Source organism: Geotrypetes seraphini, chromosome 10 (assembly GCF_902459505.1).
Source record: "Geotrypetes seraphini chromosome 10, aGeoSer1.1, whole genome shotgun sequence".
NCBI lineage: Eukaryota > Metazoa > Chordata > Amphibia > Gymnophiona > Dermophiidae > Geotrypetes > Geotrypetes seraphini.
In genome coordinates this window covers 32,000,275-32,515,384 of record NC_047093.1, presented here as the reverse complement: position 1 = coordinate 32,515,384, position 515,110 = coordinate 32,000,275, and the positions used below count along the sequence as shown (strand labels likewise).

Genomic DNA, 515,110 nt, shown 5'->3' with positions numbered 1-515,110 from the left:
TGGAGTCAGGAATTCTCAATTTACCCTCTTTCTGGTTGCCTGCCACGTGCCAGGGAGAAAAGTGCTAATTGAATAAATGTTTGTATCTCCAGCAGAACTGAAAGGTGACCTGCTTTTCTGACCTCTGGAGAACAGAATGAAGACTGTGGTCTTTTCTCCTGGGACTGGAAAATATAGTAAGGTTCTGATTCAGAAAAGACTCTTGCCTGCCTATGGAAAAATCATTACTGAAAAATGCCCTTGGAGTCAAATCTGCTTCAAGATTTAAAAAAAAAAAAAAAAAAAAATTACCCTCTCGCTGCCCAACATTTTGATGAAAATGATTTTGTATGTGAATATAAATATAGAAAAGATATCAAATGCAAACACACATATACTGTAGTAAGCAGAGAATGACAAAGGAGCAAAGTTTGTTCTGCTCTCCGCGGACTCTGTTCCCAACTCCACCCTGTTCCCATCCCCACGAGCTCTGTCCCCGCAGACTCTGTCTTCATTTGCGCAAACCTTGAACACTTATGATTTTATATTTAAATATTTTTATTAAAATATAAAAGGGGGCAATATTCTGTACAACTGTTTATAATCACAAATAGAGCCTTCCATTTTGATCTGGCTTTGGAACAACCTTTCCAAAGATTTGTTTATCTGTGTTTCTAAATCATCTAGGAAGATACTTGAATTGTTTTTCAGACATGGGTGAAGAAGAGAACGTACATTGTATAATGGATGAACAGGAAAGTAAGTACAGTATCTGTTAAATGTTGGAAATGTTCCTTGATGCCCCAGCAACGATGGATGAATGTTGCAGTAACAGTAAGATGCTTGAACAGCTGGGTACATAATGAAAGGATGTTGCAGATGGTAGGAGTCTGATCAGCAGACAAAACTCTTGTTGCCACATCAAAGGCAGACAAGACATAAATGATATGATATAACAGTAATTCATTTAAATGCAAAAGCAGGTTCTGCAGGTTTTTTAAATCATTGGATTCAGTTTATTCTCTCAGGGTTTCCGCAGCTGGCATTGTGAGGCCTCGCTGCTTCTTGCTATCTTGCTGTGGCTTTGTTCGGGGTATGATGTAAAGTACCTATCCCGGAGTTTCTCGTATAGAGGCAAAAGCTTTTATGCGGTTTTATCTGATTCTTTCTTCATTTGGGACCCCCGATGAAGGTGTGTTTTCCGAAACACGGACCGTGTCGGGTCCATGGGCTTGTTTGCCCTTAGGTGACGTTTTTAACCGCATTTTATCCAATAAACTTTGCCTGCATCATTGTACGCCTGTCTGCAGTTTTCCTTGTCTTGGTTTGCCGTTGTATTCCTGTCTGCAGACTTTGTTGGTTCCCTCCTTTGTTGTTTGTTCTGCAAAGATATATGTAACTTACAGTAAGTGGCAGCACTGCCCATGCTCCACCTATGTGACTGCCCCGCTTGCCCTTAGGGGAGCGTGTGGTGCAGTGGTAAGAGCTACAACCTCAGCACCCTGAGAATGTGGGTTGAAATCAAGGTTTCAAGGTTTAAGGTTTTTTAAAATTTCTTATACCGCTTAGTCCAAAATTCAAAGGGGTGTACAATAATACAAAACAAAAGATTAAAATCAAAATACATATCGTTACTGGGGCTTGATTAGTAAAAACTAAAAGAACATGTATATCTGACATACAAAAGTAAAACAAGAGGGAAAAAAGGGAAGAACTATAATATGTAAAGGAAAGAACAAATAAGGAAGGAACAATGGGGAAAAGGGGAACTGATGGGAAACTGAAACCATGAAGGATTCATTTCCGGAAATTAATCTTGCATGGTTTCATGGAAAGCCTGGTGATAAGTTGGTATAATGAATATACAGGAGTGGAGCTGCTACCAGAGAAGCTCCTGAAGACGCTTTTATGGCGAAATACGGACTAAGGTGTCCACGGACTAAAGTGTCGAGCGTGATTATTGCTTATGGCTAAAGGAGTTATAAAATCATGGAATGAAAAGAGAAATGCTACAAAACCAAGAAGATTAATAAAGAAAACATTAAGTAGACCTATAATTGCTGCTAAGTTTTGGACATTTGTTATGCACTTTAATAAGAGATTTTAATCGGGTTGGATGAACTGGTAGGCTCCGTTATGGATATTGTATGTATGATGGGATATGATGTAATTGATAAGTTATGAAATTAGGTTGTATTGTGTAATACTAAATGGATAAAGTCATTTAGAATTAGCTTATTGCATATTTAATATTTATATATTTATTGAAGCTAGAGAGTTATTGAAAAGTCCCAATAGGTTAATAATTATAGGTACAATAGATAGAGTTTGAGCCCACCGGGACAGATAGGGAAATATGATAAAGTATCTGAATGTAAACCACTTAGAATATAAGTGGCATATAAATAATAAAAAAAATAAATCAATAAAATAGAATAAATGTGTCATGCCGCTCATGTGTACTCTTATAGAACAGTGTTTACCCCCAAGAGGACAAGAGGACATAGACTGAAGCTGAGGGGGGGGGCAGGTCCAGGATGAATATCGGGAAGTTCTGTTTCACGCAGCGAGTGGTGGACACCTGGAATGCTCTCCCAGAGGAAGTAATTGCAGAATCCACCGTTCTAGGATTTAAGGGTAAACTAGATGCACATCTCCTTAAGAGTGGCATAGAGTGATATGGGTAAGGGTGAATTAGATGCACATCTCCTTAAGAGTGGCATAGAGTGATACGGGTAAGGGTAAACTAGATGCATATCTCCTTAAGAGTGGCATAGAGTGATACGGGTAAGGGTGAACTAGGTGCACATCTCCTTAAGAGTGGCATAGAATGATACGGGTAAGGGTGAAATAGGTGCACATCTCCTTAAGAGTGGCATAGAGTGATATGGGTAAGGGTAAACTAGATGCACATCTCCTTAAGAGTGGCATAGAGTGATACCGTTAAGGGTAAACTAGATGCACATCTCCTTAAGAGTGGCATAGAGTGATACGGGTAAGGGTGAATTAGGTGCACATCTCCTTAAGAGTGGCATAGAGTGAAACGGGTAAGGGTAAACTACATGCACATCTCCTTAAGAGTGGCATAGAGTGATACGGGTAAGGGTAAACTAGATGCACATCTCCTTAAGAGTGGCTTAGAGTGAAACGGGTAAGGGTGAATTAGGTGCACATCTCCTTAAGAGTGGCATAGAGTGAAACGGGTAAGGGTAAACTACATGCACATCTCCTTAAGAGTGGCATAGAGTGATACGGGTAAGGGTAAACTAGATGCACATCTCCTTAAGAGTGGCTTAGAGTGAAACGGGTAAGGGTAAACTAGATGCACATCTCCTTAAGAGTGGCATAGAGTGATATGGGTAAGGGTGAATTAGATGCACATCTCCTTAAGAGTGGCATAGAGTGATACGGGTAAGGGTAAACTAGATGCACATCTCCTTAAGAGTGGCATAGAGTGATATGGGTAAGGGTAAACTAGATGCACATCTCCTTAAGAGTGGCATAGAGTGATACGGGTAAGGGTGAATTAGATGCACATCTCCTTAAGAGTGGCATAGAGTGATACGGGTAAGGGTAAACTAGATGCACATCTCCTTAAGAGTGGCATAGAGTGATACGGGTAAGGGTAAACTAGATGCACATCTCCTTAAGAGTGGCATAGAGTGATACGGGTAAGGGTGAATTAGGTGCACATCTCCTTAAGAGTGGCATAGAGTGAAACGGGTAAGGGTAAACTACATGCACATCTCCTTAAGAGTGGCATAGAGTGATACGGGTAAGGGTGAACTAGATGCACATCTCCTTAAGAGTGGCATAGAGTGATACGGGTAAGGGTGAATTAGGTGCACATCTCCTTAAGAGTGGCATAGAGTGATACGGGTAAGGGTGAATTAGATGCACATCTCCTTAAGAGTGGCATAGAGTGATACGGGTAAGGGTGAACTAGATTCACATCTCCTTAAGAGTGGCATAGAGTGATACGGGTAATGGTGAATTAGGTGCACATCTCCTTAAGAGTGGCATAGAGTGATACGGGTAAGGGTGAATTAGATGCACATCTCCTTAAGAGTGGCATAGAGTGATACGGGTAAGGGTAAACTAGATGCACATCTCCTTAAGAGTGGCATAGAGTGATACGGGTAAGGGTGAATTAGGTGCACATCTCCTTAAGAGTGGCATAGAGTGAAACGGGTAAGGGTAAACTACATGCACATCTCCTTAAGAGTGGCATAGAGTGATACGGGTAAGGGTAAACTAGATGCACATCTCCTTAAGAGTGGCATAGAGTGATACGGGTAAGGGTGAATTAGGTGCACATCTCCTTAAGAGTGGCATAGAGTGAAACGGGTAAGGGTAAACTACATGCACATCTCCTTAAGAGTGGCATAGAGTGAAACGGGTAAGGGTAAACTAGATGCACATCTCCTTAAGAGTGGCATAGAATGATACGGGTAGGGGTGAATTGGATGCATATCTCACTTGAGAAGCATACGGTGATATGGGGACTAAAACTAGGTCAGGGTACACCTGATGGGGCTTCCACGTGTGCGGATCACCGGACTTGATGGACCCAGAGTCTGATCTGGAGACGGCAATTCTTATGTTCTTATGTTCTGTAAAGGCTGCTCAAATTTACACACCAAAATTTGACCATAATCCTGTGAGGTGCAGGCAACTTAATTGGTTAACGAGCCATTTAGCGGCAATAGTTGCGTGCTAACAGTCAATTCTAAATTTCAATTGGCACCAATTTAGGATGTGCCTGTACAATTGCCTAGGTGTGATTCTATAAAACTCTCACGTGCAACCCAGAAGGAGGCATGGCTAAGGGAGGGACATGAGCAGGTCATGGGCGTTCTCAAAAGTTACGTGCAGTGTTACAGAATTGGGAGGGGGGGCTGAGCACCCAACTTGTGTGCCTGGATTTACACCTGGCTGCGTATGCCTTTTAGTGCTATAGAAATCATAAATAGTAGGAGTAGGAGTTTCAGCAGGCATAAGTCCAGGCGCCAGATTTTAGCTGCAGGAATTGGCGTTATGTGTTTTTCTATAAAGCACACTCTTCCCAGAATTATAGAACAACACTGAGCGCTGATTTTTCCTGGTATCCAAACGTGGGTGCCCTTAGGTTTTCCAAATAATCAACTTAATCCCTATTATCTTCCACTATAACCTTCTACTTAACATTTTATGAAAATCAAATAAGCTTTATGCAATGTAACCAGAATTAATTTTCCCATGAAATGTAATTTATTATGTTATGTAATTCCTATGTAACGTTATTTCGGTTCATAGACATAATCGTGGAAGACAAAGGCGCGCGCAGACAACTGAGTGCAAGATGGAGGTGCGTGCCGAAGAAAATTACTGTTTTTAGGGGCTCCAACGGGGGTTTTTGTTGGGGAGCCCCCCCCCCCACTTTACTTAATACAGATCGCGGCGGTGTTGTGGGGGTTTGGGGGGTTGTAACCTCCCACATTTTACTGGAAACTTAACTTTTTCCCTAAAAACAGGGAAAAAGTGAAGTTTTCAGTAAAATGTGGGGTGTTACAACCCCCCAAACCCCCCACAACGCCCCCACAACGCGGCGCAATCTGTATTAAGTAAAGTGTGTGGGGGGTTCCCTCCCACGCCCCCCTGTCGTAGCCCCTAAAAACAGTAATTTTCTTTGGTGCGCGCCTCCATGCTGCGCTCAATTGTCTGCGCGCGCCTTTGTCCTGGCGCACTTTTGACCTGACACCATTATTTCTTATGAAATGTAATCAGAAATAATTTCCTATGTAACATATCCAGAAATAATCTCTGATATATTGTATCTATGTCTGTATCTATTCTATCTGCTTTATCTAATAATTATTTTTCTCGGGTACTTTAGCTAGATTGTGAGCCTTCGGGACAGTCAGGGAACTTCTAAGTACCTTTTTTTCATTTATTTCAATTTTTATTGCATATTTATGGTATCTATACTGTAAACTGCTTTGAACCTCACGGTATAGCGGTATACAAGAAATAAAATTATTATTATTATTATTATTTACTGAATCTAGCCATTAGTTGCTTACCTGTGGAAGTGCTGGTATTCTATGCAACCCCTTGTGGACATGGTATGTAAATGCATGCGCCCAGTTCTAGAACTGTGTTTTAAGGACTCTGAGTCTTTATCACCAGAGACACACTATGCAACTTTTTGACACCATAGTCCAAATAGTTTTACTCTATTTACAGAACAATTAAATTTAAATAGATATATTAGAAAGTCACTCTGGTTTAGTACAAGAACAACTTGGATAGTTTGTGAAATGAAAAATTAGATCCCAGAGGCAAGCTTTTACTATGTCCCTGCCAGCTGTAGCTTCACAGGAGAAAAAAGGTCATAGCAGATCCATAGATATGATTTAGGACCCTGTTGCTAGGCTGCCACCTGACCTGGGTTAACCCTGAAAGTCTGATCCAGTTCTGATTTTGCCCCTATCCCTATGGCCTCATAGTCCCTGTCATTGGAGCTATTTATTTATTTTATTTTAAAAATTTGTATTCCGCTTATTACCTAAGTGGATTACAGCATTTACATACATAAATGCAATTTTTACTACATCATTGCATCACAGACATACAGTACTTTTCCTGGAATACTACGTCCAACACTGGTCACTGTACATGAAAAAGGACATAGTACTACTCAAAAGGGTCCAGAGAAGAGTGACTAAAATGGTTAAAGGACTGAAGGAGTTGCCATACAATGAGAGGCTAGAGAAACTGGGCCTCTTCTCCTTTGAAAAGAAGAGACTGAGAGGGGACATGATCGAAACATTCAAGATATTGAAGGGAGTAGACTTAGTAGATAAAGACAGGATGTTCACCATCTCCAAGGTAGAAAGAATGAGAGGGCACTCTCTAAAGTTAAAAGGGGATAGATTGGCTGGCCCAGACCTTCTCTCCGATGTCAGAATTGATGGTGGGGGAGGCTTGTGAACCAGCGGTGTACATTCACTGTATGTGCCTGACCTTTCCCTTCCTGAAGTAATGTGGCAAGCAGCGACGGCGGGCGGCAGTCAGCCTGCATACCCTCTGACCTACAGGATAGGCAATTTTTGGGGAGGCCATGGCCCCTGTGGCCTCCCTCATTCCTACGCCTGTGAGTGGAAGCAAGTGCAACATCTGACAGACATTTTCTGGAAGTGTTGGAAGAGAGAATACCTTCCTACTCTTCAGAATCGAAATAAGTGGCAAGACAACCAACCAAACCTACAAGAAGGAGATCTTGTATTGCTGAAGGACAGCCAAGCTCAACATAATATAACAGTTGGCCTTTGAGAATCATCAGTAAAACCTTCTCAAGTGAGGATGGGAAAGTTTGTAAGCTGGAAATTAAGATAAATCAAGGAACAGAGAAGACTTTCATCTGACCAGTCACCGAAGTGATCTTTCTACATCATGAGGAAACATGATGACAAGGACATCATAGACCATTATTCACTCCAGAGACTCTCTCTCTTTTACGTTTCAGCTCTTGTAAAATTGCAAGAGAGAATTCATTTGTATGTCAGAGACATCAAAATAAGCTGGAAGTCATCAAATCTTCAAACTCTAGTTACTGATGGACTTTGAATGAACTATGTGGTATTATTAAGTATGAGTAGTAATAGTGGTATCTACAGATACCAGGTGGGGAGTGTTATGCCCCCACTTTCATGTGAGCAGATTTCCTGTATGGAGAAAAATGTAAGCAGAGTGTATTTCTTTAAGATAAGCTCCCAGAGTGAACTGCTGTACACCCTGTGGGCTGAGCCTCCTTTCTCCTGGCCACTTCTCTTGTGTGTGTAGATAGATGACTCCATTTTAGAGCTGCACATGGCTATAGGCAAACATTGTTCCCCATTTAGTTTACACCTTTAAATCTGCTAGCCTCAAATTAAGTAACTTTGAATTCTTGGCTCTAAGTAACTCAGTGTTGCTAAGCTTTAAAAAACAATATTATTCCTCACAGAGTATGTAAGATACACTCCTGGCTATTTCTACTTCTGGAAAGGGCTGATAGAGTGTAGATTTTGTAGGAGAAGAAATTCCTTGCTTTCAACTGAAATGTAAGTGTATTTATTTATTTGTTTTATGTTTGCATTAAAGAAGTTACTTAAGGAATACAGAATTCAGTCTGATAATATTACAAGACTACTGGTCCAATGAGCTTATGCTCTGGGATCCTACGGGAGAGAGCCAGTTACACTGCTGGACATGCTAAGGCATTCCATGGTAAGATTCAAATATGTACCCCTACCCATATCCTAAAACATATTTAAAATTTTTTCACTGACAGTGGGTGCCTCTATGCTAATCAGCACATCAGTATTACTGCATGTTCACGAATTCATGTGGGATTAGCTCATGAGCACTTACTGCCTACAAAATAGGTAGCATTAAGGACCTACGTGCTAATGGCCATATGCTAATCGCAACATTGGCATGTGGCCATTAATGCCAAAGACAGAAAATTGGCCATTTTACCGCAGTGCTAAAAATGGCCTTAGCATGTGAGAAAGGCCCACGTCAGGGCGCACTAAGGCCACATTTTAGCTCTGCTTTATAAAAAGGCCCCATAATTTTGAAAAATAGCTTATCTACTTGGTGTATATCAGGGGTGTCCAATGTCAGTCCTCGAGGGCCGCAGTCCAGTCGGATTTTCAGGATTTCCCCAATGAATATAAATGAGGTCTATTTGCATGCACTGCTTTCATTGTATGCTAATAGATCTCATGCATATTCATTGGGGAAATCCTGAAAACCCGACTGGATTGCGGCCCTCGAGGACCAACATTGGACACCCCTGGTGTATATGAAGTCACAATTTCAGAAAAGATTCACAGATTTTGATGACTATTTATGATGCTATAACAGCCACTCATAAAGTAATTCATGCAGTCCACACACATGCGGGTTTCTAATCATGCAGAAAAACTTGGATGCCTGTATTGTAAGGAAATCAAAAGTTGGCAATACGAGCCCCTTCTATGTACTTCACCTGCCAATTATCCCCTCCCCTACACACACACAATGAAACAGAAAAAATACCTAACATAAAAGCAGAACATTTTAACTTTTGTTAAACAGCTGGCTCTCAAAATTTCAGAGGGATAAATTAAAACTAGTTCCAAACACCCATGGTAAGCTATGAAGCCCCTGCCCACTCCAGGCAACACATTGAAATCTAACAACCATACGATTGACTTCACTTGCCTTGCAATTTGTCTTCTGCTAACTGCATGTTTACACAGGTGCACGTAGAGGCCTTCACCTCTTCTCCCTAATCCATCCAGAAATAGCAACCAGGCAGTCTGAGAATCCTCAACAGGGTTGTGCACTGCCATACAGCTAGACCTAGGTTTGATTCCTGGATGAGATCAGCTTCCCATGCCAGCCAAAGATAAAGGGATGCTATGGAGACTATACTAACAGCCTCTAGGTGGAGATGTCTCAGTCATTGTGCAACACTGACACCTAGGGGACAGACTTAGGTCCACAATCCACATTAGTCAAGTTTCAGAAGGTGCTACAGTTTGTGAGCCTTGTCCAAGCTGAATTAGAGGAAATATAAAAACAGGCAAAAAATGCCATGTATCAGTGAAAGAAGGTTCATGGTGCCCTAACCCAGTGGAGGCTGGTTTTGACTGAAATAAAATCTTAAAGGAGCAGGTGGAAACTATCAGAATCCAAAATATATATATATGGTGAGCAAAACAGATAGTAAAAAAAAATCCAAAAGAGATGGGACTTGATATACTGCTTTTCTGTGTTTACAATCAAAGTGGTTTACATGTTATATACAGGTTTTTATTTTGTATTTGGGGCAATGGAGGGTTAGTTGACTCAGCCAGAGTCACAAAGAGTTGATTTGCATATCAAGCCCAGTTCCACAAATGGTTAGGCCATTGCACTAACCATTAGTCTACTCCTCCACTCCAAATAAATAACATAGCTCAAAATGTCACACTTCAAACCATTGCAAAACCCCCAAGACAAAATATCCTTAAAAGACACCAAAATATAAGTTGGGCGTGCCCTAGGGCATTGCAGGAAAGTTAACTCCTTAGACTCCACCAAAAATATATAAACCTCAAATCTAAATTTTTAAGATAAGGAGCACCCTCAGCGTGAGTTTGAAAGCTTTAAAGAGCAACTCAAAGAGCAGCTCTAGTGCTTAGAATAGCAAAGCCAGCAAACACTTCATACCATTGACAAAGAAAGGTGCTGCAGACAAATGTACAGGATACAGGCAAAGTTTATTTGGAATTAACAACCCCATGCAACAAAAACGGGTGACACCCAGAAGTGACATCAGCAGGAGAGCTCACACGGTCACGAGGAACACGTTGAAGTTGTTTTTGCAGCAGCGAACTACCAGAGGTACAGGGGAAGGGAAGGGGGCGTGCGCCTGGCGAGGGGAGGAGTGGGAAGAGGCAGAGGGGTGGAGAGGAGGAAGGGTGCTGGAACCCCACCAACATGGCGCCAGATCTGGGCAGGTCTGATGAATTCTCGAAACCCCAATATGCAGATGGGGGCGATTGGACGAACACCCCCATCTGTCTACCAGGATTGCTCAATAGCGATCCCAATGCATGCATATGCGCATGTGCTTGATTTCCGGGCCCAACATAGATTTTTTTTCCAGGATCTAGGAACTTTTCTTCACGTGCGCCGACTCTCCTGCTCTCCCCAAGCCCTGCTCTTGCCGCCCAGACTCTCCTGCTCTCTGCCACCTTCCCTGCAGTGCGCTGGACCAGTGAGAGTCCCGACAGAGATTTTTTTTTTCTTTTTTTAACTTTGAAGCCTGTGGTTTTAACCTGCTTAAGCCCGCGGGTTAAAACCATGGGCTTACACTGCGGGGAAGGGTTGGAGAGTCGGGGCCAGCAGGCATTCAGGGCAGGCAGGCAGCTTACAGCTATGAGTTTCATTTCCACCGAATAGGGAGAAAGAAGCTGAATTTTTAAGTACACTTTAATGTAGCTGGATATTTGAGCTGCACAAATGCTGTTGAAAATAAAGAGCATTTCATCCCTCTACTCTAATGGGAAAAATTGCCCAGTAACTGAACGAATCAATGGCACTGAACTGACATAAAATATTTGTTATAGCTTCATTGTGAAATAGGACTTCTCTGCTTTCAAAACAGGCGATCCAAGGCAGCGGGAGAGTCGGGGCTGCAGGAGGAGTTCGGGGCATCAGGAGATTGGGGCTGACAGGGCAGAGAGCAGAGCATCAGAAGACAGGGCAGATGGAAAGGGCTTGAGCGTTTGATCCTCAGCAGTCGCTTGTTTGTGATCGGCCAGCCCAGTCGGTGTTGCAGGGTTTTGGTTTGTGAATCGGGTCCCTGCCTACTTTGCATGCCGTTGTCCTCATTTGCATGCGCAGATCGGAGGATGGTCGGTAGAGGGATAAGTGAATCGGGCCGGAGGGAAATCAGGGTTGCAAACTGATCGGTACACGATTGGTTTGCTTTGTGAATCTAACCCTATTTTTGCTAAGTACAGCGGTGAACCCCAGACTCAATAAACTAGACTTTAATGCCTAGGACTCTCACCGACTCCGCTTGCAAAAACCATTTCAAAAGCTTTTATTTTCCACGCACTACCCCAACGACCAATATCACAAACCAATGTCAGTAATTTTGACTGTAACCATGATTTCTGCTCCAAAGAAATACAGTAATATCACTTGTCTTGACACCTCTCCATGTGTTGCCTCCCGATTGTACTCAACTACGATTGAAACATCATTTGCAACTGCTACATGCAGTGGCATCGTGAGGGTGAGGGGCACCCTGGACATTAGCACCCCTAACCAGCCCTCTTCTACACCGCTCACTCCTTCCCGCCCCTCCCTGCTGCGTGAGCCCCCCCCCCCATCCCTTCCCCGTACCTCTTTAATTTTCCCAGCTTGAGGATCATCACGAACTTGCTGCCCGCATTGTAAGACCATTAGAACATAAGAATTGCCGCTGCTGGGTCAGACCAGTGGTCCATCCACTCACGCGACGGCCCATAGGTCAAAGACCAGAGCTCTAACTGAGACTAGCCTTACCTATGTATGTTCTGATTCAGCAGGAACTCATCTAACTTTGTCTTGAGGGTGTTTTCCCCTATAATAGCCTCCGGAAGAGCGTTCCAGTTTTCTATCACTCTCTGGGTGAAGAACTTCCTTACGTTGTATGGAATCTATCCCCTTTCAACTTTAGAGAGTGCCCCCTCGTTCTCCCTACCTTGGAGAGGGTGAACAACCTGTCTTTATCTGCTAAGTCTATTTCCTTCATTATGTTTCGATTGTGTCCCCTCTCAGTCTCCTCTTTTCAAGGGAGAAGAGGCCCAGTTTCTCTAATCTCTCACTGTACGGCAACTCCTTCAGCCCCTTAACCATTTTAGTCACTCTTCTCTGGACTCTTTCGACTAGTACCGTGTCCTTCTTCATGTACGGCGACCAGTTCTGGATGCAGTATTCCAGGTGAGGGCGTACCGTGGCCTGGTACAGCAGCATGATAACCTTCTCCAATCTGTTCGTGATCCCCTTCTTAATCTCTCTGATGTCACTTCCTAGGTGTGAGACCTGGAAGTGACGTCAGAGAGAGTCAACACCGATGCGGGCAGCAAGTTTGTGATGCTGCTTGCACTGGGAAAATAAAAGAGGTACGAGGGAAGGGGTGCATGCATGTGGCAGGGGGCTCAGAAAGGAGCAGGGCCATGTAGTCTTACTATGCCACTGGCTACATGTGTTTCCTTGGTTGCTTACATTGTCTCATGATTGTGCTTAATAACCAACTGAAATGTATATCCTACTAGGTGGTCTGCGCATGCCCGTCTGAGACGCGACCTATATTTTTTTTAACTTGAAAAGTTTTTTTTGTTAGTTTTTAGCCCTGCGAGCCCGTGATTTTAACCCGCTTTAAACCCGCGGGTTAAAACCAGGGGCTCGCTGGGCAGGGAAGGGCAGGAGAGCTTCGGGGAAGGGCAGGAGAGCGGTGATGTGGCAGGAGAGATTCGGGGGAGATCAAGACAGAGCAGGGCAGCATTCGAGGAGAGCAGGCAGGAGAGATTGCAGGGCAGAGAGCAGGGCTTCCAGTTGGAAAGACGTTTTCGACTGTTCCCCAGCAGTCGCTTCTTCAGGTGATCGGCCAGCCCAGTAGGATCGGAAATTTGGTGTTGTGAATTGCGTCCCAGCCTACTTTGCATGCGTTTCACCTCATTTGCATGCACGGATTCGAAGCGGATCACATGAGAGGTAAGTGAATCAGGCCAGATGGAAATTTGATAGTAAAGGGGTCGCAAACCGATCGGTACACAATCAGTTTGCTTTGCGAATCTAGCCCTATATCCAGTCAGCTCTATGGATAGCAGGCTCAGTATCACCATTATCCAAATTGCACCAGCACCGACCAACCTATCGACATATTCAGTACTGACTATTTTCTAGATCCTGATGCCGAATATCTGAAATGTTTTAACTAAAAGCTTTAAAAGCTCTGTATCGGCCCAAAGGGTTTTGGAAAGTCAAAAAAGATTTTTTCCCCGTTTCGTCTGCAAGGAGATGCAGTTCTAGAAAGAGGGGATGGGGAAACCGAAAGCAGACCACTGAGTATCCTCCAAGTAGACACTAGCCCCTCTGTAGTTGTACCCCCAATCCACTTTCCGTACAAAGCACCCTCAGGGGGATTGTGTGCTTGCTCTAGTTTTTTGGGCACTTGTCTATTCTGCGTTACTGTTTTCAGGATTGCTTCAGATTCCTCAAGATACAAAGAGTTAAAAGCAGAAAGGATGCAGGAGGAAAACATTTTTTTTGCACAAGACTGTCAATTTTCTTATTTTTCACATTCTGAAGAGGAGTAAAAAGGCTATCAGCAACAGCTGTCATTCTTTGGGTCTTGCTAACCATTTACACTCTTCTTCGAATGAAATCTGAGCTGATTGTTCCTCTAATTGCTGAAAAAAAATCATGTGATCTGTGTCTGTCTAATTTATTAGACCAGATGTCTACTCTACTCATGTATAGTTTTGCCTAGTATTGAGTTGTGTGTAGAATCCATAGTGTCTACTTTTTTCTTCTATAGGATCCTAATTCTAAAATTCAGTCCACAAATAATGTCTTTAGAGCAACTGAAAAACATCTAAACTACTTATTTTGAAAAAGAATCAACCTGGTGGCTCAGGTTGCAAAGCTGTGAGGGATGGCTTGGAGACATGAGGGTAGCCATGAGTGGACCTGACCCATCCAGTTTGGTTTCAGTACCAGCCACCCAGTAGCTACAGGCCACCAGGCCCTCTGATGTATTTGCGTTTTGCGTTAGAGGGAATGCTTATGGGTCAGCCATCGGAAGCATATAGGAATCACTGCCAGCACCCTAAAATGGTACCGGGTTTTGGGGAGGAAGGGAAGGAGAGAGAGAATCTGCTGCATGGGCTGGGGTGGTGGGAAGGGAGAGAGAAGGATAATCTGCTGCATAGGCTGGTGGGAAGGGAGAAAGAGAGAGAATCAGTTGCATGGGCTGAGGGATGGGAAGGGAGGGAGAGAAGGTCTGCTGCACAAGCTGGTGGGGTGGGAAGGGAAATAGAGATGTCCGCCCACTTTGGGCTCAGGGCATGCCCAAAATTGGCTGTCTGGCTAGGCCACTGCTTGGAGAATTGGGTTTTAATCCACTGCCCCTCGGAGCTGCTCTGTCTGCATAGGCAACAAAAATCGTAAGCTCAAGCCCTGTGGAGTAGATGGTTGATGCAGCTGTTGTGACCCCTAGTGGCCAAAGAGAAAGCTTCCCCACAGTCCTTGAACCAAAAAGGGCCCCCATAAAGGAAAAAAATGGGACAGATTTTTAAAAATTTACAAGGCTGGAGCAAAGTAGAGCAAATTAATTTGTTATTTCTTGTCTCAGTTGTAACACAATCTAATTTTGATCAGTTTGGGAACAAAATTTTGAAAACTACCCACATAGATGCAGACTTTACACCAAATTTTAAAGAACAGTGGCTGCAAAATGTTCCTTCAGAAGTTGCCCTTGTAGGTAGTGCCCAGAGAGATTTCCATCTGGATTTCTTTTTCTCCTTTTGGGCACTTTAATTTTTGAAAGTAACCCATTTAAATGTGAAAATGCCTTGTATGCAAGCTGTTTCCCTTCCCAGAACTAAACACGCCTCTGGGATCACCTACTGAGAATGTAGATAATAGGCCACACTTTAATCGGAATAAGGAATGAACAATTGTACCCAGTTAAATGGCTTTTGAAAATTGCCTTTCTCCCATAACAAAACACATTTTTGTGAAAAGAGTACATAGATTTCAGATAAGACATTTTAACAGAGCTAACTTCATGCATTTGTGAGAAGCTTTTAAGAGTTATTATATCCCTTATCAGGTCAAGGAAAACAAATTCATTTTCTGTAAGTTTATTTCACCCTGACCTGATGAAAGGAAGTATATTTCTCAAAAACTAGTCACATATGGATTAAGTTACTCCAGAGAAATGACATTATCTGAAACTTAATCGCCAACTTTTCGTTCTCTGTTTTTAAGCAAACTAAAATGGAAAGTTCATTTCTTCAGTTAAAGCAAGGACATTCCAGAATATATTCTGGCTTGCTTACATGCACATAGGAGTAGCTGACTTGAATGGAGATGTTTAAGTGGGAAAAGATGGAGAGGGCTGAGCATTATCACACACAGGGGCCCTTTTACTGAGCTGCAATAAGAGCTACCACACACTTAAGAACATAAGAAGTTGCCTCCGCTGAGGCAGACCAGAGGTCCATCTCGCTCAGCGGTCCGCTCGCGCGGCGGCCCATCAGGCCCATTGCCTGAGCAGTGGTCCCTGACTAGCTCTATAGCCTATCTCTACTCCTATTCCTGTAACTTATCTCTACTCCTATCCCTACAACCCATATCTATACCTATCTATACCCCTCAATCCCTTTATCCAAACCTTCTTTGAAGCCCTGTACAGTGCTCCTGTCTACCACAGCCTCTGGAAGCACATTCCATGTATCCACCACCCTCTGGGTGAAAAAGAACTTCCTAGCTTTGTTCTAAACCTGTCCCCTTTCAATTTCTCCGAGTGCCCCCTTGTACTTGTGGTTCCCCTTAGTTTGAAAAATCTGTCCCTGTCTACTTTCTCTATGCCTTTCAGGATCTTGAAGGTTTCTATCATGTCTCCCCTAAGTCTCCGCTTCTCCAGGGAGAAAAGTCCTAACTGTTTCAATCTGTCAGTATATGAGAGATTTTCCATACTCTTTATCAGCTTTGTTGCTCTTCTCTGGACTCCCTCAAGTACTGCCATGTCCTTCTTGAGGTACGGCGACCAGTACTGGACACAGTAGTCCAGATGCGGCCGCACCATTGCACGATACAGTGGCAGGATGACTTCCTTCGACCTGGTCGTGATACCCTTCTTAATGATACCCAACATTTTTTTTGCTTTCCTTGAGGCTGTGGCACACTGCGCCGACGCCTTCAGTGTTGTGTCTACCATCACTCCCAGGCCTCTTTCCAGGTTACTTACCCCTAGTAATGATCCCCCCGTTTTGTAGCTGAACATCGGGTTCTTTTTCCCCACATGCATGACCTTGCATTTCCCTATGTTGAAGCTCATTTGCCACTTTTTGGCCCACTCTTCCAGTGTCGTTAGATCCTTTTGGAGATCTTCGCAGTCTTCCATGGTTTTAACCCTGCTGTATAGTTTGGTGTCATCCGCAAATTTAATGACCTCATATTTTGTTCCCACTTACCACAGCTTAAAACGATGTACCGTGGGATGCGCTCAGACAGCCTTTGGTAACTACTAAATTAGTGTACGCTGACCATGCAATAAAGACTTTTTACTTTTTCTTGGAGGGGGCATGTCAGAAGGGCAGTGAGTGGGCGTTCATGCGCTAATTAGTTAATGTGGCTTCATACCATGAGCTAACTAGTTAGTGCAGGCTTACTGCGTAAGCCCTTACCACCTACAAAATAGGTGTCGGTAAGTGCTCACGCAGTAATTAGTTTAAATGGTGGGGCGCTAATGGTAATATTAGTGCATGTCCCTTAATACAAAAATTGGAAAAATTGTCCATGGTACTGCAGCAGAAAAAATGAACTTAGGGCACGCTCAGACCACATTTTACCAGAGCTTACTAAAAGGACCCCTAAATTTGTAAAATCCAGTATGCACATCGAATAAGCTGGGAATCTCTATTTATTAAATAGCAAGTTTCCATGAGGTAAAGTTCAAATGAAAAGTAAGTAATATTTTCTCTTACCTGCCACACAAGTTAGATGGTTTGTATGAAAATAACGTCAGTTGTGTGTGTAAATGAACAGAATCTCAGCTCTTTTGCGGATAAATGTACACTTACTAGTACTAAATAGTAGTAGTAGTAGTAGTACATGTCAGTTGTGTGTGTAAATGTACAGAATCCCAGCTCTTTGCCGATAAATATACACTTACTAGTACTAAATAGTTGTAGTAGTAGTACATGTCAGTAGTGTGTGTAAATGTACAGAATCCCAGCTCTTTTGTGGATAACTATACACTTACTAGTACTAAATAGTTGTAGTAGTACATGTCAATTGTGTGTGTAAATGTACAGAATCCCAGCTCTTTTGTGGATAAATGTACACTTACTAGTACTAAATAGTAGTAGTACATGTCAGTTGTGTGTGTAAATGTAAAGAATCCCAGCTCTTTGCCGATAAATATACACTTACTAGTACTAAATAGTTGTAGTAGTAGTATATGTCAGTTGTGTGTGTAAATGTACAGAATCCCAGCTCTTTTGCGGATAAATATACACTTACTAGTACTAAATAGTAGTAGTACATGTCAGTTGTGTGTGTAAATGTAAAGAATCCCAGCTCTTTGCCGATAAATATACACTTACTAGTACTAAATAGTTGTAGTAGTAGTACATGTCAGTTGTGTGTGTAAATGTACAGAATCCCAGCTCTTTTGCGGATAAATATACACTTACTAGTACTAAATAGTTGTAGTAGTACATGTCAATTGTGTGTGTAAATGTACAGAATCCCAGCTCTTTTGTGGATAAATGTACACTTACTAGTACTAAATAGTAGTAGTAGTAGTACATGTCAGTTGTGTGTGTAAATGTACAGAATCCCAGCTCTTTGCCGATAAATATACACTTACTAGTACTAAATAGTTGTAGTAGTAGTACATATCAGTTGTGTGTGTAAATGTACAGAATCCCAGCTCTTTTGCGGATAAATATACACTTACTAGTACTAAATAGTAGTAGAAGTAGTACATGTCAGTTGTGTGTGTAAATGTACAGAATCCCAGCTCTTTTGTGGATAAATATACAATTAATAGTAGTAGTAGTAATACAAGTCACTTGTGTGTGTAAATGTACAGAATCTCAGCTCTTTCGTGGATAAATGTACACTTATGTATATAAGTGGAAGCAAAGTGACTAAATGTTATTTTGTAAGGATGTGTGTAAGTAGGATAGCACATACATGCAAAGAGGTAGAGCATGGAGGAACTTGGATGTGGCATGAGCAGAGCTACCACCTACATACACAACTTAGACTACTGCAAGTTATGTGTCCATGATAATTGTGTAACAGCAATTACTTCAGGTCTATGACTGGTGTAAATGTGTCTACAACATAATGAAAATAAATATCTCCCACTGCTGTAAATGTGGACACAAATATTAGGTGTACCAATATGGGCTTGTGCTAGTATTCTATAATGGAAACTGTGTGCTCAGATAGTATTTTAAAATAGATTCTCACTGGGGCATTGGGGCACTCAAAAAGCAGTGCCCAGTTATAGAATTGCTTCCTTAAATTGGGTGAGAAGAAGGCTCATATGGTTGAATGCACAGCTTCTAATGAGGACACAATGCAAAAGCTTTGCTATCAGATGCACTAAGTTAATCACAGGTGAGTAGAAGCCCTCCCAGTTTTGCTTCAGACCCACCCAGTGGCAATGCACATCATTAAAGTAGCTGATGGGAATCCCTGGGCCTGAAGAGTCCTTTCTGGAGTTCCCATAGCAGAATCATCCTCATGCAGTCAGTAGCACATTTCCAGCTGCAGACAGCACCAGTTCCACTCTTTTCTGTGCATGCTCAGTTCAGTTGGGACCCCCATGCATGCACAGGGGATGCCAGTTGAACTGAGTATGTGTTGGGTGGGGGGATTGCTAGTGTTGACACCTGAAAATGTGCTGTTGACGGTCACAAGATTGAGTCTGCTCAGGGGATACCAGCTTCAGTTGACGGAGTCTAGGGATTTCTGCCAGCCAAGGTATTCATTTCCAGTGGGTCAGGTCAGGTGTGGTGGGGAGCAGAGCAGAAATAAAAACATAAGAATAGCCTTACTAGACCAGGTCCATCTAGCCCAGTATCCTGTATTCACGGAGGCTAATCCAAGTCACAAGTACCTGGCCAAATAGTAACCGCATTCTATGCCACCAATCCAGGGCAAGCAGTGGCTTCTCCCATGTCTGTCTCAACAGCAGTTTATGGACTTTTCCTCCAGGAACTTGTTCGAACCATTTTTTTTCAAACCAGCTACAGTAACTGCTCTTACCACATCCTCTGGCAACATGTTCCAGAGCTTAACTATTCTCCGAGTGAAAAAATATTTCCTCCTATTTGTTTTAAAAGTATTACTCTGTAACTTCGAGTGTCCCCTAATCTTAGTAAATCTTGAGGCAGTAAAAAAAAAAATCGATCTACTTGTACCCGTTCTACTCCACTCAGGATTTTGTACGCTTCAATCATATCTCCCTTCAGCCATCTCTTTTCCAAGCTGAAGAGCCCTAACCTTTCTAGTCTTTCCTCATACGAGAGGAGTTCCATCTCCTTTATCATCTTGGTCACTCTTAACTTTTTCTAGTGCCACTATATCTTTTTTTGAGATAAGGAGACCAGAACTGAACGCAATACTCAAGGTGAGGTCGCACCATTGAGCAATTCAGAGGCATTATAACATTCTTAGTCTTGTTTACCATCCCTTTTCTAATAATTCCTAGCATCTTGTTTGTTTTCTTGGCTGCTGCTGCTCATCCATGCCCTAGGCCCACTCCAAAATTGAGGTCTGGCATCTGGCTACACTTCTGATACAAATTTTAAGTGTACAGAACTTGTGACGTAATCTGGGTGAGCATATCAGACCCACATGCACAAGGTTCTGCACCAATGGCTAGTATCAAGCACATGGCTAAGAGAAATGAAAATGCCAGCACATGTGTGCATACTCTAGAACAGGGGTGCTCAAAAGGTCGATTGCGATTGACCAGTAGATCACAAAGGCAACGTGAGTCGATCGCGGAACCCATCCCGGGCTCCGTGGTAGACTCGCGTTGCCTTTGCATTCCACCTGCATCCCGTCGCCATAAACAGGACACAGAAGCTCCGAGCCAACCAGCCTTCCTCTCCCCGATGTCAATTCTGATGTCGAAGAGGAAGTTCCGGGCCAACCAATTGCTGCCTGGCTGGCCTGGAACTTTCTCTCCAACGTCAAAATTGACGTCGGGGAGAGGAAGGCTGGTTGGCCCGACGCTTCTGTGTTGGGAATCAGGGAGAGCTTGGGGCAGTGGTGGCTTGGAGACCTATTCCCCGATGGTGGTGGCAGTGGCTTGGGGGAGGGCAGAGAGAGAGAGAAAGAAAGAAAGAAAGGAGGCAGGATAGGAGACAGAAAGGAGGGGGGGCAGGGAGAAAGAAAAAAAGAAGGGAAACAGAAATAAAGAAGAAAGGGGGGACAGGGAAACAGAAAGAAAGAAAGAAAGGGGCAGGCAGGGAGACAGAAAGAAAGGGGGCAGGGAGACAGAAAGAAAGAAGGGGGCAGGGAGAAAGAAAGAAAGGGGAGGGGGCAGGGAGAGAGGAAGAAAAGGTTGAGGGAGGGAATGAGGTCTGGAGGAGAGGAAACATACAGTAGGCTGAAAGAAGGAAAGAAAGATTGGATGCACAGTCAGAAAAAAGTGCAACCAGAGACTCATGAAATCACCAGACAACAAAGGTAGGAAAAATGATTTCATTTTCAATTTAGTGATCAAAATGTGTCCGTTTTGAGAATTTATATCTGCTGTCTATATTTTGCACTATGGCCCCCTTTTACTAAACCACAATAGCGGTTTTTAGCACAGGGAGCCTATAAGCGTCAAGAGCAGCATGGGGCATTCAGCGCAGCTCCCTGTGCAAAAAATTGCTATCGCGGTTTATAAAAAAGGGAGGGGATATATTTGTCTATTTTTGTATAGTTGTTACTGAGGTGACATTGCAGAGTCATCTGCCTAGTCCTCTTTGAAAAATCCCCAGAATATGAATGATAATTAATATTTTCTCTGCATACAGTGTGCTTTGTGTTCTTTAAAAATTTTATTGTTGCTAGATCATGTTGACTTGGTCATTTTAAAAAGTAGCTTGCAAGCCCAAAAAATGTGAGCACCCCTGCGCTAGAATGTCATTGTATGGGTAAATCTGCCAATATTTATACAAAAAGCAACATTCCTAAATCTTGTCATTTCTTCAGCCCTCCCACTTCGCATGATTTATTTGGTCTGTCTGACTCCAGGCCCTCCTGCTCTGCCTTATTTCATATTTCATCTGTAAAACAGCAAAATAGCCCTTCAGGAACTCTTTGAACCCAAGAGATATGCAATGTAATGAGGCATCATTTCTTTACCAGGAGACGACAGGTCTAAGAGGCTCTGAGAAATGCAATCACCCAGGTACTTCTTCTGTTCAGCACACTCAGAATGTCCCATTACCAATGACTGCATTTAGTAAACAGCATCTGTATTCCATCATTGCTCCCTGCTTATCTCGTAAAACACAGGATCCAACTGCCAATATTTAGCTGTTTTTATGATATCTAACAACTGTGCAATTAGTGAAAAAGTCTTGCAACCAAAACATTATTATTCAAAAGAGGAATGTAAAAGAAAACACGTCAAAAGTGCATAGAAACATATGTTTCTATGTACTTTTTGACATATTTTATTTAGCATTCCTTTTTTTTTTTTTTTTAAGAAAAAATGTTGATTATGTCAAAAGTACATTTGGGCATATTTTTTTTCTTTTCTTTCACAGAAGCACAATCTATAGTTTAGCCTGAGCATTCCTTGGCTTGCGAGTTGCCTTGCCTCAGTCTAGAGAATGACACGGTGGCGGTTTACCCGCGATCACCGCGTTTAGCTGCGGATAACCCGCCGAAACGGGGAACGAAAACTAGCAGTCGCTGCGGGGACGGGGAGAAGGCCATTCACCGCCCCGTGGAGTGGTGAATGGTCTTGTCACCGCAGTGAGGCATGAAGGATCGTGCGGTCCCCGCAGCCCACACCCGCCTGCCCAATCGATCCTAGTGTTTAGCCAGCTCTCTCCCTTCTCCTCACCTTAGTTTGTAGGTTTTCTTTTTCGGCGACCCGCACGCTATCAAAGAGCCGCGCACCCGCTGCTGCTCAGTTTCGATCTTCTGCTCTGACGCAACTGGAAACAGGAAGTTGCAGCAGAGCAGAAGATTGAACACTGAGCAGCAGTGGGAAGAAGACAGATGCCAGACTATGGGGGAGTGGAGGGAAGAAGATGGGTGCTAGACCAATTGGGGGGGGGGGTGAAGGGAGAGGCACAGTAACAGCAAATGGGAGGCGCAGAGAGAAGACACACAGTGGATGGAAGGAATTGAATGAGAAGATGTGGAAAGCAGAAACCAGACAACAAAGGTAGAAAAAAAAAAATTCTATTTATTTATTTATTTTTTGTTTTAGGATAAAGTAGTATATTAGTTGTGTTGATAAAAATGTATAAACAAAGCCCTGCCAGCTGAACATCTCTTTCTCTAGTTCAGCAGCCAGAACTTTGATTTATAAGAAAGGAATAAGCTAAATATTGCAGTACTAAGGCTTAAATGGATGCTGCGGGGACGGTGACGGAGCGGTGAATGGGATGGCAGTGGCGGTAACGGGGCGGTGAAAGGGATGGCGGTGACGGTGACGGGGCGGTGAAGGGAACGGCGGTGACAGGGCGGTGCAGAGGATGGTGGGCCGGGGACGGTGCAGTGACGGGGACAGATTTTTTCCCCGTGTCATTCTCTATCTCAATCACAGAAAACAATTCCCCCCCCCAAAAAAAACACAGCCTAATTTCCAATTTCCCTCTTACGATATCTTCATTGAATTCTTTCCACGTAATTCTTTTATAATATTCGTCTTTCCAGATTATTTCAGTTTTGCATAATTGGGTTAAAACAGCAATGCCTTTTTCTAATCATTTGTCTACAGTTAAATCATTAACCCCTTCCTTTACTAATGCTTAGCGTGGGTCGTAGCGCCGGCAGTTACTGTCGCTGCCAGCGCTAAAAGCCACACGACCTGTTAGTGCAGGAAGGGGGTGAAAGCTGAATAGATATTTCTTTTGGTCCTGAACAAGTTCAGAATTTAAAGCACCTCAAAGTTTCTCTGCTATCACCATTTCACAGAATTGATGCAACCTGAAGTATAAATAAATAATTGCTCCCTCCCTCATAACGAGAAGACATAACCCAGAGGAGTGTTGTTTTTTCAAAGAGAGGATGTGTATGAAGCTATATTAAAGGGTGCCTATTTTATAGAGGAGCCCCAGAGCTTGTCTCGATGGGCGAAGGATAACACGGGGCTGGGAGGCTCACGTGTTGCCCATCGAACCAGCAGTTAGGTGGGGAAGGGGAATTGTTAAGGGATTTGGGGGGGATTCCCACTGTAGGGGTTAATCCTATTGGTGGCGGGGAAAACGGACACAGGGGCGAGGCTTTAAAGCCGGGACATTGGAGGACCCGGCTCCTTCCGTGGTCCTCCAGTGGCTTTTTTCCATCCGCCCCGGTGGTTGGTTTTGGCTGGTGATGGTAGCTCGGGAGGGCGGTTCTCCCGAGCTACTGGGTCCTGGGGCTCATCCGGCAATGAGTATTGTGCCATCTGGGGTCAGGTGACCCGGGTAAAGGGGCATGTGGGACATGCCACCCCTCGGACTCTTGCAGACGTGGCGGGGTCGGGGGCCACAAAATACTACGTATACCTGGTGTCAGGTCAAAAGCGCGCCGGGACAAAGGCGCGCGCAGACAACTGAGCGCAACGTGGAGGCGTGCGCCGAAGAAAATGACTGTTTTAAAGGGCTCCGACGGGGGTGTGTGGGGGGAACCCCCCACTTTACTTTATACAGATCGCGCCGCGTTGTGGGGGCATTGTGGGGGGTTTGGGGGGTTGTAACCCCCCACATTTTACTGAAAACTTCACTTTTCCCCTAAAAAACAGGGAAACAGTTAAGTTTCCAATATAATGAGGGCGGTTATAACCCCCCAAATCCCCCACAATGCTGCCGCGATCTGTATTAAGTAAAGTGGGGGGGTTCCCCAACAAAAACCCCCGACAGAGCCCCTATAAACACTCTTTTTCTTCGGCGCGCGCTTCCGTCTTGCGCTCAGTTGTCGGCGCGCGCCTTTGTCTTCGGCGGTTTTGTCTATGAACCCGTATACCTGGTAGCTCAGAGGGAGCTCTTTTAGTTATGTTATCTTAATTTATGCTTTGACCTGTTAAGCTGTTATTGTTGATCAATAAACAGAGTTGCGGCTGGTTTCACCATCATAGAGACTGTGTAGTGATTTGAATAGTAGTGGGGGTATGATGGTATGTAGGGTGGAGTGAGGGGTAAGGATGGGGACAGCCGGGTCTATCCAGATCCCGCTGTTAACTTGCAAAAAAGGTTTATAAACATATGGAACAGCAGCAACAAAAAATGAAACAAAACAAAACGAGAAAGAACGGGAATCCTTAGTTCAAAATCCCACTTGTGGCCTTGAGCAACTCACTTTAAATCTCAATTGCCTCAGGTATCTGAAAGGTCATTCTATGACTGAGCACATGCAGTTATACATATCTGGCACATTCATTCATTCATTCAGAACGGGTTACACGTTAACATTCACAGTGTTACAGCATTACTAGCTGGAGAAGCTTCTTCTGCAAGTTCTGGTGATGTCACCCATATACTACAAGGAGTGGCTATCATGCTTGCCCTCGATTAAAAAAAAAAATTTCACCAGAGTCATTAAGAGAGTTGGGGAGTCAAAATACAGTACTCACTGCCCGCATCGGCTTTGGCGCTTTCTCTGGCGTCACTTCTGGGACCCGCGCCTAGGAAATGACATCAGAGAGAGCGCCAAAGCCGACACGGGCAGTAAGCTGGTGGCTGCTGGCGCCAAAGTTAAAAAGTTACGGGGAAGAGGCGCGCGCACGGTAGGGGGAGCGGGAAAGAGGGCGGGGGAGGGACGCCACTCACCCTCCCTATGCCACTGCTTTCTCTACACAGGTTTCAATAGTCTCCTGCCGTGCGTTGACCCCGCTGGAGCAACATGAACTCAAGGACAAAATTGCAGTTTTCCTGAAACAAAATGTAACGAGGACTTTTTTTTTTTTTTTTTAGCAGCAGTCATCAGAAGTCATCACTGCCTTGGAAATTCATCCAGCCTCTTCTGCTCCATCCTTCCCAAAGGCCTGATGAAAATGCACAACGTATTATTCTACAAGGATACTTGAAAGTGTTATAGTGCAAAACTTCAAGGCAGTTTATGTGTGGGTGGAGCATGGGCAGGGCTGCAATTTATGTGCACAGTTTACGGAATATTATAAGCTATGCTGCACCTAGCCACGCCCATTTGCACCTGCCATTAGAAACATAGAAACATAGAAATAGACGGCAGATAAGGGCCACGGCCCATCCAGTCTGCCCACCCTAATGACCCTCCCCTACCTTTACCTTGTGAATAGATCCCACGTGTCAATCCCATTTGGCCTTAAAATCAGGCACGCAGCTGACCTCAATCACCTGAAGTGGAAGACTATTCCAGCGATCAACTACCCTTTCAGTAAAAAAGAACTTCTTGGTGTCACCTCGCAGTTTCCCGCCCCTGATTTTCCACGGATGCCCTCTTGTTGCCGTGGGACCCTTGAAAAAGAAGACATCTTCCTTTACCTCGATGCGGCCCATGAGATATTTGAACATCTCGATCATGTCTCCCCCCCTCTCTGCGCTCCTCGAGCGAGTATAGCTGTAATATTTCTAACCGTTCCTCGTACGGGAGATCCTTGAGTCCCGAGACCATCCGGGTGGCCATTCTCTGGACCGACTCCATCCTCAGCACATCCTTGCGATAATGCGGCCTCCAGAATTGCACACAGTATTCCAGGTGGGGCCTCACATGGATCTATACAATGGCATAATGAGCTCTGGCTTACGGCTGACGAAACCCCTGCGTATGCAACCCATGATTTGTCTTGCCTTGGATGAAGCTTTCTCCACTTGATTGGCAGCCTTCATGTCCTCACTGACGATCACCCCTAAGTCTCGCTCTGCTACCGTTCTTGTTAGGATCTCACCATTAAGGGTATAAGTCCTGCATGGATTTTGGCTACCCAGGTGCATAACTTTGCATTTTTTGGCATTGATCTGACATAAATGGATGCGCCTAAGGGCAGCTTGCAATGAGCGTAACTAAGAGTATTCTGTAAGTTTAAAAGCTACTTTGTCACCATGGGCTGACTATTACCCCCAGAAAGGGCAATTCTATAATGGGGCAGCTCTAGACTACTAGTACTTGTGCACTGAAGCATACGCTTACCTGTAAAATTGCCAACAGAGTATCTAAGTGTTATTCTGAAAGGCAGGGGCATAGCCAGAAGGCCCTGGTTTCTTTGCAGAAATCTGGGAATTGTGGTACAGGAAGTTCTGACGAAAACAGCAGCACAATTTAGACTAGTAAATCTAATCCATAATGTATTTATTATTATTAATAATAATAATAATAATAATAGCTTTATTTTTCTACTAGTTGTTTAGCCCGTTACATTAACGGGTGCTAGCAGCCCTTCTCCCTTACTTTTACCTCCTTCCTGTCCAGCAGCACCCCTACCCATTCCCTGCTCCCCCTATATAGCAGTAGCCCTTCTCCTTTTATCTCCCCCTGTTCAGCATCACCCCATTTCCAGCTCCCCATATCCAGCAGGAGCCCTTCTCCCTTCCTTTTACCTCCCCCCCCTGTCTAGCAGCACCTCTTCCCTGCTTCCCCTATCCAGCAGTAGGCCTCCCTTCCTGTTACCTCCCCCCTGTCCAGAATCACCTCTTCCCTGCTCCTCCTGTACTGCAGCACCCCCTTACCTGCTCCCCCTGTCCAGTCCGGTGATCTCCAGCCATCAGGCTGGCTCCTGCAGGGAGTCTAGTTCCTGTCCAGTCCCTGCCAGGTGTGCGAGCCTGCTCCGCCCCCTCCCGACCTGCCGGGAGTATTTAAATTAGACCCGACGGTTCCTGATGAGGGAAGCACTCCTCACCGGACTCAGCGGTGAATTCCAGCCATCGGGCCGACATCCACCTTGTTTTTGGTTTTTTTTTAGTTGAAAGACGCGGTGGTGGCTCCTCTCATGATCCCCGCCTGCGTCGGAAGTCCGACGCAGGCGGGAATCGTGAGAGTAGCCACCGCCGCGTCTTTCAAAGAATCGTAAGCTGCACATGCACACTTCCTATGTGTCGCTACAGCTCACGGAAAACCGGCACACACTTAGGAAGTGCGCATGCACGGCTTACCATTTTATTATATTAGATACCGCCATAGTCAAACTGACTTCTAGGTGGTTCACATAGAAAGAAGGCTGGACAATCAGCGAATTACAAAATGCAAGAAGAATGAAGTTACATCATGAATTGGAGAAGCATGGGGAAAGAATACATGAGAGAAGAAAGATGTTACATAATACAATGGGGTTATAAGGGGGAGGAAAAAAATACCTGAGAGAGGTGATCTGATTAATAAAAAGTCCAATAAAAAGATATATAAAAAGTCCAGTAAAAAGATATCCCCTATATATTTTTTTATTAATCCATACAAAACATACATAGAAAGGATTGTTCCAGGGGATTATGCTAATGAGCTTTCTAGAGTTTAGGAATCTTAAAGAGTGTAGAAGCTACCCGAAAAGAGCTGAATTTATAGACTGTCCTCCGTCTGAAGGATAAAACGTCCTCATATAACAAGAGATCACCGAAGGAAAGAGGCTTCATAGTCAATTCAGACATGTGTGATCCCTCTTTCCTCCTTTCCTTCTGTTGTCACATAACATTTTTAATCCTCGGTAAATCGTTTCTTTAGAGCTTACAAGTGAGTGACAGAAACTGCAGCGTCAAGCCTGCCCAGTGCCAAAGCGCCTGATGATAACGCTGGGATGAGGGGCAGTGCTTGTTCTCTCAATCTCTCTTTGTCTCGGTTACTGTTCCATCCTGAGCCCTGCTCACTTCTCTGCCCCTTTCATGCAGCTGATGTGGACTTCACCATGTGCACCACCGTCATGCTCCTCAGCGCTTTGGCCTTCATGTTCCGACGAAGGTTTTTCAACAAAGTCCAACCGTATGTACTTCTTTCGTTATTCTTTCTATTCACTAACCTCCTTTCCGTGGCCGATACGTGCAGGCCCAACCAATTCACAAACCAAAAAAAATTAAAATGAGGGCGATTGGAGGAACGCCTCCCCACGGACCGCAAGGATCGCTAGTGTGCGATCCTGATGCATGCGCAGACCATCTGTAGATGGTCTGCGCATGCGTCTAAGAGTCACGACTTTTTTTTAAAAAAAACTTTTACTAGCCCAGCGAGCCCGTGGTTTTAACCCGCTTTAAACTCGGGCTCGCAGTGCAGGGAAGGGCAGGAAAGTTGGGGTGGCAGGAGAGATTCAGGGCGAGAGCAGGGCAACCAGAGCAGCAGATTGGGACAGACAGGAGCCGGAGATAGAGGCTAACAATGAGCAGGACATCGGGGCAGAGAGCAGACCGGGGCAGAGAAGCAGGGCGGCAGAAGGCAGGGCAGACGGAAAGGACCTCAGCGACTGGTCCTCAGAAGTCGCTTATTTTGGATCAGCCAGCCCAGTCGGTGTTTCTTTTTTATTTTAATGAATCGCTTCCTGTCTGCATTTGAATGCCGTTCCTCCTCATTTGCATGCGTGGATTGGAGGATGATCGGGACAGAGATTAGTGAATCGGGGGGGGGGGGGAAAATCGGATCACAAAGGGCTCGCAAACCGATCGGTACACGATCAGTTTGCATAGTGAATCTAGCCCTATGACAGGATTCTATCCCCAATGAACCTAGCATAGATATTTGGCAGCAGTGTGCATTAATATAAATCACCAAAAAGTCCAAGTGTTAAGTAAATACATTATTCAAAAGTACAATCCATCATATCAAAAAAGTGCTCAAACTATCTTGAAACTGGGCTGAGTTGAGCCATCATCCAGCCTGCGTGAATACATGTCAGGAATATCCACAGAAGACACTTTACTATCCAGAAAAATCAATAACGGAGGAGCCCCTGAGATAAGTTCTTAGAAATCGCTAGTTTGAGCACTTTTTTGATATGATGGATTGTACTTTCGAATAATGTATTTACTTAACACTTGGACTTTTTGGTGATTTATATTAATGCACATGATGTATACCATGGATCTCGGTCCCTCCTTGAGGGCCGCAATCCAGTCTGGTTTTCAGGATTTCCCCAATGAATATGCATTGAAAGCAGTGCATGCACATAGAGCTCATGCATATTCATTGGGGAAATCCTGAAAACCCGACTGGATTGAGGCCGTCAAGGAGGGACTTTGACACCCCTGGCGTATACCTATGACGGTGCTAAGGAGGCGTGAGAAGTAGCCCCTTTATACATTGTTTAAGCCTGAGCACTCGGGTTTCCGAGGTCTATAGTTTTCACCATTGCACTGAGGTTACATCAATAATATTTAATCATTTAACATTTAATACTTATATGAGCACTTGCTCATTTTATTAATCATTCTTACAACCCACCATTTCAGAAAAGGAAGAGAGGGAGCATTATTGGTATTATATATTAACCCTCCGGAACATTTAATATTCATAGGATTCTATGAGCATCGGAACTGTTACTGCTACGGCCATGGCACTTGCGTGGTCTTGTAAAAGGGGGGGGGGGGGGGGGCTTAGGTGTGGATCAGGCGTATTCTGTAACATTTTGTGTAAATCATATGAACACCCATGACCCCTTCAATAGCCACGCCCCCTTTTAAACACACCTCTTTCTAGAATATGCCTTACAAGATGCACGTGTAAATTCTGTTTATTGCCAATTGGTTCCCACAGAGAATTTCTATGAGCGTCGGAGCACCGTCGGAGCATTTAGCGCCTCAGGCCACGGTAGAAACCTCTACTGCGGCTTAGTCAAAGAGGGTCTTAAGTTGCACTTGCTAACTGGGCTCATGCCCAAAGTTGTACGTGCAACTCAAAGCGCCACATATAGAATCCAAGGGAATGTGTCTTATAGGCAGGGTGAGGGGGCAGTCCACCCTGGGCGCCATTTTGGTGGGGGTGCCGGCACCCCTCCTCCTCTCCGTCCCCATCTCTTCCCCCGTGTCTCTAATTGACATTGTTTGGTCACGGCGGTCAACAACGTGCCCTTTGCGACCCTCATCAGCTCTCCCACTGATGTCACGTCCGGGTGCCGCGCATAAGAATAATAATTATTATTATTTTATTTTTATATACCGCCAAAGCCATGAAAAGTTCGAGGCGGCTTACAACAAGAAGCGCTGGACAATCAGCGAAGAGGTCAACAATTCAAAGACATCTATACAATCTTATATAAAGGAAGAAGTAGAAAGCTGTATAGTTCTTAAGGTTAATGGTTGAATTTGCAGTGCTATAAAATTCTTAGTTTACAAGAAGTGACATCAGAGGGAGGCCCAATGGTGTTGCAAGGAGCACGCTGTTGACCGCCCTGAGCAACAACTTCAACTACAGGTACAAGGGAAGGGGACACACGTGTCAGGCAGGAGGGGGGGGGGGTTGGAGACGAGGGCAGGGGAAGGCCGCCACCTCCCTGGGCACCTCTCATCCTTACTACACCACTGTTTATAGGGCTTTTGTGCTCTGTGCTATCTGCACCACTGTTTCAGGGCACAGAAGGTTGGTTCTCGTCATTTCTCTGCCCTGATGAGATTGGAAGGGTCAGAAAATCAATTCATACTTTTTGACATCCACCTTTCTGAAACAACTCAAAGCGACGTACAACAGAAGAATTTTCAAATCCAATACAAAAAAAATAAAAAAAAATATATATATATTCCAGCACATAATCAATATGCAGAATACAAATTGAGATTAAATAAATACAGTAACAAGGGATGAATAAGATCAGATCTGAGCTAGCATTTCAGGCTGCTTTCTATGACAGGGAATTTAGGCCACTGTTGCGTAGTGCTTGCTCTTACAAGCACTTTAGAACTCAATTGAAAACTCATCTTTTTTCAAAATATTTAGTGAACTAATGTAAACCATCCTTTTTAAATCTTTTGTTCACCGCATTGAACTTACGGTTATACGGTATATAAGTACGATGTTATGTTATGCTTAAAAGTGCCAGAGGATTGATTTGCTGTCTTATTTGCACTTGCTGAAAATAAAGCAAAATAAAACCAAATTATGTTGGATTTTTTTTTGTTGTGGTTGCAAACCGGTTTCATTGTATTTCACTGTTCAAAATGGATGCCCTTGCCTGGTGAATATTGTGTTTGCTCTGAGGGATGCAGTTGATTTGGTAGAAGCAGTAATTTAACTCAGTTGGACTCTGTATTAGCCCTATTGAGTATAGAAAGCTGAATGTGCAAGCACAAACTCAGCTCAGGCACACACCTTGGTACAATTCCTTTCATTTTTAGGACTGACGCACCCGCAGCTTCACCTAAATCAATTCATGTTTAAATACCAACATATTTGTTTTTTCTCTTCTTAGTTCCTGAACATTCCGCGTTTAATGCATTTGAAATCTATCAACATGTGTGTCTGTGTCGGTATGATTTATTTTCCTTCTTATTTCTCTCATTACTGAAGGGCAGCAATATTTTGCACTATGGACTGAATTTAGTAAATGGCGCCAAATTTCGACACCAGAAAAATTTCACACTGAGCACTATTCAATAAACGGATCCGTGCCCAATTTTTAGACACGAGGATTGACACCAGCTGAAACCTGGTGTAAATCTAGGGTATGCCAGATTTTACGATCGTAAAATCCGGACACCTTAGACCCGCCCCCCAGGCCTGCCCATCTCTGCCCTAGCTCCTCCCTCCACTGCCTGCTTTGGTCGGGCAGGAGGCAAGTTGCGCATGCGCAGATAACGCATGATGACGCCATGCACAGACACGCATGCGTGTGACATCATCCCGTGGCATCCGTGCACGCACGGATTGCCTCCTGCCCGATGTGATTGAGAGGAGGCTTTTCACAACTCGGACAAAGGCGTTGGGGGGGGGTGCATGGCGGGATCGGGGAAGGAGCGGGTGAGAGGAAGGGGGCGCCACCACCCCGAGTGCGTCTCACCCTCGCTATGCCAATGCTTCTGCTCCCTTGGTTGGATGAGAATGCTGTAAAGGAGAGGATGTTGTGGGTGTTGTTTATTTATTTATTTATTTATTTATTCATTCATTCGATTTTTTAGCCTGTCCTCCCAAAAGAGTCCAGAATGGGTTACAATGAATATATTGGTGCATTAAAATTATAAGTAAGATAGGTACTTAGAAATTCCCTTACTATCCCGAAGGCTCACAATCTAACTAAAGTACCAGGAAAAATGACAATTAGAAGAGTAATAAAGAAAGAAAATAGAGATAGAGGAGAAAAATAAGAAAATAAACATACTAAAAAGATTACAATGATCTGAAGGAATTTGAAAGGTTAAAAAGAGGGGAGATAAGAATAGATGCAGAGGGAGAACCGTAGAAGCAATAGAATTCTGGGGAAATTTAAATGAAATTTGAATGATAAAATAAAACAAAATAAGTGGTTTAATGGTGACACCAGATTCAGAGCCTGCAGTAGTAGGTTCCAGGAAGATTCCTAGTGCTTTACTTCTGGCCCCAGACTATATGGTGGATGGGGAATATAAATTAAGGGGGAAATGCCCTGGCTAGTTATGAATGACGACTCATGATGTCAGATTCCAGCCCTGATTCTGACTGGGCAGCAAGTACAAGAGAGCAACAGCAAACTGCAGGATCACACAAGGGGGTTCGTAATCAAACAACAAAAATGTCCAAAAGCTATCATAAGTCGGCACTTGCATGTCTTAATCGCTGGGACACCCAAGTGCTGATTTTCAAAACCGTTTTTCCGGATGTCCAGTGAGATGTTTTGCCTGTTGTGCTTCCAAAAAGCTCCAGGGGGGGGGGTGTTTAGAGGTGGGTTTTGGTGTGGGTTTTGGGCATGCTTAACTAGGGCATCCTGCAGCAATAATTGAACCTTTCCCAAGATGTCCTGGATGGAACTTAGATGTTCGGGGCTAGACATAGAAACATAGAAAGTGACGGCAGAAAAAGGCCAAGGCCCATCAAGTCTGCCCACTCCATTGCCCCACCCCCCTAGTTAATCGCTCTCTGATGACCTTTTCCCTCGTAGAGATCCAACATGAGCATCCCATCTGTTCTTAAAATCTGGCACGCTGCTGGCCTCGACCACCTGTACTGGGAGCTTATTCCAGCTGTCCATCACTCTTTCAGTGAAGAAGTACTTCCTTGTATCGCCATGAAACTTCCCGCCCTTTATTTTCAGCGGGTGTCCTCTTGTGGCCGAGGGTCCTCTAAGAAGGAAAATATCATCTTCTATCTTGATGCGACCAGTGACATACTTAAACGTCTCAATCATGTCTCCTCTCTCCCAACGTTCTTCGAGAGAGTATAGCCGCAATTCGTTCAGCCTTTCTTCGTATGATAGATCTTTGAGCCCCGAGACCATCCTGGTGGCCATTCGCTGTACCGACTCAATTCTCAGCACATCTTTGCGGTAATGTGGCCTCCAGAATTGTACGCAGTACTCCAGATGAGGCCTCACCATGGTTCTGTACAAAGGCATGGTTCTGTACAAAGTGTCACAACGGTACACAAACTGACCAGATGACCACTGGATACATTAAAGTATGAGCCCCCACACTTCCCCACTACTCACTGACCCCCTTCCCACCCCCCAAATATCTGAATGAAAGAGTATATACCTAGCTCTAGAACAGTAGCACTTGGTATAGGAAAGCCTAGTAGAGCAAAACACAGGTGACTTAAGTAACCTGGTGAATGGGCTAGTGAAACATAAAGAGGAGAACCCAGGCCCATAAGCCACTCTAACCACTACATTTATGGTGGAAAGTGTGAGCTCACCAAAACAATACTATACTGCTATATACTAAAGGCGCCTGCTGCAGCTATGAGGGCTATTGGGGTGATAGACAGGTGGGTATAGTAGGTTTGGGGGGGAATTTTGGAGGGCTCACCATAAATTAGAAGGGGGCTCTAGTGAGGTGTACTTCTGGCACCCTTTATGTGAAGTTCACAGCAATGCCCTCTAAGGTGTCCCACTCTCTGATCACATCTGTGTGGCCAGTTTATCACAATGGATTTGGATGTTTTCAACTTGGACATTTATTTGGTTAAAAATGGGTTGGAAGTCCTAAGGGTTGGAAGTCCTGTCAGACTAGATGTCCAAGCATGCAAATTTTAAAATTTATTTTTGAACATTTAGCGGTTCTGCTTTTGAAAATGGATATTTCTGTACTTCTGACTTTGGACATTTAGCAGGAGATGTTCCTTTCTAATATGGCCCTCCATGTGTATCTGCCCCACCCCCTCTTTATTATGTCTTCCCGCTCTCCTCCCTCCCCTCCCCCTCTTCAAAAACCAAAAAACAATAAATCCCCAGGACCGGACGGCATCCATCCAAGGATAATCAAGGAACTGAAAGGGGTTATAGCTAAACTGCTCCAACTAATAGCCAATCTGTCAATTAAATCAGGAAGGATTCCGGAAGAGTGGAAAGTGGCAAATGTTACACTAATCTTCAAGAAAGGCTCAAGGTGAGATCCGGGAAACTACAGACCGGAGAGTCTGACCTCGGTACCGGGAAAAATGGTAGAGACGCTGATAAAGGAACGCATCATTGATCACCTTGACAGACACAATCTAATGAGGACCAACCAAAAAAAAAATTTAAATTGAATCAGGTTGGACAGATTGGATGGTCCATTCGGGTCTTTATCTGCCGTCATCTACTATGTTACTATGTTACTATGTAGCCAGCACGGCTTCAGCAAAGGAAGATCTTGCTTAATGAACTTACTGCACTTCTTCGAGGGAGTAAACAGGCAGATAGACAAGGGTGACCTGGTCAACATTGTATAACTGGATTTTCAGAAGGCGTTTGACATGGTCCTGCATGAACGACTATTTTGAAAAATTGCAAGCCATAGAATCAAGGGTGAAATATTCACCTGGATTAAAAACTGGTTGGCGGATAGGAAACAGAAAGTGGGGGTAAATGGACAATACTCGGACTGCAAAAGCGTCACGAGTAGAGTGCCACAGGGTTCGGTGCTTGAGCCTGTGCTCTTCAACATATTTATAAACAACCTGGAAATTGGTACTACGAGCGAGGTGATTAAATGTGCAGACGATAAAATGTTATTTAAAGTAGTGAAGACACAGAAGGATTGTGAAGACCTGCAATGTGACAAACATGCTCGAGAAATGGGCTGCGACATGGCATATGAGGTTTAATGTGGATAAGTGTAAGGTAATGTAGGTCAGTAACAAAAATCTTATACAGGATGTCCGGTGCAGTACTCAGAGAGACCCACCAGGAAAGGGACTTGGGAGTACTGGTAGACAATTCGATGAAGCTGTCCGCGCAATGTGCGGCAGCGGCAAAAAGGGCAAACAGAATGCTAGGAATGATGAAGAAGGGGATCACAAACAGATCGGAGAAGGTTATCATGCCACTGTACCTGGCCATGGTACACCCCCACCTGGAATACTGCATCCAGCACTGGTCACCATACATGAAGGGCACGGTGCTGCTCGAAAGGGTCCAGAGAAGAGTGACTAAAATGGTTAATGGGCTGCAGGAGTTGCCATACAGTGAGAGATTAGAGAAACTGAGCCTCTTCTCCCTTGAAAAGAGCAGACTGAGAGGGGACATGATCGAAACATTCAAGATAATGAAAGAAATAGACTTAGTAGAGAAAGAGAGATTGTTCACCCTCTCCAAGGTAGAGAGAACGAGAGGGCACTCTCTGAAGTTAAAAAGGGGACAGATTCCGTACAAACGTACGGAAGTTCATCTTCACCCAGAGAGTGGTAGAATTCTGGAACGCTCTTCCGGAGGTTGTTATAAGGGAAAATACCCTCCAGGGATTCAAAACAAAGTTAGACAAGTTCTGCTGAACCAGCACACAGGTAAGGCTAGACTCAATTAGGGCACTGGTCTTTGACCTAAGGGCCGCCGTGGGAGTGGACTGCAGGGCACGATGGACCACTGTTCTGACCCAGCAGCAGCAATTCTTATGTTCTTAATCTATCCATCCTTCAAACTCCGCCAAACCATCTGTATATTCTTCACCCATGCTCACTCAGTCTCCATGGATTTTATTTTGCATTTTTCCCTATACTGTTTGTCTTGCATTTATTACCCGGAGTCTTTCTCTGTTTGTCTTTTTCTTGCTCAAACCATAAATCTACAGTATGTTATTTTTCTTTGGCGACTGAGATTAGATAAAGAAGGATTTAGATGATTGATTTAGATGTGCCTCTGGAGCATAGTTAATTGTCTTCCTGTTGACAGACCTGGAAAATAAAACCCTTCCAGAGCCTCCTGAAATCCTGGAAGCCTCAATTGCAGTTCTTAGAATGTTCTCAAAACAGTCATTTGGACTAGAATTGTACCACAGTTCATAAACAACCTATTTGGAAGTCTCTCGGAATCCTCTGACTCTCTCCTGACCGGGGTATACACCTAATGGAACTTCATGATTAACAGAGGAGCATGTGGCGCAGTGGTTGGAGCTACAGCCTCAGCACCCTGGGGTTGTGGGTTCAAACCCCGTGCTGCTCCTTGTGACCCTGGGCAAGTCACTCAGTCCTCCATAGCCCCAGGTACGTTAGCTAGATTGTGAGCCCACCAGGACAGATAGGGAAAATGCTTGAGTACCTGATTGTAAAACCGCTTAGATAGGCGGTATATAAAATCCTAATAAAACTTGAAACTTAAACTGCACATAATTCACAGTAATCCTTTTAAATTACATTCTGTTCACAAGAATTATCCTAAATGCTAACCTACAGGCAGACACCAACAAGAATGAATTTATATAGATATAAGAACAGCCCCACTGGGTCAGACCAATAGTTCATCAAGTTCAGCTCTCACGGTGACCAGTCCAGGTCCCCAGTACCTGGCCAAAACCCAAGGAGTAGCAACATTCCATTCAGAATCCTAAAGAATAGCAAGATTCCGGAACCCCAAAGAGTAACAACATTCCATGCTACTGATCCAGGGCAAGCAGTGGCTTCCCCCCATATCTTTCTCAATAACAGACTATGGACTTTTTCCTCCATAGTCTGTTATTGAGAGGAAAATCCATCCAAAACTTTACATGCTATGAAGAAATCCTGTACAAAGTCTTATCCAAGGGAATATCTTATCTCTTCTTATCGTCAAAAAAAAAAAAAGAACTTGTTACTAGAAGAAGTTCCCCCAAATTCAGCCAGGTTGAAGGAATTCTACCAAAATGTTTGTTTAATGATATTAGTCTGAGTAACCCCCTTTCTACTGAAGAGCAAGGTGGCATGCAGAGCAAGATAATGTAGCAGATACAGCAAAGATGAGTGAACATTGGTCCAGGAAAACAATTACACAGGGAAATATTATATGCATGGAGAGGTAGGGGCAAAAATAAAGAATGTCACTAGCCACCAGAACAAAGGATACCTGACTGAGCAAGACAGACAAAGACATCCCCCATGCAAAGAAGCTCAGGTGCATAGCTGAAACACTAAAGTCAGGGAATGTTTGAGAAAAAGGTCAAATTTTTAATCCAGTCTTAAAACTTCAAAGCATGGAAATTTGAGATCATTATGAAGACTATCCCAAAGCAGTGGAGTCAAACAAGTTACAAAAAAAAACCATGCCAGGTGTGGGTGGAAGAGTCTATCTACATTGAGGGACTGTGGGGAGGCATATGGCATAAACAGCTTTGATGAGAATTGAAATCCTGAAAGTCTCAATAACATTTCTTAAAATGTACTCAGAAAAAATGTCATCTGGACAAGAATTATACCATGATTCACAAGCTCGATCCATTTGGATACCTTGTATCCCCTGACTTGTAATGGAGTACACATGTTGACAAGATATTGCATATTTTGTCATAGGCATGCACAAGGTGGAGACTGACGAGCACAGGAAGAGTCCACAAGTATGTATGGAGATGATAAAATATGCTAATTTATGCATGCACTTCACCAGTGTCATAAATTCTGTGGCTTGGTAATATAAACAAACTGAAGACTATCTAAGATTGAAAGCCAATGTCAAACAGGAGTAGAGTAACATGATCATAACTGAAGGTTGCATAAATCATTTTCACGGCAGTATTTTGGATTAGTTCTAACTTTTTTTAGGAAGCATTCTTAGTTTAGACTATACTGTATTGTAAAACTCTTGGTTCAGCTTGTAACCTGTCATAGAATCATAGGACCCATCAGTGTGCATTCATGGAAAGGCTTTGCAGACCCATGATTTCAGGCGTCCATGTTCCTTGTTTTCTCTCATTCAAAATTTTGACACTTCATTTACAGTGAATGGTGGACATCCATCTCGCATTTTCAAACAGGCTGTATCCTGTCGAAAATAAATAAGAGATGGACGTCCTTTCAAAAATGCCCCTTCACGTTAATTCCATCCTAAACCTTGTTCCTGTGAGTCAAGAAATTACAGTAGTCTGGCTGCACTCAAAGTTTATGATGCATGTGAGAATCTCCTCCAAATTGCATCAGTGTCTGCCGCTATGGCTGGAAGAGGTCCTCAGCTGGCAGCCTGGCAGTCAATGGCACTCTCCATGAATCACCGCCGCATCAACACCCCCCTCCCCTCACCACATGCTTGGTGGATCTTGAAGGTCTGGACAGGTACCTGGAGGACAAAGGGATTGAGGGGTAAAGATAGGAGTAGAGGTAGGTATTAGGGATAGGATTAGAGGCAGGGACACTGTTCAGGCAATTAGGCCTGATGGGCTTCCGCGAGAGCGGACCGCTGGGCAGGATGGACCTCTGGTCTGCCCCAGCGGAGGCAACTTCTTATGTTCTTATGTTCTGCCAGCTCAGGTATTTGGGGGACATGGAGAGCAGAGCAAGGGTGGGGCAGAAAGTTAGTAGGACAAAATGTTGTGCCCCCAACCACTTTTGGCTCAAGACTCCTAAAATTTAAGATCTGGATACAATCCAGGGGGGGGGAATATACTGATTCTATCCTGGTTTTACACCATTGCATGAAGGGAAATGTAGTTCTGGTTTTCTTAGGATCCTCACCACAGAATTCAGAACTACAACTTTGTGTATGCTGTGAGGTAAAGCATGAAATGGCCCATCTTGTTCCCCTGCACATACAGTAGACCAGGGGTAGAGAACTCCGGTCCTCAAGAGCCATATTCCAGTGGGGTTTTCAGGATTTCCCCAATGAATATGCATGAGATCTATTTGCTTGCACTGCTTTCAATGCATATTCATTGGGGAAATCCTGAAAACCCCACTGGAATATGGCTCTTGAGGACCGGAGTTCCCTACCCCTGCAGTAGACAGTAAAACACTGTCATCCTGTTCAGACAGTGCACAAATGAAGAAAAGACAAAACAGGTGGTATCATATGCTGGTGTCCCTGACAGGTGTTGTTCTTCTGCCCCTTGGCCTTACTGTGAGCCCGACTCCTCCGTTAGAAAATTGTGTGGTTAACATAGTACATGGTTTGTTGTGCCACCGGTGCTTGCGTGCCTCCGTGAAAGCTATGCCGTCGGTAGTTTCACTACCAGCAGGGCCTCCCAAGGCGGACAGGTTTCAGCGGAGATGTCCAATATGGGTCGCCGTACCTTAAGAAGGATATGGCGATACTTGAGAGGGTCCAGAGGAGAGCGACACGAACGATTAAGGGTATGGAGAACCTTTCATACGCTGATAGGTTGGAGAAGCTGGGGCTTTTCACCCTGGAAAAGCGGAGGCTCAGAGGTGACATGATAGCGACTTACAAGATTATGAAAGGTATAGAGAAGGTGGAGAGGGACAGGTTCTTCGGCATACTAGGGTCTACAAAAACAAGAGGGCACTCGGAGAAATTAAAAGGGGACAGATTTAGAACCAATGCTAGAAAATTCTTCTTCACTCAGAGGGTGGTGGATACCTGGAATGCGCTTCCGGAAGATGTAATAGGACAGACTACATTAAGAGGTTTCAAAGAGGGACTAGATAAATTCCTGAGAGGGCTACAGATAAAGGAGGACACAAGAGCAAAAAGGGCACAGATAAGGGGGAAGAAGGGGGTAGGAACCGAAGGGTTAGACAAAAGATCACTTACAGGTCATAGACTAGAAGAAAAAGGTTTAAGCGGCACAGTTCTAGACTGGTTTAAGTCTTATTTTAACAATCGTACTTCATCCGTGAAATTTAATAACGAAGACTCTACTATTTTTACCTCAACATTTGGAATCCCACAAGGATCCATTTTATCTCCCCTTTTATTTAACATCTTTTTATCGCCATTATTAGAAACTTGTCAGTCCATAGGTTTTATTCCATACGCATATGCTGACGATATTCAACTAATCCATCCTTTAGATCCCGAAAATATCATAGACATTGCTTCCATAAACCATAAATTAGAACAAATACATAACTGGTTGAATTCAAACAAATTATCATTAAATATTAATAAAACCAAATCCATTTTATTCAACTGGAAAAAAGATATATGTCTTGCAAAACCATTTCTTCTTAATAATTTCCCTATCAGTTCTGAAACATCAATTAAAATTCTCGGGGTTATACTTGATGACAGTTTATCTTACCACGATCACATTTCCTCTGTCGTCAAAAACTGTTTCTTCAAATTACGTCAGATAAGAGCCATTTCCAAATTTCTAAATCCTTCCTCTATAAATATCTTAATACATTCATTTATCATTGCAAAAATCGACTATTGCAACGCACTATTCTTAAATATCACTCAGAAGGAACGAAGGCGACTCCAAATAATTCAGAACACGGCTATTAAACTTATCTACAACGCAAAAAAATTTGATCATGTATCCCCACTGATGATTGACGCACATTGGTTACCAATTAACCACAGGATATTGTACAAAATTATATTTCTAATCTTTAAGACTCTATCATCTAGCGAGCCACAATTCATTTCAAAATCTCTAATCCCCTACAAACCACAACGCTCTTTACGCTCATCAGAATTAAATTTACTAACTATCCCCTCTTTAAAAATCATCGGCACGAGAAGAGCAGACATCTTTACTGTAGCAGGCCCACAATCATGGAACTCCCTTCCTCAGCATATTAGAATGGAACATGATACCTCAGTTTTTAAAAAACTTTTAAAATCTTATTTGTTTAGGGACGCCTATGATCTCTAATATTTTTTTTTTACGTATCTACTTGATCTAAATTAATATTCATAAAGAGTGCCTTGTAACAATTTACCCAACCTTTTGTTTTTTCCCTTTTTTCCTATGCCCTTATTGTAACTTTGTCCCCTTTTTCCCCGCTTTCTTGTTAGTCATTATTGAAATTTGTTGTTTTTAAAGTATATTAATGTTTCTATGTTTTATTATATTATGTACATCGCTTAGAATGTTTATATAGGCGATATATTAAGAATTAAATAAACTTGAAACTTGAAACTTGAAAACTTGAAACTCGATGGACCCTTGGTCTGACCCAGCGGAGGCAAATTCTTATGTTCTTATGTCAGACTAACAATGTACCACCCAACTGGGCAGCAGCAGATGAGCAGTGTTGGAGGCGAAGGATCGCATTTGATGCGACAACCGTCGACGGCATCAAATTTATACTGTGCATAAGAAAAGCCCGGCAATCTACTTCTGTATTCTGCCACGAAAACTTGATGCTTGTCATCAAGTCGATAGGACTCGAACATGAGTCGATAGCATCTAACATAACAGCTACAGTGATACTAAAGTGGCCTGAGAAGCAGAAAGGATTTGGTGCTCTTCCATACCCCACTGATAATGTCTGTGTAATGCTACATTTAGGCTGTTGCCTTAGGGCGCTGCTATAAAAAAAAAATGCAAATATAAGATTATTAACACATTGTTCCTTGGCATGTTTCAGACTCCCAGATGGGGCAGAAGAACAGTCGGTGTGCTCCATATCAGACACAAGCTCCACGTAACCCAGCAGGTAGCATCTTTTTAAAATAAACTGGAAGGATGGTAGAGGCCATAGGGTTACCATATGGCTCCAGAAAAAGAAGGATGGATTGAGACATCCAGGTTTTATTTCCATTGCTTTCAATAGAAGTAAAGCCCAGGCGTCTCTATTAGAGAATGACAGGAGCTCAATTTTACCGTCCCTGTAGTTTTGTCACTGTACCTGTCCCTATTCCATTCCTGTAAGCTCTGCCTTAAACACATGATTTTAAAGTGTTTGAGGCTTGTGCAGATGAGGACAGAGCTTAGGCATTGGTGGATGAGGCATTATGACATCACAATCTGAGCTCTAGAATGTTGCTACTTATGATTTTAAAGTGTTTCAGGCTTGTGCAGATGAGGACAGAGCTTAGGCATTGGTGGATGAGGCATTATGACATCACAATCTGAGCTCTAGAATGTTGCTACTTATGATTTTAAAGTGTTTCAGGCTTGTGCAGGTGAGGACAGAGCTTGCAGGAACGGGACAGGGACAGGAAAAGAACTTTGTCATTCTCTGTCTACCTCACTTCCATTGCTTTCACTAGAAGCAATGGTCTCTCAATCAGACCTCCTTTTTCTGGAGCCATATGGCAACCATAGAGAGAAGGCAGGGTGAGAGTTAGGATTAGGTTTGCCATATGGCTTCAGAAAAAAAGGAGGATGGATTGAGACATCCGGGTTTTACTTCCATTGAAAGTAAAACCCAGATGTTTCAATCCATCCTCCTTTTTCTGGAGCCATATGGTAATCCTAGTGAGGATGAGACAGAAAGAGAAAGTCTCAATACTGAGGTAACCTAATGGGCTTCTTTTTTTAAAAAAAATTATTGTGTTCATCTCACCCTTTGGCTAGTTCTCTCTTTGTCTTTTTCCAGCATCTCCATCTCTCTGTTTTCACTGTCTTCTGTTTCTGAGTGTTTAATGGTTTGTTGAACATGCACATCTCCCAGAGTCACATGGATGGGTCACGTGACCCAACTTCTACCACCCTAAGGCATTTCCCAGCCTTCCCTAATATACTGTATTGTAAAACTCTTGGTTCGGCTTGTAACCTGTCATAGAATCATAGGACCCATCAGTGTGCATTCATGGAAAGGCTTTGCAGACCCATTATTTCAGGCGTCCATGTCCCTTGTTTTCTCTCATTCAAAATTTTGACACTTCATTTACAGTGAATGGTGGACATCCATCTCGCATTTTCAAACAGGCTGTATCCTGTCGAAAATACATAAGAGATGGACGTCCTTTCAAAAATGCCCCTTCACGTTAATTCCATCCAAAACCTTGTTTCTGTGGAATGTGTCCACTGATTTTACTACAATATGAACGACTGGGATAAATTCAAAAGAAAAAAGTTCCTAAAGATTAATAATGCACTGATTTTACTAAACACAGTTCATCTGGCATACCCCAACCGGGGCAGATTTGAGAATCAGTGGTCTAAATGCCAGCTACGGCTTATTAGAACTAGGAAGCCCGTGTTGCCACATCACAGAAGGAAACTCCTTTACCGTTGAATATCTTCTACCTTCTGAAGGGTTCACAATTGATTTGGGGTTTTGCACATTTGGAATACTACTTTGATTCTGTTTCCTAAATGAAATGGTCTCCTCAGTAACAGATTTTTCTGCCAGAATGTGAACCATTAAAATATCTTTTGACTCAAGATATCTGGGAAAAGATCGCTCAAGGTTGTCCGTGTGCAAAGAATAAGTCAAACAACACCAAAATAGTATCAGTAAATGTTAGAAATTTCATTTCCAGGCTGGCATATCGTTTCATCTGTTCTCCTCAGCCTACCTATGTCTAAGCTTCCGCATCCCACCTGCCTGGAGCTTGGATACCACCAGCTAAGTTGCAACTTGTGATGTGAGAGGCAGGATAAACGATTCTGATCTGTCATAACAAATGGCTAAAGCTGCAGCTCCGAGATAAAGATGAATGAAAAATAATATTTTTTAAAGCCAGCAGTATTATGCCTGCTGAAGGAGAAATGGCTTATCTTTGCCTCTCTGCCACTTTAGGGTCTTGTCATTCAGAATAATGACAGAGCTCGCTACCCACGCATATGACATCTGGTGAGGTTTAAAGATATTATTGATGATTTTTAATGCTGCGAGGCTGGATGCTCCATATTATTTGCCACCTGTTCTGCACTTCTATCAACCATCCAAATCATCATGGTCTGGTGGGGTGAGATTATTGACGCTTGCCTGCCTTAACTAAAATTCAGTATGAAGTTACAGGGAAGTATTCTTTCTCAGTAGCAGGCCCGAAGAATGAAATGCTCTTCATTTCAAGAGGGTGGGGTGAATTAATTTAAGAAATTATTGAACGGGCATTATTTTTGTGATGGCATTTGGTACATTATGGCAGTGGTTCCCAACCCTGTCCTGGGGGACCACCAGCCAGTCGGGTGTTTGGGATATCCCTAATAAATATGCATAACCTAAAGCCTAAGCTTGGGGGTTTTAGATAACTCAAATTCTTAAAACCAGAAGTACAGCTATACGATGGGAGGGCTGGTAATGGGTGAAAGTACCCTAGAAAAGGACTTGGGGGTAATAGTGGACAAGACAATGAAGCTGTCGGCACAGTGCGCAGCGGTCTCTAAGAAGGCGAATAGAATGCTAGGTATTATCAAGAAAGGTATTACAACCAGAACGAAAGAAGTTATCCTGCCGTTGTATCGGGCGATGGTGCGCCCGAATCTGGAGTACTGCGTCCAGTATTGGTCGCCGTACCTTAAGAAGGATATGCGATACTCGAGAGGGTTCAGAAAAGAGCAACGCAATTGATAAAAGTTATGGAAATCCTTTCATACGCTGAAAGATTAGAGAAACTGGGGCTCTTTTCCCTAGAAAAGCGGAGGCTTAGAGGGGACATGATAGAGACTTACAAGATCATGAAGGGTATAGAGAAAGTGGAGAGGGACAGATTCTTCAAACTTTCGAAAACTACAAGAACAAGAGGGCATTTGGAAAAATTGAGAGGGGACAGATTCAGAACCAATGCTAGGAAGTTCTTCTTCACCCAAAGGGTGGTGGACACCTGGAATGCGCTTCCAGAAGGTGTGATAGGACAGAGTACGATATTGGAGTTCAAGAGGGGATTAGATGATTTCCTGAAGGAAAAGGGGATAGAAGGGTATAGACAGAGGATTACTATAGAGGTCCATCATGCCCAGCAGTCCACTCACGCGGCAGCCCATCAGGTCCAGGACCTCTATAGTAATCCTCTGTCTATACCCTTCTATCCCCTTTTCCTTCAGGAAATCATCTAATCTCCTCTTGAACCCCAATACCGTACTCTGTCCTATCACACCCAGCAGAGGCACTGCTTATGTTCTTATGTTAATACAAACAAATATTATCTGAATCAATTCAATTTTAATCTTATCTTCCACAGTTCATTTCATTACAGTACTTTTACAACTTACCAATGCTTAGTTTATTAATAAATATCAGAATAATTTAGTCAGTGAACCCAATGCCCATCACTCACACTCACTTCCCAACTGGATCTTGGTTAGTTAATTAGTCCATGATCATCTAGTCATAGAGCAGGGGTGTCCAATGTCGGTCCTCGAGGGCCGCAGTCCAGTCGGATTTTCAGGATTTCCCCAATGAATATACATGAGGTCTATTTGCATGCAATGCTTTCATTGTATGCTAATAGATCTCATGCATATTCATTGGGGAAATCCTGAAAACCCGACTGGATTGCGGCCCTCGAGGACTGACATTGGACACCCGTGTCATAGAGGCTTCAAACTGAGTTGCACAACAATCTAGTACAGTGGTTCCCTACCCTGTCCTGGAGGACCACCAGGCCAATTGGGTTTTCAGGCTAGCCCTAATGAATATGCATGAGAGAGATTTGCATATAATGGAAGTGATAGGAATGCAAATCTGCTCCATGCATATTCATTAGGGCTATCCCAAAAACCCGATTGGCCTTATGGTCCTCCAGGACAGGGTTGGGAACCACTGGTCTAGCACATGGAAATCACAGTTTCTTAAACACAATCGGCAGGCCTCTCTGTCCTCATGATGGTCCTGTTCTTCAATTCATAAAACATTCAGCTCAACACAAGACTGTGTTTTGCCACCTGGCGTCTTCAGGAGCTGTGTTTGCAAGGCTCAACATCACAACTTCACCTACAATACAAAATAATTCAAATGCATTCCCTTTCATTCATACGAGCAGGGACCCAGGGTGGGGCACAAGCCGAGATCAGCTGACAAGCAGGAAACACCGTCTACCAGGAAATCAAACTGCATGACCTCACTTCCTCTCCATGAACCTTATATCCCTGTTCAAATAACTCCCGTTCCAGTTATAACAACTTCCAGTCCACTTCTTTGTTGAATGCAACCATATTCAGCCCCTATTCTTGTTACAACAGATTCCATTCCACTTCTTTGTTGAGTCCATAAGGCTCAACCGTATTCCACTTATGAATTAATCTCTGTTCCCTTCTAAGCAGTACCTCAGAAACATTACCGCCACTTAGTAAAGACACTTGAATCAAAACCGCATATCCTCTACCTTATGAGCATTTGTTTGCCAATGCGGAACAAGCGAGATTTCCTTCTTACCCAATCTGAGCTTACTAAGATGTTGAGCCACCCTGAATTTGATCTTACGTCACGTTTGCCCCAGATACCATTTAGCACACGGGCAAACTATACCGTACACAACCTGCTTAGTGGGGAAGGGGTAAAACGCAGACCTCACGGACCTGATGGACCTCGCGGATCTAAACCCGTACGGCCTTAAAAATCTGAGGTCTGTGTCGGTCCGTGTTGGGCAGTTTTTGCAATTAAAAAGGCTTTGTACTGAAAGGACAGAGTTCTGTAGATGGGCGGATGAAATAAGTGTAAGATTTGCTCAGCGGGGATACCCCTATAGAGTGATTCAGAGAGCTCGTAAGTGAGCTATGTATGTTGATAGGAGATTATTGACGCGAAAGGATCAGACACGATGTGCGCAGCCGGTCACATGTGTGCTACCACACTGTTATCAGGCACAGGAGCTAAGGAAAAGTATACGGAAATTATGGCTGCTTCTTCACTTTTCATCCCCAACTAGTGGAAATGCCCAGGTTTGCCTACACTAGGGGTAGGAATTTGAAGGAATTGTTTTCTGGTCCTGCAGTGACAGCGGGTAAGGCTGCAATACGAGCTCTCTGAATCACTCTTTAGGGGTATCCCCGCTGAGCAAATCTTACACTTATTTCATCCGCCCATCTACAGAACTCTGTCCTTTCAGTACAAAGCCTTTTTAATTACAAAAACTGCCCAACCGGAACACTCTCTCTCAACCTCTGAGGGTGATAGCTGTTATAATGAAGGACAGTGTTCCGGTCTGTCTCTTTACGATAAATTGAAGTGATAACTGCCCTGCCCTTAATGTCAATTCTAAATCCAAAAAATGGATTGTTGTTTGGGAAATAGTGGACTGAAATGATATATTGGGGTCACATGTTTTCAAATATTCAAGAAATTGCTGCAACCTAGCCATGGACCTGGTCCAGAAAAGCAGTATGTCATCTATAAATCATTTCCATGTACCTATGCACCCAGCTTAGGGGCTGACCTACACAAACTGCCTTTCAAATCTGTCCATGTACAAGCATGCAATGGACGGCGCTACAATGGCCTCCATTGCGACGCCTTTGGTTTGTAGGAAAAATTGACACCCCCCCCCAAACAAAAAATAATTGTTAGTAATAACCAATTCACCACAATTTCCCAAGAACTCCTCTAAGGAGTTAGAAAGAACATAAGAACATAAGAATTGTCGCTGCTGGGTCAGACCAGTGGTCCATCATGCCCAGCAGTCCGCTCACGCGGACCAGTGCCCTAATTGAGACTAGCCTTACCTGCATACGTTCTGGTTCAGCAGGAACTTGTCTAACTTTGTCTTGAGTCCCTGGAGGGTGTTTTCCCCTATAACAGCCTCCAGAAGAGCGTTCCAGTTTTCTACCACTCTCTGGGTGAAGAAGAACTTCTTTACGTTTGTACGGAATCTATCCTCTTTTAATTTTAGAGAGTGCCCTCTTGTTCTCTCTACCTTGGAGAGGGTGAACAACCTGTCTTTATCTACTAAGTCTATTCCCTTCATTATCTTGAATGTTTCGATCATGTCCCCTCTCAGTTTCCTCTTTTCAAGGGAGAAGAGGCCCAGTTTCTCTAATCTCCCACTGTACGGCAACTCCTCCAGCCCCTTAACCATTTTAGTCGCTCTTCTCTGGACCCTTTCAAGTAGTACTGTGTCCTTCTTCATATACAGCGACCAGTGCTGGATACGGTGAGGGCGTACCATGGCCTGGTACAACGGCATGATAACCTTCTCTGATCTGTTCGTGATCCCCTTCTTAATCATTCCTAGCATTCTGTTTGTCCTTTTCACCACTACCAAACATTGCACGGACGGCTTCATGGAGTTGTCTACCAGTACTCCCAAGTCTCTTTCCTGGGGGGTTCTCTCCAAGTACTGCACCGGACATCTTGTATTCGTGTGTAAGATTTTTGTTACCGACATGCATCACCTTACACTTATTCATGTTAAATCTCATTTGCCATGTCACGGCCCATTTCTCGAGCGTATTTATGTCACGTTGCAGATCATCGTAATCCTTCTGGGTCTTCACTACTCTGAATAACTTTGTATCGAGTTCTTTTCCTGTCCCTGCCTCATTCCTGCTAGCTCTGTCCGCATCTGCACAAGCCTCAAACACTTTAAAATCATAAGAAGCAACATTCTAGAGCTCAGATTGTGATGTCATAATGCCTCATTCCGCCTATACCTAAACTCTGTCCTCATCTGCACAAGCCTCAAACCCTTTAAAATCATGAGTAGCAACATTCTAGAGCTCAGATTGTGATATCATAATGCCTCATTCCGCCAATGCTTAAGCTCCGTCCTCACCTGCACAAGCCTCAAACACTAAAATCATAAGTGTTTGAGGCTTGTGCGGTTAAGGCTGAGTTTACAGAAATGGGACAAGGACAAAATTTGCGGGGTCGAGGAAATTGAGTTCCTGCGGGGATGGGGAAAAATTTGTCCCCATATCATTCTCTAAGGGAGGGGAGCAGGAATGGAAAGGAGAGAGAGTGCATGTTGTGACTGCTGCAAGCTTGTCATAGGTTTATTAAAGTCCAGATTATACCCACACTCCACAGTGTCTCTGAATCAATAGCCGACTGGGAAATTCTGGCTTCTTATCTGCTATGGAGCAGCAGGGTGTTTTGTGGCAGCTGCCTAGGGAAAAAGATTAGAATTATAGAAGCAGAAAACATATGATTCCATTCTCTCCCCCCTCCCTGCCCCAGCAGCTTGGATGAGAGAGATTGCAATGCTTGACATGAGTAGTGTTTGTGTACAGAAGCGAAAGGCCATATCCACAGTTGCAAATAAAACACAGATGTAAAAAGTGTCCATGCACACACATACACCTGCATACCGCTCATAAGTCTGCTGCAGACACATCCACAGAAATAAGTTCAGTTTTACAGGGAAAAAAAATACTTTTCGATCGGTGATGGTGATAGAGAAATGCTTCCTTCCTTTCTTAGGGAAAGGAAATGTGATTTGGCTGGTGGGTAACTGGGGTCGAGAATAGGAGCAGCATCCTGAACTATAATTGTGCCCTGTTTGACGAACACTCTAGTACCCCCCCACCTCACCCACTGTGCTGCAGCTTCCACAGGGAAGACAATGGACAGGGGGCAATCTTTGTGTTTCCACCTCCCTGCATCACTCACACAGCCCTTGGGATGGCCCTGTTAGAGAATGATAGGAGAGAGATGCAAATGGGATGAGCGGGTTTGAGATGAGATCATGACGAGGGCCAGGATTGGGCATATGTCTGGAAAAAATTCAATGACTGCACCGCTCTCAGGAAAAACATGGGTGAGATTTGGGTGTGAATGGCTGAAATAAAGCAGTTAGGATAATGGCCTAACCGTAAAGTGGTTTATCAAATCCAGGGCTTAGAACGCAAGCTCAAATTATTGCACCCGAGCACTTTATAAACTCTCATACGCTTATTTTATAGTGAGCCAAATTATTGATTTTACAGAGCTCATCGGTGTTTCTGCTAAGTATAAGACTCCTGATGCAGACCGGTTGGGCCGAAACATGTACATGTCGAGTCACTGAGTGAATAAAGCAGAATTATGAAACATATCAGCTCACCTGTTTTCTTTGGACATCTCCGCTGTTTGTTTACCTTCAAGTTAGGCACCATTTATAGACTCAGGGCCCTGATGACTCTTATGTAAGCTCTGTCTGCTAGGGAGCACTTCTGGTTTTCTAGAAGCAGAAAATGTGACATAGATACATTGTTACAGTGGCATAGTAAGGGGGAGGCGAGGGGGAGCAGCACCCCTCCTCCTCTCCAGACCCCTCTTCTCACTCCTCCCCCTGCCGTGCAAGCACCCCTTCCCCCGTACCTTTTTAAACTTTAGTGCGAGCAGCCACCAACTTGCTGCCCGCGTCGGCTTTGGCGCTCTCTCTGACGTCACTTCCGGGACCCACGCCTAGGAAATGACATCACAGAGAGTGCCGAAGCCGACACGGGCAGTGAGTTGGTGGCTGATCGCGCTGAAGTTAAAAAGGTACGAGGAAGGGGTGCACATGTGGCGGGGGAGGGGCACCGCCACCATGGCCACCGCTCACCCTTGCTATGCCATTGCATTGTTAGTCAATTATCACGAAGAGTTATACTTTATACTTCTGCATTTTTTCTTTTCTTTTCTAGACTGAGTCTCTAGCGAATTGTCACCCTAATCCAGCCACTGGTACTGGCCATCACAGCTTTTCCACTCAGTCCAAAGCAGTCCTTGCAATCCAGCAGCAAGTAAGCACATAGCAGGCACCAGCACTCCAAGGGCATGGCAATCTGGCAGCCATGGAGGTCAGCAGACACCAGGAGCTCCTGCCCCCTACCTGTAGTGAGAGGAATGTGCCATGCCATTATATCAAGGGAATGAGCCAAAAGACCCCATTGTCACTTGTGTAATATTAATAAATGTAGAAGGCATGGAAAAACCATTTCACTGCTCACTTCAGTCTTTGTGCAAGGATTTTTTTTTTTTTGGTAATAAATGCTTTGGCTTCCATTCCACACACCTGGCATAAACTCGCTTTTGTAGAATATAAAGTGAAATTAGCATGGTAGAAAGTGGCTACATTATTAGAATTGAAATCTAAGGTCTACAGTAATTTCCAATGGGCCACGCTCTCCTGCCGTGGCAATACCACCTGTACTGGAAGCACAGTAGCCCATTCTTTATAACCACTTGGTCCACAATTTCTACATCGAGACCACTGAGCTATTACCAATTGCAATGATGGCTTTTAGTCATATTGACACCTGTCCATAGATGCCAGCTCTGAGCGCCCCAAATATAGGTTTACCATATTTTACTATGGAGAAACCCAGACGCATGGCCCCGCCCTGTTCTGTTCCCAGTCCCGCCTTGTTCTGCCTCCAGCCCCGCCTCCAACCCTTCCTCCAAAAGGCCTTGTCTGGAGGTCCTCCAGCATGCGTGCGGCGTCATCTGCATTTGCTTGTTGAAGGCCCTCCAGATACGGTTGGAGCTCGGGGCTTTCCAAAACCCACACAAACTGCCGGGGTTTGGAAAGTCCATCCAGGAACCCAGCCTTCCTTTAAAAAGAGGACATGTCTGGGGTTTTTTCGGACGTCTGGTAACCCTACCCAAATATTAGTCTCCTTCACTGTGCTCAGGGACGGGTAATTTATATTGTTTGGCACCCCCGATCATTTTGAAATGTTAGCACCCATGCACATGCTTACTGGAACTTAATTGATGAAATGGGCAACCTACTCCACTTTGAGCACCAAGCAGAATGGTCAAGGTCATGACTTTTAGTAAACCCTACTGGATTTTAACTGGTGACTATTCTGAATTCTTACATCTGGTCCCTAGAGCAATTATGTCTGAAGCATCAATGACAGACTGGCAAGACGTAGCTGGGAAAGGCAGGCGAGCCATCTGAAAGTTATTTGGGGGAGGGGGCATAACGCTCAAGGTTCACCCAGAGTGCCCGACTCTTGCACTGACCCTGGTGATATTTTAGACAGGCAAGTGTGTGGTGCGGTGGTTAGAGCTACAGCTTTGGCCCCCCCAAAGGTTGTGGGTTCAAATCCCACACTGCTCCTTGTGACCATGGGCAAATCACTTAATCCCCATTGCCCCAGGTACATTAGACAGAGTAGGAGCCCACCAGGACTGTTAGGGAAAAAAAAATGCTTAGGTACCTGAATAATTTATAATCCACATAGAATTGTATGATATGTGGAATATAAATTATTTTAATAAATAAATATTATGTTTCCTACCATGTGGTTCTCAACTTTTCTTCTCTTGTGACACTCCTGACAATGTTCGTGTCTGTGACATACTGAATACTAAAACTCACAGTTGAACAATGCATGCTTCATTATTTCATTGTTGAATTCTTGTTATTAAGACATGGAGGAAGCCTCTGCTTGGGTTCATAGACAACCCCGCGAAAGACAAAGGCGCGCGCAGACAACAGCGCGCGCCGAAGAAAATTACTGTTTTTAGGGGCTCCGACGGGGGTTTTTGTTGGGGAGCCCCCCCAGTTTACTTAATAGAGATCGTGCCGCGTTGTGGGGGGTTTGGGGGGTTGTAACCCCCCACATTTTACTGTAAACTTAACTTTTTCCCTAAAAACAGTATTGTAGGAGTGTCAAGGAGATTCTTTTGCCAGAGAATTGCTGATGGCATAAGTGTGGAAAGTGGAGCCAAGGGCCAGATCAGAATTAGCTGTCAAACCACGCTAATTAGTAAAAGGTGCCCTCAGAGACCATTTCACTAAAATGCATTAAGCAGTTAACACAGAAATTAGCGCATGCTGTTTGCACATAATTGTATCATGACAGCTTGATACATAGCACCTGCTAATTCCTGTGCTAACTGCATAGCAACTGTACCTTGAAGTTAGCACATGGTAACTTATTGTATGTTAACTCCTTAAAGCAGATAACACAAAACAGTTAATACCACCACAATAAGTGACATTAAGTGCATCCATATTATCCCTTTCAACTACCTAAAGTGGAGTGGTCTGATGCAAAAGTGGAGGGATCCGGGCCCGAGGTGTAGCCACAGTTGGGCCCAGGTGGGGTCAGGTTCATGGTCCTTCTGACACACACTGCCTCTGTGGAAACAGGAAGTTGCATCAGAAGGAAGGCTGTGAGGTTGACACTAGGAGCCATGTATCTATCACGCTGCTTGCTACAGGCAAAGATCAGCTCCTTGAAAGGTAGGCAGCAACAGCTGTGGGGGAGGGCGAGATGGGATCTTCTGCCCACCCCACTGAGGTCCAGGCCTGCCCAAAATTGGGTGTCTGGCTGTGCCCCTGGTCCAGCTCTATCTGTGGCCACACCCCTGGGCTATAAATTCAAAAGGACAAGTTCAGGAAACAGCCTAGGAAAACTACAACTAGAGCAAAATCAAGACTTAGGGTCACCATATGTCTCCAGAAAAAGGAGACATCCATTTGGACGTAAAACCCAGACGTCTCAATCCATCCTCCTTTTTCTGAAGCCATATGGTAACCCTATCAAGACTGGATAGAAAGAGGTAGCAAACCCCAGAGCTACCAAGTTACCCAGTTCCAGGCTGGAGATTTGGGGATAGTTCTGGGTTTCTGAAAAGCCAATTCTGGTGCATTATGGGACTTGTAACACTGAGTTCAAAGGACAGGATCAGGCACTACAAATCCCATACTGCTTTGGGATGTAACTTCAAAACCAGGACTGGCCCAACATCTCTAGCCTGGAACTAGGTAGCTTGACATCTCTGCAAGCCTCCCTTCCCATGAATCACCCCCCAATGATTTGCTCTCACCTTAGTCTTTGAAATGCCCTGGGATCCAGTGCATCATTAGAAGCGGTGATCAGTCCGGTACCCAAAACAGAGCTGCCAAGTTATCCATTCCAGGAAGGAGACTTTTTTTTTTGGCCAATCCTAGTTTTAAACATACATCCCAAAGCAGTGTAGTATTTGTACTCCATATTCTACTCATTGAAATCAGTGCCACAGCCCCATAATGCACCAGGATAAGGTTGGCAGAAATCCAGGGACAACCAACAAGTCTCTCTCTCTCTCTCCCGGAATGGGTAACTTGGCAGTAGAGAATGACACGGTGACAAAATTCATCACCGTTCCCGTCCCCGCGGATAACCGCGGGAAACCATCTTCATGTCATTCTTTAAGGAGAAAGGGAAGAATCAGAGTATGAATGGCCACAACCACTGACCCGCAAGCTTTGCTTTGAAGAATGCTGGTGTAGAAGGACTGAGGTTGAAACAGACATTACAGAATGACAGTCTCTGGTATCCAGAGCAGATATTGTGATGTCATAATGCCTCATTCCACCAGTGCCTAAGAGCCAATCACATCAGTGATGTCACAATGGCTTCATTATCCTTGGCTCACATAAGAATCAGAGTATGAATGGCCACAACCACTGACCCAAAAGCTTTGCTTTGAAGAATGCTGGTGTAGAAGGACTGAGGTTGAAACAGACACTATAGAATGACAGTCTCTGGTATCCAGAGCAGATATTGTGATGTCATAATGCCTCATTCCACCAGTGCCTAAGAGCCAATCACATCAGTGATGTCACAATGGCTTCATTATCCTTAGCTCACATAAGAATCAGAGTATGAATGGCCACAACCACTGACCCGCAAGCTTTGCTTTGAAGAATGCTGGTATAGAAGGACTGAGGTTGAAATAGACACTAGAAAGTGACATGGAATTATTTCCCGCGGTTATCCGCGGGGACGGGAACGGTGACAAATTTTGTCACCATGTCATTCTCTACTTGGCAGCTCTGCCAAAATAAACTGTTAGGGCAGGAGAGTAAAGAGCGGCAAGCAAACTCATTTTCAGCAAAGCAGAGTGTTGGCGTTGACCTGCAATCCAAAGGAATAGACAGCCAGCAGCTCCCCAGCAGGATGTCCTTGAATTCCTTGTCAAATCCAGCTCAGCTGAGTTTTGCTGATGTGGTGATAGTTCCTTATTATCTTTCCACTCTGTTAGGAAGATAAAGGGACCCAGGAGGTGCAAAAGCCTCTCAGCTCTGGGAAATCAATCACAACCTCTCTGGCAAATTCCTTCCCCACCTCCCCTTCAGTCTTTCCAACACCCCCCCCCCCCTTAGCAGTTTGTTGTTTCCTTCCCATTGCTTTAATTTCCCATGCTTTTATTCTTGGACAAGCAACAACGTTCGTTTCATGAAATGTTGCTGTTTATTTTTTCTTTTCGGCTGTTATTATATCTGTCACGTTATCGTACATGAATCTAACAGAAAACGGAGATTCCAAACCCGCTGAGCCTTAAGTAAGGCAGAAGGGATGTACCCAAGGGCTTTCAAGATAAATGTTCTGCCCATCCCACCCTTCCCCCACCAGCAACGCCGATTGTCTGCTGGTGCGATGATCTGTTGACCCTCCTCGCAGATCTGTAAGGGCTTTTTTACCGGGGATTTGAGCAGCTCAGATACATTCCATGACTTCTTTAAAAAGGCTTGAAACCTCATTAAAATTCAAAACGTAAAGATGGAAAAATGCCAGCCATGTGGAATTTGGTAAGAGAGCATCAGTATGTATTGCTTGACTATTATTCTCCTTTTCTTCACTCACCTATATTACAAAAACAGAGACTATGAGGGCAGATAAAGGCCACATGGCCCACATCCAGTCTGCCCATCCATATCATCTGCCATCTATAGCACAGTTAGCTCTAAGGAGAGGGGGGAGGGGTCTTTGCTTACCTGTATCCATTTGGTTTATGACCAGTGGCGCCCCAGGGGGGGCGCCGAAACCCCTCCTCCTCTCCATCCCCCCCCCCCCCTTTTCCCATTCCTCCCCTCCACACGTGCACCCCCTGCCCTTCCCCCCATACCTCTAGTGGAAGTTGTTGTTCGAGGCAGTCAACAATATGCTTTTCGCAATCCTGTCGACTCTCCCGCTGACATCACTTCCGGGTGCCGTGCATAGGAAGTCACGTCAGCAGGAGAGCTGACGGGGTCCCTAGAGCAGTGTTTTTCAACCTTTCTACACCTATGGACCGGCAGAAATAAAAGAATTATTCTGTGGACCGGCATCGGTCTGTGGACCGGCAGTTGAAGAACACTGGGCTAAGTCGTGGGCCAGACCCCGCCCATCTCTACCCCAGGCCCCACCCCCATAATAGTATTAATTGCACCTTGCACGTGCCGTGCCTCATCTGGAAGCTTTCCCTCTGATGTTGCAACGTCAGAGCGAAGGCTTCCGGTTCAGGCGCAGGATGCCCGTGGCTTTGTGCACTGAATCAGTTAGGAATAGGGAGCTGGCTCGAAGATAACGCCGCATCGATCGCACCGTGAACTGGCAGTTGAAGAACACTGTTTTGGTCCTGATGCACGTGCTGGCCCTGTGGACCAGCAGGAAATTTCTGTGGACCGGCACTGGTCCATGGACCGGTGGTTGAAGAACACTGACCTAGAGCACATTGTTGACTTCTGCGAACAACTTCCACTAGAGGTATGGGGGAAGAGGAACGCATGTGTGGTGGGGAGAAATCGGAAGAAGCAGGGGGGTGGAAAGCAGGAGGGGTGCCGGCGCCCAAACCAACACGGCGCCCGGGGCAGACCGCCCCCCCTTTATTACATCACTGCACAGCATTCAATTATTACGGAATGGCCTCCCAGTGGAGGTGGTTGAGACGGAAAGTGTATCTGAGTTCAGGAAAGCTTGGGGCAAGAACATTGGATCTCTAAGAGAGAAGGAGAAGGGATAGTTGATGGCGTGGACAGGCAGACTAGACAGGCCTTCATGTTTCTGTGCTTGAAGCTGAGTCATGGAATCTGGTGCAGTCAAGAAACATAGAAACATAGAAAGTGACGGCAGATAAGGGTAAAGGCCCATCAAGTCTGCCCACAACAATGACCCTCCCCTACCTCCCTTTCCAAATCATTGGAACGAGAAGAGCGGATATGTTTACTGTTGCAGGTCCACAATGGTGGAATTCCCTTCCCCATTATATTAGAATAGAAAATGATATCCTAATATTCAAAAAGCTTTTAAAATCTCATTTATTTAAGGACGCCTTCGATCTATAACTTAACTTATGGACGTCTTTAACTAATTTTTATTCCTCTAAATTGTTGATTTGGCTCAAACAAATATGCAAGAAATGCTTTGAATAAATTTTTACCCTACCTTTCGTTCTTCCCTGGTTTTTTTGTTTTTTTTTCCTCTTCCCCATTGTAACTTTACCCTCCTTCCCTATCTCTCATGTGAGTCACAATTGATTTTATTGTAATTAGGTTAAAGTTTCTTTATTATATTATGTACATCGCCTAGAATTTTGAAATAGGCGATTCATCAAATGTGAAATAAAACTTGAAAAACTTGAAAAAAACTTTGTGAAGAGATCCCACCTTTCGATCCCATTTAGCTTTCGATCCCACCTTTCGATCCCATTTAGCTTTAAAATCAGGCACACTGCTGGCCTCAATTACCTGTATCGGAAGACCATTCCATTGATCCACCACCCTTTCGGTGAAGAAGTATTTCCTGGTGTCGCCATGCAATGTCCCTCCCCTGATTTTCCACGGATGCCCTCGTGTTGACGTGGGTTCCCCAACTGGCAGAATCAGGAAGTGACCTCAAGAGTTTCTCTGCTGCCCAAGGGTGTGTCTTCTTCCTTACCCCCACTATTTAAGCAATTTTCATATTGTGTTTTTGCTCTGTCCCCATCATATGTGTCTCCCTTGATACACCAGTGGGATTGTTCGTTTCTTTTTCTGTCAATGCTAAGTCATTGAAAGTTCCTGGAGCTCATTAATAATGCCCTGTTGACTCAGCTCTAAATTTTCTGGCCATCCCCTCCACCTCACCTTCCTGCAGACCAGAGGGAATCGGAGGGGGGATGATTGGTTGTCAGAAAGGTAGAAACATAGAAACATAGAAACATAGAAACATAGAAATTGACGGCAGAAAAGGGCCATAGCCCATCGAGTCTGCCCATACCAATGACCCGCTCCTTGATTCTTACTCTCCTAGAGATCCCACATGAATATCCCATTTTCTCTTGAAATCTAACACGCTGCTGGCCTCAATCACCCGCTGAGGCAGCTCGTTCCAATGATCGACCACCCTTTCGGTGAAGAAGTACTTCCTAGCATCACCCCGAAATTTCCCTCCCCTGATTTTCAGCGAGTGTCCTCTGGTTACCGAGGGTCCTGTAAGACTGAAGATATCATCTTTCACCTCTATACGCCCAGTAATATACTTAAAGGTCTCAATCATGTCCCCTCTGTCTCTTCGCTCCTCCAGCGAGTACATCCGCAGTTTCTTTAACCTTTCTTCATACGTGAGATCCCTGAGCCCCAAGACCATTCTGGTAGCCATTCGCTGAACCGACTCAATTCTCAACACATCTTTTCGGTAGTGTGGTCTCCAGAATTGAACACAATACTCGAGATGAGGTCTCACCATGGATCTGTACAGTGGCATTATGACCTCAGGTTTTCTGCTGACAAAACCCCTACGGATACAGCCCATCATTTGTCTTGCCTTAGACGAAGCCTTCTCTACTTGATTGGCAGCCTTCATATCATCGCTAATGATCACTCCTAAATCACGTTCCACCGTGGTCCTGGACAAGGTTTCACCATTTAGTGTGTAAGTTCTGTGTGGATTTTTTTTCCCTAGGTGCATTACTTTACATTTTTTAGCATTGAAGCCTAGCTGCCAAGTGGATGACCACTGTTCAAGCTGTCTTAGGTCCTGCGTCATAAAGTCAGGCACACTGCTTTTGCCAACTATGTTGCATAGTTTGGCATCGTCGGCAAACAGTGATACTTTTCCTCTAAGTCCTTGGGTCAAGTCTCCTATGAATAAATTGAATAGAATCGGCCCCAAGACGGAGCCTTGAGGTACTCCACTCATCACTGCTGACGTTTTCGAGGGGGTACCGTTTACCATCACCCTTTGAAGCCTACCATCTAGCCAATCCCTTACCCATGTAGTGAATGTATCCCCCAATCCCATCGATTTTAGTTTGTTCAACAGTCTGCGGTGTGGAACGCTATCAAAAGCTTTGCTGAAGTCCAAATATATCACGTCTTCAGCAAAGAAAGATGAAAGCAAACAGAAAGCAGAGGGATTTGTCTGAGTGAAAGAACGCCTGGGGACCTGCCTGACTTTTCAGTCAGGAGAATCAGTTCAAGGGCATTTGCTTCAGACCATAAGGAAAAGGAACGATTTAAGAAAAAAAAAAAAAAAGGTACGACATTAAAGAAACATGGAACAGTTTTTAGGTCAGTGACTGGTTCACCGGAGAACTGCTATGAATTCCCAACCAGCTGCAGATGCAGCCCGTGACATGCCATTAGGAAGACAAATATGGGGAACTAACCGTTCATTACTTTCAGATTTATGGGAAATTGAATCCTCCATTTCTTGTGCGAAGTGGGCTTCAGTAGCAGGGCGTTAAACCCTTATTTTGTACAGGCCAAAAAAACCTCAGTTTATGATTCATACCTTGGAGTTGGATTTTAGACAAAACGAATGTGAGAAGGATAAGAGAAGTAAGGGCAACATGGCCTCCAATATCTTCAATTCTACAGTATAATAACAGAGCAAATCTTGCACTGGTTTTCAGAGATACATTCAGAGATTTTCTCCTACTTTTTCGAGGAGTAATTTTTTTTTTCAAGTAAAAGAACACATGTCCCTTTGGAAATATGAAAGTGTTTGCGTACTTTGTTTCAATCCCTGCCCTTGGAAACACCTCTGCCACATGTAGATAAAACAATACCTGTTGTGGGACTGCACTATTTTTATCCGTGTAGAAAGTAAGCAGTTTTCAAACAGCTCATGTCCACAGGCAATAGGGGGAAATATCTTTGCAAAATTGTTTCTCCCCCTCTGGGTAATTTTCTTCTAGTTTCTACAAGCTTAATGGGAAAGGGAACAGCGTCGGGGACTTGTAGGCTTTGGCTTTGGCATTTCAATGCTGACATTCAAAGCAGCGGTTGCTGGAGGATTATGGCCAATGGCACCCTCTCTGAGACATCGGAAGTGACTAGCGGAGTGCCGCAGGGCTCAGTCCTGGGACCATCCCTTTTCAACATATTCATAAGGGACTTGACCCGAGGACTACAGGGTAAAGTAGCACTGTTTGCCGACGACGCCAAACTGTGTAATATAGTAGGTGAAAGCAATCTCAAAGATAGTATGATGCAGGATCTGATCACATTGGAAAACTGGTCCTCAACATGGCAGCTGGGCTTCAACGCTAAGAAGTGTAAGGTCATGCATCTCGGTAGCAGAAATCCATGCAGAACATACACCTTGAATGGAGAAATACTAGCTAAGACTTCAGAAGAACGGGACTTGGGAGTGATCATCAGCGCAGACATGAAGGCTGCCAAACAAGTAGAGAAGGCCTCATCCAAGGCAAGACAAATGATGGGATGTATCAATAGAAGCTTCGTCAGCCGCAAACCTGAAGTCATAATGCCACTCTACAGAACCATGGTGAGACCTCATCTGGAATACTGTGTGCAATTCTGGAGGCCACATTACCGGAAAGATGTGCTTCGAGCTGAGTCGGTCCAACGGATGGCCACTAGGAAGGTCGCTGGACTCAAGGGTCTCTCATACGAAGAAAGACTGGGCAAGCTGCAACTCTATACCCTAGAAGAGCGCAGGGAAAGGGGTGACATGATCGAGACATTCAAGTACGTCACAGGTCGTGTAGAGGTAGAAAACGATATACAGTGGTGCCTCGCACAGCGAACGCCTCGCACAGCGAACGCTGCGCACAACGAACTTTATGTCGTGATCCGTATAACGTACTTCGTTTCACACAACGAAGTCGCCCGAGCTGCATACTTCCGGGGTTCCTGCGGGGTTGGATCGCAGCGGGGTTGGTCGAGCCGCGAGGGTAGTCTCCTTCTCCTTACCTGCCCTGTCGCAGCCGCACACAGCCGAACGGAAATCTTCCCGATGTCAGCGCTGACGTCGGAGGGAGGGCTTAAGCAAAGCCCTCCCTTCCTCCGACGTCAGCGCTGACATCAGGAAGACTTCCGGTCGGCTGTGTGCGGCTGCGGCAGGGCAGGTAGGAAGAAGGCAATGGCGAACGAAAGAGGGGGGAGGGGGTGGTCCGCCCCGAAGAATGTGCACAGATGGTCAGGTCCCCCGATCGACCGACAACAGGCCCGGCCGACAAACCTCCCTGCCCTGTAGCCGCGAATCTAAATTACCTCTTACAGCAGCTTCAATAATCCAGCTGCTGTAAGAAGGTAATTTAGATTCGCGGCTACAGGACAGGGAGATTTGTCCGACCGGGCCTGTTCTGTTGTCGGTCGGGTGCAAAAGCGCCACAAAGGTGGAGGCAGGGAGGGAGGAAAGGTGGAGTGGAGAAAGCACATGTTGGAGCAGGGGATGAGAGGGAGGGAGAGAAGGGGAAATATTGGACAAGGGCAGAAGGGATGCTAAATCATAGGGTGACAGGCAGAGAGAACAACAGGAAAAAGAGTGGAAGCAATCTTGAACCCTGAGGGTGAGGGCAGAGAGAGGTGGTGAGATGATTGATCATGGGGAGAGGGACAAAAGGGAATAGAGATGGGATAGGAAGATAGTGGAAGTAAAAGGACAGGGAGATGTATGTTTTTAGATGTATCTAAATAAAAATAATAACAAAAAATTTATCTTTTTTATGTCATCTTAGCATATTTTATGCTGCAGAACGAATTATTTTTTTTTACATGTATTCCTATGGGAAAACGCGTTTCACATAACGAACGTTTCACATAACAAACTTGCTCCTGGAACCAATTAAGTTCGTTGTGTGAGGCACCACTGTATTCTTTCCCAAGGGACCCTCGGTCACAAGGGGGCACCCGCTCAAACTCAGAGGAGGGAAATTTAGTGGTGACATCAGGAAGTATTTCTTCACAGAAAGGGTGATAGATCACTGGAACAAACTTCCGGTGCAGGTGATCAAGGCCACCAGTGTGCTCGACTTTAAGAATAAATGGGACATCCACGTGGGATCCCTGCGACGGTCGAGTTAAGGAACTAAGTCATTAGCACTCAGACTTAATAGGGTGGGTAAATGGAGTGGGCAGACTTGATGGGCAGTGGCCCTTTTCTGCCGTCATCTTTCTATGTTTCTATGTTTCTATGATTAAGGCCTAGATTCGCTAAGCTTACTGATCATGTCCCGACCACTTCGCGACCCCCGACCCGATTCCCTAACCTTCCTCCCGATCCAATCCGTGTATGCAAATGAGGGAAAATGGCATGCAAAGTAGGAAGGCAGCGATTCACTTAACTGAATAGGGAACACCGATTGGGCTGGCCGATCCCAAAAAGAAGTGACTGCTGAGGACCAGTCGCTCACGTCCTTGCCGACCGTCCTGCTTTCTGCCGCCCTGAAAACCCAGCATCAAGAAAACATAAAACCGACAAAATAATCTGGGCCAAAACATTTTAAACACAGCTCCTGCCCTTCCCTGCAGTGCGAGCCCATGGTTTTAACCCGACGGATTAAAAGCGGGGATGCACTTCAGCATGTTCTGAGCACACTGTATTGCAGCTCTGCATTAAACCCGCGGGTTAAAACCACGGGCATGCAAGTATAAGCAACAGTCCAGGAAGAGCAGCTTATTTACTTGGAAGGGTAAAACGTAACCTCTACCTATCAAGTTTCAAGTTTCAAGTTTTATTGATTTTGATATACCAACCATCAAATTAATATCTGGCCGGTTAACAATCGAATTAAAAAGATAGGGAAAACTAAGAAAAATAAAAATTGGTAGATTAATAATAATGTGTGAACATAAAAAAAAACATTTACCAGACGTACTGGAAAGTGAGGGTGGAATAAAGGGATGGGTAAAGTTACATATTTGAGAAGAAAAAAGGAGATAGTAGGGTTTGGGTAATACATAAAGGGAGGGGTTGCTTTGTCAAAGAGATTGTTGTGAATAGGAAGAAGAAGAATAATGGTTCTAAAGATTATTAAATGCATCACAGAATAGGAAAATTTTTAGACCAGTCTTAAATTTGTCAAGTCGTAGTTCATCACGGAGATGCTGTGGTAGGGAGTTCCCGAATGTAAGAGAGAAGCACTGTCCTAGATGTATTGTCCTAGACATATTGAGGTGGAAGAGGATATCTTCTTTTTCAAGGGCCCCACGGCAACAAGAAGGCATCCGTGGAAAATCAGGGGCGGGGAACTACACGGTGACACCAGGAAATACTTCTTCACCGAAAGGGTGGTTGATCGCTGGAATAATCTACCGCTACAGGTAATTGAGGCCAGCAGCGTGCCTAATTTTAAGACAAAATGGGATCGTCACGTGGGATCTCTTCACAGGGAAAGGTAGGGGAGGGTTATTGCGGTGGGCAGACTTGATGGGCCGTGGCCCTTATCTGCCATCTGTTTCTATGTTTCTATGATGGAGAGCAAGCGCGTGCGCAGATCATCTACAGGCAAAGGAGATGACCTGCGCACGCGTCAGGATTGCTCTGGGGTCGCTGTGGGGCGTGCCTCCGATCACTGCAATTTGCATGGAGACGCGTTGTGAATCGGTCGCCCGGGAAGACTCGGCCACAGATCGGCCACCGATCGGATCGCTTAGGTGAGTTTATGAATCTAGGCCAGGATCACAAGGAGCAGCACTGGGATTTAATTGTCCAACCTCCGAGTGGGTTTTGGTGGGCTCCCATTTTCTAACATAAATGTAGTGGTTAGAGTGCCTTATGTGCCTGGGTCCACCTCTATGTAGCTACTAGGCTTTCCCATGCTAGATGCTGCAGTTTAGAGAATGACACGGTGACAAAATTCATCACTGTTCCCGTCCCCGCGGATAACCGCGGGAAATAATCCCTTGTCATTTTCTAGTGTCTATTTCAACCTCAGTCCTTCTACACTAGCATTCTTCAGAGCAAAGCTTGCGGGTCAGTGGTTGTGGCCATTCATACTCTGATTCTTATGTGAGCCAAGGATAATGAAGCCATTGTGATATCACTGATGTGATTGGTTCTTAGGCACTGGTGGAATGAGGCATTATGACATCACAATATCTGCTCTGGATACCAGAGACTGTCATTCTGTAGTGTCTGTTTCAACCTCAGTCCTTCTACACCAGCATTCTTCAAAGCAAAGCTTGCGGGTCAGTGGTTGTGCCCAATTATACTCTGATTCTTCCCTCTCTCCTTAAAGAATGACATGAAGATGGTTTCCCGCGGCTATCTGCGGGGAAGGGAACGGTGATAAATTTTGTCACCGTGTCATTCTCTACTGCAGTTCTACAGACAAGTATGTACAATTTCATTCATTTTTTGGGGGGGGGAGGTTGGGAGGTAGGATGGGGTTAGTGACCACTGGGAAAGTGGGGGGAGGGGTATAACTTAATCCATCCAGTGGTCATCTGGTCAGTTTGGGTACCTTTGAAACTTAGGGCTCTTTTTACTAAGCTGTGCTAGCGGTTTTGCTAGACGCTAACGCCTCCGTTGAGCTGGCGTTAGTTTTTCCGCAGAGTGCAGGGGGCAGTGCGCGCTAATCTGCAGCGCGCACTAAAAACGCTACCGCAGCTTAGTAAAAGGAGCCCTTAGACTCAAGGACCAAGACTTTCTTATCATTTAAATTTTCATTTAACGTGTATACTCTCAGATTTCCTGTCTATGCATTTCTATTGTTACCTTTTTCCCCCCCTGGTTGTGTTAAGTTTCAAGTTTATTTATGGCTTGATATACCGACCATCACATGTATCTGGATTGTTTACAATATTAATAATTAGAAAAATCGAAAAAAATTTAAGATTTAGTTAAAATAAAAGGGGGGTAAAACTAGGGGGCCCTTTTACAAAGCCGCGCTACCGGTTTTATCGCACGCACTGGATTAGCGTGCACAAGCTGGAAATCTACCACCTCCTCAAAAGGAGGTGGTAGCGGCTAGCGCGTGCAGCAATTTAGCGCGTGCCATTCCGCGCACTAAGACCCCAGCGCAGCTTTGTAAAAGGAGCCCTAGGATTAAGACAGATTGAGACTTGTTAGAGACGAAAGGTGCAAGGGGAAGGGGAAGTTTTAATTGCAATATGTAAATAAAAAATAAAAAGGGGGGTAGAGGGATAGGAACTAACACAGGGGTCTCAAAGTCCCTCCTTGAGGGCCGCAATCCAGTCGGGTTTTCAGGATTTCCCCAATGAATATGCATGAGATCTATGTGCATGCACTGCTTTCAATGCATATTCATTGGGGAAATCCTGAAAACCCAACTGGATTGCGGCCCTCAAGGAGGGACTTTCAGATCCCTGCAAGAGGAAGACGAGGATGTTCTCTCTGTGCTATAATTTTTTGTAGTTCCTCCCCTCTTCCATCCTGTACCAGTACGTTTTTTTGTACGTCTGTCTGAAATTTGTCTATGTCTATTACTGTCCCCCATTTTAGAATCGTAATCGTTTTGAAATATTTGACAATGCGAGTATATCAAATTAAAACAGGTCTAGTTCAGAACGTCCAAGTTCAGTCCAAGACTTCTTAGGAAAGGTTTGATTATTACCGCAGGACGTCCAAGTCTAAACCCGCCCAAAGCCCACCCCCTTTAGTTTTGAATGCATAGCAGCTAGGATGCCTCGCAAGACATTCAGAAAACGGTTTCAAAAATCGGCATCTGGCTGTTTGGGTGAGAAAAATGTCCAAGTGCCAATTTATGCCATTTTTTGTACGCTTCGAGTTTTGAAAATGCCCCTGTAAATCAATGCCAGGCTTTCATGGCTTTCAAAGACTGGATGACAGTGTTTTTGAGAGGAAATGTTGCTGGATACGAGTTGAAACCTTTTGTCATCTGGCACAGTGAAAACCACAGGGTTTTAAAGAAAATTACAGGTTCAATAAGAAAGCCTGGATGACTCAAATCTTGTTCCAGGATGCCCTCCTCAACTGTTATGCTGTTGAGATGGAGAAGTACTGCTTCGAAGAAGGTATTTCTTTCAAGATCTTGCTAATTGTGGCTAATGCTCCAGGACATCCCCCTTTCATTGGTGACCTCCATCCCAACATCAAAGTGGTGTTCTCCCTCCAAACATCATCTCTTTGATGCAGCCAATGGATATTACCTTAGAAGGACATTTTCCAGGGCTATTGCTGCAACTGACAACACTGGTAAGACACTGATTCTGGAAGGAGTACAAAATTTACCATTTACTCTGGAAGGTATCCAACAAGAACTTTGCTTAGATCTGGGATGAAGTCTCCAAAGAGTGTGTGAATGGCATATGGAAGAAGGTATTGAAGAGGTCTGTGCATGACTTCAAGGGATTTGAAAGGGATGAAGACATTTCCAGAATTAATAGAGCTATTGTTGACATAGCAAACGGTAACTTGAACCTTGGCATTGATGATGATGACATAGAAGAACTCATGGAGGTGGTTCCTGAGGAGCTTACAAATGAAGCGTTACTGCAGCTGGAGAAACAAAGAATAGCTGAGGAAGAGGCAAGGAAGCTGCACGAGAAGTTCATAAGAAGTTCAGTGTGAAGGGGCTAGCCAAATTCTTTGTAGACTTAAATCAGTTGTTAAAGGATGCTGAAGAGATGGGCCCAAACACTGAACGGATTTCACTGATTGATTGGAATGTTCATGCAGTGTTTACTGCTTACGAGATTTATGAAGAAAAGAAAAGACATACCAAGCAGATAACACTGGACATTTTCCCCGAAGAAGACCCACAAACAGGTTCTTCAGGCATTACAGGAGATGGCATTCTCATTGCTGGGGACAGCTCCTCTATGCAGGTTATTCCAGTGCAACACCATGAGAAGCCTATCTCCCCTTCCACTCCTCGACTGGAATCCCAGGAAGAAACTGAGAACAATGTTGTTGATGATCCTCCCCCAGAGCAATCTCAGGGGAAAATGGAAGACAGTGATATGGTAGTAGTGTATCTAGATTTCCAGAAAGCTATTGATAAAGTTCCTCATGAGAGGCTCCGGAGAAAATTAAAGAGTCATTGGATAGGAGACAATGTTCAGTTGTGGATTATTACCAGACAGAAAACAAAGGGTAGGATTAAATGGCTATTTTTCTCGGTGAAGGAGGGTAAATAGTGATGCACCACAGGGATCTGTACTGGGACCAGTGCTATTTAACTTATTTATAAATTATCTAGAAATTGGAACTATGGGTTAGGTGATTAAATTTGCAGATGACTGTTCAAAGTTGTTAAAACACATATGGACTGTGAAAAATTGCAGGAAGACCTTAGGAAATTGGAAGACTGGGCGTCCAAATGGCAGATGAAATTTAATGTGAACAAATGCAAAGTGATGCACATTGGGAAGAAGAATCCAAATCATAGTTACCGGATACTAGGTCAGCACTCATGAAAAAGATCTGGGTGTCATTGTGGACAGTACGCTGAAACCTTCCATGCAATGTGCAGCGACATTATGCTAGGAATTATTAGACAGGGATGTTAAACAGGACTAAGAATGTTATAATGCCTCTTTATCGCTCAATGGTACAACCTCACCTTGATTATTTCGTTCAGTTTTGCTCTCCTTATCTCAAAAAACATATAGTGACACTAGAAAAGGTTCAAAGAAGAGCGACCAAGATGATAAAGGGGAAGGAACTCCTCTCATATGAGGAAAGTCTAAAGAGATTAGGGCTCTTCAGCTGGGAAAAGAAATGACCAAGAGGAGATATGATTGAAAACTACAAAATCCTGCATGGTATGGAATGGGTACAAGTGGACTGATTTTTTTACTGCATCAAGATTTACAAAGACTAGGGGGACGCTCAATGAAGTTACAGAGTAGTACTTTTAAAACCAATAGGAGGAAATATTTTTTTCACTCAGCGAATAGTTAAGCTCCGGAATGCGTTGCCAGAGGATGTGGTGAGAGCAGTTAATGTAGCTGGTTTTAAAAAAGGTTTGGACAAGTTCCTGGAGGAAAGGTCCTGCCACTGCTGTTGAGACAGAAGCCACTACTTGCTCTGGATCGGTGGCATGGGATGCTGTTACTTTTTGGGGTTTTGCCAGGTACTTGTGACTTGGATTGGCCTCCGTGAAGATGGGATACTGGGCTAGATGGACCATTGGTCTGATCCAGTAAGGCTATTCGTATGATATTCCTCCTCCTCTTGATTAACGTGTTTAAAGTGTGTAGGCCAGGGGTAGGGAACACCGGTCCTCGAGAGCCGTATTCCAGTCGGGTGTTCAGGATTTCCCCAATGAATAGGCATGAGATCTATTTGCATGCACTGCTTTCAATGCATATTCATTGGGGAAATCCTGAAAACCCGACTGGAATACGGCTCTTGAGGACCGGAGTTCCCTACCCCTGGTGTAGGCTAAAAGGCTCATTTTCAAAAAAGATAGACTTCCAAAAGACGGCATAAACTGGCACTTGGACGTCTTACTAGTCAAAAAGTCCAAATTTGTATTTCCAGAACTGACTTTCTAGACCCCTTTCTGGTTGTTTTGCCTCCAGTTTATCTAAATCAGTGATTCCCAACCCTGTCCTGGAGGAACACCAGGCCAATCGGGTTTTCAGGCTAGCCCTAATGAATATGCATGAGAGAGATTTGCATATGATGGAAGTGATAGGCATGCAAATTTGCTTCATGCATATTCATTAGGGCTAGCCTGAAAACCCAATTGGCCTGGTGTTCCTCCAGGACAGGGTTGGGAATCACTGATCTAAATCTTAAGGGGGGGGGGTGTTAGAGGCATGTTTTGGGCGCGGTTAGGACAGGCTTAGCACTTGGATGTTTTACAGTGATAATCGCAACGTTTTACCAATCGTCCAGAGCACAGTTTGGTCTTTTGAGCCAGACCCATTTTTAAAACAAATAAGGGCCAGAAAGGTACCCAAACTGACCATATGGCCACTGGAGGGGTGACAATATGGCTCACACACACTTCCTCAGTGGTCACAGACTCCTTCCCACTCCCCCAAATATCTGCATGTAACAGTACATATCTGCCTCTATGACCAGCTGCAGATACCGTGGCCACTCATAGTAGAGCTCCAAGCAGGTCGCTGGAGTAGCCTGGTGGGCAGAGAAGGGGACCCAGGCCTACATGCCACCCTAACTAGTACACTTGTGGAAAGTGTGAACCCACCAAAAACCTACTGTACTGCCATATAAGTGACACCTGCAGGCATAAGGGCTATTGGGGTGGTGGGCAGGTGGGTGCAGTAGGTTTGGGGGGAGTTTTGGAGGGCTCACCATATAATGTACAGGGGTTATGGGGAGTGTGTGGCGCGGTGGTTAAAGCTACAGCCTCAGCACCCTGAGGTTGTGGAATCAAACCCAAGCTGCTCCTTGTGAGCCTGGGCAAGTCACGTAAGGGCAAATTCTTTAAGAAGCGCCCAAAAGTTAGTTAAATATTGAACTAGGCCAGTACTGGGCAGACTTGCACGGTCTGTGTCTGTGTATGGCCGTTTGGTGGAGGATGGGCTGGGGAGGGCTTCAATGGCTGGGAGGGTGTAGATGGGCTGGAGTAAGTCTTAACAGAGATTTCGGCAGTTGGAACCCAAGCACAGTACAGGGTAAAGCTTTGGATTCTTGCCCAGAAATAGCTAAGAAGAAAAAAAAAAAAAAATTTAAATTGAATCAGGTTGGGCAGACTGGATGGATCATTCGGGTCTTTATCTGCCGTCATCTACTATGTTACTATGTTACTATGTTACTATGTAATTAGACACTGTTCAGTGTGATTCAAGTAAAATTGGGTGCTGTCTGATGAATCACACTGAGCGGACCTATTTAATTTAGATAAACGCCTATCTAGTTGGGCGCCTCCGAAATAGGTGCCCGACTTTAGGCGCTGGTTATGGAATTTGGGCCTTAATCTCCCCATTGCCCCAGGCACATTAGATAGATTGTGAGCCCACCAGGACAGATAGGGAAAACTGCTTGAGTACCTGAATAAATTCATGTAAACCATTCTGAGCTTCCCTGGGAGAACGGTATAGAAAATTTAATAAATAAATAAATTAGGGTGAGATATGTACCTGACACCCTTCATGGGAAGTTCACAGCAGTGCCTCCTAGGGTATCCCATTGCTCTCCTGGCATGTCTGTGTGGACAGTTCATTAAAAAGGTATCAGGTCAAAAGCACGCCGGGACAAAGGCGCGCACAGACAACTGAGCGCAACGCGGAGGCGCGCGCCAAAGAAAATGACTGTTTTAAAGGGCTCAGACGGGGGTGGGTGGGAGGGAACCCCCCCACACTTTATTTTATACAGATCGCGCCACGTTATGGGGGGTTTGGGGGGTTGTAAACCCCACATTTTACTGAAAACTTCACTTTTTCCCTAAAAAACAGGGAAACTGTTAAGTTTCCAGTATAATGAGGGCGGTTACAACCCCCCAACCCCCTCACAACGCCGCCGCGATCTGTATTAAGTAAAGTGGGGGGGGGGTTCCCCAATAAAAAACCCCCGTCGGAGCTCCTAAAAACACTCTTTTTCTTCAGCGCACGCTTCCATCTTGCGCTCAGTTGTCGGCGCGCGCCTTTGTCTTCGGCAGTTTTGTCTGTGAACCCATTAAAAATGCTGACCCCCTCCTACATGGAAATGGCTTATTTTGGACATTTTTAATTTGGACTTTTTCAATAATGGCAAACAAAGTTAGACATCTGGATGGACAAAATGTCCAGCTGGGCCATTTTCAGAAAAAAAGACAGACATCTTGCGGGTTCAAAAATGGACATTTTTTTCCACCTGATTTATAGACATTTTTCTCAAAGCATCCAAAGTCGGACTTAGACGCCCTATCGAAAATGCTCCTCCCCCCCTCAAATGTGTTTTCACAACAGTTTAAAGAGTGAAAGAACTGAAAGGAACTTTCTCTAAGCAATTAGGAATTCTGATGGGGGGATGGTATTAAGATTGCAACAAATGTTTTGGATGTTTTTTCGTTATTATGGATATGTATCCTCTTTTATTGTATGCCAAGGTTGAAATCAATGAAGATGTTTTCAAATAAATAAAAGATTGTGAAAGAAATGTCCAAATCACACAATGTCCAAATCGCATAATGTCCACTTTCACAGAACGTAACGTGGAAGTTACGCGGTGCGGTGTAAAATGTTCAGTTGTTTTATGTAACAAGTGATTAAAATGAAACAAATCAAGTTTAATAAAAATTTGTATACCTCCTATCAGTCTTCTAAGCAGTTTGTACATAATAAAATAGGATAACATGCATTAAAACATTCAGGACCTACTGGAGTGATAGTTAAGGTAAAGAATTACATTATAAAATAGGAAAGAGAGCCATATAGGGGAAATACAAAAGGAAGGGAGATCCCATCTGATAAAGCAGAAATGAAGATAATGTTTCGTAAGGTAAGTGCATTAGAGGTTGAATGCATCTATAAAAAGAAACGTTTTTAGTTTTCCTTTGAAACGATCTCGCATGGGTTCATCCCGTAGTTCCGGGGGTAATGAGTTCCAAAGAGATGGGGCAGTGATGGAGAAGTTAGCTGTTCATGAAGTGCTAATAATATGGAGAGATGGAACCGTTAAAAGATTTTGTGATTGTGTTCTAGCTGGGGTGTAGGGAATTAGAAAATTGTTTAAGAATTCTGGCTGTTGGTACTGAGTGTTTTGAATGTTAAAATATGATTTTATAGGTTATTCTGTGTGGAACAGGGAGCCAGTGAGCTTTTATCAGAAAAGGCGTGACATGATCACATTTTTTCACATTTCCAATAAGTTTTATTGCAGTGTTTTGTATAACTTGCAAGCGTCTGATTTCTTTCAAATCACGAATCTCAGGCGTACTTAAATGTGCTAAGTGGAGCACAGGTGCAACCTAGTGGTCAGAGCTTGCTTCTGCCACTGCCACTCCTTGTAATGGGCAAAAGTCACTTTGTATTGTATTGTCGTGCGTTTATTGTATTTGATAAGCCGATTGTACATGAGTATTAAGCAGTTTACAAAACAAATTCATTAGGCACATAGAACTACCCTCACTGTCCTGAATGGGCTCACAATCTAAGCTAAAGTGCCTAAGAAAATATAGTGGAACCTTGGTTTACGAGCATAATTCGCTCCAGAAGCATGCTCGTAAACCAAATTGCTCGTATATCAAAGCGAGTTTCCCTGAGGCCACCAGTGCTGCTTCACCTTACTCCCTACTCTTGGGGCCACTGGCGTTGCTCCACACCCCCTAGAGAACCGGCATCGCCCCCTCCCCCCCCGCCAGCGAATGCCCCCCCCCCCCGAGAACTGGCATCGCCCCCCTGAACTGGCATTGCCCCCCCCCCCGCTCGCATCATGAGAAACCCTCCCCCCCCCTACGATCCGGCATCCCACACCCACCCAAATGCCATCCCTTACCCCGATTTGGCACCGGCACCAGCACCAACGCACAGGACATGCCGGTGCCGGTGCCTGAAGGTCCTCCCTCTTGGCTGGGCCTTGAGCATCTGCCCATGCTCAAGGCCTTCTGGTTCTCGCTCTCTCCAAGATTATCGTGCATGGCATTGTAGCATGTGCTATTCCATGCGTTAATGCCCTAACGCAGCTTAGTAAAAGGAGCCCCGTGTTTTTTTATATTGAAGGTCTCATTTTAAGCAAAAAAAAGTCTTTCCTTTTTTTTTTTTTATAAATTCTTTATTCATTTTCAAAATTACATTAAGTGTTAAATATATTCATTCACATTAATAATAAATACATCACTTACAAACAATCCTTGATACATTTCATAAAATCTTATCCCTTTCCCTTTCCCATCCCCCCCACCCTACACCTTAAGTTAATAAATATAAGGGAAACAATTTCAAATTAATCTTTACAATATTTTGTTAATGGTTTCCACACATCCTGAAACTTCTTGAAATATCCCCTTTGTAATGCAATATATCTTTCCATTTTATAGATATGGCATAAAGAATTCCACCAGAAGTTGTAATTTAATCTCCTCCAATCCTTCCAATTATAAGTAATTTGCTGAATGGCAACACCAGTTATTATAAGTAGTAATTTATTGTTATTCACAGAAATCTGACTTTTAGCTCTCATTTCCATTCCAAATATCACAGTATCATAAGATAATGCCACTGGGTTATCTAATAAATTATTAATTTGGTCCCAAATTGATTTCCAGAAATTCATAATACATGGGCAATGAAACAATAAATGATCTAAAGTTCCTGCTTCCAGATGACAATGACAAAGAACTATCTAATTTTTGTAACCTAACAGGGGTCCACGGTGTCAGGTCAAAAGCGCGCGGGACAAAAGCGCGCCCAGACAATTGAGCGCAGCGCACGCCGCCGCTCCGCTCTAAATTACTGTTTTTAGTGCTCCGACGGGGAGGCGTGGGGGGGAAACCCCCCCACTTTACTTAATAGACATCGCGCCGCGTTGTGGGGGCGTTGTGGGGGGTGTGGGGGGTTGTAACCCCCCCACATTTTACTGAAAACTTCACTTTTTCCCTGTTTTAGGGAAAAAGTTCAGTTTACAATAAAATGTGGAGGGTTACAACCCCCCACACCCCCCACAACGCCGGCACGATGTCTAATAAGTAAACTGGGGGGGTTCCCCAACAAAACCCCCCGTCAGAGCCCCTAAAAACTGTAATTTAGAGCGGTGCGGCAGCGCGCGCTGTGCTCAATTGTCGGCGCGCGCTTTTGTCTTTTGCGCCGTTGTCTATGAACCGGGGTCCACAACGCTCTATGCAACAAAAAAAAACAAGTCTTTCCTAATAACAACTGCCAACACAGTAGCACATAGTAAATCCAGCTCTTAAAATGTATTTATTTAGGGCTCCTTTTATTAAGGTACGCTAACCAATTTAGCGCGCGTAAAAGATAGTGCACGCAAAATGCTAAGGCATCCATCATATTCCTATGGGCATCTTAGCATTTAACGTACACTAATTTTCAGCGTGTGCTAAATCGGTTATCACAGCTTAATAAAAAGACCCCTTAGTTAGTTACCCCCTCCTTTACAAAGCCGCTTTTAATTGATACATTTTACTGTAAACCGCTTTGAATTGTGCTGCAACTAAGGCGATATATCAAGTTTAATAAATGGTAAACGATCAATAACATACAAGCTAGAGTATCAATAACGGACTACAGAAAATTGAGATGGTTTTCTTTTTTTTAAACTAATAGGGAGATAACTCCTAATATCCTGTGATGAATATCTATTATTTCAATAATCACAGCTCTGGGTTGATTTTAAACCTTTTTTTGTATAAAATTTATAACTAATAGTAAAGTGCTCAGACCTTATAACCAATGATTCGGTGATGACACCAATCTGAGGTTAACAAGGGGACCGTCACTGCCTTCACTGCCCCCTGTCCATCCATATGATTATATAAACCATCTACTCCAATACGGATGATAAGAAACTTGACTTATCTGAAATGGATGATGATGAATATTGTTAATCCTCAGTGGTGTTCAAGCGCCATGTAACAGTGCTGGTGAGTTAAAATATTGTTTTCTCGTCAAATCATCCTATAATCCCTGTCCCCCCCCGACTCGAGTTTCGGCTCTTCATCAGGGAGGGACGCTATTATTGGCTCAATGGGTCAGGACAAAACCGAAGCCTAGGCTGACATTTGTTTAAACATATGAAAGTATTGTAAAGATTAATTTGAAATTGTTTCCCTTATACTTATCGATTTAAGGGGTAGGGAGGGGGGAATTTTATTATTACATGTTTTATATGATAATGGAATATAAGGGTGGGTGGGGTGGGAAAAGGGAAGGGATATGTTTTTATGTAATATATCAATGATTGTTTGTAAGTGATGTAGTTAATGTTAATCTGAATGAATATATTTAACACTTAATGTAATTTTGAAAATGAATAAAGAATATTAAAAAAAAAAAAATGTTTATTGAAAGCGGAAAGGGCCCAAAGGGCACAATAAAAGGCAAGCATGAAAACCCAGAAACGAATGGGTTTGTTTTTTGCCTTTGCTGTACATGACTGTTTCTGGGTTTCCATGCTTGCCTTGAGATGGTCTTCGATAACATACATGCTATGGGGTAACTAGGAACACACACATGCTATAGTGAGTCTACATGACACAGGATCAGTAACGAGCTACAGAAACAGCACACGTGTTATAAAAAAATTGAGACAATTTGTTTTAATATGACACACATGCAATGGGAGGGGGGAGGGGGTTTGAGAACACAATGCTTTAGTTAAACTAAAAGACTACAAACTAAGGGCTCCTTTTACAAAGGTGCGCTAGCGGTTTTAGCGCGCGCTAGCCGCTACCGCCTCCTTTTAATCGGGCGGTAATTTTTCGGCGAGCGCGCACTAATCCAGTGCGTGCGCTAAAAACGCTGGCGCAGCTTTGTAAAAGGAGCCCTATATAGAGTCTCAGAATGGTACCTGCATGACCGTAATAGATAAGAGAACAGGATTGGCTGACAAATTCGGGTGCCTGGAGTTACGGTGTAAGCCCTCTGAGGACGGGGAAATACTGTGCCTCAGTATAAAGGGGATCACTGATGCCAATTCTATAATATCATCCGCCTCCATTCAGGGCAGGATTAATTCGTCGAGGGCTCCTAGGCACCCAAGTACACTGGGCCCCCTGCCCCGCCCCACCATGCGCCCAGGCGGAAACAGGAAGCTGCGTCAGAGGGAAGCTTCGGGCAAGCAGCACCGCTTCCAAAATTACAGTTCCCATTGCCTTTCTTACCCGCGTTGCTTGCTTGTTTTACTTTCCTTCGATTGGGGGGGGGCGCGTTGCCGATTGATGCTGGAGAGGCCCATGAAAAAACAATGTTGATGCTTTCCTTCATCGGGCCCCCCCCTGACCATTTCGGTGGTTAATCCTGCCCTGCCTCCATTGCTGATACAGAAATCAAAGTCCATCAAGTCTTTTACCCTTTTGTGTCTATTATCAGGATTTTAGGGGTGAATTTTGATATGGGTCTTACAATGCAATCTCAGGTGGATACGGTAACGAGGAATGCTTTTTTTTTTTTTTTTAACAATGACAAAGCTTCATGCTATTTGAGGTTATTTCGCATTGTTTCATTTTAGATTACGGGTGCAAGCATTAGTTTCAAGCGGCCTCGATGATTGTAATCTAGTATAGTTTGGCTATTCGCGGCAATTGATAATTCGACTGCAAACAGTGCAAAATGCTGCCTTGTGTTTGACTTTTTCATTGACGTATCATTACACTGGACAACGTTTGTGCTTCTTCAACACTTTTGGGTGTCGAGATTTTTATTTATTCAGGGAGGCCCGAACAGGTTACGTGGTAACATACATACTAGCAAATAAGACATATAACAATTAACAGCAGGGAACAGAAGACTAAGGTCGACACTATGAAACAGGACCTGCTTTTACTGGAACAAGGGTCCAGAACTTGGCAACCGAATTTTAATGCCAAAAAATGTAAGGTGATGCATCTTGGTAGCGGAAATCAATGCAGAACATACACCCTAAATGGTGAAAACTTAACAAGAACTGTAGCAGAACTGGACTTGGGAGTAATCATCCGGGAAGACATGAAAGCTGCCAATCGGGTGGAGAAAGCTTCAGCAAAGGCCAGACAAATGCTGGGTTGCATCAGAAGGAGTTTTATCAGCCGAAAGCCTGAAGTCATGCTACCGTTATACAGATTCACGGTGAGACCTCACCTGGAGGACTGTGTTCAGTTTTGGAGGCCGCATTATCTAAAGCAGTGATTCCCAACCCTGTCCTGGAGGAACACCAGGCCAATCGGGTTTTCAGGGTAGCCCTAATGAATATGCATGAGAGAGATTTGCATATGATGGAAGTGATAGGCATGCAAATTTGCTTCATGCATATTCATTAGGGCTAGCCTGAAAACCCGATTGGCCTGGTGTTCCTCCAGGACAGGGTTGGGAATCACTGATCTAAAGGACGTGAAGAGAATGGAGTCGATTCAGCGAATGGCCACTAGGATGGTCTCAGGACTTAAAGATCTCCCATATGAAGAACGTCTGAGCAGGCTGCGCTTATATTCTCTCGAAGAGCGCAGAGAAAGGGGGGACATGATAGAAACATTCAAATACATCACGGGCCGCATTGAGGTGGAGGAAGAAATCTTTTTTCTTACCGGTCCCACGGCAACTAGAAGACATCCGCTAAAGCTCAGAGGGGGAAGATTTCATGGGGACACCAGGAAATACTTCTTCACCGAAAGGGTAATTGATCTTTGGAATGGTCTTCCAAGTCAGGTAGTCGAGGCCAGTAACATGCTCGACTTCAAGGGACGATGGGACAGACAGGTGGGAATGCTCCAGAGGAATGCTTAACAGATGAGAGGGAGGGAGGGTTCTTGGGTGGGCAGACTTGTTGGGCCGTCGGCCCTTTTCTGCCGTCATACTCTATGTTTCTATGTTCAGAGCACTGTGAGGTGTGTATAGGTGAATTGTTCTGGATTAGCAGACACTTGGAGCTGCATGAAGTCAGAAGCATGCACAGGGAGTGTGTGCATTGGGAGAGAGTTGGTTGAATATCTATTAAGAATACAGTGGTTTTGGAGTAACAGTCTGAATGCTCGCTTGTCCTGAGGAGTCAGGTAAAGAGGTGGGTTTTTATTGCTTTTCTAAAGCTCAAAAGTCCTTTAAGGGATTTGACGTTAGGAGGTAGTTGATTTCAGTACTTTGGTAGGAAGTGAGAGTATGACCTTTCTAGTTTGAGGCTCCAACCAAGGGATATTTGAAGATGTGTTTCCTCCTGGGAGCGGAGGGGTCTGTTTGGGACATAAGGCGGGAGTTTGGCTGATACATAGCCAAGCGTCATGTTGTATACGGACTTGAATGCAAGTACTAAGCCTTTGAAGATGCAGCATTTGGCTATGGGTAGCTAGTGGACTGCCGCTAGCGCTTGGGATACCGTATTGTGGATGCAAAGGTTCTTCAGTAGTCTGCTGCTGATCACAAAAATCACATTTAAAATTAAGGATCACATGTCATTTTACCAAAAAAAGTTCATTTTTACAATTTCTTATTATACTTTCAGGCTAATGCAATTAATAATTAATTACTGATGCCAAGATTAAGGACGGCATTTTTGTCAGTCCACAGATCAGACACGTCATCAACGATGAGAGATTTTAAGATCTGTTAAGTCGGGCCAGAGAAAATCGCCTGGAAAGCATTCAAGGATTTTGTTGAGAATTTTCTTGGCAGTTACAGAGCACCAAACCATATTCAACTGGTTGACAAACTTCTTAGAGGATACAAACCCATGAAGTCCAACATGTCCCTGAAGATGCACTTTCTACATTCACACTTGGGACGTCTTCCCCGCAAATCTTGGTGTGGTCAGCCACGAACATGGTGAAAGGTTTCACCAGGACATTGCCACTATGGCAAAAAGATATCAGAGCAACTGGAATCCATCAATACCGGCCGACTGTTGTTGGGGACACTGCAATGAGATGCATCGGACAGAGTACAAATGGAAACCAGCAGGAAAACACTTTTAGCCACGGCGAACTATCACAGCGTATCAGAAACTTTGTGCATTAAAACATGTTATAGTCAATTAAAGATACCATTGTGTTCCTCAAAATTCCTACGTGATACAGTCGGTGGGAAATAATATTTGTGTTTATTTTGAAGGGGTCTATCATAAACACTCGTTCGTTATAAGGAAGCAAGACGTTTTGAAAAAAATTGTCATCCAGTATTATCTGAAGTTGCATTGGTTGCCAGTAAGGGCGAGGGATGCTATTTAAGTTTGCTTGCAAACTGTGGGGTCCTTTTATTAAGGCGCACTAACTGATTTAGTGCACGCTAATGATCAGTGCGCACTAAATGCTAAGAGAGGCATTATATTCCTATGGGCATCAGTTAACATGCCTTAATAAAGGGGCCCCTGTATGAGGTATTGAATGCTTTGGCTCCTTCCTATCTTGTGGAGTAGTTTGAGTTCACTGCCCATTCTCGAACAACCTGAGTTATTTGCTTTTCCTACGGTTCGGGTCAATCAAGGTATAGTTATGTAGCTAAGCTGCTCACCTTTCAGGCGTTTCAGACTTGAGATGAATTAACGTGTTATTTTATATCTTCTAATTCTTACACTTCTTCCTTCCGTATTCGCTGTGATAGGGGATTAACAGACCCGCAAATAACTTTTTCGTATGTTATTCGCTGTTTTCTATTAAAAAAAAACCATCGTGAATATGATGAAACTGTGAATAACACAGTGGGAGACCTGGCCCATTCTGGAAGGAGAGGCAAAACACGGCGACGAAAGTGCTGGGAATCGGCGATTTTCTCTGTAAACGCTTGGAATCGGCGATTTCTCTATGCAAGCTGATGTAATTTGGGAGGGAGGAGCCAGCAAGCTAAAAACCGCAAATAATCTAAACCACAATTGCTGAAACTGCGAATACGGTGGGAAAAGTGCATTGTAGTGTTTAAGTGACAGATAAGTGCGTACAAAGTCATGAATATTAGATGGTTTCTTATCTGAAAACCGCTCTGAACTTTAAGCATATAAATACATGAAATATTAACGGAAACCCAAACTGGTGCGTCTAAATTTAGGTGTAACCCTTTATGACTGGTGAATGACCGACTTAAATGGTCTCGCCTAAGCGTGCCATGCAATGCACAAAATTTATAGTATTCTATAAGTGACACAGGTTAGTTAGAAGACACCTCTCCCATGCTCTGCCCGTGTGTTGGCACCCTTACAGATATGCACTAAGGCAGTTTTGCAACTCAGTCCTGGAGTCTCCTTTGCCAGTCAGGTTTTCAGAATATCCGCAATGAACCTGCATGAAAGAAATGTATATATAATGGAGGCAGTGTCATTATCAGAGTCACTGAAATCGCCAGTTATCAGACATGCATAGAAGAAGGGGTGGGGGGAGCACAGCCAAAATTTCCTATAGAGCCTGTTTTGTACATATCCATACATCATAGAATTGAGACCCCCTCCCCCAACACTATAAACCGGTGGTCTCAAACTTGCGGCCCGCTAGGTACTATTTTGAGACCCTCGGTATGTTACCATTGTTCTGGAACGTTGCCCGCCTCACTGCTGTAACCTCACCCAAGCACTTTCCTGCGTCTGTACGCAATTGTGAGGTGGAGTGGAGAGGACAATCGCGTACTGGTAACTTTGATATCAAAATTATCTTCTTCTCATCCACTTCCCTCTTTCTATCATGAACTTGGTTAGAGAGGCGTTACGCCCCAGTCCTGCCCTAGCCCTGCCCCCGCTACCTGCTCGTGTCGGACAGGAGGAAATCTGCGCATGGTATGGAGCGCCCTTTTTAGAATTCAAGTTTAGCATGGATCTTGTGCCTAATTTTGGATGCCATGTGCTAAATCCAGTCCTGGGCTACTCCTCCACTCTTAAGAATCCTATGGTAGAGTGAAAATCTTGTCTAGATTCCAGGTTAGCCACAAACAGGGGATGTTGCCATGAGCTGAAGCCATGCTGGCCAGCAGCGGTAATGTGGTAGATCCCTTCTGCTGCTGAAATCAAGTGCAGCCTCTGAAGCAACGTGAGCTCACAGTGCCCTCTGCTGTGCAAGACAGGACTTTCCCAACATGGAGAAATTCTGCAATAGAGAATGACACAGGGAGAAATTTTTCTCCATCCCTGCAGAAACTCAATTTCCCTGTCCTGTCCCCATGAGTTTTGTCACTGTCGCAGCCCCTGCAAGCTCTGCCTTAACTGCACAAGCCTCAAACACTTATGATTTTAAAGTGTTTGAGGCTTGTGCAGATGAGGACAGAGTTTAGGCATTGGTGGAATGAGGCATTATGACATCACAATCTGAGCTCTAGAATGTTGCTACTTATGATTTTAAAGTGTCTGAGGCTTGTACAGATGAGGATGGAGCTTAGGCATTGGTTGAATGAGGCATTATGACATCACAATCTGAGCTCTAAAATGTTGCTACTTATGATTCTAAAGTGTTTGAGGCTTGTGCAGATGAGGACAGAGCTTGCAGGAATGGGGCAGGGACAGGAAAAGAACTCGCTGGGACGGAAAAATGAGTTCCCGCAGGGAACAGGGAAAAATTTGTCCCTGTGTCCTTCTCTATTCTGTAACTCAGACAGAGAGGTATCTAGCCTCTAGGCCTCTGGCTGCTTCTGATGCTCTGCCAGTTAATGTTTTCGGGTAAGAGAGATCACTCCTTACTTTTCCTATGGATCATGAAGGATGGGCAAGAAGGGGAGAAACTAGGAAGCAAAGGTACTGGTGGTTGGTGACTCTCTCCTGAAGGATACACAAACATCCATCTGCTAACCAAATATGATACCCAAGAGGTGTGCTCTCTGCAGATGCCAAGATCTGAGATGTTGCAAAGAGTTTGTTGAGACTCATCTATCCTACTGATTATACGAGGAGGTGCTGAAAAGGTCTCAGCCCAACCAAGAAGGGAATAATGTGGAGCCATGAAACGTATAAGCTATTCCACACTTTTCTTGACACTTTTTGCTTCACAGAGGCAAATGCATCCAGAAAATGGACACAAGTATAAGGAAACAAAGCCATTATGACACCACCGATAAGGTTGGCTCTTAGGCATTGGTGGAATGAGGCATTATGATATCACAGTATGAGGTGCTGCTGAAATGTTCTCAGCCCAACCAAGAAGAGAATGATGTAGAGCCATGAAACTTACAAGTTATTCCACATATTCTCCCCTAAGTTCAATACACCTGGCACATCATGTCTGAAGTTTCTGTAACCCTTCTGAAAAAATACTCTGATGTCTGGTCACTGAAATATTGCTCCGTCTCTGCAATCACCTCTGAATCACTCAAAACTTGTTGCCCTTTCAAACTCTGTTTAAGGTCTGGAAACAGAAAATAGCCCGATGGAGCAAGATCTGGCGAGTAGGGTGAATGGTCTAGGCCAAGGGTGCCCAATAGGTCGATCATGATCGACCGGTAGATTGCAAAGGCAAAGTGAGTCGATTGCGGAGCCCATCCCGGGCAATCTACCGGGCCGATCAGCCTTCCTCTCCCTGAAGTCAATTCTGCCGTCGGAGAGGAAGTTCAGGCCAGCAAATCGCTGCCTGGCTGGGCCAGAACTTCCTCTCCAATGGCAGAATTGACGTCGGGGAGAGGAATGCTGGTCAGCCCGATGCAGGGAAGCAGGGAGAGCTTGGGGCGGAGGCGGCTTTGGGGCCTGTTCCCCGATGGCGACAGCAGTGGCTTGGGGGAGGGCAGGGAGAAAGAAAGAAAGGGGGCAGGCAGGGAAACAGAAAGAAAGAAAGAGGGCATGAAGAGAGAAAAAAGGAAAGGGAGGCAGGGAAAAAGAAAGGGCAGGGAAAGAGGAAGAAAAAGTTGAGGGAAGGGAATGAGGTCTGGAGGAGGCTGAAAGAAGGGAAGAAAGATTGGATGCACAGTCAGAAGAAGAAAGTGCAACCAGACTCATGAAATCACCAGACAACAAAGATAGGAAAAATGATTTTATTTTAAATTTAGTGATCAAAATATGTCTGAATTTATATCTGCTGTCTATATTTTGCACTATGGCCCCCTTTTACTAAACCGCAATAGCGGTTTTTAGCGCAGGGAGCCTATGAGCATTGAGAGCAGCGTTGGGCATTCAGCGTAGCTCCCTGCACTAAAAACTGCTATTGTGGTTTAGTAAAAAGGGAGGGGGTATTTGTCTATTTTTGTATGGTTGTTACTGAGGTGACAGTGCATAGAGTCATCTGCCTTGACCTCTTTGAAAAACTCCCGGAATAGGAATGATAATTACCATTTTCTCTGTGTACAGTGTGCTCTGTGTTTTTAAAAAATTTTATTGTTGGTAGATCATTTTGACTTGGTCATTTTAAAAGTAGCTCGCGAGTCAAAAAAGTGTGGGCACCCCTGGTCTAGGTACTGAAACCCCAGCTTGCAAACAGAGAACTCCTTCCCGCAGCTTCCCTCTCCTTTTTTCTTTCAATGCCTCCTTTAATCAGCACAGCAAGGCAACAAACTATCCAAGGTGGAAACAGCCGTATAAAAAAACAAAAAATGGCTTCACAAGTGAAAACGCACTGTTAGTAAGTATTGGGGGGGAACCACAGTCATTCAGATTTGACTTCCAACACTGAAATCATAAATACATAAACAGTGGAGAAAAACAGACTCCAATACAGTGACTGCTGGGTCACAAGGTACCCAAAGTAATCTGTATCATCACTGGTCTGTAAAAAAAACTCCACACATGAAAATATGCATTGTAATCATGCACTCTCATAGTCCTTTAAATTTATTTGTGCCTCAAATCTCTAATAAATATGATTGATGAATTCTATCCCCCTCTTCTATGAAACCGCACTAGTGGTTTTTAGCGCGGAGAGCTGTGCTGAATGGCCCGCGCTGCTCCTGACGTTCATTGAGTTCCTAAGAGTGTCAGGAGCAGCACGAGCCATTCAGCGCAGCTCCCCACACTATAAACCACTAGCGCGGTTTCGTAAAAGACGGGGTATGGCTCCACGCCAATACAATTATATAAGAGTGGCTTCAACTGGGTAAGTTATCATTAAGTCAAGTCCCATAAAGGAAAAGACTGGCGTGAAAAAAACAATTACTTATCTTGTATGTCCATAGCATATGTTCTATATGGACATATCTCAGGAATGTAGTCCTTCTATTGTCACTGTAGTTCAGTGGTCTCAAACTCAAACCCTTTGCAGGGCCACATTTTGGATTTGTAGGTACTTGGAGGTTGCACAAAAAATAGTTAGTCTTATTAAAGAAATGGCAATTTTACATAAGGTAAAACTCTTTATAGTATATAAATCTTTCCTTTCAGCTAAATCTTAATAATAATATTGAAATTTATAGCTAAAGAGACATATGATCAAAAAACTGTTTTATTTTACTTTTGTGATTATGATAAACATACCAAGTGCCTCAAAATAGTACCTGGTGGGCCGCCAGTTTGAGACCACTGCTGTAGATGAATCCTGACAAAGGGTAAGCCTGTTTCACAGCTCAGGGGAAACTGAAAAAAATCAAACAAAATTTTCACACACCAAAAAACTGTGGCTCGATTAACAAGCATGGCTGCGGTGTCGAGAGGCACGCCAGGGCTATTCAAGGCCGGGCGCGATGACATCATCCTCAACATGATTCGCTAGACTCCCTCATGTTGTAATTGTTTACTGGAGCTTTAAAAACGTGCATCCCTTAAATATTTATATTGAAGGCAAAACATTAAGGGGCTCATAATCAAAACGGAAATACGTCTAAAAACCAGCCTAAATCGGCACTTGGACGATCTGTAAGACAAGTCATCCAAGTGCCGATAACCGAACCGGGTTTTAGGCGTATCTCAAAATGACTTAGGCCTTTTCAGTGCTGGTAAGCTTCCATTTAGACTGGGGGTAGTTCACACTGTTGCTTAGTTGATTGTGGTCTGAGAAGATACTGGGCTACTGGTATCCACTGTTATCCATTGAATAAAGGCACTTAACACCTTCTAAAGGCAGATGACCAGAACTTCTCAGAGTTTCAAGCCACATTTTAGAATTATAAGATTTAGTCCAGCAAAAATCAATCATGTCTTGATTCAGGCAACAATTTTATATTTTATAATTGTTAAATCCAGCAAAAATTAATTATTTCATGCTACAGTAATAATACTATATCACAAATCCAGGGCTATCAATAAAAAAGCTCAGTTGTAAGTACAGGTTTTAGTATTAAATTCACCCAACAGTTCAAAAACTCCTGCCTCATTGAGGATAACAATAAGACAACAGTTGTGAAAAATATAAAGGGACTACAGAATGCATGACTTATTGTCATTGTCAATAATTTGAATTTTATCCAAATGGCAAATAGAAACTAGTGCAATGACCTCGTAATTGGGGAGATGGGATTGGGAAGGAATCATGTACTGAAGCCTTTTTGAAAGACAATGCTAAATTAACTAGTTCAAGGCTAGAGATCTTGGGTCCTTCCAGGACTCTCGCTATCTTCTCCTGGTACATTCTGGTTCCTGCAGCAGTTCAATAGGCAGTTATTAGGCACCAAATCCCACACTGCTTTGGGATGCAAGTTCAGAACCAAGCCTGAGCACAGTCTCCAGCCTGGAACTGGGTAATTTGGCATCTCTGGTTTTCTTACATAGTAACATAGTAGATGACGGCAGATAAAGACCCAAATGGTCCATCCAGTCTGCCCAACCTGATTCAATTTAAATTTTTAAATTTTTTCTTCTTAGCTATTTCTGGGCAAGAATCCAAAGCTTTACCCTGTACTGTGCTTGGGTTCCAACTGCCGAAATCTCTGTTAAGACTTACTCCAGCCCATCTACACCCTCCCAGCCATTGAAGCCCTCCCCAGCCCATCCTCCATCAAATGGCCATATACAGATTTTTTTTTTCTTTAAATTATTCAGTTTCTGATTTATAATGACCTGAAGGATCAATAAAAAAACATAAAGTTGAAAACCCAATTGTACTGTATCAATTCATTGCTAGGTACTACTTTGCTCATGTGCTGGGCACAAATTCTTGCATTTCCTGTCTTCCCCAGGTGATGGCGCCTGCACTCAATTCTTATCAGTTTCATCTCACAAGGAGGAAAATCTTTTTTTTTTTTTAACATATGGCCCTCTGCAGGTGTGCGTTGTTTGCTATATGAATCTAATCTATACATATAAATATATGAGAAAGTGGAGGTTCAGGAGCAGAATCCTCTTAATTTATGATAATCTCCAGAGCAGCTCAGTGATTAATACAGAGACCCAAAAACTAGGAGAGCTGGGTTGAATTCCCACTGTAGGTCCTTGTGACTCTGAACAAGTCACTTAACCATCTATTACTCCAGATAAAAAATAAACATCCTTTATATAATATGTAAACCATTTTGAGTTGATTGTTATGTGCTGCTCTTAACTCCTGTTCAGTACCTGTGTCTGTTTTAAGTAATTCATTAATCCTGGACCATTTCGAGCAAGAAGCATGCTCCATGCAACATGTCCCCTAGAGCTCCTATCCCACCCACTGTATTGCAGCCAAACAGGGAAGGCAATGGATAAGACACATTTCTTGCATCCTGTGCGGCTGCATTGCCTGCACATAGCTGCTACAGCTCTACCTAATATTTTGTTTGTCTATCTTAAATACATTGTCAGTTCTGTCAGAGGGAAGGCTTCCGCTGCCCACAGCCTTTTGGGCAAAGGGCAACAGTTGTGCTAAATTATTGAAGGTAGGGGCAGGCGATACTTGGAAGTCTTAGAAGATCCTGGAGGTGAGGGGGGGGAGGGGGGAGTCCACAGGAATTACTTCTATTCCTAAGGGATCTCCGTGACCCTGGAGGCGATCCCTGTGGATTCCATGGGATTTCCGCCAACCTCATTCCCATGTAGCTCTCTAACTGGTAAACGTGCAGTAGTGGGAATTTTAGAACAAAAAGAAGGGGCTTAGGGCTTAGGTCCCCCCTCTTCCCCAGGCTCAGGAGCCTGTGGGATTTCTCGCCCGCTCTGTGTAGTTGCTAAAAAGCCCAGCAACATTAGACCTGTCTCCAACCTATCCTTCATCTCCAAGATCCCGGAAAAACAGTGTTAAACCAATTACACTCTTTTATTGACACACAAGGAGCTCTATCCACCTTCCAATCGGGATTCAGGAAATTCCACAGTACTGAAACCGTCCTTTTCGACATTACTGATGACTGCTGGAAACTCATGGATAAGGGTAATTATATCCTTCTGGTGTTGCTGGATCTCAGCATAGTGTTCAACACTATTGACTGTCCTTTCCTCATTGCACGGCTCTCTGAAATTGGAATCCATGACACTGCATTACGATGGGTCACCTCCTTCCTGAATAAAAGATCCCAAAGTGTACTGCTCAACAATGCACTACTGAAACTAACACCGATCAAATATGGTGTTCCACAGGGGGCTCTACTAACCTCTATTATTCAATCTCTACATTAGATCTGTCCTAGACCATAGCTCACAAATTCCAAACACAGATTCGCTCCCTCACGGATGACATAAGAATAGCCTTACTGGGTCAGACCAAAGGTCCATCTAGCCCAGTATCTCGTCTTCGTGGAGGTCAATCCAAGTCACAAGTACCTGGTAAAAACCCAAATAGTAGCAGTATTCCATGCTACCGTCCCATGTCTGTCTCAACAGCAGACTATGAACTTTTCCTCCAGGAATTTATCCAAACAGTTTTTAAAACCAGATACATTAACTGCTTTTACCACATCCTCGGGCAATGCGTTCCACAGCTTAACTATTCTCTGAGTGAAAAATACTTCCTCCTATTGGTTTTAAAAGTATTACTCTGTAACTTCATCGAGTGTCCCCCTAGTCTTTGTAAATCTTGATAAAGTAAAAAATTGATCCACTTGTACCCATTCTATACCACTAACCTTTCTAGTCTTTCTTCATGCAAGAGGAGTTCCATCCCCTTTATCATCTTGGTCGCTCTTCTTTGAACTTTCTCTAGTGCTGCTATATCTTTTTTTGAGATAAGGAGACCAGAACTGAACGCAATACTCAAGGTGAGGTTGCACCATTGAACGATACAGAGGCATTATAACATTTTTAGTCTTGTTAACCATCCCTTTTCTAATAATTCCTAGCATCCTGTCTGCCTTCTTGGCCGCCACCGCACATTGGGTGGAAGGCTTCAGCATATTGTTTACGATGACATCCAGATCCTTTTCTTGAGCACTGACCAAGGTGGTCCCTAGCATCCAATAACTATGATTTGTATCATTCTTCCCAATGTGCATCACTTTGCATTTGTCCACACTGAATTTCATCTGCCATTTGGACGTCCAGTCTTCCAATTTCCCCAAGGTCTTCCTGCAGTTTTTCCACAGGCCACACATGCGTTTTAACAACTTTGAACAGTTTAATGTCATCTGCAAATTGAATCACCCCGCTCATAGCTCCAATTTCTAGATCATTTATAAATAAGTTAAACAGCACCAGTCCCAGCACAGATCCCTGCAACACACCACTATTTACCCTCCTCCATTGAGAAAAATGGCCATTCAACCCTACCCTGTTTTCTAATCTAATCTTTAGGTTTGTATACTGCATCTTCTCCACGTTTGTAGAGCTCGGCGCGGTTTACAGTGGAAGAAATAGGAAGGAACTACAACAGAGGGTTAGAGGTAGCAGTGTGAAGAAAATTTAGAGGACTTGGGATGCCAAGATATAAGAGTTTCCTAGAATTCCTAAGTTGGAGGGAGACTTACATTTTTGTGAAAAGCCAGGTTTTCAGATGTTTGCGGAAAACTTGGAGGGAGCTCAAGTTCCGAAGAGGGGAGGTAAAGTTGTTCCAGAGCTCAGTGATTTTGAAGTGGAGGGAGGTCCCTAGCTTTCCTGTCTGATAACCACTTCTTAATCCACAATTGAACATTGACTCCTATCCCATTGCTCTTTAATTTTCTCAGGAGCTTCTCATGAGGAACTCTGTCAGAAGCCTTCTGGAAATCTAGATACACTGTGTTTCTCAACTCGATCCTGGAATACCCCCTTGCCAGTCAGGTTTTCAGGATATCCCCAATGCATATGCATAAACTTGATTTGCATACACTGCCTCCATTATATGCAAATTTCTTTCATGCATATTCATTGTGGATATCCTGAAAACCTGACTGGCAAGGGGGTACTTCAGGATTGAGTTGAGAAACACTGCACTACATCAACCAGCTCGCCTTTATCCAAATGTTTATTCACACCTTCACAGGAGTCAACATTCAACTACACCTACCGCTAGGAGAAAACCATGATGTTCAGGTCACAAAACTCCCAAACTGCCTCTCTGAAATCAAAAAGTGGATGTCCGTCAACAGATTACAACTAAGCCTCCAAAACAGAGCTCCTTTGGATCCGCAAAGAACACTGCAACCACACCCGTCCCTCACTACACATGGAACTCAAACCTGCAAAAGACCAAGCGCGCAGCCTAGGAATACTCCTTGACTCCAACCTATCGCTTTCCAACCATCTCTCTCAGGTGGTAACTTCCTCATTTTACCACCTGTGACAACTCCAAAAAATAAGAAACTGCTTTTCTGAGTCTGACTTCACCCAGCTACTCAATGCCTTAGTCCTCTCCCGCATGGACTACTGCAATGCGCTATTCAATGGTCTCACAGCAAAGAACATATATCTCCAGCATGTACCAAACATGGCAATCAGACTTCTAAAAAACCTCCATGCCCACGACTCTGACTCCCAGGCTCTATCGTTGGCTCACTGGCTGACCGTAGCCAAATGTTGTGTCTTCAAGGGCCTGATGCTAAGCGTTCAAATCCTTGCTCGACTTGGCACCAGGCTACATGACAACCAAGCTTCCTCCGTATGTGCCAAACAGGTCTCTTTGCTCCCAGGATGAAATAATACACTTCAAAACGCCCCCTGGTCATGCTCTTCAACTAAAAAACGCCCAACGATGGACGTTCCTACACCCACTTCATACCGAGCCACTAGAATTAACTGCCCCCCACAGATCAGATCTCTTCAAGGACTCCTCAACTTTAGGAAAGCAATAAAAACATACCTTTTCACCTAAATCAAAACATTTCTATTCAAAAAACACTTCCCTACATACTAACCTCCACGCTAGTCGCACATGCATACTCCCTCGTGAATACCACATTAGTCAACTCCTCAAACCATACCTCCAATATATACCTAAATAAGCAACCACCATCTGTATCCAGTAAACTTCTTCCTTCAATGTTATGTAATTATCTTCTGTTACCCGAATGTATTGTTATTCTCCACTGTATTCTGTGATTACTTGAATCTTTGTTATGTAATTCTCTCGGAAAAGTCCAGATATCTTCTAATTTGTAATCTGCTTAGAACCGCAAGGCACAGGCGGAATAGAAATCACTAATGTAATGTAATGTAATTCCCCTGCCCACAACTGATGGATTACAAAGAAAGGTATATTGGTCACATTAGGATAAAAACTTGTATTGAAAAATCTTGCACTGTAACTGGCACATTTAACCTGTAAACTGTATATTATGTATATCGGTACCGTATTAAATCTCTAGTATGTGTCGAGCTAGGATAAAACTTGTCCTGTTAATTATTACATATTACATATGTTACACCTGTAACCCGTTCTGAGCTCGTTGGGGGAGAACGGAATAGAAAACGAAATAAATGAATAGACATCACACTCCAACAGGGCTTGAGGGCTACTCCCATATTTGCAGCGAGAAAATACTTTTTCATCAGTGATATCCTGGAATAAGGGTCCCTTCAGCCAGGAGCGTCAAGGATTGGGATAAGTCAAAGCAGCCCTTCCAGTTCCAGCAGTCAAGTTTTGGGGAGGCATCGCCGATCGTGCGGCAGGCCGCATGTCAGAATAAAAGTATTCAAGCGCACAAAACTGCAATTTTCAACCCTCCACAGCACTTGGCAGTCAGAAAGACAGTAACTCAAGCACGCTGGCCTCCTACGCTCAGCGCCCACACGTGCGCCTAAGCCCAGCCTCTCGGACGATACCACGCCCACCGCCCGCCCCCCGACCTGTTAGCCACGCCCACAACGAGCTTTCATTCTATTCCACTGCAGCGGTGCTCCGCCCTGGCCGCGCCCATTACCGACAGAGGACCGCCCTTTAACTAGCCCCGCCCCTCGGCCGCACCCCTTCAGGTGAGCGGAGACTCGGCAGACGGGCGCGGCGAGCGCTCTCGGTCCCGCCTCCTTTCTTCTCCGACAGAGACGACCGCGTGTGACCGACGGAGCGGGCGAAAGAGCCTTCTCCGGTCCCCGAGCGCGCCTGCGAGACTTCCGCGGCGAGATCGCTCGACTCGGCCGCTGTGTTCGTGCCCGGAGGGGTCGGCTTCCCGCCGAGGTCCCCCCCGCCCCCCCCCCCGGGAGGCAGGGAGAAGCGTTTGCTTGATTCAGCCGGGGAGTTAACAGCGTGGAAAGCCTTCTGCATCGGCTGGGCGCTTTCTCTAGGCGATCCGTCCCCGTTGCCTGGGCGTCCTGGCATCTGAAGAGGAGGTGAGTGGGGGCAGCAAGAGGACAACCCTTGGTTCGGGGGGGGGGGGGGGGGAGTCGCTGCTTGTTGGTTGTGATTCATCTCTCGTGTGATGGGGAGGCTGCGAGCTTTTCCTGTTCGCCCTTTTCCTGTTTTTACAGTTCCGTTGGAGGGCTGGGTGGGAGGTTTTTGTTTTAGGGCCGGGGGAGGGAGAGGCTAGATGGATACTTTTTTCAGAACCGAGGAGTTAACCTTCCTGAAGTCTCCCTTCTGTGCTGGAGGGGCTACGGACGCTTTATGGTGCTCGCTTTGCCTTTCCTGCTTATTGTTGGTTTGGGGAGAGGAGGAACTTGATTTTTGCATTAGGAGAGTTTTAGTTTTCGGTGTAGATCCCGTGTGGGGGTAGGAGAGGGAAGGGTTGTTCTGGGTTGTTTTTTTTCCTGGGTAGTGATTGCCCCTTGGAAGGTTGGGGGCATCTAGTGACACTGCTGTCCTGCCCATTTTCTTGGTTAAATATTGCAAGACCCATTTGTAGTTGACTTTTTGCAATTCAAGTGACGCAACTCGGGATAGTGTTTTGAAAAAAAAAAAAAAAAGAAGAATTTCCGCTTTTGGTCAAGAATAATCTTAGTAAGCAGAGGGACACTTATGATCAAAGCTGCTGGAAATGGAACTTCTTTTTTTTTTTTTAATCAGATTTCCAGCAAGCTCCCCACAAGGAGTGTGTGGCGTAGTGGTTAAAGCTACAGCCTCAGCACCCCTGGGGTTGTGGGTTCAAACCCACGCTGCTCCTTGTGATCCTGGGCAAGTCACTTAATCCCCCCCCCCCCATTGCCCCAAGTACATTAGATAGATTGTGAGCCCGCCGGGACAGACAGGGAAAAATGCTTGAGTACCTGACGTTCTGAGCTCCCCTGGGAGAACGGTATAGAAAAATTGAATAAATAAAACAAAAAATAAAAAATTATCTTGTTTTCATGCTACTTCAAATTGGTGTTATTTTAGCTACATATGGCACAGAGGTGCTTAGTGTTTTGCACTGTGCCGTGGTAAACACACAATTATGTCAACACAGCACAGTGACAGATATGAGAAAAGGAAAGTAAGGGGACATGGAAGCAAACGGGCCTTTTTCATGAGGGGTCGTAATATTCCTATGATGCTAAGTGCCAAAGGAGGACGGTCCATGGTGGGGTTTGATGGCGGTCATAGAGCTGACGGCCATCGCTTTGTCTTAGTACTTGGCTGAGCACATGGCTGTGGATGGTGGTTTTTCAGGGCAGGGTGGAGGGTCCAGTTTTCATCTGTCAAAATGTGAGTAAATGTGTAGTGGCTGTTTTAGTTTTCCTTCAGTTGCTTGAAATCTATTTATTTTATCCTAAGTGGTTTACATTCTCGTGTATCTGGGGCAATGAGGGGATTCAGTGACTTGCCCAGGGTCACGAGGAGCAGCGAGGGATTTGAACCCACCGCCTCAGGGGTGTTGAGGCTGTATCTCTAACCCCTGCATTGTCTTATCCCTTTTCCCCAAAGAGCTCGGAACAGATTACAGGTTAAACATACATAATATACAGTTTACAGGTTACAATTTGCCCTAGCTATCCTTACAGTGCAAGTTTTATCCTAATTTCAAACATTTAGACCAGGGGTGCCCACACTTTTTTGACTCGAAAAGCTACTTTTAAAATGACCAAGTCAAAATGATCTACCAACAATAAAATTAAAAAAAAACACAATGCACACTGTACGCATAGAATTGTTAATTATCATTCCTATTCCAGGGTTTTTTCAAAGAGGTCAAAGCAGATGACTCTATTCACTGTTACCTCAGTAACAACCATACAAAAACAGACAAATACCCCCCTCCCTTTTTACTAAACCACAATAGTAGTTTTTAGCGCAGGGAGCTGCACTAAATGCCCAGCGCTGCTCTTGACGCTCATAGGCTCCCTGCGCTAAAAACCACTATTGCGGTTTAGTGAAAGGGGACCATATTGTAAAATATAGACAACAGATATAAATTCAAACACATTTTGATCACTAAATTTAAAATAAAATCATTTTTCCTACCTTGTCTGGTGATTTCATGAATCTCTGGTTGCACTTTCTTCTTCTGACTGTGCATCCAATCTTTCTTTCAGCCTGTATGCTTCCTCTCCTCCACACCTCATTCCCTCCCCCAACTTTTTCTTCCTCTCTCCCTGACCTTTCTTTCTTTCTCTCTTCATGCCCCCTTTCTTTTTTTCTGTTTCTCTTCTTTCCTTCTGTCTCCCTGCCTGCCCCCTGTCTTTCTTTCTCCCTGCCCAAGCCACTGCCATTGGGGAACAGGACCCAAACCGCCACCAATGGATAACAGGCCCCAAAGCCGACGCCAAGCCACCCCATGCTCTCCCTGCTTCGGCCGACCAGCATTCCTCTCCCCGACGTCAATTCTGCCGTCGGAGAGGAAGTTCCGCCCAGCCAGGCAGCGATTGGCTGGCCCGAACTTCCTCTCCGGCGGCAGAATTGACGTCGGGGAGAGGAAGACTGATCGGCCCGATAGATCGCCAAGGCAAAGTGAGTCCTGGATGATACATTTACATAAAATATTAACATTACAGCACAATAAACTTAATAGAATGAAGACAAGACTTATTTCCCCCACCCATTTTTCAATTAACCAACACCTCATAAAAATACCTGTAAATAACCTATCTATACCTCTGAACCAGTGTCAAAACATACCCCCCTCCCCGAATGTGTATGTTTTCCTCATTTATATAAATAAATCAATCCTTTTAAATACTATAAAATACAAGTTTTCCTAATGTGACACATACTGAGATCCAGTACCAATACATATTTCTTTGTAATCCATTTTCTACAGTTTTGGGTTTCTTTTTTTGTAATCCTTCGGTCATGGGCAGATAGGTGAAGAAGTATGGTTTTTTGTTTTGTTTTGATTTTTTTTTTTTTTATTGCTTTCCTAAAGTTGAGGAGTCCTTCAAGGGATTGATATGCAGGGACACTCGATTCCAGTGGCTCGGTATGAAGTGGGAGTATGAATGTCATTGCAGTTGTATTTCTTCCCAGGAGCAAAGAGACCTGTTTGGCACTTATGGAGGAAGCTTGATTGTCATGTAGCCTGGTGCCAAGTCGTGCAAGGATTTGACCGCTAATGTGGGTAGTTCCAACTAGTAAACTAATGTCCATACTTAATTTGGGGAGAAACTCTTATGTATGATGTTTTGCTACAAGAGTTGGAATAAAGTACAGTATCCCCCGGTCATTCACAGTCGGTGGTTTGTGGTTCCGGTCATTTGCGGTATTTTCCGACCGCCGACCAGGAGGGGACAGCTGGAGAGGCTTCTGCGTGTGTATGGTTTCTCTTGAGTGGACACTTGAAATGTGAGAATGTCATTAGGTTGCAATGCAAACCAAGGCTTCTCTGAAGCGGTGGGGCATCTACTCCAAGATGTAGATCTTTTAAATTATTGGCATGATCCTCTGCAGGAAATGCTGCCATTACTTCTGGAGCAATTTTGTGAAGCCTGAGATTGGCCTCTGCCAACATTGTTTGCTCATTTTAGCAGATCAATTGCCTCTCCAGCTGTATGTAAGGACTTCAAGCCATCTACATAAAAGCCTTTTTCAATGAAGTAACTGGCATCTGTGCCATACTCTTTCTCCTTCTTTGGGTCATCGTCCTAAGCCCATAGGTTGTCACTGCAGGTGATAGACTATTGCCAAAGACATGAACTTTAATTCCATATTCCACAATCTCCTGATTGAAGTCATGGTAATGATACCACAGGAATCTCAAGCAGTTTCTTTAGTTTGGATGCAGTAGAACTTTTGCTGAATGTCTGCTGTTATGACAATATGTTCTTTCCTGAAGCAAATCAAGACTCCTAGTAAGCTGTTGAGCAAGATTACTTGGAATTGAACATGAGTGAAACATGATCCTGATCTGTCCTGGCTTCTATGGATGATACACGCCAAAGATAGGTAAGTACCAGTAGTCTTCATGATTTTTCAGCAGAGGAGCCGGTTCGCATTGTCATTAGCCAGCATGTGCTGGTTTGTCTCTGGTTTCTTTCACGGGTTCTACCGCAATGAAGCGAGTCAAGAGAAGGCTTGCTCATTGTTGGAAATCATGTTCTAACTACCATCCCATAGCAAACATCCCTCTCCTGACTAAAATGCTAGAGGCCATCATTTCCACCCAGCTCTCTTCCTACCTAGAGAGATTCTCCATTCTCTTACCTTACCAATATGGCTTCAGACCCAATTTCAGCACCGAATCCCTCCTGGTCTCACTAATTTCAAAGGTGCAACAATTACACTCTCGCAATAAGTTTGCAGTCCTATTACAATTTGATCTCTCTGCAGCTTTCGATGTTGTCCACCACGATATTCTAATTTATCAACTTTCTAAGATAGGCATCGACTCCACAGTCTTAGAATGGTTCTCTAACTTCTTACGTTCCCGTTCCTACACTGTCAACTCAAATGGCATCATGTCCGCTCCATGGAAACTGACCTGTGGAGTCCCGCAGGGATCACCCCTATCCCCTATTCTCTTCAACATCTACTTGTCTTCCCTGAAAATCTTCCATCAATCTTCCCTTGAAACAATCTACACTTATGCTGATGACATCCTTGTCCTTCTCGAGACAGACTTGAACCTTACCAACCTCTCTGAGAACATAACAGCCTGTATAACTAAACTCCAATCCTGGTCCCTCTCTGTTCAAATGAAACTGAACGAGTCCAAAATGAAACTTCTCTGGCTCGGACCAAAATTAGAACAGTTGCCCACCATCTTCGCACTGCCCTCTGGAGCCACGCTGCAGCTTGAGTTCTCAAGCAAAGTTCTAGGCATCATCATCGACTCTTCTCTTTCCTTCAATGTCCACCTCAACTCCCTGGTAAAATCATGCTTCTTCAGCCTCCGCATGCTGAGGAAAGTGAGATCCTGCTTCCGCCAACAACACTTTGCCGTCCTTGTTCAATCCATCATCCTTTCCAAACTAGATTACTGCAATTCCATCTACCTTAGTCTAATAAAAAAGAGTCTTCATAGACTTCAACTAATTCAGAACACCGCGGCCAAGCTGATCTTCGCAAAACGTAAATTTGACCATGTCTCTCCACTTTTGTCCAAACTCCACTGTCTCCCAATAATCGCCAGGGTTCATTTTAAATGCTCCTGCCTAGCTTTTAAAATCCTTCACGGCATCCTCCCTCCTCTAATCCCTCTATCTTGGAACTCCCCGAGTCCCGACAATACCAGGCCCACCCAAAAACTTAAACTTTCCTTCCCCTCACTAAAAGGTATCCTCTATGCGGGAAAATTGGGAAAATCTCTCTTTTTCAGAATTGCAGGGCTTTGGAATAACCTTACTACCCCACTGTGGACTCGGGACTCCTTCCAACTATTCCGTAAGCATCTGAAAACCAGTCTTTTCACAAAAACGTAACGCTCTCCTCCCCCCCTATTTTCAATCCACCAAACTCAATGTGCTATTCTCTTCCTTTATTAAACTTTTGTAAACCGTGCCGAGCTCTATATTCATGGAGAGGATGCGGTATATAAACTTAAGGTTTAGTTTAGTTTAGTCCAAAAGGGTAGAGGAGCCATCCAACTGTTGGACTCGTCTCTGGATAATTCCCTGTCCATGATTTTCAGTCATACTCTTTCCTCAACTGAAAGAGTTGGTTTGTCATCATCCTTCAAAAACGCTCTGCCATCGGCGGTATTTCCAGGAGATAAGGCAAGCAATAAAAACAATGGAACCCCCAGCACACTAACAAGAAAAATACCTTTAATTCACACATATTGATATTGATTGCAGTGTTTTAGTGTGACAGATAATGGGGTGGTTGGGGACTCGGATGTGACAGCGAAGGTTCCGTGGTAACCTTTGCCTAAACTGGTGGCATTGTGGTTATGGGCCTGAGCACATCATATCAAAAAAAAAATTTTATATAAAGAAAAGGATTTTGAGCACTTTGGAGTTACATTTGTGTCTTGTGGATAACAATATGAATGAATACAATGAAGGTAGTATCCATGCAGATCTGTCTCGTGTATATTCACTAAGGATATCCTGAAAACTTGTCCTATTTGTAGCACTCAAGGTCTGAACTCCTGCATCTGTAGGTCTTATGTTTGAAAGGGAAAGATGGTTATGAAGAGCTGGTCATCCTACTGCATCAGGAACCTCAGCTAAATCAAACAAGGTCCCATGGCCTTTTTAAGGGCAAAGAGTTCCATCCAGAACTAATGGAACCCACTGCTCATAATCGTGGATCTCCCTAGATCAAGTGTTCTCAACTGAGTCCTTGAGACATATCCAGCCTGTCAGGTTTTCAGGATATCCACAATGCTTGAGACAAATTTGCATACACCACCTCCATTGTGTGCAAATTTTATCTCATGCATATTCATTTTGGGGATCCTGAAAACCAATATGATAAGATGTGTCCTAAGAACATAAGAATTGCTGTAGTGGGACAGACCGAAGGTCCATCAAGCCCAGTATCCTGTTTCCAACAGTGGTCAACCCAGGTAACAAGTACCTGGCAGAAACCCAAATAATAGCAACATTCCAGGGCTGAGATTGTGATGTCATAAAGCTTCATTCCACCAATGCCTAAGAGCCAAACTCATCAGTGATGTCACAATGGCTTGACTGTACTATGCTTGACTCACATAACATAAGAATCGCCGTACAGTGTTCTCCCGTGAATTCGTGAATCGCAGACTTACTAATTCGCTGTATTTTCTGACCGCCTCTTCCTGTACTAAATTCAGGCTACACTAATCAGGAGCTTCATGTCAAAGAAGCTCCTGATCGGTGTAGCCTGACTTTAGTAACAGGAAGAGGCGGTCGGAGAATACCGTGAGTGATTTTGCACCCGCCGGCGCCCCAGCTGCCCTCTCTTGCCTCGAGCGATTTTGCACCTGCCGGTGCCTCAGCAGCCCTCCTGCCTATTAATCGTATTTGTGGTTTTTCAAAATTTGCGGGGGTTCTTAGAAAGGAACCCCCATGAATTTCAGGAGAGTACTGTACTGGGACAGACCAGTATCCTGTTTCCAGCGATGGCTGATCCAGGTCCCAAGTTCTTAGCTAGATCCCAAGTAGTAAAACAGATTCTAAGCTGCTTATCCTAATAAGCAGTGGATTTCCCCAAGCGTGTTGGACCGCCTTACCATTGGAATTAAGACAGGTTTCTACATTTCAAGAGAGAACCAAAAAATGTTCCTAAATGGACTTTATTTGGAAGTGTCAAAGTTCCAAAGGTACACTGAAATCATCCACATAAAAATTCATTATCCACATAAAAGCCTTAAAGGACCTAGTCCGCTAGGGATACAGGACCCAACACTGTCCGCGTTTCGACAAAAAGTCGTCTTCAGGGGTCCCTGGGGGTCCTATAAAGGTGAATACATGGGAAACAATTGTGTGGTGACCCCTGAAGAAGACTTTCTGTCGAAACGCGAACAGTGTTGGGTCCTGTATCCCTAGCAGACTAGGTCCTTTAAGGCTTTTATGTGGATAACCTATTTTTATGTGGATGAATTTATTTTATGTGGATGATTTCAGTGTACATTTGGAACTTTGACACTTTCAAATAAAGTCCATTTCGGAACATCGTCACTCCACAAAGTTTTTTTGGGTTTCTCTGGATTTTCTTCTCTGTGGATATTTTGGGGTCAATTCCTTTTGTATTTTGTAGGTTTCTGCAGTTTAGAAAAGGTCTGAAAATGACTGTTTGAGCATTGTTTTGTCAAGTGACAAGCGGGGGGCATGGGAGAGATGTTTGATTCTTTCTTTATTCTTAGTCAACAGGGTTGGTGGGCATGATTTTAAAATATTTTATTTTGATGATTTTATTAAATTTGTCTTTTTTTTTTTTTTTTCTTATTTCTGTGTATGTTTTATTTATTATTATGCATGTCATGTTGTTACCTGCCTAGCATTGTTGGATAAGCAGTCTATAAATATTTTAAATAAATAAATAATAGCCTATGGACTTCTCTTTTAGGACATTATCCAAACTATTTTAAACCCAGCTAAGCTAACCGATTTCTCACCACATTCTCTAGCAACGAATTCCAGAGTTTAATTACACGTTATGTGGAGAAATATTTTCTCTGGTTTGTTTTAAATCTACTACTTAATAACTTCATCGCATGCCCCCTAGTCCTAGTATTTTTGGAAAAAGTGAACAAGCAATTCATATCGACCCTTTCCTGTCCACTCATTATTTTAAAGACCTCTATCGTATCCCCTCCCCCCCCCCCCGAGATCCCCTGCTCCAGATAGAATACGTCCGGGGTTCAAGAAGTTTCTGCAAGTTCAGTATATACAAGATATAAGCTATTTTCATATTGTGAGGGTGGTGGCATTTCATACATATAAGCTACCTTCTTCTATACTCTAGAACAGTGGTTCCCAACCCTGTCCTGGAGGAACACCAGGCCAATTGGGTTTTCAGGCTAGCTCTAATGAATATGCATGAAGCAAATTTGCATGCCTATCACTTCCATCATATGCAAATCTCTCTCATGCATATTCATTAGGGCTAGCCTGAAAACCCGATTGGCCTGGTGTTCCTCCAGGACAGGGTTGGGAATCACTGCTCTAGAAGTTAAAAATAAAAGAGAGAGACATTCCCTAGCTTTGTCCAGACGTGTCTATTTCTTCCTAAATCTAAACCTGTTTGCAAGTTACAACATTGCCCTGGGCCTGTATCTTGTGCCTCGCTAAAGGCTGGTTTAGAATTAAAATTGGAAAGCTGATAACACAGGGATGAGGTGGAGAAAGCCATTGGTCTTTCTGCTGTTTTCATGGGTGAAATGTGAGATATGGGAACACCAACTGCCTTGTAAAGAGAATCGAGTGACGAATTCCTGTGAAAATGAAACTGTTTAAGTTGTCCTTTTGAAGACTATTTTTCTATATCACTTGACACCAAATTGCTCTGCCTTTGTTTATATCCCATTATTTGGTTCTATTTGACTGGGGTTTAGGTGTGGCATTGGCTGGTAGAATTAGAATTAACACGTCATGGGTAATGCATTTGATATATTGCCCTTCTGTGATATGTATTATATACAGGTGCGTTCTCTATCCTTAGTAGGCTCACAATCTGTTTTATATATCTGTCCATTTTCTAGAATAAGGGGATGGGACGTGATTCTACCACCTTTCTGTGGTTAAAGTGAAACCGATTTACATATTAATATACAGGAACTTTATTTTGTACCTGGTCAATGGAGAGTTAAGTGACTTGCCCCGAGTCATAGGAAGCTGCAATGGGAATTGAACCCATTTCTCCAGGTTCTTGGGCTGCTGCACGAACCACTCAGCTACTCTTCCACTCCTAAGTTTCAAGGGTTGCTTCAACTGTGCAGCAGTGGCTTTGGGTTTTATATTGCATAGTAAATGACAGCAGATAAAGACCTGAAAGGTCCATCCAGTCTGCCCATAAGTTATACTCATAAAAAAAATACTTGATCAGATTAACTTGTCTCTTCTTTGATATTTATGGCCAATAGATTGTAAAGTCTGGTATTGGCCTAGGTTCCAAATGCTGAAGTTGCCATCCAAGCTCACTCCAGCCTATCCAACCATCCCATTGTTTGCAGGACATCTACCGTAAAGTCTGGCCAGTAACATCCTCCTGCTCCATATTAGTGGAGTTCCCACTGATGCCCACCCCAGCCCATCCTACACCGAGTCACCATATATGGGACATAGACTGTGCAGGTCTGTCCAATACCAGCCTTGGCTCTTTAATTTACATTCTTCGTTTACTAATTAGAGATCCTCTATTTTTATCCCATGCTGTTTTGAATCCATCACCGTTTTCCTCTCCACCACTTCCCTCAGGAGGGCATTCCAGGCATCTACCACTCTCTCCATTAGGAAGAATTTCCTAACGTTGTTCCTAAGTCTTTCTCCTTGTAACCTCAAATTATGCCCTCTAGTTTTACCATTTTTTTCTTCTCTGGAAAAGATTTGGTTCCATGTTAATGCCTTTCAAGTATTTAAACGTCTGTATCATATCTCCCCTGTCCCTCCTCTCCTCCAGAGTATACATATAGGTCTTCCAGTCTCTTCTCATACTTCTTTTGGTTTAAACCTCTTACCATTTGCGTCGCCTTCCAAATCCAAGGTGAGTTTGTTTTTGTTTTTTTAATATGTTCAGGTACTGTGTGTAGATCCCTGCTCAAAACAGTTGCTTGTACTTGTGGCAAAGGAGGGATGATAGAAGGAGCAGCAGTGGGATTTTGAACTCTGGCTTCCTCCTTCATTGGTTTGCTGTTCTTACCGCTAGGCTACCACTTCATTCTTCAAGCTTCTTATCTCACTAGCTTGGACTGCCAAATAGCTTGCTTCTGTGTAGGAAGATTTGGATGATATATTAAGTTTAATCGCTTTTCTTTTCTAGTTCCGAGTTAAAAGCAAGTACAAGTTTGGTAAGATTTTTGCTCTGAAGCATAGAGATAGAGCCATGAGGATAGCTATTGGAAGAAGAAGAGCACGGAACATTTTTAACAAATTTTATTTTTATTAAAACATTTATATTCTGCAAATCACAAGGATCTATGCGGATTACAAAGCACATAAAAATTAAAATAAAGCAAACAAACGCACATTAAAATTACCATTAAAATTGCCAGAAACACCAAAAGTATGTTTCTGCTATGCACTTTTCCCTTTCAAAGGTTAGTAAAAGCTTCCTGGAAAGAAAACAAGCCTTCGAGGCTTTTAGAAAGGAGAGAAACAGTGAGATCTGACAGATTGCGTCAGGAAAGGCTTTCCACAACCCTGGGCCCATAATGCTAAATACCCTGGATCGGATTGTAGTTTTTGTGATAATCCACAAAGATGGAACTTCCAGAAGATGCCGAGACATGGATCGCAGAGAGCGAGATGGAACATACAGTCTAATCAAAGAACTCGGGGCCTTCAACATATTACATTACATTACATTAGGGATTTCTATTCCGCCTGTGCCTTGCGGTTCTAGGCGGATTACAATATAGAAAATATCTGGGATATTCCAGTAGAGTTACATTTCAGGATAAAAGTAAGTTACAGGAACAGTAATGAGTTATGATACTACAATTTCACAGAAGATAATACTTATTACAGAAGATAATACATATAACAGAAGATAATGCATTTTACAGAGGTAATACATGTCAACTCGATCGGTTAAATCGGGTGTAGTGTAGAAGAATTACAGTACATTCTAGATCATAGATAAAGAGATAATATAGGGTATTTCTGATGTCGTTGATTGGGAGCTCATTGGGTGGTGGTTAGAGTGATGGGAGATATTTTTTGAACAGTAATGTTTTTATTTCTTTGCGGAACTCTTTTATGTCTGTTGTTTTGGTCAGTAATTTTGAGATGTCAGAGTCTATTTTAGCTGCCTGTGTCCCCAGGAGGTTGTCGTAAAGTTTCTTACGACGAGTACCGTTGAGTGGTGGGTAGGTGAAAAGGTTCTGTGTTCTCCTTCTTCTTGGTGGGAGGTAGTGGTGAAAACGGTTATTTAGGTAACTGGGTGCCGTGCCGTGGGTTACTTTGAAAATGAGACAGTAGAGTTTGAATTGTGTTCTTGCTTTTATTGGTAGCCAGTGAGATTCAAGGTATGCATTGGTAATGTGGTCGTGTTTGCTGAGTGAGTATATGAGTCTGAGGGCTGTGTTCTGGATGGTCTGTAGTTTTTTTATTGTGTTGGTCGGGCAAGGTAAGTAGAGGCTGTTGCAATAGTCTACAATACTTAGCACAAGGGATTGGACAATGATCCTGAATTGCTCTTTGTTAAAGTATTTTCTGATTTTTCTTAGATTTCGCATTGTGAAGAATGCTTTTTGGGTGATTTTTTGGATTTGTGTTTGCATTGTGCAGCGTCTGTCTAAATGTATACCTAGGATTTTGAGGGTGCTCTGTATAGGGTACTTGATTGAGTTTACTTCCAGTTCTGTTAGGGATGGTTTTTTGTCCTTCTCTAGTAGTAAGAATTTAGTTTTGTCAGAGTTCAGCTTCAACTTGTGATCTGTCATCCATTTTTCCACTGTTTCCAATGTAGTTTTCAGGCGTCCTGAGGAGATTGGGTTGTTTATGTCGAATGGGAGGAGGATGGTTATGTCGTCCGCATAGCTGAAAGAAGTAATATTTAGGGCATCCAGGGTGGTGCCTAGGGAAGCTATGAATAGGTTGAAAAGTGTGGGAGAGAGGGGAGAACCTTGTGGTACTCCGCATGGATTGGACCATGGTTCAGATAGAATGTCTCTTGATTTGACTCTGTATGTTCTAGTTTTAAGGAAGCCTTGGAACCAGTTATGAACTTTACCTGAGATTCCTATTGCGTCTAGTATTTGGAGAAGTATGGAGTGGTCCACCAGATCGAATGCAGCTGAGAGATCAAATTGGATGATTAGCAGTCTGTTTCCTTGGCTGAGGTGACTTCGAGCTATGTCTAGTAGAGATACCAGAAGGGTTTCTGTACTGTGGTTGGTTCTGAATCCGGATTGGGATGGATGTAGGATGTTGTGGGCTTCTAGGTACATGGACAGTTGTTGTGCGACTAGTCCTTCTATTATTTTGATGTATGTTGGGATAGAAGCGATTGGTCTGTAATTTGATGGGTTATTTGTTGGACCTTTGGGGTCCTTCAGTATAGGCGTAATTATAATTTCTCCGAGGTCTGGTGGGAACTGGCCTTCCCTGAGTGTGGTTTGCAGCCATAATGTGTAGCTGGCTTTGAAGTTGGTGGAAGCAGTTGCTAGTAGGTATGGTGGGCAGTTATTCAGATCACATGATGATTTGCAATATTTTTTGTATAACCTGTCCAGTTCAGTCCACTGGATTGTAGGGAAGTCGGTCCAGATCCTGTCTGCTGGTATTGCTTCATCTGTTGTGGGTTTTATTAGAATCTTGTCTTGAAGAGCTTTAAATATCAACACTAAGATTTTAAACTTAAACTCTCTAGGAGATCTTTCTTTCGCTTAATTGGAAACAGTAATAGGATCTGGCACCATTTTTCCCTAAGACTGTCCCTCCCTCTGTTCTTCTTCTGATCTTTGCAATAGAATTCCAGAAGCCGGGTACCATCAACCATATGGACAACGGAATAATTTGGATTAGAGAAAGACACGGGGACAGATTTTTCCCCATCCCTGTGGGAACTCATTTCCCATCCCGTCCCGGCGAGTTCTTTTCCTATTCCTGCCCCATCCCTGCAAGCTCTGTCCTCATCTGCACAAGCCTCAAACACTTTAAAATTCTAAGTGTTAGAGGCTTGTGCAGTTAAGCAGAGCTTACAGAAATGGGACAGCGACAGCAACAAAACTCGCGAGGACAGTATGGGGAAATTGAGTTCCTGCGGGGAGTTGCCCCATGTCAGGGAGGGCAGAATGGGAGGAGGTGTAGCAATATACACTAAGGATGATATTAAAGTCACCAGAATCACAGATATCAGGTACACAGGGGAATCCCTTTGGGTAAATTTGGCCAGGGGGAATGACAAATGCCTGTATCTTGGCATAGTATACATACCCCCAAGGCAACAGGATGACATAGATATAGAATTAATCGGTGACAGAGAATATCACCTTACGTGGGGATACAGTGTTATTAGGAGACTTCAATATGCCTGATGTGGATTGGAACACACTCCTCTGCATCAAGCAGCAGCAGGAGACTATTGAACTCTATGAAGGGAGCTAAACTGAGGCAACTGGTATTGGAACCAACAAGGGAACAGGCAATACTGGACCTATTGCTTACCAATGGCGAAAGTGTCACTGAGGTCTCAGTGGGAGATAAGTTGGCCTCCAGCGACCACAACATGATATGGTTCAAACTCAGGAAGGGTTTCGCCAAAACTAACACATCGACCAGGGTCCTTAGCTTCAAGAACGCCAACTTTGAGGGTATGGGGGATTTCATCCATCAAGCACTACAAAACCGAGCAGGAACAGATAACGTAGAGGAATTGTGGTCGACTCTGAAAACTACCATTCAGGAGGCGACCAATCGCTATATAAAATCAGTGAGTAAACGGCGCAGGAACAATAAGCCACAATGGTTCTCAGCGGAGATCTCAGACCTCATAAAAGAGAAGAAAAAAGCGTTCATCTCCTACAAACATACAGGATCTCAGGACTCTAGAGAAGTCTATTTGACTAGGGCAAGAGCTGTCAAAACAGCAGTTAGAGAGGCCAAATTCCGAATGGAGGAAACTTTAGTAAAGAACATCAAGAAGGGCGATAAATCCTTCTTCAGGTATATTAGCGACAGAAACCGCAGCACAAGCGGGATAGTACGCCTTAGGAAACCAGATGGGAACTTTGTAGAAGCAGACTCGGAAAAAGCTGAATTGTTAAACGAATACTTCTGTTCGGTCTTCACCCGCGAGGCGCCGGGTTCCGGCCCTCAGCTACAGAAAAAGGATGGCTCAGTGGACCCGTTTAGTAATTTCAAGTTTACAACAAGCAGTGTCTACTGTGAGCTGACTAAACTCAAGGTTAACAAAGCAATGGGGCCAGACAACCTACACCCCAGGGTGCTCAGGGAGTTAGGGGACGTCGTGGCGGAACCACTATCCGCTCTCTTCAATCTCTCCCTTAGTACAGGTAGAGTCCCGTTGGACTGGAAAACGGCTAACGTCATTCCACTCCACAAAAAAGGTTGCAGAACAGAGGCTGAGAACTACAGACCAGTGAGTCTCACATCTATAGTGAGCAAACTAATGGAAACCCTAATCAAACACCAATTAGATAAGATCCTGGATGAGGAGAATCTACGGGATCCCCGTCAACATGGATTTACCCAGGGGAAATCCTGCCAATCCAACTTGATCAGCTTCTTTGACTGGGTGACGGGGAAGCTTGATATTGGAGAGTCCTTGGACATTGTATACTTGGATTTCAGCAAAGCATTTGATAGTGTCCCACACCGCAGGTTGTTGTGCAGAATGAGTTCTATAGGATTAGGTGACCCTTTGACAAAATGGGTTGGGGACTGGCTTGGTGGTAGGCTTCAGAGGGTGGTGGTGAACGGCACCCCCTCCGTAATGACGGCAGTGATCAGCGGGGTGCCACAGGGCTCAGTCTTAGGCCCGATCCTTTTCAATATCTTTATAAGGGACCTGGCTGAGGGGCTTCGCGGTAAAATAACGTTATTCGCCGATGACGCCAAACTGTGTAATATAACAAGCAAGAGCACAATGGACAATATGAAACACGACCTACTCCTATTGGAGCAATGGTCAAAGACCTGGCAACTGAGTTTCAATGCCAAGAAATGCAAAGTCATGCACCTTGGCAGTCAAAATCCATGCGAGACTTACACCCTAAATGGCGAGATCCTAGCAAGGACGGTTGCAGAACGGGACTTAGGGGTGATCATCAGTGAAGACATGAAGACTGCCAATCAAGTGGAGCGGGCTTCATCTAAGGCTAGGCAGATCATAGGATGTATACGTAGGAGTTTCGTCAGCTGTAAGCCTGAAGTCATTATGCCGTTGTATAGATCTATGGTGAGGCCCCATCTGGAATATTGCGTGCAATTCTGGAGGCCTCATTATCGCAAGGATGTACTGAGGCTTGAGTCAGTCCCGCGAATGGCCACCCGGATGGTCTCGGGACTCAAGGATCTCCCGTACGAGGAACGGCTGGACAAATTATGGCTATACTCACTCAAGGAACGCAGAGAGAGGGGAGACATGATCGAGACGTTCAAATACCTCACGGGCCGTATCGAGGTAGAAGAAGATATCTTCTTCTTCAAAGGTCCGACGGCGACAAGAGGACATCCATGGAAAATCAGGGGGGGGAAATTGCACGGCGACACCAGGAAATACTTTTTCACCGAAAGAGTGGTTGATCGCTGGAATAGACTTCCACTTCAGGTGATCGAGGCAAGCAGCGTGCCTGATTTTAAGAAGAAATGGGATCGTCACGTGGGATCTCTGCACAGAGTTAAATAGGGGAGGGTTATTAGGGTGGGCAGACTAGATGGGCCGCGGCCCTTATCTGCCGTCTTTTTCTATGTTTCTATGTTTCATGTCATTCTCTACACTGTCGAGAAGTCGACATGGATCCCACTAAGGATATCAAGAATGCAATTGATATCATATTAAATACAGCAAGTCAAGCTGAGGTTATCACAGCTAAAGAGTTTAAATGTTTGAATGTGGAATTTCCGGAAATCCCATACATATACTTCATCCCCAAAATCCATAAGTCTCTCACGTGCCCCCCGGGCCGTCCGATTGTGGCTGGGATTGGTTCAGTGCTGGAACCTTTGTCAAGGTTTATAGATAGTTTTATCTATAAACACGTTGGTACTGTTCAGTCCTACGTACGGGACTCGTCTCACTTCCTGCAATGTTTGCAGAGATGTGAGGGTCAAGATTGTAAACTGTTAGTAACTGCAGACGTTTCCGCCCTGTATACCAACGTGCCACAATCGGCGGCCCTGGCAATTATCAAGCAGGTAGTCAGTAAATCCAATATTTCAATTCAAAAGAAGGAGCTAGTAGGAACTTTAGCTGAATTTGTGGTATGTCAAAATTATTTTCAATTTACAAATAGGTTCTTCTTTCAGACTAAGGAGGTGGCTATGGGGGCCACGGTGGCCCCGTCCGTCGCCTGCCTCTACATGTCTGAATATGAAGACAAACATGTCTATACTTCTAGATGGTTTAGTAAAGTTGGTCTATGGAGAAGGTATATAGACGATATCTTCTTTTTGTGGAATGGGGAGTGTGACGAATTGGAGGAATTCCTAAATGAGTTGAATCAGGCAGATCCCAACATAACTCTTACCCATGAAGTAAGTAGTGATAGAGTATCCTTTTTGGATATCCAAGTAGTAAAATCTCAGATCAACTCTCAAGAGTGTTATGATACTACTCTTTATAGGAAACCGTCCGATCGGAACACTCTCCTACACTATCATAGTCATCATCCAAAACCCCTCAGGGATAGTATCCCGGTGGGACAATTTTTAAGGTTGCGGAGGATCTGTTCTGACGAGTGGGACTTCCAGCAGCAGGCCACGCTTTTATACACAAAGTTTATGGAGAGAGGTTACCCTATTCCAGTTGCTCCCATAGGATTTCCAGCTCAATTGTATCTAGTCTCTTCCAGAATTGTCTCCGACTCTTTATTCACAACTACGTATGGGGGATGGGGATCTCCATTGTTAGCTGCCGTATGCTCTCCCAACCATGATAGTGAGAGTCTTTGACCAGGGGCCACAGACAGCCAACTCCCTTTGGAGTGTGCAGAGTCTAGCAGAAACTCATTTTAGGAACTGTTCTACTATACCAGGGGTGGGCAACTCCGGTCCTCGAGGGCTGGAATCCAGTCTGGTTTTCAGGATTTTCCCCAATGCATATGCATGCACTGCTGTCAATGCATATGCATTGGGGAAATCCGGAAAACCCGACTGGATTCCGGCCCTCGAGGACCGGAGTTGCCCACCCCTGTACTATACAGTGGGTTCACAGCTGTGTTACGTTTTAGAAGTAATTGATTTGGGAGCATCTTTTGCCACAGAGGGTGCATTCCCAGCTGTCTTCCACTCCCTTGCTGGCTTTCTCGAGAAGGGCAACTGAGAATGTGGGTGAGGGTGCTCTTATAGCAGCTAGTTGTCCCCAGCATGTTCGAACACTGCATGTCCAGAGAAAGCGTCAGCTAGTGTGAGTGTACTAAAGCTTTTTTTTCCACCTCTAGACGATCTGGAGCAAATTTGGACAGTTACGAGTCTCTTGTCCGAAATAGTTTAGCTGTTGACTTAGGCTTAAGGCAGGGATCTCAAAGCCCTTCCTTGAGGGCCGCAATGCAGTCGGGTTTTCAGGATTTCCCCAATGAATATGCACTGAAAGCAGTGCATGCACATAGTTCTCATGCATATTCATTGGGGAAATCCTGAAAACTCGACTGGATTGCGGCCCTCAAGGAGGGACTTTGAGACCCCAGGCTTAAGGGCTCTGGCTGAGACTGAGCTACGACCTCTGGTCTCTGCACATAAGGTCATTGCTGGGCGCAGGGATCTTTTATCTTCTTATTGGTGTATTGAGTCAAGACCAGCTGAAGAGGAACTGCAGATGCATTTTGCTCCGACAGCAACTGTCCTAGCTGGAAAAAGAACTCAGCATTTTTTTTTTTAATTTCCTTTTATTGAGATTTTAAAATAACACTTAACCAACCTGAGAAGAAAAATGGATGAGGTATGCAAAATGTGAACTGCTAGATCAAAAGCCAGGAAGGGCAGGAAAGTAAATCGTGGGCTCTAAAAGTTGTTTTTTTCTTTTCTTGGGGCCAAGCAACGGTTTTCCTCAGAGTGGAAGTTACTCTTTTTTGACTTTGGCCTATTTGCAGACAGAGCTGAGACTTAGAGGAAAATTAACCCCCCTCTCCTTTACAAAACCGCGCCAATGTTTTTTTGTGCAAGCCAGCACGCAGAATGCTCTGCGCTGCTCCCGACGCTCATAGGAGCAGCGCAGAGCATTCAGGATGCCGGCCTGCACTAAAAACCGCTATCGCGGTTTTGTAAAAGGGGGGAAGGGTTAACCCTTTCAGGACCATAAGGATCGTAGGCCAATTTTTGTGGTTTTGACGACATTTTTATGGTAAAAAGGGCTTGCAGATGCCAAAAAATTGATTTTTTTTGTGAAATATCATTATTTTTATTTAAAAAAATCACACTTCTGGCTTATGGACAGTGTGGCAAGTGAATCTTCTCGTCAATCTAGCAACGACGCTAATGAATGAATGTCGGAACCAGTTTGTTTACATAAAGGCAGTATCATATGGAATCCGTACATATCAAATTTAGAACTGTAGACTATCCCAATCAAAATTTATAGGATTTTAAAGTTATGGGACAAATATGTCCCTTGGTCCTGAAAGGGTTAATGCGGTGGTCCAGCATCTTCTATGAAAGGAACTCTTTTTGATATTACACGGCCTCAGGTCTGTGCTTGCAAATGCTACCCAAAAGACCAAGGTGTGTGTATGTGAAGCCCAAGGCGAAGCTTAATCCTCTTTCTTTTGGGCCTTTCACTTACTGTCTTCGTATATAATACTAGTCTTTAAGCCCGTTACATTAATGGGTGCTGGAATAGATGTGTGTCTTTGTCTTTCTTTCTTTTTTTCTCTCCTTGGCTGCTTTCTTTCTGTCTCTCTTTCCTCCCCCTGTCCCATTAGTAGCCCTTCTCCCTTCCTTTTATCTCCCCTGTGTGCACCACTACCCCTTCACTGCTCCCCCTGTCCAGCAGCAGCCCTTCTCCCTTCCTTTTACATACCCCCTGTCCAGCAGCAGCCCTTCTCCCTTCGTTTTACCTTCCCCCTGCCCAGCAGCACCTGTTCCCTGTTCCCCCTGTCCAGCAGTAGACCTCCCTTCCTGTTACATCCCCCCTGCCCAGCAGCACCTCTTCCCTGCTCCCCCTGTCCAGCAGCACCTCTTCCCTGCTCCTCCTGTACTGCATCACCCCTTACCTGATTCCCCTGTTCAGCATCTGGCTGTTTAGAAGAGGAGGGCAGACAGAAGAGCAGCAGAGGGCCTTACAGTACTTCCTGGCTGTTGATAGGTCTGCCGCTGCCTGGAGGAGCTGAAGAGCAGGGTGGCATGCGCTTAGAGGTTGCTCGGGTGCGTGGGAAGCTGTTTTGCCCGCTAGTGTGTGTGAGGAGCGGCAGGGATCGCATGCAATGTCCGTTCTTTCGCCGACCGTTTAGTTCTGTGCCGGAGGTATTTTTAAGTTATTAAAGCTGCCACGGTGGCTCGTTTCACGAACCTGCCTGCGTCGGAAGACTTCTCTGACTCAGGTGGGGCTCATGAGAGGAGCCGCCACCGCGGCTTAGAATTTAAAAATAACTTTGCTCAGAACATCCTTGGGGCTCCGCGAGTGTGGTGCCATTTTTTCTCCCAAGGTAATAGAACCCTAAGCGCACATGCACACTCCTGCCGCCACGGACATACGGATCACGGAACACGCAGGTAGGAGTGCGTATGCGCGCTTAGGGTTTTATTATAGTAGATACTTTCTGTTGATCATAACTTGTAAAAATGTTGTTTGACACAGCTAGTTCTTCTTTCTGCTGTTAAGCCTACAACCCAGTCAGAAATCAGATCTGGTGTTTTTGGCAGTACGCCGACAAATCCGCAGAGGGCAATTCCATTCTGACAAATGCGCCCTGACAATTGCGCACAGGACAATTAGCCCGTGAAGGATATCTGGAAGGCCCTGATTTGCTGAGACTCCTCAAGCCCTGTCCCTTGGGAGGGGCTTGAGGCATCTCAAGCCCCTCCCAAGGGATGGGGCCTGAGGAGTCTCAGCAAATCAGGGCCTTCCAGATATCCAGTAAAATAGTTTCCATAATCGTGCTGTAAACCTAACCCTAACACTAGCTAAGAAGTGACTCTTAAGTGTAGTGGGGGGGTTACGCAAAAAGACAAAATAGTATCCTGTCGGGATGGACCTCCTATTCAGTGTGCCTTTTGTCGTGCGAGCAAATGTCGGGGCACAATTGTCGGCACGTGTTTGCCTGTGGCTCTTGAGGACTGGAATTGCCTACCCCTGCTCTAGAGGAAAGTAGGTGGCTACTTTTCTTTGTAGAGTAGTATGCTAGGTGAATACATTCAGGTGTGAACCTAGACAGCAACCGTAGAGCTAGTGTAAGTGGGGGCACATGTCCTGGATATGCATGTGTAATTCTGCCTAGATTCCACCCATGTACATGCCTCCTGCAGACCAGACTGCTGGACATCTGTGAGTTGTTGGAGAATAGCCCATAAGCATATATATGGCATGGATGTGCATATATTTACACTTACCTGGGTATATGCTAGTATTCTAAATGTTTATGCATGTAAGTGATACGTATAAGTTAGCACTTACTTTAAAGGATGATCCCCTTAACATGTTAAGTGCCTAAAAGCCACTACTGCCCTTATAAATCAAATGTCTTTTCAAGGACAAGCCAAAAACACAAAAAAAAGGTGTGGATGCAAATGCTTATTAAGCACTTGTAGAGTACAAATTCATCCACAATCCAAATGATGCGGACCCAACACGGTCCGTGTTTCGGGCTAGAGACGCCTTCCTCGGGGGTCCTAAAAAATGTAAGATAGTTTATGTCTTATTGTGGGAGTGTGTGACACAGTGGTTAGAGCTACAGCCTCAGCACCCTGAGGTTTTGGGTTCAAATCCCACGCTGCTCTTTGTGACCCTGGGCAAGGCACTTAATCCTCCCATTGTGAGCCCACCGGGACAAATGCTTGAGTACCTGAATGTAAATCACTTAGGCTATAAATGGTATAGAAATACTAAAATAAATGATATCTGAAATCTGTATTGGGAAATGCTGAGATGTGAATGTGTGTACAAGGGGTCACTCAGAGAAATTGAGAGGGGACAGGTTTAGAACAAATGCGAGGAAGTTCTTTTTTACCCAGAGGGTGGTGGACACATGGAACGCGCTTCCGGAGGTTGTGATAGGCCAGAGCACACTACAGGGTTTCAAGGAAGGTTTAGATAGGTTCCTAAAGGATGAGGGGATTGAGGGTTACAGATAGATGTAGAGGTAGGTTCCAGAAATGGTCAGGAACCACTTCACAGGTCACAGACCTGATGGGCCGCCGCAGGAGCGGTCGGTGAGCGCGATGGACCTCTGGTCTGACCCAGTGGTGGCAACTTCTTATGTTCTTATTGCCAGTATCGGATAACTTTCATTCGTCTTTTCACATTGGCACCACCATCACCATCGTTCATCACTATTTGTTTTACTCACGTTTATTCACCACACCTGCATTCACATTTCTGTCACAATAAGATAATTATTTACTTTTCTTGGGATATTTGTTTTGGGATTTTCCTCCTTATTGTGGAATAGCTGGGTTTTCGTCATTTGCTACTTTTCCAGGGACAAAATCAGACTAAATTTGTGGGTATTAACCGTATGAAAACCAATTCTAATATTTGCTTCTGAAAAGTCTGTATCTATGGTAAATATCGGAGTGTGATGATTTATAAAGAGATTCTACAGCCCTCCCCCCCCCCCCCTCTTTCTTCACAGACTATTTCAAGACAGCAGAATCCAAGAGCCTCCTGCATTTTAAATTTCTCCCTCAAATTTCCACAGGCTGGGCAGACTTCCTCACACGCAGCCAACTTTCACTCTGACATGTGGCCGGCAGTGAGGCGCTGAATTCCCCTTTCTCAGCGAATTCCAGCAGCAACAGTCTTTGGGGTGGACAGAAGAAGGGAAGGTTTGCTTCTCGGAGCAAGGGCAGGAGAGGGTGTGATTAGAGGTAGGTGCCTAGGGTAAATGAGTGGTAGCCATCAGGAGCAGGGTGCAAGTCCACAGCCTGCTATAGAATGGATGGCAGTGTTTTATTGAGAATGTCGCTCTTGTCTGCCCCCTTGGACTCTAGCAAATGTCGACCTTTCACATTCCTAGATGGTTCTGCATTTTCTAGAATGTTTTTCTGGTTGAATTGTGAATGAGGCTTCATAAGCAGACAAAGATCCCTTAGAACCTTTTTATTCTAATAGGAATTTCACAGCACGAGAAATGGGAAGGACTGGCAGAGTGGAGTGGTATTTTCCGAGGCTTTTGGGGGTGGGGAGTGGTCACAAACTGCAGACTTCAAGCACAGTCTCATTTTAGGTTTCTTAAATTTTGTCTCTTTTTTTAATCTTTTTTTAGATTCTTTAATCTTTCCTCTTAACAGTGAGCTGAGGTTGGCCAGTTTTGGGGGCACAGAATCTGCTGTGTCCTGGTGATGTGATCCCTCTGGGCAGCCATCCACTGAACTGGTAAGAGCAGATTGTTTGCGGTGGAGGATGGGTAGCAGCTCTGAAGTCCCTAATTCTCTGCCGTAGCCATCTTTCTAGATGTGGGAGGCTTTCGAGGCTAAATCGAGAGTGTTGCCAGTGTTCTTACAGTACACCAGCATATATGCATATCGCATGTTATACAAAAAAAAAAAAAGCAACTTAAATCCTTATTTTCTTAGCAGCAGTTTGTTTTGGCTGGACCAGGACTGTTTCTTCCTGCTCTTTTTTGGGGGGTTCCAGCTCAGGCAGAACTGTGCTAGTACCTCGTCGTTTCTCGGTGCTCCTTATCCCTCTCTGGTTCATTATTTGCACAGACCGCAGCTTCTTTTGGCTTGGAAAATTTTTTTTTTTTTTTAATAGATTGTAGAAGCTTACTCAACCCAAATTACTATTCCCTGCACCCAGTGAAGGAGTTTTACGTAGTGTTGTGGGTGCCCGAGCATCCCCTGTACCCACAATGCTGGCACCTGAGACTTTTTGAAGAGCGCATAAATTATTTTTTATTTGGATTTATTAACCGCCTTTTACGTGAAGATATTCACCCGCAGTGGCATAGCTAGGGTGAGCGGCCCCCCGGGGTATTGGCAGCCACACGCCCCCTTCCCTGTATCTTTAAAAAAAATATATATTATTTTTTTTAGCTTTGGCGCACTCCGATGTCACTTCCTAGGAGATTGACTTTTTTTTTTTTTTTTGCCAGTTGTATGAGAGTCCCGGTTAACCGAGACTCTACTATATGTTGAATATAGGGCTTTTTTGTATTGGGGGGAGGGGTGTTAGTGTCTGTTTACCTGCTTTTAACAGAGATGATGTCATATTGGCCTAATCTTCATGAGCTGCTTCAACCAATTTTTTTTTTAAATAAATAGAAAGATCTGTTGGAAATGCTGAGGTATTAACTATTTTGTTAAAATAGATTTCATTGGCTCTCCATTTGTAGGGTGGGAGTGGAGGTTTTTATGGGGTGATAATGTCGTGTGAATTCATATAGTGGCACCGATTGTCTTGCCCTTTTTTTGGCATGTGCCAGTCAGCACAGGGTTCTGAATGAGTTGGTCCAAAAGTTGAGCATCCTATCTCAGGAGGAAGGGCATGGCCTGATAGCTGGCAGCCGGTATCTTTTATCCTGACAAACCTTGCTGACAGGTATCTAGAGACCTGTGTCGGAAGGAAGCTACATGGCAGGAAAACAGATGGAGGGAATTCAGATTGGCCAATTGTAGATTGTCAGATCGCTGAGAAAAGCCAGCATTTCAAGTGCTGGATCCAGTACAAAGAGCAGCCTCCTTCCCTCCCGGCATCTCCATCTGCTGGATTGCTAGGAAGAAGAACTCGGGGTGCAGTTTGCTGCTGACAGGATTCAGCCATCTGCCAATCTGAAGAATGTTTGCTGGCTTCAGCCTGCCAGCTTAAAGGTACAGAGCCCTAATTCATGCCTAAGATGGGTGGTCTTTTTTTTTTTTAATAAGGAAGACATTGCCTGAAAGTCAATGACTTGATCGTATGCTGGTCCTAGTAACGGGTGCACACTTATATTATTACTACTACTGCTACTATTAATTATTTCTATAGCGCTGCATAGAGTCACAAAGAAGAAGAAACAGTCCCTGCTCGAAAGAGCTTACAATCTAAACAGCCAAGACAGACAAACAGGATGTCATGGATACAGTTAAGTGGAACAGTTAATCAACTGGCTGGGTTGGAGGGCAGAGGGGAGGGCAGGACAATCAAGCCATTGTGACATCACTGTTGAGGTTGGCTCTTATTGGTGGAATGAGGCATTATGTCATCACAATCTTAGCTCTGCTTCCCAAAGACTGAAACTCTTCACACTACTACTACTACTACTACTATGAATTATTTATATAGTGCAACCAGATGCATGTAGCGCATGAAGAGTAAGAAAATAGTCCTTGCTTGAAAGAGCTTACGATCTAAACAGACAAGACAGACAAACAGGATGGCATGGATACAGTTAAGGTGAATGGTTAATGGTTGGAGGGCAGAGGAGTAGGTTTAAGGACTGAAGGCTATATCAAAAAGGTGGGTTTTCAGTCTGCTTTTAAACAAGGGAAGGGACTTGATGGACAAACTTGGGTAATTTATTCCACGCAAAGAGGGCAGCTAGATGAAAGGAACAAAGTCTGGAATTGGCAGTGGAGGAGAAGGGTAAAGCTTAAGAGCAGCTCATCTGAGGAACAGAGTTCTCTGGGAGGTGTATGAGGAGAGAGGAAAGATATATTGAGGTGCAGCAGAATGAACACACTTGTAGGTCAGCAATAAGATCTTGAACTGTATTCGATAGTAGATGGGGAGCCAGTGAAGTGACTTAAGGAGAGGGGCGACATGTTTTAAGAAAGTTTTTAGGGCTTGATTTTGTAACGGGGAAACTCATGTGAGAAATCAAAAGGATGCATTTTATAAAGGCAACACGGGTAACATAAGCTCTCGGAACCAGCTCCAGTGGTTCCAAATGTTGATACTTCCGTTTTCCGTTTCACGGTGTTCAAAATCTGCATGTACTCTACACATGTTCCCCTGTAGTTTAAAAACTATGCTTTTACATCACCACTCTGCCCCTTAGGAATATCTGCGTGCAGTATGTATGTAAGTGCACCCCATCTCATCTGTGCGTGTTTACATTTAGGTGTAAATGCTGTTTTGCAGACACAACCAGCATTATGTACAAGAAAGCTTTATACAGCTATTTCCCACAGATCTAACTGGGCTGGAGACAGAGAACTAGAAATGCGTTGGGTTTTTTTTTATTCCCCCCCTATAGAAACATGTGTTTATTAAGATTGTCTGATAGTAAATGAACCGATGAAGTGATGAAGTTTGCAAATTGCTTTATGTTGCCATCTTTAGCTGATTTCCCTAATGTGTTTATAAGAGATGGAGAACCTGAACTTCCCCAGCTAATTGGATTGTAATTCAGATGACAATGTTAAAGCTTTATTAGGGCTTCAGCTGTAAAAGAAAATATAAAGTTGTAACTTCTGGTTTATAAAGAAAATAAAATGTCTTGACTGCAGAAATGAACATCTCAGACTTTGGATACGCATTCAGAGGCTTTTTTAGGCTATTATGAAAGCGAGATTCTCGCCCCCCCCCCCCTCCCCATTCTCTTACAAACAAACTCTGTCTGCATGTCTCATTGTAGACGGCACCGTGATTTTAATTTGAGGTAGTGAGACTAAGACCTGTTTCAAGTTGAGATGCAGAAAACTAGCACAAGACGGAAGGTTGGTAGTACACAGTTCTCTGGGTACAAGATGCATAAAAGGTTTTGCTTAGAGCGAAACCTGCACAAACTCTTGCATTAGATCGGTGTACTCAAATCGGTGTTTAATGAAGTATTTATCTGTAAGCGTCTGGCTTTGAATGGCATGTAGTAGGTGCTGCTTCTTTAGGCACCTAACTATATAGGTGCCTTTTACCGAATCGAGCCCTTTATGCACAGAAATATTTGTAATACCAATATTTAGAATATGCATAGAATTAGCTTTCCAGCCCCTGCACAGATGTGTGCCAACTTTCTTTGCTGGGACATGTGCAGAGCCTCATCGTAGAGAATGACATGGTGATGGAATTCATCATTGTCCCCTTCCCGGCAGATAACCATCCAGTATTATTCTTTACTGTCTTAGCTCGACCTCAGTCCTTCTACATCAGCATTCTTCAATACAAGGCTTGAGGGTCAGTGGCTGGGCCCATTCATACTCTGATTGTTATGTGAGCCAAGTATAGGATAATGAAGCCATTGTGGCATCACTGATGAGGTTGGCTCTGAGGCATTGGTGGAATGAGGCATTATGACATCACAATCTCAGCTCTGGAATGTTGCTACTCTTTGGGTTCCTGCCAGGTACTTGCGACCTGGGTTGGCCACTGCTGGAAACAGGATACTGGACTTGATGGACCTTCAGTCTGTCCCAGTATGACAATGCTTATGGTCCTATGTTCTAACCACCCGGTGTCATTCTTTAGTGTCTATCTCGACCTCAGTCCTTCTACACAAGCATTCTTCAATGCAAGGCTTGAGGGTCAGTGGTTGTTCCCATTTATACTCTGATTCTTCCCTCTCTCCTTAAAGAATGACACGGGGACAAATTCTGTCACTGTCATTCTCTAGCCAGTGTAATGACCCTAATTAATGCCCAAGAACTGCTTTCATCAAATTTGGATGCGATTAACTTACTACATCGGTAAGTAAAACTTTGGTATTTTGCTGATGTTCGAATCCATGTGCTCAGCCATCAGCACATTTCTGCTTCTGTCACAGATGTATTGCGCCCTACAGAAATGAAAAGCACAAGCAGGATAACTAAATGAAAATTGCTTATACAGTATTTATTTAAATAAAAAACAACAACTTTGAGCAGACCTTTTATTTGAATCTAGCTTATGGTTTTTCATTTGTAGGTTCAAGACGAGATATATTCAGGAACAGAAGGTATTTTCCTGTCCTCAAAGATCTTACGCTCTGCTCTTGTACCTAAGGCAAGGAAGGGTTAAGTGACTTGCCCAAAGTGCGGAGGACAACGGCATGTTGACATTTGAGCGCAGGAGAAAAGTGCACTGCTGCTTTGAGGCGTTCTGTGTAACGCTCTGAGGGTGTGTGTGTGGGGGGGGGACTTAGAAGTCCTTGTGCTCCCATTGAGGGGGTTTAGGTGCACTGAAACTCATGTTCTCCTTCCCATTTTCACTCTTTGGGAGTTTTCAATGTAGTGGAAGTCCCCCCCCCCCCCAATGGGAGCACAAGGAGTTATAAGTGTAGTGGGGGGAGTTTCCCCCAACCCTTCCCTTAGATTGCAAAAGGGAAGGCATCAAAGCGGCGGCATGCTTTTCTCCTGCCCTTAAATGTCGGCACACCATTATCCTCCGTGGTTTTGACGCGTCAGCATCTGAAATCATATGGAACGTCTGGGAATTTGAACCCTGGCTTCCCTGCTTCTCAGCCTGCTTTCTTGTTCTGTATGGTGGAGACTTGCACTGCCTCCCAAGTTCTGGCCCGCTGGTTCTCTCGCACTCTCTTACTGCTGGAGCACTCTTGGGCATTAGCCATGAGATCTTTGATCTCAAAATTGAGATCTACTCTGAAAGGAAGTGAGAAATGCCCTGTTAATATAATCTTGAGACTTTTTCCCCGTAACTTACTGCACCAGTGTTTTGTTAGCTTCAAAGAATAGCTTGGATCCAGTAGCTGTAACTCTATCCCGGTCTTGCTTTAGAGTCTAAGGAGAGTAGCTCCAGTAATTAATTTCCTGGCCGTATCGGATGTCTCCACTTGATGATGTGAAATGAGTAACTATGGGAGAGAGGTAACCAGGCTTGGCAATGCTTTATGTGGGTGTTCACATACAAGTACTTGTAAGAATGTACTTTTTTGTGTAGAGTAAGGGTCCAATTCTGTAAATGGCACTTGACTTGCCCGTTCTTTAATTCTATCTAGGCGCCATGTTGGCTTTGACCTGGTGCTTAATCTAACTATATCTTTCCTTGCTGCTTATATACTTGAGAATAACAAAAAAGGCAAGGGGAGGAGTCCTTTCGGCCAAAGCAATCTTTATTCAAGAACGTCCCAACAAGGATCCTGGTTTCGGCTTGTAAAACGCCAGCGTTTGTCAGATTCAAACACCGCAAGAGTTCTCTTTGTAGTGCTTATGCCAATGTCCCCTAAGGAAGGTGTTGTTTTACATACCGAAACCAGGATCCTTTTTGGGACGTCCTTGAATAAAGATTGCTTTGGCTGAAAGGACTCCTCCCCTTGCCTTTTTTGTTGCTCTGCTGTTTCCCCAAGGCGAGGTGGTGGTCTTTCTCCTGCTTATATACTTGACCAATGAGCAACTCCCAGTGACAGTCATTCATAAGGAGAGAAAACCGAGCATACACCAACCCTTTCATAGGATTTTAGACTTTTTAAACTAAATGTAGCAAAAATAATTGATTTTACGAAGGGGTGTTGAAAAGATCTAAACCCAACCAACTTCTAAATTCTGAGCGTTATTTTGCCACTGTAGCTGAAGAGTGTTATTTTATTTTACAAAGTGCCAATTTGCAAAATCGTAATGCTATATTTTGACATTGTTTGAACCATATCAACAAAAAGTGTGGAATTTTCAAGTATGGAACACCAAGCCATCATGAAGTTCCTATTCTGCAGAAGAAAACTCCAAAGGAAATCCATGAATGCATGATGGAAACATTGAATGACAATGCCCATTAAACTCCACAGTGAAGAAGTGGTATACAAACTTTCAGCGTGGAGATTTCGAGACCAAAGATGCAGCAAGATCTGGGAGGCCTGAAATTGTTGACCGTGTCCATGACCTGATTTGGGCAGATGGTGAATATCAGCTGAAACAATTGCTGAGACACTTCAGATATCCAGGGAATGTTTTGGCTGTATAATCCATGGAGCAGCTGGGTATGCAGAAGCTGTCGGCCAAGCGGGTGCCCAAATGTTTGAATGCTCACAAGAAATGGATGTTGAGTGGACATAAAATCAACTTGGATGTTGAGTGGACACAAAATCAACTTGGATGTTGAGTGGACACATCCAAGTTAATTTTGCAGCATTTTTAGCGAGCTGGTGCCAACGTTTTGGAACTAGTTACTGTTGGTGAAACATGGTTATACCACTATGTTCCTGAAACAAAACAGTGCATGCAATGGCAGCACTCGGGTTGTCTTGTAAGTTTCATGGCTCCTCGTCATTCCTTTCTCGATTGGGCTGAGAACTTTTCAGTACCCCCTTGCAGGCCGGCACTTCCAGCCTTATTGGAGGGGGCTGTTCTGTACAATAGGATGAGGAGTAACAATGGGCCATAGAAAGATGGGACTTCTCTTAAACCTTGTGTGGCTTGATGGAAGCTACCCTGTTTTGAAACTCATTCTTTTACCCACTTGAGTCTAATTCTGACCCTTGTGAGGTTCTTAAGCTTCCAAAATTGCTGAAGACCCTCAACTTGTCTGTTTAATCCCTTCCTTTGAGCCCTCCACACTTTTCTCCAGGCTGTTCTGAAACAGGTTTTATTTCCTGTAAGAGAGATGGTCCACATTTCTTAAATGCTGAGAACTGTGAACCCAGTCAGGACCACTCTTAACAATTACTTTTGGAAGACTATTATAGCATCTTGAGGATGTCTGGGAGTGCCAGAAGTGGGCCAAAAGTGTGTTGTGGGCCAGTACTCTGTAATTGTTCAGGCAAATGGTTTCCTCCCCCATCCACCAGATGTGCATGCACTAGCATCATCCTTGCTACCTAAACACAGTTGAACTCTACATGTCCTGTTTTGTTAACACTGATAAGTTTGTAGTTTGCGAGATATTTTGATATGCTCCTGTTTTCCAGTAGACTGCTTACCCCTCGGCATGTTTCCAACTTGGCCTTTGTTTTTTCAGCTGTTTTATAGAGACATGATGGCAGATAAAGGCCAAATGGCCCATCCAGTCAGCCTATCTGCAGCATCCACCATCTCTTCCTCTCTGTATTGGCTAAGGCTCTTTATACCTAAATTGTGAGGCCATAGAGCATTATTGTTATAGGCTAAGGCTCTTAACACTTGCATTGTGAGGTCATAGAGCTTTATGGTTACAGAGACATAGAAACATGATGGCAGATAAAGGCCAAATGGCCCATCCAGGCCCATCCACAGCATCCGATATCTCCATCTCTTCCTAAGAGATCCCATATGCACTTCCAAATCTCCAAGTGAAGAGCAGCAGTACTGTGGAGCATATATTGTCACGTGGGCTACTCTGGCCAGACTGTGGTAGGCTGAGAATGTGTTGTGCATGTGTAGGCAGCCTTGCCATATGTCCGAGTCCTTTCTTTCAGTTTGAAGAGTGCCTTACATACTCGCCACTCCCATCCTACGCGATTTTGTCCCCCCCTATCTGTTCTTATGTTTGCCATGAATTCTTGTCTGCCAAGTCTGTCTCCCCTCCCCCCATTCTGTGCTGAAAAACTCTATGTGGAATTTCAAGAATCATGGACTGAGTAGAGACATAGTGGATGTGCATTTTGCAGAATTAAAAAATGGAATTCTTTTTATTGAGATCAAATCAGGCTCATGATTCGCCTCTGTAGGATGAATATTTTTGTAAATAAGGTGCTTTCTGAGGGACAAACTGTCTTAAGAGTAAGTCAAAAAAATGAGAGCGAGTTCATATGCTATTTGTGTTTTACATTTACCAAAAAACACAAGGAAAAGGACCTCAACCTTTTATGCTATGTACCTCAAATTGCTATGTAGCAGACTCCTAAAGGATCTCTTTGGGCCTTTTTGGATTTCCATGAATATGTGGATATGGTTTTTAATCCTGGTAAAAAAAATTCACTTGATTTTTGCAATTAATAAATTAAATGAATAAAATAATTAAAAAGAAAAAATTAACAAGATTTTTTTGGACCGATGATAAAAATTATACTCCAGTAAGACTCTCATTGAAGGGTGAGGGTTGGGAGTTGTGAGGTCCTTTTCCTTGTTTTTTTGATAATTGTAAAACACCAATAGCATATGAACTTTCTCTCATTTTTTGGGGTGACATTTTTGTTCAATTGAGTAAGTTATTTTCTCTCTCCTCTGTGTTGTCCTTGTGATAATAGTAAGTGAAAAATCTGGAAGACAGTTTTTGTATCGAACCATTAGCAGCAACAAATATTCAGCCTCCTTTGCCCCCTGCAGCTCTCCACACCAGGAGTTCTTAACCCGGTCCTCAGGACATATCCAGCCAGTTAAATTTTCAGGATATTCACAATGAATATGCAGGAGACAAATTTGCATGTGCTGCCTCCACGGTATGCAAATCTCTCTCATGCATATTCATTGTGAATGTCATAGAATGTCCTGGAAATCTGACTGGCTGGCTGAGCGTGTGCCAAGGACTGGGTTGAGAAACCGCCCCACCCCCCCCCATTTCATCCTCCAATACCAAATCCCTAGGGTTTTTTTTTTTTTGTTCCGAGTTAGCTGCCATTGTAATGCTGCCTGATACGAACAAAGATGTTGATGATATTTTTTTAAGTTTACATTAGAGAATGACACGGGGAGCGATCCCCGCAGGGAGCTGCGGTTTGGCTGCGGGTTATGGAGACTCCAAAGCCAAATCGCCGCAGACACGGGGACAAAAGTTTTCACCGCCCGCAAAAACGGTGAAAAGATTTGTCCCCGCAGGCCAGTGTACCCCCTTCTAGGAACCGCTATTTACCTGTGTTTCACCGTGTTCGTGACCGGGTGTTTGATGTCTCCGCCATGTTGTCTGTCTCCTCCAACTCTCGATCCAACTTGCACGTTGCCGCATTGACTCCGCCCCCCAATATACTGGCTCCTCATTTGTCAGATCAACCCTTCCTGCCAATAGAACCCCCCCCCCCCCCCCCCCCCCCCGACGATCGCCGGCAGGAAGGTGCTCAGCCCTTCATGCCGACAGAACCAGCCCTCCAACGATCGCGGCAGGAGGGTACCCATCCCCTCCTGCCTACCCCAACAGCCCCCCCGACGATCGCAGCAGGAGGATATCCAACCCCTCCTGCCAGCTCCCCAACAGCCCCCCTATGATCACTGGTAGGAGGGTGCCCAACCCCTCCTGCCGGCCCCCCCAACGGCCCCCTATATCGCCAATAGGAGGGTGCCCAACCCCTCCTGCCGGACCCTCCCCCAACAAACCCCGCCATCCCGAAACACCACCCTTAGTCTTACTTTCCAAGTTGGACCGGACAGCTCCTCGCTCGTCTGGCCAGCAGGCCTGCCTCCGTCCAAATGAGGCGGGCCCGCCCCTCCCCTCCCCTGCCTAACCCACAGGATCCTAGGGCCTGATTGGCCCAAGCACCTAAGGCCCCTCCTATAGCGGGAGTGGCTTTAGGTGCCTAGACCAATCAGGCCCTAGGATCCTGTGGGTTGGGCAGGGTAGGGGCGGGCCCGCCTCATTTGGACGGAGGCAAGCCTGCTGGCCATACGTGTGAGGAGCCGTCCGGTCCAACTTGGAAAGTAAGACTAAGGGGGTTCCGGGGTGGGAGGGTTCGTTGGGGGGGGGGTCCAGCAGGAGGGGTTGGGTACCCTCCTGCCGGCGATCTTAGGGGAGGCCATTGGGAGGACCGGCAGGAGGGGTTGGGTACCCTTCTGCTGCGATTGTCGGGAGGGCCGTTGGGGTGGGTCTACAGGAGGGGTTGGGTGCCCTCCTGCCGTGATCGCTGGGGGGAGGGGAGACTTGCAGCCGTAGCCGCGGTCACTATGCTAATCACGGCAGGGAGATCTTTGCCGCGATTAGGTACAGCGGCCGCGTCTACTTACCATGTAGGCTAACATTGTAAGCATTAAAAGTACATGTCGTGTTTGTTTTTGTATAGTTATTAACTAATATTTAACTAAGTTTTAAAGTTTTAAAGAATGTTTCCTTTATACGTAAATAAAGAAAAGTATTTAAAATCGTACCCGTTTGAGGCTTTTATGTATGCAGCGGTGACGGTGACGGGGCGGTGAATGGGGTGGCAGTGGCGGTGACGAGGCGGTGAATGGGGTGGCAGTGGCGGTGACGGGGCGGTGAATGGGGTGGCAGTGGCGGTGAAGGGAATGGCGGTGACGGGGCGGTGCAGAGGATGGTGAGACGGGGCGGTGACGGGGACCAATTTTTTCACCGTGTCATTCTCTAGTTTACATCCTCTCACCGGTGGGGAAACAAAAATTCAAGTGTGAGCTTCTCTTGTGTCTATTGGTTGAAAGAGAAAAAGGTCAGTTATAGAGAATGACACGGTGGATGTTACCCGCAGCTAGCCACAAGTAGCCGCGGGTAACCCACCAAAACGTTGGAGGGTGGAAAGGTGCTCGCCGCAGGTACGGGGACAAGGCTATCCACCGCCCCTTGGAGCGATGAATGGCCTTGTCCCCGCAATTAAGTGAGGGAACGCGAGCAGCCCCTTCCCTACTTCCTACCGACCTGAATCTATCTCCCTCCCTTCCCCTTACCTTCGTGGCAAGTTTTAAAGATTGAGACTTGTTGAAAGCTGCCGGAGCGTACGTGCAGGCGCGTGCATGTGTGGGCAGAAGCTTCTCCTCTGATGCAACTTCCGGTTGCGTCAAGAGGAGAAGCTTCCGCTCACACACGCGCGCAAGTGCACGAACACTCCGGTGGCTTTCAACAAGCTACTCATACCTTAAAATGTGCCGCGAAGGTAAGGGGGAGGGAGGGAGATGCATGGACCGTGCGAGGGGTGCCAAAGGGCAGTGAGGTAGCGAAAGGGAAGGGTGGATGCTATGAGGCGGTGAAGGGGACGACAGGGATGTGGAGGGGACGGTGGTCCAATGACGGGGGCAGACTTTTTGTTTTGTATTTTTTCCCCCCGTGTCATTCTCGTCAGTTATATTTAGGAGCTAACCCAAATAAAACCTTAAAACAAAAACAGCCAAACTTAAATTTCACACGCGCCTCCATTGGCAGCCAATGCAGAAGTCGTTAAGGTGTGACATGATCAAATTTCTTCAGCCCCAAAATCAACATGACTGCTGCGTTTTGACCAATCGTAATCGCTGCATATTCTTCTGAGAAATTGCTAAAGAGGCGATATTACAGTAATCTAGCTCAGTGTTCTTCAACCACCGGTCCATGGACCAGTGCCGGTCAACAGAAATTTCCTGCCGGTCCACAGGGCCAGCGCGTGCATAAGGCCCAAAACAGTGTTCTTCAACCACCGGTCCACGGGGCGATCGATAAGACATTATCTTCGAGCCAGCTCCCTCTTCCTAACTGATTCAGTGCACAAAGCCACGGGCATCCTGCGCCTGAACCGGAAGCCTTCTCTCTGACGTTGCAACGTCAGAGGGAAGGCTTCCAGATGAGGCAAGGGACGTGCAAAGTGCAATTAGTACTATTATGGGGCGGGGTCTGGGGTGGACATTAGGTAGAGATGGGCGGGGTCTGGGCCACGACTTAGCCCAGTGTTCTTCAACCACCAGTCCATGGACCGATGCCGGTCCACAGAATAATTTTTTTATTTCTGCCGGTCCATAAGTGTAAAAAGTTTGAAAAACACTGATCTAGCTGACTTAATGTAAGGGATTGTACCAAAATTCTAAATGATGAAACGTCAAAATATGCTCTAATGGCCCGAAGTTTCCAAAGCTACTTTTCCCATTCTTTGCCTGGAAGCTCCTTTCCTTGCCGCATGTGGGCGAGACCCTTGCCTTCCCCTGTACCTTTTTTTTTTTTTTTTACGTCCCTGGTGCGAGGTTGCTGCCTATGTCTGCATCTGTGCTCTCTCCGATGTCTCACTTCCAAGACTGGCGGCTAGGAAGTTTATGTCGGAGCGAGCCAACACCGATGTGGGCATCCTGCTCGCGCCGGAGAAGTTAAAAATGTATGAGGGAAGGGGGGGGCGTGCATAGTGGAGAGGGGGCGGGGAATAGGGCAGGGGAGGGATGCCAATGCTCCTATCTCATGACTTCTTAATTTTCTCAGAAGTCTTTCATGAGGTAGTTTGTCAAATGCACAATATCAACCAGGTCACCTTTATTTCAAGTGTGGTGAGTGCATCAATAAACTATGCAATCTGTTGGGGTTGTGTTTTTTTTTTTTAATTTAATGGTACTGAGCCTTTAAGGGACACAAATTTGCTGCTACTTACGATTGCATCAAAATGGGGATTGCGGTGAAGCAAAGTTTGGGGAACACTCTTTGAAAGGGACTGCCGTGGGTGGATAACCATCCTCTTGCAGGGGACGGCTCCTTCTTTGGAGTAGAGGCACGGCATTTTTATTTCTGGGTCTCTATCCTAGATACTTGGTGGCCGATGTTGTTATTCTCATGGAAATACTTATCGCCTGCCAGATGCAACGACCAGAGAGATTTCAGTCTTTAGAAATAACCGAAAGGATTTCTTCCCCTCTTCCCCCCCCCTCTTCCTCCCCCCCCCTTCCTCCCCCCCCCTTCCACTGAGGTGGTTGGAAAGTCGGCTTCTCTGTCATGTCAAACTAGTAGTGATGTTTGTTTCGGGTTTTTTTGTTTTTCATTACATAGGTAGGGGAAGTGGGGATGTGGTTGATTTTCCTGGGTTGGGAAATGCTTATTTTCCTTGACCAAACTGTGTGTCCACTATCTCTTTTTCTCTGTTATTTTTTTTTTTTTCTCTTTTTTTTTTCCTTCTCTCTCTTCCCCACTCCCTTCTCTTCCCCCCCCTCCCTTCTCTTTCCCCTCTATCTCTTATCTATTTTGGTGTGTTTGTGGCTCCTGTGTTAAGGTGTCGCAGGCAACTGCAGAGCTAAAATACCAACACAAGCCCTTTCATAAAACAAGTGGGCAGATTTGGTGCATCAACATACAGCATCAAAAACTTTTACCTTTCATGAAATGAAAAAGGGGGGGGGGGGCGTGGAGAAGTCCTTCTATTACTAATTGGTAGGGTGAAGTGTGTCATCTTTTTGTCTGGGTTTTTGTTTGTACTTGATTCACTACTGCCATTTCTTCTGAGGACAAGAGTTTCTGCTGTCGATGATAAACTTTTACCTCCATGGTTGCTGTTTCACTCTTCTTCTTTTTTTTTTTCTATCGCGGTGATCAGCAAAGTATCCTGGGCCCAGTTAGTGTCAAGACTTGCCCCACGGGGATGGGAGTAGACTGCGGTGAGTCTTGGTCTTTTCTGGTGTTCTGGAACAGATATTACCTGGATCCTATAGGACTGCTGGGGAGGGGAGGAGGTTAAGGATAATCAAAGCGGTTTACATATTTTAGACATGTACTGAATTTTGTACCTGGGGCAATGAAGTGTTAAGTGACTTGCCCAGAGTCACAAAGAGTTACAATGGGAATTGAACTTGCAACCTCAAGGTGCTGAGGCAGCTGCTCTTTACAACTAGGTCCCTCCTCCACAATGGTAAGCAAGATTCCATTTGTAAAGTCGTTAAAAAAAAAAACTAGACAGATTTTACATTGTGGTTGATATTCAAAGCGATTTAACTGGCTAGAAACAGCTGCTGACTGGTTAAATCGGTTCATAGACAACACCGCGAAAGACAAAGGCGCGCGCCGACAACTGAGCGCAAGACGGAGGCGCACGCCGAAGAAAATTACTGTTTTTAGGGGCTCCGACAGGGGGTTTGTTGGGGAGCCCCCCAGTTTACTTAATAGAGATCGCGCCGGCGTTGTGGGGAGTTTGGGGGGTTGTAACCCCCCCACATTTTACTGTAAACTTAACTTTTCCCCTAAAAACAGGGAAAAAGTGAAGTTTTCAGTAAAATGTGGGGGGTTACAACCCCCCACAACGCGGCGTGATCTCTATTAAGTAAAGTGGGGGGGTTCCCCCCACGCCCCCCCGTCGGAGCCCTAAAAACAGTAATTTTCTGCGGCATGCACCTCCGCGCTGCGCTCAGTTGTCTGGGCGCGCCTTTGTCCCGGCGCGCTTTTCACCCGACACCGGTTAAATCACCTGTTCGGAGCTACAGTAGCTGGTCATTTTCAATGACACTTAACTGGTTAATGCTACTGAAAATGACTGTTTAGTACTTTAAAGCAAAATGGGTTATTTTGGTGGGGCATTCCGGGGGCGGGATCAGCACTCGGGCTGGTTAAGTGCTGATATTCAGCACTTACTTAACCGGCCAAGGTCACTGCATAAACAGGACCACATAAAGTCAGTCCTGTCTTTGTGGTGTCCCGTAGCCAGTTAAATGTAATAATATTCAACAATTCACCGGCTATGGTGTAGCCAGCTCCAGAAACCCTCAAGTTCCGTGACAAAGCCCAGACATGCCCCAGCATCAAACTTCCGGATATAACACCAGCTGAAAATTTCAGCCCCATTGGTTTTATCCTCTGGGTCGCACATGTGTGCTCTGTTTTCAGTTTTTAACGTTGGCGTCGCCTGCTTTTGTCTTCTTGTGGTGGGGGGGGGGGAGGAGGAGGGGGTTTCAAGCTCCCTGAACCACTTGGGATTTCTAGTTTCTCTTTGCTGCTGCAGCTGTGGCTTCCGCGATGAGTGTTAACAGAACAGCTGGGGCTGTTTCACGTAGCATATTAAAAAAACAGGAGAAGCAAGCAGCAGCAGCTGCTGGGGAGAGATAACTATGAGAAGAACAGGACAGGCTTGTTGGGGTTCATTTTGTGTCTTATCCTTTTATATTTGGTTTCTACCTACTTCTGCCTGTGAAGAGTGTCTGATGCAGGCACTCGTGTCCACTGGCTTTCCCCACATTTCTAATCCGTCCTGTCAAAATTTTCCGTAAGTTCAAAGAGATTGATTTATTTTCTTTCCAAAAAAGGGCCTATTCAGATGGATCCGTGAAGGGCAGGACTTGTGGAAATGTGGTTTTTTAATTGTTTGTTCGGAGGGCCGTGGAGCTTTGCTGTGGATGGGGTTGCCACATTCTTGGCTCTGGTGCTTGCGCGTTTCACTGCTCTTGACGACAGGGCTGTGGAGTTGGTACACCAAACCTTCAACTCCCAAATCCTTTTTCTAATGCCTGACCCTGACTCTTGACTTCTAAGATAGGAGTCCTTTTACCAAGGCGTGCTAAATGCTAAGGCGTCCATAGAATATCATGGGTGCCTTAGTAAAAGGACCTCATATTGCTTTTTATGTACAAAATTAGGACCAATAGACCACAAAATATAGTTATTTGAAGCTTGAACAAAGAACCTGACCAAAAAAAATTATATTTTAAGGGGTTTTTTTTGTTTGGGTTGTGGGTTTTTTTGTGTTGTTGTGTTTGGTTTTTTGGGGGGAGGGGCTTGCATCTGTGGTCTGAGTTGGTACTTTTATTTTTAACTGACTCCAACTATGTTCAAAATTGCTTGGTTAGTGTTGTGAAACCAGAGCTGCTCTACTAGCAATGACTAGGACCCACCTTAAGGTTTCTGTTTGTGTGTACTGATGGCATCTCCCTTCAGCTGTAAAATAAATGCCTCTGTACCAACATCAAAATCAGAGTGCTTCTGTTAACGTAACCTTCTGAACTGTGTCGCAGACAGGCACCCACCTCTCATTTCTGTCTGTTTCCATTCTGTGTCCCTCCATCTTTTCTCTTCCTTTGTATTCCAGGTGTATAATTATTATTTCATGCTTATATACTGCCCTTTCCCCCAAGAGGGTAACTAAATTGGTTTTATATCCATGCATGTTTTGATGTTGTCTGCACGGTCCTTTATTGCTGTGCCAGGAATTCAAGTCCTGGAGAGGCAGATCTTTAAGTCAGTCCAATGTCCACAACCCAGCCTGGTTTTCAGGATGTCCACGATGAACATGTATGAGATTTATTTCCATAATGAGATCTATTTCCATACGATGGAAGTTGTGAATGCAAGTAGATTGCATACATATTCATCGTGGAAATCCTGAAAACCAGTCTGGGTTGTGGACTTCAGACTGGGAGCATGCTGAACTACCCCTTTTTAAGCTCCCTATTAAAATGATGGAGATTTAAAATGTTAATGGGTGTGCCTTGCCTTGATCCCTTCTCTTTTTGACTCGGTCTTACTTGCAGACCAGGTGCTTCGTCATGGAGATTCAACATCACTAGCCTTGAACTTTTACAGCTAAAATGATCTGAGCATCCCAAGGCCTTGGGTAGTCTATTTCAAATCATCACGAACAGTTCTCTACTCGGGTTTTCCAAATCAACGTTCATGCGATTTGCATACAGTTGATCATTTTATATTCAGTACCAAGGTCTGAAAACCTAAGTGGATTGAACTCCTGGAGGATATCCTGTTCTCTCCATGACCATCATGAGGACGTCCTCAGAGTTGTTTTCTGCATGGTGAAACTCTTGAATAACGGTTCAGCTAGTCCCCATTTTTATGTCCGTGTTAGGTATATTACTTCCAAAGTGCTCCGCAAGCCTGGTCTGAGCCTGAGGATGCCAATGCGTGACTTTTTCTCAGGGCCTGTGTTACACATGTTGGAACCCAGGTTAGAAATTTGGGAGGGAGCTGTAATGCCCAACATTACATTACATCAAAATACATTTCTAGACCGCAATACCTTCCAGATCGATGCGGTTTGCATCACCAAGAGACTGTACATCACGGTGAAAAACAAGAGAAATATCAACTTCCTTACTTTTTCCTAAGAATTTTACAAAAGGGATGGTCTTTAATAGTTTTTGGACATGCATAATCGAAGAAGCAAAGATCCACTGTATCTCCAAACAATAACCCTGATTTCACAAACGCACCTTCCCTTCGTCTCTGATTGCTGCTGTTCCCCCTCACCCCCCTGTTTAAACCTCATCCACCATATCTCTGATCATATCTCCCATGTGTAGGAAAAGTAAGGCAGAATGCTTGCATATATATGGACCAGTGAGAAAATTGTCCTTTTCAATCACTTAAGTGGTATCAAGGAACCTTATTCTACGATAGTTTCCTCAGGTTTTAGTATATGGGCCTGGCAAGGCACCTGGTAGCAGGGGTGCTGATCCCTTAGCTCCGAGAGGAGACGGTCGTCCCTCGGTGCTTCTGGTTATTCTGCAAGCTTGTCGTAAAGCCGGGTCCACAGCGTTCAGACTATTCTCACCCCGATTCACCTCTGCTGGAGCTCACGCCAAGAGTAGAGCCCAGGTCTCCTGCGTTGGCAGCAGTAACATTTTCTACTGGGTCTCCTGGACCGCCTTGTTTTTCCCCTTCACTTGAAACATGCTGGCTGGCATCTCAGCAGTTGGGAACAAAAAGTTGGCAAGAACAAAGCACCAGCAGGGACTTAAAATTCCTGTCAGCAGAATGGATTTCACATAAAGGAAAAAATATAGAAATAGAGACAGATAAGTGCTGCTAAATTATGTAGCCTCCAATAAGTCTTCCAGTAGATTATGGAAGAGGTAAAATCCATACTGAAGGGGTAAAAATGAGACGGTCCACATGGCTGTACAGTCTGGGGATACTTTTACTCATGAACTTTGTTCTGATTTTCAGAGTGAAAGGTTGGGACATACATTCGCTTGGCTTTGAAATTTGGTGCAAATATTTTGCATCTACTACGGCAGTAGTTTTAGGCAGCAAAAAGAGCACCAAGGGCCACCCAGTGTAAGGGTAATTGGAACAGCTTTATTACTGCTAATTGTTTCTACAGCGCTACCAGACATATGCAATGCTGTCTGTCCAAGTTAGATTGTAAGCTCTTCAGAGCAGGGACTATCTATAAATGTCAAAATGTACAGCGCTGCTTACACCTTTCAGTGCTATCTAAGTGATTAGTAGTAAGAGACAGTCTCAGCTCAAAAGAGCTTATAAGACAGATAAACTGGACAAGGAGGTGCATCAATACACAGTGTTTAGGTGGGGGAATTACATAGGGAATAAGTCCGATATTGGTGCTTAGAAGGTGGGTTGGCGTTTGGAACGGAGAGCAGCATCAAAGAAGGGGGCTTTGAGTCTGGATTTGAATATTGCCAGAGAATGGAGCCTGGGGTATCGAGTCAGGATTCCGGAACGTTATTGTTCTTTGAGATTCTGGAATGTTGCTATTGTTTGGAATCTCCAAAGAATAGTAAGATTCCATAATCTCAGAGTAGCAGCATCCCATTACTACTGCTATTACTAATAACTTCTGTAACGCTACTAGACATACGCAGCACTGTATATCAGAACACAGAAGACGGTCCCTGCTCAAAAGAGCTTAGAATCTAGTCCAGATAGACCAGGGATCTCAAAGTCCCTCCTTGAGGGCCGCAATCCAGTCGGGTTTTCAGGAGTTCCCTAATGAATATGCATTGAAAGCAGTGCATGCACATAGATGTCATGCATATTCATTGGGGAAATCATAAAAACTCGACTGGATTGCGGCCCTCAAGGAGGGACTTTGAGACCCCTGAGATAGACAAACTGGACACAAAGGTGTATTAATACCCAGTGCTCAGGTGGGGGAATTACAGAGGGAATGATAAGACCGATATTGGTGCTTAGAAGGTGGATTGGAGTTTGGAATTGAAAGCAGCTTCAAAGAAGTGGGCTTCGAGTCTGGATTTCAATTGGCGCCATTTTTGCTGTGGAAACGCTAACGGCTTTGTCCGTTTCTTGTACTCTATTTTTGGGACAACTTTTCATCATCTCTTCTAACCCCTAAAGCAGGGGTATCAGAGTCCCTCCTCGAGGGCCGCACTCCAGTCGGGTTTTCAGGATTTCCCCAGTGACTATGCATGAGATCTATTAGCATACAATGAAAGCAGTGCATGCAAATAGATCTCATGCATAGTCATTGGGAGAATCCTGAAAACCCGACAGGATTGTGGCCCTCGAGGAGGTACTTTGACACCCCTGCCCTAAAGCAAGCATGGATTCGCTGAAACAGGTACCGCGTTGGGTCCAGCAATAATGCTGTTCTGATTGTGCCTACACTGGGTGGCCTTTTGGCTCCCTATGATTTGTGATGTACTTTGACCCTCTTCTTCAGGTTGTTGTCGGCGATAGTTTTGAAAGTACCATTTATGCATGCAGTTTTTCTCTACCCCCCTCCCCCCTTACTAATCCCATTTCCATAGCACTCCAAACTGGACAAAATCAGTACTTGGTTGAACCTCAACAAACCTTCACTGTGAAATCAAAAGGTATTCTTTTTCCGGCTTCTGATAAAAGATAACCTAAACTGAACATAAATTCCTGCCCCATACTGATCGAAACCAAGATCAAACTCTTGGTTATCCCAGGACAAGCAGGCAGCATATTCTTAACGTATGGGTGACGTCACCGACGGAGCCCCGGTACGGACCTTTTTAACTAGAAAGTTCTAGTTGGCCGCACCGCGCATGCGCGAGTGCCTTCCCGCCCGACGGAGGAGTGCGTGGTCTCCAGTTTCTTCGTTTCCGCGGAGCGAAGAAGACGCATGTGGTATTCAACGGCTGTTGAACACTCCTTTTTTTGCCTTCCCGCTCGCGTTATTTTGATTTTTTCTGCTTTTTTCCTTCGGGTGCCCCCTCAGCCGGGTTTTAAGAAGTGCCAGCGGTGTGCACGCCCGATTTCCCTTTCGGACCCACACAACTGGTGCCTACAGTGCTTGGGTCCGGAACATCGGGCTGACACCTGCACCCGCTGCGCGACTCTTCAAAAACGCACACTTAAAAATAGACAAATTCAGCAGAATCTCCTCTTCGGCACCGGTTCTGCTATGGATCCGACCCCGACGTCGACGGCACCGCCGAAATCGGCACCGTCAACATCGACACCACCTGATCCTTCTGCGGGGTCGATGGCGCCAGGTAAGCCAGCTAAGAAGCCTTCCACTTCCCTTGAGCGCCCTCCAGCCACGGCGGTGACACCGGTCCTTCCGACGTCCCGCAAGTCCCGTAAGCGCTCCGCTCCGATAACGGTGAGTGCCTCTTCATCGGCCTCCTCATCACCGGAGCGTAGAGCGGCACCTATGGTACCGAAGAAAAGTAAAACGGTACCGGTGCCCCCATTGGAGGACCGTATCTCGGCCATCCTCCAAACTAAATTACAGGAGCAACTCGAGCACCAGCTTCAGGAACTGCTCCCAACCCTGCTGGCACCGCTCCTTCCGGTACCGGTCCGGCCCGAGCCTCGCACCACTACGCCAGTGGCCACCCCCTCGGTACCGATGAATACTTCGATGCCGGTCTTATCGGCACAGCCTACATTACAGACCTGCACGGCGGAGGACCCATCCCGAACCCAAGATCGACATCGATCGTCTCGGGACCGGGATCGACACCACTCCTCCCGGGACAGAGATCGGCACCGGTCTTCATCCCCCGGCACCGTATCCATGAGATCTGGCAAGTCCCTTTCTAAAACCCGCCATGCTGAGCCGGCCATCAGGGACCCTGACTTATGGGAGCAATCCCCCCTCGGTACCGAGGAGGATGCCTCTTCCACTGATGAGGAACCCTCCATGGCTGAATCCACCTCCAAGCCCGAGCAGTCCTCATTTACAAAATTCCTTCGGGAGATGTCTGGGGCTCTTTCCATCCCACTCGAGTCCGACTCTAAGAAGTCCCAGGCCTTTTTAGAAGCCTTGGACTTCGACCAACCTCCCAAGGAATTTCTCAAACTCCCCGTCCATGATATTCTGCGGGAGACGTTTTATAAAAACTTGGAGAACCCCCTTACTGTTCCAGGTGCCCCTAAGAAACTGGACAGTTTATACAGGGTCATCCCTATCCCGGGATTTGATAAACCCCAGTTGCCACATGAGAGCCTCCTAGTAGAATCCACTCTCAAGAAATCTCATGGTTCCAGTGTCTATGCCTCCACCCCTCCTGGCAGAGAGGGTAAAACAATGGATAAATTTGGAAAGCGCCTATACCAGAATGCCATGCTGGCTAGCAGAGCCAACAATTATTCATTTCATTTTTCTTTTTATATGAAATATCTGGTACAACAACTTTCTGCTCTGCAAAAGTACATCCCTGAACGCAAGGTCCCTTTGTTTCAACAACAAATTTCCACCCTCCTTCAGCTCAGGAAGTTCATGGTACGCTCAATCTATGACTCCTTCGAGCTCTCCTCCCGTGCCTCTGCTCTGGCAATTGCTATGCGACGCCTTGCCTGGCTGAGAGTATCTGACCTGGATGTCAACCACCAAGACCGCCTTGCCAACGCGCCCTGTCTTGGTGATGAGCTTTTTGGGGAGTCCCTAGATACCACCACACAAAAACTTTCGGCTCACGAGACCAGATGGGACACCCTCATTAAGCCTAAAAAGAAGACTCCGCCGACACGACCATACAGACCTCAGTCTTCTTACCAACGTCGCTTTTCTGCTAGGCCGCTGAATCCTCCTCAACAGCAATCTCGTCGGCCTCGCCAACAACAGCAACAACACTCTCAGGCTCGCTCGCAATCTCACCAGACAGCTAAGCCTCTCCCTCAAACTAAGCCTCCTCAGCCCTTTTGACTCTTTTCTCCAGGGCATAGCCAGTCTCCAACCCTCGCTGCCTCTGCCTCAACCTATCGGGGGCCGCCTCACCATCTTTCTACGACGCTGGGAGGCCATCACATCAGACCTGTGGGTTCTAAACATCATCCGTCACGGATACTCACTAAGATTTCAGACTCTTCCTCCAGACCATCCTCCCGTAGAGTCTGCTTCTCACTCCTCCCAAACTCCTCTCCTCCTCAGGGAGGTCCAATCCCTCCTCCTTCTCAATGCCATCGAAGAAGTTCCACCAGACCAAAGAGGTCAGGGATTTTACTCCCGCTACTTCTTGGTACCCAAGAAAACAGGAGATCTTCGTCCTATCCTCGACCTCAGGAACCTCAACAAGTGTTTGGTCAAGGAAAAGTTCAGAATGCTCTCACTTGCCACACTTTATCCTCTTCTGTCTCAACACGACTGGCTATGTTCCCTGGACCTCAAGGAGGCCTACACTCACATCCCAATCCATCAGGCTTCACGTCGCTACCTCCGATTCCAGATACTCAATCACCACTATCAGTACAAGGTGCTTCCCTTTGGTCTCGCATCTTCGCCCAGGGTGTTCACCAAGTGCCTGATTGTGGTAGCGGCCTGTCTCAGGTCCCACAACCTTCAAGTGTTCCCCTACTTGGACGATTGGTTGGTGAAAGCAACGACCGCTCCACTTGTGCTGCAATCCACTCACCACACCATCTCTTTCCTCCATCTCTTGGGGTTCGAGATCAATTATCCCAAGTCGCATCTGCTTCCCACGCAGCGCCTTCAGTTCATCGGAGCACTTCTCGATACCAACTCCATGAGAGCGTTCCTTCCTGCCGACCGGCACCGGACACTGCTTCACCTCTGTCGACAGGTGCTCATCCAACCATCCATCCCTGCTCGCCAAATGATGATTCTTCTGGGTCACATGGCCTCGACAGTCCATGTGGTTCCTCTGGCGCGACTCCATTTGAGGATACCGCAATGGACCCTCGCCAACCAATGGTCGCAGACCAGGGATCCTCTTTCTCATCCCATCTCTGTGACATCATCTCTTCAGCACTCTCTTCAATGGTGGTTGAACTCCTCAAATCTTTCCAGGGGCCTCCTTCTTCATCCGCCCCCTCATTCCATGATCATCACCACAGATGCCTCCCCCTATGCATGGGGAGCTCACATAGGGGATCTACGCACCCAGGGACTCTGGACCCCTCAGGAGCGTCAATATCACATCAATTTCCTGGAACTCAGAGCCATGTTTTATGCTCTCAAGGCCTTCCAGCACCTTCTCTATCCTCAGGTTCTTCTCCTGTGCACGGACAACCAAGTCGCCATGTACTACATCAACAAGCAAGGCGGCACCGGATCTCGTCTCCTTTGTCAGGAGGCCCTCCGAATTTGGACCTGGGCCACAGCCCACAATCTTTTTCTCAAAGCAGTCTATATCCAGGGCGAACAGAACTCCCTGGCCGACCAGCTCAGCCGCATCCTTCAACCTCACGAGTGGACCCTGGATCCTCCCACTCTCCACTCCATCTTTGCTCGATGGGGCACTCCACAGGTGGACCTCTTTGCAGCTCCTCACAACCATCAGCTGCCCCAGTTCTGCTCCAGACTCTACTCTCCTCATCGTCTGGCACCGGATGCATTCCTACTCGACTGGACGGATCGGTTCCTCTATGCCTTCCCTCCACTTCCTCTGATGTTGCGGACCCTGTTCAAGCTCCGCAAGGACAGGGCCACCATGATTCTCATCGCCCCTCGGTGGCCCAGACAACATTGGTTCTCCCTCCTGCTTCAGCTCAGTTCCAGGGATCCCATTCCTCTACCTGTGTTTCCTACTCTTCTTACACAGCAACATCAGTCTCTACTACATCCCAATCTGTCTTCGCTCCACCTGACAGCTTGGTTTCTCTCGGGCTGACCTCTCCAGAAAACCTGTCTCAGCCAGTCCGTCGCATTTTGGATGCCTCCAGGAAACCCTCCACACTCCAATGTTACCATCAGAAGTGGACCCGGTTCTCCGCTTGGTGTCTTCTTCATCATCACAATCCCACCTCTCTGGCGGTGGAAACTGTACTGGACTATTTGCTCTCTCTCTCCGACGCTGGCCTCAAGTCGACCTCAATCAGAGTCCACCTCAGTGCCATCACTGCGTTTCATGAGCCTATCCTTGGAAAACCCCTCACGGCTCATCCTCTGGTTTCCCGGTTCATGAGAGGCCTCTTCAATATCAAACCACCTCTTCAGCCTCCCCCAGTCGTCTGGGACCTCAATGTGGTTTTGTCAGCCCTCATGAAACCTCCTTTTGAGCCTCTGGCTACTACCTCGCTCAAACTTCTCACATGGAAGGTGCTTTTCCTCATTGCCATCACCTCTGCCAGGAGGGTTAGTGAGCTACACGCACTGGTCGCCGATCCACCGTTCACTGTTTTTCACCATGACAAGGTGGTTCTGCGTACCCATCCTAAATTCCTTCCTAAGGTGGTTTCAGCCTTTCACCTCAACCAGTCCATCGTGCTGCCTGTTTTCTTCCCTAAACCCCATTCTCATCCTGGGGAACAGGCTCTTCACACGCTGGATTGTAAGCGTGCCCTGGCGTACTACCTTGACCGTACCAGGGCTCACCGCTCCTCTCCTCAACTTTTTCTGACCTTCGATCCTAATCGTCTGGGTCACCCTGTATCTAAACGAACGCTGTCCAATTGGCTTGCTGCCTGTATTACGTTCTGTTATGCTCGGGCCGGCCTGTCACTGGAAGGACCTGTCACGGCCCACAGGGTCAGAGCTATGGCTGCTTCTGTGGCTTTCCTCCGTTCCACTCCTATTGAGGAAATCTGCAAGGCGGCCACTTGGTCTTCAGTTCACACATTCACTACTCACTACTGTCTGGATGCCTTCTCCAGACGGGATGGACACTTTGGTCAATCTGTGTTACAAAATTTATTTTCCTAATGGCCAACCATCCCTCCTCCCTCTCTGTTAGCTTAGAGGTCACCCATACGTTAAGAATATGCTGCCTGCTTGTCCTGGGATAAAGCACAGTTACTTACCGTAACAGGTGTTATCCAGGGACAGCAGGCAGATATTCTTACGACCCACCCACCTCCCCGGGTTGGCTTCTTAGCTGGCTTATCCTAACTGGAGACCACGCACTCCTCCGTCGGGCGGGAAGGCACTCGCGCATGCGCGGTGCGGCCAACTAGAACTTTCTAGTTAAAAAGGTCCGTACCGGGGCTCCGTCGGTGACGTCACCCATACGTTAAGAATATCTGCCTGCTGTCCCTGGATAACACCTGTTACGGTAAGTAACTGTGCTGAAGGGGGGTGGGGGGGTCATCCTTGACAAAGACCTCAACTACCACGACCAAATAAGTGCAGTAACCCGACATTGTATCTACAAACTGAGATGAATACGTTCTATAGTATCTCTTCTTAACCCTTCCTCGGTTCGGATTTCAATTCACTCACTCGTCATTTCTCGCATGTCACTGCAATGCTTTATCATGACATAACACAAAAAGGAACTCGCAGACTACAATTTATCCAAAACACAGCTATTAAACTCGTACATAAGGCAAGGAAATACGATCACGTCACCCCTTTACTCCGCGAAGCACATTGGTTCCCCATATCACACCGGACAACATATAAAATTACTCGCCCTTAAGATCAAACTTATCCACTCACCAGCATTTCTAGACAAATATTTTGTCCCTTACATCTCACCTTGAGAACTACGATCTAACAGTCAGAATTTATTAACTATTCCATCCATAAGAGTTATTTTACGATACTACACACAATACTATAGTCTCTGTCAGAGCCCCGACCCTATGAAATGCTCTCCCATTGGATATCGGACTGGAAGAATCATTGGACAAATTTAAGACCAAACTAAAAACTTTCTTATTTAGGGACGCATTTCTAACATGAGAACGGGCGATTTATCTAACCTACACTCTCCGCTTTTAAGAAGTGTCATCCCCCCCTCCATTTGATTTCTCCTTCCCCCCCTCTTGATGTATTTTACTCTCACCTAACCCTTGATCCTCCTTACGTTTATGTCTTATCTATCTATCTATCTTTTTTAAAATTCTCTTTTAAATTCTTTAGTATTGTAAACCATATAGGTACAAGATGATAGATCAAGTTCAGAATAAACTTGGAAACTGTACAAATACATATGATGCAATCCCTTCTCCTTAGAGCTTACAGTCTAGTCAAGATTATCCTACTCCTGGAAACATCACTGGGCTGTGCAAATATATTTATTCAATTTTCTAGGGGAGCTGAGAATGGTTTACATGGATTTATTCAGGCATTTTTCCCTGTCTGTCCTGGTGGGGCTCACAATCTATCTAATGCAGCTGGGACAATCGGGGGGTGGGGGGGGGATTAAGTGACTTGCCCAAATAAAAGTACTTGGACTCTAGAACACTTACATTCATAATTCAGTGTTCTACTGTGTTGCAATTTTATGCAAAACAGTTTGAGATTCTCTTTAAAAATGTGAGCAAAAATAAGGGTGGGCAATTTTCAGACTGCCCTTTACCCTGGGTTAATACCAATTTACTAAGGTCGATGGCTCTAAAACTTGTCCTCCACATCTCATTTTCCTACGTAGTACCTTGAGAAAAACAAAACCCCTCTTCTTTAAATCGGACAGAGCGCCTGAAACAAAATAATCTGAGCAATATTCTCTTCTTAAAATAGGCTACAGATTAGTTAGACTTTAATTGAAGGGGATATTCAATAGATTAGGCCAGTGTTTTTCAACCTTTTTACACCTATGGACCGGCAGAAATAAAAGAATTATTCAGTGGACTGGCGGTTGAAGAACACTGGGCTAAGTCGTGGGCCAGACCCCGCCCATCTTTACCCAATCTCCACCCCAGACCTCACCCCCATAATAGTACTAATTGCACCTTGCGCGTCCCGTGCCTCATCTGGAAGCCTTCCCTCTGACGTTGCAACGTCAGAGAGAAGGCTTCCGGTTCAGGCGCAGGATGCCCGTGGCTTTGTGCACTGAATCAGTGAGGAAGAGGTAGCTGGCTCGAAGATAACGCCGCATCGATCGCACTGTGGACCGGCGGTTGAAGAACACCGTTTTGGGCCTGATGCACGTGCTGGCCCTGTGGACCGGCAGGAAATTTCTGTGGACCGGCACTGGTCCGTGGACCGGTGGTTGAAGAACACTGGATTAGGCAGACGATGTAGAAGTACCAGATCTCGCAAAGTAAAAACCTGGATATGTGTCCCCACCCCCACACAAACCTCTTAAGCTCGCGGATTTGTCTGGGAGGGCCTCTGAGCATGCACGGATGTGACTATGATGTTGCAAGCTGCATGTGTGTGACATCATCGCGTCACATCAGCGCATGCTCTTAAGGCCCTCCTAGGCACAGCTCCGAGCTCCCAGACAAACTGCTTACAGGTTAGAAAGATGTCCGAACAGTCCTCTTAAAAAGGACAAGTCCGGGTAAATCTTGATGTCTGGTAACCCTAGCCTGATGGTCAGCCAGGGGTGACGAGTGTTTTGCTCCACTGCTGATGGAGTTATTCCCAGATATTCAAAGCTGGGCTTAGGCTTTGAATAGCCTGATTATTTTTCAGCCGGCCCACACAGCCACTTAAGTTGATATTCACCACTTAAGCAGCCATGGGGTGTTTGCAAAAAATAGGATATTTTTAATGGCGATTTCATTTATGCACTAAATCTGGACACTTACGAGCTGACTCCTCCTCCTGTTTATTATTTTAAAAACGCTGAAAGGCATACGCAGCGTTATACATTTAACATGTAATAGATGGTCCCTGCTCAGAAGAATTTACAGTCTAATTAGGACAGACGAAACAAATGGGACAGATAGGGATTGGAGTGTCTTGCAGAGAGGTATCTTTCAATGAATAGGAGGTAGAATTTGAAAGCATAGCTTGCTTTGAGTTAGGTGCTAACTGAATTTCAACGGCTCTTAGCTGGTTAAGTGATGCTAAAAATTAGCAGCTAGCCCCAACCAAGTGATTTTAATCAGTCAGCGGCCAACTAAATCGCTTTGATTGGCCGGAATACAAATCAATTGATTTGCATCAATTAGTACACAAGCCTTAAGCTCCAATCCTGTATTATTGTTGAAAATGCCTTACCACCTCGGTGATGAGCAAGATTTGCTGCCTAAAAGACCAGTGACCCCTGCAGATATGGATATATGGAAGGGGGAGGGGCTTGCACCATTGAGCCTAAGACGATTCAGCACGGCCGTTTCATTGCCGAATCGGCCACGATGAATCATCCACGGCAGCACCTGACCTTTTGTGGGAGGCTATGACCCCCTCTCCAAATAAGTGCTCCCCGCATCCCCTCCTCAAAGGTAGGAGCACTCCACCCCCCCACATGCCTCTTGAAAAGTTCACCAGCTTTTGCAGCATCTTCCACCACCTGCTCATGCCAGCCTTGGCTCCCCTCTGACATCACGTCCTGGTCCTGCAACTAGAAGTGACATCAGAAGGGAGCCGGAGCTAGCTGAGCAGGGGGTGCAAGATGCTACTTGCGCTGGTGAACTTTTCAAGAGGTATGCAAGGGGGGGGACAGAGCGATGGAGAGGCAGCGGTGGGAGGGGGAGGCAGAGGAGAGGCATTTGCCGGGGGGTGGCGAGGATGATTCATCGCTGCCATTTCATCACGGCCATGATGAAACGGCTGCAATAAATCTTCCTATTCCATTAGGATAAGTTAATTGATAGAAGGAAAAATTAACAGTCCTGAGTTGTTTTGAACTGGTTCTGCCATATGTATTCTAGCTGTCTGGGCAGCTTGTAGATCCAGGGGTGCTATTGTACTATATAGGTTGAGTCCACTTGGTTGGGGGAGGGATTCAAAATGACATTCTCCTCCTACCTGCACTTTTTCCCTGCCCTTCTAGGCCCAGTTAAATGAGTTTGCATTCTGAAAATGTCTGCTTAGTTTTTATCAGCTGAGGGGAAAGGAAGTTTCTCCACCTATGGTGATCTTGAGCAGTTCTAATTGAAAAATTGCTGCCTTAGTGGCATTGTGTCTTTGGACCGAGTGTTTGAATGAAACAAAAAAAGCCACCAAAGGAGAAAAGAGTGCGCAAACGAAAACTGTGGAAACGATCTTGATGCCAAGTTTCATTCAAAGTTCTTCATAAAATACTGCATCACTCGCGCATGCACAGGAATCATATTTTTGAGGTTCTCATAACTTTGGTATGTCATGGATAATATGAGGGCTGTTCAAAAAGTATCGGACCTTTATTCATTAACAAAAACTCTTATTCAGATTCAACAATCTTATACTAATCTTCTTCAAAGTAGTCCCCTTGGGCTGCCACACACTTCTTCCAACGGCCCTGCCACTGTCAGAAGCAACACTGGAATGCCTCTTTTGAGATTGCTCGCTTCTGGTCCATCACATTCTGCATGATGTCTTCTCATGACTGAAATCTGGCCCTTTCAGGGCGGTACCCATAAACCCAGGACTCATCGCCAGTGCTGAGGAAGTTGGGATCACTGTTCACAGTCTCCAGCATGTCCTGTGCGATCTCCAAGCAGAGTTGCTTCTTCTCGATTGTTAGCAGCTTTGGCACAAACTTTGCTGAAATTCTCCTGAAGCTCAAATCCTCGGTCAAAATGGAATGAATGGATCCAACGCTGATGCGCGCCTCATCTGCAAATTCTCTTATCGTGATTGGACGATCCTGCATCACCAGGGTCCTCACTTGGGTCAATGACAATCTCATTTCTAGATGTTGAGGGCCTACCAGAACGTGCTTCACTCTCCACTGATGTGCGGCCATCTCTGAAGCGGTTGTACCACTCCTTTATCTGTGTGGTGCCCATTGCTTTGTCCCCGAAGGCCTGTTGAATCTTGCAGATTGTTTCCACTTGGGAATCGCCAAAACTTTACACAAAATTTAATGCAGTAGCGTTCAACTTTTTCTGTCATTTTTGTCAAAAATGAAAATCGGACAGTGCTCACTTACACTTCCTCACTCATCAGTGGTCTGCCGGCGACTGTCAGCTTCTGTAGATGGGAAAAAGTTCAAACATGCGCATTAGGGCTGCCTACACACATTAGGGCACCAAACCACACCTCCCTAGCTATATTTGTTTATGCAAGAAAAATTAAGTTCTGGTAGTTTTTGAACAGTCCTTGTATTTCATTCTATATCGCAGCTTCTCACTATCCCCTTCCACCAGTGAACCCCACAGGAAGGTCTTTTTGACCAAAACATGGACCGTGTCGGGTCCCCACCACTACAATCAAACCTCGGTTTACGAGTGCCGCGGTTTGCGAGTGTTTTGAAGACGAGCAAAACATTCGCAAAATCTGCGCCTTGGAAACCGAGCTTGACTCGATTTACGAGCCCCCCCCCCCCCCCCGCGATCCGGCATCTCCCCGCCACGATCTGGCATCCCCTACTCACCTACCCACCCACCCAAACATATTCTCTTACCCCAACCGATCTGGCACCAGCACCAATGCACAGGACATCTAGAAGGCATTGAGCATGCACAGATGCTCATGGCCCAGCACAAGGAAGAGGGAAGATCTTCGGGCACTGGCATGTCCTGTGCGTTGGTGCTGGTGCCAGATAGAGGTAAGAGAATGTGTTTGGGTGGGTGGGTGGGGGATGCCAGATCGGCGGAGGGGGGGATGCCGGATTGTGGGGGTGGGGTGTGTGAAGCAGCACCAGTGGCCTTGGGGGGGGGGGAGTAAGAGCGTGTTTTCCTTACATCCTATGGGGAAACTCGTTTTGATAAATGTGTAAATTGGTTTACGAGCATGCTTCTGGAATGAATTATGCTCGTAAACCAAAGTTCCACTGTATTTCTTTGTGTATTGCTTGAGACATACTACTGTACCTAATGTATACAGTCATGAAGAAATTGAGGAAAATTTTTGTTGTTTACCTGCAATTACATCACTTTTCTAGAGATTAAAAAAAAAAAATTTGACATTGATATGTGAACATTTCTTAAGAAAGCTGAATATTTCATGGGGTGTCCTAATTTTTTCACATGACTAAGTATTTTATGAAGAACTTTGAATAAAACTTGGCATCAAGATTATAGTTTCCACCGTTTTTGTTTTTGTGTTTGCATACTTGTTTGAACTGCACAGCCAAAATACACTGATAATGGTGTCTCTAACTTGTACATTTTTGTGTAACAGGGGGGGGGGGTGTGCGGGGAAGGTTTATAATAACATAGGGCAGGGGTGCCCAAAAGGTCGATCACTATCGACCAGTAGATCGCGAAGGCAAGCGAGTTGATCGCGGAGCCCATCCCAGGCCCAGTGATAAACTCACGTTGCCTTCGTTCTCCCTGCTTTCCGATGCTGAAAAGAGGACGCAGAAGCACCGGGCTGACCAGCCTTCCCCACCCAACGTCAATTCTGACATCAGAGAGGAAGTTCCGGGCCAGCCAATCGCTGCCTGGCTGGCCCAGAACTTCCTTTCTGGCGTTAGAATTGACGTCGGATGGGGAAAGCTGGTTGGCCTGGCACTTCTGCATCCTCTTTACGGCGTCGGAAAACAGGGAGAGCTCAGAACTCGTTGGTGGAGGCTTGGGGGCCTGTTCCCCGATGGCAGTGGCTTGGGGGGAGGGCAGGGAGACAGAAAGAAAGATGGGGTAGGGAGAAAGAAAGAAAGGAGAGGGGCAGGGAGAGAGGAAGAAAAAGTTTGGGGAGAGAATGAGGTCTGGAGGAGAGGAAGCATACAGGAGGCTGAAAGAAGGGAAAAAATATTGAATGCACAGTCAGAAGAAAGTGCAACCAGAGACTCATGAAATCACCAAACAAAGGTAGGAAAATTGATTTTATTTTCAATTTAGTGATCAAAATGTGTCCGTTTTGAGAATTTATATCTGCTGTCTATATTTTGCACTATGGCCCCCTTTTACTAAACTGCAATAGCGGTTTTTAGCACAGGGAGCCTATTCAGCGAAGCTCCCTGTGCTAAAATCCACTATCGCAGTTTAGTAAAGTTGTTACTGAGGTGACATTGCATAAGAACATAAGAAGTTGCCTCCACTGGGTCAGACCAGAGGTCCATCGCGCCCAGCAGTCCTCACCCACGGCAGCCCATCAGGTCCATGACCTGTCAAGTGGTCCCTGACTCTTCCTATAACCTATCTACTTCTATCCGTACCCCTCAATCCCCTTATCCTTCAGGAATTTATCCAAACCTTCTTTGAATCCCTGTAGCGTGTTCACAACTTCCGGGAGTGCGTTCCATGTGTCCACCACTCTCTGGGTGAAGAAGAACTTCCTGGCATTGATTCTAAACCTGTCCCCTTTCAGTTTCTCAGAGTGCCCCCTTGTATTTGTGGTTCCCCATAGTCTGAAGAATCTGTCCCTGTCTACCTTATCTATGCCTTTCAGAATTTTGAAGGTTTCTATCATGTCTCCTCTAAGTCTCCGCTTTTCCAGGGAGAACAGCCCCATCTGCCTTGACCTCTTTGAAAAAACCCTGGAATATAAATGAGAATTACTATTTTCTCTGCTGTACAGTGTGCTTTGTGTTTTTTGACTTGTCATTTTAAAAGTAGCTCGCAAACCCAAAAAGTTTGGGCACCCCTGACCTAGGGATTTGCAGTTGTTACTGTTTTTTTTTTGGTTGTTTTTTTTGAAGCTGTGTCATATGTCATGCCATTTTGATCAAAACTGATCTCTCTCCCCCTTCCCCCCCCTCAGGGCTGAATCACACAGCTTAACACCGATGAGAGAGCTCTGCGGGGCAGAAGTCACAACATGTTTTTGAAAACAGTACAGACCAGGTTTTAGGAGAAGAGGAGGCTACCACAGAAGCTCCCTAGCCGAAGGCACGTCCAAGGGAAACTCCTGGCTGCCAAGTGAGGTAAGAATCCACAAGCTCTTTCCTGGACAGGAGGCTTTTGAAAGTCTGAATGAATGCGGGTGCATTGACTGAAGGCTAAACGGAGTTTTTTTAATTCCCCCTTGCCTGAAGTTGCATCATGGAGAGGTTCGCACTGGTGACATCAGACCTTAGTGTGGAGGCTAATTTTCTCTCTCTGGGTTTCTGTCTCAACAGAGTCTTTCGTAATTCTGCAGCAACAGAAAAGGGAAATTAAACGATCATTACCTCATCCTTTTGGGGGGAGGCAGTAGAAATGGGGCCAAAGGATCCTCTATTTTTTTTTTCAGTAACGGCTCCCTCACTCTGGAATTCTATTCCAACTTATATAAGAGAGGAAAACCAATTAAACCATTTCAAATCAAAAATTAAAAAACCTTCCTATTCACTGATGCTTTTGAAATCTGAAACCTTATCTGCTGGGCTAGCTCAGATAAAACTAAAAAAAATCTTTCGAGCACTGCTCAGACAAGATCTCCCCTCCCTTATGTACTTTCCTTAAATGTTCTACTATCCTATTTATTTTATGGATTTCCCCCCTTATCCTTCTGTCTCTCATATGTTTGTAATGTCTTGTTCGCATAGATTTGTATTATCAGTTTGTTTATCCTCTTTTTACTTTTTTATATTCTGTACACCACTTAGAACAGACATGTCAAAATCTGGCCCGCCAGCAGCCAGGTACAAGCGCCGGGTGGCGGAACTATAGTTCACTGTCCTGACGTTGCTAGTGGGGATAGGGTGAGCAACGGACCGTGACTTCCGCTTCCTAATGCAGAAGAAGTGCCAGTGTGCTTGGCTGGAATTGCCGCCTTCCAAAGTTTCGGCCGCTTCAGGAGACGAGCTAAGAAGCGTGGGAACGTGCGCGTCACAGTGGTGGGTGTAAGCATGGCGCTCATTGGTTTCTGGGTGGGGGTGTTATTGGGGCTTATGTTTTGAGGCAGGGTCCACACTATCACTGCTTTCTTGACTTCTCTGGTAATTTTTTATTTATTTTTTTTTTTTATCGGTCAGACCTTTCAATTCAAATACGTATAACTAACTGTTCAAGTAATTTTTTAAAATATTTGTATGAGTAATTGATGTGCTACGAGTTTGAAATTTGAGTATTGGCTTTGTATGCATACGCAGGGTCCTCATTCTTAAAAGTAGGGCTTTATTGTTTTCCCCAAATAAAAGATCAGTTTCACGGGTTTGGGGGTCGGGGGGGGGGGGATTTCCAGAGATACAAACTTCTTATAAATTGTGTTAGTCATGTACATTGGTTCATCCTAGTCCAGACATGTCTCTTTTTTTTTTTTTTTTTAATTTATTTTGTTTACATCACAGAGCCGGCATGGGGTTGGAAAGGTTGTAACCCTATACTTCTACTAAGACTAAGGCATCCTTTTTATTAAGATGCGCATTTAGCACGCGCTAAATCGGTTAGCGTACCTTAATAAAAAGACCCCTAAGTATCTTAATAAAAAATTTGGCCCGCGATTTAGCCTATGTTTTAGATTTCGGCCCCTTATGTGATTGAGTTTGACACCCCTGGCATAGAAGTATGATAAGCTTAAATAAACTATAAGGAGGGTAGAGAGAGTTCAGATCTCTCCTTCCCAGCCCTCAAACCTCTGCTCCTTCTTTTTCCTCTCAAAACACCCATATCTGACTACTACTTACCAATTTCTAGAATGCTACTAGAAGCACACAATGCTGTATATTAAACTAGTGTTCTTCAACCTTTTGACAATTATGGACAAGCAGAAATAAAAAAAAATATTTTGTGGACCAGTACCAGTCCACGGACAAACGGTTGAAGAACACTGGGCTAAGTCATGGGCCAGACCCCGCCCATCTCTGTAGAAATCTGTGCCCCAGACCCCGCCCCCATAATAGTATTAATTGTAACACCATTTTTTCCATTCATTTTTCATATATACACACACAATATAATCTTATTAACAGCACATTATGGTTAACCACAAAATTAAACTACACAAAGCACACTATGCTTCTCAACATTCATTCCTACCAGAACACAGATAACCTCTATGCAAATACGGGACCAAAAACTAAAAGCACTAATATATACAAACAAAACCCTAAGATTCAAGACTCTGCATGCAGTACAACCCCAGAGAAAAAAAAAAACAAATGCATTTCTTCCTGAACAGTGCAAAATACAGACAACAGATGTAAATTCTCAAAATTGACGCAATTCAATCACTAAATTTAAAAGTAAAATCATTTCTCCTACCTTTGTTGCCCATTTTCCCTCCATGCTGTGCCTTACCTTCTGGCCTGCTCCCACCTGGCCGTTTGCTGCCCCAGTGTTATCTTCAGGTCGGCTCCCTCTTCCTGATTACCTGATTGTAAAACAGCTTAGATAACCTTGATAGGCGGTATATAAAATCCTAATAAAACTTTAAACTTCCTCAGTGCTGCACTACACAAAGCCTTGGGCAGCGGTTCCTCGCGCATGTCCTGCACCTCATCCTGAAGCCTTCCCTCTGACGTTGCAACATCAGAGAGAAGGCTTCCGGTTCAGGTGCAGTACGCGTGTAGAGGAGCCTCTGCCCACGGCTTTGTGCATGGCAGCACTGAAAGGGAGCCGGCCCGAAGATTATGCCGCATTGATCGCACCGCGGGCCGGCGATTGAAGAACACTGTCTCGGGCCCAATGCACGTGCCAGCCCTGTGGACCAGCACCAGTCCACAGACTGGCGGTTGAAGAACACTGTATTAAACACACAAGAGCCAGCCCCTGCTTGAAAGAGCTTGCAATTTACCATATATACTTGAATATAAGATGAGATTTTGGGGCCCAAAGATGGGGTCTTGTCTTATATTCAGGTCAGCGCCCACCTCCTGGATTTGTGACAAGCCTTTAAGTTGGATCTCAGATTCCCCCCCCCCCCCCCCCATCTTTAAACCTTTCTGGTGTGGGGAAGCTTAGCTTGGAAAACAAAGGACACAGTGAAACTTAGCATGGAAAGCAAACAAAGGACTTAGTTCGTAACTTAAGGACTTCTAATGCAAGCAGAAAGGAAATGACAATATCGAAGCACAGGAAGAGCTGTGTGGCGCTTTTTTTTTTTTTCCAGTGACTTCTGCAATATCTGATTGCAGTGCTGGTGTCGGGGGAGGGCAGATTCTGGTATCTGTTTTGCTGGACAGAGGAAGCAAAAGGAGGGTATGTTAGGCATGACTCAGGGCCAAATGACTGAACCGAATCTGATCCCTTACCCACTCAGACAGGTCACGGAGCACTTCTCTCCCACTCGCTATCAAAAATAAATGTACGCGTTTCAGATGCGACGGCTGTCTTTAAGGTGTCCCTGAATGCTAACAGGACTAAAGCCATCTTCTTTAGGCCCCATCCTCTCCACAGCTTTCAAAGAGAACCCTTTTGTAAGATTTAAGACCTAAACCTGCAGCGATAGTAGAAAGTTAGTGTGGAAGTGTGTGGCGCACTGGTTAAAGCTACAGCCTCTGCACCTACACTGCTCCATGTGACCCTGGGCAAGTCACTTAATCCCACCATTGCCCCAGATACATTAAATAGATTGTGAACCCACCGGGACAGACATGGAAAAATGCTTGAGTAGCTGAACACATTCGTGTAAATCATTCTAAGCTCCCCTGGGAGAACAGTATAGAAAATTGAATAAATAAAATAAAAAAAATATTTGTGTTCTGAGCTTGGATAAGGTGCGGCTGATTTGTAAGTATTCTAATGCCACCTGCTGGTAAGCAAGAGAGATCGCAGCGCCAAAGCAAGTTCCACGCAAACGTTGTTTTTTTTGTTTGTTTGTTTGCTTAAGCTCCGGCACACCAAACGGAGCAAATGTTCGAGCAGCATCTTCCACCTGCTGCTCGCACTGCCCTCGGCTTCCTTCTGATGTCACATCCTGGTCCCATGACAGGAAGTGATATCAGAAGGGAGCCGAGGCTGCGCAAGCAGCAGGTGGCACATGCTGCTCGCGCTGGCGAACATTTAAAAAGGAACGCCGGGAGAAGAGGTGCCAGCAATGACAGACTCTTGCATGCACGACATACACATCATCTATTCTAGTGTATATTTTATTTTATGAATTATATTTCTTATGAAGGGGAATTTTAAAAATACATTCTGGAATTTTAACGGCACGCCCGAAAGGTTTGCGAGACACTGACCTAAGCTGTCGATGGCTTAATGTAATTCAAATCATTGCACATGCAGAACTAAAATGGGGAATAATGCCGTTAAAATTGGGACTAATGAAGTGTTTTATTTCTTTGCTCAGGGGATGTTTTTTTTTTTTCTTTTTTTTTACTGACTGTACCCAGCAGGAAATGAGCATGGACAGGGGGAGGGGTGTGTGGCAAATACACAAACCTGTTTAGGCAGTAATACCTTTATTCTACACCCTCTCCTCCCCCTTACCTGCAGTTGATTTACTAGAGCAGGAATTTGCTTTTTGAGGCCCATTTAGGGCTAGATTCACTAAACCCACTGATTGTGTCCTGAACAGTTTGTGACCCCGACCCGATTCACCAACCTTCCTACTGATCCGATCTGCGCACGCAAATGAAGAGAAATGACATGCAAAGTAGGAAGGCAGCAATTCACTAAACTCAAGAAGGAACACTGACTGGGCTGGCCGATCCAAAAAGAAGTGACTGCTGAGGACCAGTCGCTCACGTCCTTTGCCGATTGTCCTGCTCGTTGCCGCCCTGAAATCCACTAGTATCAAAAGTAAAAACAACAAAATAAAACATCTCCCTTATGCTGCCCTGCAGTGCGAGCCCCTGGTTTTAACCCGTGGGTTAAAAGCGCTGGCTTGCACTTGGATCTCTGCTCGCCTGTGAGAAAACTTCAGAGAGAAGTGCAGCCCGATAGTCCGCGTCGGTGCACAGCCATAGAGAGCAGGACGGAAGGGCCGGTTGTCTCGCTGGGAGTGGCCGGGCGGCTTCAACTCGTCACCGTGTGCGGAGCCGTCGGGCTGAGGGACGGGGCAGAGTTGGTCAAAATGGCTGGTTTCTGGGCTGGGAGAGCCAACACGGCCGCTGACGTAAGGACACGTTGTGAATCGGTCACCCAGCCTTGGATCGCCTACGGATTGGATCCGTGAGGTTAGTGAATCTATTCTAGGATTAGTTTTAGATCAGTGAATGCTTCTGAGCTCTAGGCCCGTGCTTAAGTTTGCCTATCAATCCATCCTGCCCTGATGCTCAGGGTTTAGAATTGCTTGCCACAGATTTCTCTTCCTTCCATCAATAACTGCCCTTTCTTTATAGTTACCACTCCTATTGTTCTTCCTTCTGCTTGTTCTCTTTCTCAAAATATTGTAGTTCTTACCTTTTTGTTTCTGTTTATCCATGGTTTGAATGTCTTGGATGTATTTAACTATCCCTAAAGATGTATTATAGTCAAACCTCGGTTTGCAAGTAACCCAGTTTGCGAGTGTTTTGCAAGTCGAGCAAATACTCAGCAAACTTTTGACTCGCAAACCGAGTGTTGTGAGCACCCCCCCCCCCCTCCATAACCGGCATCACTCTCCCCCGCTCGCAAAGGCCCCCTCGCTCCAACTGGCACCCCCCCCCTGCATAACTTAAACTTACACCCCCCCCCCTCCCGGTCTGGCACTGGCACGCAGGCACAGATCGTGCCGGTGCCTAGAAGATCTTCCGGCTTCTGCCTGTCTTGAGCATGCATCTGCGCATGCTCAAGGACTTCTAATTCTCCCTCTCGCCGAGAGCATGCGCAGATGCATGCTCAAGGCAGGCAGAAGCTGGAAGATCTTCTAGGCACCGGCACGATCTGTGCCTGCGTGCTGGTACCGGGGGTGTGTGGTTAAGTTTAAGTTGTTCGGGCGGGGGGGCCGGTTCGCGCGGAGGGGGACTTTGCGAGCGGGGGGGGGGGAGGGAGCAGCGCTGCTGGCCTTGGGAGGGGGTGGGTGGGAACGTATCAAAGCGAGTTTCCATTATTTCCTATGGGGAAACTCACTTTGATAAACGAGCATTTTAGATTACGAGCATGCTCCTGGAACGGATTATGCTCGTAATCCAAGGTACCACTGTATTAAGTTATTACATCTGATGTATGTTTTTATTATATTGTACACTACTTAGAAGTTTGATTAAGCGGTATAAGAAATTTTAAATAAACTTGAAACTTGTTTAAGTTGGGCAGAATTGCCTTAATTTGGATATGAAGAATTTGGATTTTATTCAAGGCATAGCTGCTGATCATGCCACAGAATTTGTGACGGTGACAGTATGAGTTAGAATGGTTTTTTGCTGTTTTATCTTGTTTAGTAACTGTTTGTTGTATTTTTTTATTATGACTTTGTATGTGATTTTGTTCCCCGCTTAGATTTGTGGCAGGTCATAAATAATTTTAAATAAATAAATACGAGGAGGGGCAAAGAGGAGGAGAGGTGCCGGCGCCCCCACCAAGGTGTTGCCTGGAGTGGTCTGCCCCCCCTTACTCCACCACTGCATGTGACGTAGAGGAAAGCCTGCAGCCAGCCACCTCCCCCCCCACACACACATGAAAACAATTAAATTTTCCACCGCAGATTTAAATATGGGCGTTTTAACATTGACACCCAAGCAGTTCGTCACAACCAGTCCCTCAGACAGTGCCATGTTGCCTGTAACTGGAGGAAAGAGGAAACGTACCCTTGTGTTGCACGATAAGTTTGCACGTGTTCCGAACTCTCTTTTCAGGCTTTGGCGAGCCGGAGGCAAAGCCCCCTCTGTTTGACTCTGCTCAAGACCAGGTCCTTCCTACAGAAGATAACGTGGACCCTTGATGCAGGCAAAACAAAAGAAAAGATCCAACAGGTCTGTAGTAAACAAATCAACTAAGGAAAAACAAAAACTTCAGAGACGATGTACAAAGCGTCGAGCAACTTTATTAAAATGAATGAAGTGTGGTGATTTTGATAGTGGTTCTCATTTGTGAAAATGTGAAACCCGACACTGGCCGTGTTTCGGAGAAACAACCCTTCAGGGGTCCAGTTGCGATAAAGTCACAATTGTGAGAACCGTGGGCATCAAGGAGAAAGTCCAACAAATCAACGGGTGGAAAACACGGCCGGATTGTGTCCTGCTGCTGCTACATGGTATGAAACGGGTAGCGGGGACACGGGACAAAACGTGGGTTGGGTCCTTTCTTTCTGAATCTTATGTATGTGCTTTCTTCCGATACACATTGAACCCCCTTCTTTGAGGGGTGTTAAGTTTGGTCATTTCTTCTCCTTTTTACTGTTTTTGTGTGGAGTTTGGTTTTTTTATTCCCCCCTCCCCCTCCCTCTCCATAAACCTTTAAACATAATTTCTAGCTGTGTGCACCAGATGGCAGCACAATAAAGGAAAAAAAAAGCATTCAATCTAGATCACTGACACTGTTTCTCAACTTCAAGTCAGGTAACCCCCTAAGTAGGACATATTTCAACCAAATACTCCTGAGCTTCGATTGACAAAGATTTTGACACATTCTAATGATGAAATAGAAAATAACATTTTTGTTTTGATGATTTTTATTTTCCTAATTGTCGCTCTGAATCTGCTTTCTTCCATTTTCTCTTAACTTTTGTCGTTTTTCGCTCTCCTCGTTTTGGCTTTCTTCATTTTACTCTTCTGTCTCTTTCAAGATTTAATTAATTCTTTCCATCTGGTCTTCCAATTTCCCTCTTTTTACTGCATCTACCTGAAGCATTCCATCTTTTTAGCTCTCCTATTCTTCTTCCTCCCCAGTCGTTCGCAATCCTCTTTCTCACTTCATCCTTCCGTCCAGTGTCTCTCTTCTCCCCTTGCAACTTACTACTACTTATCATTTCTATAGTGCTACTAGACAAACGCAGTGCTGTATATCAAAACACAGAAGAGACGGTCCCTGCTCAGAAGAGCTTACATTCTAGTCAAGACAAACTGGACGAAAAGGTGCATCAATGCACTGTGCTCAGGTGGGGAAATTACAAGACAAGTGATTGGTGCTTAGCAGGTGAGTTGGAGGTTGGAATTGAAATCATCTTCAAAGAAGTGGACTTTGAGCTGTAATGATCATTTAAATGATCATTTTGAATACTGCCGGAGACGGAGCTTGACGTACAGTCAGGCAGTTTGTTCTAGGCATTTGCTACAGCAAAGAATGAGAAGGGATGGCCGTCTGGAGTTGGCCATAGAGGAGAAGAGTACAGATAAGAGAGACTTGATGAGCAGAGTGCCTTGGGGGGGGGGGGTGGCAGGAGGAGTGTGGGGAGAGATGAGAGGAGATTTACTGAGTGATTATACTTGTAGGTCAGTAAGAGGAATTTGAATTGTAGGCAGAAACAAGTAGGGAGTCAATGAAGTGAGGAGGGGGTTAATGAGGGCATAGCGACATTGGTGGAATATGAGGCATGCAGCAGAGTTCTAGATTGAAGAAAAGTGAGATGGTTTAGTGGAAGGCCAGTGAGAAGCAGGTTGCAGTAGTCTTGGCAAGAGGTGTTGAGGGTCATGATAGAGCGCTCAGAAAGGAAGGGTCTGATTTTAGCAATATTGTAGAGAAAGAAACGACAGGTTTTGGCAGTCAGTTGGATATCTGAAGAGATGGAGAGAGTTGAATCAAAGATTACCCCGAGGTTGTGAGCCGATGAGACAGGTAGGATGAGGGTGCTGGGGGGGGGGGGGAAGAGAAGGAGCTCATTCTTGGCCATGTTTAATTTTAGATGGTGATGAGACATCCAGGTAGCAGTGTCAGGCAAGCAGGTTGAAATCCTGGATAGAATGTGTCAGATTTCAAGTAGAGAATGACACGGTGACAAAATTCATCACCGTTCCCGTCCCCGCGGGAAATAATCCCATGTCATTTTCTAGAGTCTATTTCAACCTCAGTCCTTCTACACCAGCATTCTTCAAAGCAAAGCTTGCGGGTCAGTGGTTGTGGCCATTCATAGCCTGATTCTTCCCTCTCTCTTTAAAGAATTCATAGCTCTGATTCTTATGTGAGCCAAGGACAATGAAGCCATTGTGACATCACTGATGTGATTGGCACTTAGGCACTGGTGGTATGAGGCATTATGACATCACAATATCTGCTCTGGATACCAGAGACTGTCATTCTGTAGTGCTATCTCAACTTCAATCCTTCTACACCAGAATTCTTCAAAGCAAAGATTGCGGGTCAGTGGTTGTGGCCATTCATACTCTGATTCTTCCCTCTCTCTTTAAAGAATGACATGAAGATGGTTTCCCGCAGTTATCCGCGGGGACAGGAACGGTGATGAATTTTGTCACCGTGTCATTCTCTAATTTCAAGTGCAGAGAGAATAGATCTGAGAGTCATTAGCATAGAGGTGATACTGAAAGCCATTGGAGAAGATTAGAGCACCAAGAGAAGTGTAGATGGAAAAAAAGAAGTGGTCCCAGGACAAAGCCCTGAGGTGCACCAATCGACAGTGGAACGGTGGTGGAGGAGCATACGCTAAAGGTACAATGGATAGGAAGAAAATCATGAAATAACAGAGCCCTGAAATCCAAATGAGGACAGCATAACAATTAATAGGTTGTGGTTTTCTGTATAAAAAGCTTGAGATAGATCGAGAAGGAAAAAGACGGAGTAGAGGCCTTTGGATTTGGCCAGAAGCAGGTCATTGGGGACTCTAGCAAGGCTAGTTTCTGTAGAATGAAGAGGGCGAGAGCTCAATTGAAGCAGGTCCAGGTTAGCTTGAGATGAAAAAGTCAGGACAATGGTGATGAATAGTGCATTCAAGTAGTTTGAATAAGAAGGGGAAGAGGGAAATAGGATGATAGTTGGAAGGGCAGGTAGGGTCCAGTGAGGGGTTTTTGCGGAGTTGTATAGAACTTAACGGTATTGCGGTATATAAACTGTTATTAATATTATTATTATAACAACGTCATGTTTGAAGACGTTGGGCACAGTTGGGGTATAGTGTGATGGTTGAGGATCTGACAGATACAGAGGATGACAATAGAAGATAGTAAGTAGATGGGTGGGGATGGGAATAGAGGAAAAGGTGGTGAGTTTGGAGGAGGAAGGAAAATGTGCCATTTCCTCCTCAGTAATTTCAGGAAAGGAAGATAAGGTGGCAAGGGCCAAAGTGGGGTTGGTAGAGCAGGCTGGGTGAGGTGACTTGGTTAAATTTTTGAACCTTATACTGGAAACCATAGTCTTGGGAGAGAGTGATAGAGGGGTTGGAGGTGGGGGGACTTAAGTAAGGCATTCAGTGTGGCAAAGAGGCTGCGAGTGTTGGGGCCAAGAGAGTCAAGTGGCTATGGTAATCTTGTTTGGCAAGTGAGAGAGCAGATTGGAAGGAGATTGGGAGTCATTTGAAATGAATGAGGTCAGCATGAGTATAGGATCTGGGTCAGAGCTGTTCAGCTGAACTGGCACAGGAGTGTCAGTAGTGGATTATAGAGTTTAGCCAGGGCTGGGGTGTTTTACAGAGCGTGGGGGGAGCGAAGGTATTTAGAACAGAGGAGAGAGTGGTGGTATAGGAGGGAGTGGTGTTAAAGGAGGGGACAGCCTCATTTATAGACTTGTGTAGCATAGTGGTAGAGAGCAGAAGTGAAACAGTGGTGGAGTGTGTGCCAGAGTCAGTGATCTGAAGATTCCTAAATATACAGGTGGAAATTGGCCAGGGCTGGTGGGAGGATGGTGATGAATTCTGGTACAATTCCTCGTACTGAGTCAACTCGACTACTGTAGCATCGCCTATTTAGCAATCCCCCAAAAGAATATGCGACGCTTACAATTAATGCAAAACACTGCGGTCAGACTAATCTTTGGTCTAATGAAGTTCGATCACGTGACGCCATACTTCAAACAGCTACACTGGCTGCCGATGGAAGCTCGTGTAAAGTTTAAGTTCGCCTGCTTTTGCTTTAAAGTTCTCTACGGTCTTACCCCTAAATACATCACTGACCTCTTCTCCTCCTCAGCCAACAGACACAAGAGAAGCTCCCACTCGCACTTCGTTTCTCCCCCGGTTAGAGGTTGCAAACTAAAAAAACACCATGAGCATCTTCTCTCACATCAAGCAGCTCTATGGGGCAAAGACCTAGAACAACTCCTGTTGCCCACCACTTACGAGGAATTCAGGAAACGCCTCAAAACTCACCTATTCCTGAAATACCTAGACAGCTGACCCACTCCTCTCTTTCCCCTCTCTAACGGTGCTCCTACCCTTTCTCCCTATTGTTCCCACATCCCTTAAATTATCTCAACTTGTACTTCACTAATTTTTTGTAAACCGCATAGAACTTAACGGTACTGCGGTATATAAACTGTTATTTATTTATTTATTATTTATTTATTTATTTATTTAAAGTTATCAGATGATGGTCAGCGAGGGGAAGGATTGCTGTGGAGGAATGTGGTGGGTGTTTTTTTAAATTTGATTTTCCATTGTATACCATAAGAAAATGAATATCTCCATAAATTTAACAGGATATTTTCCCAAGAAATTAATTAAGTCCATATCAAGAGAGCTGTTGCATCGTCGTAAAAGGCAAAAGCCTACAAGGAAACCTCGAGGATAATTATCCTTTTTATATAAAGGTGCAGTACAATTACTGATTATTCCTAAACCTGTTTATCTTCATTACCTTTTAGAAATTGTTCTAATCCTAAAATGCATAAACTTTATTCTGAAAATTAAGCAAACATTTACGCAGAAATTGTAGGGAAAAAATAGCATTCAGGGCTAAAACTCTAGACTTAAACAGTGCTAAAACAAAAAAGCCTTCTATCTCAATTGAATTTATTTTATTCCATTTGTGTGTCGCACAAGCTCTAAGTGACATTACAGAGAAAGGCGTTAGAAGAGGGTAAGGAGGACTATGGAGGGCAGGAAGGAGTGGAGAGGAGAGAAGCATGCAGAATATTTCATAGAAATTCCTAACTTTACAGATAGGAGCATCTAAATGAATTAAAGTAATATGTGAAAAGGAATAGAAGAGAGGAACCGTTAAACAGCAAGAACATAAGTATTGCCACTGCAGGGTCAGACCAGTGGTCCATCGTGCCCAGCAGTCCACTCAAAGACCAGCGCCCTAACTGAGACTGGCCCTACCTGCATACATTCCGGTTCAGCAGGAACTTGTCTAACTTCGTCTTGAATCCCTGGAGGGTGTTTTCCCCTATAACAGTTTCCGGAATAGTGTTCCAGCTTTCTACCACTCTCTGGGTGAAGAAGAACTTTCTTACGTTTGTACGGAATCTAACCCCTTTCAATTTTAGAGAGTGCCCTCTCATTCTCCCTACCTTGGAGAGGGTGAACAACCTGTCCTTATCTACTAAGTCTATTCCCTTCAGTATCTTGAATGTTTCGATCATGTCCCCTCTCAATCTCCTCTGTTCGAGGGAGAAAAGGCCCAGTTTCTCTCCAGTCTCTCACTGTACAGCAATTCCTCCAGCCCTTTAACCATTTTGGTCGCTCAATTAATAAAATAAAACAATAGGGGTAAAAACAATGTGATAAAATTTAAAATAATTCATAAACTGGAAGAAAAATTGAAAACCAAAATCAAATAAGTCTGGCAGAAGTCCAATTTCCTAAAGTTGCCCTTGCTATGTCAGGAAAAATCATTGTTTTAGCCCCACAGAAAATGAAAGGCAATTGTTAAGTTATGCAATAACTGGAAGAGAGCTAGCGAAATGCAACATATTTACTCATACATTGCCTGTTGGATAGTTCGTTCACGCACAGTGCAACGCTTGGCCTTTAGTTGTGTGGCAGCCACGAAGTCAGAAACATGGACACTCCATTGCAAGATTTCACCGTCGAAGAGCAACGTGGTGTAGTATGCTTTTGTTGGGCAGGAGTGTAACCTGTGAAAATTCACTGTCGGATATTGATTTAGTAAGGACATGGCACCATGAATCAGCGAAAGGTATACGAGTGGGTTAAAAGGTTTAAAGTGGGAGGAACAGGTGTAACCGACGGAGATCGTTCTGGTCGCCCATCAACATTGTGCACACATGAGCACATTGATGGGGGCGGATGCCTTGATTAGAGAAGACTGACTGATAACGGTGTCTCAGTTGGTTGCAATGTGTTTCCAAACAGCTTACTGATCTACACAAGCAGCAGCGTGTGGAGGTTGCAACCCAGGTCCTGAGGCGGTATGAGGAAGATCTGAGTATTTCTGGAGAGAATTGTCATTGGTGACGAGACATCACTGCGACCTGGAGAGCAAAAGACAAATCGTGATGAAATAAAGGAAGAGGTGCTCACCTGGCTTTGGAAACGGCCGAAAAAACTTTTCTCTGCAGGAATGCAGAAGCTAATTGAACGATGCAACCAATGGAAAAGTGATATGTTCAATTGCTCTCAGTTTCTCCTATTAAAGCAGTGCATTTACTTTTAGATTTACCCTCCTTTACAATATCCTGGGGAGGGGGGGGTATGTTTTGGTACTGTTTAAGAGGTATGGATAGGTTGTTTACAGGTAATTTTATGAGTTGTTGGTCAATTGAAAAATGGGTGGGGGAAATTGTCATTATTTCTATTAAGTTTATTGTGCTATAATGTTTATTTTATGTAAATGTATCATCTCTTGTGCACAATTGTAGTTTTAAAAATGAATAAAGAATTTAAAAAAAAATATTTACCCTCATAATTTCATGATCTTGTCTGAGACATATCTTGAGTATCTTCCAAAAAAGCAGTTAAATCTATTTCTTATAATACCGACGATTAACACCTTGATCATCTGGGAACAGTTTTTTAGAAGGCACATAATAGACGACGTGGCAGTAATCTCAATGCCTAGAATTTCTTTGAGGTATTTCCTCAAAAGATCTTGCGAAAGTAAATGTATAATTGGAAAATTCACAAAATGTAGATTTTTGTAGCTCTCTGCATTTCAAGCTTTTCCATTTTAAAATGAATATTATAAGAAACCTTAATCGCTGTTGTTGAGACAGCTTGAAGAGCTGAAACATGTGATTCTACCCCTTTAAAACACTTATCCAATTAAACACTTATCCAATAAGGAAATATTAGCGTATACTGTACATTTATTAAATGTATGCGCCACTATCTGTGAAAATTTCTGCTTTTGAGAGACAACAGTTCTTAACATCTTCCCCATTCTTTGACTTATGACTCATAAATCTTTCAAAGTTACATATTGCTCGTTTTCGGTTTCAGACTTCACCAGTTGGGATTCTAACAAAGAAGCAACTTGTAGCATTTTAGTAAATGTTAACTTTTATTCATTTTGTATTTGCCTCTGGGTGACTTTGTCTGACCAGAGGACCTACCATTAAGATCTCTGATTCGCAGAGTCTGGGAAGAGGAGGTGAAATGTTCTGGGAGGTTAAAGAAACCTCCAAAGATGGGGAGACTTGAGAGGCTGAGGATTCAGAAATTGTTACATGTTGATCCATAGAACCAGAAATAACTGGAGTAGAAGCTTTAAATTTAGCTTTGTGTTATCCCATTTTAAAAGTTAAAATTGGAACAATACCTTGAATCTTCCCTCCTCAGTTCAAGGAGCTCCCAAGGGGCAGGGTGTGCCCCTCTGGCCACACTCTTTGACCACATGCCTATGACCACTTACCACAGAAGCGCAGGCCTCTTAAGGTGAGTCTGAAGTTGAAAATGACACGGGGACAGAATCTATCCCCATCCCTGCGGATAACCATGAGAAACCATCCCATATCATTCTTCAATGCAAACACAATACTCCAAGTGGGGCCTCACCATCGACCTGTACTGGGGCATCAACACCTTTATATTAGGTCACTTGAGGGCACCTGCTTCCTGCTCAGCTGACCACCTTGTGCTGCACCTGCGCTGGAAGATCTGATTTTTGCCCAGATACTACAATATATGGTGACTTTCATGTACCGTGGAGTATATTTTAACATAAGCTCTTCCCACAGTTCCTTCTCCCTTTGCCAGTTTCCAGGAAATCATTCCATCTCCCTTACATAAACTGTTCCCAGAGGCCCGTTTGCCAGCTGGTCCTGGCAAGCCCTTCAGTTCTGTTTCTGCCTTTACACAGAGGAATGGAACCCATTACTAATTCAGCAGTGAGAGAAGTAAAACTGGAGGGGGGGAGGAAGATAGGAGTGGAAAAATTTTGCCCTCCATAATTTTTTTTTCAAGCAAGAGAAAATAATTTACAGCTGACTTAAGTTTCCAAGCAAATGCTGTTTCTAATGTGATGTATCGGCAGTGTCATGTGGGATCGGAATAGAAATCCAGTTACCCTTCCCCCGACTGCTCCTATATAAAGCTGCTTTTTCTCGCTAGTTGTATGGAATATTTTGTTTGATTTATTGCTTATTTTTAACTGTAAAGAATCGGAAACCATCTTCTCTTTTATCCAAAGAGCACCTGCATCACTTTTTCCCCTGGGGTAATTTATAAACACCTAGACCCACTGTTGCTTTTACAGAATAAGTGTAGCATATGTTCCCGAGAGTCTTTTCTGCCCAGGCACCCTGTCTGAGTCATTAAGCTGACTCCAGAGCCACATAGAAGGCGGATTCAGAGAACCTTCTGGAATTCTTTCTTGACCTCCAGGTGTCTTAAGGGTACAGGTTAAAGTAGGGGTTGTCAAAACCTCAGGACACACCCGGCCAATCGAGTTTTCAGGTTATCCATAATGAATATACTTGAGACAGATTTGCCTGCATTGTCTCTACTGTATGCAAATCTATCTCGTGCATATTCATTTTGGGTATCCTGAAAACCTGACTGGTTGGGTGTGTCCCAAGGACTGGGTTAACAACCCCTGGATTAGAGGGCAGAAAGTGCTATAGCTGTGTTTTCTGCAGTTAAAATGCTCTATTTTATCCAAACTCCTTGATTTAAGGGCCAACTGGATTCAGAGTCACAAGACAGGGTTTATTCATTCCTGGGTTTCCAACAGTGCATGCTGGGGCTTATAGTCTTGAATTTCTAGGGGAAGTCAGAACTACAAGACCGTGCATGCAATGGGTTAAGCCGAGGACTGGATCAACCTGTCCTGTGAATCTGGATCCAGTTGGCAAGCTTACCCTTGATCTAAGCTTCCTCTAACATCAGGAGAAATCCTGGCCATAAACATACATATACAGTGGCGTAGTAAGGGGGGGTGCGAGGGGGGTAGTCCTCCTCGGGACATCGGCACCCTTCTCGGCCCCCCTTCCCACTCCTCCCCCTGCCGCGTGTGCACACCCACATTCCTTCCCCATACCTTTTTAACTTTTAGTGTGAGGAACGACAAACTTGCTGCTCATGCTGGCTTCGGAGCTCTCTCTCTTGACGTCACTTCCTGGAGGAAGTGATGTCGGAGAAAGCTCTGAAGCTGATGCAGGCAGCAAGTTCTTTGCTGCTCACACCAAAGTTAAAAAGGTATGGGAAAGGGGTGCAGGCAGGGTAGAGGGTGGGAGAGAGGCACCACAGCCCCGAGCACCGGTTACTCTCGCCATGCCGCTGCATACACACCTTGTAATGTTTTGGTACTGGTGCAGTTAGAGAAGATCCAGACAGCTAGAGCTTCTCTTGGAAAAAATATGATTATATTAGTAAATGCCATGGTCGTCACGTTTCCTTTACTGTAGGGGGTGAGTCTGTTATAGCTATGAACGCTGATGGAAAGGCAGGCAGGGGATATCAGATAATCAAGGGAATAGAATTGTGTAAACAAAAATATTCACATGTGATTAGGTTGAAAGATTCATATAGCAGAGAGCTGCAGAAATACTTCCACTTTTCAATAGACCCCCAAATGGTCTGTGCTGAATAAATTACCTGAAATTTATTTATTTTAAAAAATTATTTTCCGTCTACAACCTAGGTGGATTACAATACAACAGAATATTTCACATAATCCTCACAAAACAAACTGCAACAAGTAAACCCTCTTCTAAAATTTCAAATATAAAATCTCACAAAGACACTTCAATCGAAAAGGAATATTTCTCAACATTTCGCTTTAGAAAAAAGCTCGTACAAATAAGTAAGTTTTTTTTTAAATTCCTTTTTAAAAGATTTTACTACATAATCTCAAATGACCGCCACTTGTTTTGGTCCTGCAAATTGTTTCCACCAAGTCCATTCTATACAAAGGGCAAGACATGCTGTCTTTGTCTCCCTGTACTAGGCATGATCACATAACCATCTGGTCCTGGGGTGCCACCTGATTGAGCTTAGACTGGGTAACCTAGATAGCTCTTAGAGGAGGCTGAAAGCACTGATGTAAATTGCACTGGCTGAATCCAGACAGTGATTTCATTTAGAAACTGTGGCTTATTGCTAATCTCACAGCTTGTGTTATGAGAGCATCCAGCACTGATTGACTGGGAGAGCAAGATTTCCCCTGTTATCCCACTCTCCTATATAACTGCTGTGAGAAGTGTGTCAATTTGTGACCTTGATGCTATGAAGAAAATTATCCCCTAAGGTATTTGTAGGACTGGGATCAGGATCAGATGTTCACCCATTCAGCCTGAGTGTCTGCACTGGGTGCTTGGTCTGAGGAGGCCTCTCCTCCTTCCTTCCATGTCAATGTCAATTTTTCTTTCTAGTATATACCAGACTCTTGGAGAATCAAATGTTCTAAAGTTGACACACATGCAAGAAGAGGGGGAAGAGACCAGACAAATGTGCCCTTCAACTAAAAGGAGGCCACAGATATGATAGAAAAAGCTCATTCCCATAAGAGTGGGTGCAGTGACTTAATCCCACTCACAGCCTTACCAAAGAACCCAAAATGAGTACAGTAATGGAATAAGGACTAGGATGTGCCCAATGAAGCTACAGAGTAGTACACTTAAAATAAATTGAAGAAAATATTTCTTTACTCAATGTGCAATTAGATTCTAGAATGCATTGAGAGAACATAGTAAAATCAGTTAGCTTAGCAGGGGACAGGACTGGGAAATTGAGTCCCTGTGTCATTCTCTATTATTTAGGTGGTTGAGTCGATCTATTGGCACTTCATTTTTGGGGCTGATTCATTCTGTGAGTTTCTAGCCAGGGTGTGAGCAGCTACTAGACAGGGACTCCCAAAGCTTGTATACTAGACTAGAAAAGGACCATAGCTAGGCTTGCTCAAATTAAGGTATAATATCTCTGTATCTTCAAGAAATACATCCATGGCAAAAGGAAAAATAAGGATTACTGGGAACAAAGAGCTTGACAAGAACCTTGAATCCTGAGGCATCAGAAAACAACTAAAAAATATCTAGACAGGAACAATAAGCCAGCAGGGAGCAAGCCCAGAGGTGGGATAGAAATACCGAAGCCTGTCCTGGGCTCATCCTTGCTAGATCAAGCCATAAAACAGGAACTAAGACTAATGATAAAATATTTTGACACCCACCTTACAGGATTTAACAAGGATTTGGCTTTCCTATCACAATATAAAACCATACAATTATCTTCTGATTTACCCATTGACCTCTCCCCCCCACCTCCACCCCTACCATTCCCTATGTAAATGTCAATGAAATGCTTTTATGTTTCACTATGTTTTGATGATGTCATCTTTTGCTCATCCCTGACCTGAGGCCTTTTTACCTTCCCTTTTTGTTTTATTTCTCTTTCTTGAACATAAGAAGGTGCCTCCGCTGGGACAGAACAGAGGTCCATCTTGACCAGCGGTCCGCTCACGCGGCGGCCCATCAGGCCTATCGCCTGAACAGTAGTCCCAGACTAATTTTGTAACTTACCTCTAGTCCTCTAATCCTATCCTTATAACCTACCTCTACTCCTATCTGTACCCCTCAATCCCTTTGTCCTCTAGGTACCTATCCAAACCTTCTTTGAAGCCCTGTAGCATGCTCCTGCTTATCACTTCTTCTGATAGTGCGTTCCATGTATCCACCACCCTCTGTGTGAAAAAGAACTTCCTGGCGTTTGTTCTAAACCTATCCCCTTTCAATTTCTCTGAGTGCCCCCTTGTACTTGTAGTTCCGCATAATTTGAAAAATCTGTCCCTATCTACTTTTTCTACACCCTTCATGATTTTGAAGGTTTCTATCATGTCCCCTCTAAGTCTCCGCTTTTCCAGGGAGAAAAGCCCCAGCCTTTTCAGTCTGTCAGTATATGAGAGGTCCTCCATACCCTTTATTAGCTTAGTTGCTCTTCTCTGGACTCTCTCAAGTACCGCCTTTAAGACAGACTAACACTGCTTTTATCCAAGACACAACTAGGAATGGACTGGCTAGTCAGAATCTCAAGAAGCAAAATAGCTCCTCCTGGAATGCAGGTGCCCTCCAATCCAAAAGGCACCAATTCAAGGCTGGCCTGTGTGCCTGATGACTTACATTTAGAAAAAAACCTGAAATTTTTGGGTGTCAAACCAGTGCACTTTCCTAAAAATTGCAGCTCCGACATTTTATCTTATAGGTCAGACTCGTTGCTACTCCCTGCATGTTAAATAATCTGAATGCTAGAAATGTGCATGTTTTGAAGCGTCTCGAGGCTGGGAGAACCATTTTTTGAAAAAAAGGGCAGGGTTGTCACCAACTCATGCATACTAGCTGTAATAGTTGAAGACGGAATGTAAAACTAAAAATTGTGCATTGTGTTGACGTTTCCAAGCCCTGGTCTTGGCAAACTTTGAGCTCAGTCGATCACAGTCTTCTCATTCTCTCCCTTAGCTTGTGTGAAGACCTCTTTGCAAGATGTCATCTGAAGAGAAGAATGGGACAAACCAGCCCAGTAGTCGCCTGCAGAGCAGGAAGCCCCCAAACCTTTCTATCACCATCCCGATGACAGAGAGCAGGAAGGACAGCAAGTTGAAAGAGGTGGCGTGTTGTATCTGTTTCTATCGTAATTATGCTGTTATGATATATAACATCCATGCACTCGTATGACTAGCTTATTTCAGGGGTACATAATATCCTATATAATAAAAAGCTAGCCGCACATGCGCACTCATACTGCGTGCTTCCAGGATCTCTGATCTGTGAGATGTAGTTCCGTGGCCGCAGGAGTGCGCATGCGCGGGTCCCCAGCACTTACCTAGAAAGGAATGGCTGCCAGCGTTGGACTCCCTCATGAGCCGCACCAGTAGTGTCGGCTCCTCTCATGAGCCGCACCAGCGTCGGAGAAGGCTTCTGACGCTGGTGGGGATCGTGAGGCGATACTTGCCCGGATTAGGCCAGACTGCGGGCTGGGCAGGGACGAGCCAAAGAGACTCCAGCCGCGAGCCATGCGAGGGAGGGAAACAGACTGAAAAAAAAAAAAAAAGTAAGAAGCTTGGCTTGCCTGCGGGAAACTCGATAAGGGAAGGGGGGGCCCTTTGAGCAGGAAGGGGGGTGGGTGAAAATGCTGCTACTGCTGCACAGGGACCTGGAGGGGAAGGGAGAGGGTCAGAAAGACAGAGAAAGGGGGCCAGAGAGAGAGAGAGAGAGACAGTGGGAGGGAGAGAGACACAAAGACAGACAGACATATTTTCTAGCACCCGTTAATGTAACGGGCTTAATGACTAGTGGTATATAAAATCTATGCATGTATGACTTGCATGGATATTATATTTCCGACTACTCAAGCCAGTGATAGTATAACCATGTACTCAAAATAGTTTCTCTTCCATAGTTTACAATACATTGCCAAAATACTTAGAAACTTAGTGATGTGCTGCTGAAAGAGATGGGTTTTTAGTAATTTGGGATGTATGGGGGGAGGGGCAGGGAATTGATTTGCCTTTTATTGTTTTGACGCAGGTTTTTGACCCGGAAGGTTTTTCCTTGAGCTTAGTTCTCACACTCAAGATTGCAGGTTAGCCTGATCCTGCATTAAAGCACCTCTTGGCATTTTGCTAATGTAAATAAATATGTTTTGTCTTATTATGTAGGTTGGTTTGTTCTATATTGATCAGATGTGGTGGTCTCTTAATTTGTATGTTTCGGGACCCCTTAGTGTGTGCCATCTTCTGCCACAGCTCATTTAGTCCCACAGTTGTGGCAGCACATGGATGCCTGTTAGCATGGGCCAAGCATTGGTAAAAGGGATCCATATAGATACTTTTCCTCCTATATGTAAGAATTATTTTTGCCTTTCTGGATTTCTCTGAAACTTGTAAAAGAGAAGGAAACCAAACTTGCATCATGTTTGTCTTGGGTGGGACAAGCAGTGTTTCTCAACTCGGTCCTGGAGTACTCCCTTGCCAGTCAGGTTTTTAGGATATCTGTGCTGAATATGCATGAAAGAAATTTGAACATAAGAATTGCCGCTGCTAGGTCAGACCAGCGGTCCATCGTGCCCAGCAGTCCGCTCACGCGGCGGCCCTCTGGTCAAAGATCAGCGCCCTGAGACTAACCCTACCTGCATACGTTCCGGTTCAGCAGGAACTTGTCTAACTTTGTCTTGAATCCCTGGAGGGTGTTTTTCCCCTATGACTGTCTCCGGAAGAGTGTTCCAGTTTTCTACCACTCTCTGGGTGAAGAAGAACTTCCTTAATTTCGTACGGAATCTATCCTCTTTCAATTTTAGAGAATGCCCTCTCGTTCTCTCTACTTTGCATATAATGAAGGCAGTTTATGCGTATTCATTGTGGATATCCTGAAAACCTGACTGGCAAGAGGGTACTCCAGGACTGAGTTGAGAAACACTGGGATAGAGAGCTATGGAGCAGGCTTAATTCTGGCAGTGTGGAGCCGTGCTTGGCCAGTCACGATGTTACTAATCGGGTTCTCCACTGGTTTCTTTTTTTTTTTTTTTTTCTGTTTCAGCCTTTGACTAAACCAGCATATCATAAGAGTGTAAGTCTCCAGGAGCCGCAGGGGAGGAGGGGCAATGAAAGTGCCTCGTATGAGAAGCGCCCGGGCTTCCGTCGACAGGCATCCCTGTCTCAGAGCATTCGCAGGTAGGCTCTGCAGCCACTCAGAGCAAACTAGATGGCAGTTAGCTGCAAGAGGCATCTGTTAGCAAATTTTGGGAGGGGATAAACATTTGAATTCAAGGTAATGCTGACTGGTCTAAATGATAAAGATATTTAGCGGCCTCTGCTAGGAGAGTTACTCATGGAAGGCTTCGGGTGTTCTTTGCTTTTGGGCAGAACATAAGGAATCAGTGGGGGATGAGGGACCATGAGATTGAGAGCCTTATTTTTCTTGGCACATGTTGAAATTTGAAATGTAATATATTCATTCTCCACTAGGCCTCCCAAACACGTTTGTCCTCAAAATATCTAGTCATAGGACTTCCCACATCTCTAATATAACCACGCTCTGTAATGTTGTATTCTTGCTGTCCATCTTGGGTGCTTCTAATCGCATGTACAGCAGACCAGTACCTCAAGACAAGTCATCACTACAAACATTTAATTAAAAGTAGAGCAGATCAAATTGGAGGTAGGAGTATCCCTCTTCTATGACGGAATGAAAAAATGAGATGTACACTTTACTGCATGTGGAGAGGTTCGATGTGAAACGGGCTTCCCTCAGAGCTTAGAGGCAATTCCAACAGATTTGGATGCCTATTTGGGACACAGTTCCTCATAGAGCCCGTAGTTATTTGTTGAATATGTAGTTTGGGGTGGCTGGGGAAGGGGACGGGAGTTGGGTGGAAGGGGAATGGGTGCAGCGTGTTGTTTTTGGGGACCACCGTGAAGAATACACGTGTGGTCCCTATTCTGCTAGTTGTCTTGTTGCCTGTGTGCAGTCTGTATTTGTTTGAAATAATAAAGATAGATTGAAGAAAAAAAAAAAAAAGTGTTTCTGCTAGAAGATGGGGCATGTACAGTTGATTGGAAAGAATTGATCATTTCCCAAGGGCAAATGCTTGAGTACCTGATTGTAAAAACCACTTAGATAACCTTGATAGGCGGTATATAAAATCCTAATAAAATTTGAAACTTCAATGATCTAGGAAAGAAATGGCAGGCCAGTTTCTTTTTTTTTTTAATTAATTCTTTATTGAATTTCATATTTTTTATGATAACAGTAATCATATCAAAATCAACAATATCCATAGAAATCCAAATAATTAAGAAATATTGGTTGGACCATGGCCCAGCCCTTATGCATACAAAATGCTAATGTATAAGCTGTACTGTTTATGGAGTTCTGTTATCAATCAGCTGATTTCACTCGCCACCATCTTCCCCTCCCTCCTTCCCTCCCCAGGGAAACCGAGAAGTGGTTTGGTGTCAGCAATGACTGGGAGGAAAAACGGCAGCTCTGGCAACGCAAGAGCCTGCAGCATTGCAGCCAGAGGTATGGAAAACTCAAGGCCCAGTACCAGCGGGATGCAGAACTGGCCGTTCAAGAGACCCCGTCCTTCCAAACTACAGAGTCTCCTGCCACAGGCAAGCTGCGCAAGGTAGGATGTCTATCGGTTTGCTAACTTTGGTTAAAGTTTTTAAGGGGGGGGGGAAAGGAAGGGAGTCAAAACAAGGTGTAAACCCTTTGGTTTTTATACTACTCAACTTCAGATTAAAATTCAGTGGGACTAGTCCAGCATTTGATTAGCGCAGGGTCAATTCTGTGGGCGCAGCCAGAGCAGACTAGCAGTTTCTGGATAACTTGCCGATGATCAGTTGCGGCACCTGGGTAATTCACCGGGTGAGTGGGATGGCATGCAGTCCTGTGGGATTTCTTAGAGTCCTGTAGCTATCTATACCCAGTCATTTCTGGGCACTGCTGCTCATCCAGATATTCAGTGCTAGCACAGATGATCCGGGACTAACTCAGCCAGCAGTAGCTAACATAAAAAAAACAACCCAAAACTCGCTGACCTGTTTACTTTTCTGTCAATACAGGGCTGTAAAAGCAAGAAATTTCTTGACCATACTTTAGCATTCCAAGCGGCTTCCCATGCTAGAGAATTTCGATTGTTATTGCTTGGAGCTTGTTCTTATAAACATTTCAGAACCCAATTGAAAACTCATCTTTTCTCAAAATACTTGGTCAAATAATTTTTCTGTCATTATCAAATTGCCTTTAGTTTATAATCTTTTGTAAACCACGTGGAACTTACGGTTACGCGGTCAAGAAGTACGCTGTTATGTGATTAATGTGAAGAGCGGTGCTAGAATCTGCGCACCCACGCTACCTGTGCATTTTGTATGTAAATGTCCAGAACAGCTATCCATGCACATAAATGCAAACTTTTTTTTTTTTCCTAAGCTCTATTCTGCAAATAGTGAGTATTTACAAGGGGGTGGGACATAGGCAGGGCTTCAACTTATGTGCATAACTTAACAGCAGAGCTTCCCAAACTATGGGTCAGGACCCTAACGGGAGTCCCTAAACCCAATTTTGGAGTCGCAGCCTGGGTGTGCTATCCATAAGTGCAACATTATTCTACAGTTCTGGAGTATGTCACAGTTGCATTTAGCTACAATCATGAAGTCACAACCACAAAAAGATTGGGTGCCTGTAGTGGCGTAATGAAGGAGTTTTTGGCGCCAGGGGGTGGGATGAAGCCCTCCGCTGCACTTTTCCCTGCTGACCTGACATTACTGTACCCTGCCCCCATGCTCTTCCCTTCACACACACACCCCCCACCCCCAATACCTCATCATATCTTTGCTGGTAGTGAGTAGGCGGTCATCCCCGCTGCTTGCATCGGCTGCACCTTCTTTCTAACGTCACTTCCTGGTCTCGCGAATAGGAAGTGATCTTTGGATCGCTATAAAAGCTGGTTTTTCTTAATAATGACGGGAATAGCCATCCAGATGATAGCACGCAACTGGAAGCGTTATGATAGACTTAATTATACTTTCTGGTGGGCAAACTTATGTTCTAGCTACAAATATGAAAGAATGAATGCTGAAATTTTAGGGTATAGTAGTGCATTTGAAAGGGTGTGGAGCCCATTGACATCATTTATTGAGTCACAATAGTTGTCACTTACCTTTTCTTTTTATCTGTCCTTACACATCCAGGGTGGGAGGGAGATGGGAAAACATTATAATAATTATTCATTATATCTATTTGATTGAAATTATACATGTGATTTTATTTTCATTAGTTAAGGGAAGGAGTGGGGGTGAAAATGTTTGTTGTTGAAATATATGTATATTTAAAGTGCTTTTGTTTGATTTGTTTATATTTAAATTCACTGTATTGCACTGTTAATAATTGAAAACTAATAAAGATTTACAAAAAAAAAAAAAAAGAATAGGAAGTGATATTTGAAGATGTAGGGGAGGGAGGGACCTTTCAAAGACCCATCCCATCGCTGGGGGAGGAACAGGAGAGGTGCTGGCACCCCCACTAAGTCGGCATCCGGGGCGGTCTATGGCCCCCTCCCCTCCCTAGCTACACCACTGGGTACCTGGCACATTTAGACACTGACATTTTGGTTTCTGTGCCTGGCATAAGTGCGGGTACTAAACTAAAACTTAGTTTTATAGACCAAGTCATCAACCAAGAGGAGCTCGACTCGGTTAACAATAATGTAATACATAATACATAAACTTGACAAGGAAAAGTGGACTGAAATAGTTAATTTCCAAAAGTTTTCAGAACTTTCCGGAATAAAGCAAAAGAACCTAAACTTCTGAATGTAAGCGGTAAAGCATTCCAGAATTAGGTTAAGTTAAAAGCAAAAGAATGACTAAATCTCTTAAAGGTTCTGTTGTAAATTAAGTTTTGAGAACTTCTGGCAAGGTGAAATCTATGAACATTCCAGTCTAAAGGAATCAAAATAGCGAAAATGCCAAATAGGATCTTAAATGCAATGCAAATGCACTTAAATTGAATTCTGAGATAGTATTAGGCATGCTGATCCAAGGTTATGCTAATGTTCTTTAATGGAACCTAGGCAGCTTGGGTCTGTTAGAACAGACTCCTACAGCATGATCTCAGTGCACCTAAATGGAAGAACCTGCTTCTAGAATTACCCTCCAAGGGCCCTTTTGTAAAAGGCCTTGAACTTTGTAGAATCATGCAGTTGTGTTTATCTACATTTTGCTTGACAGTTTTCTCCCCATCGCCATGTCCTTTCTGTCATATTTTTGTTCTGCCTTTGTTGTATGTTGGTCCTCTTTCTTCTCAAAATCAATTAAGATTTTATTTCTCTTCTCTGCTTTGAAAGATTGTGGACCCTTTGGCCAGAGGTCGGGCATTCCGGCACCCAGATGACGTTGACAGGCCTCGGACGCCTCATCCTGCTCTACCGCCTGTGACTCCTGGGGTCATCTCTCTGGCTTCACTCCACAGCGTCCGGTCTGGGTATAGCCGTTTTCCCCGTCGCAAGAGGGAGTCTGTGGCACACATGAGCTTCAGGGCTGCTGCCTCCATTATTAAAGTTAGTTTGAATTGTATAATAGAAAGTTTTAGCCAAATGAACTATGAAAAATGTTCTGTAAATATGCTGTCTCACCCCCCACCCCCTCTCCTCTCACAAGTGCCAAGTGAATCTCTGAATGAGGCTGTCTTTAGATTTGGTTTTGTTGAAGGAACGCTCTCTCTTGTTGCTTTTGAAGGGTCACCCCGTTCTAACACCACACCCAAAAGGGAGGACGCAGAAGAGAAGCTTTGTGTATCCCAGCTTCATGGACGAAGAAACGGATGCTGCCGACACATTTGACTCCTCGTTCTTTAGTAAGGCAAGCATGGTTCCATGGCTTTTCCTCTTTTCTGTACGATATAATGCATTTCGCAGAAGGGGTTGATTATAGATCAGGGCACTGTTCTTGTTCGTTGTTCTCTTTCTTGGAACATGATTTTAATAAAAGATATTGCTACTTTGTCTTCAACATCTTTGAAAGCGTTTTCGAAGGGGAAGACTTAACGCCGTAGTCTTCACTCCTAGTTCTTGAGGGCTACCAACATGTCAAATTTTCAGTCATATTCCTAATGAATGTGCTTAAAAGAGATTGCATGCCTCCACATCGTGCAAATATCTTTCTTTCATGCATTTTCATTAAGAATATCCTGGAAACCTTTTGAAGGCTCTCGGTGACTGCGTGAAGACCAAGGACCTAGCAGTTAACGAAACGAAAAGAGAACAGGGAATCTTTGTCCTTGTTGACATTAAATAAGTAAATTAAATAATTAGGGTGGCTAGTTTTATGTGACAAAGCTGATGTGAAACTTAATACTGTCTTGGCTTGATTTGCAAAGTGAAGATTTTGGTTTTGGTGGTGATGGTGTTGACGTTGCACATCCAAGTCTACCCTTTGTTATAATCTTGACCCCATTCATCTTTGTGTCATGCTTTCCACTGATCCTGGGCTCATCACTTTCATAACTACTGATTGGAGCATACTGCCGGGCCTGATGGCTTGGAGGGGAGGGGAGGAAGGAAAGTGGCAGAGATGTACCTTGGACTTGGCAGAGAAAGGAGGCAGAGACAACAGAATAGCTGCTATAAAATTAAATTTTCCATATTGGCCTTATAAGTGGATCATTCTGTAATAGGCCCAATATTGCAGTGAACTTGGCTCCATAATTAAAAGGATGGGAAACTGAAGAGGGTCAAATGATGCATAGAGTTTGAAGTATTCGAAAGTGCCCACTTTTAGAAACAGAGAAATATGACAGCAGATGAAGGCCATATGGCCCATCTAGTCTGCCAATCCACAGCATCCACTATCTCTTCCTCTCCCTAAGAGATCCCACGCTTTGAATTCAGACAGTCTTTGTCTCCAGCACCTCTACTGGGGGACTATTTCTTGCATCTATCACCCTTTCTGTAAAAAGTATTTCCTTAGATTACTCCTGAGCCTGTCACCTCTTAACCTCATTCTATGTCCTCACTCTGGAGTTTCCTTTCAATTGAAAGAGTCTCGCCTCGTGTATTTATCCCACATAGGTATTTAAATGTCTGTATCTCGTCTCCCCTCTCTCACCTTTCCTCCAAAGTATACATATTGAGATCTTTTAAGTCTGTCCCCGTGCACCTTATGACGTAGACCATCAACCAATTTGGTTGCCTTTCTCTGGACCGACTCCATCCTGTTTATATCTTTTTGAAAGTGCGGTCTCCAGAATTGTACACACTGTTCTAAATGAGGTTTCACCAGTCTTATATAGGGGCATCAATACCTCCTTTTTCCTTTTGGACATTCCTTTCTCTATTTACCTAAGCAACCTTCTAGCTTTTGCCATCACCTTTTCAATTTGTTTGGCCACTTTAAGATCATCACATATTATCACATCCAAGCCCCACTCCTCTTTCATGCACAAAAGTTCTTCCCCCCCCCCCCCTAAACTGTACCATTCTCTCGGATTTCTGCAGCCCAAATGCATGACCTTGCATTTCTTAGCATTAAATCTTAGCTGCCAAATTTCAGACTAGAGAATGACATGGGGGGGCAAATTTTTTCCCAGTCCCCACAGGGACTCATTTTCCCATCCTGTCTCCAGAAGTTCTTTTCCTGTGCCTACCCCATTCCTGCAAGCTCCATCCTCATCCGCACAAGCCTTAAACACTTTAATATCGAATGTGTTTGAGGCATGTGCGGTTAAGGCAGAGCTTACAGGAATGGGACAGCGAGAAAACTCATGGAGATGGGGAAATTGAGTTCCTGCAGGAATGGGGAAAATTTGTCACTAGTCCAAGCAAAATGATGCCATTATTTCAGCTTCACTGGCCCAACAAGTTATCTACAACCATTTACACCTGTTAAATATTCAACTGCTCCTTGTCCTGAAGAGGTGCTGAGTGAGAATCTGCTAAGGGGAAGAAAAACTCAGTTGGAATATCCTGTCTGCTGACATTCAGACTTGGGAAAAGGTAAACCTGGGTTATCCCAGGACAAGCAGGCAGGTATTCTCACTAGTGGGTGATGTCATCAGACAGAGCCCCGGTACGGACGTCTCACAAGCACGTGTTGCTTGTAGAAACTTAAAGTTTCTAGATGCCCGCACCGCGCATGCGCCGGTGCCTTCCTACCCGGAGATCCGGGCGTGTCTCCTCAGTTCTTTCTTTTCCGCGGAGCTGAGAAGTTCAACTTCTTCATGCGCTAGCTGAATTCAGTTAAATTTGCCTTCCTTGTCCGCGTTTTCGTTTTCTTTTAATTACAGTTAACAGTTCTTTTCTTTTTCAGTAAAAAAAAAAAAAAAAAAGAAGATTATTTCCTCCGGCAGGTCGAACGGGCCGGCCACGTGGCTCAGGCCCACTGGCTTCGACCTAGCGGCGGAGATTTTCCGGCCTATGTCCCGGCCAATCACCGGGTTTAAAAAGTGCAGCAAGTGCCAACGCGCGATTTCACTCACGGACCCTCACCGGCGCTGTTTGCAGTGTTTGGGCCCTGACCACATCCCGAAATCGTGCGGGCCTTGCTCTACCCTTACGGCACGCTCTTTCAAGCGGCGTTGCCTATTGTGGGAATCGATGTTCAAGATGGACGCAGCTAAGGATCCCTCAGCCTCCACTTCATCTGATACCTCCCCGGTTCGGGCGAAACCGGCATCGACCACTCCTGCATCGAGTGTGGTGAAACCGGCATCGCTCACCCCGACACCATCCACGAGCTCGACGTCGGTGCCTGCCCCGGTCTCCTCTGTTCAGGTACCTCTTCCTTCCACAGTGCCACCAATGGTCATCAAAGTGCCGAAAGCTACTAAGCAGAAGCACTCGGCCTCGAAGGAGCGCGATGTCCGTGCAGGAGGACCCCCTTTCGGTGCGGATCCCTCCTTATCGGCTTCGCTACGGTCCGTGCTGGAAGCTCAATTCGTTGAGCTCATGCAGACCATCGGACCCGGGCTCATCGCTGCCATACAGGGTGACCTCCCGGTACCGGTCCAAAGGGGCGGCCCGCCCCCTCCCCCTCCCCCATACCGTTCGACCTCGACAACCGACGAGGACGAACGGGGGAGGGCGGCGATGCCCACGCGGCAAGCCTCGATTACCGATATGCCGCCATTAGAACCCATTACGCCTCCGCGCCAACATGGGACCAGACCTCCGATCGATACTCGAAGCCCTGGGCATAGTCAGGAAGAGTTCTTCCGTACTCCTTACCAGACTTGGGTAGCATCGCAAGAACCCGCATCGCAAACCCAGTTGCGATCCACTGCTTCCAGCCCTATCCACTTGGGGGCCTCGGGAGACCATGCGATGCACAGACGATCCCGAACCCCGTCCCGCCACCGAGACGGGCACCGATCGAGACACTCATCCTGGCACTCCTCACGCCATTCGGAGGTGTCACCGCAGAAAAAACTGCAACGTAGGGGATACTCCTCATCAGAGGTGTCCCCCCCGAGGGGCCCGGAGTACGAGGAGACACTGGTGCCCGATTCTCCTTGTCACTCCCCGATGTCCACGGACCTGGAGGCCTCCTCCTCCTCCAGCCCGTCCCACAGACCGACGCTGGCGGAACAATTGTCCTTCTCATCATTCCTCCGACAAATGGCGGAGGATCTGGATGTGACCCTTGACACGGGCTCCCGATACTCCAAAGAGTATCTGGACACCATGCATTTACCTAACCCTCCAACGGAGTCGCTTCGGCTCCCCTTGCATAAATTACTGGACCAGACCTTCATGCAGTGCTTCGAAACGCCGTATTCCATACCGGCGATCCCCAGCAAACTCGATGCTCGATACCGCATCGTGCACCATAAAGGGTTCGAGGGCCCTCAACTCTCCCACCAATCCCTACTGGTCGAGTCCTCCCTTAAACGCTCTCATCCCTCCCAGGTCTACGCCTCTGTACCGCCGGGCCGAGAGGGGAGAACGATGGACAAATTTGGTAGAAAATTCTACCAAAACTCCATGATGGCGTCACGGGTGCTAAACTACAACTTCTTTTTCTCTTCCTATCTGGAGTTCTTCTTGCCGGTGCTCCGCAAGTTCACTCCGTTCATAGACAACCAAGCTCGATTCGAGTTCGAGGAAGTGGTAGCCTCCCTCTCCCAATTACGCCTCCAGCTGATGCAATCCTCCTTCGATGCATTCGAACTCTCGGCACGCGCCGCCGCAAGCGCGGTAGCTATGCGTCGCCTGGCATGGCTCCGTACTATCGATATGGATCCCAACCTACAGGACAGACTCGCCAACGTACCATGTGCTGGAGCTGACCTGTTCGATGAGTCTATCGAAACTGTTACCAAGAAGCTGTCGGATCATGAAAAATCCTTTCAATCCATCCTGCGGCCCAAACCCAAACCTCAACAGTCTCGACCTTCCAGGCCACCCCTGATTTACCAGCGGCGTTACATGCCCAGACAAACGCCTGCTGCGAGACAGCCTGCGAAGAGACAACCTCCCCAGAAGTCTCAGCAAAAACCTCAGCCACCGGCGGTACCTAAGGCTCCCCAGCCCTTTTGACGCCCCCCCCCGGGAGCATAACCTCGGCCTCTCCCATAGGGGGCCGCCTCCATCTTTTTTACCATCGATGGGAGGCCATAACCACGGACCTATGGGTCCTCACCATCATAAGAGAAGGATACTCTCTTCAATTCCACCGGGTCCCCCCGGACCACCCTCCAAGAGAGTATCCTTCAAGCTCGACGCAGACCGCCCTGCTTCTTCAGGAAGTCCAAACCTTACTTCAGCTTCGGGCTGTCGAGCCGGTCCCGTCAGACCAATTGAACCGAGGGTTTTACTCCCGGTACTTCCTCGTCCCGAAGAAAACGGGCGACCTGCGACCCATTTTAGACCTTCGAGCCCTCAACAAGTTCCTGGTCAAAGAGAAGTTTCGCATGTTGACTTTGGCTTCTCTATACCCCCTCCTCGAGCAGAACGACTGGTTATGCTCCCTGGATCTCAAGGAGGCCTACACTCACATCCCCATTCACCCGGCCTCCCGAAAGTTCCTCAGATTTCGGGTGGGAAATCTGCACCTACAGTATCGAGTGCTACCATTCGGCCTATCTTCGTCCCCCAGAGTCTTCACAAAGTGCCTGGTGGTAGTGGCCGCGGCACTCCGGGACAGGGGTCTACAGGTATTCCCATACCTCGACGACTGGCTCATCAAGGCCCCGTCAGCCCCAGAGGTCACTTCGGCGGCCTTGGCTACAACCTACTTCCTCCAGAATTTGGGCTTCGAGATCAACTTCTCCAAGTCTCATCTACAACCCACCCAGTCCCTCCCCTTCATCGGAGCGGTCCTGGACACCACCCGACTCCGAGCATTCCTGCCTCGGCAACGCATGGAGTCTCTTCTTCATCTCAGCCAATCGGTGTCTACTCGCCAAACCCTACCGGCGAGACAACTGATGGTGCTCCTGGGCCATATGGCCTCCACAGTACATGTGACACCCTTTGCCAGACTCCACCTCAGGATCCCCCAGTGGACCCTGGCATCACAGTGGAATCAAACGTCCGATCCACTATCCAAACGCATCTTAGTCACACCTGCTCTTCGGCAGTCTCTACTTTGGTGGATGACCTCTTCGAATCTATCCAGAGGTTTGCTGATGCACTCTCCCCCCCATCAGAAAGTTCTCACAACCGATTCGTCGAACTACGCATGGGGGGCCCACCTGGAGGGTCTCCGCACCCAAGGATTCTGGACCAGTGCGGAAAGACTACACCAAATCAATCTACTGGAACTCAGAGCCATCTTCAATGCGCTCCAAGCTTTCCAACACCTACTCCACGACATGGTAATCCTCATTCGCACAGACAATCAGGCCGCCATGTATTATATCAACAAGCAAGGAGGCACGGGCTCGGCCCTCCTTTGCCAGGAAGCTCTACGAGTCTGGGACTGGGCGGTGCGCCACAACACCCTACTCAGAGCAGTATACATCCAGGGGGAGAACAACGTCTTAGCAGACAAACTAAGCCGTCTGCTACAACCGCACGAATGGACTCTCCATTCCAGCCCCCTTCACCAAATTTTCACGCAATGGGGGACGCCCCAGATAGACCTCTTTGCGGCTCCCCACAACGCCAAACTGCCTCAGTTTTGCTCCAGGATCTACACTCCTCATCGCCTCGAGGCAGATGCTTTTCTACTGAACTGGGGGAAACTATTTCTATATGCGTTCCCACCATTCCCGCTGATCCAGAAGACTCTGGTCAAGCTGAAGCTCGAACGGGCCACCATGATTCTAATAGCTCCTCGGTGGCCCAGACAACCTTGGTTCTCCCTCCTACTTCAACTCAGCAGCAGGGAACCAGTACCACTTCCAGTGTTTCCTTCACTGCTTACTCAACATCAAGGATCACTACTTCATCCCAACCTGCAGGCTCTCCACCTGACAGCTTGGTTCCTCTCAACGTAACCCCTCACCAATTCTCACAAGAAGTGAGGGAGGTCTTGGAAGCTTCCAGGAAGCCCGCCACTCGACAATGCTACTCCCAAAAATGGACCAGATTCTCCTCATGGTGTGTTTCTAAGTCAACGGAACCTCAGCGAGCTTCCTTATCCTCCGTGCTGGACTATCTCCTACACCTATCTCAATCTGGGCTCAAGTCCACATCCATACGAGTCCACCTGAGCGCTATTGCGGCGTTCCACCAGCCCCTACAAGGGAAACCCCTCTCGGCCCATCCGGTGGTCGCCAGATTTATGAAAGGACTCTTCCATGTTAACCCTCCTCTCAAACCACCCCCAGTAGTTTGGGACCTCAATGTAGTCCTTTCCCACCTCATGAAGCCCCCGTTTGTACCACTCAACAGGGCCCCTCTGAAGTATCTCACCTGGAAAGTGCTTTTCCTTGTAGCCCTTACGTCCGCTCGCAGAGTCAGCGAACTCCAGGCATTGATGGCGGACCCACCATTCACAGTATTCCACCATGACAAGGTGGTCCTCCGCACTCACCCGAAATTCCTGCCTAAGGTGGTCTCCGAATTTCATCTCAACCAATCCATTGTACTTCCAGTATTCTTCCCTAAGCCTCATTCTCACCACGGAGAATCGGCCCTTCACACTCTAGACTGCAAACGTGCCTTGGCTTTCTACCTGGATCGCACCAAGCCACACAGAACCACTCCTCAACTTTTTGTCTCCTTCGACCCTAACAAGTTGGGAAGACCCGTATCAAAGCGCACCATCTCTAATTGGATGGCGGCTTGTATCTCTTCCTGCTATGCCCAGGCTGGATTATCACTTCCTTGTAAGGTCACAGCCCATAAGGTCAGAGCAATGGCAGCCTCAGTAGCATTCCTCAGATCAACACCAATCGAGGAAATTTGCAAGGCTGCCACCTGGTCCTCGGTTCACACATTCACCTCACATTATTGTCTGGATACCCTCTCCAGACGGGATGGACAGTTTGGCCAAACAGTATTGAAAAATTTATACTCTTAAGTCGCCAACTCCCCCTCCATCCCACTGAGGTTAGCTTGGAGGTCACCCACTAGTGAGAATACCTGCCTGCTTGTCCTGGGATAAAGCAATGTTACTTACCGTAACAGTTGTTATCCAGGGACAGCAGGCAGCTATTCTCACGTCCCACCCACCTCCCCTGGGTTGGCTTCTCAGGCTAGCTACCTGAACTGAGGAGACACGCCCGGATCTCCGGGTAGGAAGGCACCGGCGCATGCGCGGTGCGGGCATCTAGAAACTTTAAGTTTCTACAAGCAACACGTGCTTGTGAGACGTCCGTACCGGGGCTCTGTCTGATGACATCACCCACTAGTGGATAACAACTGTTACGGTAAGTAACATTGCTTTTTAGTAGGTTATATCATTTGTCTTTTTAACTTTTTTTAGTTCAGTACTCTGCTTTTTCAGTTAAGTCAGTTTAGACAATAGTGTAGCCTATAGAGGCTCTGTTAGGGCTTTATTTAAGAAGTGTTTTAGTCTAGGTTAGTATTTTTGGTTGCAGTTGAGGAAAGTCTCTGTTTAGTGTTCGACACAGAAAGTTACATCAGAAGGACTCTGGCAGCGAGAAAGGCCAAGAGCAGGTCCCTGTGTCATTCTCTGCTCAGTGTTGCTGGCTTTGCTATTCTAAGCACTAGAGCTGCTCTTTGAATCGCTCTTTAAAGCTTTCAAACTCACGCTGAGAGTGCTCCTTGTCTTAAAAATTTAGATTTGAGGTTTATATATTTTTGGTGGAGTCTAGGGAGTTAGCTTTCCTGCAATGTCCTAGGGCAAGCCCAACTTATATTTTGGTGTTTTTTTCTATAGATTCTCTATTTCAGACCATTCCTCAAGCTTCACTGGGTCGTCCAAGTTTTCCACTAGCGGTGCCTGATTCACAATTCAAATCGATTCAGCCAAACTGAATTGGCGAATCAATTTGTTTGAAAAAAAAAAAAAAAAAATCGCCGATTCAGACCTGCTCTTGACCAAGTAGTAAAACAGATTTTATGCTGCTTATCCTAGGAATAAGCAGTGGATTTCCCCAAGCCATCATAATAATAGCCTATGGACCACTTTTTTAGGAAATTATGCAAGCCTTATTTAAACCCCGCTAAGCTAACTGAATGTTGTTGTGCTCTGCCACCCCTCTGCAGTGTTTCATGGTGCTATCCTAGTTAAGGTTTGTTGGTCTGCATCACAGCTGGTTTCTGTTATAGTGTTTTGAATTATTCTAAGTGTCTGGTGTTAACCAATGAATCCTCTCTGATCACATTGCATGTTCCTTCCTGACAGATAGTATGATACAGCCCCTGCTTTCTCTCTAACAGGTGGATATGCAAGATGAGATGTTCTCCATGACAGATGATGTGTTTGAGTCTCCGCCCCTCTCGGCCACATATTTCCGACACCTTCCTCATCCTGAAGATGCCCAGGCCCGGGATATGCCCCCACCTTTGCTGTGAGCTAGGATTTCATTTCTGTTCTGGAGACCTCAATAGAGGGGCATTGTGAGATGATTTATCTGAGATTTGATTGTTGAGGAGGTGGGAATGGGGAAGAAACTCCCACATATCACTAATGTAATGTAATGTAATATGTAGCTGGATTGAGAACAGACCAACAGTAAAAAAGCTACATTGATTTTATTCTATTAAATTGTCTCTCTGAGAGTTCAGAAGTGTCTCTCTAAGGGCTCAGAAGTGTTTGATCTCTGGCTTTATAGATTTTCCCCTTCTGAGACTCTATATAGTTTGTATTCAAATTTCAAGTTTATTTCAAGGTGGTTATACATTTTAAAATAGGGTAAAAACATAATACAATTTAACATAACTAACAAAATTAACATACACGATCAGACAAAAAAATAACATACACGACTGGACAAACGGGTACGAATGAAAAAAAGGGGAGAACTACAATGGTTAAAGAAAGATAAGATATAAAGGTATAAACAAAAGGGCGGGGATTAAAAACAAGTAAGTCCATTACAAGCGGACTCATAAAAGATTTTAATCCTAAAAGGGACACTTATACTTGAAAGGCATCTTTGAAAAGGAATGTCTTATGAAAAGATTTAAAGTTCTCAAGATTAGTTATCTCTCTTAGTTTAACTAAAGCATAGGGGTTCTCACCCCCCTCCCCCCCAAAAAAAAAATAGCATGTGTGTCATATTTTTAAAAATTGCCTCAATTTTCTGTACACGTATGTACTGTTCTGTAGCATGTAGATTTCACTATAGCATGTATGTTATTGAAAACTATCTCAATTTTCTGTAGCTCATTATTGATCCTGAAAACTACTGTGTACATATCCTTGTAACTCGTTTTGGGTTCCTGGGGAGGATGGGCTAGAAAACTTAAATAAATACATAAAAAGTGGCATCTAGAGGTAGGTACCGCTTATACGCATCAAAGGCACCATAAAAGTACATTAGACACTATCCTATCTCTATAGCACTACCAGATATACGCAGCGCTGTACAGAGCACAAAGAAGAAGCCAGTCCCTTCACTTGAGAGCTTACAATCTAAACAGCCAAGACAGACAGACAGGATGTCATGGATACAGTTAAGGGTAACAGTTAATCTGCTGGCTGGGTTGGTGGGCAGAGGGGAGTTCAGGACAATCAAGCCATTGTGATATCACTGAGGAGGTTGGCTCTTATTGGTGGAATGAGGCATTATGACATCACAATCTCAGCTCTGCTTCCCAAAGACTGAAACTCTTCACACTACTACTATGAATTATTTCTATAGCACTACCGGACACACACAGCGCTGTACAGAGTCACAAAGAAGACAGTCCCTGCTTAAAGAGCTTACAACCTAAACAGACAAACAAGATGTCATGGATACAGTTAAGGGAACGGTTAATCTGCTGGCTAGGTTGGAGGGCAGTGGGGGGAGTAGGGTTATGGATTGAAGGCTGTATCAAAAAGTGGGTTCTCAGTCTGCTTTTAAACAAGGGAAGGGGCTTGGCGGACAAACTCGGGTAATTTATTCCAGGCATAGGGGAAAGCTAGATGAAAGGAATGAAGTCTAGAATTGGCAGTGAAGTAGAAGGGTAAAGCTAAGAGTGGCTTATCTGAGGAATGGAGTTCTCTGGGAGATATATAAGGAGAGAAAAGAAGTATTGAGGGCCTAACTGCAAGGGAGCATATACGTGGGTCGGCCATGAGCATGTCTCCCAGTTAAATGTGTATTTTATAGAATACTTTTGGCATACGAACGTACACCTGCCATTGACATGGCGTAAGATAGATTGGCACTGGTGCACCCATGTGTAGGTCCACTAACAGTAGTATTCTGTAATTAAATCTTGGCACCAAGATGCCATTATGGAGCTAGCGCTATGCGTATAGCATTGGGGCACCTAAACAGTCCCTTCCCTCCCCTCCAGTGTTTGTCTAGCTTACTGGTGAAACCAAAATGTAATTTAACTGGCCACCATGATGTACCATGGCCCATCCTGAGCTTTGTCCTAGCAGTTTATTATCACTGAAGTATCTTTTTGATCAAAGCTGGGCCCTGGATCTGTGTACTGAGCAGGGTCTATGTTCTTTTGCACTCACTCAACAACAATCGTACTGAATCCAGCAAAGAACCGGAACAAATTTAATGTTAAGTTATTTTTCAAGGGGAGATCTCCTGCATCGGAGGAATTCATCAGAGGGGATTGTGCCTCTCTCCCTGGCTTCCTGCAGCAGCGGTTCTGCTTCTTATTATTTGTTCATCGCAGGCATCTTCAGAGACGGACCCCTGACGTCATCGGGTCCGTCTCCAACAATTTAAAAACAGAACGCCGCCGCGGGAGACTCGGGAGATCTCCTGCATCGGAGGAATTCATCAGAGGGGATTGTGCCTCTCTCCCTGGCTTCCTGCAGCAGCGGTTCTGCTTCTTATTATTTGTTCATCGCAGGCATCTTCAGAGACGGACCCCTGACGTCACCGGGTCCGTCTCCAACAATTCAAAAACAGAACGCTGCCGCGGTTGCGGCCGCAGGGCGTGGCCGAAGGGGCGTGCCCTAAGGGGCTCGCCAGGCCCCTTGGGAGCCCCTTGGAGCCACGGGGAGCCAGGGAGTTGGAGATTATTGATTTACCTATTGGAATAAGGAACGAATACAGGAGATCTCCAGATCCAGGATATATGATTTGATTTGTACCAGTGCCTGGTGAGACACTGAGGGTACGATTGTTATATTACAACAGCGATTAGACTATCTGTCAGTCGCGATGCCGAAGAGACGGGGTAAGAGCGCCGCTGCAGCCTCGCGACGTCTTGAACACCCCCCTCTCGCTTCAATTGAACATTTTCTTCAGCGTCTTCAGAGGGAGTCAGTAGGTTTGGGGAATCGCCCGCTGGACTCTGCGACGTGGAGTGACGCCGGATCGGAAGTTCTTGGGCTGGATACCACGCTGAGCCCCGACCAGAGGAGTCCACCTCCCCCACCGCTGAGTGCGAGTTCCCCATGTGAAAGGAGTGGGCCAGAAGTAGCAGCACTCTCTGATCATGAGGCTGTAACATCAGGGAGCCAGCAAGGTGAAGTCTCTATGGCTTTGTTAAGCCCAGAGATGGTTCCAGCGGATAGAGCAGAAGGAGGAGAAAAACCAGACCAACAGACAGAAGGCAGTCAAGGTGAGTCTTCCCCAACTTTACATGAGACTTTCTTTAAATATGAAAAACCAGCTGAAGTGACTCTTGATTCAATTTGGGACTTAGTTTCCAAACTGGGAGACTCACTAACTAAACAAATTAAAGAAGGTGAAAAGAATATAAAAATTCAAAAACAGACAATAGAGGAAAATAAACAGGAAATTTCCAATGTCAAAGAAAAATTGGGAGGTATCGAAAATGAAGTGAAAATGATTAAACAAGTTCAATCTACAATAATAAATGATAATCAAAGTATTAGAAAAAAATTGGAAATTATGGAAAATAACTATCGGACTAATAACCTACGACTGTTGAATTTTCCTAAAATACTATCTGTAAACCCGAGAGAGATGATAAAAAGGTACTTCATGGAGATATTTAATATTCCTGAGGAATCATTGCCTCCTCTCACTCGAGTATATTATTTGCCTATGAACGTAAGGGGTCAGCATTCGGAGAATAAGAGACAGGAAATACAAGACCTTCAACAAAATTTGACAGCAATTTTGGAAACATTAGATAAAGATTTGGTTAAACCAGCAACTCTTGTACTATCTGTGGCTTTGTTGCCGGATAAAGATTGGATTTTGAAAATGTTTTTTAGGAACAAGAGTAAGGAGTTCCTGGGTTTGAAAATTCAAATGTTTCCAGATGTTAGTAGAGAAACTCAGAATCGTAGACGTCAGTTTCTTTTGTTGAAAGCAGGAGTTACACAACTGGGTGGTATTTTCTTTTTACGTTTCCCATGTAAATGTATAGTAAGATATCGAGATAATAAGTATGTGTTTTTCGAGCCATCTCAACTTACAGCTTTTCTGACATTGAAACGTCTGGAAAAAGAGGGTATAACAACAACTACCACAATAACAACTATGTAACTGTAATAACAACTAATTGGACTTGGTATTAGAATAATTCCTCAAGTCAGACACATGATACTATTCTTTATTATATAGAATTTAAAATTGATTTCCTTAAAAGTTCACTCATATATATCTTGGATCATATAATTATTGAGGACTTGAGATTGTCCGATTAGAATTTTGTCCATATTATGTAAATGATTTACTTATTATTTTGTGTTCGATCTGACAATCTTTCTGTACAAAATGTTTTGATTTTGTTAAAATTTTTAAAATGATAAATAAAGAATAAAAAAAAAAAAAGTTATTTTTCATATATGAAAACATGACTCTAATCACTCGGTGAGATTTCTGAGCGTCATGACACATAGAATGAGTGAATCATGGTATATGCCCATCTGAATGCCCGCTATTGCCTATATGGATCTCCTCATCTTCTAACCCTGCCGAGGGTTTCTCCACATGAGTCCCCTGGCTTTAGACTTCAAAGTTAGTGGAATTTATAGATTAGATTATCCTGGCTGATTTCTATACCGCATTTAACTGTGTGGAACAAAGCAAAGCAGTGTACAATCTAAAAATGAAAAAAGAAGAAGAAACTACAGTTTATTAGGACAGAATCAATCATTCTAAAATACTCGTAGGTCAAAAACAAATCCAGAGGGAGGAGGAGACGTGAGAGGGTGGGAATGATATGGCTAGCCAAAGACTGAGGTACCGTCTCGCCATTCTGGAAATGCCAGGTTTTGATAGTTTCTCTTTTGAAGGATGACTGTTCTGTCCCTACCTTTGCTCCCTATAGGAGAGAAACTGTAAGGACCCCAATGTCAGCCGTGACAACCCACCGAAGGGGAAAGCGCATCGCCTCCCAAGTGAGACATTTTGCCTTTGATCGGAAGAAGCGCTACTACGGGCTGGGAATGGTGGGAAACTGGCTGAACCGGACGTACCGGCGGAGCATCAGTAGCGTGGTGCAAACAAAGCTGGAACGCGTCGACAGTCACAGGTGATGCCAAGCCCCCCGGTTTGCACATCTCAAACGAAGGGAACAGGAAACCCTGAATGGGGAAAAACTCCAATTCCCTTGCTGTAAAAGTATTTGCTGAATCTTAACAGTTAGATTTTCATTTTGATAGCATCCCCCCCACCCACCCCCGTTTCATTTCTGAAACTGACAAGATCCAAGGGCAGTACAGACGTTTCTAATCGTCGGTAGTGTAGTAAAGGGGGGAGGGGCGCAGACCACCCCGGCCGCCATCTTGGTGGGGCGCCAGCACCTCTCTTCCCCCCCACACACACACAGTTAAGTTATCCAGCATATTTTTTCATCAAAACTGATTACCGTATCTATTCGAATATAAACTGAGATTTTTGGGCCCAAAAATGGGAGTCTCAGTTTATATTCATGTTGATGCCCACCCTTCCTGTGCTGGACCACCAGGTCTTATGGCAGGCCTGGTAAAGGACTGCAAGGCATCGGGAGGGAGGGACAGGGTACCGAGCTGGGAAAGGGGAAGGGGGGTTCTGGGTGCAGAGCTCGGCAGGGCACCTGAATATTAAGCCATTGGTTTATATTCAAGTTTATTTCCCTTCCTTTTTTTTTGGTGGGGGGGGGGGAACGGTTACCTCCGGTTTATTTGGGTCAGTTTATATTAGAGTATATATGGTATGTAGAAATAGAGCAGTAAATATCCATAAAATATAAACTATCCATTCACTATACCAGTGTTGATTTTGAGGTCACTTACTACATGTTTTTTCTCGGAATTCTCTGCTTCCGAAACTTGACCACAGAAATTCTGGCCTCAGGCCTCTTTTGGGTCTGTTAATGTAGCGATATCGATGGGGTGTTGGGTCATACATGTAGAAATGATTGGGGAGACATCAGAAACGGCCATTTTAGTTAATTTTGACTACAGCCTCCCAGTGCTTAGTGTCTTTGTTAAGCTGATATCTGTTCGTCTCTACCCTCTTAGCTCATAGCCTGTGTGTCTAACCCTTTCTCTCTCCTCAGGCCTTATTTCACATACTGGATCACTTTTGTGCACTTACTGATCACGCTGCTTGCAATTGGCACGTATGGCTTTGCACCGATAGGATTCACGCAGCATGTGACATCCGAGCTGGTGAGTGTGACCGGGAGTTGCAGCTTTCAGTTAACATTGACCACCCTTGCTTTCGCTTCCCTGCCCCTGAAGCTCTCCTCTTAAGAAAACCTGGCTTTCTTTGCGACATGTGGATGTCTGGAGCATTAAAATATGATGGGGGTCATTTTTATAAAGCGGTCAATATTCAGCATCATTTAAGGTGGCAAGAGAGACTCCTGTCCACTTAGACCACACTGAATGGGCATAAGCATAGTCAACCCTACAATTTTAGGGAGGGGAGCAAAGGTTTCTGAGAAGGTAATACATTCCCTCCCTCCCCCTTAAAACCCCCCCCCCAAAAAACCTTTGCTGGCAGGGAATAGAGAACGACACAGGAACAAATTTTTCCCCGTCCCTGCAGAAACTCATTTTCACATCCCGTCCCAGTGAGTTCTTTTCCTGTCCCTGCCCCATTCCTGCAAGCTCTGTCCTCATCTGCACAAGCTTCAAACACTTTAAAATCATAAGTGTTCAAGGCTTGTGTGGTTAAGGCAGGGCTTACAGGAATGGGGCGGGGGACAGGAACAGTGACAAAGCTCATGGGGACAGGATGGGGAAATTGATTTCCTCCAGGGACAAATTTGTTCCCGTGTCATTTTCTAGCAGGGATACTGGCCAAAAGATTTGCTGCCTAACCTCTCGCTTCCTTCTCCTACCGCTGCACTAACCTGGAAGTCAGCGGGGTCCCTCCAGCCACTGACTCTGGGACTCCCAAGTATGCTCGGTTCTTGCACAAACTGAGCATATGCAAGGAGTCCCCGGCAGCTGGAGGCAGACTGCTGACTTCTGGGTTAATGCAGCAGCACAAGGAGGAGGAGAGCAATTGGGCAGGAAATCTTTTTACCTGGTGGGATTTGTCATCCCTGCCAGCCATTTAATGAGTGCAGTGGAACTGGAAGGGGCTTGAGCACAAAGTAGGGGGCCTGGCTACAGCACTGCTCAGTGGTACTTAATTGGGCAGTGCCATTGAATATCAGCTCTGACCAATCCAGCGTAATCTAGGCACTGCGGGGGCGGAGTCAGACATCTATGTAGACACCAGAAGCATTCAGCACCTAACTGAGCAGATAAAAGGCAACACATCGCAAACTGTGTGTCGCGGCAAAGTAGTGTGCCATAGTGAGATTCCGGGTGTGCGGTAAGAGGCACGTCTTGTAGGTGAGTCAGCCGGTACCTCTCTTCCTTGCAGGCGCCCCTCTGCACCTCCCCACCGGTGTAATTGTTTTAGGGTTAACAAGCTCAGGGGCCCCATCCGGAGGGCCTCCGCGCATGCGCAGGCTTTGACATGATGTCGCACACGCACGTGACGTCATCGCACGTGCGTGGACCCTCCAGCCGCGGCCCCAAAAAGTGTTTGCGAGACACTGAGATAAGGCCACATAAAACGCAGTTCTGTCTTCGGTTAGGCACAGAATGTTGGCAGACATCTGTATTAACTTCCGTTTCCTCCAAAGACCCAGGTATTCAATGCTGGTGCCCAGTCGTGGTCTGCCATTGACTATCCAGGTCTAATTCAGAAATGCGATGGTCGGCAGCTTTTTAAAATAGCTCACCACTGTGGGCAGACTATTTCTAGGCCCGCACTACGTGTAAAAGTATGTGCAATGACAAAGAGTTGTGGGGCGTGAATGGGATGGCTGTTTACTTCATAGAATATTACATGCATTGGTGCTTGATTTTGAGCTGGTCCAAAGGTACATGGGTTCTGCAGCTTTTATTTAATAGACTGGTTGCTGTGAGTTAGTCGGCTTGCAAGTGCCCATTTACTTCCACAAGCCAGGTGACTAGTTCTAAAATTACCCTCGGAATGTCTGAATAGGGGAGCTTGCTGCAGCCAAAGAAAAATGGTTTTTGGGAACTTTGGAAAGTTTCAAAACCTGTAGGTCATTGTGTGTTCCAGGTACTCTAAATTGCAATGTTGTATGTTCCATACAATGGTAGATGTATCATCCCAGATGTGTTAGGTACATCTGTATTGGAAAGGATTTTGTAAATTCAATAGAACAACACGAACACCCAAATTGGCTGTACAGCTCTCCCGATTCGCGGTTTCCCCAATCGCGAATTCAGTTATTCATGATTTTTTTTTTTTTTTGCCCCTTGAATTTTTAATTCAGAAACGCTGCCCCCGATATCCCCCAGACCTTACCCTGGTGGTCTAGCGGCGACACGGGGCAGAAGCGATCTTCCTACGCTCCTGCCCCAAGCAGAGCCGTCATCAAAATGGCTGCCATGAGTTCCCATTGTCATCTCGAGACTATAACAGGAACTCACGGCAGCCATTTTGATGGTGGCTCTGCACAGGGCAGGAGCGTAGGAAGATCGCTCCTGCCCCTCGTCGCCGCTAGACCACCAGGCAAGGTTGGGGTCGCAGGAGGGAGGTGGGCGGGGGTGGGTCAGAACCGGCCCAAAAAATTATTCGCGATTTTCCCTATTTGTGGGCCGGCTCTGCCCCCTAACCCTCGCGAATATTGAGGGTCTGCTGTACTCTGAACGAGGATGGACAAGGCCTTTGATTTCCCTGAGGAATAATTGTGAAGCAGAGCCCAAGTTTCACCCTGTGATCTACACTATCTTAGTCCATGTCTGCTGACGTCGTCCTCTTATTCTAAGAGAAAATCACTTCAGCTACAGTATTACCAGTTTATCCCTCCCCCGATTGTATAAATTGTTTATAGTGTTCTCTTAGGCTTCTGCAGCTGGCATCATGATTGTTGCCGTTTTCTGGGTCTCCCTGCATCTGGATAGATAGAACTGGTTTCAGCCATCATGCTATGGCTTCTTTAGGGTGTGTTGGGAGATCTGAAGTTTTCTCCTTATGTAGTTTAGGTCCTCAGACCTGATTGGCTAGGGCTTGAGGTGATTGAGACAGGAAAGTCTATTGGTCACTACCAAAATGTCAGTTCTACCTACCTAGATGCAGCGAGACCTGAAAAACTGCAACAATCAAATTGCTTACAGGTCTGGCCTACACGTGTAAAGTTGTGCGCTGCATGGATTTTGTATTTTGTCTCCTCAGGTGCTCAGAAATAAAGGCGTTTATGAAAGTGTTAAATACATTCAGCAAGAGAATTTCTGGATGGGCCCAAGTTCAGTAAGAAGCATTCATTTATCTGGACTGTGAAATTTTATGTTACATACGGTTTTTGCACAAGAGTCCTTAGGAAGGAATTACAGTGGAACCTTGGTTTACGAGCATAATTTGTTCCAGAAGCATGCTCGTAAACCAAATTGCTCGTATATCAAAGCGAGTTTCCCCATAGGAAGTTAAGTAAACTTGCTTGATTCATTCCTCCCCGTCCCCTGAGGCCACCGGTGCTGCTTCACCTTACCCCCCCACCCCCAAGGCCACTGATGCTGCTCCACACCCCACCAAGAACCGGCATGCCCCCCCCCCCACGAGAGCCGGCATGCCCCCCACCCCACGAGAACCAGCATGGCCCCACCAAGAACTGCAATCTCCCCCACCCCCGAACCAGCATTGCCCCCCCGCTCGCATTGTGCAGAGAGAGAGAGAGAGAACCAGAAGGCCTTGAGCACGCGCAGATGCTCAAGGCCCAGGCAAGAGGAAGGATCTTCAGGCACCAGCACATCCTGTGCGTTGGTGCTGGTGCCAGATCGGGGTAAGCGATTGTGTTTGGGTGGGGGATAGTCGGATTGCGAGGGGGGGGGATGCGAGCAGGGGGGATGCCGGATCGCTGGGGGGGGGGGCTCACAAATCGAGTCAACGCTCGGTTTGCGAGGCACGATTTGTGGGAATGTTTTGCCCCTCTTGCAAAACACTCGCAAACCGCATTACTCGCAAACCGAGGTTTGACTGTATAAGAGAGAGTATTTTGTGAGAGGTTGGTAAGATGCTTTTAATTTGGGACGTATAGTAGGATGTAAATAGATGGGAATATTCCATAATTTTGTTTTGCGATGCTTGTGTTATGTTTCTCTCTAAACGCTTTACTGGGCAGGCTGAGTGGGCCATGCTGGTCTTTATTTGCCGTCGTTTACTGCATGGCTTAGTGTTGTAAACAGAGGTGATTAAGGAAGTTCCAGTCCTGAGACGTCCCAAGCTCCTTTTTAATATGCCAAGCAGAGACCCCCTTCCTCGAGATTCATGGTAAACCGCCCCAGATGTTAATTGGTTTATGCAGTGGTGCAGTAAGGGTGAGCGACACCCAGAGCAGTGGCATCCCTTCCTCACCCACCCCACCCGCACACACACACACACCCCTCCCCCTTCCCTTGTACCTTTTTAATTTCTCCAGCGTGAGCAGTATGCCCACTCCGGTGTTTGCTCACTCTTTGATGTCACTTCCTAGGCGCAGGTCCCGGAAGTGACGTCGGAGAGAGAGTGCCAGGGAATTAAAAGGTACGGGGGGGGGAAGGAGAGGAAGTGGGGAAGATCGCACCCCCCCCTTACTATGCCACTGGGTATGTGAGACGGAAGATGTTCTGACCAGTGGATGTGCATGAGGGGGTGTAAAAGTTGCTACTCTGCTTTCAGATTGCCTTAATTCATCTGGGAGCAAAGTTCTCTCCTTGCATTCGGAGGGATGAGCAAATCGAGAAGTTAATCCAGAGAGAGCGGGACCGGGAGCGGGAATCTGGCTGCTGCGTTCAAAATGACAACTCTGGCTGCGTCCAGACATTAAGGCGGGACTGCTCGGTGAGTTTCCCCTCATGCAGGCAGCTGCCTTGCTTTCGGGCCAGGGTTGGTCTTGGAGGCTTAAATAATTTTTTTGCTAAGTCAGCAATTCTGCCCTCGGTGTTGAAAATTCTGCAAAACGTTTTCAAACATGACAATGCAATAATAATCATTGTCCTTGAGTCAAAATGAATTAAACGGCATGAAAGAAAAGTGTTTCTCTAAGCAGGATTTTTTTTTTAGGATTTAAGGCACAGTTCGCCCCCCAGTAGTGTATTGCAAAGTGCACCATAGCTAGAGGTTTTCAGGGACTTTTGCTTTATCAGTTGGAGTCCAGTGAAAACTTCTGGCTGCAGCCAGTGGCGAATTCTTGCAGCCGCTAATATTGAAAAGTTACCCGGAGGTTTCCATTGCTTCCCAAAATGACAGGCAGCTTCAGCAAGTCAGTGCTGGTGGCAGCTTGCAACTCCTCATAGACTCCACGAATTTCTGAATTAAAACTCCATGAAAACCAGAAGACCCATCATATGGCAACGGCCCTCTTGCCCCCCCCTTCTCCCCCCCCCACCAAAGAGCACATGGTCTTCATGATCAGATAGTCTTCTCTAATGTCTTCCCAGTCACCCCATCAGTCCAGCCTGTTCTTCTTACCACCAGCACCAGTCAAACATGCAGCCAATCGAGTATCCTCAAGCCGATCGGCCGGTGTCAGGTCAAAAGCGCGCCGGGACAAAGGCGCACGCAGACAATTGAGCGCAGCGCGGAGGTGCGCGCCGCAGAAAATTACTGTTTTTAGTGCTCCGACGGGGGGGACCCCCCCCACACTTTACTTAATAGAGATTGCGCCGCGTTGTGGGGGGTTTGGGGGGTTGTAACCCCCCACATTTTACTGAAAACTTAACTTTTTCCCTGTTTTTAGGGAAAAAGTTAAGTTTACAGTAAAATGTGGAGGGTTACAACCCCCCAACGCCGGCGCGATCTCTATTAAGTAAACTGGGGGGGGGGCTCCCCAACAAAAACCCCCGTCGGAGCCCCTAAAAACTGTAATTTTCTTTGGCGCGCGCCTCCGTCTTGCGCTCAGTTGTCGGCGCGCGCCTTTGTCTTTCGCGGGGTTGTCTATGAACCCGATCGACTAGCCTAGCTTTTATTTCCCCTCCACAACAAACAGCCAGAGCGACAGCAGACGCAAAATTTCATACAATAACAGCAGCCAAAACAGCAGAGCTCGTGAAAGGACCACTCCATTCGAATGATCTGCAAACGCATTTAGGCCCTGAAGGCACTGTTGATTCCCTCACTGGTAAACAGTTATCATTTATATCAGGGGTGCCCACACTTTATGGGCTTGCGAGCTACTTTTATAATGACTAAGTCAAAATGATCTACCAACAATAAAATTTAAAAAAACACAAAGCACACTGAAAGGCAGAGAAAATGTTAATTATTCATATTCCGGGTTTTTTCAAAGAGGTCACGGCAGATGACTCTATGCAATGTCACCTCAGTAACAAAATACAAAAATAGACAAATACACCCCCTCCCTTTTTACTAAACCACAATAGTAGGTTTTAGCACAGGGAGTTACGCTGAATGCCTCGTGCTGCTCTCAATGCTCATAGGCTCCCTGCGCTAAAAAACGCTATTACGGTTTAGTAAAAGGGAGCCATAGTGCAAAATATAGACAGCAGATATAAATTCTCAAAACCGACACATTTTGATCACTAAATTGAAAATAAAATCATTTTTCCTACCTTTGCTGTTTGGTGATTTCATGAGTCTCTGGTTGCACTTTCTTCTTCTGACTGTGCATCCAATCTTTCTTCCTTTCTTTCAGCCTCCTGTATGTTTCCTCTCCTCCAGACCTCATTCTCTCCCCCAACTTTTTCTTTCTGTCTCCCTGTTCCCCCTTCTTTCTATCTCTGTCTGCCCCCTTTCTTTCTTTCTCCGTGCCCTCCCCCAAGCCACTCGGTTTGCTGCCACCGCCATCGGGGAACAGCCCCCAAGCCACTGCCGTCCCAAGCTTTCCCTGCAGAAGCGTCGCGCTGATCAGCATTCCGCTCACTGACGTAGGAGAGGAAGTTCCGGGCCAACAAGGCATTTCTCCTCATTCCATCCAGCCTGAGCCCCATCTCTCCTTGATCCAGCATTTCCCTTCTGTGTCTGTCAGAATTACCATTCCACCTATTTTCCAGCATCACCCTTCTTTGTGTCCATCTCACCTATATCCCTATCTCACCACTTTTTCAGAATCTTCATTTGTCTCTGTTCTTGTCTTTACCCCATGTTCACCATTTGCCCTTTCAATGTCTTTATCTCCCCCCCACACACTTTTTCAGCATTACTTCTATGTCTCTATTTCACCTCCTCTTCATGTCCCCTCTGTATCTCTATCCTTATTCAGTAGGTCCTGCTTACTCTTTCTCTTCTTTGTGTCACTATCTCCATTTTCAGCTTTCCTCCCTTTTCCTTTGTTAATGCACCCTCCCTCCACTCCGGCCCAGCCCAGTATGAAATATTTCCTTTTGTTTCCCTCCCCTCTCTCTTTCTCTCTCTCTTCTGCTCCCTAACCCACGAGTCCTGCATCTGGCCCTCTCCCTTCTACCTGCACCTGGCAAAACCCCCCTGCTCCGCGGCTCTCTTAAGCAACTCGTCAGCAGCGGTGATCAAGACAAGCTGCCGACATCGAGGCCTTCTCTCTACGAGTCCCGCCTTTGTGGAAAAAGGAAGTTGAAACAAGCGGGATTCGCAGAGGGTAGGCCCCAACGTCAGAAGCTTGTGTCGATCGCTGCTGCTGAGTTGCCGAAGAGAGCCGCGGAGCAGGGGGTGTGGCCGGAAGAAGGTAGAAGGGAGAGGGCTGCTGGAAGAGGTAGAAGTTCCGGAGCATGACACCGACCCGGGCCAGGATGATTTATTTTTCAGGCTGCCGCCGCCACGCCACCACGCCATGCCCCCAAATGACAAAAAACAGCCTAATGCCCAGCGTCGGCGTCTTTGACGTCGGGGAGAGGAAGGCTGATAGGCCCGGTAGATCGGGACGGCAACACGAGTCTATCACAGAGCCTGGGATGGGCTCTGTGATCGACTCACGTTGCCTTCCTGAGCTACCGGTCGATCGCGATCGACGCGTTGGGCACCCCTGATTTATATAATGCTATGTGAAAATAACCTGGCATTTTGGGAGGCTGGAGGATTTTGAACACTTAATTCTGATCTTGGTGTACACATCTATACCAGTGGGATGGGGGTTGGGAATGGGGGGTTCAGATTATTGGGTTGCAAAATTGGTGAGCCTGTAGCCACCATTGGATATATTGTTAATATCCCATGTTTTGTTCATTTGTCTTTGGCATTTTAATGCTGTATGATAGATTGCTTTATTTCACCAATAAAAAAAAATTTTCAGTGAAATTACAACCTGGGCTGAAAGATTGTCAGAGCCCTGTTCTAACATAAGTCCTGGGTATATTTGCCTAAGCGGTAAAGTAACAGCTTGAGGGAGCTGAGTAGAGCTTTGGCCTGCTTCCCTCACCAGTCCCTGTGAAGGAGGAAATCTGATCATATTTCCTCTCTTTTTTTTTATTTTTTTTTAAATTTACAGGAGACATTGGCTACTTTTGTAAAGTGGCCAGAACATAACGCTCCCCTGAAGGAATCCACTGACCAGAAACGGACGTCAGGGGCTGTGTGCAGTCAGGATCCCAGGTTAGACAGTCCCAAGAGCACAATTGTGAAGTGCAGTTATAGCTTTCTCCTGCTGGATGTCATTCTGACCTTGTAGTAGCAAAATCTCAGGTTTAGCACTTCTAAAGCACTGCCAGACATACACAGTACTATCCAGATACATATAAGAGATGGTTCCTGCTTCAGGGAGCTGATGATCAATTTAGTTTAATTTTTTGTTTCTTGGTGGTTGTTTTTTTTTTTAGTTTAAGCAGGTCGCAATAAGATACAAACATAATCAAAATCACATACATTTTAACAATAATATAAAACCCCATGAAAATCAGAGGCTACCAGCGCCTCCCCTAGACAAATACCATGAGATCCCTCTGTTCATCCGGGAGCAGGGAAATTTATGCAACTTTATGGAATTACTGATAAAGTATTTGTTTTGTAAGATGAAATATGGGAATTGAAGCATTAATATATTTGTAGGTGCTGGTCACTGAAATGTTTTTGTTTCTTTGGATTCCTTAATTGCATGTGATGTGATATATATGTATGTACGTTTTGGAACCCGCTTTGTATAAAGCAGGATGTAAATCAATAAACTATTACCAGTTTAGATCCCATATTTCATCCTACAGAAAAGATGTTTTTTCAGCATTTTCTAAAATTGCTCAAATTTGTTTGCTGTCGTATGTACTCTGGGAGCTTATTCCACTCCTGAGGGCCCACACATGAAAACATACGAACTCTGGGCACAGCCAATCGCAATTGTTTCACTGTTGGAATAACTAGATCAGCGTGAGTAGCTGAACGCAACTCACACTGCGGTTCATATGGCAGAATGCTATCCTACAAACGCCTCGGCATCTGATTGTGAATACAAAGATACACCAATAATTTATAAAGCATCCGGTATTCAAATTTCAACCAATATGACGACACGTAGCGTTCTGTCACATGACAACACTTAGGGCTTCTTTTACTAAGGTACGCTAGCGTCATCGCGTGTAAACCACGCGCTAAAGAAAAATGCTAATGCAAGCTCAATGGAGGTGTTAGCGTTTAGCACGCACGCTAAAAACGCTAGCGCACCTTAGTAAAAGGAGCCCTTAGTCGTAAAAGTTCGACAAAACCAGTCTAGATTATAGAGAAGCAGTTAAGATGTATATAAGCTTGTTGTGCCTTTGTAATTTAGGAAATGTGTGAACAAAATCTAAATGCACTGAAAGCAGGCTCCAGAAAGATGTTCTGGGTTTGCACAGATATTGCATAGCTCTCAATGATCACTTTTGAGATCCGCGTGCTGAGAGGTGGCCTTTGTTATGAGCTGTTGGAATTGATGCTGGGAGGGATTGGAAATGGTAGCCTAGTAGTTGTCGGAAAAAGACCATCCAGTCCACGTTGCTAAAAAAAAAAAAAATCCTGAAAACCACAGTGTTGAGGTGTTTCTCCTTATCCAAGAGAGTCGAGGGGGGGGGTTGGGTTTGTTGTGGGGTGTTTTTTTTAAAAAAATTTTGTGGTTTTTGTTTTTATCTGAGTATGTGTCTGTATTTCTCCTTTTGTACTCTGCTTCCTTGGGTCAAACAACATACAAGATCCAAACTTGGCTCCCTCCATCCCGAAGTCTCTGTAATCTAAAGCAGTGGTTGCCAACCCTGTCCTGGAGGACCACCAGGTCAGTCGGGTTTTCAGGATAACCCTAATGAATATGCATGAGAGAGATCTGCATATAATGGAGGTGCCAGGCATGCAAATCTGCTCCATGCATATTCATTAGGACTGTCCTGAAAACCGGACTGGCCTGAGGGTCCTCCAGGACAGGGTTGGGAACCACTGATCTAAAGCAATACTTGTATGGCAGCTGCCCAGCAATTCAGCCTCCTGTGTCCCCTGTGTAGCCTAATGAATGGATCCAGCTACTTGATCACCTGCATTTCACATTATTACTGAACGTGTAGCTTGCTTAGTTGCTATTTGATTGTAGTACATCGATGCTTATTACACAGCCCAGCTGTTTAGATGTTTGTGTTGCCACTGGGACTTCTAACAGTTCATCTTATATTGCATATTTTCTGACATTCAAGTACCGTGCTGCAATTACTTAAACGCACATCACAAGGTCGTGTCTTCTCCTCTTCTAGTGACAAAAGATCCACTGTACTTATCCCCTACCTTCTTAAACCCAGTTACTCGTTTAGCTGCAGCCATCCACTCTAAGAAAGATCTGCCAATTTCCATCTTACCGTTTTCCTTGAAAATAATTTTCTGGCACTGCTCTTTATTGTAGCCCAGCTTCAATCCCCCCCACTCCCCCCGGCCTTATTCTATTTATGCAACTACAATTATAGAATAAGTAAGCGTCCACTTAACATGTGTAATATAATACAGACACGTAACTTGCTTATCATATAAATGTGTGTGGGGTATTCACAGAGGAGCCGCATGGGTGGGCCATGGTTATGTCTAATAGTTGCATGAGCAACTCATGCATGTAACTTATAGTATTCTGTAACTGTTGGATTTAGGGACACCTGTTTACACCTGGCGTAAGTGGGCACGCCAAATTTAGGCTTACTGCGCAGTATCGGCGCACCTAAATTGTAGCACCCAGTTACTAAGCTATAACCCCCTCCCCCCTTAGTGTGCACTATTATTTTTTTCTACTTAACTACGTACCGATTCCACTCTCCACAGGACATGCGAGGAGCCAGCTTCCATCACGCCACATGTCTGGGAAGATGACATCACCAAGTGGCCGGTGAGTGACCTTTATACAGCAGGTGTTGGCAACCTATGGTGTGCAAAGGTAGCCCAGCTGGTATGCACCACCATGCAAAGGACTTGATAGAACACACTTGATCCATGCACATACTAAGCCTGCACTGATGAACTTAGGTAGGTCTAAAGTGAGTACTTGTGATGGAGTGTATTGTGGCCTAGTGGTTACAGCTGCTGCCTCAGCACCCTGAGGTTGTGGGTTTGATCCAAGTGCCGCTCCTTTTGACCCTAAGCAAGTCAGCTAACCTTCCATTACCTAAGGTATCATAATTAGATTGTGAGCCCACTGGGGACAAATAGGGGAAATAACTTAAGAGTAGTCATCCTGCCACTGTATCGTGCTATGGTGCGCCCGCACCTGGAGTACTGTGTTCATTTCTGGTCGCCGTACCTCAAGAAGGACATGGAAGTACTTGAGAGAGTTCAAAGAAGAGTAACTAAGCTAATAAAGGGTATGGAGGACCTCTCATATACTGACAGACTGAAAAGGCTAGGGCTTTTCTCCCTGGAAAAGCGGAGACTTAGAGGAGACATGATAGAAACCTTCAAGATCATGAAGGGCATAGAAAAAATAGACAGGGACAGATTTTTCATATTAAGGGGATCAACAAGTACAAGGGGGCACTCAGAGAAATTGAAAGGGGAGAAGTTTAGAACAAACGCTAGGAAGTTCTTTTTCACACAGAGGGTGGTGGATACATGGAACGCGCTACCGGAGGATGTGATAAACAGGAGCACGCTACAGGGGTTCAAAAAAACTTTGGATAGGTACTTGGAAGACAAAGGGATTGAGGGGTACAGATAAGAGTAGAGGTAGATTATAGGGATGGGATTAGAGGTAAGTTATAAAATTAATCAGGGATCACTGTTCAGGCACTAGGCCTGATGGGCCATCGCGGGAGCAGACTGCTGAGCAAAATGGACCTCTGGTCTGACTCAGTGGGGCAACTTCTTATGTTCTTATGTATCCGATTCTAAAAAAACAAAACAAAAACAACTTGCCTTGGGTGAATCTCTTCATAAAATCAATTAATGCATCTCAGTAAGTAAACACTCCCTCACAGAGTCACCTTAAGGAAGCTAGGCTGTTAAGTACAGAGCAGTGAGAGCAGAAAGGGTTCATGCAGCCAGATATAACTTCTTTATTTGCACCAAGTCAAGGCTCAGAAGAAAAGAAACCCTCCAGAAAAAAGAGGATAGATTGAGACATCTGAGTTACACTTCCATCAGTCCTCCTTACTTCCATGTGACTTTCTCCCCCTGTGACATGTAAGCTGTAGCCAATGCTGATTTAGCCCTGGAAGGATGGAGGGTCAAGCAGGCCAAAGGACTGGACCATTGTTAAGATGCAGAAATTGAAAAGAGGATAATTCTCAATAGGGATGATCTGATAAAATATACGATGAGGTTTTTCTTTGTTTCCTGTATGTCTTTAACTGCATTGATTATTTTTGTTATAAGTATGATCATATTATTGGGTTTTGCATCACTTCAGGTTCACAGAGCAAAGCTTCCTATAAATGTGTAAATTTAAAGATGGCTGCTTTTTAATGAAACTCAGGCAAAACCTCACACGCCACTCACTACACGCCACACACACTGATGTTACAGTTGCACAGTGGCTGATTACCCCTGCCCTTTTCTCCCTGGAAGTGACTTCCACCTGCACAGCATTCTCAGCTTCTCCTAGAAGCAGAAGCAAGACTTGGGAACAGGATTATAGCGAGTTGAAACTGTGCCCTGTGTGATTCACGTATTTTGCCACTAGGAGCAGTGTTTGTGCCCTGGGCAGCCATGCTGCTTGGAAATCAGACCATCAGTTTTCTGTGTGGTAACGTGGAGTGCTACTAAAGACTTGGAATTTTTGTATTGCTTGCCTCTGAACTTTGTTCTGTTTTGGTTTGCACTTCCCCCTCCGTATTCGCGGTTTTGGTTATTCGTGGTTTTTCGTTTGCAGACTCCTCCCCCAAAATTATGTCATAGAAAATCGCTGGGAGCAGGGCGTTGCACAGAGAAAATCGCTGCACTTTCTTTACAGGTTATTTGCGGTTTTAGCATTTTTTTCTAGGGTTTGTCGCAGAAAACCGCAAATAACATGTGAAAAGTTATTTGCGGTTTTTCGGTATTCGCTGAGTTGTTTTTCTCCTATCACCGTGAATACGGAGGGGGAAGTATAGTTTACTGTAGCATTGAGGCGTATGTTTATAAATAATATTTGTTATTATGAGATTACGTACATTTAAATTGTAACCTGCCTAAAATGGTCAGATAGTGCAGGATACCACAACTATACTAAAAGGTGGAAAGAGTAGCATATAAGAACATAAGAATTGCTGTACTGGGACAGACCGAAGGTCCATCAAGCCCAGTATCCTGTTTCCACCAGTGGCCAACCACCTAGCTAGATCCCAAGTAGTAAAGCGGATTTTATGCTGCGTAGCCTAGGAATAAGCAGTGGATTTCTCCAAGCCATCTTAATAGTGGTCTATGGACTTCTCCTTTTAGGAAATTATCCAAACCTTTTTTTTAAACCCTGCTAAGCTAACTAATTTCACCACATTTTCCAGCAACGAATTCCAGAGTTTAATTACACAGTGTGTGAAGAAATATTTCCTCCGGATTGTTTTAAATCTACAACTTAGTAGCTTCATTGCATGCCTAGTCCTAGTATGTTTGGAAAGAGTAATATACTATATATAGATAGAAAGAGAGAGAATAGATTATCTGTGTCTGTATATTTATCTATATATATATTTTTTTCCCTTTTACAGATTTGTACCTCTCAGACAACAACAAATCACACAGGTTTCAAACACATGGACTGTGAAATCAAAGGAAGACCTTGCTGTATTGGGACTAAAGGCAGGTAAGGATTGCACTGACTTTGGCCTTGATTTGTGGTGGGTCATAGGACCATATTGAAGGGAAGACAGTACAAGAAGTTACAAGAGCAGGAACAGGACAAATAACCCTGGGTTTCCTAGGCCAGGAAGGCATCAACAAGTTTTGAATTAGGAACTTTATTGATTTGATTCTAATATTGTTGGCACTGCCAATATAGCACATTGATATTAAGGGCATTGCCAAGTAGGCGGGGTTACTTCTCAGACTTTGAAACTCTATTGTTAGGGTTAACCAGGGTTGGAAAAATGTTTAGGAAACTTAAGTGCCTGCCAAAATAATGTTAAGAGCTGGAGAGAGGTAGTTGGTTTTTTTGTTTGTTTGTTTTTTTCTTTTTTTTCACATGTTTGATTGCGGTTTTGCTGCTTGTTGCTATTTTGCTTTTTTTCCTCTCTACATACATGTGTGCAAAACCTTAGACAGCCCTTATCAAATCGTATGTTTCAGTGAATCCCCACATGAGCAGAAGTTGATGCAACTTTTGCATAGTAAAAAGTTAAATAGGGCATCTTTATAAAAAGTTATATACCCTCTCCTTGGTACTAAGAATGTCGGTCAAGATGGTGTACAATCTAGCAAATACAAGTTAAAACCTTATAAACAAAAAGCCTTCAGGGAAATAGGAAAGCTTTGAAATCCTCGAGAAAGCCAAAGCATGATGGCTGAAGTGTCGGTTTTAGCTACCCAGATGCAACAAGGCCTGGAATACTGCAATAATTTTGAAATCTTAAATTATAATAAGGACTATTCCCTTTTCATTATGTCGAGCAAACCAAATCATTCCATTCCAAAGGTGCTCTAACCCTAAAGTCCTTTCTCCATATTTCCTTCCACATGCTTTACACCCAAGGCAATGTTAGCAGGGTCTTTGCACAAAAGCAAAGAAAATGCCTTAATACGGTGGTGTCGAATGTCGGTTCTTGAGAGCCGCAATCCAGTTGGGTTTTCAGGATTTCCCCAATGAATATGCATGAGATCTATTAGCATACAATGTATTCTTTAAACTGCTTGGACCAGTGAAATGAACGAGCGGTATAACAAGATTAATAAACCATAGAAAGGAACTTAGGGCCTGATTCTCGAAAACGCATGTCCCACCATTGGGCAGCCAATCGAGACACTTGTTTGTTTGTTATTTTAAACTCCACAAGACAGGACGCCCGCATTGTAGGTCTCTGGAGTATATCTGCGGAGACACACAGTGACTCTTAAGCACGCCAAAGGCAGGGCATGGGTGTGGCTTTGCCTGGGAGTGGCCTTGGGTGGGCTTACACATCGGTATATGTCTCCATAGATGGGAGACAGACACCTGAAATGTAGGCCTGCAAATTGCTGGCCTATATTTCAGGTGCCTGTCTGGAAGTGTAGGCACAATTCTGCTTGGGATGCCGGTGCATGATTGACACACAATCGGCGGCCACAGATGCCAGCATCCTATACAAAATTAGGCCTTTAGCCAACAAGTTGTTAGCAACCTGCTATCTCTTTAAGAATCAACCTGACAAGTCCACATAAACATAAGAAGTTGCCTCCGCTGAGGCAGACCAGAGGTCCATCTCGCCCAGCGGTCCACTCCCGCGGCGGCCCGTCAGGCCTATTGCCTGAGCAGTGGTCCCTGCCTATTTCTATAACTTACCTCTTACTCCTATCCCTATAACCTACCTCTGCTCCTATCTGTACCCCTCAATCCCTTTGTCCTCTAGGAACCTATCCAATCCTTCTTTGAAGCTCTGTAACGTGCTCCTGTCACCTGTTATCCCACTGAGTAAAATGCCTCTTCCTGAAAATATGACCTCAACTTAGAGTGGATACTGGCATTTCTGTGTTTAAGCGGTCCTGTTATATCCCTCCTGAGAAAGCGTCTTTTTTTTTTTTTTTTTTTTTTTTGCAAAACTCGAGTGGAGGGAATGCACTGGTTATAGAGATGCACAAGTGGTTACACAATTTTTGGTGGAACTGGTGAAACAGAGAGTTGCACGTGAAGGAACACCCATTCCAATGTACAGCTAAGTGAAACTGCTTTTAACTTTATTGTCATTATTAAGAAAAGTAGGAGCAATCAGGGACTGATACGCAGCTATGGTGGTCTCTTGTACTACCTCTGCTTTATTGAATAAGTGTATTTTGTGTTGGATAGAAACATAGAAAAAAGCAGCAGAAAAGGGCTATAGCCCACCAAGTCTGCCCATTCCAAGTATCCCCTCCCCTGAATTTACTCCCTTAAAGATCCCATGTGAGTATCCCATTTTATCCCAGGACAAGCAGGCAGCATATTCTTTACACATGGGTGACGTCACCGATGGAGCCCCGGTACGGACTTTTTTAACTAGAAAGTTCTAGTTGGCCGCACCGCGCGTGCGCCTTCCCGCCCGACGGAGGAGTGTGTGGTCCCCAGTTTCTTCGTTTCCGCGGAGCGAAGAAGACGCATGTTTTTTCAACCGTCGTTGAAATCTTCCCTTTTGCCTTCCCGCTCGCGAATTTTTCCTGTTATTTTACTTTCTTACCTTCGGGTTCCTTTTTTCTTTTCATTTGCAAAAAAAAAAAAATTACTTTCTTTTTCTTCTTTTTCGAACCAGCCCCGGCGGGGCCTATTGCCACTATACAGGCCTCCGGGTTTGATTTTGCGGAGGCCGTATTCCCATTCATGCCCCCGCAGCCAGGTTTTAAGAAGTGCCAGCGGTGTGCACGCCCGATCTCCCTCACTGACCCACACAATTGGTGCTTGCAGTGTTTGGGTCCTGAGCATCGGGCGGACTCCTGCACCCGCTGTGCCACTCTTAAAAAACGAACACTTAAAAATCGCCAGATCCAGCAGAACATCCTATTCGGCACCGGGTCTGCGATGGAATCCACGGCGTCGGCGGCGGTACCACCAAAATCGACTCCCACCACTTCGACGACGCCCGATCCGACATCGGCGCCGCTGGCGCCAGATAAGCCGGCTAAGAAGCCTTCCTCTTCCCTCGAGCGCCCCCCAGCCACAGTGGCGGCACCGACCTTACCGGCTTCACGCCGACCCCGGAAATGCTCCGCCCCGATCTCGGTGAGTGCCTTGTCATCGGCCTCCTCATCGCCGGGGCGTGGAGCGGCACCTATGGAACCGAAACAAAAGAAAGCGGTTCCGGTGCCACCCCTGGATGACCGCATCGCGGCCATCCTCCAGAAGCAATTACAGGAACAGCTGCAGCATCAACTCCAGCACCTGTTACCCACTATCCTGGCACCGCTCCTTTCGGTACCAGACTGGCCTGAGCCCCGCACCGAACAACCGGTATCCACCCCATCGGTGCCACTTAATACATCCATGCCGATTCTCTCGGCTGAACAGCTCCGTGCCCATCCTGTAGTTCCCTCACATACCACTACAGATCCACCTTGGGACCGGGCAGGGCACCGTTCTTCCCGAGACCGGGACCAACACCGATCTTCATCTCCCGGTACCGTTTCGGTGCGCTCGGGCAAGTCTCTATCTAAGACCCACCATACCGAGCCTTCCACCCCGGTTTCTCGACATGTGCAACCGGAGGTCCGGGACCCGGACTTATGGGAAGAATCCCCTCCCGGTACCGAGGAGGATGTCTCCTCATCGGACGAGGAACCCTCAGCGCCCGATACCACTTCCAAACTTGAGCAATCCTCATTCTCCAAGTTCCTCAGGGAGATGTCAGCGGCTTTGTCGCTCCCTCTAGAATCAGACTCCAAAAAATCCCAAGCCTTTCTGGAGGCCCTGGATTTTGAACAACCGCCTAAGGAGTTCCTCAAGTTACCCGTGCATGACATACTACGGGAAACCTTTTATAAAAACTGGGAGAATCCCCTCACAGTCCCCGGGGCCCCCCGTAAGTTAGATAGCCTTTACCGGGTTATCCCTATCCCGGGGTTTGACAAACCTCAATTGCCCCATGAGTCTCTCCTTGTTGAGTCCACCTTGAAGAAGACTCAGGGCGCCATTGTTTATGCCTCCACCCCTCCTGGCAGAGAGGGCAAAACTATGGACAAGTTTGGCAAAAGGCTCTACCAGAATGCCATGCTGGCCAACAGGGCGAACAATTACACCTTCCACTTTTCATTTTACATGAAACACCTGGTCCAACAGCTGTCCGCCCTTCAAAAATATATTCCAGAGAGAAAGATTCCACATTTCCAGCAACAAATTTCCAGTCTCCTTCAACTGAGGAAATTTATGGTACGCTCTATCTACGATTCTTTTGAGCTGACCTCTCGTGCCTCTGCCATTGCTGTTGCCATGCGCCGCCTGGCTTGGCTAAGAGTATCTGATTTGGACATCAACTACCAAGACCGTCTAGCCAACGCTCCCTGTCTTGGGGATGAACTTTTTGGGGAGTCCCTGGATTCAACCACCCAGAAACTCTCGGCCCATGAGACCAGATGGGACACCCTGGTTAAACCCAAGAAAAAGGCTCCACCTGCTCAACCTTACAGGCCACAGTCCTCATATCAACGCAGGTTCTCAGCCAGGCCGCTCAATCCGCCTTCACAACAACCTAGGCGGCCCCGTCATCAACAACACCACACCCAGGCTCGGTCTCAGTCCAACCAACCTGCCAAGCCTCTTCCACCTTCCAAGCCCTCTCAGCCCTTTTGACTCTTCTCTCCAGGGCATAGCCAGTCTCCCGCCTTCATTGCCTTTTCCTCAACCAATCGGAGGCCGTCTCCACATCTTTCTCAGCCGTTGGGAGGTCATCACATTGGACCAGTGGGTCCTCAACATCATTCGCCACGGCTACTCTCTCAACTTCCAGACTCTTCCACCGAACAATCCTCCCGTAGAGTCTGCTTCTCACTCCTCCCAAACCCCCCTCCTCCTGAGGGAGGTCCAATCAATGACATCGAAGAAGTGCCTCCGGCCCAAAGGGGTCAGGGTTTCTACTCCCGCTACTTCCTGGTTCCCAAGAAGACAGGAGACCTTCGTCCCATCCTCTATCTCAGGGACCTCAACAAGTGTCTGGTCAAGGAGAAGTTCAGAATGCTCTCCCTTGCCACGCTGTACCCTCTTCTCTCTCAACACGACTGGCTATGTTCCCTGGACCTCAAAGAGGCCTACACTCACATCCCAATCAATCCAACTTCACGTCGCTACCTCCGTTTTCAGATACAGCACCGTCACTATCAGTACAAAGTGCTACCTTTTGGCCTCGCTTCATCGCCCAGGGTGTTCACCAAGTGCATTATTGTGGTGGCGGCCTTCCTCAGGTCTCACAAACTCCAGGTGTTCCCCCTACTTGGACGATTGGTTGGTGAAAGCACCTACATCACCACTTGTGCTTCAAGCCACTCATCACACCATCTCTCTCCTCCATCTCCTGGGGTTTGAGATCAACTACCCCAAGTCGCATCTACTTCCTACGCAGCGACTTCAGTTCATTGGAGCAGTTCTCGACACCACACTAATGAGGGTGTTTCTCCCCTCCGATCGTCAACGGAACCTGCTCCACCTCTGTCGTCAGGTGCTCCTTCATCACTCCATTCCTGCCCGACAGATGATGGTCCTCCTGGGCCACATGGCCTCGACGGTACATGTGCTTCCCCTGGCACGACTCCACCTCAGGACACCCCAATGGACTCTTGCTAACCAATGGTCACAGACCACGGATCTTCTTTCTCATCCCATATCTGTGACATCGTCTCTTCAGCGATCTCTTCAATGGTGGTTGAACTCCTCAAATCTTTCCAGGGGTCTACTCTTTCATCTGCCCCCTCACTCCATGATCATCACCACGGATGCCTCCCCCTATGCGTGGGGAGCTCACCTCGGAGATCTACGCACCCAGGGACTCTGGACCCCTCAGGAGCGTCAACATCACATCAATTTCCTGGAACTCAGAGCCATGTTCTATGCTCTCAAGGCCTTCCAGCACCTTCTCTGCCCTCAGGTTCTTCTCCTGTGCACAGACAATCAAGTCGCCATGTACTACATAAACAAGCAAGGCGTCACCGGATCTCGCCTCCTTTGTCAGGAGGCTCTCCGCATCTGGACCTGGGCCACGGCCCGCAATCTCTTCCTCAAGGCTGTCTATATCCAGGGCGAACAGAACTCCCTGGCCGACAATCTCAGCCGCATCCTTCAACCTCACGAGTGGACTCGACCCTTCAACACTCCACTCCATCTTTGCTCGCTGGGGCACTCCGCAGGTGGACCTCTTTGCAGCCCCTCACAACCATCAGCTGCCCCAGTTCTGTTCCAGATTCTTCTCTCCTCATCGTCTGACCCCAGACGCGTTCCTGCTCGACTGGACGGATCGGTTCCTCTATGCCTTTCCTCCACTACCTCTGATGTTGCGCACGTTGTCCAAACTCCGCAGGGACAGGGCCACCATGATTCTCATCGCTCCTCGGTGGCCTCGCCAACACTGGTTCTCCCTCCTTCTTCAGCTCAGCTCCAGGGAGCCCATTCCTCTTCTTGTGTTTCCTACTCTACTTACGCAGCAACGTCAGTCTCTACTGCATCCCAATCTGTCTTCGCTCCACCTGACAGCTTGGTTTCTCTCGGGCTGACCTCTCCAGAAAATCTATCTCAGCCTGTCCGTCGCATTTTGGACGCCTCCAGGAAACCGACCACCCTCCAATGTTACCATCAGAAGTGGACCCGGTTCTCCTCTTGGTGTCGACGGCATCATCACGATCCCACCTCATTGGCGGTGGAAACTGTACTGGACTATTTGCTCTCGCTATCCGACGCTGGCCTCAAGTCTACCTCAATCAGAGTCCACCTCAGTGCCATCACTGCGTTTCATCTGCCTATCCTCGGAAAACCTCTGACGACTCATCCACTGGTTTCCCGGTTCATGAGAGGCCTCTTCAATGTCAAACCACCTCTGAAGCCTCCTCCTGTCGTCTGGGACCTGAATGTGGTTTTATCAGCCCTCATGAAACCTCCTTTTGAGCCTCTTGCCACAACTTCGCTCAAACTTCTAACATGGAAGGTGCTTTTCCTCATTGCCATCACCTCTGCCAGGAGGGTTAGTGAGCTGCATGCACTGGTCGCCGATCCACCGTTCACTGTTTTTCACCATGACAAGGTGGTTCTGCGTACCCATCCTAAATTCCTTCCCAAGGTGGTCTCGGCTTTTCACCTCAACCAGTCCATTGTGTTGCCTGTCTTTTTCCCTAAGCCCCATTCTCATCCTGGGGAACAGGCGTTGCACACCCTGGACTGTAAGCGTGCCCTTGCATACTACCTTGACCGTACCAGGGCTCACCGCTCGTCCCCTCAGCTCTTTCTGACCTTCGATCCTAACCGTCTGGGTCGTCCTGTCTCTAAACGGACGCTCTCCAACTGGCTGGCTGCCTGTATTGCGTTCTGTTATGCTCGGGCCGGTCTATCACTGGAAGGTGCTGTCACGGCCCACAGGGTTAGAGCTATGGCTGCTTCTGTGGCTTTCCTCCGTTCCACGCCCATCAAGGAAATCTGCAAGGCTGCCACTTGGTCCTCAGTTCACACGTTCACTACTCACTACTGTCTGGATGCCTTCTCCAGACGGGATGGGCACTTCGGCCAATCTGTGTTACAAAATTTATTTTCCTAATGGCCAACCATCCCTCCTCCCTCTCTGTTAGCTTGGAGGTCACCCATGCGTAAAGAATATGCTGCCTGCTTGTCCTGGGATAAAGCACAGTTACTTACCGTAACAGGTGTTATCCAGGGACAGCAGGCAGATATTCTTACGTCCCACCCTCCTCCCCAGGTTGGCTTCTTAGCTGGCTTATCCTAACTGGGGACCACGCACTCCTCCGTCGGGCGGGAAGGCACTCGCGCACGCGCGGTGCGACCAACTAGAACTTTCTAGTTAAAAAGGTCCGTACCGGGGCTCCGTCGGTGACGTCACCCATGCGTAAAGAATATCTGCCTGCTGTCCCTGGATAACACCTGTTACGGTAAGTAACTGTGCTTTCTCTTAAAATCCGTCACGCTGCTGGCCTTTATCACCTGGAGTGGGAGTCTGTTCCAGTGATCCACCACTCTTTCGGTGAAGAAGTACTTCCTGGAGTCGCCATGAAACTTCCCTCCCCTGATTTTCAGCGGATGCCTTCTGGTGGTCGAGGGTCCCATGAGCCAGAAGATATCATTTTCTGACTCGATGCGTCCCGTGATGTACTTATATGTTTCAATCATATCTTCCCGTTCTCTTCTTTCCTCAAGTGAGTACAGCCGCAATTTTTTTAATCTTTCTTCATACGTGAGATCCTTGAGCCCCAAGACCATCCTGGTGGCCGTTCGCTGAACCGACTCGATCCTCAGCACGTCCTTTCGGTAGTGTGGTCTCCAAAACTGAACACAGTACTCCATGTGAGGCCTCACCATGGCTCTGTACAACGGCATCATAACTTCAGGTCTCCTGCTGACGAAACCTCTGCGGATACACCCCATCATTTGTCTTGCCCTGGAGGAAGCCTTCTCCACTTGACTGCACTTTCATATTTTCACACTCAACCAAAAATATTATTTTCTGATGGCATTAAGAAATTAGTAAGACACTGGGAAAAATGTATCACAAAACAGGGTGATTGTGTGGAAAAGTGATGTAATTTGCTTGAGATATTAAATAAATAGTGTTTAAAAGTACGGAAACTTTTTGAAGATCCCTCGTATAAATGGCGCCTGGATTGGCAAAGCCTAGCTGAGTTCTGCACGGAGCTCAAAATTGTTTAATTAGCTTAATGGGTGTGGTAATTGGCTACGCCATTGAAAGCTAATTTTTTTAAAAAAATGAAATGCATTAATTATGAGTTCCACATGGAACTCGGCACGGTGCCTACTAACGCCTAAACTGAAGCACCTACCCGCAAAGTAGACGTGGTGTGTCTTATGCATTGGTAGGCGTCTGTTAATACGCTGGGAAATTAGGACAGGAAAACCCTGGCCTAATGTTTCAGTTAGGCATATAGTAAGAGCGGATAGCATAGCTGGTTTTAAGAAAGGTTTGGACAAGTTCCTGGAGGAAAAGTCCATAGTCTGTTATTGAGAAAGACAAGGGGGAAGCCACTGCTTGCCCTGTATTGGTAGCATGGAATATTGCTACACCTTGGGTTTTGGCCAGGTACTAGTGACCTGGATTGGTCACTCTGAGAACGGGTTACTGGGCTTGATGGACCATTGGTCTGAACAAGTAAGGCCATTCTTATGTTCTTAGCTGGTTTATGTAATGAACCTAAGTAATGGTGACTAACACACAAACTCATGCACTTACACTCACTTACACTCACACACTTAACGCCTGTTTTTTCCTTTTCTGTGTCCTCCCCCTTCCCCATGTAGCTGTGAGATTACAACAAGGGAGTATTGTGACTTCATGCACGGCTACTTTCATGAGGAGGCAACTTTGTGCTCACAGGTGAGGGAAACCGACATGGCTTTGTGACCCTGGACCATTTTTAGAGTGCGGCTGCGGGGAACAAGTTGAGCAGTGTCATTGGCTTCAACAAACGTCAATAGAGCAGGGCTTGATTTTGACTTGCTAACCAACAGTAAGCTGATGTTCAAGGCATCGCTTCACAGCCCAGACCCCTGTGTGCACCCAGCCAATCAGATTTTCAGCATATACACAATGTATATGCATGAAACAGATGCGCATATACCAGGGGTCTCAAAGTCCCTCCTTGAGGGCCGCAATCCAGTCGGGTTTTCAGGATTTCCCTAATGAATATGCATGAGATCTATGTGCATGCACTGCTTTCAGTGCATATTCATTGGGGAAATCCTGAAAACCCGACTGGATTGCGGCCCTCAAGGAGGGACTTTGAGATCCCTAGCATATACCATCTCCTTGGTATTCAAATCTCTCGTGCATATTCATTGTGGATGTCCTGAAACCCAACTAGTTGGGTGTGCCAGGAGGGACTGGGTTGAAAACTAATGGTTTTAAAGGATGAATGAATCAAAAGGGGTCTGCAGGTGATCAAATGTCTCACTAGATTCTCAAAACTTACCATGCCCTTAACGATGGACGTTAAACTGGTTCCAGCCAGTTTAACATGTTGGTATTTTAGCAGCCGATTATCAGAACAGCCTTTTCTGAGTTTCCTAGCAGTCTCCGACCTTGTCATGCAAATTTAGTACAATGAGGTCATTAATATTAAAATGGTAGTAAAATAGGCTCATTAATGTTTACATGAGCACTCTGGGCGATTCTCTATCATCGCTGGGTAATACCCTAACCTTATGCCACATTTGCAGGCAGAATTTTCCGTCAGGGTCTGAGCTGTTGTAGCCTTACTTTCTGGTCAGTGCCTGAGCATTGATTGGTTCAGGCACTGACAGAATGTAAGGCTTGACAGCTCAGACCCCTCCCCCCCCATTACAAATGATAAAAAAGACTCTGAATTCTAAGGACAGCAGGAGGGATGCACACTCCTTCCTGCTGTCAGGGTCTCTGTCCCCCTGACACCTCCGGCAGGTCCCACTCCTTCCCACCGCCAGGGGCCCTCCCATGGGAGAGAAGACTTGGGTACCTGGACCAATAAGAGTCTTAGGCCCCTTCCCAGTGTATCTTGGGATGCACCGAGAAGGCCCACCATTTTGAAGAGACAAGCCTGCCGGCCTGAGAAATTAATCTACAATATCAGGCTCGAGTGTTTCAGACCTCCTTAAATATCAAGCACTAGAAGACTATCTAGAAGGCGTCTTTAAACTTTAAAGCATTTAATACTTGTTCCGGCTAACAGACCTCAGAAGTACCATACTGTATGTCTATAAGCTTTAAAGATCATACAGATTCAATTGGCACCCATGGTCGTCATAGGCCTCTATAATACTTTTTATCAGTTTTCATATATATAAATATAGATATTTTAGATATCAAAATGTACTCATCTTTCATCTACGCGGGTGGGGGTAGGCACTCCTCTTAGACTATGTTTCGCCCCGAATGGGCTTTTTCAAGGAAAATCCCCCTGCAATAGTGAAATAATATTATATTTTATCACCCTTAGAACAGTTATATTCAATATAGACAAATAAATAGAAGAAACTTTCAGCAGTACCTTACATCCCTACCCTACAGCCTACCCCCACCCGCGTAGATGAAAGATGAGTACATTTTGATATCTAAAATATCTATATTTATATATATATATATATATATGAAAACTGATAAAAAGTATTATAGAGGCCTATGACGACCATGGGTGCCAATTGAATCTGTATGATCTTTAAAGCTTATAGACATACAGTATGGTACTTCTGAGGTCTGTTAGCCGGAACAAGTATTAAATGCTTTAAAGTTTAAAGACTCCTTCTAGCTAATCTTCTATGGCCTGAGAAATTAGGCATGCCTCAAGCCAGCTTTTGTCAGAAAGGTACAGTGGGGGGCGGGGGACCCCAGCAGCAGGAGGGAGTGGGCATCCCTCCTTTTGGGAGTGCCGGGGGGAAGCTGGCGGGGCAGGGTGGCGGGGGACCCTGGTGGTGGTAGGAGGGAGTCGACATCCCTTCTGCCAATCTTGTGCAAGGTGTTGTTGGGGGGGGGGGTCCGGGCAATGGGGAGTGAGGGGAGTGTCAGCGGGAAGGGGGCTCTTCTTTCTGCTGCTCTGCCAGTTAATCAGCTAAGCCGGCAGGACTTGGGGAGACCTGCGGCTCAGTTGATCGGGACAGGGAGAGCAGCTTTAACAGAAGGGAGGAGCTGTGCTTTGCAATCGCCCTTCTGAGCAAGCACCAGGCACAGTTCCTCCCGTTCTTTACCGGTGATTCTCCACACAAATAGCATACATATCATTTTCATGCAATTATGTTGAGAATCACTTGTAAAATAAAAGTTGCTCCCATTACAGGAACTACATCGACTTGCCAGATTTTACCAACGAGTTTTGAGAATCTGGCTCCAAGTAGATTTCCTCTGCTCTTGCAATTAATATTGAGAGGGGGGGGTGAGAGGGTTCAGAAACATTATAATAATGGTCCAATTTAGTATTTTTCCATATATGCAATAAAGGAGGGTATGTCAGTCATACTTCTGCTGAATTTGAGCAATGCACAATATTTCTGATGTGCATAAGCATGATTGTTACTGAAAGAGCTCTTAAAACAAAGCTAAGCCCTTCCATAGACTGGTATTTGTTTTCTGTTTGCTCAGGTTCACTGTCTGGATGAAGTGTGTGGCCTGTTACCATTCCTGAACCCGGAAATCCCTGACCAGTTCTATCGGCTTTGGCTCTCTCTCTTCCTTCATGCTGGGTAAATGCAGAGGCAGCATAACTTGGGTGAATGCAAGGCAGCATTTTAGTTTGGAGGACTGTTGGAGGTCCCATACTTGGTTGTGTAAGGCAAGTTGGTATCTTCCGATAACCCTGTTCTGAAGCCCAGCCATACCATTAGCAGTTTCTTGAGAGGTGAGAACTTGGGTCAAAACCAACTGCAGATCCTTTGTGACTTGTCCAAGAAAACTTAATCCTCCTTTGCCTCAGAAGTAAACTTTGTAAGATCTCCAGGGACAGGGAAATACTGTTATCTTACATAATTTGCCTCCCCCCACCCTTTTGCCCTAAATTATTCTGCAGCCAGTGGAAGTGAACATGCAGTACATAGGAAGTACTAATTCATCGCATCTTTAAGTTACTGTGCTCGAAAGGTGACACACTCAGGGCTGGCCTTAACCATTTTGCAAGAGAGGCCGTCTAGGACAGCAGCTTCTTAGGGGCAGCAAAAAGTAGATGCAGATAACTTCTTTCGTTCTGGTAGTAATACCCTTCTTGATTATACCTAGCATTCTATTCGCTCTCTTAGCGGCCGCTGCGCACTGTGCCGTCGGCTTCATTGTCATGTCCACCATTACCCCCAAGTCCCTTTCTTGGGTACTCTCATTCAATAACATCCCTCCCATCGTATAGTTGTACCTCAGGTTTCTGCTTCCCAAATGTAAATTTCTCAATGTTGAACTTCATCTGCTATCTTGTCGCCCATTCCCCTAGTTTGTTCAAGTCCCTTTGCAATTCTTCGCAGTCCTTCTTAGTCCGAGCTCCACTAAATAGTTTGGTGTCATCCTCAAATTTTATTATTTCGCACTTCGTCCCTGTTTCTAGATCATTTCTAAATATATTAAATAGCAGCATTAAAACAGGTACTAGGGAAGGGGCGCAGAGGCATGGCAGGGGGTTCGGGAAGGGGCAGGGGTGGAGAGGAGGAGGGTGACGGTGCCACTACAAAGACCGCGCCCAGGGCAGACCGTCCCCACCCCCCCTTACTATGCCGCTGGTCACACAGACTCAAAGAACATCAGCATATTTCAACCTGCATTGTATAGGATTTTTGTTTGGCGATCATGATCATCGAGTTTAATTATCAAAATCTTGAGGGTAAGCTGCAGGCTAAGAACCTGAAAGTTAATTGGGAGGGGGTGAAAGACTGAAGATTAATTTCAGGCAGCCCCCCTGCCATTGCACCCTCTGTATACGGTGAGAGATAGCGGTGAAATGACCTCTCTCTTTCTCTCTCTCCAGGATTATCCACTGTTTGGTGTCGGTGACCTTTCAGATGACTGTACTAAGGGATTTAGAGAAGTTAGCAGGCTGGCTCAGAATAGCCATCATATACATCCTCAGTGGCATTTCGGGCAACCTGGCAAGTGCCCTTTTCTTGCCATATAGAGCGGAGGTAAGCCACAAACGTATGTGAACTGGGCTTGAAGCCACTGGGAAACCACGGCCCCGATTCTGTAAACGGTGCCTAAAATGTAGGCGCAGAGGAACCGTAGCACATAGCGGTCTTGAGTTAGGCGCCATTTACAGAATTGTACCTAACGGCGCCTAAATTTTGACTCGGCTGCCTGTAAGTGTCCTAATCTTAGGCGCACCCTAATTATGACCAGGTTTTCGTGGCCTAAGAGAGTGTGGCGCAGCGGTTAAAGCTACAGCCTCGGCATCCTGGGGTTGTGGGTTCAGACCCATGCTGCTCCTTGTGACCCTGGGCAAGTCACTTAATTTTCCCGTTGCCCCAGGTGCATTAGATAGATTGTGAACCCATTGGGCCAGACAAGGGAAAATGCCTGAGTACCTGAATAAATCCACGTAAGCAGTTTTGAGCTCCCCTGGGAGAACGGTGTAGAAAAATGAATGAATAAATACATCCGAAACGGGCGCCTACGTGCCAAAGATGCCTACTTTCTCGTAAGCACTTTGGACTAGGCGCCTACCACCCAATTAATTTTGATTTAAGCTAATTATGAGGTGTTAATTGCTTATTATTGGCACCTGTTAAGCTTTTTAAATAAGTTAGCACACCTATCTTTAGGTATCGTTTATAGAATCTGGGTCCAAACGCCTATAGAGAGCCTTCTGACTGACCTGGTGCATGGGGTGTAATGCAGGTAAACCCAAAACAAAACAGAATGAAACCAAAAGTCTCTGGATGTAACAAGAGCTGTAAAAAAAAAAAAAAAAAAAAGAGTTTTATTCAAATGAGAAATCCAAATGTAAAATCCATCTATAATCATCCAAAGTCCATCTATCAGAAGTTACACAAACTGCTAAATGCTTATATGGATGAAAAGTTATAACATAAATCTTTAATTATATACCACGAAAGCCTTTTGGGGCTATATGCTGATCTCATTGGAAAGCTGTTGGGTACCGTCTTATTTTTTTATTTTTTTTTTTCCTGGTGTTGACGGCTCAAGAATTGTAATCCACACACCTAGTTTCGGTGACGGGTCAAAAGCGCACGAGGACAAAGGCGCGCCGACAACCGAGCGCAGGGCTTAATCGCGCCGAAGAAGAACCGTATTTTAAAGGGCTCTGACGGGGGGCGTGTGGGGGGAACCCCCCCACTCTACTTAATAGGGATCACGTTGCCTCACACTGCCATGTTGGGGGGATGTGACCTCCCCACATTATACTGAAAACTTAACTTTTTCTCTAAAAAACAGGGAAAAAGTTAAGTTTCCAGTATAATGAGGGGGGTTACAACCCCCCACAACGCCAGTGCGATCTCTATTAAGTAAAGTGGGGGGGGGGTTCCTCACCAGCAAACCCCCCCGTCGGAGCCCCTTAAAATACGGTTTTTCTTCGGCGCGATTAAGTCCTGCGCCCAGTTGTCTGTGCGCCTTTGTCCTCGCGCGCTTTAGACTATGAACCCCTGGTTTCACGGTAGTTATAGAATGTTTAAAGACTTCGGCAGTATTTGAATGGCTTGAATATTTATTGTTTCCAAAGCCCACAGCACTGGTCACTGTTTTAAAAGCAGCAGGGCTGTAGCTGGCTGTGTGTGGCCAGTGTGGGCACAAAGGAAGCCGGCCAAATGAGCGAAATCCTCTCTTAAGGCACCCTTTCCACTCTTGAAGCACCAAAAGAACATAGAAACCATGTGAACACTGGAGATGTTAAAACCTGAAGAGGGTTAACGTTTCTCTGTATTTATGTTCTGTTGACCGAGATAGAAGGGAGATTAGCAGCCCCAGCTGGTAGTGGACATCCGTGCATGTATCCTTGTTGACCTGAAATAGTTCTTAGACCAAGCACGGGATGCCGAAGTGACATTTACAGACCTCCTTATAAGCCGCCCCAGCCTCTGCACAGACTCTTCCCCCAGTGCACACTACACTTGCCATATGCCCCTGGAGTTAGGAGGTTGGTGTGGGGGTGTTGACACGATCAGATATGGGGCCTGAATCTTTGAGTCCTCGTTCTACTTACCCTTTTGGTTTCAGTAAGGGGTTAGGTAATTTTTTTGAGCACCCCTTACAAACTCCCTTCCCCACAAGGAAAAAAAATTTTCAGATTGATCAGGGAACTCATTATATCCAAGGTCACCGGACCATGGATAGTATGTTAAATTGTATGGTATTTTTATTCTGACTTGAATACTAATGCTGAACAATATAATATCTAAGAAGCATATGTGCAGTCACCTCTGATGTGGATCATTTGGAAGCTTTCATGTTTTAAGTAGGAAAAACATAATAAATAGACATTTAACTTGCTATTTTAACTTATTTATAAATGATCTGGAAATTGGGACGATGAGTGAAGTGATTGTTTGCAGATGACGCTAAACTGTTCAAAGTTGTTAAAAACGAATTTAGACTGTGAAAAATTGCAGGCAGACCTTAGGAAACTGGAAGACTGTCCAAATTTAACGTGGACAAATGCAAAGTGATGCACATTGGGAAGAATAATCCAAATCATAGTTACCAGATGCTAGGGTCCACCTTGGGGTTAGCGCCAAAGAAAAGTATCTGGGTGTCATGGTAGACAATACGATGAAACCTTCCGCCCAATGTGCGATGGTGGCCAAAAAAGCAAACAAGATGCTAGGAGTTATTAGAAAAGACATGGTAAACAAGACTAAGAATATTATAATACCTCTGTATCGCTTAAATGGTGCAATCTCACCTTGAGTATTGCATTCAATTATCCCAGGACAAGCAGGCATGATATTCTCACATGTGGGTGACGTCATCTACGGAGCCCCGGCGCGGACAGCTTTTCAAGCAAACTTGATAGAAGTTTCAAGTTTGCACACTGCACCACGCATGTGCGTGCCTTCTCGCCCACTAGAGGGCGCATCCCACCTCGTGGTCCTCAGTTCAAATTTTTCCGCGGAGCAAGAAAGCCCTGTGGATCTGAGCTCCAGTGTTTTTGCCTTCTAGCTGCCGCGTTTAGTTTGTTTTTCCATCGAATTAGTTCGCGGTGCTGCCTTTTTTCTTTTCGGTTCTTTTCAAAAAAAAAAAAAAAAAAAAAGTATTTCGTTTTCGTCTGGCTCCGGGGGCTCCCGGAAGCCGCGGCCGGGGACGTCGGTACGTTCCCGGCCTTCTTCTTTTTCTTCGTGGATGTCCCGTCCTGTTACGGGATTCAAAAAGTGCAGCCGGTGCGAGAGGTTGCTTTCCATCACTGACCCTCACCGGTGGTGCATTGTCTGTCTGGGGCCCGAACATCCGACAGAGTCGTGTGATCGCTGCTCTACCTTCCAAAACAGGGCCCTACGTCGCCGCAAGGCCAGAATGGCGGATTTGTTCGCCGTCGACGCGCCGCCTAAGGCCTCGACGTCGGCCCCGGCTTCGGCCCCGGCCTTGACCTCGGCCTCGGCGTCCTCAGGGGCCTCGGCCTCGCCCCGACCCTCATCCTCGAAGGCGTCGTCAGTGAAGCAAGCTTCGGGTAAGTCCTCTGTTCCATCCCCTTCAGCAAAGAAGCCATCCTCGAGTCAGGCCAAAGCGGGTGGGTCGACCCCGGCCCCGCATCGGACCTCGACTCCGCACACCCCGAGGGAATACTCGAGACCGAGGTCGCCCTCCAGGGAGTGTGCCCCGGACTCGGAACTCCCCACCTTCGTGGGGATTCCGGCCTTCCAGGATCTCCTCCGAGCTCTGATCTCATCGGAGCTATCGGGAGCCCTGGAAGTGTTACAGCGTGCTGCGGTCCCGGCGGCCTCGACCTCGGCCGGAGCGCCTTCGGTCTCGGAGGCCCCGGCCTCGGCCCCCTCGACCGCGGGAGCCCCGGCCTCGGCGACCTCGGTCTCGGGTACAGTGACCCCGTTCACCTCGGTCTCGGCCCCGCCCCGGACCTCGACCTCGGGGGAACCCCCTGAGCGGAGTGTAAGGCCCAAAGAAAAGTTGCGCAGAGTGCGCCGTCTTTCCTCCTCTTCCTCCGGGTCTTCCAGACACGCCTCGCCCTCGACGCGACCTCGGACGGGGCGTCGATCGAGGAAGTCTAAGCGACCTCGAGGCTCGCCTCGGCGCGACCGTTCCTCGTCGTTCGGGGGCGAGGCGCTGCAGGTGTCGGAGTTGCGCCTCGACAATCCGAGGCTCCTCCGCTCACCTCGTGGGAAGTTTTCCCGGGCCGCCTCGCCGAGGAAACGGGAGAGTGTCCCACGAACCCCGGGGTCCTCACCCAAGGGTTCTGCGAGGAGGACAACTTCCCCTTCCCCCTCGAGGGCCCTCGAGAGGGGATCCTGGGATTCGGGATCGGTTAGGGATCCTCATTATTCCCATGAGGCCTCCCCCCTCTCCTCGGTGGGGCGGTCGAGAACCCCGTCTCCCCAGGCTAGGCCGTCCTCATTTTCATCCTTCGTTCAGGACATGGCCCAAGCCCTGGGGATTGACCAGATGGTATGTTCTCGGTATTCCAAAGAATTTTTGGAGGAACAGGACCTCCCCACTCCTCCTAGAGAGGTGCCTAGACTCCCTCTCAACAGCGTCCTTCTGCAGACCTGGCTGAAGAACTTGTCAAACCCTCTCACAGTCACGTCTGTACCTTCAAAAATGGAATCGAAATATAGAACGATTCCCCCTAAAGGGTTCGATAAGGCGCAGCTCTCACACCAGTCCCTTCTGGTGGAGTCAGCTCTTAAAAAATCACAGCCCTCACGGGTTTCTGCGACGGTTCCACCAGGCAGGGAAGGGCGGACCCTGGACAAGTTTGGCCGTCGCCTCTATTCAAATTCCCTGATGGCCACCAGGGTTCTAAATTACGCCTTCACCTTTTCCTCCTATTTGCGGGGTATGGTGAAGGATCTTCCTCAATATCGAAACTCGTTACCGGACTCCCAAAGAGCAGGATTCGACAAGTTTATGTCCAACCTGTCTCAATTGCGATTGTACCTATTCCATGCAGTGTACGACGCCTTTGAGCTGGTTTCGAGGGTGTCGGCCCTCGCGGTGGCCATGCGCCGCTTGGCCTGGCTTCGCACCCTCGACATGGACCCAAACCTGCAGGAACGCCTGGCAGACTTGCCTTGTGTGGGGTCCGAGTTATTCGACGAGTCATTGGATGCGGCGACCAAACGCTTGTCGGAACAGGAGCGCTCTCTAGCATCCCTGGTCCGCCCCAAACCTAGGCCCCCGCCTCAGAAACCCTTTCGACCTCCGCCGCGCCAATACCCTCAGAAGTCGACCCCGGCTTTCTCGAGACCGCCTCCGAGACGTCCGTCTCAGCGAGGCAGAGGGGGACAAACCCAAGCCCCGGCGCAGGGCCCTTCTAAGCCAGCGCCTTCCTTTTGACGGGCTGAGCGGACGGGGCGGGTTCCCCTCCGCACTTTCACAGGAATCCCTTCCTATCGGGGGCCGTCTCCGGTCCTTCCGGGAGGCATGGACCGGGATTACCTCAGACGCTTGGGTGCTCCGGATCGTCTCCGAGGGCTACTCGCTCAACTTTGTGTCCTCGCCGCCGGACAGTCCCCCGAGTTTAGTCCCCTGCAACCGTTCGCAGCTACCGACCCTTATAACCGAAGCCAAAGCCCTCTTGAAGCTTCGGGCGGTCGAGCCGGTCCCCAAGGACCAGTGGGGTACGGGGTTTTACTCCCGCTACTTTTTGGTCCCAAAAAAGACCGGGGACCTGCGCCCCATATTGGACCTCAGGAAGCTCAACAAATTCCTGGCCCGGGAGAAGTTTCGAATGCTATCTCTCCCGGTTCTGTATCCCCTCTTGGAGGAAGGGGACTGGATGTGCTCCCTCGACCTGAAGGAAGCATACACCCATGTTCCGGTGCACCCCGCCTGTCGAAGATTCTTACGATTCCAGGTGGGGGACCTCCACCTCCAGTACAGGGTACTGCCCTTCGGCCTGGCCGCGTCCCCACGAGTATTCACGAAGTGCATGGTCGTGGTTGCAGCAGCCCTCAGGTCACGGGGACTCCACGTGTTCCCTTACCTGGACGATTGGCTCATCAAAGCCCCGACCAGGGAGGGGGTTATCTCAGCGACCCGACAGTCTATTACCTTCCTGCAAACTCTCGGGTTCGAGATAAACTTCCCAAAGTCTCAGTTGAGGCCGTCGCAGTCTCTTCAATTCATAGGTGCGGTGCTGGACACGGTGCGCCTACGCTCCTACCTGCCGACCCAGCGGTTGGAAGCCTTGGTACGGATGAGTCGCCAGTTCTCTCAACTGTCGAAGGTGTCGGCCAAGCACATGATGATGCTGCTGGGCCATATGGCCTCGACGGTACATGTCACGCCGTTTGCGAGGCTACACCTGAGGATCCCCCAGTGGACCCTCGCATCCCAGTGGCGTCAGGAGTGCGACCCGGTGTCTCGCCTCATTTCGGTGACTCCGCTTTTGCGGAAATCGCTACGCTGGTGGACAGACTCTTCAAATCTGTCCAGGGGGCTATTGTTCCGCACTCCGCCTTTTCACAAGGTCCTGACCACGGACTCCTCGGAGTACGCGTGGGGAGCCCATCTCGACGGTCTTCGCACGCAGGGCCTGTGGTCGGCAGAAGACCGTCGGTGTCATATCAACGTGCTAGAGCTGCGGGCCATCTTCCTAGCACTTCGAGCCTTCGTTCACATGTTGCAGGACCAGGTGGTCCTCGTCCGCACGGACAATCAGGTGGCAATGTATTATGTGAACAAGCAGGGAGGAACGGGGTCATGGCCCCTCTGCTCCGAGGCTCTTCGCCTCTGGGAGTGGGCGGCCTCCCGGAACATCTTCCTCCGGGCGGTCTACATCCAAGGAGAACGGAATTGCCTGGCGGACAAACTGAGTCGACTTCTGCAACCGCACGAGTGGACTCTACACTCAGCAGTTCTACGCGAGGTTTTCGCTCGCTGGGGAACGCCACAGGTGGATCTGTTTGCCTCTCCGGAGACACACAAACTACCACTATATTGTTCTCGGATGTACTCGCAGGACCGTCTGGAAGCGGATGCCTTCCTACTCGACTGGGAAGGGAGGTTCCTGTATGCATTCCCTCCGTTCCCTCTGATCATGCGAACGTTGGTACACCTAAAATCGTCCACGGCCACGATGATTCTCATAGCACCTCGGTGGCCGCGTCAGCACTGGTTCTCCCTGCTGCTCCAACTCAGTGCCAGGGAGCCTCTTCCCCTGCCTGTCTCTCCTTCTCTGCTGTCTCAGAGTCAAGGATCCATGTTACATCCCAATCTGCAGTCATTGCACCTGACAGCCTGGTTTCTTGTTCCCTGACTCCTCCGGACCTGTCTCAATCGGTGAAGGAGGTGTTGGAAGCCTCCCGCAAGATCTCGACGAGGCTGTGCTATGCGCAGAAATGGACCAGGTTTTCCACCTGGTGCTCGTCTTTTCACCTGGATCCGGTATCTGTTCCGGTATCCTCGGTTTTAGAATATTTGTTTCATTTGTCGCGCTCCGGCTTGAAAACCACTTCGGTGCGAGTTCATCTCAGTGCGATTTCTGCTTTCCACCAACCTCTGGAGGGACGCCCTCTGTCACTCCATCCCTTGGTGACACGCTTCATGAAAGGGTTACTCAGGGTTTGCCCCCCTCTTAAGCCTCCGCCCGTCGTGTGGAATTTGAATGTGGTTCTGGCTCAACTGATGAAACCCCCGTTTGAGCCACTCAACAAGTCCCTCTTGAAATTTCTGACTTGGAAGGCGGTGTTTCTAATTGCCCTCACCTCCGCCAGGCGGATTGGGGAGTTGCAAGCCTTGGTTGCGGACCCTCCTTTCACTGTCTTTCATCACGACAAGGTGGTCCTCCGCACCCATCCTAAGTTTCTACCTAAAGTTGTTTCTGACTTCCACCTCAATCAGTCCATTGTCCTTCCTGTGTTCTTCCCGAAGCCCCACTCCCATCCAGGCGAGACGGCGCTTCACACGCTTGACTGTAAGAGGGCGTTGGCATTTTATCTTCAACGCACCAGGCCTCATCGAAAGGTTCCTCAATTGTTTTTGTCCTTCGATCCCAATCGATTAGGGCACCCAGTTTCCAAGCGCACTCTGTCTAACTGGTTGGCCGCTTGCATTTCCTTTTGCTACGCTCAGGCTGGCCTTCCTCCCCCGGGTCGAGTCACGGGGCACAAGGTCCGAGCGATGGCAGCTTCAATAGCTTTCCTCCGATCCACCCCGATGGAGGACATATGCAAGGCTGCCACTTGGTCTTCGGTTCATACATTCACCTCTCATTACTGTCTGGACACCTTGTCCAGAAACGATGGCCGGTTTGGCCAGTCGGTGTTACGTAACCTGTTTTCATAAATTGCCATCCTCCCACCTACCCTTTTTTGGTTGGCTTGGAGGTCACCCACATGTGAGAATATCATGCCTGCTTGTCCTGGGATAAAGCACAGTTACTTACCGTAACAGGTGTTATCCAGGGACAGCAGGCATATATTCTCACAACCCGCCCACCTCCCCGGGGATGGCTTCCTTGCTAGTTATGGAACTGAGGACCACGAGGTGGGATGCGCCCTCTAGTGGGCGAGAAGGCACGCACATGCGTGGTGCAGTGTGCAAACTTGAAACTTCTATCAAGTTTGCTTGAAAAGCTGTCCGCGCCGGGGCTCCGTAGATGACGTCACCCACATGTGAGAATATATGCCTGCTGTCCCTGGATAACACCTGTTACGGTAAGTAACTGTGCTTTCTGGTCACTTTATCGGAAAAAAAAAAAATGAGGGGAACTAGAAAAGGTTCAAAGTAAAGCAATAAAGGGGTTGGAACTCCTTTCATATGAGAAAAAACTAAAGAGGTTAAGAGCTCTTCAGCTTGGAAAAGAGATGATTGAGGGGAGATATGTTTGAAGTCTACAAAATCCTGAGTAATTAAAACAGGTACAAGTGGATTGATTTTTGATGGAGTTAAAAAAAGAAAATTACAAGACAAGGGGACACTCAAAGTTAAAGGGAGATGCTTTTAAAACCAATAGAAGGAAATATTTTTTCGCTCGGAGAATAGTTAAGCTCTGGAACACAGTGCCAGAGGATGTGGTAAGAGCAGTTAACTTGGCTGGTTTTTTTAATTGTTTGGGCAAGTTTCTGGAGGAAAAGTCCATAGACTGCTATTGAGAGCCATAGGGGAAGCCACTGCTTGCCCTGGACCAGTAGCAAGGAAAGACGCTTTTTGGGGGGGTTGTTGACAGGTACGTGGACCTAGATTAGCCACTGTAAAGATGGGCTGCTAGGCTAGATGGACCAATGGTCTGACCCAGTAAGGCAATTCTTATGTTTTTATTTTAAACCCAATTAGTTAATAAACTAAGACCCATATTTAGAAGGATCACACTTGTATTTGAGTGTGAAAACAGGGACTGTTGTGCTCCAGCACCTCTAACATCGGTTGTGTAATTTACCCTCCCACACCTTGGGCAAGATATCTCTACTTCCTCTCCCAACACTGCCTCCCTCCCCCTCCCCTCCCTTCCCTTTCCCGTCCTGACAAGTTCTTTTATCCCAGGACAAGCAGGCAGCATATTCTTAACGTATGGGTGACGTCACCGACGGAGCCCCGGTACGGACCTTTTTAACTAGAAAGTTCTAGTTGGCCGCACCGCGCATGCGCGAGTGCCTTCCCGCCCGACGGAGGAGTGCGTGGTCTCCAGTTTCTTCGTTTCCGCGGAGCGAAGAAGACGCATGTGGTATTCAACGGCTGTTGAACACTCCTTTTTTGCCTTCCCGCTCGCGTTATTCTGATTTTTTCTGCTTTTTTTCCTTCGGGTTTTTCTGTTTTCTGTCTAATCTAAAAAAAAAAAACAACTTTATTTTTTCCTTTATTTTTCAACAGGCCCCAGCGGGGCCTGTTGCCATCATACAAGCCTCCGGCTTTGATTTCGCTGAGGCCGTATTCCCCTTCATGCCCCCTCAGCCGGGTTTTAAGAAGTGCCAGCGGTGTGCACGCCCGATTTCCCTTTCGGACCCACACAACTGGTGCCTACAGTGCTTGGGTCCGGAACATCGGGCTGACACCTGCACCCGCTGCGCGACTCTTCAAAAACGCACACTTAAAAATAGACAAATTCAGCAGAATCTCCTCTTCGGCACCGGTTCTGCTATGGATCCGACCCCGACGTCGACGGCACCGCCGAAATCGGCACCGTCAACATCGACACCACCTGATCCTTCTGCGGGGTCGATGGCGCCAGGTAAGCCGGCTAAGAAGCCTTCCACTTCCCTCGAGCGCCCTCCAGCCACGGCGGTGACACCGGTCCTTCCGACGTCCCGCAAGTCCCGTAAGCGCTCCGCTCCGATAACGGTGAGTGCCTCTTCATCGGCCTCCTCATCACCGGAGCGTAGAGCGGCACCTATGGTACCGAAGAAAAGTAAAACGGTACCGGTGCCCCCATTGGAGGACCGTATCTCGGCCATCCTCCAAACTAAATTACAGGAGCAACTCGAGCACCAGCTTCAGGAACTGCTTCCAACCCTGCTGGCACCACTCCTTCCGGTACCGGTCCGGCCCGAGCCTCGCACCACTACGCCAGTGGCCACCCCCTCGGTACCGATGAACACTTCGATGCCGGTCTTATCGGCACAGCCTACACTACAGACCTGCACGTCGGAGGACCCATCCCGAACCCAAGATCGACATCGATCGTCTCGGGACCGGGATCGACACCACTCCTCCCGGGACAGAGATCGGCACCGGTCTTCATCCCCCGGCACCGTATCCATGAGATCTGGCAAGTCCCTTTCTAAAACCCGCCATGCTGAGCCGGCCATCAGGGACCCTGACTTATGGGAGCAATCCCCACTCGGTACCGAGGAGGATGCCTCTTCCACTGATGAGGAACCCTCCATGGCTGAATCCACCTCCAAACCCGAGCAGTCCTCATTTACAAAATTCCTTCGGGAGATGTCTGGGGCTCTTTCCATCCCACTTGAGTCCGACTCCAAGAAGTCCCAGGCCTTTCTAGAAGCCTTGGATTTCGACCAACCCCCCAAGGAATTTCTCAAACTCCCCGTCCATGATATTCTGCGGGAGACGTTTTATAAAAACTTGGAGAACCCCCTTACTGTTCCAGGTGCCCCTAAGAAACTGGACAGTTTATACCGGGTCATCCCTATTCCGGGATTTGATAAACCCCAGTTGCCACATGAGAGCCTCCTGGTAGAATCCACTCTCAAGAAATCTCATGGTTCCAGTGTCTATGCCTCCACCCCTCCTGGCAGAGAGGGTAAAACAATGGATAAATTTGGAAAGCGCCTATACCAGAATGCCATGCTGGCTAGCAGAGCCAACAATTACTCATTTCATTTTTCTTTTTATATGAAATATCTGGTACAACAACTTTCTGCTCTGCAAAAGTACATCCCTGAACGCAAGGTCCCATTGTTTCAGCAACAAATTTCTACCCTCCTTCAGCTCAGGAAGTTCATGGTACGCTCAATCTATGACTCCTTCGAGCTCTCCTCCCGTGCCTCTGCTCTGGCAATTGCCATGCGACGCCTTGCCTGGCTGAGAGTATCTGACCTGGATGTGAACCACCAAGACCGCCTTGCCAACGCGCCCTGTCTTGGTGATGAACTTTTTGGGGAGTCTCTAGATACCACCACACAAAAACTTTCGGCTCATGAGACGAGATGGGACACCCTCATTAAGCCTAAAAAGAAGACTCCGCCGACACGACCATACAGACCTCAGTCTTCTTACCAACGTCGCTTTTCTGCTAGGCCGCTGAACCCTCCTCAACAGCAATCTCGTCGGCCTCGCCAACAACAACAACAACACTCTCAGGCTCGCTCGCAATCTCACCAGACAGCTAAGCCTCTCCCTCAAACTAAGCCTCCTCAGCCCTTTTGACTCCTTTCTCCAGGGCATAGCCAGTCTTCAACCCTCGCTGCCTCTGCCTCAACCTATCGGGGGCCGCCTCACCATCTTTCTACGGCGCTGGGAGGCCATCACATCAGACCTGTGGGTTCTAAACATCATCCGTCACGGATACTCGCTAAGGTTTCAGACTCTTCCTCCAGACCATCCTCCCGTAGAGTCTGCTTCTCACTCCTCCCAGACTCCTCTCCTCCTCAGGGAGGTCCAATCCCTCCTCCTTCTCAATGCCATCGAAGAAGTTCCACCAGACCAAAGAGGTCAGGGATTTTACTCCCGCTACTTCTTGGTACCCAAGAAAACAGGGGATCTTCGTCCTATCCTCGATCTCAGGAACCTCAACAAGTGTTTGGTCAAGGAAAAATTCAGGATGCTCTCCCTTGCCACACTTTATCCTCTTCTGTCTCAACACGACTGGCTATGTTCCCTGGACCTCAAGGAGGCCTACACTCACATCCCAATCCATCAGGCTTCACGTCGCTACCTCCGATTCCAGATACTGAATCACCACTATCAGTACAAAGTGCTACCCTTTGGTCTCGCATCTTCACCCAGGGTGTTCACCAAGTGCCTGATTGTGGTAGCGGCCTGTCTCAGGTCCCACAACCTTCAAGTGTTCCCCTACTTGGACGATTGGTTGGTGAAAGCAACAACCTCACCACTTGTGCTGCAATCAACTCACCACACCATCTCTTTCCTCCATCTCTTGGGGTTCGAGATCAATTATCCCAAGTCGCATCTGCTTCCCACGCAGCGCCTTCAGTTCATCGGAGCACTTCTCGATACCAACCTCATGAGAGCGTTCCTCCCTGCCGACCGGCACCGGACACTACTTCACCTCTGTCGACAGGTGCTCCTACAACCATCCATCCCTGCTCACCAGATGATGATTCTTCTGGGTCACATGGCCTCGACAGTCCATGTAGTTCCTCTGGCGCGACTCCATCTGAGGATACCGCAATGGACCCTCGCCAACCAATGGTCACAGACCAGGGATCCTCTTTCTCATCCCATCTCTGTGACATCGTCTCTTCAGCGATCTCTTCAATGGTGGTTGAACTCCTCAAATCTTTCCAGGGGCCTCCTTTTGCATCCACCCCCTCATTCCATGATCATCACCACAGATGCCTCCCCCTATGCATGGGGAGCTCACATAGGGGATTTACGCACCCAGGGACTCTGGACCCCTCAGGAGCGCCAACATCACATCAATTTCCTGGAGCTCAGAGCCATGTTTTATGCTCTCAAAGCCTTCCAGCACCTTCTCTATCCTCAGGTTCTTCTCCTGTGCACGGACAACCAAGTCGCCATGTACTACATCAACAAGCAAGGCGGCACCGGATCTCGTCTCCTTTGTCAGGAGGCCCTCTGAATTTGGACCTGGGCCACAGCCCACAATCTTTACCTCAAAGCGGTCTATATCCAGGGCGAACAGAACTCCCTGGCCGACCAGCTCAGCCGCATCCTTCAACCTCACGAGTGGACCCTGGATCCTCCCACTCTCCACTCCATCTTTGCTCGCTGGGGCACTCCGCAGGTGGACCTCTTTGCAGCTCCTCACAACCATCAGCTGCCCCAGTTCTGCTCCAGACTCTTCTCTCCACATCGTCTGGCCCCGGATGCATTCCTGCTCGACTGGACGGATCGGTTCCTCTATGCCTTCCCTCCACTTCCTCTGATGTTGCGGACTCTGTTCAAACTCCGCAAGGACAGAGCCACCATGATTCTCATCGCCCCTCGGTGGCCCAGGCAACACTGGTTCTCCCTTCTACTTCAACTCAGCTCCAGGGAGCCCATTCCTCTTCCTGTATTTCCATCTCTGCTTACACAGCAACGTCAGTCTCTGCTACATCCCAATCTGTCTTCCCTCCACCTGACAGCTTGGTTTCTCTCGGGCTGACCTCTCCAGGAAACCTGTCTCAGCCTGTCCGTCGCATTTTGGAGGCCTCCAGGAAACCCTCCACACTCCAATGTTACCATCAGAAATGGACCCGGTTCTCCTCTTGGTGCCTCCTACATCATCACAATCCCACCTCATTGGCCGTGGAGACTGTACTGGACTATTTGCTCTCTCTGTCTAACGCTGGTCTCAAGTCTACCTCAATCAGAGTCCACCTCAGCGCTATCACTGCCTTTCACGAGCCTATCCTTGGAAAACCCCTCACGGCTCATCCTCTGGTTTCCCGGTTCATGAGAGGCCTCTTCAATATCAAACCACCTCTTCAGCCTCCCCCGGTTGTCTGGGACCTCAATGTGGTTTTGTCAGCCCTCATGAAACCCCCCTTTGAGCCGCTTGCTACTACCTCGCTCAAGCTTCTCACATGGAAGGTGCTTTTCCTCATTGCCATCACCTCTGCCAGGAGGGTTAGTGAGCTACATGCACTGGTCGCCGATCCACCGTTCACTGTCTTTCACCACGACAAGGTGGTTCTGCGTACCCATCCAAAATTCCTTCCTAAAGTGGTTTCAGCCTTTCACCTCAACCAGTCCATCGTGTTACCTGTCTTCTTCCCTAAACCACATTCTCATCCTGGGGAACAGGCTCTGCACACGCTGGATTGTAAGCGTGCCCTGGCGTACTACCTTGACCGTACCAGGGCGCACCGCACCTCTCCTCAACTCTTTCTGACCTTCGATCCTAACCGTCGGGGTCACCCTGTATCTAAACGAACGCTGTCCAATTGGCTTGCTGCCTGTATTGCGTTCTGTTATGCTCGGGCCGGCCTGTCACTGGAAGGAGCTGTCACAGCCCATAAAGTCAGGGCTATGGCTGCCTCTGTGGCTTTCCTCCGTTCCACGCCCATTGAGGAAATCTGCAGGGCGGCCACTTGGTCTTCAGTTCACACATTCACTACTCACTACTGTCTGGATGCCTTCTCCAGACGGGATGGGCACTTCGGCCAATCTGTACTTCAGAATTTATTTTCCTAATGGCCAACCATCCCTCCTCCCTCTCTGTTAGCTTAGAGGTCACCCATACATTAAGAATATGCTGCCTGCTTGTCCTGGGATAAAGCACAGTTACTTACCGTAACAGGTGTTATCCAGGGACAGCAGGCAGATATTCTTACGACCCACCCACCTCCCCGGGTTGGCTTCTTAGCTGGCTTATCCTAACTGGAGACCACGCACTCCTCCGTCGGGCGGGAAGGCACTCGCGCATGCGCGGTGCGGCCAACTAGAACTTTCTAGTTAAAAAGGTCCGTACCGGGGCTCCGTCGGTGACGTCACCCATACGTTAAGAATATCTGCCTGCTGTCCCTGGATAACACCTGTTACGGTAAGTAACTGTGCTTTCCTGTCCCTGCCCCATCCCTGCAAGTTCCATCCTCATCTGCACAAGCTTCAAATACTTTAAAATCATAAGTGTTTGAGGCTTGTGCGGTTAAGGCAGAGCTTGCAGAAATGAGATGGCGACAAAACTCGCGGTGACGGGGAAATTGAGTTTCTGCGGGAACGGGGAAAAAATTGTCCCCATGTCATTCTCTACTATAGGTGTTTAACATGGGAACAATGCAACCCCTGAATTTTAATTTTGAAGGAAGAAAGCAGAAGCTTGAGCTAGAGAGAGAGCTCCAGTCTCCAGCTGGTAACGTTTTCTTCAGGGCCATATTTGTGCTGTTTTTTTTAAATAAAATGTTTTGCTCAAGAGTTAAACTTATGTAAAATAAAAAAAAAACTAGCGGGCTGATGCCACTTTCAAGTGCTCCATCTTGGGTAGTGAGAGAATGCACACACCAACTTCCCAGAGAAGAAACATGGGCATTATAGAAAATGATAAATTAGCTAGTCCATCCAATCTCCCCAGTGTAATTTACCAGTGTAGTTTACCAATTTGGGATAGATAAGCAAGAGAATTAAACGAGGAATATGTGACATGGGCTAATGCCCTAAAAAATAGTTCTCTGTGCTTGGTGAAGATGTGCATGGAGGACCAAGTGGCTGCATCGCAGATGTCCCCTATTGGTGTGTGGTGCAGATGTGCCGTTGTGTTGGCTATGGTTCTGCGCTGGTGGGCGTTGGCTCCCACCTGCGGATGATGCTGCGCTTTTCTATAGGTGAAGGGGATGCACTCTTATATCCAGCGCGCGCGCGCCTGCGTTTGGTGGCCGGAAGTCCTGGTCTGTTTTGGTCGTAGGAGACGAACAATTGAGGCTTGTCTAATCTGCTGCATAGTCAGGGCCCGCACACAGTCCAGGAGGTGTTGCTGAGGTGGCAGTGTGCCTCCCTGTGGGGAGATGTAGAGTGCCGGGAGGCACGCTGAAGCCGCCTTCGGCAAGAATCGGGGGTGGGTTCTGGGTACCACCCTGTTCTCATGAGGGAGTGTGTCGGTAGACACAATGGTCAGGGTTTTCCCAGCCAGGAATACGGGATCTGCATCCCCCAAAGGTTTGAAGGCCATATGTGGCTGACTATCCTGCTGTCCTAGGAGAACCTACGTTACAGGTAAGTAACTACACTTTCTCTTTCTCTCTTCGTGCTCTTTCCTCGCTGCCTGCAAAGCTCTGTCCACGTGCAGTGCTTGCATGTGCCATCCCGTGACCCTCATCTGCCTTGCTGCACGCACACCTTAGAGGATTTACCGATTTAGAAGATTGGCCATCTGCCTGCTGCAAAGCCCTATCTCAGGTTAAGGCAGCTCACGCCTTCCCTTTAAGCCTTTCCTCCTCAGCCATTGATTGGGTGGGGGGGGGGGGGAGAAGTTTAGAATTTGATCACTCATCCCAGACACTCTCCTCATGAATAAGGTTCTGTGGGATCCAAAACTCTTACATATGGTGTCGCTGGAAAATATTTGTTGCCCCTTTGAAAATGATCCAATGTTTTTTGGGGTTTTTTCTCCCTCAGAGTCTTCTTCAGATGGAAAGGAAGGGGGAGGGGATAGTGAGGATACCCAAAGCCTGAGGGAAATTGCCTTGCCATTCTGGAGCTTGGCTGTGATTGGATTTCGTTTTGTTGAATTCTGGGGAGCTGTAATTCAAGGGGATAGGAGCCATGCTTTGCTTCCCCTCCCCCATTCGGTCCTTCTCATGTTTTCATTTAAATGAGGTTATTCATTTGCTATGTATTAACAACTCTGAAACAAAATCTTTCTGGTGGTGGGTATCGTAGTTATGAATAAACGTTTCCTGTCGGGGCAGGTTGGAGCTGGACAGTGACTAGTGGGCTGTCATTACTAGTATTTTGAGCCCACAGGTATCTGCCTTTATGAGGAAGGGGCTAGTTCCAAGGTCTGGGGACTCGATCACTTGTTAACTCTGTTTACTGTGACACAGAGTTGACCTAGGAGGCGTTTCAAGGACCCTTTCTTTGTGTAGCAGTGATGACTAACAAAAAGCCAGGGAATATGAAGCTTATAATTATCTGAACCGGGCTCGTGTATGAAAACAGAGCAGGGAGAGAGACTGTTCAATCTGGTGTTAGCTGCCTGTGGTACCCAATTGCATACATGCCAATCATTTCCTAACAGGTTAAGAGATGCACTTCTAGTACTAAAGGAAACATGCATGGGAGTGGGAAGTATAGAAAGGGAGAACTCATTTCTATGAATTAACACTAGGGGCAGGATGCACAAAGCTCTGACACCACGGTTTAAAAAAAATTGTTGTGGTGGGAGTGTTTTTTTGGGTGTTTGAGGTTTTTTTTACTGGCAATGCTCAGCATAGTGGCATGCTAATTACAGTATATGCATGCTATTCCTGCAGAGCGTCATCGGTAAAGGGGGGGGGGATTGTGCCTGGCGCTTGCTCAGAAGAGCAATCGCTAGACATAGCTCCTCCCCATGCTTCCTGTCAAATATTTTGCTGCTCTTCCTACCCAGCCGATCAGCTGAGCCGGCAAGGCTCCCCAGAGCTGACGATCAGCAGCTTTGGGGCTTCCCTTGCTGATGACTTTGGGGAGTACTGTTGGTTCAGCTGATCGGCCGGCATGGAGGGCAGGGAAAAAAAGAGTGCCCCTCCACCACCACACACACATACCTGACGAGCTCCCCCCCCAGCAAAACTCCCTGGTAGTCTAGTGGGCAGGCCCCAAGACCCTGCCTTCTCTCCCTAGTTCATCTAAGCCCCTCCCAGCACTGGTTCTGGCAGGGGAAGCCCCGTCAGCTGATCACAGCTTTGCTGACAGGGAAAGCCCCTATCAGCTGGGGCTCCAGAGCTGGCAGAGGAAAAGTGCCCCTCCCCCCCCCAAGAAATCCTTGGTAGTCTAGTGCACTGTTCTTCAACTGCCAGTCCGCAAAAAAATCTTGCCGGTCTGCGAAGGATTCGAGTCCGCGCCGCAATGAAAGGTACCAGCGTCAGCTGACTTGCAACTTCCTGTTGCCGTCGCTGTGCCGGGATTCCTGCCGCGTATGCTTCCTGCCTTTGTCTCCGCACCTCTAGACCAGCAGCGGCAGCTCTGTGTGCTTTTAACTTCAGCACAGAGCTGCCCCTAAGCAGTAGTTTAGCCGCGGTTTCATGAGGCAGCCTTGGAGCCTTTGCTAGGCCGGCCCACATCGCATCATCAAAGTGGGCCGGCCTAGCAAAGGCCCCGAGGCTGCCTCATGAAACCGTGGCTAAATTACTGCTTAGGGGCAGCTCTGTGCTGAAGTTAAAAGCACACAGTTGCCGCTAGCCTAAAGACTCTTGGGCAGCTGAAGGAGGGCAAAGAGCAGCTGTCCTGGAGGTCTCCCTTCCTCTCACCTTTGCAGGTCCTTTTTTTCCACTTTTTTTTTTCTTCAAACGGCAACGGGCCCCGGCATCGACGTCAAGTAAGTTCCACTGTTCCTTGCAAGCGGTACTGTTCGGCCAAAGCTTCCCCTCTGACATGAGCCACCCTCGGGAAAGAAAGTGGCCCGCAAAGGTGAGGGGAAGGGGGGCAGATGATGGAAGTGTGGGGGGGGAGAGAGAGAAGGGTGCAGATGATGGAAGTGAGAAGAAGGGAGAGAAAGCAGAAGGCAGATGGATGTCAGTTGAGAGGGGAAAGCAGATGCAGAATGGAAGTGGGGAAAGAACACATACTGGATGGAAGGAGGAGATAAATAAAGGGGGAAGAAAACAGAGTTAGTAAGATAATGGAAGGGTGAGGGAAAGGGGTGACAAGCTGTGGGTAGACACAGTGAAAAGAAGGAAACAGGACTAAATAGTAAGAAAGAATTTAATTTAGATGGAGGCAGAAAATAGAGAAGGAAGACCAGAGAAGAAAAGGAAAGGGAAGAGAGAGGAGAGAACGATATCAGATCTGAGTGGAGGAAATGAGAAGAGAGAGATGCTAAAAACCACAGGGGGGAGGGAAGGAGAGAGATGCCAGACCATGAGGGGAACAGAAAGAAGATGACGGATGCCAGACCAAATGTGTGTGGGGGGGGGCAGGAGGAGAGATGGCAGGGAAAGACAAACAGTGAATGGAAGGGGCAGATGCTGGAGTGAAAAGGCAATGAAAGCAGAAACCAGAGACGACAAAAGGTAGAGAAAAAAAATTTTTTATTTCTATCTTGTGATTAGAATATATCAGATTTGAAATATGTATCTTGCTAGAGCTGATGCTAGACATAACTGGGTAGTGCAAAGCCTAGGCAGTGCTTCTTTAGCTTCCAACTGGCTTAGGGCTCTCTCTGACCAGGTGGCAGTTGCCCTAGTTCCACTCCCCTAACACCATTCCTGCCATGTGCGACTGTGATATTCTGTTACATGATATTTGTGTAGCATTCTGTAATAATTTGGCTTATTCGGTTTTCTTGTTAGTAGAGGAGATATATGTGAAAGGGAGGAGAGACAGAGGTTTTGTTGATCTTTGCCCTGTATTTGTATTTATAAAATGACAATTGTATAGAATATTTCTTTTTATACTTTAATAAAATAAAATCATAACTATTTGAGGCTTGTGCGGATGGGGTGAGATGGTTTGTGGGACCGAGCACGCGGGGACGGGGCGGCGATGGTTTTTGTTTTTTTTTTAAATTTCAGTCTTAGTAGTTTGCCGGTCCACAAAATAATTATTTTATTTCCGCCGGTCCATAGGTGTAAAAAGGTTGAAGAACACTGGTCTAGTGGATTGGGACAGGCTAGTCTGGCCCCAACATGAGGGCCCGACTGACCCCCAACCAGCTGTACAGTACTCCCCTCCCGACACCCACAACCCTCCTCCACCCCCCACCCCCAGTGCCTTATATAGAAAAATGGCAGGAGGGATGCCCTCTCCCTCCTGTTGGCAGGGCTGTCTTTTGAAAATGATGGGCCTTCCCCTTCCCGGTGCATCCTGAGATGCACTGGGAGGGGCTTAAGGTCCTGATTGGCTCAGGCACCTAAGGTCCTTAGGCCCCTCCCAATGTATCCCAGGATGCATTGGGAAGGCGAAGATCCACCATTTAGAAGAGGGGCCTGTTGGAAGGAGGGAGTGGAAGTTGACAAAAAGCATAATCTAAGACTAAAAATTAGAGCATTTAAAATAAAAATATAAAGCAAATAAGAGATGAAAAAACTCTAAAATCAGAATAACTTTGCCTGATTGTGACTGGACAGATTTGGATGGGCTAAAGTAGGGATTGATGACAGCTTCAATAGTTTGTGCCCTGAAAATGACGAGGATAAATCAAGATTGAATATTCATATGTAGTATCACATCTTCAGTAGATGGAACCTAAGCACAGTACCGGGCAGAGTTTTGGTTTCTGGCCCAGAAATAGCTAAGAAGAAAAATTTAAATTGAATCGGTAATTTAAAAAGTGGGTAAGGTTGGGCAGACTAGATTGGCCATTCGGGTCTTTATCTATGTTACTATCTGCCAGCAATCAGAACAGGCAGGACAAATGAGAGGTTGGGGAATTTCTTACAAAGGAAATGATAGACTGACCATGTATACAGCCATGTGGAGAGTGGACCGTGTTCAGCTAGTCTGTTTACCTGGGTAAAGTGATTCAAAATATGGCGGTACTGCTCTTTCTGCTGCTCCCTCTAAGGATTTAGGTTTGTGGCAGCCCTAGGCTATAATTAGCTCACACCATGGGGAAATGACAAGACATCCAGAATTGTGCTCAGTTTCAATCATGCTCCCTGAATTTGCTCAGATATAACTATAATCTAAAATGGATTAGAATGTGTAAATTTCTGAAGCCTGATCTTTTGTTGAAGATAATGCAGACTTTGATATTATCCTATTTGGATTGTGTACACAGTATGCTTTTGGGTTTGCCGGATGAGCAGCTCCATAAATTACAGGTTCTGCAGAATGTAACTGTGGAAATCATATGAAGGGGAAATGGTGGAACATGTTACTGCTATATTTAAATAGAGCTCACCGGTTGCCTTTAAGGGCACAAATAGAGCTTAAAGTTTAAATTTTGTTTTTTTAAAATTTTATATGCAATGGCACCAAATTATATATAAAACAAGCTTGCACCGAGTAATAAGTTTGTTAATAATGAATTGCAGTCTGGGGGGAAAAAATCTTTAAGAAATAGCAAGCCTCAAAATCATTATTAGACTCGGAAGCCCCATAAGAACATAGTAAATGACGACAGATAACGACCCGGATGGTCCATCTAGTCTTCCCAACTTTACCCTCTCTTTAAATTACTGATTTAATTTAAATTGTCCTTTTTCCTAGCTATTTCTGGGCCAGAAGCCCAAAGCTCTGCCCGGTACTGTACTTAGGTTCCATCTGCTGAAGTTTCTATCAAAGCTCACTTCAGCCCAGCCGTTGAAGCCCTCCCCAGCCCTTCCTCAACCAAATGGCCATATATGGACATAGACCTTGCAAATCTGCCCAATACTGACCTTAGTTCTTCAATATATACCATTATTTTCTGATTAGAGATCCTCTGTGTTCGTCTCATGCTTACTTGAGCTCTGCCACCGTTTTCCTCTCCACCACTCATATCGCCGACTTACTTTTAATTATCGGGAAAAACAGAACGGTGAAAAAACACCACAGTATTGTGAGCGAAAAAAAGACCATTCTACAAAAGCCTGACATCCTGATTCCAACTCGGAACCCCCTTATGCAAAACATTAGCAGTTCAATGGAATATCGTTGTAATCCTCTCAGGCACTTATCTTGAATGTCTGTGGAGTTCAAAATATTTCACATCAGATCCAGATAACTTCGTTCGAACAGTCTTGTAAATCCCAATCCAGCCAGAGAGGATAAACGGTCCCAACAGTCCCGTCAAGGGTCCCTTGTTTTGCGGCTTCCCACTGCTTCAGGAGAAATAAATTTACCTTGACTGCTAGAAGGCTTCAAGATGGCAAATGGCTTTAAATCAGTGGTCTCAAACTCAAACCCTTTGCAGGGCCACACTTTTGGATTTGTAGATACTTGGAAGGCCTCAGAAAAAATAGTTAATGTCTTATTAAAGAAATGACAATTTTGCATGAGATACAACTCTTTTTTTTTTTTTTTGTCAAGGTATTTTTATTGGAAAATTTTTGAAAAGAAATACAAGTGTAAACCAGTGGAATATGCTATTACAGTCTCTGATAGATATGAGATGAATACAGCAGTAATACAGAGAGTCATAATGATATAACAACAATACAAGAATGATATCATAGAAAACATCTCAGTAGACAATGGCAACAATCCACTAACTGGTAGAATGAATCATCCTGGGAATAAGGAAATGAATGGGTTAATAAAAGAAAATAAGGGGTATACTGTGATCATGGAAATCATTTGTTATTGGAAGAAAGGTAAAGTTTTAGCAGATTCCATCTGGAATGAAAGCGATGCATCCTGTTATATGATTTGGCTAGAGTCTTAGAACATAAGAAATGCCTGCACCGGATCAGACCTGAGGTCCATCCAGTCCGGTGATCCGCACACGCGGAGGCTCAGCCAGGCGTACCCTGACGCATACATTAGTCACTCGTATCCCTCAATGTGTCCTGCAAGAAGATGTGCGTCCAATTTTCCCTTAAATCCTAGAATGGTAGTTTCTTCCACCATCTCTTTTGGGAGAGAGTTCCAGGCGTTCACCACTCGCTGTGTGAAACAGAACTTTCTGACATTTGTCCTGGCCGTGTCCCCTCTCAGCTTCAGGCCATGACCTCTGGTTTGAGTCTGGATCACATTCTTAATAACAATATTGTAATTTATAGCTAAAGAGACATATGATCAAGAAACTGTTATATTTTATTTCTGTGATTATGATAAACATATCAAGGGCCTCAAAATAGTACCTGGTGGGCTGTGAGTTTGAGACCACTGCTTTAAATATACACCAATCATATTGATCCAATCAGCAGGCTCTCGCACAATGCTACTTAAAAAAAACATTATACCAAATTATGTATCACATTTTTGTGTAAAATGTACTTCAAGGTGAGGCTTACCTATGGGGTCTGAAACCCGACTGAATGTTCCACATATATCTGAGATACATTTACAATCTACAAGGCATAAATGGGTCAGGGTCCTGTTTTGTGGAATGTGCTGCCTAATGATTTCATCCTATAGATTTAGACAACAATTGAAAACGTGGCTTTTTCAAAAATATCTAAGGTTAGACTGAATAAATGTGGATCTTATCATTCATGAACATCCCCTTTTACAAAACCGCACTAGCGGTTTTTTTTATCGCTGGTCACAGCAGTAACAGCTCCCATGCTCATAGAATTCCTATGAGCGTCAGAACTGTTACTGCCGTGGCTGGCGCTAAAAAATGCTAGCATAGTTTTGTAAACGGAGGGTGGGGGGGTAAGTTTTTAGAGGAAATATAGTGAAATGTATAGAATAATTTGACTCTTTCTATGATTTGATTTGATTTTCATTATATGATCTGCTTTTTACCCTTTCAGTTCAAGGCATAATAAAAATGCATATGTTAATGTTAATTCTCTGGTTATCCTATACCAGGTTTTGTTTTGGAGAGTTTTTTGTTATGGATCAGATCAGAAGATCCAGAACTTCCAGAAAAAAATCTTTCTGAATACTGGAAAACCATTGTTTATTGAAAAATTTACTAGAGTGTTAGGCATATTTCTGAATTCAAATCTTACTTTTCAACAACAGATAAATAATTTACTTAGAAAATGGTTGTTTTTTTTTTTAGTTTAGGTTAGTTTATTGAAACTACTAATGACTTGGGGAGTCAATTCAGAGTGGTTTACATGAGCTTCTGTTAAGGTGATACAATGCATAGTTAGCATTGCCTTAAATCAGTTAGATCACTTTTCCATCATCAACATTTCACAGTTCTTGTTCAGTCAGTTGTATTATCACAACTGGACTACTGCAATTCAGTTTACTGTAGTATTGTGCTGGTAATTTGAAGAGGCTACAATTGATTCTGAATATCACAGCTCATCCGATTTATGGCAAATCAAAATTTGAGCATGTAACGCCCCTTTTGAGAAGTCTTCATTGGCTGCCTCTTAAGTCCAAAATTAAGTTTGAGTGCCCTTATAACTTTTAAAATTGATTATGGTCAATCAGCAGAACTTTTAACATCTCTTAATTTCTAAAGCTTGTTAGACAAACTAATCGTACATCTATTCATGCCTATTCATGCACATTATTTGATGTATTTGTCTATTAAGGGTATTTAATCTAAGACTTTACTCAGTGGCAAAGTAAAGAGGGGATGGGGTGGGCCATTCTGGGCGCCGACTTGGTGGAGGCGCTGGCACCCCTCTTCCTCTCCACCCCCTAGCTCCTTCTGACTCCTCCCCCACCATACAAGCACCTTCACTCCCCCCCCCCCCACCCCACCGTACTTTTAGTGCTCGTGCTAGCATCTAGGAAGTGACATCAGAGGGAAAGTAACACCAATGCGGGCAGGGGTACCACTGCCCCGGGCACTTCTCACTCTTGCTATGCCACTGAATTTATTCTCTTGTTCTTTGTCATTTATTTTTTACCTCCTATTTGGAATGAATTACCAATCAATCTAAGATCATGTAAATTTTATCAAATCTTTTCTAAATACCTGAAAGCTTCCCCTCTCCCCCACCCAAAACACTTTTAGAGTGATCATCTTAATTAATGTATTATTGTTTTGTTTTTAATCATTCTTATCATGAACCACTCCGAGCCCTTTGGTCAGGGATGATGCGGTATAACAAAGATGAAAGATTAATTTATTGAGATTTTATTAACCGCTTTTATGAAGAGATTCACCCAAGGTGGTGTACAGATATAATTCAACATAAAACTTACAATTTTGCTCTCAACTCGGTACACACACCAAGCCAGTCTTACTTTCAGGATATCCTCGATGAATATGCATGAGAGAGATTTGCATGCACTACCTCCATTGTATAAATCAAGCCTCTTCATTGGTCAAAGTTCATTCTTATATCCGATGAGGAGGCTTGCTACAAAATACTTGAATTATACATGAAATAGGTAATTCAGGTGTAGCCCTGAGGTCATAAGAAGAAATGAAAGAATTTATAAATTTATAAATGAACTAAGTTATATCTATTGAAGCAATTTTATATGATGAAGAATGAACTGAGCAATAAGAGTCTTTATTCTGAGTGTTGCATGGATTGAAGAATTAAGTTATTAGCTTCACTCTAAGTTATTTCTAAATAAATAGGCTTTATATTTGGTGACTACCTCCATTATATGGACATCTGTCATGCATACTCATCGTGGATGTCCTAAAAACCTGACTTGGTTGGGTGTTTCCCAACAATTGGGTTGAGAACCCCTGTCCTAGACTGATGCAAACCTAAGGTCTAAGAGTGACGTGCATAGCCTGACTTGTTTCTTGTTCCTGGCAGGTGGGACCAGCAGGCTCTCAATTTGGTTTGCTGGCTTGTCTCTTCGTCGAGCTGTTCCAGAGCTGGCAGATCCTGGCCAAACCTTGGCGAGCATTTCTGAAACTTTCGGGCATCGTCCTCTTCCTCTTCCTCTTCGGCCTCCTGCCCTGGATTGACAACATCGCTCACCTCTTTGGTTTTGTGAGTGGCCTCCTGCTGTCTTTTGCCTTTCTCCCTTACATTACGTTTGGCACTGTGGACAAGTACCGCAAACGGGTGATGATCATAGTTTCGTTGCTCATATTTGTGGGACTATTTGTAATGCTGGTGGTTTGGCTGTACGTCTACCCCATTAACTGGCCCTGGATTGAGTACATCACCTGTCTGCCTTTTACCAACAAGTTCTGTGAGAAGTACGATTTGGATCAAGTTTTACATTAACCCTCCCTCGAGGACGTAAATGACATGAGGGTTGGAAGGGAGAAGCTCCATTTGAATGTTTTGCACCGGTTTGATTCTCTAATCAGCAGAGAAGTAACATGGCGATGATCAAGGCGATCGCGTTGGAATACAAATTTTTGTCTATGGGAACAGCAAAAATCAGTATTGCATACTGGATCGGTGTCCTTATACTCTTGAAGTGAGAGGTGAGGCGATGTAAGTTGTTTTGTTTTGTTTTGTTTTTTTGGGGGGGGGGTTTATAAAGTGTGTATGTTTCACCTCTCCATACAGGGGCAGTGGACTCTGCTGAAATGGTTAGAAGTTATCACATTGGGTGCTCGTTATGGAGAGACAGAAGGCAAAGTGATGAGGACAGCGACAAAGCCGAAATGCATTTGGGCGGCCAGAGGAAAAGCCCTGTGTGGAGCTTATTGTATTTGTAGCAAGAGCTGCTGCAGGCAGCAGGAGCAGATTTTAACAAAGGAAAGCAAGTTTTTGGATCACCTTCTCAGGAAATGCTCCGCTCTCCTTAGCAAGGAAACTTTATTTGCTCACTCCTGAGGGCTTTTGTTCTCTGCGCTACGATAGGCAGGGCCATTTGTATCTGGAGCTGGAACAGTGAAAGAAATCCTTATGAGCTAATAATGTGTGTAAAATGAATGAGCCTGTTCTGTTTTTCTTTCTTTTGGGCCTGGAGTATGTGCTGCAGCTATTTGGTGCTGCCCAGAGCTATCATAACAGTGCGGTTCGAGGACTCTTTGCTGTGTGCCTGCAGACCCCCTACCCTGCACATGGAGTCTTCGGCTGGCCCTGCCTAATCTCTTACAGCCTGCTGTGTGCCGGAAACACCCTGTTTTCTAAATTTAATTGTATATTGCCTTCTCCCAGCATGGATCTTTTATTTATTTATTTTTTTTTAACTTAACTTTCAAAGGTCAATATTATCCCTCAAAAAGAGGAGAAATCTAGAGAGCTTAAATGCAAGGGCTTGTTTTAGCTTCATAGCCCCATCAAATGTCGTTTTTGATTTTAGAGTGCTTTTCACATTTGCCAGAAATGAGGGCAAGCCGGTCATGGATTCTGGATTACATTTCAACAGATGGACAAACTCTTAGACTGGAGCAGACTTGATGACGCGCTTTGATTTCTCCTGTGAAGTGCACTTGTGAACACACCCACATCCCCTTTACAAGCACATTTTATGCAAAAAAATACACTATAAAAAAGCTGCCATTTTAGGAACCTTGATAGTATATTAAGTCTGATTTCTACTGCTCAGCTTTTGGGTCCCAAGAAACAAGCTACTGTAACATTTTGTGATTTGGTGGGTGTCTTAAATATTTTTCAGTTGAGTATGTCTGGAAACTAGAAAGCTGGCATCAAACCCATCCTGTGCCCATTGGCAGGCAATGACAGAAGTTCAGCTCAGTGACCAGATGAGTATCTGTGCTCCTGTAGTATCCAGGGTTTATGGAGCTTAGTATTTTGGGTAGCTGCCAAAAAACATAAAAGAAGAAGCCTATTGGGAAAGGTTTTATGCGGGTAATCACGTTTATCTTGTACAAAATGGACTTTCTGAAAACATTCACCCTCTCTGCAGAGATTTTTGCAGTGTCTGTCCACGTGGAAAAGGGATGTTTTCAGGGGCAGAAGGTTGACTGACTCCATGGGAAAGTCCACACACAGCCAATGGTAAAAACTACCTATGAACATTATGGGTCTTATTTTCAAAGGGAAACTTTGCAGGGATTGTGAAAACTGGGAAGCAGTTTTCAAGCACTCCTCCCCCCCACCCCCACCCCCCATGGATATTCAGACTGTGGGAGTTCACCGGCGATCTCTCACAATCCGTGGCGATACCAGAAATTCAATGCCCGGGCCGTAACTGGCGACTGTCATTGAGTTTATTTTCTTTGAATGGTTGAGACGTAGCCAGCAAGGCCAATGTTTAATTTGCATATTGCCTTCTCCCAGCATTAGATGTTTTTACTTAACTTTCAAAGGCCAACATTATCCCTCAAAAAGTGGCAAACTCTAGAGAGCTTAAATGCAAGGGCATGTTTTAGCTTCACAGCCCCATCAATTGTCATTTTTTTTTTATTTTAAGAGTCCTTTTCAGAGATGAGGGCAAGCCTGTTAGTTGATTCTGGATTACATTTCAGCAGATGGGCAAACTCCTAAACTGGAACAGACTTGATGACACACTTTGATTCTCCTGTGACATGGACAAGTGTGCACTCCCTGTGAACACACCCACATCCCCTTCAAAAGCACATTTTATGCAAAAACTTCACTTTTTAAAAAACTGCCATTTTAGGAGCCTTGATAGTATATTAAGTCTGATTTCTACTGTTCAGCTTTTGGGTCCCCCCAGAAAACAAGCTGCTGTAACATTTTGTGATTTGGTGGATTACTTTTTAAAAATTTTCAGATTGAACAGTGACAGCTATGCCGTGGAAAAATAGCCAGTCACTGCCAATATTTAACGGCTGGCCAACTAACTTTGATGGCCAGATATTCGCCTAAAAGTGTGATCTAGCCTTGGCAGTTAAAAACTTAGCCGGTCAGCCGCTAAACATTCACCTAGCTGGCTATATCTTGGCTGGTCAAAGACATGGCATAGCTGTCACTGGCCAATCTGATGAGGCAGCTTTCTCCTGCTGAATATTCAGCTCATCAGATAGGCCAGTAACGGGTTATCTCCTATTGAATATTGCTGGATAGCCAGATATATGCTATTTAGCCAGCTGGGAGCTGTTCTTGGCTGGCTAAAAAACCCTGAATGTCTGCCTCAAGTTGTCTGCATTGACCTGACTTTGCACCAATTTCCAAAGGAAACGTTTATTTTCCTTTGAAAATTGTCCCAGGGCAAAAGCATGCGCTGGGGTGTAGCCGCTTTCTACACAGATATTTTTTCTACAAAAAATAATGGGCATCAATATGAAAGTATACTGTGTTTCTCTTGTCACCTAAAGACAGTCTTGGGACAGCTACCTAGTACATGTGGGTAGGAAAAAGGAATGTGAAGATGGCCAGTTTGCAACGATAAATAGGTTTTAACAAGGTTCTTCCTTTATTGAAAAAGGTGCTGTCAGGGTCTTGGTGAAAAATGCTAACCTTTGTGCCTTGTGAACAACATGCACACTTTTTAAGTTCTCAAACTGTGATCCTGAGGCTCTGTGAGCTTCTCTTCGATTCAGGTTTCCAAAGTCTGGTTTTCTGTGTAATCAAAATATGCAAATTCGGTAGTTCTGCTACCAGAAGTGTGTGTAGGATTATATGCATATAAAAATGAATTCATTATGGCTGAAGGTTTATGAACTGGTGGGTGGGAAAGAGAGACATTACAGTGGTTCATACTCCTTTGCTCCATCCAGGAATATTTTGAGTTAGTCCTGGGTTCTGCCTTCCCCCCTCTCACAATTCTGAGATTTATTGTAGCAGAAATCGACACTTAAACCCTAGATGGCTTGGCACTCAAAACTGGTAAACTAAATAAATTAAGATGGGCTTGGTTCACCTGATGGTCTATTGAAGTGCATTCTGGTTATGCAGATGTGCTTGGCACCTTAAAAGGCTTATACACTTCTTCCTCCATATTTGCTGTGATAGGGGATTTACAGACCCGCAAATACAGAAAAACCATGAATAACTTTTTCATATGTTGTTTTCTATTAAAAACCATTGTGAATATGGTGAAACCACGAATAACATGGTGAGAGACCTGGCCTGTTCTTGAAGGAGAGGCAAAACACAGTGAAGAAAGTGCTGGGAATCAGCGATTTTCTCTGTAAATGCTTGGAATCGGCGATTTCTCTATGCAAGCTGATGTAATGGGGGGGGGGGGAAAGAGGAAGCCATCAAGCAAGCTAAAAACCGCAAATAATCGAAACTGCACCTACAGAGGGAGAAGTGTAGTGTGTTTCCAGCCTAGCAAAGGACTGCAAGCTCATTTTTAAAAGGACGCTCTTTGGCGTTTCCCTGTGTGCCTGCATTCCAGCCACATTCCTAAAGTATGCACCAGAAATTCTGCATGGAAAGTTTGCAGTCTGTATGTAATTCCTCCCATTGTCTTGGCCAAGTAAAAGTGCATGCACTAGACATGCTGTTTACCTGAGGGCAGTGGGATAGTAAAGAGGGGGTCGACTGCCTCAGGTGCCATCTTGGTGGGGGGGGGGCACCAGCACCTCTTCCCCCCCCTCCTTCCCATTCTTCCCCTACTGCGTGCGTGCCTTCAATTCCTCACCACCATACCTCTAGCTGTTCGCCGGCGAATAGCAGCTCCAACCTGCTGCTCGTGCTGGCCTCGACGCTCCTCTCTGACGTTACTTCCGGGTCTCATGACTAGGAAGTGATGTCGGGGAGAACCAGCGCTGAGGGTGCAGAGAAGAGGCTGAGGAGGAGAGCCACCACCCCGGGCACCTCCCACCCTTGCTACACCACTGATTAAGGGTGGGGCCAGTAAGGCTTATCTATTAAGAAGAAAAATCTGATTCCACCCACAGAAGCCTCGCCCCAATTTTTTGTGTTCTTTTCGTTCTGGGTTTTGTTGCAGTCTGATTTTTGACATGCCTACAAGTGCATGTTTATCATTTTGGCCGACAAACTGAATGCGCAGTGTCTATTGCGACATTTACGATAGTCTTTACTACTGCCACTGTGCGCTCTCAAGTGGAATATGTATGCGTGAGGTTGCAAATGGATCCGGTTGAGTCGCTGGTAAGTCTGATGAAAGGGGTACAGTCGACCAGGAAAGTTCTATAGCAGGGGTTCTCCACCCAGTCCTCAGGCCACACTGACCTAGACAGGTTTTCAGGATATCCACAATGGGTATACATACGAGAGATTTGCATACTGTAGAGCAGAGGTGTCCAACCATTTGGCTTCCCTGGGCCACATTGGCTGGAAAAAAAGTTTCTGGGGCTGCACAAATGCTGCAGCAAGACAGAGGAGGGAACCTGCAAGATGGTAAACACCTGGGGGCAGCAGAGGAAAACACTGCATCGCCCTCAACCGGGGCTGCACAAAATATTTCACGGAGCCGCATGCGGCCCTCAGGCCGCAGGTTGGACACCCCTGCTGTAGAGGCAATTCATGCAAATTTTATCTTCTTCATTTTTATGGTAGGTATCCTGAAAATTAAGTAGGTGTGTCTGAGAACTGAATTTAAACCCCCTGTACCAATGTGGCAGACTTCCAGCATACCTGACACGAGAAGGATTGCAATCTAGTTTAGTCATACCTCCGTAGTCTGAGTTCTCTACTTCCCAAAAGCCTCCATTCTGTCCTTCCTCACTCCCACTCTGTGAGCCCTTTTTGTTGTGCCATAGCAAGTCCCAGAAACCCCCTGCTGGTGATGGCGTGCTACTGTACAAGGTTTGGCTAATTCTGTACTCGTGATACCCAAGTACGCTCAGCTGTTGCAGCTTCTATATGGTAGGGCTGGGTTTATCTTGTGCTTAGATGGGGAAATTGAAGGGCACAGGTTTTTGGCAGTGCGTGGCAGTCTTGATTGGCTGTCATTTGGTATATGTAACAAGTACCCTTTTCTTGCACCATGGTGCTGATCTCCAACTTGGTTTCAGTTCTGTAATAGCAAGACTGTTGTGCCATTATGAACACTATCCCACAATACCACACAGCTGCCAGTGTGCCCTATTCCTGACTTCAGTACTACCTGAACTGGTAGTTCCTGAGCCTTTTACCAACAACGGTGCCAAAAAGAGTGGTGGTTCTAGAGCAGGAGTGTGGGAACATGGGCTGCAGTCAGTCGGGTTTTCAGGATTTCCCCAATGCATAAGCGTGAGATCTATTTGCATGCACTGCCTCCGTTGTATGCAAATTGGTCTCGTGCATATTAATTGGGGGAAATCCTGAAAGCTGACTGGATTGCGGCCCTCGTTCCCCCGGCCCTGTTCAAGAATGTTGAACATCCTGAATAGTGCAAAGCCACCCAAACAACTTCCTTCTGCAGCCAGGATCACTTCAAACCTAGATCTGGGTATGATGGCCCAGGATATCGCCTGCTGCTTTTGTAACACACAACCACCATTATCATTCCACACATATTTATTTTGGTTATTAGAGTATGCACTAAATCAGATATTTTGCCTTTGTTAGCCTCCATGGTTGAAATGCTCCTCTTGATGCCCTGTTGATTGGATGAAGTGTTTTTGGTTTTGTCCTGTAATTTGAGTTGGTTTCTATGAAGTATAACTACACGCGACGTGCCAGCCACTTGCACAAGCCTCTCTGTAACTTAGGCACTAAGGTGGTTTTTAGTCCAACACTGGTTTTAAGAGCCTTCGAGGAAGATATGTCCTCTCACCTTATCCTGTGGGACTTGCCAGCAACATTTCTTACTATTCCTTTGCCATTACGTTGAGAAACTTTATGAAAATATTTGTATTTAATTTATTTAATGCGAGACAAATATTGTACATAGATTATACATCTAGGGAACCTTTATATGCATTAAAAGATTTTTCAGTCTTTCAGCTTTGTATTGATGACACTGAGCTGGTGGTTTGCACCTGTTTTCTTAAACCTGTCCTGCCCGTTTTTAAGGAGGGGCATGAATGCTTCATTGAATAAAGAGAAAAAACCTGAAATGGCAAGACTTGATTTTGAAGTGCTTTAAAATTTCTTTACAGCCTGTGTCACTTAAGACCCTTTTTAAGTGTGGCTTACCAGAGGGCAAGTAGTGTTGGATTAAATGTTTGGATGATTGTACATGTAAAGGAGTGGCATGATTGAGGCAAGGTGTTGCTTTCACTTAGCATTACAAAAGGAGTGGAGGGAGTAGCACAGCCTTAGATTGTAAGACCTCCACTGACTGTACCTCAATGTAACTCACCTTGAACTGATATGAAAGGTAGGGGCTAAGTCCAGAATCCAGAAGTGGAGCTTTCTATGTCTGTCATGAAAGGATAAGTGAGATCCTGGGGGTGTATAGGACAGTATTTCCCAAGTCGGTCCTGGACCATGCCCTTGCAAGTCATGTTTTCAGGATATTCACAATGACTATGCATGAGACTATCCTGAAAATCTGTCTGGCAAGGGGGTACTCCAGCGTCAATAACATAACAAAATGTCCTATATACCGCAGCAACCTTGTGGTTAACAAAAGTTAAAATACAAATATACATGTATAAACACAATTAAAATATTTGCCAAATAGATCAGTCTTCATTAATTTTCTAAATGCCAAATAAGAAGTAGAGATAGAAAGATAAATACTAATTTGTTTATCCCATAATGCTGCCTGATATGCTAAGATCTTACTAAGGAAGCATTTATACACACACTAGTGTTTACGCCCATTACATTAACGGGTGCTAGTAAAGCCTCCTTCCCTCACATGTCCCCTATTTTCAGCTCCAAACCCATTTTTATCCCCCCTTCTCCTATATTTTCCTTCAGCCCCAGCCCCTTTTTCTCACCAGCAGCATTTCCCTCCCCACCCCACTTCCCTGTGCAGTAGCAACAGCAGCATATCCTCCCCCTCCATTTCCCTGTGCAGCAGCAGCATTTCCCTCCCCCACCCCACTTCCCTGTGCAGCAGCACCTCTTCCCTGCTCCCACTGTCCCTCTTCCCTTCTCCCCTGGTCCAGCAGCACCTCTTCCCTGCTGCCCCTGTCCCTCTTCCTTGCTCCCCTGGTCCAGCAGCACCTCTTCCCTGCTCCCCTTGTCCCTCTTCCCTGCTCCCCCCAGTCCAGCAGCACTCCTTACCTGCTCCTCCTGTCCAGCATGGTCATTTGCAGCCTGGTGAGGTTCGTGGCCGGCTTTTGTGAACCTCGCAGGCCACTCTGCATCTCGATAGCACATTCCCTCTGACGCGATCGTGTACGTCAGAGAAAACATGCTACTGAGGTGCTGTGCGGCCTGTGAGGTTTGCTACAGCCAGCCGTGATCCTCACCAGGCTCCTTTGAAGGTGTCAGCAGCAGTTGGTGAGTGAGGACAGGAGGGAGGAAAGCTCGGGAGTGTTCCCTGCCGCCGTGTTCTATAATAGAATTCGGCCAGGGAACAGAAAACACAGCGGCAGGGATCACAAAACCCTAAGTGCGCATGCGCACTTAGGGTTTTATTATTATTGATCCTTTTACAGAAAGAAAATCAAAGAGCCAAAGATCACTTAGATGTTTTCTATTGGCAAATTTAAAATGATCCATGAGATAACTGGGTAATAACCTACTGAGATACAGATACAGCCAAACTTAAAAATCACTCTTGGTAACCTATGCAGTTTATGGTAATACTATGTCACATGATCGGATCTTTTTAGCCCAAAAATCAAATGCAGAGTAGTATTTGAATAATCTGCAACATTTTTAGATTTTTCTTGGATATAGAAAGATAGAGCACATTACAATAATTCAATGTACTGAGAACAAGAGAATGAACCAGCAATCTAAATGAGAAAAAGTCAAAATACGACTTAATTGTTCTTAATTTCCAGAGTAAGAAATAAGTTTTCCTAACTAGAGAATTAATGTGGAAATCAAAATAGATTCCCAGGATTTTTACAATTGACGGGATAGACTAAGTTGTGCCATTCAGTCTTATTGGGTCGTATTTGATCATATCAGATGGAGAAGCCAAGAAAAATTTTGTTTTATCTGGATTAAGCTTTAACCTGAAATCCTTCATCCATATTTCAACAACCTCAAAGATCGATTGAATAAATGATAGTGTCCTTTTGTAAGAGCTGTTATAGGTGTAGGATGTGTATGAAGTCCTTCGGTGCAACAGTTCTTAGATCAGATCGTGAATACACTCCTTGCCACAAAAAGGGTCTGGATACGACATCCATCAGGGATATTTACAAGAACAGTTTGCATACATTTGGGATCTAGTTAGGAGTTCTGGAGGACAGTAATTGTAGGTTGGTCTGAGTATATTTCATAGCTGAACTAGGAATATAATTTCTGTAATGCACCAAATCAAAACTGTGCCTAGCGAATGAATATAATTTGCCTGGTCATTTTGATGGAATAGTTGGACATTGTATGGTGGCCTATAGCGGAAGAACTTTTAGAAGTGGTCAGGTAATATAGCTTGAAGGATGAACAGAGTTCTCTGCTAAGTCTGGATATACTGTATCAGTCAGACTTTTCTTACCATCATCCATGGTATTACTATTAAGTACATTTGTTATTTTAGGGACAAGTTTGACTATCATCCACAGAAATGTTTGGACTTGATTTCTTCATAGGGGCGGTGATGTTTTGTCTGTGCAGGTTCATTATATTTGCATACATTTACATTTTTTTAAATGTATTTATTACTTTTGAAAATGTTCATGATAGAAACATGGCTAAAAATGATTAAAATCATTTAAGTATTGGTGTTTTTGAAAGAGGTGGGCAACTCTTTCCATTTTTCCATTTCAATTTAAACCTGCCAGTAGTGCTGTCAAAGGTCCTGTTTGATCTATAGCCTTTTTTTTCCTGCCCTCTGTCCATTCATTTTTATTCATTTGGATAATCTTGGGTTCCCAAAGAGCTCGTAACTGACAAATTTTTTTCCTGGATTTTTTTATTAACTATGACACATCAAACTGTCCAATCTCACAAGCAGTGGACCAGTCTTGATTTTAAATTTTGGATTGGGAATAGTGTTATTCCAAGTTGCCTTTTTGCAGCTGGTTGATGCCTGATTGACTTCTTTGTTTTGGCTTTTATAACCTGTTTTTTTTTTGGGGGGGGGAGGGGGGGTTAAAGTTTCTAAATTTTATTGAACCATATAAAACAAAATACAAAAAAAAGATGATGTTGCACCTTAAAAAGCATAAAAATCATAAATGTACAACCAACATAATACTATGGATTCCACTTACAATATACTCACTCTTCAGAGCATAGCTAAACAATGCTTCCTGTACTTTAAGACACTGAATTATAGTTCTGATCCCTCTTACCTCGTGTTTTAGTTGGTCTGTAAGTCTATTTGTCTAACCCATTATTTTAGCTTTTAAATTGTATGCTTAAATATATGTTTATACTTTTACCAATTTTGTACTTTGTTTAGTAAAACTAAATAAGTGATTCACCAAATTAAAATAAAACTCAAAACCTAACAAAATACTTCCTAAAGCATTCCCCTTCCACTACCCAACCCTCCTCCCCAATAAGGTATAACTGTCAAAATAGCAGTGTGGGTAGTGAAAGCGCCAGTGATGGATGAAAATCCTAAAGTACCACAGCTTGAAATTTCTCACTCCAAGCAAGAAAGGGAGCCCAAATTTTCCGGAAAAGAGGGAGCCTATTTCTACGAAGAGCAGTTAATTTAGACATCGTTTTATAACCTGTTTCTGTTTTGAGGAGTTTACTGACAGTGTAATAGAAAAGTAATAAAGTGGAAGATAGGCCCTCATATGTTGTGCGGCCGTAGAGGTTTTCTACTATGGCCCGGGGTGCTTAATGCACCGATGCTGATAGTAATTTAAAAACCTAACACAATCATATGACACTTTTTCTTTGTTTCACACACACCCAGTTGACTTATCACTTCCCCCATCACACACTTAAAGTACAATTTTAAGATTATTTCACACAGGGCTTACTTACCCTCCGATTCCGTGTCCGATCCGTGCCCAATTGCATGCAGGCCGACGAATTCATAAAAGGCCTGCATGCAAATGAGGATGATTGTTGACACGCCTCCCACCCACCGTATGGATCACTAGAGCGATCCTGACGCATACAGACATCATCTGTAGATGGTCTGTGCAAGCGTCTAAGAGCCATCAAAGCTGCGATTTTTTTTTTTAAGTTTTACTAACCCAGCAAGCCTATGGTTTAAACCCGTGGGTTAAAACCGCAGACTCAGTGCGGGGAAGGGCAGAAGAGTCGGTATAGGAAAATGAATAAATAAATAGTATGAAAAGTTTTAGCCTCTAATAACCACAAATGATATTGTGATGTCATAATGCCTCATTCCACCAATGCCTAAGAGCCAACCTAATCAGTGATGTCACAACAGCTTGATTATCCTTTACTTGGCTCACTTTTACTACATTTTGATTTCTAGAGCTACAGCCTCAGCAGCCTGAGGTTGTGGGTTCAAACCCACACTGCTCCTTGTGACTGTGGGCAAGTCACATTAGCCCCCCCATTGCTCCAGGTACAGTAGATAGATTATGAGCTCACTGGGACAGACAGGGAAAAATGCTTGAGTACCTGAATAAATTCATGTAAACCAGGCTGAGCTCCCTTGAAAATTGAATAAATACATGTTTTTTCATACACTGTACAACTAAGTTCTCTAGTCTGTTGCTGAGGCAAGATGAGGTTAAAGTAATTAACAAAATGAGGTTCCTGAGGCACATCCTGTAGACCAGTGTCCTGCAAACTTTTTGGCAGGCCAGCACACTCAATCTGATGCCCTAGCCGGAAGGCAGCTGGAAGTCCATGGATGTTGACGCAATGATGTGTGATGTCATTATGTTGATGTCCTTGTATGTGCAGAGGCCCTCCAGCCATGACTTTGAACCTGTCACTGCCAGTGGAGGATGCTAGAGGAGGGGAGGTGTGAGGAGAAGAGAGATGATGGCGCCGATTGTCTGCCTACAGGATCTTGCTCTCGCCATGAGAGGTACATCCTGTCAGCCCACACTGGCGTCTCGTTGGGGCAGACCTGGAATCTGCTGCATTACACAATTTGCAATAGACAGCTGTAGCCAATCAGCTGCCACCAGCGCCTCTCCTCCGCCCTGGCATCTCTCCTCTCTGCGCCTCTTCTTTTTCTGCACCCCCCACTGGTGGTTCTGGTCCTCGTCTGGAGGGCTTCTACACAGGTGCAGATGTCGATGGAATGATGTCATGCATATATGTGACATTGCGTCGACACCTGTGCACTTCTGGGTGCCCTCAAACTGTGATGCCACTTGTGTGCCGCAGCTCGCAAAGTTTGAGAGATACTGCACTCTTCTATGCATAGTGAGAGTGGGGGGGGGGGGACACCCGGGGCAGTGATGCCCCTCCCGCCACACCACTCCCCCCAGCCCACTGTATCTCTTTAAATCTTTGCCAGCGTGAGCAGCTTCTCCAGCCTGCTGCTTGCGCTGGCATTAGTGTTACCTCTGACATCACTTCCTGGCCCCGTGACCCAGAAATGATTTCAGAGGGAGCCAGGCCAGCACAAGCACCCCTATTGTACACCATCCTTCTATATTTACTATATTATAAAGCCCAGAAGCAAGGAGGACAAGCCAAACCCAAAATGTGATACTGATTCTGAAACAGTACGATATCAGGCAGCCTATAGAATTAAACCCACTTTATTAAGACAGGGAATGTAAAACCAAAATTCTTACAGAGACAGATATATCTCCAATGAAGGACTCAAACTTTATGAAAGCAATAAAAATATACCTGTTCACCTAACTCCCTCGCCCATGAGTCATAGATTGCAAAGAAATGTATATTGATACAAGATTCTCGATATGTGTCGCATTAGGATGAAAACTTGTCTTGTGAAAAATCTTGCCCTGTAGGGCTGCTAGTGGACAACTAAGGCTTGCTTTATAGGCCCTAACCACAGGTGCTAATTGTTTTCAAAGTAGGAGAGGAACAAGTTGGTGAAAAAGACATTTTATTTGCCAACAAATAAATAAAGTACAGGAACTGGGTAAAGCTTACAGAAGGATTCTTCGCTAAAATTGCTCTTAGCAAAGCTGAGGGAGATGTTAGACTTAAAAAAAAAAACAGCACAATGTACAGTATATGATGTATATCTCACATATATACAGATTGCATTTCAGCAAATCATGGCAACAACAGATAGGCAGCTCTTCCATGAAACAAAATGCATTTTGGCTAGAGCATAACACATTTCTGCATTACGGTAAATGTGTCTAAGGCCGGTATGTAATAGTTTCTCAGGCGGCCAGGTTCTCAGAGTTCATGGCTTTAAGCTGCATCGCTCCTAACTCTAGAGCAGGGGTTCTCAACCCAGATCTCAGTTTTTAGGCTATCCCCAATGCACTTGCATTCGATGGAGGTAGTGCATGCAAATTTATCTCTTGCAGATGCATTGTGGGTATCCTGATAACCTGGCTCGGTGTGTCCTAAGGACAAGGTTAAGAATCCCTGCTCTAGAATTTTGCTACAATGCCTCAACAGTGAAGGAGGGGGAAAAGTGGAGACAGTGGTGTGGTGTGTCCGGGGGGGGGGGGGGGCAGACTGCCCCAGGTGCCATCTTGGTGGAGGTGCCGCCAATCCCCACTCCACGCTCGTGCCCTCCCTTCCTCGCCCACCATACCTCTTTAAAATATTCGCCAACACAGCAACTCTTCTAGCCTGCTGCTTAGGCTGGCCTGGCTCCCTCTGAAATCACTCCTGGGGTCGTTTGGCCAGGAAGTGATGCCAGAGGGAAAGCCAATGCCAGCATGTGCAGCAGACTGGAGAAGCTGCTTGCGATGGTGAAGATTTAAAGAGGTACAATGGGTGAGGAGGGAAGGGGGGTTTGGTGTGGAAGGAGCAGGGGAGTGGCACCACTGCCCCAGGTGACCCCCCCCCCCCCCACTACACTACTGTGTGGAGAGCAGCAATTTTTAAAATAAAATGAAGGCTCATGGTGCCAGAGCCTGTGCCTATGCTAGTTCTGACTGAGCTGGAGAGAAGAAAAGGGGGGTGGGAGGGGCAGGAATGTTCAGTGAAACCAAAAATTAAAAGCAGCCTTATTCCTTAAAGGCAATTTTAAAAGTTCCCCAAACCTACAATAATGCAGTAGTTTCTGCTAAAGGGTTAATTGGCACGGTTCCCTCCAATTACATGAAGCTCAGATTAATATTACACTTCTCCCTCTGTATTTGCGGGGGATGCAGGCAGAACATAGCTGTAAATACAAAAAAAAAATGCAAATAACTTTTTGCATGTTATTTGCATTTTTTCGGTAAAATAGACCTGCGATTTGCTCCGTACAATGCCGGGAGCAGCAATTTCCTTCAGGAATCACCGGGAGCAGTGATTTCCAATGTGAAACGCTGAGTGCAGTGATGAAAATTAGGGGACAGAGTCAGCAGCCGTAAAATCGCGAATAAGCTAATCCGCAGATACGGAAACTGCAGATACGGAGAGAGAAGTGTAGTTATTATATTCTGTTTTGCACTGGGAGGAAAGAAAAGATGTGTGCCTTTTCTTTTAACCGTGTTCCTCCTTTAGTTTCTTCTTCAGTTCGTGCTGTGTGTCTTAATGAGAAGAGTTTTCAGAAACCTTTAAACTTTAAGCTCCATCTTTCTTCTAGTACAGTTGCATTTAAACTGGGCTTCAGGATTTTTAAACTTATCCTGCTCTACAACCAAGTGGGTTTTCACAGTATCATTGAATATACTCGGGCTACCTTGCCAATCGGAGTTCATACATTTTCAATGTGGTTATCCTGCAAGCCTGACTGGCTGTGGGATTATCTAGATAGAGCGGGGAAGTTCTTCCCTAATTATGTTGAGTGCCTATAGCAATGGTTCTCAAATCTATCATGCTGTGAAAGATTTGTATACATTGAGAACCATTGACCTTGAACAGTGGCATAGCGAGGGATGTTGGTGCCAGGGGTGGTGGTTTCCCCCGCCCCCACTCTTCCCTACCTTTTGAGCACCCTCCACCCCTGTACCTCTTGAAATGTTCACCAGTGTGAGCAGCATCTTACCTGTTGCGGCAGCCACAGCTCCTTTCTGATGTCACTTCCTGGTCCTGTGACCAGGAAGTAACAGTAGAATGGGGCTGAGGTTGGCGTGAGCAGAACTTGGAAGATGCTCACACCGGCGAACATTTTCAGCGGTACATGGGGGATAGAGAGGAGAAGAGGTGCTGGTGCCCCTCCCCCATGAGGTAGTCCCCCCCCACCCACCCTACTACGCCACTGTCCTTGAATAGCATTTAACTAGTAGTTTGTTCCTAAATGTCCTTCATTAGCCAATCAAAACCTGATCTTGGCAGATTGCATGGCCTCATCCGTTCTCTGCGGTGTTGGTTTGTATTTATCTCTGGGTAAGAGGAAGATCCCGAAAGCCATCTGAGAAACGCGAAAGTTGATTGGGGAGAAAGGGAGAACTAGTCTACCATCCACTGTTTCTGCGCATTAAGGCATGACCTTGCACTGCATAATACATCTCGGTGAAAGTCAGTGTTCCCACGGTGACCTCGGAAGGCCCCAGCACCTTGAAACCGCAGTTGGAGTAAAATGGAATCAAGAAGTCTTCACACATCAGCATAGCCCGCCGGATGTAAGGGAGGCAACGGAGGTACTGGAGATAGCGCCACATCAGGATGGAGCCTTTGCCCTGCTGGCGGAAGGTGTGATGTACTGCCAGCACATGGATGTGAACAGTAGTTCCATGGGCTTTATGCAAAGTTAAGGCATCCTGTAGAGAGACGGCAAAAGCAGTGTTTAGTCCTTTCCTCTTAGTGTGATGCTATCCACTTTCCTCCTTAAGCTTTGACTGTGTTATGGCAAAGTTGGCCTTACCTAGTGCTTAACCAGTGCTACAGATGCAGAAGATAGCAGCATTTATTTTTGGTATTTCTGACTCCTATTTTTCATTTCCTCTGTTTCTCTCAATCGTTATTGTGCTAATTAATTTAAGAATCTTAATTAATTCCTCCCCATGTAGAGGGGGTCAGATTCTATAAATGATGCTGTAAGTTCAATGGTGGTAGGTACTGTACCGCCGCTGGTTTTAATTGGCAGGGTAATTGACCGTGCTGTTAAATTACGATTTAAAAACTCATTTTAAAAAAAGTAGGCGCCAGTACAGGGGTGGGCAACTCCGGTCCTCGAGGGCCGGAATCCAGTCAGATCACTAGGTGGACTCTGGAACTTCAGGAAGGCCATGAAAACCTTCCTCTTTACTAACCCAGCGCCTTAAAGTCATTCACTCTGAAATGCCACCCAGTCAACACACCTACGCCACCTAATCTCACCAGATGCTACTTAGTACATATGTTTTATTGTCATGTCTATATTGTAAATCATTGTCATGTCTATATTGTAATTTATGTAAACTATGTCATCTCTGCTCTGTCTGGATTATTATGGATGTACTTTGTAACCCGTTCTGGGCTCCTTTGGGAGGACGGGCTAAAAAATTGAATGAATAAATAAATAAATAAATAAGGTTTTCAGGATTTCCCCAATGAATATGCATTGAAAGCAGTGCATGCAAATAGATATCATGCATATTCATTGTGGATATCCAGAAAACCTGGCCTGCCAATAGATCTCGAGGACCGGATTTGGGCAGCCCTGGTCTAGATCAATGGTTCCCAAACCTGTCCTGGGGGACCCCCAGCCAGTCAGGTTTTCAAGATATCCCTAATGAATATGCATGAGAGAGATTTGCATATAATGGAAGTGACAGGTATGCAAATCTCTCTCATGCATATTCATTAGGGATATCTTGAAAAGCTGACTGGCTGGGGGTCCCCCAGGACAGGTTTGGGAACCACTGGTCTAGATGGTGCCTAAGGTCAAAGTAGGTGTGGTTAGTGGTGGAGATGACCTTAGGTGCCCCATCAGATGCAATTCTCAAAAGAACTTAGGCATCTGCAATGTAGGCCCAGTTAAACCCTGGCAAACATCAACATTTTCTGGTAGGCACCATTGGCCATGATTCTTTAAACCAGTGGTTCCCAACCCTGTCCTGGAGGTCCACCAGGCCAATCGGGTTTTCAGGCTAGTCCTAATGAATATGCATGGAGCAGATCTCTGTCTCCCAGTGCTGACAAAATAAAACACTTTCACTTATTGCTGTGATGACTGGTTATATGGATGGGATCTAGAGACCTTGAACCGGACTGTTTTGGGTTGCCCAGAGATACTGGTTACTGCTCCAGAGTGGCTGGGTCTTTCAGTCTACTCTAGTCCCATTAATGTCTCTGAAAATCTCATTTTATTTCCATCCCTCCACCCCCCTAGTGCATAGGCAATCTGCCATTTATGGAAACTTTCAAAGTGGTTTATTTGAATAATTTGGGAAGGGAGAGCGAATGGGGATTTGTATATTGCCTTTTTGTGGCTTTGGCATTTCAAAGTGGTGGGCACAGGAGGATTAAGTGACTAGCCCAGCACTGGGATTTGATCTTACAACCTCTGGGTGTAGAGACAGCAGCTCTACCAATGAACCACACCTTCCAACCTTGGCCAAAACCTTCTGCTTGAACGTTTGATATTTCTGTTTCACAGCTGTGAATATTTCTGTTTTAATTTCAGTGTTTCACTGTGTGGTTTTTGGGGGGATAGTCTTCTTTCCTGTTTGAAGGATTGTCAAACCCCTCTGGGTGTCGCCCCTCTTTCCTGACTGAGGGGCTTCCAGGTCTGTCCTTTCAATGGCCCAAGTTTGCAGAATCTAAAAGTTTCAGTAATTGTCATCTCCTTAATCATTCACCTTTCCTTCAGCTGGAGTTCAATGTTGGCAAGATAATGGCTGTTACAATGGGGCGGCACTGCTACCCTTCCCTCCCTTATTTTTACAGACAGTTCCTATTTTAGAATTCTATGTAACATAGAAACATAGAACATAGAAGATGACGGCAGAAAAGGGCTACAGCCCATCAAGTCTGCCCATTCTGCTTACCCACCCCCTGTCTATGCCCTAATGATCCCACATGGATATCCCATTTATTCTTAAAGTCTGGCACGCTGTCTGCCTCGATCACCTGCACTGGAAGCTTGTTCCAATGATCAACCACTCTCTCTGTGAAGAAATACTTTCTGGTGTCGCCATGAAATTTTCCGCCCCTGAGTTTGAGCGGGTGTCCTCTTGTGGCCGAGGGTCCCTTGAGAAAGAAAATATCATCTTCCACTTCGACACGTCCCGTGAGGTACTTAAATGTTTCGATCATGTCTCCCCTCTCCCTACGTTCTTCGAGAGTAATTCCTCTCTTTATCTCATCCTCCCCTCCCTTTACATTCTGGTTTACATAACATATCTTCAGAAAATGATGGGATTACCTGGTTGAGTTTTTCTTGGTCCCAGAGCGATCCAATGACAAAAGCCACCAGTTGACCTTCTTCAAACCAGCCCAAGGAGAGCTCTGGGCATAGATTCAAAAAGTGGCGGACTTCATCCAGGTAGAGAGGACAGTTGCCCGAAACAGAAATAAAAGCTGGAGAGAGAGAGAGAAACATTTAGTTACCCCATATAGAACTATTTCTAATTAATTACATGTCCAAAGCACATTAGAAACAAGTTGATGGAGCCCATAATATTTGACTGCAGAAACAAGGAAAATAACTCTGATCATCTTCATATTATTACGAGTTAGTGCCAATGTGTATGAAACTGTATGACTGTTCAGATCAGAATCTTAGAAAGAGTGCTTTGAAGACAAAATTCAATAATAGGCCGTTCTCGTTACATGATTTGTCTTCTACTATCTCAAGCTCAGTCCAGTTATTTCTGGTGATGTTAGATTGGTATTAGAGAATGACATGGGGGCAAATTTGTCCCCGTGGGACCTCAATTTCCCCACAAGTTTTGTCCCTGCCCCTGTCTCTGCCCCATTCTTGTAAGCTCAGCCTTAACCGCACAAGCCTTATGATTTTAAAGTGTTTGAGGCTTGTGCAGATGAGGACAGAGTTTAGGCATTGGTGGAATGAGGCATTATGACATCACAATCTGAGCTCTAGAATGTTGCTACTTATGATTCTAAAGTGTCTGAGGCATGTGCAGATGAGGACAGAGTTTAGGCATTGGTGGAATGAATTTAAAGTGTTTGAGGCTTGTGCAGATGAGGACAGAGCTTGTAGGAATGGGGCAGGAACAGTAAAATAATTTGCGGGGACGGGGAAAAATTGTTCCCGTGTCATTCTCTCGTTGGTTGTTCCCGTGTCATTCTCTAGTTGGTGTGCAAATGAAAATGGGGAAAATGTTGAAAATTTCTCATGATGACACCCTGCTGGATGAAGAATGTCAGTAAATCATTTCAGGGTGTGATTATAGATAAAATGATAACCTCAATCATCCATAGAAAGCAATAAAATACTAGTAAATATAGCTACTGGTTCTCTATGGTTAGAAGTTGTTGCATCCTCCACCATGACTCAGCATCTCTCTTCACCTTGCCTGCAGGAAGTTTCCAAGGCATGAGCCTATCTCAAGCCCCCTACCTTAACTAATGGAATGTTTCCCAAACCAGCTCTGTAACGATGCCGGATAGTGGGTGGAGGAAGGGACCAGCATCTGAGCCACCCCAAGGGAACATCTTATTTCCGATTGGTGCAGAATCCTCGAGTCACTAGTGGCTGGCTTACTAGCAGGGGAGGAATACAGCCCAGCTATTTTAACCACACCCCAGGACTCAGGTCAGTTCCCTTGTTCCTCAGAGGTGGCATTTTCACCCTCCTTTGTTTAATTATGGGCATGTTGTGACATCCAGTCCTGAATTTGTTCTTTAACATTGTAAGCAGTTGTTATATGGGTAGTGTTTGTCGCAGCTAGCAGGAACCTAAGCTAATTTTCTATATGTGAGGTAGCAATTGGCCCTCAATTTCACATAGCGTTGAAATTAAGATTTTATGGGTCATATGACACAGCATAGTAACAAGGAGGTCCCAGCTGGTTTTCTGAAACCTTAGCTGCTTTTGTGAGGCTGAAAACAATGGTAATTTGGCGAAGGCTCACGCTACTTAGCTGTCATGGTGGGTAGCAATGTTTGATTTATTCATGTTTTTTGTGTTCACACTGTTATTTGTATCACAGCTCAAGTAATGGTAAATTAAGTTTTTAATCTAATTTTTGAACAGTAAATGAAGCTGCGGCCTGTTTTTTTGTCCACACTGTAGTCTTTGTTCATTATTTGCTGGTTAATGTTGTTTACTTGCTAATAGGTACATTTTTGGGACAACTAGAAGCAGGAAGTAGAAATTATAAAGGTGGTAATAGGCTTGTCAAAAAGGGGGCCAGTACAGATGTCAGCACATAGATTAAAGGCATTCACTGCTCCACATGATAGGCAGATGTACTTTCAACCCTGAATTCCAGAGAACCAAGTCCAAAGGGTTATAACCAGAAGTGGGAAAGGATTCCATGGAACCTGCAAGTTCTAAGGAGATGACTGAAAGGAAACACGTACATAAGAATTGGCCTACTGGGAGAGATCAAAGGTCCATCAAACCCAGTATCCTGTTTCCAACAGTGGCCAACCCAGATCCCAAGTACCTGGCAGAAACCCAAAGAGTAGCAACATTCCAGAGCTCAGATTGTGATGTCATAAAGCCTCATTCCACCAATGCCTAAGAGCCAAACTCATCCGTGATGTCACAATGGCTTGATTGTCCTATACTTGGCTCACATAAGAATGTAAGAACTGCCATACCAGGACAGACTGAAGGTCCATCAAGCCCAGTATCCTGAGGCAGATTTGCATGTCTGTCACCTCTTATGTTCTTATATGCCTCAGGCATATTCATTAGGGATATCTTGAAAAACGGACAGGCTGGGATTCCCCCAGGACAGGTTAGCATCTGGATGCCCTAATTCCATTATACTGTAGAATACCAACATAAACTTGCATTGGTGTAACTAAATTTAAGCATGACCATTTTTGCCAGGTCTTTGGCTGAAATACACGAGCGGGCTTACGAGTCATCCCCGGTGAACATGCATGAGGCAGATCTGCCTGCCACCTCTATTATTCGCAAATCTGCCTTTTGCACACTCACCAGGGACAACCCGAACACCCAGCACTGACCAAGCAGCAAGTTAGCAGAAAGCAGAAGAGCAAAGCCAGCAGCACAAAGCATGCAGCTGAAATTAAGTGAGACAGCGTAGGCTCACTAATGAGACAGCCTGACAAACTAATTTGCACAGGCCGACGAGGTAAATGCTCCGATGCTCACAGAATTCCTAGGAGTGTCAGAGCATTTACCTCGCCGGCTCACGGTAGAAAACTCTACCGCGGCTTTGCAAAAGGAGCCCACTGTGAATAAAATATGCCCAACTAATAGCCCCCTCTATAACCTCTTTCAGAACATATAAGAAAAAAGTGTAGTGAGTTTCATTCCGTGTATATGTCATGTCTGTCTGTCCAAGTTAGATTGTAAGCTCTTCTGAACAGGGACTGCCTATAAATGTCAAATTGTACAGCATTGTATACGCCTTTCAGCGCTATAAAAGTGATTACTAATAGTAGTGTACAACCCATGTGTATTGCTAGAGTTAAGGGAAGATTAAGGCAGAGAATGTTCTGCTACTCATCTCTAGAAGAATAAATTATTTTCACTAAGATCACATTTGTTTAGATGGAAAATTCTATCCCCCCCTTTCACAAAGCCATGCTAGCGGCTGCCATTGTGGTAACTATCCCGAAGCCCAGAGGGATTTAAAGGGCTTTGGGGGCTTTTGCAGCACGGCTTTGTCAACGAGGGGGGTATATGTTGCTAAATTAAAGTTTCATAAAATTGGACGGAATTAATAGGTGAATTCTCTTATTGAGCAGGGCTTATGTAAGACCATTGTCCAATATTTTCTTTGGATTATTCTCATCTTTTTAGATACTGTAATGTTTGATTCTGTTCTCCCCTTCCATGTTCCTCTTTATTACTAAGATTAGGCTGAAATGATTATGCCTGGATTGTGAAACATTTCTGTTTCAGGAGTTGATATACCTTGTATGGTATAATAAAATTATCAATAAAAAAGAAAAAGAACTGCATTGCTTACCCATTTACTGATGAATTAGATTTAAAGTAGCTATGAGTTACTTTGAATTTCAAGACATTAACCCCCCCCCATCCCCTTTTTATGAAGCCGCGTTAGGATTTGGTTGTTGTTTTTTTTAAATCACAGGCCGCAGTAATAAAAGCTCTGATGCTCATAGGAATTCTGAGGATGGAGCAGGCTATAAATATTTTAAATAAATATGAATACGAGGGTGGTTTGAAAAGTTTGGTAAAAAAGCAAGTTAAACAATGTAGTCTCCAGCGAGGGCTATACACTTACGGTCTCTTTTACAAAGCCACGCGGCAACAGCCCCGAAGCCCTTTAAATCTCTATGGGCTTCGGGGCCATTAGCGCAATGCAGCCGCTAGCGTGGCTTTGTAAAAGAGGTCGTTAGTCCGGCGAGTTTCCAGTTTTTCATATCGTAGGAAAAATAGCTGATGAAAAAAACTGGAAACTCGCTGGACTAAGTGTATAGCCCTCGATGGAGACTACATTGTTTAACTTGCTTTTTTACCAAGCTTTCCAAACTACCCTCATATATGTCTAAAAGATACCGATGTATCTGTATAATTGTCAAACAGATGTACTCAGGAGCCACAAATGGTTAACATAATTGAAAGATATATTCTTTAAAAAGAAAGGCATGTCTAAGAGTCAGCTGTGTTCCTGAAAAAGGCTGAAGGATTTTCCATTAGCAAGTACAGAAGCAGAAATGAGAGAAAGAGAGACAGAGAAGAGAGCTCTCACCTTCTCGTTCAATCTCAAAAACACTGATGGCATCTTCTGGTGTAAGGCATCGGAACTCGCTGGCGGGGAGTGTATGCCGCCTCTGGCGGACAGGTGAGCGTCCAGAGGACCTCAGATGAGTAAGTTTCAAGAAGGGAAGAGCACTGAGAACAGACATTCTGGAGAAATGTCTGCTATTTATAAGGAAATCGTCTCTTTTTTTTTTTTTCTTCTTCTTTTTTTAAATTGCACTTATTTCCATATTTTAGATTTGTTCTTGTGCGGTTCGTTGACAACCGGAGAGACCTGTAAACAGACATATAGAGTCAACTGTTTATATACACAATACAAACACACATTCGCCATACTTTAAAAGCCAGCAGGGTACAATTATAACAGAGATGGGAGGTAACCGCAACAGTTCATCATGGAAATGACGCATTAGGCAAACATGAAATTTAAAAACAGACAAGCAGAAAATCAGGAACCGTAGAGCTGGTGGGCACTTAGGGGCACTGTGATGGATCAGGAAAACAAAAGGAGCATTTTTCACAAAAGCAGCCAGGCCATTAGGATTAAGAGGCGAGCTGAGATTCACTGGAAAAGGGTTTGAAGGTCACCAGGAAACATTTCCTGATGGATTGGCCTGGTGGCTCAAATTGTACATAATTCTGATTAACACTGCATATGATTTCTCTGGTTTGATGCCAAGGTCAGAACCTCCACTTCCCGGACTGCTGAAAAGGCATCCGTAACAACCCCCAGGGGGAAGGAGATGCAGTTATGGCATGGGTGGGACAGAGAGATGATAAGAGACCAAGATGTGAGCCACTGGAATCAACTGCCCCCATAGATCAGATCCCTTGAAGGACTCTTCAACTTTGCGACAGCAATAAAAACATAACTTCCATGACCGATGGATTACAAAGAAATGTATATTGGTACTAGACCGTCGGTATGTAAACTGTTAGGATAAAAATGTGTATTGAAAAACCTTGCACTGTAACTATGGCAAATTGTCTCAAAGTCCCTCCTTGAAGGCCGCAATCCAGTCGGGTTTTCAGGATTTCCTCAATGAATATGCATGAGATCTATGTGCATGCACTGCTTTCAGTGTATATTCATTGGGGAAATCCTGAAAACCCGACTGGATTGCGGCCTTCAAGGAGGGACTTTCAGATCCCGGCAAGTGTAAACTGTGTGTTATGTATGTTTAACCTGTAACTCGCTCTGTACACCGCTCTGAAGTCTGAATAGGCGGTATAACAAATAATAAACTTGAAACTTATTCAGTGCTTTATATAAGCCTTTCAAAAATTGTCAGTACTTTAAATTTTGAAAAGCTCACATTTAAGCACAGATAAACAGGTGCAGACGTGTGCCTTCACTTCGGGTTTTGCTTGGACTTGCGCATATGTTAGTTTCTCACTTAGCACTTAAAACTCGCATGGATTTCCCTTGGTTTGTAAAAAAAGACAAAACTGACAGTTCAATCTGATGAGACATCCTCTCCTCAAAACCCTCAATGCTGCCCCTTACCTAGGGTTCCCAGACGTCTGGATTTCCCTGGACATTTCCTCCTTTACAGGGGCAGGGTGGCATTAGGGGTAGGACTTGGGGCATAATGGGGCGGGGATGGGTGGAACTTGGTGGGCGGGCCTAGGGGGGGTCCGGATTTTACTATAGTAAAATCTGGCATTAATTTTTCAGCATTAAGAGGCCATCATATCTTTCTGTGCAATGCAGAGCTACCGCCTGTGCATTAAGAAAGAATGCTTACCTTATTTGCATCCATTTCAATGTATTTCAATACAATATGCACTCAAGTGCGGGTGTTAACATCTGTGCTAAATTTAACTACATATTGTATTGAAATGGATGTAAATAAGGTAAGCATTCTTTCTTAATGCCCAGATTCTGTAAAAGATGTCTACAGTTAGGTGCCTGAGGAAACTATGTGAAACGCGAGTCTAGGGGTTGTTTGGAAGGGATTTGAAGTTGGGATTCCATTTTAAATAGCAAAGGATGTCAGTTATTTGATCAGCCAACATCATATAAGGATAAGTGAATATGCTGATGAAGCGTTTTATGTTACTTTTGTGTCTATAAGGGCATGTGAGCGATTCCTGACCGGGTTTTCCAGGAACCCTGCACATTCACCCAATCTGCACACATAAACCACTTTAGAAGGTGCAACAAAAGATTTTATTTTGAGACATCTACCTGAGCCCATTCCCTCATAGGCCCAAGAAAGGCAAAGATATACTTTTAACTTTTATATCCCATGGCTAGTGCAGCAGCCTGTGCACTTTAGGCAGTTAGCCATATCACATTCAGTCTAGCAACCTCAGCTTTTGGTCAATTTCCCCAGTTTTCACAGGTTTAAAGCACCATAAGTCTGGTTCCTACTTCACTTGTTAAATAATCCAAACAGAAGAATATTTAGAAGAAAGAAATCCCTTTTCTCCAAAAGTCTCAACTGGCTTCAGCTCAGCTGCCACACCCCAAACACAGGACAGCCACATTTAAACATGCAGGTTCAGTTTACAGAGGTCTTGGATTAGCTCACCTCGCTAGTATTTTCCTGGATGGGTTCTCAGCTAGCTTTCTCACTCCAGTCCTCCCCAGGGCTTGAATGCAGCTACGGCTAAGGAAGGTCTCTCTCCTTCAGTATCCTCTCTCTCTCAGGGGACCTGTCTGAAGGACTCTCCTTTGTGAATCCTGCCCCCTATCCCAGGGAACCTCCCTAAAGGACTCTCATTTGTGAATCCCTCCCGAGTCCAGCCCCCTGACCCAGCAAGGATGCATTGTTAAATTGTCTTAGCACTGAGCTGTAGAGCCCAGTGCATTCTGGGACATATAGTCCACTCAAGTCTTGGGCTAGCAGCCCCTGCTATATAGAGGTGGAATGGTAGCATTAGTGGAAGATAACCCCTTACTCTTCTACAGGGCGGCATGGGACTGTGAGGATGTTCTGATGGTCCTGAGGACAACCTTTGCTTATATTCGTTTGAATTAAGCATATTGGTTGTGGGCCTGAGCATGTCATATTTATACATATATAAAATTGTTAGTGATTAACTATTGAAATTTGTGAATGGAGTGGATGGAATAAAACACAAGTGAATGAATGAGTTAAGGTCCATGAGTTTTAAGCTTCAAATATTCATCCTATTGGTACTTTTCCCCTTGAACTGTGACCAATGCATAACAGATGTGTAACAAATGGAATACGGAACAGACGGTACACAACCATTTCCTAGGCTGCAATTAGATATTGGAATGTTCTTTTTTGCATTTATTATCAGGCTGAAACAGACGGCAAAGCTCTGGTTTTAAAGTGTTGGGTTGGATTGTTCAATATACCAGAGTGAGTGTAATAACAGACTGTGTAATAACAGGGTTGCTATTTCTTTTTTTTTTTTAATTACCAGGAAAAACACTAACCTGCAGTGATCACTGGAAGGTTAAGAGCAAAGACTCATGGTGCGAAGAAGGGGCCCATGGATTAGTATGTATCAGCGGGGAGGGGGGTAGCAGGGGGGAGCAGACTGCCCTGGATGCTGCCTTGATGGGGACATTAGCACCTCTCCTCCTCTCTGCCCCCCCACTCCTTCTCACTCCTCCACCACGTGCGTGGAAGGTTTAGCGGAGATGATTTCTCATAATTCTTTCACATTTAAGCAGTTGCATAATAAGGGGAAGGCGGGGGGTGGGGGGAGTTCACCCTGGGCACCTTCTTGGTGGGGGTGCCAGTATCTGTCCTCTCTGCCCCCCCTTCCCCCTCCTTACCTGCCCCTTCCCTTCTCCCATACCTCTTTAATGTTCTGGGTGCGAGCAGCAACCCCAACCTGCTGCTCACGCCAGCACTGGCTCTTCCTCTGATGTCATTTCCTGGACTCGCACCTAGGAAGTGATGTCAGAGGAAGAGCCAATGCTGGTACGAGCAGAAGGTTGGGGTTGCTGCTCACACTAGGAATATTAAAGAGGGCATGCACACATGCAGCAGGAGGGAGCGGGGAAGGAGCGGATGGGGGTGGGGCAGAGAAAAGGGCGGGAGAGAAGCACCATCGCCCTGAGCGCCTCTCATCTTCACTATGCCACTGCATTTAAGTGCTGGTTTTGCAAGAGAAAGAAAGTGGGTGCAAGTTATAAACACAGGTGGTAAGCAACAGATGTGCACATGTCCAAACAAAACTGAAAGTGTCAGCACACATCAGCACCTGTTCTGCGCCTCTCAAAAAATTCCAAGTGCAAACTGTGCTTGTGACATAGATGAAGGCTCAAATAATGTGTGGTTATTAATTTAATGTATTTTGTTTTCGTGACAGCTTCATATTTTTTTATTTTTTTTTTGGGACATGTGCACAACAAGCTGCGCTTATCATGGAACCTTTTGCACACGCATCCAGCAAACTCTCCCCACATTCGCTGTAGGCAAATTTTATGCACAGAAGTCATATAATTAACTTATTGCATCCTGCAGTATTAGGCTCATGGTAGAAGCCACATGCCCAGACATCCATGCCTGGCACTACCACATATGAGGGGCCGCTGAAATATTCTCAGCCCAACCAAAAAAGAGAATTTTGTGGAGCCATGAAACTTAACAAGTTATTCCACACTTTCCTTAACACTTTTCTTTTCAATGATATGAAATTAAATGAAAAGTGTGGAATAACTTGTTAAATTTCATGGCTCCACATCATTTTCTTCTTGGATCGGCTGAGAACTTTTCAGCAGCCCCCTGGTATTGTGATGTCATAATGCCTCATTCCACCAGTGCCTAAGAGCCAACCTCATTGGTGATGTCACAGTGGCTTGGTTTTCCTATGCTTGTGCCAATTTACTAGATGCATTTGCCTCATTGAAATGTAAAGTGTGAAATAAATTGTGAGTTTCATGGCTCCACGTCATTCTCTTCTTGGTTGGGCTGAGAACTTTTCAGTGGCCCCTCGAACTCTGTCGGCCCCTTACTAGGCACCTGAGACAAAGGGAGATGAAATGACTCGCTCAAAGACTCAAAGGGAATAATTCTCTACAGGTCACATAAAGAGGTGCTGGGGTGCACTAAGTGTGAATGCTAGACAGCAATTACATGTGTAATTGAAGTTATAGAATACTAGTGCATGCCAACATTAGGTGTGTGAGCATCTTTGGCAGCTCAATGGTCAGTGTAAATACTCAAGTCAAACTGTAAGCAGTTAGGTACATAACCAGGGTTACCAGATTTTTTAACGCTAAAATCCGGACACCTGACCTCGCCACCAAGCCTGCCCAATCCTGCCCAGTTCTCCCCAGCTCCGCCCACAAACCTCTTCTCAGCTCGGAGCCGCATCTGGAGGGCCTCCGAGCATGCGCAGATCTGTTGCAATGATGTTGCGTGCATACGTGTGATGTTATCACGTCACACCCGCGCATGCTCGGAGGCCCTTCAGATGCGGCCCCAAACTTGAAAACCCAGATAAACTGCTGAATTGTTAAAAATCCATCTGGATACTCAGACAGTCTCTAAAAAGAGGACATGTCAGGGTCAGTCCAGATGTCTAGTAACCCTATGCGAACTGATAACATTCTAGAAAATGTATGCAAAAGTGCTAGACATGCCTCTGACATGCTCATGCCCCTCCCAAGTTCACACAACCCTTGCAGTTGCATGCTATGGATTTTACAGTGCATCATATGGAATATTGATTTTAGGGCTAGATTCACAAAGCAAACCGATCGTGTATCGATCAGTTTGTGACCCCTTTGCACCCTGATTTCTCTCCGGCCCGATTCACTTACCTCTCTGTTGACCATCCTCCGATCCTCGCATGCAAATGAGGGTAATGGCATGCAAAGTAGGCAGGGACACGATTCACTAACCAAAACCCTGCAACACCGACTGGGCTGGCTGATCACAAACAAGCGACTACTGAGGACCAGTCGCTCATGCCCTTTCCGACTGCCCTGCCAATCTGCCGCCCTGCTCTCTGCCCTGTCAGTCCTGATCTCCTGCAGCCCCGACTCTCCCACCCTTCCCCGCAGTGCAAGCCCGTGGTTTTAACCCGTGGGCTTAAGCGGGTTAGAACCACGTACTCCAAAAAAGTGAAAAAAAAGAAAAAAAAAATCTCTGCCGGGCTCGGAGGTCCAGCACATGCACAGATCATCTACAGATGGTCTGCGAATGCGCTGGGATCACTATAGAGAGATCCGGGCAGGCAGATGGGGGCGTTCCTCTGATTGCCCCATCTGCATATTGTAGTTTGGGGAATCCATCGGACCTGCCCAGATCGGGCCCAGATCGGTCCCAATTGGGCAGGTTCATGAATCTAGCCCTAAGGGCAGTTACATGTTTAGCCACTAATCTCGCAATTAGCCCCAATTATGAGTTTCTAACACCAATTAACAGCAATTACGTTACATGCATAACTGCCCTTATTCTATAATTTGTGCACACAACTTTGCACACCAAGAATAAAATTGGGCATGAATGTTTCTACAATTAGGGTGATGGTGGGACAAGTGGGATTTGAACCCTAACCTTCCTGAGCCCATTGATACTGTAGATGGAGGATAGATCAGACAGAGAACATTTGATTACAATAATTATCTGTTCTAAGCTTTCAGTTTATTTCTTTGCCAAATGGGGCAGCGGCAGCTCAACAGATCTATAATGCTAGCTCAAACAACTGAATCTTGAGTGTAGTGTCTCCAAATGAGTTAGTTTTGCACATACCATATCAGTAAGCCGGGCAATGTTGGCCACATCTCAGCCCCCTCAAGTTTACTATTCCTGCTCACTTTAATACTAGCAGTTTGCCAATGAAAGTTTCATTTTTGGAGTTTAGGGAATGCAATAGTGACTCTGAAAACAACGGTGAGCCTTTCGGGATCCAACTACCACATTTTCTCAGACTGATTGCATTCATAAGAACATAAGCAATGCCTCTGCTGGGTCAGACCTGAGGTCCATTGTGCCCAGCAGCCGCTCACGCGGCGGCCCAACAGGTCCAGGACCTGTGCATCCTCTATCTATACCCCTCTATCCCCTTTTCCAGCAGGAAATTGTCCAATCCTTTCTTGAACCCCAGTACCGTACTCTGCCCTATTACGCTCTCTTGATACTTAAGGATCTTCTGTCGGGGGGGAGGGGGGGGAGGAAAGCAATTTATCAGGGAGTACCTGTTGGCTGAGCATTTAGAACTGATTATTTATATAGGAATGAATGTTTTAAGAACATAAGAAGTTGCCTCCGCTGAGGCAGACCAGAGGTCCATCTCACCCAGCGGTCCGCTCTCGTGGCGGCCCATCAGGCCCACTGTCTGAACAGTAGTCTCTGACTAATTTTACAAATTACCTCTAATCCTATCCCTCTAACCTTACCTCTACTCTTATCTGTACCCCTCAATCCCTTTGTCCTCCAGGTACCTGTCCAGACCCTCCTTGAAGCCCTGTAGCGTGCTTCTGCCTATCACATCCTCCGGTAGCGCGTTCCATGTATCCACCACCCTCTGGGTGAAAAAGAACTTCCTGGCATTTGTTCTAAACTTTTCCCCTCTCAATTTCTCTGAGTGCCCCCTTGTACTTGTGGTTCCCCATAATTTGAAAAATCTGTCCCTGTCCACTTTTTCTATGACAGAGTTTTTATCAAATTTATCTATGGCCTTTTGGGATATACTGTACCTGTGGACCAAGTAATTGTCATAACTATATGTCTTGCTCAGGCTCCTATTCAAACAACTGTGCTTTCCAAAGATATAAATTCTGTTTGAAGATTTTTACAAAAAGATTCTATGGTACTTTTTCATATTATAGAAGCATTCTATTTAAAGCAACAGGAATGCAAATATAATTTCTGTGAGTCTGCATAGAAATGTATGAAGGAGAGCAGAGAAAGTTACTGCGCAAGTGATATAGTATACAAATGAGATTTCTACTCCGCACATCAGTTTTATTCTGGTACAAATTGTTATATTTTTTTACTTTGCTGGACTTCTGCCGCCAAAGTCTTCCTCTTTTCAAGAAAAAAAGACCAATCATGCATGCCATGAAACAGTCTTTTTTATCTTTTCGCTGGGCACCTCACATGTGGCAGAGGACTTTATGTATTTATTATTTTTGAATTTCAAAAATTCCTCGAGATGTAGTTGTGTGGACCTAGCCACATCTGGAAAAATCCGGATGGGCTGACCACAAAACTGAGAATATTTATTCCGGAAATATATATTTTTTTAAACATATATTTTCTCCTGTTCTATTGAAAACTTTACAAGGAGGGTTGCTCTAGTACAGTGGTCTCAAACCCATGGCCCGTGGCCCACTTGCGGCCCGCCAGGCACTATTTTGAGGCCCTCGGTATGTTTATCATAATCACAAAAGTAAAATGAAACAATTTCTTGATCATATGTCTCTTTAGCTATAAATGACAATATTATTATTAAAACTTAGCCAAAAGGAAAGATTTATAAACTATAAAGAGTTTTACCTCATACAAAATTGTCATTCCTTTAATAAGACATTAACTATTTTCTTCTGAGGCCCTCCAAGTACCTACAAATCTAAAATGTGGCCTTGCAAAGGGTTTGAGTTTCAGACCACTGCTCTAGTAGAAATCTCCTCTTGTGAGGCTTCAAGAAAATCTGTTAAGTTCAAAGATTCTTTGGGACCCTCCTTTGCATTTCCATCAACAGTCTCAGCTTTTGGTACTGACACATATCTACAATCAGAAATAATTAATTCTTCAACTTTATCCCAAAGCAATATCTCCTTCAATATCTGCGTAATAATATCTCAGAAGACAGTAGATAACAAATAGGAAAATTCAATAAATGTAATGTCTTAGCTCTCATTCAATTTTCAAGAAATTCTATGTATAATCAGACTGACTTTATCAATCGGCTTCCTCAGCTTTTATTAATTAGGTAAATTAGAAGAAATCTGAGACAGTCTGGCATCCAACTTGTCAATTTTTGTATCAACCTCTTGAAATTTTTCCACTGTCTGTTGAGAAAAACTGCTTAGCTGTGGTATGGTAGTCTTTATACAGGCAACTACATTGCAAGGAATTTTTGAAATTAAAAGATTATTGCATCTTTGGAAGGTAATTTGTTTCCTTCATTTTCCTAGAAGGCTCGAGTGGGCGGTATAATAAATTTTAAATAAACTTGAAACTTGATAACTTTACAATCCAATAGATAGATATATTGATTTTGTTCCTTCTCAGCCTGAGAGATTGCTGATTGAAAAAGAAGTTTCTGTTGTGGGGCAGGAGATCTAAAGAACAAATTAGATCTAGAATGAAGAATTGGTTAGAAAGAAGGATGGGGTCTATATTTTCTTTTTATAGTAGTAATTGCTAAAATAATTTCTTGTTGCCTTTTCTCGTTGATGCGAACTATGTATTTCACTTATTTTATTTCAATTGAAATATGTAATTAAATAACGATCAATAAAAAAGATGTATTTATTAAAAAACATTCACTTACTAGGCAGGTAACAAATCACATACACAATGTTCAGAACACAAAACCATAAGTCCTCTAGAACAGACAAAACACGTTTCTAAGCTTGTCATATAATTTGCTCTACATTTTAATCCTGTTTTTCGATTACATAATTACCTGCATCCGCTGCAATGAACTTGCCTGTTTAAATAGCCATTCTTTAATTTTTATGAAACCTAATTCCAGTAAAAACTCCTGATTAAAAAGCCATGCTTGTAGCTTTTTCCTGAAACCAGTGAGAGATACTTTGGATCTTCCAAAGAGAATCCAGCAATAAAAATCCTGACAGAGGTGCAGGCACTTACCTGAAGGTAATATGTAATTTCTCTGAGATCTTGAAAAGTGATGATTTTCTTTTATATTATAAAAGAAGGAATTTCAGAAAAGACAGTCATGAATTTTGACTTCCCTCCTGTCGATACTCCTCTTTGTGCTATGCGGGCACCCGAGTTATTTATAGATCACGTGGCAAAGCTATTAAGACGTTTATAAAACCTCAAGAGAGCAACAGCGTGCCGGATTTAGGATAAGGAGCTGTTAGCCGATTGCCTAGTGTTCTGATTATTGACTCAATGTTTGACCCCCCCACACACACACATTCCCCGAAAATGGTTTCAGAAGTGAAAGGAGAATGTTTCTCTCCCTATGATCCCGCCCCTCCCCCCTTGAGCAACGCGCATCTGGTAAGTCTTTCCTATCTGTGCCCTTCTCTTCAACTGCCTAAACTAAACTAAACCTTAAGTTTATATACCGCATCATCTCCACGGAAGTAGAGCTCAGCACGGTTTACAAGAACTTAAAAATGAGAAAAGGTAGGAAAAGGTTTACATATGTTTATAAGTTGAGTGGAAAAGTAAGGGAAAAAAGAAATTACATGTTAGAGAAGAGCCGGGTTTTTAGTTGCTTGCGGAACTGCCAACTCCAGACTCCGTCCCTTGCTGCACCAAATGCTTGGAACAAGCTGCCTGAATCCCTACGGCGGGCTCCGTCTCTGGCAGTGTTCAAGGCCCATTTAAAAGCCCACCTCTTAGGAGAGTGCTTTTGACATCTAACCTCTCACCTTGGGTTCTACATCCCCTACCCTCTATGACAGTGGTCTCAAACTCGAACCCTTTGCAGGGCCACATTTTGGATTTGTTGGTACTTGGAGGGCCTCAGAAGAAAATAGTTAATGCCTAAGTCTTAATAATAATAATATTGTAATTTATAGTTAAAGAGACTTATGATCAAGAAACTGTTTTATTTTACTTTTGTGATTATGATAAACATACCGAGGGCCTCAAAATAGTACCTGGCGGGCTGCTAGTTTTAGACCACTGCTATAGGCTAAGGCCCTTTACACCTGTATTGTGATGTCATAGAACTTTATGGTTATGGAAACATAGTTGGATGATTGTGGAAGTGTTGCATTGGACACGCTTTAATTAGCCTTCAGCTGACTTCCCATGGAGCATTTTTTGTTCCTGCTTTCTAACCCCAGGACTACGTCCAAACAGCTATCTATTCAGATAAGTGACTTTTATGACACTACTTATGAAAAATTATTTAAAAAATTTAAACAAAATTTATAAAACGAGATGTGTGACTCTGAATACTAATGGAGTTTGAAGGAGTTTTTTGACCAAGGATGTGTCTGCCAGTTTCAAACTCTGTCTGAGATTGGCTTGTCTATTTGGGAAGCTTTTTTAGAGCCCCTGTTAGACACTGAGGTCTTTTCTCCTTTTTTAATGGATTCTGAGATGTAGCCCTGGTCTTTGAGGGGTGTTTTTGTGAATTTGCGATTTTATGGAAACATAGTAACATGATGGCAGATAAAGGCCAAATGGACCATCCACAGCATCCACTCTCTCCTCCTCTCCCTATTGGCTAAGGCTCTTAACATTTGCATCTCCTCTTCCTAAAGGCCAGTGGTCTCAAACTCGAACCCTTTGCAGGGCCACATTTTGGATTTGTAGGTACTTGGAGGGTCTCAGAAGAAAATAGTTAATGCCTTATTAAAGAAATGAGAATTTTGCATGAGTTAAAACTCTTTATAGCTTATAACTCTTTCCTTTTGGCTAAGTCTTAATAATAATAATATTGTAATTTATAGCTAAAGAGACATATAATCAAGAAACTGTTTTATTTTACTTTTGTGATTATGATAAACATACCGAGGGCCTCAAAATAGTACCTGGCGGGCCGCATGTGGCCCCTGGGCCATGAGTTTGAGACCACTGCTCTATGTCACGTCTGTCTGTCCAAGTTAGATTGTAAGCTCTTCTGAGCAGGGACCGTCTATAAATGCCAAAATGTACAGTGCTGAGTACGCCTTTCAGCACTATATAAGTGATAAGTAGCGGTAGTAGTAGTAGAACATGAAAGAATCAAGCACATATTAGGGTAAATCAATGTAAGAAACTCAGAAAATCAAGAAAATCTCAGTGTTACATTATTTACTCCCCCCCACACACACTTTTACAAAAACGTAGCATGGATTTTAGCGCCGGCCTCAGAGGTAACAGCTCTGATGCTCATAGACCACCCTCCTTTACAAAGCCACACTAGCGTTTTAAGCGCTGGCCATAGCTCGGACATGTCTAGGAATTCTATGAACGTCAAAGCTGTTACTGATGCTAAAAACGCTAGTGTGGCTTTGTAACGGAGGGGGAGAATTCCTATGAGTGTAGGAGTTGTTACCACCGCAGCCAGCGCTAATAACTGTGCTACACTTTTGTAAAGGCAGGGGGGGGGGGTTAATGTATCTGCGTCTCATTTAAATTCTTTAATTTTTTTCTTTAGGAAAAGGAACACTGATTCTTTAGAACCCTGTCAGGGATCTTTGGATATTCTGCAGTTCCTGCCCTAAACTAGCTGGCTACTCACCAATTCAGTGCTAAATGCGAATGATTTGGAAAATGTGGAATATCTTTATTTATTATTATCATGGTGTCTAATACCCAAACCATGCCTCTTTGCAACACAGTAAGTCCTATCCCCTGAGAGCTTATTTTCTAAGTGGGTACTCAAGGCAGGGCCAGCACAAGGTTATTAGGATGGTGCCCTGAACAAATATTCGTCTATGCTCATCTTCCTTCTCCACCCCAATCAATAGCACTCCTGTCCCAAAATAATCTGGGTAAATAGGCTACTTGAAAACTGCCCACTCTCCCTGCTGTTGTTTCTTTGAGTCAGTGGGGTTGTCGGCAGGATTGTAATGAACCTTATATGACATGCCCTCTGGCTCCCCCACCTACCTTTCATCCTGTACAGCTGCGTCCCTCACACAGACCTTCAAATGGCTCTGGCTGTCAGGATCTATTGCTTTGCTTTGAATGCAGCTGCTCTTTGGCACATACATACGCCCAGAAACTGCTGCCCTAGGCAACTGCCTAATGGTTGGGACAGCCCTGACCTAAGGCGAATTTTGAAACTGTATTACTAGAAATAGACTTAGTAGATAAGGACAGGTTGTTCAGCCTCTCCAAGGTAGAAAGAACGAGAGAGCACTCTCTAAAGTTAAAAGGGGATAGATTCCGTACAAACGTAAGGAAGTTCTTCTTCACCCAGAGTGGTAGAAAACTCTTCCGGAGTCTGTCGTAGGGGAAAACACCCTCTAGGGATTCAAGACAAAGTTAGACAAGTTCCTGCTAAACCAGAATGTACTCAGGTAGGGCCAGTCTCAGTTAGGGTGCTGGTCTTTGACCTAAGGGCCATCGCATGAGTGGACTGCTGGGCATGATGGACCACTGGTCTGACCCAGCAGTGGCAATTCTTATATTCTTATGAAATACACTTTCATTAGACATGAAACAGGAACTTTTCTGTGGAGTTGCAACATCAGCTGTCCTCAGAGTGAGGCACAGAGTCAGCCACTGTAAAAGCTCCATGTTTGTTTCAGCTTTCATTAGCTATGGTCCCTGTCAGTGGCGTAGCGAGGGTGCGAGGCGCCAAGAGCAGTGGCACCCCTCCCACCCCTCATCTGCTCCTTCCCCACCCCCTCCTTGCGTGCACATGTGCCCCTTCCCTTCCTCCATATCTCTTTAACGTTCCCGGCACGAGTAGCAACCCTGACCTGCTGCTCACACCAGCATTGGCTCTTCCTCTGATGTCACTTTCTAGGCACGGGGTCCAGGAAGTAATGTCAGAGGAAGAGCCGACGCTGGCGTGAGCAGCAGGTTGGGGTTGCTGCTCGTGCAGGGAACATATAATAATAATAATAACAGTTTATATACCGCAGGACCGTGAAGTTCCATGCGGTTTACAATGATTAAAAGATGTTACAGATTGAGTAGACCCCCTCTGATATCACATCCTTGTTCCAAAGCAGAGCCAGCAGCCATGGGGAGGTGCAGGAAGGTCCTGCAATGGCTGCATTTAAGTTTACAGCCACTGCTGCTAATTCAAGAAGCATACAGCAACGGTGGGGAGGTGAGCGGGCAGGATACTGGATGGCATTGGGATAGAGGGAGAGAGAAGGGAGCAAGATACTGGTAAGGGTGGTGAAGGGAGAAGGAAGTGGGTTGGAGGGAGAGAGAGATGGGGCAGATGCTGATGGAATTGGGGTGCAGGGAGAGGGAGAGAGAGACAAAGACAGAAGGGGAAGGATATCGGATGGAATTGGGTTGGAGGGAAAGAGGGGGGAGATGCTGATGCAAGTGAAGTGATGAGAGAGAGAAGGGGCAGATACTGATGGAAGTGGGGTGGATGGAGAGAGAGACACTGGAGGTGACAGATATTGGATATTAGTGGGGAGTGGAGAGGAAGAAGCAGATGCTGGATGGAAGTGGGGATGGGAGTAAGAGAGGGGATCAGATGCTGGTTATCATATTTTTTATATAGAGGATGGGGTGTTAAAAAAATGATGGACCTTGGGTGTAAACATATGCTAGATATGCCACTGTTCAGACAGCCTCTACTTTATGCCTTTTGGACCCTCCAACAGTCATGTTCATCCCGACTACCCTTCCACAATAATCTATGTTTAAACTGCCCATCCATTCTGCTGATAAAAGTACTTCTTGTTTCTTTGCGTTTTTGTGGTTCTCAGGACTTGTTTTGCTTTGATTGCAGGAGCTCTCTGGTGACACCCCAAGAAGTTGCTGCCATAGGCATTTGCCTAGTTCTGTATAATGGTTGGACTATTATTCAAAATGGTGCTGGCTAACCTGCCATTTTTTTTTTCTATAGATCATACATCAACCTTTGCTACCCTTCCAAGTATTTATTCATTCATTTCATTAGCCCATCCTCCAAAAAGAGCCCAGAATGGATTACATGAGTACATACACAGTATGGGTCAAAAACAAGACAGTCATGGTGTATTTAGATAGCAGGTAATACAATAACCAAGTTACAGTTGGTACAAACATCTGAGATACACTAGTTAACAATACATGCTTTGATATGAAAATTAGACACATGGCCTAGCTGGTGAGACTATTAAAGTTCTTTAAGGCTTGGTCATTTCAAGGAGCTGGATTCATGAAGAGGAAGGTTTTCACAGCCTTCCTAAAGTTCCATAGGTCATCCAGTTCTCTATGTGGTGATGAGGTTCCATAGTTTGAGCATGAACTGAGAGTAGGCATGCCTGCAGGCTGATTCTGTTTTGAGGGTGCGTCCTGGGGTAAGGACAGTCATCTTATTTTGGGATCTTAACAGCCAGGTAGGGCTGTAGATTGTTAGCTTGGGAATCATATAGCCTAGTATCAATTTATGGAAGGTTTTGAAGGCCAGGACTAGGGCTTTGAAGACACAGCATTTCTTGAACCAATGCTAGCACTGGGGTGACTTGGTCACAGATGCTCAAGTTTTTTAATAGACGGGCTGCAGCAATCTGCACACATTGGAGGTGGGATAAGTTTTTGGCAGATTGTCCTACTAATAATGCATTACAGTAGTCCATGCGTAACAACACAAAAGTGTACAGTAACTGGGCAAATTCTGATTCTGAGAAGTATGCATAGATGTTAGAGTGGTGAGTATCCCAAGCATGGTATGGATTTCCTTCTGGAGAATCATTCTTTGTGTGAGCAAAGACTGTCCTAGCACAAGAGCACCATCTTGTGGAATTTGTTTTTAATTGCATTTCTCTATGTAGTGCTTAGATGTTTAGGCATCATTAATTTAAACATCTTTGAATGATTTATGGATCAGTTAGAGGGGTTGTAATATGGGAGTGGGAACTGGGTATGATGCAGACAGCGAGGGAGGTGACTCAATAAAACTATCATAACCAAGGGTGATAAAGGTGCCAGGTTAATAATGCTGGTTATCACTTAGAGCAGTATCTCTCAAACATTTTGAGCTCCAGCACATAGAGAATGACACGGTGACAGAATTTGTCACTGTTACTGTCCTCGTCCCAACGAATAACCGCAGGAAACCATTCCAAGTCATTACTTAATGTCTATCTCAACCTCAGTCCTTCTAAACCAGCTTTCTTCAATGCAAGGCTTGAAGGTCGGTGGCTGTGCCCATTCATATTCTGATTCTTATGTGGGGGTAAATTTGAGAGTTATTTATTTAAAGTTCATCAAGCTATATATGGGTAATTGTAGCAATAGTGAAACTGAAGTAGTTAGAATAGAATTGCTAATCGATGTGATCAATGTGCTTTTTTTAGTGCAAATTAACTCATAATGTGGCTCAATAGTCGAAAGTTGAGAGAGTACCCTGATGAGATCACGCCAAGGACCCATGCGTCCGACGTGATTTGTTCCCAGCGAGGGTAAAAGGCTTTGAGTTGACCCCCGATGGGAAGGAGGCCTGGGACTATGGCGGAGGGGGCCCGCCCCCTTCCGCGTGTCCCGTCAAAAGGACGGGGATGGTTTGGTGTTCGCAGGCGGTTGAGACTTGGGCATGGCCCTGTGGTGGGCTTGCGGACGTCTGGGTGGGGGCCGCGAGAAAGCAGGGGTGGACTTTTGTGGGTAGCGGCGCGGAGGGGCCCTGTATGGCCTGGGCGCTGGCGGTTTGGGTTTTTGCCGGACAAGGGAGGCAAACGAGCGTTCATGTTCGGAGAGGCGTTTTGTCGCCGCCTCGATAGTGTCATCGAACAATTCTTTTCCCACGCAAGGGAGGTTAGCCAACCGGTCCTGTAGGTTGGGGTCCATGTCGACCAGGCGCAGCCAAGCTAGTCGGCGTATGGCGATAGCGAAGGCTGCTTCTCTGGAGGAGAGTTCGAAGCCATCGTAGGCCGCGTGGAATAGATGAAGGCGCAGGTTGGAGAGGGACTCTAAGAGCAGGCCGAACGTTCCCTGCCGGGAGGCCGGTAGGTCAATCTCAAAGTCTCTCAATAGTCCAATGAGGTGTTTGAGGTATGATGTGAAGGTGAAAGTGTAGCTTTGCACCCTAGAAGCCATCATTGCGTTTTGGTATAGCCTCCTGCCGAACTTGTCCAGGGTTCGGCCTTCTCGGCCTGGGGGGACCGCTGCTGAGACCCGGGACGGGTGAGCCTTTTTCAAGGAGGATTCTACTAGCAGCGATTGGTGGGAGAGCTGTGGTTGCTCGAATCCCGGGTAAGGTACTGTGCGGTACTTGGCCTCCATTTTGGAGGGTACGGCCGTGACCATGTAGGGGGTCTCCAGGTTCCTGAAGAAGGCCTGTTGGAGTACCGGGTTAGGTGGTAAGCGAAGGGACTCTCTGGGCAGTGATGGCATATCCAGCTCCGCCAGGTATTCCTTAGAGTATCTGGAGTCGGACTGGAGGTCTAAGTCCAATGCGTGGCCCATGTCTTGGACAAAGCGAGTGAAGGATGGGCGAGATGTCCCCGGGCCCCGTGCGGGGTCGGGGAACGAGACCTCCGTCGGTTGGAGAAGGATAAGGAAGCTTCCCTCGAGTATCGAGGTTCATGCTCTGATCCATGCTCCGAGACTGGGGAAGCACTGTGAGAGTGTTCCGGGGTTGTCGATCTTCGGCGTCTCGAGGAGCCCCTCGGAGACGATGCCGGGGTTAGGGGTATCGATCGATGTCGGATTGGTGACCTTGATCCGGACTCCCTTGGAGAATGCGTCCGAGGGGGAGTTCGGAGGATGCGCGGGTTGGAGAGTGATAACTCAGCCACCCTTAGTGGTCCCGTACGAGGTGTGGGAGAACGGCCTCGTAGAGTTGGTGAACCTCGTGCCCTCTTGGAGGTACGGCGGTTCGAGGTTTCTGTAGTTCTGACCCGACGTTTTGCCCCTCTGCGGTCTGCGGAGGGGGAACGTCTCGGGCGTCTCGGCGAGGAGTCCGAGGAGGATGGGATGCGGCGAGGGTTGCGCACCTTTCCTCGAGGTTGTTCGGTGTGAGGCTCAGGCTGGTCTGGCACATTCGAGGTCGAGGCCGATTGAAACTGGGCCATGGCAGCGGACAGCTCCGATGTGATCATCGCTCGGAGTAGGTCCTGGAAGACGGGCACGGACAGCATCGAAGGCATGTCCACTGCCTCGGTGCGCTCCACCGGGGGCGACCTCGTATTAGAGTATTCCCGTGTGGTGGAGGCACGGCCCGGAGGCTTGGAGGGCTTAGACGGGGCTGTAAGCATGGGGCTTCCGCCATGCGTCGCCGTTGTCCCCGAGGTTGGCTTCTTCGCTGTTACAGAACCTGAAGAGGGAAGAGGGGACTTACCCGGAGCCGAGGCTTTTTGTTGTCCCGAGGACTTCGGGGTCGAGTCTCGAGGCGATGCTGAGGTTTCCGGGGCCGAGGTCAAGGCCGGGGCCGAGGCCGGGGCCGACCTCGAGGCCGAGGTGGAGGGTTGGTCCGGGGTGAAGAGATCCGCCATGCGGGCTTTTCTTCGGCGGAGGGCCCGGTTTTGGAAAATAGCGCACTGGGGGCAGGAGTCGGTTGGATGAGCCGCCCCCAGACAGAGGATGCACCGGCGATGCGGATCTGTGAGAGAAAGAAGCCGCTCGCACCGGGTGCACTTTTTAAATCCGGTCAGAGGCCGGGACATTAAATCGAAAGTAGCCGCGGCTCGATTAGCCACGCGGCCACGGGGACCCGGAAGCCTCCGGGTCGTCGAAAACGAAGCAGGAATCAAGTAAAGGAGTAAAGAATTTGCGCACAGCGACTTAATCGTGAAAAAACAAGAAAAAATCGCGGTGCTAGAAGGCAGTTGGGGCAGAGCCTGAAAAACACGTCTTCTAGGCTCGCGGAAAATTTTGAACTGGAGACCACGAGGGGATGCACCCCCTAGTGGAGCAGGAAGGCACGCATGCGTGGAGCAGCAGAGCAAACTTAAATCTTCAATCAAGTTTGCTTGAAAATGCTTCCGCATCGGGGCTCCGTAGATGACGTCACCCACATGTGAGAATATCATGCCTGCTTGTCCTGGGATAATATTTGCTCTGACGCTCATAGAAATTCTATTAACACCAGAGCTTTTACTGCCAAGGCCAATGATAAAAAAGGCTAACGTGGCTTCATAAAAGGGAGGGGATATGAAGCCAAGTTAGGGTTTTTATCACGGATCGTGGTGTGAGAACTGACAGCAGCCAATCAGGAAAGGTGCGGGGTGAGGCTTGAGATCGCAAACATCACTCCTGCTTTGCACAGCGTGTTTGGAGGAGGCAGCCAGCATGTTTGGAGGAGGCAGGCGTGGCCATCCAGGAGGATTACCGGCGAGGGAGGTATTTAAAGGGGGGGAATGATGTATTGCTCCATGTATAGGCCGCCCCATTTAAGCAAGCCGCACCCACTAGGCCGGTTTGCAAAATCTATGTATAGGCTGCGGCCTATATATGGGGAAATATGGTAATATGTATGAGAGAGAAATGAATACCAAGTAGGTAATGCATGCAGATCTCTCTCATACATATTCATTGTGGATATCCTGAATGCCTAACTGACAGGGTGAGCTCCAAGGACTGGGTTGAAAAGCATTCCTATGGCTTCTTCCCATGATGCTGCTTCTATTGTTTGGTACTGATCATAAAATTCATGCAATCTTACCACATTCATTATAGATGTTTTAAGGATCTTCTTTTTTCTATTGTTTGGCAGCATCCCTTTGGAAACAGCTTCATCTGTATCTTCATGCTGAGATGTCGCTTAAGAAATTCAAGATAGCCCTTAAAACTTTACTTTTTAATAGGGCATTTTTAGATAGGATCTGATCCCTTAGAGAGAGTACTCTCTCCTGAATCTACTTTAGTCCTTAGAAATAACCCATTACACTTTATTATTTCTCTTCCTTGTGTATCCCATTATTGCAGTCTGTGGTAAATATTGTTGTTCTACATCAATTACTTGTTCTCTGTTGGGACTGACTATGTTCTCCATTACAGAGATCCCTTGTTTGTGACTGCAGGTCCTAAATTCTGGAATACACTGCCTCTAGATTTGTGTCAGTTACACATCACTTCTCACTTTCCATAAACAGTTGAAAGCATTTTTTTTTTTTTAAAGAGATATTTGCAAGTATTTGAACATCAGCTTTAAATTTTAAGTGTTCTACGCTGGAGTCATATGTTGTATACTTTAATTATGCATGCTTTTTGTAAACTACCTAGACTTGCAAATAACATGGTCTAGAACAGTGGTTCCCAAATCTGTCCGGGGGGACCCCCAGCCAGTCAGGTTTTCAAGATATCCCTAATGAATATGCATGAGAGAGATTTTCATACCTGACACTTCCATTATATGCAAATCTCTCTCATGCATATTCATTAGGGATATCTTGAAAACCTGACTGGCTGGGGGTCCCCCAGGACAGGTTTGGGAACCACAGGTCTAGAAGATTTGTGAAATAAATGAAAATGTCTCTGTGCTGTAACTGTGTGTATCCATATAATCTAATTCATTCTGCACACGTCCATGGTGGTTGCTGAATGTGCAGTATATCAATCAATTGATTAACATAAATAAATAAATAAATATATGCAGATAAAGCATTGGCAGTGGGCATGCGGCTCAGTACATATACACTATACAGTATATAATAAAAAGAAAGGAGGAGCCTTAAAGGTATAGGGCAGGGGAGAAAAGAGTTAGAAAGACAACATGCAATAAAATGGTCTTGAATGCATGCAGGGCCAGTGAAGGCACTAAGAAAACTAGTGAATTGACTAGAGTGCCACTATTTGGGGGTGTAGCAGCAGCAGTCCTGCCTCAACTTGTGCTGCAAGGCAAAACAAAAGTCATGGAAACCAGCCACTGAGCATTGCAGCTAACTCCTCCCCCCCAACACACACACACACACACACACACAATGAATGAATGCATTTCTAAGATGACAATGGGAGTAACCTGCAAAGAATGGCTGTTACAACCCTAACTACTTTACTGGCCTTTGTCTGCCATCATCTCCTAAGTTACTAGGAAGGATGCTAGTGAACCAGCAAGGCATCCATTGCCTGCTCATGTCATTGCTGCTTCTCTATACAAGTCAGAAAATAGGTTCCAGACCAGAGTAGGTGGTATTTGAGTGTGCATAAGCACAGGTGGCATGCAGTATGAACTGCACCTGACCATATTTCATCTGCAGTTTATTTACTATGCTATTTAATTACATTATTTAATAAGTGAAATGTTTACTTCGTACTGTCTGTAGTTTGGAAGTATTACACAGGACAGTTAGGGAACAATTTTATGTTAATTTTACAAACGAACTGTATAGTCTTTAAATTAAAATTTATAGACACTGGTGGAGTTTTGGAAATCCCATCATCCCATCTACTAAAACACAACATGAATTGCATGTTGATGACATCATTATTGGAGTGCAATCATCATCAGTGAGACGGTTCGATCCCTGACCACATTTGACGGTGCACTTTTACCTATTAGAGGAGAATTTGTATCGTGATCTGCAGTGACTAGCTAACCACTCCACCCGCCTCTTATTCTGCGTGCGCCTCACGCTGTGCGGACCGAGCCCGACCACCTCTCGCCACAGAGAGCAACCAACCTGCTTCCTAGCTCTCCTTGGAGACGTCGGAACGGCTCCCTTAGCAACAGCATCCTGTTCCCTGACAACGGGGCTCCGTTTTGTGACGTCAGCGCGCTGTGCGTGGCGTCCTCTCGCCCCCAGCGCCAGATAACCGCCCCTCTGCGCCGGTTCCATTCTCCTGTCCATCCCGCGCGCTCGGACCTGACGCCACCAGCAATGGCGGATCTCGCAGAGTCACCGGCGCCCGCAGCCGCCGCCGCCGCAGCCTGGTCGTCGTCGCCTTCGCCGGTGTCCCAGCAGCAGGCCGGTCTTTCGCACCTTCTGGGCTCGGCAGGGCCGGAGGCGGGTGGCGGCGCCGGCGCCCAGCACCTCTTCTTCTCCCAGGACCTGGTCTCTGGCCGCTACCGGGGTTCGGTGCGCTTCGGCCTGGTGCGGCAGATCCACGGCGAGGACGACTCGGACTCGGACTTGGAAGAAGGTGGCAGAGGCAGCTCGGCGTCAGAGTCCGGGCACGAGGAGAGCCGAGCCAGGCCGCTGCGGAGGGGCTACGTGCGGGTGAAGTGGTACCCGGAGGGCATCAAGCAGGACGTAAAAGAAACCAAGGTAGAAAGAAAGCCGGCTGGCGCGCGCAGCCATTGCAGTGCCACCTGTGGTAGTGGGGGTGGGGAGGGGAGGGGGACGGACTGTCATCTGGCAGCAAATATCCTCCAGTAATTTCCTAGGCTCTTAACTTGTCTGAAGGAAAGGGAAAAAGTGCTTGCGATAACTCCCTCCCCGAGGGGACAGCGAATGGGAAACGCTGAATGAGGCGTTTTGACCACAAAGAGCTCAGGGTTGAAAGCAAATGGCTGCATCTCGGAACCTGTTTTCATTTCCCTGTATTTGAGGCAGCAAGGCTTAGGAGAAGGACGAGCTTTTGGGCTTGTGGGGGAGAGCAGGTGGCTTGAGGCTGCCGAATTTAGTTTTTTTTTTTTAAATTGGTGGTGTGATGTGACCTACCACCACCACTCCCCACCAGAAAGTTGATTGGTCATGGGACCTTAGTACACTTGTGTTCAAGAAAGTGGTCTTATTGTTCTCTACAGGGTGTTAAATTTCTCCTTAATAACGCTGCAAATCGTAATTGGTTGTAGAGGCTAGAATTAGAATGTTAACTGTATTTGTGGAGATTTTAAAGTTTTTATGGTATTTAGAAGGATGAGGATACAGTGTGCTTATCTGCTTAGAACCCACTAAAGAGTTAATCCCACAGCTGCCTAGTTTCCCAGTAGAGAGTTGCGCGGGGACAGAAATCCCCTCCGTCCCCGCCCGTCCCTATAAACTTCAGAAATAGTTATTTCATTTAATTATGCTACTGAATTAAAGGCTCTGGTAGAAACCCATTTACAAATAAGCAAAAAGACTTTATTAATTGGGAAGAATACATACTGTGTAAACGGGTTTCTACCATAACCTCTAATGTTTATAAATTTTTATCAACACAACTAATATACTACTTTATCCTGAAGAAAAAAAGAAATAGAATTTTTTTCCTACCTTTGTTGCCTGGTTTCTGCTTTCCTCATGTTCTCATTCAATTCCTTCCATCCACTGTCTCTCTTCGTCTTCCATTTGCTCTGTTACTGTGCCTCTCCCTTTTTCCCCCCTTCCAAATTGGTCTGGCACCCATCTTCTTCCCACCGCTCCCCCCATTTTCTGGCATCTCTGTCTTCTTCCCTGCCAGCATCTTCTCCCCCCTCTGTCTTCCCCACTTCCTTTCAGCGTCCTTCTCCCCTCCCCCCCGTCTTCCCCATGTCCTTTCAGCGTCCTTCTCCATCCCTTTGTCTTCCCCAGTGCTTTCAGCGTCCTTCTCCCCCCCCTCAGTTTTACCCATTTCCCTTAAGCGTCTTTTCCTCTCCACTCCACCTTTCCTCCCTTTCTCCCTCCTTACATTCGTGGCGCTTCCCCACCCACCCAACAACAGAACAGGCCCGGTCCGACAAACCTCCCTGCCCTGTAGCCGCGAATCTAAATTACCTTCTTACAGCAGCTGGAGTATTGAAGCTGCTGTAAGAAGGTAATTTAGATTCGCGGCTACAGGGCAGGGAGGTTTGTCGGACCGGGCCTGTTGTCGGTTGGTTGGGGGAAGCACTACAAAGGTAAGGGGACATGGCCGGCTGTGCAACTCCCCCCAAGGCTGCACCTGGGGCGGACCGCCCTCCCCCCCTTGATACACCACTGCCTTTTCCCTACCTGCCCTGCCACAGCACACAGCCGACTGGAAGTAACATAGTAACAAAGTAGATGACGGCAGATAAAGACCTAAATGGTCCATCCAGTCTGCCCAACCTGATTCAATTTAAATTTTTTCTTCTTAGCTATTTCTGGGCAGGAATCCAAAGCTCTACCCGGTACTGTGCTTGGGTTCCAACTGCCGAAATCTCCGTTAAAACCTATTCCAGCCCATCTAAACCCTCTCAGCCATTGAAGCCCTCCGCAGCCCATCCTCCACCAAACGGCCATATACAGGCACAGACCATGCAAATCTGCCCAGAACTGGCCTTAGTTCAGTTTTTAATATTATTTTCTGATTCTAGATCCTCTGTGTTCATCCCATGCTTCTTTGAACCAGTCACAGTTTTACTCTCCACCACCTCTCTCGGGAGCGCATCAAACCTTTTGTGTCCCATCCGTGTGGCAGAAACCAGGTCTCTTGCATCTTTCAAGCCTTCATAAGAAACCCCACGTGCTGTTGGAATGAAACGAGGAGATAGGCACAAGGGGGTTGGGGGGGTCAGAGAACCCTAAAAGAAGAGTCGAGAAAGGAGACAGCGAGAAGGAGAAGACCAGATTTCACTGGGACAGACCCAGCACCAACCAAGAGCGGGACAAAATTCAAAACCAAGAAAAGCAACATTAGCTCCCTTCCAAGATGCCTCACAGGTCGCCATGACATGATACAAAGCTGAGCCCTTTTCAGAAGGGACTCTGAGCCGTGCCTGCAAAAATCCTTTCGCGACTCACAATAAAAGTAAACCAAAAAAAAAAATTTTTTAAAAACAGATTAAAGGATCTGCCAATAACAATCCCTCACTAGTACAATTTTGTGGCTGAAAAGAACAAAACCTGCTTACTCTCTGTTCTTATGTCTGTCCCAAGGCACGGACAAATAATTGCAGTAGGTTTTCAGCCTGTGTCCCGTCCCCCACTGCTGCCAAGATACTCTGAGCTACTGTTTCTGCCAGGATGAGGCCTTCAACCCGTTGATCCACTCAGGTAGCAATTCCTCTTCCCTCACCCCCCCTTCAACGAGTGCAAATCCTACCGTGAAACAGAATGCCAACGCAGGGGAATGAGAGAAAAGGGAACAAAAAGCACGCACTCAAGCCAAGCAAGCCTCCAGCGGCGTGAGAAACTTTAAACAAACAACTCCTTGAGACGGCAGGAAGAGAGACAAACAGCCTGGCCGGATGAGAATCCAGAGCTGCCAGGGCCCAGTGAGTGACTGTGAAATGGGGAGGGAGGGAGGGGGGGACCAAAGGAGACACCATATCACTCAGCCAACACTCAGCTAAACACTACAATTCATTGCTTTAATTTAGTTAGAAAGGGAACGAGGCATGAAAGTGTTCTAAAATCATCCAAAATACCATCACACAGGTTATTCAAATTCTAGCTGCCTTAGGAGTCTTGGAGAAAACCCAAAAGAAGGGGAGGGCAGATGCAAGGCACGGAGGAGGTGGCAGAGATGGAAAACAGCAACAGAATTCGAAGACCAGGACAGCTAATAGGACCCTTCGGCCCGTCGCTTCTCTGCAGTCTTTCCAATTTCAGCGCTGACGTCGGAGGGAGGGAGGGCTTTGCTTAAGCCCTCCTTCCGTCGTCAGCGCTGACATCGTGGAAGACTTTCGTTCCGATCGGCTGTGTGCTGCGCTGCGGCAGGGCAGGTAGGGACTCGGGAGAAGAGCCTCGCGGCTCGAGTAAATCCAACCCCGCAGGAATCCCGCGACCCTAGGGGGCGTTCCCACGGAATCCCTGTGACCCTAGGGGGCGTTCCCATGGGATCCCCGCGACCCGAAGGGGGAACCCGCGGGTCCTGCGGGATTCCCGTCGTCCCCGTTCCTGTGCAGCTCTCTATTTCTCAGTTCCAGGAGGGAGACTGAGGGCCGCTCTGATTTCTAACAACCTCCTCCTAATGCATTGTGGGACCAGGGTCCTGAAATCCTAATGAAGCCTTGTTTTGATTTCAGTTGAAAATGCCAGTGCTTTGAGCTGTGTCCTTCCCACTCTCTCTACCTGGTAGAGCTGTCTGCCCCTCCATTTTTCCTGCCAGGAGATCACAACTTTCTGTATCCACCTGTGAGACACCCTGGTAGTCAAGTGGCTTAACTGGGGTAGGAATGAACCCCAGTTGCTTCCACCCTTGCTGTTTCTCAGCTTCAAAATAGTTGTTGGGGCAGGACCAGGCTCACCCTAATTTCAGCCACAAATTTGGTTTTGGCTGAAATTGAAAAACCTGGTTTTGGCTGTTTTCTGTTTTGGACATACAGCACTGATTTCATTTGAATGCTAAATGATTTCAGGTCTGCCCTAGCTGATAACCAAATGATTCCTTTTTTTTTTTTTTTTATAAACATGATCTTCTACACCTCCCCTCTGTCTTTTTTACCTTATTTGTTCTCTTTTCTATTAAATTGTATTTCCCTCACTTTCCTCTTGTTTCATGTATGTCATGTTTACAGTACCCCCATTTTTAATGTAAAATACTTAGAATTTATGATTAGCATTTCATGACATTTTTAAGGAACTTGAAACTTGGAAGAATCATAAATCCCATACTACTCTTGGGGTGTAAGTTTAAATCCAGGACTGACCAAAAATCATCTTCCTGGAATTGGGTCACTTGGCATCTCTGTAATCTTACGTTGCACCTAACCAATGAAATAGTTCCCTTTACTCCTTCCCCCAACCCACTTTGTATTTATGGGGTAAAGAAATATAGAAATAGTCAACCAATTAAGCTGTAAGTAAAACACTTATCTACAGCTAGTCTTTAAACCTGTTATATTAATAGGTGCTAGAACAGATGTGTCTGTCTGTCTCTTTTTTTCTTTCTCTCTCTCTCGGCCGCTTTCTGTCCTTTTTTCTTTTTCTTTTTTGTCTCTCTCTCATTGGTTGCTGTCTGTCTGTATGTCACCCTGGCCCCCTGTCTGTCTTTCTTTCTCTCTCATTGGCCGCTGTCTGTCTGGTTTTTTTTTGGGTTTTTTTTCCCTTCTTATTCTTTCTCTCCTTGGCCGCTGTCTGTCTGTCTCTCTCCCTGGCCCCCTGCCTGCTTGTATTTCTCTGTTGCACCCTGCCTGCCTGTCTCTCCGTGGCCCCCTTCTGTCTCCCCCCCAGAACAAAGCATGTTTGCTGTCTGCCCCCCAGCACCACCCCTCTCCCCAAAGCAGCCCCCCAGAACAAAGTATGATTGCCGTCTGCCCCAAAGTAGTCCCCTTTCCCTTCACTTCCCTGTGCAGCAGTAGTAGAATTTTTACCAGCATGGGACACCTCGCAGCACCCGCACGACACCCTCCTGTCATTGCTGAGACAAACTGCCACTCAATCCACTGCACGTGCCGCAAGCCGCCCCATGTGCCGCAAATGGAATGTGGCCACAGCGGCAGGAATCACGGCCTCGTAAATGCGCATGTGCGCTTAGGGTTTTATTATAGAGGATTGTGTGGGGTTTTTTAAACAGTTTATATTTTTTAATGAATTAGCATGGCTATCGCAGTACTTGTGAGCAAAATATGTTTGCTTCATGTGATTATTAATACATTGTAAATGATACAAAGACAGTGTCTGAAAATGGCATGGATTTGCCCAGTAACAATGATTTGAGGTATAAAAGCTAAAATTATAGACAGTGCAAGTTTAAAATTTTGAATAAAATAGTGTATTTCACATGTGTGTGTCCCCTCCTAATTTATGCTTTTGTAACGTATTACAGAGGAGTTTGTTTTCTGTGAAACCCCTGTTTCCTTTTGTTTTTTTATAAAGGAACCTAATGCTCCCTAATTTTTTTTTTTAGTGGTAATGGAAAAATAGCTTGGTGAGTTGACTCATTTCTGAAGAGAAAAAAAAAATCATATGCCATCTTGGTTTAAAAATAGCAATTTCTTGTACAGTACACTTGAAACCACTGTAGAGTACTACTAAAGAACTTGTGTCACTAGGATTATACTTCAATATGGAGTTTGTTGCATAGTGGTTAATATTTTTGTAATCCATAAACATTTTGATACCCAGAAAATTCTACATAGTTTTGGAATAGAGTTCAAAACAAATTGTATAGCACTAGAATAGTGTGTACAGAGCTGTGATTTAAAATAAACTTTTATGTAGCATTATTGGAGTATTAAGAGATGAGTTAAATTAAAAAATAAAAAAAAGTTGTTGGGATTCAAATGAGACTTTTTTTTTTTTTTTTCTTTACGGATTCCAACTCAACTCTATTTTGCTTCTACTCAGTTCTTGAGAAGAGTCACTGGCTACACAGAAGTAGAGAATGGGAGGGGGGACAAAGGAAAAAAGCAGAGTAAAACATACAGCAACACAAACCCAACAGTGTTAAAGAAATTTTTTTTTAGTTCTGGTCTTAATACCATAGATAAGGGGTGTCCAACCTTTTGGCTTCCCTGGGCCGCATTGGCCGAAAAAAGTTTCTGGGACCATGCAAACGCTGCAGCAAGACCCCAGTCAACATGGATTCACCAAGGGTAGGTCCTGCCAGTCCAATCTTATCAGCTTCTTTGACTGGGTAACAAGAAGGCAGACTGCTGAACAAGATGGAATCAATGGGGTTAGGAGTAACACTAACTGCATGGGTTAAAGATTGGTTAAGTGGCAGACTTCAGAGGGTGATGGTTAACGGCACCCTCTCCAAAACGTCGGAAGTGACCAGCGGAGTGCCGCAGGGCTCAGTCCTGGGTCCACTCCTCTTCAACATATTCATTAGGGATTTGACTCAAGGGCTTCAAGGTAAGGTAACCTTATTCGCTGATGATGCCAAACTATGCAATATCATAAACGGCTACAATCTGCAGAATACTATGGAACAGGACCTCCGTACTTTAGAAAGCTGGTCCTCTGTCTGGCAGCTGGGCTTCAATGCCAAGAAATGTAAGGTCATGCATCTAGGAAATGGAAATCCATGCAGAACTTACACCTTGAATGGAGAAACTTTGACCAAGACTACAGCAGAACGAGACCTGGGAGTGATCATCAGTGCAGACATGAAGACTGCTACTCAAGTGGAGAAGGCTTCATCTAAGGCACGGCAGATGATGGGTTGTATCAAGAGAAGTTTCGTCAACAGGAAGCCTGAGGTCATGATGCCATTGTACAGAGCCATGGTGAGACCTCATCTGGAATACTGTGTGCAATTTTGGAGGCCACATTACCGTAAAGATGTGCTCAGAATTGAGTCGGTTCAGCGGATGGCCACCAGGATGGTCTCGGGGCTAAAAGGTCTCTCGTACGAAGAGAGACTGAACAAATTGCAGCTCTATACTCTTGAGGAGCGTAGGGAGAGGGGAGACATGATTGAGACATTTAAGTACATCACGGGACGGGTCGAGGTGGAAGATGATATCTTTCTTCTCAAAGGACCCTCGAACACAAGAGGACATCCGCTCAAACTCAGGGGAGGGAAGTTTCATGGAGACGTCAGGAAGTACTTCTTCACGGAACGAGTGATAGAGCATTGGAACAAGCTTCCAGTACAGGTGATCGAGGCCTGCAGTATCCCAGACTTCAAGAATAAATGGGATACCTATGTGGGATCACTGCGAGAGTCATGCCAATGAATAGGGTCGCTAGGATATAGACTTAATAGAGCAGGTCAGTAGAGTTAAGGAGGCCAGTAGACTTAAAAGGGGGTCAATGGTATGGGCAGACTTGATGGGCTGTAGCCCTTATCTGCCGTCATCTTTCTATGTTTCTATGACAGAGGAGGGAGCCGGCAAGACGGTAAACACCCGGGGGCATCAGAGGAAAACACTGTATCGCCCTCGACCGGGGCCGCACAAAATGATTCACGAGGCCGCATGCGGCCCTCAGGCCACAGGTTGGACACCTCTGCCATAGATTATCTTCAGACAAGCAGGCAGCATATTCTCGCATGTGACGTCATCCACGGAGTCCATGGCATGGAATAGTAAATAGTGCAATGGCATTTTAAAAAATCCAAAGCTTTTAAACTGCCCACTACCCTTTTAAACTACGTTCCCTCCTGATGTGAGCTCGCAGTAACCCAGTTCTTCTTTTTCTGCAGAGCGAAGAAACTGTATTTTTCGTTGCTGCGCTGCCTTCCCTTTGTCACAAATCATTTTTTACTTATTTTCTTTATTTCATTTAGCTTCTAGTTAGTTCATATTTTAATTAAAAAAAAAAAAAAAAAAAGGAGGGAAAGAAGATTTTACTACTTTTCTCCCCTCTCCCTTTGGAAAGTGTATATCAGCTGTTGCTTAGGCAGTTAATGGTTTTTCTTTAAAAAATAGAGTTCGATCTAGCACAAGTGTTCCCATCTATGTTGAAGCCATCAACGGGTTATAAAAAGTGTTGCTGGTGTCAGATATATTTCCTTTACTGACCCGCATAACTAGTGCATCCAGTGTTTGGGTCCTGAGCATCAAGTGGATTCCTGTATTTGTTGCCTTACCCTTCCGAAGCGCTTCCTGAAAGCACAGAAGATCCAACAAGAAAAATTGTTTGGTTCAGCTATGCCCATAAAATCTTTGACATTGGCACTGCCCACTGCTGCATTGGCATTGACTTATGACCTTGCATCCACAAAACCTGCTAAGAAGCCCTTCATCTCCAAACCAGCATCGCAGGCCTCTTCAGCATTGAGTCCCTTGATGCAGGCCAAGCTCCAACATTGATGCTTACCATCGGTGCGGAATTGTCTCCTATGGGGCATGGATCATCTTCAAAGGTTAAAGCTTTGGATTTTTTTAAGTGCCATTGTACTATTTATTGTTCCATGCCACAGGCTCTGTGGATGATGTCATCCACATGTGAGACTATCTGCCTTCTGTCTCTGTATAACACCTGTTAACAGTAAGTAACTGCTTTATGCGCTTGGGCCATGCTGTAATATTTTATGCTAAGTCTATTTAATGGAACTACCTGCATTTATCCCTCCTTTTTTACTAAGCTGCGATAGAGATTTGTACCAGGGCCCTGAGTGCTAAATGCTCAAGACATTTGTAGAATTCCTATGAGCATCAGAGTAGTGTCGGAGCATTTAGCCTGCGGTAAAAACCTTTATCGTGTCTTAGTAAAAGAGGTCTTATATGACTTAAGTAAAGCATTTAACCCCCCCCTCTTCCCTTATCAAGCCGCACTAGAGGTTTTTAGTGCCTGCCAGCGAGGTAGGTGTTTCGACACTCATAGGAATTCTATGTGAGTCGGAGCATTTACTGTGCTGACCCATACTAACAGCCTCTAGCACTGCTTCATAAAAGGGGCTGTTAGCGTGTAGTAATTAAGTATACTGGGTGTCAAAATTTTTGCCTGAATGGTGTAAAAAAAATAGCCTATTGGCCATATGTATGATGCCTGGATGACTTTATTTTACACGGATCATCTCATTTCCCAGATATCCACTGAGTGAAATCATGGTTTGCCTTTAACATCTTGCTTTGTTAAACAACTTATTTGTACTAGCTCAGATTTTTTTTTTTTTTTTTAAACCCTTCATATTTTCCCAGTGTACGAGGGGTGTTCAACAATTTATCTGCCTCGGTAGGAAAGAAAAGTTTTTTTTTTTTAAAAAATTTGTTTTATTTTTCAATATAGTCTCCTGATAACTCCATATACTTCATCCACTTTTACTGTAATAACTTTAAACCATTTGTAAAGAATTCTTCTGTTTGACCTTCAAACCAAGACGTCGCAGTTTCCTTGACGTCTTCACAGGGAGATTTCTGTTCAAGGAGAGATTTCTTCAAAACTCGGAACTGGAAATAATAGGAGGGAGCCAGGTCAGGACTGTAGGGTGGATGGTTCAGCTGCTGAAACCCACATTCTCGGATGGCAGCTTGTACTTTGTCATGATGTGCACCGGTGCATTGCTGTGAAGAAGCAGCATGCCTGCTGTGAGTTTTCCTTGTCTTTTCTCCTTGATTGACTCCCACAAAGTGTTGCTGTTAACGCCCCGGTTATGGTTGTCTTGTGTGTGGCATGAACTCCAGAAGCAAACAGTCCATCATCACAGAAGACAGTTACCATGAATTTACCTGCATAATTTTCTGTTTTGAACTTTTTTGTGGTGAGGTTGTGCTTCCACTGCATTGACTCCATTTTGGACTCAGAATCTCTGTGATAGACTCAAGTCTCATCTCCAGTCACCAAATGATTAAAAAAAAAAAATTCACTTGGTCTTCATGGAGCACCTCCAAGTTCTCCTGACAGCACTTGTGACCTTCTGACATGACGTTGGCATTCTTGGAACCCATCTTGCACTAACCTTGGACATTCTCAGCTTTTCATGAATTATTTTCCAAACTGTACTTGCCAAGATGCCCATTTCTTCAGCTATTTGGGAAACCTTAATTCATCTGCTTGACAAAATTAAATTCTTGACTTTCTTGCACATTTTGGTGGAAGCTGCTTCCACAGGCCATCCAATGTGAGGGTCAACTTCAGTGGACTCTAGTCTCTATCCCACTTAAACTGCTTGTTCCTAAATTTTACTTTGTAGGATGATGGGGCAGTTGCACATTCATGGATCTTGTTTGGCTTGTTCCCTTTTGTAAGAAATTTAATCGCTGAACAGTGCTCCAAATCTAGCAGTTCCTTACTTGATTTGCACGAGGGCTCCTGCCATACTGTCTCCTGGAATGTTAGACTTTGCACTGTGCTGCAACTGTGCCTGAGTAACCTTGAGACATGCTGCAACATGCACAGACTTATTTCAACACACTTGCTACTTTCTTTCATACTCAGGTAGATAAATATCATCGAATGCCCTTTGAATATGCAATATTGGGTACTTGCTCAGATTTTTTTTCTTTATCTTTAATTTCTGAACATTTACATCACACAAATGCAAAAGTACAAGCAAAACCATAGTCCACATCAATGGAGAAGCGGTAGCAAATTTTAATAAGTATGCCCATCCATATCTTTTTGTTTTATTCTGTGACTTGTGACTATTTGTAGACAATGGGATAGCTAGCCATTATTTGATAACTATCTCATGCAAGAGTAGAGCTGTCTAAATTCTTCTACTCGAATAATTCAGCTTCTGCTTGTCTCACTTGCTAGTTAAGGATTTGGTCTTCAGTGATCTTTCATTGGAAGAATGCATCTCGGCATGCATTTAACAGTAATGCAACGATATAAAGATTTTATCTAGCAGATCTAATTATAAAAACATCAATGTTTAATAGTTTTGGAAAGAGGAATGCACAAACCTGAAGGTGGCTTCCCCCCCCCCCCTTATGGCAGTGCATTTTGTAGTTCTCTGTTACAACTTTTAAGCAACTGGAGTCGTATCCCATTAGAGGTTGATAGAGGGAAGATCCTTGCAGGTTGAAGATGTAAGTTTTGAACCTTGGCCTGACTTGAGTTTCTCATAAACTAGTTTGATAAGTCTGGTGATCCATGTTTGTAACTCAATGACTTTTGGATAAAATGTAGTTGTATTAATTTTTATTTGCAATAGAATTGGAACCTAATGGTTAGAGGAGCCCAATTTAAATTCCACTGCAGCTCCTTGTTGTTTTAACCTTCCATTACCTCAGGTACAAACCTAGATACTTCCAGGGACAGAAATAGCTACTGTAGCTAAATGTACTAAGCTTAAATAGCTTTTGGGCAGGCAGCATGTAGGAAACTAAAATAAAAATAAGTAAAAGGGTTATTGATCAATATTATACACATCGTGGGTATTCAGATTCCATTGGGCAGATAGCATATTAAGTATGTAATAAATCAATTCTGAGGTAAAGATGACATGGCTATAACAAAGTTTATCTATTAGCTTTGCTGCAGAAGTCACTGTGTTGCTCTTCAAAATTTCATTTTTTACTAGTGGGAAGTAAGAGTTCAGTTGTCTAGGTGGCATTGGGTATTTTGTACCATTCAAATTTTGCTAATATTCTAATGCTCGGATTTTTGTACCACATACTAACTACTACTAATGCAGTATTTATCATTTCTATAGCACTGTGTGGTTTTCGGTTGTGATTGCAGCTAGCAAAGTATACACAGCTCAAGAACTTAAAAAAAAAAAGTTAAAAATCCTATGAAACCTCTTGTCCCGAGTTGGATGTCCACCTTTATTTATGGGGAAAAGAAAAGCAATCGGAAATCTAGTAGGAGGTTATGTGTAGGCCCTGTTCATGAAAGATTGTTCCCATAGGCGTGGCACAATAGTATCTCCCTATTGAATGTTGGCTTTTGTGACTTTAGCAGTTGTGGAAGGTTTAAGTCCATCTGGCAAGATTTGGGGTCTAGGATGATTCAGCACAGCCAGTTCATTGCGGCTGTTTCAGTGCTGAATCGGTGGTGGTGATCATGCTACCCCCATCCCCTAGTGGGTCCATGGCTACCATGAAGCAGGTAAAGGCTGGTGGCTTGGGGCATCATAGGTATAGGGCAGCACCTAACCTCATTTGGGGGAGAGGAAGATGTCTGATGGCACTCTGTGGCGGAGGAGGGCTGACCGTGTTTGGGGGGATGATGCCCCCACAACACCCCTCCCAAAACAGTTTCTTAGCGAGGAAGGCTGATAGAGAACAGATCTTATTTGGGGGCAATGCCCACACACCAGTTTCTTGAGCCAGCGAGCAGAGTGGAGTTATGCATCCTTGGCTGTGCCACTCTCGGGAGGAGGGGGGTCCATTGGCCCTCTGCAGTGACATGGAAAGGATGATTCAGCAAAGCTGCAATGAAATATCCCACGATGAACTCGCCATGATGAATTGTCCCATTCCGCAAGATTTGTTGTAGAGATTTCTGATTAAAAGCTCTAGAGGTAGGTCTTGTCAGACAAATCTGATCAATTTCTTTGACTGAGTGACCAGAGAATTGGGATAGAGGGAGTTCGCTAGATGTGGTATATTTAGATTTTAGCAAAGCCTTTGACAGTGTACCACACAGATATCTAATAAATAAATTGAATGCCCTCGGGATGGGCCCAAGTGATGGGCTGGTCGGAACTGATTGAGTGGAAGGTGACAGAGGGTAGTGGTCAATGGAGATCGCTCTGGGGAAAGGGATGCTACCAATGATGTTCTTCAAAGTTTTGTTCTTGGACCTGTTTTTTTTAACATTTTTGTGAACGATATTGCTGAAGAGTTGTCAGGTAAGATTTGCCTCTTTGCGGATGATACAAATATCTGCAATAGAATGGGCACCCCAGGTGGTGTGAACAACATGAATAAGAAAAAACGACCTGATGAAGCTTGAAGAATGGTCTGAAATTTGACAGCTGATATTTAATGCTATGAAACGCAAGGCTGCAAAAACCCAAGGGAATGGTACAGTTTAGAGCAGTGGTCCCCAGCCCTGTCCTTGAGGACCACCAGGCCAGTCGGGTTTTGGGGATAGCCCTAATGAATATGCATGGAACAGATTTGCATGCCTGGCACCTCCATTATATGGTGATTTCTCTCTTGCATATTCATTAGGGCTATCCTGAAAACTCGATTGGCTTGGTGGTCCTCCAGGACAAGGTTGGGACCACTGGTTTAGAGGGTGAAGAACTTATGTGCACAACAGAAGATCAGGACTTGAATGTGATTGCATGTGATGATCTTAAAGTATTCAAACAGGTTGAAAAGGTGATGGCAAAAACTAGAAGGATGCTAGGGTGCATAGGGAGAGGTATGGCCATAGGAAAAAGGGGCATCAATACCTCCTGTATAAGAATCTGTCGAGACCTCATTTATAATATTGTGTACAATTCTGAAGACTGCACGTCAAAAAGATATGAAAAGGCTGGAATCGGTCCGAAGGCTACTAAAATGGTGCGTAGTCTTCGTCATAAGACATATGGGGACAGACTTAAAGATCTCAATATATATATTTTGGAGGAACGGTGGGAAAGGGGAGATATGATAGAGAGGTTTAAATACCTACATGGCGTCAATGCGCATGAGTTGTGTCTTTCATTTGAAAGGAAGCTCTGGAATGAAGAGGGCATTGGATGAAGTTAAGAGGTGATAGGCTCAGGAATAATCTAAATAAATACTTTTTTACAGAAAGGGTGGTGGATGCGTTGAACAGTTTTCTGGAAGAGATGGTGGAGACAAAGACTGTGTCAATTCGAGAAAGCATGGAATAGGTATGTGGGACATCTTAGAAAGAGGAAGATATAATGGTTACTGTGGATGGGCAGACTGGATGGGCCATTTGGCCTTTATCTGCCCTCATGTTTCTATGTTTCTAAATCGGTACAGTTTTTTTTAAAGTAAATTCATGAAACAAAGGCCCACAAAAACACCTTCAATCTTATTCTGCACATTTAAACAGAATTTATATATGATTAAAACATTGCATAACCTATACTTTAAAACGGGTAATGTTTATGAATACTCATATTTATTTGCACCCTTATGCCAATTCTTGTTCAGTGTGTCACATTAAACAGGATTTAACATTCATGCACTATTATAGGTGCTTCGATTTGTCTTAAGGCATGTTTGCCAGCCACTTGCATAACACTGACAGAAAATTACTAATGCTCCAAACAGGTCATGCTTAATTTTCTGTTTATAACTGTTCACCTATATTGCTTAAGTAACAAAGCCTAGTACATCTTGCTATTTGTCAGTGCCGAGGGGAGAAATGGGAGAGCAGGTGGACCCCAGGAGAACAGCCTTTAATGTCAGGTATGAGTTGCAGGAGAAGAAAACAAGATGTTTTCTTGGCTTGTAGTGGTCTGCAACATTTTTGTATGGTGCCCTTCCTTTCTTTGCATGTACGCTCCAGATTTGTCAGTAACAGCAAGTACATGTTTTGATTTCCTCCCCCCCCCAGCTAGAAATGAGAGGTAGTGGTCAGTAAAAGAATGGCGCATTGGTGGTGATATCCATGAGCACACAGCTGTTTTGCAAGAGTGATAAATACACAAATACATTTTTATTCCACTTTATGTACAAGGCAGGTATACAAAGTAATACAGAAATATGGCCACATAGTCAAATTTTATCATACGAGGGTCATTTCATAAATAATGCGCCCTGTTTTTTAAATTTACATGTTTGTTTGTTTTTTCCCCCAAGTATTTCTTTACAGTACTTCAATATAGTCTACCTGCTTTGCAATGACCGAGTCCCAACGTCTGGGAAGCTTCATTATTCCATCCAAGACACCATTTTTGTTCAGTTGCCGAATGGCTCGGGTACCAGTGGAAAAAAGCTCTTCCAGAGATGCAAAATGATGTCCACATCAATAGTGAGCAAACTAATGGAAACTCTAATCAAACGCCAATTGGATACGATCCTGAATGAGGAGAATCTACGGGATCCCCGTCAACATGGATTTACTAAGGGGAGATCCTGCCAATCCAACCTGATCAGCTTCTTTGACTGGATGATGGGAAGCTGGATGTTGGGGAGTCCCTGGACATCGTATACCTGGACTTTAGCAAAGCATTCGATAGCGTACTACACAGCAGGTTGCTGAGCAAGATGAGTTCTATAGGATTGGGCGACACATTGACTAAATGGGTTGCAAACTGGCTTGGAGGTAGGCTTGAAAGGGTGGTGGTGAACGGCACCCCCTCCGAAATGACAGAGGTGATCAGTGGAATGCCCCAGGGCTCGGTCTTGGGCCCGATCCTATTCAAGATCTTTATAAGAGACTTGGCAGAAGGGCTCCGAGGTAAAATAACATTATTTGCCGATGACGCCAAACTAAGCAATGTAGTGGGCAAAAGCACAACGGACAAAAACTCAATGCCCGACAACGTGATGCACGATCTACTCTTACTGGAGCGCTGGTCTAGGACCTGGCAACTCAGCTTCAATGCCAAAAAATGCAAAGTTATGCACCTGGGCAGCCAAAATCCATGCAAGACTTATACCCTTAATGGCGAGATCCTAACAAGAACGGTAGCAGAACGAGACTTAGGGGTGATCGTCAGTGAGGACATGAAGGCTGCCAAGCAAGTGGAGCATGCTTCATCCAAGGCAAGACAAATTATGGGTTGCATACGCAGGGGTTTCGTCAGCCGTAAGCCTGAAGTCATTATGCCATTGTATAGATCCATGGTGAGGCCCCACCTGGAATACTGTGTGCAATTCTGGAGGCCGCATTATCGCAAGGATGTGCTGAGACTGGAGTCGGTCCAGAGAATGGCCACCCGGATGGTCTCGGGACTCAAGGATCTCCCGTACGAAGAACGGCTAGATAAAGTACAGCTATACTCGCTTGAGGAGCGCAGAGAGAGGGGAGACATGATCGAGACGTTAAAGTATCTCACGGGCTGTATCGAGGCGGAGGAAGATATCTTCTTTTTCAAGGGTCCCACGGCAACAAGAGGGCATCCATGGAAAATCAGGGGCGGGAAACTGCGCGGTGACACCAGGAAATTATTTTTCACTGAGAGGGTGGTTGATCACTAGAATAATCTTCCACTTCAGGTGATTGAGGCCAGCAATGTGCCTGATTTTAAGGCCAAATGGGATCAACATGTGGGATCTATTCACAGAGGAAAGATAGGGGAGGGTCATTAGGGTGGGCAGACTGGATGGGCCGTGGCCCTTATCTGCCGTCTATTTCTATATTTCTATATGCATAAGTTGTTTCAACTTTGGAAAAAGGTTGAAGTCTGGTGGACTCATGTCTGGACTGTAGGGAGCATGTATTTGCGTAGTTTTTCAATGACGACATTCCCTATGTGCAGGCGAGTGATTTCGTGAAGATTGAGTGGCCCAGCCAAGAGCAACTGAGGTCAGGTTTTATGCATTTTTCTGCGCATTTTTTGCAAAAAATCATGATAATATGATAATATGCTGCTGTGACACTTCTTCCACATGGAACTTTGTCTGTAATAATGATACCTTCATGATCATAAGCAAAAATCATCATTTATTTGAATTTTGATTGAGCTTATCAAAAAATTTTTTTTTGGGTTGTGTGGAAGATGGAGCTCTCCACTCATCACTGAAGTCTCTCCCTTGTTCATCAACATTAAGTGAAACAGAATTGTAATAAACTCATCTCCGTTTTTTTCCTTTCTCCTTTATTTCCTCTCGAGCTTATGGTGAGAGGTGTCCTCCTCTCTCCATATTACTAGCTGAACCTGTTTGTTGTCAAATATAAACAGCTCCCCCCCCCATTTTATTGTCCCAAAAATCTCAGTTTATATTCAATATATGCTAATTACTTCTGAGGAAAGCTTATGTTGGAGAATGGAGATGTAATTTATTACTGTTAAATCTCCATTCTCCAGCACTTTAAATAATTTTCAGTTTTTTCTTAAGTGTAGCGTCGAACCTTAGTGCAGTAGGTGGCCTATTCCATTCCTCAGGACCAGCTATTGAAAAAGCGCAGTCCCGAGTTTTGGCAAAATGGATTTTATGGAGTATTGGCATTAACAATAATGAAATGCCTTCAGAACCTATGCCTATAAGTCTTAAAAACTGAAGATAAATAGAATATAGCATTATTGTATGAAGCTTTATGGATCAGCATAACTTCTTTGAATTTGATCCTACATAATAGCCAACTGTGAATTCTATAATATTACAGTAGCTTAGGCATGACAAGCCATCCCAGTTAAAGCATGAACTGCATTTTGAATCACCTGTGATAGTGGTCGCAGGCTCTATGGCAGTCTCAAATATAGCAAATTGCAACGGTCAAGGGAAATTATAGATCAGTGAGTCTGACGTTGGAGCCAGGCAAAATGGTAGAGACTATTATAAAGAACAAAATGACAGAACATGTACTCAAGTATGGATTAATGAGAGAAAACCAACATGGATTTGGTCAAGGGGAATCTTGCCTCACTAATCTGCTTTTCTTTGAAGGGATGAATGAACATATGGTGAGCTTGTTGATATTGTGTGTTTGGATTTTCAAAAGGCATTTGACAAAGTACCTCATGAAAACTGAGAAAATCAGAAAGTCATGGGATAGGAGGTAATGTCCTATTATGGATTAAGAATTGCTTAAAGACAGAAAACAAGAGTAGGTTTAAATAGTCAATATTCTCGGTGGAGAAAGGTAAATATTGGGGTTAAACCCCCCCCCCAAAAAAAAAACCCCCAAGCAAAGGGTAAAGAATAAATCACCACCCACTTCAAACCCTCAAATATTCATAAATGTCCATGATAAAAAAAAAAAAAAAACGCTATCAGTTTTGATGTACAATGTTGATGATATTTTCTAGGAAGAGGAGGAAAAGCCGATTGGGTTTAAAAAAAAGTCTTGTATAATTTCCTAAAAGAGAAATTCAAAGGCCATTATTGATAATGGCTTGGGGAAATCCACTGCTTATTCCTAGGATAAGCAGCATAAAATCTGTTTTACTACTTGTGATCTAGCTAGGTACTTGGGACCTGGGTTGGCCTCTATTGGAAGCAGGATACTAGGCTTGATGGATCTTCAGTCTATTCCAATATGGCAATTCTTATGTTCTAAAATTGTTTTGGAGATGAGCTTTTATTAAGGAGCTAAATCTTGAAAAGGTTTCATGATTATGTTCAACAAAACAGCATCTAAAGTTATATCCAATTATATACATTTAATAAAGAATGGAGCCCACTGACTGCATTTGTTAACATACAATAATAGAGAGAAATCTTTTATTTCTTAGATTTCTTTACACATCCAGGGTGGGGGGAGGGGAAAGTATTTGAGTTTAAAAATATTTAAATATAATATTGAATAAATAATATGATTTAATATATTAATAATTGGGAGGAGGGGGGAAAATGGATGTTGGGCAGCCTTGCCTTAGAGCCTAAGCCAGACAGAACAGGTTCGGGGAGATAACTTCATACTTTATCTTGCCCATTAAAAAATCGGACGACTGGGGACCAACCCTGGATCAGACGTCTGTCAATGCAGGTGCCCAGGTTCTGGATGGAGACCATATGTTGGTCATTGCCTTGGTGGTGCTATGGAAATTCCTAGTTGTGCTGGACTTGACAGAGGCTTACTTGCATATTCCTGGAACACAAAGTCTCTCCGGTTCCATGTGCTGGAAAAGTATTTTTATTCTCAGCACTTACGTGCACCTCACACCTTTACCAAGGTGATGGTGATGGCAGCAGTGCACCTGTGCAAGGCAAGGATTTATGTACATCCATACTTGGACGATGGGTAAATCAGGGCTCTGTCCAAGACTGACAGACAAGACAGTGAGACAGGTCCATCTCTTGCAAGCCCTGGGATAGATTATAAATTCCTGAAAGTCACCTGGCGCTGACTCAATCCCTGGAGTGTTTGGGGTCTGCTTTAGATTTGAGAGTTCCTGGCAAATACCAACTTCTATGACTTGGCACTACCTGCAGGTACTAGGATCAATGATTGTGACAAAGAAATGGTACCTTGGGTAAAAGCTCATTTACACTCTTTTTCAGAATATGCTGTTATCTCGCTGGTCTCTGCAGATGTATTATCTCCGGATGCTGTTGACCTGGATAACCAAAGCGTGTCAAAGGTTGCAGTTGTGACTTCGGGCGGAGACTCTGTCCAAGGGCTTGCTTCTCTGCATTTCCTCTTGGTTGATACTGATGCCAGCTGCCTATAGCTGGAGAAGTCATTGCGGGACTGATGGTTGTTTTTCAGAGAAAATTATCCATCACCAGATTGGACCTGAGAGCCATTTGCATAGCACTGCAGTCATTCAAAACGATTCTGGAAGGCAAAGCGATCAGAGTCTTTGCGGACAATGCCACAGCAGTGATATGTTAACAAGGAGACACCAAGAGTTCTCCATTGTAGCAAGAGGCTCAGTTGTTATTTTGCTAGGCAGAATCCCACCTAAAAGCCATTTTGGATGGTGGTGTTATAGAAACAAGATGGCAGTGGCATTGTAGCAGCCAGAGGGAGCACTCCACCATTTCTTGCAAGGTTCCTTACAGAACTTTCATTCTTACCGGCAGTTTACTGTTTTTCATCTTGCCTAAGAATCTATTATGCCGCATACCAAACGTAAGGGCTTCATCCAGGAGGACCCCTCCATGCTCTGACAAGCCACGATGGAACGCTTCTTGGCCAGCTCTCCGTCAGTTACAGAAGCAGTGACTCCAGCATTTGCACCGGAGGAAGGAGCCTCCGGAGCTTCGGGATTTTAAATATATCTTTCCCTTCCAGCTGTCAGATCGCCACCTTGCCCAGTGGAGGGAGATGCAGAGAACGTGCACGCCGACGACCAGAAGTGCCAGATGTGCTCACGTAGTGGGGGGGTTTCTCGAGGACCAAGACGTCGAGATATCGAGTAAGCAAGGAACCGAGGTTACCGGTTCCTCGAAAGTGACCCTAGACAACATTTGGCTGATATTCCAAAAATTGGATGTTGCCATTACCAATTCAGCAACAGAAGTCTCAACTATTGTGAGTAAATTGTCCAATCTGTCAGCATCAGTACAAAATATAAAGGTGGAAACAAATGCGAAGTTTGTACAGATTTGATAAAGAAATTGCCTCTTTGCAGAGTATTTCTGGTAATTTTGCCAAGGAAAAAATATTAATTCTGAGAAAAATGTAACAAATTGAGAACTTCGATGGAAGACTCAATTTAAGAATATTAAATTTTCCTAAAGTAGTTGCAATGACACCTTTAGATATGTTTAAAAAGTACTTAATAGATGATCTCAAATTTGCCCCGGACACAATTCCTTTAATCAACTGAATATATTATCTTCCAAGAAAAGGGATTCTACCTCTGAACTTAATCAAGCTGATAGATCACAACCACTTGATTTGAACAATTTAACACAATTTTTGGAGAGCTCTCAAGAAGCAACTGAATATCTGAGCACATTGCTCGTATCTTTTGTCTTAGAGCAAGACCTCAATGCAATAATGAAATTATTTTTTCGTTCTTCCCAAAATCTTTTCTTTGGTCAAAAAATATGGATTTTTCCCAGATGTGGTTAAGATAATGCAAGAGCGTAGAAAACTATATCTGAGCATGAGGCATGAAGTTAGAAGCTTAGGAGCTACTTTCTTCTAAGTTACCTGGATGTAAATTTTGATTAGATATGCTGGGACTAAATACCGGTATGTTTTTGTTTGTTTTTTTTGTTTGTTTTTTATTCCTGAGCAACTTCGTACCTTTTTAGGATGCTAAGAACTTTACTCAAAGTTGAGGACAGCATTGAATACATAAAAGTACAGATTATAGACACACGTTAGTCTTTTCATTGATAAATCTAATTTTCCTTATAAGTAGAGATCTCCTCTTACCTTTTTGTTTCTCTCAAAATGTTCTTTTGAGGTCTAAGAGGTAAAATGTTACTACTTAAAGCAGTGTATATGGTAATTGATTTAATTGGATTTTGTGGATTTGAGAATTCATCATTTTACATGTTTTCTTTTTCTTCATATGTTATAATTCACTCTGGGTTACTGTAATGAGTGGAATGCTTGTGAAATTTAAATTTGAAACGTATAAATAAATAAAAGCCATTTTGGCAGTACATGTTGCAGGAGTGCACGATGTACTAACTAGATTATCTCGGTCACCAGGCTCTGGTTTCAGGGGAGTGGTCTTTGCCCCAGAGTGCTTTCAACAAAATTGTAAAGCACTGGGGGAGGCTGACATTAGATCTAATAGCATCAATGGTCAATAAGAAAGCTGCTTGTTACTTCAGCTGCAAAGTAGAGCCAGGAAGTGCCGTGCACAGGCGCCGTGGTATAACTGTGGCCAACAAAGGACCTGTTTGTTGTATGTACTCCCCCATGACCAATGATCAGATTATTCAAAGAATAGTGACCTACAAAGATGTGGGGATTCTCATGCACCAAATTGGCCACATCGCACATAGTATGCGGATCTGGTTCAACGACAGCAGGACAGTGCTGTTTTCGCAGAGTCCAGTTGCCCTGGAGAGTCTGGAACGCTTTGGGCTTATGGCATGGCTCTTGAGCACACAGCCCTAAAGAAGAAAGTATATTCAGTGGTGGTATAGCTATCCTCATACGATCTAAAAAACTGGCTACAGTTGCAACCTATGCTAAGGCTTGGAAGACTTTTTCAGCACTGGAATGCAGAACAGAAGGTGGAGCCTTTTAGGCACTTGGTTTCTGAAATCCTTTCATTTCTTCAGGATGATCTCAAAAAGAACTTGGCAGTTGGCCCCTTCAAGGTACAGGTAGCCTGCCTTATGGTTCGAGTGTAGAAAGGGTCTTTAGCTTCCCATCTGGATGTGTCTAGGTTTCTGAAGGGAGTGTTGCATTAGAATCTTTCCGTGCGACACCCATTTCCAACATGAAAACGTCGTACAGTGGACCCTCAGAGCCCTTGCAAGAAGTGTCACTGATAGATCTGACCATCAAGATGGTTTTCCTGGTAGCTATCGCCTCGACAAGCAGGATTTCAGAACTTCAGGCTCTGTCATGTAGAGAGACATTCCTCAGATTTACAGAGGTGAGTGTCAAAGGCAGTATCATAATTCCATGTCAGTCAGGAAGTTCGATTGCCTTCGTTCATGTGTAAAGGAGTACGCTTTGGAGTTACTGGACGTAAGGCACGTTCTTCTCCGTTATCTCAGTGACAAATGATTTTTGTCTTTCAGATAATTCTGGGATCACCAGTCCTGGCATATCAGGGAAGCCAGCATCTAAGATTTCAATTTCCAGATGTATCTGCATAGCTATTTCGTTTGACTACAATGGCTGTAGTAAACAAATGCCAGTCTCCTTGAAGAGACATTCCACAGGACTGGTAGCCTTGACCAACAGGTAAAACCCTCATTAACTGTGAGGGTTGTAGAGAGCCTACTGTTTAGTTTTCATGCTCCACCCCCCTCAAATCTTACTCTCTATAAGCAAGGAGTAGAGCCTGTCTATTCTGCTTGAGTTTAATTTTAATTTTTAGGTTTTTTAATTATCTGGTTGTAGACTTTTGGTTCTTCAGGCAATTCATCCTTCTTTTTGATAGCCTCTCTATATAAGTTCCACTTAATAGTGCCTTGTTTGTAAGTATTGATGATTAAAATTCTGATGTGTTTAAGCTATATTATGTTCTTAAATCTTCAAAGTATTTTAAATGCTTATCATTGAACAGCTGAGAGATGGACCAGCGTAGGCTTACTCACCATTTAGCTAATCTAGGATTACTTTTATGAGTTCCTTCTGATGGTCAAATCAATAGGTGTTAAGACCATTGTTGCTAACCACCTGCTTCCATATATGGGCCACATTTTATGAAAAAGGGTTGATTATATGTGCTGAAAGTCATTACTACCCATGGAATACATATAAGGGAATATGCTTAATGTTGTTCAGTTAGTGTACATGGTTTTAATGCTACTCTCCATTTCCACAGGTACTGAATTTGAGCCACTTCATAAATATAATTTTAGATCTGGTACCCCAACACTCCTCTTTCTATTTCTTCATGATAGATTTTGATATCCTGGGATGATGCGCATTGCCTCCTTCCCCCCCCCCCGCCCCCATATAAATAGAAAACGCATTCTTGGTCCATTTTATTTTTATAGATAATGTTTTTGAAATGATCATCAAAATGAACACCCCTCCCCTTAGATTTTTATTCTTACTAACCTACCTAGCTCAGAAACTCCCTTTTATTCCAATCTCTTATGTCCTTTTCATGGCCTTTCTAATTAACATTATTTATCTGAAAATGATGTAATATTAGTGGTCACTTAATTGGCTAGATACCCATTTAAAGGAAAAGTTGTTCTCTGCTCTAACCCATTTTTCTATATCCATATTGATAGTGAGGGCTTCTGTTTTATGAATGTTAACTTTAAAGAAGTGATTCCAGTTTTTAACAGGACTGGGGTAGAGGTAAGTGGTCACCTCCAGGAGAGAGAATGACATCTTCCATAAATAGTGAGATTTTCTGTTTGGTCGATTTCAAACTAAAACTCAATCCAGGAAAAACCAAATTCTTCCTGGCAAGTCTGAACGACAAAATCAAAGATTCAACAATCTCCTTGAATGGTCAAGTCTTTCCTATCACAGATGCCATAAAAATTCTAGGAGTGACACTAGACCGCAACCTTACCCTCGAAGCACACACCAACCTACTGGTCAGAAAAGGCTTCTCCGCCTTATGGAAGCTAAGAACCATCAGAAAGTACTTCGATGCACCCTCATTCCGCTTACTTGTGCAATCCTCCATCCAAAGCTTACTCGATTACTGTAACATTATCTACCTGGGATCTTTCAAAAAAATCATTCATAGACTACGAACCATCCAAAACTCAGCTATCCATCTGATCTTTGGACTAAAAAAAAAATGGGAACACTTGACTCCCTACTACCAAAAACTCCACTGGCTACCCTTGGAAGCAAGAGTGCAATTCAAGTTTGCCTGTTTTCTGTTTCAAATCCATCCTTGGTTCGGCCCATCTATACTTGGTACCCCATTTTATCTTAGATCGCCCATCCAGACCCACACGCAGAACCCAACTGTTTAGCCATCCAACTCTAAAGGCCTGCCGTTACAAAAGATACCTGAATAGAACTCTCGCCTTCCAAGCAGGTCAGCTTAATAATTGGCTGGCCAATATTATCTCGCGCTCCTCATCCTACCTAAACTTCAGGAAACTACTAAAAGCTAACCTATTTAACCGATTTATAACCTAGACCTCTATGCCCGACCTATGCCCCCTTTTATTGCTTCTCTATCCAGCTTACCCATTCAAACTGTATCTTCATTTGCTGATCGTACTTATATTCTTTATTTTTCCTATTTTCACTGACTGTCTAACCTTTTCGCTGACTGTCTTTATTTTTCCTATTTTCTCTGACTGCACCTATATTCGCTGATTGCCCAGTCCTTCTTTGTTGTAAACCGCCTCGAACTAATACGGCTTTGGCGGTATATAAGAAATAAATTATTATTATTATCTAACTTTACACCTCTAGTATTGGTCCTTTTTTCTTTGTGTAAAAGGCTCCATAACTAATTAGTACATAAGCATTGCCATACTGGGACAGACTGAAGGTCCATCGAGCCCTGTATCCTGTTTCCAACAGTGGTGAACTCTTGTCCCAAGTACCTAGCTAGATTCCAAGTAATAAAACAGATTTTATGCTGTGTATCCTAAGAATAAGCAGTGGATTTCTCCAAGCCATCTCAATAATGGCCTATGGACTTCCTTTTTAGGAATTTATCCCACTGGAAAGAGGAACCAGATAGGGATGTCATTTCTTCTCTTGCATTAGGAAAGATTAAATGAATTATTTGCCTTGGTCTTCACCAAGGAAGATCTGGGGGAGTTACTGGTGCAAGAAATGGTAGTCAACTCTGATGAATTGGAGAAACCCAAACAAATCTGTAACAATGGATGATGTAATGGTTCAGTTTGACAAACTGAACAGTAGCAAATCACCTGTGCCGGACGTTATACATTCCAGAGTGCTGATAGAATTGACAAATGAACTTGCAGAGCTATTGTTAGTAATTTTGTAATTTTCCTCTAAAATCCAGCTTAGTTCCAGAAGACTGGAGGGTAGGCAACATGATGCAGATTTTTTATTTATTTATTTTTTTTTTAAAGGGTTCCAGAGGTGATCCTAGAAATTATAGAGTAGTGAGGCAGACGTTGGTGCTGGGCAAAATGGTAGTCTGTCTATTTAGGTTATAAGTGGTATATAAATACTAAGTGGTTTATATTCAGGTACTCAAGCATTTTTCCCTATCTGTCCTGGTGGGCTCTTATCTAATGTACCTGGGGCAATGGGCGTTTGTGACTTGCCCAGTATCACAAGGAGCAGCATGGATTTGAACCCACAACCTTAGGGTGCTGAGGCTGTAGCTCTAACCACAGCGCCACACATATAAATAAGCATGTATTAATGAGAGAAAGCCAACATGAATTTAGTCAAGGGAAATCTTGCCTTGCCAATCTACTGCATTTCTTTGTTGGGGTGAATGAACATGTGGATAAAAGGTAAGCCGGTTGATATTGTGTATTTGGATTTTCAAAAGGCATTTGACAAAGTACCTCATGAAAGACTTCTGAGGAAATTAGAAAGTCATGGGATAGGAGGTAATGTCCTTTTTTGGATTGAGAACTGGTTAAAAGACATAATGGGTTTAAATGGTCAATATTCTCAGTGGAAAAGGGTAAATAGTGGGGTTCCCCAGGGGTCTGTGCTGGGACCGCTGCTTTTGAACATATTTGTCAATGATCGAGAGATGGGATTAACTAGTGAGATAATTTAACTTCTTTGTGTGATTAGCAAATTTTAAAGTTGTTAAATTGCAAGAGGATTGTGAAAAATTGCAAGAGGACCTTGTGAGACTGGGAGACTGGACGTAAAAATGGTAGATGAGCAAGTGCAAAGTGATGGCATGTGGGAAAGAGGAACCCGAACTATAGCTATGCTGGGTTCGATGTTAGGAGTCACTGCTCAGAAAAAAGATTTAGGTGTTCTTGTTGAGGATACATTGAAACACTTGGCCCAATGTGCGGTGGTAATGTCAGCTAAGAAATCAAATAGAATGTTAGGAATTATCAGGAATGGAATGGAAAACAAAGATGAAAATGTTTTAATGCCATTGTATTGCTCTATGTACAGCTGCACCTCTAATACTGTGTGCAGTTCGTGCCACTGTATCTCAAAAAAGATATAGCAGAATTAGGAAAGGTACAGAGAAGGGCAATGAAAATGATAAAAGGGATAGGACAACTTCCCTATGAGGAAATGCTAAAGCGGCTAGGTCTCTTTAGCTTGGAGAAGAGATGACTCAGGGGTGATATGATAGAGGTCTATAAAATACTGAGTGATGTGAAAAGGGTAGATGTGAATCACTTGTTAACTCTTTCCAAAATTACTAGGACTAGGGGGCATGCATTAAAGCTAAGTAGTAGATCTAAAACTAGAGAAAATATTTACTTACACAACGTGTAATTAAACTCCTGGGATTCGTTGCCAGAGAATGTAATGAAATCAGTTAGCTTAGCAGGGTTTAAAAAAGGTTTGGCTAATTTCCTGAGAGAGGACATTATTGATATGGCTTGGAGAAATCCACTGCTTATTGCTAGGATAAGCAGCATAGTTTTACTACTTGGGATCTAGCTACGTACTTGGGACCTGGATTGGCCACTGTTGAAAACAGGATACTGGGCTAGATGGGCCTTCGGTCTGGCCCAGTATGGCAGTTCTTATGTTCTTAACAGTAGTGCCTTTTAAATCCAAAAGCAGCTTCTGCAGTTTATTTTTAATCATTGAATTTAGTTACCGGTTGTCTAAGATGTGTTAAGTTTTTACATATTGATACAGGTACTAGCATTTTATAGATGCTGCTATATCTAGTTGGAACAGCCTGTTCAAGGCTAGTATCAAGCTAAGATTTTGTGACACAGTTTGTCCCCATCCCGTAGGCTCTGTCCCTGTTCCCACCCCATAGTTATCTATGGATACCTGTCCCCATGTCATTCTCTAGTTGTACAACAATGTTCTAAAACAGCCCCTCAAAATAATTTACCTAATAGTTTTCAAAACATCTTATATTTCTAGAGCAGATTTGTCAGTATGCCACCAGCCATATGATAATTCTGTCGGCTGCATGTGTCACTTGCGGTATAAATTCATCATCCAATCTGCTTTGCTGTATATTTTATTCATTTCTTTTTATAATTTTTGTTTTGTTTTTGTTTTAATACTTTAATTCATTAATTCATTTAAAATGCTACCTGTTCGGTTAGCTATAATTCATGTAAGAAAACACCAACTACTTAGCTTGAAGCTGTTTATTCTGCCCGACACAAGACTAACTGATAAGATTGACAGCAGGAGCCTTTTCAGCATTGACTGCTAGTAGCACAGTTGCCACATTTTTTTCATGTTTAGCTACTGAAACTAAATTCAATATAGTCTGACAGCCAGGAACAAATCATACTTTCTCCGGATGGATTAACTTTGGCAGCATGGGAGCCAAACTGTTAGCTAAAGTTTCACTAAATTTTTAAATTACCAGTTACCAGGAAGAAATGGGGCTGACATAAAACTGGGCCTGTACTACCGCCCACCAGGACAACCGGAAGCCGAAGACCAGGACCTGGAGGCTGAATTGAGGCAGCAATGCAAAAGCGGAAGTGTGGTGGTGATGGGGGATTTCAACTACCCTGGGATAGACTGGAGCATTGGACACTCCAACTGCGCAAGGGAAATAAAATTCCTGGAAGCTGTGAGGGACTGTTTCATGGAACAGATGGTCACGGAACCGACACAAGGAGATGCCACTTTCGACCTAATCTTCAACGGACTAGGGGGACCCGCAAAGGAGGTGGTGGTAATAGCACCGCTGGGAAATAGTGATCACAACATGATCCAGTGCAAATTAGAAGTAGGAACATCAAAGGTAAAGAGAACCACGACGACAGCTCTCAATTTCAGAAAAGGGAACTATGATGCTATGAGGAAAATGGTGGGAAAGAAACTCAGAAGTGGCTCAGGGAAGCTGGAGACCGTTGAGAAGGCCTGGACCATACTCAAGGACACGGTGCACAAGGCATAAAACCTGTACGTCCCCAGGTTTAGGAAAGGGTGCAAAAAGAATCAAGCAAAAAAACCGGTGTGGATAAAAGATGCAGTGAAAAAGGCGATAGGGGGACAAGAAAATATCATTCAGAAAATGGAAGAAGGACCAGACGGAACACAAAAAACACCAAAGGGAATGTCACTGAGTGGTTAGGGAAGCAAAAAGAGAATATGAAGAGAGGCTGGCGAGAGAAGCGAGAAACTTCAAACCGTTCTTCAGGTACGTAAAGGGGAAGCAACCGGCAAGGGAAGAAGTGGGACTACTGGATGATGGAGACAGAAAGGGAATGGTAAAGGAGGAAAAAGATGTAGCCGACAGGTTAAACAAGTTCTTCTCGTCGGTTTTCACGAGCGAGGACACATCCAATGTTCCAGAGCCCGAGGAGATCATAAGTGGGGATCAAGATGAAAAACTGGAGCAAATAGAGATAAGCCAAGAGGATGTCCTCCGACAGATAGACAGACTGAAGAGCGACAAATCACCAGGCCCGGATGGAATCCACCCAAGGGTACTAAAAGAACTGAGAAACGAAATAGTGGAAACACTCAAGCAAATATATAACCTATCCTTAAAAACTGGTGAGATCCCGGAGGACTGGAAAATAGCAAATATCACGCCTATCTTCAAGAAGGGATCGAAGGGTGACCCAGGAAACTACAGGCCGGTGAGCTTGACCTCGGTTCTGGGAAAGATGATGGAAGCACTGATAAAGGACAGCATCTGCGAGCACATAGAAAACAATGGACAGCTGAGGGCGAACTAGCACAGCTTCTGCAAGGGAAGGTCATGCCTCACGAACTTACTGCACTTCTTTGAAGGGATAAACAGCCAGATAGACAAAGGGGAATCCATTGACATCATTTACCTTGACTTCCAAAAGGCCTTCGACAAGGTACCCCATGAACGGCTGCTCAAGAAACTGGGGAACCATAGGGTGAAAGGGAATGTCTACCAATGGATTAAACACTGGTTGGAGGGCAGAAAACAGAGGGTTGGAGTGAAGGGCCAATACTCAGACTGGCGATGGGTCACGAGCGGAGTTCCGGTACTGGGACCGCTCCTGTTCAATATCTTCATAAACGACCTGGAGACCGGGACAAAATGTGAGGTTATTAAATTTGCAGACGACACCAAACTCTGCAGTAGGGTTAGAACATCGGAAGACTGTGAAGACCTGCAAAGGGACCTTGCGAGACTGGAAGAATGGGCAAAAAAGTGGCAAATGAGCTTCAATGTAGAGAAATGCAAAGTCATGCATGTAGGGAAAAAGAACCCGATGTTCAGCTACAAAATGGGGGGATCACTGCTAGGGATAAGTAACCTTGAAAGAGACCTAGGTGTGTTGGTGGATACAACAATGAAAGCATCGGCACAATGTGCGGCAGCCTCCAAGAAAGCAAACAGAATGCTGGGTATCATCGAAAAGGGTATCACGACCAGGACAAAGGAAGTCATCATGCCGCTGTATCAGGCAATGGTGCGCCCGCATCTGGAGTACTGTGTCCAGTACTGGTCGCCGTACCTCAGGAAGGACATGGCAGTACTTGAAGGAGTCCAGAGAAGGGCAACTAAATTGATAAAAGGTATGGAAACCTTTCATATGCTGACAGGTTGGAAAAGCTGGGGCTCTTCTCCCTGGAGAAGCGGAGACTTAGAGGAGATATGATAGAAACCCTCAAAATCCTGAAAGGCATAGAGAAGGTAGACAGGGACAGATTCTTCAGACTGTGGGGAACCACAAGTACAAGGGGGCACTCAGAGAAATTGAAAGGGGACAGGTTTAGAATGAATGCTAAGAAGTTCTTCTTTACCCAGAGGGTGGTGGACACATGGAATGCGCTCCCGGAGATTGTGATAGGGCAGGGCACGCTACGGGGGTTCAAGGAAGGTTTAGATAAATTCCTGAAGGATAAGGGGATTGAGGGGTACAGATAGAATTAGAGGGTACAGATAGATTTAGAGATAGGTTATAGGAAAAGGCAGGGACCATCTAACAGGTCGTGGACCTGATGGGCCGCCGCGTGTGCGGACTGCTGGGCGCGATGGACCTCTGGTCTGACTCAGCGGAGGCAACTCTTATGTTCTTATGTAAATCTACGTCTAAGAAATATGAGGCTGTATTAATCGCAACAACTATACCATGCTGGTGTACATAATATTATCCCTACTATGTTTATAGTTTCTGATATTTCTACAAACATGCACAACCCCCCCCCCCAAACAAAACTAAGAACTCTAAAACTGCATGAGGCAAATCTTTCATTTGAAAGGAAGCTCTGGAATAAGAGGGCATAGGATGAAGTTAAGAGGTAACAAGCTCAAGAGTAATCTAAGGAAATATGTTTTTACAGAAAAGGTGGTAGATGGTGTGGAAGTCTCCTGGTAGAGGTGGTGGAGACAAAAGACTGTGTCTGAGTTCAAGAAAGCATGGGACAGGCATGTAGGATCTCTTAGGGAGAAGAGAGGGTGGGTGCTGTGGATGGTCAGACTGGATGGGCCATTTGACCTTTATCTGCCTTCCTTTTTCTCTGTTTCTATCAAATGAAAGCAAAACATACCCAAACCAACTCTTCTGTTTTAATAATTAGAAGTTCCATCAGTGCGTTAATAGTGTTGTCTGATTTCATGTCACTCCTGCAAGCCTACCTAGCCAGTCAATGGATTGTTATAATTTGCAAAATTTAAACTGGCTGTGGGCCTCCAGTAGAGTCAAGAGCAGCATATGCTTAAGGACTTGTTCTAAGGATCATCAATATTTTACTTGACATTTTCATATACCGTGTTTCCCCAAAAATAAGACCTAGCATGATTTTCGGGTAGGTCTTAAGAAAAGCGCTAACCCTGAAAATAAGCCCTAGTTGCTGGTGGCAGCAGCGCTCCACCCACGACTCTTCCATCAGCAACGTGGCAGAGAAATGCCCGGGCGTGAAAAAGCCGCGATGGGACCTGTGCTGCCGACGATGCAGTTTGTTATAAGGTACTCGATTTCGGTGTCTCGGTCGGGGTTCGGATGGGTGGGAGAGATAAAAGGGTAAGTAGGGAGAGGGGTGTGCATGGCGGTGGGTGGATTAAAAAATGCTTCACGGGGGGATGGGAGGGATGTAAGCTACAAGAGTTCTGCTGCACAAGGGATCGGAAGAAGGGAGGGATAGAAGCTGCAAGGGTTCTGCTGCACAAAGTGAGGGAGGGATATGGGCTGCAAAGGTTCTACTGCACAGGAGGATGGGAGGGGGGAGGGATAGAAAGATACTGCACAAGGGGGTGGGTGAGAGGGGAGGAAAGATGCTGCACATGTGGGGAATAGAAAGGAAATAGGAAGAATTGGGATGAGGGAGAGAGAATTATTGTACATGAAAAAAATAAGACCTCCCTGAAAATAAGACCCTAGTGCCTTTTTTGGGCCCAAAATTAATATGACAGTGTGTTATTTTCGGGAAAACATAAGCATACCTTTTCACTATTTATGCACTAAACTCCTGGCAGATGCTAAGGATCTCTTCATTAAAGTTAGCAATTATTCACCTAAAGTGCTTCAGTAATATTTTTTAAAAACCAACTGTTTAATGAGTTTAGCTAGAAATGGTGTCAATCAGCAAGCAGTTCTACCACAATGTGTCCTGCTGACCTTGCAGCACTAGGATCACGAGACTTGTAGACTCTGCAAAAGTGAGATGGCCTCTAAATCCCACCCTTTCCCACTTGTCTGCACCACTGTCATCTGCATCCATTAGCCCATGCAAGCTGGGGGAAGAAGTGATAGGATGGCAGCAGCAGTGCTACAGAGTAGGGTGAATGCTGGAGCCCCCATGCATTTAGCAGGTGTCTGCAGCTAAACACACTTTCTGTATCTTTGCTGGAAATGCTTGCTGAAAGCAAAAGCAGAGTATGCTGAATACATCATCTCTATTGTCCTGCTCTTTCTAGCTAATTACTTGAGGGAGTTCAGGTACCCAGAAGGCTGACAGCATCCTCATAACTACTCTTTAGAAAGCACATACATCATTGTTTCCACATCTCTCCTTCCCCCCACCTTGCATGTGCCTAAGTGATACCCACATACACAGTCTGCAGTCTTCTGTGGGTTGCCGCAGTACCCTCTTATTTTATTGTAATTGTCATTATTTTGCAAGCGGTTGAAGTTATTACTGGAATTATTAGTAAATAGTCTAAGAATTATGTTAAAAGAAAAATTGAAGGAGTGAGTGGATGGATGGTTTGGGGTTTGTTTTTGTTTTTTCCAGAAATTTTACTATTGATTTGGGCTGAGATAATCGGTCTAATTAAATTCTAGATAACCAGTTTATTGGTGATCTAGGTTCAGAAGAACATTTAGTAGTGTTCATTCAGACTATAGCAACCTGAAAAGCCACCTTTTTAGTGGTGATAATTTTCAGGATTCAGTAAAAAACTGAATTTTTTGGGAAGGGTGGCGGAAGGCTGGCAGTTTCCATCTGCCTCTCTTTATACTGCCATCTCAACTGGAACTAGACCCGGGATCTGACCAGCAGCTGACCAGATTTTTTTGCTATGTGTTTTTGTTTTCATCATACCTGTTCCCAACCCCCTCCCCCCCCAAAAAAAAAGAGAGAAAAAAAAGCTTACTCTAACCATCACAGTAATGGTCATAAGCTGAGAATCGGGATTCTTTCTGGAATCCTTAAATTTAGCTATCAAATGTCATCTTAAGCAGGGACCACAGCTCAAAACTCCATGCTTCTGTCCATTTTGATAAGACTAAGGGCTCCTTTTATCAAGCCGCACTAGCGGTTTAACGCGCGTAATAGCGCATGCTAAACTGCGGGACGCACTAGCCGCTACCACCTCCTCGAGCAAGCAGTAGTTTTTAGCCAGCGCGGGGGTTTACACGTGATGAAAAGTCGCACGCGTTAACCCTGCTAGCACGGCTTGATAAAAGGAGCCCTAAGTATATGGGCTGTCTGTTATGTCTGTACATATATCTGATATGTACTATACTCCATTCCCCCCTCCCCCCCAAAAAAGTGAGAAGACAACCTAAAGTGGATTATTGAGCAAAGGACAAGTCTTTTTACACCCACTGAGCCTTCAGATTGGCCAAGAATAGGCGAATTTTAGAAGACTAGATATTGATTGATTATAAGTGCTGATTGTGATTATTTATATATGTATGTATATTGTTTGCACTTGTGTTAGTTATCAAAACTTAATAAAGATTTTTAAAAAAGACTAGAACAGCGGTTTAAAACTTTTTTTAAAAATTATTTTTATTTTTTTATAGTAGGGATGGCAATGGCAGGAGTGGCTGGGGCTAGCTCCTGCTTTGATTAGCCACTAGACTACCAGAGGTTGTGCAATAGGCCTCAGGGAAGAGGAGGAGGCACCTACTGTTGGAATGGGTAGTGTTCCCTATCAGGTGCCAGGCCTTCAGCTGAAACAGAGCAGCAAATTTCAGCCACTGAAAAGTTTCAGACAAATTGGCTCCTGCTTGAAAAGTAGTGAAAGTCTCCGCTGTAAAGTCACAGGGAAAGGTGTGGGATGCTCTTAACTATTTTGTGGTGTTCTTTCAGTTCCATCTTTCTGGCATCCTAAGGTTATGGGCTCCTTTTACGAAGGTGCGCTAGCGGTTTTAGCGCGCGCTACACGGTTATGCATCCATAGAGCTTGCGTTAGTATTGCGTTAGTATTGCACAGGGGTTAGCGCGTGCTAAAAACGCTAGCACACCTTCATAAAAGGAGCCCTATATTTCCTAAACATGCCTTTATTTTGCTAATGCTAATAACTTTTAAGGCGGAGAAACCTGTGTTTCACACGGGGAGTATAGTGCCGCAACCCACTGTAACAGAATATTTTTGTAGTCTGATCCTTCTGCTAGGTTTAGTGTGATCGTACATCAAAGGTGAGATGGATCTTCTTTCAAGATCACAAGTTCCCTCTTCAGAGGTGAACTATATGGAGAATTCAAAAAATAAATAAATAAAAATGAAGCTAAAGCTATTTTCAAACATCAGAAATTATCCACTGCCTAGAATGAATGAGAAAAACAAAACTGAGGGAGATATTTTAATCCTTTTTCAGTCACCTCTTGCTATGAGACACATCTCTAGAATATAAAATACTGCAGCAATGCAGTATGTACCCTTGGTGATAAATGCATTCAGTTACCTCTTCTTTGACTTGAAAAATGCAATTTTTTTGTAAAGTAGTGGTCCCCAAAACTCTCTTGTCTGAGCCCAACCACACAAGCCTCAAATAGTTATGATTTTATATTGAAATAATTTTATTAAAGTATACAAAGAAATAATATTCTGTATTGTGATTTATAAAATAACAGATGTACAGAACAAGGATCAACCACTCTTGTCTCCCAACCTCTTCCCCCTCACAAATATCCCCTCTATTATTGAAAAAACTGAACAAGCCAAATTACTACAGAATGTTACGTAGAAAAATCATGCTAACAGAATACCTCAGTCACATATGGCAGGAATAGTGTTAGGGGAGTGCAACTAGAACAACTGCCCTCTGGCCAGAGAGAGCCCTAAGCCTGCTGGAAGCTAAAGAAGCACAGTCTGATAGTGTGCTTAGTGGTCCCCAGTTATGTTTAACACCAGCTCTGGCAGGATATACTTTTCAAATCTAATATATTCTAATCACAAAATAGAGAATAAAATTATTTTTTCTACCTTTTTTATTTGTTCATTTTTATTTTTCAAATCACTTCTCTTAGCTCACTTTCTAATGTCTCCTAACCATTTGAAATTTCTTCTTTCCCTATGCTCACCATCCATCTTCCATCTCTGTATGTATGGGTTTTTTCCCCATGTTGAGCATCACCCTTCTGTCTCCTATAATTCCCTTTCTAGTATTTCCCCTGTGCCGATTCTGGAACTTGACTGCAAGACAGTATGGCTGGGTGACTTTACTGCTCCTCCCTCATCAGCACAATTCGGCTAATTTGACAGCTCAAATGATCAAGTTCACACTCCAAAAGGGAAAAAATCTGATTTGTGAAATCTTCAGCTGATATGGCATCAGGAAGACAGTCTAAATTGGAAACAGCATTTTCTGCAGGAGCCTCGGCTAAAAGGGCTAAACAAGAACCACCCACCCACCATTACCTAAGGCAGTGGTGTCAAAGTCCTTCCTCGAGGGCAGCAATCCAGTCGGGTTTTCAGGATTTCCCCAATAAATATGCATGAGATCTATTAGCATACATTGAAAGCAGTGCATGCAAATAAATCATGCATATTCATTGGGAAAATCCTGAAAACCCGACTGGATTGCGGCCCTCGAGGAGGGACTTTAACACCCCTGACCTAAGAACACATCAGAATTGTTGGAACAAGTTATATCTGAGCTGAAAGCTATAAGGGAGACAATGCAGGTTAATACTACTGAACTAAAGATATTAAAAGAAGTTCGAAATCTTAGTCAGAAGTTACAGATAAGTGATGATAAAACTGTACAGTTAGAAGACCGGGTGTCAGTTATGGAAGGCAGTTTGAATAAGTTACAAACTGAACATAAAGCAGTGGATCGCCTGACTAAAGAATTGGAGGAGGTTAATAACAGAAGTCGGAGGAAAAATATTAGATTACTAGGGCTCCCAGAAGGGGTAGAGAGATCAGATGTTGCATCTTTTCTTGAGGATTTATTGCCTAAGATGCTCTCCCTCAACCTGAAGTATCCTCTGGAAATGGAAAGAACACATCGAATTCCATCCAGAGCCTCCAACAGTCAAAATGGTCCCAGGCCCATGATATTCAGGGTACTGCGTTTTAAACAAGCTTTGGATATTTTGTCTACCGCTAAGCAAATGAGGTTGGTAAAATGGCAGGAAACAAAAATCCATCTCCTGCCTGATTTTGCTAAAGTTACGGCTGGCTTAAGAAAAAAGTTCCTGCTTCTCAGACCTCAGCTGAGACAAATGGGAGCAAGATATGGGCTCCTATATCCAGCAGTAATGAAAATCACCTTTAATAATAAAAGCAGTCATTATGAAGACCCGACTAAACTACAGGACTTTATTAATCAGCATTTAGACCCGATGACAGAGGGTGATATGAAAGGCAGATTCAGCTATTTTTATTTCAACTTTGAATTTTATTTTAATTTAATTTTAATTTATTTTATTTTTTGCTGTTGTGCGGTCTGGACATGAAGGGGTTCCTTTTTAGTTGTACATAAATTATACTTGAGTATGGTTTCCTATTTGGATTTGCAGCGAAACTGGTATGGTGTGTACAGATTGCAAGACTTGAGCAGACTTGGACAACTTTGTGCCAGCATCACACAGCGAGCGCCATTACATTTCAGAAGCAGCTATTTAATTTATTATCACAATTGGATATTATATTGATCCCTAGATTTATTTATTTATTGAATTTATAATTAACTGACAATATAATTTACTATTATGTTTTTAAAATAGTCTTATTAATCCATTGGGGGATTCTTGTTCTCTATGAATTTGTTTACATTTTGGGTATTTATAGTGATATGCATATAGTGGGATTTGGGTTTAATTTATTATAAGGAACTATATGAATTAACTTCAACTCTAGAATCTTTATTTTATTTGTTCTATGGGTTCTGAATTTTCATTTTATTAAATTTGGTGTGTACTTATGAGTTTAACTATGTTTAAGGTGAAGTGAGCCTTTATAATGGTGTCATTTATTCCTTATAGTTTCCATTTGATGGTGTCTAACAGCAGATTCTTTATGGGTGTTTATTATTATGATTTATGACTACACTTCTCCCTCGGTATTTGCGGGGGATAGGGGCAGAGCCGGACCGTGAATAGGGAAAAATCGCAAATATCTTCTCGTCTGGCTCTGACCCGCCCCTGCCTCTCTCCCGCCTTCCCCCCGGCATCCTGGCCTTACCTGGTGGTCTAGCAGGCTTTCGGGGCAGGAGCGATCTTGTACACTCCTGCCCCGTGCAGATCGCCAATAGGAAATGACTGCCTTGAATTCCCGTAGTCTCTCAAGAGTATGACGGGAGCTCATGGCAGCCATTTCCTATTGACGATCTACACGGGGCAGGAATGTAGGAAGATCGCACCTGCCCCGAAAGCCCGCTAGACCACCAGGTAAGGCCAGGATGCCGGCGGGAAGGCTGGAGAGAGGCGGGAATGTGCTAAACTATGGGGGGGGAGGGTTTCCCCCTCCCCCCCAAATAATTACAAATATGTGAAATCGCGAGTGTCGAAACCGCAAATGGGGAGGGGGAAGTATATTCATTTTGTTGTTGGATAATTTCTGGGAACATGGCTGATATTAATAGAATCTCATGAATTTTGATATTCTTAGTAAAGTTCATAATTAATTATTTTTATTTATTTATTTTTTATCTTCTTGAAGGTATGATTTGACTTGTTCTTTAAAAGAAACTATTTAATGATAAATGGTAATGTATTTTGTTTATTAATTACTTAAAATTAATTAACATGGTATTTATAATAATAATTTATTTCTTATATACCGCCAAAGCCATGGTAGTTCGAGGCAGTTTACAATAAGAAGAGCTGGACAGTCAGCATCATAGTTACAATATAGAATCAATGAATACAAGTACAATGAATGCAAGTACAATAAGAAGAGCTGGACAGTCAGCGACATAGTTACATTGAAGAAGCAATAAATTCAGTATACAGAATAGGAGAGATAATGAACAACAAAATCTTAGGTGTGTTTTTTTTTAACTTGATCTCATTAATATTTAGCAGAACATGGAGGGTTAATATGGGATAAATTAAGGTGCTTGGGAGGGGGGATGGTGATCTTCTAGTCTAAATGTTTGCATACAGGTTTTCGTGTGATTTACAGAGTTCGGCTGGGGGTGGGAAGGGGGGATTTATTGTTTAGGGTCCTGGATGTGTGAAAATTTTTATTTTTAAATTTGGTCAATAGGAAATTATTGGTTTATTCTTTAAGATTTTGTAATCAAATAAAATGGCTTTAGTTATATTCCTTAAATGTCAATGGACTTAGTCATCCCATAAAAAGGAAAAAGATTCTTAATTTTTTTTGAAGAAACAACAAGCTGACATTTATTTCATACAAGAGACTCATCTGTCAGATGCTGAGGTAGCTAAATTGGAAGGGGGGAGGGGGTGGATAAAACAACGTTTTTATGCACCAGCAACAGGAAAGAAGGCAGGTGTGGCAGTCCTAGTTAATCGGAAGATTTCTGTTACATTTGATATATTTCAGGCTGATCCCATGGATAGATGGCTCTATGTTTATATGACTTCAGGAAAAGATACCCTGAAGCTTCTTAATATTTATGCACCTCATTCTAATCACGCAAATTTCTTTAAATAAACTCCAAACAATTTTGTCACTGGCTATGACTAGTCATAGCTGGAGACTTCAATGCTGTCATGGATCCATTAATGAATAAACAACTGAGTAGGCAATTAAAATCATTAGGTCTGGATAATCTTGCACTTATATGTGGATTTTACATTTTAATGCTCAGGAATTTTTCGTTTTGCTCCCAAGTTCACAAATCATTTTCAAGAATTGATTATTTTTTTGTTTCAAATCATTTAATTCAACAGGTCACAAAAGCTAGCATAGATCCGATCATTCTGGCGGATCATGCTGCTATTTGGATAGAATATCAATTTGTTGAAGAAGATTCTATTAGACCTGTTTGGAGATTCAATAATACACTGCTTGCAGATTCAAACTTTCTTGAGGAAATTCAGATAAAAATGAATTGAGTATTTTCAACTCAACACCTCGGAGGAAATCTCTTTGGAAGCTCTATGGGATGCATTTAAGGAAACTATGCGAGGGCAGATCATTTCATATTCAGTGCATCAAGTTTCAAGTTTATTAGTTTTTAATATACCGACCATCAACAAATATCTGGCCGGTTAACAATAAAATTTAAAAGGTAAGAAGGATAAAAAAAAAAATAGTTGGCATTTTAAAATAAATGGTGCGAACATAAATAATATCAACTAGACAAACTTGAAAGTGAGGGTAAAAGGGAAGGGAGGGGAAAAGTTACATATTTGAGAAGAAAAGGAGAAAGTGGGAATGGGATAAAACGTATAGGATAGGGTCGCTTTGTTAAAGCGGTTGGTTGCTTGAAAAAGAAAAGGTAGTAAAAAAAACCAAAAAAAAAAACCAGAAGGTAAGTCTAAGCACAGCCGAATGCGTCACGAAATAAAAAAGTCTTTAGGCTTGTCTTAAATTTGTCTAGATGTTGTTCATCGCGGAGTTGCTGTGGCAGAGAATTCCATAAAGTTGGGGCAGCTACTGCGAAATTTATTTTCCATGTGTAATAAAAGTCTTTTATGGAGGGAATAACGAGAAGCTTTTGATCAGTTGACCTTAAGAGTGCGTGGGGAACATTGGGGGATGAGAAGTTTATCAAGAAATGAGGGCTGGTGAGAGAGTTTTATTTTGAAGGAGAGTAAGATGATTTTATAAGTGATACGGTGAGTGATGGGGAGCCAATGTGCCTCTTTTAGAAGAGGAGTGACATGGTTAAATTTGCCTATTTTGTAAATGAGTTTTATTGCTGTGTTTTGTATTAATTGTAGGCGTCGGATTTTTTTGGGGGGGAGACCGTTGAGAAGCGAGTTGCAATAATCTAAATGGGAGATGACTAAGGAATGAATCAGGATATTGATTGAATCGGTCTCTAGAATTGGAATTAGCAACCGAATGATGCGAAGTTTGAAGAAACAGATTTTTGCGACCGAACTAATATGGTTGTGGAAAGTAAGATCCCTATCAATGATGACGCCTAATAGTTTTATTTTTGTTTCCATTTGTATTGGAGTGGATTTGATAGAAATTTTTTCCAGTAAGGATTCGCAGGTTTTGATTGGAAGTAATTCACAGGTTTTGATTGCATGTTAGGAAATTACTGAGATTAGAATTTTCCAAATTATTACTGCCTTAGAATCACAATTGGTTTTAAAATGGGATCATAATACCTTGAATGCCCTGATGAAGGCTAAATATAAATATAATGAGACTAGTTTTTTAGCCCGTTACATTAACGGGTGCTAGAATAGATGTGTAGACTTAGGCATTTCTTTCTTTATGTATGTCTGTCTTTCTTTCCCTCTCCCTGCCCCCTTTCTTATTTCGTTATGTCTGTCTTTCTTTGTCTCTCTCCCTGGTCCCCCTGTCTCTGTCTCTTTCTTTCTGTCTCTGTCCCTGTCCCTTGCCTGTCTTTCTTTCTTTCTTTCTGTCTGTCTCTCTTCCCCTGTCCAGCAGCACCCCTTCCCTGCTCCCCCAGCAGTAGCCCTTTTCCCTTACTTTTAGTTACCCCCCTGTCCAGCATCCGCTAGGCCGGGCAGCCTTGGGGCTTTTGCTAGGCTGGCCTGCCTCGCATTATCGAAGTGGGCCGGCCTAGTAAATGCCCTACAGCTGTTATCTTTGCTAGTCTGGGGGAGAGAAGAGTCATCCCAGCAGCACAGGAAGTCTGCCAGCGTCTGAGATCAGGGCAGAAGGCAGGCACGGATCACGGGCACAGGGATCATGAAGTTTGAAGTGCGCAAGCGTGCTAAGGGTTTTATTATGGTAGATTTGCTCACAATTGGCTAGGAAAGATTTGTTTTGTCAGTGGGCAGTCTATTATGGAAACTCAAATAAAGCGGGAAGAATATTGGCTAATTATCTTAAAGCTAAGAAAAAAAGAGTAAAGATTGTGGCTATTACTGATGGAAAAGGAAAAAAAAAATTTACCCACATTTCAGATGTTTCAAAGCAATTTCTGGATTATTATGAAGCTTTATATTCTTCTGAGCTATATTCAAATAAAGAAAATGAAGGAAGAAAATTTTTAAATTCAATTAATGAGCCAAAAACTCCAGAGCATATAAAGGAAAAACTTGAGGCGCCTATATCATTTACAGAACTCCAGTCAGCATTGAAGTCTCTCAGAGCTGGATCCGTTCCAGGTAGCGATGGATTCACAGTGGAGTTTTCAAATCTTTTCAAACCATACTGTAACCTCATCTTTTTAAATTATATCAATCACAACTGACGAAAGGTCAGATATCGGGAACTATGGCAGAAGCTTTAACAATAGTTTTGCCGAAGCCAAACAAAGATCCTATGTTGGTGTCAAACTACAGGCCTATTTCTTTAATCAATGTTGATGGAAAGATTCTAGCTAAACTATTGGCTCTAAGGTTAGCTAAGGCTCTCCCTTATATGATTGAAATGCACCAAACGGGTTTCGTTGCTCAAAGACATTCTTAATACCAGATTGGCATTTCATATGCTAAATTTAGCAAAAACAATGGATGATCTGGCCTTCTCTGTCTCTAGAATGAGAGAGATTTGCCTGCACTGCCTTCTTGGTATGCAAATCTCTCACATGCATGTTCATTGTGGATATCCAGAAAACCTGGCCTGCCAGTAGATCTCGAGGACCGGACTTGGGCAACCCTACACTAGAAAGTTTCTCAAAACTGGAGGTATATTGTGGAAACCCTTTCCTTAATTCTCAGCCCCTATATATAATGTCACATTATATTTTACTCCAATTAAATTAATAGTAGCTCTGGTAGATAAATGGTCAAAAGCCATTTCTCCCACCAGAGGGAGTCACTGGGTCATACCTCCTGTGTTGAGACTGTTGGATGTGGAACAGCGTCACATATCCTAGTAGGAAAAGGCAACATCTTTGTAAAATTTGACAAATGCACAAATGGTCCCCCCTCTCGCAAAATAGGCCTTTTCCTACTCATGAATCCAGGAACCACCTGTGAGAGATCTATTTAATGTCTCTTTGGAGCAGGAAGGTTCCTTGGTTCTGTTTTAAGTTAGGGACTCTAGTGACTGATAAAAATCTGGAGTTTACAATCAGATGTCTCCTAAAGCGTATAGGAAAATTAGGGCTAGTATTTGTTAGCAATGTAACATGAATGTCTATCGGATGTTCATTTTTTGCTTGGTGTTTTTACAGCAGCAGTCTCCATTAACCTTTTGTTTAGAGCAGGTGTGTCAGTCCCTCCTCAAGGGCCACAATCCAGTCTGGTTTTCAGGATTTCCCCAATGAATATGCATGAGATTTATTAGCATACAATGAAAGCACTGCATGCAAATAGATGCATATTCATTGGGGGAAATCCTGAAAACTTGACTGGATTGCGGCCCTCGAGGAGGGACTTTGACACCCCTGGTTTAGAGGGAGGAGATATTGGATAAATATTTTTTAGATTTTTACCACACCTATCTGCTCTCCCCTCCCCAAAAAAGACCAGAAGAACTAAAATCAAAACTCGGTTAATTGGTATTTAAGGAAATACCGATAGCAAGCCAAGGTGTCTTACTGTCTGTCAGATTGTCTTGCTTGAGGCTACATTACTAATAACTAGCATTATCCTAGTACAAGCAGGCAGCATATTCTCACATGTGGGTGATGTCATCCATGGAGTCGGACAGTGAAAAATGCACCGGCACTTTAAGAATTCATAAATTTTTAGACTGCCTGCCCCATGCATGCGCAAGTTGTCTTCCCGCCCAACGAGGACTTGCGGTACTTCAGTTCTTCATTTTACACGGAGCGAACAAGTTGTATTTTCTAGTGTTGCGTTGTCTTCCCACAGCTCGTTTGGTGTGAAATTTAATTTCACAGTTTTTTTTCATTTGGATTTTTAATTACTTTGTTGTGTTTTCTTTAATTTTTTTTTTTTTAAGACTTTTTGTTTAATGGCCTTAGTCTTCTTTTGAGACCTGGGGTTTCAATTTTGTGTGCAGTGGTTTTTTACGCATAAAAATTTGAGTCTAATTTAAAGAGCTGAACGGGGATGACGGGAATCCTGCGGGACCCGTGGGGACACCCCCTAGGGTCGCAGGGATCCCGTGGGGACGCCCCTCGTGCTCTCGGGGATCCCGCGGGTTCAATGCGAGGCTCATCTGATTTTCCTACCTGCCCTGCTGCAAGGCTCCTCTTCCATTTCCTGCCTGCCCTGCTGCAGCACACATAGCCAATCGGAAGTCTTCCCCGATGTCAGCGCTGATGTCAGAGGGAGGGCTTAAGCATAGCCCTCCCTTCCTCCGATGGGGGAGGGGAGAAGGACGCTCCCAAGAATAATCTATTCTTCAATACTTCAACCACTTTCAGGAAGCGATCCCATTCCTTATGTTTCATCCTTCCCTTTCCCATTTCCTTTTTTTTTTTTAATTCATTTTGAACAATGTAATTTTTCTCCTTTCCATTTCTTTATTCCCTACCACCACTTTCCAGTATGTCTAGTTAAAGTCTAAATGTTCACAATCCCCTTCTTTTTGTATTAGTTTTATCTTTTATCTTATTTTAACTTGTAAACCGGCTAGATACTTGCTGATAGTCGGTATAGTAGAATTTAATAAACTTGAAACTTGACGCTGAAAGGAAATGGGGAAGAGAGAGTTGGGAGAAGACTCTGGCAGGGAAGAAGACAGAGATGCCAGACTATGGGGGGAGCGGAGGGAAGAAGATGGGTGCCAGACCAATTTGGAAGGGGGAGAAAGGGAGAGGCACAGTAACAGAGCAAAGGGAAGACGCAGAGAGAAGAGAGACAGTGGATGGAAGGAATTGAATGAGAACATGAGGAAAGCAGAAACCAGGCAACAAAGGTAGGAAAAAAATTCTTTTTTTTTTTTTTTGGCTTCAGGATAAAGTAGTATATTAGTTGTGTTGATAAAAATTTATAAACATTAGAGGCTCTGGTAGAAACCCGTTTACAAAGTATGTATTCTTCCCAATTAATATTTCCAAATTAATAAAGTCTTTTTGCTTATTTTTAAATGGGTTTCTACCAGAGCCTTTAATTCAGTAGCATAATTAACTGAAATAACTATTTCTGAAGTTTATAGGGATGGGCGGGGACGTAGGGAATTCCTCGGGAGGACGGAGGGATTCCTCGCGAGGACGGGTGGGAGTCCTCACGGGGATGGGTGGGACTTTGGCGGGGACGGGTGGGATTTCTGTCCCCACGCAACTCTCTAGTCTAATTTAGCCACTCAAATTTTCCCATCCATGTCTTCAAAACATTGGCTAGATCATCATGGTTACAGACGATCCTCATCTTCAGTTTCATCATGTCAGTACAGTAATCACAGACCCTACAAACCCTCAACTCCAGAGTACTCCATAACATTTTAGAGTTATGGGGAACTCCTCCGATAGACCTGTTTGCATCTCCGCTCAATCAGAAGCTGCCTCAATTTTGCTCCAGACAATACTCTCTGCAGCATCTCAAGGTGGATGCATTTCTCCTGGATTGGTTGAAAAAATTATTTTATGCATTTCCACCATCCCTCTCATTCTGAAGACCTTAGTCAAACTCAAGAGAGAATCGGCCACCATGATCCTGATAGATTGAGGCTATTATATCCTGAATGCTTGAGGCTATTATATCCACTCAGCTCTCATATTACTTAGAGAGATTCTCCAATCTATCACCTTGCCAATATGGCTTCAGACCCAATTTCAGCACCAAATCCCTACTGGCCTCATTAATCTCAAAGGTTCAACAACTTCAATCTTGTAATAAGTTTGCTATCCTACTACAATTTGATCTATCTGCGGCCTTTGATGTTGTCCACCACGATATCCTAATTTACCAACTTTCTGAGAGATGCATTGATTCCACAGTCTTAGACTGGCTCTTAAAATTTTTACGATCCCGCTCTTACACTGTTAACATGAATGGCATCATGTCTTCTCCTTGGAGACCATTATGTGGTGTCCCGCAGGGATCACCTCTCTCTCCTATTCTTTTCAACATCTGTATGTCTTCTTTGAAACTCTTCCATCAATTTCCCTTTGAAACACTATATACATATGCAGATGACATCCTTGTCCTTCTTGAGATAGATTCAAACCTCACTAACTGCTCCGAGAAAATAGCTTGCATAACGAAACTCCAATCCTGGGTCCTCACTGTACAAATGAAGCTGAATGAGTCCAAAACAAAACTACTTTGGTTTGGCCCAAAACTAGATCAGCTACCCACACTCATTTCACTACCTTATGGTCCCACACTACAGATTGAATTCTCAAGTTTTGGGCATCATTAATGACTTTACGTTTTCCTTTAATGACCATCTCAATTCTGGTAAAAAAAATGTTTTTTTTTAGTTTTCACATGTTGAGAAAAATGAGATCCTGCTTCCGCCAACAACATTTTGCTGTCCTTGTACAATCAATCATTCTTTCCAGACTAGATTATTGTAACTCCATCTATCTAAGTCTAACCAAGAAAAGTCTTCAAAGACTTCAGTGGCTAGGTTGACCTTCACAAAAAGTAAATTCGATCATGTTTCCTCGCTTCTGTCAAAACTTCACTGGCTTCCAGTGATTTCTAGGGTTCACTTTAACTGTACCTGCCTAACATTCAAGATCCTACATGGCATTCTTCCTTCCTTAATTCCACTATCTTGGAATTCTTCGAGACCTGACATTACCAGATCCACCCAAAAACTTAAACTATCTTTCCCCTTGTTAAAAGGTGTCATCTATGTAGGAAATTTAGGGAAATCTCTTTTCTTCAAAATCACTGAGCTTTGGAATAACCTTCCTGTCCTGCTGCGGAATCTGGACTCCTTCCAATTATTCGGAAAGCATCTGAAAACCTGGCTTTTCTCAAAAATGTAAAGCTCACTACCCTCTTTATAACCACTAATTCTTATTATGTTTTTCCCTCATTTATTAAAGTACCTGTAAACCGTGCCAAGCTCTATCTTTATGGAGAGGATGTGGTGTATATAAACTTAAGGTTTAGTTTAGTTTAGCTTCTCAGTGGCTCTGCCTTCTACTTCGGCTGATGGTCAGAGATCCAATTCTGCTGCAGATCTTTTCTTCTCTACTCACGCAGAGTCACAGATCCATGTTACATCCCAATCTGCAGTCTCTACACTTGACAGTTTGGTACCTTTTGGTATAACTTCAACATATTTTCATCTCTCTGATCCTGTTCAAACTGTTATTGCTACATCCAGAAAACCATCTACCCAGCAATGCTAGCAACAAAAATGACACGTTTTACATCCCGGTGCTCTCCATCACCAAGAACTTTCCTCCTCTTCACTTCTGGATTATCTTCTCCATCTTTCTACTTCTGGTCTCAAAACTACTTCGGTCAGAGTCCACCTTAGTGCTGTTGGTGCTTTCCATACTCTTGTCAACAATAAACCTCTGGCGACTCCCTCTGGCAACTCATCCTCTGATTTCTGGTTTTATGAAAGGACTTTTAAACTCCAAACCTCCGCTGAAACCATCTCCAGTTGTCTGGGATCTTAATGTAGTCCTTGCCAAGTTGATGAAACCACCCTTTGAGCCACTAGCATCTACTCATTTCAAATTCCTCACTTGGAAATTAGTTTTCTTGATCGCAGTCACTTCTGCTCGTCGAGTTAGCGAACTCCAAGCATTGGTTTCTGACCCACCATATACAGTATTTCATCATGACAGTCATTCTACACACTCATCCTAAATTCATTCCAAATGTTAGCACAGAATTTCATCTGAATCAATCCATTGTGCTTCCAGTCATCTTTCCAAAGCCTCATTCTCATCCTGGAGAAGCAGCTCTTCATACATTGGACTCTAAGCGGACTTTGCATACTATTTGCAAAGGACTAAATCACACAGGACTTCACCTCAACTGTTGATCTCCTTTGATCCCAATAGACTAGGCCGACCTGTCACCAAGAGAACTATTTCCTCATGGCTAGTGGCCTGCATTTCCTTCTGCTATGCTCGGGCTGGGTTGTACCTCAAGGGACGTGTTACAGCACACAAAGTTTGAGCGATGGCATCCTCAGTGGCTTTCTTGCAATCCACTCTCATTGATGAAACTTGCAAAGCAGCCACTTGGTCCTCAATCCACAGTTTCACATCTCACTACTGTCTAGAATCCTATTCCGGATGAGATGGTCATTTCGGCCAAGCAAAATTATAGAATCTATTTTCTTCATGATGGCCAACTCTCCCTTCATCCCATTGCAGTAAGCTAGGGTGTCCCACATGTGAGAATATGCTGCCTGCTTGACCTAAGATAAAGCATAGTTACTTACTGTAACAGGTGTTATTCGGACACAGCAGGCAGATATTCTCGCATTCCTTTCACCTCCCCTGGTTGGCTTCTTAGCTTGCTTACAGAGATGAGGTACCATGAGCCCTCATCTGGCAGGAAGACACTCGCGCATGCACAGTATGGGCAGGCTAAAAGCTTATGAATTCTTAAAGTGCTGGGCTCCTTGGATGACATTGCCCACAGGTGAAAATATCTGCCTGCTGTCTCCAGACCTATTTCAGTAAGTAACTGTGCTTTTTCTGAAAACATTTTACTGACACTAGCTCTAATTTTAGTATTACTTGCCCATATTTTTAAATTGGGCAGTGAGATTAAATATTTTGTCATTGCCTATTTGCTGCAAAGGATGAGAAGATACTGCTTTTAAAATATACACACATTTTGCTTAAGTGTTGGTTACCCAGTAAAGTATTTTGTTCTGAAGCATGTGCCATGGCGGTTGGCTTCTGAAAGTAGTCTGAAATTTCTCTGTTTTAAAATGATTTTCCTCCTTTTTTAGCTAAAACTTGAAGATCGTTCTCTTGTGCCCCGTGATGTAGTCAGACGCCTGGGTTCAAACGTAAGTGCTATTTTACTTCTTGCCTGCTTTTTACTCGATCTGTTCTGACCAGTGAAAACAGTATATTGAAATTCTAGTGACTTAAATTCTCTTCTAGGTGATGTGTGTGTAAGTGTACTGTACTGAATGTGAATTTAAAAAATGTTAACACTGGCAAACTTTTTTTTTTTTTTTGTAAGAACACCATTGCTGATTGTACCATATAGTGAGATCCCCACTTTCTTTAGCAGTAAATGGAAGTAGTGTGGTGTTCTTATACAGTGAATCTGACAAGACAAAAAATAAACAATAGAAATTACAGGAGAGGATTAGCTAATCACAGTAGAATACCTGTTCAAAGTAAGATTCAGGCCCCAGGACAGCTAGACAGAAGGAAAAATGGGAGTTTTCCTTTGGACCTGAGCTCTGTTTGTACCAGTTCTGCATTGCTATAACAAACTGAAAGGCAGATTGGAGTTTTCACATGAATAGGGCATAAAGATCACCCTTGTTAAAGTCTTAAAAGTATATTTTCCAGAATGTCAAAAGATGCTTTGTCATCCCTATATAACCTGTGCTTAATGAGTCTTTCCTCCATTGCTGCAGGCATATAAGGCAGATAGCCATGGCTCACTATTCTGTCAAGGAATCCTATAAGCATGCTTAAGTCATATTATTTTAGAGACAGTAGGGAAAGGAAGCAACAGTATGGAAGGAAGAGAGTATTTAGAGTATGTATTGCAGTATATCGCAAACTGTGTGCATACTAGTGTGCCGCAGCAGATTCCAGGTGTGCCCTGAAACGCCAGCAAGGAGGAGAGGCGCTGGTGCTCGCTGACTGCTTACAGGATGTGTCTCTTTACGGCGAGAAGCACGTCCTGTAGGCAGGCAGCCAGCACCGACGATTCTCCTCTCCCCGCACCTCCCCTCCTCTAGGATCCCCCACCAGCCAAGTGACAGGTTCAGGATCGCGGTCGGAGGGCCTCCATGCATGAGTGGAGATTGACATGATGACATCATGCATGCTTGTGACTTCTTTGTGTAAATGTTCGCACACTTCAGATGCCTTTCAGCTGGGGCACTAGGTTTAGAGTGCCTTGGTACCAAAAAGTTTGTGGGACATTGATGTATTGAGTACTGTCCAGGGAGAGAGAAAGGGGCTGTTAAAGTACAGTATATGAGGTAAAACTAGAGACTGATGGGTGCCAATCCCCAAAATAATTTTTCTCCTTTATCTCAGTTCTTTGGCAGTCTATACCCCAGGATAGCAAGCTGGCTCAAAGGAGGGGGGTGGGAGTGGAGAGGTTTTACTCTGAAAATTCTCTTTCCTTAGCATCAGCAGCAGATAAATCCAGAGACTAGTGGGTCATGCCCATCATCTACCTGCAGGTGGAGATAGAGAGCACTGAGTTGACTGTCTTATTGGATGGAAAGCCTCCTGGCTATTAGCATCCATTAGCATGCTCTTTATCTCCAGCAGGCAGATGGATGGTAGTTTGCTTAGCTCCTGATTTTCTGCTTCTAATTTAGCTCTGAGTTGCTGTTGCTTGCTTCAGATGAGCTAAGGGATATCTGGCTGAGCAGTGCCAACTTTGGGGGCCACACTTTGACCCCCCCCCCCAGAGGTCCATACCCCACCCTACCTCCTACTTTGAAGGGGGTTTGGTGCCTTAGCTAGAGGGTCTGCCTTTTTGAGTTATTTGCATGTGGAATTACAAAAAAATCCAAGTTTAAACACATTTTGGAAAAACGTTTTGACATGGTTGTCTAAAATTAGAACTTTATTTTGGTCTTTGTAGGATATATTTTGAAGATTAATTTGTGCTATAAATCTTGCTGTCGATCATTTTGGTTAACTTGTGAAACCTGCATTTGTACGGTTTTGTTTTTAAATTATTTTTGTCTGTTGAACTTCTTGTTAAGAGAAATAGCGGAGGGAACCCACAGGAAGACGAGTCCAGTGCAAGCCAACGCCGGGATGAGGAAAGATGGAAGTGCACCGAGGACACTGGCTTGCGGCTAGAGAGATGGAAGTGCATTGAGGACACGGGCCTGCGCCTAGAGAGATGGAAGTGCACTGAGGACACAGAGCTGCGGCTAGAGAGACATGAGAAGATAAAGATGATAGCAATCGTCATGGGGGACTCCATCATCCAACAAGTCGACATCCACATACGGGAGGAAGAAAGGATTGGTTGGTGACCTGCCTACCAGGAGCCAAGGTAGAGGATATAGTGAGCCGCATCGACAGGATCATCAACAGTGAGGAAGGGGGAGATACGGTGGTGGTGATCCACATTGGAACAAACAACGTAAGCAACAGGAACTACAGGGAAACACTGAAAGACCAGTTCCAGATGCTAGGAAGGAAGCTGAAGATTAGAATGCCGAGGGTAGCGTTCTCGGAGATCTTGCTGGTACCCAGGGCTGACGGGAAGAGGCAGACGGAACTGCAAGCAGTCAATGCATGGATGAGGCGCTGGATGATGTGCTAGGAGAAGAGCAAGCTATACAGGAAGGATGGACTCCACCTCAGCGGAGACGGAACGAGGCTACTTGCAAGCAACATCGCGCAAGAAATTAAGAAGTTTTTAAACTAAGAAGAAGGGGAAAGCCAACAGTCGAACAAGAGTTGATGGTTCGGGAAACGGTATACCCAGAGGATATCGTGCAAGAAGATTGCAGGGAAGACTCACCAGATCATAGGCAAGATAGAAATCCCGATGGATCAAAAGGGACGGAAGCGAGGGAGACAGAAAGGGGAAGGAAATGCAAGAAAGTAACAGGCCGCAAACTTAAGTGTATGTACACAAACACAAGGAGCCTAAGGAATAAAATGGGGGAATTGGAAGTTATGGGACACTGTGCTACTGAGATACAAGCTATACTGCAGAGACAGAGTAGGACAAAAAGGTGGGTATGTTGCCCTATACATAAAAGAAGGAATAGAGTCTACCAGAGAGAACATGCCAGAAATGAACAATAAAGTAGAGTCTCTATGGGCCAAAATACCGGGAACAAATGGAACGGATACGAATATCGGCATCTACTACCGGCCACCAGGGCAGTCCGAAGAGACTGATGGAAAAATGACGGACGAGATTAAACACAAAAGCAAGGGAGGCAGCACAGTTATCATGGGTGACTTCAATTATCCGGGGATAGATTGGAACCTAGGCAACTCCAGCTGCAGTAGAGAGACCAAGTTCCTGGCTGCTGTAGGCGATTGCTTCCTGGAACAACTTATCAAGGAAAATACGAGAGGAAATGCAATTCTGGACTTAATTCTAAATGGACTACAAGGTCCAGCACAAAGTATAGAAGTAGAAGGGACAATGGGAAACGGTGATCACAATATAATCCACTTCAACCGGGATATAGGAACAAAAAATCGATCCAGAATGACTGCCACTTTACTGAATTTCCAAAAAGGGAACTAGGAAGGGATGAGAGTCATGGTGAGGAAGAGGATAAGCACTGTAAATATGCTAGAGCAAGCATGGTCCCTTTTTAAGGACACAGTCACCGAGGTGCAAAATATATATATATATATACCGTGTATCAACAAGAGTTCCACAAGGAAGAAGAACAAGGAACTGGCATGGCTCACTTTAGCAGTGAAGGAAGCGATCAGAGACAAGAAGACTTTGTTTAAGAAATGGAAAAGGACAAAAATGGACGAAAACTGGAAAAAGCACAAATATAAAAGCAAGTGCCATAAGGCGGTAAGAGGGGCCAAAAAAGACAGGAGAAAATAGCCAAGAAGGCAAAAAATTTTAAGCTGTTCTTTCAATATATTAAGGGGAAATGACCCGCAAAGGAAGCGGTGGGGCCATTAGATGACCATGGAATAAAGGGAGTACTAAAGGAGGACAAAGCCGTCACCGACAAACTTAACACATTTTTTGTGTCTGTATTTACCGAAGAGGATATATCCAATATACCAGAAGCAGGCAGGCTATACACAAGAAATGAAGATGGGAAACTGACAGGGTTGATGGTCAATCTAGAAGAGGTATGCAGGCAGATTGATAGGCTTAAAAACGATAAATCCCTGGGACCGGATGGCATCCACCTGAGGGCAATCAAGGAACTGAAAAGGGTTATAGCTGAACTGCTTCAACTAATAGCCAATCTGTCGATCAAATCAGGAAGTGGCGAATGTTACGCCGATCTTCAAGAAAGGTTCGAGGGGAGATCCGGGAAACTACAGACCAGTGAGTCTGACTTCGGTACCGGGAAAGATGGTAGAGGTGCTGATAAAGGACCACATCATTGATCACCTTGACAGACACAATCTGATGAGGACCAGCCAGCACGGCTTCTGCAAAGGAAGATCTTGCTTGACAAACTTATTGCACTTCTTTGAGGGAGTAAACAGGCAGATAGACAATCTAGATATAGACGGTCGACATCGTATATCTAGATTTTCAGAAGGCGTTAGACAAGGTCCCGCATGAACGTCTACTTCAAAAAATTGTGAGCCATGGAATTGAGGGTGATAATACTCACGTGGATTAAAAATTGATTGACTGATAGGAAACAGAGAGTGGGAGTAAATGGACAATACTCGGACTGGAAAAGTGTCACGAGTGGAGTGCCACAGGGTTCGGTGCTCGGACCCATGCTCTTCAACATATTTATAAACTACCTGGAAATTGGTACGACGAGTGAGGTGATTAAATTTGCGGACGATACAAAGTTATTCAGAGTAGTGAGGACACAGAAGGACTGTGAAGACCTACAACGAGACATAAACGCACTCGAAGAATGGGCCGTGAATTGGCAAATGAGGTTCAACGTGGATAAGTGCAAGGTGATGCATGTTGGTAACAAAAGTTTTATATGCACGAATACAGGATGTCTGGTGCTGTACTCGGAGAGAGCCCCCAGGAGAGAGACTTGAGAGTGCTTGTAGACAAGTCAATGAAGCCATCGAAGCAATGTGCAGCAGCGGTGAAAAGGGCAAACAGAATACTAGGGATTTAAGAAGGGGTCACAAACAGATCAGCCGCTGTATCGGGCCATGGTGTGCCCTCACCTGGAATACTGTGTCTAGCACTGGTCGTACATGAAAAAGGACATAGTGCTGCTCGAAAGAGTCCAGAGAAGAGCAACAGAAATGGTTAAGGGACTGGAGGAGTTGCCGTACAATGAGAGGCTAGAGAAACTGGGCCTCTTTTCCCTTGTAAAGAGGGGACATGATCGAAACATTCAAGATATTGAAGGGAATAGATTTAGTAGAGAAAGAGATTGTTCACCCTCTCCAAGGTAGAGAGAGTGAGAGGGCACTCTCTAAAGTTAAAAGGGGATAGACTCCGTACAAACATAAGGAAGTTCTTCTTCACCCAGAGTGTGGTAGAAATCTGGAACGATCTTCCAGAGGCTGTTATAGGGGAGAGCACCCTCTAGGGATTCAAGAAAAGGTTAGATAAGTTCCTGTTGAACCAAAATGTACGCAGGTAAGGCTAGACTCAAATAGGGCACTGGTCTTTGACCTAAGGGCTGCCGTGTGAGCGGACTACTGGGCACGATGGACCACTGGTCTGACCCAGCAGCAGCAATTGTTATGTTCTTAAATTCCAAATGCAATGAGGGGGAGGGGAGTCTTTGGGCTTGTAGTCTAACAGCACATGCCTACATTTCTCACCTTTACCTGACTAAGGAAGATCTCAGGAAGCAACCCTGCAGTGCATTATGGAGGCAGTAATCATCAGAAAATGTTGGTAAATTATGCATATGTAATTTTCCTAGCAGAGGGTAGGCAGTTCTCAAACTGCCTAATTTCATGGGTACAGTTTTACCTATTAAAGGATGTATTGTGAGAGAACAGAGCACATTTTAAATTTTATCTAATTTTATATATATTTTAGATAAAGATGCTAAAATATTGGGGAAATCCACTGCTTATTCCTAGAATGATAAGCAACATAAAATTTGTTTTACTACTTGGGATCTAGCTAGGTACTTGGGACCTGGGTTGGCCACTTTTGGAAATAGGATGCTGGGCTTGAGGGACCTTTGGTCTGTCCAAGTAGGGCAATCCTTATGTTCTAATTATGAATCTGTGTACCTGTATAGCCTCTTCTAGCCTAATTTTCATAAGCTCTTACATATGCAGAGTCAAGCCAGAAATACTGTAGAACACAAGAATCCATATGCCACTCTCCAAGCTTTGCTTGCTAGTCTATTAAGCATACAAAGTTTTTAACTGCATAGAAGATGCCATATCAGGCTGTTTCTTCATCATGCACTCTCGAGTCAGAAGAGAAGATACAGTAGAATGCTAATAGAATTTATCTTTACATACTAGTAATAAACATCTCTAATGGGCCATTATCATTTGAGGATTTTAAGCAAGCAAAATGGAATAAGCCATGCTTATCAAGGCAGTCTGCAATATGCTTTTATAGGCAAAGGTAGGGATGGCGGGGACAGATCAACCAAATATTCCAAGACTCGTAGATTAAAACATGCATGACAACACAGCACAATGGATGAGGACAGTTCAGCCTATAGTGGCTTTTAATGTTGTTAGGAATGTAATTTGTGGGACTAGAAAGAGGATAGTATGTGAATAAATAGAACAGAACCCAGTCTTACATAATACAGGTATCTTATCACCAGTCTGCTTGAATTTGGCAGCCTGTCTGATCATTCTTATTAAATGCAATCTGAAGCTCAGTGTTTAACTTGGTTGTTTCAATTTTTACCCTCCTACAGGATGGTCAGTGTGGGACAGTGATTGATGTCAATATCGACTGTGCGGTGAAGCTGGTTGGAACAAATTGTGTTCTGTATCCCGTCAACAGCAGAGACTTATTGCATATCTGGGTGAGGCCATTTGGGGAGCTATTTGAATCTCAGATTAGGGATTTGAGGAGACACAGGCAAACTTTACCCTGGTTGCAGTGTCTAGTGACATGGAGCTGCCAACCAAAGTACTACATGTAGTGGCAATAGGGGTGATATTAAAAGCATTTTTTGTGGACAAAACAGCAATTTTGTGTATTTGTTACTCCCCCCATACCCCTTTACTATGGGGGGGGAATTACCTGCATTAGGATCACAAGTAAAAGGCAAAAAAGTATGCATAGTACTGATATTTTCAAAACCAGCACACATTTCCTGCACTCATCTGCATCTATTTCAAAGTGAGGATAAATGCATGTGCTTAGCTTTAAACCTTTTTCCCTGTCTGCATTTGTTTTCAAAAAGGAAAAACATATGTGATTCTTTTTTTTTGTTGTTTTTTTTTAACTTATTTTTATTGACAGTGAACAGTATACCACCCAACAGGGTACAATCTCAAACATCAATGATATAAAAGTGGTCCAATAAGGTTCTACCAATTGTGATGTTTCTTTTTGAAAACAAGTTTGCTGTTTCATGGATACTAGTGCTGCCCGATACAGGAAAAAAAAATTTCGATTTGATTCAGCCTATTGAATCGATTTTTTTCGATTCGATTTTCCTGCCCAATTGGGTGGTGGTGTGTTGTTTTTTTTGTTTTGGAGTTTTGTTGTTTTTTGTTTTGTTGGGTTTTTTTTTGTTTTTTTTTCCAAACATCCTAGTAGGTTTATTTTATAGCCTTTTCACCCAGTCCACCCCCTTTGCCCTCTCCCACCCACACTGGCGCTGTGTTGTAAACAAAATAAACAAAAAAGACTTTTCCTCTCTTTGTTAAATCCTAGCTCACGTTGTGGTCTAATACCAGCTTTGGCAGGATACACATATCAAATCTGACACACTGTAATCGCAAAATGAAAAATAATATTTATTTTTTCTACCTTTTGTTGTTTGGTTGTTATTCAAATCATTTTGGTCCCAGGCTCTGCAACAAATGTCTTCTGATAACTCGCTTGACAGGGTCTCATGCCCATTTGTTGCTTTCTTCTTTCGCCGTGCTAACTATCCATCTCTGTCCTCCCCTTCCGTTTCCCTCCCCTCCCCTGGAGGTCTGGCATCTTTCTTTTTTTTGTCTCTAATCCCGTAGCTGCAGCAATGAACCTTACCATCCCCAGATCCACTATCTCTCCTTTTCTCAACTACCCTTTCATCCAGCATCTCTTTCTCCTTCCCCACCAGCTCTCCCTTTCCCTTTCTAACTATCCTCCTATCCAGTATCTCTATCCCCCCTCTACACCATCCCTCATATCCAACTTCTCTCCCTTTCTGTTCCTTCCCTCCCTAAATCTCATTATCCACCATCTCTCTCCCTCTCCTGTTTTTAGATCCATTATTTCTCTCCCCCATCTCCCCTATCCTTGATCTCCCCAAGTCCCTCTCCCCTCTCCTTGATATCCCCCAAGTCCATCTCCCCCCTCCCCCCGCCCACCAAGTTCATCTCTCCCATCCATCTTTTCCCCATATCTCCCTCTCCAGTCCACCAACTCCCTCAAGTCCATCTCCCCTCTCCCCCTTCTACCTTTATTCTGATGTTACAACATGTTGCCGGTGGCAGTAGTGATTTAGCGATCCACTCCTGCTACTGCTCCTTGCGTTGTCTTTCCACTGCGGCCCACCTCAGTGAAAACTTCCTATTTCTGTTTGGGCGGCCGAATGGAGAGAAGACGCCCGGAGTTGCGGCAGGGTAGTAAATCACATTTGCTACCGCCGCATTTGCCTGGCTGGGGAGGAGAGAGCCTTGCTGCCGCCGATCTGCACGCAGAGGTCTGTTCGGCTTTCCCTCTACCACCAGAGTCCTTGCTTCTGATGTAACTTCCAGTTTTGCGAAACCGGAAGTTATATTAGATGGAAGGACTCCGGTGGCAGAGGGAAAGCCCAAACGGGTCTCTAGCAAGGGGGCCGACAAATTGGTAAGTTCGATTTTTTGTTGTTTTTTTTTTGCCAAAACAAATCAATTCTAATCGATTCACCCGAAGTGAATCGATTAGAATCGCGAATCGGGCAGCACTAATGGATACAACATGCCTGCAACATTGCAGACTAGATTTAATCCACACCATGTGATCATGCAGAAATTCAGAATTTTATATCCATTGTTTGTGATTTAGTATCATGAAGGCAGTGCTCAACGTGGCAAGAGGGATGTAGGTATGCAGCCATAAAGGGTTTTGCCTTTGAGTCAGGAAGCACAATATAAATTTGTGGTGGTGTTAGGATAATTCCAACCAGCACTTTTATAGGACCCATTTCATAAAGAATTTTTTGCCAACTCTGACATCACCCTCCCCCCTTAGAAAAAAAACTCATTAACACATCCTGTTAAGTTCAAGAATGGATAATGTTGCTGGGCCATGCTTCAGATTAGTGCATTCAAATAAACGATCAAGATCTGAAATACAGAAAATTTAAAATATCAGATCTTGGAGAAGCAGATTTTAGGTGGGTTTGAAAACCGATCAGAAATTAAGATGTGCACTCTTCCCCCCCCCCTTGTATAAATTGTAAACTGTGTTTAAATTCATGTAATAACATGTTTATTAAGAGATGGTCTGTTGTATTAGTATGCTGCTTTTCTTGTAACTCAAAACACATTGGTGTAGTTTGGGATGAGCATCTGATATGCAGCATTGCCTCCTCTCCTTCTCACACCCTCCCAAATCTCATGTAAACAGGTAATATATTAGTTCATTCTCTTATAATTTCTAAATTGGATTACTGCAATTCTCTTCTAATTAACATAACACAAAAAGAAAATAGACGTCTCCAAATCATCCAAAACACATCAATCAAGTTAATTCATAACGCAAAAAAATTCGACCATGTCACTCCTTTGCTTATTAAATCACACTGGCTTCCCATAACTCATAGAATAACCTTTAAAATTCTGTTTTTGGTGTACAAAACATTATGCTTCAATGAACCCCAATTTATAGCAAAAATGATCATCCCTCACAGACCTTCTCGATCCTTAAGATCCTCTTCTTCACAACTGCTTTCAATCCCTTCGCTTAGAATAATAGGCACACGACGCAATGATATGTTCTCTGTTAAAGCCCCTGCATTGTGGAACTCTCTTCCAAATTTTATTAAAAATGAAAAAGACCTTGCCTCTTTTAAGAAAATTTTAAAGACTTATTTATTTCAAGATGCTTTCGATGCATAAAAATTAATACTTCAGGTTTCCATATTCTTCTTCTTTTTAAAACCCGTTACTACCCAATGTTTTTTCCCATTGATGTTAAATTCTTAACTTAAAATTGTAACTTTCCACCTTCTATCCCACCTCTCATGTTTGTCCAATGTTATGTATAATTTGTTGAAAATTTTTTGTTACTTTAATTGTATAACCACACTCTGATGGTTTTTATATTGTTAATCGCTTAGATATTGTTATAAGCGATCCATCAAATGAATATTAAACTTGAAACTTAAACTAAAAGGAGGTAAACTTTAAGCATGACATAATACTTTTCATTGAAAGGGTTGCAGATAACTGAAATGTCCTCCTGGTCAAGGTCCTAGACACAAAAACCAGTCATGGAATTAAAAAAAAGCATGGGATGAATTCAGAGGGTCCACTTGTATGTGGTGGTTTAAAACCCCCCCAGAACATCTGGATAAAAACCTTTACACAAGCATTTCAAAGATTGCAGTGAGATACATAGAGGTGATGGGCAAGCACTCATGCAAGCAGAAAACACAGAGCAGACCAGTAGTACCAGGAAAGTTACACTTTTTATTAAACAATCAAAACCTGATGTGGCAGTGTTTTGCCTTTCAGGCTACATCAGGGGTAGATGCTAGTAGGAGATAAATACTAGAGAATGACATGGAGACAATTTTTTTCCCTGTCCTCACGGGAACTCATTTTCCGGTCCCCATGAGTTCTTTGTACCTGCCCCATTCCTGCATGCTCTGTCCTCATCTGCATGAGCCTCAAACACTTCAAAATCATAACTTGTGCGGTTAAGGCTAAGCTTACAGGAATGGGGCAAGGACAGGGACAGCGACATAACTTGTGGGGACAGGATGGAGAAATTGAGTTCTTGCAGGGATGGGAACAAATTTGTCCCCATGTCATTCTCAAATAAATACAAACTCCCCCTTTTTACAAGCAAAGTTTTTCATACGCACATTTCAGTCAGCATTCAGATACTGAGAGGCAGCACCTGTCCTCCCCTCTCAGGGTAAAAAATGGTTTTGTATTTAGTAATTGTAAAAAAAAAAAAACCAACAACAAACAGCTGATGGAATATGCATAGCTCAAAAGTCCTGCTGTGGGAATGTCTTTGCCTTCGTTCATCCACTATGAAATTACTTCTAACATATTTATTTGCTTTTTAATAGCCCTTCATGTATGGAGACTACATAGCCTATGAAAGCTGGCTAGGCAAGGTTTACGATTTGAAGGACCAGATTATTCTGATGCTGTCCAATGGTGCAAGGTAGTGAACCAGTCCTGCTGCTTTTGCTAAATCTGCTTCTGTCTAAGAATTGGTACCTGATGTTTGATACTCAGATTTAATGTTAAGGCTGCTGGCTACAGCCCAGGGCTATGAGATAGAAGATGTTGGTTTTCATTTAAATTCTACCAGTGCTGTGATGTTTCTCTCACCTTGCTTTCCTTAAGATAGTGAAATAATGTGCCAGTGTTCCTTCAAGAAAGTCATTCACACTGTCTTTGTGAATGTGGTGTTGTGCCTAATTTGATTATTAGGCACCATACCACATGCATAAAGGCAATGTAAATGACTTTTCATGAAGGAACACTGGCATGTATCGTCTCGTGTGTTTTAATGTACAGCGTTGTGCGCTTCTGGTAGCGCTATAGAAATGAATAGTAGTAGTATTTTTTTGAGTCTTTATGCCTTGTATTGGATGAATAGAGCATTATCCCAGGACAAGCAGGCAGCATATTCTTAACACATGGGTGACGTCACCGACGGAGCCCTCGGTACGGACCTTTTTAACTAGAAGTTTCTAGTTGGCCGCACCGCGCGAGTGCCTTCCCGCCCGACGGAGGAGTGCGTGGTCCCCAGTTTCTTCGTTTCCGCGGAGCGAAGAAGACGCGTGTATTTTTTCAACGGCCGTTGAAATCACTTTTTGCCTTCCCGCTCGCGCTTTTTTTCTAAATTTTTCTCCTCTACCTTCGGGTTTCCTTTTTTCTTTGAATTGCAAAAAAAAAAAAAAAAAAAACTTTGATTTTTTCCTTTTTCTTTCGTTTTTGCCCCGGCGGGGCCTGTTGCCATTATACAGGCCTCGGACTTCGATTTTGCGGAGGCTGTCTTCCCCTTCATGCCCCCGCAGGTCGGTTTTAAGAAGTGCCAGCGGTGTGCACGCCCGATCTCCGTATCTGACCCACACAATTGGTGTTTGCAGTGCCTGGGTCCGGAGCATCGGGCGGACTCCTGCACCCGCTGTGCCACTTTGCAAAAACGAACTCTTAAAAACCGAAGAATCCAGCAAACCCTTCTCTTCGGCACCGAGTCGGCGATGGATTCCTCACCTTCAACGGCGGTACCGCAAAAATCGGCACCGTCAAGCTCGACACCGACCGACCCCGCATCGGCGCCACTGGCGCCAGGTAAGCCGGCTAAGAAGCCTTCCTCTTCCCTCGAGCGCCCTCCTGCTACGGTGGCGACACCGTCCCTACCGGCATCGCACCGGTCCCGTAAACGCTCCGCCCCGATATCGGTGAGTGCCTCGTCATCGGCCTCCTCATCGCCGGGGCGTGGAGCGGCATCCAAGGAACCGAAGAAAAAGAAAGCGGTTCCGATGCCACCCCTAGATGACCGTATCTCGGCCATTCTACAAACTCAGCTTCAGGAGCAGTTGAAGAAACAACTTGAACAACTGCTACCCTCTATCCTGGCACCGCTCCTTCCGGTACCAGACCGGCCCGAGCCCCGCACCGAGCCCCCGGTGTCCACTCCTTCGGTACCGGTAAACACCTCGATGCCGATCCTTTCGGCCCAACAACTTCATGATGATCCAGTGGTTCATTCTCAACCCACAGTGGATCCTCCTCGGCACCAGGCGGTACGGCACTCTTCTCGGGACCGAGAACGACGCCGATCGTCCTCCCCTGGGACCGTTTCGGTACGCTCTGGTAAATCTTTGTCCAAGACTCGCCACACCGCACCCTCCACCCCGGTGTCCCGACATGCACCAGAGGTCAGGGATCCTGATTTATGGGAGGAGACTCCTCTCGGTACCGAGGAGGATCCCTCCTCATCTGATGAGGAACCATCGGCACCTGATGCCACCTCTAAACCTGAACAGTCCTCTTTTTCTAAATTTCTGAGGGAAATGTCTGCTGCTCTGTCCCTTCCCCTGGAATCTGACTCCAAAAAGTCCCAAGCCTTTTTGGAAGCCTTAGACTTTGAGCAACCTCCTAAGGAGTTCCTCAAGCTTCCGGTGCATGACATCCTACGGGAGACATTCTACAAAAACTTGGAAAATCCCCTCACGGTACCGGGAGCTCCCCGTAAACTGGACAACCTTTACCGTGTCATCCCTATTCCTGGATTCGACAAATCTCAATTGCCCCATGAGTCCCTTCTGGTGGAATCCACCTTAAAAAAGACTCAGGGCTCCAGTGTCTATGCCTCTACCCCTCCTGGCAGAGAAGGTAAGACCATGGACAAGTTTGGCAAGAGGCTTTACCAGAATGCCATGCTTGCCAACAGGGCAAACAACTATTCCTTCCATTTTTCCTTCTATCTCAAACACTTGGTCCAACAGCTGTCTGCCCTCCAGAAGTACCTACCTGAGCGCAAGGTCCCGCTATTCCAACAGCACATCTCTGGCCTTCTCCAAATGCGCAAGTATATGGTCCGCTCGATATACGACTCCTTCGAGCTCACCTCTCGGGCCTCTGCCATGGCTGTAGCCATGCGTCGCTTGGCCTGGCTCAGAGTCTCCGACCTGGACATCAACCACCAGGACCGTCTGGCCAATGCCCCCTGTCTCGGGGATGAGCTTTTTGGAGAGTCACTGGATTCCACCACCCAGAAACTCTCTGCCCATGAGACCAGGTGGGACACCCTGATCAAGCCGAAAAAGAAGGCACCGCCTACCCGACCTTATCGGCCACAAACATCTTATCAACGGAGGTTCTCAGCCAGGCCACTCAATCCGCCTCCCCAGCAATCTAGGCGGCCCCGTCAACAGCAACATCACGCTCAGGCTCGATCTCAGGCCTCTCAACCCTCTAAGCCTCCTCAGCCTACTAAACAAACTCAGCCCTTTTGACTCTTCTCTCCAGGGCATAGCCAGTCATCCACCCTTGCTACCTCTTCCACAACCCATCGGAGGTCGTCTCACCATTTTCTCCAGCCGTTGGGAAATCATTACATCGGACCAGTGGGTCCTCAACATCATCCGCCACGGCTACTCTCTCAACTTCCAGACTCTACCTCCGGACAACCTTCCCGTAGAGTCTGCTTCAAACTCATCTCAAACCCCCCTCCTCCTGAGGGAGGTTCAATCCCTCCTCCTTCTCAATGCCATCGAAGAAGTACCTCCAGATCAAAGGGGGCAGGGATTCTACTCCCGCTACTTCCTGGTACCCAAAAAGACGGGAGACCTCCGTCCCATTCTCGATCTCAGGGACCTCAACAAGTGTCTGGTCAAGGAGAAGTTCAGAATGCTCTCCCTTGCCACGCTCTACCCTCTTCTTTCTCAACACGACTGGCTATGTTCCCTGGACCTCAAAGAGGCCTACACTCACATCTCCATCAATCAAAATTCTCGCCGCTACCTGCGGTTCCAGGTACTGCACCATCACTATCAGTACAAGGTGCTGCCGTTCGGCCTCGCTTCCTCACCCAGGGTCTTCACCAAGTGCCTTATAGTGGTAGCGGCCTTCCTCAGGTCCCACAACCTCCAGGTGTTCCCCTATTTGGACGATTGGTTGGTGAAAGCACCTACGTCTCAACTTGTGCTACAGGCTACTCATCACACCATCTCTCTCCTCCACCTCCTGGGGTTCGAGATCAACTACCCCAAGTCGCATCTGCTTCCCACCCAGCGACTTCAATTCATTGGAGCAGTTCTGGACACCACACTAATGAGGGCTTTTCTCCCCTCCGATCGTCAGCGGACCTTGCTCCACCTCTGTCGTCAGGTGCTCATGCATCCCTCCATTCCTGCCCGACAGATGATGGTCCTCCTGGGTCACATGGCCTCGACGGTGCATGTCCTTCCTCTGGCACGTCTCCACCTTCGCACGCCTCAGTGGACTCTCGCCAACCAATGGTCACAGACTACGGATCTTCTTTCTCATCCCATCTCTGTGACATCATCTCTTCAGCAATCTCTCCAATGGTGGTTGAACTCCTCAAATCTTTCCAGGGGTCTACTTTTTCATCTACCCCCTCACTCTATGATCATCACCACGGATGCGTCCCCCTATGCGTGGGGAGCTCACCTAGGAGATCTACGCACCCAGGGACTTTGGACCCCACAGGAGCGTCGTCATCACATCAATTTCCTGGAACTCAGAGCCATGTTCTACGCCCTCAAGGCGTTCCAACATCTCCTCTGCCCTCAAGTCCTCCTCCTCTGCACGGACAATCAAGTCGCCATGTACTACATAAACAAGCAAGGCGGCACCGGATCTCGCCCCCTCTGTTTGGAGGCTCTGCGCATCTGGACCTGGGCCACGGACCGCAATCTCTTTCTCAGGGCGGTCTATATCCAGGGCGAACAGAACTCTCTGGCCGACAATCTCAGTCGCATCCTTCAACCCCACGAGTGGACGTTGGACCCCCCGATTCTGCTCTCCGTCTTTGCTCGATGGGGCACTCCGCAGGTGGACCTCTTTGCAGCTCCTCACAATCATCAGCTGCCCCTATTCTGCTCCAGACTCTTCTCTCCTCACCGTCTGGCCCCGGATGCATTCCTGCTCGATTGGAGGGATCGGTTCCTGTATGCCTTCCCTCCACTTCCTCTGATGTTGCGGACCTTGTCCAAACTCCGCAAGGACAACGCCACCATGATTCTCATCGCACCTCGGTGGCCTCGCCAACACTGGTTCTCCCTCCTGCTCCAACTCAGCTCCAGGGAGCCCATTCCTCTTCCTGTGTTTCCTACTCTACTTACGCAACAGCATCAGTCTCTGCTACATCCCAATCTGTCTTCGCTCCACCTGACAGCTTGGTTTCTCTCGGGCTGACCTCTCCGGAGAACCTATCTCATCCGGTCCGCCGCATTTTGGACGCGTCCAGGAAACCGGCCACTCTCCAATGTTACCATCAGAAGTGGACCAGATTTTCCTCCTGGTGTCTCCGGCATCATCAGGAACCCACCTCCTTAGCGGTGGAAACTGTCTTGGAATATTTGCTCTCTCTGTCCAACGCTGGCCTCAAAACTACCTCCATCAGAGTCCACCTCAGTGCCATCACTGCGTTTCATGAGCCTATTTTCGGAAAACCTCTCGCGGCTCATCCTCTGGTTTCCAGATTCATGAGAGGCCTCTTCAACATCAAACCGCCTCTCAAGCCTCCTCCTGTCGTCTGGGACCTGAATGTGGTTCTCTCAGCTCTTATGAAACCTCCGTTTGAGCCTCTTGCCACAACTTCTCTCAGGCTTCTAACCTGGAAGGTGCTTTTCCTAATTGCCATCACCTCTGCCAGGAGGGTTAGCGAACTACATGCACTGGTTGCCGACCCACCTTTCACTGTTTTTCACCATGACAAGGTTGTTTTGCGTACCCACCCTAAATTCCTTCCCAAGGTGGTCTCAGCTTTTCACCTCAACCAGTCCATTGTGCTGCCCGTCTTCTTCCCTAAGCCTCACTCGCATCCTGGGGAACAGGCGTTGCACACGCTGGATTGTAAGCGTGCCCTTGCTTACTACCTTGATCGTACCAGAGCTCACCGAACAGCCCCTCAGCTCTTTTTGTCTTTCGACCCCAACCGTTTGGGTCGTCCTGTCTCCAAACGGACACTTTCAAATTGGCTTGCTGCCTGTATTGCTTTCTGCTACGCTCGGGCCGGTCTCTCACTGGAAGGAACTGTCACGGCCCACAGAGTCCGAGCTATGGCTGCTTCCGTGGCTTTCCTCCGCTCCACGCCCATCGAGGAAATCTGCAAGGCGGCCACTTGGTCCTCAGTTCACACGTTCACTACTCACTACTGTCTGGATGCATTCTCCAGACGGGATGGACACTTCGGCCAATCTGTGTTACAAAATTTGTTTTCCTAATGGCCAACCATCCCACCTCCCTCTTTGTTAGCTTGGAGGTCACCCATGTGTTAAGAATATGCTGCCTGCTTGTCCTGGGATAAAGCACAGTTACTTACCGTAACAGGTGTTATCCAGGGACAGCAGGCAGATATTCTTAAGTCCCACCCACCTCCCCGGGTTGGCTTCTTAGCTGGCTTATCCTAACTGGGGACCACGCACTCCTCCGTCGGGCGGGAAGGCACTCGCGCACGCGCGGTGCGGCCAACTAGAAACTTCTAGTTAAAAAGGTCCGTACCGAGGGCTCCGTCGGTGACGTCACCCATGTGTTAAGAATATCTGCCTGCTGTCCCTGGATAACACCTGTTACGGTAAGTAACTGTGCTGTCCAGCAAGGTTTATTAATTATGTCTACAGTTGTGCCAGTGCTATATGGTTAGTTAAAAGTATCAATTTGCTGGCTTTTTACTTATGAGAATTTTATCTTGTATCTTCTATATTTCTGCTGAACTACTTTTAGGTTTGTATTTTTATCTATAAGGGTATTTCTGGTGCAAAAGGTACACCAGTCTTGACCAGTGGGTTTTTTTCTACTCTTAACAGTGAGTTGTGTAGAAGACATCCATCTTTTTCAGCTTCGCCGCCTCCTTCATTGAGCTGTCCTGTAGTTCCTCGGGGGGGGGGGGGGGGGGGGGGGGGTTCTACATGTGAGTTGGAAGATGCCTTTCTGATCTGCTCTGAGTGAACTGTATTATTTTCTGGTTTTTATCCTGATTTGGAGGCCTTTCGGTGCTCAAGAGGTTCCCAGCCTGGGAGAAGATGGACTTTCTGAGCAGAAGTCTGTAGCTAACAGGGCAACCCTTTTACAGGGAACCTGTTTAGCCAGCCTGCATTAACAACCATGGAGCTAGGGGTATATTCTCCTAGTAGTGTGACATGCTTTTAGTTGTTCCAGAGCTTGAGCATATGCTGTTTTGGCCCCATTTTAGTCTGGTAGGCTTTAGTGGGTGCTGGCTGCATTTCCCTCCCCCTAACAATGCATGTGGAACTGTGGGGGGTCTGAGATCTTAGTACGACTTGAGTCCATCTGGCAACCCAAAGATTTCTGCAGGCTTGTCTGCAGGCTTGTCTGAGTCTCCTCCATAATCTAGCTGCACTGTGAGCTGAAGCTGGGGATAGGAGGGGAGTGATTAAAGAGGATAAAGAGGTAGCTGAGAGGCTGAACACGTTCTTCTCGTCGGTTTTCACGAGAGAAGACACATCTAATATACCGGACTCAGAGGAGCTCATGAGTGGGGAACAGGCTGAGAAATTGGAGCATATAGAGGTAAGTAAGGAGGATGTCCTCAAACAGATAGACAGGTTAAAATGCGGCAAATCACCGGGTCCGGACGGGATCCACCCGAGGGTTCTGAAGGAGCTAAGACAAGAAATAGCGGGCACAATCCAGCATGTTTGTAACCTATCCTTGAAAACTGGAGAGGTACCGGAGGACTGGAAATTGGCGAATGTCACACCTATCTTCAAAAAGGGATCGAGGGGTGACCCCGGGAACTACAGGCCGGTGAGCCTGACTTCAATTATAGGGAAGATGGTGGAAGCTATGATAAAGGACGGCATTTGCGAGCACATTGAGAGAAATGGCCTACTGAGAACAAGCCAGCACGGATTCTGTAAGGGAAGGTCATGCTTAACGAACCTTCTGTACTTCTTTGAGGGAATAAGCAGTCGGGTGGACAATGGGGAACCCATCGACATCATTTACCTCGATTTTCAAAAGGCTTTCGACAAGGTGCCACATGAAAGGCTGCTTAGGAAGCTGTGGAACCACGGGGTGGGAGGGGATGTGCACCGATGGATAGAGCACTGGTTGTCGGGTAGACTGCAGAGGGTCGGAGTGAAGGGCCAATATTCTGACTGGCGGGGAGTCACGAGCGGTGTGCCGCAGGGATCGGTGCTGGGGCCGTTACTCTTCAACATATTTATCAATGATCTGGAAAAGGAGGCAAAGTGCGAGGTCATAAAATTTGCAGACGATACCAAACTGCGGCAGGGTTAGCTCCAGGGAGGAGTGTGAGGACCTGCAAAGGGACCTAAACAAGCTGGAAGACTGGGCGAACAAATGGCAAATGCGCTTTAACGTGGAAAAATGCAAGGTCATGAATATAGGGAAAAAAAACCCGTTGTTCAACTACAAATTGGGGGGGGCATTGTTGGGAGAAAGCAGTCTTGAGAGAGACTTGGGAGTGCTGGTGGATGCATCACTGAAGCCATCTGCACAGTGCGCAGCGGCCTCAAAAAAAGCCAACAGGATGCTGGGCATCATAAAAAGGGGCATAACAACCAGGACGAGGGAAGTCATCTTGCCACTGTATCGAGCGATGGTGCGTCCGCATCTGGAATATTGCGTTCAATATTGGTCGCCGTACCTCAAGAAGGACATGGCGGTACTCGAGAGAGTCCAAAGGAGAGCAACGAAACTGGTAAGAGGGCTGGAACACTGCCCATATGCTGAGAGGTTGGATAGGCTGGGGCTCTTCTCTCTGGAAAAAAGGAGGCTCAGGGGTGATATGATAGAGACCTTCAAGATCATGAGGGGCATAGAGAGGGTGGATAGGGACAGATTCTTCAGGCTGAAGGGGACAACAGGTACGAGGGGGCATTCGGAGAATCTGAAGGGAGATAGGTTCAAAACGAATGCAAGGAAGTTTTTTTTCACCCAAAGGGTCGTGGACACTTGGAATGCGCTACCGGAGGACGTGATTGGGCAGAGTACGGTACAAGGATTCAAACAGAGACTGGACGGATTCCTGAGGGATAAAGGGATCGTGGGATACTGAGAAAGCTAACCAGAAAATAAGTATAGAAACCCGACCAGGTCGTGCATGTGCAAGACCGGAGGGCTAGGACTTTGATGGGAAGATAGGACGCAATAGGAAACCAAGGTGGCATGGGGGCCCCTTCTGGTGATTTGGACAGGTCGTGACCTGTTTGGGCCGCCGCAGGAGCGGACTGCTGGGCAGGATGGACCTATGGTCTGACCCGGCGGAGGCACTGCTTATGTTCTTATGTTCTTAGAATAGCGAGTACAAGTATTATACCCTATGGGAGATTTGGAGGGAGGGATAGTTCTGAAAATTGTTGTTTTGGGAGTTGCTGGGGCTTGGTTTAGGTCCCCCCCCCCCCTCCAACACACACACCTAAAAAAAAATCCCTTCCCTGAGGTTTTTTTCGTGTCTATTGCTCTTCCGAGCTGTTTTTTGGCACCACCAAGGTGCTGCAGCAGCCAGTTTAGATTAAAAAGCCTCTATCTGCCTCAAAACACCTTGATTTAGCTTAAAATCGATAGAAATAAGATTTCTCAGGCTCTTTTACCACAATTTATTATGCCTGCTTTGTGCTGGATGGTTGGCTGAGGAGTGTCCGTGTTCCACGTGCTGTGGGGGATATTGGGGGTAGGAGAGAGAGACTTGGCCCCATCTAGGGCTGGGAAGTCGCAGATGGCTTCCTTTCTTCCTCCCCTATCCAGTGGTTTGACATCTCTCTCCTTCCCTTCCCCCCTTTCCATGGTTTGGTATCTCTGTCCTTCCCCTGAAGTCCGGCATCTTTCTTTCCCCTTCCCCGCAGGTCAGAATCTCTTTATTACCCTCTCCATATTTCTCTCCCCTCCTTCCATTTCATCCCCTTCTTTGGCATCTTATTTCCCTCTATCTATCTATCTTCCCCTTTCCTTTCTACCCCTGGAGGTTTGACATCTTTTTCCTTTCCCTGTAGTTCAGTTTCTCTCTATTACCCTCCTCTAGATCTCACTGGGGAGAGGAGGGGGACTCCAGATAAGTGTGCGGGCCACCCAGAAGGTCTCCACAGGCCTTGCATTGAAGATTACTGCCCTAGGGAGTCTGGTCATGGTACTTTTTGGAGGCTCTTGAGCGATTTCATCTGTAATCCGGAGGGTCCTCTGCCCAGAGATCGTATCAAGGTTCTCAACAGAAGTTTGGCAGCAACAGTCGCATCTGGTTCTCACACCACAGTAGCCTCCAAGAAAGCTCAATGATGCCAAATCAGTAGCCGTCACTCTGCAGATAGAAGGACTGTTGTTGGCTTATTGGGAGACTTGGTTGCAGATTTGCTCAGATATCAGATATCATTTGAGAGGGTTACAAGCTTGAATTTTTTCATCCTCTGGTAGACTTGTCTGTGGATTCTCCATCTAGACGACCAGTCAAGGTCCAAGCAATGGTGAAGCAGCTCCTTAGATATACAAGCTGGTGCTGTAGAGCTGGTGCCACCCAAAGAATTGGGCTTGGGCAGATATTTCATAGTGCCTAAGATAGACTCGGAGACCAATCCTGGATCTGAAGTCAGTCAACACAGCACTGAAAGTGCCCCAATTTTCCGCATGGATATGTTCGGTCATTGTGGCAGTGGTGCTGGGGGAATTTCTAGCCTCCTTAGATTTGACGAAGGCCTAATTACATGTTCCCATATTTCCGGGGAGATTCCATGTGCTGGGGAGACATTTCCAGTTCTCGGCACTGCCCTTTGGTCTGGCGGCAGCACCTCGCACCTTCACCAAGGTGATGGTAATGGTAGTGGTAGCAGCGCATCTCCGCAAGGCAGGAAGGAGTCCAGTGCATCCATACCTGGACAATTGGCTGATCATAGCTCCATCCAAGTCCAATGAAAAGAAAGCAATTGCATAAGTTGTTGAGCTGTTGCAGGACTTTAGTTGGATTATTAATTTCTGGAAAAGCTACCTGGAGCCATCCCAGTCCCTGGATTACTTGGGGATCCATTTCAACATGGCGGAGGGTCATGTCTTTCTAACAGCAGTAGTCTGTCAACAGGCAGGGAGGCACCTAGAGAGCCAGTTGTTGTTTCATTGGGCGGGGTCCACTTTCAAAGCTTTTGGCAGCTCATATTGCAGGAGTGGACAGTGTGAAGGCTGACTATCTCAGCTGGCAGATACTGGACCCGGGGGGGGGGGGAATGATCGTTTTCTTAGAGGGTCTTCAACATCATTATGGATCGATGGGGATGACTAACATTTGATTTACTGGCATCAACAGCCAACAAGAAAGATTTGAGCCCAGAAGTGCCAGGTTGGATACTCTAGTCCAGCTGTGACCAGAAAGAGAGCTATTGTATATGTTTCCCCTGTGGCCCATGATAGGCCAAGTCATTCGCAGAATAGGGAACCACCCAGGGCTGATAATCCTGATTGGCCACGTCGGCTGTGGTACGTGGATTTGGTGAGCCTGAAGAGGGACAAAGGTCTCAGTCTTCCAATTCATCCTTCTCTTCTGTCACAGGGCCCAGTTCCCATGGAGGAGCCGAAATGCTATGGGCTTATGGCATGACTGTTGAGTGTGTTGTGTTAGTGCAGAAGGACTATTTGAATATGATCATAGCTACCCTCCTCAGATCTTAAGAAACCAGCAAACGTTATGGTCTATGCTAAGGCTTGGACAATGTTTCAGCACTGGTGTGCTAATGAGAATGTGGATCCTCTAATTGTGGAGTTGTTGGTTCTAGCATTTCTCTAAGCTGGACTTGAAAGGTCTGGTGGTGGGCTCCCTTTAAAGTGCAGGTGGCAGCCCTCTCGTGCTTCAGGGTTCAAATAGAGAAACTTTCATTAGCTTCTCATCCAGACGTAGCTAAATTTTTGAAAGGTATGCTTAGACTCCATCATCCTGTTCAGCAGCCCCCTCATGGAACCTTAACACTGTTTTGCAGAGCCTCAGTAAGACTCTGTACGAGCCTTTGATGGAGGTGGCCCTAATGGATCTTAATGTTATGACTGTTTCTGGTAACTATTGCCTTGGCAAAAAGAGTGAGTTGCAGGCGCTCAGAGTTGCAGAGAGCCGTTTCTCAGATTTACAGAAGCTGGGTCTTTCTAAACTCTACCTTCTTTTTTGCCAAAAGTGGTTTTTTGACTTTTCATGTAAATCGGGAAGTCAGCTACCCGTGTTCCAACCCACAGGTTTGAAGAAGAGAGACAGTGTTGAAGTTGCTGGATGTTAGAATTCTGCTCTGTTACCGCTAAGGACAAATTATTTTCTCTCGGATCATCTTTTTGTGCTCACCAATAGAAAATAACACTGGGACAAATTTTTTCCCTGTCCCCGCAAGAACTCAATTTTCCTGTCCCATCACCCATGAGTTTTGTCACTGTCCCTGTCCTTTCCCTGTTCCTGTAAGCTCTTCCTTAACTGCACAAGTCTCGAACCCTTATGAATTTGAAGTGTTTGAGGCTTGTGCAGATGAGGACGTTGCTTTCAGGAATGGGACAGGAAAATAACTCACCAGGATGAGAAAATGACTACCTCCGAAAAATTTGTCCCCATATCATTCTAGTCAACTGTGAAGGCCAGCTTCAAAGGCTTCTATTTCCAGATGGATTCGCATGGCAATTTTTGTTTGCATACATTGACTGTAGTAAACAGGCTTTGATTTCTTTGAGGGTAGCGCATTCCACTAGAAGTGTGGCTTCTTCACGGACAGAGTTCCAGACAGTGTCGCCCGAGAACACATGCTCCACCTTCCCTATTTTACAAAGTTTTATAGAGAAAATGTGGCAGCACACAGGGATGCCGCATTTGGCTCCTTGGTGCTCATAGCAGGCTCATCTGCTCTGCCCTAGTCTCAGGGGACCGCTTTGGTACATCCTACTGGTCAAGACTGATGTACCTTTTGCAGCAGAAGGAATGATTAGGTCCTTATCTTGATCTTCTTTGGTAGAAAGGTTACATCAGTCTTGATGGCCTTCGCTGTCAGATATTGATTTCACCTGATTACTGTCTTGGACAGATATGGATTTTCAAAGATTGGGATCTTCACCTGTCAGACATCTGAAGAACAGAAACCTCTCTAGTTTGGAGATAAGTGAGTGTATGACATTTCCACAGGTGTCGGTGCTGGTTGCACTCAAAGTAGGTGGCTTGTTCGTTCCACCTTGTCAAAAAAAAAAAATCCCAGTACGGAAAACATTTTGTTTAACAGTCACTGTTGCAGAGCAGAACAAAAGTGGTTTGTCAGAGAAGTTCCCTGTACCCCATCTCCTTTTTTTTTTCTCCTCTTAATAATTTACAACTGTTTTGAAACAAATTTGAGGAGCTACAGCACAGCCCAGTGAAGGAGGTGGAGCTAAAAAAATATGGCTTCTACACAACTCATAGTTGGAGGAAAATAACCCACTGATCAAGATTGATATATCTTTCTACCAGAAATAAGATTGAGGTAAGAACCTAATCTTTCCTAACCCTTTGCGACATGGCACTGCTCCCTTTTTAAAGAGCAGGAAATTGGGAAGGGGGAAGAATGGAGATGGATTTCTCCAACTTCTTTTCAAAATGTGAAGGCCTGACAATACCCTGACCAGGTCCTGATTTGTCTTCTGCAGCATGAAAAATAATGCTCATGGCTGAGTACCTGCAAAAATTTGACTAGAAAATAAGTGTTTGAAACTTGTGTAGATGAGGATGGAGCTTGCAGGAATGGGGCAGGGAAAGGAAAAGAACTTGCGGGGATGGGAAAATGAATTCCTGTGGGGACAGGGAAAAAATTTGTCCCCATGTCATTCTCTAGATTTGACCATTTACATCAGGGGTAGGGAATTCTGGTCCTTGAGAGCCGGAGCCAAGTCAGGTTTTCAGAATATCCACAATAAATATGGATGAGATAGATTTGCATCTCAAGGAGGCAGTGCATGCAAATCCATCTCATGCATATTCATTGTGGAGATCCTGAAAACCTGACCTGGCTCCTGCTCTCGAGGACCGGAATTGCCTACCCCTGATTTACAGAGTCCAGGAGGTTGTGGAATAGAAGCCATTGTAGGATTTGTGTAACATTTTGCTACATATGCAGCTTTTTCTGTTGTAGATGTTCCATGAGCACAGAGGATGGTTCCAAGCTTTATGATGTCTGCCCTCACATCAGTGACTCGGTAACATGTTCTCATTCATTTAATATAATTCATTTTCCATAATACTTGCTTGATTTTGGTTTGGTTTAGTTTAACTCAAGTCCATTGCTGCCAAAATTACTAGTTGGAAGCACTGGAAAACCTGTTCTTCCACTTATCACAGAGCTGATGAAGCTTGTGCTCTGACAGTACAACATGCAGCTTTCCCTTCTCCCAACTCCCAGTCATCATTTCTCTCTTTAAAGTTACCTGATGAAGGGATGAATGTGTGCTTTTGAATGTACAAAGCAAGTCCAGCTGTAGTTACTTTAATACTCATCTTGCATGCCTCTTCTGAAATATTATTGGTAACTTTTGCTTTGTTGATATCTGATGTCTAGGAACTGGCTTGACACTGCTATTTATTTGACATTGAGTTTTCCCTTTAGGCACAACTGGATTGTCCATTCTGTTGCAAAGGCATAGGATTCTGTACTGAAGCTGTTGTCCTCCTTTAGTTACAAACTTTGCAGAAGAGTGTCGTACATATCTTTCAACTCCTCCCCTTCACCAGTGGAGAATAACTTCCTCTTCAGTTTTTCATTATGCAACTGAACTAAGAAGGTGTGTTCTGATCTGCTCTGCTTCATTTCTCCTATTCTGCATGGCTTTGATGCCCAGAGATCCCCTTCTTGAGGCTACTCTGCTGGGGAAAGACTGCGGATATCACAAGGGCAGGCTGCTGCTCACAGGCCAATCTCTTGGAGTACCTGTGGAGTCAGCGTGCTTTGTGATTCATCAAAAGCTTGAGGTCCATTCCCCTAGGAGCTTGCTTACCTGCTGACTTATCAGAGGCTTGAGTACAGGGTGTGGTGCCCTTGTGTAACAACCCTTTGGGTTTCAGGGAGACGGCTGCGTTTAATCTCCCCCCGATGCACCACATGAATTTCCAGGAGTTGGATTCTCAGTCCAGCAGCCAGAAGATTTCCAGTGGTGGATTTGTTTTCCAGCAGTTTTCTGAGGTAGAAATCCTTTCCCTGCAGGCAGGCTGCTGCAAGCTGACAAGGCACCAGAGAAAGCTACAGGGAGTACTCCCATTATTCCCTATGGGGAAAAAACAGGATTATTAGAAAAAGGTAGAATTAAGGGTTTCTGGGGTTAGGTTCCCCTACCTCTAAAATCACTTTTTCTGAGCTTAAGTTTCAGGGAAGCTTTTTTTTTTTTTTTCCAAAAGCTTCCATCTGCCTCAAAACCCCTTGTTTTGACCAGAGATCACCTGTAATGGATTCCTCACACCAATCTATATCATGCCCTTTTTGTGCAGTTTTATGAGCAGAAGAGCGGCCATGTTCCTTCCACGTGCTGTGGGGCACAATAGGAAAGGGCGGGAGCTTCCGGCTCAGTCTCCTTAGAATCCTCCAGGTCGAGAGAACCCCCAAAAGCCCAGTGAACAGGGAAGAGATCCCACTCAGAAGTCACATATAAAGGTGCAAAACGCAAGCCTCCTTTGAGGCACGGGCCTTTCACACCAGACTGAGGCACAGTCTGACGGAGCTGGAGGACACCTGTCCTCAGTTGATAACGAAAGGAATAGATTATGTGGCAGATGCTCTTTATGGCATCTGAGTCATGAGCAAGGTATGCCATTTCTGCCAGATGGATGCTCTGGATTAGGCAGTAGGTGGGCAATTCAGCTTCCAATGCTGCTCTAAGTAGATTACCCTTTAAGGCTCGGATGCTTTTTGTCAAAGGTTTGGGCGACCTCGTGGCCAGCGTGGCAGATCACCGTCCCAAATCTCTACCAGACAGCAGAATTTGACGTTCCACCAGGGTTGGCAGTTTCAATTTTCGTTCCTCTTGGAGATCCCACCAGTTCTCCGATTCCTCTTCCCGGAGACCTTTCCAAGAGTCCAGGCAGAGATATGGCAATTACAGATGCCAACAAACTTTGAGGTCTTGCGCTAGCACAGCCACCAAAAAACCACAATGATGCCAATTCAACAGCTGTTCCTCCTCGCATTGGCGGGAGACTGTCTGCTTTCTGGAGAGAATGGGAAGAGATCTCCTCAGACAGAGGGTCACAAGATTGAGTTTTCTCACCCTCCTTCAGATGTGTTTTGCGACTCCTCCACCGGATGGCCCGAAAATGGGACTAGGGTCCAAGTGACAGTACAGCGACTCTTGGACATTCATGCCAACCAGTTCTTGAAGAAGAATTTGGCTCTGGCAGATACTCCATATATTTCATAGTGCCCAAGAAAGGCACAGAAGACTGGAGACCTATCCTGGATCTGAAATCATAAATGCAGCACTGAGTGCCATGTTTCTACATGGAGACGGTTTGGTCAGTCATTGTGGCAGTGGCTCTGGGGAATTCCTAGCTTCAATGAATTTAACAGAGATGTATCTTCTCATTTCCATTTCATATCTGAGATTCCATGTTCTCCATAGACGCTTTGTTTGTGGCACTGCCTTTTGGATTGTCCACGCCCTGCACACCCTCACCAAGGTGATGGTGGTGGTGGCGGCAGCTCACCTTCACAGGATGGGCATAAAGGTTCACCCATACCTGGGCAATTGGCTAATCAGATCCTCTTCAAGACAGGAAGGTGAGTATGCAATGAAGCAAGTGGTGTCTCTTCTCTAGGGACTCGGTCGGATAGTCAACTTCAGGAAGAGTCATTAAAGCTGACTCAGTGCTTGGAGTATCTGGCAGTCTGCTTTGACAGAGAGGCCATGTCTTCCTTCCCAAGCCACACAAACAGAAGCTCAGGAAGCAGATCACAGATATCTTAGTGATGCCGAAGCCCACAGCCTGGCACTACCTTCAGATGCTGAACTTGATAGCAGCCACCTTAGAAGTTGTCCCCTGGGCAAGAGTACATATGCATCCATTCCAGGATTCCATCCTGTCCAGGTGGTTCCCGCAACAGCATTCTCTTTAGATGCATCTCTCCTGGTCATGAGAGGCAAAGAGCAGCTTACATTGGTGGCTCCAGGGGGGACTCATGCCCTTCAGACTTGCCTCATGGGTGACGCTCATAACTGGCAACATGACCCATTGCTGTGGTCACCCGCTCCAGGGCAAGTGGACGCTATCGGAGAACAGGTGACTCTTAAATCGTCTGGAACTGAGAGCCATTTGTTTTGCATTGAAAATATTGGATATTTCCCTGGTAGGAAAGGTGGTCAGAGTGTTCTCCGACAATGCCACCACAGTAGCTTATGTGAACAGAGAGAGAGGCACCAGAAATGCCCCATTGTGCCTGGAGGCACAGATGATAATCAAGTGAGCAGAAGCTCTCTTACAGAAGCTCCCAGCAGCTCACATGGCTGCCTTTTTGATACCTGAACTCCACATGAAACTAAGTCCATCAACCACGCCAACTAATAAAGATCTACAATATACCTCCAATAAGTATATTGTACAGTGCTTCCATTTCCGCTCGGACCAAAGATCTTTAACTTAAATAATACTCCCCTACATAGAAATGTCCTCCTACTAAGCAAAAACTTCATACTATAATGTGTAAAGTTGTCTCCTATCGCAATATCCTGCTAAATTCCTCCACTTTGCATTTTTTTGGCATTGAAGCTGAGCTGCCATGTCTTAGACCAGTTCTCTTACTAGAGAACTGGTCTAAGACATGGCAGCTCAGCTTCAATGCCAAAAAATGCAAAGTTATGCACCTGGGTACCCAAAATCCATGCAGGACTTATACCCTTAATGGCGAGATCCTAACAAGAACGGTAGCAGAACGGGACTTAGGGGTGATCGTCAGTGAGGACATGAAGGCTGCAAATCAAGTGGAGCAAGCTTCTTCCAAGGCAAGACAAATCATAGGTTGCATACGCAGGGGTTTCGTCAGCCGTAAGCCTGAAGTCATTATGCCTCTGTATAGATCCATGGTGAGACCCCACCTGGAATACTGTGTGCAATTCTGGAGGTCGCATTACCGTAAGGATGTGCTGAGGCTGGAGTCTGTCCAGAGAATGGCCACCCGGATGGTATCGGGACTGAAGGATCTCCCGTATGAAGAACGGTTAGATAAATTACAGCTATACTCGCTCGAGGAGCGCAGAGAGAGGGGAGACATGATTGAGACGTTCAAGTATCTCACGGGCCGCATCGATGCAGAGGAGGATATCTTCTTTTTCAAGGGTCCCACGGCAACAAGAGGACATCCGTGGAAAATCAGAGGCGGGAAACTCCGTGGTGACACCAGGAAATTCTTTTTCACCGAAAGGGTGGTTGATCGCTGGAATGGTCTTCCACTTCAGGTGATTGAGGCCAGCAGCGTGCCTGATTTTAAGGCCAAATGGGATCGACACATGGGATCTATTCGCAAAGTAAAGGCAGGGGAGGGTCATTAGGGTGGGCAGACTGGATGGGCCGTGGCCCTTATCTGCCATCAATTTCTATGTTTCTACCCACCTTGATCCTTTTGTGTTGTAATGTATTTTTTCTCGCTGTAAGTCGCCTTGAGCCTATATAGGTATTGCACGCCACACAAATAACAGATTAGATTAGAATAGACTTTCTAAGCTGACAGACTCAATGTATCCAGAGGAATGGTCCCTGTCTCAAAGAGCGTTCAACCTCATCGTGTAGTGCTAAGGAAGACTGGAGATGGCTCCTATGGCTTCAGCTAAGAATGAGAAGGTGAATCGCTTTTGCAGTCTGAGCCGAACCAGGAAATGCAGGGCTGGATGCCCTGGTTTAGCCCTGGCCCACAGAGTCTCCTATGTGTTCCAACATGGTGACTGGATGATGCTCAGGGTCTGGTAATACTGGTAACTCCAGACTGGCCTTGTCAGCCTTGGTATGCGGATCTGGTGTGACTACAAAGAGGCAGGTGTCTCAAGTTGCCAGTTCATATGGGGCTCCTCGGTCAGAGCCCAGTCCACATGGAGAATCCAGAGTGCTTTGGTCTTAATGGCATGACTTTCAAGTACACGTCCCTACACGTAAGGGTTATTCGGAGGTAGTCATTGCGACACTACTTAAACCCTTACACTAAGACCTTGGAAGGCTTTCCAACTATAGTGCAGAAAGGAACAGGTAGAACCTGGTCAGGCACCAATTCCTGTGATCCTGGCATTTCTGCAAGCCAGACTAGAAAAAGGCCTAGCGGTGGCATCTCTCAAAGTACAGGAGGCAGGCCTCTTGTGCTTTTGGGCTCGAGGAGATAAGCGGCCATTGGCGTCTCATCCAGACGTCACTTGATTCTTGAACAGGGGCTCTCGGGTTATGTCCTCCATTGTGTTGGCCTTTCCTGTTTTGGGACACTTAATATAATTTTGAAGAGCCTCTGTCCCCGTATGAGCCTCTGCAAAATTTCTCTTTTGGTCAAGACGGTTTTTCTGGTGACCATAGTCCCTATGAGGCGAATCTAGGAATTACAGGCTCTCTTCTGCAGAAAGCCTTTCCTCAGGTTTACAGAGGCTGGCATTTACTGTGGACAGTATCTTCCTTCCTACCGAAGTTGATGTCAGCCTTTAACATCAACCAAGAGATTTGTTTGCCTTCTTTTCACCTTATGGATTCGGCTAAAAAGTTCAGGATTTTGTAGAGGCTGGATGTGCAAAGTTTTTTTCATTACCTGGAAAGAACTAATGGTTCATGTCTCTCCAACCATCTTTTTATGCTGACCAGTCAATCAAGACGAAGCAGATCAGCTTCCAAGGTTTTGATTACTAGATGGATTCGCATGGCAATTTCTTCTTCCTATATTGCCTGTGGCAAACAGTCGCCTATCTCTCTCACAGCAGATCGACTAGAAGTGTTACTGCCTCCTGGGCAGAGTCCAGGCTGTTCCACCCAATGAAATCTGTAGAGCAGCTGCTTGGTCTACTTTCCATACATAGCATAGCAAATGACGGCAGATAAAGACCTGAATGGTCCATTCAGTCTGCCCAACAATTAGACTCATTATAAAAATGTATGCTTAAATTGAATCATCTTTTTTTTTTTTCTTTGATATTACTGGATGCTAGACTGTAAAAAAAAAAAAGTCTGTCTGGAACTACTTGAGATCTGTCAAAGCTTGATACTTTGGGTTTCAACTACTGGAGCTGCTATCGAAGCTCACTCCAGCCTATCCAAACCATGACAACATTTACATTACATTACATTACATTACATTACATTGGTGTCTTCTATCCCACCAATACCTTTCAGTTCTAGGCGGTTTACAACAAGAGTTGTCCTGGGCATTTCCAGGGAGAATACATGGTTAATAGATGTAGTATGCTTCGGGATCTCTGGAGGGTCGATCAGGTTTAGTTAGATCATTTGACAAATTTCTTGAATAGAAAGGTTTTAAGTTCTTTCCTGAATGTTTTGTAGTTGGGCGTCTTAGTCAGCAGATTGGAGAGGTGGCGGTCTAGTTTCGCTGCTCTGGTGGTCCTTCGTATTGGGGGGTGGGTAAAGTGTGCATGAGTTCTCCTTGGTCTGGATGTGTTTTTCCTGTTTAGGCGGTTGCTCAGATAGCTTGGTCCGTTTCCATTTAGGGCTTTGAATAGGGTGCAGTGGAATTTGTATTGTATGCGTGCTTGTACTGGGAGACAGTGTGAATCTCGGAAGGTGGTGGTAATGTGGTCATATTTTTTTTTCTACGAGTAAATCAGTATAAGAGCTGTATTTGGACTGTTTGTAATTGTTTTAGCATGTTGGTTGGGCATGATAAGTATAGGATGTTACAGTAGTCCAGGAGTCCTAAGATTAGTGCTTGTACCAAGAGTTTGAATTGTTTGTCATTGAAGTATTTTCAGATTTCCCTTAGGTTGCGCATGGTTGCGAATGTCTGCCAGCACCTTCCTCATGTTCTAAATTACTGGAGTTTTCATCGAAGCCCTCTCCAGCCCATCATAAATTGAATTGCCATATACACAGACCGACTGCTGGTTCAATCTTTGATCTTAAGTACTCTAGACTATTGCAATATCATATACCTGGGATCTTTTAAGAAAACCATCAAACGACTGAGAATCGTCCAGAAAACTGCAGTCCATCTCATCTTTGGCCTCAAGAAATCGGATCATGTAAGCTCATTTTACAAAAAACTACACTGGCTGCCTGTGGAAGCAAGGATCATCTTTAAGTTTGCTTGCCTTTGCTTCAAAACCATAACAGATTCATCCCAAATCTGTCTGTCTCACCACTTCGAATTTCCAGGCACAACCTACTTACTTGTTCGCCTTCCCATCCTTGAAGGGCTGCATCTACAAGAGATTCCTTGATCAAACACTATCATTCCAAGCAGGCAAATGGAACAAACGTTTAACCAACTTTATTTCAAACTAGTGTTTAAGCCCGTTAGATTAACGGGTGCTAGATGACCGCCTCTCCTACTTTTGAACCTGGGCAGAGGCAGAGCCAAGGCGGGAGGGAGTGACGGTGGGAGAGCAATTTCAAAGCCTCGGCAGCGGTGGCTCCTTGACCAATCCGCGCTTACAACGTCCCCACACTCGCGGTCTGGCTGGCTCCCCCACTAAAGCCCTTCACAGCGGCAGCCCCTCCAGCATCTGTCCCCGCGTCCCAAGCCTCTCCGAAGGCCAGCTCCCACGAAAATGGTACCCCTCTGTCCAAAGCCGCGGCTGCAGCCTCCCTCAAGACACATTTCAAATCTGACATATTGTAATTACAAAACAGAAAATAAAATTATTTTTCTTACCTTTTGTTGTCTGGTCATTATTCATATCATGTAGGGGTACCAGGCTATGGTTGGCTTTTGATAACTGGCTTGCCAGGGCCCCTTCTTTCTTCTTCCCTCCCTCCATCCCGGCAGCTGAAGACAGGCACCTCCCCCCCAGTGGTCTAAGACAGGAGGGAGCAGTTAGGAGAGGATCTGAGGGCAAAGAGAGGCTCAACAGCGCACAACCACCTTTCCTTCCCTCCTCCATCAGGTACAGTTCAGCTCCGCCTATGTTAAAAGGAGCCACGTTGAAATCGGAGGCCTGCCACTGCCGTAGCACGTTCCCCTCTGCCTTGGTCCCGCCCCTTCTCTGACATATGGGACCGCTGCAGAGGGAACGTGTTAAGGTGGCGGCAGGGCTCCAATTTCAAAGCAGCTCCTTTTAACATAGGCGGAGCTGAACTGTACCTGATGGAGGAAGGGAAGGAACGGTGGGGCAAATTTCGGCAATGGCAGGAATTGTTTGGCGGGCCAAACCATGAAAGTTTGTTTCTTTAGGCAGCCCCGGTTGTTTACTTGGATTCAATGTGAGCCGGGTGAGGAAGGCCGCCGCAGCCTTGCGGCTAGGTAGGGGGACAACAATGGCGCTTATGCTCAAGCCCCCACTGCAGCTCCTCTCTCGATCCTGGTGCGGTTCGAGAGAGGAGTCATGGCGGCGGTTTGAGCATAAGCGCGATTGTTGTCCCCCTACCTAGCCGCGAGGCTGCGGCGGCCTTCCTCACCTGGCTCTCACGGCTGGCAGCCGGCGAACCCTAATGCTGACATTGAATCCAAGTAAACAACCGGGGCTGCCTAAAGAAACATGGTAATCATATTCTGTCCTGAAAGCCCCCGCCGCAGCTCCTCTCTCGATCCTGCTGCAGTTCGAGAGAGGAGCCATGGCGGCAGCTTGAGCATAGTGCACAGTAAGAGCCAGGGGCGTGCATGCGCACTCATTTTTCCGCGACAGATCAGGGAACACATTTTTTTAGTGTGCATGCGCGGCCTATCATTTTATTATATTAGATGCACTTTCTTGTCAAACTTTCAGGAAGTCAATCAAAACTTATCTCTTTGATTCCACTTCTGCCTTGATGCATTCCTAAAACACTCCCAGACAAACTCAATTTCTTAACATGTTAATGTAATTTTGAAGTTTTTTTTTAATATTATCACTGTCTATATACAGTTTCTTCCTCTGTAAACCACTCTGAACTATTTGTGGTATTGCGGTATATAAAATAAAGTTATTATTATGATTATTATTATTATTACCAGTCCTTGTTCTTCAATTAATGCCATTCATTTTCTAATTAGAGATCCACTGTGTTCATCCCAGGCTTTTTTTTTTTTTTTAATTCTGTCACCATTTTCCTCTCTATCACCTCCCTCTGGAGGGCATTTCTAGCATCGACCACCCTCTCCATGAAAAATAATTTCCTAATATTACTCCTAAGTCTACTACTTCACAACATCACCTTTACAAAGATCTACAGAGGGATATGGAAGCTTGAGAGGATGCCGCATTTGGTTCCTCAATGCTAAAGGCAAGCTCATCTGTCCTTCCCTAGATGTCTGGCACTGCTTTGGTACGTCAGCTTCAGTACAGAATCCTATGTCTTTGCAACAGAATGGAAGACTAGGTTCTTACCTCAGTAATCTTCTTTCTGTTATAAGACATAGGATTCTGTACAGCCCACCCTGTGCAGATTTACAGCTTGCCTGTTTGCTGCCTTGGACATTGCTGGGGTCCTTCATGGGACTACTATTCCTGTCATTTGAATGAGCATGTTAAACTCTCTACGTCCCCTTTTTTTAAAAAGAGCAACACTATTTGAACCTTGGGGTTTCTTATTCAATAGTTGCACACAGCAGTTTGGTTTCTGGATACTCCTAAGTTTCGAGTTCATGCTGATTATTGTTCTTTTTTCATGAGTTACAGAGCAAAACGGAAATGTATGTTGCCTCGGAGGGGCAGTTCCCGATGCCCTTCTTTTCTTCTGTTTCAGTGAAGTTTGATTTCCTTTGGCACTAACTGGAGAGGAAGATGTTCTCCTCTGGTGAAGGGAAGGAGTTGAAAGATATGAGTGACACCCTTCTTCAAAGTTTGTGACTAAAGAATGACAACAGCTTCAGTACAGAATCCTTTGCCTTGCCTGTGCAGGAGTTTTTGCATAGGCCGCTCTTTGGTGATTGTTTGCTGCACAGGCTAATGTTTTTTGTTTGTGGTTCTGACTGATACCTTATCAAATTGGGACCCCTGATGAAGGCGTGTTAACCAAAACATGGAACGTGTCAGGTTCCTTGGTTTGTTCTAAGGTGGTAATGTTAACCACACTCATTGATTTGATACAATAAATTTAGCCTACAACATTGTACGTCTGTCTGCAGTTTCTTCTTGTTTTGCTTTCGTATTTCTTACTGCAGTCCCTGTTTTTTTTTTTCTTTTGTTGAGTGTCCATATATGCACTTTTTTTTTTTTTTTTTTTGTCCTTTTATAATGAATTACAATTTACTTTGTACATGTTTAAAATATTAAATTATATCCACCTTTTGGTATGAACATTCAGACTAAGTGAAGGCTTTTAAAAGGAAAAATGAGTTGCCTAAATATGGCAGAGGCACAGAACATTTTTCCAAATACAGTACTTATAATATGCCCAAGCAGTCCTATATATTAGACCTCAAATCCCCACCAACAGCAGAATCTCATTTCCTACGGCTTTATATTTTAGGTAATGTGCATCTGAAGGAAGTGCTGTATTATGTGATTACATTAGATTGGTTCATAATTAGCACTTAATTGAAATAAGGGTGCTGGAATTTTTCCTGTTGCTGTGAATAAGTTTCAGAATCTTAATGAAAACATATTAGCAAAATAAACAATTCAGATATCTTTATCTGGCAATCTCGACAAGATTATTTTGGAAACAGCTGTTCAAAAGTATTTATAGTATTTATTATCCATTATATTATCCAAATGTTAGAGAAGAAATGATCAGTGAAGGGAATTTGGATGTCTTAAATGGCCATAAAATCAGCTCCAAATACCAATTTATAGCCCTCATGGAGTATATTCTTATCTGTATTCTGGTAATGGCTGAAGAAGACACGGGAGACTAGCTTTTTCTCAGCTACGGGCATTTTGTTTTAGAGCAGTGGTTCTCAGACTGTTCCTGCCAGGCCTATCCAACAGGCCGGGTTTATACGATGTCTACTGTAACACGATATCGGATACGCCCATCAGACTCGGCATATGTAAATGTGAATCAGTACACAGCAAGCCTTAAACTATATCCATACTGCAGGAATAGACTTGTTAGTATGAAGAAAATTCCCACCCCTCAGCTCCTTTGAAGGCTGAACTTAAGCATATCAGCTTACCAGGGACATCATATTTGAACACGTCACCTTATGACTTCTTAGAACTGCTGTTGTTTATGTAGATGTCAGGCACTTAAAATGCAAAAATCCTTTTTGATTCTTGACACACACCTGCCTCAAAAGGAGCCTAACCGTTGCACCCAGAATCAGTCCTGCCAAGTCTTAATGCAAGTCATAATCTTGACATTAATTTGTTGTTCTTGGAACTTTGCCAGGGCTCAAATTAACTATGTTAAATTTATGAGGGTGTGAGATTCATTTGAAATATTATTATTTTAACCTGTGCAGTAATTAAGTGGAAGAGTATTAATGGTTAGTAGGGCAGAGAACCTAGGAAACTAGGTTTAGTTCCCACTGCAGCTCCTTGTGACCCTGGGCAAATCACTTAACCCTCCATTGCCCCAGGTATTAAGCAAATTGAGCCCAGCAGGGCTAGTGAAAGTGCCTGCATAGAAAGATAGTATATAAAATCCATGATGGGCTAAAAGAATCCAAGTTTAAAATTATATTCACTAGAACTATCGTTGAATCTTTTCACCTGTAAAGCCACCAGTCTTCATCTATGAACATGCAAAAGAAAAAAAACCAACAAATTTGAGTGATTAGTGGTATGCTTTTGCTATAGAAGCCTGAATGAAAATTTTCAATTCCTTAACAGGTCTCCATTGAAAATCAAGTAAGCTGCTGACTGTATTTCTCTTGTGTTCATAACTTCACTGCTGTTTTCCTCATGAGGAATTTTTATTTTTTTGTTTTCAGGGACTCTTCTTTGATGATGCCTATGGCTTTTATCCAGGGCAAGTGCTTATTGGACCCTCCAAAGTGTTCTCCAGTGTGCAGTGGTTATCAGGAGTGAAACCGGTCCTTAGTACAAAAAGCAAATTCCGAGTGGTTGTAGAAGAGGTAAGAAATAAACAGAAACCTCCTATATGCAGGTTATCTTCATTATTGCTCAATTACTCTTTTATAAAACATGCCGTTTTCAAGGCTTTCGAGGAATGGTGGAATCTGATGGCAGGGAGGGGGTGGAAGAGTCCTCACTTAGCTGCAATGCTGCCTGTGCATACAGAGATCACGAATGGAAAAGTGAGGCAGCATGCATTTTAGTCCTTTAATTTAGTTCATAAATTGCTCTTTTCAGCTTAAGTGGAGAAATAAGCTGAAAGATTGATGTTTTTTATGTTTTGAGAGGTCAAGCTCCAGTTATACTGGAAAACTGTTCACGTGAAAGTATATGAAAATCTGTTTGCCAAATATGCAGCTTTATTCTAGATTCCTGCTGTAATCAGCTGAGTGCTTACTTTTTCTTTTCTTTTTTTATGCCTGTTTTTATGCTTAATCTAGAAGTGACAAGTTATTTTGAAATTTCTTCCATAGCATTTCCAGCCCTATATAACCTGTTTATATATAAATGATATAAAGTTTTCTTTCATATTGTCTGCTTTTTTAAAATATACCAGGCATGGACAAGCCTGGTATATAATTTTGTGTTGCTACTCTGTGGGCATACTGTGAAATTCTAGATAATAAATGTTTTTATGGTATCCAATTCTAGGTACAGGTGACAGAACTGAAGATAACTTGGATCACTAAAAGCTTTTGTCTGGGGGGCACAGAGTGTGTGAGCCCTCCACCCACTGTTATAACACAGGAAAACTTGCCCAGGTTAGATCTTATGTATATCCATCCATCTGTTGTGGAACCAAATTCCTAGTACTGTCATGCTGATGATGGAATACAAATGTACTTGAATGTGTCTCAAAGGCAACTAATCTCAAGATGAGCAGACGCCAATCTTATGATATATAGGGTCCACAGTGTCCTTGCTCCTAACAATATTTGTGCACTTTATACCACAGACCAGTGGTCTACATTAATTTTTAAGATGGGGCCACTTTGGATTCTAATGAACTAGAGGAGAGCTGCTAAATATTTTCCCATTAGGGACCATCTTTACATCCCACCTTCAGATTTCATTGGGGAGTATTCTCAAAGTTGTGACCATTTCCAAATGTATTCTTTTGTCTACTGAGAAATGTCTTATCCTTCAAGCATCTGCTCTTGCCCCTTTCACTTTCCCCTTTCTGAGCCTGGGTAGAGTGGCAGGAAAATAAAACAACCAGAAAGGCAATGAGGGCTGCCAAAGAGGTCTCTGGGAGCCACCATTGGTCCCCCAGGCCTTGGCATTGAAGAACACTGCCATAGACAGAGGTTAGTTTATGTACAAGAAATAGTAGTTTAAAGGGGAATTGTATTATATAATCTTCTATCATTTAGAAAGGAGAGAGATGTAAGCTTTTAGACAGCTTCTCAAATCTAAGTTTTAATCCTGTATTTTAGAGGGGTTATGATGCTTTTTAGTTAGTATGATTTAGAAATGGGAGGGGTAAATTGGATGGGAGAGGCTTTTGTAATTGTGTCCTGTGTTTTAATCTTTGTAAATCCTTAATGTCTTGATAGAAGCAATATATCAAGTCAATAAGTCAAATGCTTGAGTACCTGAAAAAATTAATGTAAACTGTTCTGAGCTCCCTTGGGAGAACGGAATGGAAAATGAAATAAATAAATAAATCAGATATCCAGACACCTAGTGTGTTGTGAATTGTACTCTGTCCTATTGGTTGGGATGTCTTCTAGTAATCCAGTAAGTGCTATCTCAAGCAGGCAGATTGACATGTCAGGCGGTGCCTGCTTTGGGGGTTACACTTGGTCACCCCTGGTCTTTTTACCACACAAAAGTTTCTGTCTCTCTGTCCCTCCTTTCCCACACAGTTAAAAAAAAACTCCAAACAAGAACCTAAAACTGGACTGGCTGTTGGGTTTCTTAAAGAAAGGAATGTTCTGTAAATTTTCATTGTGCTGGCATTTGGTGAGTAGCCCTTTAAAATTTTTAATTGATTTGGGCCTCCTCTGGCTTTCTGATCTCCTGGCACAAATAACAGTAGAAACAGTTAAGCACTGCTCACTGTATGGAAAGCATTGAGCAGTTGACTAAGGACGCTGTCGTGTTGGCCTATCTTCTTGATAGTAGGCAGCCTTCAATTCCTCTGAAGGGTCACTCTACTTATACAGTTGCAACTTCGTGGGCAGTGTCTCAGTATGCCTCCCTTGAGGAAATTTGTAGGGCAGCCACTTGGTCATCGCTTCATACGTTTTCAAAATATTGCCTTCTTGATGTGGCAGTGCAGTTGGATGTGATATTCGGAGCTTCTGTGCTCTCTGGTGTACTTTAGGTTTCCAACCCTGTTTCGGACTGCTTTGCTCTCTGGATTCATCTGCTGCTGGCATTAAGGAAGGAAAAATTATATCTTACCCAATAATTTTCTTTCCTTTAGATTTAGCAGATGAATCTGGAGTTTTAGAGGGTTTCTCAGTCCGTGCCAGTTTCAGGTTGTTCTACTAGTCGATAATTTAACTTACACAGCCATTAAATTTCGATGTGGGAAGGAGGGTATAGGATTCCATTTTTCGTATGCTTTGATAAGAGACACATTGGATTACCAGGAGACATCTCATCCAATAGGACAAAGTGCAATTCCCCAAGCTCGGGGCCCACATCTGGAGGGCCTTCGTGCATACACAAATATTGATGTTGTGATATCGCGTGAGCCCGAATTTAGTGTGCCAGGGCATAAAAAAGTTTGTGAGACACTGCACTAGTCTCTCTGGATTCATCTGCTGTATCTAATGGAAAAAAATCTATCTAGCAAGATGACTTTTCCATATATTAATTACACTGTTCCTCTAAGCCCTAGAAATGATGATAGAATATCCTAAAGAAATCTTAAGTGAGAGGCAGTAGGCAATAAAGGGTCAGATGTACTAAGCATTTTTCTGCTAAATACAAAATGGGAGAATACTCTAGTCCATCTTGCTCAGTAACTTTCCCAAGCATGATGTATCAGCAACAGAAGGCTTTTATTTTGATCTTTGGGTCCCCAGTCAGAAACCTCCATGATGGATTTGAGTACTATGGCAATATGAGGAAGAAATTTAGTGGTAGCCATAAAGAGTTGGGTCTGGTTTTCTTTTCATTGTATATGAGGAAATGAGTGCTAGCCTCCCAACGGATTTCACCTTCTCAGATTATAGTTCTAGGCAAAAATATTAAGATCACCATAAGACGTAGCCCATAGAACTTTCAGTCAGTGACTCTTAATGTCCAAAAATAAGAAAACAAACACTGGCTCAACAAATTGCTCAATTTCTTCAGAACTTTTACTAATGTGTTGTTGTCTTCATCAGATTGTCAGTTTGCTTCTCTTGTCACAAGTACACACAGTAAAAAAAGATTAATGTTATCTGCACTTGATTCCTTTCCATTTTTTTCACTCCGACAGGGTGAAGCGTCTGGGCTGCTTTGACCATGCAGAAAGACAGCTTGGGGAGCGATGTCTTTACGTTTTTCCTGCCAAAATTGAACCTGCAAAGATTACATGCGAGTGCCCAGAAAGAAATTGTGTTCTAGGTGATGGTGTTGTTGCTAAAAAGGTACATTGCAGATCTTAAGACCATAAATTATAGTAACTCACTTGCTGCTTTACTTAGTATTAGACAACCAGATAAGAAAACTGGGCAAACTGGATTGTATCATCTGCCTTGTATCTGCCATCAATTACTATGTTATGGGACTCCTTTAAAAAATAAAAAAGCGTCCTGTTTTAAAGAGTGCTACAATGTTTAAAAAGTACTGAATCCTTACTGCTGGATTATATAAATTAGAAATGGAATTATTTACTTGGGGCAGCAAATTTTAAGTTGGGCCAATCTTCACGTTTGCTTCAGTTTTTAGAGACTGGGACGTTTTTGTCAGGGGTTTTTGGGGTTTTTTTTCAAATTCTTTATTCGTTTTCAATCTTACATCAAGTGCACAAATAATAAAACAATACAATTAAACACATCACTTGACAATCTTTCTGATTTATCTTACAACACATAAAATTACCACCCTCCCCTCCCATCATTCCTCTATTATTTCTCCAATAAGAAAAATGTAAAATATACCTCCCCCTCCCCCCAATCATTAGACGGTGTATATTACAACAGAAAATGGTGTTTACTCATTACAATAAGAAGTTAATGGCTCCCAAATTTTATTAAATTTCTTATAGCTTCCTTGTTGTATAGCTCTATTGCTCTTTCCATTTTATATATGTGACATAATGAGTTCCACCAGAAATTGTAATTGAGTCTACTGTAATTTTTCCAATTACTTGTGATATGCTGAATGGCGACTCCTGTCATTATCAATAAAAGTTTATTGTTATGTGATAATATTTGGTTCATTTTCCTCATAGACATACCAAATAGTACTGTAGCATAAGATAATGCCATATGCTTTTCCAATAAACAATTTACTTGATCCCAAATTGAGTTCCAAAAGGCTAAGATAAAGGGACAATAAAACAAAAGATGATCTAAAGTCCCTACTTCAAGATTACAGTGCCAACATCTACTAGACTTTGAACTATTTAACTTTTGTAGTCTAACTGGGGTTCAAAACGCTCTATGCAGAAGAAAAAAACAAGTTTGTCTCATAGAGGCAGACACTGTACATCTCATCCTTCAAGACCAAATTTGTGGCCATTGAGATGCTGAAATTTGATGCTTAATCTCAATGCTCCAAATATCTCTAAGACCATTTTTGGGTTTCTTTTTAACAGATTCACTTATAGTTTTATACCACTGGTGTCCCAGAAAGTCCGCCTGAAAGCATAAAAATTCCAGACTATATTGCGTATTAAGATTTTTCCATTCAGGGAACCCTACCTGAATGGCCTGCTTCAGTTGCAGCCACCTAAAACTTTGTGATTTATTAAGACTATATTTATGCTGCAACTGTGAAAAATCAAGCAGTTTACCATTTAAAATAATATCATTTAAAGTCCTTATACCTGGAATCATCCAATGCTTCCAGATGATCTTAAATCTGCCAATTTGAATCTTGAGGTTTAGCCATATGGTTTGATTTGTTGATTTACTAATAGGAATATTTGTTAGGTTGCTGACAAATCGTAATGTTTTCCATGTGTCTATTAAAATTCTGTTATCTTTATACAGTCTAGGCATCTTGATACTAAGGACATGACAAAGATGTACATGAGTCGCCATTCCAGATACAACCAATCCGGGGTGTAATCAATGAGCTCAGGGAGGATCCAATACATACCTTGGTGTAAAATATAGGCTTGATGGTACCTATAAAAGTTTGGAAAATTTACCCCGCCCTCCTTAATTTTGTCAGGGTTTTAATCCAAAACTGGTTTTGCACTAGAACAATCAATCACATTCCCATTACCTTCCTTAAGGCAAAGGGGAGCACTGAGGCAAAACTGGATCATAGCCGTAGAGCAGGTCCTTGTAGCTATTTGGTTTGTTTTCCACCAAACATTTAGTGGAATTTTTCACTAGAATAGGCAGTGGCGTACCTAGGGGGGGGGCGGGGGGGGCGGGGCCGCCCCGGGTACCAGCCCTAAGGGGGTGTTCCCGGCCTTGCCGTTCAGTCCCCCGCCACCCCCGAAGGACCGCTCGCCCCACTGACCTTCCTGCACCACCTGTGAAGCAGCCCGCAGCAGGATCGCGAAGTCAGCGTCAGCATCCCTGCGCTGCTTCCTGCGCCGCGATCTCGCCCCTCCTCTGACGTCAGAGGAGGGGCGGGACCGTGGCGCAGGAAGCAGCGCAGGGATCGCTGACGCTGACTTCGCGATCCTGCTGCGGCTGTTCATAGGTGGTGCGGGGAGGCCAGGGGGCGAGCGGTCCTTCGGGGTGGGTCGGGGCATCAGGCCTTCAGGGTGGGGCGGGCGGGCAGGCAAGCAGGCTTTCAAGGGGGAGGGGGTGACAGGCAGGCAGGCAGGCCTTCAAGGGGGGACAGGCCTTCGGGGGGGGGTGCAGACCTTCAAGGGGTGCAGGCCTTCAAGGGGGGCAGGCAGGCCTTCAGGGGGGTGCAGGCCTTCGGGGGGGGTGTAGGCCTTTGGGGGGGTGCAGACCTTCAAGGGGGTGCAGGCCTTCAAGGGGGGACAGGCCTACAAGGGGGGGGGGACAGGCCTACAAGGGGGGGGGACAGGCCTACAAGGGGGGGGGACAGGCCTTCAAGGGGGGTGCAGGCCTTCAAGGGGGAGACAGGCCTTCAAGGGGGGGAAAGGCAGGCAGGCAGGCCTTAAAGGGGGGACAGGCCTACAAGGGGGTGGGACAGGCCTACAAGGGGGTGGGACAGGCCTTCAAGGGGGGGACAGGCCTTCGGGGGAGTGCAGGCCTTCGGGGGGGGGGGGGTGCAGTCCTTCAAGGGGGTGCAGGCCTTCAAGGGGGGGGAAAGGCAGGCAGGCAGGCCTTCAAGGGGGGGACAGGCCTACAAGGGGGGGAGAAGCTACAAGGGGGTGGTACAAGCCTTCAAGTGGGGGACAGGCCTTCGGGGGGGGGGTGCAGACCTTCAAGGGAGTGCAGGCCTTCGAGGGGGGTGGTGCAGGCCTTCAAGGGGGTGCAGGCCTTCAAGGGGGGACAGGCCTTCAAGGGGGGGACAGGCCTTCAAGGGGGGGAAAGGCAGGCAGGCAGGCCTTAAAGGGGGGACAGGCCTACAAGGGGGTGGGACAGGCCTTCAAGTGGGGGACAGGCCTTCGGGGGGGGGGGGCAGACCTTCAAGGGAGGGCAGGCCTTCGAGGGGGGGGTGCAGGCCTTCAGGGGGGTGCAGGCCTTCAGGAGGTACAGACCTTCGGGGGGGTGCAGGCCTTTGGGGTGGGTGCAGGCCTTTGGGGTGGGTGCAGGCATTCGGGGTGGGTGCAGGCCTTCGGGATGGGTGCAGGCCTTCAGGGGGGGAAAGACCTTCGGGTGGGGGGTACAATCCTTCGGGGAGGGTGCAAGCCTTCAGGTGTGGGGTTTAGGCCTTCAGAGGGGGACAGACCTTTGGGTGGGAGGTAAAGTCCTTCGGGGGGGTGCAGGCCTTCAGGGGTGGGGTGTAGCCCTTCGGAGGGGGGACAGACCTTCGGGGGAGGGGGGTCCTGGTGTAAAAGTACACAGAGGGAGAGAGGGAAGGGGGGTTCAAAGATACGTGCATATGCCAGACTTTGGGGGTTAGAAATAATGGGTCTAAAAACAGAGGAGTGGGAGAGAGATGGTGCATAATGGGATTTAGGGAGGGAAGGAACAGAAAGGGAGAGAACTTGGAAACAGGGGATGGTGTGGAGGGGGGATAGAGATACTGGATAGGAGGATAGTTGGGAACAGAAAGGGAGAGATGGTGGATCCTGGGGTGGTGGGGAGTTGAGAAAAGGTGAATCTGTGGATCGAGACAAAAAAAGGAAAGATGCCAGATCTCCGGGAGAGGGAAGGGAAACGGAAGGGGAGGACAGAGATGGCAGACGGATGGTTAGCACGGAGAAAGGAGACCCTGGCAAGCAAGACAACAAGAGCCTGGGACCAACAAGATTTGAATATTGACCAGAGAACAAAAGGTAGAAAAAATAATTTTATTTTCTGTTTTGTGATTACAATATGTTAGATTTGAAAAGTGTACATGAGACAGCTTGAAATGGGAACTTTTCTATTTTTGTGAATGGCAAGGCTGAGTTCAGTTAAAATATATGCTTTATAAGAAAATATAATAATGTGTTTTATAAAGTTTATAAGCATTGCTGGCATACTCGGTGAGGTGTTCCTAGTGTTGGTGGTGGTGGTAGCATGTCAGTGTGTTGAGAGGAAGAGGTAGTCTGGGAAATTCTGCTGAGCAAACTCTGGGCCCATTTCCACCCCCAGTTAGTCCACTCCACTCAACTGGTTCACACACTGAGTGGGTCTTTGGGTGTTATTTCTGGGTAGTTGTTTTAGAATCTCTTCCAGTGGTTTGTCAGTATCTCCTTCTGGTCCAAGGAAGGAAACTTTGTCAACCTTAGCATTGACCTTCAGAATATGTTTCTAACAGCGCTGCTTGTGTGGCATTAGGCTATGTAGTGATCGAAAGAAAAAAACAGACCTTTGCACATTTTTGCACTATATGGTGGGTGTATGAGGAGATTCATTTCCTGCACAGTTAAGTCCATGTGAAGTTACCTTGTGCTGTATTTGACATCTAGCAAGGTCTCTGTTTGGAAGGAAAGATCTAAGCTTAAAAATGAAGTGGCCAGAAGTTATGTTAAAAGTAGATAGCGTAGCTGGTTTTAAGAAAGGTTTGGACAAATTCCTGGAGGAAAAGTCCATTGTCTGTTATTAAGACATGGGGGAAGCGTCTGCTTGCCCTGGATTGGTGCACTCAGCAGCAACAAATACTAGTTTTGGCTGGCTCTTTCCCCGCATTTCTCCTCTCTTCCCCACGATTTAATATCCAGTTCAGGCAGTAAGTAAATACATCGGCAGGGGGGGGGGTCTGGTAAGTCTTGGGGGCTGGGGATGGAAGGTGAGAATCAGTTCTGTAGGCTATCAGAAATTTGCTTAATTATCTACTCACATAGAAAAGCAGTAAAGTCAATAGGTTCTCTGAGTGGGAACAACCTGTTTGATCTTGCACTCTTGTGATTGACCAATTGTTTATTACTGTTTAATTTATCACATTGATTAATTTGAGCACACCTGAGGTGTCCTATGATGGTGTGCACTGCAGGCAGAGGGTGATTAACCTGTGCCTTATTGTGTAAAGCGCTGGAGAATTCTCTCCTCTCGCTTACCTCTCACGCTGAGGACACCCTGCTTCAGTATAATCATTTATATGATTTATCTTATAAACATTATTACGTGGTCTTTTCCTCAAGTGCTGAGACATCAGGTTGTTCCCACTTGGAGAACCTATTGACTTTTACTGCTTTTCTGTGTGGCTTTAACATTTTTGCTATTCAGTATACCTAAACTATTATTCAGTAGAAAAAATTTGGTTTGTTCAATCAAATCCTGTGTGGACATTGGACTTCTATGAGTGAATGTTCTGCTTGATTGAACAAACTAAATTTTTTCTACTGAATAATAGTCTAGGTACAATGAAAGTAAATAGCAAAAATGTTTGAGTAGATAATTAAGGAAATCTTTTTCATATTGCTTGCTTATGGACTGGGAAAAAAGACTGTTCAAGCAAATGTCTCCAGAACTGCTTTAATGGAAAAATGTGATTTTTTTTTTTTAAGTACTTTGTGAAATTTATTGTTGTTGTGAAATTTATTGTTGTACTTTGTTTAAACTTAAAAAGCGGTGTCATTAACAGTGAATCGAATCGAAAAATCGATTCAACAGGGTGAATCGAATCGAATGAAATATTTTTCTCTGAATCGGACAGCACTATTGGCTACCATGAGAATGGGCTACTGGGCATGATGGACCATTGGTGTGACCCAGTTAGGCTATTCTTATGTTATGTTCTCATCTGTAGGGGCCTTTGTTTTCACTTCTTATTTTAATGTATTTTTTTCCTGGGAACTTATCAGTGTTTTTTTATAATGGAAACAAAAATGGAAGAGAATTAATGTGTGTGGAATGGGGGGGTAACTAATTTCTTCAGCTAAATAATTCAATCCACTTCAAACAGACATAGGAGAACTTGTGCACCATTCACACACCCTCCAACCAAAAACGTCAAAAGAAAAAAACTGTTCGACAACCTCCTAGCCATTCGAGCTGCAACACTCGACCCCCAACTCTACAACCAATTGATATCAACCACAGACTGCAAAACCTTCAAAAAGAAATAAAAACCCTTCTATTCAAAAAACACATAAAACCGAACTAACACAATCAGAACTGTCCCAAGCATCACCTGCAACTACTCCATATGTACTTCTAATGTCATGACAATTTAGACATAATTTATGTTATGTTATGTTTGGAATAATGGTTACATATATGAGGTTCAATAAAAGAAAATTTTCACTGCCTGTTTCTATTCTGACCATTTATTCCATTTCATGGTTATTGCAAAAAAAAAAAAAAAAATTTTTACATGGGGGGGGGGGGGGGTGTCAAAAAATGATGGGCCCCGGGTGCCACATACCCTAGGTACGCCACTGAGAATAGGTATGGGATCTGGAAAGTAGCACCTTCTATAGCAGCAAATCAAAATCTGTACTGACCAGTGTAATTGCTTTTGTACCTGATTTATATATATATATATATATATATATTTTTTTTTTTTTTTTTTCCCTTCTGCAGGTAAAACGATTATTGAAGAAACAGGCAGTAAAGATAGCTCCATGTCCTCAGGAGATCACCATGGGAGGTGAGCAAGATGATGGAGGTACCACTGCCATTTCTAATGATGATAAACCTCCAGCCGATAACGGTACAGAAGGATTGAAGATTCCCAGAAAATTAATACTAGAACCAGGCATTCTGGATAATCCACATGAGGCTACTAATGGCACCGTGAACACTGGAGAAATTATAGTCCCTGCCGAGAGCGGGGAGCCAAAAAGCTGCCTCGCTAAAGCTCAGCCCCAACTATCCATTACAGTCAGTGATATTTCCTTGAACACGCAAGAGTACAACATCCACTCCATGGAACAAGATGCTGATGATGAGGCAGCTGATGACACAGATGAAACCAGTTCAGTGACATCTTCAGCCAGCTCTACTGCCTCCTCCCAAAGTGGATATTATGGACGCAAAAAAAGTGTTCCCTTATCTATAAAAAACTTGAAGAGGAAACACAAGAAGAAGAAAAGCAAAATCTGCAGAGAGTTCATACCTGGTGACAGGTACTTATGTTTTTTTATTGGGTACTATATAAGATGCCCTTACATAAAGTTAGAAGAGGAAACCAGGGTTCAAATCCCACTGCAGCTCTTTAAGTCACTTAATCCTCTATTGCCTCAAGTACATACTGTATATACTCTAATATAGGCCGAGATTTTTGGGCCCAAAAATGGGGTCTTGTCCTATATTCGGGTCATCACCCGACACACTCCCGGACTTGCTGCAGGCCTGCCGTTAGACTGGGACAGGATGGATCACTCTCATCTAGCCAATACAATTTTTTACCCCTCCCCTGCGTACCTTTTCCCTGTGGTCCAGCGGTGTATGGGTAGGAGGAACGAGCTTTCTGTTCTCAAGCCCCTCCTTCCGATCTCACATCCAGCGGTGCACCTGGGACAACAGGCAGGAGCAAGCTTTTCGAGCTTCCGCCCGGCCCTATGCCGCTACCTGAATGACTGCCGCCAGTTCTCATGGGACTCGCGAGAACTGGCTGCTGCCATTCAGGGAGCGGCGTAGGGCTGGGCGGGAGCTTGAAAAGCTCGCTCCTGTCTGCTGGCCCGAGTGCACTGCTGGCCGCAAGATTGGAAAGAGGGGCTCGAGCGCCGAAAGCTCACTCCTTCTGCCCATACACTGCTGGACCACCAGGGAAATGGTACGTGGGGGAGGCGTAAAAAATTGTTTGTATTGGCCGGGATATGAGACAGGAGGGATCCTTCATGTCCCGGCCTACCACTACACAACTAGAAGGGGAAGCGGGTGCAGGGAAGGAAGGTGGGACAGGGTGCAGAGCCTGGTAAGGAGTGAAGGGGGTTGGGTGCAGAGGCTGGGAGGGAGGGGGGCTGGGTGCAGAACCTTGGAGGCAGGATGGGGGTCTGGGTGCAGAGCCTGGCAGGTGTGAGGGAGGGGACACTGGGTGCAGATCCTGGCAGGGCATGGCACTTGAATATTAAGCTCCCATATTATATTCAAGTCAACCATTTTCCTTTTTGGGGGGAAAAGGGGGGGTCTCGACTTATTTTCAGATCGACTTATATTCGATTATATACAGTACTTGGGATTATAAGCCTTCTAGAAATACGAGAAGAACTGTTGTACTTGAATGTACAGCAATTCACCTTGAACTATATTTTGAAAAAGCCATGAGCTAAATCCAAAATCTTATCACTGTACCTATGCAAACACTACCTCTACAATATCTGAAATATCTTGCCATTTTTAAGTGGCTGTTTAGTAATGGACTATAACTTATAGGTTTAGTACATCCACATGTCAGTTTCAGACTTGTTTACTTATGTCCTTTTTCAGGGTTGCTGTAGAGGTGGTCACCACCATGACTTCTGCTGATGTGATGTGGCAGGATGGCACCATTGAAAACAACATTCGTTCCAATGAGCTATTGCCAGTCCGTCACTTGGACAGTAACGAATTCTGTCCAGGAGATTTTGTTGTGGATAAGAGAGGTATGATGAAATTTGACAGGGTAAATGGCAGCTATGGACCTGAGACCATATTTGGGATTGGCATTGCAGGAAAAATGGAGGGGTGTAGTGGTTATTGTACTAGGCTTTGGCATGTCTATGGTCGGTTATAACTGTAGCACTGCTGTTGGATAGTATTTCAGCATTCTTTGCTACAGTGTATCCATCCGTAGTTTAGTATGAATCTGCTTGCATATTAGATGACATCTCTAGTTGTAGTGGTGTGTAACTTAAAAATATTGATGGATGGAAGGCTAAAATTACAGTGCAGTATAACATGCTTTTTTAATTTCTTTATTGAATTATATAGAAGAATACAGATCCAACAGTTTAAATGACACAAACCAACATACAGAAAAGAAAAATCAAGATATGATGTATTGTTGCTCTTCAGTACATGGCAAGTGTAAACACTAAAAATATTACAAACCATAAGTCTCCATATACCCAAGCACTGCTCTCCCTTGCCCTCCCCTTCCCAATAAATCTTCCCCCTCCCTCCAACAACTGAAAAATAACATTAGGATGGATGGATGTTTGAAAAACAAAATTAGCTCCTGGTAATTCTACCAGATAACATAAATGAATATTTGTTTGGGAAGTCTTCTTCCAAGCGATATAGTATTCCCGAATATTTGCAAATGGGGGAGTCAATTCTTTTTCATGGCAGTCACTTTAAACATCAATTGAATGTAATTCTTTGCTGACACAACTGGCAGTCCAGGCAGGTTCGTTTTCTTCCAAGCAGATGCTAATAGAATGCAACCTTGCTGTGACAACCAGATACACCCACTTCCTCTTATGGGTCACTAAAGAGAATGGGCCCTTGTTTAGACAGCAGCATTCGATAGACTTGGGGACTGATACTCCCAAGATATCTGACACAAAGTTCATAACTTGGCCCCAAAACAATTGGGCTTTGGAGCAGAGAAACCAAACCCGTATAAAAGTATCTTGAGCTCTGCAAGTTCTCCAACAAAGGTCCAAGCCAGTGCCAAATATAACCTTAATTCATACAGGTGTATAATACCAATGATATAACATCTTGCATCTGTTTTCCACCATATTACTTGGAATCAAAACCTTTAAAAGAGACTGGAGAGCTTTCTCCCACTCTTTAAATGTGTAGTATTACCTAAGGTAGTCTCCCATGCCAACCTTATATTTCGTAAGTGAAGGAGTATGGGTCAATTGGGCTTTATAAAGCCTTGTTATGCTTCCCTGCCCACTTCCTCCCAACATCGCCTTCTCAATAAGTTTCCTGTGATTTAGATTTTTTTAAAAAGAGCCTTTTCTTAATGAAATCCATCACCTGTCTTTGTGGGAAGAGATCCTGGGGACCCAACCAATATTCCTCTTTGAGTTCCTCAAATGGGAATATTTCCCCTTCTGCAAAATACTGTCCTAGAATTCTCAGACCCTTCACAACTCAGCATCTAAATACTGCATAATAACATGCTTGATTTAAATTTTGTTTTTGTTTATTTACCTCAAAGCCCAGGCGTCCCAGGACAGTGTGGTATATGGCGTTGTACAGTCAGGTGATCATGTTGCCCGTACCTGCGTGATTAAGTGGTTTATGCTGAAGCACAGTGGGGATGATGTAGAGGTGAGAGGCTGCATGAATATAAGCAGCTTACTTTTTTTATATATATCTTTATTCATTTTTAATCATTCAACAAGTGTACAATTTAATATCATACATAATCTTGAAAACATCACTTGTAAGTCTATCAAGAAAAACAATTGTATATATATAAACCCATAACCCACCCCCCCTTCCCATTATTATTAACCTAACCTGTGTATTAAGTGTTCAGAAATGGGTACTCTTATGCTAATGAACTGTTTTTATATGCATCCTTCTATTAAAAGGGTATGACTAATATCATGCCTCTCCTCCTTCTTCTGTGAGAGGGGGAGGTGTTCTGGTCTCTCTTCTAAAACTCTTTCTAATTGTTAGTTGGTTGGAGAAGAGGAGGATGTTAGCGTGTATGACATTGCTGACCACCCAGATTTCCACTTCCGAACTACAGACATCGTCATCCGTATTGGGGACACAGAAGAGGAAGCCACAACTGAGGTGATTTTTACTCTAGCTGCTTTTTGATAACCTAAAGTGGCGATTTGGGTCAGTCTGGGGGTTTGCTCTTTGCTTTCTTTGTAATAGAATAGTGACCACAACCCTATATTCACAGGGAAAGGACTGTGATAATTTAAAACAGGGGAAGGGATGTTGCTGTTCCTGTAAATCGTCGTTCAAATGTGCCATGTCAGCTTTCAGACTCTTTTAGAAGTAGGCCTTGATTAAAAAATAAAAAAGTAATTGTAGCAGCATGCAAAAGGGGGGAGGCATGTTTTATCGATGATTTCTGTCTTACACTGGGAGGTTCTTCTCTTGCCAGTACCAAATGTATTTTTATGGAGGTGATGGAGATTTATAATGTTAATCACGAGAACAAACAAGAAAATGCCCAAATATTCCACAGTCAAAAATGAAAGTCCAAAACAAAAGAGGCAGAAGATTGTGGAATCCAATGATCTTGACAAAATGTTTATTAAGATATAATAAAATCAGTGAAATCAAAACTGTCTCCACGTCACTGAGTGACTGACTTATGATGGAATACAGACCCAACATGGTCTGTGTTTCAGCTAATTAAAGCCTTCCTCAGGGGTCCAGGTCAGTGTTCACTCGATGGTATGAAAGGGTGGTGGCAAAGATGGGTAAAATCCTACAAACAGTAAAACCTTGTGCTAACAATTCCTCTCTGAGCTGTATCTCTTCAAGGAAAAACTTCTGAACAACCTCAGCATCCTTGAGGTCAGGTAACTTCTCTTTCTTTGGCAAACTTTTGTTTTTGCCTTTCTAACCATCCTACAGGAGAGTGGCCCACTCCTCTCTGACATCATCAAGCACAACCAACTTCCTGCGCAGGTGTCTGACGCGTCAACTGTAACAGAAGTTGGCTGTGCTTGATGATGTCAGAGAGGAGCGGGCCGCTCTCCTATAGGACGGTTAGAAATGTCTAAGTTACCTGACCTCAAGAATGCTGAGGCTGTTCAGAAGTTTTTTCTTAAAGAGATACAGCTTGGAGAGGAATTGTTAGCACAAGGTTTTATTGTTTGTAGGATTGTTTTGATTTCACTGATTTTATTATATCTTAATAAACATTTTGTCAAGATCATTGGATTCCACAATCTTCTGCCTCTTTTATAATGTTAATCACAGCATTGCTTGTTGGCTGACTAGGGGCTGGATGTAAAACATGCACAATATCTGTCATCAAAAAAAAAGAAAAAAACCAGCAGACCTCTTGGTAACAGTTACCAACAGGCCTGTCAGTGATTGCTCCTACCAACCCGAAAAAACTATTTTTTTATGCCAGGTTAGAGCATCAATCGGTCAGCTAGTTTGCATGGCATTTCAATATTAATTACCTTATTTCCATGGCCAGATCGAAGAATGAGCAATTGCAGGGAAAAACATGTGGTAAGCCATTTTGTGCATCTGGTCGGCAAATACGATCGGTTGCTAAACCAGTCAAACCAGTTTAGTGAAGATCATTGGATGATTGGAGACTTTAGTGCATCTAGCCCTAGGACTTAGTAAAAGCAGTGTTCTCAAAATCTGAAGTGTTAGGTCACAGGCAAAATAGAATTGGGTCTGAGTAGTACAGCTGGTTAAAGGATGATATGAAAGGACAGTAGATGGAGGAAACTCATTTCTTAGCTTCCTAAACCTCAAATGTTGAAATCCCTATAACAGCCACTAGATGCCTCCCTTAAATCTGCAGTTCAAGTACATTTTTTTCCCCATTTACAATCCATTGAGTTACTAAAACACTCCGAGTATGAACAACTAGGTTTTGCACATTTCTCAAAACAAACATTTCATATCAGTAAGCTTTTGTAATTCCCCAGGCAAGTTCTATTCTGTGGGTATTCTTCTGACAAAAAAGGCTTTCTTTCGTGTGGACCCAGCATTAATCTCCCAGTAGGCTATAAGTGTTGGAACAGGAGGTATCATGGTACCCCCCCCCCCCAAATCTGCAGGATCTTCCCACAGACACTATCATTGCAATGCTGCTGCTGCTGCTGAACAAAGGAAAAGAAAATGCGGGACTGTACTCTTCCTCTTCATAGTTGCCGCTCCAATCAACCTCATATCATTTGTTCTGGGGCAGAGCTGGCAGCTACAGGAGGAACAGTTAAGTCTTACACTTTTTTCTTTGTTTTACCTCAACTGCTAGTCTGGAAAACAGCAGCAGTGGTGGGAGGGGGCAGACACTGGATTAAGGGGAGAGAGGGACTGGTGGCTCCGCCCACAGGCATTATCAAGGGGCATGTCTGTCAATATCTTTGTGAATAATTTTGGCAATGGATGCCAGCCTGTTTGGCTGGGGGGGCTTACTACAAAGGATGCCCGCTCCAGGGGCATTGGTCAGCCTCCCAAAGGAAGTGGTTAATCAACAGATTGGAGCTTTGAACCATTCATTTGGCATTGTAGAAGCTGGAGAAATCTGGAGGAACAAGTGGTCCAAGTCTTCTCAGACAATGCTATTGCAGTGGCATATGTCAATCGCAAGGGAGGCACTAAAAGTGCTCAGCTGAGTCTGGAGGCGTTCTATTTGTTCCAGTGGACAGTGTGTCGTCTTCAGACTTTCAGTGGCGTATGTAGCAAGAATGGACAATGTCCAGGCTGATTTTCTCTGCCGACACACTAGATCCGTGAGAATGGATGCTGTCTGTTGCAGACTTCCAAGCTATTGTTCATTGTTGGGTCACCCAGTGTTTGATAGCAACAGCAAATAAACCAAGAAGGCGGACCTCTCCTTAAGTGGAAGATCTGAGCCTGGAAGCGCAGGTCTGGATGCTTTGATCCAGCTGTGGCCAAAGAACAAGCTCTTGTACGTCTTTCCTCCATGGTCTATGATAGGGTAGATACTCCACAGGACTGTAAGCAAGCTGGGAAAAGTCATGGCACTATGGTATGCAGATCTAGTGTGTCTTCAGAGGAGCACATGTCTCGGACTGCGAGTGCAGCCAGACCTTCTTTCTCAGGGACCAGTGGTCATAGAAGATCCGTATTGCTTTGCTCATATTGCATGGCTCTTGAGCATGCAGAGGTAGCATGCAAAGAATACTCAGAGGTAGTGATTGCTACTCTGCTCAGACCCAAAAAGCCTACAATGGGGTCTGCTTATTCTAAAGCATGGAGAACATTCATCACTGGTACATTAAGGAGAAGGCAGAGCTGTTCCCTACTTCAATCTTGGTAGTGGTAGCTTTCCTCCAAGCTGGCCTTGATAAGGGTCTTACAGTGGCATCCCTCAGAGTCCAAGAGGTGGGACTCTCTAGTTTCAGGGTTCAAGAGCATAAAGCTTCCTTGGCATCTCATCCAGATTCCTAAAGGGATTGCTACTGCTCAGGCCACCAGTAAAACACCTATTTCCATCATGGAATTTTAACGTAGTTTTGCAAGGCCTCAGGCTCCATATGAGCCACTTAAGGAAGCATCCTTGATGGATCTTATGATCAAGATGGTTTTTCTTATGGCCATTACCTCAGCAAAAAGAATCTTGGAACTACAGGCACTTTTGTTCAGAGAGTCTTTCCTCAACTGAAGCCGGAGTTTCTATGCACAGGGTTTTGTCCTTTTTGCCGAAGGTTGTCTCAGCTTTCCATGTCAAATCAAGAAATAAGATTGCTGGTGTTTCAGTCCACATGATCCAAGAAGGACCGTATTCTGAAGAAGTTGGATGCGAGAAGAATCCTCTTACAATATCTTGAGGTTACTAATTAGTTATGACTGTCTGACCATCTTTTTGTGCTCATTAGTCAGGCTCGACATAGCACATTAGTGTCTAAGGCCATGATTTCCAGATGGATCTGCAGGGCCATTTCATCTACATATATTGCCTGTGGAAAACAACCCCAGTCTCCGTGAAGGTTTATTTGACTAGAAATGTGACTTTGTCATGGGCAGAAGCTCTGGCGATTTCCGCTGAGGAGATTTGTAGGGCAGGGATCTGGTCCTCTCAAGTGCATGTTTCCAAGTTTTACAGAGTGGATCTCGTGGCAAGAGAGGACTCTGCCTTTGAGTCCTTAATGTCACAAACCAGTACAAAAGTCCTGTCCTAGATTTCTGGGACTGCTTTTGTACATCCCGTATGTCCAGAATGACACCCCTATTGTACTAGAAAAAGAAATTAGGTTCTCACCTTGCTAATCTTTTCTAGTAGCTAGGTGTATCATTCTGGAATCCCACTTTGTCAGTTCCTGCACCTGCATACTGTCTCGATCAGGAAAGTTTGAGTCCAAACTGAAATTTTAAATGTTAGTCAGACTAAGGGTATGAAGAATATTGTATTGCTATAACACATTGGGGGAATGTTTGAGCTCCATAAATTGTTTGATATGATTATTTCAGTGTTTCAATTGGAATGTTTAATGCAGTGTCTCTCAAACACAGTGGTATGCCCTGAAGAGATTCCGGGTGTACCATGAGAGATTCTAGAATTTTACTTTATTTTATTTATTTATTTATTTTTAATTCTTTATTCCTTTTTAATCATTCAACAAGTGTACAATAAAAAGTAATACATAGGCTCAAAAACAACACTTGATAAATCCATCAAGATAATAACAATTGTGTATGTGTATGTATATATATGTATGTGTATATATATATATATATATATATATATATATATATATATATATATATATATATATATATATATATATATATATATATATATATATATATATAAACAAACCCCTCACCCACCCTCCCTTTCAACACTATTCTTCTTTACTTTATTTTTTTTTTTTAATTCCCTTCATAAATATACACTAGACTAGATGGCATGTACGTTGCATACGCAAAAGTCTGTCAATGATATGAGCATCTATGTGCGTAAGATACAACCACCCAGACAAGCATTCTTTGACATGGTTGGTTCTTGAAAACTAATGGTAAATACTTTTAGTTTTGTTTTTATTTTTTATGCAGAAGTTATCCTAACTTGAGCAACAAAGCAATCAAGGCTTTGTTACTGTTTGGATCTTCTAATCTTTATGAACTTGGATTTTAAGCTCTGACAGAAATTAATTCAAAAAAAAGAGAACGACTGCAGATGGTGGATGATGAAATGCATGTTTGCTTGTTGATGATTGAGCTACATTTTGATTGAGTTAATTTGCACTCAAATGCAAGCACATCCATCACAATGATTAGCAATTCTATCTTCTTTTAGTTTCACCATTGTTACAGTTATCCACATATAGTTTAAAGAACTTTTAATAAATAACTCTCAAATTTAATTTTTTGTTTTGCAATTTTATAATTTCAATTGTAATGTGCTGTGAAAAACATTTGCTCTGTTTAGTGTGCCAGAGCTAAAAAAAAGTTTGAGATACTTGTTTAACATGTTTGTTACATTTTCAGAGCAGAACAGAGCTATAGTTCGGGGAGTATCCCCGTACCCCTCCTTCACATCTGTTTCTATATAGGGCTATTGTCTGCTTTGGTACAAACTGAAGGGGGCAGCAGAACTCTCTAGTGAAGGAGAAGGTATTAAAAAGCTGGAGTAGATTCCTTCTGCATGGCTCACAAGCATGGAGAGAATACCAGTCTGTCCAGAATGACACTTTACTAGAAAAGATATTAGCAAGATAAGCACCTTGTAGTGTTTATGGTACTGTGTTTTTCTAAGTAGGTGTTTGTTATGTAACTCATAGAAGTTATTGCTATTTTGGTATGGTAGAATTGCTCTATAAGCCCTGAATGACACTTATGTTTCGTATTACTTCATAGTATGTCTAGTACTGGATTTTGGGTTTAACGCGATAAATACCAAGATGCCCATTATATTCCTAAATCGGTTGGTGCCCACTAAACCTTTTAGTGCCCTTTGTATTCTCCTCCCCCTAAACGTTGCAGGAAGTAGAGAAGTGGAAAGAAATGCTGGAGAGTATGAGGGGGCGAGAAATGACAGGCACTATGGTGGAGGGATTAGTTTCAGAGATGGGGAAGGAGGAAGGCAACTATGGAATAGTAGGGAAGGTAAGATGTTGGGGGTGGAGCATGGGTAGGGTTAAGATGGAGCTTGTCCCCCCCCCCAAACAAAAAGGTGTTCTGCTGCCCCTGCAGTAGGCTTCTCAAATATAATATACACTCTGATCTATATAAATTAACATAGCTCACAAGATCTCTGTGAACAGACTGGTTCCAAATCTTTAAAAGTCAAAGTTAAAATCATAACACATGGTAAGCTGTTAATACATGAAGAAATGTAAGGTAGATGAATTTACTAGTGTTACAGGTTGCAATGTTACCCTCTCAATCCTTAGCAGAGCATGAACCCTCAGCGACTGAACATCCTACTACTGGCTGCTTTTCTTCCTTTTTACAGCCACTGGTTGGACAGGTGGCACGTGTGGATGTCAACAGTAAGGTGGAAGTAGTTTGGGCTGATAATTCCAGGACTATCGTATTACCTCAGGTAAGATTCTGTGGTCACTGGAACAACCAGGCAGAGTAGATGGAACCCATTTAGTTTTGATCTGTCATCTACTTTGTTAACAATGTGAACATCTCTGAGAACTTCTGAATGCTATAAAATTTTGTTCTGCTGAAACATCAGATAACAGCATTATCCCAGGACAAGCAGGCAGCATATTCACATGTGGGTGACGTCATCCATGGAGCCCCGGTACAGAAAACTGCCATAGTGCCCTTGCACTTTAAGAACTTAAGAAAGTTCACGACTGACAGCACATGTGCAAGTGCCTTCCCGCCCGATGTAGGCGCGCGCTCCTCAGTTCTCAGATTTCTGCAGAACTACGAAGTCGTGTGTGAAACAGTCTCTGTTTTATTTTGCCTTCCCGCTTGCGTGTTTTACTATTTATTTTTTTCCTTTATTTCTCTTTCTTATTCTTTTCTTTCCGTTAGTAAACCATAAAATTAAAAAAAAATTTTGTACTATTTTCTTTATTTTTTTGCCAGTCAGTCATTTTTGACGGCGGGGCCTTTGTCTTCACCTCAGCCTTCGGCTTTCGATTTGGCTGAGGCGGTTTTCCCTCCCATGTCCCACCCGTTAACTGGCTTTAAAAAGTGCGGCAGGTGCCAGCATACTTTCCTTAACTGATCCACATAAGTGGTGTAGCCAGACCACTGCATGGAATCTTGTACACGTTGTTCGTTTCAGAAGTGTTCTATAAAAAGCCGCCTTTTACAGCAAAAACTTCTTTTCGGTACCATGGATGCATCACAAGTACCTTCGATATTGTTCAAACCAACGATGTCGAAAGCATCACCATCGTCTGAGGTACTCTCTTCATGTCGGTGTTGCAGGCCACTAAGGATCGAGTCTAGTCATACTGGCCAAACAGAGACCTTTGATGCGGCTCACTTCAACTTCGAGGGGTGCATCTTCATCTCTCCTGAGTGAGCCGCAGCACCTTTGATACCGGCGTCCAAGCCACAGGTGTTGGTGCAGGCCTTTAAAGAGAAGCTCGATGCTGTCTTTCAGTTAAAGTTTGAGGATATGTTTCAACTTATTACTCCCATGTCGGCTCCTCTGGTACCAGCCCAGCCTGAAGGTCGCCCCATGCGAGATGCTGGTACCACCACTGCTTCATAGGTACTGCGTCACTCTTGGTACCGATCATCTTCATCGAGCCATGCTTCCAGGCATCGCTCCTCAAGTCACCAATCTCCTCCAAGGTGTCAACACAGGAAGCGTCATTCTTCTGTACATCATTCCAGACATTCTTCTCCACGTCTCCATTCCACTGAATCTGGCAAGCATTCTTCCAAGTTCAGGCACATTTCTTCTAAGCAATCAGACAAGTGTAAGAAGTCTGTCTTGCCTACTCCATCGGGCCAGTAATGTTCTCTTTCAATTCCAGTGGATTCAGACCTTTGTCTTGATTCTACTCATGAGGCATCTCCATCTTCTACAGAAGCTTATGATTCTCAGGTAGAACACTCTCCTTGCACCGCTTCTCACAGAGAGCCTTCTCCTTGTGAGCCGGTCTCATTTACTCGCTTTATCAGGCAAATGAGTAAAGACATGGCTGTAAAATTGGAAGCAGACTCCAAGTACTCTGAGGAATTTATAGAAACTATGGACTACAAACAATCCTCCTAAGGAATTTCTCAAGCTTCCATTACATGGCATTTTAAAGGACATCTCCTTTCTCAGTCCCAGCTGCTCCTCTAAAGCTGGATTCTCAAAACAAAATCATTCCCATTCCTGGTTTTGATAAACCTCAACTCTCACATCAATCTCTTGTAGTGAAATCTGCTTCTTCTAAAGTCTACACCACTCTTCCTCCAGGGCGAGAAGGTCGCACAATGGACAGATTTGGTAGACATCTCTACCAGAATTCCATGCTAGCCAATAGTCATCTACTACAATTTTTATTTTACCTGTTATCTCAAGTATTGGGTAAAACAAATGCCAAATTATAAGTATCTTCCATCACATCAGAAGTTGGAGTTCCAGTACATGTTTAATATTCACACAACTCAGGCAGCATATGGTACAATCCTCATACGATGCCTTTGAGCTCTCTTCTCTAGTTTCTGCAATGTTTGTAGCCATGAGAAGGCTCAGGATCAGTTAGCTAACATTCCCTGCTTAGGAGATGAGCTTTTTGGAGATGCTATTGAGAATGTGACTCAAAAAAACTTTCAGCTCATGAAAAAATTTTTTCAATTCGTTACTCAAGACTTAAGCCTAAATCCTCTACCTCTAAATCTTTCAAGCCCTCTTCTTCCTATCAAAGGCACTATACACCAAAGTCTACTCCTCTTTCCAGGCCACAGCAGAAAAAGCAGTGTCAGCAGCGTCCTCAAAAGTCTCAGACCGCTGCTACTCCCAAGTCAAATCTGCCTTTTTGACCATTTAATAGAGAGCATATCTTCAATCACTGTAACTCTGCCTCTTCGTCTCCCCATTGGAGGTTGTCTTCAACATTACCATCATCATTGGCAGCTGATCACCTCTGATTTCTGGGTTCTCAATATCATTCGAGAAGGCTATTCTCTTCATTTCCTTGACATTCCTCCAGATCATCCTCCTCCAAGAGAATTTCCTTCCAACCTTCTACAGTCCTCTCTTCTTCTCCAGGAAGTCGAATCTGTGCTCATTCTCAGTGCCATCAAGAAGGTTCCTTTGGACCATCAGAACATGGGGTTTTATTCCCAATATTTCCTCGTCACAAAGAAGACAGATCTTTGCCCGATATTGGACCCGAGAGCTGTCAACAAATTTCTTGTCAAGGAAAAGTTTTGGATGCTCTCTCTGACGTTGCTGTACCCCCTACTGGATCAAAACAATTGGTTATGCTCTCTGGACCTCAAGGAGGCTTACACTCACATTCCCATTCACCCAGCCTCTCACAAGTTTCAGGTGGGAAATCATCATTACCAATACAAGGTTCTGCCCTTCGGTCTCACATCATCTCCCAGAGTTTTCATCAAGTGCCTGGTAGTGGTGGCAGCAGCAGCCTTGCAAACTCACAGTTTACAAGTCTTTTCCTATTTAGATGATTGGCTCATCCAAAGATCCTTCATCTCAAGGTGTTACTATAGCGACACAACAGACTATATTGTTCCTGCAAAATTTGGGATTCGAAATCAATTTCCCCAAATCTCAGCTGCAGCGTTCTCATACTCTTCAGTTCATCGGAGCCCTCTTAGATACTGTTCAACTCAGGACGTTCCTTCCTCAACAATTTCAAGATGCTTTGATACAACTTTACAATCAAGTGTCCCTCCTTCCTTCAATCTCAGCGAGACACATGATGGTTTTCCTAGGTCACATGGCCTCTACAGTTCTCCTCTACATGACTCCTTTTGCAAGACTTCACCTATGGATCCCTCAGTGGTTGCTGGCTTCTCAGTGGTCGTAGGCTCTCGATCCACTTTCCCAGCACATTACAGTAACATCCTCTCTACGGCAATCTCTTCAGTGGTGGATGCTCTCTTCAATCTTTCCAGAGGTTTGCTTTTTCAAACGGGGCTCACCAGAAGATACTCATGATAGATTAGTCAACCTACGCTTGGGGAGCTCACCTGGATGGTCTCCATACTCAAAGTCATTAATCCGCCACAGATTGTCGCCATCACATAAATGTGTTGGAACTCAGAGCGATTTTCAATGCTCTCAAGGCTTTTCAGAATCTTCTTCAAGATCAGTTCATTCTCATTCGTACAGACAATCAAGTAGCTATGTACTAAATGAACAAGCTTGAGAAATGGGCCGCGACATGGCAAATGAGGTTTAATGTGGATAAGTGTAAGGTGATGCATGTCAGTAACAAAAATCTTATACACGAATACAGGTTGTCTGATGCGGTATTCGGAGAGACCCCCCAGGAAAGAAACCTGGGAGTACTGGTCGATGAAGCCGTCCGCGCAATGCGCGGCAGCTGCGAAAAGGGCGATCAGAATGTTAGGAATGATTTAAGAAGGGGATCACGAGCAGATCGGAGAAGGTTATGCCGCTGTACTGGGCCATGGTACGCCCCCACCTGGAATACTGCATCCAGTACTGGTTGCCGTACATGAAGGAGGATACGGTACTACTTGAAAGGGTCCAGAGAAGAGCGACTAAAATGGTTAAGGGGCTGGAGGAGTTGCTGTACAGTGAGAGATTAGAGAAACTGGGCCTCTTCTCCGTTGAAAAAAGGAGGCTGAGAGGGGACATGTTCGAAACATTCAAGATAATGAAGGGAATAGACTTAGTAGATAGAAATAGGTTGTTCACCCTCTCTAAGTTTCAAGTTTCAAGTTTGACTTTATTTGATAAATCGCTTATAACAATATCTAAGCGATGTACAGTATTAAAAACCATCAGAATGTGGCGATACATTTAATTTACAAAAGTCACTCAAAAGACAAACAGAATTGAACGAACAAGAGGGGGTGGGAAGGAGGGGGAAAAGTTACAGCGTTATTCTTTGTTAGAAATTAACATCGAGGGGAAAGCACATTGGGTAATAATGGGTTAAGATACGATAGGAAGAGTATGAGAACCTAAAAAATGATAATTCATATGTCAAACGCATCTTGGAAAAGGTATGTTTTTAGAATTTTCTTAAACACAACGAGGTCTGTTTCATTTTTAATGAAATTTGGAAGGGAGTTCCACATTGTAGGGGCTTTTACGGAAAATATGTCGTTTCGTCTTGTGCCTATGACTCTTAGCGAAGGGACTGAAAGCAATTGTGAAGAAGAGGATCTTAAAGAGCGAGAAGCTTTGTGTGGGACAATCATTTTTGTAATATATTGAGGTTCATTGAAGATCAATGTTTTGTAAACCAGGAATAAAATTTTAAAGGTGATTCGATGGGTTATAGGAAGCCAGTGTGATTTGATTAATAAGGGGGTAACATGGTCAAATTTCTTTGCATTATGAATTAATTTGACTGCTGTGTTTTGGATGATTTGGAGACGTCTATTTTCTTTTTGGGTTATGTTGATAAGGAGAGAATTACAGTAGTCTAGCTTGGAAATAATAAGAGAGTGAACTAAAATATTGAGTGATTTAGAATCCAAAAAAGTGGAGATTGAACGTAAGAGCCGTAGTCTGTAAAAGCATGATTTGACTATTTCACTGATATGGTCATGAGAAGATAGATCTACGTCGATTATTACACCTAGGATTTTTAGCTTAGATACCGATTCTAAAGGAGTGTTATCAAGTGTGAATGGTATTTTTTGGGATATGTCGCCTTTCCAAGTGAAGAGCATAGTTTTTGTTTTTTGAGTGTTTAGAGCCAATTTGTTATTTTTTAGCCAGTCTTTAATTTTTTCCAATTTATCATTGATTATCTTTATTTCTACTATGTTTTCTGGGTTGAAAGGATGCATTAGCTGAATGTCATCAGCGTAAGAAAAGGTTGTAAATCCTAGTGATTGTGACATGGTGATAAGTGGGGATAAGAAAATATTGAATAGAAGAGGAGATAGTATTGATCCTTGTGGAACTCCAAAAGATGAAGAGAAGATTTCAGAATGAGAGGGCACTCTCTAAAGTTAAAGGGGGATAGATTCCGTACAAACGTAAGGAAGTTCTTCTTCACCCAGAGAGTGGTGGAAACTGGAACTCTCTTCTGGAGGCTGTTATAGGGGAAAACAACCTCCAGGGATTCAAGATAAAGTTAGACAAGTTCCTGCTGAACCAGAACGTATGCAGGTAAAGCTAGTTTCAGTTAGGGCACTGGTCTTTGACCTAAGCGCCGCATGTGTGGACTGCTGGGCACGATGGACCACTGGTCTGACCTAGCAGTGGCAATTTCTATGTTCTTAACAGGGTCTCTTCTCCTCTGCCAAGAAGCTCAAAATAATTGGAATTGGGCAGTTCTTCACAACATTTTTCTGAAGGCTATTTACATTCAAGGAGAGAAAAATTCACTTGCAGACAAACTAAGCCGCATCCTGCAACCTCACGAATAGATGCTAAACTCAGCAGCTCTCCGTCCCAATTTTTTCTCAATGGGGAACCCCTCAAGTAGACCTTTTTGCGTCTTCCCCACAACAACAAACTGCCCCAGTTCTGTTCCAGACTCTACTCTCCTTATTGCCTGGAGGCAGATGCTTTTCTCCTGGACTAGACAAACAAGTTCCTCTATGTGTTCCCTCCATTTCCACTTATTCTCAGGACACTTGTCAAACTCAAGCAGAAGTCTGCCACCATGATTCTGATATCTCCTTGGTGGCCTATACAACCATGGTTCTCCCTTCTACTTCAACTCAGCATCAGGGAGCCAATTCTTCTGCCAATTTTTCCATCTCTTCTTATACAGAGTCAAGGTTCTCTTTTTTATCCCAATCTACAGTCTTTACATTTGACAGCTTTGTATCTCTCGGGCTGACTTCACCTGATTTTCACTTTTCTCAACCTGTCGGAGACATTTTGAATGCTTCCAGAAAACCAGCCATAAGACAATGTTAAACTCAAAAATGGACTCTGTTGAAAACAATCTTCATCATCAGGAGCCACAATCTATTCCCTTTTCTTCGATTCTGGATTATCTTTTCCATTTATCCCAATCTGGCCTCAAATCCACCTTCATTAGTGTCCATCTCAGTGCAATTACTGCTTTCATCAACCTTTAGATAGAAAACCTCTCTCTGCTCATCCTGTGGCTTCCAAATTTATGAAGGAACTATACAATGTCAAACCACCTCCAGTAGTTTGGGATCTCAGTGTTGTTCTTGCTAAACTGATGAAGCCTCCATTTGATTCAATGTCTAAGGCTTATCTCAAATATCTTACTTGGAAAGCAGTCTTTCTCATCTCTCTCACGTCTGCTCGCAGAGTCAGTGAACTAAGTTTCCAAGTTTATTAAAAATTTGTTATACCGCCTTATCAAAAATTTCAAGGTGGTTATTCAATAAAATCAAGGAGGGGACAAATTATAACAAAGAAACAACATCAGTTAAAATAACAGACAAATAAGACCAAAGGACATACTGAAATGAGTGGAAAAGTGAGAACTGCAATATAAATAAAGGAAAGAGAGAAACACAGGAAAATACAAAAGGGTAGGGTAACACCTTGTAGTCTAACTTAAGTGGGCTGAAATTAAGTTTATTTTTCAAGTTTCAAGTTTATTAGGATTTTATATACCGCCTATCAAGGTTATCTAAGCGGTTTTACAATCAGGTACTCAAGCATTTTCCCTCTCTGTCCCGGTGGGCTCACAATCTAGCTAATGTACTTTATAAAATCCTTAGAAAGACAGTCAAGCTTGGAATGCATCCTTAAAAAGGAATGTTTTACAAAAGGATTTGAATTTCTCCGTAGAGATTGTCTCTACAAGCTTTGGTAGCGGATCCACTATTTACAGTATTCCATCATGATAAGTAGTACTCTGCACTCATCCAAAATTCTTACCCAAAGTTGTTACAGAATTTCATCTCAATCAATCCAGTGTTTTTTCCTAAGCCTCATTCTCATTCTGGAGAAACTGCTTTTCATACTCTGGACTGCAAGCGTGCTTTGGCCTACTATTTGCAAAGGACTAAATCACATAAATCTTCTCCACCACTTTTTGTTTCCTTTGATCCAAACAAGTTGGGACACCCTGTTTCCAAAAGAACAATCTCCAACTTGATTGGCTGCTTGCAACTGGAAGGTCGAGTCACAACCCACAAGGTCCGAGCTAAGGCAACTTTTGTAGCTTTCCTTAGATCAACCCTTATTGAGGAAATCTGTAAAGCTGCCACTTGGTCCTCAGTTCATACATTCACTTCACATTACTGCCTGGAGTCTTTCTCCAGATGGGATGGACATTTCAGCTAGTCTGTATTACAAAATTTATTTTCCTAAAAGGCCAACCCTCCCACCATCCCATTCTGGTTAGCTTGGAGGTCACCCATACATAGTAACATAATAACATAGTAGATGACGGCAGATAAATAATAATAATAATAACTTTATTTTGTATACCGCCATACCCAGAGAGTTCTAGGCGGTTCACAGCAGTTAATAAGATTACACAAGAAATAGCCTTGGAATTTACAATTTTTTGGAGTGTACAAGTCATTGAAGTTAAACAGGAGTTTAAATTGCCATCAGTAGGAATATACAGTGAGTATACAAGAAGTATGATATAAGGAATATACGAGGAATATATAGGGAATATAGTACATGGAATATACAAGAGTGTAAAAAAATTTTTTTTTTTGTTTATTTATTTTTTGTATTTATTTATTTATTTATTTTATATATATATATATATATTTTTTGTTTATTTTTTTTTAATATATTTAGTTATTTTAATTTTTTTTTTTTTTTTTTCTCTAGGGAAAAAACATACTGGTCTGGGAGGTTAGTTGGTTTGGAGGGAACCTTGGGGGGAAGGAGGAGGTTTAAGTGTATTGAAGGGAGTAGAAGTCGCGAGTGGGAGTGTTAGAGATTCTGTCTGTGGATTCAGTCTGCCCAACCTGATTCAATTTAAATTTTTTTAATTTCTTAGCTATTTCTGGGCAAGAATACAAAGCCCTACCCGGTACGGTTCCAACTGCCGAAATCTCCGTCAAAACCTACTCCAGCCCATCTACACCCTCCCAGCCATTGAAGCCCTCTCCAGCCCATCCTCCCCCCAATGGCCATATACAGACCGTGCAAGTCTGCCAAGTACTGGCTTTAGTTCAGTATTTAATGTTATTTTCTGATTGTAGATCCTCTGTGTTCATCCCACGCTTCTTTGAACTCGGACACTGTTTTCCTCTCCACCACCTCTCTCGGGAGTGCATTCCAGGCATCCACCACCCTTTCCGTAAAATAGAATTTCCATACGTGAGAATATGCTGCCTGCTTGTCCTGGGATAAAGCACAGTTACTTACCGTAACAGGTGTTATCCAGGGACAGCAAGCAGATATTCTCATCCACCTCCCCTGGTTGGCTTCTAGCTGGCTATCTGAACTGAGGAGATGCATGCCCTACTTTGGGCAGGAAGGCATTCGCACATACGTGGTGCGGTCAGTCGCAAACTTTCTACAGTTCTTCAAGCAAAAATGCTTTTGCAGCTGTCCGCATCGGGGCTCCATAGATGATGTCACCCATACGTGAGAATATCTGCCTGCTGTCCCTGGATAACACCTGTTACGGTAAGTAACTCTGCTTTCTCTCCTTGAAGGAAAAACCCTATAATGGCAGTAGGTTATAAGAGACCCAGCTTTGGAATATTTTCATGAAGTTACTCTACCTATGGGTAAATCACGATTTAAATAGAGTCTTTCTGATTCAAACCCACCCTGACTCTAGTTGAAAATGCAGACAACCCCTGTGGATTGGTCTACAGTAGCAGAATGAGCAGTACAGTAATACTGTAGAATTCCTAGCAGAAATTCACACAGCCATACCATTAGGTCAGTCTGGAAGACTGCAAACTCAGTAAGCAGAAATTCTAGTGATAATGCAGGCACTCATATAACCAAGATCAGTGTGGTAGGATCTGCTTATCAAGCAAAATATTAACTGTAGGATACCATTTGGAAAGGCCACAGAGTTCTAGAAGTTCAGATGATGTAGCATCGGTCTCACAAATATTGGTAACTACCGTATTTTCACTCATATACCGTGCACCCGTGTAAAACGCGCATACGGGTATAGCTCGCGGGAAACTAATTTATGTAAAGAAATTTTTATATAGCGCGCACACCCGTATACTGCGCATGCCGCCCCGACTCTCCTCTGGCCGCCCAACTCTTCTTTCGCCTGCCCCGACTCTCCTTTCGCCCGCCCCGACTCTCCTCTCCCCCTTGAAGTCCTGTCCCCACCCTGAAAGCCTGATGCCCCCCCGACGTCCGATTCACCCCCCCCCGCCGGACCGCTCGCACCCCCCCCCCCCCCCCGAAGGACCGCCCGCACCCCTACCCCGTAGGACCGCTCGCACCCCCACAGCCTCCCACCCTCCCCATCATGGAGAAGCTGCCTACCGTTGTCCTGCTGCTTCCTCTGCCGGCGGTCCCACCCATTCTCTGAGCCCTGCGTCTGCGCTGCTTCCTCTTCTGGCAGTCCCGCCCTTTCTCTGACGTCAGAGAAAGGGCAGGACCGCCAGAAGAGGAAGCAGCAGGACAACGGTAGGCAGCTTCTCCATGATGGGGGGGAAGGCTGTGGGGGTGCGAGCAGTCCTTCGGGGTGGGGGTGCGAGTGCGAGCGGTCCTTCGGGGTGGGGGTGCGAGCGGTCCTGCGGGTGAATCGGACGTCGGGGGGGGGGGGGAACTATGTAAAAAAAAATTTGTACAACGCGCTCACGAATATAACGCGCATGGTTATACTCAGTTTGTAAAATCGTGTATAACGCGCGCGTTATATGCATGAAAATACGGTACTTAGGTTTAATAGCTTTTGTAGTTAGACATATGAAGTGAACTAACTAAACCTTAAGTTTATATACCGCATCATCTCCACGGAAGTAGAGCTCGGCACGGTTTACAAGAACTTAAAAATGAGAAAGAGTAGGAAAAGTTTTACATAAGTTTATAAGTTGAGTGGAAAAGTAAGGGAAAAAATAAATTACATGTTAGAGAAGGGTGCTGGAACCCCATGCTCTTCTATCCAAGAGGGTAGAGTGCAGAGGATGAAGACTACAGAAATTCTTGTACGAGGCACAGCTTGGTTTATGCTCTGTGGCTGGCAGCTTCGATTTTGATGATTACATTTTGTATTTCATCTTTTCATAGCAATAGCCATACTAAAATGGATACCCTTCTCATTATGCACAAAAATAATAGAGAATCTAGACGAGTCTTTCTGCCATCCATCTACTGTGTTACTGGGCCAGTATTAAACATACTAGGGCCCTGAAGTCGGCCAGCTGGTGCTGCTTCCTGGCCATTTTTATGTAGTATGTGTTTAACAAATGCCAGCATTCATATGATAAAGCAGTTCAATCCACTTATTGAATTAAAGATCACACAGAGAAACAAACTTCAAATGGTTTATGAAATTAATATTATTTTGTAAAATTGGATCCAAGAACATGTACAAAAATAACTATTCTGTACATAATGACCATTTTATCTCTTGGTTCAGTTTTCATGATTGACTAATACAACTGTCCAATATTCTTGGTAGTAGCTAAGATCTTAGACAACTATGGATTGTACTATTTAAACCCTACACTTGGCCTACTGTAACTGCCTTGCTCTGATTTTTGAATTTTTTTTTTTTTTAGTACTTGTACAATGTGGAATCTGAAATTGAAATATCTGACTACGATTCTGTGGATGGCAGCTCCAGTGATGCTTCATCTGAGTGGGAAGACGAAAGTGAGAGTTGGGAAACGGACAATGGATTGCCCGAGGATGACATTCCAAAAACTGATCCTTTACTTGATGAGGCTTTTATTGAAGAAGCAAAAAAGGTAGATGAAGATCAGCTTCAGGGTGCTGCAGCAATGGCCAATGTTCCTGGCCTGACAGTGGATAAAGCTGTGAAGGGTGTTTCAAAGAGTGTTAGAGACCTAAAGGAAGCCATTAAGATCCTTGAAAGCCTGAAAAACATGACAGTGGAACAGTTATTGACAGGATCCCCTACCTCCCCAACTGTTGAGCCTGAGAAGCCCACAAAGGAAAAGAGGTTTCTGGATGACATTAAGAAGCTGCAGGAGAACCTGAAAAAGACATTGGACAATGTGGCCATTGTAGAAGAGGAGAAGATGGAATCTGTGCCAGATATGGATAAGAAGGAAGAAAAAGCTGAAGTGCAGACACCAGTGAGATCTGAGTGGCCTAGTGATACACCAGTGCTTTGTCAGCCAAGTGGTGGGAAACCAGGCGTTACCTTCACCAGTGCCAAGGGTGAAGTTTTCTCTGTGCTTGAATCATCCCCAGGTAAACGTCAACTTCAGAAAGTAATAGATTGCGAGAGAAAGTTGCCTGGGGTTTTTCCCCCCCAGTTTTATTGTCTTGACATGAGATATGTTGTCTGTGTGAGAAGCAAGCTTTCTATTCTAAATAACTTTCAGCGGGAAAGTATCCTGTATGCAATGAAGGTGACCTGGGCTGGGACAATCCAGTGTAATCTTAAATGACTGTGACTGAGAGGTTTATATGATAGAATCTAGGTGTGAACTCCAAAATGCAAAGCATTTGTATGTTAGCAGGAATGTGTTCTGCAGATAAAATCAGATTTTTGTGCTGGTATCATATCTCCAAATTGAAAATGAGTCAGCAAAGCACATAGTGAAATTTAAAGTTGCTGCATTATTACATTTTTAGAACTTGGTTGGGTCTGAGAGGAATCCCACAAACTTGCCCCTTTAGGAAATGGTTGGGGGGGAATCCAATTATGGGGCTCCGCTGTTGTCCTTCCTGTCTTTAAAATAACAAGTGAGGAAACCTTGTGGAGCATAGCTCATGGAATTTCAACCCTTCTGCATTTAAATGCTTGTATGTAAGGAAGAGAGGTTGGAGGATGTATGTTTGTGTTCATGAGGATGTAGGGAGCTTGTATGTATTGTGTGTGTGATTTTCTATGTGCCTATTTGAAAGGTGCAATTCTTTAATCTGTGTATGTATGCTGCTGCTCCCACAGGAGTGTACTGTGGTATTTTTGGAGAGGGTCCTTTATCTTTCACATCCCTTATTGTGCCTAGAGCTGCCTTCCAGTGCTCCACCCCCACTGCCTTCCCACAGCCTGTTACTAGTTATAAAGGAAGCAGGCGAGGCAGGTTTAACTACAGTATCAACAAAATGATAACAGCTTTTACTTCTCTCATGTACTCTAGTCTTAATTACATGTGAACCGAGTCGAGCTCCGCTGGGAGATGACCCGATATATAAACTGAAGACTAGATTAGGTTCACTTAAAAGGGGAGAGGGAGAAATGGAAAGCAGCAGATAGGTAATACTTGTGGACATTTTTTAGGAATTTAAAAACTATCATTCTATATTCTGGACATAAATGTAACATGGTTGCCAACTATCCAGCTTTTTTTTTTTTTCCCAGGAGTCCTGAGCACACCTGGCAGGATTCTCCTAAGTAAGCTGGACACATATGTATAAAGTTTGTGGATGGCTTAATCTGGCCCTGCCTAAGACATCAGATGTTATTTAGCAATTAACATAGCAGCCAATAAGAAAACTCTTGATTCTTTTCACAACTGAATGAATAACAAAGAAAATGAAGGGATGGAAAAATTATTAAATTTCCCTGCAAATGTGTCTGTGGAGTGTGTGTATCTGTCTTGTGTCTGCACAGGGGTGTCAGTGGCGTTTGTGTTATGTAAAGTTTCTGGAGAAGAGGGTGGTTTAGGTATGTGGTTTAGTTTTGGGGTTGGGGAAGTTTGTGATTGTTGCAAGTAGAGTTGGGTATGAAGGTGATATTTTTAAGTAGGTCAGTTTGCAGGAGGTAGTTTTAGGAGTTGTGTCCTCTGCAGCTGTTAAAATTCTGAGAGCTAGGGAAGTTGCAGGGGTATATATATAGAGAGAGATGTGTCGAATGTGGAGAGGTAGTTTTTGGGCTGGGACAATTAACAGTTTAGCTTGGTTCTTTTTAAGAAGGATTGCATATGCTCAAGTGGAAAACCGTAATTCTAGATTATCCCAGGACAAGCAGGCAGCATATTCTCACTCATGGGTGACGTCACCGAAGGAGCCCCGCAGCGGACAGCCTCGAAAGCAAACTTGCTTGAAGATCTTTGAGCTTTTGAGTGCTGCACCGCGCATTCGCGCGTGCCTTCCCACCCGAACTAGGGGGCGTGTCTCCTGTGAGGATCCTCAGTTTGTTATTTTCCGCAGAGCCAAGAAGTCATTTTTTCTTCAGCTTTGCAGCACTTGCCTTCTAGTCATTGCGGCTGTTTCTTTTCTTTTAAAGTTTGGTCGCTGTGTGTGTTCTTTTATTTCTTTCTTTAAAAAAAAAAAAAATTAGTTTATTTTCCTTTCCGTCTCCTTTCGTCCGGTCGGTGAGCCTTGGGCCTAGGCCCAACCGCTCACATCGTTCGACATGGATTTTATTTTTTCTATGTCCCGGCCTCTTACCGGGTTCAAACGCTGTCGTCAGTGTAATCGGGTGATTTCTGTCACCGATCATCACTGTCATTGTTTGAAGTGTTTGGGTTCGGTTCATTCACCAGAAAATTGTCACCGTTGTTTCACCTTTACACCTAGAGTTTTCCGTCGTAGGTGTGCCCAATTTCAACAACTTTTTGATGATATGGAGCAACCTTCGGACAAGGCCTCGACCTCGGCCTCGAAGGCCTCGACTCCGTCGACGATGGGAGTTCCGGTCTCGAAGGCCTCGACCTTGGCTTCGGCTGGAGCTTCGGCCTCGACCTCGACTTCCACTCCTGCACCGGCTTCGACGCCCTTGAAGTTCTCGACGGTGCCCACTGTGAAGACGTCCTTGATGGGTAAGTCTCCTGTGTCTCTTTCAGGTGCCATACCTAAGAAGCCACCGGAGTCCTCCTTGCGCCCTCCTTCTAAACGTGCCTCCAAGATAAGGGAATACTCAGCTTCGAGGTCACCCTCTTTAGAGCGCACTGCTGCACCTATGAGATCAGATCCTTCTGTCTCGGTGCCGATGCTCGAGGACATGCTCAAGTCCATTTTGACCACTCAAGATATCCTCCATCGTGGCTCAACTGGTCCCGTCCTCGACTCTGCCTCGGATAGACCAGCCTGTGACCCAACCAGATCCTCCAGTCCTCGTGTCTCATGGCAGGTCTCGTGCATCGAAGCGGTTGTCCTCCAGTGATTCTTCACCTGAGTTGCCTCGTTCAAAGCATCGCTCTAAGCATTCGAGGCATCTTGCTTCCAAGCTTCGTCGTGAGTCCTCTGCAGTGCACTCTTCTCTGCTTCGCTCTTCCACCTCGAAGCACAGGTCTCGACAGCACTCGGCCTCGACCCGAAGTCCATCCAGGTCAAGGACTCCTCCTTCGAAGCCATCTCGCCGAGACTCTTCTCCTCCTGCTTCGACTCATTCTGTGCCTTGCACTCCGGGTGCATCTCCATTGCGGAGTCAGAAGCGTAGATATTCTATGACTCCACCTCACAGTGCAGATTCTTCTGTTACCATGCATCTTGAGTCTGAACCAGTCTCTCAATACTCTAAGGAGGCTTCCCCTTCCTACTCGGTGGCTCCAAAATCTCGTAGTCCTTCCCCAGATGAAGCCTCTGATTCCAAGTCCACTTCCTTTGCCAAGTTTGTGTTTAACATGGGACAAGCTCTCAAACTTGACCTCCAAATATACTCCTGAATATTTGGCAGATATGGAACTTTCTCATCCACCTAAAGAGTCTTTGAGATTGCCTATGACTCCAGTACTTAAACAGACTTTTATTCGTAATATGGAAACTCCTTATTCCAACACTGCTTTTCCATCTAAGCTGGAATCCCGGTATTGTATTATTCCCTGTAAGGGGTTTGAGAAATCCCAACTCTCTCATCAATCCTTGGTGGTGGAATCATCTTTGAAGAAAGCCCATTCTTCCAAGATCTATGCTGCAGTCCCTCCAGACAGGGAGGCTCGTACTATGGACAAGTTTGGTCGCCGTTTATACCAGAACTCTATGATGGCAAATCAAATTCTTAACTATAATTACATTTTCACCAATTATTTCAACCATTTCCTCAAATTGTTGCCTTCTTTTTATCCTGATGTTTCCAAGACACGTCTTTCTGAGTTCAAGCAAATCCTCAAGACTCTCTCAGTTGAGACTTTTCATGCTGCAAGCCTCATATGATGCTTTCAAATTGTCTTCCCGAGTCTCTGCTTTTGCTGTAGCCATGCGTAGGCTAGCATGGCTACGTATTGTTGACATGGATCCCAATCTCCAGGATCGTTTGGCAAACCTACCTTGTCAGGGGAATGAGTTATTTGATGACTATTGAAGCGGCCACTAAGCGTCTCTCAGACCATGAACGCTCTTTTGCTTCTCTCATTCGCCCTAAACTTAAGACTACACCAGCTAGGGCGTATAAACAGACTCCACGTCGTTACCCTCAGAAAACGACTCCTGCTTTTTCCAGACCTCCACCTCGCCATCCTCAGCAGCAGCAACATCAACAGAAGTCACAAACTCCTGCTGCTACCAAACCAGCTCAGTCTTTTTGACGTTCTCAGCTTGAGCATTCCAATCTCCCTATTTCAGAATTCTCCTCTTCCCATAAGGGGTCGCCTGTCCACTTTTTATCACCAGTGGGAGCTCATCATCTCAGATCTCTGGGTTCTCACCATCCTGCGAGAGGGATACTCTCTTCGCTTGCTTCAGGTACCTCCAGATCACCCTCCAAGAGAGTGTCCTTCCAATCTGTTGCAACTTCCCCTTCTTCTTCACGAAGCCCAGGCTCTTCTTCGCCTTCAAGCTGTCGAGGAGATTCCTCTGTCCCAACGGAACTTGGGGTTCTATTCCCGCTACTTTCTGGTTCCAAAGAAGATGGGGGATTTGCGACCTATTCTGGATGTCAGAGCTCTCACCAAATTCCTAGTCAAAGAGAAGTTCCGGATGCTCTCTTTGCCGACCTTGTATTCCCTGATGGATCAGGGAGATTGGATGTGCTCGCTGGATCTCAAGGAGGCTTATACTCATATCCCCATTCATCCAGCCTTTCGCAAGTACCTCAGATTCAAAGTGGGGGATCTTCATCTGCAGTACAGAGTTCTTCCTTTCGGCTTGGCCTCATCCCCCAGAGTGTTCACGAAATGTCTGGTGGTAGTAGCTGCTTCTCTTCGTACCCAGGGTCTTCAAGTTTTTCCATACCTGGATGACTGGCTAATCAAAGCCCCCTCTCTTTCAGGGGTTATTTCAGCAACCCAACAGACTATTATATTCCTACAAAGTCTGGGGTTCCAAATCAACTTTCCCAAGTCTCAGTTAACTCTATCTCAATCTCTCCAGTTCATCAGGGCAACTTTGAATACTGTGCACCTGAGAGCATATCTTCCACAACCATGTCAAGATATCCTCATTCGACTTTGTCATCAGGTCTCTTGTCTTTCATCCATTTCTGCACGACAAATGATGGTTCTACTCGGTCACATGGCTTCTACAGTTCATGTGACTCCTTTTGCCAGACTTCACCTTCGCATTCCTCAGTGGACCCTGGCATCTTAATGGCAACAAGCCACAGACCTGTCATCTCAACAAATTATAATAACTCCTTTGTTGCAGAAGTCTCTCCATTGGTGGATGCTCTCTTCCAATCTTTCCAGAGGTTTGCTGTTCCACAATCTCCCTCATCAGAAAGTTCTCACAACCGATTTGTCCGCCTATACATGGGGAGCCCATGTCGACGGTCTCCGTACTCAAGGACTATGGACTTTAACAGACCGTCAGTGTCACATCAATCTGTTGGAACTCAGAGTGATTTTCAATGCTCTCAAAGCTTTTCAGCATCTCCTTCACGACATGGTGGTTCTTGTTCGGACAGACAACCAAGTGGCCATGTATTATGTCAACAAACAGGGATGTACGGGATCTCACTCCCTCTGTCAGGAAGCTCTGAAGCTGTGGCATTGGGCAAATCATCACAACATCTTCCTCAGAGCTGTCTACATTCAGGGCCAACACAACTGTTTGGCGGACTTCTACAGCCTCACGAATGGACACTCAATTCTCCTACATTTCATCAAGTATTTGCCCGCTGGGGGACCCCCCAGATAGATCTTTTTGCGTCCCCCCCTCAACTTCAAATTGCCTCAGTTTTGTTCCCGCATTTACACCTCAACGTCTCAAAGCGGATGCGTTTCTCCTGGACTGAAGGGCTCAGTTCCTTTATGCCTTTCCTCCATTTCCTCTGATTCTCAGGACGCTAGTCAAACTAAAGTCAGAACACGCCACCATGATTCTGATAGCTCCTTGGTGGCCCAGACAACCGTGGTACTCCTTCTACTTCAACTCAGCACCAGGGAGCCTCTGCTTCTTCCAATTTTTCCTTCTCTGCTCACTCAGAGTCAAGGTTCCTTATTTCATCTCAATCTGCAGTCTCTACGCTTAACAGCTTGGTACCTTTCTACCTGACAGACTCTTCTCCTTTTTCTCAGTCTGTTCAAGATATTTTACTTGCTTCCAGGAAACCGTCCACTCGTCAGTGTTACAATCAAAAATGGACTAGATTTTCTGCTTGGTGTTCCACTCATCAACTGCAGCCACTGTCTTCCTCTTTGGCTTCTGTTTTGGAATATTTGCTTCATTTGTCACACTCTGGACTTCAATCTACATCTGTTCGAGTCCATCTCAGTGCTACTGCTGCCTTTCATCAACCTCTTGATGGGGAACCTCTCTCTGCACATCCTATGGTCTCCCACTTTATGAAAGGACTTTTTAATGTTCATCTTAAACTGCCTCCAGTGGTCTGGGATCTCAATGTTGTTTTGGCTCAACTGATGAAACCTCCATTTGAACCAATTGATCAAGCTCATTTCAAGTATCTCACTTGGAAAACAGTGCCTGATTGCTCTCACATCTGCTCATAAGGTCAGTGAGTTACAGGCTTTGGTTGCGGACTCGCCTTTCACAGTTTTTCATCATGGCAAAGTGGTTCTCCGTACTCACCCTAAATTCTTACCTAAAGTGGTTTCAGAATTTCACATCAATCAATCTATTTTTCTGCCAGTGTTTTTTCCAAAACCTCATTCTCATCCTGGAGAAGTGGCACTTCATACTTTGGACTGCAAACGTGCCTTGGCTTTCTACCTTCAGTGCACGCAACCGCACAGGACATCTCCTCAACTTTTCATCTCCTTTGATCCAAATAGATTGGGACGTCCTGTCTCAAAGCGAACCATCTCCAACTGGATGGCTGCTTGCATCTCTTTTTGCTATACTCAGGCTAGTCTTCCTCTGCAGAGTCGGGTCACGGGCCACAAAGTTCGAGCCATGGCGGCGTCTGTAGCTTTCCTCAGATCAACTCCTATTGAGGAAATCTGTAAGGCTGCCACTTGGTCCTCAGTTCATACATTCACCTCTCATTACTGTTTGGATACTTTATCCAGGAGGGATGGCCATTTTGGCCAATCTGTTTTGCAAAATCTTTTTTCTTAATCTGCCAACTCTCCCTTCATCCCTTTTTACTCAGCTTGGAGGTCACTCATGTGTGAGAATATGCTGCCTGCTTGTCCTGGGATAAAGCACAGTTACTTACCGTAACAGCTGTTATCCAGGGACATCAGGCAGATATTCTCACAACCCTCCCACCTCCCCTGGTTGGCTTCTTAGCTAGGTATCTGAACTGAGGATCCTCACAGGAGACGCGCCCCCTAGTTCGGGTGGGAAGGCACGCGCACATGAGCGGTGCAGCACTCGAAAGCTCAAAGATCTTCAAGCAAGTTTGCTTTCGAGGCTGTCTGCTGCGGGGCTCCGTCGGTGACGTCACCCATGTGTGAGAATATCTGCCTGCTGTCCCTGGATAACAACTGTTACGGTAAGTAATTGTGCTTTCTCTAGCAACTATATCATAAGATGACTTTCCTTTATCAGGAATGGGAGGAATTTGCTATTGGTTCGCATAGTCTTTCATATGCTTGTCCTATTTAGTTCTGAACCTCTCTTCTTGTGACTTTCTAGAGAACCATGCCTTTAAGAAGATGGAATTTCAGCCTCCAGAGGCCAAGAAGTTCTTCAGCACTGTCCGGAAAGAAATGGCATTGCTGGCCACTTCTCTACCTGATGGCATCATGGTCAAAACATTTGAAGACAGAATGGTAACCTCCCTTGGCATAGCAGGCTGCATTGTATAGCATGAAGTACTCCAATAGATTGTGTTTTCAGGGTAGAGCAAAATACACAGAGAACCCTGGTTTAGAACTCTAGATATTCTGAGAACTTTCCTGGTTTGGGAGTTCTTGAGGTCTGATCCAGAATATCCTGTGCTAACTCTTACATATCTTAGATATCTTGAGCACATTTCTCCCCCCCCCCCAATTTAGTTTGTAACATTGTTTATTGCTACTTAACCACAATTCCCTGGCAGTAGAATACATATAAAATGGTAGATTTCAAATCTTCAGAACACATTTCTTAGAGAAAATGGGGTTATTCTCTGTTTAGTTTTCTATATAAAGTTCAGAGTGATCAGCTTGCAACAGTTAGCACTTAATTTAGTAAATATTTCAGGAAAGCATAAAACAAAGCACAATACCAAGTGAAGTCTTTTTATATATGAACAAGTTTTTCCTTTTAGCACTTCTAGAAGTGGTCCCCACAGTGGAACTGGAGGGAGGGAAGGAATAAATAAAGATAGATAGATAGATATATATCTTTATTTATTCCTTCCCTCCCTCCAGTTCCACTGTGCGGACCACTTCTAGAAGTGCTAAAAGGAAAAACTTGTTTTCATCAGCTGTATAGTTCAAGCGATCAGTTTGGCCAAAAAAAAAGCCTGAAAGCGCTCATGTGTGAAATATAATGCATTTTATTATAAATATATATATATATATATATTTTTTTTTTTTTATAGCTTGGGTGTTTGGCCACAAATTGATCACAATAATACTGTATATTTCATTTCTATATATCCTGTTTTGTTTTCATTATAATGTGTTTGGAAAGCTACCTATGATTTTAGAGATATAACTGGGTCACTCCACTCTTAATGCTCACAGTGGTTTCATGTTATACATAGAATTCAATTCAAGATATTAATCTTTACCCATAAGTCTCTTGCTGCTGCATCTTAACATCTCCTGGTTGATTACACCATACATTCTGACAGGAGCCCTGTTCTTAGCCTATAAATCTCGCTTTTCAATTTCCAACTTGACTCTGCTTGCCAAGCAGCTTTTTTTTTTTTTTTTTTTTTTGCAGAGCCCCAGCACTATGGAATGCTTTCCTTATTCCTCTCCATTCAGAACCTTCATACCTGACATTGAAAAAGTGCTCATTGCGTTCCAGACGCGAGGCACTCGTGGCCAGCCTGTGCAAGCGGTGTTTTTCAGTGATCCGAGTGTGTTTTAGATTGTGAGTCTGATGACTGGTCCTTGGTGGATAAGGAGGTGACAAAGATTGAGATGGCTGTCTCGTTCCTCTCGGTTGCTCTTTATGACTTGGTGCGGACGTCTGCCAAGTCTATGGCTTTTGGAGTAGCCATGCGTCGAACCTTGTGGCTTCGCACTTGGTCGGCGGATGCAGCATCCAAAACTAAACTCACTAAATTTACCTTTTGGGGGTCTTTTTTTATTTGGAGAGGATTTGGATAAGTTGGTTCAGACTCTGACAGACTCTAAAATGCCCTGCCTGCCTGAGGACTATGCCCGCCTGGCTGTTCAGGGTGGCACTGCCCGGGAGCATCTGTGGGAGTTCTGCAGATGCCGCACTTGACGTGGAGCTGCTCTTCCAGGCTTCAGGGTTTCCCCGGGGTCGTTTTTATTAGCACATGCAGTTCTTTTGGGGGACCTGTTGGGGGCTGAGAATCCCTCCGCTGGTTCACCCGCTGCCCATCCTGCCCAATGACTCCTTGCCGGCGCCCCCTCTGGTTCCGGTGGGTGCCCGGCTGCACAAGTTTTTTTCCAAAATGGGCCAAGATCACGTCCAATCAGTGAGTCCTGGAGGTGGTGCAGGACGAATATGCTCTGGAGTTTGCCTGCTCCGTGCCAGATCATTTTCTAGCTTCTCCGTGTCAGGTGGCATGGAATACGCAGGCCTTTTGCCAGATCCTTCAACGCTTGCTAGATCTCAAAAGCGGTTGTTCCAGTACCCCCTCAGGAGTGTGGCACCGGCAGGTACTCAATTTACTTTGTTGTGCCCAAGAAGGTGGGGACCTTTCAGTCCATCTTAGATTTAAAAGGTGTCAACAGAGCTCTCAAAATTCCATTTTTTCACATGGAGACACTGCAGTCTGTCATTCTGGTGGTTCAGCCGGGGGAGTATCTGACTTCTCGCATTCTGACAGAGGCCTACTTGCATGTTCCAATTTGGGCCTCCCATCAGCACTTCCTTCACTTTGCGATCTTAGGTCAGCACTATCAGTTCTGTGTGCTTCTTTTTGGTCTGGCCACGGCTCCACAGATGTTCACCAAGGTTATGGTGGTCGTCACGGCGGCCTTGCATACAGGGATTCTGGTGCATCCCTACCTGGACGACTGGTTGATTTGGACGAAGTTGTCTCGGGAGAGCACCTGGGTCACGGCTCAGATGGTGGAGCTTCTGCAGTTGTTGGAATGGGTGGTCAACCTTTCTAAGAGTCGGTTGGCTCCATCTCAGCGCCTGGAGTACCTTGGGGAAGGTCTTCCTCACCGAGGCCCGGGTAAGCAAATTGCAATCTCAGATTCACCTGGTTATAGTGTCCCGGTGTCCTTGGGCGCAGGATTTCCTCCAAGACTTGGGGTCGATAGCAGCTTCCCTTAACAAGGTGAGATGGGCTCGGGCCCAAATGTGTCCTCTCCAGTATACTCTGCTTTGAAGGTGGTTGCCCCAGAGGCACAGTCTGGATCTCCCTGTTCCTCTGAGGGGCTTGGCACACAGCAGTCTTTGTTGGTGGCTCCAGACCTCCCTTCTTGTTCAAGGGACGAGTCTGGATCAGCCACAGTGGACGGTGCTTCTCACGGATGCCAGTCGCCTCAGTTGGGGAGCTCAGTGTCTCGATCACTCATCTCAGGACATCTGATCCACGGAGGAGGCCTCCTAGTCAATCAATGTTCTGGAGACCAGAGCTGTCCATTTGGCGCTGTTAGCCTTCCGCTCCTTCTTGACGGACAAGTCAGTCTGGGTTCTGTTGGACATTGCCATGGCGGTGGCCTATGTCAATCGTCGGGGGGGGGGGCACCAAGAGCACTCAAGTGGCACAGGAGGCAGCTCTTCTCATGGTATGGGCAGTCTCTCATCTTCAGGACATCTCGGCCTCCCACATAGCCGGAGTGGAGAATGTTCAAGCAGACTTCCTCAGTCCACATGCTAGATCCCGGAGAGTGATGTCTAAGCCATGTGGCCTTTCAGTTGATAGTGCAGTCTTTGGGGTCAACTCCTCATGAATGTGAGGGCTATGAGTGTCAACGCCAAAACACCCCACTTCTTCAGTCGTCGCAGAGACGGTCAAGCTGAGGGCCTGGATGCTCTGATTCAATGGCCAACGGAGGGGCTGTTGTATGTGTTCCCTCCTTGGCCATTAGTGGGCATAGTTCTACTCTGCATTGTTCGTCATCCGGGCCTGGTGGTTCTTGTGGCTCTGGATTGGCCCAGACAGCCGTGGTATGTGGATCTGGTGCGGCATCTGGTGTCGGATCCTCTGCCTCTTTCACCCGATCTTCTAACTCAGGGCCCCATTCCCATTTTCGATCCGGATCCCTTTTGTCTTACAGCTTGACTCTTGAAAGGGAACACCTAGGTAAGAAGGGGTATCCAGATAAAGTCATCTCCACTCTCTTGGGATCCTAGAGACTTTACACATCTCAGGCTTATGTGCGGGTTTGGTGTATCTTTGAGGACTGATGTGGGGCGCGTGGTGTGGTCTCTTTTTGCGCTTCCCTACCTCACATCTTGGAGTTTTTGCAGGATGGCCTGGACAGGGGCCTGACTTGGTCTTCTCTCCGGGTTCAGCTGGCGGCCTTGTCAGCCTTTCGTAGTTTGTTATGGGGTCAGCATCTGATTGCCATACCTGATGTCGTTCGCTTCTTGCGGGCGGCCAAATTGCTCGTCTCCCATGCAACCATCTGTTTCCTCTTGGGATTTGAATCTGGTCCTGTCCAGGCTGGCGCCCTCCCCCCCCCCCTTTGAGCCTTTGGGTGCCTGCTCATTGAAGGATCTTATTCTTAAGGCGGTCTTCTTGGTGGCTATTACTTCTGCTAGACGTTTTTCGAAGCTGCAGGCTCTTTCTTGTAGGTCTCCCTTCCTGGAGTTTTCTAGGGAGAGGGTCGTTTTTGCGGCCTGTTCTTCCTTTCTGCCAAAGGTGGTTTCTCATTTTCGTGTCAATCAGGCAGTGGTCCTCCTGGTGTTGGGTAGTCGAGAGGGATCTTCAAAGCAGAAACAATTGCGCAAGCTAGATGTTTGTCAGGTTCTTCGCTCTTATGTGCAGAGGACCCAGGAGTTCAGGAAATCTCTTCGTCCTTCTTGCAGGTTCTCGTAAGGGGGATGGCACTTCCAAGGCTACCATTGCACGTTGGATCTATTGCTTCCGCATACCTTCTTCAGAAGAAGCCTGTTCTGGTATTTCTCAAGGCTCATTCCACTTGGGGTCAGGCGGCTTCTTGGGCTGAGTCTTCACTAGTGCCTCCAGTGGATATTTGTAAGGCTACTGTTTTGGTTTTCCTTGCATTCCTTTGTCAGACACTACTGTGTGGATGTTCAAGCGGGAAGCGGTGTTTGGTGAGCATGTGACCACCACCACAACAAAGCTAGAAACAACCTTAGACACAGTAGAAAAATGGATGATGGATCACAAACTAAAACTAAATTCTGAAAAAACAAAATTCCTTTTGCTCGAAAAAGCCCAAACTCCTACCATCACTGAACTGAAAATCAAAAATACCAAATACCCAATACAACCCGAACTAAAACTCCTAGGAGTTACGATAGACAGATGTTGCACAATGCAGCCCCAGATCAACAAAACAACCCAGAAAGCTTTTCTAACCATGAGAAATCTCCGTAAAATCAGAAAATTCTTTGACCAAGCACAATTTAGACTAATCGTCCAATCCCTAGTCTTAGGTCTTCTGGATTATTGCAACTCCCTATATCTTCCTTGTCCAGCCACTATGATAAAACAACTCCAGACCATACAAAACACCGCCCTCAGATTGATCTACTCACTCAAAAAATATGATCACATAACAACTGCCTTCTTAGACTCTCACTGGCTACCCATACAAGCACGAATCCAATTCAAATTCTACTGCCTGATATTCAAAGCATTACACGGCTCTTCCCCCTCCTATCTAAATAACCGCTTAAACCAAATCTCCACCTCAAGACACAGAAGAACCTCGAACCCTTTCGCCTTCCCCCCACTCAAAGGCACACAACGCAAGAAAATGTTTGACAACCTTCTAGCAGCACAAGCAGCAAAAATCAACCATTCCATCTCCAATCTTATGACAATATCAGACAACTTCAAAACATTCAGAAAAGAAATCAAAACCCTGCTTTTCAAAAAATTCATCCAAATATCTTAACCCCTCCTCTTTTACCTCCAGAAGATTCACCTACCTTCAGATAACCTTCCCCCAAATTACCCACCTTAACACCTTCCAATTAAACAAATACCATAAATAGATTGTAACCTACCCTCTCTAACTGCATTCCATATGTATTTTTCATACAGTTCTTTACTGTCAGTTTAATTTCCATCCTATAAATTCACATAGAATTTTTCTTTTTTAAACCATCTTTATTTTCTCTTCTTTATTAATTTCCAGGTACTTTAGTTAGATTGTGAGCCTTCGGGACAGTAAGGGAATTTTTTAAGTACCTTCTTACTTCTCATTTATAATCTTAATGTATATTTTCTTCAAACCGCTTAGAACCTAACGGATGTAGCGGTATATAAGAAATAAATTACATTACATGTTCTGGTGTAAGCCCTTCAGGGGTCCCACCCATGATGGGGACTGCTTTGATATGTCCTGCTTGTAAGATTAACCTATGCCAGTCTGGAGAGTTGCTAAAGAAGGAGAAATTAGGTTCTTACCTGCTAATTTACTTTCTTTTAGCCTCTCCAGACCAACATAGGACCCCACCCTATCTATTGTCATGTTGTTCTTGTGGGTGTTGCGCGTGAAGATTTTGGATTTTTTTTCTGCGGTTCTAGTATTTTTCTAGGGCCAGAGAGAATTGAAGAACAGCAGCTGTGGCTCAGCTGGCGAGCTGTTGGGACATTTTCTTGCCAGGATCTCTCCTTTGCATTTTCCAACAGCATTCAGGTATATTAGTGTTGTTCCTGTTCGGCGTCTTGCTTATTTCTGTTTCAAGTTCTTTGTTCTGCTTGGCTATTTGGCAGACTGATAGGAATAGGGAAAGGTACCTATTATGTACTATTCCAGAGTTTTGTTTGTCTCCACCTGCTGTACATGATGAGATACAACCCACTTGTAAGATTAACCTATGCTGGTCTGGAGAGGCTAAAAGAAAGTAAATTAGCAGATAAGAACCTAATTTCTCCTTTTCTAGCACTGGTGATTTTACTTCACTTAATTGTAGGTTAAAAAATGGCCAATCTCTGTGTTCTCAGAGGTAAAAAGCTCATTAAGGGAAAGGTGCAGGGGTAAGTGAGCGGGATTATGAGAAGAAGCAGTCTGTTCTAATGCTCTGGTGTGATTGTGATAACTTTAATTCAGATTAAAGCCTAATGCAGATGCTTATAGTACCTCTGTGTTGTATTTTTGTCTGTTTTTCCAGGATCTCTTCTCTGCACTCATTAAAGGATCTGCTCGCACCCCTTATGAGGATGGACTCTTTTTGTTTGATATCCAGCTCCCCAACATTTACCCGTCCGTTCCCCCTCTCTTCCGCTACCTCTCCCAATGCAGTGGGAGGCTCAATCCCAATCTGTATGAGAACGGAAAAGTGTGCGTCAGTCTGCTGGGAACTTGGATAGGAAAGGTATGTATGCTGATTGCAGTTCCTGTAATACATACTGTTCATAATGTCCTGGTCCTTTCACTCCTGCATCTTGCTGTGCTGATTTGGTACATGGCCTCTGATTTCATAAGTCAGTATTTTTATTTTGTAAATGTATTGTTGCATCCTTACATGCAGGTGAGTCATGTTTTATAAAAGGGAATGGTACACTGAAGTGGGGGTTCAAAGCAACATAAGAATTGGTGCTGCATTAATGATCAACTCCTTCTCTGCGTTAATTTCTCACTTTGGATCAGAGTATGGGGTAGGATATAGTGGTACTGGCCATTGGAGCCAGCTCTGTGAGTAGTAGTGGATGCTGAGCACCCACCTTATTCTTAGCTTCTACATATTATTCCCCTCATGTCTCACAATGCCACTTTTGCACATCTTCCTATCACTAGCATATCTAGAAAAAAATGTTCTCCCCTCCACCTTTTTTTCCCCAATTCTTTATTCTTTTTTAAAACTTACAATAAGTGTAACAGTAAATACATCATTTTATACTCAAATAGCACACTTAATATTTAATTAATGTCCATTACAGAATTAATCCCCCCTTCCCCCTAATCAATCACAATTTTCAATTTTTTTCTTCTATTTGCAACTTTGCTTTTCTAACTATTTTATCCACTTAACCTTTTCCAGATATTGTTGCCGGTCTTTGATCTCTTGTTTTATGAAGGCTAACATCTTTCCTTACCTTTTCAGCCACTACTTTTGAGAACCAAAATGGCTGCATTTTTCGCTTAATTTTTATGTACTTTCCTTACAAAAATGTTTGCCCTTTAAATTGCAAATGAGAAAAAAAAGATAGGCTATCTGTAAAATTAAGATAACTAAACAATGGCATACCTGGATATAGCGCAGAATGAACTCTCTCACCAGTGCAATACTTACTTAAAACAGATTGTTGTCGATATTAGCTGTAAAATCTAGAGAATGACACGGTGACTGTTAGCCACGGCTTACCGCAGGTAACCTACTGAAACACAGAGGGAAAAAAACTGGTCGCCGCAGGTATAGGGACAAGGCCATTCACTGCCCCATGGAACAGTGAATGGCCTTGTCCCCCCACTAATATATCTGCCACGTTGCTTTCCTTCCCAGCCCTCCTTGCGATTGCGCACTCACTCCCATCAGCGGCAAAAAAAAAACACCTATGCAGGCATCTCTTCCCTTCGTCTAGCCACCTCCCTCCCTTCCCCTCACCTTCGCAGGCTCTCTTCAGAATTTTTTCTTCTTTCTGAGGTGTCTGAACGTGGAAAATCTTTCTTGCAAGTCCTGCGCTTGACTGCCCCAAAGCTTCTCTGATGTACTTCCTGTTTGCGTCAGAGGAGACACTTTGGGGCAGTCGTGCGGGACTTTTGAGAATGTTGCCGTGTCCAGACACTCTGAAAGAAAAAAGTTTGAAGAGTGCCTGCGAAGGTGAGGGGAAGGGAGGAAGGTGGCCGAACGAAGCGAAGAGGTTGATTGGCGCTGAAGGGAAGTAAGAGAGAGAGGGGGGGAGCAGATGTTGGTTGGAAGGGGAGAGTAAGAGAGAGGGGAACAGATGCTGAAAGTGGAGAGAGGGAACAGATGCTAGAAGGAAGTGGGGAGATAAAGGGGCGCAGATGCTGGATGGGAGGGGGGAGAGAGAGGGGAACAGAATCTGGAAGGAAGTGGAGAGGAAAGAGCGAGGTGATAAGGAGCACATGCTGGATTGGGGTAAGAGAATAGATTTACTGAGATACTGGAAGGGGTGAGGGAAAGTGGTGGCAAGCTGTAGGTAGACACAATGAAAGGGAAATTGAGACCTTTAAAGTAAGTAGACAAGAGGTAGAAACAAATTGAGAAGGAAGAGCAGAAAAGGAAGGGAGAGGAGAGAGAGATACCAGAGCATTGGGGGAGGGGGAGGAGACAGATACCGGATCTGAAGGGAGGAGAGGAGGAGAGAGATGCTAAAAACCACCTGAAGGAGGGAGTGAGATGGACAGGAAGAAGACAGATGCCAGACCATGGGAGTGGAGGGAAGAAGATGGAGGGAAATTGAAGGGAGAGACAGACAGTTTCTGGTAGAGGCATAGAAATAGAGCAGATGCCTAAGGAAGAGGCAGAGAGAAGACAGACAGTGGATGGAAGGAAGAGAATGACGAGAAAATGAGGCAAGCAGAAACCAGACAAAGGTAGAAACAAAATTTCTATTTCTTTTTTTTGCTTTAGGATAAAGTAGTTTTGCTTTAGGATAAAATAGCATTGTAGCTGTGTTCAGTATAAAACTATTCAAGGCTTGTGTGGATGGGATCAGATGGTTTGCAGGGACAGGGACTGAGTTCGTGGGGACGGGGCGGAGACAGGGACAAATTTTGCCCTGTGTCATTCTCAAATACCAACCAGAATAGAGCAAAACTAAGTGTAAAACATACTCTAATTTAATTTAATAAAATAAAATAAATAGACCCAAGGTGATGTGTGTGTGGAACTCAAAAATTGTGCCGTAAAGATAAACAGCTTAGTTTGAAAATATATAAAAAACAAAAAATAAACAAGATGGCCAGTAGCGTGATTGTCTCAACTAATTGATGCTGTTCTGGAATAAAGGAAAAATATGATCCAAAGAGCCTTTAATTGCCGGTGTGTGCAAGCAGATGGTGAGCTATACACCATTAGAGACACATAGCAAAGCTATACATCATTGAAGACACATATGGAAAACTTACCTAAATGTAATCTAACAAACAGGAGCAGTTTGGTCCAATGCAGACAATCTAGACACAAATAAAATAAATATTACAATTGCAAGTAGAAGAATGAAGAGCCGGACTGAAATAAGTGAAACTAAAGCCTGATAAAATAAGTTAACAAGTGTTTGTATATTACCGCTGGAGTGACTTACAAGCCAGAATTCTTCTAGAAAAAACACATGCTGAGAAGTACTTAACTTCGGAAATCTAACATGCTCTTACCAAAAAATAATTCTTAAGTAAACCACACCATCTGATGGTCATCCACTATCAGAAACACTCTCCCATTCATAAACACTAAGTCCAGTATGTCCATATCCTGCATGGGTTCCATTGCCACTGATGGACTAGTTTTCTCTTTACAGAATCCAAGATCTACCTACTTCTAGAAGACCCCACAATAAAAATTCCCCAATCAACATCCTAGAATATTTAAGTCACCTATTAGTAGTACTTTCCAGACATGCTAACTTCTTTTACCGCATCCTCTGTCAATGAATTCCAGAACTTAACTATTCAGTGAGTGAAAAGTATTTCCATGTTATTTCATTGAATGTCCCCTGGTCTTTGTACTTTTTGAAAGTATGAAAAATAGGTTCATTTTTACCTGTTCTACACCACTCAGAATTTTGTAGACCTCAATCATATCTCCCCTCAGCCAGGACTCTTCCAAAAGGAGTTCCATCCCCTTTATTGTTTTGATTGCTCTTTAAACAATTTCTAATTCTGCTATATCATTTAACATACGGCAACCAGAACTGAAGGCACTATGGAGCAATAGAGGTGTTATAATATTCTTGGTAAATTCCTAGTATCCTGTTTGCTGTTTTGGGTGCTGTCACTGCCACACGCTGAGCAGAAGATTTCAGCGTAGTGTCTACAATGACACCAATTATTATTTTTTCCCTGGTGCCAACTCCTAAGGTGGACATTAGCATTAGGTAACTGATTTGGATTATTCTTCCTGATGTGCATCATTTTGCATTTGTCCACATTAAATTTGCAGATGTTGCACAACTATTCAAAGTTGTCAACACACATGCAGACTATAAAAAAAAAATCACAGGAAGACCTTAGGAAATTGGAAGACTGGACATCCAAATGGCAGATGAAATTAATTACCTCGCTTGTTCCAATTTCCAGATCATTTATAGACACTGTATGTTAAATAGCACCAATCCCAGTACAAAATCCTGCGGCACTCCACTATTTACCATCCATGGTGAAAAATGATTATTTAACCCTACCCTCTGTTTTCTGTCCTATAACCAATTTCTAATCCATTACAAAACATTGCCTCCTTTCCCATGACTTAAAAAAAAAATTCTGGAGTCAGAATAATCAGAAATAAAGATTTTCCCCCAAATACAAAACCAGACTGTACCTAGGCAGTTGCCTAAAAAGGTTATAAGGTTGCACATGTAGGAGTATCACGTCACTAATGTAAAATAGTTAAAACAATAGGGATTTACAAAGCCAGAAATGAGTAATTGAAGGAACTATCTAGTTCAGATTTCATGTAAAAATCATGCAGACGCACATGCAGACGTGCAAACAAAGCCATTATCCAGTGTCACAAAGGAAAAAGAGTTAAATAAGTCAATTTAAAAAAATTACTCTTAAATAATGATAGAAAGCTCAAATAAAAATTAGTGGAGAAAGCTTTGGTCAATTATTTTTCACATTCAACAAGAGGTTTAGTTTTATTTTTTGTAGAGTTTTTTGACTAGTAATTCAGAATCAAAAATCCCAAAAACAATCTTAAAAAAGTTTTATTAGAGGCTTCCCATGTGCTAAACCACAAATGCAGCCCAACCTTCCTTCATATAAATGAATAACAAACTAGAGCTCAAAAGTGCACTTATCTTAATCTTTATATATTGTCAGCAGAAGGTTTGAGACTCCTTTATTTCTTCTTAATTGCCTGACAGGGATTCCCCGTTTCATTTTCTATCTCGGGGGATTTTAAAGCATGTTGTTCCTATTTGTTTTGGTTTTCTCTTGGTTTGTTTGGGTTTTTTTTGCCTGTCCTCCCAAAAGAGCTCCAAACATGTTGTTACAAATTAAACATACATGTACATAGTATAATTAGGCAGCTAGGTATTACAAACTGATGCTCTTACATAGGATGGCATTCATAGTTACAGAGTTGTAGACATCGTTGGTTATCTGACAGTCAAAGTTCCCATTTGCAGTCAAGTTCATGTAGAGAGGTAGGTTTTTACTGCTTTCTTGAAATTCAATAAGCCTTCCGAAGATCTGATGCATGTTGGCATTTGCAGAGACCAGAGTCTCGGCAGGAAATGGGAGTAGATTCACCTATGGGCACTCTCCAAATGGAGGGACCGTCCTGGAGGTATATACAGCTGTCTCTCTTCCTGTGATTGTAATGGTCGACTAGGAACATAGAGTGATAGTTTACTTGATATATAGCTACGAACCATATTGTGGAAGATTTTTGAAAGGCAGCACCAATCCCTTAAAGATACAACATTTGGCGATAGGCAACCAGTGTGTGGAGATTAGTGCTGGGGAGACAGGGTCTTGGATATGAAGATTCTTCAAAAGACTAATTGTTATGATTTTGTAAATTCTTTGCAGACAAACTAACACATTACATTAGTCCATATGTGATAGGATGAAAGCATAGAGTAGTTGAGTAATGTCAGATTCTGGAAATAACATCCAAATTTTCTGTAGTTGGCATACAGTACATTTCTCCTTTCATATTTGCATGGGGTAGGGGCACAGCTCCCTTGCAAATATTAAAAAAATCACGAATAACTGTAAGCCTACCACTCTGACTCCCTCCCGGACCCTTCCACGGCTTACCTATTCTCCTGCCCCATGCAGATCCCCTATTAAAAATGGCTGCCTCAAGTTTTCGCAGCAGTCGCAAGGGAACTTGTGGCAGCCATTTTTGATAGGGGCTCTGTTCAGGGCAGAAGTATAGGAAGATCATTTCTGCCTCACTACACCACTAGGGTTTCAGAGGTAAGCTGTGGAGGTGGGAGGGAGGCTGCTTGTTTGGAAATTTGTGAATAACCAAATTTGCAAATCACAAAACCACGAATATAGAGGGAGACCTATAGAAGGAAGTAGATGCAACCTGGGAAACATGAGCTGTTAGTGATAGACCAAAGTCAAGTATTATTCCCAGACTGCATACCTGGTCTTTGGCTATCGGGATGGTGGATCCCCAGTAAAGCGAAGGGCAAGTGTAGGTGCAGTTCCTATGTATCCAGGGGAGTTCAGTTGTAGTTTGTTTGAGGTCATTCAGTTTTTGATTTCTGATACAGTTTTGCAGTTTGGGAATTTGAGTATTATGGTTTAAACCTTCTCGCAGCTTTTCCAGTTCAATATAGGGCTGCTATTGTAAGGATCGTCTAGTACAGACCTTTGCAGTAGAGCAGTCATAAACATATTACTGATGTGTGCATTAAGAAAAAAATTGGTTTAAAGCAGGCTAGATTAATATTGTTTCCAAATTGACAGAACCTAATAGTACAGATTTAAGAGGGAAAAAAAGCATATTTAATAGAACTGTTAAATCTGCTATACATGATCCTTTCAATTGCATATGTCCATACTAGGGCAGCTTAATTCATACAAAAAAAATCTTTAAATTACATTGAGTAATAGTAACAGTAGGAAACACTCTTGTCACTTGCACCAAAAATGTACATAAAGAAAACAAAAGGAAAGTAAAAATTAATCATATCAAATTGGAAAAACAGATTAAAAACTGAAACAAGGAAAGGTATAGTCCAAAACGGTGCTCAGATGTGTCTACAGACCTCCATATATCTAAACACTGTAGAAAAGCTGTAAAAATGATCCAATTAAATGCTAAAATTTAAAGGCATCTGAACATTAAAGGTAAAAAATGTGATTTTTAAACAGGTACCCAGGGGTTAAATAAACTATAAATATAAAAATAATCTAAACTTTGTGTGCCTCAATTTTAACATATTTAAAATTCAATTTTGGTGCCAAAAATCATGATGACCACTGGAGGTATATAATAAAAATAAAAAAAAGTGTGAAAATATTTTTAGCATTTCCTTTTTTAATAAAGAGGGTTTGTGATGTCAAAGTCCCTCCTCGAGGGCTGCAATCCAGTCAGGTTTTCAGGATTTCCCCAATAAATATGCATGAGAGCATGAGATCTATTAGCATACAATGAAAGCAGTGCATGCAAATAGATCTCATGCATATTCATTGGGGAAATCCTGAAAATCTGACTGGATTGCGGCCCTCGAGGAGGGACTTTGACAACCCTGCTATAGAGGCATTTAATGTTTCTCTTACTTGAGAGCTTTGATCGCCTAACCTCCAAAGATTCTAGTTTAACCTCTTCCATAGGTTAGCTAGTCTCCTGCTGAAGATACTTCCTTCAGCAGGAAAAGCTGACTTTCAACCCTGAAAATAGTTTCTCAAGTCGCCTTTTTCCTACTTGAACTTCATGGAAGTTTTTAAATGAATGAGGATAGAAAGGCCAGAGGTGGTGCAGATATATTCATGCGGTTAATATTAGGTGTATTGAAGTGCAGGGAAACTAAATATTCCTAAGAGGGACGATGGTGAATATGATTGAAGGAAAGCAACCTCCACATCAGGACTGCCCATCTAATCATAACTGCTTAGAATTTGGTTGGACAACATCTCTAAAGGAGGCACTAGGTTTTTTACTTCCTTTTACTAGTGCATGTTTGTTTACTCATATAGTTAAGTCACTTAAGTTAAATCTTTTTCTTATGTTTTCCAGGGCACTGAGAGGTGGACTAGCAAATCCAGTCTTCTTCAAGTACTAATCTCTATCCAAGGTGAGGGTATGGGGAGGGGAATCATCCCTTGCTGACTAAAGATTAAGGCCAACTAGATAAATATTAGTCTTTAAAGGGACAGAAGATCAGGTTCAATCCATTGTGTTTCAGAGTAGGGAATGCCACAGGGATAAATTTGTCCCCACAGGAACTCAGTTTCTCTGTCCCATCCCTGTGAGCTTTGTTGCTGTCCCTGTCTCTGCCCCATTCCTGTAAGATCTGCCTTAACCGCACAAGCCTCAAACACATGATTTTAAAGCATTTGATGCTTGTGCAGATGAGGACAGAGCTTGCAGGAATGGCACAGGGGCAGGAAAAGAATTTGTGGGGACGGGACAGGAAATAATTTGTCCCTATATCATTCTCTAATTCAGAGATCTATGTATTAGGTACTTTAACATCAAGTAGAGCAACATTTTGATTAGGTCTGGCTTTTTTCAGTGTAGTGTAGCTTGCAGTGCAAAAACCTATCTAAATCAGTGTTCTCCAACCTTTTTACACCTATGGACCGGTGGAAATAAAAAAATTATTTTGTGGACCAGCAAACTCGTACTAAAACTGAAATAAAAACCATTACCCTCTGTGTCTTTGTCCCTTTGTAGCCCTGTGAATCAGTATTGCCCTTGTGTGTCCCCATCCCTTCTCAATCCAGCATTCCCCCTCTGTGTTTGTCCCTGTTCTCCATGCACAACATCTCTTCTCTGGGCATCATCTCTCTATTCTTTTCTGCTCGGAGCCCAGGACCCCCACCCTATGGCTTATATGCCTTCCTTGCTCTTCCCCTGTTAGCATCTCTCCCTCCCTGAGTCCACTTTCCCCCGTTCACCCAAGTCACTCTCTCTGCCCCCTTCTCCACTACTCTCCCCACAGTCCAGCAGCATCTTTCCTGCTCCCTCCCTCCAGGTCCAGTAGCAGCTCTCCCTTTCTTTTCCTCTGTCCAGCAGCAGCTCCCCCTTCACTATCCTCCATTTCCAGTCCAGTGTGGCAACTCCCCTGACCAGTAGAAGCAATGCCCCCTTCCCCCCAACCAGCTCTAGCTGTCTTTCCCCTTTCACCCTACCAGCAACAGCTCCCCTTTCCACCTCCAACCAGTGGCAACAGCACCTTCCCTTACCAGGACTAGCAGTAGCTCAGTATTTTAACTTGCCTGCAGCAGTGTCAGTAGGGTCAGCACAATGGTTCACTTAGGCAGCCTTAGGTCCTTTGATGGGTCGCGCCTGCCTCTAAGGAAAGAGGAAGTTGCATTATCAGAGGCGGGCCGCGACTTGGCAAAAGCCCCAAGGATGCCTAAGTGAATCACTGTTCTGACATTACTGGTACTGCTGCAGGCAAGTTTAGTATACTGAGAGCTGCTGAGAGGGGAGGAAACCACTTTTAGTCTGGTGGTTGGAAAGAGAGCCACTGCTATTTGAGAGTGGGGGGGGGAGGAAGGGGAGAGGAAAGCAAAACGTCAGCTGCTGCACAGGAGGGAGGGAGACACGTGGGTACCCAGCTCATCAGGCCCCCCTGATCTCCTCGGGCCCGAGGGATATGCCGACCCTGCACGGACTGGCAGGAAATTTTTGCGGACCTACACCAGTCTGCAGACCGGCGGTTGAAGAACACTGATCTAAATGATCAATCAACATAGAATATAGAAGTTCGGTTTGTGCTAAACTGTTCATAAACCTTGACCTGTAACACCCTGTGCTGCACCAAATATGTCCTCTTAGCTGCTCCATGCATCTTTCTGATCTTGTATGTTCTCCCTCCACTGGCAGTGTACAGCCCACTTCTCTTTCTAATAGGTATCCTCCTTCCTTTACACGTCTTGTTCATATATGTAAAATAATTTGACCCTCACTTTCCCCCCTCCCCTCATGCAGGACTTATCCTCGTCAATGAGCCTTATTATAATGAAGCAGGCTTCGACAGTGACCGGGGTCTACAGGAAGGGTATGAGAACAGCCGCTGCTACAACGAGATGGCGTTGATCCGTGTAGTGCAATCCATGACGCAGCTTCTGCTTCGACCAGTAGAGGTCTTTCAAGAGGAGATCCAAGAACATTTTCATGGCTGTGGCTGGCGGCTCATCAACCGGATAAATTATTGGCTAGAAACCAGTGAGCTAATAGAGAGGAACCATGAGCACACAAAAAGCAGAACAGACTCTGTTTCCAGCCTGTTTGCTTGCTGTATTCAGAGTGACAACGCGACAAATGTCTTAGTCCCAGAAGAATACAGTAATGCTTTGAAGAAGGATGCAGAGAGAGGGAAAATTGAATGTTTGGACTCAGCATTGGACAGGAAGGAGTTAGATGATTCTGGGTGTGGCGTTTCAATCCAAGCTGTCGGCGACACCCATCAGTATTCAGACTCTGAGAGCACAGGGCAGGGCAAGACAGTAACTCTGGCAATAGATGAGTCTAGAGCAACCCAAGAATCGACATTGCAACCTAGTGTCAAGCCAAAGAAAAGGAGAAAGAGCTACCGCAGCTTCCTACCTGAGAAGAGCGGTTACCCCGATATTGGCTTCCCTCTCTTCCCACTATCCAAGGGGTTCATTAAGAGCATCCAGGGGGTCCTTCAGCAGTATAAGGCTGCCTTGATCAAGGCCAACATCCCAGAGCGCAGAGAGGACAAATAAAGAGAGAAATGTTGGAGCATTGACTTTAGAGCAGCAAATAGCTGGAAAAGGAAGCTGCACCTTCGCTCTTCCATTTCTCCTTCTCCTTGATGTTGTATGCCTTGATTTCTTGGTTATCCAGGCTCAAATAATCACATCATTGCCTCACTCTTCATCATCAGGTCAGGAAGTTGTTTACAGAAATTGGGGGGTGGGGAAACTTTTCATTTCTGCTGCTTAAGTGTGAGAATGAAATGAAATATTAAATCAACAGGTTTTGCACTTGGAGGGCAGGGATGAAGGGGAAGGTAGTCTGTAAACTGATTTCTTGTATGCAGAAAGGACTGTGAAGGGTTAATGGAAGCTTGAAGCCTCTCCACTGACTCTCCCCGGCTTGTGTCATCCAGGATATATGCTTTGATAATTAGACCCAACAGTGTGGTCATGAAGAGTCTTCCATTCCCTTATTTAGTGGGAAGAGGGGCTTGGATTCAGCTGCATTGTCTCTCTTGGGAAGTCTGGCGCTCTGATTCTCTTAAGGAAGAGGATTTGGTACGTTTACCTAAGAGTAAGAATACCAGTCCTGTGCCTGAAAACTTACATAAATAAAACCACTCATGTCCCTAGTGTTTTGTTTCCTGGTAGATTGGGGTTGATTTTGATGCACACAAAAATCAAGATTTCTAAGTTGGTGGTGGAATTTGTTGGGGGGGGTCTGAACCATAAACACTTGATACTGAATATTTGTGTACTGTGAGTCACATCGGCTGCTTTCCTGATTTGGTTTCCCTGATCATGCATCTAACCACAAACAAAACATATTGGAGTACTGTGTTGTTGTTTTTGCATGATTTTGTGGCCCATAGAAAAAATGGGTGATAGAGAAAAACCTGGAGAAGAGTTTCTGATCAGTAGCCTGAATACATTATGCTGATGAATTTAACTTTAGTACTTCATTCACATCATGAATTTTTTAAACTCCTTGCTGGCATAGACTCCTGTTTAGAAATGGAACAATATTTTTTAAGCAATTTCTTGTCTATTTATCTGTTTTATGTTGGCATAATCACTCTGTTGCTTTCATTGCTCTGGATGTGTTGTTACCAGTGATCTATTGCAGATAGGGGAGCTCTGCACTTAGGATGCATTTGATATCTTTTAAAGGATTAAAAAAACCTTTGCTTTGTGTAGTTGGGGTAGGATTGATCTTGCACTCACCATGTTCATTTGTTAAACAATTCTTTAAGAGGCAATAAATGGTGTGTTGAGTTCCTTCCAACAACTACCTACTGTCTTTGAGCACCCTGTGTAGTAAAATGAACAGATTTCAGGCTAAGATGTTGCCATGTTATCTTAGTCTGACACATGATCATACCCATGCCTACAGGCTAACTGGTATCAGTTTAAACATTTTGCCAGTTGTGACTTATGTCTCTATCAGTTGTTAGTGGTAAGGGGAACCAATGACCTTTCCTTGGAATATCCCTGCTTCTCCCTCCTTCAGCAGCAGTGATTTGCAGTATAAAACAGGCTTTCCCATCTTAACAATTTTCAGAGCTGCCTTTTCTACATGCCAGATCTCTCTAAGATGTATTACAGGTTTTGGTTTGTTCTATTGTTGTGGCAGGAATGTGTTTGTTTAGAGGTAGCGTTTTCCTACCTTATTGCTTACTGCGATGACAAAGCTTACCTGCAGGGAGGTTAAGATTTTTAAGATTAAGTAAGATTATAAAATGTAATGTTTTCACCATGTCTGCTAACTCAAAGCAAGTAAATAGCAAATCATGGATTTAACTAAGTTCTGGTCAAAATAGCTAAGCACACAGTCTTCTACTTTGGAGGACTCCAGGTTGAGATGACATACTAAGTGGTTTACATCATTCCATTGTTTTTGATGTCTGAGCACTGTATCTGGAAGACTTGGAGCTTCTAATGTTTTAGAGCTTTAAAAAGGAACGAGCATCTGCTGTAGCTTGACAGGTGATAATGCTGTGCTGGTCACAGTAAGAATTAGAGCTAATAGTAGGAATTTAATATGGAAAGAGCATGGTGGTGTCCAGGGCCAGTGATGGTGGGGGGAGGGGAGAGACTGCAATAAGGTCAATCAAGATTGGTAATAGGACATCGACTTTTAGCCTTACTAGGTCACCAATAACTTGATATCGAGAGCACTGCATTCTTTTTCTAACTCCTGACGTGGAGAAAGTGCGGATTCAAGAAACTTCTTAAACACCAAAATATGCAGAGCTGAACATTATAATTCCAGATTAACCTTACCATGGTTAAATACAGAAAGGAAACATTTTAACACAGAGGATCAGTTGAACTCCAAAAATTGTGGGTTCTGCAAGAGTCAGACCTGTTCTTGTAGGTTTGAGATTCATCATTCTATACCTGGTTTTAGGTTGCTTATTACAGAATTGATTATATGGCATCAGGCTCTTCTAGGCTGCTATATAACAAAATGTGGTAAGACCGTGAACTCAAGTCAATATTGTGTGTTAAGAACTAGCTTCTATTTACTGAATTCACACTAAAATGTCAGATGGAAGTCTTCATATGGTCTGAAATGCCTATATGACACCAGTGGTATAGACAGTTTCCAGTCTGCTGCCTCTTTATCTCTTTTTTTGGGATCCTGTCAGACTTTGCATGTTGTGTATTTAAGTCTCTAAAGTAGTCACTTTACCAAACCCTTTCACAGATCATCTCCTGTTTAATAAATCACTTTGGGATTGTAATTCCTTGAAGACTATACAATGGTAGCATCTGTCTCCTGGTGAGAATGCACCAATCTGTACTCCATCCAGTGCATGATTTTCTGTACCCCACATCTCATTCCCCCTGCCCTTCTCTACCATCCCTGCTCTCCAATGAGCACAGAAGTTTACACATTTTTTTCTAAGATTTTTTTTTTTTTTTAATGTGAAACAAAGTGGTGTCAGGGCTGTTGAGCACAGTACGCAGCTTTGTTATGTGTGTGTACTATGTAATAATTTAAGGGTTATAATGTTAGTAACAGGCAAAAAAATCAAAATGGCCAAAGCATGATCTACATTAGCCTTAAAATTGGCTAAATGACTGTATGGTGTAAATTAAAGTGAGAACTAGCCTGCAACTGTTTTTAAGTAACTATTTAAAGAATTCTACAGTCTGTAGTCTAAATTACTGTACAGTATTTAATTCTGGGGACTGGAGTTAATTGAATCTTGCTTAGCTATGTACTGTAACATGCTGAATGCTTGGTTCTTTACAACATATGTATAAATTGCTTTTGTTTTTACAAGCGTGTTTTGTTTGGCTGATGTGAAAGAGTGAGGAGATGTTATCATTAAAGTTACCTCTGTATACGGCATGGATAGTGTGAAATCTGTGTGTACACCAAAGAACTTGCTGAGCTAGGCTTTCATTCTTTTCCAGGACAGGGGACCTGCCATCAAGTATTTGTTGCATGACAAATTTTGCAGTTTATGAAAAGCAATGGGATGAAATCAAGCTGCTGTTTCAACAGTCTTAAAATGAGGGGACATAAATGTCATTGGTGACATTACTAGCCATTTTGATGATAAAATATAAAATAGTGAGGTGGTTTTGTTATGACAGCTGTTGCATTACACTTTTGGTATGTTTTTACACTTCTCCCTCGGTATTCGCAGGGGATAGGGGCAGAGCTGGACCGCGAAGTGTGAAAAACTGCAAATAACTTCTTGTCCGGTTCTGACCCACCCCTGCCTCCATCCCGCTTTCCCGCTTTCCCCCCTTCCCCCCCCCCGGCATCCCAACCTTACCTGGTGGTCTAGTGGGCTTTCAGGGCAGGAGCGAACTTCCTACACTCCTGCCCTGTGCAGATCGCCAATAGGCAATGACTGCCGTGAGTTCCCGTGTGTCTCGAGACTACAACGGGAGCTCATGGCAGCCATTTCCTACTGGCGATCTACATGGGGCAGGAGAGTAGGACGATTGCTCCTTCCCCGAAAGCCTGTTAGACCACCAGGTAAGGAGTAATCTATAGCGCTACTGGACATTTTAAGTCCTGTAGGGAGGCGGGAAGGCCCTAAATTATGCTTTTTTTCCCTACCCCCCCCCCCCCCCAAAAAAAAAAAAAAAAAAATCACAGATAATCGAAACCGCGAAATAGGGAGGGGGAAGTGTACTTCCTGAAGAAACAAGTTTCTATTTCTAGTGAAACACATTCAGTACTAAGGCCGGTCTGATTTATTCATTCACAACCTGTTTGTCTTTTTTACAAGAGTGAGTAAGAGAATGATAGGAGACTGTGTGATCAAGAAGTAAAAAGGTGAGTAGAAGTATTGGGCCTGGAGCAGAGGCAAATAAAACGTTAAGCATCTTGAAGGGTTTTTGTCCTTCAATCTGTTTGGAGGTCTCTTTTTGTTCTACCTAGATCATGTCTCAGGTAATCCAACGCTTTCCAGCATACATTTTACAGAAGACTACCTTTTCTTGTGCCCAAGCTTCAAACTCCAAAACTTAGAACAGTCTGGTCTCCATGAGCCAGTGCTTACGTTTTACCACTTTCCAGTTGGCAGACCTTTCACTCCAGCCCTTCTGTTACCCACCTACCTCCTTCCCCCAAATTCAAGGTTCATTTACTTTTTGTCTATAAAATCTTGAACGATTTTCTCTGCACCTGTAACATTCAGATATAGTAGTTGTGTGCTCTATTAGAGTAAAGGGCCTCTGAGCACAGTAATCTATCCTCACAGGGTCAAAAATGAAAGAAACCTGTAAGAATGGGGGGGAAGGGTGGGATGCAGCAGACCTCTCATTTCTATAGTGTATATAGCACTGTACAGTCGACTCCGCTTAAGTGCACGCCCCTTGGACCGGGTCGCCACGTGCACTTAATAGGAATGGGGGGAGGGGGAGGCTGTAGCTAAGCCGGCTCAGTTTAAATGTGGCACGTGGGCTACTGGAGCCTAAAGTACAGGAAAGCTATGCCCTACAGCTTGAGTGTCGCAGTGCTTAAGCTGCTGTGTGAAGCCTAGCCATTCCCAGTCAGAATATGATTGCATTTAACCAGAGTGAACGTAACGTGAAAGAATAGAGGTTGGACCTCTGACATCAGTACGCATAAGCTGATTGTGTGCTTATCCAAATTGCAAATATCTGGAGTTTACGTCCATTGACTTTAATGTAAAAAAAAAAAAAAAAACGGGACCATGGTTGGAGGGTGCGGATAACCGAAGCGTCGCTTAATCGACGTGCACTTAAGTGGAGTCAACTGTACAGTTTTCTACAGATAGGGGATGGATAGCACCTGCGTTTTGGCTCTAACATTCTAGTCAAGATATGTAACATCAAAGAGCTTGTGACCGAGACACTGATAGATATAATAAATCAAAGACCATTTTTTTTTGCCTGGAAATTTTCAGGGAGAACTCTTCTATAGGTTGAGGGTCATTTTCTAAAGTCGTCTCTATCTGCGTGGACTCATAAAATTTTGACCCAGTATAAAGTACATGCAGTGGATGTGATGGTGCCTACTTTTGGTAGTGGGCATGGACAAGGATGGAGTTTGGGCAGAGCCAGAGTTGAGTTTGCAAGTTAGCACGTAGATGAAAATACATTAGTTATCTATGTGCCTACTAGGTTCAGATTGTTACATCCCCGTTGTTTCCCTTTCGTATCATGTACGTCAATGCGTAAGTGCTTCCCTCCTTTTAGTTTAGCCTTTTTTTTTTAAATTTTAATTTTTATATTCTATTTTATTGTTAACCGTTTAGATACTTGTATGATAAACAGTATATAAAAAATAAAGAAACTTGAGTACAAATGTATGTTCCTGCAATGTAGGTGAAAATTCTGCCACATAGACTAATATGTACCAGTTTGTCTTTTATAAAATTCTTTATAAATTTGACTTAAAACAGATGCCTGAAAACAGGCTTGCACTTGGTATTTCCTTGTACAATTGTCCTCTGTATATCAAAACATGACTGCCATCTGAGAAGGTAGCAGTAATAGCATTTTACTTTAGCCAACTGACCTACAACTAAGTATCAAAAAATGAAGTTTCCTTCTCACCTTTAAAACAGAATGATGAATCCAGTTTACTACAGGCCTGGACCATGTGCATATTTTGTAAATCAAGTGATAGGTAGCAGTTTCTGGAAGGCTTTTGTGCTTCCCATTCATTGTAATTACTCCATATTGGGAGCATGATGATGTGCAAGTACCCTGTTTAAAATGGTACTAGTGTGCTTTTTTGGTATACTGATGGTGTGGGTCCCTGAAAAAGAGATACTGAAACAGGGTACTCAGTTGGACTTTACACATTGGCTTTTCCAGATAAGTGACAGTGTGTTTGATTTATTACACCTAGAAAACATTGTGTATTCTTGCATTGTATTTGAACACTCGGTTTTCTTCAGAGACCTCAGCAATACCATTCTTATCAGCTCCAAATTTCATTGCCGGTAGAGATTGAAACATCAGATTATCCAGATTATCACTGATCTCACAGTTTCTTCAATTCATACAGTAGAAAACGTCAATACAGGGATTCAGCAACTGACATGACTCAGATTTTGCGTAAAACACTATTTCAAGGTTTAGCTCCTAAAATAACAAACAAAAGTGTTCTAGTTTCCTTAAGAAAATCTCTCTTCATATAACATTCTAAAGAGAAGTTTCCACCCAAAATAATTCTTTAAATACTTCTTCATAGTGCCGTTTTCCATCTTCAAAAAAAAAAAAAGGTTCCAGAAGAGATCCAGGAAATTACAGATGGTTAGGCAAAATAGTGGAAACAATTATAAAAAAATAAAATTGTGTTACACATGATTTAATGGGACAGAGTCAACATGGGTTCAGCTGAGTGAGATCTTGCTTCACCAATTTAATGGATTTCGTTTGAAGGTGTGAATAAACTTGTGGATAAAGGTGAGCTGTATCTAGTGTATCTAGATGTTGATAGTGTATCTAGATGTTCAGAAAGCTTTTGACAAAGTTCCTCATGAGAGGCTCCTGAGAAAATTAGAGTCATGGAATAGGAGGCAAAGTTCAGTTGTGGATTAGGAATTGGTTATCGGATAGAAAACGAAGGGTAGGGTTAAATGACCATTTTTCTCAATAGAGGAGGGTAAATAGTGGAGTGCCACAGGGATCTGTACTGGGACTGGTGCCATTTAACTTATTTATAAATGATCTTGAAATTGGAACAATGAGTGAGATGATTAAATTTGCAGTTGACAGTTATTTTTTAAAAATGCATGCAGATGTGAAAAATTGCAGGCAGATCTGAGGAAATTGGAAGACTGGGCGTCTAAATGGCAGGCAAAGTTTAGTGTGGACAAATGTAAAGTGATGTACATTGGGAAGAATAACCCAAATTATAGTTACCAGATGCTAGGATCCACCTTGGTGATTTCTGCCCAAGATGACTAGGAATTATGTTTTTAAAAAAGGGATGGTTAACAAGACTAAGAATGTTATATAATACCTCTGTATCCACTCCATGGTGTGACCTCACCTGAAATATTGTGTTCAATTTTGGTCGCCTTATCTCAAGAAAGATATATATATATAAAAGGTTCAAAGAAGAGTGACCAAGGCAATAAAAGGGATGTAACTCCTCTTGTATAATGAAAGACTAACAAGGTTAGGGCTCTTCAGCTTGGAAAAGAGATGGTTGAGGAGAGAGATGATGTGAGGTCTACAAAATCCTGAGTATAGGACGGGTACAAATGGATCAATTTTTTTTACTCCGTCAAAAATTACAAAGACTAGGGGGACACTCGAAGTTGGGAAATACTTTTAAAACCTAATAGGAGGAAATTTTTTCACTCTGAGAATAGTTAAGCTCTGGAACGCATTGCTTGAGGTTGTGGTAAAACGATTAACGTAGTTGGTTTTAAGAAAGGTTTGGACAATTTCCTGGAGGAGAAGTCCATAGTCTGTTATTGAGCATGGAATGTTGCTACTATTTGGGTTTTTGCCAGGTACTAGTGACCTGGATAGGCTACTGGGTAATCTGACCCATTAAGGCTATTCTTATGTTCTTTTGACTGACTTTAAATATTATTTTTAAAATCGGCTGATTATCTTAACAACCTATCACAGAGAATCCGTCTTAAACCAATGACCATTCAGTTTCAGTGTTCAGCCCATGTGGACTAACTGTGTTTAATAATCTTTTGTAATTTTAATAAATTTTCATAATTGCCACCTTCCCTGCTAAAACCTGGTTAATAATTCTTCACTGGATATCGGATATTAAGGCCTTTCTCCATCCAGTTTTGAACTAATGGTGCCTGTGTGTTTGTTGTAACAATTCTTAATTTATGTTCATTTAAACGCAAGCGGATGGGGCAACTACTACTTCCTACATACACCAGCTTGTACAGGCAATTAACATTCTTGCTAATGCAAGATGTGATAGTCTTTGCTCACACTTGGATCTTTGTCCTATAATCAACCTATACTGGCCCCTCCAAAGTCAGTGGCAATTTCCATAAGCTTTGTGTCGCATCTCAATCAACATGTTTTACCTGATCATGTCTTTTGATATAAAATATTTATTCCCCAATAGTTTTACCTCTTCTATAGGCTATCAGTGGACAATCACTAAAGCAGGATTTAACTGCGAGACCGGTGACAATCTGATGTTTAAATCGCTACCAGCAATGAAATTTGGAGCCAATAAGGGTAGCATAGCTGAGGTCTCAGAAGAAAACTGAGATATTTAAGAATATATCTAGAGAAGTTAAATGAATGAAGTAGTATTAATAAGTGTTTGTTTGATTGGTGAAACTACTTAAAGGGTTTTTTTTATTTATTAACCTGTTCAAGTGTATTTGAACTATGTGGCTGTAACATTTGAGGACACTGGTACATGTAAATATTTTATGGACACGCTGACTTGCATATTTACAGGCTGGTATCTCTGGGCTTGGTAGTATCTATGGAGGCATCTATATGTTAGATTTCTTGCTCTTTCATAATCACTCCATATATTGGTGGTACTATTTGTTCTGAAAAACCACTTTATATCACATATATATTTTTAAAAAGCAAGTGAGTACCATAGAGGTTTTTTCTAAGGCAGGTTCTTTCAATCATCCCAGTCATTAGAGAATTCCAAATCCAAATCCCTTCAATCAAGATGTATCAGCTACAGAAAGTACAAGACATAGCTATATAAAACAAAGCAAAACTCTGGCTGCCTTATTGGGAAGACTAGGTTGACCATATAGGTCTTAAGTTCCAGGTACAGAAAATTAAGTGTCTTTGAGTCTCTACAGATACATTGTAAAGCTTATTCAAGACCAAGATGTTTAAACTATGTAATGTTAATCTGGTGTGGCAAAAAAGACAGGCTAGTGGCACCTCAAGTCTAAGATTTTAATGTGTATTGTGTTGACGTAAGTAGCATGTTATGCCATAATGTGCATGGTTTGAATTTTTCCTGCTGTAACTATCTTCCTCAGTGTCGCCAACAGATCAGTTCAAAACTTGCAGGTTATACTCAACTACTAACAGGTGGAGGTCAAGTACTATTTGAGCTCTGGCATAAAGGATACAGTAGAGCTGCTCAATATTCATCTCTAAAAACAAGGGAAAGAACTACAGATGCGTTGTACAAGGTACAAAATCTTTATTGGAGAGAATGCAATATAGCAATCCAAAAAAAGGTTCTCATATATGAAGACATAGGACCCGACACAGTCCATGTTTCGGAAAACACTTCTTCCTCAGGGGTCCAGGATGTTATGGTACATAAAAGTAAAAAAACCTTATTGAAAAACATAATGGGTAATCCGTGAATGACAGACAACATAGTGCTCCTGTCCAGCTGCAACTCTGTGGACTTACAGATAGTTGACACTGTTCAGGCAGACTTCCTCAATTGTTAAGTCTTGGACCCAGGAGAATGGTCTCTCTCGCATAGAGCATTCCGTCTGATCGTGCAATCCTGGGGTCAACCCCATATGGACTTGATGGCTTCGCAGAGAACTCGGTCTGGTGCTTCTTCAGTTGAAAAACAGAGCTTGGAAACTTAGGGCTGGATGCCCTGGTTCAGCCCTGGCCAGCTCACGAACTCCTTTGTGTTCTCTCCATGGGCTCTAGTTGGTCGGGTCATCCGCTAGATAGCGACACATCCTGGCCTCGTGATCCTAGTTGCTCCAGACTTGCCTCATCATCTGTAGCCTTATCTGTGGTGTGTGGATCTCTTTCGTCTTCAGCAGGACAAGCAGCTCCATCTTCATTGTGACCTCAGTCAGCTTTGAGGCGCAGTTATTCTGATGTCATCTTGATGCTGTTGAAGTCCAAGAAACCCTCTACTATGACTGCTTATATCAAAGCCTGGAAGGCTTTCCAACAGTGGTGTACTAAGGACCAGGTGGAGCCTGAGCGGGCTCCCATTTTGGTGGTCTTTGCCTTTCTTCAGGCAGGTTTAGGCAAAAGTTTAGTGGTGGCCTCTTAAAGTTCAGGTAGCAGGCCTTTCATGTTTCAGGGCCCGCAGGGGTTCTAGTTCACTTACTTCTCATCCAGATATGACCAGGTTTCTGAGAGGAGCACTTCATTTGAGGAATCCCTTGCCTCATCCTTTCCCTTTATGGAATCTTAACATAGTTCTAAAGGGCCTTGTGGAAGCCCCATTTGAGCCATTAAAGAATGTTACTCTTCTGGATCTGACACTCAAAACTGTCTTTCTGGTCACTATGGCCTCAGCCCAGTGTATTTCAGAGCTTCAACCTTTTTCTTGCAGGGAACCCTTTCTCCATATTGAGAATGCTGGAGTTTTGACCAAATGTAGTTTCTGCTTTCCATGTCGACCAGGATGTTCATTTACCTGCTTTTCATTCCACAGGCTCGTAACAAAAGGATCAGATCTTATGCAAGTTGGATGTCAAGAGAGTCTTGCTCTACTAATTGGAGAGGGCTAATGATTTTCACACCATTCAATCCTTTGATTCAATCCTTTAGGCCAGATAGTGTCCAAAAAGAAAATGAACCGTTGCTCACTGTGGTAGAGTTTAATTTTCTCATCACCTCTCTGTTGCATCACGAATGTGTGATCCAACACAAAACCCCGGAACTCTTCCAGCACATGACACTGCTCCACACAGTGCCACGTCAGCACATCCACCTGTCTTTTGTGGGCAATATTCAAATGATGTTCACTATCTGGCCTAAAGGATTGAATGGTGTGCATTTTATTAGAGTTTTTTTCCTGTTTGGGGTTTTTTTCTTTGAGTGGAAATGGATCTAACCGGAAGTGATGTCAGGAGGACCATGGCTATAGATCTAGGCGTCTGTGGAGCCTTCAGTGCACGGAGCTGGAGGGAGTGAGAACATTGGATATTTCCCTGATGCAGCCACCAGGTGGCAAAACAAGAGCCTTGTTGGAATAACTGCTTTTCTTCACTACAGCGTTGTGGATTAACTGAGACACGATTTCAACATGAACAGCTGTGGGCCCAATTGCAAAGGTCTGAACCAAGGATGCCAGCTAGTGAAGATAAGTGAAACATTTTTTCCTTTTCCTTTTGCTATTCTTCTTTTATTTCCTGTGCACAGTTGTGTTGGTTAATCCATTTTGAAAATAGCATTTTGTACTTTGTGGAGTTTTTTGCCTATGAGACAGGAGCTGACTGGCTTATAACCCGCTGGGTTGCTATCTGATATTAAAAGCTTTTTTTTTTTTTTTTTTTTAATGCAATTGAGGCTTTATCCCAGGACAAGCAGGCAGCTATTCTTGACTGATGGGTGACGGCACCGACGGAGCCCCGGTACGGACAATTTTAGAGTGATTGCACTCTAAGAACTTTTTAGAAAGTTCTAGCTCGGCCGCACCGCGCACGCGCGAGTGCCTTCCCGCCCGACAGAGGCGCGCGGTCCCTCAGTTTCTTAGTTTCCGCGGAGCTAAGAAGACGCGTTTTCAACGGCTGTTGAAAATTTTTTCCTACTTGCCTTCCCGCTCGCGTAAACGTTTGGCTAATTTGCCTTTTTTCTTTCTTTTATTTTGTTTAAAAAAAAAAAAAAAAAAAAAATTTCTTTCAATTTTTTCTTCAATTTCGGTTTTCCCCGGCGGGGCCTTCTGCCACCATCGAAGCCTCGGCCTTCGATTTGGCGGAAGCCGTTTTTCCTTTCATGCCCCCTCAACCGGGTTTTAAAAAGTGCCAGCGGTGTGCTAGGCCTATATCTCTCACGGACCCACACAACTGGTGTTTACAGTGTTTGGGTCCTGAGCATCAGGCCTCCTCTTGCACCCGCTGTGCTACTTTGAAAAAACGAACTTTAAAAAATCGCTTAATTCAACAGCGATTGTTGTTCGGTGCCGAGATGTCCGACCCCGTTCCTTCGACTCCGGCTTCGGCACCGATTCAGTCGGCACCCTCGTCTTCGACGCCGCGTGATTCCACACCGGCATCCCAACAGTCAGGTAAGCCGGCTAAGAAGCCTTCCCCGCTGGAACGTCTTCCGGCCTCGAGTGCAGTGAGCCCAATCCTGCCGCCGGTTCGACGCCAGCGGAAGCGCTCCGCCCCTATAGAGGTGAGTCCCTCGACATCGGGCTCCTCATCTCCGGGGCGTCGAGCGGCACCGCAGGTACCGCAGAAGAAAAAAGCGGTACCGGTGCCATCCCTCGATGACCGCATTACGGCCATCCTTCAGGTGCAGCTGAAGGAACAATTAGAACGACTCCTTCCTGCTATCATGACACCGAACCTTCCGGTGCCAGTTCGCACCGAGCCATCGGTACCGGTTGTTGAACAACCTGTATCGGTACCGATTGTGGAACCCGTTTTAACCGCTTCCACTGTTTCGGTACCGCTTCACCTAACCTCATCGGTATCGATGCCAGTCCTTGCACCGGAGCCGAGAGCTCACCATCAATCGGTGCAGACTTCGGCACCGGTGCGTCCGATAACTTCTCCGGACACGGTATCGATGAGGTCGGGTAAGTCGATGCGCAAAACCCGACACATGCAAACGTCGACACCTGAGTCTCGGGACCATTCTTCCCATGTAAGGGACCCTGATCTGTGGGGAGACTCAGAGGAACCCTTTCTTTCTGAAGGAGAATGTTCCTCAGAGGAGGAGGATTCGGCTGTCCCTGACCCATCCTCCAAACAGGCCACTTCCTCTTTCTCTAGTTTTTTGAAAGAGATGTGTGAGTCCTTGTCCATTCCTTTGGAGGCTGAATCCAAAAAGTCTAAAGCTTTTTTGGATGCCCTTGATTTTGATCAGCCTCCAAAGGAATTTTTGAAACTTCCCCTTCATGACATCCTAAGGGAAACTTTCTATAAGAATTTAGAGACTCCTTTAACTGTCCCAGGGGCCCCACGTAAACTGGATTCTCTATATAAGGTAATTCCCATTCCTGGGTTCGACAAACCTCAACTACCACATGAATCTTTATTTGTCGAATCCACCCTTAAAAAGACTTCAGGAGCCAGTGTATATGCATCTGTCCCTCCTGGCAGAGAAGGAAGGGCCATGGATAAATTTGGTAAGAGGCTCTACCAAAATGCTATGTTAGCTAATAGGGCTAGTAATTATGCTTTTCATTTTTCTTTTTATTTAAAGCATCTCCTTACCACCATGGCTTCTTTCGAGAAATATCTTCCTTCACGAAAGCATTCTGCTTTTCACACATGCTTGTCGTCTCTTCTCCAATTGCGTAAGTTTATGGTGAGATCCATATATGACACTTTTGAACTTACATCCAGAGCGACAGCAATGTCAGTAGCTATGCGTCGTTTGGCCTGGCTTCGGGTATCCGAGCTTGATGTTAACCATCAAGATCGGTTAGCCAATGCCCCATGTCTAGGGGATGAGCTCTTTGGGGATTCCATGGACTCAACCACACAAAAGCTCTCTGCTCATGAGACGCGCTGGGATACCCTGCTCAAAAATAAAAAGAAGCCTCCTCCGCCAAGACCATACAGGCAGCAATCGGCCTATCAACGCCGTTTCACAGCCCGTCCATTGCCTACCACTGCTCAACAACCTAGGCGTCAGAGACAACAGCAACGTCAGCCTCCCAGACAACAGCAACAGCAACAAGCTGTAAAACAACCTCCTCAGCAAAAGTCACAGCCCTTTTGACTTCATTCTCCGCAGTATAGCCAGTATCCCTATTCCTGCTCTCCTGCCTCAACCAATTGGAGGTCGACTTTCTCTGTTCCTCAGCCGGTGGGAAGTAATCACTTCGGACCAATGGGTCCTCAACATCATCCGCCACGGCTACTCTCTCAACTTTCAGACTCTTCCACCTCAAAGCCTGCCAAAAGAGTCTGCTTTGAACAGTCCTCAATCAGCCCTCCTTATTCAGGAGGTCCAATCCCTCCTCCTTCTGAACGCTATAGAGGAAGTTCCTCTAGATCAAAAGGGGCAGGGATTCTACTCCCGCTACTTTCTAGTTCCCAAAAAGACAGGAGATCTCAGACCCATCCTGGATCTTCGCGATCTCAACATTCATCTGGTAAAAGAAAAATTCAAGATGCTTTCTTTAGCCATCCTTTATCCCCTTCTAAATCAAAACGACTGGCTATGCTCCCTCGATCTCAAAGAGGCTTACACTCACATACCGATCAATGTAACCTCAAGACCATATCTCCGATTCATGATCAATCATTGTCATTACCAGTACAAGGTGCTGCCCTTCGGTCTTGCCTCATCTCCAAGGGTATTCACCAAATGTCTCATTGTGGTGGCGGCTTTTCTACGCTCTCACCACCTGCATGTATTTCCTTACCTGGACGATTGGTTGATCAAAGACACTTCTGCCCAAGCGGTCCTTCTGGCCACCAACCAAACCATCCAGTTTCTACAACTTCTGGGATTCGAGATCAATCTACCCAAATCCCATATCATTCCCACTCAGAGACTTCAATTCATTGGAGCGATCCTGGATACACTCCTCATGAGAGCTTTCCTACCATCCAATCGTCTTCAGACCCTTCAATCTCTATGTCACCAGGTACTTCCTCTGCCGTCCATCTCAGCAAGGCAAATGATGGTGCTCTTGGGACACATGGCATCCACAGTTCATGTCACACCTCATGCCCGTCTTCACCTGCGCACTCCTCAATGGACCCTTGCGACCCAGTGGTCCCAAGCGTCGGACCCTTGCTCACGACACATATCTGTGACATCATCTCTTCGTCAGTCTCTGCAATGGTGGTTGGTATCCTCAAATCTATCCAGAGGTCTTCTGTTCCATCAGCCTCCTCATCAACTAGTCATCACCACCGACGCCTCCCTGTATGCATGGGGAGCTCACTTGAACGAGTTCCAGACTCAAGGTCTTTGGTCAGCCCAGGAGAGGAAACATCAAATCAATTTCCTGGAACTCAGAGCGATGTTTTACGCCCTCAAGGCCTTCCAACACCTTCTCTTTCCTCAGGTCCTTCTGTTGTGCACAGACAATCAGGTTGCGATGTACTACATCAACAAACAGGGTGGGACAGGCTCTCGCCTTTTATGCCAGGAAGCCCAGAAGATCTGGACTTGGGCCATAGATCATCATCTCTTCCTGAAAGCTATATACATTCAAGGGAAACAGAATTCCTTAGCAGACAAACTCAGCAGAATTCTCCAACCTCACGAGTGGACACTCGATCCCGTAACTCTGCACTCTATCTTCAATCAATGGGGCACTCCTCAGATAGACCTCTTTGCAGCTCCTCACAATCATCAGCTGCCCCTATTCTGCTCCAGACTTTACTCTCCACACCGTCTAACAGCAGATGCTTTTCTCCTCGACTGGTCGAATCTGTTCCTGTACGCCTTCCCTCCTCTGCCTCTCATGTTGAGAACCTTGTTCAAGCTCAAGAGGGAACGAGCCACCATGATTCTGATTGCTCCGAGGTGGCCCAGGCAACATTGGTTCTCCCTTCTACTTCAACTCAGTTCCAGGGAACCTTTTCTTCTTCCTCTGTTTCCTTCGCTGCTTACGCAACAGCAGGGAACCCTTCTGCATCCCAACCTCCAGTCTCTACACCTGATGGCTTGGTATCTCTCGGGCTGAACTCGACTGATACTCTTTTATCTCAGCCCGTTCGTTCCATTCTGGATGCCTCCAGGAAACCAGCCACTCTACAATGTTACCATCAAAAGTGGACGAGGTTTTCTTCCTGGTGTCTTCTTCATCATCTTGATCCCACTTCCCTAGCGGTGGAGACGTTGTTGGATTATCTTCTTTCTTTGTCTGATTCTGGCCTGAAGTCCTCTTCCATCAGGGTCCACCTCAGTGCCATTGCAGCTTTTCATGAGCCAGTCCATGGAAAACTTCTTTCAGCTCATCCCCTGGTATCCAGGTTCATGCGTGGGCTTTTCAATGTGAAACCACCTCTTAAAGCCCCTCCGGTTATCTGGGATCTCAATGTGGTTCTTTCAGCTTTAATGAAGCCTCCATTTGAACCTTTAGCTACTTCTCCTTTCAAATTTCTCACTTGGAAGGTACTTTTCCTTATTGCTCTTACCTCTGCCAGGAGAGTCAGTGAGCTTTATGCACTGGTTGCAGATCCACCTTTTACGGTCTTTCATCATGACAAGGTGGTTCTGCGTACACATCCAAAGTTTCTCCCCAAGGTTGTCTCGGAATTTCATCTCAACCAATCCATTGTCCTACCGGTTTTTTTTCCAAAACCTCATTCTCATTCTGGGGAACAAGCTCTGCATACTTTGGATTGTAAAAGGGCTCTTGCTTACTATCTGCAGCGTACGAAACCCCACAGATCAGTTCCCCAACTTTTTCTGTCCTTTGATCCGAACAAATTGGGACGTCCTGTTTCTAAACGCACGTTGTCTAATTGGCTAGCAGCGTGCATTTCTTTCTGTTATGCTCAGACCGGACTGACACTGGAAGGTTCTGTCACGGCCCATCGAGTCAGAGCAATGGCAGCATCTGTAGCTTTCCTCCGTTCCACTCCTATTGAGGAAATCTGCAAAGCTGCTACTTGGTCCTCAGTTCACACTTTTACATCTCATTATTGTCTGGATGCATTCTCCAGAAGGGATGGTCACTTCGGCCAATCTGTATTACAAAATTTGTTTTCTTAATGGCCAACCTTCCCTCCATCCCTCTTTTTGTTAGCTTAGAGGTCACCCATCAGTCAAGAATAGCTGCCTGCTTGTCCTGGGATAAAGCACAGTTACTTACCGTAACAGGTGTTATCCAGGGACAGCAGGCAGATATTCTTGCGTCCCACCCACCTCCCCGGGTTGGCTTCTTAGCTGGCTTATACTAACTGAGGGACCGCGCGCCTCTGTCGGGCGGGAAGGCACTCGCGCGTGCGCGGTGCGGCCGAGCTAGAACTTTCTAAAAAGTTCTTAGAGTGCAATCACTCTAAAATTGTCCGTACCGGGGCTCCGTCGGTGCCGTCACCCATCAGTCAAGAATATCTGCCTGCTGTCCCTGGATAACACCTGTTACGGTAAGTAACTGTGCTTTTTCTCCACTATTAGTAAATATGCTTTAGTGGGTAGCTTCATCACTAGGCTAATAACATTGAGTATATTTTTGAGATTTAAACATCTCTATCATATCTCCCCTCTCCCACTTTTCCTCCAAAGTATACAAATTGAGATCTTTAAGCCTGTCCCCATATGCTTTATGATGAAGACCACATACCATTTTAGTAGCCTTCCTCTGGACTGACTCCATCCTTTTTATATCTTTTTGAAGGTGTGGCCTCCAGAATTGTATACAATATTTTAAATGAGATCTCGCCAAAGTCTTATACAGGGGCATCAATACCTCCTTTTTCCTACTAGCCATACCCTAGGCAACCTAGTATCCTAGCTTTCGCTGTCACCTTTTTCAACCTGTTTGGCCACTTAAGATCATCACACCCAAGTCCCGCTCTTCTGTCGTGCACATAAGCTCTTCACTCCCTAATCTGTACCATTACCTCGGGTTTTTGCAACCCAAATGCATGACCTTGCATTTCTTAGCATTAAATTTTATCTGCTGAATTTCAGATCGTTCTTCAAGCTTTGCAAGGTCTTTCTTCATGTTATTCATACCATCCGGCGTGTCTACTCTATAGCAGATTTTCGTATAATCCACAAAGAGGCAAATCTTACCCGACAACCCTTCAGCAATATCATTTATAAAAATGTTAAAAAGAACAGAACCTTGAGGCACACCACTGGTAACATCCCTTTCCTTAGAGCGATCTCCATTGATCACTACCCTCTGTCGCCTTCCACTCAACCAGTTCTTGACCCAGCCCGTCACTTTGGGACCCATCCCGAGGGCACTCTGTTTATTTATTAGATGTCTGTGTGGAACACTGTCAGAGCTGTAATTTTGCCTATCATTCCTGCTGTTGGTACTCTTTAGCATCCAGTACATGTTCTTACGTTCTAAACCACTCTTTAGTTCCAGCTGTTGGCTCTTCACAGTTTCTTGTTGAACCTTGGTTGTTCACGATCCGTTTTTAATTGGAAAGTTTATATTTGCATAGCATAGTTTTAATTTTAAGATTTACCCCCTCTTCTATTAAACTGCATTAGCAGTTTTTAGCGCAGAGAGCAGCGCTGAATGGCCTATGCTGCTCCCGACGCTCATAGGAACTCTATGAGCATCGGGAGCAGCGCAGCTCCCTGCACTAGAAAACTGCTAGTGCAGTTTAATAGAAGAGGCTTTTAAAGTTCTGGCTTGGGAGCTGTTTTTCCCTCTTGTCTTTGAGTTCCTTGAAGTTTAACAAAACATTCCCCCAAATTCTTATGTTGGATTTACTTCTATGTGGAGAAACATAATTGTCACTACACTACTATTGAAGGTATGGTCTTAGCTCCTCCTTTGTTTTTTCTTTTTAAGTCAATTTTGGTTTTTTTATTACTCATTTTTAACTTATGTATTGGTTCATGTATAGTGTTTAAGTTGATGTAATTTTTGATTAAATATCCATGTACTAGTATTTTAGCCCGTTACATTAACGGGTGCTAGAGTAGGTGTCTATTTTGGGTTTTTTTTTCTTTGTCTTTTTCTCCTTGGATGCTGTCTGTCTTTCATTCTTTCTGTCTGTGTCTCTTCCTGGCACCCTGTCTATCTTTCTTTCTGTCTCCGTTTCCCTGGCCCCCTGTATTTCTTTGTTGTGCCATGCCTGCCTGTGGCCCCTTTCCTATGTCCATACTGTCCCATCCTATGTCCTTAGTGCCCCAGTTCTTCCTTCCCATGTCCTTAGTACCCCTTCCCATGTCCTAAGTGCCCCCAGTATCTCCGTTCTGTGGCCATAGTACCCCCAGTGCCCCTTCCTATGTCTTTAGTGCCCCCAGTGCCTCCTTCCTATGACCCCCTCACTGCCTTCCAGACTTTGACCCAACCCCACCCCCGAAGCCAGCCTGCCTGCCTGCCTCCCATCCCCCTGTGTAGTAGACCCAATGAGCAGCATCTTTAAATTTCTACCCCCCTTCCATTCCCCCTGTACAGTAGAACCCGGCATTTTTATTTCCCTCCTTCCCATCCCCCCCTGTGCAGTAGAACCGGTGAGCAGCCTGTTTCCATCTCCCCCCCCCCCGCCACCGTGCAGCCAACCCCATTGACCCTCCCATCCGCCCCTCCCACAGCGATATGACCTCAGCGTTTCGTTTCCAGCTCCGGGTACGAATGTCAGCTGGGGGGGAGGGGGACCTGAGGATTGGCGCTGTCTCCAATCCGCCGCTAAGCCTACAGCCGCCACGGCCGATATCCGCCTCGGGGGATTCGCATGCATGCGCACTCCTACCTGCGATGCCCTACACACACAGGTGGCTTTATTATATTAGATTGTAGATGCAATTTGAATGTTTGAAATTTGATGTATGTAGATGTTTGTGGTGTTTTTTTATTTTTGGGGGGGGGAGGGGGTCTTTAGTATGAGAGATTGTATTGTTTTGTTTACACAGAGACTCCTGAGGAAAGTGGCAAACACTCTGAGTTGTGTGATAATTGACGACATTTTGAATAAAGGTCCCACGTGGAAAAGCATCTTGTCCCTTTTCCACTTCTTTTTACTGTGCTTCTAGCCTTTCTGGAAATTTTGTGTTGCTTTTTGTGTTTGGAGAGGTAAAAAAAAGCCTACTGCCCATTATTTTATAATATGTTGCTCTTGCCACCCTTTTTGGCTTTTTTTGTTTGCTTATTCAAAATTAAAGAACATGTTTAAGTTGCTCACTTCTCTCTGAACTTCCTAAAGCTCAGTACTACAGCATACAATCTTATTACCATAAATAATTCAACAGACATTTTTTGACAACCACTTTTCCTGTGCCTTGATGAAGCTGAAAGAGTTAATGAGCCAGGGCTTTCACTCCCATGTTCCTTGAAGGGCTCATTTTTCATTTTCAAAAATGGCAGAAACCTCCTAAATCCCTAATTACATGAAACAAATCCATAAGAGCAAGAGAAGCCCCCGGAGAACACCTTACTTCCCAATGTTCAGATTTCATTTTGCAAAGGCAACCTGCTGTAGCAGGAACAATTCAAACTGTTTTAAATTTGACCCCCCCCCCCCCACATTGTCTCAATAATGAATCGGAACATAATGAGCTGTACTTCAAGTGCAAGAAATCAAGGCAGCCAACAAATTAGCTGTCCCCCTCCCCCCCCATCCAGACCCTTATAAAGTTTATTGGAGATAGATACTAACAAGGTCTCCATAATGTAATTCTTATGGAAACTAGATTGGACCTATATTCTATAAATGGCACTTTAACCCCCCCACCACCACCTTTTTTTTACAAAACTACATAAGAGGTTTTTAGCGCCAGCCAGCACGCTGAATGATCTGTGCTTCTGCGACGCTCATAAGAACTCTGTGACCATCAGAGCAGCACAGTGCATTCAGCACACTGGCGAGCACTAAAAATTTCTTGTGTGGTTTTGTAAAAGGGGGAGGGGGGAAGTTAGGTGCCTAACTTAAGTGGGGGAAAAAGAATAGCATTTTAAAATTGTAGGTGCCTGTAAGTTGGCTACGGAGGTGTTTTATAACACCTAATGCCACTGTACATGAGAACATAAGAGTTGTCATACTGGGACAGACCAAAGGTCAATTGACCTAGTATCCTGTTTCCAACAGTGACCAACCCAGGTCCCAAGTACCTGGCAGAAACCCAAATAATAGCAACATTCCAGACCTCAGATTGTGATATCATAAAACCTCATTCTACCAATGCCTAAGAGCCATAATCATAAGTGATGTCACAATGGCTTGATTGTCCTATACTTGCCTCACATAAAAACAATTGTCATACTGGGTCAGACCGAAGGTCCAACAAGCCCAGTATCCTGTTTCCAACAGTGGCCAATCCAAGTACCTAGCAAGATCCCAAGTAGTACAACAAATTTTATGCTGATTATTCTAGGAATAAGCAGTGGATTTCCCTAAGCGAGGAGTGTCAAAGTCCCTCCTCAAGGGCCGCAATCCAGTTTTCAGGATTTCTCCAATGAATGGTCAGACCATACTTGGAGTACTGTATGCAACACTGGTCTCCGTACCTAAAAAAGGATATAACCCTGCTGGAGAGGGTGCAGAGGCGAGCCACGAAGCTGGTAAAGGGTATGGAGAATTTGAGCTACAAAGAACGCCTCGGAAAACTGGGCTTGTTCTCCCTGGGGAAGAGGAGACTGCGAAGGGGATATGATGGAGACTTTTAAAATAATAAAAGGATTCGACAAAATAGAGCAAGGAACACCGTTATTCACGTTGTCAAAAGTGACTCGGACAAGAGTCATGGACTGAAATTGAGGGGCAACAGGCCCAGGACTAATGTCAGGAAGTTCTGTTTCACACAATGAGTGGTGGACACTTGGAATGCTCTCCCAAAGGAGGTTGTGACGGAGACCGCCATTCTGGGATTCAAGGGCAAGTTGGATGCACACCTTCTTGCAAATCACATTGAGGGATACGGGAAAACAGGGTCTTCATCAGGGAACACTTAGCTTAGCCTCTGCGTGTGTGGGTCGCCGGACTAGATGGACCTAAGGTCTGATTTGGTGAAGGCACTTCTTATGTTCTTATGAATATGCATGACATCTATTAGCATACAATGAAAGCAGTGCATGCAAATAGATTTCATGCATATTCATTGGGGAAATCCCAAAAACCCGACTGGATTGAGGCCCTCGAGGAGGGACTTTGACACCCCTGCCCTAAGCCATCTTAATAATAGCTTATGGCCTTCTCTTTTAGAAAATTAGCCAAACCTTTTTATAAACCCTGATAAGCTAACTGCTTTCACTACATTCTCCAACAATGAATTCCATATTTAATTACCTGTTGAGTGAAGAATTATTTTCTCTGGTTTATTTTAAATCTGCTATTTAGTAGTTTAATCTCATGCCCCCAGAAGTGGTTTTAGACATTGTAAAGTGCCCCTGTAGCCGCAGTTCACATGAAAGGCATTGGAAATGTAGGCCTTGAAAACCCTAGCTTACATTTACAGTGCCTACCTTTTCACAAAGCTGTGATTCTATAATTGGCACCATTGTACAATTTGCTACATGATCAGCAGCTGTTTTTTTAGATGGGATAACTACTATGGTGCCACTTATAGAATCTGATCTTTGGTTGTTTCAAAAATAGGCTCATTAATTATTACACCACCAATATGATGTTTCTGCTTTTTGGGGTCTGTACACTGACTATGTAATTTTATATTCCTGGATAATGGATTGGTTGGTTTGTTCGTTTTTAAATGGCTTCATTTTGTTGTACTCTGCCTAGAACTTGATGGTTAATCAGATTATAAAATTTAAATTAAATCAACTATGTGTCAGATTATTTTGGCACATCTGGATTATGCAAATTCCCTGTATATCGGATTAACCAAATTTAATCTGAAGAGGCTACAACTTATTCAGAACACTGCGGCCAAATTAATTTTTGGAAGACATAAATATGATCATACCTCTCCATTGTTGAGGTTACTTCATTGGCTTCCTATTTACTGGTGAATTCAATTTAAATGTGGCAATGTAATTTTTTTAAAATTTTACGTGGAATTTTTTTGCCTTTGTTACCTCTGTCATTTAACTCTCTTAGGTTTCACACTACCAGGAATACACATAAATTTAAATTGCTTTTCCCTTCTGTTAAAGGGATTAAAACCCTAGGTAAATTTTCACATTCTTTAGCCTATTCCTTGGTAAAAGTTTGGAACGATCTTCCCTCGATTATCAGAACATCATTATCTTTATCACTTTCTAGGAAAAATCTGAAAACGTATCACTGATGACGTCATCAGTGACGCTTCACCGGCAGGAGAAAGCCGTGAAGCAGCCAACGCTACTGGAGGGAGGTTTGCTGCTCTCGTTGGGAGGGTCGGAAAGGTTCACTGGGTGGGGGGAGAGATAGGAGGGTCAGCGGGGGTTCGGCTGGGAAGGGGGAGAAGCGGTCTGCCTCAGTGCTCCAAGGCCTGGTGCCAGTACCTTCTTCGAGCAGCAGCAGCTTTTACAAATCGCTGCTGTTGCCGGCTTCAAGCCTTCCTCTCTGCCGGGTCCTGCCTACTTCCTGTTTTCGTGAAGACAGGACCCAACAGAGAGGAAGGCCTGAAGCCGGCAACAGCAGTGAATTGTGAATGCTGCTGCTGCCCGATGAAGTTCAGGATACCAGGCATTGGGTGACAGATGGAGGAAAGGGATCAGAGGGGGAGAGAATTGGGGAGAGTGTTGCTGTGCCCAACTAGAGGAAATGAAAGGAGATGCCAGGGCTTGGAGGGAAGAAGAGACGCCAGGGCATGGAGGGAAGGAGGAAGGTATGCCAGATCAAGGGAAAGGAAGGAGGAGATATCAGAGCATGGAGGGGGGAGGGAGAGATGGAAGAAAAGGAAAGGAGAGAGATGCCGGGAATCAGGGAAGGGACGATGGCAGACCGTGAGGTGGGAAGGAAAGAAAGGAGAAGAGAGAGATGCCAGAGCATAGGGAAGGGGGTGGTGACAGAGAGAGAAAAACGGAGAGGTGACAGAGTTGAAATCAATCGTGTACAAAGGAGAGAAGGGGCACAGGATAGATAGTTTATGTAAGGAGCATAGAAAGAGGGAAGATGCCATATGGAAGAGAGAGAGAGGGTGCACACTGGATTGAAAGAGCACAGAGGGCAGTGAATGGAAGGGGCGAGATAGAGGGTGAACAGTAGATGGGGTAGAGAGAGGGAAACAGACACTGAATGGAAGTGTGGGGGAGGGGAAGGACAGCTGTTGAATGGAAGTGTGAGGGAAAGGGGGAGCAGATGCTGGAAGGAAGTGGGGAGGAGAAAGAAAAAAAGGTCACATGCAGGATTGAGGGAAGAGGATAGAGTTAGTTACTGGAAGGGGTGAGGGAAAGAGGTGGCAAGCTATAGGTAGACACAGTGAAAGAGGGAAATTGAGGACTGAATAGTAAAAAAGAATTTAGACAGAGGCAGAAAATAAATTGAGAAGGAAGACCAGGGAAGAACAGGAGGAAGGGAGCGGAGAGAGAGACGCCAGAGCAGGGGGGAAGGAGAGGAGACAGATACCAGACCAATGGGGGTGAAAGGAGAGATGGAAGGGGGAGGCATACAGTTTCTGGAAGGGGTATAGAAGGAGAGAAGATGCCATATAGGGGCAGAGAGATAGAGAGTGGATGGAAGGAAGAGAGTAACAAGAAGATGAGGAAAGCAGAAACTAGAGAAGACAAAGGTAGAACAAAAATTTTCTATTTGTTTATTGCTTTAGGAGACATGTGTCACTGTTTTCTGTGATATTGCACTTTATCCCAGGACAAGCAGGCAGCATATTCTTGACTGATGGGTGACGGCACCGACGGAGCCCCGGTACGGACAATTTTAGAGTGATTGCACTCTAAGAACTTGGAAAGTTCTGGTAGGCCGCACCGCGCACACATGAGTGCCTTCCCGCCCGACAGAGGCGCGCGGTCCCTAGTTTCTTAGTTTCCGCGGAGCTAAGAAGACGCGTTTCTTTCAACGGCTGTTGAAAGTTATTTTTTCTACTTTATATCACCTTCCCGCTCGCGTAAACCCTTTTGGAAATTTTATTTCCGTTATTTCTTTTCTTTTCTAAAAAAAAAAAAAAAAACTTAATTTTTTTCTTCAGTTTTCGTTTAGCCCCGGCGGGGCCTATTGCCATCATCGAGGCCTCGGCCTTCGATTTGGCAGAAGCCGTATTTACTTTCATGCCCCCTCAACCCGGGTTTAAAAAGTGCCAGCGGTGCGCTCGACCAATTTCACTGACAGACCCACACAACTGGTGTCTGCAGTGTCTTGGTCCTGACCATCGAGCGTCTACCTGCTTCCGCTGTGCGACTTTAAAGAAGAGAACACTTAAAAACCGCCAGATACAGCAGCAGTTATTGTTCGGCACCGAGATGTCTGATTCCGCACCACCGGCATCGGCTCCATCTCAGTCGGCACCGACTTCGTCGACACCGCGCCGGCGTCGCACCCCGCAGGTAAGCCGGCTAAGAAGCCTTCCCCGTTGGAGCATCCTCCGGTCTCAGTAGCAGCGAGTCCAATCCTGCCGACCACGAGGCGTCCACGAAAGCGCTCCGCCCCGATTGAGGTGAGCCCCTCGACATCGGGTTCCTCTTCGGAGTGTAGAGCGGCACCCAAGGTACCGCAGAAGAAAAAAGCGGTACCGGTGCCTTCATTGGACGAGCGCATTGCCGCAGTCCTGCAGGTCCAGCTAAAGGAACAACTCCAACAGCTACTCCCTGCTCTTTTGACTCCGAGCCTTCCAGTCCCGGTCCGGTCTGAGCCGCCGGTACCGACGGTGCAGCAGCCCCCTCTATCGGCATCCACTTTGTCGGTACCGGGGCACATCACTTCTTCGGTATCAATGCCAATCTTGGCACCGGAACCGAGACACCAGGCTGTTCAAACGTCGGCACCGGCACAACCCTTAACGTCTCCCGGTACCGGTTCACAGAGGTCTGGTAAGTCGACTCATAAAACTCGACACCTAGAACCCTCCACACCGGAGTCACGGGACCGCAGTTTTCAGGTGAGGGACCCTGATCTGTGGGGTGATTCAGAAGAGCCTTTCCTCTCTGAGGGAGAGTGTTCATCAGGGGATGAGGATCCTTCTGGTTTTGATCCATCTTCCAAACCTGATGCAACTTCTTTCACCTCTTTTCTTAAGGAGATGTGTGACTCTTTATCTATTCCCTTGGAGGCTGAATCCAAAAAATACAAAGCATTTTTAGATGCTCTTGACTTTGACCAGCCTCCAAGGGAATTTCTCAAGCTACCTCTCCATGACATTTTAAGAGAGACATTTTACAAAAATCTAGAGACACCATTGACCATTCCAGGAGCTCCCCGTAAACTGGACTCCTTATATAAGGTCATACCAATTCCAGGCTTTGACAAGCCTCAACTCCCCCATGAGTCTTTATTAGTAGAGTCTACTTTAAAGAAATCCACGGGGGCTAGTGTGTATGCCTCTGTCCCTCCTGGCAGGGAAGGTAAGGCCATGGATAAGTTTGGCAAAAGGCTGTATCAAAATGCAATGCTAGCGAACAGGTCAGGAAACTATGCTTTCCATTTTTCCTTTTATCTTAAGCATCTTATTCAAAGTTTGTCATCTTTTGAGAAATATCTCCCTGACCGTAAGAAACCAGCCTTTCGCCAAGCTTCTTCATCGCTCTTGCAACTGCGCAAGTTCATGGTCAGATCAATTTATGACACTTTTGAGCTGACCTCTAGAGCCACGACTATGTCAGTGGCTATGCGACGACTGGCCTGGCTCAGAGTGTCCGAACTCGATGTCAATCACCAAGATCGACTGGCCAATGCACCTTGCTTAGGAGATAAGCTGTTCGGAGAATCCATGGACTCTACTACTCAGAAACTCTCAGCTCATGAAACTCGATGGGATACTCTCCTTAAGACAAAGAAGAAGACCCTACCTTCTAGGCCTTTTCGTCAACAATCGGCCTACCAACGAAGGTTTGTGGCTCGTCCCTTACCTCAAACACAGCAACAACCCAGGCGTCAGAGGCAGCAACAGAGGCAACCTGCTCGACCTGCCCAGCAGCAACAGCAAGTGAAACCTCCTCCTTCTCAAAAGTCAACTCAGCCCTTTTGACTTGGTTCTCCTGGACATAGCCAATCTTCCTCCTTCTACTCATCTTCCACAGCCCATAGGAGGACGCCTTATACATTTCATAAGCCGTTGGGAAATCATCACCTCGGACCTGTGGGTCCTCAACATCATCTGCCACGGCTACTCTCTCAACTTTCAGACACCTCCTGCCCAAAGTCTACCAAGAGAGTCTGCTTTCAACACTCCTCGGTCTTTCCTCCTTCTTCAAGAAGTTCAATCCCTCCTCCTTCTGAACGCTATAGAGGAAGTTCCTCTAGATCAGAGAGGGCAGGGATTCTACTCCCGTTATTTTCTAGTCCCCAAAAAGACAGGAGATCTAAGACCCATTCTAGATCTTCGCGATCTAAACAAATGCTTGGTCAAAGAGAAATTCAAAATGCTTTCTCTGGCCACTCTTTACCCTCTTCTCAATCAAGGCGACTAGCTATGTTCCCTCGATCTCAAAGAAGCATACACTCATATACCGGTCAATCTGGCTTCCAGACAGTACCTACGCTTCATGATCAATCGTTGTCATTACCAATACAAGGTGCTGCCCTTCGGTCTTGCCTCCTCTCCAAGAGTGTTCACCAAATGTCTGATTGTGGTGGCTGCCTTTCTACGATCTCACCACCTTCAGGTCTTTCCTTACCTGGACGACTGGTTAATCAAGGCCAATTCATCTCAGACTGTTCTCCTGGCCACCAACCAAACCATCATGTTTCTTCAACTTCTGGGGTTCGAGATCAATCTACCCAAATCTCATCTCATCCCCACTCAGAGACTTCAATTCATCGGAGCTGTCTTGGACACAGTCCTCATGAGAGCGTTCCTGCCATCCAACCGTCTTCAAACGCTTCAATCTCTGTGTCAGCAGGTGCTTCTACAACTTTCCATCTCTGCCAAGCAAATGATGATACTCTTGGGTCACATGGCTTCCACAGTTCATGTCACACCCTTCGCACGTCTTCACCTGCGCACTCCTCAATGGACCCTAGCTACCCAGTGGTCCCAAGCGATGGATCCTTGCTCACGTCACATATCTGTCACATCATCTCTTCGTCAGTCTCTACAATGGTGGTTGATATCCTCAAATCTATCCAGAGGTCTTCTGCTCCATCTACCTCCTCATCAACTAGTCATCACCACCGACGCCTCCCCTTATGCCTGGGGAGCCCATTTGAACGAGTTCCAAACTCAAGGACTTTGGACAGCCCAGGAAAAGAAGCATCACATCAATTTCCTGGAACTCAGAGCGATGTTTTATGCCCTCAAGGCTTTCCAACATCTTCTCTTCCCTCAAGTTCTCCTGCTGTGCACAGACAATCAAGTTGCGATGTATTACATCAACAAGCAGGGTGGAACGGGCTCTCGCCTCTTGTGCCAGGAAGCCCAGAAGATCTGGACTTGGGCCATAAATCACCATCTATTCCTGAAAGCTATCTACATTCAGGGAGAAAAGAATTCCTTAGCGGACAAGCTCAGCAGAATTCTCCAGCCTCACGAGTGGACACTCGATCCTTTCACTCTACAGTCCATCTTCGCCCAATGGGGCACTCCTCAGATAGACCTCTTTGCAGCTCCTCACAATCACCAGCTGCCCCTATTCTGCTCCAGACTCTACTCTCCTCACCGTCTGGCAGCGGATGCATTTCTCCTCGACTGGTCCAATCTGTTCCTGTATGCTTTCCCTCCTCTGCCTCTCATGTTGAGAACCTTGTTCAAGCTCAAGAGGGAACGAGCCACCATGATTCTGATTGCTCCGAGGTGGCCCAGGCAACATTGGTTCTCCCTTCTACTTCAACTCAGTTCCAGGGAACCTTTTCTTCTTCCACTGTTTCCTTCTCTGCTTACACAGCATCAGGAGACCCTTCTACATCCCAACCTCCAGTCTCTGCACCTGACAGCTTGGTATCTCTCGGGCTTACTTCTCATGATACGCTTTTGTCTCAGCCTGTTCGTTCAATTCTGGATGCCTCCAGAAAACCGGCCACTCTGCAATGTTACCATCAGAAGTGGACACGTTTTTCTTCCTGGTGTCTTCTTCATCATCATGATCCCACTTCCCTTGCAGTGGAGACCTTGTTGGATTATCTTCTTTCTTTGTCCGACTCTGGCCTCAAGTCCACTTCAATCAGAGTCCACCTCAGTGCTATTGCGGCTTTTCATGAGCCAGTCCATGGAAAACTCCTCTCAGCTCATCCCTTGGTGTCCAGGTTCATGCGGGGTCTTTTTAATGTGAAACCACCTCTTAAAGCCCCTCCTGTTATCTGGGATCTCAATGTAGTTCTTTCCGCTTTAATGAAGCCTCCATTTGAACCTTTGGCTACCGCTTCTTTCAAGTTCCTTACTTGGAAGGTACTTTTCCTTATTGCTCTTACCTCTGCCAGGAGGGTCAGTGAGCTACATGCACTAGTTGCGGATCCACCTTTTACAATCTTCCATCATGACAAGGTGGTTCTGCGTACACATCCAAAGTTTCTCCCTAAGGTTGTCTCGGAATTCCATCTCAACCAATCTATTGTTCTGCCTGTCTTTTTTCCGAAACCTCACTCGCATTCTGGAGAACAGGCTCTGCATACTTTGGACTGTAAGCGGGCTCTGGCTTACTATTTAGACTGTACTAAGCCCCACAGATCATTCCCTCAACTCTTTCTGTCCTTTGATCCGAATAAATTGGGACGTCCTGTTTCTAAACGTACGTTGTCTAATTGGCTGGCAGCGTGCATTTCATTCTGTTATGCTCAGACCGGACTGACACTGGAAGGTTCTGTCACGGCCCATAGAGTCCGAGCTATGGCAGCATCGGTAGCTTTCCTCCGTTCCACTCCTATTGAGGAAATCTGCAAGGCTGCTACTTGGTCCTCAGTTCATACTTTTACATCTCATTATTGTCTGGATGCATTCTCCAGACGGGATGGACACTTCGGCCAATCTGTTTTGCAAAATTTATTTTCCTAATGGCCAACCTTCCCTCCATCCCTCTTTTTGTTAGCTTGGAGGTCACCCATCAGTCAAGAATATGCTGCCTGCTTGTCCTGGGATAAAGCACAGTTACTTACCGTAACAGGTGTTATCCAGGGACAGCAGGCAGATATTCTTGCGTCCCTCCCATCTCCCCGGGTTGGCTTCTTAGCTGGCTTATCCTAACTGGGGACCGCGCGCCTCTGTCGGGCGGGAAGGCACTCGCGCGTGTGCGGTGCGGCCTACCAGAACTTTCCAAGTTCTTAGAGTGCAATCACTCTAAAATTGTCCGTACCGGGGCTCCGTCGGTGCCGTCACCCATCAGTCAAGAATATCTGCCTGCTGTCCCTGGATAACACATGTTACGGTAAGTAACTGTGCTGTATGCAGAGTCCAGCTTCTTGCTGGTTCAATTTAACCTTTGTCTATGTATTTCTATTTTATCCCCCCTTTAACAAATCTATGGAGCATTTTTTAGCGTCAGCCGTGGTGGTAGCAGCTCTGATGCTCAGAATTCTATCTCTGATGCTCAGAATTCTATGAGCGTCAGAGCTGTTACCACCGTGGCTAAAATCCACACTACAGTTTTGTAAAAGGGGGAGGGGTAAGTTTTTGATGACATTCTATACTAGGCGAAGGTGTTTTCTGTGTTCTGTGTGTTCAAAAGACATGGTTTTCTGTTAGGATTGACTGCAGGATTGATCTGTACTAGTCTGGCTTGTTTAGTTTTACAATGGGTGTATTGCTGTTGTACTTCTCACTGCAGTATGTAAGATGCTGCCTTTTCCTAGGTACTCATGTGTGACGTGTTGTTTGTTTCTAAAAATCATGTTTTTCGTACAGATGGGCCAAAAAATGATGGGCCCCGGGTGTCACACATGCTAGGTACGCCACTGCCTACAAACAATGCAACAATTGTTAATGATTTTATCCCAACTTTATTGGTCTAAATTCAATCCACTTTGTTTTTAGTAAAACTAAATTGGCTGTCATTCATGTGAATGTGCTTGTGAATCATTAATGCAGCAAAAAAGTTGTTCACCAACTGCACAAGCAGTAAGTGGAGTGATCAGCCTGATGAGAGGTTCTTCCAAATTAGGCCAGGCTGCAATATTACTGATGTCTTCTGACTGAGTTTTGATTAAATGAATCTCTTAAACACTTGAGTTCAATATAGCAAAGAAGACTTCATCATTATTGACAACGTCTGTATTAGTAGTGTTAATTCATCACTTGCACCTTCATATTTTATTCTCATCAGCAGCATTCTGTCCAATTACAAAGAAGGCTTTCACAAAATTGGTATAATTATCTGTTCTAAGAATTTTTCCTCCGATGGCAAAATCGTTTTGAATATCAAATTCATGGGAACCCTTTAGTCTTAAGGCCAGTCAAGCAGACTTCCTCTCTACCAATACAGTGGACAATCAACCCAGTGTAAAATTTTCCAAGAGATGATAGCAGTCTGTTATGTACTTACTAAGAATTGCTACCAGCTTCATCTCCATCTCTGCTTCAAAGTGACTCAACTCATCACTGTTATTTTTGGCTGGAGACCAGTAACTAGTTCAACAACCACAGCCAACTCCACTGTTTGTATTGAGTTATATTCACTAAAAAACAAAAAATTAAGATGAGATAATACACTGTTTTGGATGATGTTTGCATTAGCAAAATTATGGTCTTGGTTTTGCTGTTTCATTTAGCTTACTGAGAAATCATTTACCTTGCTTCTGATTTTACTTTTAACTGGAAGTAGTAAAAATTGGCAAAAGTAGAAGTAATGAATGTTATCCTGTACTACTTTACAAGTAAATGTGACAAAAACATTTACTTAATTAGTTACATGTACTTTGTTCTACACAATGCTGGAAGCCACAAAACTGAAAGAGGAAGAGAGCGTCATCTGTGTGCTCTGTAGACCAAGATGAAAATCCTAAATTTGGAAATTATAAAGTTTTGTGATTGGTTATGGGAAGGGATGGACAATGCCTGTGGTTTGCGGATCTTGTAGGTTTACAGTCCCAACAGGAGGAAAACTGGCTTGGTTAAGTTCTTACAAGTAGTTAATGTTTTATTTATGAATGGCTGCTGGTATTTATCAGTTTGCAAAGAAGTAACTAAGCAGTCTTTTTTTTTTTTTTTTTTGTCATTGCTTATCATGTAAAGAAGAATATTTAAAGCTACCTGGAATGTTTAACTGATATGTAAAGGATGGTCAAAGATCATATACCACTATCTCACAGCCCCTTGTGTCTGTAAATCCTAGATTTTATCAGTAAGAAATATGTCAAGATTAGCATACGTTAGTATGGTGGCTTTAAAAAATCAGATCAACATATATTATGAATTCAAGAATGGGGGAGTTGTACTGTGAAGCTCTGAAGTAGCTGGAACTCCAGGACCTTTGTACCAATGCTTCCGCAAGAGTCATTGTATTTTTGTTCCACTGATGATTCTGGCTAGTCTACTGTGCAGCTGGCCTTGGACTACTCCACATGCCAGGACCTCACCATCTACCGTCATGGTCCCGTTGGAAGTGAAAGGCTCAATACGGAAGGCTTTGATGGGAACATAAACTACATGAGGATAGCTATGTTCTAAGTGCTTTCCTTTTTCTATATCTAAGAAGAACTTCATTAACGAAGTCCTAGAGATTCCTGCTTTCACATAGAAGAGGTGAATAAGGTTGTCATCTGGTTTGGAAACCATAGGGGCTATAAACAAATCTTCCCCTAAATGTGACTGGTAGAGGGCAAGAACCAACACAAACTCTTCTTCCTTTACAATAGTCCAGTTGTTTGGAATGGGCTGATCCAAAGGAACCACCCTAGCAACTTCAGCTACTGAAACTGCACTTGTCTGCTCCACTGCATTGGCACATGATTGAAGATGTTGTAAATTATTGGAATTACAAAAATTATACTGAATGTTTTGGCTTATTTGAGAGCTGGTGAAAGATGAAGATTCATCAGAAGTTGCTGCTGCTGGCAAATAGCTAAGGCGGCCTTTGTATGTCCGTAAGGAGCTCAAACGAATCAGAGTCCCCAGAGTGAAACGTGCCTGGCCCATCATGCGATATTTCTCACTCTCGATGTCCACATCCGAAATAAATCCCCAAGCAAAACTGAGAAAAGAGAACAGATGTTTGCCAGAGGCTGTAGTGATGGAGACAAGATCCATAGGGACCACTAAGCCTTTACAGAGCAAGAAGGTACAACTGGTCAGTAGGTCTTGGTAGTCAGCAGCATCATTACTGGAAGAAAGAGGGAGGGGGAGAGATAAAGTAAATAAGGGAGATAACAGCAGACAATTGTCTGCTTGAAATCTAAAGATGGGCTTAATTAGTTAGATGCTCACTTACTCTTTATTTATTTTGATTTCTATCCCATTGTCCCCAAAGAGCTCAGAACGGGTTACAGGTTAAACATACATAGTAAATAGTTAACAGGTTACAATTTACACTAGATTTGCCATAATTTCCTAGCTAGACACATATTTAGGGTCTAATACAAATATATAGTTTACCGGTTATAATTTTCCAGTACAAGTTTTATCCTAATTCACACACACACAGTTTATAGGTTGGATTTACTTTGCTTCCCTTCTGTATGGGGGAAGGGGACGTCAGTTCTTCAAACCATTCACTATATGTAGTTTCTTTGACTAGCAACTACATTTTTAACTAGTTAAGTATCATAATGCTACTTCAGCTTCAGAGAATGCCCCCACACCCTTGGTCTATAGTTTATCTGTTGCCTACTGCTATAGTCCAAACTTAGGCTGTATTTTTAATCCTCTCCACCTCTCTCTGTGCTGTACTAGAAAGAAGCTTCATACTGTTACAGACATTCAGAATGTTAGTTGCAATAAGATCGATGGTGGACCCCTCTCCACAAGGATGGAAGGGTTATTCCAAAGGGGATTACCATATTTTTACGCATATAACGCGCATAGCACGCGGGAACAAGACATTTATGTAAAAAAATTTCGTTATAATGTGCCCATGCGTATACCGCGCATGATCCCGCCACCCCAATTTGAGTTCGACCGGGCGAATAGGGGCCCACTAACCAAACCAGTAGAAGGATTAACAAAGACCCGGGATGAATGGAAAGACTGGTCGACTTTGGCCTACAGAACTAAGGGCTAAAAGAATAAAAGACTCCCTATTACAATTATTCCCTACACCTTTTACCTCTGTGGGCTATAGTTGACGGGTTTTTCTATTCATCCCGGGTCTTTAATTCCTCTATTGGTTTGGTTGGTCGTCCGACTCCATGAATGTATCACCCCGATTCACCTGATCGAACTCAAATTGACCCTCCCCAGGAGGGTAAGCCTATAAAGATCATTAGTGCTGCATGTAGAACCCACATTTCTAAAACGCCATAATGCCAGGAATGAGACGAAAGTCATATACAGCGGACTTTAAGCTTAAAGTCGTTGCGAAAGCTGAGGAAATAGGCAACCGGGCAGCAGCGAGAGAGTTCAATGTTGGAGAAGCATTGGTGCGTGCGCCATTATCGGGGCGGCAAATGCCGTCTCTGCCGTATGGGTGTCGCCGAATGTGGTATCAGCAATGTAAAAAAAAATGTATAACGCGCTCACGGATATTACGCGCTTGGTTATTCCGCGGTTTGTAAAATCTTGTATAGCGCGCGCGTTATATGCGTGAAAATGCAGTACTACTGTTGTGTGTCAAAGTGGAATGCAAGCAGCTCTAGTACTGAACTTAAAATCAAAATATTTTCCTGCTACGCTAGTACATGAAATCTGTGACACTAGTAAAGTTCATCCCAGTTCACAAACCTAATGGTTTAACGGTAAAAGTGATTATTACATGTAAAGCATTGATTTTCTGAATGAAGAAATTTGGTTCACCTATTTTATCAGTGTACTTGATTTACCTGTTTATCAAATGGGTGCAGCTCACCCACAGTACTTGGTAAAACTGCAGTGTAAATCTTATAAAAATTTGTCTAAAATGGGAAGCGTAAGGTCAAAGAGCAAGTAGCTGTCTTTCAAAAAGACATATCCACCTCTGTGCCTTTAAAATAGCATTGCAAAAGCAGCTAGAGTAGAGCATTATACATTTAGGGACATTCTATATAGTCTGCTTAAAAAATGAGATGCCTTAGTGCAGCGCTAAGCATGATTCTGTAAAGGTTTGGCACGCTGTATAGAATCAGCATTAGGCATTGCAACTTTTAGGTGCACCCTAAGCATGCCAGGGTTTTTTCTTGGCCTAAATGCCTGTTCCAAAATTAGGCACACAATGGCATTTAAGTCAAAAACACGCTCACGATCTGCATTTAACCATGCCCACTTGTAACTTCATGCTTTATAGAATCGTGCTTGAGTTAAGCACCTAACTTTCAATTAAGTCCAATTAATGTCAAGAGGTGTTAAGTGCCAATTATTGGAACAAATTAAGCCTATTAAGTTGGGTGCCTAACTTTAGATAGACTATAGCAAGTCTGCCTCTTACTGCATAATGTTTTGATAAGCTCTATAAAGTCCGAGTTTGAGGGATCACAGATCGGCTTTAGCCTAGGAGCAGATTAAGTGCTATTGTGGCATTGATTATTCAGAAAACCTACCATTTGGGACTAAGAGTTAAGGAACCAGATGAATCCTAATTTTACAATGGAAGCAGTAGGAGCAGATTAAGTCCAGAAGAGAATTCTTCTAATTTATTCTTTTGGAGTGGGTTGATGGAAACATTTGTCCTCTTAGGTCAGCATTTAGCTGTCCACCAGCGTTTTACTATTGCTACATACATGCATTTCTGTGGTCTGGGGTTCTGCTACATAAAGAGTATTGTACGTGATACAGCTTGGAATTCCCTTACCCAGCATAATAAGTGATGGATTTAGCCAGGGCATTGCCAGAGCCTGCTGGCAGAATGCCCAATGGTTTCTTGATGGCAGATTGCCAGTCAGAGCGTTCCATTAACCCATTTATTACCTGTTGAGTATAAGAGAGTCAGTAGTAGCCCTCATTGACTGTATAAAATAAACTTTCTAATATTATCAATTCAATGGCGTACTTAGGGTATGCAACACCCAGGGCTGATCATTTTTTTAACATCCCGTCCTCCCCAGAATAGGTTACAGTTTTAACATTCACAGTGTTACAATATAAACATACACAGGGTTATAACCTCGCCACGCAAGCACTGAGGTGTAAACAAAATAAACCAAAAAGATTTTTCCTCTATTAATTCCTATCTAACACTCGTTAACACCAACTCTGGCAGCATACACATTTCAAATCTGACATATTGTATTCATATTGTCTTCCTTTTGTTGTCTAGTTATTTTATTATTCAAAACATGTTGGTTCCAGGTTCTAGTTTCTGTTTGTCTTCTGTTAACGTGCTCGTTTGACATTTTCTTCTTTCTCCATGCTCACCATCCATCTTCTATCTCTGAACCTTCCCTTCCATAGCCAACATTTCTTTCCCACTGTCTACCATCTCTATTTTTCTCTCTCCCATGCACCATCTCCCCCTGCCCTCCACTCTATGTCCAACATTTCTCCCTCTCTCATCCATGCATGTCTCCCTCCCCTCCACCATAAGCAGGATTTTCCCTCTCCCTCCTTGCTACCTTTTTGTTGCACTCCCTTCCTCTTCTCCATCCCATGTCCAACAATTATTATTATCTCTCCCTCCCATCCCCCTGTGTAGCACCTCCAGGATCTGGCCGATCCCCACTGTGAGGGTTTTTGTGGCACGCTTCAAGTTTTTTTTTTTATTTAAAATTTGATTGCTTAATCAAAATTCTAAGCTTCTCTCTGATGCGTCATCAGTGGCATGGCAGAGGGAAGGCCCTGGCAAGGCTGTAAGAGACCTGTTCAGAGCGTTCTCTTTGTCAACAACCTTAAGTTGCTGCTCTGCTGGAGTCGAGCCTTCCTCCTGCTTCTGCAAAGGCAAGACATAGCAAAGCAGTGAAGTGCCCAGATTATAATGCTGATGCCAACCCTGGGAGTATCCTCTTATGGTCTACACCTGGGGTGGACTGCCTCCCCCCTTCCCTTGGTAAGTGACTGTTCATTATTTCTGGTTTACATAGATGGGCATTTTCAATATCGCATCTAAATCTGATTTTGGGAAAAACATCCAAAAATCCGGTAGAGAAAATGGCCTGAAAAAAATTGAACTTTTTGGTTTGAAAATGGCTGGCTGTTAGATGTGTTTGAACTTGGTGCATCACAAAAACAAATCATTAGAATGTATTTGGGGGGGGGGGGGCGCGGGCACACCTAGCATTCTTACACTGACCACATAGACATCCCAGTATAGCACCCTGGGGGGAACTGCAGTGGACATCATATAACAGGTCCCAAGTACAATATCTCCTTATTACCCCCTTACGTTGTATGGGGAGCTCTCCAAATCCTACATCTATGAGGTAGCTGATTCCTGCATTGTTCTGGTGTACAGTTCAGTAAAGTAGATATTTTTAGTGGGTTCTGGGGGGGCTTGCACAGTCCCATCACAAGCAGTGGTGTAGTAAGAATGAGTGGCGCCCCCTTCCCTTTCGCCATACTTTTTAACTTCTTTGGCGTGAGCAGCATGCCCACGTTGGTGTCTGCTCGCCCTTTGCAATCACTTCCTAGGTGCAGGTCCTGGAAGTGACATGATAGAAAGTGCCGAAACTGACGCAAGGAGCAACCTTGCACCAGGGAAGTAAAAAAGATACGGGGCGTGCTTGCTTGGCAATGAGAGAAGGAGGAGGAGTGCTGTGCCCTTAGGAAGACCAGGGTGGACCACAACCCCCCCCCCCCTTACTCTGCCCACTGATTTATTTTAGAGTTAGTTCTTATTACATATGATAAAATAGAATCCTAGTATAATGGTAGCTGGTTGTACTTAATATTTTCAGAGGATATTAGTGAAATTACTGTTATTTCTTCTTAGTCCCTCCTTCCAATTTACATTTAGCAAATGGTTTAAAATGACATATAGTGCTACAATGTTTATATATCATTCTGTATCGATACATATTTAGAAAAAAAAACATCAAACAGTCTCTGCTCTGTTGAGAGAATAATGTGAAAATGTAAAAATATTACAGGCGGTTTAAAAGGTACTATGTAACTGAAGCTAGGAGCAGTTTTGGCTCTAGCGCTATAACTTGAATTTATATCCCTCACTTTCCATAAGAAAACCAAAAGAGGGGATAAAGTAAGTGAGTGACTTATACCACACACACATACACACACACTCTTATTAATAGAATGATATATAAAACTTTGGAACGACAGGGAGTTTGCCAGCGCGTAAAGAACTCTCATGACAGAAGTTGTTCCTTTTTGCATTACTAAACTTTCACATACAACTTAAGGGATGCTAGAATCTAACTGCCTTTTATTTTCACAAATTTTGAACACCTGCTAGTCAGAAAAGAAAGGAAGTTGTGCTAAATCCAGATCTAAGGAAAATTAAATATCAGTAACTCACCCACAGACACTTAACTGGTTATGACATGGGATTGTGAGCTGGTTCCAGCTTTTTTCACACAGGCCAGTCATCTTTTCTTTTGAAAAAACAATCAGGAAGATCAGAGCTCCAACCCAGGACTGAGGACTGGATTAACCAGAAAAAGCTGAAACCAGTTAGCAACCCCATACTGATAACTGCTACAAATCAGTCTTTCAACCTTGGTTTTCATCTTGATAAGGAAAGGCTTAAATCCCTGAAACAGGACTACTATATGATCCTGGTTCATTCTAGTGTCATGGGTGGCTGGAAATACTGAATGTGTCCAATGTCACTGTTTGTAAGGATCCTTCCTTACCTCATGAAAGAGACCATCCCCAGACACAGTGACCACAGCATCCCAGCGAGACAGGTCCTCATCTCTCACCAGTTCCCAGGCTTGATTCTGTCTCTCTGGTCAAAGGCAAGAAGATACAAGAAATGAAAAGAATGTGGAATAAGGTATCTCAAGTTTTGCTACTTTCATTTATCCGACACAGGACTTAGAGGTGATCTAGTCAAACCCTCTTAATGACCATACTTATGTGTATGTGATTATGAAATCTAATTATATTTACAATCGGTGGCCTTAAAAAAAAAAAAGTGCTTGATTTTTCAAATGGACAAATAGCCTGAAACATTTAAAAACTTTTCATACATAATTAAAATAACAGTCATAAAAACAAAGGGTAGAGACCATTGCCTTGAACTTATTGATGGAGGTTAGGGAGGTTGAATTTAAAAAAAAAAAAAAAATGGTAATAAATTCCACAACTTTGGACATTTAACTGCAAATGTGTTTGAACTATTTCCCTGTAGGATGAACCATCTGAAAAGCAGAAGTGTTTTCTTTCCCATTTATACAAATACCAAGTGTATATATGAACAAATATGTATAATAGTTTTCTAGTTCCAAGGTGAAGTTATACGTTGTAGACGCTAATGCTACTTATCGGTACATTTGACATGACGGTACTTTGCTCAGCGTTGGCATCTCTAGCTGCTCTGTCTTTCAGTGGTTTGTCTCATTATTATAGCCTTAAGCATTATTAATGCACATCTCACCCAGATGGTTGTTTTCAGTAAATGGACCCTTGATGAAGGCAAACATCTGCTGAAACACGGACCGTGTAGGGCTCTATGCTTCAGCTCATCAATTGAAGCCCCTCACATTGCTACAACGTCTCTCATCAGATTCGCCACACTCCGATTGTTACAGTCCATCATCATTTATTCTGGCACCATTTTTGGACTTGGCTATTTACTCTATTGGCACAGTATTTGGAACTCTTTGCTTTATGGTTTAGAGTTGGTGCTGCCTTTTACTGTGGATTTATATATTTTTATTATTGTGTGCATTGTGTTTATTTAATACTTTTATCATTTATGTATCTGTTTTTATGATTTTTACCTGATGTTTGCTGGTTCAGCTATTCTGCTCTTCTGGTGTCTTTGGACTCTGGACTTTGTTGTTTTCCCTTTGGTTAGTGGAGGCTTGAGGTTTTTTGTTTGGTTTTTTTTCTTCGGTACTTTTAATACCCTACTGGGACCTTTGTTTTTTTGTGTGTCATATGGTTCCTACACTGTTTTTATTAATTTATTATTTTACATCTTAGCTTGTCTTCTTTTAAGCTAAGAATAGTTTCTGTTTTGCTTTTCATTAATATTGGCTCATACATCAGCCAGTCATCAATTAGTGGTAACCTGAAAAGCTTCTTATTTAAGGATGCATTCAATTTATAATCTATCAATAGAAATATCTGCTTTATTCTCCTGGCTCCCATTCAAACCTCCATCTGATTGTTTGTTTGGTTTCTTTCCTTAAATGTTTTCTTTCCTATAAAAATAATGTATTTACGTCCAATTGATTGAGCTTATGATTACTAATTTTTAATTTTTCTGTAAATTCGCTTAGTAATTTGTGATAAGCGATTGAATTAAATTTTAATGAAACTTGAAACTTTTGCACTTCCTTTTACTTTGGGGGGGGGGGCAATATTTTTCTTGCAGGGGTGTTTGCTCTTAGGCCTGTGTGTTTCTGGTGCAGACCTTTGTGACTGCAATCCAGTACGGAGAGAACACGAGATCAGACTGAACCAGTCTTACCTGTCACCACCAGACTGAAGCCAATGGCAGCTTCAGTGAACAGGGGTAGAATCTGAGAGTAGAAGAGATGCTGTGCTTGACCCTTTCCTCCCTGAGGATTCACCAACACCAACAGCTGCTTAGCCTGTGGCAAGCAACTATAGAGCCCCTCTAATAATAGAGAGAGGAAAAAAAGATTAGTTTCTGCTGCTGCTGGTTTCCCAACTGGGAAAGAACAAACAGGTCCTTACAACGATGCCTAGCCGTTTTAGCACACGCTAAATTCTAACATGTCCATTATAGTCTATGGCTCCAAAATATACGATCTATTTACCATATACCTTCACACCTCAATCACTCAAATATTGAAACCATTCGATCCTCAGCAAGGCCACCTCCCCACTCAATATACATTCATAGTGGGTGGCTTTACACCTCAGATCGCCATTGGATCCTTTGTATTTTTATGCATTTATAAACTTTCCGTTTGCTTATTTTCTTGTTTTCTTATTTTCTTAAATAAATTAATTTAATGTAGTTTTACTTAGCTTTAGTTAGCTTCTGGTCTTAGTTCACAGAAAGGGGGAGATAAGCGACATGTTTCACCCATGTATTACCAGCGGTTTTCTCAAGGCTATCTGGAGAGGGAACTGGTTTGTTCAGAATGGAGTGTGACTTCTGAGGGAATGATATAGCCTTGAGAAAACCGCTGGTAATACATGGGTGAAACATGTCGGTTATCTCCCCCTTTCTGTGAATTAAGACCAGAAGCTAACTAAAGCTAAGTAAAACTACGTTAAATTAATTAATTTAAATTATTTTAAAAAATAAGCAAACGGAAAGTTTATAAATACATAAAAATACAAAGGATCCAATGACGATCTGAGGTGTAAAGCCATCCACTATGAATGTATATTGAGTGGGGAGGTGGCCTCGCTGAGGATCGATTAGTTTCAATATTTGAGTGATTGAGGTGTGAAGGTATATGGTAAATAGACCGTATATTTTGGAGCCAGTGATATAATATTGCCTCTTTCCTTAATACTCTATTACATTGTATGCCGTCTGAGCTACATTATAGTCTATGGACATATTAGCATTTAGCGTGTGCTAAACCGGCTGTCATGAAAGGACCCCAAAGGGAGGTAACTAAAGCTACCTGGTTCTGCTCTTGAAATTGAGTAAGAGGGCCAGGAAAAAAAACAAACCAGATGGCTTCTGGTCACCTTTTTCTTCCTCTCCTGCTATGCTAATGAAGCACAAGCATAAATTAAGTCATCTTATGCTTTAAATGCTGTAGCCCTGTTTAAACTGTATCAATTTTGATCAGCTAAGGATCACCTTCTCATCATTCCATTCAGTTATAACCAAGTGAGAGCTGCAGTGGTCTAGATGAACATAAGCCAACGTTAGGTCAGAAAGATTACTGGTTGTTACAGATGTCCAGATCTTGTCATGTCTGAATAAGTGGAACTGAAGAAAACCACAGCACACGATAGTGGAAATGTCAGTTCCACTTATTCAGACTTAGCGAGACCTGGACAACCGCAACCATCATGCCACCAGCTGCAGAAACCTAAGAGAACAAGATTATTGGTGATGCTCGGTTTCAAAGCTGTCAAAATCAGGAGCTCGGGTACCGCTGATTATCTGCCAGGTCAACAACCTGGAACCTTTTACCGGTTTTCCCCAAAATAAGATAGGGTCTTATATTAATTTGAGCTCCAAAAAACACACGAGGGCTTATTTTTGGAGAAACACGGTATCAACCCTTGACACTTGCTGTATTATACCTATCCTTCCCTCCCATCCCTTTGTGCACCGGAATCATCAGTGGCGCGGCAGGGGGAAGGCCGCAAAGCAGCCTGTCTAGAGCACTGCCACCGGTTTTGAGGCTTCAGAGGTATGTAAGGTGGTCGGTGTGTAAGGTTTTTCTGAAGGGGTAATGTTGAAGCGGCCTTACAATCCGCCAGGTCTAACTGATTCAGGACATCAATTCCAAGTATTTTTGCTTTGTCTGAACACACTATAGTGTGGCCAGTAATTTCTAAAATGTCCTGACCTTGTTCATTTTGAACCAGGATGCCCCCATTTCACTTTGTGATACACTTAGTGATACACCTTGACACGCTGTGTCGTTTATACCCTGTATCTCATACATTGCCACATTTTTTTTCTGATCTCCAGTAGGAGGCGCTCTATTTGTAAAACTGATTCAGGCCCCTCTATCAAGCAAAGCTAATTTATCCTGACCCTCTATGGTAGTATTAACATTGGGGCAGCCACAAGTGTCCAATATCAAAGGTGCCACATATCTCAAGCTGAATTCTGAGTCTGACTTCTTTCCCTTATCCTGCATCTCCAGAAGTGAGTCCACAGGTAAGTGAAAGGAGTCCGGCAGAGCTGTGAAAGTTTGAGTCACCCTGGTATTTGGACAAAGAGCATCAGGACATCCCTATGCTGTAGTGCTATTTTTTTTCCTGGCTGTCAAATCACTCTTTACTTTGTCCAGTTCTAAGTGCATTGTATGTCTATCTCAGGTTTGTCAAAGTCCCTCCTCGAGGGCCACAATCCAGTCGGGTTTTCAGGATCCCCCAAATAAATATGCAGGGGATCTATTTGCATGCACTGCTTTCATTGTATGCTAATAGATCTTATGCATATTCATTGGGGGAAATCCTGAAAACCTGACTGGATTGTGGCCCTCGAGGAGGGACTTTGACCCCCCTGGTCTATCCTGTTCCCATTTAATTTTCTCTTTTTTCTAATGCTTCTATCTGTGCTCTGAGCTCATGGCAAGGAATGTAAGTAGAGGAATTTCTGTAATTACCTCTGCCATGGTCTCTATTTCCTGTGTGTGTGGTTTCTTTGTATTGGGGAGATCCCTCCGCACGCCATCTCTTGGCTTCTGATACTGAAATAATGTGAGCTGGCTGGGTCTTCCACACAGACCCAATCCTGAGCAGTAAGGTGTCAAAAGGGGTAGCTTTAGGGTCCTCAGAAAACAACAGAAGGTGTTTAGTAATTTCAGGGGGATAATAATTCTAATAGAAATTCTTTATGCTCTCTCTGACAATAATCTGCTGAACTGGGACAGTGTTCATGCTCTTTAAGTACAGCATGTATTACCCACACCCTATATGCAAACTGCTCTAGTGTATCAGTTGGCAGGGGTGAAAGAGTTCTAAGTACTTGGAGAGAGGTGCAGCAAAATAGTTGTTCAGTGCCCATCTTTACAAACTAGTATGGGTGAATGAGAGAGCCAAATTTATAGTAGTGTGGTCCCAGGGCTAGGTGCATAAGCTTATCAAAATCTGCATTGTTCTTTTTATATTTCCCTAGACCCCAGTGAATCAGTATATCAGTAGCCCATTTGCACCATTCATTTATGTTAAAAGGGATAGGGCCTACTTTCTCCACTATTCTTTCAATGTCACTGTCTTTCATATGTCCTTGCAACACTACTGTTACTGGTGCTGTGTCACTTATTTATTTGTTCATTTTTATAGCCCGTCCTCTCAAGAGCCCAGAATGGGTTACAATAAAATAAAAATAAAAGTAATAATTATAGGGGCACTATTGGTATTGCTCTGGCATGGTATTGCATTTTCCTCATATTCGTGTGTCTGTTCTTCCTCCTGTTCTGCGTCTGCAGCTGGTTTACCTTTTCTCTGGCCTGCTACAAAAACTGTGTTCTGTTTCTCTATAAATTGATTACATGGATTATATGGTGAAGGTGGCACAGGTGCTGAAGGCAAAATCTGTGAGGAGACAGCATTAACCAGGGACATTAACCTGTCCCTGTGAGGCACATTTTGACTTTAGCTATTTTAATTCTGCCTTAGCCTCTTCTAATTGTTCATTTACAGCTCAAAAGGAATTTGTAGCTTAAACAATTTGGGTTCGTAGCATGGATATATTAATTTGTGCCTCGTCTAAGTCTTTGGACAACTGATGGCACTGAGTGTTCAAGTCAGTATTTTCTTGTCTTATGCTAATAATTCCCCTACATAGGACTTGGAAGTAAAGGCACTTTTGTTTATTTTCTTTCCAAACTTGTGAGAATGGATAACCATTTGTTTCTGAATATCGTACCATGTGTATTTTTGAAAATCCCCCTCATATGCGCCACCCTTCCTGTCAAAATATTTCTGTACAATATCTGTGAGTTCTTGAAAATCAAAAGCATCCATATTTGAGGCTGCAGAAGTCTGCCTTGGTACTTGGACCTTGCTCATATATTTATATGGCCTTATAAATGGCCCTTTCCGTGTGTAGCCTTTGAGGTTGAAATGTTCCCATTTATGAAGGAGGGAGACTTTAGTAATAGGTAGAAAAATGAGGTAAAGCACGTTAGGTAAGAGTCACCAGCATAAAGAATACACTTATGCCCACCCTTGGCCACACTTTAAATGCAAAAGGTTACTACCTGAAATTTACAGACTGTAGTTTAGCAGGAAAAAATATAAGAAACTTTTTAAAAGAACAGAGGTGCCAGTTCCAGCTCAGTCTGCACTGGTCCTTCACCAGGGCAGACACTGACAAGAAAGAGAATTCAAAGCAGAAGGTAAAAAAGTAAAAGTTTTTAGGACAGATGTGGTGTGTCTTAATCGAGTGACTGTTTTAACTTTGGACCATACTTTTCTTCAGAGCAGCTCAAATATTTAAACCAAAGTTTCTTACATGCAACACACTCTGGCAAGCCTCTAATAGCAAATCATAAAATGCAAACTGGCACAGGTAAAACTACAAAGCCTTTTGATAGTAAAATCTCACTAAGTATAAAACCCACAATATTACTGGAACTTTTCACCAGTGTGTCATCCAGTCTAAGGGTTTCCCAAGGTCGTTTGATTCCTATCTCACTATGTCTATATTCAATCATCAATCAAAACTGCACAAGGACTTTTGAGTGTAAAATGCCATCTCTCACCTTGTCTAAGCAGCCTATAATCCTACCTATTGCACAGTGCATACAAGAAAAAAATTGAAATCTACTTACCCAGATGAAAATCTTCATGAGGAACCGAGACGAGCCCCCAAAGTGTAAGGTGTTTTTTTGGAGGGGTAATATTGAAGTGGCCTTACAATCTGCCAGGTCCTGGGTTCGATACCCTCATTGAAGATTCAGTAGGCAGTAAAATTAATGACAAAGACAGCTAAGAGTGCTTGCATAAAGAAAATATATGTTGTGCAGAAATAGGCTTAATATTACAGAAAAGCAGAATTTATAAAGATAAAATCAAGTATTACAATTTGTAGAAATAAGCTTTACAAATACAGAGACTGCTTCTGTGCTCTTGTGACAGGACAAATTCCATTTTAGCTAAGGCAACATTACCCCTCCATAACCTTACATTTTGGGGGCTAAACCTTACATGGTGGGGTTCCAGTGCACAAAAGGATGGGAGGGAGGGATCTTAACTAGGGCTTATTTTTGGGGTAGGGCTTATATTAGGACCTACCCCGAAAATCATGCTAGAGCTTATTTTAGGGGAAACAAAATAGAATGTGGTATACTGCATCTCCTCACAACAACTGGAGTGGAAATTGGCCGGCGCCCAGTAATACTGTTTTTGGGTGCCACTGTGTTTGGGAAAATACCCTAGCTTAAAGCATTCTATCCTTCCCCAACCCCTTAGTTCTAATGTCACATCAGCTACCCTAATAGGGGGGACACACTAACCACAGATTCTGTATATGCAGTGGTACAGTAGGAAGGCAGGGGGTGGACTGCCCTGGGCACTTAGTGGGGGCTCTATCACCTCTCCGCCCCCTCCCATACCTCTTTAACTCATCGCCAGCGCAAGCAGCATCTCCAACATCCAATCTCTCCCTCTGAAATCCCACGCCCAAATTTGGGTACTAGCATTCATGTCCACTACAACTTTGTGCAAATGCTGGTGCCCAACTCATGGCATTTTGGGCATGCAAATTTTCTGAATGGCCACACCTTTTGATTTTTGTGCTGTAAGATTTAGGTGTCTGATGTTTATAGAACAGCAAGCAGGTGCAGGTGCCAATTAATTAACTTCAGTAACTGATACCAATTAATTGATAATGGCTTATTAAGCATTTTGTCTGCACACACATCTTGAATCTGCACCCAAATCTAAGTGACATATACACTGACATACTGAGGGTAAGAGGTGCCCGGTGTGGTGGCATGCACCCCCCCCCCCTCCTGTTGCAGTATTGGAGCTTTTGAGACTTAGAGCAGGGCTGTCCAACCTGCGGCCCAAGGGCCACATGTGGCCCCGTGAAGTATTTTGTGTGGCCCTGGTCGATGGCGATGCAGTGTTTTCCTCTGCTGCCCCTGGGTGTTTACCGTCTTGCCAGCTCCCTTCTCTTGCTGCAGCATTTGTGTGGCCCCAGAAACATTTTTTCCGGCCAATGCGGCCCAGGGAAGCCAAAAGGTTGGACACCCCTGACTTAGAGGGAACTGTTTTGGGACGATTACATGTGCTCCACCTAAGCTAAGTGGATTTATCAATATTTAAAGTACTTTCTGTGAAGCTTTTGAGACTGACTTGTTTTTCTACCTATGCTAAGTGGATTTACTAATGCTACATTGCTCTTTGAAATGTATATATTTATTGCACTAAATGCAGAATGGCAACGTAGATATTTGGTTTGGGGAGGTTTTTGTGCTGATGTCTGGAAGATAGGAAGTGATATTAGTTGTACAGTATACGTATAGTACCATAGAAGAGAAATATAGGAACATGATGGCAGATAAGGCCAAATGGCCCGTCCAGTCTGCCCATCCGCAGTAGCCATTATCTCTTCCTCTCTCTCTAAGAGATCCCACGTGCCTATTCCATGTTTTCTTGAATTCACAGTCTCTGCCTCCACCACCTCTTCCGGGAGCCTGTTCCACGCATCTATCACCTGAGGCTGTGTGAATTGAACAGTGGTGGTGTGGTTTTACCCTGTCACGTAGTCCGTCCTCTGTGCGGGAACTGAAAGTGAAGTCGGAGAAAGCCGACACCAATGTGGGCAGCAAGTTAGTGATACTGCTCACACAAAGAAAATTAAGGAGGTACTAGGGAAGGGGGGGAATGCGGGGGGGGGGAGGGGAGACAGATAGTGCTTGGGGCAGGCTGCCCCCTTGCCTTCCTTACTGCGCCACTATCCATGACAGTGCACAGAACTTTGCCACCTGCGCCATAGAAACATAGAAATTGACGGCAGATAAGGGCCACGGCCCATCCAGTCTGCCCACCCTAATGACCCTCCCCTGCCTTTACTTTGCGAATAGATCCCACGTGTCTATCCCATTTGGCCTTAAAATCAGGCAAGCTGCTGGCCTCAATCATCTGAAGTGGAAGACCATTCCAGCGATCAACCACCCTTTCGGTGAAAAAGAATTTCCTGGTGTCACCACGCAGTTTCCCGCCTCTGATTTTCCACGGATGTCCTCTTGTTGCCGTGGGACCCTTGAAAAAGAAGATATCCTCCTCTGCATCGATGCGGCCTGTGAGATACTTGAACGTCTCTATCATGTCTCCCCTCTCTCTGCGCTCCTCGAGCGAGTATAGCTGTAATTTATCTAACCGTTCTTCGTACGGGAGATCCTTCAGTCCCGAGACCATCCGGGTGGCCATTCTCTGGACCGACTCCAGCCTCAGCACATCCTTACGGTAATGCGGCCTCCAGAATTGCACACAGTATTCCAGGTGGGGTCTCACCATGGATCTATACAGAGGCATAATGACTTCAGGCCATCTTCTGGTCTGCATGTGTATTTTCTAGCCTGTAAAGCTGCAAAACTTCTGCTTCAAGCTCATAAGAAGCGGAAGGGAGGATTTAGTATGACAGAATTACTGTCCTTTGCAGATTGTTACAATGTAGCATTTGGGCTTTGGAGGGGGAGGGATGGTTTCTGTCTCTGTTGCACAGCAGGTGTCTGCTTCTGACTGATAAGGGTCCCCTAAAAGGTGGAGTCCGCAGCAACACATCCCAGAATAAATGGGACAGTTCAAAAGGTTGAGGGGAGGAGTCTACGTAACCTGTTTTCAAAAGGAAGGAACTTTGGAAATATTCCCATTTTATCTGAGACAGCTGGTTTTATGTGTCCCCAGCTGATGATAAATGACACTTCTGTCTTTAAAGAGCATTTGCAGGAGTGCTTTTTTTTCCTTTAGCATCATGTCCCACCGTCTCTTCTGAATGTTCTAGTTTAAATACTACTATTTATAATTTCTATAGTGCTGAAAGGTGTACGCAACGCTGTACATTTAACATACAATAGACAGTCCATGCTCAGAAGAGCTTACAATCTAATTTAGACAGGACATCTCCGGGTTGGGGAGATTATGGTAAAGGAAATGATACAGTGGGTCTAGGTATCCGACAGCAGCGAGTGGGAGTTAAGAGTTGAAAGCAGTTTCAAAAAAAGTGGGCTTTTAGCTTGGATTTGAAGACTGCTAGAGATGGAACCTGACATAATGTCTCAGACAGTAAAGTTAGGCATTCTACTGTAAGGCTGGATGTCCTGATGGTCAAGATGTCTAAGGCAATTTTCAAAAGAGAAATCTGGATGTCTTGCGGTTTCAAAAACTGACATTTTCGGTATATGGACTTTGGATGCATTTCCATATCTGATGTCAGGCTGAAATATTCATTTTTTTAACCATTACGACTATAAAAATCACCTCTTAAATGCTGTTTATCTGTAGGTTCAGTTACTTTATAAGCCACAAATAAATATATTTTATTCAATTTTTTTAGCCCTTCCTCCAAAAGGAGTTCAGAGCAGGTTACAAATCAAGTACTCAAGTATTTTTTCCTTTCTGTCCCGGGGGGCTCACAGTATATCTAATGTACCTGGGGCAGTGGAGGATTAAGTGACGTGGCCAGGGTCACAAGGCACAGCATGGGGTTTGAACCCACAACCTCGGGGTGCTGAAACTGTAGCTTTAACCACTGCGCCACTTTAGAAATCAAAATGTAGCAAAAGTAGCCAAGTGTAGGACAATCAACCCATTGTGACATCACTGATGAGGTTGGCTCTTAGGCGTTGGTGGAATGAGGCATTATGACATCACAATACCAGCTCTGGTTATCAGAGGCTGAAACTTTTCACACTATTTATTCAATTTTCTATAAGATTCTCCTAAGAGAGCTCAGAATGGTTTACATTAATTTATTCAGGTACTCAAGCATTTTTCCCTGTCTGTCCCGGTGGGCTCACAATCCATCTAATGTACCTGGGGCAATGGGGGGATTAAGTGACTTACCCAGGGTCACAAGGAGCAGCGTGGGGTTTGAACCCACAACCTTAAGGTGCTGAGGCTGTAGCTCTAGCTCTAACCACTACCCCACACTTAATCCATTGGCAACCGAAAAGCTTGTTCTATAAACTGATGTGACCAAGTATAGTACATAGACACAGAAAATGAGATCAGCAGAGGCTGACATTGTTACACTGAATTGTCACCATTTCCAAGCAGGCTGGTGGCAAAGAGAAAGATGGACCAAACTGCCCAGGATGGGGTACCAGACCAGTAAGTATTGTTGGTCTATTAATGTGGAGAAGGGACAGGTAGTTTGTTTTTTAACATAGTAACATAGTAGATGACAGCAGATAAAGACCCGAATGGTCCATCCAGTCTGCCCAACCTGATTCAATTTAAATTTTTTAAAATTTTTTCTTCATAGCTATTTCTGGGCAAGAATCCAAAGCTCTACCCAGTACTGTGCTTGGGTTCCAACTGCTGAAATCTCCGTTAAAACCTACTCCATCCCATCTAAACCCTTCTGGCCATTGAAGCCCTCCCCAGCCAATCCTCCACCAAATGGCCATATACAAATGGCCACCCCAGTCCATTCTCCACCAAATGGCCATATACAGAAGCACACCATGCAAGTCTGCCCAGTACTGGCCTTAGCTCAATTTTTAATATTATTTTCTGATTCTAGATCCTCTGTGTTCATCCCACACTTCTTTGAACTCAGTCACAGTTTTACTCTCCACCATCTCTCTCGGGAGCGCATTCCAGGCATCCACCACCCTCTCCGTAAAGTAGAATTTCCTAACATTGCCTTTAAATCTACTACCCCTCAACCTCAATCTCAAATTATGTCCTCTGGCTTTACCATTTCCCTTTCTCTGGAAAAGATTACGTTCTACGTTAATACCCTTCAAGTATTTGAATGTCTGAATCATATCTCCCCTGTCTCTCCTCTAGGGCAGGGGTGTCCAACCTTTTGGCTTCCCTGGGCCGCCTTGGCTGAAAAAAATGTTTCTGGGGCCCAGCAAGACGGTAAACACTCGGGGGCTGCAGAGGAAAACATTGCATTGCCCTCGACCGGGGCCGCACAAAATACTTCACTGGGCCGCATGCGGTCCTTGGGCCACAGGTTGGACACTCCTGCTCTAGGGTATACATATTTAGGGCTTCCAGTCTCTCCTCTATGTCTTCTGGTGCAAGCCTACTATCATTTTTGTCGCCCTCCTCTTACGTCCTTCACCAGATACGGTCTCCAAAACTGAACACAATACTCTGAGTGGGGCCTTACCAATGACCTGAACAGGGGCATCAACACCTTCTTCCTTCTACTGGCTACGCCTCTTTATACAGCCCAGCACCCTTCTGGCAGCAGCCACTGCCTTGTCACACTGTTTTTTCGCCTTTAGATCTTCGGACACTATCACCCAAGGTCTCTCTCCCCGTCCGTGCATATTAGCTTCTCTCCTCCCAGCATATACGGTTCCTTCCAATTATTAATCCCCAAATGCATTACTCTGCATTTCTTTGCATTGAATTTTAGTTACCAGGCATTAGACCATTCCTCTAACTTTTGCAGATCCTTTTTCATATTTTCCACTCCCTCTTCGGTGTCTACTCTGTTACAAATCTTGGTATCATCTGCAAAAAGGCACACTTTTCCTTCTAACCCTTCAGCAATGTCACTCACAAACATATTGAACAGGATTGGCCCCAGCACCGAACCCTGAGGGACTCCACTACTCACCTTTCCTTCCTCCAAGCGACTTCCATTAACCACCACCCTCTGGCGTCTGTCCGACAGCCAGTTTCTAACCCAGTTCACCACTTTGGGTCCTAACTTCAGCCCTTCAAGTTTGTTCAACAGCCTCCTATGAGGAACTGTATCAAAGGCTTTGCTGAAATCTAAGTAAATTACCTCTAGCATATGTCCTCGATCCAGTTCTCTGGTCACCCAATCAAAAAATTCAATCAGGTTCGTTTGGCATGATTTACCTTTTGTAAAGCCATGTTGCCTGAGCAAGGGACATTGACGCCTTCTTGAAAGCTCAAAGTTTGAAAAATAATAACAAACATGCAAAATGACACCAGCGCAAGGTTTTAAAAATTATAATTAAGATTTATTGAGTTATTGTTTCTATTTTTCCATTATGAGATTCAAAAGAATAAAGCATAATTGCTTGCATTAACAGTTGTGCTAATGGGAGATCGTTATAGTTGCCAAATGCTGGCCTTCTGATAACAAGCTCTCTCAGGATCTCATGACCCTCTATTATATACTTTTGGCTCAGTGACATCATCAGTTTGACAACCAATAAAAATCAACAAAAGAGGTGTTTCAAATTAGACAAAGACAAAAGTTTCAGAAAAGTACATTTGTTTGCTTATAGTCGTTTCTGAATATAAATCATAATTTTCACAAAAGTATATTAAGAGAAATTATTTGTTAAAAAGATGCTGAAATGTTCTCAGCCATATGAACCATGCTGAAAATTAGTCAGCCTTAGAGGAAAATAAAAGCTCTCCCTAAACTGACAGGTTCAAATTACATAGTCATTACACAGAAGCCTTCCTAGAAAAGAAGGAGGAGGAGCTGGTCTCCCCCTCTCTTCACTAGAAACTGTTACTCATTTCCAGATGTTTTAGGATTTCTTTAGGTTGCAAAGATACACAACATGCTTTTCCAAAACCCATTCTTTTGTTCAATACACAGTCACACAATCACATACTTCAGTCATATTTGCTTGGCCAAGCATTCCATACATAATTTTCATTCATAATTATATTTAATTCCTGTTATATCTTAGTTAGGGACACGTTATCTTCCTAACCAGTCTAAAGCACATGTGGTATTAATTAACACCACGATGCTGGGAGCGGGAAAACTACACAAAGAAAAACAGAGAGGACAAAGAAGACAGAAACTAGTCACTGGCACAAAATGGTGTCCAAAGACAGAGCAGATATAGCAAAACAAAGAACCCCAAATGGATTCCATGTATCCTTTATGATTTCCTCCATGATCTAGCCTAACAGCAAAGTACACAAAAAGAACACCATTCTTTCCCTTATATTAATCTGTAGTGTGTTTTTCTGGCTTTAGCTACATTTATATTTAGATTTTTATTCACCAGTTTGTCGTACGCTTCTATTGGGCGTGGCCTTAACTGACATATATGCTTGTATCTAACTAGAATTACCCAGAATCATACGAAAAACAGGCACTTTTGTAGAAAAACTCAACAAAAATACTGCACTATCATGTTCTGATATCCATTCCATTACCGTCCCATAAACATCACCCCCTACTGACCAAGAGCCACTACTCCTCATGCCTCGAATCCTGTAACCCATTAGATTCAAGGAAGTATACTATCCTTTCTTTCAGCAGCACTTCCATTATTTTTCCAACAACTGAAGTGAGGCTCACTGGCCTGTAGTTTCCTGCTTCATCCCTGTGACCACTTTTATGAATAGGGACCACATCCGCACTCCTCCAATCCCCAGGAATCACTCCCGTCCCCAGAGATTTGTTGAACAAGTCTTTAATAGGACTCGCCAGAACCTCTCTGAGCTCCCTTAGTATCCTGGGATGGATCCCGTCTGGTCCCATCGCTTTGTCCACCTTCAGTTTTTCAAGTTGCTCATAAACACTCTCCTCCGTGAACAGCACAGAATCTACTCCATTTTCTCATGTAACTTTGCCAGACAATCTCGGTCCTTCTCCAGGATTTTCTTCTGTGAACACAGAACAGAAGTATTTGTTTAGCACATTTGCTTTTTCCTCATCATTCTCCACATATTGGTTCCCAGCATCTTTTAGTTTAGCAATTATATTTTTCATCTTCCTCCTTTCACTAATATATTAGAAAAAATTTTTGTCTCCCATTTTTATAATAATAATAATAATAAATAACAGTTTATATACCGCAGTACTGTTAAGTTCTATGCGGTTTACAAAAGATTAGTGAAGTATAAGTTGAGATAATTTAAGGGATGTGGGAACAATAGGGAGAAAGGGTAGGAACACCGTTAGAGAGGGGAAAGAGAGGAGTGGGTCAACTCTCTAGGTATTTCAGGAATAGGTGAGTTTTGAGGCATTTCCTAAATACCTCATAAGTTGTTCTTCCGCCTGTGCTTTCGCCAGACGTATCTCTCTCTTGGCTTCTTTCAGTTTCACCCTGTAGTCCTTTCTGCACTTCTCTTCTTGGGATTTTTTTTATATTTCATGAATGCCAACTCTTTCGCCTTTATTTTCTCCGCCACTAGTTTGGAGAACCATATCAGCTTCCTTTTTCTCTTGCTTTTATTGATTTTCTTCACATAAAGGTCCATAGCCATTTTTATTGCTCCTTTCAGCTTAGACCACTGTCTTTCCACTTCTCTTATGTCCTCCCATCCTAACAGCTCTTTCTTCAGGTACTCTCCCAGGGCCGCCATTAGAAATTTCTGGGCCCCTTACTGAGCAACCCTATTGGGCCCCCCACGCACCCCTTCCCCCCCAACCCCCCCTTCTTCCATGGGCCGAATACACATATACTTTTCTCTGTCGCCGCACTCTTTGACCAAAAGATTTGTAAGCCTGCAACCACGTCAAGGTAGACTCTTTCAGCAGGGCCCTAACCTAACCTAAACTAAACTAATCTATACCTATCTATTCTAAACTAACATATGTCTAATACTGAACTAATAACAAACTAACAAACATCTGCATAATAAATAACTAATAAATAATAGTGCTAGTAGCTATAATTCACTTTTGAATGTAAAATCTCAGTTAAGGATTTCTTTTGACCTTTGTAGGCCAGAAGTAGATCACAATTGCACAATATTTTTTGTAACAAGTATTAAATGTGTTTTTATAAATACTGTAAGCTTAATAAATATATCAGAAAAAACTACACATCTGAGCGCATATCTGAATATACACATCTGTATGATCCCATCCTCCTCTGCTTGCCTATAGCTGCATCATGCATGTTAAAAATGTACGATATGTTGATATGTGCACCTTCCTTCCTTCCCATCTATCCTCCTCAGCCTGTCCTTACACATCCACACCTGCATGTTAATGATGATGTATATGTTATGATGATAAATAAGTGCATATGAGCACATCATTAACATGCAGCTATGGATGAATATAAAAAAGAAACAATATTCTGTACAATTGTCAATTTATAAATCAGCGTCTTCTCCCCATTCTCTCTTCCCCATTTCCCTTCAGCGTCCTCAGCCCACTCTCTCTCCACTTTCCTTCAGCACACGCACATAAAAACAAGCAAGTAATTTATATCATTTTCATTCTATTCATTCATAGAAATTAAAATCTAAATAATGCCAGTCACATAACAAAACATGATTTTACAAAAATAATTCCCTGCACAGTCAAGCCTTCAAGGATTACTAGATGTCTTTCAGCAGTTCCCCTCCCTCCCTCCCCCTTACCTTTGTGGCCAAGTCAAAATGATCTACCAACAATAAAATTTTAAAAACACAAAGCACGCTGTACGCAGAGAAAATGTTAATTATCATTTATATTCCACGGGTTTTCAAAGAGGTCAAGGCAGATGACTTTATGCAATGTCACCTCAGTAACAACTATACAAAAATAGACAAATATTCCCCCTCCCTTTTTACTAAAACGCGATAGCGGTTTTTAGCGCAGGGAGCTGTGCTGAATGCCCCACGCTGCTCTCAACGCTCATAGGCTCCCTGCGCTAAAAAACGCTATTGCATAGTAAAAGGGGGCCATAGTGCAAAATATAGACAGCATATATAAATTCTCAAAGCAGACACATTTTGATCACTAAATTGAAAATAAAACCATTTTTCCTACCTTTGGTAATTTCATCAGTCTCTGGTTGCACTTTATTCTTCTGACTGTGCATCCAATATTTCTTATATTTCTTCCCTTCTTTCAGCCTCCTGTATGCTTCCTCTCCTCCAGACCTCATTCCCTCCCCAAACTTTTTCTTTGTTTCACCCTGCCCCTTCTTTCTTTTTCTCTCTCTCCATACCCCCTTTCTTTCTGTATGTCTGTTTTTCTCTCTCTCACCCTGCCCCCTTCTTTCTCTCTCCACACCCTCTTTCGTTCTGTATGTCTGTCTTTCTCTCTCTCTCTTTCCATGCCCCATTTTTCTTTGTTTCACCCTGCCCCCTTTCTTTCTTTCTGGCTTCCTGTCCCCCCTTTCTTTCTTTCTCCCTGCCCTCCCCTATGCCACCACCATTGGGAAAATGCTGCCACCGCCACTGGGGAATAGGCTGCCACTGCCGCCATCGGGAACAGGCCGGCACCGAGTTTGCCCTGCTTCTCTTCCCCGCGGGGCCGACCAACTCTCGCCACCTGATGTCAATTCTAACGTCGGAGAGGACGTTCTAGGCCAGCCAGGCAGCGATTGGCTGGCCCAGAACGTCCTCTCCGACGTCAGAATTGACGCGAGTGGCGAGAGTTGGCCGGCCCCACAGGGAAAAGCAGGGAGAACTTGGTGCCGATGGCGGCGGTGGCACTCAAGTGGTTAAAGAGCTGCAGTTTGCCGGCCTAGGGAGAACACTGGAGGGTGGCCAGCTGTGCACCCCCTTGGGATGTAAACCCGGGGCGGGGCGGACCGCCCCCCCCCCACCCTGGTATGCCACTATCTGTACCTCATTCCCTCCCTATGACCAAAAATTCTCCTTTCTTCTATTCCCCGTGTATAAATTTCTCTGCAAGGTTTCTTTTTCCTGCTGTAGTAATATGTAGCCCATCAGTGCAATATAGCTTCTTGTCCTTCCATGTATTTTTCCATCCTCCTATGAACCTGAAGCCTTCTTGATGACACCAGGCTTTGAGCCATCTATTAAGTCCTCTGTGTTTTTCACTCTTTGCTCTTTGTTGTGTTGTCTTTTGTTTTTGTTCTTTTTGAGGGGTTCTCTGTTCTGAAAAGCTCTGTGTTGGGGTGCCTAGCAGCAGTGTGGCCTTCAACTCAGGGTTCCCATCCCTTGGGGATTCCATGTTGCTATTTTAACCTCCCATTTGCTTCCATTAAACTCAGTGGAAACTTGTAACTTGAGATGAAGAAAATGCTTTGCTGCTAATCCAGCTCATTAGTATGCACCAAGATAAACTGGAATTAAACTGTTGTGTTAAGCTCTGATTTTTGTGCACTATGATTCTTGCCGCATAAAAAGTAATCAAAGCACATTAAAACAAAATCTGTGCCAAACTGGAAATAAACTGCTGTGCTGATAAATAGCCAAATGCTCAGGGAAGCCTGCCGGCTGCTTCCATGAGTGAAGCGTTTCGCTATATAGGAGAAAAAGTCCAGGTTCTGGCTACTTTCATTTGCAGTTAATGGATAGCCACGTTTTGATTTAGGGAGGGGGGGGGTTCTTTTTTTCCTGAATACCACTGCATTTGTGACCTTAGCTTACTTAAATCTGATTTATAGTTTCACCAGAAACAGCTGGTCTAATCCAGCATATCGTAAGAGTTGCCAACCAACCGGTTTTTCAGGTAACCTTTCCAGTTTGGCTACGGCCAGACCAGCTGCTGCGAAAGCTTAACAGCCAGCAGCAGAAGAGTCGGTTATGCTTCCACACTGTGTGTCTGGAGCAAGTGCAGTGTGTTAATATCACAAATGGTTGTTGCTGCTCCATCCAGGGTTCTAAGGAAGAGAAGCCAGTGGTGAGGCAGGAAGGGTGCAAAGCCTTGGGAATGCCCAGCATCCGCTGTGGATTGTGATTGGGGCAGGATGGAGCACATTTGTTGGGGTGCATTTGACGGGTCACCGTTCCAAGGAGTGGATTGAGATGACCACTGGGGTGAAACAATTCAATACAATGACACTTATATACCACCAATACCACCAAATTCACAGTGGTTTACATTGACAATAAGAGAACCAAAGTATTATTTTAGGAAAATTAATTATTCAATCTATATCAACAATTCTAGGCTCAGAAAGATTCCTTGAATAAAATTGTTTTTAGTTCCTTCCTAAAAGAGAAGTAATTATAAATAGCCCTATAGCAACAGTTGCAAATGTTCTAATATTTGGGAGCCTGACATGCTAGAAATTTATCATGATTCGTGGATCTCTTCATTCCTTTATCAGATAGGCATATGAGGGGGTGCTGAAAAGTTCTCAGCCCAACCAACCAACTTCCTAAATTCAGGGCGTATTTTTGCCACTTTAGCTGAAAAGAGTATTATCTTAATGCGTTGAGTGCCAATTTGCAGAAACAAAATTCTATGTTTTTGACATTGTATCAGATCACTGATTGAACCATATCTATGACATTCTCTCCATGGTTGGGGCTGAGAACTTTTCAGCACTCCCTCCTAGTGTAAAGACTTTAGTCTCTGAGATTGTGATGTCATAATGCCTCATTCCACCAAGAAGAGCCAACTTCAGCAGTGATGTCACAATGGCTTGATTGTCCTATACTTCCTAAATTCTGAGCGTTACTTTGCCATCTGTAGCTGAAAAAGAGTGTTATCTTATTGCATTTAGCGCCAATTTGCAGAAACGAAATTCTATGTTTTTGGCATTGTTTCAGATCACTGATTGAACCATATCCACAACATTTTCTTCCTGGTCGAGCTGAGAACTTTTCAGCATCCCTCTGGTATAAATGAAGAGCTATTATATTGCCTTTTATGATTGATGGACATAACAAAATTCAAATGCAATATCATGTAAGTGGAACGCTCACCTAATAAGATCTTATAAAAAGTACAACAAAACTTCAATTAAATCCTAGCTTTCATAGGCAACCAGTGCAGTTCCACATACAATAAAAGCTCAAACTCTTGTAGACTTGAAACAAGAACTAAACTGCATGTCTCCTCAAAGCAGCTAAAAAAAATCTGGTGATCAAGCAGTATCATAATGTGGATTCTACTGGGTCTTTTATCTTATCTTTATTCAATTTCGAAACCCGAAGTCATCATGCCGTTGTACAGATCCATGGTGAGATCTCATCTGGAATATTGTGTACAATTCTGGAGGCCACATTACCAAAAAGATGTGCTGAGAGGTGAGTCGGTTCAACGAATGGCCAGCAGGATGGTCTCAGGGCTCAGGGATCTCCCGTATGAGGAAAGGCTGAATAAATTGCAGCTGTACTCACTCGAGGAACATAGAGAGAGAGAGGAGACATGATTGAGACGTTTAAATATATCATGGGCCTTATCAAGGTGGAAGATGATATCTTCCTTCTTAAAGGACCCTCGGCCACAAGACGGCATCCGCTAAAAATCAGGGGTGGGAAATTTCATGGCGACACCAGGAAGTATTTCTTCACCGAAAGGGTGGTTGATCATTGGAATGAACTTCCCACTGCAGGTGATTGAGGCCAGCAGCGTGCCAGATTTTAAAAGTAAATGGGACACGCATGTGGGATCACTAGGGGGGTAAAGTTGAGGGGGTGGGTCATTAGAGTGGGCAGACTTGATGGGCTATGGCCCTTTTCTGCCGTCATTTTTCTATGTTTCTATATCGCTAAATGGCCAAAACGGCATCACAGCAGTTTAGAAAAAAAAGGAAAACAATAAAACACACATAAGTTTTGGCTAAGGGGTCCTTTTACTAAGGCGTGCTAACCGTTTTAGTGTGTGCAAAATGCTAACGCATCCATAGACTATAATGGACATGTTAGCATTTAGCGTGCCCTGAAACGGCTAGCAAGCCTTAGTAGAAGGACCCCATGTTTTTAAAATAGTTATATTATGTTCAATAGTTTTTTCTGAATTATAATAATAATAAGTAGTTATATTATAATTCACTTATAACCTATACTATCAAATGTCAAATTGAATTATATTAATGCCTTTTTCCCCATCCTGTGTCTATAGTTAAAAAAAAAAAAAAGAAGAAGCTTAATGAATCAGGTCCTTTGTGTCCAAGGGGAAAATGCTTAGTACATCTGGCTGGTATATCAGCAGATTGCACTGTGCTCACTCGTTACTGTGTTCCTTTCTTTGTAAACAGAGGATTTGACTGTGGAAGTCGCAGATGGCCCCTGGTTTATCCCAGCAACCAAAAGGTGTGTCTGGACATACCCTGGCTGGAAAGGGTGGGTCTGGGAAAAAGCTACTTTGCTGGTGTTCTGGGTTCCTGCCCAGAGCTCCCGCTTCAGCGTATTTAAATATAGTTTTCTTCTGCTTTGCTAAATGCTTTTGATTAGGAAAAGCTGGTCCCGCTTGACAGGCCCAGAGCTAATGCACTGTCTACATGCAAGACAGTACGGACGCTGCGTTGAAATTGGACTTGATGTCCTTTGCAATTTCCCCATACTGTAGACACAACTTATGGGAAAACCTTCAGTACATCAGAGGAACTTAAAAAAAAAAAAAGCAGCAGGTCAGAGTTACATAAGAAAAAGAAAACTGTTCCAAAAGGTGCCAGCCATGTCAGTGACATGCCATGAACTCAGCACTTCATCTGTCCTGCTGTATACTGACATAAGAGCTACTGGATTTGACATTGGGTCTAATGTGCTTTTACAGACCTACCAAGTCTACCAGGATGGAAAACAACCTCCATAAGACAACATGAAGACAGTGTCTACTGCACTGACTCTGCGCTCCGTACTGGCAGAGGGGCTAGAAGTGCTTTCTGGAGCTACCTGCATAAAGCTACACTTATAATCCTAACTAGAGGTCTACAAGGGAATGGGGATCACAGGAATCCCATGGGTCCTGCAGGAATCCCCCCTAACCCATGGGACTCCCACAGGGGACCAGTATTCCCTCTAAGCGGGCGGGTGTTGTGAGCAAACTTTTTTCACTGTGAGCTAAAAATATCGGGCGCCAGCAAGTTATGAGGTATTCAAAGGAATTTTAGGCCTACACGCTAAATTAAATAAGTATAAATACATTAAAACACCCCCACCCCGACGTCCGATTCCTCCCCCAGCCTCCCCTTACCTTTGCGACGCGTTACATGGACTGCCAGCTCGCCTGCCTGCAAGCACGTGTGCGCTGTGACGAGAAACTTGTGCGCTGCAATGTAATATTTTGTACGCCAGCGCAGCTTAGCGGGAACACTGCAGGGGACCCCCCTCTGGCCCACGGGACTCCCACGGGGACCCTTCTCTAGCCAACGGGACTCCCACGGGGATGGAAGGCTTTGGAAGCAGGGTTCGTCCATATAATATAATGGACATGTCAGCCTTAGTAAAAGAGGGGGGTTTATAAGTTAATTACCTGAACAGAAAACAAAAAAAGGGTTCCACCAAAGAGATTCCACAAGGAAAACAGCAGCGCAAACACAAAAGAAACTGGAATTGATGATCCTGTCAGAAGTAATTGCTGTTTTTTATGGGGATGGGCGGGGATGGAGGTAATTCCTTGTGGGGACGGAGAGGATCCAGATGGGGACAGGCGAGATTTCTGTCCCCGCGCAACTCTCTAATCCTAACCGCTCAATGGTCATTTTCTGCCATCATCTACCATGTTACCATGCCCTCCCACCCCATTCACTCTTTTACTTAGACAGTAAAACCATGGGATTGCAAGTAACTTGTTTTGCAAGACAAGCAAAACATTTGATTAAATTGTAACTTGATATACAAGCCAGGTCTTGCAATACAAGTACATACAATATACACACATCACAACTGAGCCAATGGTTCTCTCTCTGACACTGATGAAGTGTACCGTATTTTCTCGCATATAAAGCGCGCGTTATACGTGGTTTTTACATACCGCGCATACCCTTGCGCGTTATACACGTGAGCGTGTTGTACAAAATTTTTTTTACATAGTTTCCCCTCCCCCCCCCCGATGCCCGATTCATCACCCGGAAGGAGCGCTCGCACTCCCACCCCGAAGGACCGCTCGCACCCCCACCCGAAGGACCGCTCGCACCCCCACAGCCTCCCCCCTCCCCCATGGAGAAGCTGTCTACCTTGTTTCCGGATGCCAGCCCAGCTGCTTCCTCTGCCGGCAGTCCTGCCCCTTCTCAGAGCCTTGTGCTGCGCTGCTTCCTCTTCAGGCGGTCCCACCCTTTCTCTGATGTCAGAGAAAGGGCGAGACCGCCGGAAGAAAAAGCAGCACAGAAGGGCTGTGAGAAGGAATACTGTACCCCAATAGAATCCATATACACAGCACCTACGGCTATCGTGTAGGTTGTCTTTTACAAATTAATAAATCCAGTTTTATCTTTAAATTGTGATGTACCAATCGAGTGGCTTTGATCAAGCCTGTAATTATGTTTAAAAATAAAGTAAATGTGGGAACGATGCAAACTTCTCAAGTACTTTCGGAGTTACTCTCGCAGGGTAAAGAGGAGCAGGCCCTTTTTTTTTTTTTAAGGGAGGATCTACAAAATCAAGCCCAGGTGTTTTCAGACCTGAAACTACAGTTCCCGGGTGAGCTGTAGTTCAAAGTAAGGAAGCACCTAACTCTCAGGGGCTCTGCTGGCTTCTGGATGGAGGGCAAGGGCGGGTGTGACTGGGGTTTCTGGGGGGCAGGGGTGTGACTGGGGCTTCTAGGGGTGTGTGACTGGGGCTTCTAGGGGGCAGGGGTGTGACTGGGGCTTCTAGGGGGAAGGGGGGTGACTGGGGCTTCTAGGGGGAGGGGGTGACTGGGGCTTCTGGGGGAAGGGGGGTGACTGGGGCTTCTAAGGGGGAGGGTGGTGACTGGGACTTCTGGGGGGAGGGGGTGACAGGCTTCTAGGGGGCTGACTGAGGCTTCTAGCGGGAGGGGGTGACTGGGGCTTCTGGGGGGAGGGGGTGACAGGCTTCTAGGAGGCTGACTGAGGCTTCTAGCGGGAGGGGGTGACTGGGGCTTCTGGGGGGGGGAGGGGGGTGACTGGGGCTTCTAGGGGGAGGGGGTGACTGGGGCTTCTAGGGGGAGGGGGTGACTGGGGCTTCTAAGGGGGAGGGGGTGACTGGGGCTTCTAGTGGGAGGGGGTGACTGGGGGTTCTAAGGGGGAGGGTGGTGACTGGGCTTCTAGGGGGTGACAGGCTTCTAGGGGGCTGACTGGGGCTTCTAGTGGGAGGGGGTGACTGGGGCTTCTAAGGGGGAGGGTGGTGACTGGGGCTTCTAGGGGGTGACGCTTCTAGGGGGCTGACTGGGGCTTCTAGTGGGAGGGGGTGACTGGGGCTTCTAAGGGGGAGGGGGTGACTGGGGCTTCTAGTGGGAGGGGGTGACTGGGGATTCTAAGGGGGAGGGTGGTGATTGGGGCTTCTAGGGGGTGACAGGCTTCTAGGGGGCTGACTGGGGCTTCTAGTGGGAGGGGGTGACTGGGGCTTCTAAGGGGGAGGGTGGTGACTGGGGCTTCTAGGGGGTGACAGGCTTCTAGGGGGCTGACTGGGGCTTCTAGTGGGAGGGGGTGACTGGGGCTTCTAAGGGGGAGGGGGTGAGTGGGGCTTCTAGTGGGAGGGGGTGACTGGGGCTTCTAAGGGGGAGGGGGTGACGGGGCTTCTAGTGGGAGGGGGTGACTGGGGATTCTAAGGGGGAGGGGGTGACTGGGGCTTCTAGAGGGGTGTGACGGGTTTCTAGGAGGAGGGGGTGACTGGGGGCTTCTAGGGGGTGACTGGGGCTTCTGGGGGGAGGGGGACTGACTGGGGCTTCTTGAGGGGAGGGGGAGTGTGACTGGGGCTTCTAGGGGGGGGTGACTGGGGCTTCTAGGGGAAGGGGGAGTGGGACTGGGACTTCTAGTACCGTTCTCCTCCGGTAACCTCTGGACCGACAGCTCCCGGATTTTCGCAGCCCATCTTTCGGCCGCTTTCAGATTTCCCTCCAGGTCCCGGCACGATTCCAGCCGGAAAGTCCTTGCTTCCCGCTGCCGGGCTGTCTGCGATCTCCAGCGCTTCTTCTTCTCAGGATAGCAGAACACAGACAAATAAGCCCCTAGGTCCGTCGGATCCTTGCCCTTGAAGGAGTAGCAGCCGATGCAGTCCGCCAGGCTCAGGACGTTGCCGCGGCTCTCGGGATCCGGCTGGGTCCGCTGCAGGTGCAGTTCGGCAGGAGTCAGAGTCAGCGTGTATCGGCCCTTCGGTTCGGGGACCTGAGTGAACTCCCCGCGCAGCAGAACGTGGGTGGCCCCTTTCTGCGGACCCTCCTCTGGACAGTGCTGACCATCCATGGCTCGGGCACTGACTGGGGAGAAACTCGGAGCTGTCCCGGGACTCTGGGTGACTAGGCGCTCTCTGCTGACACCTGGCGGCCACAGCAGAGAAGCAGCATCGTTCAATGAACGAAAACATCGGATCAAAGTCGCAGAGTGGCACCTTATACCCTAAGTCTAACGAGGACCCCGCCCAAGTTCCACCTCCATAATAATAGTACCAATTGTAATGCCCATTTCTTCTATTCATTTTTATAAACAACCAATCTCAGCCAAGGTCTTGGTTTCTTAACATACAAACAATACTACATATCAAAAACAGTTGTGTTTCACTCCCATAAAATAAACAGCTGGTGTGTTCTTACTGATCATAGTGACTAATCAGATTCCTTTTTTCATTTTCCCAGAGATATAAAACATAACTTGGTTGGTCACTATGGGCAAATTCTTCCCCCTTCCAGTGGTCTGACAATATCCCCTCCCTTCCTCCTTTCTGGGCCCCCTCCCAGTCCAATATTTCTCCCTCTTTTTCCTCCACCAATCCAGCACTTGCACACTTCCCCAACCAACATCCAGGGTGCATCTCTGCCACCCCCCTCTACTGCCACATCCAACATTTCTCCCTCCCTCATCCCCAAAATCATGTGCAGCATTTTTCACCACTGCCCACCAGCCCCCATGCCCATTCCTATCAACCCTCTCCAGCACCATGCCACCTCTCTCCCTCCATCACTATGTCCAATATTCCCCCCATCCCCTTCCACCACCATAAAGTAAACAATCTCATGCTTCGCCCCCTCCCTGCCTTCCAGCATTTGTCCCCCTTACTTGTTGAACTGCATTGCTCCTTTGGTCCTCAGCCCCCAGCAGTACTCCTCTCAATGGATGGTGCAAGCAGCTACCCACACGCTGCATGTGGCTGACCCACAAGCCTCCCTCTGACATCAACTCTGACGTCAGAGAGAAGGCTTCTGGGTCAGCCACTTACGTGCAGCACCTGAATTGATCACTGCATGCACCGCCCACCGAAGGCTGAAGACCAAAGAAGAGTGCAGTTTCAAGGTTGTCACACTGTGTCAGCTTCGGGGTGGGGTGACACAGCGAAGCAGAGATCGGGGCAGGATCGCAAGATCCCAGGTGGCAGTGGCAGCGTGGTGGATGCTGCCTCTATGGACAGGCGGGATTTGGCGGCCAGCCACGTAGCCCCAACAAGCGGCCAGCGTACCCCCTAGGGTACACGAACGAGATTTGGGAGTAATCATTAGTGCAGACATGAAATCTGCCAATCAGGTGGAGAAGGCTTCCTCAAAGGCAAGGCAGATGCTGGGTTGCATCCGTAGAAGTTTTGTCAGCAGAAAGCCTGCTGTCATTATGCCATTGTACAGGGCCATGGTGAGACCTCATCTGGAATACTGCGTGCAATTCTGGAAGCCACACTACCGCAAAGACGTGCAGAGGGTCGAGTCGGTCCAAAGAATGGCCACCAGAATGGTCTCAGGGCTTAAAGGTCTCCCGTACGAAGCAAGACTAGACAATTTGCAGCTCTACACTCTAGAGGAGCGCAGGGAGAGGGGAGACATGATTGAGACGTTTAAATACATCACCGGACGTATAGAAGTGGAAGATGACATCTTCCTTCTTAGAGGCCCCTCAACCACAAGAGGGCACCCGCTCAAACTCAGGGGCGGAAAATTTCACGGCGACACCAGGAAGTATTTCTTCACGGAGCGAGTGATTGATCGGTGGAACGGGCTTCCAGTGCAGGTGATCGAGGCAAGCAGCATGCCAGATTTTAAGAATAAATGGGACGCCCATGTGGGATCCCTAAGAGGGTCAGGGCAAAACACTAGCTAATCTTAAGGGGAGGGTCTATAGTGGGCAGACTTGATGGGCCTTGGCCCTTTTCTGCCGTCATCTTTCTATGTTTCTATGTTTCTACCGCACTTTGAGAAACACTGTTATAGACTAACCAAATCATCCAAGCTTGAGATTTCCATTGAGACATCTTGATTTTACTTCCACTGAAAGCAATGTAAGTAAAACCTGGATGTTTCAATCCGTCTGCCATATGGTAACCCTATTCCAGTGCCAGAGTCAAGCGCTGAAGAATCCCTACCCCTGGGATCACCTACCTTTGTACCTGCATCACCTTGACACTAGGACAAGGCAGCAAGAGCTGTAAGTTCCAGGAGAGCTTTAAGCTGTATTTAATAACATAATAGAGATATATTGCATTGTACATTATATAATATCTATAGTGCTCTGTCACTAGGTGATATTTTGATGGGGAAAGCCAGGTTCTAAATTTGTCACAAACCTGTATATTTGATAGAAGAGTTCAAGAAAATTATGATAGTACTGTGTGCTGGCTAAAGGTCACACTGTAGAAATTTATTTATTAATTTATTTAAAAAATTTATAACATGCTTAGAAAATGACACGGGAGCTCATTTTCCCGTCCCATCCCCGCAAGTTCTTTTCCTGTCACTGCCCCATCCCTGCAAGCTCCGTCCTCATCTGCACAAGCCTCAGACACTTTAAAATCATAAGTGTTTTAGGCTTATGTGGTTAAAGCAGAGCTTACAGGAATGGAGCAGGGACAGTGACAGTGACAAAACTCGTGGGGACGGGATGGGGAAATTGAGTTTCTGCGGGGATGAGGAAAAATGTGTCCCCATGTCATTCTCTAAATCCGCTTTTAACCAAAGCAGCTCACAATTAACATACACAGCATAAAAACATACATGTCTACAACTATCTAAATAACAAAATTAAATAAAACAAATTAAAATAGGGAAGGAAAGTTACATCATCATAACCAGGGAAAAGTACCTCTAGCAAAAAATTGCCTGTGCAAAAAGGTAAGTCTTCAATCAGTAATTTTCTAAAATGTAACAAACTTCCATGGAGTCTCAACAAGCCTTAAAGCGTTCCATAAGACAGGACCGGCAATGGAGAAACAGGATTTTGTAGGCTTCACATAACACATTGAATCCCTTTTGCATGTGTCAAGGTTCGCAGATGTCAGTGCTCTGGATAGTCGGTACAATATGAAACACTTAGGCCTCCTTTTACTACGCCGCGTTAGGGCTTTAACGCGCGGAATAGCACGCGCTACATTGCCACCTGGGCTAGACCTTATCGCCAGCATTGAGCTGGCGTTAGTTCTAGCCGCGTAGCGTGGTTTTAGCGTGCGCTAAAATGCTGCATGCGCTAAAAAATGCTAACGCAGCTTAGTAAAAGGAGCCCTTAGCCAATTAGTCAGGCTAATTAGTCAGACTCTTAAATTGAATACGAAAGTGTATTGGTAACCAAGATCAACACCCGAGCCACTGAGTTCTGAACTATTTGTAGTGCCTGAGAAGAAGAAACTCCCTGTACAAATTCATCAGTCATCAATATTCTCTTCTTATTTTTTCTTTTTCAAGTTTCCAAGTTTTATTAGGGTTTGATATTCTAATCCCACCTATCATAAAATGTTTAAGCGGCTTACAATATAATTCAAAGGATAGGAGTGTGTAAAGACATGACAGGGATGTGTTGGGAAGAGGAAGACCTACTACAATAGGAATAGAAAAGTAGGGAGAATGACACGGTGACAAAATTCATCACCGTCCCCGTGGATAAGCGTGGGAAACCAACTCCACGTCATTCTTTAAGGCAGGGGTGCCCAATAGGTCGATCGCGATCGATCGGTAGCTTGCCAAGGCAAAGTGAGTCGGTCATCCAGAACTCCCTTTGCCTTGGCGATCTATCGGGCCAATCAATCTTCCTCTCCCCGACGTCAATTCTGCCATCAGAGAGGAAGTTCGGGCCAGCCAATCGCTGCCTGGCTGGGCGGAACTTCCTCTCCAATGGCAGAATTGACGTCGGGGAGAGTAAGATTGATCGGCCCGAAGCAGAGAGAGCATGGGGCATCGGCGGCGTCGACTTTGGGGCCTGTTATCCATTGGTGGCGTTTGGGTCCTGTTCTCCGATGGCAGTGGCTTGGGGAAGGGCAGGGAGAAAGAAAGAAAGGGGCGCAGGCAGGGAGACAGAAGGAAAGAAGAGAAACAGGAAAAAAGAAAGGGGGCATGAAGAGAGAAAGAAAGAAAGGGCAGGGAGAGAGGAAGAAAAAGTTGGGGGAGGGAATGAGGTTTGGAGGAGAAGAAGCATACAGGCTGAAAGAAAGATTGGATGCACAGTCAGAAGAAGAAAGTGCAACCAGAGACTCATGAAATCACCAGACAAGGTAGGAAAAATGATTTTATTTTAAATTTAGTGATCAAAATGTGTCTGAATTTATATCTGCTGTCTATATTTTACAATATGGTCCCCTTTTACTAAACTGTAATAGTGGTTTTTAGCGCAGGGAGCCTATGAGCGTCGAGAGCAGCGCTGGGCATTCAGCGCAGCTCCCTGCGCTAAAAAATGCTATTGTGGCTTAGTAAAAAGGGAGGGGTGGGTATTTGTCTATTTTTGTATGGTTGTTACTGAGGTGACAGTGCATAGCGTCATCTGCTTTGACCTCTTTGAAAAAACCCCGGAATAGGAATGATAATTAACAATTCTATGCGTACAGTGTGCGTTGTGTTTTTTTAAAAATTTTATTGTTGGTAGATCATTTTGACTTGGTCATTTTAAAAGTAGCTCGCGAGTCAAAAAAGTATGGGCACCCCTGCTTTAAGGTGAGAGGGAAGAATCACAGCATGAATGGGTCCAGCTACTGACCCTCCAGCCTTGCATTGAAGAACGCTGGTGTAGAAGGACTGTGGTTGAGATGGACACTAAAGAATGACACGGGACGGAGACGGTGATGAATTGGTCACTGTGTCATTCTCTAGGGTCCTGATGAGTATAGGTTTTTGGAGAAACAAGGAATATAGGTTTTTGGAGAAAAAAAAGATTTAAGATCTTTTTTGGAAAAGATTGCGTGGTCTGAAGTGGTTTTGAAGAAGATTTCATAGTTCAGGTCCCTGTACAGAAAGATAGAGCCATAAGTAGTATCTGAGAGGATTTCTCTGAAAGTAGGGACAACCCAAGTAGCTCATTTGTCCTCCTATGAGCAATCATGTTTGGTTCATCTTCTTCCCTCCCACCTCCAAATCCATCACTCCTTTTCTCTTCCTTCCTTCCTTCCCTCTCCTCCTCCTATACATCTAATCTAATCTAAACCTTGGATTTATATACCATGTCATCTCCCCAAAAGGATGTTGTGACGTCAGAGAGGCTTCAGGTTCAGGTGCAGGACGCACACTGCAGCACTGAGGAAGAGGGAGCCGGCCCAAAGGCAACGCCGCATTGATCGCAACATGGACCGGCGGCTGAAGAGCACTGAATGGGGCCCAATGCATTTGCCGGCCCTGTGGACCGGCAGGAAATTTCTGCGGACCGGCAGCAGTCCACGGACCGGTGGTTGAACATAAGAACATAAGAAATGCCTGCACCGGATCAGACCTGGGGTCCATCCAGTCCGGTGATCCGCATACGCGGAGGCTCAGCCAGGCGTACCCTGATGCATACATTAGTCACTCGTATCCCTCAATGTGTCCTGCAAGAAGATGTGCGTCCAATTTTCCCTTAAATCCTAGAATGGTAGTTTCTTCCACCATCTCTTTCGGGAGAGAGTTCCAGGCATTCACACTGCTCTAGAATACTTTGGGTAGAAGGTAGGAATGGTGCAACTGATGTTAATAAGAGAAGTGAGGAATTCATTGCCAGAAAATGTGGTGAAAGCAATTAGCTTAGCAGGGTTTAAAAAAGGTTTGGCTAACTTCCTAAAAAAAAGTCCATAACTCATTACAGATGGACATGGGGAAATCCACTGCATATTCCTAAGATAATAAGAAGCATAAATTCTGTTTTACCCTTTGGGATCTTGCCAGTGTGACAAGACCAGTCCTGGATTTGTCCGAGAGGAATTTGGAAGAACTACATGTCCCCGGGTCAGAAGAGCTGACCAAGTTTTTACCAGAGACCATAGGCAGCGGAATGCTTTTTTATTTGGGGGAGCCCATAAGCTCCGCCCCAAACCTTCCCAAGCCCTGCTCCAAATCCACCCAAGCCCCACCCCAGGCCCCACCTCCATAATAATAGTACTAATTGTAAATGCCATTTCTTCCATTCATTTTTCATATACACAATATAATCTTATTAACAATACACAATGGTAACCACAAAATGAAACTACACAAAGCACATTATTTTCCCCTCTCCACCACTGCACAGCATTTCTTCTTCTCTCCTTTACCCCTATATGCAATGTCTCCCTCTCTCTCACTGTCCACCATCTCTCTCTCTCATTCCCTCCCTTGCTGCAAAGGGAGTGGGGAAAAAGAGAGAGAGGGATCCAGGTTGCATCTCTTCTACCCCCCTCTATTGCCACATCCAACATTTCTCCCCAGACTGTGTACAGCATCTTTTACCCCTGCCCATCAGCCCCATGCCCAACATTCCTCCTTCTATCACCCCTCTCCAGCTCCATGCCACATCTCTTCCTCCATTCCGTCCACCAATATGTCCAACATTCCTCCTTCTTGCATCCCTTTCATCTGTCCCACTGTTCCCTCTCCAGCACCACATCCAACATTTCTCCCTCTCATCTCTCTCTACCTCACTCCTCTCCCATCATCATGTCCAACAATTCTTATCTTTCTTCCTTTCCCTCACATTCATGCTCAACAATTCTCCCTTTCTATTCCCTCCCCACCTCAGAATCTCTTTTCTCCCTCCCTCCCTCCATCCTTCCATCCTATGTCTCAAATTAGTGCCCCCTCCCTCCAGCCTTTGTCCCAAGTCTGTGCCCCCTTTCTCCCTTCTGTGTCCCAAATTCATGCCCCTCCCTCCTTTCTTCCTTTGTCCCCAGTTCATGCTCCCTTCCTTTCTTTTGTGTCTCAATGCACCCCTCTCCCTCCCTCTCTCCTGTGACCCAATGCGCCTCTCTCCCTTCCTCACATCTCTCCCTCCTGCCCTCATTTGTGTCCAACATCTCTCCCTTCCCTCACTCCCTCTCGCAAGTCTTATATGCTCCCTCTCTCCCCCAAATCTGAAATGTCACTCCGGTGGAAGAGGTACCTTTCTACCGGCCAGCGTGCCTGCTGGTCGACTCTCTCGGCCGCATCACCTCACCAACTTATACTCCTTCCCACCACATGTATACCTTTAATTTCTCGTAAAACTGCAGCACCATCCTGACTTTGGTCCTGGCATCTTCTCTCCACTGTAGCCCACCCTAGCGGAAACAGGAAATTGTCAGAGAGGGCGGGTCACAGTGGAGGGAAGATGCCGGGGCCACTGTCAGGAAGGCGCTGCACTTTTACAAGAAATTAAAGGTATATGCACAGTGGGAAGGAGTAGAAGTCAGCGAGGGGATGCGGCCGAGAGTGCCGACCAACCGGTAGTAAGATGCCACTTCTTTCTCTGCAGGATCATTGTCCGGCCCTGTTAAATTACCGGCAATTTTGGGGGAGGCCATGGCCACTGTGGCCTTCCCTTGTTTTGATGCCTATGCCAGAGACCCTGAGGCAGCTGCTTACTCCTCTGAAAGTGAGAGGAAGCAGGATAGGGTCTGGGCCAGAAGTGACAGTCAGGAACTTCCTTACCAGAGTAATCCTGTGAATAAGTCTGACAAGTTTGCAGTGTTTAACAAAGAAGCCTGTCTCTTTAAGACAGCCTGAGAGCAGAAAGCACAGGATACTCTGAACTCTAGGGAGCTATGTCCCATCCCCCTTCCCAGGAGTTGTGGGTGTGGTACTGGGGGGCCTTAAGGAGGGAACCCTTCAGCAGGAAAGAGGGTAGGTACCTGAGGAGTGGAGCAAACCACCGGAAATATGTTGTGGCAGTGAAGTGGAAATGGCTGAAGAGGAAGAACAGCCATTGCTTCAAACCACTAATGGGCCAGCAGGAGTTGAGGAAATGGACACACTAGAGAAGCTGGTGCTACTCATGGAGCCGGGTCCGTAGAACTGTGAGAGGAATTGAATTAAGAATTGCTGCTTTTCCTTTATGAACTTATTTTTGCTGACATGGCAGAGGTTTGAAAACAGAGTTTTTGTTTACCCTCTCCAAGAGACTGAGAGATAAGTTGTTGCCAGGAGCCTTGGGGAGAAAGATAAAAGGACTGTGTTTAACATGGACATTATATTTCTTTATAGGTGTGCTATTGTTTTTGCTCAGCCATGTGGGAAACCCGCAAGGAGTAAGAAACCAGTACTGTGGGTCAGTGAATTGCAGTAAACATCCAGCACAGAGTGTTCCGGGTTTGGGGCTTGCCTGTAATTGCCCAGAATGAGCTTCACTTACCACCTGCAAGGCAGGCAGCCATTTTGAGAAGTGCTTAAAGTGGTGATTTTTTTTTCCTGCATGCTGTGTTTTTTATTTGCCCTTTTACATAGGGAAGGTTGTGATGTATTGGACGATGATTTCTAAAGTGATGAGGCCCTGGTGAAAAGAACTGAGCCATCAGAGACTGAAGCCCAGGTGCCATGGAAGTGATTTATGCTGTATGAAAAAACTGAGAGAAGACAATGTTTTTCTTTCTTCCCCCCCCCCCCTCCCCTCTGGCTTTCATTTCTATGAGAAATTAGTTATCCTGACTTGAGACCAAGTAGTCAGAATAAAAGTTTTAGAACTAATATTGAGCGTTGTGCTTTTTCTTATGGTGACACACTTGTTATCAGCTGCACTAGGCTTATGCCTAGCTGGAATCTCCCTGAAAGGGTTTCCAGGGGAACATGCCTGATCCTAGGTTAGTCGTTGCTAGCATCACCTACAGGTCTGCACAGGGGCCTAGCTTGTGACCTCGGTTGTACACTATTGGATATAGGATACTGGGCTTGATGGACCTTCGATCTGTCCTGTTTGGTTGAAATAACCATATACACAGGCTATCTACCTGCCTCCTAATACTTCAGTTCGTAATTCTATTTCTGGTGAGTTCATGAAAGAAATCTCTCACACAAGTGTAGCTAGATAGTCAAAGCAACTCATATGTAAATTCTACTTCTTGGCCTCATAACTCTAATGTTGTGAGACACGGAGTTCTAAGCCACATTAAGGAGTGGTGAACTGGGAAGCCAGGCTGAAATCCTGCCATCACTCTGATCTTTTAGTATATAAAAAATTCCAATAAGTCAAAATGTGACATTAATATTTCCCTGACAACATGCTGGAAGACATATTCTCATTAATAATAAAAGTAAATATAGAAAATATTCACATTCATTCAGAAAACTCTGATCAAGAAGCATTGTACTTTATCAACCAAAACACCTAGTTCATTCCTGAAATAGTTTCCAAGTTTCACTAACCTTACAAGATTTTTCTTCTACAAAGGGGTGCCGAAAAGTTCTCAGCCCAACCAAGGAGAGGATGACGTGGATATGGTTCAATCAATGATCTGAAACAATGTCAAAAACATAGAATTATGTTTCTGCAAATTGCCACTTAATAAAATAAGATCACGCTCTTTTCAGCTACAGTGGCAAAATAACGCTCTGAATTTAGGAAGTTGGTTGGTTGGGCTGAGAACTTTTCAGCACCCCTCCTATGTAATAAAAGTGAGTCAAATATCGGACAATCAAGCCACTGTGATATCACTGATGAGGTTGGCTCTGATTGGTGGAATGAGACGTTATGACATCACAATCTCAGCTCTGGTTACCAGTGACTAACGTCTTCACACCAGGAGGGAGTGCTGAAAAGTTCTCAGCCCAACCAAGAAGAGAATGATGTGGATATGGTTCAATCAATGATCTGAAACAATGTCAAAACACAGATTTGGCACTTGAAATAAGATAACACTTCAGCTACAGTGGCTAAATAACATTCAGACTTTAACAAGTTGGTTTCTGCATCCTCTCATATTGTTTAAGTTAGATGTTCAATATTATGATATACTGATTATGTAATTGGTTTGATGAAATATTTTCTTGTTTTCACTGGGTTTTACTAAACCATGGAAGAGCTTCTTACCGCTAGCCGGCGAGGTAAATGCTCCGACGTTCATTTACCTCACCAACCCATGGTATGAAGTAGAGAATGACACGGTGACAAAATTCATCACCGTTCCCATCCCCGCGGATAACCGTGGGAAATAATCCCATGTCATTTTCTAGTGTCTATTTCAACCTCAGTCCTTCTACACCAGCATTCTTCAAAGCATAGCTTGCGGGGCAGTGGTTGTGGCCATTCATACTCTGATTCTTATGTGAGCCAAGGATAATGAAGCCATTGTGACATCACTGATGTGATTGGCTCTTAGGCACTGGTGGAATGAGGCATTATGACATCACAATATGTGCTCTGGATACCAGAGACTGTCATTCTGTAGTGTTTGTTTCAACCTCAGTCCTTCTACACCAGCATTCTTCAAAGCAAAGCTTGTGGGTCAGTGGTTGTGCCCAATTATATTCTGATTCTTCCCTCTCTCCTTAAAGAATGACATGAAGGTGGTTTCCTGCGGTTATCCGTGGGGACGGGAACGGTGATGAATTTTGTCACCGTGTTATTCTCTAAAGCTCTTCTGCGGTTTTTTAATTGAATTGTAATAAACACTCCTCATGTTGAAAAGTATACCCCCAATATGCACGTTGTGGAAGTGCTAATGTGCAAAATTGTTCTTGTATTAATTGTTGCCTTAATTTTATTGGGACTTTCAAAAACAAAAGGATTATATTTTTCTTTCGGAGCTGTGGATTGCATTTACACTTTCGGTGACCCAGCATGAGAATAAGCTACCGTCAGCCAGAAAAAAGATACAATGTGTTCTTGGACACTATACTTGGCCTTGGAAGAAACATAGGAACATGATGACAGATAAAGGCCAAATGGCCCATCCAACCTGCCTCTCTGCAGCATTCACTATCTCCTTCTCTCCCTATTGGCTAAAGCTCTATGCACCTGCATTGTGAGATCATAGAACTTTATGATTATAGGCTAAAGCTCTTAACATTTGCATTGTGAGGTCATAGAGGTTCTAGCAACATGATGACAGATAAAGGCCAAATGGCCCATCTAGTCTACCCATCTACTATCTCCTCCTCTCCCTAAGAGATCCCATGTACCTGTCCCACGCTTTCTTTAATTCAGACTCCAGAGTGATTTGCAGGGCCGCCATCAGAAATTTCTGGGCCCCTTACTGAGCAATCCTATTGGGCCCCCCCCACGCACCCCTTCCCCCCCACTTTTGTCCAGGGGGGTGCTATCAGGAAATCGGCAGGGGACAAAAAAAAGTATGACAGCAGTGTTTATTGTTGTGCACAGCAGAAGCATAATACAGGAATTTGTGCTATGGTGGCCTAGGACCAATGTTCCCTCTAAGGTTTGATGAGGTGTGCGCAAAAAAAAATATGCATGAGCGACAAGTTACATACTCCACAAATTTATGAGCAGGCGCGGAGGACGCATTTTTAAACAAATGTAGTTTATCCTTGTAGTCCTTATGTAATTTTAATCATCTATGGATATGTTTGTATGTTTATTGTTCAAATGGTTTTATTTATTTCCCTAAATTTATTTTTGTTATACGCATTGAAAATATTTGATATTGCGTTTAAATCCAAATCTCAATAAACTTGAAACTTGAAACGAGTGCCCGTGAGATTGTGGGCACTTAGAACTTAGAAGTTTTTGCTACGCCAGCTTTCTGGTATCTTTACATACAGTGGCGTACCTAGCATATGTAACACCCGGGGTCCATCATTTTTTGGCACCCCCCACCATCTGTAAGAAAAACATGATTTTTAGTAACAAACCACACGTCACACATGAGTACCTAGGAAAAGGCAGCATCTTACATATTGCAGTGAGCAGTACATCAATACACCCATTGTAAAACTAATCAAGCCAGCCCAGCACAGATCAATCCTACATTGTCAATCCTAACAGAAAACCATGTCTTTCAAACACACAGAACACAGAAAACACCTTCACCTAGTATGGAATATGTCATCACAAACTAACCCCTCCCCCTTTTACAAAACTGTAGTGTGGATTTTAGCCACGGTGGTAACAGCCCTGACACTCATAGAATTCTGAGCATCAGAGCTGCTACCACCACGGCTGGCGCTAAAAAACGCTCCACAGTTTTGTAAAAGGGGTGATAAAATAGAAATACACAGTTTCAACGCTCTAGCTCAGAGATGTCCAAACTTTTTGGGCTTGCGAGCTACTTTAAAATGACCGAGTCAAAATGATCTACCAAAAATAAAATTAAAAAACACAAAGCACACTATACGCTGAGAAAATGTTAATTATCATTCCTATTCTGGGTTTTTTTCAAAGAGGTCAAGGCAGATGACTCTATGCATTGTCACCTCAGTAACAACCATACAAAAATAGACAAATATACCCCCCATCCTTTTTATTAAACCACAATAGCAGTTTTTAGCGCAAGGAACTGCGCTAAATGCCCAGCGCTGCTCTCGACGCTCATAGGCTCCCTGCGCTAAAAAACACTATTGCGATTTAGTAAAAGGGAGCCATAGTGCAAAATATAGACAGCACATATAAATTCAGACACATTTTGATCACTAAATTGAAAATAAAATCATTTTCCTACCTTTGTTTGGTAATTTCATCAGTCTCTGGTTGCACTTTATTCTTCTGACTGTGCATCCAATATTTATTCCCTTCTTTCAGCCTCCTCTATGCTTCCTCTCTTCCAGATCTCATTCCCTCCCCCAACTTTTTCTTTCTTTCTCTATGTCTGTCTTTCTCTGATTCTGTGCCCCATTTTTTTGCTTTGTTTCTGGCTCCCTGTCCCCCTCCCCACCTTCTTTCTTTCTTCCTTCCTACCTCCCCCATGCCACCACCGCCGCGGAATAGGCTGCTGCCACTGCCGCAATCGGGAACAGGCCGAGATCTCCCTGCTTCTCTTCTGCACGGGGCCGATCAACTCTCGCCGCCTGACGTCAATTCTAACGTCGGAAAGGACGTTCCGGGCAGCCAGGCAGCGATTGGCTAGCCAGAACGTCCTCTCGACATCAGAATTGACGTCGGGCCGCCGCGAGAGTTGGTCGGCTCCGCAGGGAAGAGAAGCAGGGACATCAAAGACACGGTGCTGGCCTGATGCCCGATGGCAGCAGTGAGAAGGGAAGGGAAGCAGGTTGGGCACCACTGCTCTAGACGAGCCGCGAGCTGCACTCTAAGGAGAACAGTTGACCGCCCCCCCCTTGGTACGCCACTGGAGCAGCAGCGTGTCTGGCCGGCTCATTCGTTCAAAGCCACGGGTGGCGGCTCCTTGCGAGATCCGCGCCTGCGTCTGAAGCCTCTCTGATGTTGTGACATCAGAGAGGCTTCCGATGCAGGAGTGGATAGCGCAAGGAGCCGCCAACCCGTGGCTTTGAATAAACGAGCCGGCTGCTGCTCCAAAAGGAAGAGAATGATCGCCTCCAGACCGCGGGCCACAGATAAAACCTGGAGAGCCACATGTGGTCCGCGTGTTTGAGACCGCTGCCTAGGACCCTGGGGGAGCCCGGGCCCCCTGTCACCTCCGGGCCCCTGAATGCAGGACTGGTAGTACTGCCCTCATGGCGGCCCTGGTGATTTGTGTCAGTTAGAGAAATGGGCGGAGAAATGGCAGATGAAGTTTAATGTGGAAAAGTGCAAAGTAATGCATTTAGGCAGAAAGAACAAGGAACACGAGTATAGAATGTCAGGTGCAACTCTGGGTAAGAGCGAACAAGAAAAGGACCTGGGTGTACTGATAGATAGGACCCTGAAACCGTCGGCACAATGTGTGGCGGCGGCAAAGAAAGCAAATAGAATGTTAGGCATAATAAAGAAGGGAATCACGAGTAGATCAGAAAAAGTTATAATACCGCTTTATAGAGCAACTAGTCTTTAAGCCCGTTACATTAATGGGTGCTAGAATAGATGTGTGTCTGCCTTTTATCTCTCTCTTTCCTTGGCCGCTGTTCGTCTTTTTTTCTTTCTTTCTGTCTCTCTCTTTCCTCGGCTGTCCACCATCACCCCTTGCCTGCGCCCCCGTGTCCAGCAGTACCCCTTCCCTGCTCCCCCTGTCCAGCAGCAGCCCTTCTCCCTTCGTTTTACCTCCCCCTGTCCAGAAGCACCTCTTCCCTGCTCCCCCTGTCCAGCAGAAGGCCTCCCTTCCTGTTACCTCCCCCTGTCCAGCAGCACCTCTTCCCTGCTCCCCCTGTCCAGCAGTAGGCCTTCTCCCTTACTTTTAATCCCCCTTCCCATCTAGCAGCACCTCTTCCTTGTTCTCCCTGTCCAACAGAAGGTCTCCCTTCCTGTTACCTCCCCTCTGTAATAAATGCTTTGAAATGTATATAGCTATACTTGTTCAGAAACGTGCTAAAAAAACTTTTCTGTCCTTAGAAAGCGATAGAAGTCTCTATTGCCTGGCTGTAGCATGGACGGCCCCTGCTGTCTGCCCCGTCCCTGCTCACCATCCGCTGCTGCTGCTGGGACCGCTTTCCTTAACAGTATCGGCGGTCCGGGGAATGTGCTGAGCTGCGCTTTTTTTCTGGACCGGGTACGCACCACTTTTTCCGGGCAGTTCACCCTGGGGGTTCTGACTTGAAATTCAGGGCCTGCCCTGAACTCTGCCACTCTTTGCTGGCTGCAGCCTCCCCCTCTCCTTCACTTCTGCTCCCCACGCTAGCCTGCACACTGGCACCTCGATCCTCAGCCCCCTCGGGGTTGGAGCATATTCGAGGCCTTTGTACGGAGCCCCTCCCTTCCCTGTCTGCAGCGCTTTCGGAACGGCTCCCTTAGTTGTTTTGCGAAGTTTATTTTTTAGTTCAAAGTCGCCGCCGCGGCTCCTCTCTTGATCCCCGCCTGCATCGGAAGCCTCGAGAGAGGAGCCGCCGCAGCGGCTTTTAACTTAAAAATAAACTTTGTCCATCAAGGCATTCGGAGCCAGCAAGCCCGCACATCACCTTGGGGAGAGAGAGAGAGATCCGTTGTAAGCGCGCATGCGCACTCCTGCCGGCCACAGACCGACAGATCAGAGATCAGGGAACACGGCGGTAAGAGTGCACATTGTGGTATTCAGCCTATGCCTGCAAGGAGTATCCCCAGAGCAGTGCACAACTCAAGAGCAGACACTCAACAAACAGCTCAATTTCAACCCCAAACTGAACATTTTGATGACTTTCCTTCTTTGATCCATAGAGGGAGCGGGAGAGCAGAGTTGCAGGTTTCCCAACCCCCACACAGCTCTAGGTTAGTTCCCAGCAGTCAACTGCAGGCTGGAAGTAGAAACATCAGGAAAACCTTTTCACCTGAGGATTTGGGGCATGGCTACAGGCTATTACACCAGAGAGCTGAACAGTTAGAGAGACAGAAGGAAAAGGAGCAGCAAGAGAAAAGGCAGAGAGACTCAGGGTTGAGAGCTCTGAATGGCAGTGAGCAGCTGGATGGTATGGAGCTGACTGAGGCTGGTTTGGAGTCACCCAACTTCATGCCTCAAGATATCCAGGACATAGAGCTGGAGCCATATGCTGAGCCACGGAATGGAGTCCTGCCAATGGAGGTTTGCTGGACTGAAGGCAACTAATTCAGATTGCCTAAATGCTTTACTTGAACACTGCTTAACTAAGCTGATTAAATGTTTTTGTGGTAACCCTGAAGAAGGTGTGGTGCTTGGAGGCACCTCTAAGAATTGTAAAAGACTTGTTTTGAGATTTTGTGGGGTTTTTTCCTTTTTTCTCCTGGGTGGGGGAAGGGCTGTTACCAGTCCCAGGCCTATGATTGGCGAATTGCGCCCATGCAGAGCACACTCCCTGGCCAGCAAGTCAACTGCTGGGGCCTAGTGCCGTAGCACTAGCACAGGCTGAGGATATCAGCCCAAAAGACTGTTTTTTTTTAAATGTTTGAAAGTTTGTACTATTAATCGGCTGGAGAGCCAGCAGCAGCTTTGGAAAAGCTTGAATTATATGTTTTTGAACTTTATTGACTGACATTAACCCAGAGACTATTTAGCAGTGTATTTGTTTTGGGACTATATTTTATATCTGGAACATCCTGACAAGATTGTTTTTCTTTTTTGATATGAAACTGATTGAACTTGAAACAAGCAAGCTGGTTTGAATATTTTGTTTTGAAGAATAAACCCAGTTATTGCTTGATACAATACCTACCTGGTGTGGTAGTGTTCACTTCTTCTAACCATTTTTTTTTCTTCCTTGTGCTGCCCGCAGCGGCTCACAAGTGTTTTCTCTTGCCACTGGTGCCCTAGGACCCATTGCCCTGAGGCTGCCGGTGACAGCATGCGCGCTGAGCATTTTATTATAGTAGATAGATGGTCATACCACACTTGGAATACTGTGTCCAACATTGGTCTCCCAACCTAAAGAAGGATATAAAACTGCTGGAGAGGGTGCAGAGACGAGCAACGAAGCTAATAAAAGGTATGGAGAACTTGGAATACGAAGAACGACTTAAGAGACTGGGATTGTTCTCCCTTGAGAAAAGGAGACTGCGAGGGGATATGATCGAGACTTTCAAAATACTGAAAGGAATCGACAAAATAGAACAGGAAAAAAAATTATTTACAATGTCCAATGCGACACGGACAAGAGGACATGGACTGAAGCTAAGTGGGGACAAGTCCAGGACAAATATCAGGAAGTTCTGCTTCACGTAACGAGTGGCGGACACCTAGAATGCTCTCCCAGAGGAGGTTATTGCGGAATCCACCGTTCTAGGATTTAAGGGTAAGCTAGATGTACATCTCCTTATGAGTGGCATAGAGTGATACGGGTAAGGGTAAACTAGATGCACATCTTTTTACGAGAGGGATGTTGGTGACTAAAATTATGCCAGGTGTATACCTAGCTGGGCCTCTGCATGTGCGGATCACCGGACTTGATGGACCGAAGGTCTGATCCGGAGTAGAAAGCTGCACGGGGAAGACGGGAATCCTGCGGGTTCCCCCTTTGGGTCATGGGGATCCCGTGGGGATGCCCCCTAGGGTCATGGGGATCCCATAGGGATGCCCCCCAGGGTTGTGGGGATCTCGTGGGGACACCTCCTAGGGTCGCAGGGATACTGCGGGGTTTGATGCACTCGAGCTGCGAGGCTCGTCTTCTTTTCCCTACCTGCCCTGCCGCAGCACACAGCCAACTGGAAGTCTTCCACGATGTCAGTGCTGATATCGGGAAGACTTCCAATTGGCTGTGTGCTGCGGCAGGGCAGGTAGGGAAAAGAAGACCAACTGAGCTTTCCAAAAAACAGGGGCTTTGGAGTGAAACACAAAGTTGTTCAGTACCAGGTTTACCAATTTTGACGTTTTCCTAAGAATGACTATGAGCTCCGTTAGTAAAGAAGTTGGATGAATGTTTTGAAATATATATGTCGTGCATCTTTTACAAGAAAAACAGTGGACAGGCAAATGCTATACAAATTCCAACAAAGAAGAAAATAGCCAAGGAAGAATATTAAAAAAAAATAAAAATAAAAATGTAAAAAGTCTATTTATTCAATAGCATAAAATATTAACACAGGATAATGAACTGGATTTGGATTTAGCTTAAGCCCATTTCTTAGCAGCATCTTCCTCAGACATCATTGTGCTGAGCTCCTCCCCTCAGACTCTTTTTGGTTTCATCACATACTGTTTGGTTAATCAGGGGAACTGAGCATTATCCCGACCCCTTCCCCTGCTTGCCAGCTGTTTACATGTCCTCAGCTTGTCAGGGTGAGGTCAACTGCTCCCTTCCAGTGGCCAGGCTAGCTTTTCCTTTACCATAGGGTGATAAAGTTGTTCTGCCTATGATTTGAGGTGTTCCTTTCAGGCACCTGGTGCTCAAAGTGGACTGGATAAGCTTTATCATTGCACTTGTCTGAAAGATGCTAATGGAGTGACAAGAAATAAATTGATTGCTTGAACTGAAATGTTTTGAATAACATGCTATTTTACTTTTTATGTTGACCGTGCAGTTAGATATTTCTTGAATTTTCTATTTTCTATTTACATTAGAGGCTCTGGTAGAAACCCATTTACAAAGTATGTATTCTTCCCAATTAATATTTCCAAATTAATAAAGTCTCTTTGCTTATTTGTAAATGGGTTTCTACAAAAGCCTTTAATTCAGTAGCATAATTAAATGAAATAACTATTTCTGAAGTTTATAGGGACAGGTGGGGACGGAGGGGATTCCTTGCGAGGACGGATGGGATTTTGGCGGGGATGGGATTTTTGTCCCCGCGCAACTCTCTAATCTGGAGATGGCAGTTCTTATTATGTTCTCAGTCTTATATAGCACAGAAAGTGTTGAATTACTAGGCTGTCTCTTTCTCACAGACACTGCTGTTTCTGCAGTAACAACAGGTGTCTCCCTTATCTCCTAACTCTCACAGATGGAATGTGCTCAAACCCTCCCTAACTGCAGTACCATGAGAAACCTTCCTCGGATCTTCCCCGGCAAGACATGAAACGGTAGAACATGCCTGGTCTTTTCTCAAGAACACGGTGAGTAAGGCACAAAATCTGTATATCCCCAGATTCAGAAAGGGGTGCAAAAAGACTCGAACAAAAGACCCGGCGTGGATAACTAAAATAGTGAAGGAAGCGATAGGCAATAAGAAAATCTCATTCAGTAAATGGAAAAAGGACAAAACTGAGGGGAACTGGAAAGAGCCAGGAGGTATCAAAAAGAATGTCACCGAGTGGTTCGAAAAGCCATAAGAGAGTATGAAGAGAGGCTAGCCAGGGAAGCACGAAATTTCAAACCGTTCTTTAGATATGTTAAAGGGAAGCAATCAGCTAGGGCGGAGGTGGGACCGCTGGACGATGGAGACAGGAAGGGAGTGCTGAAGGAGGAGAAAGAAGTGGCAGAAAGACTTAACATGTTCTTTTCGTCTGTATTCACAAACGAAGACACATCCAACATACCGGAACCTGAGCAATTCTTCAATGGAAATCAAGCAGAAAAATTAACATTCATGGAAGTGAGCCTTGAAGATGTATGCAGGCAGATAGAAAAACTAAAAACTGACAAATCCCCGGGTCCGGACGGAATCCATCCAAGGGTTCTGAAGGAATTAAAGGAGGAGATAGCGGAACTACTGCAGCAAATTTGCAATCTATCCCTAAAAACAGGCATGATCCCGGAGGACTGGAAGATAGCCAACATTACACCCATCTTTAAAAAGGGATCAAGAGGTGACCCGGGAAACTACAGACCGGTGAGTCTGACCTCGGTTCCGGGGAAAATGGCGGAAGCACTGATAAAAGAAAACATCGATGAACATTTTGAAAGAAACAAACTTCTGATAACCAGCCAACATGGTTTCTGCAAGGGGAGATCGTGCCTAACGAACTTATTGCACTTTTTCGAAGGAATTAACAAACGGATGGACAAAGGAGACCCCATAGACATCATATATCTAGATTTCCAAAAAGCCTTTGACAAGGTGCCCCATGAACACCTACTCCGGAAACTGAAGAACCATGGGGTGGAAGGAGATATACATAGATGGATCAGAAACTGGTTGGCGGGTAGGAAACAGAGGGTAGGAGTGAAGGGCCACTACTCTGACTGGAGGAGGGTCACGAGTGGGGTCCCGCAGGGCTCGGTGCTTGGGCCGCTGCTATTTAATATATTCATAAATGATCTAGAAACAGGGACGAAGTGCGAAATAATAAAATTTGCAGACGACACCAAACTATTTAGTGGAGCTCAGACTAAAGAGGACTGCGAAGAATTGCAAAGGGACTTGAACAAACTAGGGGAATGGGTGACGAGATGGCTGATGAAGTTCAACGTTGAGAAATGTAAAGTATTACATGTGGGAAACAGAAACCCGAGGTACAACTATACGATGGGAGGGATGTTATTAAATGAGAGTACCCAAGAAAGGGACTTGGGGGTAATGGTGGACATGACAATGAAGTCAACGGCACAGTGCGCAGCAGCACTAAGAAGGCAAACAGAATGCTAGGCATAATCAAGAAGGGTATTACAACCAGAACGAAAGAAGTTATCCTGCCATTGTATTGGGCGATGGTGCGTCCGCATCTGGAGTACTGTGTCCAATATTGGTCACCGTACCTTAAGAAGGACATGGCGTTACTCGAGAAGGTTCAGAGGAGAGCGACGCATCTGATAAAGGGGATGGAAAACCTTTCATATGCTGAGAGATTGGAGAAACTGGGTCTCTTTTTCTCTGGAGAAGAGGAGACTTAGAGGGGATATGATAGAGACTTAACAAGATCATGAAGGGCATAGAGAGAGTAGAGATAGAAAGAAAGAGAGAGAAAGGGAGAGAGACAGAAATAGAGAGAGATAGATAGAGAAACTGGGTCTCTTTTCCCTGGAGAAGAGGAGACTTAGAGGGGATATGATAGAGACTTACAAGATCATGAAGGGCATAGAGAGAGTAGAGAGGGACAGATTCTTCAAACTTTCGAATAATAAAAGAACAAGAGGGCATTTGGAAAAGTTGAAAGGGGACAGATTCAAAATGAATGCTAGGAAGTTTTTCTTCACTCAATGTGTGGTGGACACCTGGAATGCTCTTCCAGAGAGCGTAATAGGGCAGAATACGGTACTGGGTTTCAAGAAAGGATTGGACAGTTTCCTGCTGGAAAAGGGGATAGAGGGGTATAGATAGAGGATTACTGCACAGGACAGAGACGGCGAATTACAGACCGGTAAGTCTCACATCCATAGTATGCAAACTCATGGAAACACTGATCAAACAGAAACTTGATACAATCCTGGATGAAGAAGATATACGTGATCCCCATCAACATGGATTTACCAAAGGCAGGTCCTGCCAATCAAATCTGATTAGCTTCTTCGATTGGGTAACAAGACAACTGGATGCCGGGGAGTCCCTGGACGTAGTGTATTTGGACTTTAGCAAAGCTTTTGACAGCGTCCCACACCGTAGGTTATTGAACAAGTTGAAATCGCTGGGATTAGGGGAAACACTAGCTGCATGGGTTAAGGATTGGCTGAACGGTAGACTTCAGAGAGTGATGGTAAATGGTACCCCATCCAAAACATCGAATGTGACCAGTGGAGTACCACAGGGCTCGGTCTTGGGTCCAATCCTATTCAACATATTCATAAGTGATATGACCCAAGAGATCAGAGGAAAAATATCATTGTTCGCCGACGACGCCAAACTGTGCAACATAGTAGGTAAAAGCACTATGCCTGACAATATGACACAGGACCTACTACTATTAGAACAATGGTCATCGACTTGGCAGCTTAACTTCAATGCTAAAAAATGCAAAGTGATGCACCTGGGTAAAAGAAATCTGTGCAGGACTTACACGTTAAATGGTGAGACCTTAGTTAGGACCACGGAAGAACGGGATTTAGGAGTAATCATTAGTGAAGACATGAAAACTGCCAATCAGGTGGAAAAGGCTTCCTCTAAGGCAAGGCAAATGATGGGTTGTATCCGTAGAGGTTTTATCAGCAGGATGCCAGAGGTCATAATGCCACTGTACAGATCCATGGTGAGACCACATTTGGAATATTGTGTTCAATTCTGGAGACCACATTACCGGAAAGATGTGCTGAGAATGGAGTCAGTTCAGCGGATGGCCACCAGGATGGTCTCGGGGCTCAAAGATCTTCCGTATGAAGTAAGGCTGAATAAATTGCAGCTGTACTCACTTGAAGAACGAAGAGAGAGAGGGGACATGATCGAGACATTTAAATATATCACGGGTCGTATCGAGGTGGAAGAGGATATCTTCCGTCTTATAGGACCTTCTTCCACCAGAGGGCATCCGCTGAAAATCAGGGGAGGGAAATTTCATGGAGACTCCAGAAAGTATTTCTTCACTGAGAGGGTGGTCGATCATTGGAATGAACTCCCACGGCAGGTGATTGAGGCCAACAGCGTGGCAGATTTCAAAAATAAATGGGACATTCATGTGGGATCTCTAATGAGGTGAGGGCAAGGGGGTGATGAGCAAAATCAAACAGAAGGGTCAATGGAGTGGGCAGACTTGATGGGCTTTGGCCCTTTTCTGCCGTCATTTTTCTATGTTTCTATGTCCTGGACCTGTTGGGCCGCCACATGAGCGGACTGCTGGGCACGATGGACCTCAGGTCTGACCCAGCAGAGGCATTGCTTATGTTCTTATGTTAGTACAGGAGATAAAATGCAAGCTGAAAAACAACTTGCTCTCACGAAAGTAAGTTGTAAGGCTACCTAAATGTTTGGCAAGGATTGCAGCTAAAAAGCAAGCAGACATGAAGATTCACACCTAGTAGCCAAAGTGGCCACATATAACTGCCATGTCCTGGCCAGCCATGGGAATAACACAGTATATGGTAGTTGTGGTTTTCCAGTCTGAGGTGTGCTGGTATTGTAGTGGCTTATGTTATATCTGCAATATTGCCTTTTCATAGGGTCTGTCACTGGGGAGGGGACTTTGGGTGATCAAATATATCCACAATAATAGGAGAGAGTATGTTAAATCACTAATCTCCAAAACTCATACTATTAACTGAATAATTATATTGAACCCCCCCTGCATGGAGCACATAACGCTAATATATCAAAGAGAGTATGGGAAAAGTATAATGCCGCATTCAAGCATCAAAGAAGAACAAAGAAAAACAAGACATGAAAAAGGGAAATGGAGAAAAAAAAACCAAACCCTCAGTTGGGCTTCATATGGTTAAAAAAAACTCCACTTTCTCAAATCATATCTTGACAAAAAACA

At 44.6% G+C, this 515,110-nt stretch overlaps 4 protein-coding genes and 1 long non-coding RNA gene across 11 annotated transcripts; 3 read left to right on the top strand and 2 right to left on the bottom strand.

The window, feature by feature from the left end:
• Window positions 1-22,626: 22,626 nt before the first annotated feature.
• Window positions 22,627-51,364, top strand: LOC117368520. The gene is made up of 3 exons (XR_004540969.1): window positions 22,627-22,675; window positions 42,223-42,291; window positions 51,072-51,364. It is a non-coding gene; the product is annotated as an uncharacterized LOC117368520 (long non-coding RNA).
• A 39,615-nt stretch (window positions 51,365-90,979) lies between these two features.
• Window positions 90,980-243,485, top strand: RHBDF2 (rhomboid 5 homolog 2). 6 transcript variants are annotated; one of them, XM_033961735.1, is made up of 20 exons: window positions 90,980-91,346; window positions 127,742-127,802; window positions 146,741-146,903; window positions 166,504-166,650; window positions 168,580-168,713; window positions 169,975-170,170; window positions 172,892-173,104; window positions 173,283-173,405; window positions 182,336-182,466; window positions 187,325-187,528; window positions 188,537-188,648; window positions 191,689-191,763; window positions 193,168-193,329; window positions 196,907-197,010; window positions 199,672-199,735; window positions 202,527-202,621; window positions 211,934-212,009; window positions 214,743-214,843; window positions 216,106-216,259; window positions 241,820-243,485. In XM_033961735.1, the coding sequence occupies exons 4-20, from the start codon at window positions 166,528-166,530 to the stop codon at window positions 242,237-242,239; spliced, it is 2,487 nt and encodes an 828-aa protein (XP_033817626.1). In that variant the 5' UTR covers window positions 90,980-91,346; window positions 127,742-127,802; window positions 146,741-146,903; window positions 166,504-166,527; the 3' UTR covers window positions 242,240-243,485. The 6 variants fall into 6 exon arrangements, with proteins under 6 accessions (XP_033817626.1, XP_033817628.1, XP_033817625.1 ...); XM_033961737.1 differs by lacking the exon at window positions 127,742-127,802 and adding an exon at window positions 113,420-113,654; XM_033961734.1 differs by lacking the exon at window positions 127,742-127,802.
• Window positions 243,486-257,103: 13,618 nt separating this feature from the next.
• On the bottom strand, window positions 257,104-267,395 carry AANAT (aralkylamine N-acetyltransferase). The gene is made up of 4 exons (XM_033959791.1): window positions 267,200-267,395; window positions 264,652-264,936; window positions 260,193-260,347; window positions 257,104-257,604 (listed from the first exon to the last, which is right to left on the bottom strand). Exons 2-4 carry the CDS (start codon window positions 264,806-264,808, stop codon window positions 257,299-257,301), a joined length of 618 nt encoding a protein of 205 aa, XP_033815682.1. The 5' UTR covers window positions 264,809-264,936; window positions 267,200-267,395; the 3' UTR covers window positions 257,104-257,298.
• Window positions 267,396-286,076: 18,681 nt separating this feature from the next.
• On the top strand, window positions 286,077-431,969 carry UBE2O (ubiquitin conjugating enzyme E2 O). Of its 2 annotated transcripts, XM_033961072.1 has the most exons (19): window positions 286,077-286,566; window positions 334,193-334,252; window positions 340,955-341,065; window positions 345,488-345,585; window positions 359,213-359,276; window positions 371,054-371,197; window positions 371,850-371,959; window positions 374,635-374,785; window positions 381,413-381,957; window positions 383,261-383,415; window positions 383,744-383,833; window positions 384,930-385,042; window positions 385,397-385,516; window positions 391,854-391,943; window positions 403,145-403,802; window positions 411,477-411,613; window positions 418,239-418,442; window positions 425,952-426,009; window positions 427,875-431,969. In XM_033961072.1, the coding sequence occupies exons 1-19, from the start codon at window positions 286,180-286,182 to the stop codon at window positions 428,633-428,635; spliced, it is 4,056 nt and encodes a 1,351-aa protein (XP_033816963.1). In that variant the 5' UTR covers window positions 286,077-286,179; the 3' UTR covers window positions 428,636-431,969. The 2 variants fall into 2 exon arrangements, with proteins under 2 accessions (XP_033816963.1, XP_033816964.1); XM_033961073.1 differs by lacking the exon at window positions 383,744-383,833 and having other exon boundaries at window positions 286,080-286,566.
• A 28,739-nt stretch (window positions 431,970-460,708) lies between these two features.
• On the bottom strand, window positions 460,709-492,586 carry SPHK1 (sphingosine kinase 1). Its single transcript, XM_033960805.1, has 5 exons — window positions 492,060-492,586; window positions 469,194-469,343; window positions 467,407-467,501; window positions 464,454-464,569; window positions 460,709-461,855 (listed from the first exon to the last, which is right to left on the bottom strand). The coding sequence occupies exons 1-5, from the start codon at window positions 492,481-492,483 to the stop codon at window positions 461,030-461,032; spliced, it is 1,611 nt and encodes a 536-aa protein (XP_033816696.1). The 5' UTR covers window positions 492,484-492,586; the 3' UTR covers window positions 460,709-461,029.
• Between the last annotated feature and the right edge of the window lie 22,524 nt (window positions 492,587-515,110).

Excerpts from the sequence above, each read along its gene's own strand:
- RHBDF2 (XM_033961734.1), top strand. The coding sequence starts at position 166,528 with ATGTCATCTGAAGAGAAGAATGGGACAAACCAGCCCAGTAGTCGCCTG. Across the intron at positions 202,622-211,933 it reads TGTATTGGGACTAAAGGCAG|CTGTGAGATTACAACAAGGG; the intron begins GTAAGGATTGCA and ends TTCCCCATGTAG. Across the intron at positions 214,844-216,105 it reads TCTCTCTTCCTTCATGCTGG|GATTATCCACTGTTTGGTGT; the intron begins GTAAATGCAGAG and ends CTCTCTCTCCAG.
- AANAT (XM_033959791.1), bottom strand. The coding sequence starts at position 264,808 with ATGTCTGTTCTCAGTGCTCTTCCCTTCTTGAAACTTACTCATCTGAGG. Across the intron at positions 260,348-264,651 it reads TTTTGAGATTGAACGAGAAG|CTTTTATTTCTGTTTCGGGC; the intron begins GTGAGAGCTCTC and ends CTCTCTCTCCAG. Across the intron at positions 257,605-260,192 it reads ACCAAGAAAAACTCAACCAG|GATGCCTTAACTTTGCATAA; the intron begins GTAATCCCATCA and ends GTCTCTCTACAG.
- UBE2O (XM_033961072.1), top strand. The coding sequence starts at position 286,180 with ATGGCGGATCTCGCAGAGTCACCGGCGCCCGCAGCCGCCGCCGCCGCA. Across the intron at positions 286,567-334,192 it reads AGGACGTAAAAGAAACCAAG|CTAAAACTTGAAGATCGTTC; the intron begins GTAGAAAGAAAG and ends CTCCTTTTTTAG. Across the intron at positions 426,010-427,874 it reads AGTACTAATCTCTATCCAAG|GACTTATCCTCGTCAATGAG; the intron begins GTGAGGGTATGG and ends CCCCTCATGCAG.
- SPHK1 (XM_033960805.1), bottom strand. The coding sequence starts at position 492,483 with ATGGATGGTCAGCACTGTCCAGAGGAGGGTCCGCAGAAAGGGGCCACC. Across the intron at positions 469,344-492,059 it reads GAGGTTACCGGAGGAGAACG|AGGGGCTCTATAGTTGCTTG; the intron begins GTACTAGAAGTC and ends CTCTATTATTAG. Across the intron at positions 464,570-467,406 it reads GGGATGGTCTCTTTCATGAG|GTAATAAATGGGTTAATGGA; the intron begins GTAAGGAAGGAT and ends TATACTCAACAG.